At 36.6% G+C, this 576,716-nt stretch overlaps 4 protein-coding genes across 6 annotated transcripts; 2 read left to right on the top strand and 2 right to left on the bottom strand.

Moving 5' to 3' along the window:
- Positions 1–123,479: 123,479 nt before the first annotated feature.
- DOK6 (docking protein 6) lies at positions 123,480–371,577 on the top strand. Its single transcript, XM_065629299.1, has 8 exons — positions 123,480–123,545; positions 229,274–229,381; positions 254,978–255,092; positions 277,809–277,928; positions 288,582–288,771; positions 311,168–311,306; positions 334,108–334,225; positions 371,438–371,577. The coding sequence occupies exons 1-8, from the start codon at positions 123,480–123,482 to the stop codon at positions 371,575–371,577; spliced, it is 996 nt and encodes a 331-aa protein (XP_065485371.1).
- Positions 371,578–383,510: 11,933 nt separating this feature from the next.
- Positions 383,511–410,869, bottom strand: CD226 (CD226 molecule). Its single transcript, XM_065627941.1, is given in 7 exon segments — positions 383,511–383,592; positions 383,594–383,661; positions 384,872–384,932; positions 385,783–385,894; positions 387,502–387,519; positions 409,871–410,175; positions 410,688–410,869. Coding segments are annotated over 7 exon segments (828 nt in total).
- Positions 410,870–430,013: 19,144 nt separating this feature from the next.
- RTTN (rotatin) lies at positions 430,014–511,211 on the bottom strand. Of its 2 annotated transcripts, none has more exons than XM_065628362.1 (49): positions 511,159–511,211; positions 510,206–510,393; positions 509,426–509,624; positions 508,501–508,590; positions 507,194–507,272; positions 506,139–506,253; positions 505,453–505,603; positions 504,355–504,520; positions 501,645–501,826; positions 498,147–498,262; positions 495,992–496,162; positions 494,469–494,681; positions 492,452–492,564; positions 491,183–491,309; positions 488,866–488,991; positions 486,632–486,748; positions 485,210–485,349; positions 484,791–484,962; positions 483,608–483,707; positions 481,920–482,008; positions 481,664–481,781; positions 481,269–481,365; positions 480,397–480,465; positions 479,748–479,936; positions 478,378–478,617; positions 475,795–475,939; positions 473,981–474,135; positions 472,573–472,792; positions 470,684–470,812; positions 469,792–469,899; positions 469,022–469,180; positions 468,044–468,115; positions 463,687–463,879; positions 461,452–461,534; positions 454,933–455,044; positions 454,010–454,208; positions 452,883–452,973; positions 451,690–451,843; positions 451,386–451,523; positions 450,179–450,390; positions 445,695–445,794; positions 443,283–443,377; positions 439,627–439,704; positions 438,829–438,955; positions 436,858–437,057; positions 434,703–434,970; positions 433,366–433,469; positions 432,942–433,011; positions 430,014–430,398 (listed from the first exon to the last, which is right to left on the bottom strand). In XM_065628362.1, exons 1-49 carry the CDS (start codon positions 511,187–511,189, stop codon positions 430,316–430,318), a joined length of 6,693 nt encoding a protein of 2,230 aa, XP_065484434.1. In that variant the 5' UTR covers positions 511,190–511,211; the 3' UTR covers positions 430,014–430,315. The 2 variants fall into 2 exon arrangements, with proteins under 2 accessions (XP_065484434.1, XP_065484435.1); XM_065628363.1 differs by having other exon boundaries at positions 480,397–480,453; positions 481,260–481,365; positions 508,492–508,578.
- A 36,621-nt stretch (positions 511,212–547,832) lies between these two features.
- Positions 547,833–576,113, top strand: SOCS6 (suppressor of cytokine signaling 6). 2 transcript variants are annotated; one of them, XM_065630145.1, is made up of 2 exons: positions 547,833–548,086; positions 570,172–576,113. In XM_065630145.1, the coding sequence occupies exon 2, from the start codon at positions 570,297–570,299 to the stop codon at positions 571,899–571,901; it is 1,605 nt and encodes a 534-aa protein (XP_065486217.1). In that variant the 5' UTR covers positions 547,833–548,086; positions 570,172–570,296; the 3' UTR covers positions 571,902–576,113. The 2 variants fall into 2 exon arrangements, with proteins under 2 accessions (XP_065486217.1, XP_065486218.1); XM_065630146.1 differs by lacking the exon at positions 547,833–548,086 and adding an exon at positions 548,127–548,216.
- The last annotated feature ends 603 nt before the right edge of the window (positions 576,114–576,716 follow it).

The following is a 576,716-nucleotide window of genomic DNA, read 5'->3' as shown; positions in this document are numbered from 1 at the left end:
TCGATCAATGATCTGTTGAAATTATAGCCTGCGTCTCTGCACTTAGCCCCTCTTATGTGAAGTTTTCATCTGTTTCTTTAAAGCTTCAAAAGTTGATAAAATGTTCATGCTAATGATTTAATGTCAACCCAGAAATAACTTTTTATATTAAAAAAAAAAAAGAGTAATCAAAGTCCAGTTTTTTCTTCACTGTGACTGACAACATAGTCCCATAGCCCACAGCATCACCCACGTAGCTTCTTATGGATTTGGATAAGTTCAATATATGTGGATATTTTTCTGTTATGCTGATTTTTCTCCAATATCAACAGTAGATATATTATTATGTACTTGTCTGAAAAGAATGTTTTCTTAACATTTATCATCTTTTGTGTTTTGTATCTGAAGTAAATTCCACCCCAGGAAGCACAGTCGTTTTGACATCATTCTGTAAGTGATCCAAAAGGAAAAACCTGACATATGATTTCATGAACAAGATGCATAATTTCTGTTTCAGTTTATTATTTAGAAGTTGTTAGGTTACTAGTGGAGCAAGCATTTGGTAAAATCCATGACATTTTTAAGGCAACAAACAATTAGATTCAATATGTATGGGTGTTGGGTTTTTTTTCCTTAAGCTTTTTGATCAGAATAAGACATTTTTTTTTTTCAATGAGATTGAATTCATTCAATGACTATTATGTAAAGTAGAGATAACCAAGGTATTATTCTGAAAGATAAGCTGAAGTAGTGGATGATTTTGTTAAATATAGGATCCAAAACAGGTGGAATATCACCATGATGGTTCTTAAAATGAGTAATTGATCTTTCTGGAAATTGTTCTGTCACTAAAGGCAAACACCATTCATAAAATGATTAATGGAATTATTGGCTTGGTAATTAAACAGCTAATTAATATTAAATGATAATATTAAATATTAAAATATTGAAATGTTATTTTACAGAAAATTTTTTAAAGATCCGCACTGGTTGCACATCACTTATGAAAGAAAGGTATTTCTTTTTACAAATAATTAAAAATTTCAACTTTTCTGAATGTATCAGAGTAAGTGGATGACCTTATACTGGACATTATAAATACCCATCATGGCTCAGATTAGATGATTTTCTTCAGTAAGAGTTTTAAAACGTTTTCTGTAGTCAGCTGTGTGTTTACTGGTTCTTAAAGATTCTTCAACAGATAACTTGTCTTGACAGTTTGTGTCAGTAGCTCTCTTCTTTATTCCTGAGAGCTTTAATTAAATCTTTTAGATGTGCTTATCAGTTCTCAGCACATATTTCAGTTATATTTTATTCTAGAGACCAGAAGAGTCACTTTCTTCTAGTTTTCATATAGCAATGTGAAACATTTTTATGAGATAGCTTCTTTCAAGAATATTTCTAAAATGTTAAAGCTTGCTTTGCATACACTTTTTTTAGGCTAACATGTTTGTCATCCATCAGTTCCATACTTCAAAGCCTTCTGCTGTGATTTGCATTTACTGTCACTTGCAAAAAAAATATTAGTGTATGTATGTTACTTATTTTTCTTGAGAGAAGCTTCTGAGATACTTTTAAATAATTTATTTTATCTGCTTGCCCACATTGGAGGCATTTTTAAAGATATAGCAACAAACAAAATGCATGGAATATTTTTGAATCATCATCACAGATCTGTAGTGACCACCACTACCAATTAAAATTCTATAACAAGTCTCACACGATATAGTCTGAGAAAATTCACCAGGGTGTGGTATTATCCCACCATATCAGCAGCTGTAGTAAAGTTACTTCTCAGCAAACTTTCTGTATTTGTGATCACTGGCCTAAATATAAGGAAACCAGATGATCAATATTTAGATTTTGAAGAAGTACAAATTTTCAAAATTTAGGCCAAACTGTTTACTTGACACATGCAAATCAGTTTTTAATGATATGTTATTTCATTTAAGAAACCAATTAGCAAATGTAGATGTGCATATTTTTTATTCCATTGTAGTTTTAAACAGAAATTTGGAATTATTCAGAAGCACAAAAACTTTGGTGTTTGAGAGCTAAATGAAAAACTAATACTTCTACTCAGGACTGAAATACCAGAAAGCTTGTTATTTGTTGCAAACTACATGAATTCAGAACAATGAAGAAATTAATTGATACTGTTGCAACAAAGAGACACAACAGGAATGTGAGAATGTGGAAAGTAGCGTGAAGGAGGCACACTAATTAGAAAGTGAAGTATGACCAGCTGCTGGGATTTATAAGTAATAATGCACTTTGCAGAAGGTCCTGGAAACCTGTCATTTGAATGATTAATTATTTTCATAAGTACCCAGAAGAACTACTTCCATATTCTAGTGTCATGACCCCTTTTAAGGAGGCAGTTTGCAGCTAAGGCTGGTTCTGTAAGATATTAAAAATGAAATATTGTCTGATGGGATGATGGGAAAGTGTAGAGGTAGAGAAGCATTATTGCTAAATTTATGCCAAATGAGCTATGTTGTGTGAAACTGGAGCTTATATAGCAAAGTTCCAAGAGAGCTGTAATGCTTCCAGTTTTACATACTTAAACAAGGTGTAGCTTTGTGGGAGTCTAGTATTATTCTAACAGACTTTAATTCTTAAATGAGAAATATGGAGACATTATTTTCACATTTTGTGAGGAAAGATTTAAATCAAAAAGGACATAAAATATAATCTATTTATCTGAATAACTTAAATTCACCAAATTAACAGTTGTTAAGATAGCCCAGTATCTTCCAAATGAGAAACTGTAACTTAATCTTCTCCTTGAAGTCATAACACATGCAAAATACCACTGGGTTTTACTGGACAGAGAGAAGTCACAATCTGAAATACAAAAGGCTGAACTTTGTGGTCTTTTCCTGCACTTTGAGACATTGGTACTGACTTTATGTAAAACAGTCTGAAAGTTTGAAAGTTTCTCTCTAGTCAGTACAGCCATGTGTTTTAAATGTAGTTGAAGAAGAAAAAAAAAAAAAGTCCTCCAAGTCCTAGCACAGTGTTTATAATTCTTCTGATGCAACTTGAAGTACGGGTCTGAAAAATAAAAATACTTAATCTCAAATGTTGTTCTCTTTGTTCATTAATGCTTAATGAATATAACAGAAAAATACCCCATGAAGTTCCATCTAGACCAGTATCTTGTTTCTGGTGGTGGAAAAAAGCGAATTTGTTTAAGACTGTAAGAGCAAAGCAGACAGGTAGACAGACATTCCTGGACTACAGTGCCAGATTCCAGAAGAATCAAGGTCAAGGACTCCTCAGAGATGGCATCTTTTAAGCCCTATATTGACTTTTCTTCTATTAAATTGTTCAATAGGTTTCTGGATCCCTATAAAGATTTAGTGACAGCCGACTACAAGAGGTCTCACGACTTAAGTGTTTTGTTAAAAGTAATTATTTCTTGCATTAGACCTGCCTTTTGCTGGTCGTATCTGATGCTTTCTGCTTTCTACAACGTTAGAGATTGTGACCTGTTCCTGTGCACTTTGTCATATGCCTCCTGAAGCTTATTTAGCCATCCCATAAATTTGTTTACATGCTTGCTGTTCTGTGAACCTTTTCCTGGTTTGTGTGATTTCCTCTCAGATACAGTAAATATTGTATTCCAGATGTGGTCATTCTATTGGATTAATATGGTAGCATAATAATTCTTTTTAGATAATTCACATCTTTTGGTTTTTTGTGGGTTTTTTTTCTTTACTGTTCCAGAGCATTGTGACATTATCACTTTTCAAATTCTGAAGAATTCACAACTGTTTCTATTTCAAGGAAGAGAGCAATATATTCTCATTGGAAGAGCAATAGGATAAATAAAAAGCAATTAGTGGAATAATTCTGAAATTTTCTACTTTGATCCTGCCTTCAGATTATTTAGAATCTACTCGTCTCTAACTAATCAGAAATTAGCTATTCCTGTATGTCTTTTTTTCTTCTTTTTTTGAGTATTGACAGTCTGATTATCACTTCTCACTGAATCAATCTTACTACCACTTCATTGTCCTGACACTGTAATTTTATGGGCATATTTTCACAACCTTCATTAGTTTCTCTTCTTAATTCCATTACATTGGAGATTTTTTTCCATATCACAAGGTTTTCTTATTAAATTTTTTAATAGCATTTTTCCGGATTTTGTGCAACACCCCAATTTGAACGCTTCTGATATGCTACATAAAGACTAATACAAAATAATTATTTCAGAAGCCTTCTCTGTAAATTTTCACTTCAAGTTACCAGTTACAATATTTTTCTTTTCTTTAGTTGTAAAATATTCTAAAAATTCCTGTTTTGTTAAGTTAGCACAACAACAGAAAAAATTATAAATTCTGGTTGTTCACTAGGCAGCTTGCCACTTGTCTAAAACTCACACCAAATTTGCATATAGATTTACATGGGATTTTAATCAGATATATGCAGTTACTTTCTTAACCACATACCAAAGTATATATGTTCTGTGATGGTGTCATTTACTTTCTAACGACTGTGTGGATGCTCTATCTTCTGTAAAATCCTGTAAAAGTTCATAAAAGAACATCTAACGAAATTTTCTGAATCTACTTTTGTTATTTCTGATCCCAATAGACTGATGCTCACTCTAAATCATCTACTGTGATTCATGATTTTCAGGAAATAAAGAGAATACATTGAATCAGTTATGTGTGGATTTAACGGTATAACAAAGAGCTGGATTCTGTTTCTGTTCACAGAAGAGATTCATAGCATGTCAGTCCAAAATTCTATTAATTTTCAATGCTATAAATAGAAAGGTAGACCTTTAATTCTACAATATTCTTGAAAGACAGAGGTTTTCAGGCTTGTAAAGAATAGTGTGACAGATTCGATCTTGGGAAGTAGCGAAAGATTTAGAGATATGAAATACCAATTGAAATACCAACAAATTGCAATGCAACAGCCAGAAAGAGAATCTCAACAGTAATAAAACCAATCTATCCAGTCAAAAAAAAAGATTTCTGTGTAAGATTTCTGTATTGATACTGAAAGAATGTTCAAGATATAAGACCTTTTCCTTCACTGAAAGTTAAGCATAAAATTGCAGATGATGTTAAATTAACCTTCAATTACACATAATTTGAGCTGTTAATATTCCATCTTTATATCCAGAGATGCCTTTTTTTTTTTTAGCATAAATAAGCAATAAAACCACAGTTGTATATGCTTCAGTTTCTGAATGGGTCAAATGGATGGATAAGTTTCTTCTCAAGGAGAGAGTTAAAAATCTTGGACTCTTTCACTAGGAGGGAGCTGAGAAGAGTATGAATGTGATTTACAGCACTGAAGCTATGAAGAGAGCATGAATAACAGAGGCAGCAAAAAGATGTGGCAATTTGTGCAGCCTTTTGCACAGAAAAGACCAGAAAGGGGATATGGGAAATCACAGACCAGTCAGGCATCGAGGTGAGGCTAAGAAAGTAATAGAACAGCTAATCTTGGGAGCCATTTCCGAGCATATTAAGGACAAGAAGATGGCTGTGATCAGTGAGAATGGATTTATAAAGGGGAAATTATCCCAAATCAACTTGATAGCCTTCTAAAATGAAATATCTAGCTTTGTGGATTTTGGGAGGGCAATGAATGTTGTTTATCTTGACATTAGTGATACTTCCAATGCTGTCTCTCATAACATACTCATAGACAATCTGATGAACTACAGACGAAACGAACAGTGAGTTGGAACCAAAAATTATCTGAATTGCTGGTTCAACGACAGGTAGTCCAGTTTGAGGGCAGTCACTAGTGGCGGACACCAGGGGTCAATACTTTGGCCAGTACTGTTTAACTTCATCAGTCATCTGTATTACAGGACAGAGTGCACCCTCAGAAAATTTGCAGATGATATGGAAGAGAGAAAAGCCATTAACAGACCAGATGTCCTGTCATTCAGAATGACCTCAGTAAGATGCAGAAATGGGCAGAGACAGTGACCTTATAAAGTCCAAATGGAAACACCAAATCCTGCAGTTGGGTAGGAACAATCCTTCGCACTAGGGCAACTCTGCAGAAAAGGAGATGGGGATCCTGTTGGACAACAAGCTGACCATAAGCCATCAATGCACCCTCACAACAACATGAGGAGGTTGAGGGAGGTGATCCTTCCCTTCTACTCAGCACTAGCGAGACCACATCAGGAATGCTAGGTTCAGCTCTGGGCCCTCATCATAAGAAAGACATGGACATAACTAAAGAGAGTCTACAAAGGGTGACAAAAATGATCGAAGACTTCATTGCTGTGAGTCTGCCTTAAGGGATTACTCGGGCAGAGTGTATTGGATGGTTCCAAAAGGAATTATATGAATTGCTGGGCAACAACAGTAAGAGGATCCTGAAAGTACAAAGCAGGAATGAATCCTCAACCATTCTTGATGCTATGGTTCTGAATGCTGAAGGAGTACCAGAAAAAAAGGGCAGAAACACATCCAGCTAATGTCCTGGAACTGTCACAATCAGAGACACTAAAATTAGACTTTTCAAATGACTTTGTAGATAATAGGTCAACTTGTCCTGAACTATATTGAGAATTAGATATGTTATGAATATAACTGAGATTTGGAAGACTTCAGACATATTTTCTTACCACAAAATTCAGAAAACACACACTTTATTTTTTCTAATATGAAACCAAAACTATGAAAGGTATTTGACGAATGCCAATTTATTATTCTAACAAACTGGTAAATAAACAGTTACAAAAAATGAACAAGATTAAAAAAAAAAAAAGAACATGTTCTCTCTCTTATTTAATTGTGTTTTACTTCTTTTCTTTAACTGCTTTACTCTTTGTCTGCTTTTGTCTTTGTCTGCTTTATTGCCATTTAGGATTCAGTGCTTTCCCTCTGCTGTTTGTATACTTCTGTTTACTAGTCCTGAGAACACTTGTACTATTTTATCAGACATGGTAGGTCCTAAGATAATGAAACATTCACATCACCAGATTACCATCACCTTTTGTTGTTTTTCATTTCATCTTCCATGTGATTTGAGCAGTCAAAACCTTACAAACCACAGAGCTAGAGATTAGTGCTTTGTGATATTTGAAAGCTGAGGTTCAAAATTCCAGCTAGATAACTTTCTAGCTGCATGGTATCTTTAACAGTTTGTGAGATAGCAGCTACTATCATGTCAGAATTTGAAGCTGGGAGGAATGGAAGACAGCAGAATGAATAATTGTAATGTGCACATTCACATTCTATCTCTCAGCCTTACAAGTTTTAAAAAGCTTTCACTGCCGCAAAGCTCGTAATCACAGCACTGCAGTGATGCATGGTGTTTGTTTTGACTCCAGCCAGTTCAAGAGACACTATACTTTAACTCTGTCAAAGATGAACAGTGTTTTGGGCAATGGTCCAAGGCAGAACATGGTGTATGGCAGAACTCCCTAGTGCTTCCCAGAACTCTCATATAATTTTCATTCAATGACTATAAAGCAGCTTAAAAGGTAGTGCCTCTAGAAGGCATAATGCTGAATGATATTCCAGTACAGTCAGTATTTTTTTTCAGGAATTAAATAGTTTATTTTGTTGAGTTGGCATAGCTTTTTTTCCTTATTTTAAAGAGAACTTCATTTACTGTTTAAACGTTAGTGTAGTGGGTTTTGTGAGAAAAAAAACAGTACATAACAATCCTGAAGATAACCCACTTAGTTTCAAAACAAATTTAGATTGGGACTGCAAAGTGGATGAGGAAAGGAGAGCAAGTTAATATCTGCTATAGAGTTGAATACCTTTCATACCTGAAAGAAGTAAGAGGAAAGTAATGAAGATGCATGCTGAGCAACTGTTAAATATTAAGAATTCTGAAAAGGTAAATGGAACTAAATTGAAGCTGGCAACCATGTAATTACTGAGAAGGGAAATGATCATGCTTTTTATTGCCCTGGAGATTATGTAGGTGAAAATGTTACTGTAGAAAGTGAATCTTAATGTATTAAAAAGGAACAAGAAAAGAGCTTGTGTTAAGTGTACTTTCTTATCTTTTTTTCAGCTATTAAAAAAATGCCCACAGAAAGCCTTCCATACAAATGATACTACTTAAAACAGAAAGGAGTGTGTATATTATTGATATTTTCTTCTCTATAGGGCTAGAAGAACTATTTCTCTGTTCAGAAATCAGAAACCATTTTATAAAGAAATATTAAATCACATTATACAACTATGAGTTTTAAAATATGTGCTTATAGTATCTGCTTTCCCAGGTAGACTTTAGGCTGTTTTGTTCAACAATAATTAAGTAATTTACCTAAAAGTTCAAGTCGTTGTTTGTTTGTTTTTAATTTGACCATAGGAAAAACAAACAAACAACAAAACAAACACATATTGATTGTACTCTGTTGATCGCTATTCAATATTTCTGACATCTCCTTTTCAATTTTTACTTTTTTATTTAGATTTTTACTTTTTTATTAAAACTTTGTGTGCTTGCAATACAAATGACAAACACAATAATTTGCAGAGAATAATGGCAAAACCAATTTTTATTTAGCCTTTGTGCTTAGCAATAGCAAAACAGCAGAAGTATGCTTTGTGTTCAAATATGAGGACATTTTCAATTCTCTGATTGTAATATGCAAGGAGTTACATGTTTATTGGCACAATTGCATGAGACTGATAAATAGTGATAGACATAGGAAAAAACTCACACTTTCAAACAAGTAGTTGAAAAGTGTACCTTTTTCTGCATTTTTTCACTGTAAAAGCAGAGATATTCTGGTTCATTCCAGAAGGTTCAGAGTTTTTCTAAAAACCAAAGCTGGAAAAGCCAGAAGATTACTATCAGTTCTCTAAAAGCTTGTGTCCCTTTTGTTGGGGAAACTGGAGAGATTTTTTTCATTTATCATGTACTTGAAAGAAAGTCTTTTCTTCAGAAAAGTGGCATGATGATATTCTAAACTATTACACCTGAAGAAAGAAGTTATCATGCAAAGTCAAATGAGCAAAAATATGTGATTATCTGAGAATCAAGGAAAAACAATTTAAGAAAAAAACCAGACCTTTTGAAAGGTCATCTTAATACTCATTATGTGTCAGAACGGTGAAGCTGTTGTGTTATAAATGGGAATGATACTTCTTTTGGAAAATCTCACTGTTACCAAGACATGAATTTATAAATGGGTGTTCAAAGGAGTCCTTCTCTGTTAAGTACTCACTGTGTAATGTTCATCCTCTGCCATTCTTAAAGTGCTCAAACTATTTAATCTCCAGAAATATTAATTTCAGGTCCTGATCTGTATGACTACAATGAGTCAATTTCCAAATGTTATTCCTAGTTACACTAGCAAAATTTTGCTCAAAATTCTAATTTTTGTCACATGCCACCTTAAAGAAAATATTAAATGTAATTATACAGTAAATTTCAGTGGTGGCTCTTGTAATACACTGTACACAGGAATGTACTAGGAAAATTCATTCTGAGAATAATTTTGAATTTAAAAGGGGACATATTTATACAGCAAAACACAAACCTTTTCTTGTAATGAAGATCAAAAAGCATAATTTTGCATGAATTCCAAGGAAGTAAAAATAATTAAATATGAAATACAGAAAGATATGACTTGGTATCTTGTGACTTTCAAAGGAAACATGACATTTAAACAAAAAGTCATACTGTTTGAGAGCACATATAATATTTTTAGAGATTGAAATCACGTAGTGGATGCATCGGGTCTATCTTGTAAAGATATGAAACTTAATTCAATATCCATATGTTCACTCATGGTCTATAACTGTCCCCTAATACTAAATGGCAAATGTGTTCTAATTAAATCAGAAGCTGACATACATCTATGTTATTATAACCTGGGCAGGAACCTGCAATTCCACTCAGAGTATTAGTTATTTTAGGTATTAATAAATGCCTAAAACTGAGGTTTAGTACATGGCAGTGAAGACAGTGACACAAGCTCGTCATGATTTCCTTACTCCATTCTGATTTTATTTCATACTGAGATTGCTTCCTTCTACATCCACACTTGGAAATAAACTGCATGGCACCTCTCTCATGAATGAGAGAGTAAATGGCAAATCCTAGTGGATCTGGATACTGACATTCATTATTTATACAGTGAAATCTCACCCTTTACCTTTAAAATTGTATATACAGGATATTAGTTTTTTGGTCTAAGAAGCTTTTCGATCTAAAAATTCCTGATACAAGCATTTGGCAATTTGGGGGTTTGTTTTGGTTTTTTTATTATTATTATTTTCACTCTATTTTCATTTTCTGTATCAAACTCATGAAACAATATATGAATCTTTCACAAATCCAAACAGATAAGATAACTAACAATATTCCTTTGAGAACAGAACCTATTTTTTTTCCAGAAGGAGTTCTGAAATCAAACAGGAACCTTGGTAGGATTGAGCTAGTGTGAGAAAGTTCATCCTTTCTAGGAGGCATGCCAAATCTGTAAACACCAAAGAGAGAGACAATGTGTCTCACAAATAATTTATGCCTTGGTTTAGGGAATCCTGAAATTCCTTAATCTTCTTCAGTTTTTTGAAAATAAATATCCATGAAGGAGAAAAATATCTTTCTGACATCCTAGTTTCCCTCTCTTTTCCACATGTGCAGGTGGACATTTATCAGTACATAGTCACCTTATATTTCTTGCTGTATTTTCTTTAACACTGCAGCATTAGTCTCTTACTATTTCGCCTCTAATCTACACTCCTGAGAAATACCCACATCTGTCCTTGGGAAGTCTTCATTGATTAAAACCAACAACAACCTTGTAATGTCTCTCTGTAGCATCATTACAGCAAATTTAATGAGGACTAAAAAAGAAGAGTATAATAATTTAAGTATCATATGTAGCTATCTTAAACTAATGCTATCTAGCTCTTCCATTTAATTAATGTTTGGAAAAAAAATTACCTTACATTAATAACTACTGTGCACTTGCACTAAAAAAAAAAAAAGTTAGTTTTAAGCAGCAATGAAGAATTTTTAAAAAATCTGTAGAGACATGCACACACAAACTATATTAATTGAGCTCTAAATTAGTGATGCTAAACAACAACAGCAAGGAAATGCACAGTGAAGCAGGAAATGTACCATATGTTTATTATATACCTGGGCACAATGGGGACACTATCTTAATGGATTTCTTAATGTTCCTGTTGTACAAGATATTGGTGGACATATGGTATGCTGCCTTTTTATCTGCCTGTGCATTTTCATGATTTTGTTAGCTGACTTTGATAGCATTTTCTATTTTTCTGCTGCTAGGAAAAGGGCTTTAAAATGTCTTGCTTATTTATCTGTAGTTTGAAACACATATATTTTATTTTTCCTATTCTTTTGTACTCCCATTATTTTTTTTTTTCCTAGAGCAGTTGCATGTTACTTTTATTATTAGGCTTTCCACAGTTTTAGTCCCTGTCTGGCAACAATTTGGAACGCGGTTGTGTAGTCCTTCCACATACAGAAGGGTTTTGACTCACTCTTGGTTCTGGCTGAACTGACAGCTAAAGCACCAGCAGCAGTTGCGGGGCTGATGGGGCTTTGCAGCCCCAGGACCAGCACTCGTGCAATTGACTCCTTTCCTGCCAGCCCAAGGAACCTTGGTATGCTCCAGTTGGAAGCAGACATGGTTCCCGTTTCACCTGGCTCCTAGTGCCCTTCTGCCATGTGGCTGAGGAACACAACACAGCAAGTTGTCACCCCAACCTTTCCCAGAGGCCAGTTGTTGTCAAGGCTGGCTGGTGCAGATTACCGACGGGAAAGATTTCCCTATTTTTTTACAGCACGAACTCCATAACTGTTCTCAAATAAATAGGCTATTCATTACCATTGTCACATGGAATACACACACTGCAGTCACAAATGTGCAGAAGTATCCAGAGGAGTTATATCTTGTAAACAGAGAAGAGCAATTGAGCCAAACCCTTTTGATATACATGTAGCACGCTCTAGTTACATCCTGGCAAAAACCCCGTTACCTCAAGCAGTGATCTCAAGGCTCTTACCGGAGGTGCTTGAAGACTGTTTTGAACCCATGTGGAAATGAAAGAAAGTTGTTGTACACTGGCTTGTCAACAGGCACTCTTGAGTTTTGTGTTTCATTACAGATTGAGACTAGTGTTTTAAATGAGATTGTCAGTATGCTAGTGATTTTCAGCAAGTGTGCATGCTTTTGTATAAACATTCAATGCTTACTATTCTATGTATTCATGTACTGGGTTTAGTAGTAGCTCATAATTTGTGTAACTGCATTAATTTTGTTATGAGATAGAAGTCAGAATGAAACTCTCTTACTGTTTTATAGATGTTTGATGGACTAACATGACACCTAGAAACAACAGCTTAAGTATTTCTAAAATGTTTAAGTAAGAAATATTATTAAAACAAGTAACTTGATTTGTCTTGAAAATGTACTATGTGCATTCCCAGGGGAAAAAGAGGTAATTTAAACTCATATCTATGAGTTATGGCTAATATTTTTTCAGGTAGTTTATTTTCTTTACATTTAATTTAAAACTCTTTCAGTTGCTAGAGAATTTTTTTTCAGTTTATATTCATATATTTTTAGATTAGCAAAATTAATAAAAAAGAAAGAACTATGAGTGACATTACACTAATGTATTCATACAAGTATTTTTTTAAGAACAAGGAGCTGTTAGTAGAACTTCTCTAGAATTTTTGATAAGGCAAATTTATTATTGGAAATCATTAAAGTAGTTAAAAAGGTAACAGCCATCTGTTTAAAAACATTGCCAGTGAAATTCACTAACGACAACTAAGTTTCTGATCAGCCTAGTCTTGAGTATCCAGCAGTGTGAAGAATTTACCAGCTTATTGATTTTTACTGATGCAGGGCTTGACAATCAGTCTGTATCCAGAATGGTTAGCAGTCGTGTTCATCAGCAGATATGAACATCATGGGGTCTGTGACATAAGCAATCACATTGCTGTGTTAGCTCAAAGGCTTTTACACTTTGGCAGTTTACTTAATCCAGAGTGATTTTGACATGTGATGCTGGGTTTTTCTAAGAACATAATTGTTTTATAAATAATAGCCAGATTAGATGTGTATGTATGATGGCATGACTGATCTATTCACACTGCCAGGAATTGGGGTACAGCTACAAAGAGGTAACTGAGGACTACCGTGTTCCACAGGTTGCTCTCAGCTTCTTTGACATGTTGTTCAGACATTGTTCAAAAGACTTTTGGCTCCCAGAGTCAAGATTAAACCAATGGGTTTGTGAATTCCCTTTTTCTGAAAAACTGTCCAAGATATATAAAAAAGACAAGAAACACAGGAATTGCACTGTGATTCGTGATAAGACTTCAGTGTAAGTGCAAAGATGACATGGAGAGAATTGGAGATGTATGCTTCTAAGCTTAAAGCACAGAAAATTTTCAATTAACTGTTTTTGAGATAAAAACTAGTAACATACAGAAACAGTTTAGATCCTCCAGGATTTATTCATTCTTATATGCAGTCTTCTTGGGTCAGTTTGTAGTATACACTTTGGACAGTACTTGAGCTCATAAATCTTGATAAATCTGTGTTGTTCTGTGCAGGTCTACTGTCTGTTCACTGTATTCTGGAGAGTATAATAGCCTGTTTCTGGTGCCCAGCCTGAAGGGATATTCTTGTTCTGCTGCACATTGTTATTAAAAATGTGATTAATCTAACCAAGATGTATAAAAATGAATATATTTTAGCATTATTATATCTTAATGATAATATTTATGATTATTATGTTTTTTAAATAATCTCTCCCTTTTACCATTAATGCAATATGAAGACATTATGCTGGACTAGTGGATAGAATTCTGCCAAATAAGGAGTTTGAGATACCTTTGTTCTTTTTCACTATTCCCTACTTTCCCTTCTTTGAATTAATAATTACAAAAAAAAAAAAAAAAACAAAAAACAACTTGAGTTATATTGAAGTAGTTTAAATATATCTTGAATAGCAATAGTACCACAGCTCAGAACTGTCAATCAATAAATAATGGCTTCTAGTCATCAAAAGTGAAGCAAGCAAGTGTAGCCTGCTTTTCACTGTGAAAGAAAATTCCAAGCAATCTCTCTGAAATCCCATATTTTTTCTTCTTTATTAAGGAACCAGTTGACAAAGTATCCAATGTGTACTATTAAGTTAACAATACTTAAAGATTGTCTTATCTAAATTCTGCTGCATCCTACTGAATTTTTTTTCTGAGAAGAATTTTGATCTGCAATTTTTTAAAACTTAAACTGGCTTTTCTGCTTAGCCTTGTGGTCATACTTTTTTTAAAAAATTATTTCAGAGTGAAGAGACAGAAGAAAGTCAACTCAGGATGTGGGACCAGACCAAGTTTCTTGTATGTTGCTGGAGATTCTCCAAGACAGCAACTGAAGATGCGAGAGATCATCAAACAGCTCTGCAGCAACAAGGCTAACAGTAAAGAGGAGGGACAAAGAACTTAGACTCTTCATAATGACTTACAGGAAAATTTCACTGAAGAAGTGCATGCCAGACATATATGGGAACACTGTATGCATTTCTTCTATGTATTCCAGATTTTTTTTTTATAGGAGTCAAGGAAAATATGCTAGTGTCAGTGTGTACCAACTTAAACTTTTGTTGGCAGTTGTCTGTCCTTGCTTTTCAGTTGTCTTAATTGCTCTCTTCTAAAGCAAAACACAGATTTTAATTAACATTGCCCATAGTTTGCCTTTGGCAAAAAATACTTTAGAATGTACATGGCATAGGAGAGAAGTTCACATTCAATCCTGGGAAGACAATAAGTCTGAAAATGGAACTCAATGGTTTGGTTTGGTCTGGTTTTTTTTAATATAGAAATGAGCAAGTAACTCTGTTTCTCAGGTTCCCCAGTTCTAGCAGGGTGACATGTGTATTACACCTTAATTTCATTTGTTAAAAAAAAATCCTTTATTTAAAATACCCAAATATCACTTACATATTTAAAGAATTCACCTTTTTTTGTGTGTTTCTTATACTGATGACATAATTCAAATACATAGAAATAATAGATCTTAAATTTATCTTAATGTACGTGTCACATTTTTATTTAAATTTAAGTTTATTAATTGTCCATGTAAAAATTGTAAACATCACACAGGAATCAACATGAATATATTAAGATAAACTGAAAAAGTAGATTTTAAGAATTTTTGAAAATTCATGAGTTATGAAAACCCCAGCAACTTTCAGCTATCAAGTCAGACACAAATTATAATGTGTTGCTTATTCTCATATAGAGTCGTTAATGAGTATAGGCAGATGATTTCACAAAGATTCTGTGAATTTTCTCTAATTTCTCAGCAATATGTTGTGTTTTGTTTTTTTTTTTTTATACCTTATATCCCTATAAACTGTAACTACTAAATGTCACTACTCCTACATTTATACAGTCCTAAAATTACATTCGGCCCTTTGAAGGCAACCATGAGGCTGATGTGGCCCCCGGTGAAAACAAGTCTGACATCCCTGCGCTAAGGGATACATGATGAAGGAATGCTGCCTTTTACTGTTGCCAGCAGCTGATATACAGATTTGCCAACAAGGTACAGAGATACTATGAGACAATTTATTTCTAACTGAAGTTTAAACATTTAACATGTATAGGAATTTACAATAAAATAAGATTCATAACAGTTACTCCCTGTCTTAGCTTATTGGTTCAAGGTTTTATATTAAACAAATGAAGTCTGGCCTTGTTCCATGCATTGTGAAATGACACACTGACTTTCTCTGAAACTCCATCGGCTTTTCCTATGCCAGCATCTTCATGACACCCTAGTGTGCAACATAGCTGTATTGAAAACGTCAATGTGCACAACAGAAATGAAAAGCACATAATTATTGATTTTCAAATGGTGCAACAGCCAAATGTGCTTCTGTGGTTACACTGAAGCACTTGAAAATACAGTAATGCCACACAACAGCTTACTGATAAAAGCTTGTGTCATTTAGATAAGCTTTAGAGACAAGACTTTTTTTCTCTGACAAGCCATTAGAAATATGGGTCTTTTAGAGATAAACTCCTGGGGCTTCAGCAATTGGGCAAAATCTCTTTAAGCTCCAGGGTCTGTTTTCAACTCACAGTAATATCTGTGGCTAAAAATCCAGTCCAATAATTTTATGAGTTACTGGGGAAACTAGGATTCTGTCTTTCCCCCTCTGTAGCTCCAAACATGTAAGAAGAAGAACTAATGTTAAATTGGTGCTGGACAACATTTCTGCGCTAACAGCTTGGTAATATAAGATGGATACTCATGGAAATCAACAGCTAGAAGCTTGTTTCTTCTGCTCTGTCTAGCTCTACCATACAAACCTTTAGTACATGTTCACTGTATTATAATACCCTGCAGGTATCTGGCTAATCCAAAGGTCATGGTGGCAATAAATATATCATCATATGATGCTCATTTTTTAATGTACATTTCAGAACACCAGTACGTTATTTTTTCTTTCTCATGAGGAAATTATAGTTTTTAAGGGGTAGTTAATATTCACATTTATCCCACACACTTCTTTGTCATCACTTTACCGATCACATTTTACTTTCAAGTACCTCCTTAGTATTGCTATGTAAGTTTTCTGGTTGACTGTGATAGATCACACAAAATGTTTTCATTTTTCATAATTTCTCCCTATTCCCTGAGTAAGGGAAAACTCAGCTACTTCCATTAAGTATCTAAAATATTTATTTCAGCAACTACATACACAGACAACTTCATGAGTTCTCAGTGAAGTAAACCTATAAATTAGTCACTTCAAAGTAAGCCAAAATAAAATGATACATGATTGCCCTGACTGCATTTGAGAATGTCAGAACATGTTAATTTATGACCTTTTCATCATAACATTAGAATCTCTCATGGTCTTGAATATACATCTGTGATATTTGCTATATACCAGTATTCCTATCTATTCCTCTTCACATTTTACTTGTGGGCAGTGAAAACACACACAGATTTGTGCAGAAAAAAGAGTGACTCACTCAAGGTCACTAAGAATAAACATGGGAAAGTCAGAAAAACTCCAAACCCTAAATCTGGTTGCAAACCATTGAGATGTTCTTTCTCATCTCCTAGTAAGAATGAGATTAGTGGTATCTGAAAAGTGGATTACCTCTAAAAATCTGTATAAAATCTAGTCTTTCTCATTTTCCTTTTTAAGATGATAAACAGCATGGATGTTTTATGTGGAATAGTTTTGCAAACTAATTGTGAACATGGTAATAGGAACACCTACAAATAATTTTCACAACTGAAAAGTTCTATTAAACCTTGTTGGATACCATAAATGTGTATATTATTTCAAATTGGTACAAAAGCAGAAAGATATGATTTATGTGATCTGATGGTCATCTAGTCATCAATAGGGAAACAGTGGTTAACACTGTGTTATACTTCCTCCTTCCTAAATAAAGCTCTACTTTTCTGAGAGATGTCTCAACTTCTTTCTACAGTACTTTTGTAAGCACTTTTCAAGATACATGACAAAACAATATGTTCTTATTCCACTGTTCACTTCTTAAATAGTAGAGAATAACTATGAAGACCACACGAACAGTCATGAGCTTTGCCTCCAGTAGGGTGTGAGTTATCAGATTTTAATTAAAACTAGTGACTTTTTCCTACTGAAATCTCTACCCTTTTATTCCCCAAGGTCTTCTGTCTCCATGACTTCCCTGACTGAATGTTACCACAATTGAAAGGTTATCTTAGAGTAACCCAACCCTGTTTCGTAACTTTAAGGGAAAAAATCCTCCAATACAAAATTAAAAGTATGGCAGTAAGCAATTATTTCTCAGGAGCTATGAAGATTCTTGGATGTCTTTTACCATTGCAGATCTTTTATCACATGACTTCAGGAAGAAGGCAAGCAATTTTATTCAAGTAAAATAAAGAAGATATATTCATATTTTTGAACAATCTAAATCAAAATGATCTAAAAATCAAACTCCAATTTCAAGGAATATTTTCAAATGTTCAACAAATACAACTACGTTAGCCTGCAAATGTGATTCAGTTGCTTGCTTTAATCACGAATAGAATCTTTTCCATGCAATGCCAATTCAGGAGATGATTGTAATCAGAAAAAGGCCATGAATGACCGCTTATGCTAAGACTGGATAAAATAATTCTTAAAATTATTAACATTTGAAAGGAAAAAAATGCAGATAAGAAAAGGACAAACAAAGCCATGCTGCTTATTTAAGCTTTGCTTTTTTTCTCTGTAAGAGAGTCTAAAATGAAGAAGTATGAACATACCACCAATCAGTGAACACATCAGAAGATAAAAGTGGATTTGCTAATCTCATTAACTCAACGAAATGCTGTGGTACATGTACAATAGACTATATTTCTGTTAAGAAACGAACACTTTTCTCCCAGTCAGGTAATCAATAAAAATACAAATGGATTCCACAGCCAATATTCTACATAGCTTCTCATTACACATTGTACTGTTTTACTGTTATCCACAAATAGATTTTAAGAGGCACAGCTTTGAGATTTTTGAATGTTTCAGAAGGCCATTATAGTTGTTCCCTTATGTCCTGTTGGCATTGATTAGAGCTCAATGAGAGTCTCTCAAAAAAGAAAGAAAAAAAATATGTTGTGGAGAGTAGTTAGTGCCATGGTAATTCTCTAAGAAAATAAATCAGAATAAGGAAGAATCTCAAGGTTGGAGGTGTCTGCCCTTAAAAGAAAAAACAAAGCAACAGTTTCTTTAATGTCTTTTGATGTATCTGAGACGTGTGTTTTAAATCACACATCTTTAAAACTAACCCCAAAAAATTAATCCCAAAGGTTTTTTGACATAAGACTACGAATTTATGTGATTGTCCACATCTTTTGTTCTTTCTTTGCTGTATGCTAATTCTGCACCTTATTTTGCTCTTACATATTGTCAGATATATTGTTAAAAATCATATTGAGTGTATCGGGAAGTTTAAAACATTTTGCTACATTTAATGGAACTTAAATGCCTTATGAAAGCTTACATGCAATGAGGTATAAATAACTATTGATCAGATTCTCGTTTTTCAGCATTTGTGGGGAGTTAACCATGGCTGGCTGCAGGTACCCACCAAGCCACTCTCACTCCTCCTATTCTACAGGAAAGAAGGAGAAAATAAGATGAAAGTGCTCAAGGATCAAATTAGAGACAGGGAGATTGATTGCCAATAATTGTCATAGGAAAAGCACATCTGATCGGGGGAAGTTTAATTTATTGCCAATTAATAACTGAGTAGGATAGTGTGAAACAAAAAACAATACTAGAAATACATTCCACCCCCAGCTTCTTTGCTGGCTCAGTTTCACTCTTTCGCTCCTGACTTCTCTACCTCCTCTCTTCAGGTGATGCAGTGAGGTAGGGAATGGGGGTTGTGGTCAGTCCATTACAGCTGCTCTCTGCCACTCCTTCCTCCTTATATTGTCCCCTTGCTGCAGCATAGGGTCCCTCCCACAGGATGCAGTCCTTCATGAACTGCTCCAATGAGAGTCCTTCCCTTCCTTCAGGAAGAGACTGCTCCAGTGTGGATTCCCCACAGGACGCAGATCCTACCAGGAGCCTACTCTTGCATGAGCTCTCTGTGGGCTGCAACTTCTTTCAGGGCATGTCTATGTGCTACAGCGTGGGGTCCTCTATGGGTTGCAGTGAGACAATCTGGTTCACCATGGTCCTCTCCAGGGGCTGCAGGGGAACTTCTGCATCAGCACCTAGAGCACCTTCTCCCCTCCTTCTCTGGCCTTGGTGTCTGCAGGGCTGTTTCTCCCACATTTTTCTCACTCCTTTTCTTTCTCACTCTTTCTTAAATATCTTATCACAGAGGAGTCACCAGTGTCACTGATGAGCTTTGTCACTGGGCTCAGCTTTGGCTTTGAAGTACTTTTTCCCCAGTTTTGCTGCCAAACTGAAAAATCAGTTATCATAATCCTTTTTAAATGCTGCATGGAACAGCATAGGCTTCTGGATAGTTAAAGGAATCTATCCAAAATTACCATATAAGTATCTCAAAGTTGAAGTTACACAGCACCTGGATATCAAATAGAGCCAAAACAAAACAACAACAAGTTGTTGTTATTGTTTGGTTGGGGTTTTTTATATGTATTCTCTTTTCCAGTGCTAAGTAACTTTATTTTTACTAAGCATTTTAATTGTGAACTCTCTTCCTCTTGCTCCTCTTCATCACTTTTTGCCTTTCATCTTTTTCTCAGTTTGTTACCATGTAAATAGAGCACTTAAGCTTTTTGCTTCTCACTACAAAGTTATTCTACTCATGCTTTTGCCTTGTTCATCAAAAAATGCCTTTGAAGTCCCTGCAAATTTCAATATGTTGATTTTAACAAATTTTAAAATTCTTCAAATAATTGTTTTCCTGCACAGTTAAGTTAAAAAACATTTCTGTGTTAAATAGAATTGTATTTTTAGTGTTCATCAACTCATACTATCTCCTTTATGCTCAGCTATGTAACATGTACTGGTTTATTTCTGACTAATCAAGTTCTGGCATCCTTTTCTATCTGTACAAGGCAGCTAAAGAATATCAGCTTACGAAATTCTAGATATCCTCTATATAACCATGGAGGTAATAATGTTGCCAAGTTCTGTGTTCTTTTTATTTTTTTAGCTCTAGCTTTTAATTTTCCTTTAATTTTTAATGTATTTTTTAAATCTAATTTTAGACTTTTTTCCAAAATATTCTCAGTGTACAAAGATCTTACAGTAGTTTTATCAGTTCTACAGAAAGATGCATTTTGTCCAGCCCAAAGAAGCCTTGGATGCAATTTACTATGATCAGCAAGTAACATCTGGAACTTCTTTTTTAGAACTATTAGATACCACTTCCACCTTCTTCCATCGAAAGACATACTGTGAACCTTTTGATTTTGCTACGTTGTGGTTCACAATACTGACTTTGCTTTACCTCTGTGGCAGATGCACTCCCTCTCCCCAACTCCCTGAAAGCAAAAGAAACTTCTAGGCTGATGGATCACTATGGTCATGCACATGCCCCTTGGTTGACAGACAGGTTGTTTGACCAGTGAGATGACCTGATTGAGAGAAGTTTTTGGACTACTACCATAAATAACCACAGCTCAGATTCAAATAGGTTACAAATGGGGCCTTCCAGAGACCCCCATTGAGTTGGTCTTCCTTGGAGCAGTGGATCTACAGTCAAAGACTATCCTCCTTAGATTGGCCATCTAAGGAACATTCCTCAAGGACTGAGACACCTTAGTGTCCTAGTAGGTGGTCATCTAGGTGCCCCTGAGAGTCCTCACTTTGAGACAGAATGGGAAGATGTGCATTTTGGATCATCAGTCTAGAGTTTTGGGGTCTGATCCCCTTGAGTTTGAGTCGGTTGTATAGTAACTGAACTTCTAACTGGTGTCTGAACCTGTGTTTTGCAGTGATGTCTGAGCGCTGAATAATTTTGGATAAACCCTGTTTGTAGGTGGTTTTCTGCTAAACAGCTCTGGTTAGAATAAAGTCTGTTTGGAGCTTGTTGTCTGCCTAAATTGACTTTTGGGGTCTCTCCATGACCACCTCATTATTCAGACTTTGTATCATGTAATAGGTAACCAGTAGCACTAACTTAGAAAATACTGAATATGAAAGAGGCTCAGTGTTACAGAAGTATGAAGAGAAAACATGAAATCCTTAAACTTACTGTAAATTTCTGGGGTCAAAATTTGATAGCTTTGTCACCATTATCAGATAACACTTCTACATTCATTTTAAAAAATGAAGAACAAGTTAAACGGGAAGTGTGCAAAGGTTAATAAGAATGCTTTATTTTTTGTTAACTCTGTAAATCTGCTGTTGCTGCTTTTCTTCAGTAGTGTTTGTCACCGACACACTTTTGCATACTTTAAATTAAAAGAAAAAAAATTGTTATAATGTACAAGAAAATGCAGGAGTGTTTTTGAAACACAAACGGGACTCTCTTCAATGAGAATGAGGACTAGCCATACAACCCAGCAGGTTCCAGGTAGCTGGAAGCTAAAAGCTGAAAATCACCATGATCCTCAATGATAACGGATCAAATGTTCCATTTTTACTCATGCAAGCCAATAAAATTCTCACAGTTTCTATCAATCTTCATTCCAACCTGCATGAAAGGGAAAAGAGAAAATATATTTTTTAACTATATGTTGGATCAGTCTCTTTTAATAGATTTAGAGAAAAAGAGAATCTTGTAAGCTGGATGGTTATTGAAAGCCTTGCATATTTTTAATTTGTTTTAAAATACACGTGGTTGAAAAATATAAGCAGAATCTCTAAATTTGACTGCTCTATAGTTATCTTAGTCTGAAAATGCTGCCCATAGAGCTGAAAACATGTTAATAAGGAGACTCCACTTACATGGTCCTTTTTAATCGAAGATCACCGTAGACTTTTCAGGGAAAAAAATACAAAGACAATTGGATACAACAATTACCCAAAAGTCATAATGAAGATATATTTTAGTAATGAATTTTCTTTCCATTCTTTCATTTGTCCACCTTCTTTGTATGTATGGAAGCATGAACTTCATGCCTCAGTCCTCTCAACCATCTCAGTAAGATGAAGTTTAATCCTTCAGATCTTAGAACTGTAGTTTGCTTTTGTGTCCACATAGGGAACAGAAACGTTAGGTTCAGTTTTCCTTGTGTTTTGTTCTAGAAACTTGAAGTTTTTCTGTGTCTGCATTGTATTATTAGGTATTTATTTGAAAACCAACCAGTCAGGCAGAAAGAGCTTCTCTTGTGTTTAAAGTCAACAGCATACCAGCTTTCTATTCTAAATGTTTCAATATTCTCTTTATAGAAAAATCTTAAAACCAATTCTGCTTTAGAAAGCAAATAATAAATTAATGTAAGTGACTATGTGTAGCTCAGTTCCACCTGTAATACTAGACAACTTTATTTTTCTTCATAGCACTAGGTACTACATTATTCAAAAGTAAAAAAAAAAAAAAACAACTTAGAAGTATAGCTAGAAAGACTTTGCACGTTGCGATTAAATGGCAAGAAACATGTTTCAAACTCTTAAATGGAGTATTAGACTCTGAAAGTGAGAGAAAAATCAGAATGGTACAGAAAAAAGTCAGCTCCCGGTTAAGCCAGTTTTATTTTCCTATATCTCGATGTATTCTGGTTTCTAAAAATGAACATTAGGGAAGGCATCAGGGTCACATGTAAAGGGCTGACTAAAGACTGCTATCACTATGATGTCAAAAAAACCTTTTACTGCTACAGATAGCACTCTCTTGAAGCTGATCCTAAAGGGGAAAAAATGGTTCCATTTTGCTTTAGACCTAATGCACAGCATAACTCAAAGTCCTCTTTAATTGCCATTTCTTCAGGCCTGACTTCCCACAGCAAAACATTTCACCCACAAGAAAATATATATTTGGCTGCTGATGATATAACCATGGGGGAGAGACAAGGAAAACAAAGCCTAATTTTTAATTCCAAATTTTCAGACAGTAAGAAGTAAATATTACAGTTCAAAAGACAGCATTGTCCTGCTAAATATTTTTACTTTTAGAGCACAATTGGCTGAAGCACTGTTGAGTGGGTAGATTTCATTTATTTGGTTAAAAGAAAACTGTCCCTATATTTTAAAATGAAAGATTCTTTTTAGGGATAGTTTCTAATTAAGCCCCGATGCAGTAGCCACCTAAGCTATTAGTTTAAGCATATCAAACTAATGCAGTGTATTGATTTGGAGTCTGTATCAGATCAGATCGGCATGATCATACGTATGAAAGCTGTTGTGCTTTTAGCAAAAGCAAACCAGTAAATCTTGGAGGTTTAACATGAAAATACCCAACTAAGGGTTAGTTGATGCACTTCTTATTCAAGCCCAGGAGAAAAGGATAAGACAGATACTTTTTGCTGAATGGGAACATCATAGAGTGTAGCTCACTGTTTGCATTGCTTTCTTAACCTGGAAATTCTGTATTCTCTGTCCTAAACATTTAGATTTAGGACTACTGTTGACTTAATCTTTTCACTGAAAATAAGTTTTATGATATATTTATATTAAATTCAAAAAGCAAATAAGTATTGTTGCAAGCAAATACAGAAGATCATTGAAAAAGTCATACAGGAATGCGATCTTCTTCCAACACACACCAAAGCCACCTGGCCAAGGCATGACACTAAGAATGAAGACAAGTTCTAAAGAGCGAATAACCTGTTAACTCATGGGTCACAGCGGTGTAACACTTCAAGCCAGAATAACTTTTTTTATAACAAGTAAAAAAGAATTAAGGGCTTGCCAGAGATGCAAATATATTTGAAATGTACAACAGATCAGCTCATCTCCATTTTGAGCAACCAGCATGTACCATGCAATCCTACAGACTGTATGCATTTAACATAATTTAAGACACTGATATCAAGAGACTTGATGAACCACATAAGGTTACATGAATGCTTTTGAAAATTAATGTAAAGAAAGATCTCTACCTGGTATATTCACAAAACTCCTTCCAACCTCTGTTCTTACTCATGGAAAGCTTCCGTCAATTAGAAATGTGGAATAAACCCTTTAGAACAACAGCATATATGTGTGTGGGGGGGTAGGAGCATGTAACCTAAAATACAACTTATTTCTTTACTGCATACTTATCTTTAGGTTTGACATCAGTTGAAAAGCAGAATTAAACTTCTATAGATTTGGTTACAAATTCTGTAGCAACATTTTTGAAGATATAAAAATATATGGAAATGAAGAGAACTACTCGAAGTGCACGTTAATGTATCTTCCTCAGTGCTTATCATTCAAGGAAAATATTTGAGTGTCTTACTTTCATCGTCAAGTCACATGGACTTGAAGAAAAGTGACTCAAGTGGAGAAAAATTAGAGAACATGACCAAATGATGAAGATGTAGTAGAAAGAGACGGGAAACTAAAAATGCTTAAAGCAGGCGAAACCAGAAGTGTACAAAAGGAAGAACACAAATTTCACTCTGTGTATGCTTTTCTTTATGATCAGGATTTGCCATAACTAAAATATAATATTTAATTATAAGAGATATAAGACAAGTATAAATACATATACAGTACCACAAGCAAATATCCTAAGAAAATTGCCTGTAAAATGATCAAAGCTGAAGCATAATAGCCTTTTCACTCTTACATTACACAGTATATTGGGACTCATTAGATCAAATCTTCTTCCAACAATTTCAAACCTTATATGTCAGAATGCACGAACTTTAGGAAGGAAGTGGGTCGTAAGGACACATTTTCACAATTCCATACTGTACATAGATAGACTCTTTACCATGAATCTAACAAGAAAGGTAATCCTTTCCAATTCCAAGGGATGTAATTTAAGTAATTTCTCATATTTTTGCTGTTTAGCATTTGAAAATAATAGCTACCATGGGTAAATGATCTGTTTTTTTTCAGGATTTGTTTCAAAAAATATCCCTCTCCTTCTTTTTTACTTTTTGTTTCTTTGTTTGTTTTTTTTAATTGTGGGGTTTCGAGTACATCTTCCACTTTCAGAAGTGGCAATATAGGAATAGGTTGGATGTATTTTCTCAGATCTGATTAGGGTATTGAAAATAAAAGTATGTCACCCTCTAAAGTCCATCAAAATCATCTTTCCTGACAGGGATTTTTACGGAAAAAAAAAAAATCTTACTGATGTTTGAGTCAGTAGAAGTGGCTGAAGATTAATTTAATTCATTCTAATAATCAGAATTTCTTAAAGTTTATCAGGTGCATAACTATTAAATTCATAAATATTGTCAGTGAAATGTATGACTTTGAAAAGATTTTTTTTATTTACTATTTGTTATTGGTTTATGATAATGTCAAATGAGACCGAAAATTAATTATTGATTTCCTCTAGTACTGGTCTTTTGATCTATCTTATTCTAAAGGTTCGTTAAAAGCTTTGAGCACAAAACCTAGGGTATGCTCATAAATGTGTTGACAAGAAAAACAGTATTGTCCAAACAAAACAGAATTGGCATATCATATAGACATGAAATAGAACTGAATAACCCAGTGAGTTTAAGTTATAAAAGTGGAAATAACTGCAGCAGCACAAAATTCAAATTTGTGTAATTAAAAGCTAATTATGTTTCCTCTAAATCTTGTGTCATATGCAGTCTAAAATGAGAAAGGCAAGGAAGCCACCAGCAGGTTTCAGAAGCACTGTGCTGTTAGTAGAGGAAGTACTAATGAGAAGCATTGGAGGACACAGTATCTGGAAAGCTACTTACAATTCTGGTTGCCAGTGTTCAGGAAAATAGAATTAAAATTGGAACAGTTATAGTCAAGGGAAACTAAGATGGATATAGAGATGAAAAACCTTCCATTTAACTAGAATAGCTTGTCTTATTTTACTAAACAAGGCCTAGGAGGACACAGAAACACGATGGATGCGGAAGAAAGTAACTATATAGGCAACTGTCATGGATTCACCCTGAAAGTCACTGTAGGCAGACAACAAACTCCAAACAGACTTCATTCTAACCATAACTGTTTAGCAGAAAAACAACTAGAAATGAGGTTAATCCAAAATTATTCAGCACTCTGACATTGTAAAATACAGGTTCAAATACAGGTTAGGAGTTCACTTACTACACAGTCGATTCAGACTCAAAGGATCCCAAAACTCTAGAATGATGATTCAAACTGTGCATCTTCCCACTCATAAAAAGTGAGGACTCTCAAGGGTACCCAGAAGATCACTTACCAATAAGGCAAAGTGTTTCAATCCTCGAGGAGATTTGCTTAGATGGCATCCCAGTCTAAGGAGGAGAGTCTTCAACTGCAGATCCACTGCTCTGAGGAAGACCAATTCAATGGGGGTCTCCAGTGGGTTCCATTTATACTCTAGTTGAATCTGAGATGTGTTTATTTCTGGTAGTTGTCCAGAAACTTCTCTCAATCAAGGTGTTTCATTGGTCCAGAGCCCTGTCTGTTGACCAGAGGGTGTGTGTGTGATCATAGTGGCCCATTGGCCTAGAATTTTCTCGTGTTTTCGGGGAGAAGGAGGGGGAAGAGGAGGTGGTGCATCTGCCACAGCCACAAAACAATGGTAGCATCATACCACATGACCATGCATTGACTATGAAAAATTTACAACTATAATGAAGTTCCTACCCTTTCCTGTAAGGTCGTGATATATTACAAGGTGAGGGATGCAATAATTTCATTAAATTTAAAAATATTTAAATTGAAATGTGTCATATATTTCATGGCATTAGAACACGGATGGAAAAGTGGACTACAAGACCTTCCGGCATCACTGTGTGAGCTTAGCCTGATGTATTAGGAATGATAGTGATTGACTGCAATTACCCATCAACGGGGCTGTATGCTGTAACAGTATGTTCCCACTGCAATAATGTAATACAAGCGTTGATCATGCTGTTCTAAGATGCCTCTTCTCCAAGTTATTTAAGACATATTGTATCTAAACTTGTAGAAATAATGATAACAGTAACTTGTATCGGAGTGAAGAGAAAGTGTGGTACTACAGGTCTGTTAACTAGAAGGGGCCTGTGACTACAGCCTCTGAAATTCTGCATCCTTTGGGATATAAGTAGTAAATTGCTTACTTGAATTCACAGATTGCATGAAAAAGTTTTCTGAGATGTTTGAAATGCCTCTGAATCTCAGATGAGAATTAATCGTCAGACCCAGCCAAGAACTGGCTCTGCTACCACCAGCTCAACCTGCAGGTGTTGACACCGAGTCAAGAAGCGGTGGTAACGGTGTGTTTTACCACCCCTGCACCCTGGCTGCAGAGTGAACTCTGGAGAAAACTTTCCATTTCATAGAGACAGAAGAGGCTTGTTGCCTTTCACAATAGGAGAATGGACTTCATGAGGTTGCAGAGTCCTTTCTCAGTTGGTAAAGAGAAGGAAGTTGATGACCTATATATTGTGATATGTCTATTATTTGAAATAACCCACAACTTCAAACTTAGCTCCACAACATTCAGTCTCTCCTTTGCCAAATGTTGACATAGCATTCAAATATATATTATTCAAATATGGTTTTAAGTGACTAGAAACACCAGAGGCCTGAATTCTGTTCCTCCAACAACAGTATAGGGCTGACTATAGGAAAGAGTTGCCTTAACTATTGTATCTTGCATCTTCCTTCCACAGGTGTGAAGTACTATCAACCCTATCTTGCTCAATGGCGAACTGACATTTTGCTTCTTAGACAGCAGCAGGAGAATTGATGTCTGCGTGGGAACAACTAAAACACTTGGTGCTCTCTGGGAGTTGTTCAATATATGCTTATTCATTGAAATGTTCTGCATGTTACCTGTGTAATAGGGACTGGGCCTCAGCCATCCACAAAGGAGATGGCAGCCAAAAGCACTAGGCCATGAGCTATATTCTCAGCATGGACTTTTCTCAGGAGACCTTCTGTTTCCCTTACAACCCAGAAAAGAATGTGTTTTCTAAATTTACAATTTTTAATGAAATAGAATTTCCCTTTTCTGTCCAAATCTGGTAATTATTCATACCATCTTGACTTTAAATGAGGAATTATTCTGCTTTTTGGCACAGTGTTCATTTTTTAATTGTCAAACAGGAATTTATCACAATGGCATAAATTAGATTACTGCACAAGATTTTAAAGCATTGTTAATGCAAATACATATATTTCCCTTTCTGACATGAGTCTCACTGTTCAGTTCAAAAGATAAATTAATTTTCACACTTGTATTTCTTCAAACATTATCCTTTTTCATCCATTACTCCTCCTCCTCCTCCTGCAATAATATATTCACTTTGCATATTAGGGAAGTGCAGCCTGATCCATATATCTTTTCCAAGATCCACAGCTTTATAAAAATCCTCAGAAAAACTCATATTTCCCCAAATTATCTTCAAGTGATAGCATTGTTGTAACTATGATCGCATGCTATTTTCAGTTTATGGATCTGTGACATATAGCTACCAACAGGTATTTTAAAAGTAGTAGGACATGGCATTGAAGCTGGAACTTCTTATGCTGGCTGCAAAACATCCATGAAAACATAGAAGGTTGTACGCTCACTAATCAATTAGAAACTTGAAAGAAAGATTTTATTAGCATTTGAGGAGTCAACAAACCATTTCTCTGCAAAGATGGAGATAATTCGTTGGTCCCTGGGGCTAGGAGTTTGGTGGTAAATAAAGGATGTCAAGAACTACTCACTTTCTCTGAGATCTAAATGACATAACCTAGCTCACATTCACACGCTTGTATTCTATTCTCCCCCAAAAGAAGTGGGCAACATGAAAATCACTTGTGCAGCATGGTCCTTGTCATGGGCTATTTGTGACAAACTCTGAGCAGCACAGGGCAAAATGCCACCTGACATTGGCCAAAGCTGTATGAAGAACCATGCCAATGACTGAACATGCAGTCATAAGAGACTATAACCATGATACAATTACAGACTGTAATTGTGGTACTATCTGAAACCTGACCCTGTTTTATTTATTTGTACAGACAGGCCCTATGAAACCTGTGAGACAGTAAAAGAGAGGTATTTGACATCTGCAGAAGATTAATAGGACATAGGCTGATAGAAAGATTATAATGTGCTATGAAATGTATTTTTTTTGTTTCTTGTTTCTATGAGAACTATTAATATTATAATCCTACAGAACTTGTGATGGATTCTGAATAGTGTGCTTTTGTTAAACATTTAGGCTTCTTTTTAAGGAAGCCTCATCATTCCAGTTACTTAAAGTCATGGGTAAGTCTCACAGAAGTACAGGTGGAGTATAGGCCCCACATACCTTGACTACATAGGTGTTTCTTGTGACAGAATTCCCATGCACTATCAGTCCTGCTTTAATTTCTACCTGAAAGCTCCCTTTTCTGTGTATTTCACAACTTTTTTTGAAGTAGGTATACTTTATGTCTTGCTTACAGATTGACACAGCAGGAGTAAATTCTCCTCCAGAAAGATATAAATAGTAGTTTCAACTCAGCATTAAAAGCCTATTTTAACATTTGAAGCCAGTGGGAATTCTGGGGATAGATTGGGAGTCATGGATGCAGAAAACAAAGGAAAGTAGACATTACCATAAATCACATATAGTAGAGGTGTAACAGAGTGAGTGAGAATATATCTCAAGCCCAAATCAATACCAACAAACTAGCCATAAAGTAGACTTTTTTACTCAGTACTGTGTAGCTAAAGTTTTGAATTGACTTTAAGTTCATAAAGTTATTTCTCATGGAAATAATAACATAGCCAGACTTCACCTCTATTAGTATGCGTACAGAAAGTGCAAATGATGATTGAAGAAACTTACTTACTTTTTTATGTTTTAATTCACAATAAATAAAGAATTGCCAAGTATACATCTTGTAAAACTTAATAACTTGAATCCAGCTGGCATATCAAAAAAGCTATGACCTATCAGAGTTTGAAACGTGACCAAGAAAACACAATGGCCTGCAGAGTTAGGAAAACGTTGCTTACTTTTAAAAAAATATGGGTGGTTAAGCAAAACATTTTTTTAACAGCAATCCAGAGAGGCACTTCAAGAGGCAGCCACAATCTTCAGTCTTAAATCATGATGTCTGTTTTCTTCAAACCTCAACAAAAAAGAAGTATTTTTGTACTAGAATAATGGCCAATAAAAAAAATCACTGTAGAAAATTTTTTTCTTTCAGCTTTCTTTGGGCCCAATTTAGTCCCTATTGTGGTATTACAATACTTGAAAATTTCTGTGTGTAAGTAACTGTAAAATTATTTCTCAATACATTAATGTCTTGTGTCAGTGCTTATAGTGTGTTCTACATTATTTTTCTGTTTCAATCCAGAATTGCTCTTTTTTGTTAAAGGACCAGTTTTTTGTCCTTAAAATAGTATGCTATTAAATACTGTAATGATATTTCAGAGCTGATCATGTATTACAGGCTAACCCAGAAAACCTTTTCAGTCTGGGTCCCAGACAATAGTGATAATTAGTTATTTCTGTTGATTTGTACATGAAACATTGCAGAATTATGACCTCCTATGTAAGTCTGATATCATCAAGGTCCAGTTAAATATTCAGTCAAGTTTTTCTTTTTGGCAGCTAATGCACTTCAAGGTATCAAATTGACAGCAGCAAAAACTAAGGGGAAAACATTTTCTGCTGATATTCCTCAATGCATAATTTGGAAAAAACCTATCATGTGGAACTGTAGTTGTTTGGGAATATTCTATATAAATTATGAAATATTCTGATTTGTCATATACTGACTCCTTTTCAGCTTTCTCTGCAGCTCTGAAATACTTTGTTATTTTATTTTAATTCATTAAATTATACATAAATGTGTATTTTAAAAATCTGAAAATTTGGCTTTACTTTCTCTTAGTATTAGAAAATTGCATCTACTTCTCTATCTTAATGACGAAAATAATACTTTTATTATGCATAGGATAACTTAATCTCCTATATATCACAGCACGTGTCTGTAAGGTATAAACCACTCTACAAAAAAACAGTGCTGTTTAAATCTACCCATACTAGCTTTTTTTTTAACATCTTCTTGGTATTTTTTCTTCTTATATTATCTCTGTGTAATATAAAAACTGAAAAGCCTTTAGTTTATATAACCTAAAAAATATAATGTTTATTTTAGATGCAACTGTTATAATGCAGATTACCTGAACTGCTCAGCCTCAGCATAATTTCTCTTATGCAGCCATGGATAAGGTATAACCAACCTCCAGGATCTCTCTGGGTATTTGAGACTTAAAGAGTAGAATATATAACTTATCAATGGATAGCAAACATAATCAGGAAAGTCCTCATCATGGTTCTCTTTTCTCAAAACCTTTCTTTAGCTTGATATCAATGGTCCAAATCAGGATATTTTGCATAAGCAATAATTTATTGATTGATGGATTAATCAGTAATGTGTTTACTATAATATTAATACTGAGAACTGTCTGCTTTTGAAATCCAGATTATTACTCATGCTTATAAAAATGGAAGAGTGTGCAGAGTAAATATGCTTTAAAAGTTTAAATTATATTCATTAAAAAATATTTTGGCGGTTCTGACATGAAAAACTGACTTTTTTGTTTGATTTGGTGATAATTAGAAACGTCTGTGGCTTGTATTGCAGTTTCTGAGGAGTTTTTTTTCCTTTATCCTTTTCTTGGTAACTGAATTCCAGACTTCAAATTTTCATGAGTTTTTAGAGCCACACATTACATTTTTATTTCTGCTTTACAATTCCAGTTTTTCTGGTTTAATGTCAAGAGTGCGAGAAGGCAAATGAGGTCATCTGTTTTCTCTCATTTGATGTAATGGGTAGACATGTCCTGGCTAAATTAGGCAAGAATCTTCCTTTAATAGAAATTATGGGAAAAAAATCTGAGTACCACTAAAAGCAGAATAAAGAAAAAAACAAACCTAACAACATATACTCCTTTATATTTGTTTAGCAGCACAAAGCCTGAAGTGGAATAATTCTGAAAAAGCATTGAAGACATATGTGCTGAAAGGAAATGAGTGGCTTGACTTACAGACTGGCCAGACTATCAATATTAACAAGCCCTAGTGATTCTGACTGCATTTTAGGTAAATCACATCTAATAATCATATCATAACTTTTTCTTTCAGCAATCATTAATAGCATATCCCACAGAAAATCTGGCAAACTAGTTGAGAACAAAGGTATATCAGGGAGACAGCTCAGCAGTATTTTGAGGCCAAGCTTCAGAATCCAAGGGAATGGCAGGAAGATGTGCCAGGGGAGGTTTAGGTTGGACATTAGGAAAAGGCTCTTCACCCAGAGGGTGGTGGAGCATTGGAACTCAGGACATTCTATGGTTCTGTGTTTCTAAGGTTGCCATTGTCTACAGGGAGAGAGCCTGCAAACCTCCTTTCCCAAGCACAAGACCTCTAAATTCCTAAGCACAACTTCTAGCCTGACACATACCATAACATGCATGAATATGGTTTTCTGCAGGTTTAGGCAGCCTGCAGAGTGTTTATTTCAGTTCCACAGTGTGGATGCAGATATGATGTGATGCACAGCATCTTCCAGTTATACACTCTCTTGGTGGCGGATAAATAGTCAAAAAGTATCTTTGCTTTAAATGTAACAGGCCAGAGACAACTTGCACATGATTTTGAGGCCAATCAGGGTGGCATCACTTGCAGCCAGGTGCCCACACTCTCTTTCCTTAGAGCTACATTCGCTCTCAACCCAGCTGGGGCCAAGGCAATGCCCGGGGACACCCTGGGTATCGCTCTGGCCAAGCCTCCACTGACATGACAAAAACAGCAATATGGAAGTGCCAGTAGTTCTACACTGTTATCCATTTTAGTTAACGGTAAAACCGTAAATCAGGGAGAAAGGCAACATTATATCCTTTTTACCTTCTATTAGAGTTCAGTGTTCCCCTGATAGGAAATCAGTCTCTCCAGAGAGAAGAGACTGATCCCAGATAGATTTCTGAAATACTCTCGAGCTTCTAGGGTTTAAGAGGAGATGGAAAATTGATTTGTGTTTCACATGCTACATTCATTTGTGGAACATGTCTTCAGCTGCAGTAATCCAGTATTTCTCCATTACAGTAATGTGCATGAAGCCTGATTTACATTAGGCTTTTGTAATATAATTATCTTTTAACTCCCCAAACCATAGGAGATATATTGATATTCCTCACTTACTTTTGACATGACCACATGAAATGCTTGAAACCTGTTTCTTTAGTCAGAAATTAATGCTTCCCTCTCTGGCCTGTGAATGACCTATTCTCCAAATATCCCAATGAAGATGGATTGCATTTTCAGGGCAGGAAGCAGGAGATATTGCTCTATTCCACTGTCTGCTACATGAATTAAATATGATTAAACTGATGGTAAGTTTTCACTGTTACAATGATCATCCCTGAGAGAAACAGAATAATGAGAGTTTCTTTTAGCAGGTGTTCAGGTGAAGTCTATATATTCAGGAAATAGCTTGTAGACTATGTAAGGCCAATAATTGTAGTATTTCTCAGCTCACTAATTGATTTAACCTCCGCTGGTAAGCATCAGTTTACTGTTTCTTAAAAAGATCTTTAAAATTGTGCTGATTGTGAAGACTCCTTCCGTCCCTTGAAACCAGTAAAATGACCAAATCAATTTCATTTATAACGTTGACCTTTCTCGAATATGTTATTCCAGGTCTATTTCAGGTCACTTGTTTAGTTATGATCTTGCTTGTTAGGTTTAGATAGAAATAAAAAATTAATTTTGCTTAGGTCAAGTAAGCTGAACAATCTGAATACCACAGTTCTAAAACTCACTGAACAACAGGAGGTTAGGAGATATAAAAATCAGAACTTGTTCAATATCAGGAGGATATGAATCCACATATGGATTCCCACTTATGACAACCGACTTTGTGCAGCATGAAATAGCTGTCTCAGTACAAAAATTATGACATGTTGCTTTCATACAGTCTCCTAAAAATGAATGAGATTCTGCAGATAATTCTCCTAGGATTTTCACCTTTTTTGTTGGCATAAACAAATTGGGACAGGTTATATCCTGCTACCTCTGTTTCAATGGATTTAAATATGCAGTAAAGTGTAGAGTTTGGGTGGTTTTTTAACATGCAATAAATATGTCCTTGATTGAGAAGTACCATTTTTAGAAAATCATATCTTTTTTTCCTTTTCATCAAAGAACAAAGAAACAAAGATTGTACTATTGTGGATTGCCTCCTGAAAATACTGCATAAAAACGTTTTTCCCTTGAGATCTTAAGATGTCAATACAGAAATACCAAGCATACTTGCATTACGTATCTTTAGTAAAGAGCTTAGTTATTACTTGATTTCCTAAAAATTTTCTTGAGTTTTCCTAGGGACATGATGTGATGACTCGTAACTGAAGAATGACTAAACACCATAGGAATTGGTCTTTTAGAAATATCTCTGTTGTATTCAACAGAAACCTCTAGATCACAGGATTACTTGTGTATTATCATAATCTTTCTCTGTTTTCCAGGCTCTCTGTGAACAGGTCATTTTGAGGACATACTTCTCTATGTGAATTTCATTCCAGTAGCATAAATGGGAAAAGAACAAATATGTAGCAAGACATTTTCTCACTATATTTAATAACTCAGTAATCAAACAATCAAACTTTTTTTTTCCTCCATTTCTGTAAATCTTAAACCATGAAAAGAAAATCCAGGATCTGCTTTATGCGTACCACTATTTTTTTTTTCTTAAAATAGAGTTATTTATCCAAATGAAGAAATACACCATCCTCTCTATTCACTTTGAGAATATAAGAGACTTCCTGGGCCTCAGCTGTTTGACCTTTGGTTAAAAAAAACATGACTCCAAATCTAGGAAAAAACCAAAAAGTTTTAAAGCTGTAAGTACTGCTACCACTAATTCATTAAGTAGAGCTGTAAAGAACACTAGCATTATTGATACTTACAGCAGTATTTCAAAAGAAAGTACTTTTGAAAGTAATTCCTGAAGTTGGTAATTACTAAGCATTCTCTGAGAACACCAGTTGGACAGACATTCACACTAGAAATCCAGAGGAACATCCTGTTTATGAACATGGACAGTCTGAAAATGAGGAGCTGTGTTTCTCCATCTCTTTAAAAACAAGAGTTTGAGGAATGTATACTGATACATGTGATTAATCTTTTACAGTTATGATTAGGAAGCATGCAATTAAGATCTACACCCATCATTTGTAGATGTGCTTATAAGCTGCTATATAGACACTGTAACAGGTACCTCCATCCAGCTGCAGTTTGGTTTAGAGAAATTTAATTTTAGAGGAATTTTTAATTCTTCAAGAAGTTTAATTTTGTCCAATACATTTGCTATTGCAAGCTATTTCCTGAATGTTATTTCTGCAGATAATTGCATCCCTTATAGCAGTATGGGATAAAGAAAAAAATGTCAGAGCAAAAGAAGACAATCACCTTATGAATGAAGAAATATCATAGCCAAAGCTTATAGGCTTAAGCCCCTTCCTATGCCTCCAAGTATGTAAACAGCTGTAGAGAAAAGCAATAACTTTCTCACTGTGCAAGTAGGGGAAGAGTCAGCTTTCAACCCTCTATGTCTTTCACATCAGTTGACATAATTCTGCTTGCAACATAAAGACAGTGGTGACAACCGACACTCATTTAAGTCAGTGTTTCTTTTGATACTGTCTGCTACTGTCTCTGGTGGAAAACCAGAGAAATCCACTTTATCTAGCTACTGGAAAAATGAGAAACTGGTCAAAGATTGAGATCTTTTAGGAAGCTGTTGCCAAACAACATGTGCTGCCATTGAGGGAACACAACAAAAATGATCCATAGATATTAAAAGTTACCCATAGATATTACTGAAGAAAAGATGCATTTCAATTTCTATACGTTTACTTCTTGATATTCTGGATGTTTGTCTTTTGTATAGGCATTGTAAAGTGTGTCAAATAGGCACCTTTTCATTACTTTCCCTAATTAGAAGCCAAATGGCACAAAACTGAGCTGTGAGCAATTCATGAACATTTTAAGCCATTCTACAAACTTTAAGTATGGTTTAAGCCTTTGTGAATTTTCTCAGTCTGTGGAATTACTGAAGCGTTATTTGATAAATATCACTTAACCTAATGTCTATCAATGGATGTTGCAACAACTGAAACACATTCTTTTGAATCCAGGTATGTTGACCTCTTAATATCTGCTTATCTATTGCATAAACTTTCTACCTTTTCTTGGAATATATACGATGTGTTAGGGGTATATGAAACCTAAGGGGAGAATTTTCTAACTTAAGTCCTCTGAGTCATCCTCTAGTAAGATGCCACTGACCTGTTGGGTGTTCAGTGTTAGATAGTCTGAATTCTGTTCTGTGTTAAACATACTACCTACTCAAGTAGCAAAAGTTTACATCCATTTTTTTACAGGAACAAAGGGAATGCACTACCAAACCAGTGAGCCTCCACCAGAATTTAGGCCTAAAGTACGCTGTAATTCCATCAGGCCATGAGTTTATCTCCTAGATGTTATAAGGTAGGATGTTACATTGCTGTTTCTATAATTTCCCGGAAGAATGATCAATAGAAAACATGATGGATAGTGGTAGGCAAAGAAAGAGTGATCCTGGTTGTGAAAGATACTGATAACATTTTGCCTTATGTGGCAAACTTTCATTTCACAAAAGTGCTAACACAAAACATCTCTTTCACTCAAGCAGCACTTATTTGAAGGCTTCTGTTCTCGGACTTGCAGCTCGAAAAAATACGGCACAGAAACTCTCCAGGTATCTCACTGTCAGAAATTTAATGTTTCTGGCTTCAAAGCTGTTTATAGCAATACTGTGTTGAAAAAGGCTACTCTCACTTTTCCTGAGCCATTATCCCAGCTCAGTGTCCTAAAAGAAATTCCCCTGGTTTTTCTTCTGCTAGCTATTTCTCTGCTATTTACTTTCCCTTTTTGTTCTAGCTAAACCTAGGTACTGTGTACAGTTCCCTAATCTTCAGCCTCTTTGTCTAAACAATGCTATGTGTCGCTGTTAATGGAGATGTAGGTCAGAGTACAGTATAGCATTATTTATTAAATTACTGTGGTTATTACTTCATCTTGCCATCAAAAAAGGAATAGGAATTATGCCTGTCACCACTTTCTCCCAAATATTTCTATACCATCATGAAACATCTGAGAATAAAATACAATAAAGTTTCTTTTCCTTCTTTTGTGTCAGAATGAATCTGATGTACTGTCAGGATAAACTATCTCCATTTCAGGAAAGCCATTCATGGTTCACTGCACTATTTTTCAACATGCACTAAAAGCCATTTCAAACAATGAAATGACAAATACATGTGAAAAATGCATTGTGAGGTTTTTTTTCTTTTTTTTTGTTAAACAGACCATCTTCTTCCAGTCTTCCTCTGTGCTTTCCCAATCAGAAATTGGACAGGAGGGATCTGGCTCAAAATTGAACTCAACAAAAACAAGTCAGAAAACAAGTAAAAAAATGAAAGATAAGTCTTTTAGACCTGGACTCTGGTTTTGATAACTTAGAAGACTTTAATTTACTAATTTATCATATTTTTACTTGCAGATATACAAAAAAACCTCATAGGGAGCTGGTGGTTGGTATATCCTGAAAAAAAAAGAGGACATTTTTAAAAGCTTGTAGAACTAAACCATCGTATTGTTATATAGTCTAATAATTAACATTTAAAAATTCAGCTGACTTACTTCATTATGTCACAATTGCATCTGTAAAGATTTCTGCAGCTGACATTGTTTCTGAGTATATGGAAAGTAGATTAAAATAGCAATATCTTTCAATGTTTGTGGGTAATTTTTTTACATAATATTCCTCTAAGTAAGAAAAATGTAGAGAGATATTTCAGCACAGGATTCTTTTTTAAAGTCTTTTAATGTTATAATGTTATAATTGCATTGTTGGCTATTGCAAAGCTCTGGAATAGGAAATTAACATATAAAGTACCCTATTTCATATGGTCCCTATTTCATATAATTTACTCTGGCCAACAGCATAGACCAGACAGACATGTGATGAGGAATTAAACCTCCCATGTTCAACATCTGTCTCCTCTAGCTTCTTTCTTACAATCTGCTCCCGTTCTCACTTTCACCTGATGTCCTTACACATTTTCTTTTTGAAATTACTGATTATTTCTCTCACCATTGTGCATATGGCTGTGCCTTTTCATTTCACAGACAGTGAGAAAAAAAATCAAGCTTGGAGTAGCTCAAATGACTTCAAAGGAAATTCTCTATGGATACTTTCCTCTCTATTAGTCTAAATTTGCTTATTATTTCTGACTGTTAATTCCTTAGCTGAACAAGAAAACTATTTAAAACCGTGTGAATTTTGTATAATAGCTTTTGGAGGAAGAGTCACTGGTGAGTATCTCTCCATGTTCTTTTGCTGTTTTTAAAAGTATTCTTGGTACCATACCACACCAACATTTCATAGTTGTGAGTGCTGCTTATGGCAATGTCTTGTTTGGATCTGTCATTTTCTCTTGGAAAGTATTAAGCAACAGGAAAGTAAAATGCCATGTTGACAGCAAAATGCTTACTTGACAGTTTTGACCTGCTGTAGACATGAAACTGACAGACAGCAGCAATGTGATCCGATGGATGGCATTTCATGGGTGCTATGCCGTGTAGACATACCTTTGATTCTCCTGATTTCCATCCCTTTCCTACTCATCTTTCTTGAGCTCAGACAATGCTCTGCCTTCAGAAGTGGAAATCCTTTCACAACAAAGACCTTGTAAACTGAGACTGTGCAGGCATAAAGTATGAGAACAACCTTGTGGAGTGCAGAGTAGGAGAACAATTCTAGCAAAGAAAAATTAATTGAGATATTTTATACCTCCTAGCAGTGAAATCATTATTGCAATTTTGAAAAGAGAAAATTGAAAAACAAAGCAAGTCTGATTTAAAATATAGGATGTAAACAATGACGTAAACAGCAGAAACCATAGTGTTTCTCTATAACTTTCTAAAACAGCTTCTTTTACTTTTTGCTAACATGTCCGAGGAGATGTTATGAGCTTGGTTATTCATTCTGCTGCTGAAACAACCAAGTAGGTCAGGGAAAAATCTCCCAGAGACAGAACTTCCTTGAAGTCCTGCAGTCTCGATGCCAGGCAACTTCATGCTGAATGTCTAATTAATGTTCAATGTTATTGATGTATTCTCAAGCAGCAGACTTATCCTATGACAATTTTGCGTAATAGTCAGGAAAATCTCGTACAGAAGAAATCAACACAATTATCCATTTCCTGGATCACATCATTATGTCATGTATAACAGGTTTGACATCATCTTAGCAATAGTTACCACACGATTTGATCTGAGATCAGCAGGGTCCCCTTTACAGTTAGAATATCACAAATGCATAGTGAATGTTTACTTTAACATGTCATTTAATTAGTTCTAAAGGGGATATGAGTAAAAAATAAGAAAAACCTATGATACACTTTGACCCATTCCATTATATTTGTATCCAGAATAAATATACTTAAGTTCAAACGATATCAAAAATTCAGTATAATTTCCAAATATCATGAAAACATAATTTTCCTTGGATAAAAATTTAAATAGAAGCATGAATGAAATAGCTATATTTTTAGCATATTCCAAATAGTAATCATCGTTGTTAACACCTAAAATTTCCAGCTTATCCCTTTAATTTAAGAGTCTCAGAGCTCATTACTGGTTTAAGAGCCCAGACATCTTTATAAGGCAAACAAATGTTATCTTCATTTTTCAATAGGAACACTGACAGAAAATTATCTTCTAAGAAAGTCACTGAAAGCTCTTCCAGGCTCTGCCCATCCTCTCCCTATTTTATATTTCTGCATATTTTAACTATCCTAGCACTATTTCTTCAAAATTGGAAATGTTTCAGCCAGTCAGAATTCAGGAATGCTGTTACATTTTAACGTGATTCACCCTTGCATCTCAGTATGTATACTTAGTCACTCATTTTCTTGCAGTTATATTTGCATAATGATAGCACAATTCTGTCTTAGTAATTCAGCATAGTATGCAAATTCTTGTACTCTAAATTGCAGGCAGCCGTTATTAGTCAAGCAAAGTAGAGAGATTTACATTAATCAATGTGTTGCTGTTTCTCAGTTATTTTACTGCACTTATCCAAATCTCATAGCTCTGATTATTTAAGAGAAGGAAGAAAGAAAGAGTTTTGAGAAAATTGAGCTGGAGTGAATCGAAGCTTTGAAATTGCCACATATTTCATTGACCAAGGTTTTGTAGACCATGTGGTCTCAAGGCTTTTATCACAAAGATTAGACAGGTGAGAAAAATTATAGTGGGTAAAGACGGTACAATAACCTGGGTGAAGGCACCATTGTATAGATGTAAAAAGAAACATGTTGCATAAGTCTATAATTCATCCATCCATTCTGTAAGTAAACATTTTCTCCTAATTCTACAGTTTGTTGATATGTATATCCTATGGAAATACTTGACATTCAAAATATAGAAAGATAAAATTTTATCAGGGAAACATAGCGACTTAAAGATACAATATAAATTATGGCATTATAAACATAGGGTCACATTTGCCAGTGTTATAGGCTATCACCACTATTGACTCTGAAAGAATGACAGCAATTTACAGAGGGCCTATAGAAGACTGTCCAAGATACGTAAGTGACTTAGAAGCTCAGCTGTAGAAAACTCCAGCTCTTAATTGTGTAGGCCCATTTTCAACCCTTTGGCTTATTTGTTCTGGGAGAGATTTATGAATAAAAATGTACATTTGGCCTTAGATGATTCATCCTCCACTTCTGGAGCACTTCAGGTGATATAACTGAGAGAAAATATGTCACATAAAATAACAAGACCAATTTTTCTTCATAAGAAGACAAATCCTCTCCTTTGCCTTGTCATCAGAGCAGCTGCAGACAGGTGGCTGGGACACTCCTTGGGGAGAAGAGATATCCATGCCAGTGGAAGATTACAGCCAGTTTACAATATGAGTTGATTTGGCCATTAGGCTGCCAAAAGTTGTTTGTGCAATATGTCCTTTGCTGTGTTTAATGTTTCCTCTCTTTTTCTCATACTGGGGTAACTCTTACCTTGGGAATAATGAGATTCACCTCCATCCACACACTTTCGTAACTCTTTAAGCCTTATTTCCCCCCTACTAAGGACAGAGAGTGCGCATGCTCTCATCAAGTCCATAATCAGCTTACACAGTTGTACTCACGAGGTTTGGGGGGAGTGTCTTGGTTATACCCAAAGTTAGAGAGGGGGGCATGAGACAACTCAGGATGAACACGAAAAACAGTATGGAGAACACAGAAGATCCTAGCATCCCAGCTGTTCTGTGATTTTGTCCATGAGGTCAATGGTGTGTGTGTATTATATAACTGTACACTTCAGCCCTTCTTATGATGATGAATGTGAGCAACTGGGCTTTTTAGTCTTGAAAATCAGGTTTAGTAAATGCATTACAAAGTTCTTGCATTTGTGTGTCTTTGCAGTGTCCTGATTTCAGATCAGATAGAGTTCATTTTCTTCCTAGTAGCTTGTACAGTGCTATGTTTTGGATTTAGAATGAGAATAATGTTGATAACACACTGATGTTTCAGTATTATAGCTGCTAAGTAGTGAAGAACTTTTCAGTTTCTCATGTCGTGCCAGGTGCTCAAGAAGCTGGAAGGGAGCACAGACAGGACAAGTGACTCAAACTGGCCAAAGAGATATTCAATACCATATGACATCATGATCAGTATATATTTTGAGAGAAGAAGAAGGAAGAGTGGGACATCTGGAGTGATGGCATTTGTCATCCCAAGTAACTATTACACCTGTTAGAGCCCTGCTTTCTTGGAGGTGGCTGAACACCTGCCCACCAACGGGAAGTAATGAATGAATCCCTTGTTTTGCTTTGCTTGCATGTGCAGCTTTTGTGTTACCTATTTAACTGTCTTTATCTCATGAGATTCCTCACTTTTGCTCTTCTGATTCTTTCCCCCAACCCACTGGGTCAGTGTGAGCAAGTGGTTGTGTGGTGCTTAGTTTCCACCTGGGGTTAAACTGTTACACACAGTGACTCTCATTCAGGAATTTTCTGGCTATGCTCAAGATATCAGGGAGGGACATATAACAATTCAGGCTAAGCCAAAATGAGGTGTATAGGAGAAAACAGAAAAATAATAGTTATCTAATTGTAGGGGACTACGGTGGGTCCGTGGATTCCCTGACGGAGAGTATGGGAACAGAAATTAGCCTCGAAGATATTAAGGCCTACCCATGAGAAAAAAGGGAGTAAAGGAGTATCTGGAGATATTAAGGTGTACCCATGAGAAAGAAGGGAGTAAAAGAGTAACACTGACATTAGCAAAATTAGCCAATGATATGTTACTATTGCAGCCTGTAACCAACAGCAAAAAGACACATGAACTGGTAAAGACTATATAAAAAGGCGTTTGTGGCAATAAATGGAGACTGCGGTTTGTACTTAAGAACTTGGTCTATGTCGTTTGTCCGCCTCAACCACGACATCTAATTTTCTGTTTTCCAACATATTACAACTAAATATTCCGGTCTTGTTAGTATTGTCTTTATAATCAATGACCTATATGTTGTTTTGTGCAATATTTTTCCTTTAAGCCTTCTCTGTGCTACATACATGCAAACACACAAACAGACACACATCCACTGTAATTTTTTTTCTGTTGAAATCCCTGTCAGCTGAAAAGCATTAGAGCTACCACTGTCTCATGGATTAAGGTTCTGTACAGGATAATTGTATACACTTCTGAGAAAACTTAGAATGAGTCTTTAGGGCAACTTTCTAGCAGCTATTTTGAAGCTATACAAAGCTGCTAGAACTTGCACCCAGAACTGTTCTCAGTGGCTTTAGTTTTTTGCACCATTCTCAAAATTAGGAGTTGTAAATATTTTTAACTGCTTGTAAGCTTGCAGCAGCTGAAATAAAGTACTCATTAAACCTAGTCTTTCGCTCCAGTTATCTTTGCTTTTTCTTTCTCTCAGGAATCCATTTTCTCTTGACTAATGGCAAAAGTGCTAAATTTTTGCAAGAAAACTGCTTTATAAAATGTACATATATTTGATATTAATTGCCTAATTTATCCACAAGCTATCAGGAATTATATGAAAGTTATTGTCTATATTCCTATGGGGAAAGATATTTTTATGGTATTAATATATATTAATATGAAGAAACAGAGACCTAAATTTGAAACGGCTCATTTATGTGTTTATTTTTTGAAGTATGAGTAGATCCCTGGAACTTAAATATAAGCACATGTAGAAACATGGTAAGATTTTGTTCTAAAATTCTTTGTTTAAAGAAAATAAAACAGTGTAATTACGAAAAGAATACACCTCATAAAGGAACATATCCTTAACTTCAAATTTACAGATGTAGTAGTAGAACCACTTAGGGATCTCTGGAGATCAACTGAGAAGGGCCTATGGGAGTAGCACATATTCTGTGAAAAGGTGTTAGACTTAGATCATTTCCTGTTTTTCAGATCCAAAAGCTGAATTTGGTACCTCATCTATCTATATTATAGAAATATATACACGTATATATAAAACACGTGCTTTAAAAAGGAATACAAAAGAACAAGTTTTGTCATCAGACTGGTGCCTACTCTTGGCCTGAAAGAAATACTGATCTACCAATGTCCTGTACACAGGGAGTCATTTCTTTCCAACCTCAAATGACAACAACTTTCAAAAGCTAAAGTAATTCTTTTCAGAGCCAGTGATGTTACTGTCTCTTACTTTTTCCTCCATGAATCTTGGTATTCATTCAAGAGACCTCAGCAAGGACCTAATACATATCTCTTGCTTCCAAAGCATCCTAGCCCATATTTTGTGAGGAATTTACACATCTAGGTTTACACAGGCATGCTCTGAGAAGCATGTGCTCTCCTAATCCATGAAGAATTTCTAAATATGAGTCAGGCTGACACAAGAGATAGTTCAGCCTGGAGGATAATTTCTTTCTTCACAAGGGACAAAAAGATAAAATATGAAGTATCTGAGAACTATAAGATAAAACTTATGGCCCCAAAGAGATTTGCGTGTCTCCAAAGTGTGCTAGCTACTGGGATGGGGATTTTAAAACCACCTGTTTAAAGTAACCAAAATCCATTTAGGTGCTTTTTCGGAGCTGCTTCATCTTTATCCTCACCAGAAGCTCAGTTAAGCTTTTCTTTAAAAGATTTGACTAAATTATAGTCTTATTACTAAGAAGAAAAGTAGTGCCTCTGTTTACCGTTACAAATGGGAAAAGGTTTGACTGAATTTGTAGTCACAGCACTTTGGTAAAGAGTGAAAGACAATTAAATCTAACAGGGAAATCTAATAAATTATTCACTGGAAAAGCTGAGAGATGCACAACACTTTTTCTTGTGACAGATGTAAGGAATCCAGAAAGATTTGTTACCTTCTGAAGCTGAACAAGGCCAGAATAAAAGTGAGCACCAGAGAAGCACTATTGCTTCTAATGTCAGCTCCTCACAGCCAAGTTTTTGCCCAGAGCTTCTGTTAGCTTTTACTTCCTGAGCTCCTGGAATATTATATGTATTTTCTGATGTGGTCTTTGAACACAACTGTACAATATCTTCAATAAAAAACTTGGGTTGATTTTCAAATTCAAAGAAGCTATGCAGTGATCAGTCACAGAATTACTGATTGAGACTGTGTCTGTAGTAGATGTATGGTCTTTATGACAGTCAGTTAATACTCGGGTTTGTGTGCAACTATATAATTATTCCAAACCAAATCTAGACCTCAGGGGGTACAAGCTCAACTGGAAAAAACTTAATAAAACAAAAAACCTGAACCAAGCAAAATCCTTTCCCACATGTAGGAAAATATGCTGCAATTACATTAGACAGCAAAAATGCAGATTTTTTACAAATAACTGTGAAAGGCATAACAGGCCTTTTAAGTGAAAATTAAGTGAAAGTCTGCTTTGAGATTTAATGAAAAAAAACTTGCTGTTGTTGATGATGTTACAATGACAGTGAACCATTTCATTTGCTAAATAAAATTAAGATGTAAAGAGATGGATTGCTAGGATAGCAGCAAAAGTGATTTTTAGGGACAATAATGTTTTTATCAGGTAAATAATCCAAAAGTGTCACTGATTTCTGGAATATTTTTCCTTTGCTAAAAGTTTTACAGGACATTAAAAATAAGAACCCATCATGGAATAGTTCTTTGTAGATAAGAAGTTTTCTTCTTCAGCCCTCTTGCCTAATGGCAAAAATTTTCAATTTAATGAGATTACCCAAAGATTTGTGTTCCTTTGAGTTTTCACATGCCAAAGGATTAATCTGGAATAAGTCAGAAACACTCTGAAATGTGTAGCAGTTATTAATATTACATAATTTTGTTAATTCATCTTTCTGGGCTTTTTAGGCACACAAACCAGAATGAGTTACTGTTTGAAAAACAGAAAGTTTCTGTCTGTAAAAACTTGCATTTACACTATTATCAATTAAGACCATCCATGGATTTCATACCTTGATTTCGTATAATCTAAAAGTGAAGTTTCACCCAAAGGAGACAGGACACAAAAGAGCTTGAGTGCAGTGAGTTGGGCTTGCAGTTTATCAAGGCAGAAAGAGAAATCATAAAATTGTTTTGATTGGAAAAGACCTTTAAGATAATCAAGTCCAACCATTTACCTAGCACTGTCAAGTTCACCTCTAAACCTTGTCCCCTATCACCTCACCTACACATCTTTTAAACACCTCCAGGGATGGTCACTCCACCACTTGCCTGGGCAGCCTGTTCTAATGCTTCCATGAAGAAATGTTTCCTAATATCCAATCTAAACATCCCTTGGCACAACTTAAGGCCACTTCCTCTCATCCTATCACTTGCTACTTGGGAAAAGAGATCAACACCCTCCGTGCTACAACCTCCTTTCAGGTAGGTGTACGGAGCAACAAGATCTCCCCTCAGCCTCCTTTTCTTCAGGCTAAACAGCCCCAGTTCCCTCAGTCACTCCTAATAAGACTTGTGCTCCAGACCCTTCACCAAAACCAGCAAAAATATTAATCTATTATCACATGAGAATTTCAATGTTGCATATGAGATCAATTGCTGATAAAGTGGTATTAAATTAATTCAAATGATAACAGTAAGATGTACAGAGTAGTGATAAGGTTCATCTTTCAGTCTTTGTGAGAAATACCGTTCTGGTTTGTTACCTAACTAGAGATATGGCTTTTGACCTGCAGAGCAGGGGATCTACTCAAAATGGCTTCAAATTTCATATGACATCTCTTTATAATCAAAGAGCAGCAGTGGTGGCTTAAAGCTGTTATTCTCTCTGTTTAGTTAGACCTCTTTCTACTAGAACTGACATTCTGCTTGAAGTTACTTTTTTATAAGTTCCCAGGGAGACAGATTTTATTAGAAGTATGCCATAGCTGTTTTCCCAATCTGCAGCTACTCAGAATGCTGCCCTATGTCTAATTGCCTGTTATCCAAATGAATAACTGAAAATTTGTATGTAGACCTCACTGTTGATTATGATTGGTGTGTTCTTTATTTGTGTTTTTTTATGACATCAGTTTGGATTTTCATTTTAGTTTTTCTTTTCTCTTTTTTTCTTGAAGTCATTTCAAGGCCCATGAATTCCAGGCAGGGCATATTTTATATCTGATTTTTAAAGCTTTGCATATTTGTGAGGATTACTTTGTGTTTTCAGATAAATTATCTTGTTTTGGCCTGTATCTTTGCTTGTTAGCCATCACATATTGTGTTATATTTCTCAACCAAGGGACTATTAGCCTAGTTACACAGATGTTAACATTCTCATTTGCTTTCATAAAAGCAGCCAAAGCAGAGAACTTTTGCAAATTCAGCTTACAATCTCCAACAATATTCTGTCTCCTTGAGTCAGCAGAATCACTCCAGCTTGTTTGGCAGGGGGCCTAGCCCGGCTGCATGTTATTGGTATTGTTTTTTCAAAACCCAGCACTATTTCAACAAGTCTCCAGGATGTTATAAACTCCTAAAACTTTTTAACAGCACCTGCGATAGGATCTTTGATATAATTTCTGATTAAAAGCTGTTTCTTGAATAGGACAATGTGAAATGAACTCTAATTGATCGCTGACAAGTATTTTCCAATGGCTGAGATCTCAGTGAAGGAGGGAAAAAATGTATTAAAATTAATTCTTCTCTCATAAAAATGTGTAAAAGAGTCATACATATTTATACCACAGAAGATAGATTCCAGATGCTTTTTCTTACTCTGAGAAATCCCTTCTTCTTGTATGATGAAACACAATTATGTCACAGTAGATGTGATGGATGGGAAAAAAAAATGTTCTCTTTTTCTTATCATGACAATAAATATTAATACCTTTTGCTCATCAATACATACAAAAATAATATCATTTAGAAAACATCCGCACTAAAGCAGATCAACCTTCTGTAAAGAAAGAAAGAGCTGCTTTTTTTCTGAAGAGAACAGAAATGTGCACAGCATCATAAAAATAGGTTAAATTTTGTGTATTTATTTAATTTATCAGCGTTAAACATACATTAGTCAAGTATTCAGACATTACTTAACCTCCTTTGTTTTTCTCTTCAGCATAGAATCAAAAGACAGTGTTTGAGGGAGGCAGTACTCACAGTTCAAAGAAATAATTTTTGAGGTCAGGTCATTATTGGAGCACTGAAGCATTTTCTTTCACTTTGTGCATCAAACTGACAATTTTGATGAAAGATAGAGCTGTTGTTTCTTCCAATTTCTTTCTCAAAATAATGTTTTGTGATTTCTTTTTAATGATTCTCTTTCATGTTTACTTAATTGTACAAACCATAGTACTGGACAGGAAAGCGGATGTGGTCTAAAGTTGTAATTACTTAAAAACCCCAAAGACTTAGTGAGGAAAAACTGTTTGATGAATATGATCTAAGTAGCTTTCATTTGGCAAAAAAATGTGATCACAACAGATACCTTTGTGAATTCCTGGTTAGTTTGCTTCTGTTAAAGACCAAGTAGGAGTAAGAGACAAAAAAATTAGTATTGAGCTTTTTCTATAATTTATGAGATTGCAACTTTAAATTATTGTAATGATCATCAACAAACTCGTCTATTTCAGAAAGTCAGAAATTCTGTCTATGATCTAAAATAATGCAAAAGCTCTTATATTGAACTTGGAAGAAAATGAAATGGGACAGTAACAAACGTGGAAATGGAAAACCAGAAACCCGTTTTCAAACATAAAGGGTAATTTCTCACAGGCAACTATGAAAATATGGTATATGGAACATGGGAAAAAACTAGAAGCCAAAACCTTTCTGGACATAATCATTGTATATAAAAATTCCAAAGGGGCAGCAATTGAAAAAAAAAAACCAAACAACCAAACAAACAAAAACAGTTTTGGGTTTTTTTTTTAACATTTTATAGTGTGATGCAAGAAGATAAATGTTTTAATTCAGCCCAGATTGATCTGACTCCAAGGTCACTGAAAGATCTGTAAGTATCAAGGATAACTGCACTTGTCACAGGACAGAAGACTTGGAAAAGTGTGAGCCTTTCCAGAAACAATAGGATCTGGCATCAGAACAGCTTTTGGAAAAAAAAAGATAACCAACAACCCAAACCAAAAACAGAGGCATGCACACACATACATACACATGTGCATACACATGTGCACACACATGTGCAGGAACTTTTGGGAATAATTCCCGTGATTCTCTGTTCTAGTTTTTCTGAGTCAGTTTGGCATTTTTTCCCTCATTTAAGAAAACCTAATCTCTGCTTTTTACCGATGTTATCTGGCTGAAACTAGCAGCACCTGCTTTAGAGTTTTTGCTGCCACAGGCAATCTGGAAAATGTTCATGCAAGTGAACCTCCACTGGCACAATAAATGGTCACTAAACAATTTGCTGCCCTTAATATTTTGCTGCCCTAGGCAAGAACCAGTTACGTCTGTGTGGTAGAACCTGTTCTAGGAATTGCTGATGCCTCACATGTTTCTTGTTATCTTGCTTATTGCTTTGGCTCTGCACAATGTAGGTGACTGATTATCTAAAATAACATTGTTTTAGCTGACTATCCATCTCCAAAGGTGGATCCCTTCCCAAACCTTTTGGGTAGCAAAAAATCTCTTGGTTTCCAACCACTAGGTTTCATTTTGTTGCTTAGCTTGCTATTGGACTTTTTTGGTGGTGACCCTGCTATTTAGCCCCTTGACTTCATTTCTGCCACTGTGCTCAATTTACATTAACCTCTCTACCATTTTTTCTCCCCTCATATGTTATTTAATTCACTATCTTCTCAGTGTCTCCTTCCTTTCCTTTCCTTTCAGCCTCTGGCAGACTACCAGTTTCTTGTCACTTTGACTGCCCTGTAATAGATGGTGTGCACTCTGATAGCCCTCAGGCTACTGATAACTACTGCATTGCTTTTTCTCTGTGGCAGAAAGCCATAGACCTAAACATAAAATAAATAAATAGCATAAAGTATTAGAAAACTATAAGCTCTAGTATTCTTCCTTTCTTGCTTTCAGCTCTACCCTAATCCCTAGAGCAAGACTGTTATGCTATTACTTCTTAAGAAAAGCTGTGTAATAATTAAACCCTCAATGTCCACTTTGAATTGTTATTTTTTCATAGCCAGTGTCAAAATTATTTTGCAAGGGAAAATAATTTCATTACGCTGACATTTTGTCCCATGGGTCAGAGAACAGGCTGTCCTGAAAGACCTATGTTCCCTTTTATCCTTCTAAACCTGATCTTCCATAATCATTTTCTAACCTGGGAAACAATAGTGAAGGTTTTTTGTCTTCAGTCAATGGGTGTTAATTTTTAAAGTAAAATTAAACTACCCATGACTGGAAAAGATTTAATATTGTATTACCATACAGTTCATGTCCTCTCTTCACACCTAATGACCCACATTTGATTTTTCAGATTTTTAAACTTTAGGATTAAAAGATATCATATTCCTGTGCAAAATTATGTACTAGATTTATTGAGCAATGATCAGTATAAGCACAATAATACCTCAAGAATTGAATGTTTTTTAATATTTTTGTTAGCTGTTCTGCAAGCCACTTGGCATCCTGGAATCTTATATCCTTTCATCCAAAACAGAGTGAATCATGTCACCATGGACAGGCACATCATTGTCTTATTGCAAATATTTTTGCTTCCCTACTTTCAAGTAGCCAAAGTAATTGTTCCTGAATATTTCTGAGGCTTTCTTTATATTATACTACATAGATACTATCATATTAAGTAGGGCAAGAACAGGGACAGGGGCAAAGATACTGCTGGTTCTTGACACAAGACCATGGTTAGAAAGGTGGTTAAGAGAGAAAGGAAAACTTTAGAAGTTTTCTTGGCAATCACCAGTCCATAAAAATCCTTAAGGAATGAGCTGACTAAACTAAGATCAGCTGGAATTGTGGGATGAATCTGTCTTGACTTCTTCCTCCTAGTGAGATCCTCAAGAAGATCAAGTAGCAAAATGAAGCGTTAAATATTATTAATATTAGAAATTACAAAGAAAAAGAAGATTCACAAGAAAAAAAGAATATCAAACCAACTAATACTTCAGTTTCCACTGCTCTGCAGAAAGTCCCTGCTGTCAGTTCTGAGATCTTCCTGGCTGTCATCTGTTCTCCTCAGCAGTTTCTCTTTGTGCTGCGAACTTCCACCTCCTTGAATTAGCTCTTTCTGTCTCAAAATCTGCAGTCCCAAAGACTTCCTCTCTGAGTTTATTCAATTCCTTCCAGAAGACAACAAAAATCTACTTTTTTAGGGAGTTCTGCAAAACTGAGTTTCTCCCTTTTTAAAGGAATATGGAAACATAGAATAAATACAGAGCTGTTGTCTATCACAGATTATAAAGTCAGTTCTGTACTCCCAGCCTCTAGAGAAACAGTTTCAAAACCTGGTGTGCTATGACCTGTGCACTAAAGAAATTCAGTTCAGCTCCTGGTGATTACCACGTCCCTTGCACTTGTCCTCTGGGTGAGCTCACTTCATATAGAAGAAGTTGCATGTATTTTTCATATTCATCCATATTTGAGAATCACATTCTTTTTTTCCCTTCCAGTAAGTAAGTAATCTCAATAGGTGTTGCTAGGCTTATTATTTTTAAAGCACTCTATGTGCATATACATATATGTATGTATATATAAATGTACATAAATATATAAACACAAATATATTCCATCCATCTGCCTTCATATCGCCTAGTACCAGTACAGTTTTGAACTCCTGACCCTGTGTCCAACACCAACTGAACATCCTGCACTTCCAGTCTCAGTGCTACTGCACCATGTCAAATGACTTGGCTACAAATCAAACAAAACCCATTATTTTTTTAAAGTACTCACGGAAAGGCTAAAGGTGACATTTTGGCCTTGAGGCTTTCTTCTTATTGTTGGAATACAGAGAGTATTTTCTTACTGCCTGAAGAAAAATTTCTGAATGGCAAGGACAAAAGCAAAATTTCCCAGTATACTGATCTCTATACAGGAACAGACTGGTTTGATTCACAGTGGGCACCAGTATTGCCTACAGCCAGTGGTATGTTTTAAGTTCATTCAGTGTGTGTCCCGGCACTGTGCTTGTAGTATGATTTAGCAGGCTTTTTTCCACTTGTTTGGAACTTAACATTTTTCATTTGAAAGAACAGAAGCTAATGCCCCCTATCCTCATGAATTACTGTTAGGTATATAAGTTTGCCTGCAGCTATATTCTCCTCTCCTCGCCTTTTTTTTTCCTCTCCCTATATGTATAGTCTATATAGTCTACTTAATCTATATCCTTGTTACTAATATATTGCCTTTTCCTGTCTCTCCTCTCTCCCCTTCTTTTTTATTCTTTTGCTGTTGTACTCGTTTGCACTCAAAAACTAGTTGCTACTCCTCATTTGGAAACTTTAAATTTAACTTTGAGCTGAAAGAAGGAAAACATTGAAACAGGAATCAAGTAAGAGATCTATAGCCATTTACAACACGTGTTGCACTCTCATAAAGTCCCAAGAGCCTCAAATTGTTCAGCAGAACTAGAAAGAATTCATTATTTTGTCAGTCAGCTACTGCAACTACTTTTAACAAAAACAACAGATTCTGAAGAGCTGATGTAAATGAAAATAGACAAATTCCCTTGACCTACATCCCTCTTATGTACTTTCTTAAAAGAACTGCTGAGCTTTCACTCCTAGGACAAAGTTGAAGTTAACCCTTCCTATCCAGTGTTTTGTATGGTTTATACAATTCCTTGAAGAAATTAATGTTTTGGTTTGATTTGGTTTTCTTCCGCTCCGAATTGTTCCTTTTTATACAGCTCCTTTCCTTTTGCAGATCACATTTTCGCAGTTCTGATGTGATAAATTCTTGATCCAGAAATATTTGATAGCTAAATTTATATCAAACTATTTGTATTTCTGTTTATAAGGTGCTGATGAAAAAATGTTTGCAAATAATGAACCAGAAGAATCATGCTGTGGAATAAAATCAAATATTCAAGAGTAATCAAGGCTACACACCTATTCTGAGGATATCTAGAAATTGGAGGTCAGCCTGAATTCCAATAAGTTTTTGGATGAATAGGCAGGAAATTTAGCTTACTACAAGGTTACATTGTTTAATTTGGAATGTCTTCCAAATTTGGGGTATTTGAAGACAACTTCCAATAAAACAGCTTGGTGTTGCTGCCTTTCACTTCATTAAATTGTTTCCTGATAGACTTAAGGTTTTCTTGTCTGAACTATGGAAATACTGAAGAGTGTAATTTAGGTTCCTGTCTAAGGACAGCATGAAATATGTATAGAATAGAATCATAGAATCTTTTAGGTTGGAAAAAGACCTTTAAGTTCATCAACTCTTTCTGTATGTCATAGAATCATAGAATCATACAACAGTTTAGGCTGGAAAAGGCCTTTATGATCATGGAGTCCAACTGTTAACCTAGCACTGCCAAGTCCACCTCTAAACCATGGCCCTAAGCACCACATCTATGTGTCTTTTAAATACTTCCAGGCATGGTGACTCAAACACTTCTGTGGGCAGCCTGTTCTGATGCTTGACAACCCCTTCAGTGAAGAAATTTTTCGTAATGACAGGAATAGCAGTGATCCCTACACCAATATTCAAAACTTCATTTTGAACAATATCTTTGCTCACCAGGAAAGGAAAAAAAAAAAAAAAAAAAAAAGTTGTTCTGAATCTCTGTTCAAAAGTTGATAACAATGGACAAGAAATAAATTGCAGATGGCTAACTGTACATTTTTGTCTTTTACAGGTGCCAGGCTCTTTCAAATATATCTAAAGCCTGTATATTATAAATCTGACTGTTTTCATTTCACTTAATTCTGGAACTGTACAGCTTTACCACTAATTAATTGGAGAAATGCATTGGACTCTCTTTTCACAAACATGTTAACATTTCTGGTGCATATTAACTTCCTGGGTTTGTTTTTGGTTTGGTTTCTGGTTTTGCTTTCCCTACAGGACCTTATGAACAAAAAAGTGATTAAAATGACTAGAAGAGAGGTTCTGAATAGGCTACTAATGTATTGTTTTCACAGTAAGTAGTGCATAGCATAAAACCATAAAGCAATAAGCTTTCTGCTTTACTTTTCCCAGGAAGCTTTCTTACATTCCCTTTAGCCCACTTTCATTTTTATACTGAAGTGAGCAGATTCCTCATTGCAACATCTATGTTCTCTCTCATTAGTTAAACTTCATGTCCTTCTTCCCCCTTGTTACCCAGAATTGCATGTTTCAAGTTTGGTTTTTACCTGTATGCCAAGCTTAGTCTGGACTAAGGGATATCAGTCTGGGGTTAGGCATCCCACTGTCCCCCCAGGGCCTCCAGGATCTTCATTCTTGCAGCTGTCGTGTTTCCTGCTGATTTCCTTGGTACTGATCTGTCAGTCTTAACTTTGGACATGCAGCAGGATGTTATCATTACATTAAACTAAGGAGGGTATAGAGGTTCTATCACAGTATGCTAGTCTTGTGGTAAACGACAAGTGAATTTACATAGCACTGAAGTTAATTTTCATTCTTAGCATATATATGTGTGTATATATATATGTCTGTACACATGCACAATTTAAGGATATTTTTTTTTAAGCTGCCTAATTCTAATTTTTGTGTAATTAGAAATCTGTTGGCTTCTGAAATATTTTTGATTCTTTTTCCTAGATAAATGCCTTTGAATACATATTCAGCAGTTGTCCTGGTTTTGTTAAAAACAAGACCAGTTCTCTTTTAGTGATTTTTCCTTTCAGCTAAGTTCTTCTAAGTACCTTCTAAGTAACTGCACGTTTTTTTGGACACTGTGCTCTGAAACTGATAAGAGCAACCAACGGAACGCAGAAGAAGCTCACGTTTAGATTTATTGCTATAACGACCAAGAATTCTGATAAAATTCCACCAGCTCTGCCATGAGAGGGGCATATTTGCAAGGAGGCGTGGACAGAATAGGTGACTAAAACTGACCAACTGAATATTCCATCCCATACATGTCATACACCCTATAAAAGTGGGAGATCACGACAGTCTCCCTCTCTTCAACTGCGGCCAGCATCTGAAGAGTACTCTGCTTGCTGTGCCTGCGATCCGAGGCCTGTTCCAGACCCTGCATCCTTGAATCCAGTTCCAGTTTGCTGTGAAGTCCCACCCATGACTTCCGGGTGCCTGCCCTGCAGCTGCTGGAGTCATGCCAACTCCACATTGGGCAAAGCTGCTATCCTGGGAGATTCAAGATTGGTTTTGTGTATTTTGTATTATTTTCTCTATTTATTAGTAGCATTAGTAAAGCCTTTTAAAACTTTTTTTTCTAACTTGCAAGACTCTCTTCCTTATCCTTCTTATCACGTCTTACTCTATGGGAAGAGGGTGGGAGGGGATTAACAAAGAGCATCTGCCATGGTTTATTATCACCTTGCATTCAAACCTTGACAGCAGTGAAAAAGATAATGGTACTTTTGCTGCATAAAATTTATCATGAAATACCACATCAAATCACATAGCTAAAGCACTGAAATAATTTAAACAGGGATGTTAAAATATTTTTAACACAATAAGTTTCCATTGATGTATGCTGTTTTGTTGCATAGATTTTCAAAAGACACTGGTTTTAATAGTAGTTTCTTTGGATTGTTTTCTCAGATCTGAAAGAAACTTACACAATTAATCTATCATCTCTTTCCCCTCTACTTGCTTCTTTTTTTCCCTTTGTAATTAAGAGCAATTGGCTGAAATCTGGGTTCAAAGTTCAGAGCCTTGCTCTGTATTAGATGAATATAGGCCTTAAATTGGGTGTTGCAGAGACAATCATCTTCTCCAGGTTAAAGACTTATAGGTCCTCTTGATTTGGTGAAAATTTCGAAAAGATTGATCACTGAAAATAAGACATGATTGCTGTTTTCCGACCACCCACTCACAGGAAATTAGCAATGTCATGCTTTCTTGTCAGTATAATAGAAATGTTTGCGCACTGCACCAGACTGTGATAAGGGTAAGTTAAATATTGCAGAGCTGAACATAAAAGAGAAATCCGTATCTAGTTATTATTTTTCAAGTTGTTGCTAGAAGACTGTGCCTGAAACACCACACTGGGTAGTAAGCATTCCCTCAGGATCAAGCCAGCAAGTCGCCATCAAATTAGGAAACACCCATCACACACCATTCCAAACACCTCCACAAATATGACTCATACGCAATCCCTGCTGATACTAGTGCCGATTGCTTCCTTGAATCTGATCCCTGCTGGGAAATACTTATTTGTCCTGATCATAGAAAATTTCACAATGAATTTCAAAATAGATTTCCAGATATGCAGAACTCACATTGAGCCAAAGAAGAGGAGCCAGTAGGGCAGAGATTAACTTCTGTCACTGTTCCAAATGACCTCCTCCAGAACCAACCAACCAAACAAACAAACAAAAATGGATAAAAGCTAGGAATGAAAATTTATCACAAGTTCATAGCAAACTCTTGAGACTCACAATTATTTATTTTCTGGCACAGTGATCACTAGAGTCATGCCACTGACAACAATGTATGGCTCGTGATGCTAAACACTATGCTTACTTGAACATATATTAGATTGGGCTAGAAGGGAAGTAAGTAAATGTGCAGGAATCAGTAAAGCAGTGATAGAATTGAAAATGGCAGCAATCATTTCATAGAAACAGTAGATGGATACCCAGTCCTCAAATTTCCAGCATTCCTAGGATTAAGTTGCATCTATGTATCCGAGGTACTTAGGTCATTTCCATTTTTTACTTGTTTTATTACCATTATGGAATTATTGTCATACTCACACCAAGAGGTTCAGTGGAGCTAGTAATGTCTTACAGTAGTGTGAAAGTTGTAATAAACTCCTCAAAGATAGTGAAAAAAACTATATCCGGTTATATAGTTCAAGAAGTAACCTCATTTTCCATAAAAATCTTCCCAGAATCCAACTGCATTTTCTAAGCACTCCCAAACATTCTAAATATCTAGGTCAGACCAGCTGGTCCAGGTATATGAATACTATCATTTTTAACTGTAACAGTATCAATTATAAAACTCGGTAAAATCTCAAAAATTAATTAAAAAAATAACTTCATGCATTTTTAAACACTAAAATTTAGAAAGATGTCATCTTCTTTCTTTTCTCATAAAGGTTTTGTGCAGGCAAGAATTAAGAAATAAATAAGCGAGACTGATCAACATTGCAATGATTATTTTCTCTGCTAGAATTAAATTCTGTTAAACCAATTTTAGGTCTGATCTACAATGGCAACAAATGACAACAAGGATATCAAATGTAACTCTATTAAGGTTAAACAATATTAACTGGCTTCTTCAGAAGAGGGGGAAAAGTGCTATACTTCTAGTACATAATATAAATGTATTTAACCTCAGCTGCTGCTCTTGTAGTAATAAATTATCAGAAAAATATTATGAATAATTTTGTTAAAGAGTAGTCACTTTCCTGTTTAGTTATAAAGAAGGACTTAATTTTTTTTTCAGATTTTCAACTCTAATTTTCAATATGTCCTTTCAGTGGATTTCAGTTTAGAACTGATAATGGAATTTGTCTCCAAGTATTAGTCACAGACATTGCATAAGTGATAGGAAAATTAGTACTCTTTCTCAACACTATTTTTGTCCCATTGTTAATAGTCTTGCTGATATAAATGCTGCTCACTCCATCTATGTGACGTTATATTAAAACGCTTGAAGCTCTATTTGCACTGTTGGTAACAGTGGGATAGACAAATTATGACTGAATAATAGGTATTAAAATGAGTACAACAGATAAAGTCCCAGATTTTAAATTAAGGTCATCTTGCTATAAATCTAATCCTATTGTAAAAAATTCATACATCTCCTTTTCCATTCTGGATGCCTTTATGTTTCTTTGAACACTTTCTGATATAAATGTTTCTTTCTTCACAGGTGCAACTATAATTGTTTTTTGAGAAGCAACCAAACTAGAGGCAAGTATTTCAAATGTTGTTGTTACAGACAAGCAGTCGAGTAGTTAAGATATGGCTACTTCCTGTATATTAAGCTGAAAAATAAATACAATATATGTTTAAATTGTTCATTCATCAGATTGTTTACTCTTCACACCAGATCCCACAGAGAGTGGACTAGCAGTCTCTGTGCAGGCTAAGTTGTTCGCACAAAACATTCTCCAGAGTACAGAAATCAGTGTTGCAGGACAGAGAATTAGTTCCCTTTTCCTTTAATAGGTGCACATCTCACTCAGCCCTTCTGAGAAGGACTTTCACTTTCTTCTAAAGTCAAAAGATTCAGGCTTTGTTTCTGCTTTTTCCATTCCAGGCTGAATATCATCAATCCAGCAGTTAATGAAACAGTCGTGATAATGCCCATTTTACAGCCCAGCGTTTAGGAAGACATGAATTACCAGAGCAAGTAAGTTTGACCTTTACGCTTTCACATGTCCTTTTTGCACATGGAAAGAACATACATATGTACACACATACATACATATATGGAAAAATAAATGATATAATAAATGTTTTGGTCAGTGTGGGATACTTCCGATATCCCTAAGAGATTTCAGGTGATTGGTAAGGTGCAATAAATGCTGGAGAAAGAAAATGTGGAAATTACTTCAGCCTGATGAACTTATTAGTCTAATGAACGTTTTATGCCTCAGTCTTTTTGTGTCACCACAGTTTATACTACTGCAGTGACCAGAATGATCTTTACCATCGCTGAATCTCTGGCTGTGCTGTTATCTGCTCATAAAAGATTTGAACTTTCATTTTTTCTCACTAAAAGCAGTATCCTTTAGCAAAATGTCATTCCTTGCACTTAATTTGTTGCCACCTGAACATACTCTATCCTTCGAATGTCATCTTTGTTTATCTGCAATAGAAAATCAGAACTTCTCCAGCAACAAGAAAACATTGGGATTTAGCTTTATTTTGAGACTTTGGGTACTTCTGTCTTAAGCAAAATAAATAAAGGCTATTTCTGGGCATATTAAAGAATTTTTTAATTACTGTACTTGAGGAAATATGCCTCTGTCAACAAATGCGTAATAGTTCCTAACTGAACATTAATAGAATTTAATCTTTACAATATGACAATGTTGTTAAAATAGATAATGCAGTTGTTTGGGATTTTTTATAAGAACGTTTTTCCTTGATTTGTATAGTAATAAAATCTAAATGTGGCATTTGAACATAGAAAGGCCTGGTGGTCTAATGATGCCTTATATCCAGTACATTTGTGTCACATGTGTTACAGAAAGATCATACAGGGTACAACGAGACAAACTTATCAGCAATTTTTTGTGTTATAATTTCATCAGGCCAGTAACAATTTGACCTGAATTATACCTGAAAGTTTGCCTGACTTAAATATTTAGCTTAGCAAAATAGAACTATTTTCTGCTGAATATACAACTTAGGATAGTTAAATATATGGCTATGAGCAACACAAAGTGGTACTTTAAACCATGCTCCTTAGCATTCATAAAATCTTACTCATATCTTCCAGAGCCACAATCTGCCATTATTACATTTGCTATTAACAGATGTTTTCAGATTGTTTGTTTTGGAGGATAATGACTTTTAAGGTTATGAATTCATCCTGTTGCATGTGAACCATTCTCGTAATTCCTAATAACATTCTTAGGAGCTAGTCATACAAATTTGTATTGAATTAATAATAAAGAAAGGGCAACATAAATGGAAAGAACATTGAAGGCAATGAAAACTTTTGGAATAAAAGAGTAAAAGTCAGATTTTGGTGCCCAGTGGCCAATTAGTTAACTCATAGTGTCTCAGTTTATGCACACATAAAATACTCATGATTTTCATCAACATTTCGTTTAGGGTCCAAGACCATAAGATTGTTAAAAATATAATTAAAATATTTTTAGAATAATTCATGGAGGATATCACCAAAAGGTCACTGGCAGAGTTTATTTGTTATTTATGCTCTAGACAGTTCTTACTTTCTCATCTCTGGAAGTACTTTCCCTAATAATTCTATCTTTTTCTCTCCAAAACATAAAGAGAAATCAAGTGACCTTTTAGCTACTGTAAATGTCATTATGAGCTGTGGTGTGAACAAGAGGGAAGTGAAAGTTTATCAATTCAATCCTATAAATGTCTAGCAGACACTAAATGCAAATAAAAGAGGGGTCGAACTTCACGAGCTCTTCACAGTGACCTGACTTTTACTCCTGCCAAATAGACGCATACATGACCAGCCCAGAGTAATTAGCAGACACAGCAAATCTCTTGTCTTACAAATGACCTTCATTTTTATGAAACATTTTTATTACATGTATATTAACAAGAAAAATGTTTCTATACATAATGAGCACAATAACACTACATCAGAACTGTTCCAGTTTTAGGTGGGTGCATTTTGTACTTGTGTTTTGTCATCACTAAGTGGGGGACAGGTGATAAATAAAAATATTACATGATTCATTAGCTCGGGAGAAAAAAAAAATCAGAAAGGGATTTCTTACTCTGCCTAATGATCTGCCTATTCTGTGGAAAACAACTGCATTTTGACAAAAAATGATTGCCCCTCTGCTGTGTCTGCAATCTTTGTGAATGATGTGGAATTTGTGAAATTTTGCCAATCACTAGCAAAATAAGCATTTGACTGACATTAAAATAAGTTTGGGCAAGAGGAGAGGAGCTGAAAATTCTCCTCAGCGTGTTCAGACTGGCATATATAATTTCCTTCCATGAATTGCCTGTGACAATGATTTTCATTCCATCAGGATCATTACATATCTTTTTCATTTAATTGTTGTTAAATGCTAATTAGTCTACAAGGAAATCTATTATCATAATTCATTTGTCAAGGACAGCAATGAAATTTATGTATTAACACTATCAAATCCAAGAAGAGGAAGTTATTAATGTTTTATCTTAATTAAAACATAATTTCAGTGCTTTAGAATGCAGTATGCTTCTTATATCAGTGGTATTACAGACTGTATACTGTCTTGTTTCCCATTTGCTCACGCAATCTGAGATGAAGATTGACTATGAAAGGTACAGGATGCCATAGGCTTTATGTGATTATAAATCTAATTGATGTCAAAATGGTTAAAGTGTTGGATAGTGACTTTGGAATATTAATGAATGTCTCACAAGAAAGATTAATAGTATATAAACTAGATTTTAATTTTCGTTCTAGAGTTGATACAGAGAACTATCATGAAAGCGTACAGAGACATGCTCAATTATTGCAATTCTCCTAATTATAAAATCAATTTCATGGGGAAAAAAAAAGGAAAGTGCTGTTTGTGTAGAGCAGATAACTCTTCTGGGTTAAACATTATCCCAAATACAAAAAAGATGTGACTGAACTTAGTAAAAATGAAGTGGAGAGAGGAGAAAATAAATAGGAAGGCTAGATTTGACTGGTTAATTCATAGGTTTTGGTCTTACTAAAATAATACGGCATTGACAGAAATCCCTGGCTGTACTATTTTCAATATTATTTGTTGCCAGTACTCCAGATATATATATATATAAAATCAGATAATCCTGACTCCCCACATATTCCTTTCTCCATTTCTTTCTGGGTTAGAGGTAACTCAGCTCTGTAAGTGTTTACTGCAATTGATTACTTGAAAGAAAGAAAGAACTGCGTCCCTTAGCTTTGCTGGAACTAACTTTTAGAATGACACAGAATGAATGAACAAAGTAAGAATAGGGCAAAAATGGTAATGTTGGAATCAGAAGATGGTGTCATTTTCTAGGAGTGGAAGGTGGCAGTCCAGGGCTTATGGGACTTTAGAGAAGTCTGGGTAGGGAAAAACATAAAAATAAAATCAAGAAGAGGAGATATGAGATGTATATGGAATTCTGTCCTTTCTAATATTGCTCTTTCATTATTTTGTTATATTCTTTCAGGTATTCCTCAACTCTGTTTCTTCATTTCTGTTTTGGATATTCAGGTCCTTCTCTAACGATCACTTCTGCATGAACAGAGATCTGTGCTTACATGGAGCAAGGCAGCTCCACTGAAGTAGGAATCATTACAAGATTTTATTGTAAGTGCTCTAATTCACCAAATTTTCTTAAAGGGTCTGTGAAGCACTGAACACTGTTATTCTATGGACAGCCAATACCTCTAAGTACAAACTTGAATATTAAAGTCATAGAATCATAGAATAGTTTGAGTTGGAAGGGACCTTTAAAGGTCATGTGGCTCAGCCCCGTGCAATGAGGAGGGACATCTTAAACTGGATCAGGCTGCTCAGAGCCTCGTCCAGCCTGGCCTTGAATGTTTCCAGGGATGGGGCATCTACCACCTCTCTGGGCAACCTGGGACAGTGTTTCAGCACCTTCATGGTAAAAAATTTCTTCCTCATGTTTAGCCTGAATCTCCCCTCTTTTAGTTTAAAACCATTACCCTTTGTCCTGTCGTAACAGGTCCTGCTCAAAAGTCTTTCCATATCTTTCTTATAAGCCGTTTTAAGTACTGAAGTTCTATTCACTTTTCTATTAGAATAATATTATATTACCATTATTTTCTCTGTGAATGGTATCTCATTTTACTGTGTTCTTAGTAAAAAGAGAAATAAGATAAGAAGGCTACATTAAGGAAGGCTTCTTAAAAGAAGATTACATTTTAAGACCAGGTTCTTCCTTAAAAATCATGGAAACAGCCATAAATGTAAACTCCACTACAGAAATACAGAGCAAGCCCTATGTCCAGTTCTATTGCATAGAAGAATATTGCCTTACAATTACAGAAATTCTGGTACTATAGTACGTTTGGGAAAAACAAATGCTGCTGAGGGATTTCTTGGCAAGGAGAAAAAAAAAAGGTCACATGGAAGAAAAGAATTGGCAAAGGATACATAGAGAAACATATCGAAGTACAGCATAAAAATCGTGGTTGTGGAATAATAGGAATAGAGATTGTGGAAAAACTTTAAGGTGTTTGAATGTGCAGACATTAATTTTGTTATAGTAATGACAGGATTATGTGAAATGATGACTTCACTGGAACTGGTGGGAGAAAGCCAGCTTAACAAAGACAGTAAATGACTGAAAAGTTAAAAAATATCCGATCAAGAAGGAACCAAAGTTGTGAATTTGAACCCAGCTTACACCAACTCAGCACTGATGGTAGGACTGACCCTCCTGCTGCTGCCCTTCCCAGACGGCTCAGCTAAGTGAGACTGGGCAGGTCTCCTGTCTCAGGCAGAGGTCAGTAGCCTGCTTCAGGCTGAGAAACAGAGAGGTGATATATCATTTTAGTGATGAAGCAGGTGATGCAAGTCAACTATACTCTCCCTTCGTTCTCCCAGAGAAGAGAAATGTATTGTCTTAAGAAGCCCACATGGTATGTACTAATGACTGGCAAAAGGACACAGATAGGTATGTGATGGTGTTGAGATAGAGCAGGGGTGTTAGGGCCACTTGTTACTCACCTTGGGGACCTTTGTTAACCTTGATTCTCTCTGTTCCTTAAAGGAGGTGTCAATGAAAGTCTTAATTTTGCTACTTAGACACAAACTTGTTTCATCCTTACCATTAAATTTTGCTTTCCTTTCTAAGAAGTCTTGAGGGAGCCTTGAAAATAAAACAAGCAAAAACTCCACCAAAACAGGTGTTCTAGAGACAGTGCAAGACTGAATGTCGATGAATAGCAATTATAGATAATTACATTGGAGAATAAAAACGTAAATCTTACATAGAAAGGAAAATTATTTAGTTAATTAATAGGAAAGAATTAAAAGGGATCAACAGGAAAAAGAAAAGAGCTTTAGAGACTGGTTTGAGGCTTCTAAGAGAGGCTGGAGGTGCAAGAATGTTGGAGATGTCATGGCAGAAAAGCAGTTTATAAACAAGTTATAAAGGTCCTAGATGAAGCCTTTATATTATGTAGGAAAAAAAAAAAAGGAGAGAAGATGCTGATAAGGTATGTATCCAATAATCAAGATAGAAATTAATAAAAGAGAAAAAAATATCAGGATTAAGAAAAAAAAAAAGGCATAGAAGAAATGTTTGGTTTGGGATTTTTTTTAGCTTGTGCCTGCTATTCCAGTTCAACAGAAAGGCTCAGATATAGAGAAGAAATCATCAAAAAAGGATTTAGTCAAAAACATACTCTGACCTGAGGAGCAAAGAAGTGAAACTAAAAGTGTTAATGTATGAAGTTGGAAATAAAACAATGCTAAAAGAATATTCCTGGAAGATGCACTAAACACTTGAAAAAAATGTGTAGCTGTCTAGGCAGTTATGATAGGAATGGGAAAAAAAAATCATTGGTCAGATATGTTGCATAGATTGGAGAAGATGACATAGAACTTTTCAAAATTAAAAGGTCCTCCCTTTCAAACTTACATTACCAAAGTGAGAGTGTTATCTTTAGGAAAGAAGCTAAAACCAGTAACCCCATCAGACTACAAGAAGATAAGCAGATCCAGTGTAAAAGCGCATGTTTAAAAAACCAGCATTTTCATAGACTGTGAGAATACCTTGCTCATGATGTCAAATTATGGCTTAATCCTCTTGAAAGGAAGGAACATGAATGAATGTTGTTAACAAATCGCACTCACATTCAATTGCTGTTGCATCTAAGTCACCTTTAAGAAAATGGCAGAATTAATGAGGTTGGGAAAACACCAAACACAAAATATACCATGAACACAAGTAAATTGATGATGTATGCATACAAAAAAGATGATTCCTTGGAATGCACAGCAATTAATAACTATAATGGTTTTGGAAACTCTTTCTGCACAGGTATTATCCATGCAATTCTGTTCCTTTTTGCTGGCTCATGAGATTTTAGTCCTAAAAGTACTCAGCATGTCTGTATATCTCAAATTACTTCTTGCTCCCAAAAAGTTACTTTATCACTTTAATTCCAGCTCTGAAAAAAGAAGTACTTTTTCAAGTCTGTACTAACACAACCTCTTTATGGGTGTACAAGCAGCATGACATGGGGCATAACAGAACAATGAAGGTGGCATCCATCACTTTGGAGTCTGAGGTTATGATTCAGAACCCCCAATGTGCAATAATAGTATCAGCAAGATTGGAGTATTTTCTTCACTGCAAATATTGCAGTCAATTCTCTGACCGCATGAAGTTACTCAGCAGATCAAATTGCTTATTTTCAGGGTTTAATTCTAAAGTAACTCCTTTCTATGGCAATTATTTTCCCTATCACAACTCACAATTACTGTGAAAACATTCTTCTGAAATTGGTTTCTGTGCTGCAAAGTAAGTGAAATAGTAAACTGTTCAATTATTTTGAATAACGATGAACACTTCTTGAGGAAATCTTACCACCATTTTTACAAACATTCAAATCTGTAATTTTTGCAAATTAACTTAATGAATTTGAAATTAGGCTCTTCCATGTGCAATGCGAATATGTGATCTGGTTGTTTTTCCTCGCTAAGCAGCAAGTTATAAATTTCAATGTCATTTATTTTACCCATTACAATGAAAGTCAGCTGGAGTATAGTTAGAAAACCCATCATGTGCATTTTCAAAATGGCCAATCTTCCATGAAGGATTAGATTTTCTTCTGAGAAATAAAGGTTATTAATATACAGCCAGGGCTGCTTATTAGTCAAGGAGTCATGAAAATTTTAGTTTCTCATTAGAAAGAGAGTGTAGTCCAGAAATATCTGTACCTTGCCTGCACTTTCTCCTTCACTAACAGAACTGAGACCTTTTCATAGTTAAAACAGCAGTTAGAACCCACAGCAGATTATATATTTATCCTGGCTCACTGAACAATTATTTTTGAGGTCTCATGTAGCGTTACCTATTGCTCTGAAACTAGCCATTCCTCAAGCCTGATTTCTGAACCTGTATTTCTCTAACAGTTTGCATCATCACTCCAATTGTAGAAACACACATGTATGTATACTAAAAAAATTATTGAGGTGTTTCCATAGAAAATCTGTATCTGCAAAAGACATCAACATTAAATATTTGCAATGAAACTCTAAGTCATGCATGTCTTTCAACTGATTCTTTGTAAAGAATAAAGAAAGATTATGGAAAAAATGTGTGAAATACGAACCACATACTCCTTTTCCAAGATAATTACCCACAGTGTTTGAAGAAAGATACCTGGATATTTTTCAACCATAAATTTTCACTCTCTGCTTAACTTAGGTAAGTAGCAAAGCCTTGCAGGTTCTTTGGGTCGTGTTCCCCTATACCGGTATAAAGAGATGGAAAAGCCTGTAATGTTTCTCTCATAGTTGTTCCTTTGCCCGAAAAAACCATAGCTGGTATTTTTCACACCAGTCCTTTCTGTGGATTCCAGGGCTGATCTGATTGCTCTCCTTTCAACACCAGTATAAAGTGGACATGAAGCTCTTCAAAAGCAACTTTTTTCTCATCTTGGTCTCAGAGCAGTATTAGATGCTCAAAAATTACAAGAATCATACATTCTAAGAAGATCTGTCCTTTCTCCTATCAATTTACAGTCAATATACAAAGGGCTTGAAATAGTTTTTAGTAGTTTATCCTTAATCTGATAGTTATTAGTATGACAGAACTTCACACAAGGGAAAATGAACCTGTATTATGAGATGTTATGAAACTTAAAAATTTCAAATATTTTTCTGTCTGTGTAGAGAGTAGCCTATTTTATGTTTTTCTTCAAAATATTCATTACCACCACCTATATGCCAGCTTCCAAGTTCCTGATCGGTTGCTACCTGTTTTGTTACAAAAAACTTGTTCCGTTGTGGTTTTTTTTTTTTGTACAAATATGTCCCGATATCCAGGAGCCAAAGTTTAAGTCTGTGTGTTATCTACTTCCTAATTAATCTTCAATACACTGCTCTTGGACCACTACCGCAGCTCTGGTAGTTCTTAAAACTGAAGGGAAAAGTTTTTTCCAAGACCAGCTAAAATCTTGTGATATTACAGTCTTCTGTCATTGAAGACTTTTCATTATTTATATATATGGTTTAACCTGACAAAAATTTCCGAACAAACATTGCACATCTTATTGTTCAGCATGCTTCTTCAGATATGGTGAATACATTCATCTCATTCTGTCTGAAAAATTATTAAATAGAATCTTGACTTTTACTTGCAGTCCATGTAATTTCTTGTAAAAGAATGTAACCTCCAATGTCATTTATTTTTGATGTTTCAAGGAAAAGTTATTCAAAATATGACTACTGAAGCTTATTCTTTTTGGCTCTTTGTTTGTGATGATATACTGTAACTTCTTTTCCATAAATTTGTCTTTCTTCTTGTAGAATTGTTTGACTGACAGTTACCTACCTGATGGGCCTGCAAGAAGTCGTGGCTTTCCTCATCTGTATCTAACGACACAGTTGTTGGACTCTTGGGAAAGTGTTGCAGTCACTTGGGTGCACACAGCAGCTCCCTCTTCCTTCCAATGGCTTATATCTGCATGTCTGAGTGGATGTGCCCTGTGATCCTAACGGAGATTAGGTGATTAGGCATCCTAGAGAGTGCAGAAATTAATTCCTTCTTCACTATAAGATTTGTCCCTATTAAAAGTTGCTGGCATGGTATTATTCACACCTGAATTGTATTCCAAGGCACCACATCGCAAACTTTAATTACTATTGTTTTTCTTTTTCTCTCGCACTGAGAATATTGTGGTTTTGTACGGCAATTTAATATTGTCTTACTACTTAGCAATGGGTGGTACTGCTGTGTGTTAATTGCTATACGAAATAAGTGATCACTTCTTGTGCTTAACATCTTTCTTACTGACAGCCTGAACACATCCAGTTGTAATTATGACAATTGAATGAATGGCAGCTTACTTTCCTAGGACATATACCTTAAGAGTCATTACAGACATGCTACAAATATCTTCCTTTTCACTGGAAATTTCTGCATCCTCCATCACTGCATGTACTGAGTCTCTTTGTAGATCTTCCTGACATATTTTCAGCATAGGGAAATAAGTACTCCAGCTTCTTACGCTTTTTCCTCTGCATTGTCTTTTGGTCTGTCTTTGTCCTGTGGTCTGAATTCCTTCAATTTTATGATATTTCATAATATTATATAATTTCAATTTCACAAATAATTTTGTTATTTGTGCTGAATTTTTGATTCACAATTTTCATTTCCTTTTATGGCTAAATCAGCTACCTTTAAGTTGGATACATGATATATGCAGGAAGTCTCGGTCTTTCAATTAAAAATTTAATTTAAAATTTATCTTTAATTACAGGATTTTTTTTTCACTATCCACAAAGTAACAGAGTTCCTGTCTCCATAGCAAAAATATTTTTCTGCTTCTCAGTATTGGACAAAAATGTCTTCCTATCATTTCATTTTCTAAGGGTAAAGTATTTGTCTTACAATTTTATTGGCTGTGCCCATGTTTCAGCCATAATTGCTGAAAGTGTTCTCATACACATGTCGATTCTTATGTGTCAAACATAGTATTGACGGACGTCATTCTGAATTGCTCAGTCCCCATATTATAACTTTGTAACATGCACATGCCCAACACTGTTCTACATGCATGTACCAGATGACCTTCAGCCAGTTCTCAGCTTTTATCAGTTTTAAAAAAAAAAACACCTTCCTTTTCTTATCTTTAATGACATGTGAGTTCAATAAGCACTAATACATACCTATTTTTCACTTTTTCGCTTGGAAGTCCAGCATCCTGATTTGTCTCTAAACTTCTCCAATGCCCTTTACCCAATACTTTTAATTACTGCATTGCTCACTTATTAATCAAGTTCTCTTGCTCCCTAGACTGGTCACTTCCATTGTATTTCATGCATTTCTTTCTGGAAAATAAGAAAAGGTGAGGTGTTCACAAAAACCTGCAATCTTTATTAAGAAAGCCATTTATCCAAATGCTAAAATCAGATCTAATATTGCATTTCCCATAGCTTTATTCTCTGGAGCATTACCCAGATAATTCTCTCTGTAATTTATATTCCTTCATCCAATTCTTTCCATGGTATTAAAATTAATATTAAAGTAGGGTGGATTTGTCAGCAATGGCGAGGTCAGAAGGATGAGGCATAAGAGAAAAGGAGTGTCTAAGGTGTGTCTGAGGAGTCTGGGGTACCTCATTGAGCATTTAGAGTTTCAGGAAGAAGTGGGATTCAGAATCTGCGGGAAGATATGTGTGTTTGAATCAGGGGTCTTCCATTCCCTTAATATATATTCTTCCCTCCTACCGCTCTGATCTCTAAGGAAGACTCTTACAGTCCTCCTCCTAAGTCCTTCTCTTCCTTCACCTAAACTTCTGTGTTCCCTGATCCTCTCCTTCCCATGGCATTTGTCTGCCTTTCTGCATGTGTCATAATTTTTTCTCACTACAGCTGGTTTTTCCAATTATTCTTTTGCAAATGCTGGACTTTAAGACACATCAAAGTATTATCTGCAACAATATTGATTTCTGTGTAAATATATTTTGAGGATGTTGTACCAGAGCTTTGAGAGAAGCTAGTGATGACCAAAACACACACAATAAAATGCAAGATTTCTAGTTTCCCCTCATTCTCAATTGGACAATAACCTTTTTTATCCCTATAAGTAGTAGTGTGGAGCCTGAATGGAAATCTAAACCGTAGTTGTCTTTGCTGTATAATAAATCCCGCAAAATGTGAAAGATGCAATAGAGAGTACAAGTAGGAAGATCATTTGTTGGGCAGATTATGTTAGTGGTAGTTCAATTGTAACTGTATTTTCTATTATTGCCACTAGTGTATGAATAAAGATGTACGATCTAAGGGTGCGTATCTGATTTCATTAGCTCAGAATAACAATACAGACCAAATCTCTGTAAGAGAATGACATTTATATCTCAGTGGGAAAAGATGCAGAAGTAGTTCCCATGTTGTTGTCCTTGCTACTGCTAATGTGATGCAAAAAGGCCTGCACTCTCCTTAGCCAGGAGGCACGTTCCTCCACCAAACTTGCTTCAAGAATTATTCCTAGAGCCCACATGTAAGAGTGCTGAGGAGCACTACCAGAAGCACTGGCGAGAATGGCAGCTGTGTTACAACAGCAATAATTTTTAGTCGGAAAAATGCTTCCCAAAACTAAAACTAAAACATTAAAAAAAAATAAAAGTGGAGAAATGCAAAGACACTGACACAAATAACATCCTTTTTAAGTCTTGACAGCAGCACCTGGAATTCCACCTGCTCCAGGTCAGAGGCAGCTAGCCTAGCTCTCAAATTGCAGATAAATAGTGAAATTGTGGGGAAGCCAGACCTCCATCTCTTTGTTGCCTACCCCAAAAACTATGTTATGCTGTGCCAAGTTTGATTTCTAACTGTAGCTTGAAATTGTTTTGGTCATATGTGACATTTTTTTGCATCAAGATATCTGGTATGCCCCACCTGCCTCTTTCATCAAAGTAGCATTCATTCACCACTACATGCCATTCATTGTCTGTCTAAAGGCATTGCAGAGCATGAAGAAAGCAAAATGAATCAATGACAACCAATACAAGAACAGGCATAGTCCTCAAGCTCGCAAATGGGAGGACTGTAGAGACTCAAACCTTTTGTTTCAAAAGTAGCCAGTATTTCTTTGTATACTTTCTGAATGCTTTTTTTGCCAAATGGCTATAAGAAATGCTGTGGTTGGTTGTGAAGGCAACACCATTTACCATTCTGGTTTGCCTGGTTCGTCTTAGAATTCGGATACAAGTGGAGAAAGCAGGGCCTTCCATGTAATGTTTCCTTCTCTTTTACATGTGGTCTGCTCACTGCATCACCTGTGGGAAGGGACCTAGGACACTCACTGTTCCCTCGGTATCCCCTTGATGTCTGTTACAATTGTGGGTTTTGGTCTTTTGCTACAAATCTTACATATGTTTGAAGATATTAGAGTGGACTTTGGCTCAAGGAACGTAGAATAAGGTCCTGTGAGGTCCAAGGGAACTTGCCTATAGGTTTACCTGCCAATGCAGAGGATTTTATTTGCTAAGCCATGGTGTGCATTTCTGTATTTATTGCTGCTCTACTAGGAAATGCCATATTTTATAGCATTTATCTTTTTCAGACAGATAGGGAATTACACTTCCTGTGTCACAATACTATGTATACACTATAGAATAGTTCGACTCTATGTGCTGTGAATTCATCACTTGCATTAGAAGAAAAGAGTTATCATAACGAAACAGATTCTGTTTCCAAAACTGTTGCTAGGACACTGGTTTCACCTAGGAGAGTTAATTGAAATACCTCTGAGTTTGTAAAATGATCTAGATTAATTCTTTTTCCGCAAACATCTGCTTGCCAGTTGATTAGGTAGAAGTCCAAATACTGACTGCTCAAAGCACAACCCATTTTGAATTAAACAAATTATTATCATTGACATAAATGAAAACTAGGTCAGATCATAGGTAAAATTAATAATAAAAATCCCAGAGATCTTTACTTGCTGTAAAGATTGTAACTATAATTTCCCTTTCTAACATATTTTGCTATTCACTATTGAACTCTTGTTTATTAGATTGCTGATTTTCATAGAAAATTTTATTTTCTACCAGAAAGCATTTTAAGTGTAAAATATTCACAAACAGTTGAACATTTAGGCCATTTTTCCTATTCTGAAATGTTTGCATCAGAATCAAAGCTTCTGACAGTGAATGGAAATGTTGGTCACCTCAGTAGAGTTGCCAGTTTAAGACAGTATACCACCTTGTTCAGTAAAGATCAGCTGTATGAATTGTGATGATTCAAATGCAGTAAGGTGTTTCAAATTGGTGATGAAGTGACTTAGGTAATAAAAATTGCTAGACATTTTTAACAATTTGATACAGACTAATGAATTTTAAATCAGGTTTCAGCTTTCCAGCAGTCTAGCCTTTTTATTACATTCTCTGTCTGTCTGCCTACTGGCACATTTATCAGAGACGATATTTATAGAAACACTGGCAAAAGTTAAGGATAGCTTTCTATATATCTCTACTATAAACACATTAAATTTTAGGCTGTATAATAGTAACAGAAAAAATTGTGTTTCAAAACATATATACCAAATTATATGCCACTACTGAATGGGCAGAGATTCCTGATGGAAAATGAAGCAGTCTCCTGGCTTAGTTTAGCTTTGATCTGTGTGATGTATAAAATAAATAAAATATTTTAAAATAAACATACTTTAAAGCACTGGATTGTTTATCTGATTGGTTTTTTTCTTTCTAATATATACATGCAAGTGGAGTAACTAATTCTTTTATGTACCCATCTGGAACCAAAGCCCTTAGTGATTCAAGAACAAAGCAAATTTGATGCACTATTGATTTTCTACCTTAGCAGTAGAAAAACAATTGCTCTATGCAAAGATCTGTTTTTCTGGATCTCTGCCATTTGTCTTCTTAACATTTATGTAATGTAGCATTTGTGTACAAAAAGAAACTCACACAAGGTAAAAAGAAAAAAAATACTCTTTCATAACCATCTTAAGCAAGTCTTCATCTTGCAAAATAACTTTTCGAAGGTATTTAATACACTTTCTATTATTAAATATCTGGACTTCTTCAGAGTCCGTAAATGCACTCTGAATTGCATCTGCTCTTACTTCCCTGCTCCCAGACCACATGCTGGTCAGTCTACCTGCAGTGGTGCAGGGACAGGGTTAGCTACTATGTGCTGAATTTCCTTTCCTAGACAACCTTGAAGACAGAGTTTTGTCCTTACATTTTCCTGACTCAAACTGTGTCTTATGTAAGAGGCATCAGGCAGTCACCAGTTTGGAAAATCAGTCCCAATGTCTTGAAGGAAGAGTAATGGGAACAGTGTGCAGGAAGCTCCTGCTCGGGATCTGGTTGCAATGCATCTGAGCCCAAAACGAGTTTCTCTCTGTTGTAGGATTTCTTTGCCTGTGATCTGCAGACAGTTTGGAGCTCTTGAGAAGTGGAGTGCAAATCACAGGAGCTGAGTTACAGTGTAACCTTCTCATGATATATTGTGCTATAAGGGCTATTTCACAGCAGCATTCACAAGTAACTAAAAAGTCCAAGACAAAGCAGTATTTTATGTGTTTATAGGTACAAACAGCAGAATATTTAAGGCAACAGTCCCATCAGTTCATAAATTATTGAAGGTTAGACTGCCTCCAGTTCATTAAAAAGTTCAAGAAGAATATAATATTGTAGAAATAGTATGTGATATCTATACAGAAATATGAAGTGTTTATACGGTGTGGAGAAAATGAGTACCTTTCTTCAAAAGGTCTGTCATAAACTCTCTAGAAGATCAGGCATTGCATTCTACTGTTAGGTCTAATCCTGTATCACATAGTAAGAATAGTAAATAGAAATCCATTCCTATACAAGGCTGATCAAAATTCAGATTGAACATTTTCCATACATAAAATCAGTGTTTTATGGAAAAGTTAATAGGCATCAAGGGGACAAAAAAAAAAAAAGCTTGAAGAATTGCATAGAAGCATAGAAATCTAAGTGAAATATATTGCCTAAGGTTGTACCAAAACTAATGTCTGCTTTGTCTGATGCTCCATCCTGCTATTGTCATCAGGATCCCAGATCAGCATCTCTCATGCTTCAACATCATCCCCAGATATTTCAGGATGAAAGTAAATGTTAGAAAACTTCTGCTTCATGTGAAGGAACTGTTCTCTTCAAACTCCTTTTGTAGTCTGAACACTCCATCATAATTCTGAGTCATTCCTTCAGTGCTGGCCTCATCTACTAAAGGAGTATTCCCAACCTGTAGTCTAAAATGATGATTTTCACATAGGTAATGACTTTTCCTGCCACTTTTTCCTCTTTTTCTATTTTGTCACATTGTACTTCTGTTATTCATGATTGATATTTTTCTTCATACAGCCTCATCTCTTCCTCTGCTCTCTAATGTCGTTTTAACCATGTGTCTTCTCCATGCTTTTTGTCTGCCTAGACAGTGCAAGACAATTTGGTAACTACTTTTTGTCAGGATTTCAACAATTTGGTCTAGAATGCTTCTTCAGAAGTATTTTATCAATATAGGATCAAGCAAAACCAAAACACCAGTACATGTGTTCCTATGGAATAGTGTATTTGTGAAATTTTTGACTCATTAACCTTGGATTTATTTTGAAGCCTGTGGATGTTATTGACACTCTTTCTTTTTACTTCCATGTGTTTTGGTTCCAACATACTTGATTCTGGTGAATAAAATTTATATCTTACACATGCAATAAAGAATAAGGAAGGTTGAGGAGAGGCAAATGGTTCAAAACAGCATTATTTCATTGGTTTTAGTGAAACTATGCTGATTTATACAATTTGAAAAGTCACCTGTCTCAGAAACAAATGAAATTTACTTACATCAAAGATCAATATCCCACGGAAGAAATTTGCCACCTGTTGCTCCCACCTTATGGGACAGATGGCTTTCAGGAAGGGTTGGTAATCAGTGAGACAACTGAAGATAAGAGCCAATATTCAGAATTTTACTGATGAACTAAATAATTCAATCTTTCCAACCCATTTTATGATTTTGTATTTACAATGCCACTTGGATAGCTGACAGTAGATTCTGGACCACATGAATTAGATGACAGCAGCTGCTAAGTTTTTCCTCAGTTCCATATTAATATATTTTTACATTTTCTCTCCTGGTTAATTTTGTTTCGCAGAACTGTGGGTGGGTCCTGCAAGTGTTCCATGATAATATTCTCTTAAAAGGACTAAGATAATACTAAATATAACCAAAAAATGATTAAACTGATGTGATGAACTGAAGAGAATTTTAAAGTTTATTATTTTTAATTGCACTATGGTTTTATGTAGTATCATCACCTTTTAAGCACCTGAGGAGTGAACCTTATTTGAGGACTGATTTTCATGTTTACTTTACTCAAAGAATGATTCTAATATTCTGTCTGTCAAGATAGATTTTTATGATTCTAATGGAACACTTTCACTGTCAAGAAAAAAACACAGCTTTGGAAAGGACAGAAACAAGCAAATAATAAAAACGTGTAAAGTATGTTCATGCAGAGTGTGCCAGAGAGTAACTGATTGGTTGAAAAGACAAAATCTTACTGTTAAGGTTGTGGGGTTTTTTCGTAATTTAATAAAAAACTAAAGAACATTTTTTTATTTTTAAATTACTAAGCTTCAGTCAGATTCTAAGAGTAAACACTTCTCATTTCTCATCCAAAAGAGGTAAGATTATGTCAAGAAGAACGAAAACTGTGAATGAACCATATGAATTGTTTGTCAAAGACTGCAGTTTACAGTTTAGGCATTATCAGAGGTAATTGATAAGTTTCTTAGTATGAAATGAGCTGACATATTTTCTCTCTGTATTTTTGAGATGTCAGTTTTGTAGAGTTCTCCAAGGTTTCAGCAACGTTTTCACAAAACTGTGGTGTTTTATGTCTTTTTAACTAAGTCAGTCTAAAATATTAATATGCACAGCCCCAGTAAACTCAAAGAATCAGCTGAGATGTCCTTGAGCTACATACAAACAGAAAGTAAGCTGCAGAGAGAACTATAACAAATCTGTATTTGATGCATAGTAATTCATGGGATCAAACATTTATATTTACTAGTGTATAGAAGACAAAGTATGCACCCATTATACATAAGGTAATCAGGAATCACTCTCAATTAAATGTGAACAACCAAGAACTATGAATCCATGCATGCAGTATAAACTAACATAAACATTCAAATACCTGCATGCACACACTTTCCTCCCCTGTCCTCTTCTAACTTTCTTTTCAGGAGTAGAAGGAAGAAAGTAAAGGGAGGAGAACTTACTTCATGCATGCTTCCTTTCTCAGTAGGGAGCGATAGCTATAAAGGAAATCCACAAAGTTTTTTTCAATTGTAATTATTTAATCAAATTTTATGTTGAAGTTCAGATTTTAAAAAAAATTGAAATTAGTTTTGCAAGTCAGTATCAAATCTGAAACAAATACATCAAATATAGAAATAAATACTGAGCACAGGTTTATATCTCTCTGAGGACTAAATATCAAGCATGAAAAATGTCTACTGTATTTGTTCAATTCTAACAACAGGTTTACAGCTCTTCATCAACAGAGTATCTGATATCCTTTGTTACATCTGCCCAAAGCCAATCTAACTTTGAAGTATTCCTGTTGCTGGGTTCTCCATGAGTCAGTCAGATTGTTTCATTGTGACTATACATTGTCCTGAAATGTATATGGCAAATACATATTTGTCCCAGTAGAAAAGCCATACATGTATCTCTGGTCAAAATATGTCTCAAAACTTTCAATACAATTTCGTGCAGTCTGAACAGATTTGTTCATTTGGTTCTATGGAGTCAAACCTGCAAGTCTGCATTTTCAGTAGCCATTAATCGTTGTCTTGCACTGTTCAGCTTCATTAATCACAGGACAGTGATAGACCAGGACAGTGTGTGATGGGAGCGCCTAAACTATAAGGAGTAAATTTTCTGCTTCTGCTCAAAATTGTGCAGTAAGATGCCTTTCCAACATTCTTTTTTACAATGAATGCTATTTGGAAACCTCTTGTAAGTAGGAACTGAGTTATCTCCAAGTCATAGTGAAAGCCACATTACTAGGGTGCCTCCATCAGTTTCTCTATCTACTATCTAGTGATGGCATATCGTGAGTACAATCCTTTGTCACATAAATTTAAAGCTATGAAAACTTTAGACTCCCCATGGGAAACAGAGAAATGAATGCATGACATATTTCCAACTTGGCTTTATTGTCTGTTCTTTTTTTTTCCCTAAAAGCTAGTAAAAGTAGTAGAAGAGCTGCATGGGTGCACTGGGCACACCTGGCTACAGGATGCTCTGTGCGGGGTGAGGGTGTGAGCTGCCCTGTGTTGGTCACGGACGGCTCTGACACTGATGGGAACAGCATTGCAGTCTGTCAGGGATCCCCGGTGCACCAGTCCTGATGTATTTAACAAAGTGCCACTGCCACCATGGGGAAGGGACATGTGGAGAGACAGGTGAGGACAGATGGAGGGGCCAAGAAGGGGCCATTTCTGGGGACATGGCTGGAGATGACCTCTTTGAAGGACTTGCTCCCTGCCAGAGCAGAGATTACTGAGGGACCATGGCTGTGGACAACCCATGCTGGGGCAGGAGCACCCCCTATAGTCTGAGGCCCTCACTGAAGGTCCTAGAAGCATCAAGTATAACATGCAGGAAAAACAATGGGAGATGAACCTGGGGAAATGGGAATGAAGGTGGTTTCCTAAGTATTTGTTTAACTGACCATGTTTTTTCTATCTGAATCATTAATAAAAGGTTGTTTTAATTGTCAGTAAATTAAATTAAGTAAATTTATCCAGATTGAGACTATTTTGCCCACAGGAATAGGTTAAAATTATTCTCTTTCCCAGTATTTTAAGATATATTGTGGTGACAGATGTTTTGATTTAAATTACCCTGACTTTGCTCATCTCTCAATAATTTGACAGTTTATTTTGCTGACCATATGGCTATAACTAGAACCATAATCTATTGTATTTGAACTGAACAACAATGTGTTGAGGACAAATGATACAAGAATAATTTGCTTTCCATCTCTGCTATTCCCTACAGGGATGTTTTGCATAATGAAAACAACATTCTAAATTAAAATTGTTCCTTTTCTCATATCAAGGTTCTCATCCTATTCGGGAGATTTTTTTAACATATTCAATGCTTTATTTAATGCTATAAATATCTTATTTCTAGCAGAAAATAAATTCCTAGGGTCTGAAAAGGGGAAAAATGCTGAGTTCCTGCTATCACTGGTCAAACTTCTGATTAAACATTCTGTGCAACGTATGTAAAGAAGGATTGAATTTTCAGCACTTAATTACTTTAGCCAGTTGCCATCTGTTCTTTGAATTCTGACCTCCCTTTCCAAGTTGAGGCTACATGGTGTGTCTGCAGTTAAGCCAATTAGATCATAGATTTTTCATGCTGATGTTAAAATAGACTTAATGTCTACCTACAGAATTCTGGTTGATAAATTTAATAGTGATGACACAGTGGCCTTCCACAACCTTCATTCAGCAAGTAAATAAAAGTGTATTAAACTTGGCATTGTTCGTTTAAAATGTGGCACAATGACCAGTGGCAAAATCACATTTTGATTTGTTTCTCCAGCCCGTGACATTAATCATACACTGTCAAAAGCTTTTCATGCTACAGTTTCTCACAAAGATAATGCAGGTTAAAAAACAACACCATAAAACTACCTTTTTCTGGGCTAAGAGGGACAGTCAAAGCCTGAAATAGCATGGAGCTGTAAGCCACCAGTTCTTCCATAAAATTCTCAGACAGTCAAGGTCGAACTTTGTCGTTGAACTTTGTAGTAAGTTCATCACTCCACTTTCGTACTGCCTATCCTTTACTTATGAAAATGATTGATTGTCTATAGAGTTCTTATGCTGGTAATGAGAATACATACAAAATATCACCATATTTATAATAGTAATCATATTAACAGATGATTGTCCACCAATATACAATAGTGATATGATACTATTTAAATATTTTTTACCAGTAAGCGGTACCAAAGACATATACAAGTTTATCTCAGCCTCTAAAGAGGACCCAATTACCTGTGTGAACTGCAAAATGTTATAATTTGTAAATGTAATACTATCACCAAAGAGTATACATCTATAGGATTTAATACCTGAAAGTTTCTTTGCAAAGAAGCTTCTGGAAAAATATATAACTCCAGTTCCATTAGGTGTCTGTAAAAATGAGAAGAAAGATACACTCTTCCCTGAGGAACATTTTGGAGCTGACTGTAAGTACAAAGATGAGCTGGGGGCCATGGTGTGAAGCCTATAAATGTCAATGAGAGTCAACCCTTGTATTGATTTCAATAGTCTTTGAATCAGGTCCTAAGTGTGAGATTTTGATAACCCGTTAAAGCCTCCACATTTTAAAACTGAATTTCTTCTATTGATCCACTAACACAAAGACAGAAAACAAATGTTACATGGAGAAGCACAAATCCTTACCACTGTATGGCAACACACTACTTCAGTGTTTCTTGTGTTTACAGTACTGAGCCACACAGCAGTATACGTAAAGCACCATGTTGCAGAGTTACAGAAGAAATTTTTCTGAGTTTCAAGGAGATTAATCTCTTAACAGAGCTGCAGGTTGTCTGTTTGGTCTTAATAGGAATCTTTTATTCCTCTCTCCACTTCTTTGATGCTGCATAGTGCAATAAAACCAACTGCATTTGTGCTGAATTAAATTCATTCTATTTTGGCTCGAAGTAGTGATGAAACTTCTGATGAGCCACTTTGCTCATTCTGTTTATTTGGCAGCATCAAACAGAAAACTCATGCATCAGGAAAAAAGTCTGGAGGTTATGTCATCTTGCTGAGTCTATCCCGCTATGCCTCAGGATTCTGGATAGAGAACTAGATGTTATTTCAGCTTAACTAATGAGTCCAAATACTGAATTTCTTCTGCACAGTTACTGAGATGCTTCAACCTTTCCAGAATTACATCTGAAAAAAAGGAAAAATAAACTGACTTAGATAAACATTTAACATAAAACATCTTTCTTAAAATAATAAATACATTACATTCAAATTGTCACACAGAAATTAATTATACTTTTAAACTGATCCGTAATGCATATATGTAAATGTTAAATTTTTCATTTGAAACGGTTAGGAAAAATAGTGTACTTTTTTTGCTGAAGACTACAAATCACATCAATAGCAAATGTGTCAGTCCTTAATTTGCTAGTGTATACCATTTACCTCTATGATCTCTTCTTTTTTACCACTTAAGCATGTCTGTGGCAAAACATTCTGAAGACCAGGTGTGATATTCTTTTGATGCTTTACATTGTCACTGCCTACACACTTATTTCACTATAAAATTTGGCCTATGAAAGATTAATATCAGTGGATGAGCATATGCAAAAAATATTATCTTTCATGCCTTGTGACATAGATCTATTTTTTTTATTCTATCAACATATTTATCATGTGTGTACACACACACAGTATCAATCTTGTTCAAACCTTCTACTGCCCAGAATACAACAGACAATGCTCAAGTAAACAAAAGTATTATTTTATTTTTTTTGTGACCCATACATTTGTTTATTTTATGACCTGATGTTGTGCTTATTCTCACCTGGCTGGTATTTTAAGACCTCTTCAAAGAGCAGACTTGCTAACAGTGTGGTTGCTAAAGACTGCCTGTGTAGTCTACTCAAGCTCTTTATCTGTCATTATCTGCTATTTTTGAGCTGCAGTGTCCTCCTCCACGGCAGGGAGATCTAGACCAGCTCTAACTTTTTCTCACCTCTGGGTTTCTCTAGCAAGAGCATGTTTCCATCTACTGCTAGGTTATACCCACAACTACTTCAAAGCTGTACACTTTGGGCGAATTTTTCTCCAACAAATCTATTCCCCCCTTCCCTTCTGTCCTTTCCCTTCCTCTCACTTCCTCCATTGTTGTCTTTCCCTGCTTCCTCACCACAACAAATCCTATAATCAGTCAAGGAACCACCTCTTGTCTTTACCTAGTCACTCCAGTTTTCCTTCACCTTACCAGCACTCTTAGCTGTCTACCTGTTGCCTCCTGGACCTATACTGTCTAACTTCATGCCAGCTTTAATACATAATCCTTCTGTCCAAAGATATCACTTATATTAGTCTCTCCTGCATTCAGTTTGGCTCTGTCTTGGTGAGGTTGCCTTAGAAGGTGCTCTCCAAACCTCGTTCCCAATTCTGGATCTTTAGGTCCAAGCTGACTGGATGGTGGGCTGAATACTGCAATGGTAGTTGGATCCTCAGCAACTCTAGATGACCTTTACTTGACTCTCAAAGGCAAATAAAGTCTGCCTTATTCCTGACCTTAAGACTCACGAATTCATGCACAGATGTTTTCCTTATTTCTTTTGTTTTGATATTGTTGTTTTTACAGATGACTTACAAAACTGGTGTTACAAAATAAAAGTATTTATAACCTACTTCTTAAGAGGAAGAAAATGAAAAGGACTGACCAAAGTAACGCCTCTATCAACTCAGTATGTCTGCCTACAACAGAACAGAGAAAATGTGCTGCATGGAAGCAGTTACCTCCCTGCTGCTCAGTCCATGTACCATCATTTGTTTTCTCCTCTCTCACTCATGTCTCCACTTGTCAGGCTGCTATGGAACTGGCATTAGTGATGCCTAAAATCAGCAATTAATAATAAAATTAGTTAATAAATGTAAGGGTCATAGATTTTAGACACTTGCTAAATCAATAAGAATAAGGTTCACAGATGTTAGGTGTCAGACACTTATTAGGCGTTAAGTCACAAGAATGATATTTCTTAAAATAAGCAGAGGAAGCTTAGGAGACAATGTATTTGCTCCTAGAAGATAAGGTAGTGAGACCAGCGCAATGACCAGTGCGAAACCAGCGCAGTGACCAGTTTGAGACCAGGTAATACCATCTCTGCGGTTACGAGCCAAATAACAAAGGGACTGTATCAGCCCAGGACTTGGGGTCAAGCCACAGACAGCCTGAGAAAGACTTATTTCATCCCAGGACCATCAAAAGGCCACCAACTTACTGAACTGTGCATGCACAAGGGACATTTGCATAAGCTAAGTGGTTCCAAGAATAGTAGTGCATATGCAAAGGATTTCCAAGAAATGTAATGAATATGTATGATCTGTGTGGATATAGCCTTTGTCAAGAGCTTCTTCAGGCCCACCCTCACCAGGCGGAACAACCCCCATGGGGCTGGCAGCATGACCTAATAAAGGATGCTTGCTTTTAAAACTTTAAACCCCGGTTTTTACAAGTTTTTTCAGTGAGCCAACTTTACGGTATCATTAGTGCTATGCCACGATCAAGGATGGCCAGGTCCCTAGAGTTCAGAAGCCTATTTTTCCAGATTTTGCCAGCTCGTTTTCTTCTGTTCACTTGCCATTTTTGGAAGGGTTATTTAAGTTTAATTAGAAGACTACAAAGAAGCATGTGGCCTCCATGGTTTAATGCCAAATTCATGCCGTGTTTATAAATTTTTCATTACTCTCCTCTTGCATTCACAGTAACACTACAATTTGAATTGCTTTTAAGCAATTATGGATCCAATGAAGCTAATGCACCTGCTATTTATAACTTTTGTAAACAAGAAGTAAAGACCAGTGAGCATGTAGAACAAACCATTTTTAGGAAAAGATTAGTACCTCATTAGAAAGCCGCTTGTGGTGTAGAGTAATAGAATATTCTTGTTCTCTATCCAGATTAGGCAATCATGGAGTTAATTGCTCACTAACGATATAAGTCAGCTCTTCAGTTGCAGTAATGACAGTGGAAACCACTGAAGAAAAAAGTAGTACATCATAATTTTAAAAAATCAAAACAAATCAAAAGATAAAAAAATAATCTGTCTGTATTCTAGCAGCAGCTATGCAGCTCATGTCAAAATACTGTGATGTACCGAGGTACACTGGTGTTAGTCATAACACCTAACAATAAAGGGAGACACTGAGACAGAAGCAAGAGGTCACTGTCTCAAGAAATAACATCAGGAAATAAGAAGAAACACTTTACTGATATTGTAAATTATATATTTTGACAAAAAGTGGTTTGGGAAAAAAAATGCTCAGTGAGGACTAGGGGAATTATCAATTCTATGTACAATAGCTGAACACTTAGTAAAACTAGAGGTGTCTCTCAGTCTAGGTCCTAAAACCAGAAGTCAACATGAGCATATCTATCCCATTCCATGAATCATTGTTATAGCCAGGAAAGAACTTTCATGTTCCTCACCATCATTCCAACTGAGCTATAGATTTAGTGTTTGTATGCGTTACATACAGTACATAAATGTTATCAGTGAGTGCTGGGATTTAGGAGGAAACTGAGCACTCTGCAAGAACAAAGCCCTAAATAATCATTGATATTCTATTCGAGTAGAACCTGAAGCAGAAAGTTGATTCACACTTGCTCATCGATTGTGTTACAATGCACAAAAAGAAGCCAGGCAAAAAAAGCAGAAAGATTTTATTTCAGAACTTTTTGATTTCACCAGCCAATTAAACAAGAATAGTAAAGCAAATTTCCTTATTTTTAATGTCTGTGATCCTTTCAAATTTTTGAAGAAATTGATCATGCCTTCACTTCCTTGAATTAAAGATTATTTTTGTCCTTGATGAAAGCAGTTAGTGTTGCCAATTATTTCTTTTCAGGCATGCCTGAAGCATTTTAATGGGAAAAATTCATCTCAGTGACACTTTTAAGTAGTGGATTAATGCATTCTTAGTATAAAACTATTCTTTATATAAACTAAAGAAGCTGAGAAATTGTTAATATTGCCTAATATTAAAGACCTTTACTTCAATCTAAGGAATTAAAGCTAACAATTTGAGAGAAATGATTAAGCAGATAAATTTTATTCTCTTAAAATTTGGAAATTATTGACACGGTAATAAATTATGTGAGGTATTTGTTGAAGCAATGGAAATAATATAATTTTTTACATATGAATACTTAAAAGGCTATTTTAAATTTATGAATTTGGGTAAGTAAGTTTCAGGTGATAAATAATTTTTTTCAACTCAAAAACCAGAATTGGATATACCTGAAGATATCAAAATAAAACTTTTGAGCTTTTTTTCAACTGTTAGCTGAATGAATTTATTGACCGCAATGTTCTTCTATCACAGAATTTTATTTTGATAAACTGACATTTTCTGAGAAATTGTTCTTCACAAACTCAAAACTGATGTTTAAAGGAGTAAGGACCAGACTTTACCATTCACGATCCTTAAGGAAAATCCATTCCCAGCAATGACTAAATATAGCAGCAATGTCTTTCCAGTGGGTATTGGTTAACTGGAGTAAACTCTTATAATATTTACCTTTACACAGTGTTCTTTGTTCCTAAACACAATAGCCAACAGAATGAAGGTTGCCTCCAGACTAAGAAAATGTATTAGAATTTGTACAATGACCAGAGGAAAAAAAGAATACTTCTTACAACAAGACAGGCACAAATTTCTGTGTTTTCTTAATATGATAAGAACTATTGTACAACAGGAGAGTGTTAGTATAGCTTTTCTGGCTAACCAGGATTTATCGCCAAGAAGATCATACAGTGATAAGAAATTCAAACGCCTATAGTTAGTTTATATGAGTCCAGCTTGACACTTCTGGAACATCCTCAAAAAACATCTGAAACCTCTTCAAAAGCTTCATTGATTAATATAAAAGCAATCTGAATTTTGTATTAACATTTCTGCTTGTAATTTACCAATTCACTTAATGTGAACCAAATATTATGTGTGAATTATACATTGCAAAGCCCGTTCTAAATTATTTAGTTCCTTTCCATGTAAATATAACCTTTCTTAATGTCTGGAAAGTACAGATGAAGAATAACAAAAATACTAAGGTGAAATCAAGTGATGAGCTGATACTTTTCTATGACTGTACATTATGTGTATGATGCCCATGTATTTCTGCAAGTTACAATTCACAGAACTCCTTTAAAACAGTTATGGTCTATCTTGAATAAAACTCCATCAGCTCACTACCAGTATTTTCTTTTAAAGATTAAACATACTTCAAGGTCTATTTTTAAACAGGTAAAAAGGCAAACGCCACCACCCCCACAACCTCCAAAATGCAAACCAGAAAACTTTATTTTTTGCTTCAACTAATTTACCTTCCCAGGAAGAGTCCCCCCTGACCTCTTGACTGTTATGGAGCACCTTCCATGTCTAGCTGACCTCAGTGGACTTCTATCATGAATTTGGGTGCATCCACATTATAAACACACTTTGTAGATGAGTCAGGTTCCAGCTGTTCTAGCCTACAAGATACATTATTTCAGTGCTCACTGACATTTTGAAATGAAAGTTTCTGTCCATTACTATCTCTGTGTTTTTAGCGGGTAATTCGGACTGTAGAGGGGATTTTCTTCACAAAAATAAGTGGGATAGCAAGAGTTCTCAAGATACTATGTTTTTCTTTCATTTGGAAATAAACCATTGCATTAAGCTTTCTTTTATGTCCTTGTTCAAAAAATAAAAGTCGATACACTTGACGCAGGCCTTTTTGCTTTCACCAGTGAGTCCAGGACTCAGGTTAAGAAATTTAGGTGACTTAAGAAACTTAGCTTTCTATAGAGACTTAAAACACTATGTGCATTTTAAAACACTTCAGCATTTTTAAACAGTTTCAATGTTTTGAAGATGTGTGAGTCCTTTAGGACAGGCTATTCTGCTGTCAATCTAGTTTGCGTTAGTTTGAAATAAGAAAGCTACTTAAAGAGTCTAAGATGCTCTAAGCTCCCCGTTTAAATGTCTTATAATCTTATCTCTGCTACAGAGGCTTCGGTCTGTGTTTATAGGGTAAACATAACTGCAATGCTCTGGAAAAGATGGACTCCCTGACTTTAAAAGAGAGTGGGACTAGGCCCCAGGCTCTGAAGTTGTACTGCTCCACGTTCTCCTTGGAAAGCCTTGTCATATTGTCATCTAATGTAGGAATATTTTTCTTTCCTAACAATGAAAGCAAGGCTTTGCTGGCAGAATTTAACAGATAATTGCCACTCTGAGTCATAAACTTTGACTCCTTATTCTAAAAATGTCTATGTCCCAACATATTTTGACAGGCTGCCTGTTTTGCTGCTAACTAGTTTCTCTTCTTTTGGCAACGCATGAGTTTCCTACAAAACAATACTTCCTTCTGCCTACCTGATGTTTTTCCACACACATTACCCAAGTCAGCTGAGCTTTTAAAAGCCACCTGTGGCAGAGGAGGTCATAAGTCTGAGTCCACATATGGACTTTGCTCATATGTGGAAAACAGGAGACATAGTGACTGCATGGACCTACATCAGCTTGAGAGAAATATGTTGTGCTGCATTTCAGATAACCATATGTATCCTTGAAGGACTGTCAATAAACACCAACTGAACAGTAGTCTGGGCCTACCATAAGACATGGACTGCTGCTGTCTCCATCTCACTGGATCCCTGATCTTCTATTCTGGAACCCACAGCATGAAGGAAGGACGTGACGTCATGGGTTATCATTACTTTCATAGTACCTAGTCCAGTGATGAGGACTTCACCTCGGAAAAAGGTTTTGCTCTGAACAGGTGTGAGAAATGGCTACATATATGAAGGACAGAAGATAAAGTCATCTCAGTACAGACACTGCCCAGCCTCGAATTTTCACAAATTTTATTCTGTCGGTAGGGATGAGATTGATCAGGTGAAGCTGACTCTTTTCAAAGCATTTTCTTAATGGTACTTTCAAGAGTACAATTTGGTAAACACATCTGCTTGCTCTGCCTGTGGTTTTTATTACCTCTTATTGGTAGATAATGGAAAGGCAAGTCTAAACCTAGATTATGCTTTGTGTTTCTGAAGTTAGAAACAGTAACTTAGATATTTGAAGAAAGTGGGATTTTTAAGATCAATTACAGAACATTACTGAGGAGAACAAGTTCAGACTGCAGCAAGAAAGACTAGAAGCATGACTTTACAAAAATCTATTGAATGAAGATTTCATATTATTATAAAAAGTTTAACTTACATTTAGAGCTGCCTAAGATTACATGGCATATTTACATCTTACTTTCAGTAAGGAACTTTCCTGTAATTTCACCTCTCTCTCCTCATATGGTAAAATGAGCAAAAGATACATGACTGAAGGAAATAATTGACAGATTTCTATACCTAATAGAAGTCTAATTTCGATAGTATATTTCAGAGATAAAATATTATTATCAGAGCTTCTTTCATATATGACTCCTCCAAAGATACTTAGGGAAAGCTTCACAAAATCACACAGAAGCACAGAATGGCTGAGCTTGCTAAGTTACAATCATTTAATCATGGAATTGTAGAATAATTTAGGTTGAAAGAGACCTCTGGAGGTCCTCTGGCCCACAGCAGGACCACTTTTGATGTTGTAACTAACTAGAAAGTTAGATCAGGTGGTTCGGGATCTCATCCAGCAGAATTTTGAGCCTCTCCAAGGAGATAATACAAGCTGTCGTCGTATTTTCCTAAGGTGGTCGGTCAGCTTCCTCTCTGGCTCTAGCAAGCTGACTTAGTGAGGATTCTTAGGTTCGAAGGATTTAAGTAGTGCTTTGGAGGCATTTATTTCAAGAATGGACATATTAATGCAAATTCTTTAGTGCCAGGTTCACATGTAGGGCATAAGCTACAAGCTGGCTGAAAGCCTTCTAGCTATGCCTGAACAGCGCTGGAGCTTCTTTACCCAGTTACATTAACCAAAGTAAGTGGCTCCTAGCCAGCTCAGAACGAGGGCAGAGCTGTCTTGTGTCTATCTGTAAAAAGGACTTTATTGACTGGATGTGCCTAGTATGGCATATCTTATTTGCCTAAGGAGCCTGAAAGAACCATCTGGACATTTTTGATCTTCATAGTTATTGTGATGAGAAACTCATTCAGGCAATTCTTCTGCAGCTGCAAAAAAAGTGGTGAGACAGGCTGTATTTGAGAAGGAAAAAAAGATCTCAAATACTGCTAAATATGTTTCAGGATAATGGCCTCAATAGCACATCTGATGATTATTTAGAATAAGTGAATGCTGAATGGCTTATCAGTGATAACACAGACAAAGGTTGTCGACATGTGACACACATCAAACATCGATCTTACTGCAACAAATTTAAGTGAAAAATTGTCTCTATCAGCAAAAGCTTTTGCACGACATCAAAGCCTGTTTCTTTGTGGTTCCTCTTCTTTTTAATGGGAAACTTTGACCTGTCCAAGTAAGTTAGAAATCAGTCTTTCTTTTAATTTATTAGAGTTTCCCATGCTTTATAATTAACCTCCCAACCTTTCAGCCTGAATGTGGTAGAAATTTTTATTGATGTTTTGATAAAGGCCATTATTTTTCAACCTTCTGATATTATTTTTATAGAATTGTAAGTATTGTAATATAAATATGATCTGTATCACCTTCAGCATATTAAGAGACTTTCTACTGTTTACATTTTTAACTATAAGATTACTCGAAGTCCATTTAAGTGAATGTTAATACTCGCTGGAATTTTGAACATATGTTGTCATTGCTATTATAAGGTATTGCTACCAAGGTTACCTTCTGAGACAACAAGAATGCTTTGAAAAGATGTCAGCAACTTAGATACTACACACTGGCAGGGCCCGTGTGTGACTTTGCATAGACACTGAAGAAAAGAAACTCTTTTATAGCAGAATAAAGGCAAAGTTCTGCCAGCAGGTTCTTGAACACAGAAGTGACAGGCCACCTTAGACATTTATTTAAAAATTCCAAGATGAACAATATGTGAAAAATAAGGACAATAATTAGAACACAAGGTAACAGCATTGTGCTTAAGAGTCACCTGGGAGAAATTGTTTGGGCGATCTTTATGGGCATAATAAAACAATTCTAGAGGTCACCAGCACTGAACAGTGTGAACACAAAGGCACACTCTGGATTTTATCCTGTCTGAGTCACATCATGGAACTGATTACTTGACTACAGTCAGTGCTACAGGATTGACTGTGGTAAAAAATGCAATAAGTAATTTTTGCTGAGCAGAAGTACAACCAGACAGTCCAGATTGTTTCCAGATTACCACATGGTAGGATTTCAACTTGTTTGTAAATTATGCTAAAAGAATTATTATTATAAATGAAAGTCTGGCTGACTTTTCTAAAGAGCAACACAAAAAAATATTGATAGAGGGCCATCAGTAAAATTATTATAAGGCATGTGCACATTATAGATATCATATGTAAAAATGCAGCATCACTGTAATTGTTCTGATTAACATTTAACTTGCAAAAGAAGATCCATTCTTTGAAGATAAAAAATTAAATTGATTTTTCAGTATCTAAGTGTTCAATACCCATATTTTTGCATTACCTATTCCATATATTAAGGTGTGGTCTACACGAAGACACTGATTATACTATAGTATTGTTTTCATAACATTCACTGGAAGAAGGAACTCTTTATTTAGGTTTACTTACCTTTACCTTAATTTGTAAGAAAACATACACAATCAACAAGGTATACGAGAGTGATACATAAAGAACAATTTATGAAGCTGAAATACAATAAACCAAAACTAGAAAATTATAATTTGAGACATAAATTGATCTACTAGAAATTGTAGTCCAGGGAGGTGAATTAGCAATATGATGTTGTGATTGCTGAATGGCAATGACACGTGTAAGTGATTGAAATAGGCATCCTGCTAAAAAACAACTCGCCTTGCTCTTGGAGATACATGTAAAAGCCTTTGGATAACTAGAGCACACAACAGTGAGAGTGGTACAGTTCTTGTGGGAGGATTTCTGACTATTTGATGAATTATAATTTTAACAGAAAAGAAATGCTTCTTACTGCCTGCAATACTGTAGCTCCCTTGCATTCACAGCAGATACAGGGAGGGGAGCAGGTTCTATAGAGAAGCAAGGATAGAGGTGAACAGGGCAAATGGGAAGAGTGACATAAATACAGGCAGATACCAGAGTCCACTAGCTGCTCACCTGATAAGACGAATAATAACTGAAGTTTCCTCCCTGTTTTTGTAGTTCAGTCAACTTAGAAAGAAATCTCACCCTGTCAATTTTGTTGACTTTTCTAATTTTGCCCTATACCACATTTCAGAAGTCCCACATGAAGAACAGACATTACATGCATTTGCCCAGTGACTTTGTATCTTCTACTAGCGCTCTGCCTGCTACAGAAATATTACCAAATCATTAACTACTTATACGGCTCTTAGAATAAAAGTTTCATGTTTCTAGTATTGCTTGCTAGTATAGCCCATAAGAACTCAAGCCATGGTGTCTGCTTTGTAGTTACACCACCTCTCTGCAAATTTCTGCCTCACAAATAGAAAACAGTCTTGAAAGATTTACAGTAAGATTCACAAGGCAGAGCTAAGTGGCAGAGCAATAGCTATCCAGATTTATATCAGAGCCTACAAATTGTAGAGCTACTAAAATCCTGCCCGTTCCTGACATCCAAGTTATGTGTTTGCATAAAATTAAAGCATCTGACTCATTGCCAAAATGGCCCACAGCTTTTCTCTACCTCAAGCTTGTTTATCTTTAGAAGCCAAAATAGATGTACACCTCAAAAGCAAAAGCAGTAAAACATTCATTTAGTTCCAGGTGTGAGAGGAAGGTCTTCTGTCTTTCAAAGCAACTGCATTTAATTACTAATAGCAACCTACTGTAATCTTAATATGATATAAAAATTTAACTAATTCACCTGCTGTTGCATTTGCAAATGCATATTTCCATAGAGACGAACAAACTAGATTTATTTGAAGCAATATATGACACTAAATCACCTAAAATCAAAGTTAGGATGAAATATATACTTTAAATATTAAATATAAAAAAGGAAAAATATAAATATTTAAGGGTCTAGTATTGATTATAACTTCTCATGGGGAAGTTTCCTTTCTTAAAGGAAAATATTTCCTAGTCATTTTCTAATGAGCCATATTTATAGAGCTGAGTATTAGCACTCCTACATTAGTTTGCTTAGGTTTGGATACACAGCTACATTATGCATTACTAGCTTGAAAGTTCAGTATAGTATAATGCTGGCCCACAGTACACACACAGGAGAGAAATATTTGTAGTGATTGAATATGAGCCCATGAGCACTGGTGACTGTTTTCTCTTTCTGGTCTACGAAAAAAAAAAAAAAGACATAACATAATGGTGTGGTTACAGCTTTTTTTGTTGTTTTGGATTGGGATCCAAACTGTTTAATTTCCACTGTCTCTAACTCACAGCATGAAGTGTGCATGATATTCTTCGAAACAGGCTCTATTCATGCAGGAAAGTAAGGAATAAGTATATAAATATGTATGTAATGTAGGAAATATTATGTAAAAATACCTGAACTGGGAGAACCTCGTGCCCGACTCAGACCAGCCCCCATCTCTGTTGGGCTGTAATTTCATATATCTTCATATATGTCTGCTCGTAGCTGGGTGGTTGGACTAGATGACCTTTGAAGGTCTCTTCCAAACCTAACTATTCTATGATTTCTAATCATCGAATGATTTAACATATACAGAATATAACTGTAATATTCTAGCCTAACATGTAAGATATAACATGACAACCCAACTTAGAATTCATTCTCAGCACGTTTTCTTTAAACCATTTTTTAACTGATTGGGAAAAGATTTTTGTCCTTTTTTGTGTGACAGCATCATGCCACCCAGAGGCGAGCTCAGCTCATTGCAAGGTTTGGTTGCTAGGGTTAGAAAAAAGCCAGCCATCTTCTGGTCAACGTAAGGTTTGACCCCTGTTTCGTCATTAGGAAATTTATTTTTTTCCGATAAGAAGACCTGACTTTGGACTGAAATAATATTTATGCCTTCCATGATTCTCAACATCTTCAAAGCTCTCTATATGACAGGGCTGTTCAGTAAGGTAGAAAACAGGAAGTTTGAAGTTCCTTAAGAGTTAAATCTCAAAGAAAAATCTGCAGGCTCACTGAATATTGAGAAGTAAAATCAAACCAAAACAAACACACAAAAACTTTATTTTGTTGTTCCCAGATTATCTTGGGATCTAATATCACATGTCAAAATAGTGTAATTCTGGGATGTTATTTCCCAGCCTACAGTGTGTATTCATTATAATTAGACCAGAATATTTTCTTCTTCTATCTAGAAAATAATTTAAAATTATTAACTTCATTATACATAAATGTGAGATTAATTTCACTTTAAAAATTTTGTTTATAATTCTGCATTTTTCCTCCAGAAACAGGAGTCATATAAATGTTGACAAGATTTATGTTGCCTTACACTGTGCAAGATCATTGCTTGTGCATTATATAATTATTTTTGATATAAGAAATGCATTATCACAAAGGTACGTTAAAATATTAAATTCATCTTTCAAATATTAGAGACAATAACTCAGGAACTGAAAATAATTAATAACTAAATAGCAAAAGAATGAAATTAATTCAATATTTTCCTTCTCAGAATGACAATATTAGACTTGGTTCGTTTTTTTTATAAACCCTAAGTAAAGATTTAAAACCTGACCTCTGTTATTAATTAACTATGTTCCCAAAATTGGAAAAGTTATCCCAAAAGATTTTTTTAAGACGTGAGAGAACTTCACAGAAAAAGTTAAGACCATGCATCAGTCATCTCCTACTTATAGACTTGTTGGGAATCACCAGGTTGATTCTTTAACTGTAGATTATGAAGTAGGTAACAATTAGCAACATAAGCATGGAATAAACCAGCAAGGAGAGTCTCAGCTGGAATTCTTAGACATGGTGCATATCTTTAGATGCTTCAGCTTCTGAAGAGGGAAGTCTTTCCTTGGCATCAATAAGTGTACCTTTAAGCTGAAAGCTAAGCCTGAGTCAAGGTTGTCTACATGCTGTATTTAATGCCCACATGGGCAGCAGCAGCAGCATCACAGTCTCCAGAAATTTGCACACACGTTACAGATGGTTTGTACAAAGCCAGGTTAAAATGAGCAGTGTGTGTAGTTCATGATCATTAGCTTGATTAAACCTTCCTGTTTTTTACTTCATAGGATGGGTGTAGCTAGATAAGTTTGTTTAGTCAAGGGCTCATAGAAAACACGTTTTGGGAACACACTTCAAAGTCTTTTTCAAATTTGCTGTTTGGACTCATTGGTTGGAAGCAGCAGGGAAAAGTCTGGAGAGACTTTCAGTTTCACTACCCCAGCTCACATGAATCCTCTGTTCCTCTTCTGCAGAAAGTTGTAGTGGAAAGGTAGTTTTGAGAGTAATATGATTGTTTCTGGTAGAATAGCATAAAGATCAAGTATTTACCAACAGTTACCACATAGTACATTGTTTCTTTGTCCTACAAGGAGCAGTAGCCTAGAGTATTTTTTTCTTCTTAAACAAGATGGGGTTATTGTAAACATGAGCAATAACAGACTTTACCAGCTATTTTGTCTACAATATTTGGAATTCCTTTCTCTCTAGTATAGCAAGTTTCAAGCAGTGGTGTTGAAGGAATCTAGATCACTGACTTACTAACATTAAGATTAAAGTTTTCAATAAAAAAATATTTTATCTGTTTTGGGTAGGTAGCACTTATCTTGACAGGAAATCTATAGAGACTGTGTTTCATGGTTCGTTATAATGTAACAAATTCATGATCAAACACAAACAGAAAATCAGATTATGGGTAGATTAGCATTATTGCAAACTATGTTCGGTCATGGCATTTCTTTCCCTGTATGTCATTCTCTGAACTGAAAGACTGTATCACTGAGTTAAGCGTAATTTATAACTTAATTAAACCGGTCTTCTGTAACTAAAACAAAATTAGAATTCAAGTTGTGTTATGTTAGATTTATCACACCAGTGATAATTAACCTCAATCAAGCATGACGCATTGTAATTTAAGTACTTGGTTAATACTGTAGTTGTTTTAGTAAAAGCATAGAAAACATTTACACTAATCACCAAATAACAAAATTCATGTCACAAAAATTCCACATTGTCCTTTTCTCTGTGAATACAATCAGTGATTTTGCTATAACTCATTAGTATTCTTGCTGTCCCTTATTGTATTCTTGTCAACATACCTTAGAAAAATAAAGCTAATACTTAAAAAAAAGTTCCTTTTCTAAAGAAAATTCACACTCTATAAAGAGTCCATGTGAAAAATATATCCAAAGAAATACTGTTCTGAGATTATTAAAAAAAAAGGGGGGAGGGGAAGATTTAAATTTGTAAATACCTTAGAAGGGCAGGAATGTTGTCGTGTGTTTAGTAGTCCTTGCGTTATTGTAGCTGCTAAATTCAAACCACATTTACTTCAATACTCCTTCCTCAGCCTTGCTTCTGCAAAGATCTGTTCACATGCTTAATTGTATACAACTAGTCATACGAAAGTAGATTTCAGTGGAATTATTAATTATATGTATATCGAAGTTCAAATAGGAATGTCAGAAAGTGTATCAATTAGAAGTAGAACAAAAGCACCCTGTACTTCAAATGGCCACATCTACAGATGTTACTATTTGGGGTTTCATCTGGGTTTTCCTTCCCATCCCTCAATGTGCATTAGAGTTCTCAGGCTGGTCAAGTGTGCAAAACACAGCACTTTCTGTATCCAGACAAGAACAAGGCATGGGAAACTTGGGGGCTGAGAAGAAAACATTAACTGGAGCCTGTTTTAGGCATGGGCTACAACTATCCCCAAAAATGGTTGTTATGGATAACAGGGCAAACCATGCGATATGCAACATGCACTATAAAAATTGAATCTGGATCCAGTCTATGTCAGCCTGTACTTCCTATACACTATTGCAGATGATGTATCAGTCTTCTTTCTTTTAATGACTGGTGTGGAGGGGTTTCCCCTGTTCCTAGTTGTACCATTAATTTGTTTAGGCAATATTAAGAAAACTGAAAGTTGCTTTATATATGAGAGCCGAGCTGCTTCCAATTATGCAGAGAATGTCAGTTTTCTTTAGCAGAATAATCAGTCTGTAATGTTGCACTGAAATGTTGACTTCACTTGCAATAAAATGCACTTAATTGACTTGAAGCGGTATGAAAGTTCATGTTGAAGAGTCACTGGAAGGGAGTGAAAAAGTAAATTCAATTGAAAATCAGAAGATAGAAGTGATCTTTTTATCCTATGTTTTAACTTTCTCCAAAAATCTCAGTTCTCTTAGAAATAAATCCCAAATGCTTTATTGCCTTCCTTTAATATTTTTTCTGCCCTCTTCAAGCTCTCACTTTCTATAATTTTTTATCAAGTCAACTGTGCTTAAGACATTTTAATTTTTAATTTGAATCAGTTAGAGTAGATCAAACGGAAACCTGTCAGTGAATCCCTGAATGCCACAGCACCTCGGCTTCTGTCTCAAGTTTCCAGTCTCTTCTATAAGCGAATATTTGCATTAGAAATGTTTTTTCTGTGATGCAGCAGTCTCCCCTTTGGTTGATCTCAATGTTAATCATGACATTTCCATGAGGTAGCCTTAGCCTCATCTCCCGAGGGCAGGAAACATGCAACTGACATCTCCGAATTCATCTTTCCATTGGCAGAAAAAGTTCAACAGGTTAAGTAAAGGTGAAAGAAATGTCTTTCTAGAAATTAAAACAAACCTGTGCATTTTGCTTTGTACGCTTATATGAAAAAGGGCATTTCAATATTTGACAATTATATTTTTGGAATTCTGTGGGCAATGACAAATTTCAATTCTGAATCAGGAAAAAATAAGCATTGAAGAATTTGATTTTTTTTTCAGAAAAGAAATCCAAATTTTTATTCAGATTAATTAATAAGAGATGGTCAAACCTTCCTTTATTTTACAGAATAATATTTGTTTTCTAACTATGAGCTCAAATGGCCACTCCTAAATTAGACTAGCAACCCCTTTCTATGGGACAAAATGTTTTCCTGTCTCATTGACTTTCACTGTTTAGTGAACTCTGACGTATTTCAAGATTAACTTAAAGGCTGCAACTTGTTCAGAGAAACTTGCACACTGGAAATCCGTTCTGTTTCTCCATCTTCCTTCTTCTCAAACTGGAGCTTGCTTAGAAATAATGATTTAGTCTAATAAAATATTTTTGTTTCTTATAGTTCAATTTAAAACTTTCACAGTCTGAGGGGAAGTTCAGCCACAAGGATGACCAAACTATGAACTTTGAAGGATGTTTTTCACAGCATTTCTCATTGTCATCTCAGCAGAAAAATGGAAGGAGCATAAAAGACATACTTTATATTCTTTACCAATAGCTGTGACACTGATCTCCATGCATGAAAGCTAATTTTGACCCAGATTTTAAAATGGGAGCAAGACTAGTGCTAGAGCATAGTATCAAAAAGGGTAGCTATAGGAAAACCATAGAATCACGGAGTGGTTTATGTTGGAAGGGATGTCTGGAGGTCATTTGGTCCAAATCTTCTCTTTAAGCAGGGTCACTTATCAACTGGTTACCCAAGACAATAGACATCTTTTGAGTATCTCAAAGGATGGAGATTCCATGGCTTTCCTGGGCAACCTGTGCCAGTTCTTGGTCATCTTCACAGTAAAAAAAGTGTTTCCTTATGTTTAGATGGAACTTTCTGTGTTTCAGTGGGTGCCCATTGCCTCTGGTCCTGTCACTAGGCACCACTGAAAAGAATCTGACTCCACTTTCTTTATACCCTCCCATCAGCTATTTATAAATAACCTCATAAACAGTACTCTATGTGTGCTTTAAACAATGCTGAGTATAGGAGAAGGATCACTTCCTTTAACCTGCTTTCAACACTTCTCTTAATGCAGTCCAGACAGCATTAGCCTTCTTTTGCAGCCAGTGTACATTGATGGCTCCTGTTTAACATGGTGCCCGTGTTAAACATGAGCCCAGGAACAAACACTAGGAACTCCAGGGTGCAGGACTTCACACTTCCTGTTGTTAAACTGCATGAAGTTCCTGTCAGTCCATTTTTCCAGGTTGTTGAAGTCCCTCCAGTGTATCAGCTACTCCTCCCACTTTTATGTCATCAGCAAATTTGCTGAGGGTATGCTCTGCCCCATCATTCGGATCATCAATGAAGATGTTGAACAGGATTGGACCCAGTATTGACCCCTGGGGTACATCACTGACCTCCAACTAGACTTCATGCCACTGATTGCCGCTCTCTCAGCCCATTCATTCAGCCAGTTTTCAGTCCACCTCACTGAAATGGGCTGCTTATCCAGCCAACACTTCATCAGCTTTTCTATGAGAATCTGATGGGTGACAGTGTCAAAAGCTTTACTGATGTCAAGTTAGACAATATCCTCTGCTGTACCCTCATCTACCAAGCCAGCTATAGTACACAGTGAGCCAGGGAACATTGTCTTGTACAAGGAAAATTTGGTAGCCTCTAAAAAAGCTGATTCAAGAACAGTAGGTTCTTCATGTTCTTAATTCATGAACAAATAATCATTTAAGTAATAACTTCACAACAGTGACAGCGGTGGAGGGGAATAAAGATAGCATAAATGCAAAACGAGGATCATGATAAGAAGTCAGCTATTAAAAATTACCAATTAATCCCTTCAGAAAGATCACTTCAGAGCAAATAGCCTCCAAACTAATGATAACTGTAAGGCTATAAATAAAGGCAAAGCATACCATATGTTTTTCATTTCTGTGAACCAATAATAAATGAATGCGTTAGTTCATACTTTTGCTATCTGTAGAATATAGAGAAGCTCATAATCATCATTACCAATCCTGCAGATTATTCACTTTTGTCATATTTTTTTCATTAATGAAGTTTTTCAATGAATAAAAATAAACCAGAAAAACAATGCAATGCTAGTCTCCCTAAGAAGCTTATTAAAGATTCAAAAGCTCTTATAAGGAATAATAAATTTAGCTGAAGACCTAGACATATAGGTCACTACTGTGTGTGATGTATATATAAATATATATCTCTCTCTCACACATAGCTAAGTGCAATTTAAAGATTTCTGAAGGCTGCAACTGAAGTTGGAATGTCTTTGAAGCTAAACTTATATGTCATATTTGTTAGTGTACATACACTGGTGCAATTAATAAATATATTAAATTGTCAAGTATTACTTTTATGAGATATCTTAAACGAGTTAATAGTGCAGTTAGTATTATTGTAGAAGTCAAAGACAAGTCTACAACTGTTATGCAAATTTAACAGCTGAAATAATATCAGCACGTAAAGCTGTGCTTTAAAGCTGAAATATTAATGATGATATTCAAATATTCAAAACACAACATAAATATATTTTTTAAATTACATTCTCTAGTTCTTAAGATTTCATATTATTAAACTTCCTCTGAAAGAGATAGTACATAAAATTCAGGAGTATCCAGGGCAATTCATTCTCTGGTGGGTGAATAGTTACGTCATACAAACGTATTCCCTAAATACGTCAAGGTAAAGATACAGCAGAAGTCCTAGTATCAATAAGTCTTATGCTTAATTACCAATAAATTATCATGTTGCAGTGGGAGAAAACATGTAATATTTTCCTTTAAGTCTACATCTGCTTACATTCTTGAGGACACATCGGATACATGTGACTTGCTCTGCTGAGTGATTTGTGCAGATAATTTAAAATTAAGAAGTAATACAAAGCCTCTGACACCTGTTTCTTCCTTGTTTACAGAAGAGCAGTCTGTAAGTTTGGGCATGTTTTCAGCTAGTTGGAGGGGGAGCGTTCATGTGAAAGGTACTGTGAAGCTTTTACTTCATGTACAAAAGACACAAAATTTCACAAAACTAAAACTGTCCAAAGATTGATAAAATCTCCCCAGAAGAGAGAAACCTAAAAGAGTGTCTGAAACCATCTCAGACAAATTATGAAGAGAACTGAGGAAGAAATTAAAATGAGATTTTAAGTCTTGTCTAATGCCTGAGGAGTGGCTTTTAAACAGACTGCAAAGCCACATAGATGGACATAAAATATTTTTTCTGACCCAGAAAAGCTGCAAAGCATCTGATAGATCCTGAAATTCAGTTACGTGTATACATCAGATCAAAGAACTATGAGCAATTTCACTGTCATAGATCAGGGAAAGGCAGGCAGGGAAATTTTAAAATTAGTGGAAAGCTTTGTCCATTGAGGAATTTCTTGCTTAAAATGAGCTGAGTAAATGATGCAGGTAAAAATTATCAAGGGAAGAAACCACTGTGAAAACTATCTCCCTGAAAAAAACACACTGAGAGTACCCGGAGAATTTAAGACCAGAGATGCCTAAAACTTCAATTTCTCAGCTCTCGTGGAGGAAATAAGACTAGATCAATGGGGAAATTTGTTTTTCATGGAAAGCAAAACTCATCAGATTGTCTTTAAATTCAATTTAATGTCATATTTCTACTGAATAATTGCATAAATCAATAGGAAAAAATATTTCCAGCAAAAGTTTTGAGGAGTGCAATAAACCATACTATGCCTATAAAGAAAAATCTTAGTGAAATGGGTCTAGAATAAACCCTCAATATGTGGCTTTCGACACATACATTTTTTGTTAACTATGGCTCTTCTAGACAAAATTAACAATGAAATCTTACTTAAACTGCCACAGGATTTGAAAAAATGTATGTCTGACTTATCCAGACACCTAGTAGACCTGTGTGCTGATGTTCAGCCAGATATTGATTCTCAGATTCTTATTCTGAAATTACTATAACTATTATTTCTTTGTGAAGCACATCAATAGAATGAAAACAGATGAGTAACTAAATAAAAGCTATCCATCACGTGTCCCACAACATATGTAATGAAAAAGAATTGGAACGCATTCTGATTTTCAGTGTCTTGGGAAAAAAGAAATAGTTAACTATCTCAAATAAAATGAGAGGGGACTGACAAGAACACAAAAGACACAACTACAGAGAAATATACCTGCAAGTCAAAAATCCCTAACCAACCAAGCAAACAAATGCTCTTCAAAGAAAAATGAAAGCCGACGCCATAACAACAGGATTATATATTCAAGTCAAACTGGGAAGAATATCACATACATCTAAGATGACATCTTAATCTATTAGAAAATTGTCGATAAAACTGTTCAGCACAGACAAAATCAAACAAATATAACTTTTAAATCATAACCAGCAATAATTGGTACCTGCTCATCTGGCACTAAAAGCAACATATTGCATACTGTCTTTAGGAGATGAATTTTCACATCATTTGGCAGGAAATAGATGAGTTCTTGTATGTTAATATGTATATGTGTATGCTTATGCTTATGCTTGTATGTGTATATGCATACGTGTGTGTGTATTCAGTTACATATATGTGGTTGATAGAGAGGATGGATACAATAGCAATGTCAAATAGAACAACCGCTTTGTAAAGATAAGTAGCTGCTGTCATCTTATGACATGAAACACATCTACTGTACCAGCAGGTGCTAATATTCCTTTAGCCATGTCAGACGCTTCTCTCAATAGTTAATCCGTGGCTTCATGTCTATCATGAAAGATAATTACAGTGTTGTCATAGTATTAAAGGGTGCAATTACCTGGGCATTTGAGTTTTAAAGTATTTAACCACCTTAAGTGTATAATTATCCATTAATCTGAAGATAGCATTTGATTGCCTACTGCTGAAATCACACAGTAATTATATGTTTATCCATATTATAAAGTAAAATCAACCTTTTAAGATAATAGCTATCTAAATGTTTGTTTCTTAATAAGATTACAAATATACCATCGACTGCAATTTATCAGGCAATTTTTTTTTATATAGAACTGCATCAGTTTGAATGAGCTGAAACTTTAGTGCTAATGTCATTTTTACCACATTGCAGTAGATAAGCAATCATGGAGAAGCCCTATTCATTCATATTTTAATACAACAGGGGTATTGAAAATGGTAAAATATGTAATGGATCATTTGGGAAATCTGTTCCTTTTGTCAACTAGCCTGTAAGTTCCAATATCAGCAACAAGTTAATGTCCTATCACAACTACATTAGGTTTTAGTAAGAGACATCGTAGCTCTATGACGTAAGAATACATTTCCCAATTCTTTATGAAGCTTTAGCAGTTATTGAAATAGAACTTATAAAAATTTACAACTGCAGAATAATTCAGTACTATAAGGAAAGTTCTCTTATGACTCCCATGTGGCATTTTTAGCTGCTTCAGTGTGAAAGGGTAGTTGTAGACAAAGTAGATGTGACATTGCACAATTCAGGAGTAAGTAATTCAGATTATGCAAAATCTTTCGTCTTATGTAACACTACTGCATGCACACACAAGTAATGGCAAAAGTAGTGCCAAAAATGTCCAGAATTTTATTATTAGTGCTGCATTCACAACAAAGAAGAATTGAAGGAGGAGGGAAAAGGCAAGACAAAAATTTTTGTTAATATTTCTGAATAAATTTTTTACTTGAAACTAAAAAAGCTTTGGAGAAAAATTTTGTTCTATCTGTTAAACTAAAATATGTGCTTTCTTAAAATAGAAAAAAAAAATCCTGAAATAAACCTCTTCCAAAACCAGCAATGAGATAAATACTGATGCATATAGACTGAGTGTACAGAGAGTAATAGAATAGGTTTGGGCCATGGCTACTAGAATTCATTATTTTCATTGATGAACTGAATTTTATTTATTGAATTCAAAGTTGTCACCAAGATGAGAGGGACTACAAGAAAAATGAAAAGACTTAATAGAAATTCCAAGTGGTCTTGACAGATAGAAATTACATCTACATTGTCTGAAAATAAAAGAGTCATGAGTAGGGACAAGCATAGTGCTTTATGAAGAGAACTAAGCAGCTGCATAAAGATAACATGAGGATAACTGATGAAAAATCTGGCTACAAGGATCACAAACATCTATGAATTGGTAATGTCATGTTGATGTGAAAAGGCAAGTATCTGTCTTCCTTGGAAGCACAAAGAATAATATGGCCATGGAGAAACAAAAATATTCTTTCTCTGAAGAAAACAGTGAAGAAGATTTACCTGTATCCAAACATGAGGATTCCCATTCAAGGAAAATTATGTCCAAGAGAAAGACACTAGAGGAAGTAATGGTCGTGTGTTATAGACCTCTGAGCATGCTCTTTAAAGCGGGTTTTTGAATGAACTAGAGATGTTTAGTACGAAAAATAACCTAGTGGAGATACAACAATCTCCTATGCATAAAACATTGCTGAAAAGAAGAAGGAGGTAGCCTGCTCTCAGTAGTGCTAGGACAAGAAGTAAGAAGTGTAAATTCCAGCACAGGAGGCTCCAGCTGGCAGTGAGGAACAGGAATAATGAAGTATGAGAATGAGTTGCTTAAAGAAGGTATGGAGCTTCCTCATAGAAAACTCATTAGAACTGGGTACCCTGGTTTCCCAAGGAATTTAGTCCTATGCAACAGGTTTATCCCCATTTTCCTCTGTGTCTCTGATCCACAAAACAACCGATCCATTTAAACCAGATTGGGCAGAATAGTATAGGTCTCAAAGATATTTCACTTATTTGCAGGAAAATATATTATGGGCAAAAGTGAGAGACTTCATTAGAATTCCTTGCATGTGTAAGGAATTCCTTACATTCCTTACTCCTCGGCTTTTGCTAGATAAAAAAGACACTTTCTATGAGATCAGATGTGGCATGAATATATATGAAACTTAGTTCAGTTTCGCTGTTTTTACTGTACCATAGATGGGCAAAAGGTTTTTGAGGTATGTGCAGTTACGGCTCTACGTGTGCCTCAGTTTTGACTGTTTGCAGCTGTTCTAGCTGACATTCAGACTAATATGAATCTAAAAATTAATATTAAATTATATTTTAAAAGTCTTTTTTCATCCAAATTAACTTCCTGTGTGTGCTTGTTCTGTGCTGGTCTTTCCTCTAAATTCTGATTATTCCCCTCTAAGATCAGAAAATCTGAAAAAAACATTGTCCAGATTGGTTTGGCTATAAATAAAGTTAGACAAACTACATGTTTGTTTCTGTAATGCCAAGCATTTTTTCATCATCAGGAAGATAATAACACCTATGAGTTGTGCTGGGGTGGAGACATGATGATCCATTATGTGTATTGTATGATGGAATTATGTCTACTCTTCTAGGAGCTACTGTGTGCATGATGATTTATCTCAATCCCTTCTGTCACTTTCCCATTAAGCAGCCGCAAAAAAATATAATAAGTATACAACCTAGAACTTACATTAGAGCAATGGGCTGTATGTACATGGTATTCCCCAGTGCATGTATAATGACACACACATTTAAAACACAAACTTTGCCAACTTTGCAACTAAGATTATTTTCATTTCATATACGAAAAAGCTGACCCTTAAATGTGATCATATCGTAAAGCCATCTTGTCTTTTACTCTATTATGACTAAGTAGCCTTTTTTTATATTTTTACTAAATGGTGGGCACTTTCATCCTTTCCCTTCCCTTCCCTTCCCTTCCCTTCCCTTCCCTTCCCTTCCCCTTCCTTGACATAGCTGTCAGCCATAGCTGTCTCTGCATATAGAAGGCTTCTCATGTTAATGTGATACAGTTTGTTTTATTTCTATTTCAATCACCTGAAATCAGAGCAGACTGAATTAACAACATTTTGCTCCCAAAGCATAACAGTTAACGACTGCAGTACAGAAATTTTGTATCGTACCATCTGGACTCTTTCCTTTTCATTTAGTGCAGGTGAGAATAACCCTGTGCTGTATATGTAAGCATGACTGGCCATTTCTTTGAACCTCTTACTACTGGTTGAAAACTTTCTTTAAACAGAAGATATGGTGTCAACACATAAAAAGTAATGGCCACATCTGAGCTGTAGGAACACTGCTTGTGTCAGGCAAAAAGCCTGGATGTTCACTATCTGCTGTCTCCTCTTCCTTTGTTTCACACAGCGAAAAAAGCAGAGCCTGCCAGCAGGGAGGGAGTCAGGTCTTCTACACTGGATGAATTCACGAGCCCTGCAGCCAAGGCCACAGCACTTACCTGCCAAAGTGCTCATCACAGCACCAGGCCTTTGAAAGCACCAGGTTCCCTCAGCTCCGCTGACAGCGAGATGTGCGGTGCACCGCTTGTGGATGGGTTATCAGTCCTCAGCTTTCCAGACCTGCACGAGGAAAAGGGCTAACAGCATCAAAATCTTTCCCTGCGCTGTTTGCAAATATAATATGTGATTGAGGGTTTTGAGCATACTGCCTTAATTCTTGTATGGAGAGGCACAGGAATGGAAGTGATAGACAAGTTCAGTTTACTTCAATATAAATAATACCTGTCGCTCACAATGTTTGGCCACAAGATTTTTTGTTTTGTTTGTAGTAAAGGATTTCAGGCTGAAAAAGATAACTAACCCTACTTAAATTACTTCAGAGAACTTTGAAAAGCAGCTTTCTTCCAATTTAATGCTCTAAAAATCTGTATTTTTCTTCTATAAGATTAATATATGCCCATAAAGAGAAAAAAATGCCACTGGTGGAAAACAAAATAATTAATTTATGATTCAATATTCATTTCCAAACATACCTGAGATAAATGACTAGAAAATTTTGTTGTACTGAAAGAAACTTGATTATATTAAATTCTCTTAATTCAGAAAAAAAGTATTTTCAAGCATCCTTCACTATTTGTCCACAAAGCTGTAAGAAAAGAACAAGTATTTCTAAATATTTGGTTTTGACAAATCCATACTACTGCTAGAGATGCTGTTTCTCTAAAATCCCTATTCTTCCAATATATGCTTGCCAGTTGACAACTGAAATACAATATTGCTAGTGGGGGTACTGATAGGTGAAGCTACCAACAACACAGTAGACTAACTATTGTAGTTTCAACTGTGTCAAAATTTCTGCTATCGCCATTACTTCTTGGCAAAGCATAGAAATCCCTTGCTTGCCAAAGTACTCTCAAGGTCAATGACAAAGCATTCACTGCAAATTCCAGCAGCTGTTTTTATTTTAACAAAATTTCATAGAAAAAATAGCCTAGCTACTAAACTTAAAAAAACCACAGAGCCTCTCAGCAGGTGGAAAAGTACAGGACTAATAGTTTGAATTAAAAATAGTAGAATATATTAAGAAACAATAAAGATTTGTAGCAAAAGTATTTGGCATTTGTGTCTTCACTAGTCATTTGCTTCATCCATAATTGCATCTATTCTATTTAAAAGCTATAATACATATTTTCAAAAAGGAAATATTCTTTCAAAAATTTAAATGACACCAAATAAAAGATCTATTTATAACAGTATGTGACTTCAAGGGAAGATTTACTTAGAGCTTAATACACTTCTTGGGACCAAGCCTTGAACCTACCAATGCTCTAGAGGCGTATTTTAGCAATTTCATAAAGAGTATCTCATTGTGCCTTAATGCTGCAGTTAGATAGATAATGGAGTACATGTGCTCCTCAGAAAGGGATTAATAACAATTTCATGACCTTGGAAACAATACTAATCAGTGCTATTGCATTTACATTAAAAAAAAAATAAAAAGTTTCTGTAGTCTGCTACTGTTTGGAGACTTGTATCAATGAGGAAGTACTCTGAGAACATTGCCATCCTCATCCTTAAAAGACACATACATTCAAGTGCTTTGCAGTGAAAAGAAAAGGTAATTTTTAAAAGCAGAATACTCTTCACAGAATGCTTAGGGGGCCAGTGTAGCCGACTTCCTAACTCTGCTTTTAGTAGATTCCTGCATCAGAGAATGATGGAATTTTAAGAGCTTGACTTAATTTTGCACTACCATAACTAACTCTTCTCAGCCTCTCCATTGAGGTTGTCTGCCTTTTGAGAGATCATTTGACTGAACGACATTATGTCCCATCCCTGGAAACATTCAAGGCCAGGCTGGATGGGGCTTTGAGTAACCAGTTCTAGTTGAAGATGTCCCTGCACATTGCAGGGAGGTTGGACTAGGTGACCTTTAAAGGTCCCTTCCAACTCAAACTGTTCTATGATTCTACGATTCTATGGTTCCACGCAATTACAAGAGCCAGCCTTCCCTTTAATAGTTATCAGGGATCAGTGTATAATAACTTCTCTCAATTGCTTTTTGAAATTTCTTTTATACATTCCAAGGTTTTACTGAAGGACTCAATAATAGGAGGGTAGCAATAGATTAAGTGTGAGGGCTATGTGCTGTTTAGAGAAATACATCTTATGTTTTTAGTGTGTTTATGAAACTATCTATGAAGAACAACCTGATCTGAGTTCTGCTTATTCAGAGACTAGTAGAGAAGATCAGCTATATTGGCTTTCTGAGTCTGCTGTAGGTCTGACTGAGCTTTCTATGTGGGAAAGAAGAGGCGTTGTGTGAAGCATCTGAGCAGTGGGGAATGAGGTGGGTGAGGTGGCTCCCTAAGCACGAAGAGTGAAGAGGTGGATGCAGACCAAAGAGACCGACCAGTCTGAATGCTGCAGGAGGCTAGAAAGCTAAAAGTACTGTGTTCCTAGGGGACTATTAGAGTAGTTAATTATTCAGAGTTGTTGGTATGTTAGTAGGTTATGATTGATGTTCAAAATAAAGTCAGATATTACACAGTCTTGAGAATCCTTTCATTTATAGGAAAAATCTAATATGATCAAGAAGAAGGAAAAGAATGGAACTGGATCTTATTTGTTCACACCATGCTTTATGTCTTTCTTAACTAGGAATGGTTGACTTTCTCTTCTAATAAAATGTTGAGGATTTGAGTAAAGAGGCTGCACAATAATCTTGGAAAGGAATGGATTTTGCAGGTGAGTATGATACCAAAATGCAAATATTAATCACCTAATTTTTCAACAAGGAGATTGTAAATAACCTTAGAGACTTGCCTTCCTCCAGTGAATGAGTTACAAATGTACTTAATGGAGTTTGGTGGCATGAATGGTGCTGTAGAAAGCACCCTTGAAATACATGGTGTTCCTTTGCTCTCAGTTCTGGAGGAGGCAGATACTGTTCGAGGTTTGCCTGCACAAAAGGGAAGACACTCTTGCTTTTTTTCTTTCAAATACCTTCAGTGTTGCAGTGGTAGCTCAGTGTACTCTTCTCGTTTTACATCACCTTTGTGAGCTGATAAAAGTTGAACATGCATTGAGTTTTAATAAATAGAGCAGGCAGGGATGTGAATGGGATGATTTCAGAGACTATGCCATTGTGACTTTTTAGCATCAGGGTAATATATTTCTGAATTCTATAAGAAAATGCTACATAAATCTCTCTTCTGAGAAAGGAAAATGCAGTTTCATCTCTGCATTACAAAACAGAACAGAACAAAACAAACCAGGTTCAGTGCCTGCAAAATGTGGTAAATTTAAGATGTTTCCCTTATAACTGTTTGTTTGGTTTTGTGTTTGGGGTTTTTTGGGGGAGTTTTTGTTTGTTTTTTTGTTTGCTTGTCTGTTTCTGTACTGCTTCTTAATGTTAAGGTAGAATTCATTATATATTTTATTTCAGACTGCTGGGGGGGGTCAGTATATAGCATATCTACCTTGCTTTCATGCCTATGTGTACAGACAGTACATGAGTGTATGAATGAAATCAGTTAGCCATTTCACTAGTCAGGTGTGTTGTCGACATAGAAACAGGCAATCTGCCTGCCTGCAGAGACCTTTTGAAATCTGGAGATAAACTTACTGTTGCTTTCTTCTCAGAGGTAAGCATTTTTAAGGAAACACAAAGGCAAAAAAAAAAAAAGCCTTGGTCAAACTACTGCCACTCTTCATGAGCATGTTGATGTTTTAGGGTGGACTGCACTGCCACAGCATGACAGGACCCTCAGCAGTCAAGAACAGCAGTTGCTTTTCCTTGGCTGAGCTCAGAAGATGGGAGATGTCAGACATTCTTAACCAGGAGACATTAATGAATTACCTAAGTATGTAGTTCTAGCTGCCCTCAGTTTATCTTTTGATTAGGATAGAAACTGGCAAGTAACTCTGGCCTTTCAAAAACAGATGCATATATGGAAGAAGTTTGGAGATGCCAGGTGAGCAGAAAAGCTTATCTTTCCAAGACAAAAAAGTAACTTCTCTTCAGAGTTCATTCCCAAAACTGCTCTTTCTTTTAACAAATAACATAATGCTTATCCTGTTCTTTTAACATAGTAGCCTGCTTGCTTTGTAGAATAAATACAAGTAGATGTGTAGGTCTTCCTACCTGAAAGGACCAAATGTTTACTTGTGTCCTTTATGATAAGAATGTTCTAAATCCTGAATTGATAAGACAGTATAGAACAAGGTTTCTTACAACTGTTCTTCAGATGAAGCAGTTACATTTTGGAAAGCCTGTGAAAAAGCAGGTCTATCATATATTTTAAAGAGTTATGAGGAAGAAACAGGGTTTGCAATTTCCTTTATTTTTATAAAACAGTCTAAACACTCTAAGCTGTTTAGAAGGAATAGACTTCTTCACAATACAATGCAGTCAATGGACAGGTCAACTACATGGAAAATGAAAAGCCCATCCTACCTCTAATTAAAAAAGATGTGATCTAGGGTTGTCTTATTCTTGGTCCTACAATGTATGAGTGATATGCTAGTCAAACTAGCGCACAAAGTTTCATCACTCTAGCCATGGAACTGGGCAATTCCATTCCTTTGATTGCAGCTTCTGAATTCATTTCACCTCAAAGCAGATTTCTTCCTTCCTCCTTTTTTTGTGGTTGCAATTGGTCTCTGAACTGAAAAATCAGTTATTTTTATAACTCTCTTATTTACTCATCTATAAATCTCTTAAAGGTTCTTCTAGAAAGTGTCTTGTGGAGGCAGTTGTTGTCTACAAGACTCAGCTTTCTTGTAGGATGTATTTGGAAGAGACAACACATAAAGAGAGAATCGTACTTGTGATTCATCAGCCTGTCCCAAAGCCATGTTGGTGAAAATAGAACTAAAAAAAATAAATGGTTTAATAAGGAAAAGCCATTGTCAGACTTTTTTTTTCCCCATAAGCAAAAAAAATGAGTAGCTTGTGTTCTTTTCAAGCAGTCATCTTCTCTGACTGTCTTGGTTGGCCTGCCAGACACATTTGCTTTCTCAAAACCAGCAACTGCTCTTTTCCCATAGGCACACATTAGAGCCCTTTCTCCCAGACAGTTTTCTGTAGACAAATTACATGAACGACATTATAGGAGATGGTCCAATGAGAAAGAAAGAATTACTTTTCAAGGCTTATCAACTTCTCTCAGAAATTCACTTGGCTTTCAGAAAGCATCTTTAGTCAGTATTCCCAGTAAACCTCCTTCTTCTCCAAGCAATTTCTTTTTCTTCTTTTGTCTTTGTCATCAGCTCATGGACAAAGGCCCATTTTTCTTGTCACAGACACCTCTGGCATCACTGTCAGTGTTAGAAACAAAACCAAACCACTGTACAAAGAAATGTATTGCTTCGAATATCCATCTAACTTAATAGTTAATGGTATAACTACTGCATGCTTTTGCTGAAGTCTGGGCAAAATAAGAACAATATTACTAAATTTTCTGTTTAGTAGTCCTTGTTCCATGTTGGTCTGTTGAGAATCTCTGACTACCTTGGCACTACTTGAGTGAATGCCTGGTGAGACTGAACATGGTCATACCTGACAGAGAGCACGTCTCCTGCACTGCAGCAGTTCAGTGCGTCTATTGCACAAAGGCTTCCCACTCAATTTTAGCTGTCATGTTTTTGAAAAATGGGGAATATGGGGCTCTCTGAGAGCACGTTAAGATGGCACTCATTCAAGTTCTCCTAAAATTATATAACAGATTACTTCTAATACTGCAAGATATGCCTCTATCACAGCTTCCATATGTCATTTTCATTTATCTATTTGCTTTTAGCTTTTCAGTGCTTGTAGTTAACCAGCATGTTACACCACAACTTAGGCCTTAGTGACACTAACAGGGAGCTTTACACATCTGCTTTCATTCTTTTAGTTTTAAGACACTGCAAGATTCCTGCCACCTCCAAATCAATGAATTAATATACTGCATCATTTATGCAGCTCGCTTTGGCATGTTAAAAGAGTCTCTGAAATCTCAAAGAGACCAGTACAGTTATATTGCCTGCATAAAGTGATTTAAATTAAAAAGTGACAGTACAGCTCTTCTGATTAAGAAAATAACCAGTCTTATTTTTGCATTATAAATACTTATTCTTGCAGTACTTGGCAGTCTGCTATGAACTTAAGCTGTGCCAGACAAAAATCATAATGAACCCTTCTTGAAATTGCTGAAGTAACTGAATGAATAAACTCATATACTTCTATTTTGCATATTGTTCTCTTTTTCTCACACCAAACACAAAAAAACCCAACCAACCAACAACAACGACAACAAAACCAGCTCTGGTTTTATCTGGCATATTGCTAGGAATGTGCTCTTGGGTCTGGAGAGCCTGAATTTAGTTATTGGGTTTGTTGATTATGGTCTACTGAATTTAAATATCAGGGTCTCGTTGCAATCTTGCTTAGTGTAAAGAGCACATCACAGCCCATCTGGATGAAATTTGAAAAACTGAAGTGAAACGAGCATTTTAGTTTGGTGATTTTGGGTTTGTTTTTGTTTGTTTTGATTGTGTTGTTTTGGGTTTTTCTTTCGCCCAGCTTGTTATTAATGGAGCCAGTCAAGACCAAAAAAACAACAACAACAAAAAAAAAAAAACAGAAAAAACCCTAAACAAATAAAAAAAACACCAGAAAAATTTTAAAAGGTGGTTTCTTTTCAAAATTGTGTGGTTTGGGGCAGAGATGGCCATAACTCTTGCATTATCATTTCTGAGTTGTGAAAAGGGTAGAAAGAGTAAGATACTCTTTTACATTGAAATGCAATTTCTATCATCGAAATACACCATCAGAAAATGTACTTATTTTTATCAAAATTTCTAATAACTTTTTTTTTTGCTTTACTATCTCTACTAACAAGTAAGACTTAATTTAGCATAATACATGGATATAGCATTTAGATAAAGATCTTAAAATCAGATAAACATGAACAGAGAACACAGACGTCTGCCAAATTTGTATTAAAAAAAATTCAAAGTCTGTTATAATTTTTTTAACATGATACTGTCTGTTCACATTGAGAAATTAAAAGTATCAAGCCTTGAACATGAAAGTCCATGCCTATTTTTCTGATGTATTGTGTTATTGTGTAGCTTACATTAACCTATATTGTGGTATTCACTTTGTGCAAGGCTTCTGTAGTGTTAAAGTCAAAATATATAAGATTGCAGAAGAAGTCATATGAAGAAAACTTTTATTTTTTCATTCATGTTACTTCAGGCAGCCTCTGCGTTTAAACTGACCAATAATATATTTAAATTTGGATTTGACTTCACTTCTTTCATACTGCTAAGTTTAGTATACGCTAAAAAGATACCAATGCATTGCTCAATTGAATTGTGCAGTAGAGTAACTAATGTTTATGCTTTGTTCTCCTTGAAGGTAGGCAGAGGTCAAGGCAAAGGGAATCTAGAATGGCTGAAGAAGATAGTGAACAGGCGCTCTTACAGAATCAGCCTTTTCCCCAAATCCCAGTCTTTGGCATTCCCTACAACTCAGAAGAAATTTCTCTACTCCTTGTGCATGCTTTAATATCCTGTTGATTTTCTTTATGTATAGATGTTTGGAAGAATAATAGTGGACTTCTTCTCTGTCATTGCAGATGGGAAAAAACATTGCAGAAATTTTTTGAAAATATGACTGAGAAAGTCTAGAGAGCAGTAAAACTAAAAACGGAAGTGGGGAAAATACAAAATTTTTAAAATAATAGTTTTTAAATTATTTTGTATCAATATCTCTTGCATTGATTCTGAGTTAATTTTCAAAGACTGACTCAAAACATGAACATAAACTAATACTTGTACTCATTCACTCTGTATCAGCCCCATGTTATTCAGGTTACACAGCAAAGTGTTTGAAAGTTAACAAAAGGTGTGACTCCCTGACTAGTCTTAGCTCTGCCATTCCATGTAGTCCAAGGACAATCAGGGATTTCTTATAAAAAACTATATTATGCCAAGTAACTAAAGGCTGTACTACCAAGCACTTAGGAAAAGAGGTGGCTTGAGGACTGTGCAATCAATCTGAATTCTGACATTTCTAAATCCACCTTTCAATTCCCTTCCTGCTCCTGCTCTTACAGTAACGTGGTACTTTCCAGGCAGGTGATATGGCTGCTTAATAAATTGCTTAGCAATACTGTAAACCTGGCCTGGGAATGTGCTAGGGTGATTTTGGTGCACAGCCAAGATTTCTTCCCTGAGAAACAAAAGTTAACAGAAGAGACATTTCAACTTTTTATACCTTCAGTCAAATGTGAATGTGATTCCATGAAAACAGGAAACTCAGTCTTGTCATCTTCACATATTTTTTCCTTTCAGGCTTTACAGTGTGTGTCAAATAGCAGAAATGTGGAAGTTTTGGAAAACTTCTTCAAACTGGAAAGTAATAGACGTTTTGAATATATAAGCCATAATAAACTACTATTACAATATCCGGGAAAGGATTTTCTGAACTCAAGTCTTGGCACAAGAAAGAATGTGCCATTCACCATTAAAAATATACAAATAAAAAACCATTGAAATGCTGATAGAAAAGGATCTCCATTACCAACAAATTAAAAGAAGTCCTGTTTGGCCTCTTTTTCTGAATGTGTCTTAGTAAAATAGGTTCATTTCTTATGCAAAATTACTAAAGAGAAATCCCCCATAAGCTAAAGGGAATTTTTTGAGGTAAAAATCTTCACTAGCTTCCTACTCATAGAACATAGATAAAGGACTGCACATTTTTCAGCACATAAATAGAATTATCATTTTGTAAGTTATTTGTTAAACCCACTCAAAACCCAAATGAATGCACACACACTGGTGAGAGTAGAATAGGCCTCCAGCTGCACAGCTTTAATAGAAGGAGATATAGTAGTGCCCTACAAGGCTTTGTAACCAGTGTGGAACAAAGAGAGAGATTTTCACTAACTGCTCTATGGCTGTGTTCTAGTAAGACATGATTGTTGGGAAGATATTAATATATATATAAATAAATGCACATATATAAAGCTATACTTAAATGCAGAGTAATTGTAAAGGCATTATATAGCTGGTAAATAGAAGGAGAAAGTTGAAGAAACCAGGAAACCTATTGAAATAAAAAGAAGAAAACCAGCTTATACAATATGTAAATTATCCAAATTTCATACAAGGCCAGAGAAAAACTAATAAAATGTTGACTTATACGTTGGAACTGCTCATTTACTACTTTAGGAAATCCTAAATTGTTTATGTCTTGTATGGAAAACAGAAAAGTGTGAATAGACTCCTTCCCCTGACACCATTATATGAATATATCCAAACAAAACTTTATTTTGTTGTTTTTCTTTGGCTCACCACTTAAGTCTTCTGAGTACCTGACTAGTGTCACGTCAGTGATCTTAATGATCTTTAGCAATTTTCAGAAGAGATCCTCTGTTGCCATTTTTAGAGATTTGATCCAATGCCACAGTAGCTGTTGAATGTTTGTTAGATATTGCCTGATTTAGAGGGTCTAGAATGGAAAATGCCAGCAATTAAATCATAAAGTCATTCACTCCTCAAAGAGGAACTAAAGTCTCTCCAGTAAGATTTTGAAGCGGTGGCCATTATTTTTTAACTTCATACGGAACGACACATGTTTTTGATGATATATAAGTAGGTTTAATATTTGTATGGTTTTCAGCTTCCATCCCTGTGACATGTGCTTGTATGTGCTTTCTTTACCGAAACTTAATTTCATTGGTTTTGTTTTCATAGCAGTAGAGGAATGCTGAGGAACAGACTGTGTAGTTCTCACTTCTGCAGTGACCCAGCTCCCTATAGAGCCTTGAAGCTTCCTTCTTCATCTGTGGCTGCTTCTATTGGTCTCATCCAAGACGCTTTTTTTCCACCTTTCTTAATTTTTCAAAAATGCACTCCTACTAGCAGGCAGTAAACAAAACCACCTCCTTGAGCTTCCTTTAAACAAAGTATGAGTGAAAAGAAGACTTCTTTTCCATTTCTCTTCACTGATTTGGACTGTGGGACAGTATGAGAATGTCGTTAGGATGAAGAGAATGTTTCAAACCTGCAATTAGCAATTATCTACCACGGACCTAAGTTAGAAACTTGCATTTTGCAAAGGGGAAGAAATAAAGTTTCAGATGTCTATGATGTTTGCTTATTAGAAGGGTTTTTGTTGCAGGCATATTGATCTATAGAAACTACTCTATTGCTTGCAACAAGTACTAGACTAGACTATTAGCAGTGAATAGAGGTGACTTTTTCCATTAAATTAAAAATCAAAAAAACCCTACAGTATTTTTGCAAAGTTACAATTTTTTGATTGTTTGTTAGAAATGTTTTAATTGAACATAAAATGCAAGACTTAACTGTAATAACAGTAAAGATGTACATTACAATCAAAGCTGATCTGCATTTAGTATACTTTTTGTGTGTGTGTTTAGCAAGTAAAACTGATATTCTAATGTACTATATAATACCCTTAGCAAATGAATATTAAAGGAAAAAAAGTATAACAGATACACTGAAGGAGTTTGAAGGTTCCTCTTCAAAGCTTTCACCAAAATTATATTTTAGGGGTCAAATGACCTACTTTTCCTGGGATCTGTTAAAGTGTAGAAGATAAAAAAGCAACTGTTTTGATTCTAATGACAAAGGATACTAAATTTACCTCTTGATTTCTGTGTAGGTAGACCTGTACCATGCCTTAATAATCTTAATGTGATTTTCAGTTAGAAACTGAATCAGTAAAACTATGAAGAGTTAATTGGGATCTCTTCAATGTAATGTAATCTTACTCTTAAGTTTATTATGTCACTCACATTTAGCATTGCTCTACTGCCCACCAGGCTCTGAAAACATCACCTACAATCTCATACCTGCTATTAATATCTATTTCTTGAGATCATGAGGGATGTAATCAAAATACTTTAAGTACGTCTTCTTAACCTTGGCAGATGCTTAGCCTTCATCACCATGCTGGCTGTCATTTCAAACAGTCATGGCCTTCATAGAGGATAAAGGAAGTATTTTATTTATAGTAAACTAATGAATTATTTTTAAAATTAACAAGATGGGGATTATAACAAAATATATTTTTTTAAATAATAAATGTTTCTCACCTAGATATACCTTCCAAAAAAAATGAATAATTAAAGTATATCTGCTGGCCTTCGAGCATGGATTACAGATTGAGAGGAGAAACAAAAATCTCAGTTTTTGATAAATATTATACCTACTGGATATCATCTAACAGTTATAATTATTTCATCATTGAAACGAATAATAATGTTTGATCCTGATTAAAATAATCAGTCATATTTAAAATGTAAAATCTGGACTGTCGGTGGTTAACAAAAAAAAATACAGTCAGAAGGAGCAAATCCTAACATCACCTTCTAATAAAAAATAATAGGCAAACAATAGCATATCTGACAGTCACAAATTATCAACTCGGAAATTTCTATCAAATTGCTACAGTTGTCTGAAAAGACATTTAGTACTTCAAACTGTTAGGTTCATGGAAAGTACTCCTTTCAAATTACTGTCTTTGGAACAAAAGAATGAATTAGGTACTCAGATCTGTACAGCAAAATCGAAGCTATAAAAAAAATGTAGTCAAGTAAGTCAGATGCTGATGGATTCCTGGATGATTTTTAAACATTCATAAAATGTTTAACGTCATTTTATAGACATACACAAGAGCTTTATTGTACTGCTAGGACATGAAAACAGATAACAGTTCTATTATAAGTTACACTTTGGACTCCACATTTATTTGTGCATGAACACATGCTTACATGTACATTTAGAGGCAAATGAATGAATATTACAGAAGATTTTCCTCATTCACCCTAATACGTCACTAATGTTTTCAATGTGACAACAGAGTAATTTTTTCAGAGAAAAAATATCTCATCTGAAAAGCCTTTTTTTAAAAACTATCTGACCTAGAAAAATATTCATATATTAATTTAAAAAAAAGTCTATCAATTTTTTATTTTCTTAGGCTGCAGCTTTAACTGTTATATACAGAAAAAAAATGAGTTAACTACAAAAAAATAGTACTAAGTATCATATTGACCTTAAAAGATTAAGGATTGGCAATTAGCTACGTACATAATACCTTTATTACTTCTAAATATTTACAGAAAGTCAGTGATGTTAACATTGAACCATTCTGCAAACTTATCCAAGTGAGGTTAAGTAAGTTGCAAAATCATACACATATGTGTTTGGTGATAAGTAATGGAATATTTTATGTTTTACACTGTACATTCCCTGAAGGGGTACCTACCGCCTACTCTACTGGGTATTGCAAGCAATGGAGGGTGAGGAATGATGACTTGGTAGCATGTTAAAAACAGTGACACGACACAATGTTCCACTTCCAGTGGAAAGCACGTGGCTGTGAGGACTGAAATAAGTTTTTCCTCCTGCCACTCCCCATCCGCCCACGTGAAGGACCCAGGCTGGAACTGCTAGGGTCATGTACAGTAGAAAAGTCGGTGTCAACCTCGGGAAAATGCAGACCACAGCCATGGCTCCTGCAGGCTTTAACGGATTGGCGCTGAATTTCTCGTTGGATTCAAAGGCACAGTCATGTTAGGCTTTAAAAAAACTGAGAATAATCCCCAGCTCTTGGACTCTACCCGAAAGGTACCATGAAAACCAGACTTCCTCATGAGCTCAAACTTTTGTTTGGGACTCTGTAAGTCCCGTTTTAGTCCTGTGAAAGTTATAGGTATTGACAGCAGTTACAGAATATTTCTGCAAATTTGACATCTCTTTGCTACCATCAGCCCAGACACACCCACAGATCACTGGAATATGCACTTGTTTGGGGTACAGCATTCCCAGGATGTTTTCAGATGAACAAAGGTTTCTAAAAACATGTTTTTTCACTCTGCTGGAGGAGGTGCTACATCCAGTTCTCTAAGGCTTCAGTACATTTTGTAGTGAAGTAAGCAATGTGAGGTATGATGTTGACATAGCAGGTTTGTGACAGTTACCTCCTCTACTAGCATTAGTTATACTATGTTCTGAAGTATCTGATATCTGCAAAGGCCACTATTTGAAATAGCGAAGGCTTAAATTTTGGTTGTGAGTGCACGGAAAATTTATGCATCCAGACGCCTTCCTCAGGCTGCAGGGGCTGCTCACAGTGTGAGGAGCTGGTGCAGTCAGTGCAGCTGGATTTTAAACAAGCTGCTTGGTGAGCAAAACCAATGAACTACAGACTGCTAGGAATTTGAGATTTTTCTCCTCTGTTAGATGTCCTAGGCTCAATAACCACAACTCACATACTGTTTCCTGCAACATCTGGACATAAGAAGCTCATGCTGTATATAGTCCAGAGTGTGATCGTGGGGACTGGCCAAAAGGTAGTAGCAACGTTGAATACATGATAGGTTAACTTTACTTGCCTTCTTTTACTGATAGGACTAGTCACAGTCTTTGTCCTTTACCTGACACAAGTTTCCACAGAATTTCTAAGCTACTACCCACCTCTCATTTTTTTTATTCCCACTAAACTGGGTTGTCCACTAGGCTGTGTCAGGCTTCATGAAGTTCCTGAGTATGTTCTCAAGAATGGTCCAAACTTGACATGTTTCCCAGTACTTTCCTGCATATCCAAAGCTTTCCTACACAGCCCCTGTTATTTCTTTCCCTCAGATCTCCACACGGGCATCTACCATCTAGTCTGGACAACAGAAGTGGAGGTACATGCTTCTGGTTAAATATTTTTGAGCAATATGGGTGGAAGCTGGATATTAAACATTGGAGATTCCGTATCTTAACGATAGGCTCACCACAGCTGTAATAATGAAATACATTAGTTTGCATATGATCACTCAGAGTCAGCTTTCCCAATAGATAAAATTTAAGGCTAAAAGATAATAATTTCCTTGAAGCATTGAGTTGCCACAATACCACAAAAATACAGAAAAAAAGAAATAAAACAACAAGATGTGTGATGAAGGCAATATTTAACATTATAGTCACATTTTGTTCATTGTCTTTTCAGCTAGGTTCCACTCCTCTTTCTCTTACGTCAGCCTGGATTATCCTTTAAATTTAAGATAGATCTCTCCTCCTCCTTTTTTCTTGGGTTTTTGCTGTGTCCTCTCCATAGCAAAATGGGTAAGAAGGGGAAAGCATAAGACAACTATAACACAAAAACTAAAACATGCTTAGGTGGATTGTTCTAGCTTTCACTTGTGTTTTGGAAGACTTCACTTCCTAGCTTGTGAAATTTGGCACTGAGACACTTCATCGTGTTACGGTCAGCCCCTTTCCTCCACCTTCTTAAGGTTCATCAGTTAACATTTCTATCCTACATCTTCATTATCACATTATTTGGTTTAGGTTGGTTTTTTTCCTTTGTGTATTTCTGGAGATATATTCATAAAACCTTATTATTTATAAGACATACAAAATGAATAGTGCTCTTTCCTGTGTTCATTCCCTTTCTCAATATCGCATATTTTCATCTGGCAGGATTTTTTTTTTTGAGACTCTATCACAAGACCAAATTTAAAGATTACCTGAGAGGATAGAATTGAGGAAAAAACAGGTCAATCAAATATAATAAGTTCCTTGTGGGAGTGGAGGGAATTTTAGGAACAGAATATGCTTAGAATGAAATCGGTAGCTTTTGTTCCACTGTAGTGCTTTTCTTTAACAGAGGATAACTCTGACAATTTATGGACTAGAAAGTTACAGCAAATATGAAGAAGGGTGTTAAGTTCATGAAATATTTTCTAATATAGGACTTCTCATGGTAGAAAACTTCAACGAATGAGAATTCAAGTTTGTCTACAATCCTAAATCTACTTTGCTAAGTTTCAAACTTTAAGTTTTTTAAGACAATTTTAATGGAAAATAATACTTTCTATACAAAATAGGATTCATTCTCTAGAAGTTTTCCTGCAGCTGTTTTTGAAGCTTGTTGGAATATCGTGTGTAAAGTGGCAAACATAATATTTTAAATAGAAAACTTATGTGGTAGCCACCAGGTTTCTTATTTAGAAATTGGCAAAAGCCAATCAGAAAATTATTTGGTTTATACCTATACTTTTTGCAAGGAGATCAAGCTTAATGGGTTGTCTAAGATTCAGTTGTCTTAATTCAAAACATTATTTCCCCCATACGCAGAAACAAAGTCTCTCACTTTTGGTATTGCACTTCCGAGTCAAATATATCAGCCAAAGCCCTTTATGATAAAGTCAGCACATATATACTTCTAATATCCCAGCTACAGGGTGTTGCTCTCCAAGACCAGACTATGGCAGATGTCTGGGGAAAGTAGTGCCTCAGGCTCGTGTAGTTACTCTGAGAGAGCACATGTGTTAGGACAAGCTAGTTTGCCAGCATAGTTACAGAAGCCCCAACCATGCCCACAGTATTTCTTGGTTTGGGGCAAATAACAAAAAGCATGAGTTGTATTTTGTGTCAAAAGGCAAAGTCTCAGAGGAGCAGAGATTTTACTCTCAGTAGATCTCTGACAGAAAATCAGGGGTGTTCCTTTTTCTGCTGTCCAGAAGCAGAGTAACATATCAGCTGTAATGTATCACTCTATAAGCCAGGGAATGTCACTTTTTTGGTTTTGGTTTTTGTTATTTACCTTTCTGACACAGGTCAGAAACAACAGGATAAGATGTTAGCTTATCCGTCTACCTGATATTTGAGGTATAAAAAAATATGCAGTATGGGTCTGTATAATAACCTGGTAACAAATATGCATTCAGTTTCATGCAGAAACTAATGGCTTTGCTTTTTACAACACCCATGGAAAACAATAGTTTTTTAATGTTGTCTATCTAAGTGATTTATTTTTCATGCTAGTTCACAAAGGACTCTGGTTAGTATGTGATTTATGGATTGGAGCAAAATAACTGTCTGAAGCCTAGCCGAAGGTAGGCTTCCAATGCATTAATAATACATTAGCTAATGTTTCTTTCTTGGCATTGCTTATGCAAATTTCTATTATCATAATAAAAATTACTGTTTATTTTAGATTGGAAACAGCTTTAGGTAAGAACATGTGTTTTTATCAGATGTCATGATTAAATACTAACTGCCAACTCCCTGGTAAACTTTTAATGAGAGGCTCTCCTTTAGACTCAGCTAGTATTTGGTGAGGGCAGAAGAGGGAGAAACAGCCTTCTTTGCTAAAAACTGAGAGGGGGACCTCTCTGTGCTCCTTTTTGGCAAATGTGGTGAAAGTCCATCCTGTCTGGAAACTTCAAACACCAGTGTTACTTGTTGCTGCAGAATCATTCATGAATTCATGGGGGACATATAAAGTCAGATTTAAAATATATACTGCCAAAATTTGTTCATTTTGCACAAGTGAAGATCATTTCATTTAAGTGAATTACTTTCTGACAGACATAAATGGTAATACATATTGTCTGTCCAAAATAGTATTAGATTTGATTGAATTTATGTTGGGTAGATTAGAAATTAACTTCTCTGCTTGAAATAATTTGTGACTTGATTACCTGCTGAATCATTTCCCTTTCCAAATGATGATTTCACACCAACAAGCGTATCAGGAACAATCTTTTACAAAGTATATAAGGCATCCTTTCGCAGCAATGTGTTCTTCAGAAGGAATCATACTATGTCTTTCCTGCCTCCCTCTTCTGGCTCCATTGAGTTTGTACCTCTTGAGTTTTTGGGAACATTCGCCTTCCTGAGATATCTGAAGAAAAACAGAGCAAAGCATTTGTGGTGACTGCTTTAAGGAAATTTTCCTTTGTAAGTTGTTACTTTCACAGCTAATACAATGTATGAATGTGTTATGAACACAATACAATTTTTGTGGGGAAGTAACAAGACAGTTGGGCTGTCTTCCTGTGATTCAGAGTGGCCGTGCTATGTATTTGTGCCACAAGCTGCTCATGGGACCCATATGTTAATGAATATTTGATCAGTCTGACTGGTGCTATCCAAAGCAGCTGAAAATAAATACCAGACTGATCATCTTATAAGATCAGCCCAGCTAGTTTATTCTCTACAGAATGTAGAATTAAAATGCTTTGTACTTTACACATATTTTGCTTATCTCTAATTGCATTTTTATTGTATAAAATAAATAATAATAAGGTAATTCATTCACGGATTTTAAAGAAAAATATAAGAACAATAATAAATAATTGGGGAAAATATGCTGAAAATTACTAATAGAGATATGATTATCTATAATGTCAAAATCGTTTTCCTTGCATGTTATACGATAATATAATATACTCAAGAATAAACAGCTCATTAGATTTGGATGTATGTTACCTTCTTCAGTTTCACTGGCAGGAAATTTTCCAAACAGTAGAGTTATGACAACAACACATGCATGTTAGGGAAGTGACACAAGTTCTGCTGCATCATTACCTCTTACTGCTGAAACTGAAAAACTAAAAAATGCCCAAGAATGATATATGTTCTGAAAGTGTTGCCCAGTTCATATGAGATACAGCACATTCTCAAAAAAAAAAATATATATATATATATGCACAATTATTTCTGTTTCAACTTGAGGACACATACAATTCTTCTCAGATCCTACAAGTCAATTTTTGTGTAGCTGAGAGATGGTGAAAAGGGGGCAGAGACTGCATGTGAAACCAGATCTACAAACTTACAAATCTTTCGGGGTTAACCTGTAACGGAAATGTCTTTCTGTCAGTTAATTGAATAGGATTATGTACTTTTCTGGTTGGCAATTGAAAGGAAATGTTCTTCTCCTTTTTGATCCTTCAAGAGCTTTCTGTACTTTAAACAATCACTAGTCTCATTTTGAACAAAACTTACGTTTAATATGTTGTAAAGTGTCTTGAAATAATTATCTTGTAGACATATCCCAGTTTTCTCTCTAAAATCACAGAATATTCTGATTTGACACATCATTAAAACACAAATTGGGAAAGAAGTCATATTCTGCCCAAAGGAGACATTCAAACTTGTAATATCATTTTGACATTTTCCCAGAAATACCTAGGAAGCTGCAATTGTATATAGGCCAAGTATTTTTCCCTATTCCTTTTTATGGTCATATCTTTTATGAACAATTGCATAATTGTATAGAAGTTTTTGCTTGGGGGCGGGGGGGGAAGCACAGAATCTTACTCCTAGCAGATGTTCCAAAATTCATATAACTGTGAATCAAGTTGCTAGAAAATGAAAGCACAGGTAAACTTTCATCTGCTTCACCATTTACTAATTGAATATGGCAAAAAAAAATCGGAACAAATAAAATAATAAGGGTTATTCTGGGGAAATATAATTTTCTTGGCATAGTATCATAATTTTCATGCTTGTTAGGCTTGGGTACAAAGTCAACAGCAGTCAATGAAGATACAAGAGTCTTTAGATGGTAATACTGAGACTCTGTTTTGTTTGTTTTTTGATGATGTTCTATACCTTTTCTATGGCGGGCTAGCAAAAATGCTTTCAGCACAGTTAAAAATTATTTGGAAATCAGTAATATCAAGGTTTCTCTTTTATCTCCCATTTCCCCTATCTAGTTATATGTAGTGAAGTCACAAAGCTTTTCCTTATAATTCCATCACCCAAGCAGTGTCATCAGTTTTCTAGATTGTATCTTTCCTGTTTGTTGCAAGATTAATCTCTAGATGTCGGTTCAGAAGAGTTTTAGGGAGAAAGTCTAATTTGCAGAAGGTTGGATATGCAAAAACTAAGTTACAACAAACTTCAGAATCCATTTGCTGAGAACATTGTCTATTGATTTTGAAAATCTGAAATAAATCTGACAAACTTTCAACTATAGAAATACGTTTCATTGCCCCAGTCTGTAGCACACTATGTGCTGCAAAATCCTGATTCATAAACCTTCAGGCCAATGCTGCAATACAAAGTGGCTATCTAGGAAGAAAGCTTACGAAGTTTTTATTAAGCTTATAATAAAAATCAAACTTTTTTTCATTGAAAGCAATTGTGAAGTATATTTTTATAGCACAATAGTAATGCAGTCTCTTGTCAATCCTGTACATTTGTAGATTTTCTTTCACGGGAATTTTAGATTTATTCTTATCCATCCCTGTTTTGCATATAGCTAAAGTAAACACGAGCAGCTCAGGATTTTTCTTCCTGATCTCTTCTAAACAGTGTGGGTTTTTTTTTTTCCAGAAGTCGTTCTTTTTGCTAGATCCACCTCAAGGAGCAATATAATTTATTAAAGACATGGTCATTACTGTGGAAGGCACAGAATGCCTATGTGTGACACCTTGTTTTTCGAGTTCATATGGACTTCTGCCTTTTTTTTTTTTTCTTCACTTTTGTAGTTTACATGTTTGTTTCATTGAGTAAGTTGTATTGACAGTGTTTCAGTGTTTGGTGGTGAACGTCTACGCGGCTTCCTGAACACACCCGCAGCAAGATGCTCTCTTGGGACGTGTTTCTGAAGGGTTCTGCCACCCGAGCGGGTGATGCCGCGGCGGCAGCGATGTGACAGCCTGGAGAAAAGTGTGTAAAATGGCCAAGGCCGAGGAGAGCATCTGGCCTCAGCTCGTGTCATGCCCGGGGGCGGCGGGAGGGGTGGTACAGCTCACTCCTTCAGCCCCGCACCGGGTTCAGGAGACCCTTGCCGCCTGCCCGGGCACACCAGCCTGTGCGACCCCGGCTCTGGCGGCGGGCAGAGCCGGCGCTGGAGGCGGGATCCGCGGCCGCGGCGCCAGGGGCGGTGTCCCCGCTCTGCTCCGCCCGCCGCCCCGCCCGCCTCCCTGGCCGTGGGCGCGGGCAGCCGCGGAGCTGCCGCCGGGCGGAGCGGTGCGGTGCGGAGCGGAGCGAGGCCGGCGGCCAGGGCGGCGGTGCGGGGGAAGCGAGGGGCCGGCGGAAGAGCGGAGCGGAGCGGAGCGGGGCGGCGCGGCCGCCACCCACCCCCCGGGGCGGCGGGGAGCGGAGCGCGTCGCGGAGCTGGGCGAAGCGGAGCGCGGCGCCTGCCGCTGCCTGGATGCCAGAGGCGCTTCAGGAACCGGCGGCCGGCGGCACCCGGGAGGGCCCGGGGGAAGAGGAGGCGGCGGCGGCGGAGAAGGACTCCGGGAGCGGAGGGGAGGAAGCAGACATCGCTGGCCATGGCCTCCAACTTTAACGATATAGTCAAGCAGGGCTACGTGAAAATTCGCAGCAGGAAGCTGGGGGTGAGTGAGCTCTCCCTTCGCCGGCCCTTCCCGGGGTGGGGGCGAGGCGCTGGCGGCCGCTTCGCCGGCCTGGGGGGCGGCGGTGCCCTGGGCTGGGGCCGCCAGCGCGGGGCGCGGCGACCTGCTGCTGCCGCTGCTCGGACTTTGCTCCCTTCTCTGTGGGGGTCAGTGGGGATGCGCTGCCATTGCACCTCGGAGAGAGCCGGCTTCTCCTCTCTCCGGGAAGGCGCCACTCCTCCCTTCTTTCTCAGCAAGCGCCTTCCAGGGTCACTGACCGCGAAAAGCTTCGCCCCGTCCCTCCGTCTTCCCTGGGTCCCACAGCCCAGGCTGGGGCAGGCACCCCCCTTGGGCGTCCCTCCGCCCGCCTGTCTCTCGCCCTGATGCCTCCGGCAGGGTCTTGGGTTGGAGCAGAAAGGCGCAGGCAAGATCTGTAAAAACTTTGTGCACAGATTCTCCTTCCATCTCCCGTTTTGGGAAAGGGATGTCTTGGCTCAGGGCAAGGTCTGAAAATATTGGAGGCTGGTACCAGAGCAGCCCGCTAGTAACAGAAAAGCGAGGGGGCTGGTGCCCGAGGGCACTGGGGGCTGGGGAAGGGGAGCCTGCAGCGGCCGGGGGGCAGGCAGGGAGGGAAGAGAGTGACAGCCTCGTGGACTGAAAGGCAGATGCAGAGGCTGACTGTGATCAAAACTAGAAGGGGCCTCTTAGCTGAGGGTGGCTCGGGGTGCACTGCGAGGCTGAAGATAACACCATGTTGTCAGATTGGCCATGGGCACTTTCCCTGATGGGATACAGCAAACCTTGAAAAGACAGTGAAGTTGGAGCAGGGTGCGTGCAGGGCCCAGGATTTCCTAAACTTCAGAGGCTCCCAGGACTCATTGGTTTTGGCTTTCTCCTTCCCTTTGTGTATGTGAGAATGAGAAGGCTCAGGGGAGCTGGAAGCCCCAAGGCCTCTGCTGGCTTGTACAGCTACTCATGTTGTCAATGATACTGGAGACTAAACCTGGCTGGGAGGAGGGCTGGGGTTATCCCTGGGTTTACCTTGGGTTTGTTGTGGTTTTTTTTTTTTTTTTTTTAAACCAGGCGTGCAGGGAAGTGGAGAGTCTCTACCTGCTCTTCCATCCAGGAAGGTGGGCAGCCTCCCCCATTCTCCCCTGGAAACCTAAAAGTGCAGAAGTTGTGTGAAATCTGCCCTCCTCCAAGTCATGCTTTGTGAGCTTATCACAGTGCTAATACTTATCTCTTCCTCCTCCCTGCTTCTCTCTTCCCCCTAGATGCTGTGCTTTGCTTGCATACACAGTGTGCAGGATGGTGGGAGACTAATCATAAATTGACCTTTGGAGAACTTTGCTGCCTTGGCAGGGGTGTTAATTCCAAGAGAGCACTGAGAGTTTGGTCTCAATCCTTTAATAGCACCAACTCCAAATGTTTGAGAGATGGTGTAAATCCAAAGAGAAAGGATGCTCTTAATGATTTGGCAACCCCAGAGTCACTCTATGCATCAGTCAAGCATTAGTCAATCTGAAGAAGCAATTTCTAAGCCATGGTTTGTTTCTGCAGTCTTCTGCTTAACCTTTGCTCATAATTTTTTTTCCCAGCTCATCAGTGTTATTAGATGGGCCCAACACTAAGCAGTGAGATGATGGTATCACATCACCCTGATGTTGGTAGCTGGAGACAGACTTAAGCTATTTGATTTGTAAATCTGTATTTGAAGGTATCTCAGAGTCCTTCAGGTGTGGAATTATGTATATGCAAGTCTTTATTTATGTGAATACTTTTATATACTTACGTGCATAGCGTATGTGCAACAAATGTAGAGTTCATTTTACAGCAATCTTGGATGATAACTTGCTGCCTTGTGAAAATGCAATTATGAAGACAGTGATATTTCATTGCAGCATATCTGAAGTAGCTTGGATATCTTGTTTTGAAGACATTAATCTGATTTTTTTGGGGGGATGTATAGCTGCATTTTTTTTGGAGTGGATATTATTCATGGTCAGAATGATTATCGCACTTTTACACTAAGCAGAAGCAAAACAGTTCAAACAGTGTCTATGGAGGATTTTCTCCTACTGAAGAGGTGTGGGGGTGACAATTCAGACTACACGGCCTCAGGCAGGTGGTAGTATAAGCTTAAATATGACATATGGGGATGCACATCTGAATAAATCTGTTAAGTACAATGTAAAATGGATTATATTTTATAGAAAATGACATCAAAATTCAAATGAAATACGATGGTTGAAAGGTATGAACGTATGTGTTTATATCCATAGCTAATTAGATTATGGTGACTGAATTTCTAAATTAATGCCGTTTTTATTCACCAGGTAAAACATTAAAGGTTTGTATTTTTTTCTCTTATGTCTGTCTATAAGTCCAAACCTTAATGAATTACTCTACAGCTGTCATAATGTAGGCGAACACATCAGTTTTCAGGGATAGAAATGTCTGTTAACATTGTCTCAAAAAAATGCTGAAAGTACAGAAGAAAGCTATGGATTCTGGAAACTAAGGTTAAGATCATTTTGAAATACATAAACAGAATTGTATCTCTTGCTGATTATGTTTCATTCTTATACGCTGGAAGTTATTGTTTTTGTTTTGGGTTTTTTTTTTGGTTGTAATAGTTTATGTTCTTTAAATATTTTGATGTCTCCTGAAAAGCAGATTGATTGGAACTTGGAGAGCTGAGGTGACTAATACCAATTTTAGTGCTAGACTTGGGCAATAAAACTAATTCTAACCTTTAGGCTGGTATCCAACTCATTATGGAAATTCATCCAGTGCAGCTTTTATTCTGTCTTATTTTGTGACTGAGGGAGCCCTGGCTAGGAATCAAATAGAAGATGCTTCAATATAATGCAACCTGTGAAGTTTCAGGTAAAACTGAGTGACACAATACTACAGACAAAAAAAAAAAAAACAAAAAACAAAAACAAAACAAAACAAAACCAAACCAGCAACCTTTGACTTGTTGTGAGCTTTCTGGCAGAATTTAGTTTTCCAAGAATTTCATTTTCAAAACCTCAAGTCATAAGTCTATTTCTCATTTCCCCCTTTTACTGTTTTTGTAATATGTAAAATAGAAACTCTTTATGAGTGTGTTTTTTTACAAGGTATCACATGTTTACCTCTGACTTACTATGGTTATACCTAGCTTTAAGTACTTTGTACCCTGTCTACTTACTCCCTACATACATGCAAATTAGATTAATAGTGTCTGTGAGTGCTGTCTCCAGTCATGGAGAGCAGACAAATGTCCATTCTGCACCAAGCCGTCAGGACTTGGGGCTCTTTTGCCATCAGTAAGCGATTCTGGTCAGAAAGGTCATCTGAAGTCATACAAGGCCTAAATTTTGATGGGAATACATGCCAAGAGGTACTGTGAGAATTTGCTCTTACTTTTCGTTTAGTGATATCTGATCATCAAGACTTTCTGCCTTTTTTTTTCACCATGATCTCCAAGTGCTCAGCTACCATTGAATTTACATCTTAATGCACTTCTACATATTTTCTGACAGTCTGGTATTTTCAAGTAGACCCCATTGTCCTGACTTTTTTATGTTGTTAAAGTAACTTCTTTCAATGTAGGGCTGGATAGTCAGCTTGGCAAAATGAGAAGCTTAACCAGCCTCTCTGTTGTTGGAATCAGCCATCTGCCTCCGTTGGGAAGATCACTGTTTCTGCCATGGAGGTGTCAGGTTATGAAGAGACATCCAGCCAGTCAGACCACTTAGCCCGTCTCCTTACTTTTGTTAAGCATGATCTGTATATAAAACATTTCTAAGGTGCCTTGAAATTTTAAATATGTGTTAAAGCTTATGTCACAGGCAATCTGATGTGTATACATGATATCTTCATTGAGGTATCACAAGTATTTTTGAAACTTAGAAACTGTAGTCAGTCAGGATAACTGTAATTAAAACGTCTTTTTAAAATCTCCCTGCAGCCTAAAAATGCCTTTCTTTTCAGTGCTCTGGCATTCCTGCACTGTTTGATATTTTGCTTTCCTCTAATACTACATAAAGGAAACACCTCATTCTTGCAGCCATTACATTTGACCTGTATGACCCTCCTTTGAAATAAATTTGATTGTAATGTGGGGTGCTGTTCAGATCAGAATAGTTCATTTGTGTAGCATGGAACAGGACTGTGCTGCCTTTGTTCTTTTGGAATCTTTCATACTTGTGTCGCATTAAAATTCATATGACACAATTTTATACTGTGCTGGCTGTGCTCATAGGCTGAAACTTTCTTGTAGCAGATTGAATCCCTTTGTTGCCTCCTAATAAACTAAGCTGTGAGAATTTCATGCCTTGTTGAAGTGCTGTTTCTTAGAAGAGAAACAATTTGATGTCACATTAAAAAGAGCATTGTGTCACTTTGATAGTCTTGTGTTGACCCATATCAGCCTTCAAAGTCATAATCTTTGGTTGGTTGGTTGGTTGGTTGGTTTTGTCTTTTTTCTTTTTTTTTGGGGGGGTGGTGGTGGTGGGGGACATGCCTTGGCCATAGAAAAAAAAATGCTATCTAATGGAAATTTTTACTCGGTGGGTGAATAAATACTGATTTTTTTTTTTTAATGTGTTTCCACATACTGAGTAAAATTATTTCCTGAGTGGTTCAGCTTATACTCTAATACTGCTATCCAAAGAGAAAATTGTACCTGTCAGTCAGTCTTGATTGAGTGATAAATAACAGGTTGCTCTTAGTCACCAAATGAAAGAAAATACCATATAAACCCTCCTATTTTTAACCATACTTTTAGATCATTACAGGTACCTTTTCTGGAAATGAACACAGTGTTTCTCCTTCTGCTGTTAACCTGTCTTCAATCAGCCTTAAAAATGCTACGAATGCATACCTCAGATTGCAGTTTGGTTCCCCTTGAAATAGTGCAGTATGTGTCTTACAGAATTCTAACATATAAATTGATATTGTGTATATATTTAGGGTGAAGAAAGCAAAGGGATCTGCAAAATGTCCTAAGTTTGAGGTGGCAGTGGGTTTGCAAGTGGGTTGTGAAGAATGTGGAGGGCAGACAAAAGGTTCTGTTTCTTTGAGTTGCCATAGCATATTCTAAGAAACAAGCAAAGAAACAAATGAAAAAGCTCAAGCAAATAGTGCAGCCTGGAATGGATATACTTTCCATAGATTACCTGATGTTATTCTCGATGGGAAATCTGCTCAGCCTGTTTGAAAGTACTGAGATTACCATTTATAACTGTGTCCAGATGGATTACCTCAACTATGAATTACATCTCAGAGCATGAAAATGATTCAAATGAAACTTTAAAAACTTAATTCCTATCTATAATGAATTTATTTTAATTTTAATAAAGCTCCAGACTGATGGGATTTAGATGCTAGAATCCTTCCATGTAAAAGAGTTTCTTTTTCACGCTAGTTCTAGACAACCTGAGATATGGAATTAAAAGGATGTCACTGAATCCATTAAAGAATCTAGTCACATTTACTACTTAATACTGAAAGTGTCATTTAAAATACCAATAATTACTGCTTTCAGTACTTTTTCTTGCTACAGTTACAGGAATGGATTTGCAGAATTAAGTGGAAAATATATGGATTTCCGATTTGGTCATTACAGAAAGAACAATCATTTTGAGCTTTTGACCAGTTCTTATTGACTAAGGATATTGTACAGGAAATGGAAAGAAATATATTGCAGCCAATGTAAACAAAGACAAAAAGTCCAACAATTTTTTATGCTAATGTTTGTGTTTAAAGAAACTTGTGAGTCAGACTCGTGTTAAGCACTTTGAAGTTTCTGTGTGTCCCAATTGCTTTTCTTGATGTGCTTTTCCACCTCTTATATCTCAAGAGGTCTGATAGCCAAAGGTCTATCAATTTTGTAATGGATGGCACTTTTTTAAAGGCAGAAATAGTTTCTCTTTTGCAGATAGCATATCACATCCGTGTTATCAATGGATTAGAGATGCTTCTATTTTCACTCGTGTGCTAGTATCAGTAGCCTGAGATTATACTTTAGCTGTATGACGATTACACAAAGAAGTGTTTGTAGACTTGACGTTTTCACTTGCATGTCGTGAGATGGTAACATTTTATTGAGAGTTTGTTTGTGTCTCCTGTGAGGTGATGGCCTTTTGGTTTTTCATTTAGGATTCTGTCATTTTTGTCCTACGATGGACATTAAAGACCTAATGAAAAGACCCTGAAGTCAATTTAAAGGAACCCATTGACTTCAGTGTCTTTGGTTCAGAGTCCAGGCGGGAACATAAGCTGTATGAATTTCCTTGTTGGAAAATGCCCTTCAAATCCTACTGAAAGGAGTTGTCCTTCTCAGATTAGTAATTATGAAAGGAACATTCTCTATGAATCCTTGAAATACACAAGGAATTATTCAAGTCATTCCAGTAGTGCATTTTCTTCCTAGATTTTTAGAAATAATCTTGCCCTGAATCATTCATTCAGATTTTTGCAAGCAGTGCAAAATGCTTTATAGCGGTTGCCTGGCAACAACATATTCAGGCAACAGCATATGTGAATCAGTTGTTAGTTATGCATTTATATACATGACTATCTAGAGTGAAAACAATTTAGATAGGTGCTAATGAGAAATTTCTAAAAAAAGCACACAATGAAATGCTCATCTTTTTTTTTTTATTATTTTTTTTTATTTTTTTTTATACAAATAGAAGGGTTTGTGTCTATATTACCCTGGAAACTTTGTCTTTTATCTTGTGTAAAAGATCTGCTAGTTGAACAGCTTTTCAAAAATGTCATGATATAGTTGATATACTTGTATGCAGTCATAGCAAGCAATGTAAAATATTCTCTTTGAAGGTGAAAAATACTTTAATATGTATGGGTGCTGATTCATATCCTTCACTGTTCTTTAAATGAATAATGCCTTAGTGAACCAAAATGTGGATACTTTATACTGTAGCTATTTAGATCTGTTATATTTAAAATAATAATTGTAAAAGAGCTGCATTTTATGTTTTTAATCTCTTCAGCTTGCAATGCAGGTCTAAGAATCAAAAATATATTGATGTATTATTGTAATTAATCATAATTTTGTTGAAAACATTTTTTTTCCCCCCCCAGATAAAATACATAGTTCAACTCTAAATACTGTGAAATTTCTTTAATAAGGTCAACAAAGATAAAGAAGGAAATAATTTTCTCTTGTGGAGAAAGTTTTCATATAGTAGGACAAAATTGCAAACTCATAAAGGAGAATTGAGGCAGGGTATGGTTTGCTGTGACTGTATCTTAGCATTTGTGTCACATAAATGCTTTATATTAGTATTTTTTTACTATTCATAATACATACCCATGCATCATGTCTGAGAAGGAAATTTACGTGATAGTTTAGTGCAGCCGGAAAACCACAAGAACTGCAAACCTGGTACAAGTCAAGAGATTTCTGAATAGTGAGATTTTCAGCTGGTTGGAATATTGGATATAACTCCAGGAGTGCTCTTTCTGACTAGAAAGCTGAGACTGAAACTGTGATGTTAATGCTGAATATTAATATGTGTGGTAATGTTGAATTTTACTTGGAAACTAAGGAAAAAATAATGCAATCTGTAAGGTACTGATGAACTATACTTCCGTTCTGTGAACTCCACCACAAAATAATTTTGCAGCTTTTTAACAATTGTAATGTGTGAAACGTGTCATTGCTATCATACTGAGAGGTTGCAAGACCATGCAAATGGAGCCTCAAAGGGATTACTGTTCACTTCAGATGCACACAAATTAGGAAGATAATTAACGAAAGTGTGTAAATCTTTTAAAAGGCTGATCTTATTTCTCTCTGTTGTTCAGCTGCCAAACTGGCCCTCATCATCTCGAGCTTATCTGGAGTGAATTTTGGAAAGGTTGTATTCATTAATGTGGCACTAGGGAATTAGAAACACATGGCATTGCCTAAATCTGAGGGAAAAAGGTTACACACTATCCGCATACCAGAGGAAAAGCTCTTCAGCGTGTTTCCCTTACCTGTTTCATTGCAAAAAGAATTAATAGCAAAATTTAATATCACAAGGTTTTCACTGCTGCAGAACCAAATCAAGGCCATTTTTGATCAGGAAGCTCAAGATAATTCTAAAACTCTCTGTTCTTTGTCCCTGGAATATCTTTTTAGACACTGTTGCTCCATCATCCTCTGCCTTTGGAATGAATTGGCATATTCTTTTATGCAAACATTTGTTTTCCCCACAAAGAGAAAAGAATGTGTGAAGTCATACAAAATAATAACAAAAAAGAGTTTTCTGAAGGAGTAGTCATTACTGTTTTGTAGAGCACCTAGAAAGAGGAGACCACGTTGATGGTTGTCCTTTAGGCATTATTATGAGAAATTTTTTTTATATTTATTATTATTGCTTGGATTTCTTGGTCTTGTTTATCTGGCTACTTGAGAGATGCAGTAGATGTATTGTCTGGTTCAAATGTGACGGATCAATGTGAAAAAATAAAATATATGAGGCTTAACTAAGAATCGAGAAAACTTCCACTTCAGCTGAAGTTATATACTAAATTATTAATTGCTAGATTACTATAATAATAAGGTACTTTCGAATGAAGTTGTTTTGCTGATGAAAATAATTTTTTTTAATGCAGTCGGAGCAGTAATACTTTCTCTGAATGGTAGCTATTCTTCTTCTTGAAATTATACTTTAAAACTGTTTCTGTGAATTCTTCAACAGGATGTATAGTTTCCATACAATAATAGAAAAAGACCAGATATTTTTTTGGCACAACACAAGCAAGTTATAGCTGTTCAGTGCATGGTCCTTTCACTTGCTAAACATGTTCAGATCTCTCTGACTTATGTAGAAGGCACTAAAGATCCTCAACTTCTATTATGGTATTATTCTTAATGAACATCATTTTTTCCATTGATTATGCAAGGCCAAATTCTACATTTGTCTGCTCATATATTAGTGATTTTTGCTTTCAAGTTGCATGGTGTTTGCCTGCTGTCTGAGAGAGACTGAGACTCTTCACTTGGGATGGCTTAAGTTTCATATCTGAGAAGAAATTTATTGACTTCTGATATCAAAGACATATTTGATGCTCGCTGTTGTTATTCTCATAGTTACAGTTCTTTGAACTCCATCTGTGTATATTGTTACTGATAATCCCAAAAAGAGTGAGACTTGCAGACATACAAATACACAAAGAAAATTCTTGTGTGAGTTAGGACAAATGTAATGCTGCTTTTGCTTTTCCAGAGAAAAACATTGACATACTTACATATATGTGTATGTAAAAGAACAACAGCATCCTAACATAAAAGCTAGAAGGTTTGTTTTCCATTGTTGTAACAAGAAGGGTAGTAAAATAAAGGATATTTTACTCTGTGATATGTTTTCGTTTGTGCTTACATGTTTGACTGTATATGAGAAGAGTTAAGTTTTGGTCTTTTTCAGGGATGTAATTTATAATCTTGAACAATTTGATTCATTTCAGCCTTATTCTCAGTTATACTAAGCCCACTATACAATACATAAATTAAACTTAAAGCTGCATTAAGGTCCCTTATAGTGCTAGCATAGTGAAGGATGCTGTTAGTGTGAATGGGAAACAGGCTTTCTGAGCTGAAGTTTTCTATCTGTAAGATGAGTAGAATCTCTTTTCATTCACCTCTTCTTTATTTTGTCTGCTTCAACTATAAACTCCTGATAAATTCTCATTTTAGATACGTAGGTTGGCTAGCACTGGTCATGGTCAAAACTGTTATTAGTCCCTACTACAGTATAGAAAATATTGGAATAATTCAGAATTTATTTTAATAGTTTATGTCACAGAACCACAGAATGATTGAGGTTGGAAGGGACTTCTGGATGTCCAACCTCTCTGCTAAGGGGGAGTCAGTGTTTCTTTTAATCTTGTATGAAGACTATTACTTTTGGCTGGAAAATACATTTCATTGAATTCTTCTATGAAATGTGTCTTTTTACAGTCAGAGTTTGTTCAGGCTAGTGTTACTGGTCTGCAATTATGGATCTAAATTTCTGACTGTAGACATGCAGAAATTAGCCATTTTCGTCAAATGCATGTCACACAGTGCAACAACCTAATTTGAAGGGGATATTTGTGATGTTTCTACAACATATTTTTCCTTTTCTAGTGCAGGATGTCACTGGTCAGACTCAGAGAAGACACTGGCATTTTCTAATCTCCAAATTTTAAAAAAGGCATATTCTTCTACAAAATAATTTGAAAATCCCTTAACCTCTAGGTTTATGTGAAGCTTTCTGCATAGTAGTACTAATACCTAGCCTTAGGTTGTGCGTTTTACCCATAAATATCTCAGAGCTCAGCACAGGGAGCACATTTTTGCATGGTCCCATGGGGCAGGTCTGTGGGACTTGGTGCAGGTTGTGGGATGGGTCAGTTGGCATCATTTGCAGAGTCTAGAGATGACAAAATACATTGTCTCTTGAGGAAATCTACCTACACAATATGTGTAATAAAAAAGCAACTACAGAAGCATTTTTTGAAATGTGTGAGGTAAAAAAAAAAAAAAAAGTTAATCAAATTACAGTTTGTCCAGAGTAGTAATATTAGCATGAATATTCCCAAAAGAAGCATGTTAATAGCCAGTGTTGTCAGGGTACTGGTTTGCCTTCAATTAAAAAAAAAAAAAAAAAAAATTCTGCAGCCTTTTGAAATTACTTAAAGATTTGTGTTCTCTTCACTAGGTCATGGCTCAAAGCAAAAGGTTGAAAGGATACCAATCGGGTAGCCTTTGCTAATATGGTGTATATTGGTTGAATATACTCTTAAGTTTATGCAGTGTCAATACATTTAGTAACGTGTTTAATAAAACCCATTTTTTCCAATCATTGAATAATCCTGAGTTTTAAGCTTTAAAAAAAAGAAAAGAAAATTCTAATGTGGATCCATCCTAAAGGATAAGAGAAAGGGAAATGCTAAAAATAGGCAAATATCCTACTTTTTGTTGTTAATACAAACATGTAGGTGAACTAGATCAGCTATTTCTGGTCCATGTAATTGTTCCTTTCATTAGATCTCTCTGTTCTGTGTAGGTACATTTTTAATTGCTCCTGGCAAGACACAAGATCAAACACTTTTGCAGGAAAAGCTGTGCAACAGGCAAAATTTTTCTCAGTGGTAAATCTATATTTGCTTGTAAATTTTAGCTGGTGTGAATCAGTGAAAGTGAGATTTACCAAAAAGCAGAGTAAAAAATTCTAAGATCTAACTTCAGTTACTGGAACAGAATCTCTGACAACAGTTATTCCTGATAATGGCATGAGATATATTAAATATAGAAACATAAATATTAAATATATTGCAGAATGAATAAGAAGCAAAAGAAAGGAAGTAGAATGCTCTATACTGATGTCATAAAAAACCCCAAACAAAACTAAACAAAACTAAAACCACCACCAACAAAGCAAGCAAACAAACGAAACCCAAAACAACAACAACCAACCAACCAAACCAAACAAACAAAATCAGGAATGGAATGATTTTTATGGTGTTAGTAAAGCAGAAGACTCTAGTTTTTTAAAGGTAGGATAGATATGTTTATGCAGGCTCCGTTTCTAGAATATAAAGCATTGCACAGTACAGGGCTTGCCCAAGACTCCGAGGCCAAACAGGATATTGCTGGCTCACTACCATTTCAAAAGATTCAGGTTATTTTGAAGAATTAGGTCCGAATGCCTGTAGAGGATAATTAGAGATGACTGTTTTCAAGCTCTTTGGAATAGTTTTGAATGAAGACAATACTTACAAGTCATGAAAGGGAGCTGTAGCTGGTGAAAACAGCTTAGCAGCCGGTAGAGAACATTGGTTAAACCATCGGAGTCAGGTGTCTGAGATGCTTTGAAAACTGAAGCCACGTAATAAGACATAAGGAGGAACCAGTGGAGAAGCCATGGAATAGAACTACATGACATTTATGGGCAATGAGAGGAAAATTTATACCGGTGGGCCTCATACTGTACTTATTTGAGGATAAATGTTACTCTACAGCTTTTATACAATAATATACCTACAGTGTTTAGATGTATTGCTTTGGGATTTCTTGAACTGAAGGAGAAAATAGAAAAGTAAATGTGTATATTTTATAGACTTTAAAATATTTTTGACACATTATTTTGACAGGATCATACCATAATGCAGCTTATGTCCTAAGAGAACTCAGAGGTTAAATACATTTCAAAATTATTTTGGAGGGGTATTTTCCAGAACTCTCGATGTCAGAAAATAATTTTTACCTGTGATCTTTTATTTTTTTTTCTTCTCTGAACAAACAAATCAGTTGTTTCTGCTGTGTTTCTGTATAATGTTATTCAGTAACATATAGTCCTTTCTCCTAAAAATAAATAATCTAGATGAATCTCTCCTCCACTGCAATCTGAACAAAAATGAGTTTAAAACTGTAGTGTGGTGATGCCTCTTGTTCAATTCTTCAGAATCCTTTTCCTATTTTTTTTTTTCTCCCTACCTCTGTCTCACCTGAAACATGATCCTGAGAGTCTCTTCCAGCTGAAATGATTCTATAATTTCCTGGACCAGCTTGTAGATAAATAGTTGATCTTCTGATAGTAAAATTAACACTTTTCCCTTCTGTAATCTGGAAATTACTAGAAAGAGTAAATACCTGTTCTCATTTAAACAAACAGATTCACTTCCTAATATACTTGATTGATTTACTTGTACTAATTAAAAAGGGGTGAGCTAATAGGCCAAATATCTACTTGTCCGTAGAAAAGCACGGAAGAATACAGCCTCCTTTGGTTATGTCAGGCTTTTCAGTCTAGGAAAATGTAAAAAGTTGTAAATGATATTGATTTTCATTGACCTGAGCTAACCCACAGTAGTGCCACAGCTGCGCTCTTGTTGATGCTCACGGCTGAGGCGAATGTACAATAGATGAACTGAGTTAAACCAAGGGATTTGAAGTGGGGAATGCTACTTGCCACCCTTTGAAGTCAACGTGAGAGAGCTGTAAAATGAAGCATAATTGCCTGCATAGCTCTTAGGATGGGTTGAAATAGTGAAAACAGAAGGAGCTCAACAAGCAATACGTAATTACTGAGAGATTCTTAGTTTTTAATCATCAGCAGTGTTTGTTCATTAATTTAGGCTTACAGTGAGTTTATAGACAAATACAGAGGAAAGACCTCTGCTAATGAGGGCCAAATCTGCCCTTGATTGTGCAAATATCTCTGAAAATGTATGTGTTTGCATGTGTTACATGCCAGCCATGGGTCTCACCATAGCAGTGAATATTTTCATCAAGTTTTAGTCAATCCTTTCTTGCAGCAGTTTCATAAAGTATAGTTCAATCAATGCCAGAAAATGCTATTTAAAACTAAGCTGAACAGAGCAGTTCCTCATTTAAAAAAATTTTTTTCTAGGTGGATGAGTAATTTTAGGAATGCATCCTGTGTAAATGGGTTTTGTTCAGTTTTCATGTTTCAGCTTTTCTTCAGAATCAGAAGAGTTAAAAAAACTTATTTTTTTAAACCAAAAATTGGAATGCTTGTAGAATATTTTGTCCTCAGGACCAGATGCCTTAGGCATAGGCCTTTAATCCCTGTGCCCTAGTTACAGCAATTAAGGTTAATGAAATATAAATTTTGTAACATACGCATCTTGGTTTGTCCTTTTTTTCCTCTGTTTCAAAATCAGTTTGAAATATTAATGATCATATTAAATGCACTCTGTTGTGTGAATTGTTGTTAATGTTGCATTCTGATTATCCTGACAGATTCAGTGAATGACATTTTCTAACACTTAGATGTATATTCTCTTGCTGAAGGAAATCTGACTTTCATAATATGTTTTCTTGTAGGCCTGCCTCTTTATCTGCATTTAAATAAAAAAGGTGCTGAAGATATGCAGCACTTTGGAAGACCACAGCTTATAATCGTTCATGATTTCTAGTGCTGCAGTACAAATTAATCATTGTCAAACTGTGCTGGGGAGAATAGAAATGCTTAAAAACGTTGTGGTCCCTTCTTGAAAGAGCTTACACAATAAGATATGAAATGTTAAAACTATCCTTCAAAGTCTTCTGTCATGTTTTTCACTCTAATTTATGATCCATTTCTGCCTATCATGTCTATGCAAATGGATTTCTAAAGCTTGATTGTAACAGTTCCCTTCTCCTCTAAACTGAGGAAGAAACAGTCACCAATGTGAATAAAGTCCCCATCAGAGTACTTGTATTATACAGTTGTGTTGGGATCAGGGAAGCCACTGATAAGGAATGAGGGAACAGAGGTGGAAAAACAATTTGGCTTTGATGGTTCAAAACTGAAACCAATAAAGGAGATGCTGTTTGTGTAGCAACAGGCAACGTGTAGGTTGTACTCCACTTATAGACACAGTAGTCACTCTGGTATAGATGTGAAAGCTCCCAAATGAAAAATTCACAGCTTTCTGGTCGTGTGTGTTTTTGTTTTGTTTTGTTTTTTAAGACAGAGGCATATGTCACTGTAAAACAACTATATCTACTTTAATGTGGCCAGAGAAGAGGCACTTAGCTGTTCCACTGCAAAAAGAATGAGTTAATAAACCCGATGCACAATCTGTCTCTGCTGCAGCTCTTGGCACACAACAGCTTTAATTGGTGGAAGCTATTGAGGCTTTAATTGCTGATTTTGCAGTACTACCGTGTTTACTGATAAGGTTTAATGCAAGCTAAAATTTGTTAACTAGACAGTCACACTTGCACGAAGAGCGTGAGGACAAACAGCAGGCTTTTTTGTAGCACCAAATGACGATGAGGTATTTCAACACGTGCCATCGTTAAATTTCCTCTTTCAGGCTAATGAAATGTCTTTCTTCAAACAGAAGAGCAGGAAAAGCATTTCTCAGTTGTACATTGTGGATGTTCACCTCACTGATTTACGTGACTCTTAAACACTATTTTTTTTTTCTTCCTGGGGAAGCTCAGATGCAACTATTAGATTTGCGTTGAATCAGGAGAACAAGGATTGAATCGAGTATATAAAAGAAGAAATGCCAGTTGTGCCCACCAGCCTAAGATTATCTACTTCAGTAGACGTAGTGGTAGTATCTTCCTAATGTTAAAACTTAGGTTTAATATAAACATTTATTCAGGAAACTGTCATTTTATTCAAGTTTCTGAATATGGCAAAAGCTTCACTCTTTGCAAAATTAATGCAGGACCATGACATTTAAATGTTAAAAAGTATAGTTCTTGAACTGAGATCCTCATGTTTATTTTTAATACAATATCATTACAGTGTAATAGAATAACTTGTTAAGCGACTAACTTGCTGTTTCATTTCTGAACTATAAGTTAAAATCTGTATTTGTATTTGAGTTGATATAGTAGTAATACAAATACCATGTAATGTTATTATATGGCTTTTTATGTCGCAAAAGCTAAAAGGAAAAATAAATGGAAGTGTGTTTTGTACTTAACATATTGTGCTGGAAGTGCCAGTTTTCTGTGTCTTAGCATGTTTTTCATACACTGAACTTAGAGCTTAGAGCAGAGGTAAATGTAAGATATTAGCTGAGTGGAAAGTAGATGCTACTGTGAACTCCACACGAGTTTTTTTCTTCATGTTTGAAAAATGCATGACTCTGTATTCAAAGGGATTTTATGCTTGCGGATGATTAAGATCTGTTTCCTTTTGTTACTGAACATACTGTGTCTTGAGTATATTCTGTAAGCCAAATATGTCATCTCACACAGTTAATGAAATGTATATTAATCTACATAACTGAATGTGTATAGAAAAGCAGATAATTGAAGTACAGTAGACCAGTGCTTTCATCCAATATTTATTGATGCTCAGAAGATAAGACATAGGGCATGTTCATCGAGTGTACCAAGAAAAATAATACCAACTAGGATTATATTAACTTTCTCTGCAGTTTAAATGGAAATTATGTCAAACATAGTTTAATTGGAATAGAAATACCTATTATTTTTCATTAATAGTCTGCTTCGATTATAAGTTTTCTCTACCCCTTAGACCACTTTTCTTTCAAACAGTATTCAGTTAAGTAAGTTGTAACTCCGTATGGGTCCATGACAGTGTAAAATATTAAAAGTTGTATTTCACAGTGTTTTAGATATGTAAGAGGAAAGGTTTTAAATACAGACAAGTGGGTGGTTTTGAGTTTCTTTATTGTGCTCTGCGTTTTCTGTAGTAGTCCATAATGTTGGGCAGTTTTAGCCTTGAAAGGCTGAGACTTTCATCAGCAAGGTCTTTGTTAAATAAAACTAACCTACATACACGAGAGATGCACCCCAAGTCTAAGTTGAGAGTGGCTGAATCACTCGGTACTTTTACAAATCTTGGAGGTTTGCAAGTCCAGCTCACAAAAATGACCTTCTTCTTACCAAACTATTTGGCAAGTGTGTGGTTGTCCACAGGATGGGTAGCACTTTTCTCCTTAGGCAATGCGATTCAGAATCTATTATCTACTATTGTTCTATTTCCCACAGATGCAGCAAAATGTACCTAAATCCTGTTTTTTTTTACTAAATTTTACTAAAATTTTACTAAAATTTGAAGAGCAAGATATTTCCCAGATGAGTTATGGAAAGTGCAAAATAATTCGCAGTACAACAAGTCCATGGTCTCTTTAACTCTGAAGCTATATGCTTCATTGTGGGGTTAAAAAAATAAAAAATGCTACTTACTTTCCTTCCTGTTGCTAAGAAACGGTTACCAAAATGTATCTATCTGCTCTGTTAACATCAAAGGGCCTCTTCAGTCAAATAGTGACAGCAAAATCATGAACCCTTTCCTCTACCTTTTCCTTTCACTTCACTGAAGTGTGAAGCAAAAAAATATGAGACAAATTTGAGTTTTTAATAAGAAAAGCTGGAAAACAAACTACTACATGCTTGACCTAGGTAACGCTTTTATAGAAATACTAACTCTTGCATCTCCTCAAAATTTAATCTGGATGTGCATGTTCACAATGTTATGCAACAGCTCTGTTTAATATTCTACTAGTAATTTTAAAAGCACGTCACATGTCATTGCATGAACTTCATGAAGTAAATCACATATAGTGACTAATGAATAGTATTTTATGTTTAATGGTCATGTAAGTTTATGTTTCATCTCCAGTTCCAATTCTTCTTTTGAGACCTTCTTCCCCTTATATTTTAAGTAGCGATACAGAATTAAAATGTGGAGAATAAGCTTTTAGAAGGACAAAATGTTTGGTGGTTTTGGGGGTTTTTTGTTTGTTTGTTTGGTTGGGTTTTTTTTTAATCTTCCCATAGTGAATATTAGCTTACAATAGTAGTCCATCAAAAATATATAATACTTGCAATATTTTGTGTTACTAGCAAATCATACTTGTGAAATATGTCATTACAATTTTAACATGCATTAAAAATTGTGGAGTAATGCATGTTATTAATTGCTAATTATTCTATTATTTTGCCTTTGTAAAAGATCACTACTGTGTCAAAATCCAAACATTTAATTTTACAAGAGACAGAAAACTCTTATTAAAGCTTGAAGGACCAGTCAGAAAGTACGAAAAGCACTAGACCAGAATATCTCTTGTTTTACCTGAAGCCTTGTGATGCTGTAACCTTTGTGAATCTTAAGAGTATGAAAAAAGTATTTTGGCTGCAAGACCTACTGTGTCTAAATAAATTATTCTGAAGATTTAAAAGAACAAAGGTATTGGTCTACAATTCAGTCTTTTATGCTTCAGCTGTCCAGAACTTGTATTTGGTTTACTAGGAGTTAACAACTTTCAAACTGAAAATTACCTTTTTCAGTAATGTTATGCTCCTCATATATTTGCTTTTGTCTAATCTGAAATCAATGGTGAAAGAGATAATTTAATATTATTCCTTTCTTCTCTTTAATCAGTAGATGGCTCTACCAAGCCACTAATATGCTCCAGTCATGGTAGCTGCATTTGATTGAGGGCATTTGGGTGATTTGAGTAGGTTGTTAAGATGTTTGCAGATGGAGGAGGCTCTTCATAGCTTATTATTTCTCTATTCTTTTTCCGTATAAATTAGAAAGAAAAGGCATAGATCTAATATGGATATTCAGGTACTAATTGTGCTTAAGTGTTTCACTTGTTTGATTGGCTAAGTCATGTCCTGGTTCAGCTCATACTCATTTATTTTAAATGTGCTCATAGCAAAATACCTTGGACCAAAAAGAACAATTTCGTGCTTCAAAAAAGAAGTAAGTTAAATGTAAGATCTGAATATAATAATAAATAAGATTTAGGGGAAATAAAGTATTTTTCATGCCTGTATATTCCAGTTAATTCCTCAATTCCTTTTAAGAATTTTCCTTTGAGTGCTTGTGGTGCAAGGCCTGCCTGCAAGGTCACATAGGAAGAGGCGATTGACTCCACACCTCAAGACTGCCTCTGATAAAAAAGAAAGAAGGGTAATTGTAGTAGGCAATTCCCTTCTGAGAGGCACAGAGGGCCCAATATGCAGAGTTGACTCTCAGCATCGGGAAGTTTGTAGCCTACCTGGAGCCCGAATCAGGGACATCGCCAGGGCGCTCCCCAAACTGGTGCGCCCAACGGACTATTACCCCCTACTGATCTTCCAGACAGATGGGGAGGAAGCGGCATCCCGTAGTCTGAGGGAATGAAGAAAGACTTCAAGGCCTTGGGATGAATGGTGAAAGAGTCTGGGGCTCAAGTTATCTTCTCTTCCCTCTTTCCATTTTTGGGTTATGGTGTGGGATGGAATAGAAAAATTAAGTCCGTAAATGATTGACTTCGGGACTGGTGCTACAGGCAGGGCTTTGGGTTCTTTGATAACGGCTGGTTTTATAAGACACCAGTCCGGACAGCGACACGTGGGAAAAGTTTATCCCACAGGGGCGAAAGGATGCTGGGACAGGAATTAGCAGGGCTCATTTGCAGGGCTTTAAACTAGATTTGAAGGGGGATGGGGTTGTAGCTGGGCTTGCATCAGTGGGGCAGCACGCTGGAATCCATAAAGACCGGGAGGCCCCCCATAGCCCTAGGGGGCTATGAAATCGTTGTACTCGGCTCGCTCCCTGAAGTGCCTGTACAGCAATGCGCGCAGCATGGGGAATGAGCAGGAGGCGTTAGAAACCTGCGTTCAGTCAGGAGATTATGATCTGGTGGCAATCACAGAGACATGGTGGGACAGCTCACATGGCTGGAATGTGGTCATGGATGGCTATGTCCTTTTCAGGAAAGACAGGCCAACCAGGCCTGGTGGTGGAGTTGCTGTTTATGTGAGAGAGCAACTACAATGTATAGAGTACTGTCCAGGTGCGGTTGAGGAGCAAGTTGAGAGTCTGTGGGTGCAAATTAAGGGGCAGGCTGGCAGGGGTCATACTGTTGTGGGTGTCTATTGCAGGCCACCAGATCAGGGTGAGGAAGTTGATGAGGCCTTCTACGGGCAGCTGAGAGCGGCCTCACAGTCACAGGCTCTGGTTGTTGTGGGGGATTTTAACTACCCTGATGTTTGCTGGAAGGACTACTCAGCCAGCCAGCCTCGGTCTAGGAGGTTCCTCCAGTGCATCAATGATAACTTTCTGATGCAAATGGTGGAGGAGCCGACTAGGAGAGGTGCGCTGTTGGATCTCATCCTCACTAACAAGGAGGGTCTGGTCGAAGCAGTAAAGGTGGAGGGCTGCCTTGGTTGCAGCGACCATGAAATGGTGGAGTTCAGGATCTCGTGTGGCGGGAGCAGAATAGCAAGCAGAATTGCAACCCTGGACTTCAGCAGGGCCAACTTTGGCCTTTTCAAACAATTGCTGGGGGAAATCCCGTGGGCAAGGCTGCTTGAAGGTAAAGGCGCCCAAGATAGTTGGTTAACATTCAGGGACTGCTTCTACCAAGCTCAAGATCAGAGCATCCCGACACGTAGGAAGTCAAGGAAGGGAGCCAGGAGACCTGCGTGGTTAAACAGGGAACTGCTGGGCAAACTCAAGTGGAAGAGGAGAGTTTACAGGTCATAGAAGGAGGGGCTGGCCACTTGGGAAGAATATAAGGCTGTTGTTAGAGCATGTAGGGAGGCAACTAGGAAAGCTAAGGCCTCCTTAGAGTTAAACCTGGCAAGAGGGGTCAAGGACAACAGAAAGAGCCTCACCTCCATCCCTGGGAAAGTGATGGAACACCTTATCCTTGGTGCCATCTTAAGGCATATCAAGGATAAGAGAGTCATTAGGAGCAGTCAACATGGCTTCACCAAGGGGAAGTCATGCTTGACCAATCTCATAACCTTTTATGCGGACATAATGAGGTGGATAGATGATGGCAGAGCGGTGGATGTGGTCTACCTTGACTTCAGTAAAGCATTTGACACCATCTCCCACAGCATCCTCACAGCTAAACTGAAGAAATGTGGACTGGACGATTGGGTAGTGAGGTGGACTGGGAAGTGGCTGAAGGAAAGAAGCCAGAGAGTCATGGTCAATGGGGCGGAGTCTAGCTGAAGGCCTGTATGTAGTGGAGTGCCTCAAGGATAAGTTCTGGGGCCAATATTATTCAATATATTCATCAACAACTTGGATGAGGGAATTGAGTGTACTATCAGCAAGTTTGCTGATGACACCAAGCTGGGAGGAGTGGCTGACACACCAGAAGGCTGTGCTGCCATCCAGCGAGATCTGGACAGGCTAGAGAGTTGGGCAGGGAAAAATTTAATGAAATATAATAAGGGAAAATGTAGAGTCTTGCATCTGGGCAGGAACAACCCCAGGTTCCAGTATAGGTTGGGGAATGACCTATTAGAGAGAACAGTGTAGGGGAAAGGGACCTGGGGGTCCTGGTGGACAGCAGGATGACCATGAGCCAGCACTGTGCCCTTGTGGCCAAGAAGGCCAATGGCATCCTGGGGTGTATTAGAAGGGAGGTGGTTAGTAGGTCGAGGGAGGTTCTCCTTCCCCTCTACTCTGCCCTGGTGAGACCTCATCTGGAATATTGTGTCCAGTTCTGGGCCCCTCAGTTCAAGAAGGACAGGGAACTGCTCTAGAGAGTCCAGCGCAGGGCCACAAAGATGATGAAGGGAGTGGAGCATCTCCCTTATGAGGAAAGGCTGAGGGAGCTGGGTCTCTTTAGCTTGGAAAAGAGGAGACTGAGGGGTGACCTCATCAATGTTTATAAATATATAAAGGGTGGGTGTCACGAGGAAGGAGCCAGGCTCTTCTCGGTGACAACCAACAGTAAGACAAGGGGTAACGATTTAAAGCTGGAACACAAGAGGTTCCAGTTAAATTTGAGAAGAAACTTCTTCTCAGTGAGGGTGACGGAACACTGGAACAGGCTGCCCAGGGGGTTGTGGAGTCTCCTTCTCTGGAGACATTTAAAACCCGCCTGGACACCTTCCTCTGCAGGCTCTTCTAGGTGTTCCTGCTCTGGCAGGGGGATTGGACTAGATGATCTTTTGAGGTCCCTTCCAATCCCTAACATTCTGTCATTCTGTGATTCTGTGTGATTGTCCGTTGTATTCTCCATTATTTGTTGCTAACATTTGTTAAAGGCAAACGGAGTCAGTGATAAGTTATATTCATTTCTGTCATATGCAGTTTTAGGGAAGACATCTGATCTGAGTTAAGTAAACAGAACTCCTACTACCCCAAGATAATTTCCCCAGATTTTCAGTGGATGAAGGCATGCAATCCAGGAAGCAGAAATTAAAAACATACCAACAAACAAATGAACTCTTTGATGCATAATAAAAGCAGTGATCATGACTATTAACTTGATTCACTCTGCTTCACTATAAATTGTCACTGCTCTGGCGAGAGATTTGAGACAGGGCTGAACAAGCAGAAAAGAGACATGGTGAAACAAAAGTAAACAGGATGAGCAAATGAAGGAACTTTTAGAAACAGTCAATTTAATATATAGCAAATGTTTTCTAAATGGGAAATAATGTGACTTCTGTCGGTAAAATATTAGTTCATAGTTTCTAGCATTGCCACACTTGTTATAATGGGAGTTTCAACTCACACTACTCACTAGTCTTGTGTAGCCAGGAATATTACTACAGGAGAAAAGATCCTATCAGCTTTTTCTATTGTGAGGCTGTTTAATTGCACATGAATATAATGTAGCATACAAATGTGACAGCAGATGAGTTGCACACATATGTTGCAATACAACGGTTTAAATTTTAAATCTTTGGCTAGATCTGCCTTTTAAATTTACTTTCTTGCAGCTGCAGTGGTTAATAATATATTATTGCTGTGACTAGAAAAAAAATGAACTGTGAAATTTCTAGCACTTAACTAGTCACATTTGAAAACATCGCTAAATGCATGATGTCAGTTCTTGTTTTCAAAGAAGATAAAGCAAGCCTGGGATCATCCAGTTCAGTGATGCTAATCATATCTGGCCATGATAGATGTAAAAGGGAAAGACTAGAGAAGATAGGTTCATGTTTTAGTTTCAGGTTTTGGTTGGCCCTTTGCTACCTACACTAGGGCAATTCGACAGCCATCTGTGATGAATCATAGAAAACAAACAGCTACATTTTGTGTTTTACTCTCTCAAACTCTCCGAACCTTTTTCTGTCTTACGCATCTGCTGCCAGTGCAGTTGAGTCAGCAGCTTATTTCAATTCAAGTAATCAAAACTCTGAAAAATTACTTTTCTGCTTTTGTTTGCCCCACAAAAGCAGCTTCTGTCAACATAATACCCTTTTATTTCACCTCTGTTCTTTACCCTTTTCTCTGGTGGAAATCTACCCATGTGTCTGAAAGGACTTAATTTCTGTCCAAGGTCACAGGACTCTGGACATACCAAGCCTTACTGGCAGCTGGGAAAATTACATTTGGCAGCAAGACCATTTTCCTTGGAGCTCAATGAATGCCAGCACACTGTTCAAGCTTTACTCTTGGCTAATATGTTCTCTACTGGAGACCTGGAAAACTGTAACTGATTAAGATCATGCTTCTTTTGGTTTCATCTCCACTAACAGCTACCATACTAGCTCTTTGTCAGTGTTGTAAACTCCATTTTCTCTAGGAGAACAAGTTGAGGGGATACACAACCGATATTGCTTAGGATACCTTTTATTTGTTAAGCTATTTTTATTAAGTAAAACAAACCATTTTTTTTAATAGCAAATAGCAATTCACGCAATGCATTTACTTATTTGCTCACACAGTTTATTCATGTACTTGCTTATAAGTACTTTGCAGGAGAAGTGGTGGGAAGCCAATGTGTCTAGCCAGAAGCAGAGGGCTGTGCTGGCATGCCAGGGGCTTCTAGGTAGGTGTTGAGGATGAATTTCAAGGGACCCTTTCCCTCCTCAGGTCTGCAAATGATGCTATAGTCTTTTTCTGCACGTACCAGCCTTCTTGGATGGGATCAGAGTTGTACAACCTGTTGTCGATGTCTGAGTGTGCCCATGGCCTTGTCCTTCTGACAGGTGATCGCTCTCCAGAGCTTATCAGTTCTTGGGAAACTTTCACACACTGCTTTCTTAGCAGCGTTAGATTTCAAATGCGTTTCCTCTCTTTGGCCAGTTTTCTGGTAACTAGTTTCTCCATTCAAACCCATAAGGGCCTTGCTGATACCCAGGAAGTCGCGTGGGTATGATTTGCTGCTTTGTGACTCTGGTCTCTATCACTGATGAGAGTAATCTTTTTCAAGCTCTGTGTTCTTGTTTCACTCCCACTTTTCTGCCCGCTTTTTTAATGATAATAATCAGTATTAGATTAAAACTAAATAAGGATCTTCCAGCAAGGGGGACTGATCCTAAACTAAGTTCAGAGTGAGAAGGCAACCCATGCAGAGCAAAAGAATGCCAAAGTCTTTATAAGTTGAGAAACATGTGATAAGAGTAAAATTCTTACTTCTGGAATTCAGAATCAGTGACTATTCATTGAGTGCCTCACTTTGTGTCCCGTCTTGAAGGTAATGTGGTTGCTCAGCAAAATTCACTATGTATTTCTTTATTTTTTTGACTATGTGTTTGTGCAATGATGCCACACTGATGAGAAAGCAAGCAGGATGTTGATTGAATACAACATCAAAAGCCCAGCCTGTGTAAGTTTTAAGAAGGTTTATAAGTGCAGACTTACTCAAAACACACAGTCTTTTGCACACAAGTTCAAACACTGTGTAAGTTGGTTATCTTTGTAGTCCTCCCTCTTAAATTAATTTGTTAGGCAGATTTCATGATACCTTAATTTAAAAGGAATTAGTTGAATATTTCTCTTTACTGATAACAGTTGTTGGAAAGGTTGTTACCTAATTAAGTGTACATTTACACTTGAGAATGTAAAAGCACTTTTATCATTTTATCATAAAGCCTGTGTCTTTTCATACCTGAATGAAATACTGATTTCTTAAACGTATACTTCTTTCAATTGTTTGATGTGATTTATTTTTTAACTGAAGTTTAAATAATCGTAGTACTTAAAGGACAATGTTTGACATCGAAGAACTCAATGTTGTAACTGGGTTAAACAAAAATAATAATTTCTTTTTGCAAAGGTAAACAAAAGAAGAAGTAACTGTGTGAATAATGGAGTCTCACTAGAAACAGTCATGCCTGATGTTTCAGGTAAAATATTTTTCCTAAACTGTCAAGTTACTTACTCTAATAGCTGTGTATCTAGATCATGAGAGAGATGAGAGAAGAGAAGGAACAGAGTAAAGGAATATATTTCTTTTCACCAAATTACTTTAGACAAATTGTCAAATGCAATTTAATTGATGTGAAAAATTCTCTAAGAAGTGTCTCTGCAGCTCTGCTTAGGATGCCACACATGGAGCCACATCGTGAGGACTTCACCTATCTAAAGCATTTCTGAATTGTCAGTAACTGCAATAACAAGGTGTCATACTGATTTGGAAGTATTGTAGTATGTACTATGACAGAAGCTTCCTCCATGCATATTTCTGCTTTTCTTCTCAAGGCTTCTATAGAGAAGTCACCTCTGGAGTGACAGAACGTACTGATGGCTTTGGGTCAGATCCCAGTGTAAAAGGAAGATCCTGATTTCAGTCTGAGGGATTTTAGCTATTTTTGTCTTACATAAGTATCATCTAGACTGATTTCAGAATGACCAAAATGACTGGTCATTGCAGTACGATGGTCATGTTCATATAGCAGGGGCTGGATACCTGAAGTACTTTAGTCATGTAGGATTTTTCTTCCTTGTGCCATCCAGTCTTTAATCTTCCTATCAGAAATGGGAACATGTGTAGTTATCGTCTCACAGAAAACTGAGCCTAAGAACTTACTAAATAACACTGTGAGAAATCAAATTATGTGGGTTTAGACTGACTAAAGTATGTTAATCTGTGCGATGCACTTGTACTCTTGGATTCAATATTTTCTTGCTTTTACTTGAGGATTATTGAGTCCTCAAGCATTTCCTGGGTTTTAGATAAAACAGCTTCACCGTTTTATGTCTGAAAGGCGTTTGAACAACCTCTTTGCAGTAATGCCATGCAACACTCTTACATTATTGGTGCTTTTAATTCTTAGAAGACTTAAAGTCTTCCTGAAATCTGTGTTTACTATATGCAACTTTTGTGTGTGTGTATTTTCCTTGAAGCTTATGAATTATGCAGGATAATTTTATGTTGAGTTCTAGTTTCATATGCTATTTCACTATCCTTTTCATATCAACACACTGGTCTAACACACACTGAAATGAAAGAAGACGTGGGATGACTTCAGTCTATATGTATCTGAGCAAATGGGTAGCAAAGCACTGAGAGGAGAAATTTATCACTGGAACAGGCTGCCCAGGGAAGTGGTTGAGTCACCATCCCTGGAGGTGTTTAAAAGACACATAGATGAGGTTCTTAGGAACATGATTTAGTGCCAGAGTTAGGCTAATGGTTGGACTTGATGATCTTGAGGATCTCTTCCAACCCAAATGATGCTATGATTCTATGATTCTATCTTTCATTTTACATATTATATAACATGAAGTTGACTGTGTAGAATTATTCCAGACCATGACTAGCGGTCCTGCAGAAACCATCCAGGAATGGACAGAGATTGTTCTTCCTGTACAATGGATTTGGTAGCCACAGGGCTGCAAGAAGAAGAATTTTGCATGGGATAACTGGAAGTCTTCCAGGTTTGAGGGTGGGTGGCCATCCCTTCTTTTAAAGATCTCACAGTAGAGGCATTCAAAGACCACTTGCACAAACTCTTATGCTAGAAAATGGTTTACATCGTGGTTATGTGTGTTATATGTATTTGGTGTGGCTCAGTGGCAAGTCATGCAGTAAATAACCTATATGTGTGTCCAGATGTTGAAAGCTTTGTCTGAGCACTAAGTGGGTCATCCAAGGAGAACGGCAGTCAGATGGGATATGTACTGCTATCCCTTTGTGTGGTGTTTCAGCAGTCCAGGGGAGAAAAGACCAGTTCTTGGGAAGCATTTTTTGTCCGTGTGTTTATTAATACACCATCACTGTCATAAAGCTGTTGTATGCATCTTTTTTCATTTCTGTGTACCTGTGAGACTGCACAGGAGTGATGCCCATTACTCTCATGGCACCTTGCTGTGAATTCGGCAGGAAGGTCTGTGTTGAGGTTGCCACCAGATGCTGAATGTGAAGAAATGTTTACCTGCCAGGCATGATTTCTAAGCATGCACAATATGTTTTCTTTTTCAAATAATCAACAGTCCTCTATACTGCTTTTGACAAGGGTGGATGAGCCTAGGGATGCAATGCTATTAAGACTTAATGTTCATTTGGGTTAAATTGGGTGTTCTTCCAGTTTTTCAAGAGGATCTAACCCAAATGTTAAAATCTGTAGGCTGTGTTTGCACAGAATCTTTTAACACCTGTCGTTCTGTAAAATGCACAGCTGTATGAAACAAGTCTTCAAGTGTTACAATTTTCCTCCCTCACAGCCATTAAAAAAATGCCCTGCCATTTCTTTTGATCTCTTAGAGCAGAGAAACCAATTTGTATAATATAAATTGGTTTCATTTTGTGATGTTTTGTTTATAATTAATAACAAGATTAAAATGATTTAATGCCTATTTTTAGCTTGGTTTGCATTCATAGGGCTGCTTTAATCAACCTGGCTTTAGAAAGGTTCCATTATGTTAAGCTTATAGTTAGCTGCAAATTAAATAATTCTGGATTAACGTCATCAAGGTGTGCTTTCAAGGTGGGAGGGTAGGCCTAACATTGATAGCAACCATAGTAATAGCTGAACATGTAATTTTTTTTACAAAAAGGAGAGTAATTTTCATTTGGTGATGCATTCACATGAGACTGACTTTTTTTTTTTTTTTTTTTTTTTTTTTTTGCATGGGTAGGGTACCCTGAGAAGAGTGCTGACACAAGAATACGAATCAAACTGGCACTTTACACTAGAGAATCAATTAAATATAATACTATTTAATATTGAACTTCCATGGCAAGTCTGACTTACTTCCTCAGCTTTTTCTTCCTTTTATCCTGACTTGTCAATGATTCTTTAATTGATTTCCCACTCTTTACCGTAAGCATGTATTAATTCGTCTCCATTTTCCTCATTAATTACTCCAGGAATTAGTTTAAAGTCCATGTTGTGCATTCTATGCCTTGCTTACAATGACTAAAATCACCAGAGTTCATCTTACTATTTTATTTTTGATCAGTAAAATACAGACAATGTTAGCTAAACAAGAAAGAACACACCTTTTCTCTTTAACAAGACTAGGACTAGTCAGTAGCAGTAGTAACAGTATGAAACCTTCTGTCAAAAATCAAGTGTTTTGAGTACTTGGTTCACTTAAATCCTCACCAGATCTTTAGGTAGAGGTATAAATTTGCATGCCTAAACTTAAGCACATAGAATTCAGTCAACGAACATACTAAGAGGGCGATCTCAATACCTTTTTATGAACAGATATATATACTAATTAGTAATGTAAACTGTTGGATGTTATTTAATTGTAAAACGATATTCCTTCGTTCATGGATGGACCAAAGCATCTTATCCACCAGTCACATTTGGGAATGTGTGTCTTCTGCTAGTTTATAGAGCTTTTGTAACTACAAATTGTTTTCCATAACTCTATATACTTATATACTGACAAAAAATGCAATTAGAATTTATCGTCCTGGGGAGAAAAATCTTCTTAGGGGATTATGCCACTTATGTTGCAGTTAGTTGGAATATTTTAGCCCTATTTAATGTTTTATACTAGTCATGATTAAGACAATACAATTTCAAGTGCACTACTAAATACTCAGCATTTATGCATTTTCACTTTATAAAAATGTTCTTCCCTTTACAAAACCTAGGTCTTAAATTAGATTTTTTTCTATAGTATGTACAAATCCAGCTGTCTATATAAGGGTAAAAGTGTTGACTTACAGCATTATGACTCTGAATAATGCATAATTTAATATTACTGATTATTTTAGATATAAGCCCAAAGTAGAATTCTGGTTTTAAACTCCTGGAGTTTAGTAATTGCTCATCATTTGCAATTTGTACTTGTTCTACGCAATAGATATGTTATTCAATAAAACAATCTTTCCTGTATCATTTGCTTCACAGTTGAAGTGTAACTGAGGAACACTTGCAGAAGTCACATGTTTGGGAAAGACAAAAAGAATACAAAAATATAATCTCTAATAGCAACAAAATATTTAATTATAATATTGATGAAAATTTTCAAATGCAAGTTCATAACAGGCCACAAAGTTCATAGTTGAAATATGTTTATATTAAAGATTTTTCTTCACAGAGTTTAGGAGCTGGAGTGAATAAACTGCAAGACACTGAATGTAAAATGGGAAAATGTGGTTTACTTAAGGGCAGAGAATGCTGGTATTAATTTTGTTATGAAAAGTTATCTGTACAATCAGAAAAACATTTTTCTGACATCGTGCCTGGGAATGTAAAGCCTGTGATTCAGTTTCTGCTGAATTCTTTGCAGCCAGGTTGTAACATCACCTTTATATTTATCTGTTAGTGTAGCAACACATTGTGGGATATTTAACCTGAGTCTTATTTTTTTTAATTGTTCAGTATATTTTTCAAGGTAGCATAAATACGGCAGCTCTTTGGGTTGGGAGTGGGGGTGCGGCAACACAAAAATAAGATTTCTGGGATATAATAAGATTAAAAGTAAATTATTTTTACAGAAATATCTAATGTTGATTTTTCTCTTTACAATTAATTGCAACAGAGTAAAGTAAAAGTTAAAGCTAAGAATAAAAGCATCTGTCTTATGTCTAGCCATACACTTCAGACAACTCCATCATTTTGAAGAACATGGCAAATATAGTTACCTTATTTATGGTCTTTGTATTAGCGGAAGATCTTCAGTCAGCTTTTTTTTTTTCTGCTTTTAACTGTAAGGACCCATCTTATACTGTATGCTTTAAAAAGCTACACAATCTCGCAAATGATTAATTACATAGTAAAAAAACCAAAACAAAACAGAAAGAAAACAACAGCACACACAAAAACCCAAACCAACCAACCAACCAAACCTAACAAACATTTCTAGCAAGCTTCCTGACTTTTATTTAGCACATACCAAATGACTTCTCACAGAATCACAGAATGTTAGGGATTGGAAGGGACCTCAAAAGATCATCTAGTCCAATCCCCCTGCTGGAGCAGGAACACCTAGATGAGGTTACACAGGAATGTGTCCAGACGGGTTTTGAATGTCTCCAGAGAAGGAGACTCCACAACCCCCTGGGCAGCCTGTTCCAGTGTTCTGTTACCCTCACTGAGAAGAAGTTTCTTCTCAAATTTAAGTGGAATCTCTTGTGTTCCAGTTTGAACCCATTACCCCTTGTCCTACTGTTGGTTGTCACCGAGAAGAGCCTGGCTCCATCCTCATGACACCCACCTTTTATATATTTATAAACATTAATGAGGTCACCCCTCAGTCTCTTCTTCTCCAAACGAAAGAGCCCCAGCTCCCTCAGCCTTTCCTCATAAGGGAGATGCTCCACTCCCTTAATCATCTTTGTTGCCCTACGCTGGACTCTCTCCAGCAGTTCCCTGTCCTTTTTGAACTGAGGGGCCCAGAACTGGACACAATATTCCAGATGAGGTCTCACCAGGGCAGAGTAGAGGGGAAGGAGAACCTCCCTCGACCTACTAACCACTCCCCTTCTAATACACCCCAGGATGCCATTGGCCTTCTTGGCCACAAGGGCACAGTGCTGGCTCATGGTCATCCTGCTGTCCACCAGGACCCTCAGGTCCCTTTCCCCTACACTGTTCTCTCTAATAGGTCATTCCCCAACCTATGCTGTAACCTGGGGTTGTTCCTGCCCAGATGCAAGACTCTGCACTTTCCCTTGTTATATATAACCGTAATCTAATTCATATTAATGTTTTCACATAAAATACTGTTGTCAAAAAATCAAGACTCTTGTTTTGAGTATAAATAGCAATTAAATACAGTCTTAGCACAGGAAGATTCCCATTGTTCTGAATTAAAATGAAAATTAGATTTTTTTTTAAAGTGTATGCTTAGTTTTCCTTTTCATCAAAGGATGTCTATACAAGTAAAAACATGAATGGATAGATCTTAAAATGAAAGTATGTCAGAATTGGAGATATAAAAAATACAGACAAACGTTTGAATAATTCTGCAGGATTTGATTATATAAGTCCACTTGTATGTGCCAGGGAACCATGTTATTCAACAAAAACTCTCTTTACTGGGGCTACTTTTTAGTAACTACCTGAAATTCATAAATTAAGGAAGAACATTTATGAAATATTAAGATATCATCACAAGTGTTGAAACATACTGCTACAAGGTTCACTGCATATAAAAATTATATCAGATTCTGCTGACTTTAAAACCTTTTATGATATTTCTTGAAGGCCTCACAACATTAGTTTTAAATTAAAAAAAATTCAAAATGTAAGCTGAATAGCATGTCTTTGTAAATAGCAAAATGAACTGTTAAAACCGAAAAGGGATGGAGCTATTAAAAAAAAAGTCCAGTTAAACTCCCTGGTGTAGTCAATAATGTTTACCAAGGTACTACTGTCAGAATTTAAGATTATTCTTCATTTCAAACCAAAATTTTATTTGCAGAAGAAATTATAAATGCTGTGCCAGCTCAGTGTTGATAATTATTTCACATTCTTAATAGTCAATGAAAAGTACTTACACAGAAGTATTTCAAGATCAGGTACTGTAATATTTCTCATTCCTTTTCCCTCTTCCATTTCTTTTCCTTCAAAAGTATCTCTCTTGAACAAGTTGCTGGGGAAAAGATGTGGCACAATGACAATGGGCAAAGTGATGTTTGTGTGTGTGAGTGCCTGTGGGGGGCACAAAACCGATGGACTTATTGAGAATCAGAGGGGTGAGAATAAGAGAAATTTTTCTGAAGCACAGCTTGCCCTTTCATTCTGATTCATAGTCATAAGGCTAATGTCTTCTTTCAGTTGGTGGAGGACTTAAATGATATTTCCTGTATGATGGACTAATCTTTATGTGACCTCTAGCTATCATCATGTCCTTGAGAAAGATACCAGCATTGCTTTTCTTTTAGCATGACTGTGTCAGAGATGAATCGCAGCATTCCTTATTCGTCCTTTGCACTAATAAGTACAAGGATCATGCATTTCTGATCTTCACTTAACTCAGGACTGCAAAACTGGGCAGAGAAAAAGCAAGCTGCCATCATTTGGAAAATGGCAGGTTGACTGGTAAAACCACTTCTTTCTAATTTGGAAGTAAGTTGGAATTGTCCATTAGGTAGGGTCAGAGAGATTGCTAAAGATTTGTCCCCAGAAATCCGTGTTTTGGTGGGGGTTTTTTGTGTTTGTGGTTTGTTGTTGGTGTTGTTTTTGTTTTTTTGTTTTTTGTTTTTGGTTTTGTTTTTTTTTTTCCCTAACTGCCTTAATGGGCCTCTTCTTGTGTTATAACTTTACATTGAAAAATTCCATCTACTTGTTAAGAACTTTCAGTAAATGTATAACCCTTCCTTCCTCTCTTAACATAATGTATCAGGCAAGATCTGAGACAAGGAATATAGCTTGCTGCTTTAAATCATAAGATAGCTTATTAGTTTGCTTTATAGAAGCCTTATTCTGATACCTATGTGGAACAGATCCTACAGCTGCCCTAAGTAGTTGGTAGCTGTGACATCACTTCTGTAAGTTACTGCATAATAGCACAGCCCAGTCCTAAATCTTGGTGTATGCTGCTGTTGCTATTCATCAAGGCTGTTCTCATAATCATAACTGCACCATTTATTTCATGGAGTAACACAGCAAATGGCATGGTGGCATATGTAAAAAATCTACACAGAGGTGATACGGTAGTTTGGGTTTGGATGCTATATTATCATAAAGAACATTTTTTTGCTACTGACATTTTGCAGGAGCCTTTGAATATGTGATTGGGAAGGACACTTAACTGAGCTTTTAGAGAACCTACTTTTCAAGAACATTTTGATTAAATTAGTGCCCATTTTATTACTCTTTACTTATTCCAAATATATTTTTTGAAGTGTTTATTCAGTACATTAAATGATGGAAAGCCTTTCCTCCTCACAGTTTTGTTCAGTCTTGTTTTTTATTAAAACACTCCTTGAACTGTCATGCCTATGTTTCGGTATATTTGTGTAACACTTTCTACTAGGTATTAACTGATTAATCCTCCTGCTTGAAGATTATGAAGTCCTCAAATCTGCGTATAATTCAACAAATCCAGATTAAAAAGCTTTTAAGCATTGGGAATCATGGATCTCTTGGGGACCTGAACAATTCTTTCATTTTTTTGCCAAGGAAACCAAGACATTAAGAATCATCATGTGTTTCAAGTTCTCTGAACCTAGAGGGCTGACAGTATTGCCTGTTTCTCATTTGCTTGTTCATTTATTTCTTTCCAGCTAGCTCCTTAGAAGCTGATTTTGAAGAGCTTTTCCCACACAAAACGTACTTGTTCACGCATGAATAGTATACAGTCACTTGCATGGGCAGGCATCCAGACGTTTGCACAGGTACCTAAATTTCATGAGCAAGAGAATATCTTTTCATTTGATTTCAACCCTTCCCTTCTCATGTTAAAAAAAAAAAACAAACCAACAAAACAAACGATTAGATTTTCTTAGTAATGTAGTTAATGAAATTAACCACTCATTTGGAGAATGGCAGCTGAAAAATTGATTTTTAAAATGAAAAATTTGTACTAGTATCTTACTAATATTCAATATAAATAAATAATTCAATATAATGCTCAAAATTTATTCTTTCCCTCTCTTCCTGCTCCATTTTAGAGAGGTTTTGTTTTGGTTTTTGTTTGTTTGGTTTTGTTTTGTTTTTTTTAAAGGAACATCTTCAAAATGGCCTATAGTAAGAACTGGATTTAATACTAGTTGGCCTGGACCACAATTAAGTGATGACTTGGAACAACAGGCTGCTGTCTTTTAAGTATCCACGTACAAGCCTACATCTGTTGGCAATGAAAGTATCAAGTTCTAGTAATTAACACCACATGTGTTTTCAGCTCCCATTTAAATTAGACGTGCTTGGGAGTTGTCACTATTAAAAGGTTCCAAAGGAAGGAAAATGAGAATTTGATCATTAATCAGTGTTTTATGTTAGATGGTATATCATTCATGCCTATGACCACTGAAAATATTTGGGATCATGCTAACATACTAAAGAATTTTTGTTTTTTAAGGCAGTCCCTTTTCTGTTGTCTATTTGTTATCATAACAGTCTTTCTTGCAAAGTGTGAGATTGTTATTTCAATTTATTGTCCTTAGAGATGTATGTATGATGTATGTTTGTCCAGAAGTGGGCTGAACAGATCTGAATACTCAATCCTCTGTTTTTCTCACTGAGTGCCCAGCATTTCATTGCAGCAAGTAAATTGCCTAAGTCAGGAACTTGAGGTAATTTAGAAATCTGCAATCAAAAAGATGAGAGAGTTGCCTCTAAAGCACAACTCATCCCAGATCCCACAGAGATGTGAGTCACAGTTCTGAGATGCTGCTCTGCATGTATGCATAGGAAGTCCCAGGCAGAAATCAAGGATGCAGAAGATAATATTGGGTGACCGTCATATCCTAGATAAAATATTGTTAGTAAGACTGTGAGACAGAAAGTAAACATCACAGAAAAAGGGTTAATCATAGGTTCTACTTTTAACGACTTTGTGCTGCTCTAACTCAGATAACAATTTGATACGTGGATGAGTGTTTACTTCTCTTCTGCTTGTCTTTTGTGATAGTATTAATTAAAGATTGTTCATTCCCTACATCATCAGGAACTCTAATGGTTCCACCAAGGAGAAAATTTGGCAAGTACAATATCCTTTGAATCACTTAAAGATAATTAGCCTTTTTTTTTTTTTTCCTTCTCCTTTGGAGACTTTTTTCCACTGATGTCAGTGTCCATCTTGTATTCAGTCCATAGGCATCATTATATATAGACTTTCAGGAGACTAAAAGCATTTTTGGCATAAAAAGATTAAAGGACTTTTTAGGGTAAATTCAGTAGTGGGTTAAGATATGTATTTCTTGTGAAATTTTGTACTTAAAACTATTGAACTTGCTCTTCTGTCTGCAGGATTTTAAACTAAAAATAAAATTAATCAGAACAATAATAGTAATAAAAGAATTTTGTCATTTCACCACTCAGGTAGTGATGCCTGACCTTAGGCATATCACTGTTTGCTTGTTAATTGCCAAAATATATTTACTTCAATTCGAGAAAGCAGCAGAAATGACATAGTGAAATATTAATTACTCACTTAGGAGACAGAAAATATATTGCAACTTCTTTTTCAAACCATTGTGCAATTTTTTTGGCACACATATACTGACTATATTTTCCATATTATCACTTCATGAATTATTTCGTCTTGTCCCAGTTGATCTGTTCTTACATTTTTTCCAAGACTTCAGAAGATTTATCAAATGGAGTCGAAAAATGCTTTTAAAAAAGCTAAACTTGTTTTGAGGTTTTAGGTTCTTTCTAATTCCATTTTTGTCTGGTAATGGTATAAAGAATTTAGGGACTGACTCAGTCCAGTGATACTGCCTTGCTTATATAACATTGTCTGTACCAGAACACACCTGAGAATGACAACACAGGTGTGTGAAAGGATTTCACAGAATCACAGAATGTTAGGGATTGGAAGGGACCTCAAAAGATCATCTAGTCCAATCCCCCTGCCGGAGCAGGAACACGTAGAAGAGGCTACACAGGAAGGCGTCCAGGAGGGTTTTGATTGTCTCCAGAGAAGACGACTCCACAACCTCCTGGGCAGCCTGTTCCAGTGTTCCGTTACCCTCACTGAGAAGAAGTTTCTTCTCAAATTTAAGTGGAACCTCTTGTGTTCCAGCTTGAACCCATTACCCCTTGTCTTACTGTTGGTTGTCACCGAGAAGAGCCTGGCTCCTTCCTCGTTACACCCACCCTTTATATATTTATAAACATTGATGAGGTCACCCCTCAGTCTCCTCTTTTCCAAGCTAAAGAGACCCAGCTCCCTCAGCCTTTCCTCATAAGGGAGATGCTCCTCTCCCCTAATCATCTTCGTGGCCCTGCACTGGACCCTCTCAAGCAGTTCCCTCTCCTTCTTGAACTGGACACAATATTCCAGATGAGGTCTCACCAGGGCAGAGTAGAGGGGAAGGAGAACCTCTCTCGACCTACCAACCACCCCCCTTCTAATACACCCCAGGATGCCATTGGCCTTCTTGGCCACAAGGGCACAGTGCTGGCTCATGGCCATCCTGCTGTCCACCAGGACCCCCAGGTCCCTTTCCCCTACACTGCTCTCTAGTAGGTCATTCCCCAACCTATGCTGTAACCTGGGGTTGTTCCTGCCCAGATGTAAGACTCTACATTTTCCCTTATTATATTTCATTAAACTTTTCCCCGCCCAACTCTCTAGCCTGTCCAGATCTCGCTGGATGGCAGCACGGCCTTCTAGTGTGTCAGCCACTCCTCCCAGTTTGGAGTCATCAGCAAACTTGCTGATAGTACACTCAATTCCCTCATCCAAGTCATTGATGAATATATTGAACAGTATTGGTCCCAGAACTGACCCTTGAGGCACTCCACTACATACAGGCCTCCAACCAGACTCTGCCCCATTGATCACGACTCTCTGGCTTCTCTCCTTCAGCGAGTTTGCGGTCCACCTCACTACCCGATCGTCCAGTCCACACTTCCTCAGTTTAGCCGTGAGGATGCTGTGGGAGACGGTGTCAAATGCTTTACTGAAGTCAAGGTAGACCACATCCACTGCTCTGCCATCATCTATCCACCTCGTTATGTCTTCATAAATGGCTATGAGGTTGGTCAAGCACGACTTCCCCTTGGTGAAGCCATGTTGACTGCCCCTGATGACCCTCTTATCCTTGATATGTCTTAAGATGGCACCAAGGATTAGGTGTTCCATCACTTTCCCAGGGATGGAGGTGAGGCTCACCGGTCTATAGTTGCCCGGGTCCTCCTTCTTGCCCTTTTTGAAGACTGGAGTGACATTTGCTTTCCTCCAGTCCTCAGGCACCTCTCCCGTTTCCCAAGACGTGGCAAAGATGATGGAGAGTGGTCCAGCAATAACTTCAGCCAGCTCCCTCAGCACCCGCGGGTGCATCCCATCTGGACCCATGGATTTATGGATGTCCAGATTGCTTGACTGGTCCCTAACCCAGTCCTCATCAACTGAGGCAAACTCCTCCATTGCCCTGCCTTCCTCTGGGGCCTCAGGGGTACAGGGCTCCTCAGGACAGCCTCCGGCAGAGTAGACAGAGACAAAGGCGGCATTCAGTAATTCTGCCTTCTCTGTATCTTCTGTCACCAGGGCACCCACCCCATTCATCAGTGGGCCTACATTGCCTCTGGTGTTAGTTTTATCTGCCATGTATTTGAAGAAGCTCTTTCTGTTGTCCTTGACCCCTCTTGCCAGGTTTAACTCTAAGGAGGCCTTAGCTTTCCTAGTTGCCTCCCTACATCCTCTAACAACAGCCTTATATTCTTCCCAAGTGGCCAGCCCCTCCTTCCATGATTTGTAAACCCTCCTCTTCCACTTGAGTTTGCCCAGCAGTTCCCTGTTTAACCACACAGATCTCCTGGCTCCCTTCCTTGACTTCCTACGTGTCGGGATGCTCTGATCTTGAGCTTGGTAGAAGCAGTCCCTGAATGTTAACCAACTATCTTTGGCCCCTTTACATTCAAGCTGCCTTGCCCACGGGATTTCCTCCAGCAATTGTTTGAAAAGGCCAAAGTTGGCCCTGCTGAAGTCCAGAGTTGCAATTCTGCTTGCTATTCTGCTCCTGCCACACGAGATCCTGAACTCCGCCATCTCATGGTCGCTGCAACCAAGGCAGCCCTCCACCTTTACTGCTTCAACCAGACCCTCCTTGTTAGTGAGGATGAGATCCAACAGCGCACCTCTCCTAGTCAGCTCCTCCACCATTTGCATCAGAAAGTTATCATTGATGCACTGGAGGAACCTCCTAGACTGAGGCTGGCTGGCTGAGTAGTCCTTCCAGCAAACATCAGGGTAGTTAAAATCCCCCATAACAACCAGAGCCTGTGACTGTGAGGCCGCTCTCAGCTGCCCGTAGAAGGCGTCATCAACTTCCTCACCCTGATCTGGTGGCCTGTAATAGACTCCCACAACAGTATGACCCCTGCCAGCCTGCCCCTTAATTCTCACCCACAGACTCTCAACTCGCTCCTCAACCGCACCTGGACAGTACTCTATACATTGTAGTTGCTCTCTCACATAAACAGCAACTCCACCACCATGCCTGGCTGGCCTGTCTTTCCTGAAAAGGACATAGCCATCCATGACCACATTCCAGCCATGTGAGCTGTCCCACCATGTCTCTGTTAATGCCACCAGATCATAATCTCCTGACCGAACGCAGGTTTCTAACTCCTCCTGCTCATTCCCCATGCTGCGTGCATTGGTGTACAGGCACTTCAGGGAGCGAGCCGAATACAACGATTTCACCCTAGGGCTATGGGGGGCCTCCCGGTCTTTATGGATTCCAGCATGCTGCCCCACTGATGCAAGCCCAGCTACAACCCCATCCCCCTTCAAATCTAGTTTAAAGCCCTGCAAATGAGCCCTGCTAATTCCTGTCCCAGCATCCTTTTGCCCCTGCAAGATAAACCTTTCCCGCGTGTCGCTGTCCGGACTGGTGTCTTATAAAACCAGCCGTTATCAAAGAACCCAGCGCCCTGCCTGTAGCACCGGTCTTGAAGCCAATCATTTACGGACTTTATTTTCTATTCCATCCCACATCATCACCCAAAAATGGAAAGAGGGAAGAAAAGATAACTTGAGCCCCAGACTCTTTCACCATTCATCCCAAGGCCTTGAAGTCTTTCTTCATTCCCCTGAGACTACGGGATGCCGCTTCCTCCCCATCTGTCTGGAAGATCAGTAGGGGGTAATAGTCCGTTGGGCGCACCAGTTTGGGGAGCGCCCTGGCGATGTCCCTGATCCGGGCTCCAGGTAGGCTACAAACTTCCCGATGATGAGAGTCAGCTCTGCATATCGGGCCCTCTGTGCCTCTCAGAAGGGAATTGCCTACTACAATTACCCTTCTTTCTTTTTTATCGGAGGCAATCTTGAGGTGTGGAGTCAATCGCCTCTTCCTGTGTGACCTTGTAGGCGGCCCTTGCACCGCATCCCCACCTGCATCTTCTTCAATATCCAGGGCCTCAAACCTATTACGGAGGGGCACCTGGGGAATCAAAGCAGGTAGGGAGGGGGGTTGCCTGCGACGCCTAACTGGAACTTGCTTCCAACCCTCCTCAGCTTTTTGGTCCCCTACCTCTGCCCGACAGCTACAGGGCAGGGGCTGTCTCAGGTAATTTAAAGTATTAGATCCTGTACTAACAGAGGGATGCTCTCATTACAAGTATTAACTGGTTCCAGGAAGCAGCATAGTCATTTATATTATACAAACAAGGCAGCAAATAATCAGACTCATTTTTCTTAAACAGTTACATTGAATTCAATCAAATCGAATTTGTAATGAAGATCATTCCAATTCAGAATGCAAAGTCAGGAAGGGAAGAAACTTAATCTGTGAAGATTTAGTATCTCTTCTTCCTCTCGTTTTTCTCTTGGAATTGAGCTATGGAAGCTTCTTAGCCTGTATCAGATAGATAGCTGGTACAATCAAGATAGTGTCGAATTTCTTATGTCTACAGTTTCTTTTGCTTTTTCTTATTTTAGTTACTACTCTCAATGTTCTCTGTGCCTTTTGAGAGAGCAGCATAGTATGAAAAGGTAAAAAATTTAAGCTGAACTAGCTGTTCCTGGAGGTTCATTCAGCATTCTTGACCTGATCCACACCAGCCTGGAGAACAAACTCTCTGAGTCCAGGGGATCATGCAGCTGCATTGCATTCAGAGGTGCCTTAAACTCTCGGGTTTGGAAGGGAACTGCCTCCCATGTCACACTTTCTTTTTCTGCGTTTGACTGCTGCCTACTTCTAAAATGGACAGTTGTGCTTCATGCAAATGCAAGTGCCATCTCCCACATGCTCTACAAGGGCACTGTATTAGTAAACAAAGGGGGAAAACCCAACGATAGTGGTTGAATCATTATTGGCAAAATATGTTAGAGTCCTGAAGATGTTCTTTGTTGTGGAGTGATGAAGTGCAGCATGCATCAGACAACTGCAGTCTCTCTCGTGGTGTCTCTGAACAGTCTCCTTGTGAATTTTCTTTTGGCTGGAGCATTTTTCATCCTCATGTACGTTCTTGTGTATTCCTCCCTCAGTGGTGCAGCTGGTTTTACCTTGCTGTTTGTGATTTGTCTAGGTTCATGGGTTACTAAAAATCTATAGGAGTTTTGAAAAAGAATACTGATTTGAGTTTCTGTTTACTGTTACTACTCTATTAATAGTAAGTCTACCAACTTTAAACACTCAGATATAGAAATATTCACTAAAATTTGACCATATAAGGTAAAGTTTTCAAGTTTATTAATTTGATTTCTTTAAGAAAAGTATACTGTTGTTGTTAAGTACCTTAACTACATCTAGCCTTTTCTTTTAAGGGCCAGCATTCTCGCAAGGGAGCCATTCAGTGCTGTGATTGGATTAATACAAATTGGATGGGAAAATTGGGCTGGGGTAGGGGCAATTGAATTTGGAAAGTTTATGAGAGCTGCTAGTTCGGGTGCATAATAAAATAAAGACAGCAGTTTTGCAATTTTGAAAAGCTCTGTGCTATGTAATAGACTATAATTTAATTCCGAGAGACTATTTTATTAGATTTTTTTCCCAACTAAAATCACAATTCCTATTGTTCCTTATCATATGTCTTATTACTGCTGCAAGTATTACCCTCTTTATATGATTATAGTGATTCATACTTCACTTTCTTGGTTGCTTTGTACACAGTTGCAAGTAAATAATGGTAGCAATTTGATGCTTCTGAATATAAGACCAATAGGTTCTCTGAGATTTTTTTCTAAACAGGGATGTACATTTTAAGCCTTAAACTGAGATCAGGCAACAGATGCATAATTGTGATAAAATGTACATTCTCAGCATTGGTCAAAGTAATAAAACTGAAGAACTGCATGTGCCAAGCAGTGGTTCATAGTTCTACAATAAATCTTTACGAAGTTCATCCTCATTACACTCATTATCCTGTGTAGATACTTTTTGAAAATACGTGGTTATCATTTGTATATTTGAACATACAACTGTTGTAAGAATGTATCTAACAAACAATATAAACCCTTTTTGAGGGAAGTTTTGAGAAGAAACACTTTTCATGCTGCGCTGGGTACTTCCAACTCCAGTCAAAGCCAAAGAGAGTTTGGCGAGTGAGATTTCAGTTCACCCTGTTGTTGAATTGGAAGGACTTCACTGGTTGGGCAGAAAAGAGCAATTGGTTCCAGTTCTTGAAGAAGCAATGGTTTAAGAAATGACTTACAGAAAACAAATGTATCATTATCAGTGAAACTGTATGATGAATCGAGACCTCATTCTTATTCTTGCTCATTCAGAGTTGTGTGTAATTAGCATTTCAACAGGGTGGTACTGTCTGAGAAAGTGAAGTTATCTTGGTGTTGATTGCCTGTTTGTTTTTTACTTCAGAATTTTTAATTAATGCTTACCTCTGGAAGAGATGAAGGGAAGGGAGGAGTAAGGAAGGGAGCAGGGAATGTCCGAAATGACATTGTGCTGAAGTGACCAGTCTAAATACAGGTTGTTTCAAAAAGATAGACTAAATTGCAGAGATAAAGTGATTTCGAACTGGGTCCATCTTTTTGAAACACCCTATATAACTGCAAGTACAGAAAAGCACATACATACTCACAAAACCATGAACAGAAGCTTAGTTTTTCATAGATTTTTTCCAGTTCAACTCATTATTTATTTTTGCATTTTCTCCTGCTTTTAAGATTAGGTACGCTTAGTCAGGGATTCAGCTTAGGGTAAGATAGGTGCTAGTAACGGACAATAAGGGCTGTCCACCCATTATGCCAAAGGACATCATTAACATTTGATCCTTCCTAGAGAAGGTTGGTTAACGAGTTCAATGAGTCCTGCATTTTGGCTCTTGGATTTTACCTCTGGATCAGAGCACAAGTTGAGATTCTGCTCAAAAAGTATACTTAAACTTTCACAAAATGGATCAAAGGATATTAGATATTACTTTTTGCCTGCCTTGGGGTATCTCCAGAAATGTGGTTTAGTTATTGCATACCTATATTAATGAATATATTGTGTAGTAGTGCAAGAACATTTTTATTAGCTTTTTTACCTTTTGAATTGTCAATTTTAAACATTGTTAGAACTCTCCAAAAAGCTACTGCCTTGTATTTTTACATTTCTCCCCTCTTCCCCTCCACCTTACCGCCTTTGGATTTAAATAGCAATTAACATAGTAGATATCATTCAAATTAAATGCAGAGGAAAATAATTTGAAAGTATTGCACTGGGAAATGCACGGTTCAGTCATGTTATTGAGAAATAACTGAGAAATTGAGTTGTAAAATAAAAGACAAATCCTACCTATGTGGGGTTTTTTTTGTTTCTTTTTTTTGGTGAAAATATTCATTTTAAATTTTGAGCTAGGCTTGTCTTTGATCTCTCTGTTTATTTCTAAGAAGAAAAGTAAAACTTATAAGTCAGTAGAGGTGAAACTCCATTGATAGCAGAGATGTTAATATATTGAAAGTTATGTATAAGAGTATTAAGTCTAAATTATATAGAAACATTTTCTATAGGAAGATTTCAGACAATACTGTACAGAATGAATAGAACTCTTAGGGGAGTGGTGTGCACTCTGCACAGTTACACAAATACTTTTAAGTTATACATTGGATTAAATATCTCCAGAAACCAAGTCTTAAATTTAATCTCTAGAGATCAGTGTCACCTCATTTATCATGATGTGGCCCAAATAACTGAATCCAGTGGACAGGTCTCTGTTTACTAGATCCTGAAATAAACACAGCAAATCAGTATCAATATTTTGTTGTAGCACCGTGCTCTGTTAAAGAACTAATGTTCCTTCTTCACTATGGTTTGCTAATTTTTGTTTTACTGTCATTAGACATGTAGTCAACCAACAGTATGTATAAATATACAAACATGTATTCTTGGCATACTCGTTCTGAAAAACTTTGTGGCTGAACTACTTTCCAAGGCAGTGATATAACAAGGTACTTTATTATTTTTATATTTTATGAAACATAAGAAAAGATACTGTTGTTCTTCATATCTGCAAAAATACAGTGAAAGGCTACTCTTTAAAATTCGAAATACCACCTATGGTGAGATTTAAGAAATGGAAATAAAAGGTAACAGTGGCAACGGGAAGATGATGGTTATAGTGAAAGAAACAAGAGCTTAAGAATCAAAATACGTAGGTTCAAGACACTCTTCTTTGGGATGTAAATAACAATTGCATTTAAAAATATATTAATCTGTCACTATTTCTATTATTTTAATTTATTTGATTAAATTAATTCAGCTTCATTTCTTATGAAGAGCCGTCCAGTAACATCTCAGCTTGATTTTGTATGCCTGAGAAAGGAAATGTCTCAGGAAAGTTGAGTCAAACCATGTCATATTTGGTTGAGTTCTCAGTGGAGCACAACATGGTAGCTGTTAGATTTTCAATTTTTGAGATTGTCACTATTTATTTTTATTACTGCCATTACTGCATTTACTCTTTTAATAGGAAATGCATACTGAATTTTTCTTAACTTTTTTCTTGTTTACGTATATTACTTTTGTGTTTAAGAGATTGCAAGTTTACTAAAACGAAAAGTTGGAAAAGTTATGTCAAAGCCCAAGGTAGTTTTCCTCATTTTTATCAAAATATTTCATCATAAGTTTTAATTTTTAGCTTAGCTTAAATGTTAAGATAAATATGAATGATTTTGAGTCACGTGGGAAAGAAATGCTGATAATAATAGGTACTAATGAATGAAATAATATCTGTCAGAGACTTAGGGATCATTCTTTAGTATTTATGCACTGTAGGTTAAATGAATGTGAAAAACATGCACTGGTAAGAATGGGGTGGCAGTCCTCCAAGTGGAAGTAATCTTTAAGAACTTGTCCAAAGATGGTTAAAGATGTTTTAAATGAGATTTTATTATTTTGGCAGGTTTGGTTCATGTTTCTGCTGCTTTTTATTAGCACTTCCACTTCTTATCTGCTGCTTTTATTCAGACCTAAGATATAGTAATTCCATGGTGTCCACGTTTATGATACTGCAACATGTTGCTGTGGTAATTATTAGAAATTCATAAATGTAAAACCTACTTCTGAATGAGGATCTGGTCTCTTTGCTTCCCCTTATTTATAAACTTATCTAACTATACAGCTACTACAAATCTACTAGTTTATTCAGGATGTAATTTTGGAAGTGTGAGTGCCAAGAGTGCAAGTAACTTTCTTCAGATGTTTTAATAAGGGACTAGAATGATCAGTAGGAATTTGATCTCTCTTTTCTACATGAATCCTGATGTTAGAAACAGCTGGTTTAATATATCCAGCTCAAATGTATTTTGATTTGTAGCAGTAGTATTTATCTTGTAAGTGCTTTTCATCTGGCTATTTCTGAGCTTTCTTTTCCCAAAATGTTAATTAAGGTAATGTTCTGATGTATAGTAGGTTAATATAATTTTTGTTTTACAGATGAAGAAACTATATATAAAAAGGTCACATCAGATGTCAGTGACAGATGAAGGTACACAGTACTTTTCTGCTTTAGCCACTGGGAAAAAATAGATCTTTCTTCAATCTGTGCATTTGCAGCTGTTCCCATAACCAGACATAAATGCTCAGAAATTAAGCTTTTTGTTACAAGAACACATATTTCCATCAGCTGAAGGAGGGAAGGGAAAAAAAAGAACTCTATTAGGTAGCCAAAGCAGAGGAATAATATCATTTAAATGGACCGGTCACTAGACATTGGACAAAAATATTTACATATAGTATGTGTGTGTGTGTGTGTGTGTATGTACAAATATACATAACATATTTTTAAACTGTAATTTTTAAAGACCTGTGGAAAATCTTTCAGGAGGTCTGCAATCTGATTTTATGTTTAGGGATACATAAGCAAGGATAATCTCTTCCAGAAACAGATGTATTTCCCCAGATTTGAAATGGAAAATTCTGTTCAGTAGTCTGAAACAAAAACTAATGTGAAAAAACACTTTAGTGGAGTGACCAGATGACATATTCTGCAGAATAGAAATTCAAAAATTTTATTTAGAGAAAAAATGTTTCATTTCAACCTTTTAGCTAGGCTTTTGACACCTTCCCTCTTCCTCCTGGAAACTTCTAAACAGTCTTAAATCCCCACTTCTAGACATTGCATCTATGGAGAATCTTGGACAGATTGTAGACATAGGCTTCCCAGGATTTCTAGGTTGCTGCTGAACAGATTTTGAGATGTCTGAAAGTATTGCTCACTTCTTCGAATTTGAAAGCTATGGGATCTGTATCTCCTCACCAGCCTAGCTGTGGACTGAAAAGGATGGAAAACACGTTATCTTTGGCTTCGGTACAGTTTGACATGTAGTATGGATGTTTCTATGTAATTGGAAACAGTTTTCTAAAATAAAATTACTAATTTTTAACAAAACTTAAATTTTCCCTTGCGAGTCATAGTGCTTGTAGAATACACATTTTCTATCAAAATCATTGATAAAAGGGGCAGTTCCAGACCAGGACCATCAGCCAGTTTGCAGCAGGATGATTAATGACTACTGAAGACACTAGAGATGTAAGCAAAGAAGACTAACTTCTGTAATTGAACATAGCAGGGTATTTTTCATACAGGGAGGAATTTGATTACCTGGTAATGCAATTAGATACATATTTATCCAAATTTAATTTAGCAAGACATTGAGATAACTGTCATTGCTTGTAATTTTTCTCTAGCCTAAGTGAATAGCACCACGATATAACATCTGAATAACTTCACTATCATGAGCACACATACTGATGTGTTTCTCAACAAATGATTCAGACACTCTATTTTGGTTGCACTTAACATTCCTTGTTATTTTTCTGCATAGGTGATCTTCTCTCCCAATCCTATTTTCGTTTATGTTGTTGGGGAAGCCAGTTGTGGAGAGCCTCATTTCTCCTGTTCCAGCAGCGCACAGACACACATGTTACTGTCTCCATGTACCTGGTCTTAGACTCTCAGCCTATGCAGTAGCTGACCCCTAGAGCCCACCATTTCCCCCACTTGCAGCACTTGGACCTATGATCCCCTGACATTTGTGGTCCCTCTCCAGTTGTTTGCATTCAGACCTCACACTGTGCTTGCAGAGTAGTCCAGCTCCAAGTTCGCACATGCACGCTCAGAGCTGAGGGCTCACCCATGCAGAAGACAGACTTTACTAAGGAGACAGGGTGGGCTGCAGTGCTGTGCAGGGCTCAGCCAGGCAAGCGTACTGACCAGCAACCCGTTTGCATGCGACTAGCCTCTTTTGTCCCCTTTTCTCTCTATTTTCCCATGTTTATCCCTCACAGATCCAACTTGACCTCTCCTTTTCCATGTCTTTGGTCCTTTCCCTGAACATCTCATAGTAAGTTTTACACAATACCAAATATTCTCTCTGATTTATCCCCTAATTCTCTTGCCCCATAATAGGCCCTGTACTCCAATCACCCCACTTAATGTGCATGGCTTCCCAGGGAGAGAGTTTCGCTGTTTGCCCACATTGATTGGTGCCCTTACCAGCGGCAACCATCTCATCATTTTCCTTTGATGGCCTTTAAAGTAGCCAGCTCAGTGTGCCTCATTTTAATTTATTAGGTTGCTGGGGTTCCTACTCCTATCACTGCTCCCCTGTGTTTATGATCATCAGCCATTAGTCAGATAACCTAGCATTTGTTATCAGATAATATCACTGATAATTAGGCTAGTCTGGAAGCCACATAAACAGGTGTCCAAAACAGAGTTTGTGTAGGACTTAAGTTCCTCATCCAAGACTGTGATTCTTCCTACCCCTTTTCACAGCTGCTGGTTGTGTGAATTCTCTTGGTCGGTGCTGTGCAGTAGGACTTTAGTCCTAAGGTTTCACAAATTAAAATCACTTCCAATTTTATCTGTGGAAAAGCTGGACTTATTAGACATGCTTGGATCACTTTTATTAGATTGAAGCAGGAGTTGCCCATTTCTTTTTGTAACATAGCCAAGGCACTATGTGTATCCTGCCCCAAAGTAGACTTCAGGAAATGAATTAGCGCGTTTCAGATCTAAGTGCAAATCAACCTCCCCTGAAAGTTACCCAACACATAGAGGGAGTGGCTTTAAAGAAAAATTCCCCTCTTCTGTTTCTTTTTTTTTAATGTAAATATGATCAGGTAGCTTCTTATATAATAACTTGGTTTGGGTTTGTGCTTATACAGATCATAACTATGCCATAATTTTGTAGAGAAACGGGTAATTTAGTTAGGACTGTTATTTTGTTGTGGGATGAAATGTCTAAAAAAATTGATAATGAAACTGATAGTCAAAGTATTTCAGGAGTTGATATAGTTACACTACTTCATAGAAAAAAGGTAAAAAGGCATAATCTAAGTTACAGCTTTAAATAAACTTAATGAGTGACAATTATTACTGTCCTCTGGGAAAGAATGTGGGTAATTGCAGGGACTGCAGTTTTAAAGGTATTCTCCATGTGTATTCTCTTAGAGCCGGAGTTTCATTTGGAAAGTGGAACAGTTGCTTTTCCTCACAAGTTATTTTACTGATAAAAGAAATTGTATAGTTTGACAGATTTGGTTGGTGAAATATTCATAGAATAAAAGCAGTGGTCTACAGTACTCTATCTGTTAAGCTGAACTAGATTTTCAGACAAATAGTTCAAGCTCTTTTTCGAAAATTCTTATCTACAATGCCTGCCACCCCCGCTGCACACCTCCCCCCCCAAGTGACTTTTCTCTTTGCCTTTTTTGGTTTTAAATTTAAATATAAATAGAAAAGGAAATGTAGAGAGATTCTTACTGATAGATGAACAATTGTTATTGACATACAGATGCAAGGGGACAGGTGCCCTGGATATAAGTCAATTATTGAGAGTTTTGCTTTGCTTTAAATATAAATATTTACTGTTTTTCTAGAGTTAGAATTGTATCTTGCCTGACTGGTTTTGGTTGGTTGGTGGGTTTTGTGTGGTTTGGGGATTTTTTGGTGCTTTTTTTAAAAAAATTGTTTTGTGGGTTTTTTTTGGTGTGTGTGTGTGTGTGTGGTTTTTTGGGGGTTTTTTTGTTTTGTTTTTTTGTTGGAAATTATGAATGTGTTTTCCCCTTTCTTTTGAATTTTCCTTAGCCAATTTCTGTTGTTATTCTCATTAATGTGTTTCTTTCATTCTGTGTCATTTTTAATTTTACGTCTCTTCAGGAGCATTTTGTTCCTCAGGGTAAAGTGTAACCTGGTGTACTAGTTTCACCCTTGCAGACCTGCCATGCCTTGCCTGTTTCCAAATAACACAGGCATACCAAATATGTGGGGAACAAAACCTGTGCGTCTTATTGTCACCGTTTAATGCAGGGTGACAATAAACCATGGCAGATGCTCTCTGTTAACTCCCTCCCTGCTCCAGTTCCCTCCACTAAGGAAAAGGAATGGGAGGAAAAGAGAGACAGACTTGCAAGTTGGAAAAAAAGTTAAAAATGCTTTACTAATGCTACTAATAAAATAGAGAAAATAATACAAAATATACAAAACCAATCTTGAATTTCCTGGCACAGCTGCAGGGCAGGCACCCAAAAGTCCTGGGCTCCGGAAGCAAACCAGAACTGAATTCAGGGATGCAGGGTCTGGAACCAGGCGTCGGATCGCAGAGACGACAGGCTGGGTCCTCTTCAGATGCTGGCCATAGTCAAAGAGAAGAGAGACGCTCGTGATCTCCCACTTTTATAGGGTGTATGACATGTATGGGATGGAATACTCAGCTGGTGAATTTTAGTCACCTGTTCTGTTGGCCCCTCCTTGCAAAAACGCCCCTCTCACTTATGGGATGTGCGTAGTTTTATCAGCGACCTTGCATTCCATTGCTACTGTCTGCAAAAACAAGCAGCCAAATTCAGAAAAGTGCAGTTACTTAGAAGAACTTAGCTGAATGGAAAATCCACTAAAAGAGAAACTGGTCTTGTTTTTAACAAAACCAGGACACTTATGACATTCAGATTTTGTCTATGTTCTCTGAATTTATGTACTAGAATAACTGCAATGTCAGATGGAATGGTAGGGTAGGAAAACAAAACAAAACAACAACAAACATAAAAACCCAGCTGATACTCATCTGGCTACTGTAAACTTCATTTTCGTGATGCTTATTGAGTAACTGGTGTCATTCACTGATATTTTAAAGATGTGAGTATTATCTTGTCCATAGAATGTATTATACAATTGAGGGGAAGGAGGGCTGATAAGCTCTTGGGTCACAGAGTTCATAAGAAATGGTTTTGCAGTCAAGTTACTAATATTCTTTCTCAGATATGAAAAGCACAATCCTTTTGTTTACATAGAAGTTTGTATTGCACAACTGTGTATGATTTTCAGCTCTGCTTCACAAATCGAATATGATAAGAGCAATGTAATATAGTAGAGCATGTCACCATGGGCTCTCTATAGTAGCATAAAGTTCTCTTTTAAGAGTTCTGAAATTTTATACTAAAGATAGAAATACTATTTACATTTAAAGCTACTTTTACATAGCCTCCTGTGATGGGATGGCCCCAACTAGCAGCTAAGTACCTATGCAACCACACACTCATTCCCCTCACCCAGCAGGATGGGAGAGAGAATAAGAAAAACAAAAGTGAAAAAATTCCTGTGTTAGGGTAAAGACAATTTAATAGAAGAAAGAAAGAGGGAAAACCAAACCAATCAAAAAAACCACAAAACAAACCAACCAAACAAAAACACCCCACAAACAAACAAACAAACCCGAAACTAAAACCAAAACAAACCAAACAAAACCACCCAAAACAAACAAACAAAGCAAAGAAAAACAAAAACCACAAACAATGCAAAAGAAATCACTTGTCACCTGCAACAATCGAACTGATGCCCAGCCATTCACTGAGGCAACCCCTCATCCACCTTCTTCCTCTATGCCAGTACTTGCTGCTGAACATTGTGTTACATATGGAATATCCCTTTGCCTAATTTGGGTTAACTGTCCCCACTGTTTTCCTTCCCAACTTCTTGTTATCCCATGCTAGGAACAGACTCAAAGTGGGAAAAAGAGAAAGCCTTGATGCTGTGCTAGCACTGTTTAGCAACAGCCATAACATCACTGCGTTATCATCATGTTCTGCCAGAAAAACAAAACACAGCTATGAAGAAAACTAACTTGCACCGATTTTAGAGGCATATCTGACATGAAGAGAAGTTATAGGAGTAGGTAGTAATACATTTGTTTGGATGATGTCTTAGGTATGAACAGGGAAGTCATGGTGATTCGAGGTATATGAAAAAGTTGTAACCCTACTTTATTTCTGTAAGACATCTTGGCTCATTCTGCACTGTTTTCCATTATTTCCATTTGATTTATCTGCTATCGTTTCTTCATGGCAGCATACAAGGAATTGTTTCATTTGTTTCTCAGTACAGTCAGCCATTGGACCTTGCTGACCTTCAGCAATGCGTTAGTGGAGTCATGTTTCGAGTCTGCATTGAGAAAGGCTGAAAGTAACTGGCTTTATATGTTCCTTTTTTCTAGTTCATGCTTAATCTCTTTGAAAATGCTTCAATTTTCATTGTATTAGAACTGTTCACTCGTTAACTTATAAAGACAGATAAAAATAGAAAGATGAAGGAAGAGAAAAAAGAAATCACATAGTGAATATGACATAATTGCATTGTTCACCAAAGGAGGAAGAAATTCATTTTATTATAAAGATTTGAGCTCTGTATTTTATTTGATTCCAGTCTGCATTGGCCTCGTAATTTTGCTTCTTGCCCAACACACTGCTGGAACAGTATTTAAATCCATAATAATTTTGTACATAAGCAAAATTCAGGTTTGAAAAGACCCATTCTATTCTTGATACGTAATGGTTTTTGTAAGCCATTACAAATTGATTTTTTTATAATAAAGTTCAAGAATAATTAAAAAAAAGTCTAGCACCTAAATTCCAAAGTTAGGCACAAGAAAAAAGAAAACTGCCAATAAATATTAATGTCTGACAACATCTGATTACCGAGGACACACACTGTGCATTTTCAGTGTCAGTAGAAAACTGGATGGGAAGTAGGATAAACTAAATCCTGAGGAACTGGCAAGGTATACTGCAGATCTATGTGGATCTTCCAGCATGTTTGCAGAGCTTAGCTTCACTAAAGTATCGTGATATCCAGGCCCCATCCCTGGCAGTGTTCAAAGCCAGGCTGGATGGGGCTTTGAGCAACCTGGTCTAGTGGAAGGTGTCCCTGCCCACGGTAAGGGGCTTGGAACCAGATGATCTTTAAGGTCCCTTCCAACCCAAACTATTCTATGATTTTATGGTCTTCGGTTATAGATACTTTGCTAAACTTTAAAATGTAGCCTGAAAAATTGCAGGCATGCTGTTGGATGGGGTTTTTTATATCTTCCTGTTGGATATTTTCTCCTAATGCAGCCTTTTTTTTTCTACCTGAAGTTTTACATAAATACTAATTTTTAAGATGTTCCAATCTCCATCTGTTCTCTAAAACTGATTCTATAAAAGCTAACCATAGACATGTTTTTAAACAAATCTCAGAATTTATATTTAAAACTGATTTAATAGGAAAGTTTAAAAAGTTCACTCAAGACTTCATAAAATTATCTGTACTTTTCAGTAAGAAGCTGTGTGTTCAGATGTATCATGTATCTGTGTGTTAATAAGAGAAACTTATTATTTCTTCATACATTTGTCCTCCAGATGAGGTACAGCTCAGTGAAAACTTAGTTTACTTGTATCAGTGGTTCCACCAGTGCACAGAAGACCAGGGACCTATTAACTAGCAATATAAAACAGGAGTAAAAATGTTGACTTTGCGAGGTTTTAACATCCAGTGGACTTAAACCCAACTGCTGAATTGTATGTGTAGTTAACTATGTATAGTAACAGATATACATAGGTTTTGAATCAGAACCTAAAGTCTCATTTCACAATGAAATTTAGCTTTATTTCAGTTATTAGATTTTTGACCAGTCGTATATGCATGTATATCAAATTATACTGTTGCTGTATTAGAAATGTACAGTGTTGCACTTTATACATTCTGATCATGTGGTAATTAATACATAATATAAAGTTCACTAATCGAAAAACTGAAAAATGTAATTGTTTGAGTAGCACAGTAAAGAAAGTGTGGTTTTGCAAGTAACTAATTTTGTTCAAAACCACTATCTGTTCTTGAAAGTATTTTGAACATATGGACTAGATAGTTGATAGCAATGAAAGCATATTTGTGTATGAGTGTGTAGGAGTTTAGGAGAAGGAAGGAGAAGTAGGTGTTAAATATGACATTAAGGTGGGAAAAAGTGACAATGGGAAGATGAGAAATCTAAGGCAGGAATTTATCTTGTGCAACTAATCCTTGAGACTTATGTAACTTCGTGTATAGCTATATCTACAAACTATAGCTGAATCAATACCTACATGCTTTTACCCTGCTATACATGTGAGGCAGCTTATTCCTATTTATTTTAAGACAATTTATATACACAGTCATCTTTGTTCGAAGAAAATAATCTTGAGTGCTATCTTACCTGTTAATTCCAGGATGCTGGTAGCTATTGGAATAGGTTGCTTTTCATACAAGACGACAAATAAGACTCCTCTGTTATGGCTTGGATGCACTTAGATATTTGTAATGAAAATTCCATATGTAACTTTACTTAAGAGAATTCATAAATACTGAGAAGGTGACAGATTTTCTATCTTTAAAGAAAAAAATTATGTTTATCATGCACCTGATAATTCATCCTTTCACGTTACATTCCAATCAAGTGTTCACACAGTAATTGAAATTATTTTTTATATATATTGAAAGAAATTATGTCCTATAGTTAGGTGTGGGGAAAATTTTCTAACCTTTAACAGCTAATTAATGTAGTTACTGAGTGATTAAAAGGACAGTGGATTGTATTAAGAAGTTAACAACTCTCAGTAATGACCTGATCCCCATTGGCATGCCTCTAACTTTATTACATTTTGTGATAATTAAATAAAAAGCAGACCTGGGTAAGCTCCCAGGAAATGCAACAAATACAAAAATATGATCTATCTTGTTTGTATTATGCTGATTTTTTTGTTGTGTATTTTATGGTTTTGTTTTCCCTCTGATTGACCACAACAGATTTTCTTCATGAGTGTGTTATAGCATGTGTTACAGGTTTGCATATGGAAGAACTAAAGATGACAAGTTAGAGTGTGTCAGAAGCTCATTGTCATAAAACATACTTGACAGGAGATTAAGTTCATTTTTATCAATAACACTGGATTTAAAAAAAAAAAAAAGTGGCTTACTGACAGTTTACCTTTTTTACGTGTATGGTTTACTCTCCAGTGTACAAAAGGTGTAACTAAAATGCACAAGCTCAAACTTGTGTATAAATAAGAAAGGATATTTCACTGTTTAGTAGGAAATGGAGATTGTCTTCATCTAAAAAAAGTATTTTCTTTAAAACTCCTGTGTCTTTGGGCCAGTCTTTAAAATGTGACATTTTTCAGTTGTACATGAACATTCCTTATGATGATAACCATGTACAAGTGTAGTGCAGTTAGGGGCTTCACTGTCTGGTTCATAAACACCAAGCTCATAAAGTGAGCTCATAAACCCAAAAGAGCTAGAAGAAACTTTCACCATGAACACCAAAGCGTGCTATGTAGGTTCTTATGACCATTTCTTCAGGGCTGTGCATCCTCCCATAATTAATTAAATGACCTGACAACCACCCAAGGAAAAGATGTTAGACTTTTTAATATATTTTTTCCTGTTGTTTTTAGCTTCCAGTAGAAGCATGAGTGAAAAAATGCAGACGTTTGAAATAGAAATTGGTGACAAGTCCATTCTTTCTTGTATCCCAGAGTTCACTCCAGACATGTATCAGACTGTTTTTGATGAACCTCATCTCTAAGTAATTTATATACCCACATAGAACATCCATTATATCTGAGAAATGGAAATTTTGACTTTGGTACTTTGTCCCACTGCTCCACATATTCCCTTGGTGTCCTAGGCCTAAACATTTGCAGTCTTGTAGATGCAAATAAAGACTTTGTGTTCTTTAAGCAGTCAGTGTAGGGATCTGGTATATTTTCAGTTTCTTGTATTTCTGAGTATGCTCCTTGCTGTCTTGTGTATGTGTTGTATATTCCTGAGGATCGGTGGCTTCATACCCAGGTGTGTGGCATTGCTGAAGCCAGGAGGCAGGAAAGCATATATTGTATGTGGTCAGCCTCCAGCCTGCTAGGATGAAATGCACTGAGCCAGCTATAAAGAGTAGAACACATTCTTTACATAAAATATAAACTACTGTAGTTCAACATCCTAAATTCAGGAGCAGTCCTGCATTGTAATCTGTGTCAACCAGTTTACAGACACAAAGGACATTATGTTATAGATAAAACTCCTCAACGTATTTCCTTTGCCCATTTCAAGCATATGAACCTTATCTCAAGTTGGTATCAGTCAAGTGTTATTCATTCAGCCAACATTTTTAACAGTAGTGGAGGTTGTTGTAGGTCGATTTGTTTGGGCTGCTTTAGCCTGGTGCAAATTGTTTCTGCAAACATGATATACATAACTTGAAAGCATAAAGTAATAATTTCTTGCCTGATATACAACTGATAGGTACATTAATGTGCTCACCACTCCTATGAGGTAGCAAAGAATCTTTGCTGGCCAGGCAGGCAACAGTTAGGAGAGGAACGGTTGGCACCTGCTACTCCCTGGAAGGAGTCTTCACAGCTGCTACATGTCTATCCTCCACCACCAGCACTGATGTGGATGACACCAATGACCCAGCAGTTCCTACCCAAACAAACCAGTCTCTCTCTTCCTTTTTTTTGTTAGGGTTTTATACCTTTCTATATTGGCATTTACATTCTTGAGTCCTTGAGCTGCTAATGATTAATAATCCTACTTCTGTCCGTAATTGGAGGCAAAGTTAGCCAGCTGTGTCATATCACAGCCGGGCCTTGCATCCTTGGTATACAGCCATAGATTTGGGGTAAATGGGTTGGCTAGGGCAAGGGGGGACTGTAGGTGGGGTTGGAGAGAGAAAGGGTGACAAGTTATAGGCTGTGATTAGTTACACTTTATATTGGTGTGTGTTACTGACACATCATGCAAGTGTGTGTTTTCCCAGATGTTACAGCGCGCTTCACACATGCACCTGAGTTTGGAATAGAATGAGGACAAGAATGGTTGTTTTAGGACTCTGAAGATGAAGATTTTTTAGCCTATGTGATGATTCCAGCAGCACATTTTGGGCTTTTTGTTCAGAAAGCATTCAGATACATTCAGTAAATTGTTCTACCACTGTCACTAGCTGGAATAAGAGTGCCACAGAGCAGTATAGGACAATTAAGATTAATGGATTCCCACCAACAAATGACAGCAAAGGACCACTAAAAGTCATCCACTTCTGTAGAGTGCCCTGAATCCCCATTATGCCCCATCTAAATTGATTGGCCTGAAATTGGCTTTTAGCTAGGTTTTGAAACTTTTTCTGACGAAGGAAAGCTTAACTATAGTCAGCAGTTAGCCAGAGGCGGCTTGTCCAGAATGCAGGGTTTTTTTTCATATCTGCTGGGTAATTTGAAGACCTTAAAGAAGGAAAGAAAAAATAGTTCCTGAAAATGTCAATAAATGTTTTCTTCAGAAGAGTAATCTTCTCTTACAAATCAGGAAAAAAGGCTCAGATGGTGTTTATCGCGAAAGCCAAATTGCCATTGTAGTATCCTCTCTTTTTTTTTCTAAAAGAAGATCATAGAAACATAGAATAGTTTGGGTTGGAAGGCACCTGCAAAGGTCATCTAGTCCAACCCCTCTGCAATGAGCAGGGACATCTTTAACTAGATCAGGTTGCCCAGAGCCCCATCCAGCCTGGGCTTGAATGTTTCCAGCAATGGGGCATCTACCACCTCTCTGGGCAACCCGTGCCAGTATTTTACCACCCTCATTGTAAAAAAACTCTTCCTTATGTCTAGCCTGTATCTCCCCTCCTTTAGTTCAAAACCATTACCCCTTGTCCTGTCGTAACAGGCCCTGCTAAAAAAATCTGCCTCTATCTTTCTTATAGGCCCCTTTTAAGTACTGAAAGGCTGCAATAAGGTCTCCCTGGAGCCTTCTCTTCTCCAGGCTGAACAATCCCAACTATTAGAGCTTGTCCTCACAGGAGAGGTGTTCCAGCCCTCTGATCATCTTGGTGGCCCTTCTCTGGATCCTGTCCAACAGATCCATGTCTTTCCTGTACTGAGGGCTCCAGAGCTGGACACAGGACTCCAGGTGGGGTCTCTCCAGAGCAGAGGGGCAGAATCACCTCCCTCGACCTGCTGGCCACACTGCTTTTGAGGCAGCCCAAGACACAATTGGCCGCCTTGGCTACAAGTGCACATTGCCAGCTCAAGGTAAGAGGGCCTAGGTCATGGAACAAGAGTGGAGTATTTTCTGATAAGAGAAAGAAGGATTTGTGCAGCATAGTGTATTTGGTTTAGGTTGTGTGTGTGTGTTTGTGTTTACTCATGACAGGCCCAGGGAAAGAAAGAGTTAGTCTGTGGTTCCTAGGACTCAGCTGGCCAAAGTATATCAAAGACAGCAGATTTTTAGAGACAATGAAAAGATACAAAAAACAGCAGAGTGACCTTTGAGGATACAGTTTCCTGTGTTATAAGCATGTTAAATTTAACTGGTATCTGCTATTCATCTTTTCTGACTTCAACAGAAAAGGTAAAACTACCATGTTTCTACAGTTCCAGTGCCTTGTGATCACTTTTAACTTACCTTTCTAAATCATAGTCTATGATATAAATTTTCTAGTTCATTATACCAAAACCAACTTTCAGTAACAGCCTGGTCTTCTCTACTTTTAAAGTCATTCTAATGTAGCACCGATTAATTCACATAACTGGTAGTAATGAAGTAGCATTATAGAAAACTTGGTTAGAGTTTAATTAGAAAGTTGTAATTTTAGCTAAGTCAGTAGTCCAAAGTCAAGAGAGAAGATGAGTCTCGTGTGGATGGACAGGATATTTTGCTACCCGGAAGAAACATACCTTCTTATTAATTAATCATTAAGAAATGTATTGCAAGAATGTTTTACCTCAGATATTGCTACAAAAGTATAAATAACAATATGTGCTATTCAGCTCCAGTTTAAAACAAATATCTACGCCTTCCTACAGGGAAAATATAGGATCAATTTATGGAATTCCCTCAGTTTATGCTCTATGGATGGTCAAATGAAATGAGATCCTTTTCAAATTCTAAACATTCAAAAAAGTGCATCCGAAGGACAGTGCCTAAGATGTTGAACAGAGTTTTGGCTTTTGCATGGTTATTTTATAGAATAAGATAGGATTTTTTACTTCAAAAGAATCAGTTCCTTTCCAACCTGACTTTTTCTTTTTTCCTTTCATTTTTTTTTTTTTTTTACAATTTCAGCACCTATAAATAGATGCTCTTGACATTTTGCATCATGCTCTACCCTTGCTCTTTATATAGAACTCTCATTGATTTCAATTGTGTATATTGAATTAGACTAGGATAGATGGCTTTTCATTTTTAAAAAGGTGGTGACAAAATTAACCTCTATGCTGACATAAAGGCTGTTAAAGTTTCTTTCATTATAAAATGCTTGAAATAACATCTCAGGTTTAAATTTTATAATTTCTAGGCCATCAGAAACTGTGATGCTGTGAAAGTGTGAAGGTGAGTAGAATGAGTTCTGAACATCTTTTTTTAAAATTCACTGTTCCAAAAGGTGGGCAAAATACTGATTGTTTCTGCAATGAGCCTTTGGAATCGTGGTGACATTCACTGTCCAACCAAGAGTATTTGAAATTACAAAAATGTGATAATCATGTTCTATGGACTCATAAGGAGGTATTTGCATTGACTTCTCTCTGAAGTTTTCCTGTATTATTACATCAAGAGAACAAATTTATCCATGCACTTTTGTCTGTCAGAGAAAGGGTCAATGAATCTGTGTACATCCAAAATCTCTGCCACTGATGTCTGTTCTAGACTGATTTTAAGAGGAGTTGAGCTATGAAGTCTTTATGGGTGTTGTTGTACCCTGAAACTTAAGAGGAATATGGCAGTGAAGGAAAAAAAGGCAAGGAAGGGAAAAGATCTTCCTATAGAAGGAAAAAAAAAAAAAAAAGAGAGATCCTATGTTACACTTCACCTGTAACCAGGTCTTTCATAGTCTTTGTAAAACCATCTATGATATTCTTGGATTGTTGCAAAACACTATTCTTGAACATCTGAAAGTTCGAGAGGATGAAATTTTTTCCTTAGGAAATGAAGGATGAGAGTGGACTGGCAACAATACATGAAATTCCAATAAAAGCAGTTAATTGTGGAGGAATAATGGGGACTCATTTCTCTATCACGCCTTACTTCTGCATATGCTAAATCTTAGAAGGTATTAAGGCAATATAGATTGTGCCCAAGCTATTTGATACATCAAAGTTGAAAATATAATCATTTGATTCCCCTAACATGAGTAAGCTAGGTCCTTAATATGCCTTAGTGGACAAATTGTTTATAAATATATAGCTACTAAACAGTATAGTTTTTACTACATATGGAATTTCTGATAACAAAGGTAACAAATGGCTCTTCTGTTGATTGAATGGATACTGGATGTTCCACACAGACTCTACAAGCAGTAAAGAGCATATGTGAGTCAATATAACTTGTACACAGATTTAGACCAGAGAAATCATTATTTCTCTTATGTTTAAGTCTCCAAGTTGTACAAAAGGCAGAATGAATTGAATACAACCCTTCTCCAGTATGGAAAAACTACCCAGCTTTAAAACAAAACATAACGTCCTTTTTACTATTTTGCTGTTGGTTTTTTTTCCTGTTTTGTATTTTGCAAGAAGTGGCAAGATACAGCTCACATCTCTGAAAGCATTGTCTTGAAAGGAATGCATGTGGTTCTAAATGAAACAACATTTCTCTCTAGTAAATAAGGAAATGCTGTGAATATGTCTGCTGGATAATGCTCACTGTTCCTTCTGAATAGTGATTTAATGCCCCGAGCCTTGTTTTTAAAGCTTTGAATAGCTACAAAATGCTGAAGACCTCTTCTGCCTTAGAAACCCTGTTCTTTAGGAACAGCTCAGTTTTTAGAAACTCTGTTCTTTAACAACAACTGAACTGTTTTCCCCAAGAGAGTAATCCAGCAGTTTAAAGGGAGTGAGTTTAGAGTATTGTAAAGCAGATATCCAGCAAATGAGGGCATCTATATGTCTCTATATTTACTTTTGAAAGTTGATTTTTTTAAATGAGGAAACTTCAAAGTTTCTGTATTGGTTCTTTAACTTTTTTAAAAAAAAAACCCAAAACTTTGGCTTGAAGGCTTAACACCTTCTTCAGTTCCTTCCTACAGATATTTCTTCAAAGATTTCTTCTCACAAGTAAACCAGATTAATGTAATTTCAGATCAAAATCAAGTTTTAATTGGGATTAGTATTATAAGGAGAAAATCTAATTAATATATTGTTGAACAGAGAGATGTCTTTATTAATTGTGCATGCTGGTCATTATTTCTTTGATATATTTTTGAAAAGAAGTTAGGCAATTCAAAATATCTTGTAAAAGGAAAACCTTATGTAGGTGGATTTTTCCTGTTAACTCTTGTGAAATTAAATGATGAAATGGAAATGGACTCCATTGGAAAATAATAAAACTCCTTGTTAAAATAATTTAACTTTACACTCAAAGTGATTTAGAAGTTTGCAGCAGAAGATTAATCTCTAATTCCTTGTGTTTACGGTTTAAGAGATTGGGAGCTTTGATTACTTGATTATTTCATCAGCATTATGGCTAAACTGATATGGATTCAGAATAGAATTTGGCTATTGTGTTGGAGGAAAAGGAAGGATGTGTTATATACATTCCATCCAGGGAGGCAGGATGTCAAGATGAAAGTAAGAAATATCAGTCTGTGGTATATAATGTTTGAATTCATAAACTTTAATGCTTCATTATTATTTTCAAGCTTTTGCTCCAGGCTTAAGCTAGATTTGCTCCATGTTGTCAAGAGAGTAGAGACTGACACTTGACCGCCTACCATCTGCTGTGTGGATATACGTTTTCAGCAAATAGTTGAGTCTGTCTTGAGCGTGAAGCCATAAGAAACATTGGCCAAATAAAGCACAACAATCCAACTTTTTAGGGTCCATCTGTTAACAATATATCACAAAGCTGTTTTCTCTACTGCTGAAGGAAAGTAATTTAGCCCAATATGTAGCTTATGTATTTATATTTATTTCAGTTTATTATAATTTCTTGAGTGCTTGCTTTTGCCTCGAGATATAAACATAAATTGTTTAGTTTAAGCAAAGACTTATCAAGAAATTCAGAAGTGATTGTATGTGATTGGAATTAAATCTGCATTGTTAAAAGGCACCTATAAATATTAATTCCATTTGATTTTCAAGTGAGCTGGGCCTGCAGTAAGAATTTTCCTTAAAGAGAAAAGCTGCTGTTACATTTGCTCTGACTGAATGAAGCAACATTGTTTACCCAGCTTCTTTAGCAAGAGAAAAAACTGTGGGCAAATCCTGAAGTGCTTTCTCATTTTTTTCGCAAATAGAGCTTTCATTTCAGTCAATGATGGGTGTAATACTTTGGAAAGGAAATATATACCACTTCAATTAGGTCCAATTAGCTAATAGCTAATATTGTCTGAACATATTTTCTTCTTCTTCATTGTAATACACTATGCTTTGACTATGAAGGGATGAGATTGAGACAACCATTGTTTTATTGACTCTGTTGTTACCTTTTCAAAACAAAAGTAGTCTTGCCATCAGGCTTTAGGTTAATTTGGTGTACTGTTCTCAGTAGCTACTCTGTCAGGATTAAAAAAGTATGAGTAAAATAAAATATGTTTCAAAATGAAATTGGAATTGCCAAAAATGTGGCAAGAGAACTGCTGACATGGAAGAAATCCGCAGTTAATTCATTATATTATATAAATAAGTTATACTTTTTGAGAGAAATTTAGCAGTGTTTGCTGCTGTAGTTGCATGATACTGCAAATCATTAGCATATTTTGAGAAGTAGCATTCTCTCCCTTCACCATTATAAATATTTATGATTTTTTTTTTTAAAATGGATTTTTATAAAATATGTTTGGGAACATGTAAGTGTATTGCATCCAAGTTACTAATGAGATTGAGGTACCAGACTCCAACAAGCAGATATATAAAGCTATATATGATGATGGTAGGTAAAACTTACTTATACCTCTATATCAGTACAGGATATTAGAGTGAACAGTCCTCTATAACCGATTCTTAAAGTAAGGTGCCTTTCCAGCTAGGTGTTGGGGGTTTTTTTGCAGTTATATGCGATTTAAAGACATTTCTGCCTAGGCTGTCAATCATGGGCAGCTGCAGTAGGTTGCTGCACAGTTCTATACATGCTCAAGTTGTACCTAAAATAATCTTTTATTGCACTTCTCAGTAAGTTCCCTTTTATAATTTGCATTGATATCATTAGGCATTATCTTTATTCTTCTGATGTTTCTCCTATCTTGTTTTACTACTTTTGTATTGTCTGATAAAGTTTCTGTTTTTTTCTGCAGAAGCCTATGAGATGTGGCTTCCTGATAACATGACATTTATTAGCACGATGCCATTATATATACTTCCTTATTATTCTAGGCTTATCTAGGGTCATTCAGTCTACAGGTATAATAGGTCCGTTAAGAGATTTCTGATAGATGGGTGAACAGTCAATACTTTCATAACTACTTGTTACATACATCTATTAGTTGTCACATTATCTCTAGTCCTTTATCAAAACTGCTTTGTTATACTCCTAGAGCAATACAGTTCTTATGCTGGTAGACACTGCTATTGTACAAGACCTAGCTGATATTTTGTCTGGACTTCCATAATGGTTTTGCTACCGTCTTGTTAGGAAAGCTTCTACAAATGGATGCAAAATCAGTTGAATAATAGTTCAGGGAACTATTGATACACTATTAAAACACTGTTCAGAGAACACTAGATCACTGTGAAAAAGCAAGGATGTATCGAAAGAAATTTCCTTGGGATGGTTGTGGATCCAGACTCCCAAATGGTTTCACCAGTGGCCTAAATGTAGAAGTAAAAAGCACTCACATTAGGCTTGCAATATGGTGTGACCTACTGCAAGCACATTGAAAATGATTAGAATTTGATACGATTTTGATAAACTGAAGAGGCAGTTTAAACAAATATGATGAACCATAATAGGCACTGTGGTAGGTTGACCCTGACTGAACACCAAGTGCCCACCAAAGCTGTTCTCTCTCTCCCCCTCCTCTACAGGACAAGGGAGTGAAAATACAACAAAAGTCTCATGGATCAAGATAAGGACAGGGAGAGATCACTCACCAGTTAGCATCGTGGGCAAAACAGACTTGATTTGGGGAAAAATAAGTTTAGTTTATTACCAATCAAATCAGATTAGTATAATGAGAAACAAAACCCAATCTTAAAAACACCTTCCCCCACCCGTCCCTTCTTCTGGGTTTAACTTTACTCCTGATTTTTTCTACCTCCTCTCACCCAGTGGTGCAGGGGGACAGGGAACGGTGGTTGTGGTCAGTTCATCACAGGTTATCTCTGCTGCTCCTTCTTCCTCATTGGGAAGACTCCACACACTCTTCCCCTGCTCCAGCGTGGGTTCCCTTCCATGGGAGACAGTGCTCAATGAACTTCTCCAACCTGAGTCCTTCCCACAGGCTACTGTTCTTCACAAACTGCCTCAGCGTGGGTCCCTTTCGTGGGGTGGAGTCCTTCAGGAACCTGCTCCAGCCTGGGTTCCTCCCTCTGTGGGTCACAGGTCCTGCCAGGAGCCTGCTCCAGGGTGGTCTTCTCATGGGGTCACAGCCTCCTTTGGACACATCCAGCTGCTCCAGTGTGGGGTCCTCCAAGGGCTGCAGGTGGAGATCTACTCTACTCCTCTCTTTGGCTGCTGCTTCCACAGAAGTTTCTTCACCTTTCTTAAATATGTTATCACCTAGGCACTGCCACCGTCGTTGATGGGCTCAGCCTTGGCCAGAAGTAGGTCCATTTTAGAGCCAGCTGGCAGTGACTCAATCAAACATGGAGGAAGCTTCTAGCAGCTCCTCACATAAGCCACCCTTGTAGCCTCATCATTACCAAAACCTTGCCATGCAAACCCAATACAGGGACATGTATACAAAAAAATCAAGTGTGCAAACTTGCTCTGAAAGAGTTGGAAAAAGCAAGTATAATTTGCTGGCACTTTGCAAAGGTTTGTAAGTTAGTCTTATAAAACTAGTGTGAAAGTTCCAATGTGAATAGCATATACGTAATAGCCTATATGTTCATTCTAGCATGAATCTGAATGGGAATCTATTCACTGACCTGGCTTGTCAAATCACAGTGAAGACTGAACAACTTAGCAGTAAATTTTGTTATGAACTCAGGTAGTATTTTAGGGATTTTGAGAGTAAACCACAATTTTTGTCAAGAAACTTGTTTTTCACATATTTGATAGTGTGAAAATTAAAAAATGGATAGAAATTTGAAATTGCTGTAACATAGAGCTGAGACCAGCAATTTGGAGTAGGACAGCACAGAAAACCTTTAGGTCATTCGGAAAGTATGTATTGAGGAACCGTGCATCATTATCGGATTTAACTGAACCTGATTTACATAGATATGTGTGACAGCTAAATAGCTACCTAGAGTTAGAGAGAATAGTTTGTGATATTGTGAAATTGCTGATGTGCAGAGAGACAGCAAAGGTCTTCAAACAGATAGCTTTTTCTTAAGAGGGTGGTGAGACTTTGGTTAATTGATCCTTTAGTTTTTTGCTGCTAAATCTGGGAATATGTACGCTCAGCAAAATTGTTCATACCTTGTATGGCAATAGACAAGGGCTGGAAAAGTGTTTAAAAATAAAGAGAGCAAGGGATTTGTCAGTAAGTCGATCCTATCACCCTCTCTCTACATTTTGGCAATGTAATTGGTACCTCAGAAGACATTACAACCAGTGGACTGAAACAGGGTGGCTCTGGGTTGTTAGATGAATATTAAGTTACTCTAGCCAAGTTGGAAATGTCTCAGAACACTTTTGGCTTGGTTTACTGTGCTGGCTTGAAGAGTATTATTCTGTTTGCATCAATTCAATACATAGGATGAAGACAACAACATCTCAACTTTTCTGTATCATAGAAAACTGTGTACATAAATTACTTTTTAGTAAACGGTCCAAATTTGGACTGTATTTTTATCATTTCAGAACAATATAATGCTTCCTTTTAGCAAAAAAATTACTGAATTGAGGAAAAGGATTAAAGACAGACAGACTGAATATAGTGCATGCTGCCAGCATATCTGGAAGACAGTTATTCTTTAATTACCCAAGAGACAAAAAAGAAAACTGGCAGCTTTGCTGCTATTATAAATCCTATAACTTCTAAAGGATTTAATGGATGCCTGGCTAATCAGTCTTTGTTATCTTGTAACATTCAGAGACAAAATAAAGGCTACAGATATAAAAAGCAAAGGAAACTCGTTGGTCCGGTACGTTAAAGTGTATTTTTTTCTTCCCAACGTACTCCCAACTGACATGTCATACAGTGTTTAATTTGATTTTAAAATGTGCAGTGTTTTAGCTGTTTAGACCAAAAATTGGTTCTTTAGATACAACGGCTCTTGTGGTTACTAACTTACTTTCTTTCACTTCATCATTTGAGATATATGCCTGACTTTCTTAAAATGGTTCTATCAGTTTTACCACTGGCTGCACAGCAGTCTTGCTTGTAATAAGTTTTGTTTTCTTTATTCTGAATTTGACTGTAAAAGAAAGGAGGACATCACATGTGAAATCCCAGAGTATTTCTCTCCTTTTTCTTTGAAGACAAGAAACATAAATTACTTACCTCTGCATAGACCTAAGTGGAAAATTAATCAAATTCCATTAGTGCACAGTAGTATCTCACCAGGGGTGATAAGCTGAAAAATAGATTTGCTGAATGACATAAATAACAGCCCAATTTGGAAAGGGTCCTGAATATCATCAGGGACATTTTAACGTCGCTAAAATGTTGCCAAAATATAGTAACAGGTTAAAGAGGGAACTTCATCTCTCACAAGAAAATTCCACTTAAGTTAGACTCTCAGTCATACAGTGCTTAGGAAACAAAAAATGTGCAGTACTTACTGCACATACCTCAATTGCTGAGGGATAGAATATAATGTTATATTGACCTGAAGACGAGCAGGGGGACACCCCTCTGACATTAATAAAACTGGATTATGGCTTAACAGGTCTAACACCCATCAAAGAATCCCTCACTTCATAAAAAAGCCACTACCAGCTCCTCTTCTCTTCAATGCCCACTGAATAGCTTTCTTCAGGGGTCTCTATGTCTAGAACAGCAGTTGGGTCACAGTATAGTTCTGAATATCACCCCGAGTTGCTTCTTGCAAGGAAAATATCTGATGTAAGTAGATAGAGTCGCAAATCCATAGTTTAAAAAGAAGCAACTGATTACCTGTTGATAGATTTCAGTACCATATGGTAAGCTGCAATCTCATCTTCTGTGGACTGTATGATTTGAACGCCAGCTTCAAACACGTGCATTTCGGTTTGCAGGGCAAGACTACAGTCTTTCCAACTTCCATTATGTATAGTATCTCCTGCTTGGAATTTCATGGTCCCAGAGTTCAGGGGTGAGTGCAGGCCTGTGCTGAGGCACTCTCATTCATTTGCTGTAGTTCTTATGTTGGCGGTTTGTTTTTGTTTGGTTTGTTGTTTTGGTTTGGTTTTTTTCATACATACTTTATCTGGCTTATAGGAGTCATTCTGCTGTCACCTCATTTAAGGTGACAACTGTACCTGATTTGAACTACGAATCCACGTCCTACAGCAAATTTTTCCTCAGTAATAGGTCAGCTCTGCTCACATGTAGAAATGAATGCCCTCTTCTGAATGGCCTTGCTATGTTCTGGTGTATTCAAGGAAAGGTGAGGCTGTCAGAGCATAGTGGAACAAGTCAGTGCTGCTGGGACCTTTACAGATATGCATGTGCATCTGGGGTTTATCTCAGCTGTTAGCTCCTCACAGGAGCGGGATGTGACTAATAGTCTCTACTGTGCTGCTCTGAGTCATGGCAGGAAACTTTGTTGGAACAGAAAAGTGCCAGGGAGTGTTTTTTACTGAATACCTTGTCATCCCACCTTATTACTGTCTTGTGGGAAAGCTGGTTTGTGAACAGGTGATTTCTGCTTGCAGCCTAAGTGATTGGAAAGAGCTTTAGAAGAGTTTTCCAGTATAGCTGACTGGCTTTCAGCTGATCATAAACATAACTTCTGTTGATACTACCCATTCCTACTCAAAACCAGCAAGACAAAATAGTCCAGCTGCATTTCTCTGTGCTCTGCTGCCATGGGATACTTTTTTGCAGAATTGTTTCAGGGAACCACACGGGGAGATTTGTCAAACTGCCGTTTAGTGGGCTCGGCCAGACTGACTTAGAATGTTCTGCTTTCATTGTGTACCACTTTTGAAGTCTCTAAATCAGATTTTTTAACAAGTAATTTTTATGGGCAACACATGACAAAAGAAGGCTTGTATCATTTGAGATTGTAGTTGAAAGCAATTTGAGGAGAAAACAAAGGATCTAACATTTCATTTTTGTGTGTGTGTGATGCTTCGATCAGTGACTAGCTAGGTAATTACTTGAAGTCCTAATTCACGCAAAACAGTCTGGATGTCAAAAAGAATTAGAGATCTGTCTTTGGGCTGCGTTAATTGACTTCATTCAAGAATGATTTTCCCACATCTGGTCATCCTAAAAATGCAGAATTAACCATAAGTTTACTAACCTGGATGTGAGAGGGGACTTCCTTGTTCTAACTGCAGAACTCTTAAGAGGAAAACTACAATTTATGGTTTTACAGAAGGGGGGGTTAGTTTTTCTGCAAAGAGAATGTAAAATATGTGAAACCCTTTCTCACCAGCCCTGTGGCACGATGACTTCTTTATATCAGCAGCAGTATGGTTCTTGAGGAGTTTTGCCTGTGATATTACAGACATTCAGTTCTCGATAGTTCACTTTAAAGGCCTTGAGGGAGGAGGAGGAATGAAAAGTGCTGCAATTATTTTTTTTCTTTTCTTCATCCTTGTAAGGGATGTTCCTGTAAGGGTTTCACATGCAGACAGTACACAGAAAAAATCCTGCAAAATAATAGATAAATATTGCATATGATGTGGACTATCCCAGATAAATTCAGTTTCTGGCTGTCCAATTTCAACTGATATGGTCATTAAAATCAACATTTTATGACACTATCTCTGTTTTCCTCAATTATGAACTGTGGTCACAAAATCAGAGGACAGACTGATCACAGTGGAAGAGCAGAGATTTGAACAGGTATCTATGAACTTTGCAAAGTTCCTGTTTTTGCACTATTTTCGCACATTTCTTTCAGGAAACAAGAGTTATAGTTCCTTATGGCAATAAGTTCTGTTTGTTACAGATGGTCATCACCATACATCTTTTTATATTCTAATACAGCAAAACAGATATATTTGTTAACAAGGGACCTCTGTATTCTCTGTCACTATAAAATAGCCTACACTACTAGGTGAAAGGAAGGAAGGTGACTGGGAGGGAACTGATAAGGTTCATAATTAAATGGCTGTGCAGAATTCTGTGGCTGTGGATCGATGATAGAAATTGTCCAGTGAGTTCCTGACTTTGGTCAGAAAGCCTCCCAATTTTTCCCTTCCCTATGTTTTCCTTTCCAGGAAGCAACAGAACAGCCACTTAATTGTGCCACCTAAGATACGGGTGATATAATGATCCTGGCTTAGAAATGCATAAATAATTAAATAAGTACATGAGCAAAAATAATTTTTATAAGTCTTTAAAGCTCATTCCACAAACAAATATTCCTGTATTCTGGCACCAACAGGGCACTGAGATAGTGGACACAAATGAGTGGTTGGGGACAAAAGCACCTAAAGCTGATTTTGTTGCCAAGGGATTTTAACATGAAAACAAAGCCTTAGAATAATATTAAGAACAGAAATATTTGTGCTCTGTGCAGGGAGCTTGTCCTGGTTTTGGCTGGGATAACGTTAATTTTCTTCCTAATAGCTGGTGTAGAGCTATGTTTTGGGTTTAGTATGAGAACAATGTTCATAAAAGGCTAATGTTTCCAGTTGTTGCTAAACAGTCAGGGACTTTTCAGCTTCCCATGCTCTGCCGATGAGGAGATGCACAAGAAGCTGGGAGGGGGCACAGCCAGGACAGCTGACTCAAAGTCGCCAAAGGGATATTCCACACCCTATAACATCATTTTCAGTATATAAACCAGGGGAGTTGGCTGGTGGGGGTGGGCCGGTGATTGCTACTCAGGAACAGGCTGGACATTGGTCATGGGTGGTGAGCAATTGCATTATGCATCACTTGTTTTGTATAGTCTTTTATCATTATTATTATTATTGCTTCCTTTACTGTTCTATTAAACTGTCTTTATCTCAGCCCAGCAGTTGGGATTTTTTTCCAGTTCTCTCCCCTATCCAATCAGGGTGGGGAGGAGTGAGAGAATGGCTGTGTGGCACTTGGTTGCTGGCTGGGGCTAAACCACAACAGAGCTGGATCTATTTTCTCTTGTGTTTGGCTAATGTAAATTTAAAAATAGAAGAATGTACAAAATCCTCAACATTCTCTTCATTTGCCACTAATGAGAGAGAAAACATGATTTCGTCACCATTCTTTTAGATTGGAGGTTTGAATCCTGAAGTTATTTTTTCACAGTCTTTATGTTTGTTAGGGTTTTTCTTTTGAATACTTCAAATTTTAAAGACTCAAATGACTTTTTGTTTTGTTAAGGCTTTTGTGCTGTGTACCCATTCCAGGCTGGCCACTGGTCCTATAAGTACTTCGAAGCAAGAGCAAGTGAACATAACTGCTTGAAAGTAAAATTCATGTCTATAAAAAGGTTGGATATCCAATTTTTGTGAGATTAAGTATGTCATATTTTTGGCACGTGCTGTAAGAGTAGAGTAAGACCTTTTATTAGGTATTATAGTCTATCAGTAGTCACATGTTCTCAAATATTTAAAAACAATAGATACAACTTTGATTTTGCCTATGGAAGGTTTACTGCTTGACAGTATAGCTGCTTTAGGGATTTAATACATTTTCCTCAGAGATACCATTTTAATCCACGGATGTTTATATTCAGGCTAGATAAAAGGAGCATTATTGACCAGTCGAAGCAATCAAATCATGACTTCTTTCTTTGTGTATTCCATGAGGAAAGGAATAATCTTCAAATGAAATGGTAGGTCATTCTTTGTAGAAATGCTGCTCTGTCTTGCTGTCCTTCACCATGTGAAGGCTTCTTTCTGAAAGGGACAGGAGGTGAATTTGAAATGAAACTGAATTTTTTCACCCACATTGTGAGAGTGGTTGTCATTCAGAATTCATCCTTTCTCGCCATGCTCCTGGATTTATGAGCCCTTATTATTATCTCTGGTTTCCAGCACTGCTAGTGAAGGCCAACTATGACCCCTGTTTTTCATATGAGTAAACAGTAGCTCACACAAAAATGTCTGTGTTATTTCAGTGTGTACACTGGAGTACTTGAGATCAATACAAGAAAATTAGTCTCTTTTTACTCAGATGTTCTGCTGAAAATTTCCTAGGAGAGCACAGTTAGATTCTAGACTCGCAGTCCACAGAGAGTGAATGAAGACATTTAAAATCAATAGAATATAATATATAGAAGTAATGCATTAGAACTAGTGGAACAAAGACCAGAAGCAGTAAAGTGAATGGATAGTGGGTTTTGTGAAATGTGCTTTATGTAATGCCTATATGTCTGTCCAACTCAGTATCCAGTGAAATTAGGAAAAGACACCTATATCAGTAGCATTAAAACATCAGAGCAAATTCAGAGTGATACTTCTTTCCCCAGGTTCTGGTATTCAGTGTTTTCTGACCTAAGGAATTAATTGATATTATCATGAGTACTACTCCCACGTGGGCATTTCCCTCTGAATTTGTCTACATTGGCATTTAATACAGCTAGACCAACAAGTTCCACAAGATTATTTTTAGGGATATAAAGAGTACTTACTTTATTATTTTATTTACTGAAAAAGTTTCATCTGATGCCCCTAATTTGTTGCATTATGGAACCGTTAGCACTTATTCCCTATCCATCTTCATCTTGCCCATCAGGATTTTCTGGGTTTATACAATCTTTCTCCTCAGGCATGCCTTTTCCAGACTCCCTTATGAGGAAAGGCTGAGGGAGCTGGGTCTCTTTAGCTTGGAGAAGAAGAGACTGAGGGGTGACCTCATCAATGTTTATAAATATATAAAGGGTGAGTGTCACGAGGATGGAGCCAGGCTCTTCTCGGTGACAACCAACAGTAAGACAAGGGGTAATGGGTTCAAGCTGGAACACAAGAGGTTCCACTTAAATTTGAGAAGAAACTTCTTCTCAGTCAGGGTGCCAGAGCACTGGAACAGGCTGCCCAGGGAGGTTGTGGAGTCTCCTTCTCTGGAGACATTCAAAACCCGCCTGGACACCTTCCTGTGTAACCTCACCTAGGTGTTCCTGCTCTGGCAGGGGGATTGGACTAGATGATCTTTCGAGGTCCCTTCCAATCCCTAACATTCTGTGATTCTGTGAATTTCCATCATTTTAGTCTATCCCATTATAGAAGCTGTTATATGCTTTTAGTAATTATTATTTCCCTTCTCCATACATTTCTAGTTGCATTATGTCTGTTCTGAGAAAAAATAACCCTGGTTCCAAAAGCTGCATTGACATCTCGCAGTTTTACAATACTACCCCTTTCCTGTTCCCTCTTCTTTGTTTGGTTTTTGACTAGTTTCAGTGGTGTGGAAGCCAGACGTACTGCTCTATATTTCCACAATTCATACCCAATCTCTTGGAAGAAAATTTTTTGTCACATTTCCTACTTATTACACTAGCAATGGGTCCAGTCTAAAGGCTCACTCATTCACTTAATCTTTTGAAATTTTTGCGCTTGAGTTGCTCAGCTCTTGTAGAGGTGCTGTTGGGTTGTAGTAAACTTTTATTATTAATTTTATTGATTATTTTCCAAAGCCTCTTTTGCTAATGCTTTCACTGAGACAGCTACTACTTTAATGCCAGGAAAAAAAATGACCAAAACCAAAATACTGGTTTGGTGGTCACTCAAGCCTCAAGCTCCTTCACAGCTTGAATTAGTTCAATTGCTTATTCTATTTTTTCTCTTACATCCTTATGGTCTTTGAACATTTCTTTTATATGCTGATAATCTTTTGGCCCAGCAGACCCCCTGGCATTGGATTTTTTTTTCCTAAGGATTTTATACATCGAGATATTCCTTCACTTGATTTACAATTTTGCATTTAACTTGTTAAAATTTATGCTCATCTCTGTTTTCTTCAGCTGGAAATAGTTTTCACTTTTTAAAGAATGCATTTTTTAAAATGTTTCTGATTGTTAAGAGAACCAGCTTTCTTTTGGTCCTTTTCAGATGTGTCATAGATATTCAATTTGATATTCGACCTTAGTGTTTTAAATAATCCTGCTTAAAAAGACTTTAACCTTTTAGCTGCTCCATTTAATTTCTAGTTTACTAACTTAAATACTTATATATTTTTAATCTCTTTGAAATGAATGTTACTGAGTGGATGTTAATTTATTAGCTTAATCATCTTGTTTCTTCTTTGAAGCACCATGGTATCACCTCCTATGTTCTTAGATTTTGATACCACAATGTATTCAACTAATTATATTTTTTAACACAATTTCCAAGTTGCCTAACACATCAGTGTCCTAATTTGTAATTACCCATTTAATTTTCATTACTTTTTAACACCTGTCTGCTGCCTGCAGTATATATCTTTTCTTAATACCTATCACTTCAGAGCTGTCATGTTGAAAATGTACATTTCCTTAAAAAAAAAAAAAAAAAAAGAAAAAAGCTGAAACTATTTTTATAAAGAAAAGAGATTGCTGCCTGTGATAGGTAAATGGGCATCTTTTTTCCCTTTCCACTGAGACGTTGAAAACTTTTTGAAAATCAGTGCTCTAATATCTCCTTTTCAGATAATTTGTGATACTCTTTCCTCACAGAAGCAGTTGAATTTTCTTAAAATCCAAACAGATCCACTCTTCTTTTCCATCTGTTTTGCTTTGTACTGGAGACCTAGATCCCATAGCTGTGTTTCTAATTTTACTTCTATTACCATTATTGTGCGCTTGTAAGAAATACAAATTCCTGCTCAAAGGACATGCAAATCGAGCACATGTAAGTATCATGACCTGTACACATCAAGAGCTAAGGGAGAAGCCTCATTTCTGGTTTTATTATGTTTTTTATATAATATCCAATCAGTTATTTCAATTAAGCTACAACTGCAACAAACAGGAGTTTTGAGGAAGATATGAGACTCATATGGAGTAAAGTATAACTCCACAGGCGTGAATTTCTTTCTTCAGATGTGGACACAGATAGAGCAAGGGATCTTTGAAAAGTTAATTTATATAAACTGTAATAAAATAATTTACTACAAAATATGCATGCAAATACAAACATAGTTTCTCAGTTGTTTTGCAGAATGCCAAAGGAAGCTCTGACACATTTTTGGCGATTAGTCCTCCTTTTTTATATCCTTTGAAAACTAGTAAGATTAATTATCCAAGCTAAGCTAAGTAGTCTTCCCCATTGTTGCTGTATTTTTTTCCTGTATCTCATAAACAGTCAAAACTCGCATTTGGCCAATATAGACAAAACCTGTTACTTTAGACAGTAATAGGTTATCTGTACAGTCTATTTAGGCTTTTTTGCTAAAAACAGTCTTGATTGCAGTGAATTGAGTTATAGAAATACATATTTATTGATCTTTCCGGTTACTTTCAGTGAACTCATCCAAGGATAACATTGTGTCTTCATTACTTGAGAGAAACTGTATATAGCATCTCATGTTTTTGAACAGTAGTGGAATTTTTCCTCTTTCTTCGGCAATAAAGAGTTTCGACATTTTTATTCTCTTTGTTATTAGGTGAAAATCTTGAAGAATTATCTTTGGAATTGAGTGGGATTCTTTTCCTTTAGATGTTAGTTACTTTGTTTATGAACTCAGTGGTAACATTCTCAACACAGAAGAAAGAAATATCAAAATGTCAGCTTCCTTGCATTAGCATTCCCTCATAAGGTATACATTGCATATAAAAAAGAGCTTTCTCAACAGTTTGAAATTTTGAAATTGTATGAATCAGCACAATGTTTTGCTTTCCAAATGACTAAAAACACATTATAAAAGCTTGAAAATGTGATTTTTTGTTGTCATTGTTTGGGGGGGGTTGTTCGTGTTTGTTTGTTTGTGGGTTTTTTTAATATTGGTGGTAATTTGTATTTCAATGAGAAGCTGCACATTTTTTTTTCATTATTTTTCCCAGAGCTTTAGTTTAAGGAAGTCACATTTCCAGTTACAACTTTTGAGTGTCATCACTAACATTGTTTACATCATAGACACCAATTGTAGTATAAAATATTTATGCACTCTGAAAGTTAATTCAGACAAATATCTATGGAAATGAGTAGAGATCTATTTTTTTTGAAGAATGCTTTTTACCTTATTGTTTTCATCTTATGGTTTTCCGATCTGTTTTTTGATGACCTTCATTGCCCTGTTTTTATCACAAACAGATCTCTAGCGGTATATCTGTGTTAGCATTTCATTTGGAGTAGAAGGGCCTTTCGTGGTCCCTACTTAAGCTTCAGTCTGCATTAAAAAGCCATCTTGTAGGACTCTAACTAGGTTTCTTTTAAGTGAAAATGTCTCCAAAGGTGTGCTGTGGGTGTACCTAATACATTTCATCTGTAAGGACACTTCATTAATGGAACAAGACACAAATCCCAAGTGAAATGCATATTATGTGGACACTGGGTTCTCAGCACTGTCTACAGACCCATGGTGTGGCTTCATTTGTCCATGTAGATGTAGCCTTTAGAACAGGATCCAGATTTCTGTTCTGTGGGAAAATTTCTAGGAGTGGCAACAGAGAGAAACAAAGAATAGTTTTTAAAAGAATATAATTAAGAAATTTCTAGACAGCTTGTAAGAGACTATGTTTATGAATAGTTGAATTTTCCATTAAACTCTCTTTGTCTATTCTCTCTGCTAAACTGAATTCCTTGTCACATGCCTACTTTTCTTAGGAAATGACACTTTTTCCATTGTTCTTAGGGACATGGTTTAGAAGTGGACTTGGCAGCGCTAGCTTCATGGTTAGACTGGATGATCTTAAACGTCTTTTCCAAGCAAAACAATTCTGTGATTCTTTCAGTTAAAATCACAAAATCTGTAACACATATTGTCCAGAGAGGGAATATATTTTTTTCTTACCTATAAGAAAATGTTCAGCAACTGTACATTGGCTACACTCAGCAGATATTTCCATACACGACCAGGTTCTCCTAATTCCTGTACAAACACAAATCTTGGGCACAAGGCCTCAGATTGTGTCTGATAACTAATGTGATCTGCGTGTTTTGATATTTTAATTATGTTAATGTTTTATAAGTATGTTGATTTTACTCTTTGAAAGAAAAATAATAAAGAACATCTGGAAACTGGGAGGAATTATGTTTATTTCACTGAGGAGGTCTCAATGAAGAGTTATTCATTTCTAAGCATTGTACAATTAGCATAAACAAGACATGTACTATAGCATGGTTAACATTTGTCTTTACAACAACATTCTCCCTAAGTACATTTGTTTTCAGCATTGACAGCTAAGAACTTAGAAACAACTACTTGGAAGGTGGATTTTAATTCCTATTGCAAATATGTTTGCAATTGATTTTTACTCTGTAAGTTTCCACTCACTGCATAACAACCTTTTAAATACTAATTATTTAAAGATAATGTTAATATTCTTATTCTGAAGGAAAAATAAGAGAAGTTGTTAATGATATTTTTGCAAATAAAATCAGAAGGTTTAGGCGATATGGTCATAAAACAGAATACTGCAAATCTTGCACTAGTATAAATTTTGTAAATTCATTAAATTAGAAGACACCAAAAAATGTTAAGCATATCATTATATTTTTCATAGAATCATAGAATGGTTTGGGTTGGAAGGGACCTTGAAGATCATCTAGTTCCAATCTCCCCTGCTGTAAACAGGGACATCTTCCACTAGATGAGGTTGCTCAAAGCCCCATCCGGCCTGGCCTTGAACATTGCCAGAGATGAGGCAACCACAACTTCTCTGGGTAACCTGTTCCAGTGCCTCACCATCCTCATGGTGAAGAATTTCTTCCTTATATCTAACCTAAATATACCCTTTTTCAGCTTAAAGCCGTTACCATTTGTCCTATCTCTACATGCCCTTGTAAAAAGTCCTTCTCCAGCTTTCTTGTAGTCCCCCTTTTAGGTACTGGAAGGATGCTATAAGGTCTCCCTGAAGCCTTCTCCAGGCTAAACAACCCCAACTCTCTCAGCCTGTCTTCACAGGAGAGGTGCTCCAGCACTCTCATCTTTTTCATGGCCCTGCTCTGGACTTGTTCCAACAGGTTCATGTGCCTCTTATGTTAGGGGCCCCAGACCTGAACACAGTACTTCAGGTGGGGTCTCATAAGAACAGAGTAGAAAGGGAGAATCACTTTCCTTGACCTTTGGTCGTGCTTCTTTTGATGCAGTCAGGTTACAGTTGGCTTTCTGGATTGCAGGCTCACATTCCTGGGTCCTATTAAGTGTCTCATCAAACAATACTCCCACGTCCTTCTCCTTAGGCCTGCTCTCAGTTGATTCTCCCCCCAGCCTGTATTTGTGCTTGGGATTGCCCTGACACATGTGCAGGACCTTGTACTTGGCCTTGTTAAACTTCATGATGTTCACAGGGGCCCACCTCACAAGCCTGTCCCTCTGGGTGGCTTCCCTTCCCTCTAGAGTGCTGACCATGCAACACAGCTTGGTGTTGTTGTAAAACTGGCTGAGGGTGCATTCAATCTCACTGTCCATGTGGCTGACAAAGATGTTCAACAGCACCAGTCCCAACACTGACCCCTGAGGAACGTCGCTCATCACTGGTCTCCACTTGCACAGTGAGCCATTGACTAGTCTAGTGTAGAAACAAGCTAGTAAATGCAGATATATACTTCTGCATGTCTCTTTGAGTGAGACCATCCAGACAATTCCTTATCCACCAAGTGGCCCATCTGTCAAATCCATATCTCTCCCATTCAGAGAGAAGGACATCTTTATTTATAAAAAAGCTAATTCATAGAGCGCTTGTCTGCACTTATTTGTGCTGGAGAAGGACATAGTAGCATAATAAGTTTTGATCATATCAAAATTATCAGAAAGGTTATCAGTCATGTCACTAGAAAGAGGTTTAAAGCATCAATAGGATTCTCTTTGAGGTTATTTTATATGTATAACTAATTAATGAATACCAGTGTTCTCTATTAATAGAGTAACAGTAACAAAGTACTATTTTCATATCTATTTTATTCTATGTGTTATTACCGACATTTTTCAGGTTGATATTGTAAATGGAGATTCATGTCTGTTCACTCATGCTTGTACTTTAGCTATTAGTAATGAAAACTTTCTCAATCAATTCACAGAATTACAATTTAGCTGATACTGCTGATTTAGTGCTATGAAGTTCTGCCAATGTCAAGTTTGTGAAGCCCTGAGTTAGTTGACTTTTTCAATTTCACAATTGAAGTAATATGCTAATTTTCTTGGAACATTATTTTATAGAAATTCTTGCACAAAATTGTCCCATATGAGTTGTTTGCCTTCTGTCAATAAAACCATAGCAAACAAACCACAAACCTTAAGTAAAAGAAATCTACAATATCCTTTACACAGAAGCTGACATGCAAGAACACCATAGAAACTTATATTCAGAATAACGCTTTTAACGATACTGTTCTGTAACAAAGAAATAAAAATCTGTAGTAATGGTTATAGGAAAAATATGCTAGTGTACACTTTCTGCTGCACACCTTTTCTTGTCTCCAATCAGACATGTCTGGGCTTTTGTTTTCTTTCTACGCATTGACAACAGTTATGGTGCGTGTAACAAAGTTTTACGCATAGTATATCCAGCTGAAATAAAAATTGAGGGTACAGAGATGTAGTATTTCACCTGAGAAAAACATAGTTGCCAACTTTTTGGGGGGTTTGAATTTAAATGATATAGTCTGCAAAAACAGAGTTTGCAACACAGGCAGGCTTAAGATTTCTAATGTGTCATTCCTGTGCAATCTGCTCTAGGTAAACCTGCTTTAGCAGCTGGGTTGGACTAGATAATCTCCAGAGGTCCCTTCCAACCCCAACCATTCTGTGATTCTGTGATATCTGCAATACAGTGAAAATACAGCAAAAGTGAAAATCAGATTATTTGATTTGTTTTCCTATTAAAAAAATACCATTGATTCATTTTTACGTTTTTCTTCTGATGTTTCTTTTGTGTTCCCAACAGGCACTTACCAGTATTTTTCTTCTTTTGATTTAAGAGGAGATTTTCAAATGTGCCTTGCATCAGATAATAGTGGTCCAGCACTAAATATTTGTATACATTTTAATTTGTAAATTAATGTAAACCCTAATCCTGTAGCAGATTTTAAAGGGTAAGGCATGAAATATTCTGAGCAATTAAAAAGTAGCATTACAGCTCTGGCTTCTGGAGTGGAATACAAAATTTTAGAGTTAGGTTCATGGAGTTTCCCATGAAGGGTCTAGGTGGCTCAGATTAGGTTTGGAAATATGCTGACTGAGGAGTGATCATAAGGGCCTGGTATGGAAAACTGTGGCATAAGAATATTCCTTCTGTCTGTATTGAATGGTTATTCAGAAACATAGCTTCATAACCTCTAGTTGGAGAAGGCACTTAAAATCCTTAAAAAAAATCAGCATTTTCTCTTTAAAAAAAATCTGTAATTAGCTTTTCTGTGATAATAGCCTAAAGAAAACATTTGTTTTAAGATGTAGACATGGATCGAGTGTATCATAGGTGTGCCATCAACTACACAATCAAGTATAAGGAGAGGAAAGGACAGTTCCTATATTTTACTTTTGTGTAATTATAAGCAAGAAAAAAAGTGTAGTTCTGTCCATAAAGTTGTTGCATCATGGAAACTGGAATGGGCCTTGAAGGTTCATTCTGCCCATGCCACTCAGTAGGATCAAGTATTCAAAAGAATTCCCTTATGTTTCTCTAACTTGGTTAGGAACAGTCTTTTAGTCACTGTATTTTATGATAAGTTTGTTTCTTTTATATGTATTTTTTTATATATATATATATATATAAGCATCTGATAAACATTCTTTGGAACTACTCTGACAGGAGGCTTACAGGATTTTTTAGGTCACAGGTCTGGATTTATGCATCCATTACATCCAAGTTTTTCTTTTGGCAACTAAGTACTTACTTGGATCTGCTTTTAATGATGTTTTTTTTAAAAAGACACTGTATGTGTTTCTTCTCTTTTTTGTATGCTTTTTTTTGGGGGGGGGGGGGGGCTGGTTTTGTTTGTTTGCTTGCTATAGTGTGATGTTACCTTTGATGTGCTATGCCTTCCAGCTTGTCTTTGAAAGATATATGAGAAGATTTGTGAAGATGAAGCAGAGTCAGGAATGACATTTTAATTTTTGATGTATGAAGAATTTATAACCACAGTTATTTACCTACAGGGAAGTGCTATAGGGTTATCACTGACTTTCAGTTGAGAATACACAGAATGCACAATGATGCTCTTAAGAAGCTTTAAAAAGGCAGGCTAGTCAGCATAGAGATAGACTTCTGCATGTTTGTGTTCTGTCTCTTTGATGTCATTGTCTGCAGTCTTGTCAAATTTTGCAAAAGGTAAGATTTAGCACAAGGAGTCATTTGAAGAAAAGATAAATGACTGCAGAAAATGGGATGTTGTTACTTTTGAATTGTTATTGACAGAAAACTCAGCCACCATTTTTATCAGGACTTATGCTGCAAATCTTGAGAAAACACAAAGCCTGGAGTTCTCATTTCATTTTAATGTCTCTTCAAGACTTTCACCAAGAGCAGAGATGTGACTGCTTGTGTATTGACCCAATTCATAAACGTAGAATACATTACGGGTCATAAGAATGAAAAGTGCATTTAGCTTGGTTGTTTTTCTCTATCAGTGCCCATAAGCTGATGTGCTGTAAACCATAAAAAGCAAAACAAGCGTGTATGGTATTTTTCACAACTGGTGTCCCAACCTCCAATGATTTCTCAGTGATTAACTTACTTAAATCTTCCATGGTTTCCCTGCTTTGTAACTCTTACCAGATCTCTCCTCCAGTGCCTGTCCAACCTTCTCTTGGAACCACTGCTGACTTTTCGCATCCACAATACTCTTTGCCAACAATACTTCTGTGGCTTCCTAGCCACTGCCAGACAAACCACCTCCTGTGACTGGTTTGAATCTGCACCTTGCTGTCTTCATCTCCTACCCTCAGTTCCTCTGCTGGAAGAGTTGGTGAATAGTTTACCCCCGGCTGCTTTTGATCTCAGAGATCTGTACTTTCGCCTCCTACTTTTCCAGGCTGAAAAGGCCTCATTGCTCCTCTGACGGGAGCTGTTTCATACCTTTGGGATAGCTCCTGTTTCTCCCTCTGACGCTTCTTATTCTCCCTCTTGGAGAGGAATGAAAGATGGGATGAGCTGAGATGTGGGTGAACCATGATCTTAGTGGCAAAAAAATGCTCTCCATTTTTCTCTATTGCTTTCTTAATCATTCCTAACACTTGAGTTGCTTTTCTGACTGAGCTGATGTTTTTAGGGAACTCTCTATACTGATGTTAAGGCTTAAAGCCCCTAATTTCCTGAAATAGGTAGGCCTGGTTCCCTGGCTTACTGATGTGTTAACTGATGTGTTTCTGTGCTGAATTTTGGCATACTATTGCCATTGCAGCACTCCCAGTATTATTGCCATTTCAGTGCCTGGTTGCTCAGAAGTGCCTGGTGTGTGACCTTGCAACCTGCCTTCATCCTGGTTATCTCCAGCACCAGCGTGTCATCACCAGTTGCCTCGCTGCTTGCCCTCTTATGAGTCCTCCAGGGAATATAGTGAACAGCACTGGACCCAGCAAAAGCTCTTTCAGAACTTCACTGCTGACCCCTCTCCATCGCGAGGACTGAACATTTGCTCCATTCCATGATATTCCTTCATATGTCAGAGTTTCCTTGTTTCCTTAACAGCCAGCATCAAAAGTCTTTGGAAATCCAAGTATATATTCAAATATACTTCCATAAATTGCCTTTGTATTTTAGCTTGTATATTATTTTCTCCCTGTGTTATACTGTGTAGTACCAGTATATTATCTTTAGTCATGCACCTCATTTCTCCTGAAATATAACTTCATTGGTTGGTGACATGTTTTCTGACAGAGGGACATTATTATATGAGCTATATACTTATATCAAAGTTCAAACTTCTTATCTCAATTTAAACTGAAAAGAAAAATTACAGAAGACTTTATATTTCAGATAAATCTTTTATTCTTTTTCAGGAAGATTGGTTCCTACTTCTATCCTCTTAGATCAATGAATTAAATATGGGTGCAGGATAAATTTTGTACCTTCCTAACTGAAAGATCTTCATCTGTTGGGTGAGAAATTAATGCAAATTCAGTGTCTCAGGTAAAGATAGAAACAATAACTATATGGCTTAGATAGATATCTATTCTTTCTTTCTCTAAATGAGGATATAATAAATTAAATTTCAGCTGTAACAGATGTTAGTGATTGTGAGGGTAGTAATTTCTGTTGAACAACAGTGACATTGCTAAAAATTATTTACAAATTTCAGTGATTATATATGTATGTAGTTTCCGATGATATATTAAGTTACTTTAATTAAGCTGTTGTTCCAAAACTCAGAGTGTTTGAGTTTAGCCTCCCCAATTTTGGAGCATCTGAATTTACTGATGAAGTGCCCTCTTGTTCCATAGTGAAGTATAGTTATAGGTAAATATATTTATGTAAGGAGTCCTTTAAGATAAATCCCCTGAAATATATTATGCAGAACATATTTTATTCTGTTTTATATCTGCAAAAGCATTTGTAATTATGTTAAAAAATGGAGCCCTTAGGTTGTATTTTTTTTTTGAGGAAAAAAGGTGTGACGTTATACTAAACACTTAAATGCTGAAACAACATAAAATTAACAAAAAAAAAGGTAGATGCCACCATTCAATAGCAGAGTACACTATACATTGTCAAGAACTTGAGATAACTTGCATAACCTCACCTGAAGAAAATATGGAGATATGAGTCACTTGGCTGCCACTCTTGGAATTCAGGACATTTCTTCCTTGTCAGCTCAGAAATTAGTTCAGCAAATGTTCAATAGTTTTCTTAAATCAAGTCCTCAAAAAAAGAATTTGGCTTTGTGGAAGTGTTTTCATGATCAGGGTCTGGAATACAAAAAATTCTACAGATAGAGGACACAATAACAGAAGAAGACGCCAGGGAGATGGTGGGGTAGCTAAACAAATGTTTGTGTATTGATCCATTGTGTGCTCTTTTCTTCAAATAAAAAAGATAAGATTTTTCCCCACAAATCGAAATAATTTAGAGAAGGGAAATTGTATACAGGAATGTACATATTCAGCCAGTAATTATTTTCATTTAAATATTTATGTAATTTCATTAAACCTTCCCTTCCTCCCTCCCTCCCAGTTTACTATTGCAATTGAAAATTCAAATTGAGGTGTTCATGCGTATATATTAGAACACATTTTATGTATAAATAGGATAATTGTAACAGACCACGCAAAAGACAGAAATTTAGTCCCCATTTGCATTGTTCAGTGAAGCATAAGCAGCAGCAGTAATGCTCTCAAGGAAGATAAAAAGAGTAAAAACCTGTGTGCCTTTAAAATAATTGGCTTTGTGTTTGTGCATGCACGGCGTCCAAGGACTTAATGAAAACTTTAAAAACCTTTATTCATACAGTCTCATGGAGTGTAAACAACCGAGTAGAAGACTTTGATAGACTGCCTCATTATAGTGGTGCCTGTGCCATTTAATCACAAAGCAAGTGGCAAGCCAGTGGCCTCTTACAATGTAGAATGTAATTTTTCTATTTGAAACCTGTTTTGCACAAGCCAAACTCAATTGCTTTAACAGAAAGCTGAGACACCTATTCCAACCTACTTACGTTGACTCGCACAGATTTTCTTTACAGCTTAGGATGGATATGCCTGGTTGATATTCAGAGCTGTCAAAATATGAACCCACATCACTAAGTTTGTTTATAAAATACTAATTAGCTTTGACCGAGAAACTTCATCATTTTTTTCTCTCGCTTTCTCTTTTTCTTTGTATCATAATGTGCATTAACAAAAATCTGCATCCCTAGTGCAACTGTTGTGAATTCTTTGTCATTTTTCTAGAATTCTATATTTTTCCAAAATACAAGCCAAAATTCAGGTAAAAATAGGTTAGAATTGGATGCAAATTCAAATTCTATATTTAAAAGGTTTGGTTTTTAATTTCACATAAAGTGTGTTACCATCTATATTTTCAGAATGAAGTCTGTTCGAAGATGTTAGTCAAATTCATTGCCTAATGCTGTCATATCACAGAATTAAGTGGGGTTTTTTTCAATCTTCATTTTTAAAATGCCACATTAATAGCCAACTATTATGTGCCAACTACTAAATAATTTGTTTTTTCTTAATCGTGAAAGTGCTCTATCTTAATTATAATACTGCAATTTCATATTAACAGTATGGTTAAACTTTAAGAAAATACGTAATTAAAACTTCCCCAATAGAATTCAATTTAGAATATAATATTCAGCAATAGAACTTTTCTCTTTGAGTTATACACAGTTTGTATTAGCAGTATGAATGAATGTCTTGTACATTTTGTTCTGTTTTGCTTTTTGTTTTTAAGAAAGATGTAAATACTGGGCTACAAAGACTACAAAGCCTGTTAACCATGAATAATTTTGTACAAACGCATACAATTTTTTAGACCACGAGTGAAATCGTATCCTATGAAGAACTGTAATGGAAGTCTGTGCAAAGATTTGTGTCACAAATAGCCTGTCCAAGTGACAACAAAGAGTCTTGTTTAACAGAATGAACCAAGTGTCAGCTTTTTGCACAGAGCTGGATTGTGCCCTGCAATTACAGCAAGTTGAAGCATGGATTATTTCAGTCATGACATTTTCGTGCATTTTAGGTGAAAGTTTGAATCAGCAGATATTTATACAGCTATAGCTGCTTCTTGCAGTCAATCTCACTGAAGCTAAATGGAGTCTGTTTATGTCTATCAAGAGATTCTGTATGCAAATTTATGCATATGGGAAGGATGAGGTAGCTAGATGGACTGAGTAATGATATCGACAGGAACCTTCTCTATAGCTACAGAAGTTCCATTGTCTGAAATGAAGTAGGAAATACAGATACTTTTTCAGCTATTGAACCTGTTCAACATTATTAACTTGACCTTTAATATATTACTAACCTTGATCATGTGTCAAGGGGAAGCAGAAGATACACAGAGGAAGCCTTGTATTTGTTTATAGCAGGAGAAAGAATGTCTGTGAATACAAAATGCTGTTGGTGAGATAACCTTTCTGCTTTAAAGGTGACACGTAAAATATGCAGAAGCTATTCCAGATCAGAGTAAATCAAATTGCTAAAGTAAGCAAGTTGGTTGCCATCTCTGCTTTTTGTTTTGACTAATTAAATACCTAACTAAAAGTCACTACAATTTACACAGACATTTTTCCTTTGCTTTTCTTTTTGTTATGTTTGGTTTGTTGTTGCTTTAAAAAAGATGCTCAGTGAATTATAAATTCCATGTACTCTTCTATAACACTTGTCTATTGTGAATAGATACTCGATATTTTTGTTTCAAATAGCACTAAGCTGTTTGCTGTTTGTATGAGTTATTGCTTATTTCACAAAACAAAGCTATATCTGAGATTACTGAGATGACCAACAGAAGCAGGCTTGTTCACCTAAAGGTTAATAATAAGAGACTTGGATCATTTAATCCATAAAACTGTTACTCTCCTCCTGCTTACAGTGGTTGCCTGCACAGCTGCTCTACGGGTCATAGAAACTGCAGTAGTTCATTGGTACACACTGAAACTGTTCTCTGAGACTAAGTACAGCCACACTAATTATAGTAACTATATTTTAGCTATTAAAATCCTCCTTTAAGATGAGAAAATGTAAGCTTTCATAGTTAAAAAGTGGTATTGCCATTTTACTTCCTTGTGACTTTTAAATCTAGTGAAATTAGACATTTGAAATTTTATCCAAGAATGTAATGATCTATATTCAGTGCAGAAGCACAGGAAAGAGTGGAGACAATACCCATTCAGCTGTCCTGTCTCTTCTCAAAGTGCGGCTTTGGTAGATTGCACATACCAAATTACATAAGCATCTTTCTCATACTTTTGAAAACTTCTGTATCTTTGCTGACATTGCTTAAAGGTGTGCTAATTACTGCCGGTTGCTGTAATACCAGACACCTGTGAGCTTGGAATTGGGCAGAGACAACCAATTCATTTTATGTAGGACACTGAACAGGCAGCAGATGGTAATAAGCTTCAGTCAACACCAAGCTGGGCAAGATTCACACCACCAAGCTAGATGTGGAAAACTCAAAATCCTTTGGCCAATCCCATGAGCCAGCCATTCTCCCTAATTGTATCTTTCCATAAGAAGATGTACTTTACATGTTCCAGTCTCAGCTGAATGAATAAACATGATTTAATGTACTGACTGTAGGATTTTACTAATCTATTTATTAGTTCCCCTTTCAAGGGAAGTTATAATGATGTGTTTTCACTTAAAGCAATTAGAATGTATTTTTAACAGGGGAAATGACTTAGATTATAATTACAGAGCATTATGATGTACTTTTAATGATTTTGCTCTTTAGAAAAATGAACAGTGAGAATCATTTTGCATAAAGTTATTATCTTGCTCTCACAACATAATACCGACTTCCTTCTCAGACTGTTGGGTCACCACAGCTGTCAGATCAGGGGCCTGTCTTAGACTAAAATAAAAAAGAAGAAGATGAATAAATATTTACAATTACATCTGTAGTACCTGAAATATCTCTTCTCAATTACAGTATTTGAGCCTTCGCATAGTTTTGAAGCAAAACCAAGGCTAAACGTGTGAACATTTTACTGCTGTTTTTTCTATTTATAGTTCCCAGTGTTGCATATCTAAAATAGAAAATTAAATCTAGTGCTATAGCAACAACATATCTATGAAACAGTAGAGGCAAGCATGCCCTGTCCTATGTATTCAACAGACAAGGAAGATAAAACAGAAGGTAGAGGAAATGCAGTTCCACTCCTTAGAATAAAGGCAAAGGCCAGGAGAAATTATGTGACAGATCTGCTTTTCAAAGAGCTGGTTTACAGTTTCATGATAGAAGTGGACAATCACAAGATAGTAGATACGGAGCATAGAAGGTAGGTGTTCAGCCTGTGTACCCACTGGTTTGCATGCATGGATTGCAGTAGTGGAGGAAGTGGCAGCAGCTGTGGACTCTCTCTTAGTACCAAGGGAAAATTTCATCCCTTTTATTCTCAACTGCTATGTAGACTCCTTTCTAAGGAGGCCATTTGGCTGAGCAGTTTTTGCAATGTTTTTCTCAAAGTACGTTAAGGAAGCTAGGTACACTTTCCGAACCTCAAGTCTTTCAGGTCGTGTAGAAATTATTAAAATCGTTGATAGGCATCAAAAGAGAAATCTCACATTAGTGAGTTTATCTGAATCAATCCTCTGTACTGAGATCTAACTGAGAGAGGTGAACTATTATTCTTTTCTTTAATTCTCCTAAGTTACCCTGCATCAACAATCCTTACTAGGTCCCCTCCTGTGAAAGGAACTTTTCTAAAAGCAAGCAAGTAAAAAGCATAAGTGGTACCATTTTGTAAAAGTGAGACAGAATAGGGAAGAATGAAAGATTATGGGTTTGCAGACAAATAGCTGGAAATGTTAGTCCTTTGGCAGTATTACATTATTGCTGTTATCTATTAGGTCAATACTTGTGCTTTTTAGATGTATCACTGCACTGTGTACGTGAGTAAAGGGTGTTTTGATGAATTTGGCAGTCTGATAGGAGGGAGGTTCTGATCTTGAGGAATTTCAAGCAAGAAAGTGGAGAGAGCTGCTCATTGCTTTCCTACACAGGGCAGGTGGGAAATGCACTGGAATGAGTGAAGGTGAGCTGGTAAAGTTTAGACCTTGAATACATGCCTGAAGTATGGGACTGGTGCAATGAGAAGAGAAGTAACTAGGTTGAGCGAGTTCATAGTGCTGGGCTGAAGGTGGAGAAAATGGGAGGGTGAGAGGATGGGGTAGGAGGAGGTAGGGCTCAGCAGATAAGGAAATAGGAAGGATGCAGTAAAGCGAGTAGATTCATACCACAGCTCAGATCTCTTTCCAGACATGTTCCTGATATGTTTAGAATAAAGTTTAACTTATCACTTATGGATTTCTTGAGGTTCCCTCGTTTTCAGATAAAACATGGGTTGCAAATCGTCATCTTTCTGCATCACAGAACATTTTCAGCTATCACTTCAAATTTCCCCATGCACCTAGCCATTTCGCTTTTAAGGTACCAGACACTGAATCAAAGCATCAAAATGGGGTTTTATGTGCTAGGTAATACTGGAAGACGACCCGTGTTGCTCTTTACCCCTTTCCTGACTAACAGAAGTGTCTTAATTTGGTTATAGACCCATCTTTGAATGCAGGGCTTTCCTTTAGTCACAGAATTGTATTAAATCCTCTAGGTGTGGGATGGCTGTCTGTCTAAGATGAGCTGACTGGGTGCCACTGGAAGCATTTGGTTCTTGTAAAAGTCTATCTAGACTTGAATTTTTTGTTATGAATCCCTGACAGGGTTACAGGATTTGATAAAAGTAAAAACATGCTGGCTCGTGGGCAGGTATGTGGGTGGGCTGGAATTGTAAAGATGTGAGTCGGGAGAAAGGAAAGTATGGAGGTTTGATAAAGAGTGATTCTGTAAAAGACAGAGGAGACACTGTAGAAGACAGAGCATCTGTTCAATATGTTATTAATTTTTCCTTCTTTTGCCTTTTACTTTCTATTAGAAGGCTGCTGTTGTGTAGGCAACTTGTCAATGTCTAATATATTTTAAATGCTCTGATGGGAGCACAGTGATTAATGGTCTTGGCTGTATTGAAGGCATACCAATTTGTAGTCAAATGATTTTTTTTTATTAGCTTTAAGATTTCTTCTGAGAAATATACTTTATAGGGCATTCTTGGAAAAACATGCAATTTTAAAATTTCAGCGGAATTCAGGTCTCTTGCTAAAAAAGGTGGTATTGGTTTTTTGTATTGTTTTGTTTTAATTTCACTGTTATCTTCAGCAATTATGGTCTTGTAATGTAGAGCTTTTTTGTTGGTTAACTAATAATGAAACCTATGCTGTTGTGAATATCAATTTGCTATTAGCGTTGTTTTGTAAATAATGAATGTCAGCAGTAGGCAAAGAAATCTTAAATCAACTTCATGTTTAAAACCTTAGATGCATTGTATTCTTGTATCCTCTAAGGGCTCTATTGAGTGCTACTGCAGTAAAGCATGTGAAGAGGTCATCCCCTGTTTAGATAATTTATGTTGTGATACAAATGTTATAAGAAATGGGAATGAACAGTAAAATCAAGCATCTATCTTGAAGTAGTCGTCCATTCACTGTTTGAGATTTGCTGGAACTAACTAAAGAATATGTTAAGATTGGAAAAAAAACCAAACAAAACCCCAAGCAAACAAACCAACCAACAACAAACAAACCCAAACACTTGTTTGTTTGTTTTTTTAAAAGTATTTGTGCCAGTATTCAAGCTGAAGGTATAGATTTCAGTCTGCTTTATGAGCGTACTTGAAACTAGCACTGTGTTTGAATGCTTGACAAACATTCCCTCAGCATTGCTTTTGTTTCAGCTTTCAGTGACAGCAGAGCCATGACAATGCTTTGGAAATTGGTGTGTTGCTATGGCAATGGCTGTGATGCCACCGGTTCAGCATTTATGTTCATTGTCAGATCCAATGCAAAGAGAAAAATGAGGGACAAATCTCTAGGCTACTGTATCTATACAAGGTGATAATAAAAATATGCCAAACCTTGATATTAATGATGAGTTAATTGAGAAGTTTTTAATATCTCAGGACATTCAGTTTTGGTTTGTGTGGGGGCTTTTTTTCTATAGCCAATCCATTAAGGTCTTGTCTGAATTTCTGAGAGGTTCAGGTTCTGTGCCTGAATCAAAGTGATCATAGGCAAAACTATTTCAACCTGGGAATTAGGGCGCTCAACAGGAATGTCAAATTACAGCAGAGCTTACATAAACACCCTATTGTCCTACCTTTTCAGTTCCTGTGAAACAGGATGGTTGTTCTCTAGTAAGCTGTAAGTGCAAGTTCTCCTCACTAAATTAAAAAAAAATAGTGAAGTCATGGATAAAGAAGCTAGCAGCAATCATGATGCACCGGTTGGGTATCTGTGTGTGTGCATGCAGGGGAGGAGGTTCTGTCAGACATTTATTTTGCTTGGTTTGGAAGGATTAAGCAAAGAAATTGTTGCAGCAAGAGTTGCGGGGCAGTATTGTAAAACAATACAGGAGGGAAGTGAAATGTACCTTTCTGGGACTGTTACATTCTCCTTGTTTTACTGCAATGCAGGCAACACCTGTCTTGTGGGTCTGTACAGGATCATTCATGTGTGAGAGGAATTATTTTTAGGGCTTGTCTCCTACGGCCACAAGAGCTGCTTCTAATACAAAATATGTGTCTGAGTCATAAGCATCCTCTGAGTTTTCCTGAATGACATGGTGATATTTTGGTCATTCCTGGGGTAGCTTTTTGTTTGTTTGTTTGTTTGTTTGTTTGTGGACAGCCGTCCTGGCCTTCAGCCATGAGGCCAGATGCAACTGCTTCCAAGTAGCTGACCATCTCCCAAGGTCACAAGTGTAGTTCCTTGGACCTCTCTCTTCATGTTTCAGTCATTGCTGCTTCAATAGATGCAAAGGTTCAGGTCCAGAGGTGAAATTCTTGCTCATAAACAAGACAACTGGAGTACCAGCTTTACCAAGGTATAAGCTGCCATTTCCACTGGTAAAATTGCCCTGTTCTCAGACTCGGACCATCTGGAAGTCTTCTCTGGAGAGTAAATGTTAATTATTTCATTCTATCTAAAAAACATTTCTTCAGTGAGACAAGATAAAAAATTAGTTCTCATTTCCTTCTAATTCTCAGAGATCAAATTAGCTTGTCCAGTTTGTATTTAGTTGTGAAAAGTTGCTTCCCTGGGGTATGGCAAATGCTTACATGTGAGCAAGAAAACAGAAGTAAGATAACATGAAAAGAATGATAGCCAATCTCTATTTATATATTTACCACTTTCATATTTTCTTAAAGGAATCTTCTATTGGAAATTGAAAATATGATTTTTTTTTTAGCTTTTTTCTCACTTCTGGTGCATCTGACAACCTATGAATAGCTTGAAGCAACTTGCTATGTGTGCCTTCAGTGGTACTTGCAGTTGTTTAGACAAGAAATGAATAAATCAAAATCTAGTTATTCATCCTTGGTGTCTTCACACAAAAGTGTTTGCCTTATTCATTCAACTACCATTAATTGCAGGTGACATGCAGGAAATTAGTTTTCTGGAATGCTTAAACACAAATTCTTTTCTGTTCAAGCAATAATTTACATCTGTGGAGTCACACCAGTCTCAGACACTTAGGACTCCTGAAATTGGTAATGAAAATGTTAGAAATAAGATAGGAAAGTTTTAAGATCAATGAAATTTCAACTTCTAGTTTGCAATGTGTTAAGTAGCTTTTTGAAATCAACAGAAAGCAGTTGATTCGAGCCTGTGGCTTCTCTAGCCTAGGTTGTGGTGTAACCTTCATGATGGATATTGTCATCAAAACCACTGCCACAATATTGGCAGGACTGTAAACACTTGTTCTGTGCTCCTCGTAAAACATCAGATGGAAAAGGGGAGAAAAATGCCGTTCCAGAAAAAAAAAACAACAAACACCACAAAATGACAACAACAGCAACAACAACAAACCAAAAAAACAACAACAAACTAAAAAAAGAAGGAAAAACCAAACAACAACAACAAAACCCAAAACAAACAAACAAACCAAACCAAACCAAACAAACAAAAAAACCTTTTAGTTTTAAACCCCATATGTTGGTCATTTATTATTTCTTCTCTAAAATTTGACAAAATGGTCATATTTAATGTGTGTAGGTTACAGGTTATCCTAGACTGAGAGTAAAAGATACAAGGTTTGAACTTTCTGAGAGATGTCTTGATAGAAGTATCTCGATGATGTAACCAAAACTTTAAAAACTTGTAAACTAAGTGTACATTGTGTAGTGGAAGGCAAAAGCACACATTTTTCTAATTTCAATTAAAACTGTGATCCCACGTACAGAGTTATTTCTTTCCCTTCGTGCGTCCAGAAGAATGGAAGCTACCATTACAGTGCTTGAAATCTAATTTCTATTCAGCTTTTGCTGAAAGCCTGACATCTGCATGCCTGTTTTGAACTGTGCTATGTTTAAACTGAAAAGATGAGGTCAGAGAATTATAAGACTTGGAGGCATAAAGCATGACGGATTAAAAAATGAATTACATATCCTAACTCTAGACAAAGCAACACTAAACTTTTCTTTAGAAATTACTAAACCTTAATCCATAGACTTTGTAATCATATTTTACGGTTATGTGGTGGGCCACAACTATTGTTAAAAGACCTTTACTTTAGTTCATTGACTTTTTTGTGTGTTTTCACTTAAGTTAACAACACCAAAGCTTTTTAGGAAGTCCTTTATTTAGAAGGAGAAAGTTGAATTTCAGATCTTTTTTGCAGTCTTAAAAGGGGAAAGAACTGCCATCCTAAGCTACTTCTCTTAAAAAAGTGATTAAAGTTTTGTTGCTGAGAAGAAGGTAGCAATAAAAGATTGGGGGATGGGGAATGGAAAGAGGACACTAATGTTGGCTTGGAAACTGCACACTGTATTAATGTTTTCTATGGTTTCAGAAGTAGACCTTGACATAGGTCTGCTTTGATGCCTTTAACCCTTTGCCTTTGCTTGAGAGCCCTGCTTCCAAGGTCTACGAGTGGCGAAACTTCTTGGTTTTGCTCCACTTCATTGAAGTCCAATTTTAAAGAGAATAAAGGGCAAAACTGAGAGGAATAAAAGAGCTGTATCTTTCTCTAAAGAGGTCTCCAGGATGTTTTTCCTCAGAAATTATTTGCAGAGAAAAATATAACTAAACTTGGCTCTAAAACAAAATGTAAGCATTTAAGGTTGCATTTAGTCATTAATTCACATATTCATAGGATCATGGAGGTCAGCTATTCTAACACCCCTGAGTGAAACTGTTGACTACTAGTATGTGATTTTAAAATAATCTCAGCCATCATATGAAACTTTTGCTGTTCACAGTTTGCAGAAATCCTCTGCAGCAGTAATGAGAGAGATACTAAAATAGATTTCTTAATGTAAGCACTCTCTTATAAGGCACACACCATCTATGTGACAGTCTAAGAAATTTTAATCACCAGTGGCAATATTGGAAAGATGAAGAACCTCAGTCAGCAAAGCTTGCAAGGGTTTGTGTTTTTTCATAAGGTATATTTTGTTTAAATTCTCTGTGCTGATGAATTTTCCATGTGGGGTGCCTTTAAATTAATTAAATTTTGACAACTTCTGCGCCTTCCTTTTGATGGTATACCTTCCTCCCAGTAAAGCTTCTGAGCAAAGGTATACACACACATTCACATGTTTAATAGTGGGTGTATTTTTAGAACAGACACCCACTTGTGTAAGTGACTTGCATCTCTGGAGAAGCAGTATAGTGTTGTTAAAAGGAATTGTGACAAGTAGAATGACAGAACATCCATGACAAAGGAATTAAGTGTGCGTTGTATTGTGTCACTGAATTAGTTTACGGTCACTGAGGGATATATTTTTTTACAGTTTGCCTTGCTTTTCCTGAAAAAAACATCAAAGGCTTATTATTTTCTACTTATAGATATGGAGGAAGGGGAGAGAACTTTTAACTTCTCTTTTAAAATAATCCTATTTTAAATAAGCACAAAGACTCTAAGACCAGGCCCCAAACATGGTCTAATCCAAAGTTTGATGATGTACCAAAGAAACTCTATCATTGATCTGTGTAGGTATATCTTGTAGAAGTATTATCTTTGTAGTTTTTTTCTATGTTTGTATTGTGGATTTTTGTTAGCAATGAGCAAGAAAGAAAATTCTGAAAAGAAACTGGGAAAATATTCATGTAGACCTGTTCAGAATCATCTTGACCACCCATCTTAATAACAGTATTTTGAAGCAAAACTTGACTCAGTTTTGTGAAAAAGACCATTGCTCTTTTTTCTTCTTGTTTCTGCCTGCAGTCAGTGGGAATATTGCTCTCGCTCCCTTTTGAGATGCAGAGAACTAAACAGCAAGCCCTTCATCTGAAAAAGATGACTGGAAAACTTTAATAAGACTTGGAAACCATGTAGTGGAGAACTATGCTATTACTTTCTAAAAAGACTAAGTTCAGAAAAAATGAAAACCCCCATAAACCTCCTGTCTTCAATGCCTGTACCATTAAAAACTGCATTTTAATGATGTTTCTGCAGACTTCAGAAAAAAGGACAGGAACATTAAAAAGATCTGCAAAATATTTTAAAACAATTCACACTAAAAAAGTATTGTTGTAGAATGAGCTTTTCTGATGTTTAAGAACAGGAGACTACAGCTATCTATGTAGGATGGAAATAAACAGACTTCTCTATGACATTGCACAGTGTATCTCCTGGAATATGTCCTGTGAGACAATTACTAATGCTAATAATTTTCTTTAATTTCTGTGCTGCTAATAATAAAAGAATGGAGACTGTTCATAGTAGAACAGAATTCCTGTCATATTCAACAATAGAAATAGGAGCAATAACAGGAATTAAAAGTAGAGAAATACAGAATTCTGTGAAAAAGTAAAAAAATGCACTGTAAATATGGTGACGTTCCATTATGAGTCAACTCCATTTACATAATTTTTTGTCTTTTTATAAAATCTTAGAGCTTAAATCCATCATTTAAGGTGATTATTGAAAGATATTTAAAGTCCAGCAGGGCAGACTTAATAGGAAGCAAAGACTTGTTAATTTGAAAGGTAGAGGAACCGAAGGAGAAATTACATACTATGTGCTGCCTGAAAAGAATAGAGTTGGGTCCTTCTAATGAGAAATAGAACAAAAGGCTCTGCCATCAAAAGGTAAGATGGTACAGCATTCTCAACTGCTGAGTGTCACAGTGGCTGTCTTGCTGTGACTTGATGCTGTGAGTTCACTGGTGAATTCTGCATTCAACTACTATCTCTGTGCTTGAACGGCTCTTCCTGCTGATAGATTCATTATAATATAAGTTAAAAATACAAAAACCAGTAGGGGAATGTACTAAACCAAGTGATTTGGAGTCAAAGGCAAAAATTGGTTCATTCAGGTATTAGCTGCAAGAATCAAAATTTCTGCTGGGACAAAGCTCATAAATTAAATCACAATAAAAGCTAGCTCTCCAAAGCATGATGGTTGTGTGTTAGCCACTAAGCACCTATGAAAAAAGAATTCTGAATGTGAACTATCCGGTATTTTTTCTCCCCACTACTCTTCAGGAAGGAAATTATTGGTGTCTTAGTAAGCCCATATCATAAGGAAAACAAAAAAACCTGTCAAACTTCAAATATCTTCTTGGATATAAATAATACGACAAGTAGAGAAGGAGATCAAAAAGTGGCAGGCACCTATTGGATGGCTTTCTGCAACTGAAAGAGATAGGGCTCAGTGACTTGCATATTTCCTCTCATTCATCTATACCCGACTTTTATCTAACCTGTATCAGCTGATATGCAAACTGGGTCATTTTAAGTGCGAGCTTTAAAACAGAGAATGTGTAGCAATAGCTGCTCTGCAGTACTAGTCTTAGACCTGTCTGTATACTGGCAAGAGTTTAATGGCTACATAAAAAGAGTTGCTTTGATTAATTTCTGAGATACTGGAAATGTAACTGTGAATTTAGAATCCTATTTATAATATAAATACATCAATACATCTAATGGTGAGTGACCATGAAATGTATTGCTTAACAGGCAGAGACTGAAGTCAGTCTTCTGTCAGTATGCATTGTCTGATATATAGAGATGTTGTAAATATAAAATAAAAACCTCTCAAACTCTGAATCATTCAGTTTGCGTGCTTGAGATTACGAGTGTTCATTTATGTAATTCTACACTGAAATTTTTTTCCTTCCTTGTCTCTTCTCCCTACCCCACCCCAAAATCAGAAACTTTAATTCTAAGGTATTAAAAATCATTTGGGAATTTTCCCCATTACAAAACAAATAGGTCAAGAGACACTTGATGTCTGTGGACTCTTGATATGTAAGACAGTACCTGTGGTGAGCCTGTCAACTGACACCATATACGTAAATCCTTATCTTGAAGAAGATAAGAATTACTCATAAAACCTTGCTTATTTCACTGTTCTAATACAAAAAAAATTACACTAAAGTTGTTAGTCCATTCTCTGACAGTTTCTGTATTTATCATACAGAATTTTGCAAATTTTTTTGAGGTCATGATTCATAGTATGCTCTTATTCAGAGTAGCTATTAATAAAGGTAGGGTAATCATTCTATTAAACCTAATGGATATTTTCTTTAAAATCTGCATGTTTGATTTTGTAACTTTAGTTTTCTACTGACTTTTTGCATGGAAAAATTGCTTAACAAGAAAGCTGATTTGCTGTGGGTTTGTGAGTTGCTATCACTGTATAATAGAGCTGCATCTGTAACAAGTCTTAAACTCTCACTCAAACTTCACAGCAAAAATATGAGGGTTAACTATTTAATATTGCAAAGCCAAATCTTGCTTCTGGTAGAATTAATACTAATGAGTAAAAAACATTCCCCCCATCCCTTTCTCTTTTATGTTAGACTACGTGTTACAACTTCAGATGTTGTAGCTGAGACCATCTCCGCAGTCACAGGAAGTGAGCAACGTGGTTTTTTGCTGTTAGTTGGCCTGTCTGCACTTTTACCACTGCAAGTGAGAAATGGGACTTGTGTTAGCTAATATTGAACCAATGTGCTAGGGGTTTGTACTCTGTATAGGGTATCACAGGTTGTATGTCTGATTTGACCAGAAATGCTACTATATATGTTTTTGGGGTTTTTTTTCTCTTCTACTCACTCCTGCCCTCAGTGGTCCCCAGAGCATAGAAAATAGAAAATAGATTTTTCTATTTATATGCTGCTGATGAGAATAACAAAATAAATAGCATCAGTTGGGCAGACTGATAATTTTCTTCTGCCCACAGGAATTGGTTAGAAAAGGACAGTTTTATCTCATACAAGCACTAGAAAGCTGGTAGAAGTGATAGGGAGGAAGATTTTGCTGATTGGTTGGGTTTGGGTTTGGTTTGTTTGTTGTTTTTTTGTTTGGTTACTTTGGTTATGTTTTGTTTTGTTTGTTTTTCTCTGAGATAATGTTATTAACTTTGTGGGATGACCATCCTCCCCTCAATAAAGAAATTTATGTTTGATCTATGATGCCTTGAGTGTTACCGGTTTGGTTCTGAGCTAAAGCATGGTAAAGCACTGGAATGGCTTCTGTGGATCTATCTGGATAAACTTTGGTGAATCTCTAAAACGCTTCTAGGGTGGACTTTTTAAAAAATCTGTCATAGGTACAGAGCAGGAAATTCAGAGTGGTCTTTTGGACTTATGAAGTCTGGATTTGGAAACCATCTGCTTTTCCTCTGCGTTATTTCCCCGGTGTTGTAGCAACATGGATTTCTAATCCATTGTAGTAGCACATTTCCCTGCAGAAAATCCTGGCTGGGAATGTAACACACCAGCTGCATTTGAGTTCTTAGGGAAGGTCTTTCATGCTAGTTTTCTTTGAGTAAAAGCTGTCTTTATCTGTTAAAAATTCGCTGTTGCAACTAAAGCTGAACAGAAGTGGTGTTGGTAGTTACAAGAGCTAAGGGCTATAACTTTTTCTTCCAAATCCTCTTAGTTGTGTGTAAAAGTGTTTCTTTTCTCATCTTTTTCTTCCATTGGATTACATGTTTATTCTGTGCAATATTGATTCTTTGTAATAGCAGACTGGTAACATCTTTAAGCAGAGATTTTCAGGAAATGATGTAGAATAAGTAGCACAAGAGTGGCAGAAAGCAAATCACTGATACAAAAGAATGACGTATTTGAAATATGTATCTTTCTGTCTGCATACATGTTTCTCTTAAACTCTTAAGACCCAGAGGAAATGATGGTTATTTTGGGGGAGTGTTTGGTTTGATTTTTGTTTTTACTTTTTTACTTTTAAAATTCCAAGTATTTCTGTATATGAATACTGCAGAAAATGTCACTGCGGTACTCAATTTTAGTATCCATTTTATTCCTGCTGCGGAGGATTCTTGCTAACTCTGCACTTTTAAATATTTCCACTTGCCATCAACTGTTAATTCATCTTTCTCCCCTTCAATTACGTTGAAAGTAAGATGTAATGAAGGTCTTTGGGGGCACACTAGCATCTGTTAAAACTATGATTCTTTGGCAGGAGGAGATTTCACCTATAGGTTACAGCAATGCAAGTAATCAAATGCCAAAAAAACAGCACTGATATTAGACATCCTCTTGATCATTACTATTTGTAGGGTCCTGCTTGAATCCTACTGCAGGCTTCATTCTGCAGAACACCTTCTTTTCTATATCAGACTAATTTCTCCATGAAATCTAAGAGATGTGATAATACTTAAAGGACAGTCAAAGCAGAATATGTAATTTCATAAAAAAGGATAAGTTTCATTTATAGGTAACCAACACGATCGTTTCACACAACCTGGTACTTCAGAGGTTTATTGAATGCAATGTCATGGATAAATGCCATTTTTAGAATCTGTACTCTGTTCTTTAGTACAGTGTACCCAAGTAAGTTTGAAGGGCTTTTCTTTTACATTGGCATTTATATATTGTTTAGTCTCAGTATATTTAGACATGTTGCATACACTTCATGCATGAGTGTGTGCCTGGGACTGCGACCAGGCATTTAATAATGGCACCTATAGATTATGGTTTGCTTTCACCCATATATATCAGTGTGGCTGGATTTGCAAGATTTTCTAGCTCTATGCTGAAATCACGAAATGCATCAAAGAATAAAAGACCCTAACTTTCCTATTCTACTTTGAGGAGCACTGGAACAGGCTCCCCAGGGAGGTGTCACGGCCCCAAGCCTGACAGTGTTCAAGAAGAGACTGGACAACACCCTCAGACACATGGTGTGACCTGTGGGATTGTCATATGCAGGGACAGGAGTTGGACTCAATGATCCTTGTGGGTCCCTTTCAACTCAGGATATTCTATGATTCTATGATCGATTGCTGTCAGAAATTATATACTATACCTACATAAACATACAGTGATACATTCAGCTCACATTTTTGTTCTTTGTGGAAATTGCTTTAGAGTTAGTCCTGTGCTCAGCTATATTAAAGCCCGTGCAAAGCCCACCATGTCCACTTATTTGACCAGTCAAAACAACAGCATCTTGAGGACTGTGATACCTCTGCTAAGACAGGTTTCTGTGTGATAATGTAGACAAGTAAGGATAGATGTGGCAAAATACTAGCTGATGTAAACCTAAGGAATAATTTTGGATCCTGAAGCTTGTAACCCTCTAAACTGGAGCTGTAAAACTGATTTGAATTTTTGTCCCTTAGTAATATAGAACAGATGTTTGAGATTACTGTTCTGTTAGGAAGCTCTGCTTCATTTTCAGGTATTCTGCTGCATGGTTTTGTTTTTGTAACAGTGATTTTCACAAATCTCCACCTTTCTAAAATAAAATATTAAGAATGTGAGCAGATACATACAATTTTTCAACATGTGTTATTTCAGATTGTGGTTTAAGGTCTGAATTTTGATTTATAAAGACATAAATAAGAAATCTATCCCAATAACAGTAACTCATCTGTTTCTCAGCATTAAGTTCCCTTGTAGCTATGCTAAATGCCTTTAACTTTTTCAACAAAGTGATGGCTGCCCAGTAAATATGTGTAAAAGATATTGCATTTCAGCTTAATAAGTTCATCTACAGTAGAGTAAAAAATTAAGAAGTTTTACTGCACTGGTATTTCCATTATTTCGATATAGAGATTTATGATTAAAAACTGATGAAAGGAGTTATAACGTTTCTTCTGTAAATATCCCTTTCCATTGCAGAATATCAAACCATTATTTGTGCTTCGTTGTATTCAAGTGGTCTATCTTTATTTGTAACTAATTAAAGTAAAACTTTGTAAAAAGTGAGGGAAAAATTGATATTTCGACCAAAGAAACATCAGATGAGTTAAGTAAGCTAGTTACTCCAGTTCAAATTGAGAAGCTACTCAAATTTAATACTAAAATATAGCAAAACTATATCTTTCTCCTTTGGTATTTTTTCTGATTACATTTAGAAAAGTACCTGTGGGAAGAGATACAAATTTGGTGCAAATTCTGGCTACATAATTGTTCATAAGTAGCTGCTACACATTCACTTAAGCTCAGTGAAATACTTGAGTTTTCTTTGGCATAACGTTTTCTTTAAAAATATTGCAAGTTCTGGGGTTTTCCTGCTGGATGTCTCCTAAAACTGTTGTAACCAGACTTTTGTTTTGAGGTTTTTTTGTCATCTACTTTGAGGCCAGACGCAGTATTAGGTTTCCTCCAATATCACTGAGGTTAGTCTTGCCAAAACTGACTCAGAAATGCAGAAAGCCAGAAAATAGCTACTGGAACTGATTTTTTTAAATAACCATAAGATCAATTCAGATAAAAGTGACAAATTCTGCTGATCTGCAGACTGCTGTGAAGACTGGGTACATTATTTTTGTAGGCTGTCCTTCTGTCCTTGAATTACCGTGCTGGCAGTTCAAAGCGAAGTAACAGTGGTGAGTTTTTAAGCTGTCCGTGCTTAAGCGTTGATGAAATTGCATAACACTCTTCACATGAATACAACATGCAAATCTTTTCAGATATGTTTCCCCTGCTCTTTTTTTGAACACACACACACACACACACACACACACACACACGACTTCAGATTCTATAGCTGAAGTGTTTATACACACAGTAGTTTAGTTAGTATAGAAATAGTTGGAAAATTATTATGGTGTGCTTAGATTTCACAGAACTCTCTAATAATAAAATAAATCTTTTTATGAATTGCATGTATATCTTGTGACTGTAACGCCAAAAATTATATTATAAACATCTATATGCATCTAAAATGGTATGTTATGGCAGTGGAAAGATGACGTATGTATACTATAACTGAGTGAATTGTCCCTAATCATCTCTCTCTAACCATCCTAATTCTCTGCAATCAAGCCCACAAGGATTGATTTAATCTGAGATGAAACAGTTTGTAGCAGATGTTCCTCTCTTTCTTCTATTCCTAACTTAAAATGCCAGCAGATTTGCAATCTGGGAAATAATAAAAAAATGCTATCAGAACTTTTAGGATTTGAGCTATGACACTAAAATGATCTCAGGCCTAATTGTCTTCTATAATGTTGCAGAAGGTCATACTACAAGGTTTCTAAAGTAGAGTTTTAACCTTTCTTGCTAATTAGGATGATAAAATGAAGCTCAAGGGTATGTTTCATATATGAGGAATATTTCCCTGTTGGATAACCTTCATAACACACCTTCAGACAGCATTTTTTATTAAAGGCATTAGTAGTGATCATTTGTGGGTACATTCGTGGGGTTTTTTTAATCCTACCTTTACAGTTTAAACAGCTTTGCTTTTTTTTTGCAATTGCTTTGTGGTAGATACTATGGCAATGTTTGAAGAAAATAAGTTGAAATAGGCAAGAGCAGGTGGAGAGTTAGAATCAATTAAAAAAGGGAAAACCTCCCAAGGCTTATTGTATCTTGTGGTAAAGTCTTGGCCCCTCATCCCAGAGCTGCTGACAGAGGGAAGTAATTTTGTGCTTCCGAGCAGGGCTATAGGTTATTTTCGCCTCTTCTCCTGGTTGGAGTGTGTTTGTCAGATGAATCTGGAGGATCTCTGCTCTGCTGCTGGGAGATACCTGAGCTCCCAGTGGTATGGTAAAGGAGCAGGAGCTGCCCTCGATTCCTCTACTCTGCACTCTCTGCACTGATCTGGGAGCTCAGTGCTGTGTGGCTGTGTTCCGCCTATCTTGTTTCTTCATACAGGTCCAAATTTGCCACCCAAAATGCACCCACTTAGTGCAGTGGCAACTGCATTTCAAAAAAGTAGACAGTGAAACCAATGCTGTTCAAAACAAGGAAAAACACTGTTTCTAGGGCACCTTAATTTCAAAGATGGCCAGAAACCTATAGTGTGGAGGGAGGGCATGCCTTGTTATAACAGTACTTGCTTTTTTTTTTAATGTAAAGTGTTGGTAACTCAAGTAAGTGGGTTGCAATGATGAGGTGTTCTGTTTTCTTTTGTTTTCTCTTGATTTTAATCAGCAATAGCTTGTATTCTGCAACTTTCTCTTTAGCAGAGACACAAATAGCTTTGTCTTCCCATTTTCCTGTTGGACCTTTTTACAGATAATGACTGTTTTTCAATGTCTCTTAAATTTTACTTGAATGCGTGACAAGTGTAGTTCCACTGAAATGCTAAGTTGTCACCTTGACTCTTCTCCCTTTGCCAAAATATGCACACAAAAATCAAAATGTGGCGGGTGTCAAAAAAATGGTTAAATACGACTTTACTGTGACTTTTTTTTTTCTTACTAGGAATACTACATTTTTACATTTGTGAGTCAAGATATTTTTAGCTCACAACACACTATATTTCTCTCACGTACCCCATAAAAACCAATATCCATTTTTAATGGAGGTAACTAGTGAAGTAAATATGAACATGTTAATGTTTTAGAGCTTTGTATGCATACACTGCAGATGTTATCTCCTCCAGCAGGAAAGCACTGCACATGGAAAGTCAGGGAGGATAAAACAACTAACCTTTCCTGCAGATAATGAGAGATAAATGCAGGACTGAATATTATTATGTAGATGTCTTCCTGGGAGAACCATTTGATGGGCTATGCTAGCAAAGAGCCCCATGAGCAATGCTTCAGTGCCCATCCTGATCAATGGTGGTTAGTAACTAGGAGCTGACTCACTGCTACTTCTCTCGAGACAAATGTTTCTACAGCTAGTGGCAGAAAATTAGATGGTTTTCCAATATACCCAAGAAAGTGATTGCCATTTGTACTAACTTTTGGATAGGGGCAGGGAGACCTCAGAGCATGACAAATGCTTTAAAAAAAAAAAAAAAAAAAAAAGGCGAGCAGCTTATCGTGTTGTAACTTTCTTTTTCTGGTAATATTAAAAAAAAAAAAAGGAAGAGATGGATGAGGGTTGAATTTTTGGAATAACATGGAGAGACTTGTCAATAAAAATCCCTTCTCAAAATATTAGTGATGACTGGCAAAGCTTTATTAGCTACAGCTGTGGATAAAAAAGAAATGTTATCTCAAAAGCATCTATTGTAAATGACTAGGAAAAGGCTTTAGAAATCTCAGGCTAATGGAAAATCACGTGTAAGATTCCCACTGTAAAGAAATTATTTTAAATTATTTTAGGAAAAGGAAAAAGAAATCTTATTGCTAAAAAACTAATCTAGCCAATGGATTTCTTGTAATATGTCTTTTAATAGATTTATTATGAACAAGCATGGCAGAAATAAAACAGAAATGTATTATATAAGCATGAAGAATAATGATCCATTCAGACGCCAAACTTTTGTGTATATTAGTCAAAAATATTTAAAAATATGAACATGCTGGATAGGTGACCCAAGAGGTGAGTTAAGCAGCAGCAGAAGTAGGAAAATAAGATTACACCGAGATTTTCACTATGAGTTGATCTGTTATAGCATTTCAAGTAAAATATAATAAAGGGATCTCTAAAGATTAATAGAAATGGAGCAACACTGGAAGTTGAATTTCTGACTGCAAAGATTTCAGAAATCATTTGGGCATGATAATGTTATATTGTTCCAGATCTGGTATCGTTTTCTGTCGCTAATGAGATGAGTCTGTCCTTAGGAACAGAGACTACTCTCCCCTGAAAGTTTGTACATTGTAATGAAAATCATTCCCACATGAGATTGCAAACGGCAGCTGGATCAGTTCTCACTAGACCACGAGTGTACTGAGTTACTGCCGTCACTTACCGATTTATAGTTGCACAGGTAGTGGGATCTAGAGAAATATTTTTCTTCTGCCTTGCCCATCTTGTAAAACTGAGAGAAGGAGGAGTGTTGTTTAAAGCGGTTCTGCTATGCCATGGACTCAGCAGGTAATTTCAATAGAATCCTTCTCAGGTTTGTATTGAACAAGTTTTGGTCCTTCTAACTGATACTTTAATAAAAGGAAAACTAAACATAGCATGTACTTAATGCTATCTTTCTGAATTTCTCCAGAGAAAAGCAATGGCATTGGGTTAGACTTTGTGGTGTTTGCCACCAATACAAAATTTTTAAATCATATTTACTGAGCAGTGAGTGCTCATCCAAGATTGCTGTAAAACTGATTAAATGATCAAATATTTGGCAGTTCTTCAACTATGCATGGGTGAAAAACAGACACTTAAATCTCACAGGAAATACTAATTATTATGTAGACAACACCATGAGTGGTTCTGATTCTCTCTGTTGTTGAAGGACTGATGCTGATTTCTTTCACAATGGCTACCCCAATTATCTGAGGACTTTAGAAATCTTTCAGAAGTTTTGATTACAGTCAATGGCATTCTAAAGTAGGCCAGGGATAAAAGAGTATCTCACAGGCCGTGAATAATTGAGTAGGCTTCTGTATAACAATAAGGTGCCTTATGAAAGGCAAATGTTGGTTGCTGTGTGCTCAGATCTGCACCTATTTATTCATATTTGCAGGTAAATTCAGATGCTAATGCTTTTTCAAACACTGAAATACAAACTGTCTGTTGGTGTAATAAGGTAAAATATTGCTGAAATGCAGTGGAACTGTATATGGTTATACCATATTTTAAAATAGGTTAAAAAAAATAAAAACCAAATGCAAGGATGTACCTTGGTGTATATACACACACCATATCAGGAGCCCTCTTCAAACCATTCTGTTCTTCAGATCTCTCTTTTCCCTAAAGGTCTGGAAAAAAACAGATGTCAATAAATTGGAGCAGTAACAGTCTAAAGGTTAAAACTTATGGTTCCCTCCTCTTGCTGTTCAGTGTCATCCTTTAAAAGCAAGGGCTGTTCATTCCCGCAGTCTGTGTGCTGAAGACTTTAAATTCATCCCAGTGCTGAAATGTGGTAAAAGGCCTGATAAGGAGCATGCTTAAACATAACATCTCTCCCTCTTCCATGGATACTTTGAAGTGCCCACTTATAAGGGAGTCAAAGCCTCCCTCTTGAATTTTGTCACTTTAGCTGCAAAGCCTCAAACTTGTTTCCACACTGTCCCAGATTGATATCCAGTGAAAAAAGGCTGAAGTTGCCATTCAGGAGACTCTGCTCATTTGTCACTGAAGGAGTTGCTTTGGAGGACGTATCAGATGACCTTTTACCTGGAAAATGTTCTCATCCTTGCAGGGAGGAATCTGGCTCCTTGATTTTGCGTGTCGAGTTTTCCATTTATTAGGGATACTTCTGATGTACTGGATCTAACTGATAGTTTGCATTTACAACGAAATATGAATGTGCCATATATATTAAAAAACAAAACAAAACCACCAAAGAAAAAAAGACCAAAAAACCCTAACCTTCAAAAAACCTCTCAGTCAATTAGCACAAAGCTTCTGTTACCTTATCACCTACTCTCCAAAATTCAGGTCATCTGTAAAATGTGGATTCATTGGCTGTGCTAAAACCCACGGCCACTGATGACGGGACTTGTAGGTTGATCTGTTTTTCTGAAGAGAAGTCTTTTAGAACTGTAAACGATTAAGGGCAGATAATGAAAATAAGGAAATCAATAAAGGATTTAAATGAAGGCAATGGCTTTTACCTTAATAAGAAGACTTTCCTCAGAGGAAAAGAGATTAACTGAAAATACATGTAGACTAAAAAAAAACCCAGATCACTGAAGAGCCAACACTTTAATGAAATGAATAAATACGTCCTGTTTGGACAGGTGGTGCTGTTGCTTTTAGTAAGGTCAAAATAATTTGAATATCCTCTGTGTGTGGAGCTTTTCACACCATAACATTATGAAGAGTTAACTTGGGTTAATCAAGAGATAACTGGGGGAGCAGTGCTTCAGCTTTGGCAAAGTAAGTTGCAACAGTGCCAACATGTTATTTGTAGAAAGTACTGTCTAATAAAGATGGTTTACGATGTCCCACAGTGTAATGTCATTTTTTTTTCAGGAAATATGATATTGTTTTTGCTTTCCTCCAGGTTAGGTGAAATAATTTCTGAGATAGGAAGTGCAGTTGTACAGCTGCCACTTTATAACCTTAGTAGGAAAAAACTAATATGTGTATGCTTTGTAAGAAGTATATTTGCAGACGATTTCATTAAATGCCTTGTTTTCTTCCAAAAGCCTTCATAATTAAAGATATTGATACTGTAGTCCAATTGTCAGTTTATTAAAAGAAAACACTTATTTTGACTGATAACATTCATCTGAGATAATGGCAACAGGACAGTGTCAGTGCTATTACGTAAGAATGTGGTTGATTAATCTTAATTGTTTTAATGACACTATATTTGCTGCTTATATTCAGTTTAGACAGCAGCACATTGAAGGGAAAACTAATTATTTTAGCTCTCCCTGCTCGTATTTCCTTGATTTTTTTTATTTTTTAATTTTTTTTTGTAATAGGTGATGTATTTGATCCAGATTAAATAGTACGGTAAGGATACCGTTGTATCATTAAATTTTGTAGAATTCTTGAAGAAATAAGGCTCTTCACATATGGCCAGTGGAAACATTAACTAGTATTGGGGGATTTTGTTTGTTTTTCTGTGTATCCTTGAAATAATAACATAAAATTCTGTATGGTATAGTGTATAGAGCTATGCAAGTACTGAAAAGGAGAATGAAGTAAACTATTTCCATAGATTATAAAACTAGTTTAATATCTAATCCTTTTCTTGCATAATATAGTCTAGAGGATTAGCCTTAATCAGCTTCTGTTTGAAGTGTGTTCTCATCTGATAATTCAATCCTGATTTTAAACTTCTGGTTATGGCAATACCATCAGAATGTTTGAAAATCAGTCTAATACAGTACCCTCATTGCTTAAAAATGCATTTTAGGCTAAGTCGAGTAATCTAGTGTTTTTCTCATTAAAAAGAGAGGAGTTTGGGGTTTTTTTATGCTTTCTGGAGGATTTTATTTTTCACAACATGTTCCCAAACTTTAATAATCTGCATAGTTTTTCCCTAGAAACTTTGTCATTGAACTAAGTGAGAGAACCAGATGTTGTTGAACAGTAATGGTCACATTGGTGCTTATTTCAACCTTGTGTTTTCTGTGCATACAAGCTTACACTAGCTGCTGATCACTGTATTGTGTTAAAACCCGCAATGAATGTTTCTCGATGGTATTGATACTCTCAGATATAGAGTAGAAATGTGAAAGCTAGAAATACATAAAGTGATTTCTGAATGTACTTCCTCTAATGATAGCTTTGTAATTCTTTTCATATTGAAAGTTCGTGGATTTACTTTCATCTCAGGAACTGTCAAATTTGGCATGCATGAAAGAAATTGAATCAAAAAAATCTACAAACGACTGACAATCAATACGTATAAATAGACAGACTGGGATTGTGTAGAAATAATTGATGCTTTCAAAATTTTCCAGACGTTTAAAATAAAATATTGACATTTTAAAATTTCTTCCTAAGTTATGTAGCTGAACGCATTTGTGATACTGTCTACCTTCAAAGAAAAGCTAATATAAACCCTTTATTTTGTTTGCAGATTTTCAGGCGTTGTTGGTTGGTTTTCAAGAAGGCTTCCAGTAAAGGACCCAGGAGACTAGAAAAATTTCCAGATGAGAAGGCAGCATATTTCAGGAACTTTCACAAGGTAAGTCATGCCTTTCTTGTGAACTGAATCATTGCCTGTTTAGCACTCTTCCTGGGGAAGGATGTTTTCTTTGTGTGTCTAGTTTGCAAACAATAAAGTGAGATCGGGTTCAAAACCTAATCTGGACACTGAACTCACAGTAAAGCCTCGGTAAATCTTAGTGATGCAGGTGAGATATGCCACTGTTTTTTCCAGATGAGCACAAAACTCCCAATGTGTGTCAAGTAACAGACTGATGTTTTTATCTTTAAACATTCGTATTTTAGAAATGTGTAAAATTGGCTGCTTACTCACACGTTTAACCATTAGTTCTTAACTAGTATTGAACAAATTCTGAAAACGCTTGGTGCCTCGGCTGTAGTGGTGACACTGGTTGTCAAGATTTACAAGTGCTGTCAACAACAAGGATTTTTAAGGGTAAAAATTCAGGATTCACTGAATGAGAGTTTCCCTGCTTTCTCTGTCACTTTCACTTCTGTGATGGAAAACAAGATATTCAAGCACAAGTTTTTCATTCTGTCTTGTAAGCTACTGTTATCAGCTCCCCAAGTCAGTCAGTAGACTTCAAGTTAGCTAATCCTAAAATAGGGCAGGGCTCTGTGCTTGTACTCATGTCTTCTATCCAACCATGTTTAGCTTTATGTCATATCAGAGTTAGATATTACATTAAAACTTGCAAGTTGAAACAAAAAAGATGGCTTAGCCAAGGTCACGTGGCAAGCAGTGAAAGAGTGTGGATATAAGCCTAGATCTCTTGAAGGCAGCTCTAATGCTTTTTATCATAAAACTACAAATTGGCCTTTAAGTTCCAGTAACCTCTTGGAATCTTTAAAGGAAAAATGTATATATAATAAATAGCATGTAATTATCATATGAATATTTTCTAAGAAAAAGAGACACAGTAATTCCATATTGCCAGAAATCCAATTTCTGATCCTATGTTGATATTCAGGTTTAGGACTGAAGTGTACTAAACTGTTGGCACCTTCAGTGATGTACCACATGGCAATGTTTGCTCCCATGTGTAGAAGTGCCACATCAAGTAAAAGTGATTCTTCTCTTCCACGTAAATTTCAAAAAACCTTTACTTTCAAAATGTAGCTTAATGATGGGTCTTTAAAAGGATTAATTGGATGGTTCGAGCTGATAGCTGGGTTGGGTTGACCCTGGCTGGATGCCAGGTGCCCACAAAGCCACTCTCTCATTTCCCTCCTCAGCTGGACAGGGGAGAGAAAATATAACAAAATATAACAAAAGGCTCATGGTTTGAGATAAAGACAGGGAGAGATCACTCACCTATTACTGTCACAGGCAAAACAGACTCAACATGGGGAAATGTATATAATTTATTACCAATCAAATCGGAGTAGGATATTGAGACATAAAACCAAATCTTAGAAACACCTTTTTCTCACCCCTCCCTTCTTCCTGCACTCAACTTTACTCATAATTTTCTCTTCCTCCTCCCCTTCTCAGGAGCAGGTCTCCTCAGAGTCTTTCCCTGTTCCAGTGTGGGCTCCCTCCCACAGGAGACAATTCTCCACAAACTTGTCCTACATGAGTCCTTCCCACAGGCTCCTGTTCTTCTTCAGCTGTCCCAGTGTGGATCCTTTCCATTGAGTGCAGTCCTTCAGGAACAGAGTGCTCCAGTGTGAGTCCCCCACAGGGTCACAAGTCCTGCCAGCAAACCTGCTCCAGCCTGGGCTTCTCTCTCCATGGGTCACAGGTCCTGCCAGGAGCCTGGAACAACATGAGCTTCCCACAGGGTCACAGTGTCCTTCGGGAACATCTACCTGCTCTGGCATGGGGTCCTCCATGGGCTGCAGGTGGAGATCTGCTCCACCATGGTCCTCCATGGGCTGCAGGGGGAGAACCTGCCTCACCATGGTCTGTACCACAAACTGCAGGGAAATCTCTGCTCTGGTACCTGGAGTACCTCCTCCTCCTTCTTCAGTGACCTTAGTGTCTGTAGGGACATTTCTCTCACATGTTCTCACTCTTCTCTCCAACTGCATTTGCTGTTTCACAGGTTTTTTCCCCCCACTTCTTAAATAAGTTATCACGGAAGTACTACCACTGTTACCAATTGGCTCATCCTTGGCTAGTGGTGAGTCTGTCTTGGAGCTCTATCAAACACAGGAGAAGCTTCTAGCAGCTTCTCACAGAAGACACTCCTGCAGCACCCCAGCTACCAAAACCTTGCCATACATACTAAATACATTCTACCCCTTGCCTTTGTGAATCACATATTTAAGAATTATCATTAAAATCCACATTCATCAAACAATCTTCACAAACTTCACCCACAACAAGTAAAATAGAATTTCTTATGCTAAAATCAAAATAAGATCATCACAACACCAAACGGAAGTGGACAATTTACACACAATCTACCCCTCGTCCCTTCACCACAGTTACAATTGAAATTCCCTATAATCATGATCATTCTGCTCTTTGTTTTCTAGATGTATTGAGCCCATGTTTTGCCCGTTATCTCTCCCATTTACTGTCCTTACCTGGAATTCCTCATGCCCCATGTTGGGCTCCAGAAAGGACTGTGGTGGGTTGAGCTTTGCTGGATGCCAGGTGCCCACCAAGCCACTCTATCACTTCCCTCCTCAGCAGCATAGGGCAGGGGGAGAAAATAAGATGGGAAAAACTCATGGGTCAAGGTAAAGCCAGTTTAGTAAAGCAAAGGTAAAGGTCACATGCGGAAGCAAAGGAAAACAAAAGATTTATTCTCTCCTCCCCATCAGCAGGTGATGTCCAGCCACTCCCCAGGAGGTAGGGCTTTAGTATGCAAGACAAACATCATAATAATGAATGACCATCCTCATTCTCGTTTCACTTGGCTTTTATTTCTGAGCAGATGTCATATGGTATGGAATATCCCTTTGGTCAGCTTGGGTCAGCTGTCTTGGCTGTGTCCCCTCCCAATATCTTGCCCATCCTCAGCCTACAGGTGAGGGAGAATGTCAGAGAGACAGCCTTGCTGCCGTACAAGCACTGCTCAGCAGTAGCCATAGAAAACACTAGTGTGTTGTCAATACCCTTCTAGTTACCAATACAAAGCATAGCACTATGAGGGCTACTATGGGGAAAATTAGCTCCATCTTAGCCAGGTCCAATGCAGTAGCTGTAGTGATGGCTGCAATGCCAAGGAGATCCATTATCTGTGAAGTCTATATGGATTAGCAACAGGGCAGAAGGATGAATGTGTGGGCATTGGGGGGAGCTTTTGTGGTGTTGGGTTTGGGGGTTTTTTTAATTGTTTTTTTGAGTATGTTATTGCCTATAGCATACTTCATGTGCAAAAGGACTCAAAAGCACTTTATATGTTGCTTCTCAACTGTTGTCTTTACAGAAAAATAATGTGAAATGTAAGAAGAGTTTGAGAGGCTAAAAAAATAACATAGATACGGATGCAGCTATATGTTGCAGCATTGATAGAAGCATGGCCCTTTGCATGTAACATGAGCAAATTGAAGGAGGGTTTTGTTCTTTTTCAGCCCTTTTGTTCATCTTATTCCACTCTGTGGGGGCAGAGAGGGGGAAGAAAAAGAAATGGATACCCTCTCCTATTTAAAAGGATACAGGGTTTCTGACTGTAGAGAAAAAAGAATTGTATCCATTCACTTGGATTATACCCATTTTTCAAATAAAGTCATCAGATCATTTCTAAAATTATATTATCAGAAAATAGAAATTCTGAATCTTATTCTCAGGCTTGATTTTTTTTTAAAGGATATTTTATTATTTGACAATGATTATTCTCCTCAATTGCCTCCATTCTGATAAATGAAACAGTGCTGAAGTGTAGATGTTCATGAGTTTTGAATAGTTATCAAGTGTGACTATTGAGGGAACAGTGCAGGTTGTTATCAGAGCAAATATAGGTATTTGGTTGCTGATATTGGATCAAAATATCCTGATTCTCTTTCTTTCTAGAGTTGTTTTATTGCTTTGTTATATTTTGAAGTAGTTCAAAACACGTTTATTGCTATTCAGTGCAATCTGGAAATGAAAACTGTTTGAAATTCCATGTTTCTTTATTCATTCACAAAATATGAGGAGAGCATCTGGTATGCAAAGTTGAAGGGTAACTCTGAACTCTAAGAGTAAAATAAAAAAAAATGATTAAATATTTAAGAAATGAGACCTGGTGTTTTTTAAGGAAGTTTAAAATATAAGTTGCAAGCCTGACTCCTTATGAAAGGACAGCATACTTGAAAGGGTGAAAGCCTCTGATCACACACTAATATTCATATAAGAATAAGTACATCAACCCCGAGATCCTTATTCCTGTACAATCTCTTTATAGCAAGTAGAAGAAAGGGATGGTGCAGAGGGGGACTCAGAACATACTGGGATTCGCTTGGAACTCATGTCTTTCAGACCTTCAGATTGGTCTAAGTTACCCTGGGAGAAGATCTAGGAGTAGCACATCACCTTACCAGATTGTACTGTACAGGTTTTCTAGCTTTCTTATGTAGAGTTACAGGAAAAAATTTTACCTCTCAAGTGGAAACATAACAGCAATTAATACCTTAGATTTATCTGCATTCACATTAGTATTCAGGATCACAAACAGTACCTCAGTATAAGTAACTCATCAAGGTCTCCACTTTTCCATGTTTGAGCTTGAAACGTAGCTCAAATCAAATTCCTCTTTAAAGCACTTTACCTAGATGGCTATATATCTTCTATACTTAATGGGGTTAAAAAAAAAAAAAAAAAAAAAGCAAAAAAAAAAAGCAGGACTGGTGGCGCAAAGCTACAAGAGTTAAAAATAGTAATGAAAAAATAAGCTGTCCTCTTTAGAAAATTGACTTTCCCCGCCCTGCTGCTCCCTAGTATCCAGACAATATGTGTCTTTATTTGTTATTCTGCAAATTCTCTAATGCTGGTGTGCATTGCTTTGGCGTTTTTTTTCCAGTAATTTTCTTATTACAAATAACAGTAATGGCATTAGTCCTTATAGGTAAGTGCCTCCTGACAGTAACAGTGAATATTACATTCATTAGTTGAAACATGACCTCATCTGTTCATTCCAGTTTCTGGTATCAAATGAAAACTTCTCATTACTGTAAATTTAGATCATTACACTCTTGCTCAGGTAAGTTATAGCTTAGCTGTACTGTTTTCCCTTGAACATTCATTGCAGAGGTTGTGCAGAACAGCTGTGTTTACTTCCATCGCTCTCTTCAAAGAGGACATAAAGTGGAAATAGCTCTACACCCATCCCCAGGGGTGGACATGTTCTTGGGAGATGTTCCTACACTATCAGAAAGGGCCAAAAACAGACACCACAGCTTCACCAGCTTAAAAGAGGGCACGAATAACAAAGCTTTCTCATTTTTGTAAAAGAACATAAAAAGGGTGTAAAAAGTGAAATTCTTTCAGGCTTTGAAGGCGTGCTGATCAGACACAGTACCAGTGCCTGTTACCCATTAGGAGGGGCTTGCAGGAACATCACAGGAAGTGAAGATGGCTAAGTAGCAACATGAAGGTTACTACAGATGAGACATCAAACCTCAAAACCTGAAATGTATTCAAGTAAACCTGAAAGCATTTCACAGTTGGCCAATTAATTGTTAAAGCAGAATTAGAAAGAGCAAAGCAGAGCTTGAAGAGCAACCACCCAGAAGAGTTAAGACTGGTTGTATGTACAGATTCTGACCCATCAGGAGCAAAAGTCTTGCCAAAGACCTTATGCATCCAAATGACAGAGTATAAAGGAAATGTGCAGGAAAGAGAGTAGAAATGAACACATTTGCATTGGGGTTTACTGTAGAGGAAACTGGCATGCTTTGGTGTGCAAGGGAGGATCCTGCAGAGATGTCTCTGTGTCATAAATGCGATCATAGATACTTCAAGCCCAGCTACACAGAAAGGTCACTAGCAAAGTATGGAGAACATATTCACTCAAGAGCCCAAATGGAACTTAAGGATAACATAGCTGAATTACTAATGGTAGTCCGTAAACTCCAAAATGGGAAGCAACAGATGTGAATCCTTCCATTCCTTGTACATCTCCAGTTCCATGAGTGCATGCTTCTCTTTTACTAGTAAAGTTAATAACCTTCACATGAACTGAACGTGGTGAGAGTTGAGTCTGTCCATAAAAAGATACAGCTGTCTTGGTGCAAGATAAGCTGGAATCTGTCAATGCTGGTGTGCTTCCCCTTCAAATAAATAAACAGGTGATGTCTGGCATAGAGTTCAGGATTTACTGATTTAATCCCCCCAATATGAGAGCTTGTTCTGTTGAGACTATGTCAACAACAGCTGTCTCTAAGGTTTTGAGTTTTAAGTTAACAAGATTAAAGTAGGAGAAGATCTTTAGATATTTTTTGTTATTTGTGTTTTCTGTTATTATGCTCAATTATAATGTGCTTTATGTAAATCTGCAAATGCAAAATACAATAAATTGTACAATATTTTAGCAATGACTTCTGATAGTCAAAAATATAAATGGAACAGATGGTCTCAATCACATTATATAATATATGTCCACAAAAATGAAAAATAATCAAGAAAAAGAATAGCAGTAACATTTAACTGTAATCTACTAAATTAAATTTGCGGTGAGGGCCACACAAAGGGAGCTGCATTACACTTTTTCTTTCACTGCTTGATTGTCCTGAAGAAACATGTGCAATGACAATACTAGTTTCAGAAAATGGTGATTTATGTAATGCTATCCCAGTGATTTATGGCAAGTTCTTACATCAACTACAGTGGTTTCTTGAACAGTTCTTGCCAATAAGATCTCCTGTGCATATGTGCACAAGAGCACACACCCAGAGTTTCTGTGGTGCATTCGTAGTTCTGTTTTGTAAGAGGAAAGAGGGGACAGGTTCTTTTTCTGTTTAAAAACTCAGTATGCAGGAACAATAAGTTATTTATTTTTCTACAGCACAGTTGCCACTCTCTAATTGACATGGCCTTAAACCATATGGTGGTTACTCACTTCAAAATATTTCAGGATAAATTAATTCCTGATAAGTTTGAAAAACATTACATTTTGCCACAATCATCTATGTGCTAGCCCATACTATTCTCAAATGTAATTACAACTCTAAAATGGAAAATAAAAATATTTACCTATGATAGCATTATCATAATCCTTATAAGAATCTGATTGTTTCCACTTACTCAGTTACCTTTGGGTTGTGGGGTTTTTTTTCTCAGTGTTCTCTGGCCACTGCCAGGTTGCCTAAATAAAGATCCGCATTGCTAAAGAAATGTGAACTAGCCTAGCGTTTATTCTACTGTAGTCCAAGAGTCCTACTTTATTGTGGAGTATTTCAGCTTCTTGTGTTGCTCGTGTTCACTACAAATGAGAAGTTACGCAAGTCTCCTTATGGACCTTTACAATCTGGGATACTACTATTATTGGTCATGATATTGCACTGCTTCCCAGATATAAAGACATTCTCAAAAGGAAGTTGGATAAACATCTATCAAAATGCAACTGTTAGGCTTGAGTTCTTGTGCTTTTTGTGATAAAACACTTCATTTGCATCCAGATTTTAATATTATTTGAATTCCCATTCTTTGCCTTTTTCTTTTTTTTTGTATGTTTATGCTTTCTGTTTTTCAAAATCTCGAATTCAAACTTGTCTGGGTTTGCTATGTTGACAGCTTTCACTGTTTGTTAATTGATCCATATTTTCTTAATAAGTCTTTATTTTCCCATCTGGGAATTCACTCAAAAAATCATATTAAATTAAAGCTAAAAATGAATACCTTATGAAGATCTGCTTACCTGCACAGATAATGGATTTTCACTTTGAGAACAATCCCAAATTTAGACCATTGTATCCTTTCCCTCTTCTCCCCTTATCCTTGTTCTTTAAAGGTGTGTTTCTATTTTATTGACAAGGAGTTCATTCAGAAAATTTCAGAACAGTCATCTCAATGTAGAGTTTTCTTAGGATCCCTGTGGATGTGTGTGTGTGTGACTATGTTTGTTTTGAAAAATATTTTGCAAATATTCATCTGCAAAGAACTGAGAATGTAATTTTTTTTTCAAGTCTTTGCTCTTTGAGGTTGAAAGAAGTGCCCAAATGTACTTTGTGTGGTTTTAACACCCTTATTTTGCTGAGTCTTCCAAAGCAGAGAACACTAAATTTTCCTGAAAACTATATCATTATTTTTCCCCATTCTGACATGTAATTCTCTTCAAATATTTGTTCACAGAACTTTCAAGTAATATCTTGTCTTCTAGCAAAATCATCTGGTTGGTAGGGGAAGGTTACAAAGGACATTACTTTCATGGGCAGCTATTACTCGGCTGATGAGATTAAAATGAACCCTATTTAAATGAATAACTGTTAGTAAAATTGCTCAGTTCTGTACACCAAACAAAAAGATTTGAAATAATTATCAGATCCTTCTTAAAATATAGAAGTATCTGAACAGCATAATTGTGCAAAGCAAGCATTCTATGAACCAAAAAGCAAATAGCAGGAATAATTTGAGCTGTGCTGGTAATAAAGCTGTTAATAGAGTCTGAGCATATCAAAGGGCAGCATGCAAACTAATAAAACAAAATCTTTTTCAACAAAGATTGTATTAAGGCAACAACATCTTCTTTCCTTAACAGTGTAATGAAGAAATCTATAAGCTGAGTGTGCTGACAGGACTTGAGCTCCTACAAGCATGGACCTAAAATGCTTTAGTGACCTTATGGGTCTCTTCCTGTGTAGGTCTCTATTCATCCTTCTAAACCTTGAAGGCACAGAGTATTAATTAGAAGTGTCAATTCACAGGATGAATAAAGAAGTTATGTCAATGGGTGGCTTTGAATTCCTCAGCAGTGGCATCAGTGGCTGAATCTAAGTATCAAGGAGGGAATAAATGGTGGGAAAAGTAAAGATAATATCTCAGTCTCTACTGGTAACACAAAGCGACTCCCAGACATGTTAGTGGTGGTTCTTATATGAAGATCCATGTACACTTATTACAGTAAATTCATAGTAGTACTTGAGTGTGTGCACAGTTTTGCAGCAAAAAGGATACTCTACTCTTAAAAAACAGCTGTCTAAATAGGACCCTGTATTCTCATTATATTAAATGATAGAGCAAGCTGGAAGATTGAACTTTTTACTGTAAAAATATTATTGGATGGGGAGGAATTTTTAGACATTTCAGTAGGATGGGGAAAAAAAAAAAAAAAAAAGGAAAATAATTTTATAATGTAAAACTTCCAAAATGTCATTGATCCATAGAACAATTCAACTTGAAAGTGACCCCTGGTGTCCATCTAGTTCAATCTCCTGCTCAAAGCAACATCAGTCAGATCATGTTGCTCATGGCCATGTCTAGCTGGGTTTTGAATTTCTTCAGGATGGATGCCCCATGAACTCTACAAAGCTAAACATGAAGGCCTGCACCTGAGACCTAATAACCAAAGCAGCAAAAGAGGCTAGGGACTGAGTGGCTGAAGGGCATCTCTGCTTGAAAGGGCCAGAAGATCCTCCTGGGCAGCAAGCTAAGCCTGAACCAGGCATGTGCCCTGGCAGCGATGAAGGCAACCGTGTCCTGGGCTGCCTCAGCAGGAGTATGGGCAGCAGACTGAGGACTATAAACTAGGAAGGCTCCTCCCTTCTGAGTGCTTGTTAAGCCATACCTGGAATATTGTGTCTAGTTTTTGTCCCGTCACTCCCCTATTCAAGAGAGACACTGAAAAAACTGAGAGGGTCCAGCAGTGAGCCAGTGAGGAAGTTGAAGGTTGGAGAACCTGATGTATGAGGAAAGGTTGAAGAAACTGGGTCTACACTGCTGAAGAGAGACCTCTAATCACAGCCTTCCATTTTTGATGAGGTGGCTGAGGTAAGAAATGGAGGTGCTCTCTTCTAGAGGATGCAGAGGGAAAGGACAAGAGGCAACGGCAAAGATTGCTTCAGGGTAAATTCCCTGGCTATAAGGAGAAATAAAAAATAGCCATGGGAACAACTAAATATCAGAGCAGGCTGACCAGAGAGGTCAGTATTTCCTCACTGGAAATCTTGAAGACCTAGCTTGGCATGGCCCTGTGTAACGTAATCTAAGACCCTGTTTTCAAGGTTGGACCAGATGTTCCCCAGCATCCCTTCCAACCTAGACTTTTTTGTGAACTATGAAGAATGTGTCATTAAAGTCACTACAAGCTCTTGATATATCTCTATGCTGCATGTGTTGTGACAAATGCGTCCTGCCCTCTCCTGCATATATTTCAGTTATTTCTAGTGTTGGAAAAAATATACTTATCTTCCTAGTGTCTCTCTCTGCCCACAGATGTGAGGCAGTGAGGAAGGGGGGCACAGATGGGGCAGAGCTTGACTGACATCCAGACTGATCAATAAGAGTATTCCATGCCATTAACGTCATGCTTCATATTTAGAAGAATCGGAATCTTCTTGTCTCACTTTCTCTCTCCCTTCTTTGCCTTCTTCACTCTTTATGTTGGAGCTGGGAGAGATCTGTTCAGGACCTTTAGATCGGCCTTTGCCTTCCTGCCGTTTCGCAGAGGCCTTGGGGCCTTTTTTGCCTTTTTGCCTTTTTTCTCTCTCCAGGATTGGCTGTTCAGGACCAGGTGCTGCTTCCTGGGACTGGCTGCTTGATGTGGACGAAGTTCATGAGGAATTGCATTGACCATCTTCTATTTTCTATTCTATTTCTATTTTTTATATATATTTACTAGTAGTGTATTAGTATTTTGTTATTTTATTAAACTGTTTATCTCAATCCAAGTTTCTCCCTTCCCTTTCGATTCTCTCCTCTATGTGGGGGATGAGTGAGCAGCTATCGTGGTTGTATTGCTAGCTCAGGTTAAACCACAAGAGATACAAACCAGCTGAGTTCTGCTGTGGAGATTTGCACTAAACTCCCCTTTTTAATGCAAATGTTGAAAAGCTGAATCTTGGATATATCAAATTCAGATTGAAAGTTTAAAGGACATATTTTTGACTTTCATTTGTTTTCACCATACAGTTTCTTTGTTCCTTCCCTGTCAATATAATCCACACCTCTCAGAAGTGAGGAAGGTGTGAAAGGAAATTAATATTTGTGAAACCATCTGTGTGAAATATACATGTGTGATGACCATTATCAAAGAACTCTGAGAGAAATCAGGGTGTAACCAGTATACCATTAAGTCAGAAAAACAGTATGAAGTTATGAGAATCAAACAAAATTTATGAAGTCTCTATTTAACAGAATGCTACTTATCATTTATTGTGACCAAGGTGAAAAATAGTTGTGAAAAATCAAATATGATCATATAATTAAGACTATGTTTAGCATAATATAAATAGGAGGGGTGCCAATAAACATAAAGGTCCACTGCCATACAAACAGCAGGAAAATGGTGGACTAGACCTACAGAACTAGTAGTCAAAGTAATACTTAAGTCTTCCTTTACCAGTCTTCAATGCTTGACTCTGCATTTTTTTGTTTTCTTTTGTTTTTCCAATATTGTGTGTGTCTATTCTCACTATTCAAGTGTAGGAAGTAAGTATACTACGTAAATAATAATTCATTATGAAAGTTAAAGACCTAATTATCTAGCCTGCTGTTTATAACACTAGTAAAGAAATGTTATGTGAGAATTTTTTTTTTTTTGGGGTTAACACTTTCCCTTGAAGCTACTCTAAATTGTGTCTGCATTGCTGGAGGAATGTTTACCATTTTGATGTGGAAATGGGAAGAAGTGTTGTCTCTTGTGCAATAGCTTTAAAAGGAAGCAGAAAGGTACAAACATCATGTTATGGTGTACCAGGCAGGGCAGACAGGTTTGTCACTGTAATTTACTTTCTCTTAATAAAGGAAGATGAAATATAGTAAGTCTTATGAGTACTAAGTTTCATTTAAGGTTTTGATTTGCTTATGGTAAGGGAGGCTTTGCAACGTAAATAAAGAGCAATTTATTATGAAAATTGTTACAAAGCTAGTTTTTACTTCTTCGTAGAAGGAAATTTGAAATTCAAATCACTGGCTAATTAAGGTTATTAAAAATGCATTAGAGTTGAAAATGAAGCTGTATGTAATTGTCATAATAGATATTCAAAATTAATTTATCCGCAATGACAATTAAGCTAAAAGAATTTTCAAATTATCAGCTAACAAATTTCAGTTAATTTGTGAAGTAAATAAAGTGAAAACATTTCAAAAAGTTTGTCAAAAATTTAATACTATCTCTTTAAATAAAAAAAATCCTTAAAGAAGGGTGTTGTAGTTTAACCCCAGCCAGAAACTGAGCCCCACACAGCTGCTCACTCACTCCCTGCTGGTGGGATAGGGGAGAGAATCAGAAGAGTAAAAGTGAGAAAATTCATGGGTTGAGATAAAGACAGTTTAATAAATAAAGCAAAAGCTGCACACCCAAGCAGAGTAAAATAAGGAATTAATTCACTACTTTCCACCGGCAGGCAGGTGTTCAGCCATCTTCAGGAAAGCCAGGCTCCGTCACATGTAGTGGTTACTTGGGAAGACAAATGCCATCACTCCAAACCTCCACTCCTTCCTTCATCTTCCCCCATATTTATATGCTGAGCATGATGTCAAATGGTATGGAATATCCCTTTGGTCAGTTGGGGTCAGCTGTCCCAGCTGTGTCGTCTACCAGCTTCTTGTCTACTTGCTGTTGGGGTGGTATGAGAAGCAGAAAAGGCCTTAATTCTGTGTCAGCACTGCTCAGCAGTAACTAAAATTACAGTATTATCAACGCTGTTTCCAACACAAATCCAAAACACAGCCCAATACTAACTACTATGAAGAAAATTAACTCTATCCCAGCCAAAACCAGCACAAAGGGTTACATTCTTATTCAGAATCTTTCATTTTCTACTTTTTCAAATTAGTGCTCTCTATTGCTTTTTTTTTTCCCTCAGGTTCTCTCTATTGCATTTTTCTGTCTTTCACATTTTTCTCCTAAAAAATTCTGAATCACTTTGAGTGTATGTGTACAGACATGTATAGGCATGTGCTGAATTTAGGTTTTTCATCTAGTTGATATATTTTTCTGATGAGCATCAAGAATCTCATAAGTAATATGGTGTTATTAATACTTGCCTCAGAATATATGAAATGCCCCTTTTTCAAGAACAGCAGTAAAGTCCCAGTTTTGGTATTGTTGGACTGTGATGAGGGTTATTTTTTAAGACACTGAGAGACATTTACACCCTTTAAAAATCAATGGGGGTAAAGTTTTCTAAATAGTACTACATTTGTGGTGGATTTGCTTTTATTGTTTTAATCCTTTTCAAAAACAAAATTTATTCCAGTGGATATTTCTGTGGTTGTGCTTGTATATGCACATGCATGGGCTTGTACCATGTGCTGTTGTCCACAGCTGGCTCTGGGGCAGAGCCCCCAGCTGAGTCCTATGCTTGTGTGTGGCTTCCTCACCTTTGGAATCAAGTAAAAAGTGCCAGGAACGGGAAAAGCAAAGATGATTGTGTCACTTCTCCACTCCTGGCTAATATAATTTCTCTCTTTCTGAATATAGCTCTTGGTAGTTCAGTGGATACCCAGCATCTGAGAGGCCCTTAAAACCTGTGTCATGAGGTGCTTCACAACCATGACTTTCTTTTATCCCGTCTCAGTGGTACAATGGAAGTAAGCCAGCCTTTCTCGCCTAATTTTGACCCAAGGCTTCCCCATGCTTTCAAGATCTGGCCAAAGGGAGCTACAGCCTAAGTCAAAGGCTTTCACAGTTTGAAAAGGATAGGAAGAGGAGTTAAACCTTGGGCGCAGCCACTGGCATAATGTACATCACAGATGCAACCAAAATAATTTAGGTGCATTGAAAGCCTACAGTTACTTGTATCCTCTAAAACTCCTGACCCAGTTTGTTCATGCGGTGAGAGATTTCATAGTTAGGGTTATACCTAGCAGTTTAGCAGGAAGAATTATATACCCATCACATAACTGCATTCAGCAAAGTTACATTTTGTGAGCATGTCTTTGCTTGTGATTTGTTTTCAGATGTAGTCTGTGTTATATAAACACTTATTTTTACTTGAGCTTATCTAACAAGATAAGTTTGGAAATTATTACAGGTCAACTAATTTAAATAAACTGGGAGGAAAATTTAAATGGAAGTTTTGGAAAAGTACATTTCTCCTTTTCTTTTTACTTGAAGACCAATATATTCCTTTTAATTAAGCAATACCTTTGGGCCAAAACTAGAAAAGGTCTGGGCATAATCATGTACTTTGAGAATGTTAAAAGTGAAAACTATTAAATATGGAAAGAGTTTCTAACTGCCCAGTCTATTTTAGTAGCCTCATAAGGCTATTAAAATTCATATAATGATCTAATTCATTTACATGTTCATTGTGAAGTATTGTCTTATTACTCTACTTGGATAATTAAACTACAGTAATGAAATGCCCTATTTTGTTTCTGAGGCATAAGCACGGTGCTACTGTTTGCATACCTAGTAGCTCTAACAGGAAGTACGATACTGAAAAATATATATATTTTTTTTTACTGTAGCTGAAATTCGGAAAGATAATTGGGAAACCTATTTTATTTCAGTTGTGAATCATCTTTCCTGTGTGCTATCTCTCTAGTGTGGTGTTATTTTTCAAATGTGAACCTCAGGTTCAAATTAGAGTGTTCTTTTAGTATTAAGGCATTAGTTATTTTAAATTTTGTCAACACTCACTTTTACAGAAGGCTGGGTTTTTTTCTCCCTTTTTCTAATGCTATACTAGCACAGTAGTCTGATATTCAGTTTGCACATCAAAATGAAAGGTCAAGTTAGAAAACACATTTCAAAGGTTCTTTAGGATAGCGAGGAAATGGGATTGGAGAGAACTGGGATTTTTGTATTACAAGTGACTGTCTATAAAAATAGCCTTTGAAGTGTGAAAGTATTTTTTTTTCAGTATTAAAAATCTTAATTAAAATGTTTGTTAAGGAAAGAGGTACACATACACATGAACTGACCGGATTTTAACTATTGCTTTAAAACACCAGGCTACCAGCCAAAACCAGAATAATCCCAGTAGGCTGGTTGATTTTATGGATTAGGCAACAGTTCAATCCTGGCGGTATTTACAGCAGTGAAGTTTGAGAGAAAGTAAAGGAACTTGGCTTGGCAAAATCCCCACTACTTTGCCTGTTAAAGGTAGCTGGTATGACTTAATGTGCTCTTACTACCTTGGTAGATTTGGTTTATAGACACTGTGAAACAATATAGCAATTAAAGTGGAATAACAAAAGCTAATCAATAAGTTTGGTTCCCATCCTTATTTTTTTTTATTTCATTGAGGTAAAGTGAAGAGTTTGTAACTGCTTATGTGGTAAGAGGACAATTAGAACAAAGCATGAATATGGGTACCCAGGTGGTAGCCCATATGATGTCAGCAATACTGATATTTAGCAATACTTAGAAATAGTGAAGACATAGAGAAAAGAGAGAGTTGAGGTAAAGATTCAGGTTTTCTCTTTCTGTTACATTTATTTAAATTTTGAGATATTAAAATATAGTTATTTTATATTCAGTCTAAATTTACAGAATGTCGTCTACATTCTCCAAAAATGCTGAAAATTTTAAAATTTTTCATTTTTTTTTAAATCTCAATTTTATCTGGAGGGCAAGAAAAAATTATTCAGTATCCCTCTGCTATCAGACCTATGCATATTTCTTGTCATCAAACTTCACTTTCTTTCCCTGACTTGATTTATTTTTAACATATATATTCATTCTGCCTTTTTTTTTTTTTTTTTTTTTTTTTTTATTATCTACCTTTTCAGTTAACAGCTAAGATTCTTACTGCTGTTATAGGTGTGGTTTCCCTTTAGTGCTTACAGGAATGAACGCGTACCTAGTAGCAGTTTCTTAGCAGTTTCTTAAAACCTTATTCCTCTGTAACAGCAGCTGGAGACCTGCCCCAGAGGCATCATGTGGAGGTTGATTTACCTCTCCTTGACAAAACTCTGGAGAGTTTTGTTACCGTAACAGCTCATCTTCTTCCAAGGATAAATCTGCATGCAGAGATGAGAAAAACTCTTCTGTTTTCTTTGTGAATTGATTATGATCCATTCTTTCACTTTTCTTAATTTGGGATTTCTCTTCTCCCTTCTTATGTTCTTCCTGTAATCTTATGTTTTAAGTTTTATTATTTTTTCAATGAATACATTTTTCATTTTTTTCTGCCTCTTAATACCTTTTAACCACAAGTCTTGTTTTGCAGTCTCTTGTATTCCTTAGCCCTATTGTTGATTGTCATGTGCTGTTCTTGTGCAGAATATGCTGAAGTCAGGAAAATGTGTTTCACATTGAACACCCGTAAAGGTCCAAATAGCCTTACAGATCTATTGGCATCCCTTTCTTAGACTCACAGGTTAATTCAGATGTAAATGGACCTCAGGAGGTCTCTTGTGCAACTACCGCTCACAGTAGAGCCAGCTCTGAGGTCAGATGTGGTTGCTTGGGGCTTTGTCCAGTTGGGTCTTAAAAGCCTCCAGGGACGGAGGCCGCAAGGCCTCTCTGGGCAGCCTGTTCCACTGCTGGGCTGTCGTCATGGTGAAAACATTGCTTCTCACATGCAGGCTGAACACCTCTTGTCTCAGTTTATGCCTATTGTTCACATAAGGCACAACTTGGAAGAGCCTGTCTCTGTCTCCTTGATAACCTCCCTGCAAGCACGGGGTGGCTGTTGTTAGGTGCCCCCAATGCCATCCCTGCTTCAGGCTGGAGCAGCCACCGTCCCTCAACCTGTCCCCACAGGGCAGGTGGTCCAGCTCTGGCTTTTCTGAGTGCCCTCTGCTGAACTCACTCTGGTTTATCAATCGCATTGGGGTCCCGAAACTGGACACAGTATTGTAAATGTGATCTAATGAGTGCTGACTAAAAAAAAGTCACTTCCCTTGATATACTGGCTGTGCTTCTGTAAATGCAGCCGTTTCCCCATTCCCAAAGGTCTTTATGCTTTTCAGGCAGCGCACTGCCTTTTTTTAAGAGCCAAAACCACATACAGCTCTGTCTGAAGCTGTTACAGCTTCTGCTCTGTGGCAATTGGATTTAATCACGTAAAAGGAGCCGCTGCTAACTGCAGATAGGGTGACTGAAAACTGAGCTGAAGGGAGATGCTTTGTTTCTTTGAGACACTCCTCTCTGTAGTCCTCTCATCTGCAATGGGCCAGCATCTCCTTTTCTCCTTTTGCAGACTGGCAGCAACATTCAGATTAACGTTAGCATATTGGTGCCTCCTTTGCCCTTTTCTTGCTATGAGAGTTAACAGGGCTCTTGCTTCTTATATAGATCTCTTATCATTGCCATGCTGTTTCTGGTTTGAGGTAGTTCTGTACTGTCTGGGCATCCCTCAATAAAGTCCCTGCTCTTTGCCACTGTGTTGCCTTTTGCTCTGTTACATTATTGCTTGCATGGTATTACACAACAGATGGTAGTATGTGGGCCATTATTAAGAAATAAGAGGATGAACGATTACATTTTGTAGCTCTCTCTTCTGCTTCTATTTTTGCTAGACATGAATTAAATGACAGGAAGGTAGTGCGCAATGCAAAACAGAGATCCATTTATGTAAATTCAGACCTTTTCTTTTGCCCAAACAATTTCCAGGGCTCTGCACAGTGGAAATAACATTCAGTAGATGGAACTGAGGAATCATTTCCCTCACAGTTTTGTATGGGAGACAAACATTTGATATTTTATGAACGATTTTTGTGGGTTTAGTCTTTCTTGGTCCTCCTTTCCTATTTACCGTGGATTTTTTCTTTTTTTTTGGTAGTGATGTAGGTGCAATATGTGATTTGGAAGTAATATTTCTATAATTGTAGAAGAGTTATTTGATCTATTTAAATGTGCAATTTGACCACCAGAGCCCTAGATTTATCATGCACATATAGTCTTTACATGTCCATGTAACACAAAAGTGGTTAATGCAGATCCTAGACGTTCAGCTCCCTGACTAGAACAGATTTTTAGTACAATAAGCAAACAAATCCATATCCAATGTAGGTCAGTGATGAAGTAGGATGGATTCAAGAGAAAGTGTATTGAATTGTTCCTAAAATCCTTCCAAAAAAAGTAATCAGAAATATGTCAAATTATCTTGACCATTAAAAACAAACAAATCCCAGTTAATCTGAGCCTTTATTTTAATTAAGCATATTTTGTAATTTAGTAGCCTTTCACATCTAAGAATCCAATTAAGTTGGCCAAAAATCAAAGAAAAAAAAAAGAAAAAAGCCACCCAAACATTTTAAAGGGTAAGTATCCAATTTAAGTTGCACTGACAGTGGCTGCTTTGTCATATCAAAATTTTTTCTAATATAATGGAAGTGTGCTCTTGTAATTGTTTATGGTTGGACTTAATGATCTTAAGAGTCTCTTCCAACCAAAATGATTCTATGATTCCTGTAGTTTAGACTTTCAAAAAGAAGACTATAGGTTGCTATAACATGGGTAACAGCCTCCTAGACAGAAAAAAATGTGTGATTTTTCCCATGTAAAAGTAAGCTCTTGGCATGGATGAGTAGTTATAGCCAGTGCTCAGGCTGGGAGGGTGGGAGAGTTCTGAAATGTCATGTCAAGACTGGTAAGGACTAAAGCACTTTTAGAGGGATCTGAAGCTTATTACTAGTAATCTATTATTTGATCTCTTCTGGCTAGCCAGAGGTAACTGTCTATGCCTGTGCCTATGCCTCTGTATCTTGCTTGGATTTAGGCGATTGCTACCTGCTACTGCAGAAAATCTTATATTAATAATTTTGCTGCACTTTAATTATTTACCAAGAATACGCAGCGTGACTTTTCTGAAATCAGACAGCAATTGTTTTAGCTAGGGAGAAGTGAGGTTAGACTTCTGAAACCTATCATGATGTTTTTCATTTCTTTTCCAAGTCTGTTGGCACAGAAATGCATGAAAACTAATTTAGAGCAGTCCTTTAGTTTTTCTTGTAACTCAGGCCCCTGGCATCAGGCAATGCTTGGGCATTCTGACACTGTAGGGAATGGAAGCAATGTGGTATTCACATCAAATTTAGGATCTTTGTATAGAAAGGTGACTTCAAGTTCGTGTGAACTTCTCAGGGTACAAGTGATTGTCATAAGACATAGGATAAGGAAAATCTTCAAGAAAACCGAGGGGTTTGTATTTTTTTTTCCCCAAACTGATGGCATAAGCTCTCTTCTTTCTCTGAGCCTCTATCTTTTCGACCATGTAACGTGCAGTTTGTTAACTGTCAATTCCTTCAGAGGAGTCCTTTCCAACTTTTCCTCTTGCTCTTAAGGTTGATGCCATGTTCTGTACCTATTTATTTTATTTATTTATTTTCTTTTTTAAAATAAAAAATATGGAAACTTTTTTTTAATATAGTCTTAATATAGAGCATCAGACAGCTTTGTTTTGCTCCCCCCCGCCCCATTTTTTTTTTAATGATTGATCCACCCAGGCATGGCTAGACAGCAGTTACAAGGTGTCAAGGTGTTGGTGATTATTGATGTTGTTATTTGTATATAACATTTACCTAAAGGAAGCAAGCAGAAGCTCTGAAAGTGATGCTTTTTTTAGATGAGATGCTATACCAAGACAAAACGTGTAAGTTTTGGGCCCATCTGCAGAACAAGATAAATAAAAACGATGAAGATGGAAAGTGAAGCAATCTTTGGGGAATTCTTCAGAAAATTTTTATATATGAAAAAAAAAGTGGCATAAAAAAAGAAGCTTGGCAAACAAATGTTTGTTACATATAAGTTACTGTTCCATATCTTTTCTTCAACCAATGTTCACTGTCATTCTAGAAACCAGAAAAATGGTTTTAGAGCCTGATACAGGCAAAGACCAAGAAATCACGTAATAAAAAAGTAAGGAAATATAGGTGTGGGCTGCTGAATGATGGATGTATGAGGCAGGCATTACTGATGAGGAGTAGGAGAACTGAGAAATGGGCCAGGTGCTAAGAGCTGCTAACATGTACTACACGGAGCACCATATGGAGTACTGCACTAAATGATAGCACCAATGTCTAGTAGAGAAAAGAGAGTTTAAGTTAAAATAGTAATGTTAGTGAGAAGTTGTAAACTACATAATCATAGCTTAATACAAAAGGATCTATATAGCCTGTTGGAAGAAATCATAAAGGATAAGGGTAAGGAAGAAAACTGTTTGCAAGATTATTCACTGAACAGATAATATTAGGGATTGTATTTGTCATTGAAGTTAGTTTTGTTCTAGAAGGATACAAATGGTGGGAAATAGGAAAACTGATTTTCAAATTTTTTGTTGCTTTGGATTGTTTTTAATATTTCAGGCAAAGTATAATCCCACAATGGGAATATCTCCCATCTTTTCTTTTTTTGTGGTAAAACTCTTACATGTGTAATAGCACATTATATTTTCCCTTTATTCTTTTATTCTTACTGTTAACAATGTTACCAATGGTCTAGGAAGTTCCAGAATGCTATTTTGTTGTTGTGAAGAACAGCCATGTTCAACAAGTCAGTTATGATACCACAGGGAGCAAATTTTAGTATAATATTCCTTGCTTTAAAAAGTAGCTTTGCCTAATGTACTACTTTTTGATACATTTTCAATTTGATTAGTCTTCTAAAACCTTCTTAAAGTTTGCAAAGAGATGTTTTAAATTATTTCAAAAAAGTTATGACTTTTTTAGGATATTTTTGTCTTTTCCATAGTTTTGATACATTTTTTCTCTTAAAAAAGCTTCATTTATGTATTTTTTCTATTTTAAAGAAATAATAGATAAAAATTTAAAACATACTTTTAAAAATCACTCAGATAAAGCGGTATGGTTGCCAAGGCAAAGTTCATTTTTCCTTCATACAAAATAATATAAATTCTCAAGTGTTTATTTTGTAATTGCAAATGTTCAGTGAGTAGACAAATGACTCATACTTCATTGGCATTAAACCCAGAATTCAGAAATTGATTAACTTCAATTCTCTCTGGCAGTGGGAGAATAGACTTTCACAGTATTTTTACTCTTGCTTCTATCTTTCTGCTCTGATTGTGGAGGGAAACATACAGTACAATTTCAATAAATGAACATGGAAGCAAAAATTCATATCTCTATTTGATATTAAAAATTACATATCCAGTACAAATACTGAGGTGCTTATCCGACAATATGGCCTCCCTTGTTATTAGTATCAACTTGGTTTTCTGAGATGTTAACTGATGCATTTTTTTTCTATCAACCTATTGACTTGCACAACAGGTATAAGTAGAACTGCTTCTTGAACTTGTGTGTGGTTTGGTGTACATAAGCCAGCAATGTCTTCTTGCTGCAAAGAAAGCTAACGGTACCCTGGGCTGCGTGAGGAGGAGCATTGCCAGCAGGCTGAGAGATGTGATCCTTCCCCCTCTACTCAGCACTGGTTCAGCCACACCTGGAGTGCTACGTCCAGTTCTGGGCTCCTAGTACAGGAGTGATATGCACATACTGAAGAGTTCAGTGAAGGGTCACAAAGATAATCAAGGGACTAGAGGATCTCTCCTATGAGGAAAGGCTGACAGAGCTAAGACTGTTTAGACTGGAGATGAGAAGACTCATTCATTGTATACTCATCAGTGAGTGTGTTTTCTACATCTAAAGAGTTTAGATAAGGCAGAGCCAGGTTCTTTTGAGTGGTGCACAGTGATAGGACCAGGGGCAATGAACAAACACAGGAGGTTCCTTCTGAACATCAGGGGACATTTTTTCACTTTGAGAGTGACTGAGCACTGGCATAGGTTGCCCAGAGACACCGTGGAGTCTCCCGTGTTGGAGATATTAAAAAGCCATCAGGACATGGTCCCAGGAAACTGGTTCTAGGTGACTTTACTTGAGCAGGGGGAGTTGGACCAGGTGACCTCAAGAGATCCATTCCAACCTCAACCATTCTGTGATGCTGTGAAATTTGCCACTTTCTGAGATGCAATGATGGGATTGAGGGGCTAAAGCTCAGTTACTTTTTTTTCTCCTTTCTTTATTCTGTGAGTTTGCCCAGTAAAATTAGTTATTTTTCCTAACTAACATCTGTATCAATTCCTTGTTATGACTAAACCGGTATAATTTCCAGGAAAACATTCAGTTATTGTAAAACAAAGCATTTCAAAGTAAAAGATACAATTTTGGTGGGGTTTTTTTAAATTATCTTCTTTTTTTTTTTTTCTTTTTAACTGGCAGAAATATTTTGTCTACCCATGTTAAACTGTTAAGGCATTTGACAAGAAACGAGATATGTCACCGTATCTCATGATAGTTTGAAATATGTCCATTTTTGTGGAAAGATGTACACAAGAGGAATGTGACTTCTGTGTGAAACTATAAATAGCTCAAAAAGCCTTGCTTTAAATAAAGAAAGTAGAAGTCAGGGTTTTGAAGAGGCAATCTATGCAATTCTCTGCCTGTCACATGAGAGTTGTTAGAAGTTCTGTGCTGTCTAGGGAGGCAGTATGATTCCAGAGACAAAGGAAAGTTAAAATATGTTTAAAACAAAGCCCGTTTTCCCCTGCATGGAGGCCAATTTTCTTCACTTGCCTTGCTCAACCAAATCTTTCATATGGGTACCGAAAAGCAGCATGTCAGGATTTGGTGATGTTTTCATTATCTCTTTCAGACATTAAATTCCCACCAGCAAATAAAATAAAAATCCTTTATTTGTCCATTTTATGCTGAGAATATTCCTTACTGTGAATGATCTTGCATAATAAAAAGTTCTGATAATATATTGTATAAAATGGGCTTAATGTACTGATCAACAAGAGGACCCATAAAATCATCTTTATAGATGTCTAGCTATGCTTCCCCAATTGTCTGTAGTTATGTTTTGAACAAAAATTACTGTTAAAGTTATGTAGTTTTGATGTCAGGAATGTGGTTTGTTTGTATCTATTATCAAATTGATCAGCACTGCAGGATCTTTCAGTAATCTGTAATGCTCAAATGTTAAAGAAAATAATAGATCTCTGTGGTCTCAGAGAGACTGGAAGAAGGCTTGATATGCCCTGTTGTCACTATTCAAAGCATTTCTATTTCCTTTCCTGCTATTCCAGAGAGACAAATTTCCTCTTTTTAACATTACAAGATTTAAGGTTTGTTTTCTGCATGGTGTGCACAGACACACATACACACACACATAAAAATACCACTTTCTGTTTCATTTGCTTGTGTTAGAATAATTGAGGTTTTTTCTTCCTATTATTGTTTTCACTTTCATATTGCACTGTCAGTTGTCTTTTTGAACCTTAGAGAAGAAAGCTATGTGCTTCTTTAAATTATTTTAAAAATATAAATTATTTTTAAGAATAACCTGGGTGGTTTGTTTTTTGGTCCCAAATCTTTTTTTAAATCTTTTACTCTCATAGACTCTTCTTGTTTAGCAGGACTAGTAGATCCATATCTTCCTTGTCTCCTACTTTGGGCCCTTCTGGGTCTTCAGAATTCAGTAATGACTTCTGGATTTGGTATTATTACCTAAGGTTTAGAATTCTAGAGTCTTCTCTCTCCTCTGTCTAGTAATGATCTCTTTTCCTTTTTATGGGATTTCCTTGAGATTAGTGATTTGGGTAAGCCATAGGAGGCCTCTCACATACTAGATCATTTACCATACATAGATCAAGGAAAATTAACAGAGATTTTAGTCATTCCTTTAATGGGACATTGGTATCTGTGCTGTTTGACCCTTCTCTTTCCCTCAAGCAAAAAATAGAGAAATAAATGGATTCTTGCAAAGCCCTGAAAATACATGACCAAAAATAAAATTTTAAGAGATTAGGAACCGAATGTCAAAGCAAATGTTGCACCTGTGTCCAAAAAAAAGGCCAAAAAATCAACCCGGGAAACTACAGGTCTGGCTGGCTAGTTTCAGCCCATGGGAAAAGCCGCGGAGTGAGTCCTCTTAAAACATTTTTGTGCATGTGAAGGAGAAGATAGTAATTGGGAAGGGCAGCATGGATTTAACAAGGGTAAATCATGCCTGACCAATCTGATAGCTGTCTATGATTTTTCTATGTCATTTGGTACTCAACTTTAGCAACTCTTTTGGCATTGTCTTCTACGATATTCTTTTATCCAAGTTGGGATGTTATCATCTAAGTGAGTGTATGTCTAGATGATGAAAACCTGGTCAGCTAGTGAGACCCAGAAGTCTATACTGGAACCTCTCTTGGTTAGTATTGTCATCAGGGGCACAGAGGAGGTAATGGAGCACGCACTCACCAACTGTGCAGACAGCAAATTGGGAAGGATCAATCAATATGTTTTCAGTAGTTAGGCTGCCTTCCAGAGACCTGAATGGGCTGGAGAAATGGGCTGACAGAGACCTTGTAAAACTGCATAAGGGCAAGTGCCAGGTACTGACCCTGGGACAGAGGAGCCCCTGTGATCGCACAGGCTTGGGATGGACAGGGTGAGAGCAGCCCTGTGGGAAGGGCTTGGTGCATCAGCCAGCAAAGATGGCCAACAGCTCCATGGGCTGTATGACCAGGACCATCACCAGTCAATACAGGGAGCAATTATCCCTCTCTGTTCAGCATTCATTAGATCGTATCTAGAGTATCACATCCAGTATTGGCCTACCTGTTACAGCAAAGATATTGACAAACTGCAGTGAGTTTTGCTGAAGGCTGTCAAAAGAGACCCCATACCAGTCTCTGTTTTTTTTAATGCATCATATAAAATCTTTATCTCTTAAAAACATTATTTCCAGCATATGAAAAGGAATGCTAGAGCATTATGCACAGGGAGCATAAGAATTGCAAAAAAACCCAAAACAAAACACCTGCATTCAGGTCTCTAGTCATAGATGGCCAAACTCATATGGATGACATTTTAAAAAAAAATAATTCTGCCCAAGGCAGATGTCCTGCCCAGAAAAGTTAACTATAAACAGATAAAGTTTGCCCAGAGTTCCAAGAAACTGAGAAAAGATTTTATAATGTGAATTCTTAAGTAGTTTAATATAGACTGTGCTACCAGCCCTGGTTGTAATAACATTTTTCTCCCGTTTGTGTTAATTGTAGTCATCTACTTGCATTGAAGGAAAATGGAAATAGATTGAATTGTTTATGCTGTAAATTTGCAACAAGAGTATTTTTTGTTGTTGATAAGCTTTTCTAATAATTGAAAAATAAAATAAAATTGAGAGTTCTTGTGGTGGTGACAATTACACTTTAAAGACAGAAGATAATCTATCCTTACAAATGTAGTGGTACTAATTGGCATGATAATTGAGTTACTCTTCTTAACTAAGATGACACTGCTGTTCCTACATTAGGTTATGTATTTGATGCAGATTCTGAAACTGATAAAAGTTGCATGAATATAGAAATTGAAAAATATATTATAGGATAATCATAAGATGGTCTTCTTGTCATCGTAATAACTATCTTTGCATGTAGAATTTTTGTAGACAAGTAGACCTTTCACTTTTTGATACATTACATTTTATAGAAAGTTTTGCAACTTTAGACTCTACCTATTTATGTAGTTTTGTCAGTTGAAAAACTTATAAATGTAAATAGCCTTAGGGGCAAAACCACACATTATAGTAAAAATTGAGTAGTTATGGTTAATATTGTTATTTGTAGTATTTATACGCTGGCCTAAAATACTTTTCTTTATTTTAAGGTAACTGAGCTGCACAACATCAAAAACATAACGAGGTTGCCTCGAGAGACAAAGAAGCATGCAGTGGCAATTATCTTTCATGATGAGACGTCAAAGACATTTGCTTGTGAGTCAGGTAAGCAATTGGTACTGCATCTCTAGCTTGAAGAAATCAAGTTACACATCAAAGTCTTGCTCAGATGAATTAACTTAAAACACCAGATAGAAATCCTTAGCTTGAAGGTCTCTGTCGTAAACAAGAACTTAGGAGTTTGGGATTTACATTTTTTGGGGGTTGGTAGTTTTTTTGGTGGGTTGGGGTTTTTTGTTTGTTTTTTGGTTTTGGTGTTTGTTTGGGGTTTTTTGCTGTTGTTGTGGTTGGCTGGTTGGTTGGTTGTTTTTTTAATATACTTTGGGAGGTGTTGGGAGTATTGCAGAGCTCTTTCTTCCATTACTTATCTTTGACAGCATGCAGATGGTATAAAGACCAGAGATTTTCAGCTAAACTTGTAAAATTGAGTAAAAAATAACTGTGAAATTTTATGAAGTCAAGATGTGAAACATTCTTTTACCAAGTTTTGCTATAGGCACTTACTAAACTAATAATTATCATGCCATTGCAAGTAAGAGGTAAATACCAGCTAAAACCTCAGGATGTTGTAAAGCTGGATGTCAAGCAGTCTGTGATTTGAACAGCTACATGGTATAATGAATGAGTTAAGTTGAGAACAGACTTCAGCATCATGGTATATAATGACAGGTAGTTACGTATTAGACATTGAACTCTGCACTATTAAAGTGCACTGATTTCTTGTTTGAAAATGCAGTTTTACATATCTGTGCCCTAGGGTATACTTTCCCTGAAAAAAAAAAAGTTTTTAAAAAGAATGAGTAATTTCTTAATAATAATGTTTCTATTTGTTTAGTGATGTTTGAAACTGCGCATTTTAAAATTATATCTTAAGATTATCATATAAACATTGCATGGTGTACAATCTAACTTAAATACAGTGAAACAAAATTCAAGCGATGTGGAGGAGGTAGGTTAAAAGTGTGTAAGGTCATGAATTACGTGGATTTTGGATCAAGTATAGCAAACATTGATATGTACATCCCATCACAAAATATTCACAGACTTTTGTTTATTAATTTAAATTTAAAAACATGCACATAGAAAATCTGTGGCTTTCTAGGATCATTTTAACAGATTAGATAAATAGTTCACAATAAAGACTTTAATTTCTAATGTGTATAATGTGTATAATTAATAATGACTCTATAATGTGATTAATAATCAAATGAAAACATGTAATCTATTTCTACAGAAACTTCTTCCATTTGCCTATACATGTGTTCCCTGTGTTCTCTAATGAAAAGGTCTTATTCCTTCCGTAGAGGTACTATGGTGCAGGTAGATTTGAAGAGTGACAGCAAATCATAACTTCAGTATTCTTTCACCAAAAGAGGGGCAAACCTAAGAAAACTCAGCATGTCTGGCCCATTCACCCCTTTCTTCTGTAACAACCATGATTCAACTCATTAATCTTGAACCCAGTGGTATATACAAAACACAAGTACCTTAAGGTTCTAACAAGATAAAAGGTATGAGATGCCTTACCTTAAGGCTATGCTCTATGCAAAAATGTGTTTTGAGTGGATGGAGCCTTGGGTGAAGTGACAAAAACAGTGGGGAGCTTGTGGGCAGAGATCAAAGGGCAGACTGACACAGGTGATATTGTAGTAGGTGTCTGCTATAGACCTCATCAACAAAGGTTCTTCACCCGGAGGGTGGTGGAGCACTGGAACAAGCTCCCCAGAGAGGTGTCATGGCCCCAAGCCTGACAGTGTTCAACAAGAGACTGGACAATGCCCGCAGACACCTGGTGTGAACTGTGAGATTGTCATATGCAGAAACAGGAGCTGGACTCGATGATCCTTGTGGGTCCCTTCCAACCTAAGACAGTCTCTGATTCTAAGATTCTATGATCTGCCTTCTCTGTTTAGTGGCAGTGGTTTCTATGGGGCAATGCCTAGACTTTTAACAATCTCATGGTGTATAGGGGTGTATGCACATTAGGTTTATGGTTGCAAATCAGGCGACTTTGGTTAATGCGATAATACCTGTACTAAGACCTCTTCTTTTCCATGGCTTCAGTGGGAAAGAACCACTCAAGTGGTTTTGACTCAGTCAAAAATCTTCAAGAATCAGAGCTGCTTGACCTTGAATTATTTAGGAGCCCAAGGTTTCATGATAAGAACATTTTTTCCAGCATGGAGTCTCTAAGTATACAGAAGGAAGTACTTAGTTTCCTATCATCTTGACCTCCAGGGGCAGATCGAAGGACAGTAACGCTGTACACATTGCAAAAGGTCTGCTGAGCATGGAGTCAATAATTTATTGGAAAGGAGGAGGAAGCAATGTTCAAAGCTGAGCTGGTTTTATATCGGACTGAAAAATGTGAGGCATAGGTTTTGTCAGAGTTGTACCAGGAAGTGTTTTAAAATAACCATATCATTTTGGTTTTGATATAATGAGCTGATATCTTTTTCTCTGTGCAGTCTAAAAGTCCATGTGATGAAAAGTAGCACACTTTTCTGGTACTTAGCTTTCTTAATTATGGAATTAAGCACAGTAAAATGCTATTCTGTTTTAAAATAGGTCTCTAAAGATATAGAACACTTCAGTCCTCCCTAGAAAACCCGAAAGCTGTGATACCAGCTCACTGGGTGTGCCAGCTGGGAACCTATGAGTTTTTTCTGAAGCTCCTCCAGATTCTAGGCCCTTAGGTTCCTTAATGTCTTCAAGGCAGCTACTGGCAAGTCTGAGCTCTGGATGGGCTGTGAACCCCATATTTCTGTTAGGATTTCAGCAAATTAGTCATCTGAGGAGCCTCTGATTTTTGGTAGTCCTCATCTGCTAACAAAAATATTCTGTAGAAAAACAAAATTCCTCCATATGCTTTTGTTATCTTCTAGCTGTTCCCATCGCTACAAGCAGTGTTCCTGACATCTGTAACAGCTGTAGAAACCTGTTCAATTCTGAAGCTCTGTTGAAATATTTTGAAGAGCAAACCAGTCTCAGATATTCCAGTTCCCTGATTAAAAGCATGGAATAACAAGTCTTTAAAGAAGAATTGTCTCTCTTTGAGGAGAGAAGGAAGCCAATTGCTGTCACTATATCTCTTTCTGACCTCTGTTCTAGTGGGCAATGTCTTGTGACTTTGGTGATTAGCAGGAAACATTTTCAAATTGTTTCAGTTACCATCAGAATTGTTTCAGTGGAAGTAAACTTATGACAAGTCATGGCTGATTAAATAACAGGAAAAGTGGTCTGTAACTCAGACTTAAGACAGACTCTAAAGTGAGAATTCTTTGGACCATGTGAATTTGCTGCTGCCTTAGCAAGGAACACGCTAAGGTCTCAGTTTCAGCCTCACTGAAAGCCATGTGAAAGTTATTGCTGTTAAGGGAATTTTAACTTTTTTTTTTTTTTTTTTAATCAAGAGTCTTGAAATTGTGAGTTGCTTTAGAAACGGAGATGCAAAACACTCAGGTTGCTAACACATTGAGACTTGAGATAAGGTTTGCTCAATGTACAAGGAGATTAAATGGAAGAACAGAATACTGTGAGGAAAAATGAAGCATTTTGGGGAAATTGAGTGTATTTAATCCAGCATAATAAAGGTTAGAAAGATCTCACTGTTGTCTTTTAAATACATACAGGAGAAAAAAAAAGGGAAAGATTTTAAGATACAATGCGACCTTATCACAAGAACAAACACTGTATATATGCCCAGTATCAGTCTGTGTTGCAATGACCATTCAGGAGCAACACATATTGAAAATTTAGAGGAAAATTTATAGGAATTAAAGCAGTTAGGATCCACACAGCCTCACAGAAATCCTTCCCCGTTCCCATGTGGGTTTTGTTTTGGTTTGTTTGGTTGGTTCATTGGTTGGTTTGATTCGTGATTTGTTTTGTTTTGTTTTGTTTTCTGCAGTCCACAGTATATTATCAAGCAAATGGATAAATTCTTTTAACCCTGGATGCTTGCTATTGGGTTTGAGGTGCTGTCTTTCTCTAATACCTTAAAAAAAAAAGGTGTTGGAGTGAGTGGGTTTTGTTTTGTTGTTTTTCTTGTTTTGTTTTGGTTTTTTTTTCAGGTAAGTGTGCTGGCTTTGTGTAGATATAGCTATGTTCAGACACGTGTCTATTGTGAAGCTCTTCTTCTTGCAAGCCTAATATCTGCAATGAGGCAGTCACTCAAGTGTCTGCACTGAGAAAGGCATTCTTAGATGCCCTGTAAACTCTCTCTAAATTTCTAGATATGATGCAGTGAGCAATGGTGGCTATGCAGGACCAGCAAGAAAATGAAATTGGCGGACATGAATACTGAATAAAGCTAGAAGTTTATGGTGCTATTATGGAGGTTACTAGCATGGTGAGGATTGTGCCTGAATAGTAGCTAGCTTTCAAGGAATGAATTTTTTGGGTTGTACTAGGTCAGTGGCAGACCATATTGGAGCATGATTTTTCTTTTAGTGATGCTGGCACAATATTATTTATTACAATTCCATGGCTCTTTTAGGCTCAGTGGACCCACCAGCACAGGTTTGTGTAAAATTTATTTTGATTCCTAAATGACAGAATATGAGGAAAACTGATGAACTTTTAAACCAATTGACATAATCAAGTTGGGGATTGCCAGTAATATGGATTCAGAGACGAGAGACAAAGTGAATTAGTGCAGAAATGTGATTTTGGTGATTTGAGTGTAGAAAAAGCAAAGGGGCAAAATCACAGAGAAGTCTTAAAACTGCGACTGTAAAACAAATGCAGACATCCTCCAAGATACTGGTATTTGTCTCGCTTCTCTTCAGTACAATGCCCCATTCTGTATAGAAGTAGATGAATTGAAGTGGTTCATTTCTTTCCAGGCATGCATGAATTGCAGTTCTAGAATTGTTACAATCAAGAAACATCTTCACTATTTTTAAGAGGTTATGCTTTGGCATTCGCTTAAAACTTTCGCTATACGAGTCGTGGAGAAAATACAACTGGAGTATTGCTAAAGTAAATCAGCTATTCCGTTTGAAACTTCTGGTTTAGGGGTTTATCCATCATTACACGATATTGATATAGCTTAACTGATATTAGTATTCTTGCAGTTATTTTGGCTGACTCTACCATTTGAATTTATTGAATTCTCACTGCTGTGATGATTACCTTGATATATCTCTTGTATACATCTATAAAATAAACAGTATTTTTCTTCAATATTCTTATGCTTTCAGCTTTTTCCGAGTGCAGTCAAACTGTGATAAGTAAGTCTTGTTATAACTGAAGAAAAAAGTTTTACTTTGTTGAAAATGAAAGACTATTGGTGTCAAGTGGCAATTTGTTCAGCAGTGTGGTTTCTTTAGTTCTGTACATATTTTTCCTTCTAAATACATTTTCGCCATTTGTTGATTCCTTTAAAAAGGCACAAATTCAATTCATTTTTGTAGTGAAAAACTCTTGGGCGATTGCCAAATTACTAGTGATTATGAGCTGGGTTTTTTCTCCTTGATAGTTTTCTGAAGCAAAAATATTCTGTGCTTGAAGAGTTTGACAGATGTCATTTCACTATATCCTTTGACAGCTAAGAAACCTGGAGGTTTTGGATTAAAATTATAGTGAAACATTGAGGCTTTGTTTTTACTAACAATAGAAATGGCTACATAAGTTTAAAATCAACTAGATTAAAGTTCCCATTTTCACTGTTCTGTGAGATTGAAGCTCCAGGATCACGGAGGAGGTGGAGGTGAAGAACAGCTTCCCAAATAACAGTTTTGGTACTGGACAGAGGAATACAAAGTTCACCTTTGGCATGCAGAAAAGAAGTCCTATATAGTTGAAAATATTCTGAAAGATGGTGTATTTCTCTGTTGAAGTGACAGGGGTTGTTATATGAAAATTTATGACCCTGCCTTTTCTACTTTCTGTTTGTGATTATTTTTTTTGCATACCGAAGGGGCCTTATTTCTGCGTAGAGCGTGTGGTTCGTTGGTGGTCAGATGCATGTTTGCACTTCCACACATGCCACAATATTTTGAGATCCAACAAAAGAGTGAAAAGACAGGCTTTGCATGAAGTTAAATATGTTGCTCTGGATTCTTACGTTCTCCCTTTTTGATCATAATATTGGAAACAATATCCACTTTCAGGGCAAAGTTCAGTCTGAGTCATGGTTATAAATGTCATATTCTAAGATTAATATTTAGGGTGTAGATATTTTGTCCTAGATAAATAGTTTCCTTTTCATAAATAATTACTTTTATTTCTTATTTTTTCATGTTTGCCTAAAGATATGCATCTTTTTTCTGACTTTAGCATTTATAGATTAGAAATATTTGGATTTTGCTCTCATTTCTCATAGTTGGTTGCCTTTCTGTTGGTCCTCATTGTTCTGTGGTTATCTGTCTGAACTACATTGTTACACTTGTCTGACAAACATTGGTAATATGTGTAACTAGCAAATAGGAGGAATGCAGAAAATACCACCCTATATTAAGGTCATAGCCATTGATGGAACAGGTGCTACACTATTACTTTCCATCCTTTTCAGCCATGCAAACAATTCTAAAATTAATTAGCATTTAAGAAAAATTATTTCGGAAAGAATTTGGGGAAGGCAAACTCCTTTTTTTTGTGGTTTTTGGTTTGGTTGGGTTTGGTTTGGTTTTGGTTTAGCGTGGTTTTAGTAGAATTGCCAGCTGCTAAATTCAAAAACAGTAGACAGACAAAATGGACATCATCCCTTCAGTACTTGTCCCAGGAGGTCCCAGAGCTAGAACGCTGCTGTATTCTCAGTTTGTAGGGCAAATGGGGAATAGCAAGGAAACACGTTTAACTTCTACCCTAGCAGAAGAGTGCACAGGGGCCGTAGCAAAATGAGCAGGAAAACTGTAAGATTCCTAAATGTGTAAATTGAAAAAGGTAAACTTAATCCAGGACTGCAATATGGGAAACCCTAAATTTAAGGCTTTGAAAGTCAAAACATTTGAAGGCTGATTTTTTTTTCTTTCTTTCCCTAAAGTTTTGTTACATTGTTGTGTGTATTGGAGGTATGATAAACATTCAGTTACCCTTGTTGTTCATATATTGTAAACTTCTCTGAACACTACTTACTAATGTTTAACATAGTGTATCTAGATAAGTAGAGTAGTTCCATATTATTCTTTCTTCCTGGACAAATATACTGAAGTACAGCCACTGTATGTGCGTTCCTTATCACAGTGTTACTCAAAGGGATTGAAATTTATATGAAATATAAACTGTTCCCATAGGAACAAAAGTCAAAGAAGATAGCTAAGGTAATAGTGAATCATCCATTTTAGAGTGTGTGTAGGACTCTACGAGAGTAAAAGAATAGGAAAAAATCTTCCTGCCTGCAGAAGTTGAACAACTTCTGAAGGTAAGCAGAAAGCAGAAAGCAGATTTCAGTTTCATCTTGTATATGCTGCAAAGTCAGCTGAATTTTTACTTTAGAGAGACTAGGAGAAATACATGAATCTCAAAGCGTCTACCCTAGAAATTCAGCTTATAGTAACCTTTTCAAGTAAGCAGAGTAGAAGTAGGTTAGTGATGGTTAAGTCCAGGATGTAGCATACAAGGGTATATAATTGATTATTGGTCTTTCGTAGAAACTTTCATAATTGCTTCCTGTTGTTTTAGGTTAGTTTCTTGGGTTGTTTTTTGTTTGTTTGTTCTTTCATAAGCTGCTAAACATCTGATGAACCTTATCATATCTGCAGCCTCCATGTTTTATAACAGAACAAAGTCTGTATAAGTGTGATGTCACAAGACCATAAAAATGCAGTCTAAAACCATGGTCTAACATTTGGCTTACAACGAAAAAAAAATTATTAGCTTCTGACTGTTTACCTTAAACTGAAATCTACAATTAGTGATACTTTGTGCACCTATATATAACAAGATTTCTTCATGATCCCATTTTGAGATTCTTAGTGGATTTGAAAAATGTACTGTGTCATAAATAAGTGCTAGTCCTAGGAAACAAAGGTATGGAAATACTGTATTATCCTTTGTATAAAACATGGCATAAATGAATTTCAATGACGTTTAGGATATTTTTTAATCATAGTATAAGTGTGAAAGTCCAAATCTATTTCTTATCATGTAAACATATTTATTAAGAAGGTAAGACAATAAAGCGTTATGTATTTGAACATTTCATGCTATGTATCCTACAACGTCCTACACCTTGCATTTTAAATATTAGTCTGTTCTACACTGCCAAGAGGCATTCACACAAAATAATAAAAGTATTACTGAAAACCATCTCAGAATCTTGATGAGTTTTATGCATAATATTGCCTCATATTTTGAGTTATTAGCAGTTTGCAGAATAGGGAATGGAAATGCAGCTTCATTAACTGAATGGCAGATGAATGTGACAAAGCCTGCAAAAGAATCTCTGACAGAGAGTTTGTAGTATGGATTTGCAATGTGAAATATTAAAAAAAAAAATAAAAACAGGGAAAAATTCCTCTTTCTTCCTCTTCATCCACTTATTTCTGATCTAGCCAGATGCTTGTATTGTGTGGCCATACCTTGGCATTCATCAGAGGAATTACACAGTTGGCTTTCCACACTACCTGAGAATACATGAATTATGTTCTGGAGCAGGAGTAAATCTATGCCTTCTTCCTCCTGAAAAAAACCCATTCGTTCAAATTGTTGCATATTTTATATAATGCAGAAAGTAAAACCTCTCTAGGGCTGTTTTTTAATGTGTTTTTACACATGGGAATCATAATATGAAACAACACGTTGGGTTTGATGAGAGTGATATTTGCAAGCAAATTTAATGTTTTCTTTTTAAAAAGATCTTTAAAACATCTGTATTAATAAGCACTCCAGTGTCTGCAAAACAGGTCATGATAAATATTTGTCATTCGACACAAAGCAATTTCTTACTTGCTTACCACAATACAAAAGGCTTTAGGATTTTTTCAAAGACTTTGTAAGTTAAGGAGTTTTTTTCCTCCTACCATTTAGGTTATTAGGTGTATTACCTGGATTTTATTATGATGATCATAGATCTGAATTATTAATAACCACTGCATTTGAAATGATGGTCTGATTGGCGTTTAGTCAATTGTGACCAATCAAGTTTCATTATCAAAAATTGCAGAGCAATATCGAGTAAGTCTTAGCATGAGGAAAAAAATGAAGAAAACAATCATCGTCTATATTTATGATAGAAAGTAAGACAGGAAGTAGCCTTGGGAAGCCTCCTTGTCCTAAGGAATATAAGCTATACCTATTTATATGTGTATATGTATATTATTGTATATGTGTTTATCATTTCTGGTACGTCTTCTCAGTTTAGGTTTTTTTGAACATAATTAAAGGAAACAAAAATGTATCAGGAGGACTCAGGTTGAAAAGAGAATGGCGTAGCATCATATAGTTGAAACTAGAACAAAAACCTGTCTTTTCCATCTTGGTTAATCTGTCCTAGCTGTATTATGCATGTGGTAGTCTTTAATTTAATAATTTGTTTTAGGGCCCTCTGCTGCGGTAAGTACTTTGGAAGAGAAGTGAACAAGACTTTGCATTTTAAGAAGTTTTTTGGAAAGCAAAGTGAAATGAATTTTATTTCTTTCCTAGGCTTATACTTTCTAGCATCTAACACTACAAAATGCAATAGTGTACATTTGTATAGTTTCAAATTTACTACTGTCTGTGTTCTAAAGACTGCAATTTTAAAACGTTTTTAAAATGTTCTTGGAAGAAGGAAATTCAAACAAGATGTTTTCCTTGGAAATTCAGGCAGGACTCCAGAGCCTGATTACTGTTGTGTAGTTATTATTCCCCAGACTTTTAGGCTTCTGACCCCCATCGACGTGATACAACTGCCTTTGATGCTGAAGTCGTGGTTTCTTCAGCAGCCTGCCAGGCAGAGAGGCAGAGGGATGGGTGGACTTTTGACAGTGCATTTAGGTCTTGATGAATCTCCATTTAGTCAGAAAAATCTAACCAGCTCTAAGAATAGCACACTTTGGAGTGAATCATCACTGCCTTGAGAGTTATCCTTTGAAAACTTGCAGAAATGTTACCACTGTGTTAAAATGTGTCGTCTGCAAAGGGTTATATTTTTCATTGCCTAATGAAGGGAAGAGTCAATAATTGTTTTTTTTGTATGTGTGTTATGTCTTCATACCTAGATACAACCAGTCTTGGCTGCAAGCCAGCTCTAGTCTGTAAATCGTGCGGCTTTAATTTGGGAAGGCATCACGCCTCTGCAAATTTCCCATGCTTCTCATCTGGTTTGCAGTAGAGTCAAAACAGAAGCATGATCACCTGCTCTTACCAGTAAACACGATGCTAGAACTGTGAGGAGGCAGGGCATATTCAATGACAATATTCACACTGCGTTGTCAGATAAAAGAAATCTGCCCTACCTCTATTTCCAAAATTTCCAAACCTACCTCTGTTTACAACAGTCATAACTAAGACACAGAAAATGTGGTTATGTTGTAGTGGTTTGACCCTGGCTGGCCACCAGGTGCCCACCCAGCTGCTTTCTCACTTCCCCTCCTCAGCAGGACACAGGGAGAAAATGATGAAAAGCTCATGGGTCAAGATAAGGGTGGTGAGACTGTTCACCAGTTACTGACACAGGCAAAGCACACTTGGGGAATATTAATTTAATTTATTGCCAATTAATAACAGACTAGGATAGTGATTAATAAAAAACAAAACTAAAAGCACTTTCCTGCCAGCCCTCCTGTATTCCCAAGCTGAACTTCACTCACAGCTCTTCTACCTCCTCCTCCTGACCAGTGCAGGGGGACAGGAAATGGGGATTGTGGTCAGTTCATGATGTTTCATCTCTGCCACTTCTTCCTCTGCATGTTTTTCCCCTGCTCCTGCATGAGGTTCAATGCCCTCAGACACATGGTGTGACCTGTGGGGTTGTCATATGCAGGGACAGGAGTTGGACTCAATGATCCTTGTGGGTCCCTTCCAACTCAGGACATTCTATGATTCTATGGTATACAGTCCTTCACAAATTTTTCCAACATGGATCCTTTCCATCCTTCCTATGGGGTGCAGTCCCTCAGGAACAGAGTGCTCCAGTGTGGGTCCCATATGAGGTCACAGGCTCTGCCAGAAAACCTACTCCTGCATACACTCCTCTCCAAGAGCCACAGAACCTTCCAGGGCTCTCACCAGCTGGAGCTTTCTTCAGGGCATGTCCACCTGCTGTGGCATCCTCCACGGGCTGCAGTGTGAATATCTGTTCCACCATGGCCATCCACAGGCTGCAGGGGGACAACTTACATCACCACGGTCTTCTCCAAGGGCTGCAGGGACACCTGGAACACCTCCTTCTCCTTGTTCTTCTCTGACCTTGGTGTCTGCAGGGCTTTTTCTCTCACATTTTTTCCTCCCTCCTTCTTATCACACACTCCTGTGCAAAGTTTTTACTGTATCTTAAATGTGTTTTCACAGAAGTGCTATCGATATTGCTGATGGGCTTAGGTTTAGCCAGTGGTATGTCCATCTTGGAGCTGGCTGGAACTGTCTCAGTTCGATATGGGGGCAGCTTCTGGTGTCTTCTCACAGAAACCGTCCCTGCAACACCCTTCACTACCAAACCCTTGCCATTTAAACCCAATACTTATATAAAGAAATATTGATGCATCAAGGAACTGTTACCGAATAAGCAAGTTTAAGGTAATCCAATGTAAACGTTTATCGCTTACTTTGTGTCTTTTTTTTTTTTTTTTTAATTGGGACTAGTATTATTAAGGCTCTTGATTTTTATGCACGTCTATTTACTTTGATTATCACTCACTCAAACTCCTAATCCTTTCAGTCTGTTCCTCTGGAAAGTACTGGGATGTCACTGACTCAGTACTAATATGCCAACAGAGAAGTACACAGCTTGTGGACGTCTAGATTGTTTCCTTTATTCCATTATTTTTTTCCCCCCTTAAAAACATTCTGTAACAATAATAGAAGATACAATTATTTAACTCACACCGATTGTGTTTGGGCATATTTCTACTTCCTTTCTCTTTGGAACGGATGTAATACCTCACCTGCTCTCCACAAGTTTGCTAACACTGGAGTGGAAGGCAGCTATCAGCTGAGATAAAAGGGCTTCTGCTCATCTACATGGAATGTAGGTTAGATCTTCTGGGATTTGTGAATACATATCACACTCTAAAATCATGTGACTTCTGTGGTTCCTGACCTCTCCTGAGAATAGCATACATTTAGTGACAGCACAAAAATCGTGACAGTAATTTATAGATTGAATTTAGAGTATTGACAGATGATGTATGGCTGGCCGAGCCTAGGGAGAGTTCAATGAATAACATGATAATTTACTGCTCCAAATTGAAACACCCAATCTATTTTTCATTCTCTGACACTATTCAGCTTGCATTACATTTGGCTACTTACAGTGCAAGGTGTATGAAATTGTTAACAGGTTAACACTTTCAAGCCTTTGAAACACTTTTGCCACTGAATGAAGACAAGCTGAGAAAGATAGCCTGTGCGAATGAGCACAGAAAGTTTTGTGTGCTACTAATGTGTATTTAACTATGTATTTAGCATGGGATATTCTACTTCATGTACAGCCTAGGCATGAACGTTTTGGACAAATTTGTGCACATAAAAAGAAAAAAATAATATTTAGTGTTCACTGTCTATCCATCTACATAACAATTTGAGAGGTTGCTAGAAGTCCACTGGATGTTGCTATAAGCATTAACCCAGCCCAGTGGGCTGTTGAACAATCAGAATGGCAGCTGCAGTCGGGGTGATTGGTAAAGGTGATAAACTTCCATTTCACTGCTGGCTAGTAGTGAGAACTAAAGCAATTCTTAAGAGGGATCTGTGTGTGTGCCTACCACAGGTATATAGTAGTAGACAAAGTTTTATGTGACTTTTGACCACATAATCTTGTGAGATTTTCTAGAGTTGTCTCAGCTTCCATACCTGCAGAGCAGTTACTTAATACATTGTTACAGACCATTCAGGTTTTTTGTTTGGCAGTATTTCATGGGGAAACATACTGAACTATGACTTTAAGAACATAAGTAAATAAATTTTAGGTAGAAATAACTCTAAATTTAAATAGTTCAAATTGTTCACTACTTGAAAATACTACCACATCTATAATTTGTTATGTCCTTGAAATAAAAATAGAAAATATGCTCCCTTCAGAAAACTACAAGAAGCTTTTCAGGAATTACTTATGGCCTCATAGTCTCTCAGAGCAGCATACAAAATTATCTCTTACCTGAATCACAGAATCACAGAATGTTAGGGATTGGAAGGGACCTCAAAAGATCATCTAGTCCAATGCCCCTGCCGGAGCAGGAACACCTAGATGAGGCTACACAGGAAGGTGTCCAGGCAGGTTTTGAATGTCTCCAGAGAAGGAGAATCCACAACCTCCCTAGGCAGCCTGTTCCAGTGTTCTGTTACCCTCACTGTGAAGAAGTTTCTTCTCAAATTTAAGTGGAACCTCTTGTGTTCCAGTTTGAACCCATTACCCTTGTCTTACTGTTGGTTGTCACCGAGAAGAGCCTGGCTCCATCCTCGTGACACTCACCCTTTACATATTTATAAACATTGATGAGGTCACCCCTCAGTCTCCTCCTCTCCAAGCTAAAGAGACCCAGCTCCCTCAGCCTTTCCTCATAAGGGAGATGCTCCACTCCCTTCATCATCTTCGTGGCCCTGCGCTGGACTCTCTCCAGCAGTTCCCTGTCCTTCTTGAACTGAGGGGCCCAGAACTGGACACAAAATTCCAGATGAGGTCTCACCAGGGCAGAGTAGAGGGGAAGGAGAACCTCTCTGGACCTACTAACCACCCCCCTTCTAATACACCCCAGGATGCCATTGGCCTTCTTGGCCACAAGGGCACAGTGCTGGCTCATGGTCATCCTGCTGTCCACCAGGACCTCCAGGTCCCTTTCCCCTACACTGCTCTCTAATAGGTCATTCCCCAACTTACACTGGAACACAGAAAGGAGACCCATCTTTGCTAGTGTATGAACCCAACTCTTCCACAAAGGAATGGAAGTCTTCTCCCTGCCTCTAGTACTGTGTGTGTTTATAAATGAGTTCACAAACCAGCTGTAAATGGGCAACTGGTCACCAGTGTGCATAAATTATAGCTTCATCTTTAGATACTGTTTTTCACTGTAATCAGCACTCCTGATTTACAAATCTGAATCCTAACATTTCTGTGCAGTTCTCGCTATATATGGTTCAAAATATTAAATTTAAACATTCTTTATACTTCTCTGATGAGTTGTTTACCCTTAAGTAATGATGAAAGATTTGAAATAAAACAATCTTTCATTAGTGATTTATCCAGTTAGCACGGCCTTAAGCCATCATTCAGCAGGGTTCTTGAAGTTTCCAATGATTTAATCTTGGTATGTTCTGTAAGATTGCATTCATCAAGACTTATTCTGATTTTCTTGGAGGAAAATGACACATAATTGAAATTGGATCTGTTTGCTCTTTTCCTGGTTCAGCAAAGGACATAGTTTTGCTGTGCTGAATCTTAAAAGTGTTCCATAGAAATAAAGAAAAAAAAAAAAAAAAGAAGAAGAAAAAAGAAAAAAGAACAAAGAAAAGAAGAGAAAAAAGAAAAGAAAAAAAAAAAATCCTGTTTGCTTGATGAAAGTTGGGATTCTGAGCTTCATCTTTAAGCAGACTTCCTCTTCTCCGGCAGCCATATGTGTATCTTATTATACTTACGATCATGTTAGTAGACATAACAGTGGTGTATATCGAAAACCAGTAACTTAAGCACTTCACAATGGGAGAGAGGCATGCTTCACATTTACACTGAGGTTTTTAAATTTCCAGTGCATTTAATAAAAGGGCCTTTTCCAAAAGTATTGTAGGAGTAGACTAAATCTGAAATACTATGAAGTTTTAAGCCAGACAAATGCTATTGCTGACTGCCAATCATGAGGTAGTTGCATAAGCCGATGTGATAGCAACCTCTGTGTGTTATGTTACTGGTGACAGACATTTTTGGATACTTGACTGATGGTGTTTATGTCATTCCCACTACAGACAAGCTGCCTGAGGTTATTTTACTTTCATGCCATTGTCTGTTAATGTTAATAACTGTTGAAACAGGTATGGATTGACAAGCCTGGGAAACTGTCTAATTCCCATGCCAGATTCTTCTAACTGGCCTTCTAGTTTCAGACAAAATGTAAAGGTTTCTTCTATGCTAAGGCAGGTTTTCGTAATGATTACTTTGCATTTGAAAGAAAGTTTTAATTGAGAGTGAATCTTTACCAGGAATATTTTTGAGTAGTGACATTCCGTCAGCTTACTGTTCATCTATTGGACATGCTAATGCTTGATAAACATTTACGGTATAATGAGAGTCACTAGTCCGCAGCGTGAAGTAGTATACACAATCTGTAAGAATACTTATAAATCTACCCTCAAGGACTAATTTATCTACTAAATAGCATTTTCTTCCCAAAATGGCATCATTCATTTCTGTAGGACTAATCACTATGTAAAGTGGTATTCATTTTTTTTAATAGCTACATTTGCACTTGTATTGGGCAAAGGAGATCTCTTTCTTGTAGAGTAATTTTTTTTTCTTTATTTTCCCGTACATTCTCCATTTTTTTAAACAAGTCAAGTTCTGTTGCTGTATGAAAACTACCTTCTCAAGCAGCATTTCAGGTGGGAAGCTTTGTTTCCTACTGCTTTAACTTTGAGTAGGGACTGCTAGTCAGTGTTGCAGGGTGTTTCTGTTAGTGTATGAGTGAAGGGCGCTTTTCCCTGCAATTTTACACTGGAAAGGAGGAGCAATGTAGGTAAAATTAGATATTACATGCAACGGAAGTCTATTTTAGGGAAATAGTTTAATGGACGGTGACATCAATATGATAAATATTTTTAAATAGTCTTATTGCCTTTAAAAACTTTCACTTAACATTGTATGTGTTTATGTTTTAGACAGAATAGTAGATGGTCTGACAGCTGAGTGCTAGTTATTCAAGCTGGCGCTTTCGATCAGACTTGCAGAAATGAAGGGGGAATTGTCAGGAATGTGTCAGTTTTCTTATACCTCAATAACTAGATACCTACAGGGATACACAGTTGGATATTTGCCAACACAGGTATAATACATGCAAAAATTGAAATTATCTGAGCCCTCTTTATGCTGTACCTTGCGACGTCTCCAGATAAGTGTGGATGATATTTGGCAGAAATATCAGTTTTAATTTTATTATCGCTAATGAATGTGTTTTGGTGATTTTTGTAATTAGCTGTGCTATCCTTATGCCAACACAAGTTTAAAATAGCAAATGGTGGGAAAATAAAAGTTTATTTTTTGTATAATTCTTAGACTATATCTTCCCTCAGTTTAAAAAAGTGCATTAGCAAAACATACTAACCGATAAAATTACAGAATAACATGTGTTCATACTCTGCAATTATTCATTTAGCTTGATTGTTGTGTTATTCAATATTTCCTTAACCAAAAAAAAAAAAAGTCTCAAATTGTACAGAGAAAGGTGGGTATGTCATTAAACTGATGGTCTATTCAAAAATATGCATACATTTTAATAACTGGAAATGGTTAAAAATTAATGGTCTTGTGTTATTAAAAAGAAGTGGCAATGACAAAAAAAAAATTTGAGGAAGATGGCAACTTTTTTTTTTTCGCAAGGATATTGTCATATTTCCTTTAAAATAATTTGTCACAGACTGAATATACAGTATTTGCATTAAAATAATAAAATTTAACAGTATATGTAGTTTTCCTTCATGACTTTGCCTTTGCATTTTGGCTCAGTGATTTACACTTAGGTAATAGCAGCACACTCTACTCCAGGTGAAACATTCGAAAATCACAGTTCAAGAAAAATGCCAAAAAGTTTCCTTACGGATAGCATTAGTTGAAACACAGGCAAAAAACTCAAAGTCATATATCTCATAAAATATCTTCCTATATAATTGATCACTAAAAAAATTCTTTGTTACTATCTAGTTGAAAGCAAGTTTCAGTCTACATACAGACTCATTTGCTGTTCTTTTACACTAAATAAAACTTATGTCCCCATCATTGCTCCCTATCTCTCATTTAAGAAAAAATTGTTTAATTCATGCATAGCCAGTGTTAATCAGTAATACATTATTACACAGAAGAAGCACTACTCATATGTTCCTCTGAGCAGTGATAAGAAATAACCACATTGCTTTGCATTTGTATCTGTGTTTGAGTGTGCATGATGTGCCCTAAGTAACGGAGATACTGTTAGATAGCATATTTTAAATATTTAGAAAATAAAATTATGTTTGAATCATCGAAGGATGATATATATCCTCATAAAGGATAGAGGTTCTTTAAGATATTGATTTTGATGAGAAATTACATGCCTGCAGGCAATAGTGTTATTTTCCAGTGGGGAAAAAAAAAAAAAAAAGTTGCTGTATATATTGTATGTGGCACAGTGTAATAGCACATCAGTCCTATGGGGATTTTATGATCTTTTTTCCTATTAACTTCTAATTAAGGCTGGGTGATTTTTAGAAGAGATAAATTTGCACATGTGGCTTTTCTGCACCATCTTTCTTTCTTTGTAAAGAACATCAGGTCTAAGTCCTACTAATCCAAACAGGTAAGATTTTCCAGTTTGATTCATAGTAGGAATATTCAGTTGGATTTAGACTTTTGTAGCCGTTTAGAGGGAAGAAGCGTCAAACAATCTGTGCAGAAGCTACACAAAAATGTTTCAGAAAGGATGCAATCAATATTTTATGTTTATACGTTTGACATTAGGGTAAGCTCAAAAAGTGAGGGGTTTGTCTTTGCACAGGGAGAATTTTTGTTATCTTACTCTAATATTGCATACATGTTATTTCAATTAAATCCTTGTGCTGGTTTGACTAAAGTGAGTTAATTTTCCTTCATGAAGTTAGAAACCTTTCTTTTTTGTGGCTAGCATGGTCGTTGCTTGGACTTAGTTTGAGAACAAGAAGTTAACACCCTGGGACAGAGTTAATGTTTTTCACTCTTGTCTGAGAGCCGAAGTCTCTGAGCTCTCTGCAACTGCCCGCAGGTGTGAGGCAGCTGGGAATGGGGGCATAGATGGGGCAGATCTTGACTGACATCCAGACTGATCAATAAGAATATTCCATGATATTAGCATCATGCTTCATATTTAGGGAAAGTCGGGATCTTCTGGCCAGGGACAGAGTTGTCATGGAGCCGGATGGACAGGGACAGAGACCTGTTCTGGTTCTGCTTCATTTCAGTGGAGTTCTGTTCAGAACTTTCTTTCGTTTAGCCTTTTCCCATCCCGCCCTTTTGCAGAGACCTCTGGGTCTTTCTGCATTTTTCTCTTTTCTCTCTCTGGGATCAGCTGTTCGGGACCAGATGCTGTTTCCTGGGACTGGCTGCTCGGTGCAGATAGAGTTCACGAGGAATTGCATTGAGTGATTTCTATTTTATATTCTATTTCCATTTTATATATCTCAGTAGTAGTAGTAGTATATTAGTGTTATTTTTTTAATTTATTAAACTGTCTTTATGTCAATCCACAAGTTTCTCCCTTCCCTTTCAATTCACTCCCCTAGTCGAGGTGGGGTGGTGGGGAGAGTGAGCAAGGGGCTGTCGTGGTTATATTGCTAGCTCAGGTTAAACCACGAAAATTGTGGATCATGAACTGGTTTAAACTTTAAGTAGCAGAAGAGCTCTTGCACTATTGCAAACTTAGATTTCTAATACCATTTGTGAGTATTATTTCATCACCATTATATTCAAAAAACCCCACATTTATCTTACTGTGATATTACCTATTTGCAATACACAACCTCAGTGGCTGGAGTAGGTACAACACCAGTTTAATGACCTGGGAACTGAAGTAGAAATGATATATAACCTCCGGCATGACCTAGCTCAGGTAAACTCCAGGAAAATATTGTCACTTACAAGGTGTGGGTTTTCAGATAACAAGTTTACAGATTTGTTCCCAATAATATTTCTTATACAATAAACAGTGCCTAATTAAAGTCTTCCATTTCTTTATATTTTATCTCACCTCATGACATTTGTATAGCAGCATTTTATAATCAAATAACAGTAAAGATGAAAATACAAGTACTTTGATTTTATTTATAGCTGTGAAAGTATGTTTTACAATTTATCATTCAGTCTAAGAATTCAGTTATCCTAAAAGGAAACTAAATTTTTCAATGACAACTACCAGTTACAACTAAAAAAGTCAGCATTTACCACCAATAAATCTGATCTACATGCATTAAAGAGAAGAATTTTGCTGACTGTTTTTTATGGCTTGGTTCCACTGTAATATTTCATCTGTTCCAATATATGCATATAATCAAAATAAAGAAGTAACAGTGATATCTGTTTTGTGATGTAGTAGCTGTTATTCGGGATTGCTGCTGTGACTGATGCATTTAGGTACTATAATTTATAATAAATAAATTTTAAAATTTATAGGTAATATTTGTTATCCAGAAACACAAAACATTCTATAGACTTGCTACAAAACAATGGCAAACTGTTTTATAGATGCACATGATGAAAGGAGAAATATGGCTTTGTCTTTGAAAGGTAATTCACCTGCTTCTAAAGAAGATTTTGTATGTCTGTCAACAAAAAGGTTGAAGGCAGTCCCTTCCCAAGTAAGCAATAGCTATCAGGATGCATTAAGTAAAACTAACTCGCACAGTACCCTTACACCCTTGACCTTCCAAACACATTTGTAGATAATGTTGATCCTTCTGACAGTTGACACAAATCCTCACAGTTCTATGGGAAGATTTTTCAGCTCTGCATTGAAACTATATTTTCTGTAGTATTAAGTCAATTGGTTTTGTAAGATACAAAATTTGAGTTCTGTGCAATACAATGCATGTTATAGCCTACAGTTTGCACAATACAGCCATGATCTTATAATGCTCACAGTAAGATAAGTTACTTCTGTGTGGCAGTTGGAGAATGGTCTAATCTGGGTCTAATCATCAATGCCTGACAGTAAAGAAGATGCAGCTTAAATTAAACTGCCAGAGCCAAACACTCTTTAAGGCAGTTTCTGGATCAAAACTTTCAAGATCTAGATGATCCTGTAATAGAGAGAAAACAATAGAGATGAAAACAAAGGCGCTCACAAGAAACAGCTTCCGAGAACAATGCTTTTGTTTGTTTGTTTCCCAATGAATCTGCTGGAAATGTGATGTGAGAATACATATAAATAGAACTTATTTCTTTTACGGAAGAGCCCTGTTTTGAATATATATTGATGCTAAGCTGGATTTATGGAAATGCCAGTATGTTTTCTTTTCTCCTTAGATGTTTGTAAAATTAGAAAGGTTAGTTTAGTGTTTGTCTACCATAATCTCATTCTGCATTTCCAGAATGTACCCTTTCAGTCTGAGTGCCGGCACAATGAAATAAAGTAATAAAATACTGATTTTGTTAAATATGTAAAATGTTATCTCCTGACTATCCTCCAGGAAAAATTACAGGCTTTATACAGACCTATGAATTCTGTTAGTACATACATTGTTCTGCAATACAGAAGGCAGAGAAGAAATTATGAGAGGGAAGGGAAGGAAACATGGGAGCACTAGACTAGATTTGCACTGTCACCTTTGCACTACCAGCCTTTTTGCACTGATTCCCCAGAGTTTATCTGTAGCTGGATGCAGATGTTGGGCAACTCACTGGAAACCTTCCCTGAGGGAGGCTTGGCTTACCCATGTGCCTAGGTACTACCCCCCACATCCCATCTGTGTGCTACCAGAATGTGGCAGCATGGCTTGTGGTCCATTTTTATCATTTCCCTGGTGTGCAACCCTCTCCATGGGCAAGTATGATTTATAGGCATGGCTCTGGTTCAACAGATGACAAATATCCAAGGAAGGGGCAAAGGCTGAAAGAGAGGAAGGGAAGTCAGGAGGGAAATTTCTTTGTGCATGAGGTGAAAATGAATTTTGGAGGTAGGTTTTTAAATAAATTCATCTTATTCCTTTTAAAATCCCTAAGTTTTTATTGCTGTGCAGAGATAGACCTGTTCTCTCCTTAGTTCCATCAAAAAGGCTGTATCTGTAGAAATGTTAAGGAACAGTACGCTGTTACATCAACATTTTCTTCCTACATACAAAGTTAAATGTTATCTGGATACTACTGACAGAACGTTCTCTCTCTTACCACCACAAGCTGAGATATTATGAGAAACCAACTCTGGGGATCTGTGTCCTGAGACAAGGACTGCAAAAAATCAGGAAGGGCCAAGGGAAACCTTGCAGGACTCTGGAGAAGCCCACCCCCAATTGTTTGTGTCACTGTGACAACAACCACATTTGGCTCTCAAAAAATCCCCAAACTGGCTCTATCATTTGAGCTGTCTGCCTGGGAACTCAGTCAGCTGATAGCCAGAATAACTCAGGAAAAATCAATTCATGGACTGTTCAGGACCCTGAACAAAGGATGTTACCCAAAGGTTATTGGAGACCTGGACTTGCATGCCTGTCTCCCTTTCTTGTTGAGCAAGTGTTGATGTAACTCTTGATCTATGCCTAACCAGGCGAGAATTTGAGGCCTGTATGGCATGGAAATATTTTTTCTTAGATACACATTTTCACTAATTACAATGAGTCATCATTGATAGATGCTTCAGGGCTTGCATGGAGTATTTTTCTGTCTCTTCACTACACTGGAGAGACTGTCACAAAAGTATTTTCCAGATGTCCCCAAAAATAGGTATGAAAAAACTGTGTTTAATAGAGACATTTCTAGATGACTGGAGTCACCCACTACTAAAGATGATCAGATAATAGACTGACTGTGACAATGGATGCTCAGCGTGTGCCTGTTGCCAAGACTGCTCTCCAGAAAGTCCTGCTTAATGAAGCTTGTCCTGTAATAAAAGACAGTCAGCCTAGTTGCATGATTTTTGTTAGTTATGGTTTCACACTATGTGAATACCAACTTGAGATGTTGTTTGTTTAACTAATGCCAGAGATTTTGTGATGTTAATTTTGGGAAGTGGATAGGATGAGGCTGGGTGTGGAGGAGGGGCTGCTGTGGTGTCTCGGGGGGTTATGCCTGGGGACATTATGTCTTGGTAGTTGGCAGATAGGAAGCTCTCAGTTGTACATCAGTGAGATGCAATGGAGGACTCAGAAAGGACTAGGAGGTTTTGAATTTTCATACAAAAGTTCCAACTAATACCCAAATTGCTCTGCAACCAAAAGAAGGTGAACAGAACTGAAGAAATCAATTATTCAGACTACCTTGACAGGCATAGCCATTCAGTACAGCAGAGAAGGAAGTTCTGCATTTGGAGATCTTTTTATTACTGTTTTTCCTTTGTTTCTAGAAAATATTCTAAAACCTTTAGAAACAGAAAGTGCTTTAATAGTTCAGATTCACCTAAAGAGCAGTAAAGGATATTTCAGATATTACATCTAATGTTTTCTTCTGAATTGCATGATTTCTTTCAAGAAAGCCTACTAGAAATATACTGCATTGAAAACTCACTAAGCCATTCTCTTTTTTGTTAACTTCACCTCCTATGCCCAAATTTGGAAATAGAAGATGCAATTCTAAGAGTGAAAGCCCTTTTAGAAATCCATAAATCAAGGCAAAGTAATAGATGTGGAACTTTGTGCTAATAGCTCATGTTTCAAAACAAGCATGTTGTCATAAAACTAGTCATTAAGAAGGTATTGATTTAACTTCACCCCTTTTTGAGTAAAATGTTGACACTTCTGATTTTTTTTCTATTTTTCCAGAACTAGAGGCAGAAGAATGGTGCAAACATCTTTGCATGGAGTGTCTAGGAACCAGGCTTAATGATATAAGTCTTGGGGAGCCAGATTTGCTTGCTGCTGGAGTCCAGAGAGAGCAAAATGGTAAGTAACTTTGCAATTGCTCCTAGGTCCATTCTTAGGTGATATCCTGTGTTATCTTTGCTTATGGTCATTTTTGTGATGATTTTTACTATTAGCTAGAAGCACTTCATTAATAACTAAACATGTGGATGTGTTTTAGAGGTTCAATCCTATTTTTTTTACAAATAAAGGTGATTAAATTCCATGCTATATCTCCATGTGTTCATTGCATCACATTTTCCTGTCATGGGAAGTGATGATTATGACCTTTCTGGTTCCAGAAACAAGGGCCTCTGTGTGGAGAAATAAAACAGCCACTGTTGTTAAAAGGCAGCGATGAGTATATCAACACCACTTTGGACTGCAAAACACGTATTTGCTTTAAACTCATACCTGCCTTGAATAATGGAGTCAAGGTCACCTAAATATTGTCAAATACAGGTGAAAAGGGCAATGACAGATGCTAGTCAGCACTAAGCCTGAGCTTGTAAGTCTTCATCTAAAGGCTGTTTGGAACAGAATTTTAGATTACCCACTTCCACAGGAAGGATGCTAGTGGATGGAATACTCAGTAATAAAAGAAAATCTGTGATTATTGTGTCATTTAATTCGTATTAATGAACATGAGGGCAACGCAAAACATGCTCATTTATTCCTTCCTAAATTACAGCACTCAATGATTATTACTGTCTTGATGCTTTTATAAAATCCAATAGCTTTTAACAAAGTAATAAAACAAAATGCCTACATGGTCATGAAATATCAGGCCAACTATCATTATAAACAAAATTACATAATTAAATTATAGAATGAATAATACTATATTGCCTGTATTGTATTAATTTCATAGGAGAGTCCAGACATCTCTGAACAACAGACATTGTTCAAGCGTGGTTTAAAAGAAGTTCAAACATTTGTGAAGTTGTTTGATTGCTATGAGACGTGGGAATTAATTTGTAGTCTCAGATTACTTAACAAATATAGAAGGGAGAACTACTAATGTTGTAGGAAAGTTATAGTGATCAGACACTGTTCGGAGCATCTTATCTGCTGTATGCTTGTAGGCTATAGATATAAAACTCATATGCATACTACTGAAGAGACAACTTCAATGAGAAGGGAAATAAATATTATCAAAAGCAGACGTGAGCAGAAAAATAGCTTGAGATTCCTCAAGCTTTTCTGCAGTGAATTCATGTACTGTCCAGCAGCTTTCAGACATGGATGGCAAATATTATATTTTGTCTTGTTCTTGAAAAAGATCCAGTTATGACCTCCAGAAGATATAGATTAGTTCTGTTGTGTAAACAAGTCTTGATTCAATTGCCTTAGTCTAGAAATTAATTGCAGTGCTACCAACCAGCATATATGAACATAATTAGCATACTTATTGTTCTAAGTAAATAAATGAAAGGAAACAAAGAGACAAGCATGTATTTGTTGTAAAAATCACATGAATAAGAATGCATGGAGGGTATCATTAGCCATGTTCTTTTAAACCAAGCAGCTGAATATGTACAATCCAATATTTGACAAGCATGCTCTGCTAAATCATTAGTTACAGTATGCCAGACGAGTAATTCTCATGCCTATCTGCTTCCTTCCCTTGACCCCTTAATGCACAACCCTGCATTTTAATAAGTATGTTTGAAATTCAAAGTTGTCTCTTTAGTTGTCTTGCTCAGAAACGAAGAAAATTCTGGTTAGGTGGGGGTGTCTTAATCAACTTGGAAGGAGGGGAGAATACAAAGGTTCTTACTATTGGTATGAAATCTAGCATGTTGTTTGTTTAGCTGTGCTGTAGGAACGTGCAGTTGCACTCAAATTTCTTTAGCTGATTCTTTCAGTAAAATGAGTTAAACCGTGACTTCATTTTATGCTAGTTATCTCATTCTGCAAACTTGGCAGTGTCATTCCCCACATTACAGTTTTATGGAAAAGGTGACTAATTGGAGGGTGGAATCATTCAGTGACCTCTGATAAAAAATTCTAATTTTAAATTTATTTTCTTGCACATTTTCCCCATATTGTAGCTTTTAAAGGCATGATATCAAAAACTATAGTTCAAAAGGTACCTAAAAACCTTTCAAAAGTCTACTGAGCTTTTGTTGACCTGAAACTAAAAGGTCAGAGTTAATTTTCCAGTTTGAAACTCATGAAAAGTGACTATATGTGTGAAATGTCTACACCCTTGCTCATTGTGAAAATGGCAGCTGTGTCACTCTCAGGGTCATTTTATTATTTTTTTGTTAAATAACATCAGTTCACTGGTATAGTACTTTTGAATGTCATTATTTCAAAACATTGCAAGTATGTCAACTTCATAGAATTACTCTTGAGTTAGTCAATGTATTAGTATTTACTCGAAACAGGGATGTGAGAATATAGTTTGTAAATCCAGTAGTGGAATTGTAAAACCTCAGCATCTAATTTCAGGCAGGTGCTGTTTCCTGGACCATTCGACAGTTTTTTTTCAGGTCACTGACAAAAGATGTCTCTTAGTATATGGACAAGACCACAGATTGCCTTGTCATAAAGGCTACAGTGACAGTGGTTTTGCGGTTTTAGATATATATTTTTTCTTCTTTTTTTTCATCTTAAGTGCTGAAAGCAATTGAATAATGGTGTTATACAGCTGGCATATCTATGATATGACCAGGTGTTAATACTATTCATCCCAAAAGGACAGATGTATTAACCATTAATCCCATCTCATTCCACTGTGTTTTTTCAAACTGTTACTTTTCCCTAAAGATTTTCTGAAATGTTTAAACTTTGATAGAGATACTTCCTTGGTCATAAAAGAACTAGCCTAATAATTTTCTTCTCATGAGATGCTTTACATTTTCCTAGTAATAGTACTTTTAATATGCTATGTCCTTCATCTGTCCAACTACTTGGCCATTCCATTCCTTAGAGGACATTTGCATGGTGTTTGTCATGTACTTCTAAGGTTATTCACAGAAGGGATCAACACGTTCCATTTTAAAAAACAGTAAGTTTAATATTGTGTATGTTTCTGGTTTACTCCCTGTGTATGACCACCACAGCCTTCAATTTGAAACATTTGTAATAATTTTCTTAATTGTTATTGTATATGCCCTGGGAACATAAAAACTCATTGTTGCTTGCTACCCATATTTTTTTATACCAAATGACTCACATTTCAGAAAGTACTTGCAAGGAAAATATGTATGTTTTCTATGATTTGTCTAACATCTCTTTTTATTACATCTGAGCCTCTTTATCCCTCCACTCTCACTCTTGTGGTTCTCCTGAGATGAGCTTTTGATTTCAGAAAGGAAGATATCTGATGATGATGTCTGTGACACAGAATCATAGAATCATAGAATGTCCTGAGTTGGAAGGGACCCACAAGGATCATCAAGTCCAACTCCTGTCCCTGCATGTGACAACCCCACAGTTCACACCATGTGTCTGAGGCCTTGTCCAGTCTCTTCTTGAACACTGTCAGGCTTGGGGCCGTGACACCTCCCTGGGGAGCCTGTTCCAGTGCTCCACCACCCTCTGGGGGAAGAACCTTTTCCTAATGTCCAACCTGAACCTCCCCTCGCACATCTTCCTGACATTCCCTCGGGTTCTGTCACTGGTCACCAGAGAGAAGAGCTCAGCCCTGCCCCTCCTCCTCCCCTGGTGAGGAAGCCATAGACCACGATGAGGTCTCCTGTTAGTCTCCTCTTCTTCAGGCTGAACAAACCAAGTGACTTTAGCCACTCCTCACACAGCTTCCCCCCTAAACCCTTCAACTTTGTAGCCCTCTTCTGAACGCTCTCCAGTAGCTTTATATCCTCTTTATACTGTGTTGCCCAGAGCTGCACACAGTGCTCCAGGTGAGGCCGCACCAGCGCAGAGCAGAGCGGGACAATCAACCTCCCTCGCCCGGCTGGCGATGCTGTGCGTGATGAACCCCAGGACACGGCTGGCCCTCTTGGCTGCCAGGGCACCCTGTTGGCTCGTGTTCAACTTGCCTTTGACCAGAATCCCCAGGTCCCTCTCCGCAGAGCTGCTCTCCAGCATCTTGCTCCCCAGTCTGTATATACAGCCAGAGTTGCCATGTCTCAGGTGCAAAATCTGGCACTTGCCTTTGTTAAACTTCATGCGGTTGGTAATTGCCCAGTTCTCCAATTTGTCCAGATCCCTCTGCAGGGCCTCTCTGATACACAAATCGCTTAGATTTGCAGGAAAGAGTAGGTAAAATTGTTGGAGAGTAACAGAATGCAACAATATGATTTACAGAACAGTTTGGTCCAAAGGCAGGAAAATTTGTGTTTGGTGTGCAAATGTCACGGCTAAAAAGCCATACATTCATCAGGTATTTCTGTCATATGTGGACAAAAATTTATGGTAGTGCAGCAATCTGAAAGGGCTGTTCTTTTATATTTCTGAGTTGTTCAGTAAGTGCTAGTCAGATCTATTTTATTGTTGTTGTGTGGTTGCTTGACCGTCTAGCACCAAGCAATTCTGCAGTGGTAATAGCTAAAAGAGCCAAACTATAGATCTGCCCTGCTTATGGCAGAGACCTCTGGCTATTGAGAGTTATAGGAAGAATAGAGAAGACATCTAAGCAATTATGTGCAAAGCACATCAGTAACAGAAAGCTTCCTACTGGATTTCATCTGTTATTACTTTCAAGAAGTATTATCGCAAGTGTTACTATGTAAACTCCGCTGCAGAAAATGACCCTTAGGTGGTTTTCTTTTTATATTTAAGGCTCACAGCTAATGGCTGCTTGGTTTGCAATGATACGCAGATTCCAATAAAAATGAGATTTGAAATGAAGCTTCTGTTGCTCTCCGACCATTTTACCTTCTCTCTCCTGCAAATCTAAGCGATTTGTTTGTGTTACTCATCCCTATAGCAGCAACCCTGATTCTGTTTCTTTTCATACCAAACACAGTCTTACTGTTAATGAATGTTCATTTAGATTACTTGATAAAGAATGGAAATCTAGTATTAAATCAAAAGCCGTAAAGACTACATGATCCTATTCAGATAACAATTTGGTATAATGGCAGTGGAGCTGTATATACAATAGTAAGACAAATAATAATACGCAATTATAACTCCAGGAAAGAAAATCTGGACTCAGTTGGATCTGATAACACTGTTGACAAGTAGTCTTCTGAGCAACATCATGTGATACTTACACACATGTTCAGTATTCCTTAGGTTTCTCAATCTGCTGGTAAGGAAAGAAATTGTGACTATAGAGTGCTGTCTTCATTTAGAAGATTTGGAGACTGCCTTTCCAGCTCTCCATGCGTCTGTCCGTGCTCATGATTTTTTTTTTTTCAAAACATCTCTGTTTCCAATATGTCACTGTATTTTCATTCTCTGTAAAAGTAATTTGAAAGAAGTAATCCAAATGGAGAGTATACAATGACAGACCATGTTTACTGTGAAAAAGAAATCAGAATATTCAAGAAAACATTGGTTAAAAAATAGTTATGTATAGACAGTGCTACTAAATTCACCCTTTAAGAGCAGGCACTTTTCTTTGGTGAAGACTCTATTCATATCGATTATGAATACTAAATAATAACACTAAAGTAACTGAACACTTGTTCCAAATCACATTCTATTGAATTTTACTTGTAACACTGATGTAAACAGTGAAGAAAATAGGCAAATGTAAAAATGCAAATTATTATCCTGAAGAAAAGGCCTGTTCCATCCTCTGCTGCTGCAACTCATGTATTGTTACATTTCATGCCTGGGATGTCAATATAGTGCTTTTCTACTATATGTTAAATGGTGCCTTGGCACTTTTTTTTAAATGCATTATAAAGCTAATTTTGATTTTAGTAGTCTAGAAAAGTTTGAAAGATATTCACTTTTTAATTCTACTCCCTGCCTAATATTTAAATTAATATATCATAAAATTAATTCCTTTTTAAAGTTTTTCCTCTTTTTCATAACATTTGTTTTACCTTTATTTTTTTATTTTAAAAGATACCACAGTGCAACTGTCTTGCTTCCTGGGTTTAATTGCAGGAAATTCGTAAATTTCTGTTAGTAAAAATGTAGCTTTTCATAGTGAACAATGTCCTTGAATCCTCAGAAGAGGATTATGACTTATTTCTTTGTGCTACATATTGAAATTACAAACTACAGCTGAAGCACAGAGATTTTGTAATTACGTTCACAAAGCTGACTTGTTTTAGGGCATTTCCTAGGGTCTGTAGAATCCCTGTTTGTAATTTACTACATAAAAGCATTTTGCATGTTTTCTATTCATCTTCTGTTATCTTTAATTCATTTTTATACCTTGTTTAAAAAAAAAATTAAAAATAAAATAAACCAAACATAGCCAGCTTTATTCAGTAAAGAAACATGTTAACAGTTTTAATAGCTGATTAATCCAGTTAGTTTTCAGATTCTTCTCTACATTCCTACTTATTAGTGAAAGAATTTAATTTATTCATGGTAGCCTTTATATTTTCACTGAGATGTTAATAAACATTTCCACACATAGAAGAAAAGCAGGGTAATTATAAGCAAAGGGATAAAATTAATTTTGACATCCTGGTTCCTCACCGTGCAAAGCAGGAAGGAATTGTTTTAATAGACCTGACATATGAATGAATACAAAATGCTATGGCTTCAAGACTTAGAGCCTTCTTTCCATGTGAAAATTAACTAAAGAGGATCAGCAGCAGAAGTCACACAGAAGCAGAGGGAATTTCTTCCAGCTAGAAACCGAATGTTAGCTTTTAAATCCTCTTCTTATATAGTTCCCACCAACCTGGCTGCCTCCATCCATAAGTCATTTTTCCCTTGTATTAAAGCTGAAATGAAATGAAGCATCCAGATTTCAAGACTGCAATGTTATGCGCTCAGTTTTGCAACTGGGCTGATTTAGGCAAGGGAATCCAGAGATGAAATGGCCAGAAGCAGGATCACTGGGCCTCACAGTGGTTTTGCTTCCCTACTACAGCTGGACTTTGATCTGGAAGACTGAGAGCATTTCAGAGCTGCTGCCAAGTCTCCATCTCAGTCAATATGCTCATTTTAACAAAGACTCTTAGACTCCTGTGCTCTGCAAAAAGTTATTAAAGGTGATATTCTTGCCAAAGCCCAAATGCCGAACACCTTTACATGCATGAAGTGTATGATGAAGCATTGCTCTGCTTATTCAAGGAGATGGGAAAGAACAGTTACATTGAAAAGAGTGGAGTAGTAAGTGTAGCAATATATCAGCATTTTTTTTCTCATCCTGGCCCCTCCACTCCCTGAACTTTGCTCTCACCAATTTTAGAGGAAGGAGGAGGATAGTGATGCTGAGTGCTGAGGAGTTGCACCTGCTCAGTCTCGGCCTAGTCTTGTTGAAGAAGATAGCATCTACTTGTTCGGTTTCTTACATATTCCTATTTTTTGGGTTCCTCGTTAACTTCTATTTACTTAATCTTACTATCCAGTGAACTGTTATTATCTCATCCCACTCGTATGCAGATGGTGACTGACCCACAGAGAAGCTAAATATCCTATTCAATGTGATTCAGAAGATCTGGTGACAGAATTCAGCTGGGATTCCCAAATCTAACCTATGAATGTTTGTTCTTGCCTGGATGAGTTTAGGGGAAAAACTTGCCTCTAAAAACTGAATTATTGTATTGCCATTACCATCACTGAGACACTTGTTCAAATATTTTCTGAAATGGAAAATTGGACCCTGATGTTTAATTCATAAAATAGTTTAATGATATCCACATCTTTCCACGTTCTCAATTTCCCACTACTCAAAAGTGTTCACAAGTTATTGTTTCGAAAGCAAATATGTCCATCTTTAGTCCTCTCCAGCACATATGTTTGTACACTTGCTTTTCTTGCCAATTTGAGCAAGTTCCAAGGGTGCTACATTTTGTCCTGCAGCTGATGTTCGGTTTAATCAGACATACTTTCTTTAATCCGTGACACCTCACCTTAGACACCGACCTCCCATGCAAAGTCAGCAAATGTTTCCTGACAGTTTGAGGATATGATATGTCCTGAATACCCTTCATGCAATAATATCCTTGAACACTTCAGAGAAGTTGAGCATTTCACGAGTATCCTGGTAACTTCTAAAACAGGTTGAAATATTTTGTGCCTTCAATTCAACAGTTTGAGGTTTACTTCACAAAATAATTACACCTTTTATCTGCTGTCTGAGGCACTCTGTTAGCGAAGACAGGGAAAGGGAAAGATTTCCATTCTTGTATAGTGGGCCCATTCCCCCGTAGACACAGTGTGATTTCATGTAATGTAAAAGAGAGGCTGAGAGAACCAGCCAGTATGTCGGTCACCTGTGTCTTTCTTTCAAATAGAGGAGGTAGTTACAGGAAGTAACAGCTTGGCAATGCAAAACTGGAGTCTAATATATGATAAAAGCACACCTGCATAGCTCCTAGGCGTTCTTGCATAACCATCACAGTGACATATGGACACTGAAAAAGGGCATATACGTATATATATGTAAATATAATCCCATTGCAAAGTGTAAGTTATCTTGTTCTCCGTCATTCCGTTCCCAATGCAGTCATTGACCCATACTCCCATGTAAGTCTTTCCATTTACTACAGTAGGCGTTAGGTTAGTCCTGTGTCCAACTCACTCCTCTGAGACTTAAGGGAAATTTGCAGTGATCTCAGCAGCACCTGCTAATCTATTTGTGCTGTGTGTCAGAAGACTTTTACAAAACATTAGGAGTTTCACACTGGGGACCTTAGCATAAAATGAAACTTTTAGGGCTATACCCATTAGTGTGATTAATGAGAACCAGAGTCTGGCAGAAGAGGTTGAACGGCTCTGAGACTGAATGAATCAATTGGGGAGTCATTAATAGGACAAAATTAAATTGACTGAAACAGAACAACATTGGGGCTGACAAGATTACTTATAGCTATGCAGGATGGCAATTCTAACTGCTCACCCAGCAGTTCCCTGCTTCCATTAATTCCTCAGTCAAACTTTTGCTACTTTATTGACACACACATGCATATACTCACAGATTTCTAACATATTTTATATTGTCATTTATTTGCAATATTTTCACTGATTTGTCAGAAAAATAAATATCAAATATTTTTAAAAGGGAGATGTAATGTATGTGATATTGAATGTCAAGCACATTGAGAAGCTGTATCTAATTTTGACTGTTTTGATAAATTTGTCTCACTTCATTCATCTTCTGATTAGTTTAAATTCCTTCCTAATTTTTATGAGGCCACCATAAAAAAAATCAGTACAAATGGTGGATTGAAAATGTTCCACACCAGACTGTCATTCATTTATTAAGTTATTGGAGAAAATTTTCCTGTCAGATGTCCCTTTAAAGTACATTTTCCCAGTACTTTTTATTGAATGAATATTGGTTGTGCTCATACTTTAAATCATTCTTACCTTTTTTGTCAACACCCTTCAGTGCAATAGCATTACCATTTTGCATTTCTATTGTATTTCAAACATGAACAAAAATCGTGAGAGGAAGTTGTGAATCAGCCACGCTCTCCCATATTATGCTATTAAGCACTAAGATTTCAGTGCCTTTGGAGTTAAAATATAGGCTAGCACTGCCAGCTGTACAACCTGAAATTTAGCAGTTTTTCGTTCTCTGTAGAAGCAGCTCATAGAAACATTTGTTATTCTTCAAAGAAAAATACTTTTTTATTTAAAATTCTCTTGCTATTACTCTGGTTTACTACCTTCCATATGAGTTAATGGTGTTTTATATCATCTTGGGGTGTGGGTTTTTGTTTTTGTTTTGTTTTGGGTTTTGTTGTTGTTTTGGTTTGGTTTGGTTTTTGTTTTTTTTGGTTTTTTAACGATAGTTTTTGCATTGCTTATTAAATCACATGCAATTCAGGCACTTCAAAAAATTGTTAATGCCCTTGACCTCTTACTGCAATGAGGTCACTCCACAGTGGAAGTGCAGCTGATAGTAATTGATGTCATGACAATAATAATATATTGTGTTGAATTGGATTTTTCAAGAAAGCAGTAGATGATTAAAAATGTTATTAATTTGACAAATAATAATGGGTTTGGCAAATAAATAGAAACTGAACACAAAGAACGTAATTTTTAACAAGCTCCAATAAGTAAATCTGGCTTTGCAATTTCAAGGACAATTTTTCTAAGGGGCAATGGTTATACATACATGTTTTGCGAAGGTACATGTAGTTCTTTTCCTTGACAAAGGAGCCTCTATTGGAGTTCAAGTCATTGTGAATTTTGATTTGCAAAGAGTCATGGACCTTAATGTGAGAATAAAGGACTTCAGTTAAGTTGCTGGGGACATCTGTCAAAGAAGACTATGCAGATCATCTGTGAGAGATGTTTCGATCTGCTGCATTATTTATAATGAAAAGGAAATGAAGAAGATTCTCCTCTTATAGAATCATAGAATTATTTTGGTTGGAACAGACCTTTAAGATTACTGAGTCCAACTGTTAACTCACTCCTTTCATGTACACTAGCATGGCTTCTTAAACATCAGTGGATCTTCACCTCTGTTCAGGGCTAGAAATTTGGCCTTTATTTCTGATCCATTAGTAACTAAAGATATTTTTGGTGGTGGTGGTGGTTTTTTTCCCCAGTATAAAATTTTGCTTTGACTGGTGACGCCTTATTTTGTTTTGTTGTGTTGTTGTTTGTTTTTTTTTTTTTTTCCAGAACGATTCAATGTATATCTTATGCCTACACCAAATTTAGATATCTATGGAGAATGTACAATGCAGATCACACATGAAAACATCTATCTCTGGGACATCCACAATGCGAAGGTCAAGCTGGTCATGTGGCCTCTGAGCTCTTTGAGGAGATACGGACGTGACTCAACATGGTTCACATTTGAGTCTGGAAGGTAAGAGCTAAGGAGAAGCAGCAAGAAGAAGAACTATGCAGTGATTTTTGAGCAGCAGTCTGATAAGTTCGATTAGCCTCTCATTATAAAGAAAGATGGAATACATGGCCTCTCCATAGACTTCCATTTGTTGAATATTACTTTTCAATATATTTCAACTCAGTGTTTGAAATAAACATTAATATATCTTATACTTAAAATGAGCTTAATCTTCCTCTGACTTATTTAACTGCAGTTGAATTGTCATTCTTAAGGTTTATGAGTCTCACTGTCCTTAAATACTAGTGTGGTATAATTTGAGTACTTTTGACATAGAAGAAATTAATTCTGGATCACGGAAAAGGCTTATCACACAATATGAATGGAATAACTTCCATTATGGTAGATATTACTCTTTTTGGATGTTCCTGATGACTGATTGCCACCCTAGAGTATAATTGCAAGCAGGAGTACAGAGAACATTTTGAACTCATAATAAGGCTTTTAATCCTTGTTGCCATTTCCATCCTCAGATCAGTTTTAAATGTTGGTGGAGCTCTGTTTTGCCTCCATTTCATATCTTTTTAATGCATTTTGTATCTTACTGTGAACTCCAATGCCTTTTCTGTGTTTCTGTGCAGAAATAACTCTGCATTTATCACTGTCTTTGGAGATGTTTCATCTTGTATTTTATGGTTCTAGACTTTTCTAAGTTTTTCATATTCCCCAATGCAGACCTTGAATTTTCTGAAGCAATCCAGGAAATTACAGATGTCTCTACACTCTTGGGTTAGCCACACTGCCTTGTTAAAAGTCCTTACACACGTTTTGATGTGTACTTACTTATTCAATATCATTAACAAATACTCGCAAAAGTACAGCTGGTGATAACAAAAACATGGATCAAATGGACCCTAGAGCCTAAGGTGGTTATGACCAAAATTTCTTTTCAGTTTGTTACAGGTGGGAGTTACCATTTAGCTTGTAACTTTGTATATCCAGACTGATGTCACTTTTCTGTGATGACTTCATCATTAACAATCATGAAGATATCATTTTTTTTTAATTTAATATTGTCTTACTAAAAATTCGTAATGCCTGATCCATATTTCAATTTAACTTCAATGATTAAGCTGTGGGCCTTATTTAAATATACAATTTTAGCAAGAATAATTTACTAAATCATTCCTTCCCCTGGGCCTCAAAATACCTCATTTGAAATTAGTTCTAAGAAGTATACCTATGCAATACTAGAAAGTGAATAAAATGCCAAAACCAGTGCCTGAAAACCACCATACTATTCTGGGGAAAGCCAACCAACCAAGCAAGCAAATAAATAAAGAAACAAAAACCCTAGGATTTAGCTTTATCTCATTCTTTGTGAATATCCCACTCATCTGACTCTTTGGCTAAAACTGTATTAGCAAATATGCATTTTATTAAAGGAGGAGTTATTTTTTAGTAAAAAGGTAATGACCGAAGACTTACTATTCAGAGTAGCATATCTATCTGTGAGTAGAACCACTTCTTTTAATTGATTCTGTAGGAAACTATCTTTGGAAATTGACATTGACATTAATTAAAATTAAGCTCTTAAAACTAATTCAGATTAACCACTTAAAGATGATTTCTTATATGTCTCAAAATGTGTGTAACTCTATACAGTTTTTTGATTATGAAAATGTCATTCTGTATCATAGTGATTTTTTTTTAATAAGATAGTTGGTTTTGTACTGTTTTGTTTTAATCTATGGTATATCGGTATTAACCAATTATGTATAGTGATCGTATATATTCAAGTAAAATGTGAGGTTTACCTCTGATTTTTCAGGCCTGCTGCAGTATTTTAATTGCATATTAGTTTCTGAATATCATCTTCCCCTACAATCCATGGACCATGCAACCCGATGAAAAGTGGATTGTTTTCCTGTGTTTTATTGTTATGAGCTATCTCTGCCTTTATGTGTCATGATTTATTGTCTTTGATCTGATTCCTCACTTTTGCCTGCTTGGGATTCCTTTATCTGTCTGATTTGGAAATGCACAAAGGCTAGATTTAGACTGGCAGAAATATATAGAGGCAAAAAAATAGGACTAGAGAGAAGTCAGTATCTTCAATAACATCTGAAGTCTATATAGGGCAACACTAATGCTCATTTAAAAATCTGTTATTGATTTGTTTGGGGTTTTGTTGCTTTTTTTTTCAATCAGCATCTTTTTCATCTTTCCGAACATTGTTTGCTTTGTCCCTTGGTCTGTCAGTACCTTAATACACTAAATTCCTGATGCATGCTGTCTTATCAGAAGTGAAGTACTCATCCATGTATTATGAAAATGCTATGCAGTAAAACTGTTGTTGCTTTAATTTTTCCCTAAGGCTTAAATACTAAATGTAAACAATTGCTTTAAAGGATATTTTTAAAGAGGTTCGTATTTTTTACCGTGTTTTAGCACCTATGCATATATACCTATGTGGGTTTGCATGAACATTAAGAGAATAGTTTTATGTATTTATTATCCATCCTCAGTTTTGGTATTACTTTGTTTCAGAAAATAAATCCCCTCCATTAAAGTAAATGGACATATTCACAGAGATACTGTGATAAATGGATCAAAATTAAGTTTTCAGGCAATTAAATTTCTCTTTAACTAAATATATTTTTTGCATTTAAATGAAATATGGACTCAGATGTATAAAACTAAACTGTTCACTTGTCTAATGAAAGGCAATACCTACACAATTGGGAGGATGTCTAAAATACAGGAGGAATGAACACATTCTTTTAAACTGCCTGATTTTTCTATTTAGTTTTGCACAGAATGGGAATTTGTAAATATGTATCTCTGCACTACTTATGAAGTTAGACCCATCCTTACTTTTCATTATTTAGTGAACAAATGAAAGTAAATATTTCTTGCACAGTGATTCACTTAATTTGTGTTCTTCCTTATCCAATCTCTTCTGAGATTTGTGGAACACACAGTTTTGTGTGGCTGTGGATGGAGAGATTCTCATTATTTAAAGCACCTGATTAGGGCTAATCCCATGCAATCTATCCACTGATCAGAAAATAGTAATTCACAACTCCATTAGGCACTACAATAGCTTTGTGCTGATTAATACTGTGCATCCAACATGGTGAATGGATCCCACAGTAATTTAGAATACCTGAGGTAGGAGACTAGCATTTATTTTTCCAAGAGCTAGGCTTTCCACCTGATCAGCTTCACATTGGTTTGTGGAGTTTTAATGTTGAATCATCAGTGAGTCAACAAGATATCCATAATTCGTGGACATTGATAATGTATTCAGACACTTCATTGTCATTATTTTGGGTATTGGATGTATTGGAGACATCGTGCCTAGGAATGCAGTTGATCTGCACAAGTGCATTTATTTCTCTTCAAACTTTTGGAGCTTCTGTTTCATGTATGTGGACATTAGTCCCTGACCGTCTCTGATTTTAAGCCCGTGAAATGGCAAGTGTCGTCCTTACAGAACTGCCTGCCTAACAGTCCAGATGAAGGTACTATAAATTTGCACTGGATTGCATTAATTACATGCAATTGAAGAAACATACCAGAAAAGTAGTAAAACAGGTACGGGTGAAATATCTCATAGCCAGATCAGGTGTGAAGAGAGTTTTCAGACTCCTGCCAAAGTTACAGGATTCGTTTTGCTGATGTTGTAAACCAGACAATCCATAACAAAGGCCATAAGCAATGTTCACAATTCACTCTCTGGAAACTGCAAAAGGCAGTTGTCCAAACTTTCCTTTTAGCAAAACAAGCTGGCTGAGGTACCTTTTTGGGAGCATAGGAGGAGGGTCCTAAGAATTCGGAAATGTTTTTCGTCTCTCAGGGTGAGGCACTGAGAAAAGTAAACACATATGGACTCTTTGTTCCTTTTGAAATGTTCTTTCTTATGGTTTTCTGCAATTCTGCCTTTTACATTAAACAATATTTTCTATGTATGGAATCTTTCTGGTCAAGTTAATTAAGTGCTGGCCAGAAGTATTAAAAAAAATAAAAAAGACAAGTTCATGCTGAAGTCAAGTGAAACGCAGTGAGAAGAACCAATGAGGGGATGGGCTGTTTAGTTTCCAGCCAAGCAGAGAGGTGAAGGCAGTAGGTATGTTCTTGAAGTTTTGAGAACAGGACCCACAAATCCATGACATGATCCTTTTTCTGAAATATATTTTCGTCTGTTTTGTAGACAACATGTTGAAATTTAAATTACTTCGAATATTTCCAAGTTTATTCACACTGCACAGAGAGACCCACTGAACTACATTAAACTATTCCTTCTTTGTCTTTGATTTTTCTTTTTCTTCATCAGAGAAATTCTAATGAAGTGTGGTATTCTGTCACTTCTAAGATCTGGAATCTGTTTCTTTCGTTGGCAAAAATATTAAGCTCAAGCATTGCAGAGTGGTGACCTGAGAATTTCTCAGGGGTTTTTTTCCCTTTATGTGACCCAAGACTGACATACTGATTTCCTCAGTGGTAGATACACAGATGCTAGAGTTATCTGAAGCAGAAAGTTCAGTGTTTGCTTCAGGCACTACATCTGACTGAAATCTTTCATTTGTCTGTCAGTCCTCTGTGGTGATTTTTAGTGTTAATGTGAAATATATTAGTCAATTAACCCTTAAAATTAAGTTACAGGAAACGTCCTCTTTTTCCCTTAAGAGGAGGGGCCCCTTACGTGCTCATGAGACACTTGTTATGGGACTTCATACACCGATGTGTGTATCAACTCAGGTCTATACCTCCCTGGAGAGAAGCATTAAAATTAGAATTAAAAATCATATATTATAGATCATTATACATGATCATTATAAATCATAAGCTCATCATTATAAATCATACACTTGTCATAAAATTTGTAAGTCAGTTTGGGTTGAGCAGTACTATGAGCATTCCTGCAGCTGCAATAAATAGATTTGTCATTTCACATAATATTAGCTCAGAGCTCTCAGTATCACACGCTTACTATTTAAGTTTGTTAGGATCTTTTTCATCTTTTACATCTTCATAATATTTTCAAAAAAGCCTAATAACCCGTGATGTGATTTTTTTGTGGTTTTGTTTTATCTGTTTTCTCACTACCTCTTCCCTTTTTTCTTATATTCTTTCCCCAAGTGGTACGTATTGCTAAATTCTGAAAATAACTTTAAAAAAGAAACAGGAATCTCTTATATGTATCATCCTCTTGCTTCTTCAGTAATCACATAGCTCTAGTTTTTGGAAAAGTGGCATTTTTGCTATTGAAAAGTTTAGTTAGTTCTTATTATTTAGCAGTGCCAAGGTTACACTGTAATATGTTGTAGTTCTGTTCCTACTTTTTTCCCTTCCAATTTCATTCCAACTCTTAATTTACCTTCTGCCAAATTCTTGACCTGGAATAACTTCTGTGTTAGTTATTTGTTTCACTTAAATCCTACTTTAAAAGGAGCTCTGTGTTTAACTCATCTGCAGGACTTTTACTCTGGTTTTGATCATGGTACCTAATCGAAGAACTCTTTTACTAGTGGAAACTTATTGCATTTTCTCTCTGCCAAAGCTCCTCTCAGACTGGTCCAGTGTTGGTAAGTCAGAGTGTGTTCCACTGAAACTCACACACAATGAAATTCTCCACAGTATAACTGAGTGCGGCAAACAGAGAGAAGGGATTATATACAAGCTTCTTTATCCTAAATGTCTAGTGTGCCTTCTAAAGCGTTCTGCTATTTTCTAGTCCCCGCTTGACAAATTCGGCCATGATATACACACCTACAAAAGACTTTCTCCAACTGACAAAGAATGCCTGAGCCATTCCACTTCACTGCAAAAGCTCTAATTTTGATGAGAAAAACAATTATATCTCAAAAAAGACAAGCTATTGGAAGAATGAAGTTATCTGTACTAAACTGTAATTTTACCACAAATAGATTGAGAACTCAGTGACTCCTAAGACAGAGCAGCAAGCTCAACAGCTGAAGTTGTGTAGCATAGTAATGAACTAATTTATAAATTCTAAATTAATATAAATGAGCACATCAATAATTCATTAATTTGCCATTGCCTAACCAGTAAATTTCCTTATGAATGTGTACTGAATGAATCATATGTAGTTTGAAAAAGAGTCACCTAATGTCTGTCCAGTTAACACAATAAACACACAGCTCAGAAGGAAAGCCATAATCTCTGTGGTATTTATACAAGTGGCTCGTATTTGCATATTTTACAACCCAGAGGGCACAGCATGAGTTTTCAGCTGATCACTAGATATCCAATGTAAATGGTATAATTCAAATGTTACAAAGCTTTTTAATGAAATAGCTAAGAATTGTGTTGTGTTTGCCTAATGTATTAGCAGACAGCAAGTTATGTTCCTTCTGATGATCCTGAGATAACATGAACTGTGCCATTCTGCTGAAATGCACAGTTTGTCTTCTCCCTTCACAATATGGTTGTATGTCATAGTGAAAATAGGACTTTTTAAAAAATATTTTGAGACCAAACACCATTTTGCTTTCAGATGGCTTTACATCCATGCTTGAGCCCAGATTTGATATTTATTTACCCTATTTTGATTGTCCCTTTTTCATATATATGCTCTGCTGTAAACAGACATTGTTGGATTAATATTCCTGATGATGAATATGACTAACAAGGTTATTTCTGTGTAATATGTGGGCAGAGAAGAAGCAGACAAAATAATTAATACATTCTTAATCACATAAGGACTCACTTATTGTTTCAACTCTACATTTTAACCTTTGAATTCCACAGTGAGCAGTAGCAATAATTAGTCTCGTGGCAGTTCTGAATAACTTGAAATGCCTCAGCAGCAGGTCCTTTTCTCTCTAAGAGTCATGATAACATTTAACCTTCTACCTCAAAATACAGGACTGAAACATCTCAGAATTCAAAAGTAACATTTAAAAAAAAAAATCCCTCTTTAAAAAAAGTCAACAACAAAACTGAGAAACTCATGTATACAAAATGATAGTAAATTTCGTAATGCTCTTCTTTTTTTATAGAGATATCATTTACAATAAGTACCAGGGTGTCTATTTTAGCAGTTAGATACTGTTGCATTTCTCCCCCACCAAGCCTATTTGCATGAGCTGATTGAAAATCCTGAAAGTGGGCACCTAATTATCTATACAGACAGTAGGAGAGTGTTAAACATGCCACAAAGGCCAATCCAGAAGGATACGTTTTTTTTACAGAGAACCATCTAGCCAGCAAGAAAGCTTAAGCACAAATAAATCCTCCTTTTCTCCAAAGCTATCACTGTAGTATCATTGATGGAGGAGGAGGTTTGAAATGTCCTCTGTGCTGCGGCTGTGTACTGTACAAATATAGAAGGAAGTAATCAAAATGCAAAGGCTGGAATTTGCACAACAAAAGCGCCTTGTTCATGAATATGTAGGAACCTGTGCAAACCCTCACTCGCACTTACACACAGGGAGCATTACAGAAGCATAAAGGGCCACGATTTTAAATGTTTGTGAGCTTCCTTTGTTGTCAGGAACTGTGGTTTCTCCACTTCAGCTGGCACACATGTATATTCTAAAGGTCATTTTGGTGTCTGAACAGTTGTCTCTTGTATGTCACACATGAGATACTGCAATGGAAGTTTTATTTTTCTCTCAGTCTTGGGACTTGATTATAGTGGAATCAAGTTGAGTACATCATGACTGCCGGTCACTGCTCGTGAGCTGAGAAAGCTGCTTTAGCTGGCTGGTCTTGGAAGGTTTCCCTAATATCTGCCTAATTCCCCCTTTTCTTTTGAGTAGCAGTAATTCATTGTTCTCACAAAGAATAAACTCATTTATAACACACCTATTGACATCCTTTTTTTCAACTTTGCTATGACATATTTTTTTCTGGAGAATGAGGGTAGCCGGTAAATTCATTTGGTTCAAAAAGAGGTCAGTAGAGTGGTTTTGGCCTTTACTGTCATACACTGATGTACAGCAGTTCCAGAAATACTTCTGTATTTTGGATATAATAATAGTGTGAGAGCAGAAACTCTAGTATGGAGATTTCCACAGTGATTCTTTTTTTTTGGTAGCTGTATTCTGGCTTTTCTTTAGTAAGTTAAATGCCATTACCAACAGAGCTTTATTCATAAGTATTTTAGATATACACATTTCCAAACATGCTTACATATGTGATCTCAGTGCACCCAGGTCTGTGTTGGAATATGTAACTGTGGAGGTTACTGCCTTTTTTTTTTTTCCTATTGCTGTAGTTGTTTACAAATTTCGTTTGCAAAAATCAGTCATGAAGGAAATGAATATTTTCATCCAACTTAATTAATTCATTAATTATAATCATTAATTTTTTAAAAAATCTGTTCTTCTGTAAAAAGCTATAGGTAAACAAAACCAAGACATGAATATTGAAAGTTTGCATTGATTTGCTTTTTATGATAAAAGGGTTTTTTTTCTTTTACATCCATACAAGCCAGAGAATACCTCGGATGTTTTGGTTCAAACCTTTAAAACATGCTAAAGATCTCTGATATGGATTCTTCACCACTTCTCAACAGCTGCACCCTTAATGAAATCCAAGTTACTTTTAGTGAAGGTTTGCTACTAAGGCAAAGACACATACAAAAATATGTTTAAAGGCATATATAATATAATATAGAATGTGTTCTTCCCCAAATGGGTATATAACTAAATAGGAAGACCTGAAAGAACTATCAAATTGATCATTAGTGAGTAATTCCTTTAATTTTTTAGCTAGTGATGGTATATGCTGGTTGAATGCAAATCCATGTGATAAATTTCAGGTTTTGTTTTCACAGAATGTTCCGCTAAGTAGAAAACAAGCCTAATAATTGAAAACCATGTCACAGCCTTCCTAGCATTATCATACATTATGCCCCCCTCATGTCTTTTATTGCAACTAAGTGTCCTCTTACTCTAATTTAAATTAACTAAAGAACAGTCAAAATATTGTCACATAGGGGAGATGGAGAGCACTTTACAGGCACCACCGGCTCAGTGGCATTCTGGAAAAGTCAGGCTATTTTTGAGGTGTGTGACTGGTCACACAGGCTTTCTTTAATCTTCCTCTTATTTATAAGGTACTGAAGGAAGGTTTGTCCCTTAGCCCCTGTTAGAGGAAATGCTATTAGCTACCGTGTCCCTCCTAATAGTAGTTCTTTGCTATCACAGTAAGTTATTACTATTATTGCACTATTAATAATGCTGTACTCTGTGGTGTGTGATTTATTTCTGCTGTGAGTAGTCATTTGTCACATATTTTCAAAAAACCTTCCATCTTATTAGAAAGAGGGGAGGGAGAGGCAATGTCTATTGGGATCCCTCAATCTCAGCAGCTACAAATATCGTTTGATCTTTCTGACTTTCTGGAAGAAAACTCAGGACAGTGCTATAATTCACTCAGATGCTTCATCTACTAGATTATCCTGTCAGTGGCCAAAAAGTCAAATATAACATTGCACTTGCGTGGCTTGGTTGAACCAGTGCAACAAAGCAGATTTTCATATTTTAAAGATTTTTTTTTTTTTAATTCTTTGTCCAACTTGGAAAATACCTTTTCTTTAAAACGATACTTCAGATGACCCCTTATACACTTTTTGAAAACAACATTTTGGGATGAATGACCGGAGAGATTTTATTTTGCTGAAATGTGTGCTATTATGGCTGAAATTTCATTACGTTTACAATAATGGTAAAAAATATCACTTATTGCAAAACTGCATTTATTAGTATGCAGTATTTAAAAACTAAAAAAACCCTAAATTCTCTGACCATAAGCTTGATCTACTGTCAGGAAAGGGATTTGAAGGGCAAGAAATGTTATAGTTTAGGTGATGATTCAGTGGAAAACCCTGAAGTTCTTTCAGATGATGACCGAAGGTGCCCAACTTATTTTTTTGAAGAACAGGTTGGATCAGCTGTATTTCTGGTGAGTTACTTATCTAAGAGTACTGTCACTGCCACCAGAGAATAAAGAGTGACAGCAGCAATGCGAACCATCACTGGGCTGGAAAGGACTGTGCTAAAGCTGTTTTGCACACACATTGGACAGCAAGTGGGGGTGGACAGAATGGGCTAAGGACATGGAATAGGAGGAGACAGGAATGTGGTGATGAAATACATGGGCTTGTGAGACAGAAATAGATAGGGACTTTTGAGTAAAACCAAAAGGTAGCTGGTTTGCTGATGGAATTGTAACAGCATTTGGAATATATGTTGCATTTTAGGAACAACATGTAATCAGAAAGTGTGGAAGACCTGAGCAAAAAGTAGCAAGAAGAAGTTGGCCAGGAAAAGTGCTTGCCATTGTGAGATTTTGACACCACCATCTCAAATATTTCATTTCACGGGTACTTTCCCTTTTTATGGGAGGCTTCTTTAAGCCCCGTTGGACCAATTTCTCAGAGAGAAAAAGAGAAAAAAATCAGTATGATTAGCTCTCAGCCTTAGAAGTGCAGATGAAATGGAGGGCAGCCAAGAAGAAAGTATTCAATGCATGTGGAAGTAGTGTCAAATAGCTGGTAAAAAGAACCATCAGAGAAATTAGAGCAGAACTAGTAATACACAGAAATAGAAATGTATATTAGCATTTATCTTGAGACTAATATTCTATGATATGAAAGATCCCTATAATATGAATGTTCCAGAGTGAGAAAATGGGAGAGTACTTCAAAAGACTTTTTAAATGTTACCCAGGATACTTGAAATTATTTTAATGGCATACATGAAATAGCCACAAACTTGCCCAAGCTATTATGTGTAAATGTCCAGGGAAGGCATGGTCTCCTTTTGCTGCGTAAGAGCTATGAATATCCATTATATATCATTCTGCACATAAAGGTTTTGTACCCTTTCTCTTCTACCACCTATAATGCTTCTTTTTTGGTTAACTATATATAAATGTTTGATGAAGCCAGTAAGTATTCCATCTATAGTTCATGTTTTTTTTAAAACAGGTGTACAGAATCATGGGCAGAAGGGAACGTTCCAGTGTTCAGAGTAGTTCCACAGCTGTTATAAATTTCTTATAAAAATATTACTAAGACAGTGCAGAACAGTAGAAACCTAAACTCTGAACTAATGAAATAGATGAGTAAGCTCCAGTGTAAAATCAGCTTGTTAGTGTTTCTTCACAGCAAAGGACAATTGCTTTTTTCATTTTGCTTTCTAACAATACCTCAAATTCCCTGGGAAGACAGCAGGCATGCTGTGCTTAAAAAAATTATGCATTAGAGAAGATGCATTTCATACTTTTAGCTTCTACTATCCTGAATTTGTTTTGCAGCCTTTGTTTTTTCCACTCAAGGTGCATTTCTTGTCAATTAGCAGCATCTCATGATAAGCGAAAAGCTGGTCTGAAGGAATATTTGCCCAGAATAGATGTTGGCACATACACACAATGGCCACAGTTCTTGCCATTCTTACTTAAATCCTTTTGTTTGAAGCAAAATCCTCACTAAAGATAGCAGAAAACTTGTCTTTATCCAGTACAGCATCAGTAGTTTCATACAGGACTCATAGATATTCAACTAAGAGAACCTAATCAATGCAACTGGTTGTATTGCAGAGGTCAAAATACACATTGCATCCCATGAAGTTTTAGAAAGGTGATACATCAGATACTATAAGAAAATACGTGGGGAGCCCAAGTATGTAACTTTAAACTGTAAACACTGCTTTCTGCTTATTTTTCATCTTTTTCTATGCTTTTTCTGTCATTTTTCTGCACTATTTGATATATGTGATTCTTTTTGATGATTTTCTTTTGCAAGACTCTCGTTTTTCTCATGTCTTTGTTTTTTTCACTTGTTCAATCCACTTGTAGCTTTTCCTTCCCACTCACTTGTGTAATTGAAAGGAGCGTCTTCTTTTATATAATAAAATTTTACAAAAAAAAAATTTTGAGGATTCTCAAGCCCTTATGAAGTTGTTATAATACTTACCTGAACAGAAACTACAATTGATTTTAGCTATCAGGCTAATGAGAAATCTTTACAGAGAGTTTCCCCACTGCTGGAAGGACTAACACAAGAATAGTATATACACAATCAAAGTTGGAATCAGAAATGCCAGGTGAATGCAGTGTGGGTTCTTTGATCCATAACAGAATTGCTGCTGTTTGCAATTGAGATAATAGGAAAAATCTGTCTACTTCACTTCTGCCTGGCTTATATCAAAGACAAAAAGTTAAAACAAGTGGAAGGGAAGTCATGCTTCCTCTCTAAATTAAATACCACATGTGGGAAGTTGTTGGAAGTTCAATGATTTTTTTATACTTGTGGTGGGACCTGTACATTTTCTGTAATAATTTTTTGATGTTATGTTATTGTTGCACATCCAGTTTACTACCAAAGACATTATCTGACTGATTGTATGCATGTCTAGTTAAAGTTCAAATGAGAGACATGGCCTTCAGCTAAGACTTCAGTTCTTAACTGTCAGCATCTGAGAAATAGATCTTTTAAAAAAAAAAAATAAAATCTCTGCCTTGTTTCATCCCTGGTGCCTTTGCCTCTCCCAGGGGTTGCTGCTGTGGCAGGCTGCTCCTAAACTGGAGCTGACAACCTGCCAGTTTTGAGGGTAGTGTTGATGAGTCCTTGGATATCATTAGCATATGCTAATTACTCATTAATCTATGTACATAGCATGGTGAGTGTCTCTGAACCAAACCTGCGTGCCCATAGTATTTGCATATGACTTTCTGAAAATTGCTCTGTGGCCACCGTGGTCAAAGCAGTAGCTCTCATACCTTGAAGATGAAGAGAGTGACACTGGAAGAAGACAGCAGTGTTTAAATGCCCATCATGACAAAATCACAGTGTACTGAAAGTTCCAGAGAGTTGCTGACCATAAATGCTTCAAGTGACCCAAACCTTTATTGATAGTGTATTTAAAAGAGGAGAGGATGGCACATACACTTGAAATACCTTATTTTGAAGTAGTCAAAACTCAAAAAGCTCAGCATAGAGTGCTCAGTGTGTTCTCCTCCACATTTCTTCACACTTTGTGTGCCCCACTTTTGAAATGAGAGAATGCAACATTAATTTTCCATAAACTGGGAAAACTTATGTTTTGAATACACATTATAATTAAGTGTGACTAATTTGCTTTTTATTTCCTGGTTCTGTGGTTCTAAACCTGACTCTGTATTCGTTCCTTAATAATTTTTACTTCTATTGTCTTGATATTATTCATTCACCAATAATTTTAATTGCATTAGTTCATTCCTGTTCAGCCCTCCAGAAATTTTCCTTCCTCTCCTTAAGTTATCTAAGATCTACTTTGATCAAAATGTGGGAAATATCTGTTTCACATGCTTACTGCATTTCCAATACCATGCAATGCATAGATAAGAGGTTTTTGAGGTGTTATAGGACAAATACTCTTGGAGATCATTTCAAATGTGGTCCGATGTTAAATTCTTAATATCATATTTGTTGGGATGTGGAGAAGCAAAACTGGGTTTTATCAATTCTTTTTATTTTAACTTTTCTGTTGACCATGATCAATTACTCCAATTATTGTTGGCACCTCTACAGTTGTGTCCACTGCCATAGCTTCTGAACACCCCAAGTTCCTCAAAAATGAAGTAAAATGAACAATTGTATTTATGCAAATAAGTTCTGGCTGTTACTGTGCTAACACCTGTTAACTGACAGATGCCTCCTCCTTACAAAGCTCCTTACTTCCTGAGAGAGGATTGAGTAAGTTCGGAATTGTGTCACATTGTGTTCAGAATTAATTCAGATTCTAGCGAGTATCATCTGAGAGAATTTCCATCCTCAACACCCTGGACAAGGAGTAGTCCCAAACATAACAGTGACTTTAGGGCTCCAAAATGAAAATAAGGTGAAAATAAAGATTCTGGGCCACTAAGTTTTACTACTTCTGATGTATTGATTCCAAGTAGTGATTTACTGCCACAGGGCTCCTCTATTATTACACTATCATTTATTTTGACCAGTAATGTCCTTATTTAGGTTTTATATCTAATATTTTTGTATTTGTCAAAGTCAATGGTATTCATGCAGATTAATGCTGCTTCACTTGTGTTCTGCTACTAAAGACAGTGAGAGGAACTGGGTAATATTGTTATGGGATGTGTTTGTCTTCATCAGGGAATAACAGCTCTTAGCAACTATCTGTATTTGAATATGATCTCAGCTTCCAGGACTTGGAAGTTATATCCCACTCATTGAAAAGTGAGACGAAAAAAGTCAGCCAAACAATGGTAACTGAAAAGACTTAATAAAAAAAAATGCTGTCTGTAGTCTTTGCAATCTCTTTGGTTTTCTCAGGCCAATGTTTTTCATTGATCCGTTTGCTGTACAGCCAACCGTAATGGCTGCTTCTGTGCTAAAATGATAATAGTAATATATGAGTTATTGGTTTATCTTTCACAGAGTTGGTAAGAATAGATACTTATCCAAGACATTGTTAAATAGGTTTTCGTCATTATCAACAAGACCTGAGCTTTACAAACTACCAGAACTAATTATCTAACAACACTTTCATGTTTGTTCTGGTACTTAAATTGTCAAAAATGCAAATGTCTTGTATATGTAAGAACATGTCAACAATGGGTTTCATTATCCTGTCTTTATTTTTTCTAAATTCCCTTTTTGTGCAATATATTTTTTTTCTTTACAGAAAATGTTTAGAGTTCAAAAGTCCCGTAAAGTAGGTTGTTTTGCATATACATATGCAATAATTACCAACACAGTTTTCTTAAATAATATTAAATGAATACTGACACAAGAGGGTAACTTGCATTTGCAGTGTAGAATCCTTCTACTTAGAGGTGATAACAGTAATAACAAGTAATAACAAGCACAGTTCAGTCTTCCCCGTTAAAATGTCTAGGTCATGTTTTATGAAACTGTCTATAAGCAGGAAGACAAAAAATGTAGTTATAGTCATAGTAAAGTATTTGGGATTCAAGTTCTTTAAAATATCACTTCTCTTATCGATTATAGCTTAGTTTCTAGGGTCTCGGAATTTGAAAACAGAGCCTCTGCACAGCTTGTTGACCATTACATAGAGATATATTTTATAATTACATGTCAATCTCCACGTTCTACCTTTTATGCATGACTTTAATAAAGTAAGCTTTTCTGCTTTTTCTACTGTAACTAGCATCAAGAATGAGTTACTATCTTTAACTCTTCAGCACTAGTTATATTTATTCTGATATATCAAAGTAATTAATAAAAATTACAACATTTTAATGAGAATAGATGGGAAAGCTTGGTAGCAATCAAATAAAAGCAATCTGAAACAAGTCCAAGACAGAATCCTCCCCTTTATCAAAACAAAAGCCTGGGGAAAAAAAACTAAAATACAATTTTTTCAGCCTTGTCTAATTATGGACAGGAATAAACCCGGTGGAAATAAATTAGAGAACTACAGTGCTAGTGGGTAATCATTGATATAGTCCAGAGAAAGATACAGCCTGTTTCTGCACTTCCATTAAGCAGAAAGTGGAAAGCATCTGACATGCAGGGATGCGTTAGTGTCCCTGTAGCTTTAACAGTGTGATATATATGCCCCACTAGTCTAAACGTGCTATCACAGAGGGCAGCGCAGGGACAGCAATTGTAGAGACAGCACCGGCAATGAGAAGAAAAAGAATCCTGAGAGGTGTAAGTACCACTAGAACTGTACAGAAATCTCTCCCATCTGACAAAACAAATAGAACCATGTTTTCATGAGAAAATTTTTGTTTATATTATATCGTACCACTTAAATGGCCATTTGGTTTAGACAGAAAAAGAAATAATCTTATCATGAAAAACCACTATTCGCACAAAAAGGCTCCCTTTTAGAGGCAAAATTTGTAGGGTACTGCAACTCTGTTCACAAAGGCTAGCAGTGTATCCATCAGACTAGCACATAAGATTTTGTTACCATGACCGCATATAATATCTTAAAAAGATGTGCACGTATCACTTGCAAAGTACTAATGTCCTCTAGGAAATACTGGAGAAGAACTGCTGGATTCCTCTGTTGGCATCCCAGCTACCTGCAAACAAATCATCATCACTCATTTCTGCTCTATCTCTGGGCATTTTCCATATCAGAATTGTAAAATGCTACCGTAGGTGGTCTTAGTAGGAAAACTGCTTTGATGGCGTGAAGGATCCTTTAGTTCTTTTAATTGAAAACACTGAGGATGACTTAAGAAATACAAGAACTGACCTTGAACAAATCTTCAGGGCTAAGCTCCATGTTTAAGTTACTGAGCCATATCAGAGGTGTGGTAATACTCCGTGTTCCCTGGATTAACTCAGGCCAAATTCAAGGAGATTCCACATGAAAGAAAGCTAATTTAAGATTAAACACTGTTATCTATATCACATGAGTATGTGCAAGAACAGTGGCAATTTAACCATGTCAGCCGAAGTGGAACAACATGACAATAAACATTAAGGAGGAATGTCTATAGCCAGCAATTAGCAAATGTCATGCATAACTACTTTTTTGTGTTGTATATTCTTGCCAGTAAGTAACCATCAGTAAGGAGGGCAGGGAGATGCTTCTTATATTAAATAATTTTAATGACTTGCTTCTCACATCATAAAGTTGCCAGGATGCCTGTTTGGCACTCCAGATAAAATTCAGAAATGCTGACAGCAAAGCATGCCAATCTAACTCATTATTCATGTAAGGAATGAGTAACAGGCCACACTCGAGTCTGTGTCTACTTGTTCTGGTTGTTGCCCCTTATATCATCACTTTGCTTCATGTTGGTGATCTTGGTTTCTCTTTCACAGATTTCTCATAGGACATTTTCCCCTCTTTTACCAACCTTGTCCCAATTTTAGGTCTTTCTAGCCACGTCTGCTGTCAAAGGTCTTCACCTGAATTAATTACACTTTGTGTACATTTGCCATTAATTGTCTTCTCTCTGCTTCACCCATAGACCTTTCCTAGGTCCCATATATATCACATTTTTGTAGTTGTCTTTTTTCTTATTGATTCCTCCACCAAATGTATCCTTTTTTTGCCTGCTTTATTTTAAGTTAGGATTCTTATCAACATTTTCTTATTTTTCCCTCTGTTTCTTTGTCCTTTCAACATACAACTTACAATTTTCTAAAAACTTACATAGTTTATTTTACAGTTGTTTTGATAAGGTATAAAGGGAACTTTTTACTGAAATATGCCCCTGCCACAAAAGGTTTATTTGCTTTCCATGCTTTTTTTTCCTTTTATCAAAAAAGAACATCTGTGGGAGGAAGTAAGCTAGCATGTGTTGAAGGCTGGAATGAGCAAAGAATTTGGACCCTCAGGGGAGCTTTACGTTCATTTCGTAGTGAGGTCTACTGGTTAGCTAGCCTGTCTTTAGTGTATGCTGTGTGTAACATCCTTGCATACAAAGAACAAACAGGATTTCTGTCAAAATGGCTTAGCTCAAATAGAGATAACAACAAGCAAGGAAAAAACAAAAGTTAGATAACTGCAAGAGAGATAATGTTTGTTGTCTTCTCTGATAATCTAATTAAATTGGAGGCAAAATTGCTAGTTTCCACCACTTTTTAGAAAATCAAAGCTGTAGCAAGACAAGAAATAAGTGTCTCAGTTCAGAGTTAAATATTGCATACCAATTAGTTCTTTCCTGAGTGACAGCCACAACTTCAAGGCTTGAAAGAAAGGCCATATTTTATTTGCTATTCATCTTGTGAGAGTTACAGGTCTGGTACCATATGTGGCACCTTCTTCAGCATACAGGAAATAAGCACTACCTAACTTCATCTCTGGGCCCTGAAGTGTCTGAGTAAAACGCTATTTCACACTAAGTGTAGACTATGCAACAGCGATTACATCTAGTTTGGTACTGATAACTTTTAGCACTTTGATTACTGGACAATACATATTCATGATGTGTTCTCATTTAAAAACTTAAGATCTATTTTTATTTAAAGAACTAGAAATGCTAAACTATGGTAGAAGTTACCTATGATGTATCAGTTATTAATAGCTACAATTATTAATAGTAATCAGTTATTAATTTTAAAAGGGGTTTATGATATTTTTTCAGTGGCTATTTGAGAATATTTAACTTTAGTTAATTTTATGTAGTTCATATATTTTTAAGTAATGAATTTACACATCAGCCATTATTTATTTAAAGCTAAATTATTTGTGGGTAAAAAAGAAATCTTTTAAAAAATAGGTTTAGATATATGAAGAACTAAAATTCTTGTAGTTACAGTTGTCATTTATCCTTTATTTCAAAACAAGGACTTATAGCAAAAAAATATTTCTGAGCATCTCAGTTTTCAGACAACCTTCATAATTGTGAAAATGCATTTTACACTTAACCAAAATAGTAAAATGAAGCTGAGATGTCAAATTCTTGTCTTGTAATGCAGTTGCTGAATACTGCGCTGTTCGACTATTTAAATATTTCAACCATGACGTGAGAGCATGAACCTCTATTTGGGACAAAATGCCATTTGTAAATGGCAGTCAGGTCAATAAAGTTTCCTTTTTAAAGGGAATTCTACAAGGTTAAAATATAGTACTGATTCTGCAGTAAAAGACTGAATTACTTTAGTGAGCAGACGCAATTGGAAACCATTGTGTGAATTTGAGAATTGTTGAACAAAATCCGGAAATACTGGTCATAAAAGCTCTTTGACTTGAGCAGATGCCCTTTTGAAAAAAGACTTACCTTTGAGTAAAAGCAAGAACTTTCACTGCTGATCTCTGAATTCAGTTTGTCCTGGGCCACAAGCTTTGCTCTCACCTCCTTATTCCTTCCCCCGGCTCTTGAGCCAGGTCTACTAACAATGATGGTTGTGAAAAGTTGTGGCAGTATTTTAAGAAGTAAAAAATTGACCATGATTTTCAACACCATTTATGTACTGGTTTCGTTATCTGCATTTTCCTATTTCAGTCAAAGCACTTCATACATTTTAATTCATTGAATCCTTGAATATCCTAAAGCATAGGTTAATGACATTGCTGTTTTAAAGTTGGAAAACACAGAAATAGCGAAGCTAACATCAGCATTTTTCAAGCATCTGCAAACTGTTAAGTCTCTCATCAAAAAATTAAAGTATACAATATCAGTGAAATTTTTTGAAAGTGAAGGTCATACTGAGTTGACTGCACTGCAGTGCATAGCTGTGAGAATATTAGGAAGAGGCCCACACCTTTCTTTTGTCTTTAAAGTGATTCTAGAAAATGTAAAAGTTATGAAGGTGTTATTAAATTGGCATCTAATTCTAATCAAGTTTTTTTTTTTTATTAAGCATCAACAATGCAGGAAACTTTTTTGCAGAAAAGCAAAAAGTAGTAATTATAACAAGTTTTTATCTATGCTTTGGAGAAGGTCATTTTTTGGTAGAAAACATAGAGTTATTTAAAGGTTTTGAGACAAGTTGCAAGCAGCAATTATGTGATTGATTTAAAAATACAATTCATAGTAACAAAAACCTGAAAGTGTAGCAGAGAAGAGATAGAAGAAGAGGAGAGGAGAGGAGAGGAGAGGAGAGGAGAGGAGAGGAGAGGAGAGGAGAGGAGAGGAGAGGAGAGAAATGTCTAAATTCAGATTTTCATCTGAGTAATGCAATAACATCCCGAGGAGCTGAACAAAAAAACTTCGCTATGACAAAGGGATTCACTTCCTTGATAGAGAGATTATTAATAACAAGTTTAGGTGGAAGAAAGTAAGTTTTGTTGTAACAATTTTTGCTTTTACAGAGCTCAGATGTGCCCTGTACCAATTGCTTCATTCTAAGGGCCTATTAAGTCCTGTTAAACTTCAAATCGAGTTAGGGGAATTCAGCATTTTAAAAGATGATGCCCATAATTCTCCTAAACCTCCAGTTTTGAGCAGTTGTGTGCATGTGCATATCACCTGTTGTTAGATGGAGAAGCCCACAATCCAGACACAGGGAAGCTGCCGTCAATGGCTTTCCAAGGTTGGGGTGACACACCTGCCACAGTCACCCATTGAGGTTGGGAAGCCGGGCCCCACAGCACTGTCCTGTGCAGAGGGTGAGGTGCCAGGGCAGTGCTGTGGCCCCCACCGCTGCCTTCACCCAGGCTCACACAGGTGATACAGACCCTGACCCCATCAGCAGCCTTAATGGTTGCATTCTTCTTGGTCAAATCAAGTGGCTTAACTATTGAATCTTAATCACGCCCCATTGCCTGCTTCCTTGTTTTTATCCCCGTAGGATTTTTCATCCCCTGAAACCAACAAAAAGATCATATTTTGCTTCAGTTTCTGAAACCTCATCATTTTTTCCAGACTTTCCATTTCACGCTGCTTGAATTTTATTAAGATCTCTTTGCACAAAAGCAGAGTACCAGCTATATGATGCCCTGAGGGATCTGAAAATCTGTTGCCATAATGTCGCAAAACTCTGGAGACATTTTATTTCTACCAGAAGCTCTTTGGAGGATTGTGGCTAAGGGTATAAAATATCTTAAATGTTTACAGCAGGGATCTTGATCTCCATTGGAATTTAACAGAAGAGCTTTTTGTTTGTTTGTTTTTTGGTTAATCTATTATTTGGCACATCAGATCCACAGTGATCAAATAATACCTGTCTACAAGGTGGATTGTATCTTCTTCACATCTTGGGATGGAGAAGGCTATTTTTATTCCAGAATTATGAATAATACCCATATGGATAATACCATGAATCATCTGTTCTTAAGACTCTGACTTTCTTTTCAACACCTCAGTTGATCATTGCTAAGTATTTTCACCAGGTATTTTCCAGCACGTCTAGTTTATCTGTTTCTGCCTCCAACACTTTCTATTCTTCCCAAACACAGCCATGCATAAGTTCTTTAGAGGAAGCTTATGAAAGCATGTTTCTCCAGTGAACAAGCAAAGATTTTCTAAGTGTTAATATGATTTTATTTTCACTGGTCAGCCTTGCAATCAAAAGCAACTGCTGAACTCTCAGTAGTCTCTTATATAGCGGAATAGTCCTGCTCAAATAAGTTTTGAAATAAAATTGTGTAGGAAGCTGTATTCTAATTTGACAAAAAGATGTCTCATGAAAGAAATTATTCAATTTTCAAAAAGCTGTAATATAATAGTATGTGTGTGTGTGTGTGCATATAATATAGCAGGAGATATTTAAATGGTTATTTAACTAAAACAATATATATCTCTATGTTAATTTGATGGGAAAATATTTTATAAAATTTAATGTATGAATAATCATAAAGAATCTGGGATGCAAATTCTAAATATATTGATATTTAAAAACCTGTTGGAATGTTAGACTATTCGGGACACATTTTTCTAAAATGCTTTGTAATTCTGTATGCCTTGGGCTTTCTGAGACCATGCTGAAGATGCTGGGATATTACAAAATACCCTTAAAAATAATGTAAATAACCAAAACATTAAAGGAATCTGGTATTTTTAGGCAAATCAAAGTCTTTCTGTTGTTGAAGGATGTTATGCATAAGTGACTCAAGTCAACAATTTTCTGTCACAGAAAACTGAAATTCCCTACAGGAAGTATCAGATCAAATAAAAAGAATTTTTAAATTCCATTTCTAAAATTGCAAGAATTCTATAAATATACAGAAAATGGACACTGATAATGTAATAGAACTACTAATATAAATATGTTGAATTGCACCGTTTAACACAGTATATCTCCTCGAAGCAACAGTTACTCAATAATCTAATATTGTTGTCCATTCACATTTTCTATATTTCCTAGCCCTTTATGTCATTGCATTTACCATATACCATTCTTCTTCCTCAGAATAGTGCTGTGACAAGCTAACAGCAGTTGCTCTCTCAAAAGAAGAAAGCAAATTTCATTCTGGGTTTTTCTTTCAATAATCTTATAGTATAGAAATATTGTTCCTATTATCAAATAGACTTAATGGCTTTTGTAATTGTCAAGATAGCTTTATACACTGCCTCACATAAATATACTAACAGAGACAGTTATAATTTAACCCTTTTAATGCTGTCTTTCAATACAGCTTCTTTGTAGTGATTAACCGTAACAGCATCTTTAATTGGTCGATGTTCTCTAAAAATGTCAACTTTTCAAACTCATGATGTGCTATGTACTTCTGGCATCAATTGCTTAAGAGAATTAAATTTAGCTCCTGCTTCAGTGCAGACATTTGAAACAATGCCATAAATAACTGACTGTATTACTTCAAGTTTTTATTCTGATAAAACTTCTTTTTCACTATCCAGAATATGATTAAAACTGAATTTAAATGTTCATGAAGTTCTGCACATATCTCAGAATATGTCTTTCCTCGATGGTAAAAATAACTGCAGATGTTCAGAATCTCAGAGTTTAACTACAAAAGTCAGCATTTTCTACTGCAAGGTGTGCACTTTTTATAACAGTTAGATAAAAATTACTCAGGCCTTCCATTCTGTTTACATCTCTCTGCAGGATGTGTGACACAGGAGAAGGGCTGTTCACCTTTCAAACACGAGAAGGAGAAATGATTTATCAGAAAGTCCATTCTGCAACACTGGCAATAGCAGAGCAACATGAAAGATTGATGATGGAGATGGAGCAGAAGGCACGGGTAAGGTCCTTTCACCAAAATCTTTAAACTTACAAAAATTGGTAATAAACAAAAGAAGCATGGAGTAATGGCAGCCCGTGGATTCAACCATAATAATGGTATTAGCTGTGTGGCTAAGAAAAAGCAGACTTTTGGATTTATGTATTTTCATGGTCAGAGATTTTCAGCCTGTGCTATACAATGACCTGTTGTTGATGTCTTTTTGGAATGATGGATACCGTTAAATGCTAGATCTACAGTTACCTTCTTGAAAATTGTGACCCTGTTACTCAAAGATTAAACCTTCAGCTGAAGCCAGTTGTGAACTGACTATCAATGAATAACTGCTAATTGATCCTCATGGCCTCACGGGTGGAAAAAAACAGTCCAGTGTAAATATTTATAGGTGACAACAGACATGTTCTGTTCTTCTTAACCCTGGAAAGAAATTACTTTCCCTACAGTATAGTAAGTTATACAATGTGAGTTCAAAAAAGAGATTTTTTTTTAATTGTAAGTTCAGAATTTCCAGTATGCACAAGTTATCTTTAATCGCTCAAATAAACTACTGGAAGTTTAGAGGTTTTTTAGACAAAAATTTTTAAAAAGTGATCTCTGTATGCTTAGAAGTAGAGATGGTCATAAATGATCATTATGGAAAGCTCTCAGCTGGTATGAAGCTACCTTTATAGCCACCAGAGAGAAAATGCACTATTTCCAGTGACTCCTTCCTTTTTCCCTTGCCCACCATGTATATGCCTATGTTCACACAGCATGACTTACATGATGCTCTCCCCTCATACTCCATCACTGTCAAAATATCTTGCTCTCACTCCTGGGAGAAAGGCTGTTGCAAAGGGCAACTCAAGACCCCAGTGTTCAATTCCTACTTCTAATTACTCCCCAGATAAGTCTGTCTTTCTCTACTTACTGAAAACAAAACAAAACAAAACAAAAAAAAAACACCAACAACAACAACTTGAAAAAGAGTTAGATTTCCATGGGAACATTTTTTTATGCTGAATGCTCCCCTCAGACTCTACATGTCTTTAAGTAAGAGCTTAAAGATGGAAAGCCATAAAAAGTGGCTTTTTTTGGTGTTTTGTGGAGAAAGGTGGATGAGTTTTCCAGTCAAAGTAGACAAAGCTGGAGCATGTACACAATAGTTGACAGGCACGAACTTTGGACAGAAAAAGTAGGAAGAGGAGAGTTCTAGGAAAACTAGGAAAAACTAGGAAAAAGTATCATTATAGATATATTTGCTTTTAAAATGTCTACACCGACAAGAGAAAACAGAACTCTTTCATGCTGCCATAAATGCTTAGAGAAGGATCAATATAGGTTTTTACTTTCATGCAGCCATCACTTTCAAATCTTCCATCAGCAGCTTTGCTACTTAGCAAATCCATTTCTATTCTGACATCAGTTGACTTCCTGGAAACCTCATTTCTGAAGGCCGTGTCCATATGGTAGGTAATATCAAACTCTGAGAGCAGGCTGAGAAATAGAAATGACTCATCAGACATAAAGTGTATCATGTACTTGGTTCCTGAAGGAGGCTGCACTGTGATCTGCAGAGGAAGACTGGTGGAGGCCTGCTGTAGGCTTCCATAGGCTGCATAGAAGCTGTGGGCTGTGTAAGAGAGGCTGAAAAATGTTGTTGATTTTATATTTCAACTAGTAAGCTGATGTTGTTTTGGTTTTAGAAGCTCAGCTGCTCCTGACTGATGGGGTGCTGAACTTTTAAGGGGTCATCTGCAGCATTTGAGCTGTATTCATATTAGAAAAAAACATACTGAAGATATTAAATAGACTAAGTATGTGTTATTTTCCTTTTATCAAGTATAATTACTCCTCCAATATGTAAATCAAACAGTTCCACCAAATGCCTATGTATATTTTTTTCCTTAAGATCTGAAATTGAAATAAAAGCAAGAGTATATTTTTAAATCAAGGATCTAGAGGTCATAAATGTCTTTTAGATCTTCCCAAATCTTGGACTTTGATCCTTTGTATCTACAGCTCTTTACTTGAGTGGTTTTGCTCTTTCCTGACCCTTTCTGTAATGTTTAATATCGTAGAATTAAATGTTTGGGGTTTTTTGTAAAGGTGAAAATGAAAGAAATTATTTAAAGAAAGCTTAATGGCATATCCATTATTATACAAATTAGAAATAGGGAAAAAATGTAAGAGTAATTCCATCTTTACTTCTTCCTGCCAGTTGTTAGGAGTTATATATTAGAAAGGACTCTTGAATATTTGTGTGCTCTGTCCTAAATGTTAACATATTTTAAGTAATTACTACACTGAAGTTTCATTTATTTTTTCCCAGTTTATAATAGATTGTAATCCAATATTACAAAAAGTGACTACATTTTATAAAGGAAATCAAAGTGCATTTTTTACTAAAGCAACTTGATGAAATATATAGATTGCAGTTAGGTCTCATCATGAATATACAAAGTGCATCGCCTTACTACAAATTCTGGCAGAAGAAAAAAGGTAAAATTGGTTACTGCTGCCAGAGACACCAGATAAAGGTATTGCAAACAGCCACAGGCCACATTTACTCCATTTATGAACGTCTCTGCACACAAAACTGCTGCTTCAGAATGCTAAGCAATAAATTTATTTTTATGCTAAGAAATCCATTGCTCGAGCCGAGTAACATGCTGGATAACTATGTTAATAAGAGAGAGATACAAGAAGGAAACTAATTCTTCCCGTTGCCTTCAAAAGGCCATGGACTGGAAAGCAAATTGTTCTGTGGCAGATAATACAGTACCAAGTCTTTCTCATTGTCATCACTACCAGGAGAATCCCAGTTGGTTTAAGGAGGCAGTCACTCATTTCCTTTTCAAATTATAACACTAGAAGAAGGACCTGAAATATGAGATCAATAATCCCTGGTATAGATGTAGTTTCAAGTTGATTACTGGTTTTACTGTGATCAAAGCAGACTGGATTTTATTCAAAGAGTATGCCAAAGTGCACAATGATCTAATTTAGCTTAGGTGGTCTTCTTGATTAAGTTTGAAACATTAAACTGGCAAACTGACAGTGGTTTATGCTCACTTATTTTCGGACAATAACAAATATGGGCCAATGCAAGTAATTAAATTGAAATTCTCAGTGAAATTGTTATCTGTATATCCACTTTTTTCAGCTGTGGCTTTTTAATGGATAACTGTAATACAGATGATAATTTTTTTCTGTGGGTGTTTTTTCGATGGGAGGAGGTGATATTGGGTGTGTTTTATCATAGAACCATAGAATGGTTTGGGTCGGAACAGACCTTAAAGATTATCTAGTTCCAACTACCCTACCGTGGACAGGGACATCTTCCACTAGACCAGATTGCTCAAAGCCCCATCCAGCCTGGCCTTAAGCACTGCCAGGGACAGGACATGCATAATTTCTCTGGGTAACCTGTACCAGTGCCTCACCATCCTCATGATGAATAATTTCTTCCCTATATCTAACCTAAATCTACCCTCTTTCAGCTTAAAGCCATTATCCCTTATCCTATCACTACATGCCTTTGTAAAAAGTCCCTCTCCAGCTTTCTTGTAGGTCCCCTTTAGGTACTGGAAGGCTGCAATAAGGTCTCCCCGGAGCCTTCTCTTCTCCAGGCTGAACAACCCCAACTCTCTCAGCCTGTTTTCATAGGAGAGGTGTTCCAGCCCTCTGATCATCTTCATGGCCCTCCTATGGACTCAGTCCAACAGGTCCATGTCCTTCTTATGTTGGGACCCCCAGAGCTGGACACAGGACTCCAGGTGGGGTCTCATAAGAGCAGAGCAGAGGGGAGAATCACCTCCCTCAACCTGCTGGTCATGCTTCTTTTGATGCAGCCCAGGATATATTTGCCTTTCTGGGCTGTGAGTGCACATTGCCAGGTCATATTGAGCTTCTCATCAACCCCAAGTCCTTCTCCTCAGGGCTACTATCTATCCATTCTTTGCCCAGCCTGTATTTGTGCTTGGGATTACCCTGACCCATGTGTAGGATCTTGCACTTGTCCTTATTGAACTTCATGATGTTCACACGGGCCCACCTTTCAAGCCTGTCAAGGTCCTTCTGGATGGCATCCCCTCCCTCTAGTGTGTTGATCACACCACACAGCTTGGTGTCACTGACAAACTTGCTGAGGGTTCACTCAGTCCCACTGTCCATGTCACCAACAAAGACATTAAACAACACCAGTCCTATACCGACCCCTGAGGAACAGTGCTCATCACTGGTGTCCACTTGGACATTGAACCATTGACCACAACCCTTTGAGTGAGCCATCCAGCCAATTCCTTATCCACTAAGTGGTCCTTCTGTCAAATTTTGTTAGTGGTTTCACAGTATCAACACATCAAATTAGTTAAAATGGACAGTGATTGGCAATATTTACAAGATTTTTATTTAGCACTTGTTATATATCTATATAAGAGTGTCAACAACTTTGGCTTTATCATGTGAATAGTCCACATTCTTACATATCTCTTCTCTTGTACACACATAGACACCACCTCCCCTTTTGTTTTTAAATACAACATTTAGAGATCTGGTTGGACTGGCAGTCCTGGAATTATGAAAATAAAATACGCAATAACCTCAAGAATAGCATGTATCCCCACTAACTGTAGTCTGATGTTGAGCATGGAAGATGCACATCTGAGTGTCTTAACAGCCAGCTCTTTGATCCTTCCCATGTCCCCAGGCTACACCACAAGGTCCTTGCACTTCCTTTCTGTTATCTCAGGTGCTTATCTGACTCAGGGAGACTATTGAATTTGCTAATCTGGCAAAAAAACCCTCTATCTAAAAGGAAAAGGATTCTGCAGGGTTACTGGGCTGAACTGGTTTACAGAGGCATCAGTGAACAATCAGTTATTCCCAGTTATCCCATCCTGAGGAGAGGAGGAAAAAGAATAATTCACTCTTCATAAATGCTGAGTATCCTCCTCCTTGCAATAAGTAAATGATGCTGGTTTGGCAATCTTATTTTAAAGAACCTCAGTGAAGATAATTTTCACACAGCAGCATGTCAACATAGTTTTCTCAGCAGCACTTGTCTATCTAACCTCTACATCATCACGATAATGTGCTTTCTGTCACATGGCATTGGAACTTGAGACCTGATTTTCTTCCCTAATGCCAGCTTTGATCTTCTGCCACTCAGCCTCTACTGCAAACACTTCTGATGCAACTTCTGCACCCACTGTTGTTCAAGCGTATAGAATGGGAGCTTAAGAACTGTGGATTTCTCATATTGTGACTACACATATGAGGGAGGCATGTTAAGGAAATAGTCATAGCTTTATAACTTTATAAATCACTTATTTCAAGAGCTTCCAGTAAAAACCTACTATATAACCTTAAAAGAATAAAAATTTACAATGTGTAAAACCATAATTCTAAATAAGATAGTACTAAAGTTGATGTTAACCGGCTGAAGTTAATCAAATGTAAGACCAAAGTGTAAATGAATGAAGAAATGATAATGGCACAAGTTTCATCACATTATCATAGGAAATATTCTATGACACTTGTTTTGCTTTAGACAACAGAGCTTTAAAGATAATATTTTAGATTGTGATCATTTTAGTATCTACGAGAAGATAAACACCTTTATGAAACACTGCATTTGTATATTTCTCTTCCATTCTCGTTATTTACAAGTCTTGTCTCATATTCAACTTAAGTGAATGACTCATCATGATAGATTTCTGTCATTTAAAAGAGATAATATCAATGAGTTTATATATTATTTTAAAAAAATGATATTGGGATGGAAATAATGAATGTGCCAAAGAAGACAAATATCAGGCAATGGAACTGGGCTTAAAGAGAGATTGAAGAGTAAGGTGGATAAGAAATAAGCCTGCAAGTCATTTAATCTTTCTTATCTGGAACAGAACAAGGAGGGTAAGAGTATTTTATAGGACTGGTCTGAGGATAAATATAAATGACAGTGTTGTCAGTAATGATATTAATAAGAATGTAAATAGAGTGAAGAATAACAATGCAAATTGTCTTAAAACAAGAAAAAGAGAAAAAGAGAAAAAGAGAAAGAAAGAAAGAGAAAGTGAAAGAGAAAGGGAAAGGGAAAGAGAAAGGGAAAGGGAAAGGGAGAGGGAAAGGGAAAGGGAAAGGGAAAGGGAAAGGGAAGGGAAGGGAAGGGAAGGGAAGGATCAAACGTCATCAACAAACACATGAAACATTATAAATTTTCATTTTTAAATGATCACTTCAGTTTGAAGTATCCTACCTTTGCCAATGCATCTTCAGGGCTTTAAATGGTTTATGATTGTTATTTATGTCTTTATGCAATGGTATAACTATTATTTTCAACTTGTGAAGCAGTTCAGAGACACAAGTGGAGACTGCCAGCCCAATGATTATATGAAATATTTAGTTAAAATATATGTCTTTTGGACTCCATTTTAGCACTTCAATTACTTAATATGACAAAGCTCTTTTATGCTGTAATTGTGCCAAAGTGCATTTGGTTCAAATCAATACCCAGAGGAGAAAATGGAGAAGCAAATTCTGGAGTTCATCCATAAATGATCCCATGTCATGACACATTGGTCTCTTAGTACGTTTTCTTCGGTTTCCAAGTTATGTATAAGCTCAAGTACTGAGCTTCTGAATACACATGGTCATTCATTAACTCATGCACTTAACCTAAGCTAAAGTATAGCCTCAGGTCAGTTATTCATGCAAATACTTAGCTCGATATTGTTCTGTATATCCCGTCTGAAAGTACTGTATGATGTTGCTGTATAATATTTGTTTAGAAACTTTATAACCTGTAAAAAGCTGGTTGATTTATTGCAATACATAGTTGACTTCATTTGCAAAAGTGTTGTAAAGTTTATTTCAATTACTGGTTCTAGACATCTTTGGAAGTTACAAGTTAAAGCCAAAATAGCCTCACAGGGCTTTTGGCAGGAGAGGACTTCTGGAGAAGGAAATCTTACCCTTCTTTGTGCTGGAAGCCAATAACAGAAAACTGGGAGTGTTCCACTGCAGGATCTATATATCCACTGGCAAACCATGACCGTATGTAAATACTGCAGAGATTAACAACAGAAACAAGAATGCTGACTTTCCCCCCTACACCCAAGCCAGAACCTGTGTACTTTTAGGTTTGAGTTTTGTAAACCCTGTTCCCGTAAGTATCAGTAATTTCCCATAGGGTTCTTGGTTCATTAAGCACATAACGACATTTTTCCTGACTCTGATTTTTCTATGAGAATTTTTTAATAATTTTGCCAGGCTCTTTGTTAGTCCTCAGGCTCAGAAAACTGTGTGTACTTGAATGAAGTAAATCCTAAAGTCATATCGCAAGTCTATTTCTGACATTCACTGCTTCAGAAGAAGGAATGGGATTTGTGGATATTCAAACTGAGTGGCAGTTAATGATTCCTCAAACTGGAGCTGGTTTATTTTTTAATCTTATTTGAAAGAAAATATTTTCTTGAATGTAGTTTTATTTCATTGGCATTTTTTCAGGGACTGTTACTCCTATACAATAATAGACATTCAGATACTGCATCAGCATTCAAAAGCTATGCAGCAGGTGCTGTTCACTTCCAAAAATAAAATACTTCATCCCACCATGAAACTCAAACTTCCACAGCCACTAGAGTCCCCCACCTTTTCCTTTCTTACCGATTCAACACCTTTTTTACCCCATCTTCTTCTGCCAGCTGCAGAGGTCTCTTTTGCCCCTATCCAGCACCTTGCAGGCAGTGAGAGGATGAGATGTAAACCCCAGCTTCTCTGGAGGATGTTGCAGGTGGTTGTAGTTGTTGGATGCTTTCTGTGTGTTTGAATGAAACCACAATATAGGGAAAGTCTGTACTATGGTAACAAAGGGTTAGTGCAGCTGCTCGAACAAAGTGATAGAGCGAGTGGGAACAGAGCTATTCGTCGTGTCAGAAGCACTGCAGAGAACATAAAGGTTTGTGGAGTGTGTAGGTAAATGGCGTGGGCAGATGTGAAAACAGAGCTGGCAAGTGCTTGCATAAGAGTGTATCAGCTATTTTCGGTAGTTGGTGATGTAATTTAAATGCTGTTTTGCCATTTGAAAACTAAAGCTTGCACTGGAGTTTTGAATGTTTTTTGAAGTGGTAGTAGTCATGAGGGCTCTCTTTCCGAGCACGGTGGGAAAAATTCAGTCCTTCCCTTGCCTGACACAGTTTTGAAATCTCTCTTATCTGTAGCTGTTGGGCTGGACCATCTTGAATGCAAAAAGATGATCTAAATCTCTCTTAGGGACTAAAGCCCAAGTACTTCACCACACAGATGTGCATCCTAACCTACAAATTACTCTCATTCTTTCCTCCTTAAAAATTTCCGGAATATTTTTCATAGCATTGCAGTGTTCTATCTTTCTGTCTAACGTGCTACCTAAGACTCAGGTTCAAATCTGCTTTCCGCCTAATATGAAGTAAGACCTGAAACAAAATTTGTAATAAAAGCTTTACAGATGTGTCTCATGACTGAGACAGTACAATTTCTTGTCTGCAAGGAGCCTGCTTCATCCTATTAATCTGTCCTAAAGCTCCATACATAAATCCTGTGAACACTTTCCCCTGTTCTATTCAGCTCATTTACATGTTTGTGTGCAACTGCTATACTGTGAGCATTACTATTTAAGCAGCTAGCGTCTTGTTACCGTGTTTAAATGCAACAGGGCAAGGATCTTTGCATAGTAAGGTCTCTGGAGATGCAAACCCTCCTGAGAATTTGGAGGTACTTTAAAAACCCATGTAACCATGCATCCACATTTATAGGAACTTTTTAAAGAACTAGGCACGTATTTCTTAGAAGTCAAGTATCTTTTATTTCAACTTTACAAAGTTGCTTCTGAATATAAGTAGTTTTGAAGGTTGGTGAAATAAGCACATTTGTAATTTTTTTTTTTTTCTTTCCTTGTACTTCGCAAAATATTGCATGTTTCCAGTGATAGCAAAGTAGTTGGAGAGGCCCTGTCAAGTTGAAATTCATATATGTTTCCAGGAAATGCAGAAAATGAACAGCCAAAGAACTTTCCTTGAACAAAATTAAAGACTCGATTAGCAGTCTTATTTGCTAAAAGCTGTGGGTGATACGAGTGATAAACTAGGAACTGTTGCTCTAATTAAACAGTTCTTGCATCCTTGCCTGAACCCTCTTTGGCTGTTCTCAGCCCTTCCCTTAACTAAACTTTGAGATGCATTTAATACTGAAGGGATGTTTTCTTTGGCATTGTGTACATTGAAAACAACCTGCTGGCATAACTGTGCTGGTAGGTTTATGTCATCAAGCTCTCTTAACAGAGGAGCAGGTTATATTGACTTCAGGATTACTAGAAAAATAATTCTCAAGACAGTTGTCCAATGAACTTAATTTATTATTAATGTCATATCTGCTATTTTGAGAAATCCATTTTCTGTAAAGTAAACTAGCCTATAGAGCTCTTATTATTATTAGCAAAAATAATAGCTGATGAAGCCACCCAATGCTCTCAGGAGACAGGTATTATTATAATAATTATACTAATGAGTAAAATGAGGAAAGATTAAGGCCAAATTCAGCTGCATATAAGTTGCCCAAGGTCATAAAATAATCAGCTGTACACTGGGAATAACACAGCAACAAAACAACAACAAAACAAATCCTGTATCATAGTCAATTACTTATTCACAGAAGAATTAATTTCTGAAAAAGTTATTTTTCACATGGTTTTCATCAGTCTTTTGAACTATGGCATCATTCTGTGTCTCCTGTCAAGCAAGGCCTTCCTCTGTTTCAGCAACTCTGTTCAGAAGTTCTTTACGTGACCCAAGGGAATAGTTAATGCTTTGTCTCTGATAAATAAGAAACTTCTTTATCAATGACTTACAGAGGGGCACAGTGCTTTTCAGAGAACAGGAGAATTATAAAAAGTCATAAACTGAGAGAGGATCAAAAATTCTCATAGTAGTCCTAAAGTTACTCTGTAAATCCCTCCTGCACTTTTTGTGGTTTGGCTCATCAGGTACCTGTTGATATGATAAAAATTAGGTGAAATTTACCCTCTGTCTTCATTTTGCTTTTTTTGTCTGCTTCCATTCCATTTTATAATGATGACAGGTTTTTTAACATGAAAAGTATTTATAATAATCTCTTTGATTATGTTTATACTGAAGACAACAAATACTTAGTATCTAAAAATGCCATAACTGAAATATGGGCACTTTTCTAAGTACAAGCTGTCTTTTGATATGTATTAACCAAAGCTTCTCCAGATAGGGGTTGTTTATGTTCCTTTTTTCTCTCAGCCTTACTGATATCCCATATGATGCCAGCTGTGCTAACAGTTTTTATTTATCAGCTGTGCAGGAATCTGATTCAGAAGAATTGTAAGACAGTAGTACAGACGGTACAGATCCTATACTGTTGATTTGACATTATTTCACTTACTGTAGTAGCTATAGTATATAAAGATGTGCAACTGCTACAGTAAGAAAAATGTCAGGTGAATGCACTGGCACAGCCCATCTCATGAGCTCTCAGATTTTCAAACCTATTGACTACAGAATCAGAAAAACAGGCATTGGAAGGGACTACTGGTGGTCAGCTCACCTAGCCTTCTGTTCAAAGGAGGGATAGCATCAAAACTAGACCAAGTTACCCAGAGTCTTATTGAGTCAAGTTTTTAATACCCCTAAAGGTGCAGATTATGAGTACTCATGCCAGTGCTTGGCTGCTCTAACTGAAGAATTTTTCCTTAAGTCTGTCACTAATTTCCCTTTCCACAACCTGTGACTGTTGTCCTTTCACTGTGCATCTCTGGTAACAGTCTTCTCTACAACATACCTTTAAGAAGAGAGAGAAACTGGATTTAGATTTCTCTAAGCCTTTTCTTTCTCATGCTGCCTAAACATTAGACACTTAATCCAGCTTCACTGATCATATTCTACTTCTTAAAGGTTCTCTGCCAGGCTCTCTCCAGCTTGACATTTCTCTTGTGCTAAGGCCCAAATGCGAAGACTCTGTGAATACAGCTGAACTTCCAGATGTGGTTTCACAAATGCGAAATAGTGGAGAAACGTGACTTCTCCCAACCTGCTGGCCATGCTTTCGCTAATGCGGTCCAGTATGTAATTGACCTCCACCACTGCACCTGCACACTGGACATTATGTTAACACCAGGAGCACTGGGTCCTTTTGGCAGAGCTTTCACCTAGCAAGTCAGTCACCAGGCTGTGCTTGTGCTACTGAGTTGCCCTGACCCAGCTGCAGCATTAGCATCTGTCATTGCTGAACTGCATGAGATTCCTGTCAGCCCTTTCTTCTACTTTGCTGAGGTCCCTCTGAATGGAAGCCCTCCCCTCTGAGTATTTGACTCCTCCCCCTAGTTTGATGTCATCCCCAAATTGCTATGGGTGAATTCTGTCCCATTGCCCACATTGATGATGAAAATATTAAAAAGTATCAGAGTACTGACCCATCTAAACTGAAGGAATAGGGTTTTTTTTCAAAAATGGTTCAGTTCTGCAGTATTCAGCAGCAAGGGCTTAATGGAGATTTTCCATGTTATGGTTGAAGCATACATCTCTCTGTTACCTATGACTGTCTCAGGGTAAAAGCTGTGAGTGTCATCACATATTCAGTCTGTCAGAATTCCTTTCTATAAAGGTAGCTGCCAAGCAAGATTCATATGGATTCATATGGCTGACTGTTGAATGCCTATCTCTACAGCATCTGTGATTCAAAGTCCATTGACAAATCAGCACAGATTCTTTTTTATAAAATGGGAGAACTTGTGGTCTTTTCATTATTCTTAATCATTTCCTTGTGAGACACAGTAGTAAAATTGCAATTGCTACTACCTGAGCGATTTTGTAAAATCATTTGTAAAATGATGGCATTTCTGTAATGTTTCCCACATATTGTTTAGTGATCACCTTTACATACATTTATATTACATGAAGAAAAAAGTGATGGAGTTGCAGATTTCCATGGCAACAGATGTAATTCTATTTCCTTTGTTTCGTGAAGCTGGAACTTGCCAGCACGGAAGCAAAGGATTGTTCTGTTAAATGGCAACCATGGATTTCAAAAGGCTTGAGTTATATGGCATGTGGTCACGCATCTACAAACCCCACTACACCAAGTGACTTTTGCCAATGGAAAAAAAAAACCACCTAAGTTATTGTCTGAAAACGAAATTAAATAGAGAAAGTTGCCAGTTCTAGGATTTATTAGGCTGATATGAGTATGTTGAAAGATACAGCAATTTACCAACACATCTCTGCTTCCCTCTTTCCAAATTGGGTTCCTGATTTGCATCTGTTTTTGCTGCATAAGTAAACCAGCATCAGTAAAAAAGCAAAAATTTCACTAACTTCTTTTATATGCAGAAATTTGGACTGTGATTTGAGAGTCTTGTCTCTCATTTTAAGTTGTTTCTGGACCTGAAAATAATATAAATTTTGTATATTTGTTTAGAAGTTTGTCTATTGCTTTTGAATGATTGCCTACTGAAGCTTTAAAACAGAGAAATGTCAAGAATTCTTTGGCTATATCTGTTTATATACACGATCATGATATGATCCCCTTGTGTGTGAGAACACACAGTGGACAAAAATAGCCCTTTTTTTTTTTATATATACTAGCTTCTCGGTTGATTTTAAGTCTATAAAAGTCCACTAAAGGCAATGGAGCTACTGAAGTAAATATTAAATGAAATATGAGTAAATTAATTTAAATTAAACTTACGTTTTCATTTGTGTGTTCATATCCACAGACATATTTTTTAGCACTCCCTACAAACACACAGTCTATTTCAAAGCTAAACCTTAATTTACATCCATGTACATTCATGACCATTGCACATGTATAACTAGCCCCAATATGTATGATTCAAGTTGCGTTCATAATGTTTAAAAGTAACTTGTTAAAAGGAAGGAAATGTGTTCTTTTGGAAGGTATTGAAGAGTCATTGAAGAGGGCTTTACTAATGATAGTAATTTTTACGTATTCTGGGTTTTCTATTTTTTCTTTTTAATTTAAATGTCAGTGTATGACATAAAACTAACTTCTAAAAATGTTAGAAAGTAGAGGTCAGCAAGACTATGTGTGTTACTGAATACTGGAGTCATGCACTGATAAGTTTGATAAGCTTAACAAGGAATATTCATGAAAGGTTATTGATTATTATTGTTTCAGCAAGTATTCCTGCCGTTTTATTAAAGTTCATTGGTACTAGTAATTTCTATATACTGAAATGAAGTAGCGAAAATAAATGTGATTTCCACAAAGGTGTGTAATTGGGAAATACTGATCTGTTCTAGATGATAGAAAAAGATTCTGAGTTCATCCTTATTTCACCTTTCTTGCCACATATTAGAGAGAGTTTTTGAAGTCTGTTCTCCACTTAGGGACATTTTTTCGTGCTATGACTTTTACCATACCAGCTCCAAAACTGTCCAAAACAACTTCTATGAAGTCAGAAAGGCTGTCCTTCCAGTACTCTCAGGTAAACTACTGAAGACTTCAAGTGTCCTAAATACCTCTTTAAGACTGTCATATCTTTTGGCAAGCAATACCATGAAAAAAACTTTTACACTTTGAAATCTTCTCCAAAGCATGTCAGGTTGAAGTCTAACACGAGCAGCTTTGTCAGAGAGAGAAATACCCAGCAGGGCAAGGAGAGTAAAAAACAGAGAGAGGAAGGACGAGAAGACTTTTAAAGTCTGCACTGATTGCAAGCCTCACTACTTTTAACTCTGGCTTGATAAACCTCATCAAAGAGAACCTTCTGGAATACCATAAATCTCAGGTTGAATTCCTCAGAAAACGCTTACTCTTAGTGAAGCACACCAGCCTTTGGTGGACAGTCTCTTTCTTTGACCTCTTCAACTGATGCCTTTCAGTTTGTTCTTTCCCACCCCATCTTATTTATCCCTACCTTGTTCAGAAGATGGATCTGACACTCTCCCTTTTCAATAAAACCTTCAGTACAATTTTGGGAATGCTAATCACAGAATCACAGACTAGTTGAGGATGGAAGGAACGTCTGAAAGTCATCTCGTTCAACCTCCCAGGCTCAAGCAGAGCCACCTGGAGCTGACTGTATTCAGATGGCTTTTAAATATCTCCAACATGGGAGACTCCACAACTTCCCTGGGCAACCTGTGAAAGTGCTCAGTCACCCTCACACTAAAAAAGTGTTTCCTGATGTTCAGACGAACCTCCTAGGTTTCAGTTTCTCGTCATTGCCTCTGGTCCTGTCATTAGGCACCACTGGAAAGAGCCTGGCTCTGTCTTCTTTGCACACTCCCTTCAGGTATTTACAAACACTGATAAGATCCCCCTGGAGCATTCTCTACTCCAGGCTAAGCAGTCCCAGCTCTCTCAGCCTCTCCTCAGGAGAAAAGCTTTAGTCTCTTTGTCACCTTAGTGGTGCTTTGCTGGACTCTTTCCAGCATATCTGTGTCTCTCTTAACTGAGGATCCCAGAAGTGGACCCAGCACTCTAGGAGTGACCTCACCAGTCCTAAGCAAAGGGGAAGGAGGACCACCTCTCTTGTCCTGCTGGCAACACTCCTAATGCAGCCAAGGATACTGGTGGCCTTCCTTGCCACAAGGGCATCTTGGTGGCTCATGTTCAACTTGGCATCCATGAAGACCCCCAGGTCCTTTTCTGAAAAGCCACTTTCCAGCAACCCCCAGCACGTACTGGTGCCTGGGGTTGTTCCTCCACAGGTGCAGGACTTTGTACTCTCCCTTCTTGAACGGCATGAGGTTCCTGTCAGCCCATTTCTCCAGCCTGTTGAGATCCCTCTGGATGGCAGCACAACCCTCTGGTTTTCAGCCACTCCTCCCATTTTGTGACATAAGTATATCTCCTGAGGGTGCACTCTGCCTCATCATTCTAATCATTAATTAAGATGTTGAACAAGACTGGACACAATATTGACCCCTAGGGTACACTGCTAGTTACTGCCTTCAGCTAGATTTAATCCACTCATTGTCACCCTCTAAGCTGATCCATTCAGCCAGTTTTCAGTCCACCTCATTGAAATGGGCTGCTCATCCAGCCCATACATCGTCAGCTTCTCCATGAGGATCCTACAGCAAACAGTATAAAAATCCTTCCTGAAGTCGAAGTGGACAATATCCACTGCTTTCTGCTCATCTACCAAGCCAGTTATTTTATCATAAGAGTGTCAGATTGATGAATCCATTCTGACTGCTCCTGATGACCTTTTTATCCTTCATGTGAGTGGAAATGATTTCCAGGATTAGCTGCTCCACCATCTTCCTAGGGACCGAGCTGAAGCTCACCAGCCTGTAGCTCCCTAGGTCCTCCTTCTTGCCCTTTTGAAAGATAGCAGTGTCAGTGACTTTCTTCCTATCCTCAGGTGTCTCTCCGAATCACAATATTATTTTGTCAAATCAAATAACGTCTCCTGTACTCTTCAGGCTACTATTAACTCCTTAATTCAGTGACCTCCTCATAACCCGCACATCATTGACTTTTATATGACCTACTAGCAAACACTCATAATGATGCACATAATTCACTGCTTGTTTTTGAAATGAGTCAAAGCTGTAAATGAACATTTCAGTGATGAACTGCTTGAGATGAATGACCCCTAGAATATATCTTTGAAGGTAAAGCTAACACCCTAGAGTTTAAGCTGATCTATATCAGTGCGTTCTGTGTCACCTGCCTTCACTTCAAACATTCATGAGTGAACAAGATGAACTGTTCTAGGACTGTGATTCATTTCTATTTTTGCCTTGAATAAAATGTGTAGGGATATGGTGTTAATTTAGATTTTGCTTTTTAATTTTAGGTAGTTTTTTTGGCCTGATCCTCCCCATTTCACATCCAGAAATATCCATACCTTTAAACAAGTGTATCAGTACTGAGCATCTTCAATAATTCTAGATTTTTACTTTTAAAATGTGAAACTATTTTAAAGTTGGACACAGTCTTGTCCCAAAATGCTGTATGTTTTCAGGTCAGCAAATGTCTATCTGCAAAATCTTTTCCTTCATGTCATCCAGCACCTCTCTTTCATAAAAGCTCCCATTTCATGATAACGGACAGGACAAGCAATATCTGCAAATAATATCTGTGCAATACTAGATTCTCTATCACATATATATAAATTTATGTATTTATTGAAGAAATTATCTCAACCTGGTAGCAGTTTCTCCTGTGTGTTAGAGACTCCTACCATTTAGTTGTGTTTGTTTTCACTGAGACCTACTTTTAGTCAGGCTTGAAATAGTCTCAGCTCTGTTCATGTCAGCATCATTTCCCATGTAATTAGTAAGTGGTTTTATGCGATGAAAAATTGATGAAGTATTTCATATATTGCCTGTGTATAATACAATAACTCAAACCTTGTAAAGATGTCAGAACCTGACCTTCCGCCCTCACAGTAATTAGTATAGTTTCCATAGACAGGAAACTTCTTTCATGAAAGAAACAAAACCAAAATTTTGTGAACAGAATATGAGTGAAGACACACACCTTACTGACATTCAATAAATATAATCCAAATAAAATCCATCACTGTAAAATCCGTCTAATTTTCTCCAACATTAATGCATTCTGCCAGACAGCAAAATGATCTATTATGAGCTTCTTTTAAACGAAAAACAACAAAAAAAATAACAACATACTTCTGCCAGAAAAGGAGAAAAATGTCACAATTCACTCTTTGTAGTGTGTCCAAGGAGATTAAAAAAAATCAGTACCATTGAATCTCCTTTCAGAATGTTTTTCTTTCACCATTTCTTTATTATTCAGACATAATGTTATTCCACTGCCAAAGAATAATCACCTTGGCACTGCAAAGCAGTGTTATTATTTTGAGATTTTTTCCTCCATAATTGATTACGAAACTCTCGAAAAGGTCATAACAAGGTTAGAATAGCTGCTGAAAATCTAAATACGAGAAATATATTATAAAGACTGAAATCACTGAAATTACTTTCACAGCTAGCTTTTCTATGTGCCTTTTCAGAAGACTTATGAGGTCATATGTTGGTGGGGTTTTTGCCAATATTGTGTATTCTGTCAGGAACAGCAAGCTGAATAAAAATGTAAAAGTAAAAATTAAGCAGTGTTTAGCAAATAAATAGTATGCTGATACCTATAAGTGTTTGTATTAATAGTAGACACTTTTAAGTAATGAACGTAGTCCTCTTTCTAAGCAAGCTAAGTTATTGTGAACAAAGGGTTATGGGGAATTATAACCAGAGAGTAATTATTAATAACACATTACCAAAATGTAGATATTCTCATTGGACTTTCATAGGAATATAACTTGCAGCCAGTTTTATTAAGTATCTTCACAGAAGTTCTGCATCAAGGCACAATCTAATTATAAGAACATAATAAGAACTGTTTGGAACAACAGTTTAAAATTCAACAGAAACATGGGAAAACACTGTGCTCAAGAAGGAATAATCTGCTTCACAGTGCTGGATGGGAACTGCTTTTTGTAGAACAGGTTTATGTGTCATAGTACAAAAGTTGAACATGGGAGAACAGTATATGCTTTTACAAAAAGAGACAAACATGACACCTTTTTTCTCGGTCGTTACTGAAAACTCATTTTAAAAAAAATCCTTCTTCCTTCCTGCTTGTTCTCTAACACAGCTGATAGCTGAGCTGGTACCTCAGCTGGTGCTACCGTCTAGATTGTGTAATTCTTCAACTCAAGTGATTTTTCACTGTGGATACAGTGAAATGAGTCTGTGCTATTCCAGTCAGCTAATAGACACCTGAAAAGTGAAATATGTTTCCTGACCACTCTTCCTCTTCAAGTCAAAAAGCAAAGCAAACTTATTTAGAGTTATAAAGAACCTAAATAATGATATTTAATTCATATTTCCAGACTACAATTCTCATTAGTCTTCTGTGACCTAGTTCTGTTTCTGTTTGTTTAAAGATTCTAATGAGGATGTGAAATGAGATAGGTTTTTTTAATCTGTAATAAACTAACCTATTTCCAGAGCATATCTGTAAAAAGCAAACTGTCTTTATTGCAGGCTAAAAAATGGAATGAACTATATATTATTCAGTTCTTCTCCACAAGCCAAATGTGTTTTCTGTCACCTTCAGTGTTTTGACTTTTTTAATGCAAAAAGAAAATGCTAATCAAAATAATTTGCTAAACAGATCAAAGCTCAGAACCCTAATACATTTAACAGGCTCTATTCTTTGAATTGTATTCATTATTGACATCAGAGTAACAAATCTATTTAAGTCAATGGAGATGGCCTATGGGAATTAAAAGAAAATTTAGCCCTTAAAACTTGGATCATGAGAGAACAATAATGAAAAATATGGGGAACTACTTACAGTGACACGTTAATAGTTTTTTTTATTATTTCTATTTTAATTGAATAGTCCTTTAAGAATTGTAAAGCTGCTGGCAATGCAAAGGCTTCATGTGACTTAGTATTTTTGATATTTTGGATTTGGATACAGGAAAGAAATGTAACGTTCACTATGTGAAAGGTGTCTTATCAAAGAAAGATTCTGAAGGAAACCTAACTACTCGGTATTTCATGTCAGACAACAAAAACACTTCATTGATGGATTTTTCTTTATATTCCTACCAAAAAAATCCTTGCATTGATATGGTTTTGATATATGCATTTCTACTTTTCTTTTCACCCGAGTTCTAGTTACATCATTTCCCCCCTCTTAAGTTGTGCAAAAAAAGTTTGAATTATGTTTTTCATTTCCCAAAGTCTCATCAGATTTGAGATGTATTTGTAGCAAAATCATTCTAGACACATATTTTATTTAATGCTACTGTAATATATTATATACATTTAATTTGGTATATTGCTTTTACTTTCCTCTATATTTCTATACCTGTATACTAAAGATTAAGGTCAATTCATAGATGCAACACTGCAAAAAACCCTCAGTGAAATCATAGAATGATTTGGGTGGAAGGGACCTTTAAAGGTGATCTAGTCCAAGCCCCCTGCAATGAGCAGGGACATCTTCAACTACATCAGGTTGCTCAGAGCCCTATCCAACTTGGCCTTGAATGTCTCCAGGGATGAAGCATCTACCACCCCTCTGGGCAACCTGTGCCAGTGTTTTATTTACCACCCTCATTGTAAAAAATTTCTTCCATGTACCTAGTTGCAATCTCCCCTCTTTTAGTTTAAAACCATTCTCCTTTGTCCTATCAGAAATGAGCCCTGCTAAAAAGTCCATCCCCATCTTTCTTATAAGCCCACTTTGAGTATTCAAAGGCCACAATAAGGTCTCCCTGAGGCCTTCTCTTCTCCAGGCTGAACAAACCCAACTCTCTCTCAGCCTGTCTTCATAGGAGAGGTGTTCCAGCCCTCTGATCATTTTTGTGACTCTCCACTGGATCTGCTCCAACAGGTCCATGTCTTTCCTGTGCTGTGGGCTCCAGAGCTGGATCTAGTAGTCCAGGTGGGGTCTTACCAGAGCAGAGAGGCAGAATTACCTGAAATTCCTTCCCAGATCAAGGTGTTTATTTCTTCTGTGTGTCTGTGCTGCCTCTACCATTATGGACCCTTTCTGTATGGTTGATGCTAACGCACCTGAGCCTGTTTTTCCAGGGAAAATGTGCCGGTGTTGAAAGCAACAGCTGAACATTTGCCTCTCACATAAGAAGGGATCCATACTCAGAGATGTTGATTTGATTTTGTAAGTGGGAAATAGGCCTAAGGAAATAAGTGAAATAATTTTAAAGATATTTTTGAATTGTTATATTTATGTTAAATTAAGGACAGAAATAAATCTGTACAGGAAACTGATGGTCTACCTGTTTCAAGAAAAGAAGAAAATTAAAAGGTTATTTAATTGATTTTCTCAGTCGTTTTTATTTGAGGCATAGTGAAAAGATGAAGGCAAGAGTATCTAGGATAAAGTGTCTGAGCTTACCCAGAGTGATCTCTTCCACTGGTTTGGAACACCGGAAGTCTAAAAACTGAGTGACTAATTATTTAAAATTAAATGGTTCTGGTTCATCCTCCCTGATTTACAAATTGTTTATTAGTTTTGGTTTTCTTTTTTTAACACCATTAAATACCAGATGTTCATTTACAGTTGGGGAAAAGGGATTATGAACAGTAGCTCTTGGTACATTAAATTCTAGTTTTGCCTGTAGTAATTTATATAGCCAAAAACTATTTAGTAGTATATGAACAACTGATAATCTGGATGTTTATATGCCTGTTTTCTTTACCTTGGTTTCAAGTTTTTATCTGAAACACCCACAATCTGTCACATAAGTTGGTCTCTAGAGAAAGTAGGTTTCTGTCAGTAGATAATGCAATTTTCTTTGAACACAGAAATATTTTTACAAACAGCAGTTTGTTGGAGTAAGCGTTCTGTCATTGTTAATTACATTTGACCAATAATGTGTTTTTTATAGAGAAAAAAAGATAAAAAGCCGAATTGTAGCTAATAGTGATCTAATAGTCCGTAAAAATAACTTCATGGACAAATTAATGTGCTATTGAATTATCATCCTTTATACGATATAGAAGGTGATAAGGTCTGCAAATCCATGTTTCTCTTTACATTTTATAGTCTTAAATTAAAAACAAAATTGACAATGTATTTTTAATATTTTTTTCAAGAGGATGATATTTTAATAAAACAGAAATTGCATTTTCTCTCTATGAAGTCCCCAAAGAAATGTAGTTCATCTGATCTTATTTCAGTTAGCATATGGTGATACTTCTTGCCCAAAAGGTAACATCAGAAGTTGTTCTTTAATCAGAGCATCTGAGGAAACAAAGTACTGTGAATGCCTACAACATGATCTTCTGCACTAGAGCAATTCTTCATTTATAATGAGAATGGATTTTTTTAAATTCTTTCAAAGCTTTAATATGTGCATATGAAGTTGTTCTGCGTCAGTGTTGATCAGATTAGGTAGGAACTAATCATCTCAGATCAGGAATAATGATATAACTTTAACCATTTCATTTTAGTCCATGGATTTAGCTTTGAGATAATGAACCACAGTCAAAGTTGTTCCCTTTACTGGAATTATTTTTTTCAGAATGCATACTAATAAAAAGTTTTGCCTATTGCCTCAAGACTATAATATACCTTTTGTGTGAATAAATTATAAATAAATCATGTGTTTATTGAAGTTACATTATTTTATTTATTTTTCTTACTCAACAGTGTTACCCTTTTTACCCTTGCTGTAGTAACATGGTAAAATAGCATAGATTTGTTATTGCCCTGATCTCCACAATAAAGGAAATGTTCTGTGTCAATAAACTTTAAATTATCAAGTCTTCCTAAAAATAGAATTCCTTTGATAAGGATTTTGAACTTTTATAATGGAGGAAATGTTTCTGCAAGCTCTTGAATTCATATCGAATAGCTTCCAGTGATGATCTGCACTGCTGACAAATTAAATGTAATATTTGGCTATAAATGAGCAGAAGAGACATTAGCTGTAGACAGGGAGCAATTTTGATGGCCATTCTCAAGAAAACAACAATGGAAGTAGTTACAATAGATTGATCTGAAATAAAATATCTGCCACACATCAGTGTGTGTTAATACTCAAAAATGAAATAATTATAGGTTGGTTAGATTAGAAATTGTGGATATTGTCTCTGAAAGAGTTTTTTTTCTTTTTATTATGGAGTTTGTACAGATAAAAATGGCTTTTTAAATTTGTCATTATGATTCTGAATGAGGAATCCCTAGGAGTTAATCTTTAGCCTGCAGTAAATTATTCAGACCTTGAATACCTTCTGCTCTGTAGCTGGACTCTCTGAAAATGTGGGTTTCTAGGCACACTCTTTCAGAGTCCTACCCTCACCATCCTAGTACTACTCCCGAAATTAAGAGGTTTTGCACTCTAAATCTTCAGACATAATTGATCCTTCAGTGTTGATCCATTCTCTGAAGAAGTTGCATGCCCCACAGCATAATCATCATTTGTTAGATCCCACAAATTACTGATCACATTTTATATTCTGTAAAGCCAAAGATACAAAAAGTTTGCAGATACATTCTCTTTTCTTCTAGTCAGAGAAAGCAGAAGTGATACAGGTGAATCTAAAGAGGTTGTCAGGATGCACAATCCTCCATCTTTCTTTTTTTTTCTGTAGCCTAGTCTTGTCTTTCACATCTACAGTGCACATGAAACTGAGCTCTCTTTAATAAAGTTTACATTCCTCCTGTCAGGTATCTGTGCCATAGCTCTCGTACACATGGACACTTATCATACAATTCACATTTTCAGTTACGACAAGTCCCCTGACTGGGAAAATTTGCACTTGAGCCTGTAGCCTGGTACTGGTGATGAGACGCCTCTACTTGAATGGAGTATTAGGGGAATTAATGACTCTTCATTGCTAATTCTCTACTGGTTGTCTCAGATTCTCTCTTAGCATCTTTCTGGGTTTTCAATCCAATATGCAGATTAAATGACCAAGAAGAAATGTGATTGTAGAGGAGTTTAAGATTTCAGGCATATGCTAATCCATCATTATCATGAAGAAGAAAATAACATAACTGTAGCAGCAACGAGAATAGCTGTAAATAAATAGACACATTCCTATGTCCTAACATTAACCTGCATTGATGAACCTATATACCCAAATATACTTTTGCAGCTTTTTCCTGAGCATTCACAGTGCTGATGCTTATAACACAGTTTAAATGATAGTATAAAACCTCTGACAATTCAGGAAATAGTATCTTCCTAACAACATTGGTTCAATTTACAGTTTTGAGACTATCTATCAAGTATGGCTATGTGTGATCTTCCATTTATGTTTGCTTTGGTTTTTAGCTCCAGACCAGTCTGTCCGAACCAATGACATTATCCAAGTCGATCTCACTTCCTCGTAGTGCATATTGGCATCATATCACCCGGCAGAACAGCGTTGGAGAAATCTACAGTTTACAAGGCAAGTTCCTTATACGTAAATGCCATGTCCATTAGCTTCTTTCCATTTGACCGGAATTCATGCAAATTGCTTTTTATTTGCACTGGTTGTTTTCTCTCCATTTCATTTTATCGGTTGTCAGGAACCTCAGCAGGATCCTCAAATTTACATAGAAGAGGTTGCTTTTGTCAGTTTGTAAACTAATGGTGAAAGTTATTCCCAGAATCACCACATAAAGCTGGATAGACCATTTGACTCAATGTAGTTTCTCAGTAGTTAATGAATGTTAGGTTGTGTTAGTATTTTCTTCGAATAAGATTGTGTATGTATTTGGGCAATCTCAGGGTGCCAAATTAAAGCTACATAAAGTGGCTATATGAGTTGCAAGATTAAAACAAAATTGTTCGAGGAATAGGAGCTGTTCTGGGTGAGTCTGCTTGACATATATATGAACTGTAGATTTGACTAACTTATAGGTCTTGTCTATAGAGATATAATGTTTTTCTGTCTTCATTTCTCTTTCATATGTTTAGATTCTAAGCTATTTGCTTAAGAATTTCAATGCTGTAATTAACATAACTTGATGATGATGATTCACTTCTTTTAACTGGAATTGATTTGCATCTTTTAGGAAACTGAATTTATTATTACATTTGAAATGTAGACCTTAATTAATAGTATTGTTTTCACTTTTAAAAAATAACAACTTATCATAAACATATTCATTTGTATTACTTGGAAAGGGCTTAAGGATTTTGTTTCACTTCCCTATTAATAATTTGTTTGCATAAGAAATTTACATTTAGATAGGAGGTTAGAAACTGCTCACAAACAAGAGTACTCAATCCAAGAAAACATAGTCCATGTTTTCATGAAAATAAGTGAAATGCAATATATAGATGAAAGACATGAAGTGTTTTGTTTTGAAATTATCACATAAATTAAAATCAGCAGGTGAGCTGTGAATTCAGTGGATGACTCATTAAAGGGTACAGCATTTGTTTCCCATCATCCCCCATACAATGAAGTGAATTTCTAATCATGGTTATAGTCTTACAGTTGAATAACAGTAATGGAAAAAATAAAATAACGTTCCAGAAGTTGTTTGTGAAAAAACTTGTGCTTGTAGATCGCCTTAAAAATATTCATCATATCACTGATACTTTTTTCATGAACACAGTAAGAATTTAAAAAAAAAAGGTCATTTGCAGAGATGTTAGAGTTCCTCTTCTTATGTTCTTGATGGGTCTTTGGCAAAAAGATAGTAAACGTGTTATGATATACATAAAGTGAGATGAATGTATGGAACACTGTTCATTTTCTGCAATCTTTTGTGTCTTACAAATGGCATTTGCAATGAAGGAAACCAAAGCTTCATATCTCAAGTAATAGTTCAACACCTGTACTAACTAGCTTTGGAGGACGCAACATACTGAAAGTGTATTATAAAAAATGCAATAATTTTAGTTTCTGGAAATATACAGATTTTACTCACACTTCCGCTGAAACATGGGACTAATAAATATTTCAGAACTTAAGATCTTCCTTGTTCTTACTTGTACTATGATGACTGAAACTTGAGAAAGCGTAATTGATTTCAGGAGAGACTAGTTCAGTTTTACCAGTGGGCTAAGAAACGCATCCAGAGGACAATTTTGTCACCCTCTGCTTGCGAAATTTTCACATGCAAGATTATTTATTATCTGCAATGAAGATCCCTTTCAACCTTCTGCTGCCATGACTAATTAAATGCAATATATTTCTACAGAAGCTTAAGGGACCTCAAAGTACACCTTTTCATCCTAATACCCATTCATACTGGCAGTTTTTTGCACAGCAGAGAATTACCGGCTGTCAAAGCATCAGCACACAGATGCTTCATAGCTGCAGGTGGAAGGTGGGTAGCGAGGAAGCAGATTGAGAGCATCACTTCAGCCCTTACCTTAGTAAAGCAGCCAGCTGAGAGGAGCTGCTGCACAGGGGAAAATCACTTGCTGCCCCTGCGATCTCCTCTGAACTTGAAAAGGGATATTACACCTTCAAAGAAGAGACATTTTCTTTCGAGAATAACCCATCAAACTCAGTTCTGCTCTTAATGTATATTTATGACAAAGCTTTTTACATTCAATAAATGAATTTGAAAATTCCACACATTCCTCTGAATATCTGACAAACTCTAAAATTAAGTAGCTAGAGCAGTGTCTACCTATATTCAGGTTCCTATCAAGTGACTACAGTAAAGTAACAGCCGAGCTCACTGTTAAGTACAGCGTAGAAGTGTTTCCATAGTGGCAATTATTTCAAACTTGTAGTCTGAAGTGACTACAGTTTAATTAATAACAGCTGGTGATGTATAAGGAGAAATGAATATGTGCTCATACTACCTTAGATAAATTGGCTCTTTGGGAGTTATTTCGCTGTTGAATTTAACTTAATTAGCAGTGTGAGCTGATCCAATAATTAATATGCTGTAGAGTAAGAAGGTGGGGGATTTTGTGGGGAGTTTTTTGTTGTTTTTAAGACTACATTTCACATGCAAAAGGGCAATTCAATAAATGGTTATCAGGTTTATCATCCTCCATCTGCCCATGACAGCACTTGCAAATAAAGACCTGAAAAGATTTAAAGACGGAATAATAGTGCTGAAGGAGCACAGGTTGCACAACATATCCTAAAATGAGGTGGGCGGGTTTCTCACTACTGCTTTTCTTCCATTTGTGTCTTCCTTGCACTCTTCCAGTTCTTGATTGCACTGCTAAGATAAAAGTAGTAATTTAGTTGTCTAATTAATCTTGTCAATAGGAACAGCATGGTAGCTGGCTTTTACCAGTGGCAGCACATCACTAGCAGTAATCACTTCGAATTTTACAGTGTAGTGCCGCAGGGTTGACAGCATTTCCATCTGTGACCTGCAGGTGCTGCAGAGGTTGTGGTGGGGCCTCAGTAGCTGGCACGGCGGTGCCCTCTCAGCGCTGAACGTTGCCTCTTCTCTCCATCAGACGTGACATCAGGGACGTGGCAAGCCCCGCCACTGCACAGTAAAAAGGGGAAGGAAATTGCTGCCATGCTGGAAAACAGTTTTTACACCCATCAGGTTAAATTCCAACCTAAACTTCCATGTTGGAGTGATTTCACTTAAAATCCCAACTGATACCCATGGCTTTACAGATCACAATGCCTTTTTCTAAAGTATACATATTAATAATACAGATCTTGCCTTTAATTACAATTAAGAAAAGAAATAGTGTCCTTACAGATTTTTATAATAAAATAGTTTAACTAACAGAGAAAAAGGAAAAAGGAAAAAGAAAATTGCTTATACATGATTTTTTGTGCATAAATAAGTAAGGCTTAAATGAATTGTACATTTTCATGAATAATAGACAGCTCTATGAAGGATTAGAGCCAAACCAAGATGAACTTCCTTGATATATTATGCCCTCCTATACATCAAGGTTTACAAAACCACAAAAATTACAAGCCAAGAGTACCACTGTGAACTGAAATCATGCTAAAGAAGGACAAAAATACAAGTACAAAAGCCATATAAGCATGCAAAAAACTCTGTGTGTATCCTCATAAATCATTGCTTATTGTTATTACCTGGCATATAATATAGCACTATTTCACAAGATATTAAAATATAAGAAACAAAGCACATCTTTTTATACAGAAAAATAAAATTACATTGACACACCTTTTTTAATTTTGCATTTTGGACTTTAAATTTGCTTAGGATGAAAAAAAGTATCGCAGACTGAATTTTCAGCTAGCTGAAACTGTTGTAGTTCTTGCTCTAAAGAATTCGGACAGTTCAAATTTTAAACACGGTTTGGATGTTATTAAATGAATAAGACCAAATAAAATTTTGGTGTGGAACCTGTATTTGCTTTTGTTGTTGAAATCACTGAGGAAATTAAGTTCAGAAATCTAATTGCAGTCTGGTCTTTCTCCAAGAGATTTGAAATAAAGAATAACTTTCAATCACCCCTGTTGTATTTGATTCTGGTTTGTATTCTTTATTTGGACCTTGGTTTTGCCATCCAAACTCAAAATGTTGAGCATCTACCCACATAAGCAATAATATTCATTTCTGTGAGAGTACTCATGTGAAGGAATGTATATTTGTATAAGAATTACACCAATAACATCTTACATGTTTTCCTCTTAAAGAGAACAGTAATTTTTTTTCCACAGTAAATTGCTTAGCACAATTTGTTTGTCACAAATGCTTATTTGTTCTATCACAAATGTTCACTACATTTTGTTGTAAACCCTTAATAAAGTAATTAAATGACTCTGAAAAAAATGCTAGAATGCCTACAAAGAGCTAGAATCTCACATTTTTAAACTTACTGAGGAAGTTCAGAAAGTAAAATTATAGACTTTAATGAGACAGGACTTGAGCTGGAAGCATCACTTATGCTTGTAAGTACATGTTAAAATCAAAAGCACACAGAAGTAAAAACTGGCTTAGATGAAGTCTTTTGGAATTTTGCTGCTAATGCAATTGACTTTTGTATTTCACACTAAAGATGCAAGAAAAATAAATCTGCTTTTGCAAATCAAAACAAAGGGAAACTCTGGCTCCTCTTTGGCCTCAGTAAGCAAGCCTGTGCTGCCCCTTGTCTTTTGGCCTTGTTAGGTGAGAGCTCACCCTGCTTTTGTTTTTTAATGTATTATTATTTTAAATAGAATAACATTTAGTGTTAACCCATTCAGCTGAAAGTTTTTGTACATAAAAAGGAGACAAAGTCATGCACAAATGATTTCTCCCAGCTAAATAAGCTTCCTGCCTTTTCAAGGTAGAAGCCCTGGAATGTCTTTAAAAATAATCAGAGAATATTCGAGTTGCTAAACATTTAGAAGGGTTTGAATCATCCTATTCCACCTTCCTTAGGCTAATCCTGCAGAAATTTCTTATGTGGCTTTCTGCAGTTTTCTGCAAATTAAAGTATGTAAAACGAATTGGCGGGCATTTGTCATTTTGGCATTTCCATTGTTTGTTCATATGCCCAGCAACAGAGTACAGAATCCATTTCCCCATCTAATCTTGATGCCATAATAATGTGAATGCTATAAATTGTTAGAATATATCTGTTATATAAACCTGATCACTCAGTAATGTTTCACTGTCTACCAGCAGCTAAAGCTGAAATCTTTATAGCCTGCCACCTTCCCATTTCCTTTGCTAAATCTCATCAGGACTTTCACATTAGTAAATGAAGCCTATAAAATCTGAAGTATGAATAAAGGATACCTGAAACAAGATACTTACTGAGTAGAAACTGCATAAGGCCTACATTATTTTAAATGACTGTATTATGTGGCTTCTCAAGTCTTATGCAGTAGAATTGATCCTTTTCTTTTAAGCTTTGAAATTCTGTGCAAAATAGAGCATCACTAGACTGATTTTAAAGTGGCATATTGGAAATGGAAAGTGTCTCAGAAACTAGTAAAGAAGAACCTCATAAGAGCATTACTGACAAGCTTTAAAGCATATCTTGGCATATTCCCTTTCATTCTGATAAATGGTCGCTGAGGTAAGAGGTTCTTACAGTTACAAGCCATGAAAAATAGGGGGGAAAGCCAAGAAAAAGATTAATAAGGCATATTCTGTTGTCAAGTTCAGAAGTTCTGATTTCTTTTAAGCCCTATATTGTGATGCCCTTTCTCTTAGAAGAGAGTCCTCCAGTGAGGACACTTGTCAATGAGGTTATTCTGTGCTGAAAGTGTAGAAGTCACTGCAGTCTCCAGTTACAATTGAAAGCCCAAATAGTGTAAGAAGAGCAGTTAAATATTGGCTTCCTCTCCTCGCCAAAACCCAACAAATGTAAGTTCTTCAATGCGAGCTACACAAATTCTTAGTTATAAATCTCTTTTTATGCCTTAGCTTAATGACTTCATGAATTTATGATTACAATAGCATCTCACTCAGTGTGAGAAGCAAATCAAGCTTTGTCCCTAGCTTAACTTGACAGAAACCAGGAATCTTTACCTGTTGGATTGTCTGGACAAGACAGGTTTGCTGTGCTATATCAAAGAGAAAATTGAAATACTTGTCACAGGTCAATATTTTGAAAACTGCTTTTTTTCTATTATATCATTGCATCAATAAATCCAGACTGCTCTAGCTACGATGGTTTTATTTTGTGTTAAGTATGTTATCGCAGTTAGAATCAAGATTGTCAGTTATTTTCTTTAGTATCTATTTGCAGGAACTGTTTATACTTCTTTTTATTTCAATAATTATTTTTAAATAAAGTAAAAATTATTGAAATTGACACTTCTATAAAATGTGTTTACGGATTTTTTTATAATCTAGAAACAAGGTGAGTTTTGAAAATAGGCTGTGTAATGGGAAGAGTGGAGGGATTTTAACAATACCAGCTTTGCCAGCACTAATGAGGAAAGAAGCCAAGCCCAAGGATTTCAAGTGCAATTGATCTAGATTTACTTTAAGTGGACAAAAGATCCAACCTCTCTCCCTTCACATTCATATTTATGACATAAAATGGGATCCTATAAATATCTATTTGACTGCTTGTCTGAAGTGATGTAACATTGACCTCACTGCCTGTTATTTGGTCACTGTGAAGTTTTAAATATATTTATTACAGAAAGATTATCATAAGATCCCAAATACATTAGTCTTTAGTTTATGTAAGATTGTATTTTATGTGTATCTCACTAATATGCAACAATATTATTATGACAATATTTGTGGCACACAACATATAGTCTGTTGTTACTACAAACCTATTTATTTTCATGGCAGGGCCAATTTAAGCACAATGGACACCCTACTCAGTACGTTCAGTTTAATCAAGCCATAAGAATGCATTCTTTATAACTCCAAAGTGAATTTCAGCTGTGCAGAGCTGATTAAAAAATCATAGTATTATTCAGTAGAGAGAAAAAAAAATGTTCAAAAAATCATAGAACATCTTTCATTCTCTATTTGTTCAAAATACCCTTTTCATCTTAGTGAATTCTTATGTGCTGCCAACTTTTTATTTGATCAAAATGATACATTGTAAGAAACTAAGATAAATTTCACAGAAATAAGAACTGTGAATAACAATGGGTATTTCCTCCCAATGCAGAATTAGCAAGGTCTCACCAAAGCGAAAGTTTTTCATCTTTTCTAAAACTGAAGTCTGCCAGCTCCTTGCAGTTCCATGTTTGAATACTGGAAGTGGGTTCGCTGCATACTTGTTTATCCTTCAAAATTCTTTCAAGATGCCTTTTGAGAAAGGTTTTTAATCAAAGGCTCATTGCCCTAAGTTTAAGAAAAAATGAGATATTCTGTTATAAAGCTATATGGAAGAAAGGAAAACGCAATACCATACTAGGAGAGACATAAGAGAGAAAGGACTTGGTAGAAACCAGACGAAGGGTAGAGTTAGCGGCTCACTATAGTGTATAACTGCAAGCTCTGGAATTTGCATTATAAATATCAAGGGCTCTTTATTTCCCTGCCTCTAACAAAAAATGTCCACATAAGGATTCAGTGCAGAGTAGCAGAGCAGTGTGCTGTAAAGCCATACCCATCCTGACTGCAGGCAGTTGAGGTGAGATCCTAAGTGGAATGAGGCTTTTCACTGTTCGGCAGCAAATGCCTTAGTTGGAGAGTGAGGATGAAATGAAAAGATCCTTACTACTCTCTTTAATGACATAATATTTATGTTATTGCTGTTACATCAAGTTTACACACAGCGGTACTGTGCCATAGTTATTTTCTCTGACCGGGCAGTGCATGTGACATAATGTGGCACGGGTGGTTGTGTTCCCAGCAGTGTCCTGTCTCCTCTTGTGTGCAGTGATGCCATCCCTCGGAGCAGCCCAGGGCGAGGAGGCAATTCAGCAGCTCACAGGAGGAGGCACGGCTTGTCCTCCTGTGCCAGCAGGACTATTTTGCCCAGGGTCTGTGGACTGAGAAAGTAAGGATGCGTCTTCTCGCTGCTTCTTGTCCGTCTTGGACCTTCATCTTCACTCAGGGTAGAAAGCAGGGTCTTGTGCAACCCACCTCTGCCCCTGGGGTTAATTCTTGGTGGGGGCTGCCACTGCCAATAATGATTCCCTTTTTTTCTCTCCAAATTCTGTTGAGCCATATATAGTCACTGCAGACTGTTCCCAAAGCTGTTTGGTATGAGCTGAACTAGGTGCAACTTACTTATAGTCCCTATAATAATGCATTCAAAGTAAAGCATCTACTTCATTAATTGAATACTTAGCTGAGAATTAGCTAATTATGCACAGGTGTGTTTTCACACTACAGAACACACGTGGCTAGTTAGTTATATCTATATCACTCTTTTTGTCTTTTCTGAATGAAATGTAATTAAAAGAGGATTTTGATTAATCATTTGACATCAGCTTCCAAGAAAAATACTCTTCCCCTGGCTTACAACATTGGTCATTGTTCTTGCATTTGACTAATTAAGCATTTAAATGTTATCAGTTTTATTCTTTCCTACACTGTACTACTGTAAAATTGTCATTCCTAGGTAGGGTGCTTTTTCATGGAAGTTAGTGAAAACTGCATGAAGCAAGTTTTCATTTTTACCTCATTTTGCTAGTTTTCCACACATCTGGCTAAATAGATACAATAACAGAATGTTTTCTTCCTAAATACCTATTACGCACATGCCAGATTAGTACTTCTGAGTCCATACACTTGCCTACTTTTTCGCTAAAACATGAATGAGTCTTGTTTTTTAATAAGGTTTCTGCATGCTATATTAAGATGTCTAATGGGACATTGTCAGATTTCCTAGTTTCTTGATCATGGCCTGATGGCATCAACCAGGAATGCAGGTATCCAAACGTGCTTTTTGTCTTCTTTCTTCATGTAAGGACATCACAAGTTTAGGGAATACTCACAAGCAAAGTTGTTGATGAAAGTATGGTTCAGAGTCTGTTTACATAAGTGTTTAAGTTTTAATTTGAAAATGGCTATTCTCTTTGTAACTGTTGATTGTCGATAGGCATTGGCCACTTGTTTTTATCCACTATTGCTGTTCTACTGTTCCAGAATGCCTCAGCAGGTTTTCGAGGCTTCTGTTTGTCCTATCATCACCAAATATTTATGTCACAAGCATTTTATGATGGAAAAGACAACCTGTTCTGGGTTAGGAAATTGGTTTAAGTGTCAATCTATTTGTGAAGAGTCTTATTTTTCTCCTGTCACCATATATTAACTAAGACAACACATTTTTAACAAATAAATGAGGGTTGGAGAGGGAGTGGGGGAGCAGAACAGGGCCAGGGCAGCAGATACTGAACATTATCTGTACCAGTGTATGATTTTTCTGTCCTAATATATACTGGGTTTTATGCACTAGTAAATGCCTTTTGACTCTAGGATGCTCATGAGAAAGTCTCTCCCAAAGCCTGTGATGGCAAAGTTCTTCTAACTTGTAGACCATAGATCTTCTGTTCGTCTACTGTTAGAATGAGGAAAAGAGATTTTTCTTGAGCTTCTGTATCATTCTGTACAGTTTCCTGATTTGCTGGCTAGCATTTCAAAGCAAAGAACTACTCCATCTTATGCTCATGGATTGGAACAGCACCAAAGTGTTTTAGGACTGAAGAAATATAAAGAAAGGCTCAAGATGCCTCTTCACGTACACTTATTACCTTAGTTATACTTCAAAGCTTGTACCAAACAGTGGGAATGAGCCATAAATTTTGCAGTGGTGTTTATTGTGTAATAAAATACCAAAGAGGGGGACAATTTAAGCTGTTACCTTCAAGGTATGACTAGGTTTTTGCTTATGCTGCAGTAAATCAACAATGTTACCAGGGACATGAATGAAATTATGCCAGTGCATAACTACTGTGAAAAGGGAAAATGTACAGAAAATTCGAATAGTATCATTGCTATGAATATAAGACACTTACATATTTTGCTTATTTAAATGTTCCAAAGCATGCAAGATGCAAAGGAAAACCTTCATAACTAGCCAAGAGAAGTTAATTTGCTGTTAAGGCACGAGTCCTCAGCTGTTGCAAGTCATCCTTGCTCATGAAAAAAAAAAAATTCTGCTGACCTAGACAAGATAAAAACCTTCCCCTATAACTCATGTCCACAGACCACTGTAGCAGAAACCAGACCCCCACTTTTGACCATTTCTTCAATGGCCCATGTAATTATGTAGAGCCTTTTTGACTGAAATTAATCTTTATTCTCGTAGTCGTGGATCTCTCTTGGATTTTTACATGGTAATGTAGATGCATTTTATATGATAAAATATCTGCATACTTGCTTTTGACTTAAAAGTTATCTATATGAAAGAGATTTCTTTTTCTTATTTTTTTACATTGATGTGATTAGACCAAAAAAAAAAAAAAAAAGCTAGAGAATATCATTGCAACTGTGAAATGGTTTAATAAAGCCTTCTCAGTACTATCACGTAGCATGAAATCGCCCCAACAGTTGCAATATAGGTTAGTACCTAGAAAATGGGTCCATACGATTACACTGTTAGTAAAGCAATATTCAGCCTCAACAGTAGGAGAGTGGTGATACCTTTATCTCGCTGAAAACAGCCCTTGGTCAGTAGGAGCTCTAAAGCCAAATTCTGTGAGTCGATTCTTGAATTTTTTTTTATCCAGAAGCGATATAGAGAATTAGCTTTGAACCCTGTCTTTGCTGACCTCAGACAAGTAAATTACCTTACTCTTGGAGGCAATATGACTCACCGTCTGACGGTTTACACAGCAATTGCAGTTTTCACCTGCCTGGGGAAGAATCATTGAAATCTGACAATTATTGTGACATCTCTCAACCGACAGCCAAGCACTGTTCTTCACCTATGATGCTAGAGTGTGTGTGATTTTTAAACCTACACAGTCAATAAGCAAACAAAAAAGTAGTATGCAGATCAAAGTGAAATATTGTAGATAAAGATGTACATGTTAAGACAAACCATGTTATAAAATTATTGTTTCAGTATAAAGAGTTTCATATCACACATTACGTTGACATGCATTGTTGTAACACAGATGTTATTTCAATGTGAAATATCAAGATCTGCCAGATCCTGAATATGTCTATTGCATGTCTTGTAAATTATATATTCAGTTCCAAATAGCTGCAAACTTGAATGCAACCCACATCCACATGTTTTTTCCTCACAGAAGTGTGTGTCAAATCAAAAATACCATTTAGTGAAACTTGGAGTTAAAGAGAAAGCCATATTATCTATCATAGTTTTCACATATGTTTATCAGACTTCACAGACATAAAATTTATGGCCAGTTGCAGCATATTGTAAGTCTCCTTAGACTTTCTGTGTCAGACATTTGTCTTTCATGAGTTGCCTAACATACATTATATTTATGTTAAAATCTTTTCTCACCTCCTTTCCGAGTAACATTGTTTTCATTTCTCATAAGTGGATTTATTCTCTATTATTTAAAAGTCTATGATGTGCAAATAGTTGGTAACAATTAGGTCAAATAATCTTGATTATGTGACAGAACAAAATAAGTGCCAGATCCCAATCTGTTATGGATCAGCATAGCTCTGTTAAAGGGACCTCCAAGTGTGTTTGCTAAGGAGATTCATATTTCTATTCTTACCCTACATAATATATCAGAAATGTTCGTTTCACCACAGTTACATGTCCTTTATATGTTAGTATTCTGTACTTGTACTATCTATTATCATAAATGCAATAGTTAATAGTTGCCATTTTAATGTGCTAAAACTATTATTCATTCAAAACTCATTCTTGTAATCCTGAAGCTTCCTTTGCATAGCAGATGGATTTATGTATTGTTTTGTATGCCAAACTGTGACTTAATTTTTTATATTGGCATTATGGCTGTGTGCAAAGCGATATTGCTGGTAAGTATTTGCTCTGTGCTAAGCCTAGTGTCTGTGGAAAGTGTAATATTAATAGATCCATTTACTGCCACATGATAGCTGGAAGGCTCTTTCCGAAGTAGAGGCACTTCAGGCACAAAGACAAAAAGAAACACATTCCGATCTGGATCGTCAAAATGGAAGAATGATTGTTATTGCAATATTGCACCATTAGACCGAAATGCAGATGCCTTTGAGAACAGTTTTCTACAAGGTGATAAGCAATTCAGGTATTTTGTATTCACTACAACCATAAGTACACTGAAAAATGGAGGAGCAAGAAGAAAGTCTACCTAGCAGCCCACATTCAGTAATATTAGTAAGCATTGTTAAGTTGAAAGATTTCATACCTTCAAATGCTAATTTAACGAAAGATGTTTGTGGTTGGTTTTTTTGCTTGCTCATTTTTAATGGGAGAAGAATCCCTGCATGGATTTTGATGCACAACTAAGACACATAAATTATTATAAGTGGTAGCAGTGTCTTGATTAAAATGTTACCTTGCTTCCTTATGATCCTTTTGATGCATGGAATATGACTGTGATTTGATAAAACAATAAATCCAGTGTGAAAGTGCCTACTGCTTGGGAAGAAATGTCATGGCTACGTGATTGAGAATGCAGAACTGACACAAACTCATTAAAGCAGTTCAAATTTGTTCAAAATATTTTGATAGGTAGCTTTGTGAAGGCAAACGTTATGCCAAATTAGACATCACTTGAACTGTATATCAAATCAGGTATTGTCTGTTCTCCTGTTGCTGGCATAACACCAATTTAAAGGCATATGGCAGGTGTAAACACTCTGCTGTATGTTCTCGCTCAACATAAACAAGCTTGTGTTCTGAGGCCTGATCTAGATTCAGCCTGTGTGATCAAATGACATGTCTGTGCCTCCACTGATATTGGGCACCGTGACCCAAATCTCTATCAATATTTTGAATTTGTCTCCTCACTGCTGCAGTTCTGGGGCTCAGGTCATTGTTCAAAGACTAGATCTTCAGCAGAGATGCAAGAGATGACACACACATTTGGGGAAAAACGGTAATTGGGTCCTAGCTCTGAACCAGTCTGATGGGATGATTTGAAGAAATATTATACATAAGAAATATTATACATAACCACCACTGTAGTCCTATGTACATGATTGACATAAAGGATGTTAGTCATTAAGCATTACTAATGTCAACTTCTGAAATCAAATAATTACACTTTAATTTCTGATCTTGATTCCTCAAAAAATCTTTAGTTTTAGTTGGTTTACTGATACATTTTTACTAGTATCGCTTGTTTCACGAATGTGAATTTTCAGTTTCATCATTTTATTTGAAAATCTGACTGAATTCAAGAAGCCAGAAGTAGACAGACAATAGCTGAGATATTTCATGATGGGAGGCAAGGGAAGGTGGGAGTGGGAGGATGTTTTCTGAGAGCATTTTCAGGAAAGAGAGCTTTTCAAAATCTGAATAACCAATATTATATTGGTTCCTCACCAAAGAAGCTGTGTGCCAGGTTTAAAGCTTATTTTTAATTACTGCTGTATTTTCATGGCTCGAGAGTTTCAGTTTGGATTTGTGTTTGAGCATCTTAGGAGAAAGAGGAAAAACATTAAACTTTCTTTGTTTCTAATCACTTAGAACAGTACGTTGTATCTTCAGCTTATTTTATTGCTACTAACAACAAACACCCTTATGTTTTGATCAAACTGTAGCAGGACTATATAATCTGTCATTTATTTGACCTAGAGGAAGGAGTGTGTTTAATATTACAGACTTTTGTAATCCTATTGAAAATGAAGAGGGAAGAAGGTGAGGTTATACTTTACAGTAACTCAAAAAAATGAAACATTTTGCTCTCTGTACTGGAATGTTAATAAAAGCACTGTAATGACAATAATATATAGCATTTTCCAGTATGGAAAGAATATAAACATATGTTCTGGTGAGAATAATGGTTAGGCATTTTATCTGTCAAATCTATCTGTATATGTAATGCTTCTAGAAACATAGTATCTGTGTACTGAAATATGTGAAACTTAACAATTCTACAAACCAAAGACATGATGAAAATAGAAAATATGTTCTGAATTAGATGTGTAGTTTCTAGGAAAAGAAAGAACGTCAGAGATGTTCGTTTCATATCCATTATCTTACTAAAAAAGTAGTTTTTTATGTTTGTATATAATACAGATGGTGCCCAAAGAAGAAATTAGCTTTTTAAAGACACTATTAAGTATCTCAATTTTGACAGAAGGTTTTGCATATTAAAAACTATTACTGGATTTCTTCCAGTACATTAAAACTTTAAATACAAATCTTCCAAATTACTGGGGAGACCTTACTTTTCTGACTTTATCTTACAAAAGAGTGGCCACAAATAATACCACATTTTCAAATATTTTGAGAAGTACAATCAGTATAATCCAATAATTTAACACTCCATCAACAGAAATTAAAATCCAATTCTAAAATGTTTTATTTTTGGAGAAAAAATTGAGGCAATGAATGTATTCTGTCAATATCATTCAGTTGGTTGACTCAAATTTACATCTATTCATTTTACATATAAAATTATTTTAATATAGTATAAGAAAGTTTACTCAAAGCTGCTATTTATCTTTGAAAACCGCTTCCCTTTTGCATAATATAGATCTGCTTGTAACCTTATTTTCTCACAGTGCATGCATAAACTAACTGAATTCTACATCTGTATTTGGCTAGACTTATGTTTTCACTTAATTTTTTTTATTTGTTGAAATAAGACAGATCACTTAGCAGTGGCCTTTTACTTGAAATTTTCACAATTTGATTACGTTCATGTTCTTTACTGCCTTTCTTCTAGCAACAACAATCAATACCAGTTTTGGACCTCTGTACAGATGAATATATTTAATCTTTTGTTAGCATATTTTCTGGTGATAACTGCTTTTTTATTTTCGGGATTGCATTTAACATACCAAGGAGGTTAAGCACTATTATCAGATGAGAGGAACTAACTGTGCCTGTGAACTAATTACCTTAACTGTAATAATTCTTAAAGGATTAGCTCGCACACATAAATTTCAGTGAACATCTGGATCATTAATCAGCTTTGTCTTAAACATTTTAATTATTTTAATTTCCAGTTGAAATTTCTTAGCAAAAAGGAGAAAAAGTCATACTGACTTCAAACATATGTCCTCACTATCATTTGAGATGTGATCCACTGATCTCTTCTATAAATTCCTGGTAGTATAAATATAGTAGATGACAGAATTATAATTCTGTTCACTGTGGTAGCAAATGCCATCACTGTGTGCAACAAAATTTAGGCAAAGACGATAGAAAAACAAATAAACAAACCTGTCATAGCACATTTAACTCTTTATAAATTAAATAGAAAATACTGTAACGAAAAGCTCAGATGAAAGGGTGAATGAATGTGGAAATAATGGTACTCATTTTTGTGCAAATTTTGTCTTAAAGTTTAGCCTTTTCTTCATATTAAGTATACTTTTTTGTTGTTCACATTGAATTTCCATACAAGAAACAGTTATTTTATTTTCTTTGCATTTCTGTCATTCTAAATATAATAAGCTTACATGAGATGATAAAATATACCCCTAGATCTAATAAAAATCATAACTTATTATCAACGTAGATGTGATTTCAGACGAAAATATAAAGTAAATACGATGAGAACAGTAGAGGTTATGACACAGTCTTATTATATTTCTGAAATGGTTGAAACAACTGTTAAAACAGAGGAACCTAGATTTTACCCAAAAGTGAGGCACATTCTCCCCTCACCATGAGACCAAGGGGCATCAGTTATTTCTATAAAAAGGAGCAATTGAGCTAAACACCTTCCCATAGGTGAAGAGGCATGGTAGGTTTCACTGTCACATGCACAGTATGGAACTATGGACTACAATTAGAGGGCTTTAGAGGCTATATTTGTTGTCGTTATTGCCATTGAATGCCAAAAAATATGTCACTGCAAGAAAGCATGTACATGGAAAACGGCCAATATTAGGTCAGACCAGAAATGTGCTTACTTAGGGTTGAAATTCCGGTTTTTTTGGTGGCAATAAGGAGTGACCTCTACCAGATGCTGTTATATACAAATGGACTTTTCTACAAATCTCAGATGTTAGAATAGGCTAATGTAAGACAGAAATGAAATGAGAGGAGGATTTGAAAATGCAGGACCAAAGTAAATTCTTAGTCTGTAATTTATCATACTACTTTTGCTGTCTATGGGATAGATTATTTATTCTCATATTTTAAAGAGTTATATTTTTCTCAGAGCTTTTTTTCGATATCATTTACTTACCTGTTCTCAGTCCACTGCTAGACCTTCTCATTTAAGATGACTTTATGAAATTAATGTTAGCTGATTCTTTGTTCTCAGTCCACTAACTGCTAATAGGTAAGGGAGGGTTTTAATGTCTAAATAATGTCTGACATCTAAGCCATCAAAACAATGTATGAAACAGTGAGTTTCTAAGGACTACAAATGCAGTCCATCTGGTAATTCACAAACTTGGCAAAACTAATTGGCGTATAGACCAAATGCCATTTTGTGATCAGAAGGGACAGAAGATACAAAACTGCTTAAGTGAATCCATATCACAGTTAAAGAAAAAGGTAAGTGACATAAATATTCTTCAGACAGAGCTTCAACAACTAGACATTTGTTCTTTAAAAGGGAAATGGGATAGGCTAAACTAGGAGTTTGTTTCAGAATTTTTTTTTGTGTAACTGTACACAAATGCAACTATTTACAAACCACAAAGTAAATCTGTTACAGACCAGAGGAAATACTTTAGGGTAGCAACTTCTGCAACTTCTACTTTTATTCAGTATTCGTCATTATTAGTCAGACTCATCCATAAACTTGATTGGATTGGTCTGTCTAGGATGCTGAAAAAAAATGCACTGATGACTCCATATAAATCATTTTTTTGTCTGCCTGAGTGCTGAACCTCTACCCAATCAAATGTGACAACTTCAAAGGAATGCTTTAGCACAAGGGTAATGTATTTGGTAAGAGAAGTTGAGTTGTATTCACTAAAATGTTGTGACAGAGAAGCTCAGTTGTTAGGTTTACTGCGCTAACAAAATTCCACTCAGACTGTTCAGCTAACTGAAACAAGACTATCTATTGAGATGGGCTGTATTTCATGTCTGTATGCATTTTTTTCTATTTGGAAGAACTTTCCAATATATATCTTTATACTTTTCTTCTTCTCTTTGGCACTACAATGATCTCAAGTGCAGCACAAATTCCTTTTTCCTGGAGAAATGATTTGCTATGCATTTTTACATGAAAGTAGGCAGTTCTTAGAGCTGGCTTATCATAGTTCTGCATGTAGTCCTGACAGTGGGAGAACTGCTATTTTCTTAGCAATATTAAACCTACAGTGCTGGGTTCCTTTTCCATAATTTTAGGATAACAGCAGGATGGAGATATCAATTTTCTGGTGAAACTTTTAGAAGTTTAAAATATTCCTTCTTCTACAGGTTGTGAATCTAAATCCAAATGCCACTGTGTGTTTTGGTTTAAATGCAGAAAAACAGAACATAAGAATAATAATTTTCATTTCTTAGCACGATATTCCTTCTTTTAATTTTTGTGAAGTTGTCAAAAGAGTTGTTAAACAGGTGCCTTGTTTCATTCCCATACTGCTAAGTTTTAGCATTTTTATGTGCGGTCATAGGTCCCCCTTGTTTATTGTTATTCTCAGGGAAGGTATGTAGTGTGGGAAACGTCTATGCTGTCATTCATTACTTTTCATTATAGAACTCATTCTAATTGTTCTTCTTGCTTGTTTAATGACACAGTAAAAAATAGATATGGTGATACTGTCAGTCTGTGCTTTTATGCAAGATCTGATATCATATGGCCAAATTATCACTCATTATTAATATTAGAAAATAGTGGCTTTAAATGTCCACCTTATCAAATACATTATCAGACTTTTTAACTTCTTTCTGGAAGTATACATAATGGATGAATTTTCATATGTCTGAGTGAGAGAATGCAACCTAGAAACATAAAGGCATTTCAAATTGCAATACTGTACCATGTGACAAAAAAAGAACATTTTCTAGGGCCATTTATTTTTTTTTTTTTGTGGGCATAACTAAACATGGTGTCACTTCAAAGCCAGGGAATTAAGATCCGACGTTCAGTACAATACACAAGAAGAGGACCTGAAAGTGCCCTTGACATAAGGAGAAGTTGAGGCACAAAATCTGCTGCCTTTAAAAATAATCCTACAACAAGAAACCATACTCTAATGCAATTTCAGTTTGTGTGAGTTAGGTTTGGTAAATTTAATGCCACCAAAAGTGGTGATTTGGGATATTGGGAACACAGAAGTAAAGGACACTCAAGCCCTTTGTATTTTGTAGTGCCAGGCTATGTCAAGGCAGTGTCCAGCCTAATTAAATTACTAAATGAGTAATGGCAATTTTTTTTTTTTTTGTATGGTCACAAGTCTTTGAGTGTCTTCACTATTTACCTTGTTAGGAAAATGGCAGCTTGGACTGTAGCATGCTGAAAACAGTACACTGTCTCTTCCCTGAACCAGCAGATATCACAGGTATAGAGTAAGAGATTCGCTGTTTTGTCACATTTCTTTATCAAAGGAATGTCCTTTGAATTGGATCCTTGGGCAGCCACCAGCTGCAACAATGTACAGTGACAGCATAGATTTAGCACAGACATGTATAACTTTTTTCAGACTGTACTTTTTCTCCTCCACCAAATTCCCAGAATTATACAAGATGTGTCATTCTCCCAAGCCCGCTCCTCATGGGAGGGCAGTGTTGAGTCCCGCTGGTGCTGTTGCTATAAATGCAAGCTTCTGCACCTACATTTGTAATCTGAGTGTGTAGTATCTGAGTGAATAAAAGGTGTTCCCTTCCATTTTGTAGGTTGTGTGAAATATGGGTAGTTTTTCTCCTCAATTTTTAAAGTGAAGATTCCCACAAAAGACGTCAGTCTGTTATAGATCTGCAATAGTTGTTGTATGTGCTGGAAGTCTGAGCAAATAAAGGAAAAGTTTGAAAAGAGTTTGAAATTTCGGTTCAGAGATATGAAGATTATTTTTAAAAGTCTTCCTACATTTAAAGAGATATGCCCTTTATTAGTAGATTTATTCTCTATTCCTTACTAACATTTCTTTGAGCTTTTCCTAGCTCATAGGAAGAAAAGTAGAGAAAAATTAAAGAATTAAAGGAAAATTAAAGAATTCCTAGATGAGCAAACAACTGTTTGATACTATCTATACTTCTTTTTGTAAAGTACTATTTAACTCCTGGAATACATATGGCTGTATATACAATATATCTGGAAATAAGTGCAAAGTTCTGACCCTAAATCTTATCTTGTGCTCAGGCTACAATATAAGTAGCATGTTACACTATAATACATATACAGCCAGAGTTGTATATGTAATACAACTGCAATTATTGCATGTGAGCTGAGTTCAGAGTCTGGCCTGCGCCTCCTATATTGAATAACCACGACAAGGCTGACAAACTCTGCCTATAGGGCTGATCAGTCAAAGCAAACCACCTTGTCAATAGCTTAACTATGAAACTCCATGGGGGGTTTTTTCCAACCTGTTTTTTTAAAGAATGGCTATAAATATCTTTGCTGAGTCTCAAAACAATGTTGACACTTTTCTTGCAAAGTAAGCTTTTCAAGAAGAACATTTTCAAGTATTTCCAAAGTGAAAACGTTCTTTACTTCAGAATTTGTTCAAGTACACTTAGCAATGATCAGAAACATATGTGCATCTTCCCCTTTTCAAGCTGTGATTCATCGAGCTTCGCAGTCATATTAGGCAGAAATCTTTTGCAAGACTAAGGAAATCAATTGGATTTCATGAACTAAGGATAAAATAAAAAGTTCTTTAAGTTTATCTCTGTTTCCCATGGAAGGATGACAGTGTGTCCTCACACTTGATGAGGAAAGGATATTTTTTATTGCATTTAAGTTTTCTGTCTTGCTTTGTTTACCCCAATAGCTTCCTTTCTTTGACTCTGGAGCCCACAGCACTGGGTACATGGAATAGACAGAGGTGAACTCCAGTGTTAGCCTAAATGTGTCACTAAATTTAAAGTGGTTTTGAGTGGGTTCACTAGTGTGTGAAAATTTTAATTTTTTTCTCTTGTGCATTACTTATTTCTAAAACTATAGTTGTCTGCAGTCACAGGATTCACAGTGAGGAACGTTGAGCAGGAGAGAGGAGGAGAGAAGAGCCTTGTTGGCAGCTTGTGTTGAGACTCAAATGACAGGTCACTTCCCTCTCTCCTTGCTTCTTTCTGTCAGGAATATGGTTATATCCATATAGAACACATCTTGCAGCTGCCACGTGTAAGTGTCTGTACTTCAGCCCTTAGATGGTGTGTATTCAGCCCCTGAGCAGATTAATGCCAGGAGAAGTCTTTGATTAATTCTCTGTCACCTTCCACTCTTTTCCAGAAGCACTCTCACAGAACTAACAGGTTCCACAAAGCATCATTCAAAAACTATAGCAGAAAGGAGAAAACACAACATAACTTTAAAATGCTTTTATGGCTCTTCTGTATACATAAACAACTGCGCATGTATCCAGACACATAAATTTTTGCAGAAAGAAATAAGTAACTTTTATGGATCATGCATTAGATCTGTGGCTGGAAATGAGACTTCAGGACCAGATTTCATCATTTCATTTCTTTTCATTACTCATATGGATTGTGAGATTTGTTCCTTGGTCTTCGTTAATGGCATCAAGTAACAGGCTACCTCCTGGATCTATGAGAAACACTTTTTCTTCTTCCTTACTCTTTCTTCTGGACAGAACCTCAGGTATTCTTACTGAAACTGGTTAGAGTGCTTCAAACTGCAGGAGATTTATTCCTACAAAATTCCAGCAACTTCTTCAATGTTGCAAACAATTTTCACCTAATACAGTTCTGCAGCTGAATGAATCAGAGCTCAAAGCCAGGTGACATATGTCTTGTGACTATACACTCTCATAAATACAGTACAGCAGAAGCCTAAATGGAAACACATCTTTTTGAAACCATCTGTTCTTACAGATATCTGCAACAATAAAGAAAATAAAGGCTTTAAATGCTGCTATGCTGTTTTAAACCTTAAAGGCATTTCCTAATGGTCTCTCTTTTTATTCTGAGATGCTCAATTTGTTTCACTTGGAAATAACTGCCGTGTTTGTTGCTGTTCTGTTTATGAGCTTTGGAGAATCTGACTGTAGCTGGCTTACCTGTATAAGGATATTTATAAAACAGAACCTTTTTCATGTTGGAAAGCGCTGGCTTGCCCTCTGGTGAATGTAGCTTGTCTTTGATTGTACATTTTATAATAGCTTACAGGGTGAAACAGTTCCCTTAGTGGCTTGTTTGTTTATTTGAGGGAGGTTGTGTGTGATTTGTTCAAAGAAAATACTGCAGTGGCTCAGCCTCAAAGCTGATAATCTTTTAACTGTTCCGTATTTGTTTAATTGTGTCACATTGCTCTTATGATATCTTGACTGTAAAAATGTTCAGATGGAGCAGTATGTATTTTGAGCGTACTCCTTAATGGCTGCAGTCTATAAAATGTTAACAGTGATTAAAAACCTAAGTTTCTTACTAGGGTTGAACCTGTTTTTCTGTCAGAGTTTAGTCTTTCCTCTATTGTAGCCACTGAGTGCTACAAAAAGAGTACTATTACAGTTTCAGATCCAACAAATCTTGTCATGACTAAAATCTAACTTAAAAGACTACAGTATCGTTGCTAATGCTGTGGTCAACTTTTTAATGGTGGTTACAGAATTTCTGTAGTCCCTTGCAGTGCTATTTGAAGACATAGATTTCTTCTAAAGTGAAATACAGATCACAACTCTGAGAAAATCAAGATATTAATATAAACCAGTATATGAAACTGAACCACAGTGGCATAAGCTGTCCCATTCCTGAAAGACTAACAAAGAGTGATGCAGGGAGAAACGGCAAGTAGAGCTACAATTTCTAACCCAGAAGGTCCATGTTAATTCATGGACACCTCTGGTTTATCTGAAATAGTTAAATCTATGTGCCATATACTTAGTAAGCAATTCTGCTTAGGCATCAGATTTGAGGGCAGGGGAGAAATAGCACAACCATCATACCTAATTACATGACTCGCAGGTTTTATCTGCATATAATAGACAGTATACACCTGATAGCATAAATTTACAGGAAGCACGTTTGCTCTCTTTTTCCGTCGTGCCTCATTTTCAGCAGAGTGACAGAACAGGGGAAGGTCACTCTTGACGACCATGGAAAAGGTGTCAGCCCCTGAATGATGAGACACAATCGCCCTTTTTCTCAGTACTGGAGGCCCGTGCTGGAAGAAAGATCTTTCTGCCCGCGTGTCTTCTCCCAGCGAAGGGAGAAACGGAATGTCACACACACCAGTTATCCGAGTAGTGGACAGTGTAAGGACAAGTCACTGCTTTGTGAAGCTGCAGCCAGAGCCCCAGTTACTGAATTTGGCTGAGAGGGCTTTTCCTATTGTTTGTGCCACACTTGGGTTTCACGCTGGACGTGACAGACCTCAGCGCGCGTACCGGCATCAGGCATGACCGCAGCAAGATGCGCTGTGACATGAGGCTGTGAGCCTTCAGGGAGGATGGAGTTGGGCAGGTTCTGAATCAGCCTTTGCTTTCACAACGCAGAAGTGATTTATGTGGCATTTCAGAGGAATCCTCCTGAAGGAGGTGGAATTGCAGGGCTGCAGCTGATATCTGGAAGAGTGATGGAGATCAGAGGGACCCCAGGGCGTGCAAAAAATCGTGCTCTGCTTCAGTGGTGTGTTGGTGGTGGAAGAAAAAATAATCCAGCTCATCAAGAATGTTTAAAACAGAACAGGGAGTGCATCTAGTTATTCCTTAGCTAAACTCAGTCAGCCAGAAAGTATAACAGAATGTGAAATATAATACGCCATTGTTATCAGGAAATTAAATCTTTTGGGGAAAAAAATTTTCCACTTTTCAGGTAAGACCAGGTCATTCTCATCTAGATGCTTTATATCCAAATTATACACTTTTCTGGTGCATGAAAAAGATTTGCATTGTAATACAGTTAATTAATATTCACAGTTTTCAGCAGGTGTACTAACTTCTCATATGACAGTGGGACGTTCTCCTAAATGCTGTGACATGACAGCAGCTGTGATGAATGGAGCTAAAATTCTAAAAGCTTTTAAGCAGCAATAGTATTCCAGCTGACAAAGCACGAGTTTTTAAAAAATGGTTTATTTAGAGTTTCTAAGACAGGTAAACAGCCAAAGGAGTCCAGCAAGACACACTGCAAATGATAAAATGGGTAACGGTGTGTCACAGCTTACTATACTTCCATATATTTCTCTTCATTTCCCTCAATAATATTTAGTATATGCTCTATAAAGCATCCTTTTTTATCAAGTCTCCTTTTAAATGCATGGGCACTTGAGGAACACATATTAGAGAAAAAGGATTTTTTACATGAGACAGAATCTGAGTATATTAAATAAATCCAACATAGGAATAAATCCTATGACAAAAACAATGATTTAGTAAAAATTAAAAATATTCAAAATCTGCAAGAATCCCAAGAAAGATACAATACTCCCTCCTCTGTGCCTTAGTAGTGCTCATATCTGCAGCTGCAAGACTAAATAAAGAAAATTGTTATAACTGCAAGTTCTAATTATGGGATGTAAATATGATGATCTTATGATGCAGAATCAGTCTCCCGAGTAATCAGGGTGGTGTGGACTATAACATAAACATTTTAGTTCTTCTTGTGATATAAATCATTTATATTTTGTTGTTAACAGCATACTTGTTCCATGAGAGTTATCTCACACCCCAGCTTGAGGACTCAGCTAAGAACTGCTCAGTAATGCTTTATTCTGTTTAACAAGTGAGGAGTAAAAGTCCTCACAATTACTGTTTTTTAATTATTATTTCTCAAGGGAGGAGGAGGCTATAAAGAGATAAATTGGAAATAACTGGAAAAAGCCATTTGCTTTCTTCTTTATTTTATGAAATTGCTTTGTTAGGGTTTTTTTTTTTATTTTTTTCCCCTTAAAATTGTCCTCAGTATGGTCTTAAAATAGAGGATATATATGTTTAATTTTAGTTTGGCTTTACTCTTGCAACCTGGAGCCATTAACTTACATAGCACAGTTTTGCAAGCTGCCATTTTACCTTAATGTAAAAGCATATCATCATGTTGCACCAGGTACAGTACCTTCAGAGTCATTTCTGCTAAAGTTATACTCTAACTTCCTTTTAAATCACAGCTGATTTCCAGCTCTCTAAATTCCCATTTTCGTCCTGCTGGAAAGCTACCTGTGTTCTGTTATTTATTTCTGTCCTATTAGAGCTGTACTAACAAACCTAGAAATTTATGTGCGAGTTCATAATTTGTGCAGTGTTTGTGAAGAAGTAGCACCCTAACTCAAGAATACCATCTCACATTGCGTGCTTCTACACTATACACTGCTCTGGTATAATAGGCACTGAGAGTAGAAATAGCACAAAAAACAGCAAGCCAAGGTGGCAGAAGGCAAAGCTGGTTTTAGTTTCTTTTGTGTCCTAGTGTAAGCTCAGCAACAATACCCAAAAGGCTGCTCTGAATTTCACCTGCCGCTGTGTGGCTGCCAATAGCCGAAAATGCCTGGAGCACTGGGTGGCCCAGCCATAAGCAAGAAATTACCCAGATTTCATTCAGAAATTATGAAATAGGTCCTTTGTGTTACTTTGTCTTCTACTGCTGATGGCTCCATGCCATCCATCTTGCTCTTAGCTGGACTGCTACCCAACACCAATATCTTTAACATTCAGCCACAGTGTGAGCTTCACCTTTGTTCACCTCATCATCTGTGATCTGTATACTACAACTACAGATGCTTATAATGAACTTAACTTCTGCATTACAACTCTTTCCAGTCGAAGCCAATGGCAAAATCACGATCAGGAAAATGCCTTCCTTTAATGTGAAACACTCTTTTCTCCAAACATCTGTACGAAGTATAATTACTCTGTACATGTCTTGCTCTGAATATCATTGCTGGTTATTGCCTTGCGCTATGGGCACTTTTTTTTTATTTCCTAGCTTGCTTTAGTAACACTTAACTGATAGTCAGTGAGAGAGCACAGAATGAACGTCACTTAAGAGATTATAATTCTCTATCCCTTCCTACTTTCAGCAGGTTGGTCAATTGATTTGCCAGAATGCACTGGGGTTTGTCAGGACTCTCTTCGCGGCAGCTGGGATTAAAGAAAGCTGTTGACGGGACTGCTACTGTGCTGTTCTTACAGCTTCTGTGATTTGAGAAGCCACAAAAGGAGTACCAGCAAAAAAACCAGCCTCAGTGAGCTGAGGAACAGAGAAGGCATAACACAGGACAGGATATTTACAGGTTTAATACCAAATTTCCAGTGAGAAGACACGTTGGTGGTAATTTCAGTGTGTCTTAATATTACTGTTGGGTTTGGTATTCGATTTATTTATCTATTTGATTATTTGTTTGGGGGGAAGGAACTAAGTGCTTTGGCTTAAGATGTTTCTTCTGTCATCCAAGACAATAAAGAAAAAATGGACTCCTCCTGTCTCCAGACACAAGCAGATCAAACAGTTTGACACACCTTTTCGAGATTTACCTCTGCTCATTTCCTCCAGCTTTACAGAAGGTGGATGCAAGTGACAGACTGTTCACACTGAATCACAGTGAATTCCCTTTCAGGGAAAAAACTAAAAAAAAGAAAAAGGAAAAGAAAATCACTTGCATCCCTCAGTGAATAACAGCATTGTTTTTTATTTCCTAGTGGGTAATTGAAGGCTTTTACAGCTAGAAGAAATTATTTATAGAGTCATGAAAAATGGATTAACTTTCCTGAGTGCTTCATTAATGTTTTAGGCATCTATTTTATTCCAATTAAAGTTCTATAATCTAAAATCAATGAACTTCTTTATTTTAGAGAATAAGTTATAGAGGAAAATAATTTGTTTAGCCTCTGCAAACTGCCTTATTTCCACATATTTTATGTATGTAATCTCTGCAAGGAATAGAAGAACAAAAGTGCTATTATGCTCAATACAGATAGAAGCCTTTCTTTTGTTCCCAGCACCTTCAGTGGCTGCACAGAAGCCAAGCTTTGGGAAGGAACCTGGGAACTTTCCTGCTGGGTTAGACCTACATCCACCTAATCAACTGTTCTGCAGCCTGCAATGGCTACTACCAAATGTCTCAAAAGAAGGCAAGGAAATGTGCAGGAGATCTGATGTATCTGCCACCCAAATTAGGTTCATACAGTTTCTTAATAGTTACAGAATTTTTCAAACTCAGTATACACCTTAATCATCTGTCAGAAAATCCATTTCTGTATTTTTTTGTGTACAGTGTGTGTGTTCCTCATCTGAAAATTGTAGGATTTGATTTCCAATTCAGATCAAAGCATATCAATTTATCTCAAGAGAAGACTTGGCTAACTAAAGATAAGCGTTTAACAGTCACAACTAAATTAACTTTTAAATATAATCTTTATTCATAGAAAAAAAAATTCTGGACACTGAACAGAGCAAGGAGATGGGAAGATCTGCAGTTGAATACCACTGTCTGAGAGTGGTCACTGTTACCATGTCAGCAATTATCATCAAGTCTGTTAGGCTAGCTCTGGATGGGATCCAGTAAGATACTTATTCCAAGCTTGCTCTAGTTACATCATTTTTACCAAATGGATCTCAAATTCTCCTATTAAAGATGAATTTTTATACTATGATAACCTATCTTTGTGTTTAAGCCCTGAGATATTTTAGGTAGGCAGGGGATTTTATTTCTCTTTTGGTGAATCATGCCTGGGTTATCCTGAATAAACTGCTAAGTGTGAGAAATGTGAACTAAATCTTGTGAAACTAAAGGAAGCATTAAATTGTTATTCTTCAGAAAATATTCAAGACATCTGCTTGAAGCAGATGGAATAATGACTGAGAAATATCCAAAACTTAAATTTTTAGAAATATAAAAACTACTAGTTTGTTCTAGTCAATCTTTTCAACCTCAGCTTAAGTTTCCACACTATAAAATAAACTGAAAATCCAAAATTGCAGTAGCATATAGGTGGCCTACAAAATTCTTTACTAGAAGAACATTAATTACTTTTCTGGTAGAACTTTACAACTTCATTTTACAAACAGACATTATAGACATAATGATGCTGTCATTTAAACTGAAAGATTCTCTCTTGTGTGTACAAGCTTACTTGGTTTACTGATCCTTTTCAAAACTCTCTGCTGGTTTTCTACTTTCAGAAGTGTATAAGATGAGCTTTTGCTGCAAAGATGCTTGCAGGAGAGTTTTTAAACACACTTTTTTATAATTCCACCATGAGAGGAAAGCATATCTCTCTGATACTTTTCTAACTTTACAATTAGCTGTCCTCATGCTTTCATTTGCTAAGCACCAATGAAACATCTTTAATTTACGAACATTCAGCAGATTGTCTGTGTCATTTTAGTAGGAAAGTGTCAAAGCAATCCTAAATTTGTAGTTACAGTTTTTCATTAATTCAGCCTATCCTTCTAAGTTTTTCTGAGCAAGTATAGAGAAAGGAGAAGTCATTTTTAAAGAAAGTCAAGATAAAATGCCTGCAGTCTCAAGTCTTATTAAGTTTAAGCCAAGCCTATAATTTCAAATTAGTTAAAAAAAAAAGTCCTTTCTTCTTTACAGCTACTGGAAAGGTGTGTCTTCCTGTCTTCAAGTGTTTGAAGAAGCTTCTTAATCATTGCCAGAGAGCTAATTATCAGCTAATGCCATATTTTCACTTTTACATGGCCTCTGCTATTACTATCTGGCTGTAGCTTGAAGTAATGTTAAGGCCCTCTAAAGAATACTTCCAAGGACTATTTCATAGAAAGCTATTTCATAGAAAGCTTAAATCTAAATAACAAATGGTCTAATAAATGCTTTCAATGCATAGATAAAAAATAGAACAGCTTTTGAAAGGTAGAAGTTCTAAAAGCTGTGTTTCATCCTTGCATATATTAATGTGAGATCTATTATCTTTTCTGAAGTTTGTTCATTGGTGACAGGGAAAAAAAATCATGGAAAATCTTTACTTGGTATAAATAACTCATTTTATGAAACTGGGAACTACATTTTTACCTCCCACATATCACCCTCCTCCTTCCCTTCCCAGCAAAATACCCATAAGCAAGACTAATTCCCCATGTTATACCAGAAATACAATGTTCCTTAAATGAAAGACGTTTTACCAGAGTCCAGGAATTTTTCCGGTCATTGAAGGACATTGCCTACAATTTGAACATCATTTTGACTTTAATTACCTATTGGGAAGTACAGCAATGGGATGAGTCGGAGTTCTGTAACAGGGATAGAAGTATGTGATCAAAACAGATTATGAATTTTGCTGCTTTTGTGATATGAGGAGAACTAGCAGAGCTCAAATGGGACTGAGACTGCAGTGCAACGATTTGCTGAGGTGATCTAAAACGCTGCTGATGCTAAAATGAGTGGTCTTATTAGACCTTAGAACTATTTTGAACAGCTGGGCATTCCCGCCTTTTCCTTGAACAGCCCGGAAGTGGAGCACATCTGACTCCACACTGAACACCAAATAGGTGTAAAACATGTTTTGGATTTTGGTTTGCTTTTTTATTTGTTGGTTTGTTTGTTTTTGATACGGGTTAGTTTCATTACGATTTATCTCCCTATTTCTCTGACACTTCAGGTGTGTGAGGAAACTGCCAAAGGGCAGGCTCAGCTGTATCGCCACACTCATCCTGAATGTCTTAGGCTTTATATTTTATATGTGCTTAGTTCTCACATTATACTCATGTGATAAAATTGTCTTTTAAAATTAATATTTGTAGAATAGCTATCCACTTGGGGTGGCATAAAACCTTTGTCCTCATTTTTCCCTATGTCAAACAATGTAAATAATAACACCTGCCAATTTTTTTCTTTTTATTTTTTTTCCAATCAAAGCTGTATTTTACTTACTTTAAAATGTGGTGAAAAGCATATTGCCTCCATCCTGTCAGACCAAATTTGCTCTCTGGCTTCAGACCTCATGTGCTGAGTTTCATTTTATGGCAATTTCTTTATAGGCTAGTTATAAGTCTTTGTGAATGGAGTGTTTATAATGAAAATACTACCAGGCCAGGAAATATTGGCCACACTAAAGATCAGCAGAATTATAACAGCAACAAGATTGAACCTTACTGATCAATCAGCCTCCAGTAGCAGCCCATTTTTAAAGGCAGTATACTATATCCACATTATACATTTTTTGTCAATGTAAGTATTTTTCCTTCTTTTCTTTTAGATGCTCTAATACAAAATTAGAAATTCACTATTTCACTTCACCTCTGTAGCACCACTACAATTGCATGAGGCTGTATAGTGTTTTGTGGAACAGTACATCCAAGGGGAAATGTCAACATGATTTGAAATGCAATAAATATTTAATAGTGAGATATTCCATACCATCAAAGTGATATGCAATGTATAAATTTGCATTTCTGCATTGCATTTTTTAGTAAGGTGCTTCATGCTAAATCCATAACAGATTTGGGTGTTGATTTTTTTTTTAACAAGTTATATGATAAGGTCTGTGTTTGACTGCACATTTAGTTTGGCTGTAATAAAAATGCAATGAAAACATTTTGAGGAAGGGAAAAGTAAACAATGAGCTAACAAATTGGTAAACCAAGATGATAACACTACATACATAGCTGCATACTTGAAATTGCTCTGGTAGATTTAGTTTTCAAGTATGCAAAAGAAAATCATATTTGAAATTTTTTTATGCACAGATATCAACAGTCAATTGACGTTTATAATGACTTGCTGCTCTACACAGTAATCAAAAGCAAAAGAAGACAGCAAATTGTGTGGGTTTACCTACTTAACTACAGCAGAAAATCATTACTTGAGACAAAGTAACTGAACCTACACAATTTTGTCTATCTTTCAGCTTTTTTTCTTTTTTTCACTAGCTTTACATTCTTCCTATTTTTCAGTTATTCCAAGAGCAGGATGTTTCCTTTTGTTGATTTGTTCTGTCCCCATGTTGCAAAGTACTTGTAAAAACAAAAATGATTTTCTTACTAGAGTTTTCCTTAGCTGTTTTCTCTTCCCATCGCTTTAGCCTTTCCCATATGCACTTAGGATTAGAGAATTCTTTTCTTCTTATTTCTTGCATTTTGCCATCATCATTTGTCAGCATTCTTATCCAATTTAAATGTTCCTTGAAGTGAAAGAAGTTGTTGCTTGCAGGAATTTCTCTTCTACCATTTTCTTTTTCTTTTTTTTTTTGGTGTTACCACCATGGAATGTCTCAGTTTCATGACGTATCTGTTTAAAAAGCTCGTTAAATTTTGAGCTTGAATAGGAGAATGAAACTACCTGCATCTGTATAAAAATGCCTAGTCTCTGTTTACGTCTCTGGTAAATGAAATAATTTTACTTTACTTTGGACAGGCTTAAAGTTTAGGAACCAAGTTATTATTCACATAATAAACCTCAACTTTACAACTTACATGGAAATGCATTATATTAGTTTCTGTCTCGAGTCTGTGGATGAAAGGACAAAATAGTCTGGGGATGCCAGCCACCTTGTACAAAGCAATCAGCCTTTACCAGGTAGCTTTGATAGGACACTAATTTAAGGTTGCATTTAGAGTCTTAAATAACTGGTTGATATTTTGACACATTTCAGTATTAAACTGCACACATTTCCTCTCAAAAGCTTTTCTTTAAGGTTGTGAAGCCTGTACCTTTCATTACAAAACAAAATCCTGAACTATAGTCACTTGTCTGACACACACAAGTTGTATCACCTGTTTAGTGATTCAGAGAAAACTGCAACTCTCCTAATAAGAGTGTGCCAGTCAGGAAGAACAGCTGAATGTTTTGTTTAACTGGTTTAAAACAAAGTAGTTTGTTTTCTCTCCCAAAGCACAATGGCTGAAAATATTGCATCATATCAGAGAACAGTTTGAGTTAGAATATGGCTCTGGAATTGATTAATCCCAACTGCTTGCTCAATGCAGAGCTAGCATAGATCAGGGTTCCCTGATACATACCTTAAAATTGATAAACTAAAAATTTAAAGTATCTCTGCAGAAAATTTCAATTCTGCAGAATCTGTGAAATCAAACTCAGAGATCCTTCTTTCTGAGGGTTTTCATCTAGAAAATTATGTTTGTTTTGAGGCAAATTTGGACCTTAGCCTAATTTTGGGTTAAGCGAGAATGTAATTATAGGTTGGCATAGTTAAGGAGCTGGGCTCAGAACAGAGGGAGAGAGTAGGCTGGTTTCATATTGCAACATCAGCACAAGTGTAAAAATCTGTTAAGATGAAATCGATTAATCTCTGTAAGGACCACTGCAGTCTGTATATGGAAGACAACATCAGAAAGCTAAGTACAAGCTTATTGTCTTTATCCGTGTGTTGGCTCAGGGTTCAGGACTAAAAAAAATGCCACTCTGCTCAGATAATTTATTTTATTTAATCTCCCTGTAGCTCAGGCATGCCAGCACACAATTATGTATTACAAATAGAAAAGCACAAGTCAAAGAGACATAATATGTAAAATAGATTACTTTTCCCAAATAAGTGTCATATTTTGGCTGCAGGAATGTGGGCAGAAAGGAGAAAGACTATTGGGTAATGTGAGATGTGTGCAAGTAACTTCTTTTCCATTTCCTAGGTGGAGATGTTAGGTAGCATGTTCTTATAGGCATAGAAAGCTGGTACTGAGAATAACAAGATGCATCACTCGAAAAAAATCCCCAATGAAAAGAATAATCAATTAAAAGTAAAAGGCAAGTTAAACCTATTCATCTTTGAGAAAGATGTGGTTGATCTGATATTTCTACCACAGGAGCTGCATCAGCTTGTGATAGCTTGAGTAGGTAATATACAGTTTAAACGCAATAGGAGAGCAAGTATTTAAAAACACTGTCTGGAAACACACAACAGTAATTAAACCAACCTGACCTTTAGTCAATAAATTAGGTTTAGTTATGTGATTCAAGATACCGCTTCTAAATATTTGCTATTTTAGGTGGGGGTACTGATGAATTAACACTCATTTTTTCTGTACATAATGTTTACAAGCAATTCACATTATTTGTAGGTATTGAAACATTATCTCTATTGCGAAGCCCTAAGGACGTGCATTTTCTTTATTTCAAAATATTGACATGTATTCTTCATAAAACCTCAGCATTCTTGTGCTAAAATTGGAAAGCTAAAATCTTTTTCCTTGAGACTCAAAAATTTGACATATTGTAAATTTACCATTTTTAAACTGCCTGTCCTGCAATATTTTCTGCATACACATGTAAATTTCTTCTTTTCTAGAGGAGGACTTGATGACAATGCCAAAAACTTCTACGATAAATAATAGTCTTCCAAGTCTGGAAAGTGAAAGGGTGACAGGGTTCTGTAGCAAGTATATTTTACTCAGATAATTACTAATTTTGATGCTGGCCAAAAAAAAAAATCAATTTCATTTCAAAATCTAAAGAAAATAAAAATGCTATTTAATTGGGAATAAAAGGGAAATATTTTTAAATGTTAGGAGGGTACTTTTTACATTCACTCTCTTGATATATTTCCTATATATTTTATGAGACATTTAAATTTTTTATTCAAAATTATTTGTAGAAATGAAGTTAATAATTTTATTAAAAATCTGCCCAAAATTATGTTTCCTGATATTCATTTTCCCTTCAGAAAGATAAATACTTGGAGCACAGCTGTGTTCTCCGGAGTTTTAATTCCAACTGTAGTTAAATTCAAGGGAAAATTTGTATTTCTTTATTTGGAACTGAAACAGACCCACAGTTTTACTTTCAATAAGTATATGGAAATCAATATGCTATAATGTACTTTATGCCATTTTTCCATTTCCATCTGCTCCCTTCCACTGCATCTTTTTGTGAGTGACAGCATAATAATTGCTGTACCAATTAATGCCCTTCCAATCCAACTGCATCGTTACTGCAAAATAAATGTTTTGCTTTGTAGCAGTTTGTCCTGCTATGAAACTTCGCTTTAGTTATTCCAGTCATCTAACAGCAGAAAAGGAAAAGCTGCTTTGTCATCAACAGCTCGATAGAACACACTGTATATTCAATACAGAGAGTTGGCAGAATTTTAACCAGTATCAATTTATAAATAGGATAACAGCAATCATTTATTTTCTGCCGTAAATGAAAGTATCATTTTTCATGCAATAATAGCCACTTAACTGATTTGAGATTGTAGTAGGGGTTTTTGAGGAACATTTTCTTTATCCAGAATAAAATGTGAAGTCTCTTTCTTTGCAACAGAAGCTCTTAGAGGATAAAAGCTTCCATCTGAAATAAGCAGTCATAATAAATCAGTTTCTTGCAGGAAGTTTTTCGTTTTCCCCAGTGGGCTTTCAGTGCATAGCTACAGTCCCTTTCCCGTTTTGTCCTGTGTCTTAAAAGAAATACTGCAAAGAAAGAATATTAGAGGTTGAAGCATCTTGAGACATGTTTCCCCATCAAAACCCTACCCTCAGTACAATCTGCAGGCCTCCCCTGCTATAAACAGGAGCTTTCACTGCTGTTGGGAAAGTCCTTAGAGGACATAAATCTAGATTAAAGGCTGGTACTCGTTTCATGAACTTTTCTGCCTGAAGGGCTGCATTTATTGTCCAATGAGATTTGTGTGAGTTAACAACAAACTCACTCCTTCTTACTAACATCTCGTTCCTGAAACATCTGTTAGCTAATTGGGTTTTTTCCACCTCCTTGCACCATCCTTTGTGGAGAAAACATCACTGTCTCTGTTTCACCAGTTTCCAGACTGCTCTTTTCCAATGAATGTTTTTCAACAGAAAAAATTGCTTTACAATGCAACAAGTGATTCACTTTATTTGGTCTTAGCTTGCACTGACTGATTCATAGAAATTTCTTTTGAACAGCCATGTTTTTCTGTAACATTTATAGAAGCATCTATAGCGATCAAAGAGCCTTTGTCTTCATGAAGTCTCAGAGCACTCCCAGGTACAAAACATAATACTAATAAAGATATCCAATTGGCTTTAATTTAATGACTTCAATTTTGTGCTCATAATCTTGGGAATGGAAATGCCAAATTTTATTTTCAAAAATAAAGTTTATTATTATTACCTAGAAAAGTAAAACTGCATTCGAATAACATGATTTTGTTTGTAAAGTCATCTCTTCAGAGGTTTAATCCCAGATGAAAGCTTGCTGAGCAGCTGCAAAAGTCTGCTTCTTTACCTAATAACTATCTAATATGAGGTATCTGAAAGGCCTACAACAGAAGCTGAAACACAAGAGTCTCTAGTTCTATTCATTTTTAATCATTATACGGCAAAGATATGCACTTGTGTTGGAAAAGCTTAGTCGCAGGGTTTCAAAAGTGATCCTGCTTCAGAGAAGCAAGTAGTCTAGTGGCGGTAGCAGTTGCCTGCACTTGGTTGCGTGTTGCTCACAGGTCATGATTCCCCAAACAGACAATCTGGCATCAAAGCCGGTCTGAGAAAAACCCTGCCCTGTCCTACCCTTGGCTGCTTGTTCCTGCTCCTCGGCTGTGCCAGTACAACAGTTTATAGGGCTCTGGCAAACTGGATGACCAAAGTGCTTCAGTCTGCAAAGCAGCCTTTCAGTCGCAATGGCACAACTGAGGGACGGTGAACAGCAGTGCGGGCAGAGAGGAGAAAGGGAACATTTTCAGCTGACTTTTCAACTACGGCAAGTGTAATGTTGAACCTTACCCACAGGCAAAGGGGGATTTTAATACAGGACTTCTACATCATAGCTGAGTGCTCTAACCAAAGAATATCAGATAAGAGAGTCCCTTGAATTCTTGCATTGGAAAAGAAAAGCGTGACCTTTTTTTTCTTTTAAAAAAGAAAAAGGTTTGGCACCTGCCTTCTGGTTAAGAATTTGAGTTCTGAATCCAAAACAGAGAGAAGCATCTCAAGAAGGGAGCTTTTAAAGGTTATCCCTGGATCTTTTTTGTCTTTTTTTTCTTTTTTTTTCTTTTCATTTAGCTGAGTACTGCAAGTTTTCTCTTAGAAGTTGTGATCGATCTACTTATACGTACATCAATCAGTGCTGTTACTAGGAAACCATTGGGCTTTTCTCTAAAGAATTGTTATAAATAAGCACCATGTCATGAAATAAGATCCTTGTGTATACTGCCTCTGCTTCCAACATAATTAAGATCAGGAAAAATCTAATTTTGGTGTAATTTGCCAGGTTACATTAAATTATCTTGATGAAACATTCATACGTAATTGCTTTGAACTATAGCTCCATTGCATTCTATGATTCTGAAAGTAAATTTAAATAAAGGATGATGTAGGCTTAATAATATCTTTCCAAGGTCCTGTCCTAGAACAGAAAAACAAAAAATCATATGTAAGCCACAGGAAAAAACTCCCCCAAGTCTACTGGTGTCTTCAGGTCACAAAGTGTGTGTTCATCAAATTCCTCTTATGCTGACTTCAGAATAACTGTAGAGAAAAGTGAGTTTTGTATTCTTGAAAACAGCTGTAGTACCAAAGAGCTGCAAAATCCACAAAAACTGTTCTTAGTCTTCTCTTTTAACCTTTTAAGACCCAAATATGACACAGAAAATACTATTGAAGCAGGAACCTTACAAAACTGTGAAGCTTAAATTCTTTACTGCCCAAACTTTTCCTGTATCTTTAGATTTGAAATCCTTATTGATGACATAAAGTGTAACTGTGGAGATGCTGCACACCTTAGACCATAAGGCTGATCAGCTTTATGAGTATTAAAATAATATTTACTAGCAATGCAAATTTAAAAATCAATTATCATTTAGAATTTCCAGTATGGGACATACTAAATAAAAAAAATAAATTAAAAAAACCCAAACTGAACAAAACCTTAAATTTTGGAAATTTGCTGCTTAGAAGTCTTAAGCCAACTTGGAACCATTGGACTATTTCATTATTTTACCACTGTTATTTTTTGATTCATTTTATTTAGATATATTAATATAGTTAATTGTTTTTTTAAAAAAGTATGTTGAAAGTAAACATATTGCATAGAGCCATTCTTTCCTAAACTCACAAATTCTCTATTAGCTTTCTCATTTCATTTGAACCAAATATGTTCTCTATTCTTTTTGTTATTATTATTTCCATAGATTGATGTGATACTGTTCAACTCTTTGTTACATCTACTCTTTAATAGCACTGTGGTTGAAGGAAAAATAAAATTTTGCGTTTTTACATCTCGTACATGTATTAAAGACATTTTTAAAAACATTATCCAAAACCATTTTAAATCCAGGCTTCAATATAAGGTTCCAAAAAAAACTGAGAACATACATTGCATGAAGATGTGCACTTTGGAACTTAACTTTTTGTTACCTATTAAATCTCAATTTCAAAAGGGAATTTTGAGATACGTAAATGATCGCTATACAGAATCAGACCATAGGAGTCATCTTGTTTGGTCGGTGGCTTTTTAATGGCTTTTTGCACATGGTTTCCCATCTCGCTGGTTGCAAGTGAACAAGCCGTGGTTAAACTAGATTCACAAGCCTGTTTGAGGAAAGATCTCACACATCCTCTTACTAACCAGTGTTCTGCCATGTGGCCATATCCCACCTCCAGTTCATTTTGAAATGATGATAATTCTTTGTTTACCTGACAAACTGGCATTCTATTCAAGACAATACATGAAGTCTCGTTTGTGTGACAAATCCCTTTGAAACAGCTGGCATTACTTCCACCACTTAAGCAGTGCTTCAGATAAATAAGAAGTGTGTTAGTTCTTCATCATCTCGAACTAACACATATATCTGGGATTTATAGAGTAGGAAATACAAAGATATGTTATTCTGCAATTAGAAATTTTTAAAAAAAATTATGACCCTAAATTATGCCTGAGTTGGGTCCAGGATCTTCTGCCTCTGCTGAATGTCCTGAGCTGGAAGGGACCCACAAGGATCATCAAGTCCATCTCCTGTCCATGCATGTGACAACCCCACAGTTCACACCATGTGTCTGAGGGTGTTGTCCAGTCTCTTGTTGAACACTGTCAGGCTTGGGCCTGTGACTATCCATCACTCGCTCCTGCCTCAGAGATGGGCAAAACGCTCCTCTGCAGCCCCAGCAAGGCCCAATGTGGCATGTCTGCTCCCTGGGCACCCCGGCACCATGGGGCAGTGTGAAGTCAGCCCACTGGAGCCCACACCCATGGCAAAAGGCTTCAATTAAATTAAAATTGAATTAAATCCCAGTTACATCCTTTGTGTCCATGTCCCCCCCACCAACACAGGTCACAGCCTTGGCTCAGCGAAGGTGTCCCGGGCACAGACGTTCCCCAGCTACCCCTCGGAGCAGGGTGAGGAGCACCAGCCATCCCTCTCGCTGGCCAGCAGCTACGCCTTCAGCTACGGCTCGGGCCTGGTGCAATGACAGCCGGGGGCGGCCGGCCGAGAGAGACATTCCAGCCTGCAGCCTGCTGCCGGGGAGCCACCGGCCCCCTCCGCACCCACCATCTGCCGTGAAAACTGATGCCTACCAGCTCCAGCCAGGTCACCGCCACTGTGGAAACCTGGAGAGGCAGCTTCCCTGAAGCAGAGGCTAAGTCTTTATTTATTTCTTTTGCTCTTCCTTTTGTCAATATGTCAGGAAGGAGGCGGGGGGGGGGGGGGGGGGGGGGGGTGGGCAGGGTCGGAAGGGGTATGCGTTCGTGTTGTGAGAAAGTGATGGAAACAAATGAAACTGTGTTGATGTGAAGGTTTCTACGTGACCAGACAAGGCCCGTTCTGGGGCTCCTCCATGGTGATGGCACATTTGACATCAGGGCCTTCCCACCTGCCTCCACCAGCAGGCTGGCCCATCTTCACCGTAACATTTTTAGGTCCTCGTCACAGCCCACTGACTCCTGCTGGAGTCGCAGAAATGTCGCTGATTCGAGATGCAGCATCAGCACTGTGGGGTCACCTTCAGATCCAAGCCAGTTCGCTCATTAGCCTAGAGGGTGGTCAGGTGTTTTTCAAGCCAGACGCCAAAAGATACTGGAGTAGCAGGCCTATACGGTTTGTTGGGAATAGATTTTGATGTGTTAAGGTAAGGTTATTGCCTGGTACAGCTCTCATCTTAAATTCCTGGGGCACAAATTAATCCCTTTCTAATAGGCGCATAATTCTCACGACGCCCTTGAGAGCTGTGAATGTTCATATCAGCACCACAGTCTCGTCCTCAGAACTGCTACAAAGTCTTCTTATTTGCAAATTATTTAAGTAACCATGCCTGCAAGCCTAACTTTAAAGAGTGGGAAAACTGTTCTTCAGACAAATAAAAGCGGGTCGCATCCCCCGCTGGCGACCACCTGTGCCACGGCTAGGCCAGATACAGTAGAGCTGAACCCTGGTCTTGTCTTTCTGGTCAGCATTACTTTGATTTTGTTTCCTTCTCAAATTTCTGTTTTAGATGCACATTGTATTTTGTATGGTCATGTGTCAAACATTGGTTTACTTTGAAAAGGAGGATGCGTACATCTCAATGGAAATTTTCTGTCTTTGGAAGACGTCTTTAAAAAATGAACTGTAGTAGGTGTGTTGGAAGGCATACCTGTAGGTGGGGAACAAGTTTTATCTACCCTGAACATTTAGATTTTTGTAAGTGGTATGGAATATTTATGTACTTCTCACGATGCCCTGAAATGTTTGGAAGTGCGGAGAGAAAAATCTTCCTTCTTGCTATGATCTGAGCGGCTTTGTGTTCTGTTCGCAGTGAGAAATGATTGCCATAATTACCAGTGGGATTCATTTCATTAGTTGTTTCTCAGGACAGGTTGAGGAAGTGTATCAAGGTGGAGACACACAGACCCTTTTCCAATTAAACAATCAGTTTTATGTATGATAATTTAACTGAAAAAGTGCTGTTGGGTTCGTTTATATATGTACATATATGTATGTGTATTAAAAAGTACGGAAGAAACTTCTGTTTCTGATTGAACATTTACTGATATAGTATGTCCAGCTTTTTTCCGACCATTTTCCAAGCTAAGAGACCTTGCAGGCTTACAGCTTTCTACACCTCAGTGAACAGCTGCCGAATAACAAAGCTTTGTGATCCGCTTGAATGAAACACTTCTATCCCACCACAATCAGCTTTATTTATTTTTCCTCTTTTCCCCTGTCTCATTCACTACCTCTTTTCCTTCTCACAGTGCTGCCATACTCAGGAATAGAACAGCTCCCTGCAGAGAGTATTTTGATGAGCTAAAATGAAAAACTGCTCTCCCACGCTGTCAGGGAGCTGTACCTATGGTGCTCTCTGAGCTGTACCCATCAAGGAAGCTTCATTCGCACTTTCATTTAAGAAATATATTTAGTTGACATTTTGCTTTGGGAAAATTTCCAGTTTGCAGACATTACATGGACAATATGATACAAAAGGACAGATATTCTGCTGGTGTAATTCCATTATTCAGTGCAGCTTTGCCAAATACACGCCTTTTGAGAAACTGGCCAGTTATTTTTATTCCTATGCAACTGTGATTCTTTCACTTATATATTTTCTTTAAAATTCCTTAGATTAAGTTTCTAATATGTTCTGCAGATTTCTATGATGTGTCCATGTAACTGTTTTCCTCTGTGACTTGAATGCTAGTCATTTAATACTTACATATTCTACATAGGCCAAAAGTAGGGAAAAGGCAAAACAGGAGAGTATCAGAACTCCTTTGTAGTTCCAGTGCCCATATACTTTAAGAACCTATCTAAATTCTAAAGCTAGTGCTTCAGCTGCTTTTAGACAAAAAGCATGAGATCTGTATAGAGTGCTCTTTCCATTTCCTGGGAAACAGTTGCTGTCTGTTACAGATGGTTTTTTCTTCCTATACAGTGCATTAATATCATCTAGTTAATAAAAATATAGAGGCTATTTCCAAACAAAACAACCAAAAAAAGGGAGGGGGAGGGGGAGGAGATTGGTCATGTATAGGCATTTTACTAAATATTTTGGTTTCATTACATAATGCAACTATCCTCTCAACTCATACGTTTATAAACATCTGTGAAGTCCCATCTTGTAGCAATAGGCAGCAAACCGAACTCCAGGACATAGCTGGAGAACACAACCAAAAGAAACCAAACCTGCCCTATTGGGAACCTATTTCTTGTAGAGAGTAAACACAACCACACTGAAAGTTGAAAACAAGGATACAACTCACAGTGTACTGTAACGCAGCTAAGAAAACAGGGCACCTGAAGCACAAAAGTATTCAGCAGCCGGTGGATGTTGCCAACGGTGTCACTGCAGAACAGCAGATGTCATGACACTGTAACATTTGTGTGTTCATGTAGCTTCCAGAAATGTTCCTCAGAAAAGCTCCATGAGAAACAGGCAGGCACTAGGCCAACAGTTTGCCAGAAAATTCTGTTTTCACACAATTGCTTTAATTTCCGGCATATGCCTGTCGATAATCTAAGTGATTCCCCACTGAGACCGCATTGTACAGCTCCTAGTGCTTCCGCCAGAAGGAAAACTCTTTTGGCGCACATAGTAGAGCTGCCTGCCTAGAGACCACAAGGGCCTTTAAATAGCCCCAGGGACCACATAAGTCCCTGTACAAGTCTCAGCTTTTTTCATGTGCAAGGCACATAGATAATAGGTCTACTCCTGACCCAAGTGGAGCTCTGCTTTCAGCTAATGAGCTGTGAAGAGATGGAGAGCAACAAAATGTCTTCAGTGGTAACAAGGTGCAACTGGTACAAAAGGAACTTAGCGTTGGTACATTATAAAACAGATGAAATAACATGAGGCTATTGCTTTCATTTTGGTTATGAATATATAACTGTAACAATGATGTAAATTTTTAAAGAATGACCCTTGATAACGGTATATTCACTCCTGTGAACGAATAACACACAGCCATTACTAAGTATAGTTACTAATATATCTTAACCATGAATGTTATAGATTGATGCATGCTAGTACTTTTGATTTTCAACTCACTTGGTGCAGAAAAGGAGAAATTGAAGGAGATTGGTAATAAATCATCAAATGGTGCTAAGGTACTTGAGTAGCCCCATTGTTTAAACAGCTAAATTTTATTATTGATAGTTTAAATCATCTGTGAGTATACTCCTTTGAAAGAAATTGACTGTAAAGGAAAAAGAAAGAAGAATATCTTGTAACATGGAGTTAACTGTCTTATTGAGTAAATGTTTAGGCTTTATTTTCTGATTCCAGCTCCTCACATTTATCAGGTCCATGCAAAATTCTCTTCTTGGGGTTGTTTTGTTTCGTTTTCCCCTAAAGCTAACAACTAAAGTTCATGTACTGACAAACCAAAGAAGTTTGTTAGACAGCAACAGTAACATCTCTCTTTTGTTTTGACAAAAATCTACCATGACATTTTGGGAAAATACTGCATTTCACAACACGTGAATGGAAATCCTGTTGGCAATCAGTAAACACATTTCTAATCAAGCCTTGTTCTAAGCTAATAAGACTTTGCTGGAGGAGGGGTTGAAACTGAATATCTGAGGTGAAAATTTTTTTAAAGTGCTCTCTATAGCAATAATATGAGTACAACATACAGCCTTCGGGCATTTATTTATTGAGAAGCTCTTAAATGTTGGCAGTCTGTGAAGACCCTTACCTGTTCATGGCAAAGAGGAAAAAAAAAAGGGCATTAATCAGATCTCTGTATTGCATTTATCAGAAAAGGAATGAACTTCATACTCATTCAGCTCTCTAGTCTGATAGACAATACTAGGAAAAGTAGTGGGTTTTGAGATATTTCATGTCCAGGAACTAACAAAAACCATCAGGCTGTAGCAAATAAAGCTCGACTCAGCTCACTAGCCACATTTACTAGTTTTCATCTGGTAACCTGAAAACTGCAGGGGGGTATTCCGTGAGAAAATGTAAGTTTCTTGAATGGCTGTGCTTTTTAGCATGAAATACAGCATTATTTACAACTGTTTCTCCCTAAAATAGAAGGAGGAAGATGTTGCAATTAATCTCTTTTTTTAGTGTTTAATATCAGTGTATTTTATCTCCTTTTTATACCTTCTTCAAAGGAATAAATGTGGCTTTTATCCACACACAGAGTAGAGTGGACTGTGGAGAAAGTGTGAAAAGCTGCTGTTTGATTACAAAAGCAGATCCAACAGCACTGGAAGGTTTCATTTTTCTACACATCAGCCAAATATTTGTGATTCTTTCCAAACCAACTTGTTACACAACTTGTTTATATTAGAATCTTATATTTTTCTCCACAGAAAACTGGAGGTGCCTGCCTACATTTTGTAAGTAGAAGATAATGACTGTGCAACAGCATTGTAGTGGTATAATGTTGAAATCAAAGGGTATAAGGTTGGCCATATTAATTCTGCAGATATAAAATCTTGCACTCGATTACGTGAACTATGTTTGTTCTTGATATTATAAATAAATGTTTCTCACTTTTGATTTTAGATTTAAAAGGTGCACTATATTGGAAACAAGTACAGGCACACTGTAGAATGAAAGAAAAGTCTAAGGAATATTGACTAACCTGTTGCAACAAGAAGTTTGTCTCTCTGTCCAGGCCCTTATGAGACAGTAAAAGGTGCTAAGTGAAGGTGCTGTGTATGCAGCAGTTATCTAAATGGCGTTATACTTAGGAACCCAATTACCAAAATCCACAGCTGAACTGGTTCTATTAAAGAAAATGGAATTTTCACTTTCCAAAGACATTTTTGTCATCTTTGCATGCGTATGCAGCTTAACAGATTTTTATGGATATGGTTAAAACAGATATGGAAGTAACTGAGGCTTAAGTATGATTAATTATAATTAAAGTATTTTAAAATGTCAATATTGTTATGAGTATTGCAAGTTGTAATGGAGAAAATGTTTCCTTTTTAACTAAATGCAAGCTTAGAATCTAGTATGCTCTCAAAGATGAAGGAGTTAATCTTTTTAAATCTCACACTGAAACTCTTAAAGAATGGATTTCATTCTGGGGGTTTTTTCTGTCAGTGCAGAAATCCTCATGAGGTTAAATAGATTTAGCACATTCTCTTAAAATCCTGAGATTGCCAAGTGAATGGATACATTTTTCAGTATATTTTTTCCTGTAACAGTATTTGACATGAATGAAGTTAACCCTCATTTTTAATAAAAGCTACATGTTGTTGTCAATCTTTTTAAAAGTTGTGTGATAGCAAGACTGCAATAGTCAGAGCAAATAGCACAAAATTATTCAGCTGTCTTGGCAATTCCATACCAGTAACAAAAATAAAGCCTGCAGTTAAACATTTATTCTCATTGCTGCTCCTATAGCTGAAACAAAATAAATGATGTAAAAGAAAGCTGTCCTTGTTGATGTTAATTGTTTCATTTCCTGACTCTCCATAGATAACAGGCTGTGACTGGAGATATTTGTTTTCCAGAGCTGCTTTTTGTAACTCATACTGATTTAAGATGGCTACAAGGACAGTGCAGAAAAAAAGTAGTATGATTTCCTGCCAAAGTATGGCACATGCTCACCTTTTCTTTCTTTTTATTTCTTTGAAAAACATTGTTATAGAGAGAAAAGGTTTTGAAATATAATAAAAAGGAAATGAAAAATAGAGTAAGAAATCAACAAAAATAAAAACTACTCTGTAATCTTTGAAAAGATCAAGAGAATTTAAGCACATAGCAATAGGTCATGATGAGTGCAAAACAGTTTCCCGGAGCATTCAACTTCATCTGACTTTATCAGAAGCTGGGAACAATATGTTGTGTTTAATCCAACTCACAGCTCTAAGTTGCTCGGTGGAAATGGGCTCAGGAGTGCTAGGCTCATTTTCCCTAACCTGGCTGGAAGAACCAAGTACCAGCCCAGCTAGCATGCATTATGCAATATAGATACTTTAAAAGTAGTATTTTGCACCATGCATTACAATTCTTATCACGCAACTTTGCGGATCTTACTACAGCCAGATATTGCTAAAAATCTGATTTAGAATATTTCAGGGCTGATCAGTTCTGGGTAACAGAAGCAACATCTGCATTTATGAGGCATAAAAATACATACATAGGTGCTCAGCCTTTATGCTTCTAATTACAAAATTATCTGACATAGGTCTGTGAGAAAGTTCCTCCTGTACTACCATTGTTGGGTAAATTATGGAAATTTAAAAGAAAAGTAATTGTCTGCTTCAGTTTTATTTCAGAGAAAAAAACTGTATTAACAGAGAGTAATTTTAAGACATATAAATATTCATAACATACATTTCTCTCTTCAAATACACATATAGACATAAAAATAAATGGAGAAAGGTATTGAAAAAAATTAAAAAAGGAAAGATATTGTGTATTTATTTGACTATATCTCAGTATGCTATGCTATTGGTCACTTAAATCTTGTTAATACTACAAATGAATTATGTAGTGTAATAATCTAATTAAATAAATTTTTAAGAAATGTGTTAAAGAACTTCTAGAATCACTGAGACTCTTTTTTTTTCTAAAACTACAAAATTATCTTTTTAAGTAAGCACAAGGTTAGAAGAATTATGTCAGCCACTGCTAGTAATTCATATTAGTTATTTCATCTAATTATACCAGCTAACAATATGGATAGTGTGGAAGTAATAAACATATTATTCTTTTTGAAACTTTTCTTAGATAACTTAGTACATTTCCTTTGGTATTTCTACCTTGAACATTATGTCCTGAGTTATATGTAGGGATATTTAACTGCAAGACTCCAACACAGATAGTAAGGTAAATCTACAGCTTTGTAACTCAAGCCTAGTTGGGGTCAAGAAATGAGTCAGAGCAGTGGCAGAGTCCTGTGGCACATTGGCAGCCTGCTGCAGTAGTCCTCAGCTCCCACAAGTGAGGCTCTCGAAGATCTCAAGGCTTTCTTATTTTAAAGGAAGTGTTCTCAAACTCATCACGTTTATCTTATGGCTATGCAGATGCTCATATTCTTCTCATTACTTTTAATACATTTTACTCTTAGAAGAGAACAAACAAACAAACAAACAAACAAAAAGCTATGGGCAAGAGCAGAAACAAGGACACTCTTGCTGGAGGAGTGCCCTACCGAGCCCTGCAGGCCCATTCCTTAGTCCTTACAACATGAGTTGTTTCTGTACAGGAGCCCATCTTCATGGGGAAGACTAGAAAGGGCAGGGGAGATGGGGCCATGTCTGTTGCAGACTGGAGGATAATTGAGTCAGGGTCTTCCATTTCCTGGCTGATTTGGCAGGTGGGATGCTGGATGAACTGACTGTGGTGGCAGAAATAGCCACCATTTCCTGTGAAAGAGAAAAAGCCTAGTCCAGCTTAGTGTTTTGAAGACCACTGTGGGTCTCCAGCCCCAGGGTGGAACCCTTCACACTGGTTGTCAAAGGAACAGTGGCCACCCTGAGCCCACACATACCCTGACACCACATCCCAGTGAGGCATGGCAATGGAGGCATCTTGTGCTCTTGCCCAAAACAGTTCCCCAGGAATGTATGAGTGTTGGAAATGTTGTTTGAGTTGCCTTACTTCCACCTTAAATAATACAGTCTGAGAACTTGACATATGGTTTCTACTCCTGGGGTTCACATGCTAAAAAAGTGGTTTAGTACCTATCTTCTAGACAGGCAGGGCTGGTTTTGGAACTAGCCCTTAGTGTCAGACTTGCAAAGCCATTTAGAGGATTAACTCTTCTTGAACATCTAGGCTTTAAAGGAAGTAAGTCTTCTTTCACTTGCACTGGGGAGTACTCACTGAGGCAGTTTCAGCTACTGTAAATAAAATACCATTGATTTGAACTTGTGCATAGTTCAATAGCAAGGTTTAGAGGAGCAGGCTGCAGACGAGATTTAAAAAAAAAAATCAGACCTGGTTCCCAGATGTTTTTGTGATTACAAAGAAATCACCATCACCACCATTCTCCCTCCAACCCCCCCCAGAAAAAAAGAAAAAAAAAAAAACCAACACCTAGACACCTAGAAATTAATCTGATAGTGAGATCAGTCCTCTGAAACCTGTTCTTTTTCTGAAGGTTTCTTGTTTGGATCTCTCAGGAGTAAGCTAGCATCCACCTGTCATCAAACTAACAAATGCTGCTAGCATCTATAATTCAACTATTCTGATTTGTTGCCTTGGTCTCTCTCCTTTTCTCTATCTGAGGCGAATAAAGAAAATAACAGGAGATCATCTGTGTTACTTTTCTAACTTTCACCTTTTTTCATAGACACTGATTTTCGTATTTGCCATGATGATCCAAATTCTGGTGACTGCTTCTCCTACATTCAGAAGTCCCAACAAAGACTGACTACAAGTATTTTCTCTCTAATTTCTTTTTTAAAAGACATGTGAGTTTATGCCCTTTATAGACTTAGTAGTACCATTAATTGTGGAATTTTCCTTTGAACATAGGACTTAAACATCTGCCTTTTTCACGCAGCATAAAAGATTAATTTCATTATTATGGAAAATAAATCTGTTTTTACTTTTTTTAAAATCTCATAGTTTCATTTTCCAGTTACACAGCAGCCAGTTTCCCAGTGATTCAAGACTAAGTTTTTTATGAAAATGTTCTTTATTCTGTTTATTTCATTCCAGAAAAGTTTCTAATGTCTTAAAACAGCAACAAGAAAGAGATAATTATCTTACATTTTAGGTAGCACACTTAGCTGGTTGCTATCCATAGTCGTGTCATGCAACTTCCTTGATTTTTCTTTCTCTCCCTCTTAACTCTTCAGGCAAGCGGTACAGCTTGAAATAGAACAGTAACTGTTCAACATAAAATTTCCAAATTACATTGGGTGAAGCTTACTCAAAAGGAACTAAAAGTTTCCAAAAGAAAAAGGCAAATCTATGGAAAATGTTGAAAATAAACAGCAATAAACAATACTTTGTACTCTTTTACACTAGAAAGTCTATTTACATAATCCAAACTCTGTCACAGAAAACAGACTCTTTATTGGGTCCCATCCTGCCAGACTCATAAAATGTTTGAGGAGTTTTAGTATTGCACTTCAGATTGTACTTCTAGAAGTTTCTCTCACGTGTAGCTGACTGGTTTTTAAGCCAATGAGAATACTGATAGGTTTTGTGGGGGTTTTTTTGGTTTTTTTTTTGGTTTTCATTTGTATCAGTCTCGTGTTCAGCTGCTGTTCACTGATATTACCATGGTACAAAAATGAAGCTGTAGTTTTGGGTTTACTTTTTTGAAAAAAAATAATGTATTGTTCTTATTATGCTATGTGTGATGTGATTTTCCCTGTGGACTATCATGGTAAAAGTAATATGTCTATGGAATTTGAATCAAAAAAGATTAAGCATCTGCAAAGATGTGCACTACAGATTTTTTTTTCTTCCTCAAATTTCAAAAATAAGCAATTATTTTGAAAAGATGAGCTAAAAATACCAAGGGAGGCAAGAAATAAGGGCATTACCAGAAATAATCAAAATGATCTGGTATTCCAGGTACTTAACCTCAACCTCTCCTTTTTTACCCTCAGTAAAGTAGGGATGTATTTTAACTGTCTCCACAAGCAGTGACACAATACCAACTTCTCAGCGTATGGATATTTCTGTATCAGGGTTCTAACTGAGAACTTCAGTTTAATCTAATTCATTATATTATCATTTTGGTATTTTAATATAAATGGGATCATCAAAGAAACAACCTGAAGATACAAAGTTTTATTTGTAATGCTGTGCACAACTTAGAATTACCTGCTATGACATTTGATAACTCAGGAAATAAACCAGCTTATTAATAGTACAGTTCTGTGTAGCCTCATCAACTTCATATGCAAGAATTTATACATCTGAAAACCTTCAGTAAGTGAAAGAAAAAGATAGCCCTTGCTATGTGTATGTGTCCTTGTTCAGGAGTACACAAAACCAAAATGAGATGTCTTCTAACGGTATGTGACATTGTAAACAATTTAAGTCTTCAGTGCTAGGTGCAAGGACGCTTTGGTTTAGGATCTTAGATTTTTAGCTGAAGTGTAGGATAACCACAAGACACTATTACTGCTCAATTAGTTCATAGAAGCTTTGTGTCCACGTTATTCTCAGAAGAACCTAGACTCCTGTTGCCCTGTGTACGTGAAGAAAACTTTCCATTAGAGAAGGCTACGCAAAATGTGCTGTCAGGCTGTTGATGCTCCTTCCTAGCCAGCCAAGTGGAACTGGTCACTGATCTGCAAACAGACTCATGATGCCTCCACCCAAAACCCTTTCCAAAAAAAAAAAAGAGAACATATTCAGCAACGCTTTTATTAATGCTTCAAGAGAAAAGGGGAATCAAGCATTGGTGGGCCAGGCACACATATTGTTCAGACATATGAGGTTATCAGCTGTCATGGTAACACCTTCATCCACTGGGATTTCATCCTTAGTAATACAGCAGGTTTGTGAAAGGCCAAAAGATGCATAGATCCTAATTCTCAGGTCTGCCTTCTAGTTCTGTTCGTTTAAGGATTTTTTTTTGCCTGTTTGTTCAATTTCTCTGTGGTTTCTTCTGTAGGTTTCAACAGAATATATACACATGCACATATACAACTACCTTTGTATGTGTATTGTTTCGTAAATGTTCTCAGCTTTTTTCTGCTTTGCATCATTTATTCATGTATCTTCCATGTTCTCATTTATTTTTTGCGCAACTAAACCTTATAATAAATTATTATTAAATATAACCTGACAACGATAGAGTCTTCATGGTGTTTTCTCCTGGGCATGGAGGGGAGGAGGAGAGGGAAGGAAGGACGGAGGGGAGCAGGGGCTACACTTCTATTCTGTCCCCAAATATAAAGCACTGAAATAACTATGGTGACTGGCAAGAAGCCTGTAAAACCACACAGCTGTCAGATAGCAAGCTCCTGTTCATACTTTTAAATGTAGCTTCAAGGATCCCTGATAAATTTGCTTTTGTCAGCTGAATAGTACTGTTTGCCCAGCAGCAAAATAACACCTCCTGTGTGGAAAATCATGGATACTTATTATTCTATAGAGCTCTCAATTTGAGATGCAAAAATCATGGATGTAGACAACATGGAGCGCATTTTCTTTCTCACCCTGTCATATAGGCTTCTCAGACAGGGAGATTTCTCAGACCAAAATATGCAGCTCCATTCGGCATACCAGAGATGTTCTGAAATTCTTACTTCATAGCACACCTACTGGGCAAAAATATTTAAATTGCATAAGAACAAATAATCTATATGTAAAACAAAGGATACGTTAATGCTGCAGGCTGCAAGGCCAAACAGACACACCTGGTGTAACCTGGCCCAGGCTGACTGTCCAGCCAAAGCAGCCCAGGCAGTGGTCACCACAGGCAGTTTGACTTTCTATGCAAAGAAAATAAAGTCTAAGATATAGATATAAGGCCTGTGCTTTGCTTACTTCATTCTTAAGAAGGAAGCCAATGGTTTGTGTGAGAAAGTTTTGCAGTTGATGTAAACCTCCTGCGTCTGCCTCAGATGATGATTCTTCTATTCTTTCTGTGGTCCATGTCCTGTGAAAATTAGATATTCCATAACTGTTAGCAGGCTAGAAGAACATTAAAAAAAAAAGGGGGGGGAGGACTTTTCTCAAAACAGCTGCAACTTTGAAAAAGGAGAAAAATTACGAATCTTCCTCATATGCTGTTTTATTACTAGGAAACATTCAACCACCAATCAAAATCTTTTTTGTCTCCTTATCTGTGAATACATTTGAGGTTCAAGTCATATGAAAAAGGAAGTTGCACTTAGGAATATGTTTCACTGCTCTCCTATGTCAGGTGCCTGGTAAAGCACCAGTGGAATGCCCCCTTCCCCACACACACACACACTTCAGGTACTGAAGTAGTCTTTTATGTCAATCTTAAAACATGAATTACTCTAAAGATAATCGAGCATGACTCGTCATTAGGACAACTTGATGGTTAACTGGCATGGGGGGATAGATGGTTTCTGAAGCGAATAGCTAGTACCCACCCTATGGTCATCCTAGGAAGAGCTTTCTTCTCATATGAACAATGACCCAAGAGTCAGAATGAGAGAAATGGAAATGGCAGGAGGTCAAAGGGACATATCTACAGTGGAGCTCACTGTTGGAAGTGCCATCTGAGAGAAGACACATGGAAAGTCAGTCTCACATCCACTGTGAGAATGGGGTCCTTTCCCTGAGCAAAACATAACTTCATACCCCAACTTAGGGTATGAAGAGACAAGGCAGAAGCAATTAAGCTGGCTCCTGTCCTTCCACTTCTAAACTTCAATCCTTGAAAAGGATTATTAAGGCAGGCAAAAGAAGACTTAGAGCTCTAAAACATTGATTGTTACAATATGAAAAGAAACGAGAAGCACTGAAACAGCTGTCCCAGCGAATTATAGTGAAGCTGAACCAGAAGAAATAGGTGAAGACAAACAATATCACTGGATACAATTTTTTTGCCTCAGTTTTACAAGTGGCAACTTGAGGAAAAAAAGTATTAACAGTGCACAAATAGTGTAAAAGCTGTCAAAACAAAAGAGCTCATTTGTTGATAAGATGGAAGGCAGCTGGGTCTCTAAATGTACATGTAAAGCATAAAAGAATACTAATTTAAAAAAAAAAAGTGAATAGTGGTAATCGTACTTTAAAATATTCACTTTTTCCTGTATGTATAGTTCGACATTGTACTGCAAGATTCAAAGGATATAAAGATGAGATACAGAAAAGAAAGATGTTAAGAAATATGCAATACAAGACAAGAGTAAACTCCAGCTGATCTCACCTGGGTCTGAGTAGAGTACAAAGCTTTTGATAAGGTCCATGTGATCTTCTTTCTCTTCTTTCTGGTGACACACATTCAGTCAGAAACCCAGTGGTGGGAACGGTACCCTGCATCATAGTATAGTCCAAAAGATCTAATTCCAGCATACAGGTCTTAATGCTGATACTGCTTGTTTTCCCACTGAAACCAATAAATAGAATAAAAATCCAAGTAGTCTTTGCTCTGACTTGCAAACTGTAACATGCATTAGATCAGCAGTGTTTCATAAAAGCCTCGACACAGATAAAAAGGCCTTCTGATTCAGGGGCAAATACAATATATATTGCCAACAAATTCCAGCAGCTTCATATATTGTAGTAGGGCAAGAAGTATTTTTTCTGCTCACTATTTATTTTCTTTGGAAGCAAAGATTCTGGATCAGGCCACTAGCATATATTTGGCAAGAAATACAGCAAACCTAGATAATGGTTTAAACTATTAGTTTGGATTCAGCTGTGAATGGATTTGAAACATAAAATCAGAAGACAAAAAAGCTAGAAGACATAGAAAACCTCAAGATGTCACCTGTCCTTCTCCATGCACAAGATAGAAACAGCCTATGCCTACGCTTATGTTATTCCTGACAAATCACCCTTGGCATGAAGTTTCAGCTAATAGCACTATAAGCATTTAGCTAAGGAACCTGAGTAAGCTATTTGGTTTTTTTAATATGAAAAAATGATTTCTTTTTTTAAAGGCACTTTTTCCATAGCCTGTAGAACTTATTTGTTTTTTCAAGTTTAAAATTTTGGCAAGAAAATTCAATTTTCACACCTTTTTTTAATTGGTTCTGAGGAGGATAGTAGGATGAGCTGTTAACACCTTCATACTAACCTGCTTCAGTATATCAAGCAAATTGGTTTTTTACTTACTTTTTGCAATAAACAGTGGTGACTCAGAAGATCAGTAGGAAAACGAACAGTAAGACAAGAGCAGAGATTCCTCCAGCTAGGTAGATAATAAACCATTTGTGTTCCCAAGTTGCTAAAATACAATTATAAATATTATTAGTATTTTATATAAACCAGCATGAAGTTTTTATGACAAACTAAGCTGAAAATCAATAGTTATGCAGAGACATTATTCCATGACAGCTCATGCTCAGTATTCAGACCTCATAGCCATTTCTTCGTTTCTGAAATTCCTTTCTTATGCTGAACTTATGAAATTTGTGACTGGGATGACCAAAGCTGACTGAACACAGTCCAGTGGTATGCAAAAAACAGTGATGCCTTGTATAAGCCTTTCCCATCTCCTTCCCTCTCCTGGTGAGAAAGCAGTCCAACAGCATGCCTAAGTGACTAGATATATGGATAACAAAAGCACACAGACTACTTAAGTGAATGTTCCTGGCATTGGTAAAGGTTGTCCCATAAGAGATACCTAACAATCATGCAATAATTTCGTAGGCAACAAGATATGTTTCAGAGTACTGGAAAGATCATCTCAGTCCCCAAGAGGTTTGCTATTCAGTACTGCACAGTTGTATCAGGTCTTTTCTGCTCTAATTCAAAAAGAAATCTGTTCAGTTTTTAACATATATATTTCCACAAATATTTCTCCCATTGTCATTGCACATACTTCTATGATGAATGTCAGGAAACCCACCCTATTTGTTCTAGCCTAAACAAAGCTTATTTATTTGAGAATTGCAGCTAAGGCCGGAAAAGTTGCATTTATAGTAGCTTTGCTTAAAATGTATAGACATCTTCAGTATGGAGTCACAGCTTCAAATGAAGCTAAGGAGCAACATGTAATAACTAAAGCGTAGAGACAGGCAAGATGATGGCTTCAAGGTATGAGTCAATATACTATTATGGTGCTCAGGCTTGTGGAGCAGTAATGTAATAGTCTCGTTTTTTAGGTGAAAAAAAAACGAAGGAAAGAGGTAAACTGATATACTCAAAGTTACACATGAAGTCCACCACACAAGTCCTCAGTACAGTTGTCATGCATTTAAAACACTTATGAATTGTTCTCTTATCACAATCTGAACCTAGTTAGTAGTAGCATTAAAAAAAAAGGTGTGTTAAACCACAGAACTTCACATCAGCTTTTTGCAGCCCACTACAGTGCCCTGCTTCCTGCTTCTCTGTTGCATCTCTGCACTAGCGCTCTGCAAGCTTGAGACTAATAGCACAAAAAGCAAGCAAACACAAATAGTATGGAATAAACATTTCAGCACATAGTGTATTTGTGGCTAGCAGTATCACGTACTACAGAACAGATCTTAGCCAGATGATCTTGCCAACTTCTAGCAGTCTCATATGACCCTAGGTGTCAGCAACGCCTGGATGACGGAAGCACTGGGTGTGACTCTGACCAGTTACCTACCCAGGAAGAAATATTTTCTGTATGTTCTTCAGTTTCTTAACATGTAGGAGTAAAATAAAACAGGAAGTACAAAAAAGTGATGATGACCTGGGATGGAAAAGAAGTAATGCCTCTTGTGTTACTTACTACAAGAGATAATGGTAATATCTTATGGCCACGAACCTGTTTCTTGTGTTTCACATTAAAAATAGCAATTCACTGGTGAACATAGACTAAAAAAACTGTGTTTGGGTTAGTCCCTCTTTAATGTTCTGCACACAGTACAGAGGATGACAGTACGCGAGGATAAAATCACAGCTGCCCCACAGAGCTTTTCTTCTGAATAGACAAGGAAGTTACATATCCAGTTCATAGACAAAGGAGAACAATCAGTATCACTAAGTATCCCAGCTAAGTAGCTGCTGAGCCATCTCCAGATGGCTTTTCTCTCCTGGATCAAAAAGGTTCACAGCTTCTTATCTGGCTATCCTGAATAGCAGTTGAGACTTGTTCAGGTACACCTCTTTAGTATTAATGTGCTAATTGGAAAGGATAACAAAAAATGCTGATTACAGAAGAGTCTTATCCTTGAATTCCAAATTTATTTTACTGGAGAGAAAAAAGAAAGACAGTTCTTTCAGAACTTTACGCTGCTGAATGTATCTGACACAATAGAGAAGTCTGCCTGGTAACAAAAACTAATGTCTTTTGTATTACAACTGCTTATGAAATCACTCTACTTCCAGCACGTTTTCAACTGCTGTGAACCTAAAATGACAGGATGGCACATATAACAATGTCCAACTTTAGGAAAAATTATCATGTCTTTTTTTTGAAGTGTTTAGCTACTGGCCACAAAAAATCATTATCTGTGCCAGTAAGTACTCACAGAAGTAGGGAGAAAACATCCTGTAAGGAACAAAGAAATTAAGATTTTAGCTAATCTTTTAAAAATCATGTATTTAATTATCATCACAGATAGCTAAATCTGGATAGAGTTCCAGACTTCAGCAGCATCCTCACCCTGAATTCTGAGGACTCCAGACCTCATTTTTCTTTCCCTGAAGTTTCCCCTTCAGTTTTATCAAGATAATAATCTCTGAGTTAATGAGTTTGAGAGCTGAGATTATCAGCTGTCAGTCAACTTTGGATGAGAAAAATCATTAGAGTTTTTTTAGAACCAACAACAACTGAGAGCTCTTTTGCCTTTTTTCATTTGAAGTGAGCAAAGCCTTCCTGAGGCATTTGTTTTCTTTAACTATACAAAACCTTTTGTAATTACTGTCTTTAACACAACTTTCAAGGCCTTGCAGAAACATGTCAGAGGCTTGTCATGTGTCTCTAGTTTTTGCGTTCTCGCCAAAGATGATGTGCTGACGGGAGGCTATTAAGTGTATTTTCAGGAACAGTACAATTTCTATTTAGTATTAGACAATGTGTCCCCGTCTCCCCCATCTTTTTAGACCCGGCATTTTCTTTGCAAGATTATGACATTTCTTTGGGTGAAGATTTTCAGCCTTCAGTGCACAGACTTTGGTTTTGAGGAGGAAGCACTGATGGGCCAGACAGTTATTTGTTCTAACAAGAGATTTCAACTGCACTGTATAGGTCTTCATGTAACTCGACACATGCCTTGCTGGACTGGCACATATGCTGTGCTAACTAGACATCACTGAAATAGTTTCACCCACAAATGAAAGGCAGAAAATCAGAGGAAATGTGTTCTGTCCAGAGAAAGGTGCTTTGTTGAGAAGAGACTCAGAGACATGGACTGATACCTTGCATTCATACTGTATGAATTCATGAAGGAAGAAGGAAGCCAATTACAAGCCTACCCTGATTCTCCTGACTCTCTATTACAGCCTTATTTTGTGTCTGTTTTTGTACGGCGCAGAAGTGCTGCTATTTCCTCCCAGCTCAGCAATGATATCAGTATGATAACTCTCAATGACTGGACAGGTAGTTCCCTGCTCTTCATCTGGATGCTGTTGTTAGGTGTTGTTACAGGAAGATCATACTGAGTGCTACTGAAAGACATTTAAAGGTCAATTTAAAGGCACAGTCAACATGGGTTCACAAAGGGAAAGTCCTGTCTAACTAATTTGATACCCTTCTACAACAAGGTCACCCACCTTGTGGATAAAGGGAACAAATGCCGGATTCTGCATCAAGGATGGAGTAACACCAGGCACAAGTATAAACTGGGAGAGGGGTGGCTGGAAAGCAGCCCTGCAGAAAGTGGCCTGGAGTTGCTGGTCGGCGGCAGCAGCTCCATAGGAGTCAGCAGTGTGTGCCCTGGCAGCCAGGAGGGCAAACTGCATCTTGGGGTGCATCAAACCCAGTGTAACCAGCCGGTCGAAAGAGGTGATGATCCCACCCTGCTCAGCATTGGTTCAGCCTTACCTTGAGTACTGTCTGCAGTTCTGAGCCCCACAGTTTCAGAACGATGTGAAGGTGCTTGGGTGCATCCGGAAGAGGGTGAGAAAGCTGGTGAAAGGGCTGCGATGTAATTCTGACTCCTAAAGGTACATGTAAAAACAACCACCTACCAGTTTTTCAGATCTAGAGGCAGCACACAGCAACACAAAATGTTTCTATTTTCCTTTGTCTAAGAGAGCTTGCTATCCCACTTCCTGCTAAAGCAAGAAAAAAGTTAGTACATCATTCTGAAAATGGCTAGGTCTTCAAGATGGAGTGAGCATTTAATTTTCAGTTCACTGTACAGTTCGTTTCTTTCATATGACATCTGCCCTTCTTTCCCAATCATCTATGAAAATAATGCATGGATTTTAAGTCTGCTTCCTTCCTTAAAAAACATGCTAAAAAAATGAAATCTAATCAAAGGAAAAAGCATGGTAAGTAAAAATCAGAAATGGGTTCAGATGTGGAATCTGGTGGTGTGACCAGTCTCCATATTAATTGAACTTTTAGAAGGGTGAATATGGTGAAGAACACAACAGAAATTAATCCAAAGTCTCTTGAACACATTCTGTTCTCTGTTTCTGCAAGTGTTGTCCAACAAAAGCTACACCACTTTACATACACTTTGCTTTTTGTCTTGCAGGTTTTGAGATCAAAAAGATTTGGAGAAGTCCCATTTGGAAATTCCTGTTACTGAAAAGTAACAGTCACAATATTTAGTGGGATAGAATGGTTTTATTTTCACTGTTGTTCAAAAACATTAGATGCATCATGCCAGCTTCTACTGACAAAACAGAAAGAATAGCGTAGCCTTTCCCAACATTCAAATATCTTTTCCTTTCTCTCTCCCTTTTTTCTTCACAGGAATTCCATGCTGTTTTTTCTTCCAAAAATACATTCACTTTTAGACAAGAAGCAACACTCCTGTGTTTTTATTTCTACCTCCTTTCACCCAAGTTCCCTCCTCTTTAAAAATTCTTGGCATCTTCTTAACAACAACTTCTACAGAAAAAAAAAGAAAAATTCTTCTTTCCTCTTTCTCTCAACATAAACTCAGTCTTCCCTGTTACTGTTTACAGTGCAGCTATTCTCCAAGCTCCTAGACTCAATATTTCAAAACATCTCTGGAACTGGGCAAGGTGATAAGATTTGCAGCACCCATGCAGAGTCACACCAACAGACTAAAAACATTGGAAAAGTTTGGTAGAAAATCCAGTCTAGAGTGTGGCTTAGCTGTAATGTTAAGCCAAAGAAAATGCAGTGACTGAACTAACAGAACATGCATTAAAAAAATAGCAACTTTCTATCACCTCTCGGTTTATTCAAACCACAGTTCTTGCACCAAGACAGGGTAAATCACTCTTGACTTCATGAAAGTCTTCACTGTCTATGCCACAGGGTGTGCTGGGAGCTGATGCCTGGCCTGTCACTCCTTTCTCCTTAGTGTTTCTCCATATCTCACTGAAAATATGAATTATGTGTTATGAAACAGTTCCAAATGTTAAAGAGAAATAATTGGAAATCCTTGACACTTCACTTCCTTTGGAATTAATGAAAATTCAACAAAATGCATCTCATAATACAGAGTGAGGGATGAAAAGGGAAACAACAGGTGTTTTCTGAATCATGCCATGCTTCGGCTTCTTCAATTGTTTCATACATTTTTTTCTCCAATAAGCAGGCATAACTATGCTAGCATTGTTAGAACTAAAAATGATAAATAGGACTTCTTTCAAGAGCGAAAGCAGCATGAAAACCAAACACTTTTTTGAAGAAGAAATAGTTTGCGTAGGTAGGCCTGGTAATTCTTAAAGTTATTGTATTTTTTGCAACTCATATGCTTTTGATTTGATATGAGAAGCACTGCACTTGGAGTAAACAGAAAATATTTCTATTGCTCTACGATTTGGATATACTTAATTATATTAATACAGTCAACATTTTGAAATTTGAATATTTAAAACTGTCAGAGGTGAGAGGAATTTTTGTCCTAGTACCTGTATTTTTTTTCAAATTTAGACAAAACAGTCTTTATGGAACTATGAGGCTGCTATGACATCATTAAAAGGCTATTTCTGTGTATTTTGAGTACATGAATGTTTTATTAATAGCTTCAGCAAATATTCAACAGCATAAATTATGGGGCCAGTCTAATTAAATTTGTGATATTCTTGTTCTGCTTTCACACTAATTATAATAAGAAAATGGTTTGATGTGACCCTCAGGACATACATTAGTATATTATGTTAAAAGATGTTCTATCCTACGAACTACAATTCTCCCATTCACAAACCTCACCACTTAAATAAAATATTCTTATCCAATGATATACTCTCCTTGGGAAAAACCTGTGTGATAGTCAGGCTGTGATATGAAAGGAGATTTCCAGACAAATTCAAGACTTCTACTACATATAAATCTTAAATAATTTTGGCTGAAATCGTCCTGCTCTGAGTTATCGTTTTTAGTAATAGAATTCACTGTTTACAAATTAAGAAAAAAAATCTTAGAAAGATTGTCAATGTTTCTGATATTCAGAGCATTCAATAACCATTTGGTTTCTAAAGTCAATTTTGTAATGCCTATCGTTCAAAAGTTAGGTCTAGCACTGTCATCCTTTGAAGACTTCAATGTTGAAAAAGATTAATAATCTGCATTTCTTACACTGTAAAAGGACTGACCTTTCAAGCTCTTCAATGAGATTCTTTTTTTATTAGATGTCTTTAAGTCAAAAAAATGTCACCACTATATATTTTTAATGTATTTAACTCAATCTCTGTCAACAACTGGAAGCAGAGGCAGAAAATCAAAATTGCATATATAAAAAAAAGAGTTTAAAAATGAAGTTATAGCCAGATTCGTGAGATGGAATGGTTGCAGTAGCACTCTGGGTGGGACAGAATAAGCTGTAGGAGTGAGCTAGATTTAGATCCTCCTTGATATAAAATTTTAATCAAAATCTAGGACAAAAAATGCTGGTAAACTATTGCTTTAGATGCTGGTAGCACCAGGGTTATCAAAATCGTAGGTACCAGAGAAATCATCAGTACAGACTGGCCTAGCTCACCTCCTAAGCTAGGTACAAGGAATACTAGGATTTCATGTGGGCAAGTATACTACACTAAAACTAGGAATAAGTGATTCCATTCATGTTGACTGTAAAGACAATGCGTTGTGGAAGTCTGTGACTTTCAAGACTTCTGCAGTCTCTATGAAATGGTGAATGAAAAAGTCTAGCCTGCTATTTTTTATCAGTGGAACAAAGTACAGAAAAATAACATTCCTTCTGCCTTTGGAGACCAGAAGTATGATTAAAACATCAAAATGTTGAAAAAAAACATAGGAACTGCATCTAATGAGTTTACCTAAAAAAACTAATGAAGAACTTGAAGACCCATGTAGACTATAATGAAGGAGACAGAAAGTTAATGACAGACAAGGACAGAAGAGAGATAAATTCACTCAACTAAACAGAAGGTACAACACAGTTAAGCTAATTAACTCTTTGGACAGCTTGCCAAAGACAGCTAAATTTCTATCACTGAAGATGACTGCCAAGGCTGGGTGATCATTTAAGATATCATGCTAATTCCAGCAAGATTTTATTCATGGAAGTCTAAGTATATTCAAATTAGACTATGCGACTGCCATAATGAGACTCTACACTTGCAAAATATGTTCTTTGAAGTGCAGTCCCTCAAAAATAACTACATTATAACAGGTAATTTTTTTATACCGAGCAGATTCACATCTGCAGATTCAGATTCAGATTTGCTAGGGAAGAGGGGTAAGTGAAAAGGTGATTGAAATAAATTCTCTCTGTTGCACGTCATATTCTTAGAGGTCAGATCCTTTCCTCCTGTCCCAGTTTTCAGAACACTAATTTCCAGCAACTGCCCACTTTACAATGCACTACATATTCTTCCCTGAGAAGTCTTGTCATTGTGCAGTCTGATGTCTTCAGTTATGAGAAGGTCCTACTTCTACCCATGTTCTCCTTAGGAGCCCTGAAGTCTCCCCATCTGCTCCTGGGTCCACCCTTGCTGTCTAATTCATTTAATGCCAATGCCACCCTGAACTCCAAGTGTTTCTCCTATCTGAACATGCTTATTAGGGAAATTATGTGTATGATTATGCTATTTCTCACCTTCCAGAGGATTCCCACCTGACACAAAGAGCAGCCAACCAGGACTGAATAACAACCAGCCTCCTTCCCTGCCACCGTGCTGTACGTTTACTATTAATAGAAAAATGTATGTTGCATATACAACTGTGAAAAAGCAGGTAAAACATTTTCCATGAAACTCATGAAAATGCCTTCTGTATTATAATTTATTAGTTAACTTTATGTGTTGTATTTGCCAAACAATACAGCTTCCCAATAGTATTAATACTGCCACACAGTGTAGTATACTGTAATAGGTGCATTAAAAAACTGAGGTTGTCTTGCAACTTCAGTGAAGAATTTCCAGGTATAAATCTTAATATATGTGTATAATTTGCTGGTGTACAAATAATATGTTAATAGTGGGTACTGTGGACAAACAGCTAAATTAAAATAAAAACAGGTTTGAGATTCTTGGCTGCTGTACATTCTATCACAACCATTTTCAAACACAGACATCATGAGACATTTCATTTTTTTTGCTTTGGATGTGTATTTTACTTGACAGTATGCTGCAACATTCAGGTATTTTCACTCTTGATGAAAGATGTAAATCACAACCCTTCTTATAATGTGATACCTTGCACATTTAAATGATTATGTAAGGCACAAGCAGTGGAGAAGCAGGCCTATGTAGTTCAAATTAAATCTTCCAAGTACACTAAAGTGTTCCAGGCTTTTGTTTCAAGCAATTGTCCCATTTTATTTTGACACTAGCATCAGCATAGTTCTTTCATCCTCCCTCTCCACTGTTCAACCACTTTCTTTATTTAGCATCTTTCTGAACAGTTCCTTTGCTTTCAGCCTGGTATGCGTGGGATGAGAACCTCCCACTCTAAGAAATACTTCAATGGGAAAAAAGCACGCCCACACACCTTCACCACCCCCCACACACATCTCAAGGTGACATACCATGTGTTAACTTTTCAGAAATGCTAAAAATATTTATCATTACATTTGATAAAAATAGACTCCCCCTGCCCACTCCTCATTCCAGCCACTGTCATCCCTGCCTGCTCTGCCCCTGCCGTGGCCACATCACCTTGCCTCCTGGACAGAAAGCAGGAGGACGTGATAGCACTCATGGTAGATGCAAAAGAAAGCTGACATTTTTTTCTCCTTTAAATGGCTAATAAACCTAAAGAAGATAGAAATATGTATAACTGCAAAATATGATGAGACTACATCCTGCCAAAAGAGATGTGGGCAGGATATCAAACATAGAGAACTTCTTTACTAAACAGAGGCAAATCAGAGAATCACAGAATGGTTGGGGTTGGAAGGGACCTCTGGAGGTCATCTAGTCCAGCCCACCTGCTAAAGCAGGTTCACCCAGAGCAGATCACACAGGAATGTAACCAGGTGGGTTTTGAATGTCTCCAAAGAAGGAGACTCCACAGCCTCTCTGGGCAGAGGCTGACCAGAGAGGTTGTAGAGTCTCTGATAGGATTAGCTGCTTTTGTTTCTTTAGAAGAAATTAGCTTAGATTTTTTTTTCAGCTAGTTTATTCATTTTTAAAGACATTATCTATGACAATTGAATTACTGTTCATACTGTTCACTGCAAGTTTCAACAGTTCCAGATTTACAATTTTACACAAAATTCCAGAGTTTCACTCTGAACTACACATAAATCTCATGTATTACTCCTGGTTTAAAACCAGATACAAAGAAAACAATATTCCTACTTCAACGTCAGTTCTGCAACCTCAGAAAGGAAAAAATTAGCCCAGTAAAATAAAATGCATTGAAACACTCTTCTAGCTTGGCATGTTTCTGCTTTTCTATTAAGGCTTAAAGCTTAGCAGAGGTTAAGTACTACCAGAGCTGTTTTTATACAAAGGGGGTTACATCAGTTGCTGCAAGCAAGTGCATACACTGCTGGGCAACAAACACGGGGAGTCACACCCCATCCTCAGCCACCCCAGCACACAGGCATTTTCCATGTGCTCCCAGGTACCACAAACTCATGCTGCTCAGACTGATGGTAACAAAGCTACTTTCCAAGCAGCTACCCTCAGGAAGTGATGCTCTCCATCAGAAACAACCAATGACCTCAGCAGATTTTTCAAAACTGCAAACCTAACTTAGCTCTACAGCAGAGAGAGGTTCCCAGGTCCTACTTCGTTTGCTGAAGCTCCACATGCTCCACAAGCTCCACAAGCTTCCTCTGCTTATAATAAGAAATTACAAAAAAAATTGCAGATGGAAAGGAAGCTTAAAATTTTATGAAGATGAACTTTCTCCAGGAGTCTTCTTTTCTCCAATAAAATCAATTTTCAGAAGATTAAATACTTCAGGAGTGATCATTTCACCCTTCTTTAATAGGCTAAATATGGAATTATATTTACCTCCTAAACTACTGTCTTCCAACTGTATTGGCACATACCACATAATTTTTTAAAGTTTCTAAAGAATCGTTTTTGCCCTTTTTTGGATGAGACAAGGAAATATGGATGCACAGCTATCAACTAAGTTGCAACAGTAAAGTTCTTAATTTTCAATGAGCTACCCACACCAGTTCTATTGTCAGACTCAGAAACCAGCAGTCACGTAGTGTTGGAAAAGAATGCATTTTTCTAACAGCAACTATTTGGATCATAAAAGTTAAAAAGAAAGTATTTATGCACCTATAACCTTAAAACATCTCTTTAAATATATATCAATTTATATTGTGAGAACTGGAGCATCTTTCTCTACCAATTATTAATTCTGCATGACATCATAAACACTTAGCAAGCAGTTGCAATTCACCTGCCAATTTCAGTTTGTTTATGTGTATTCCATTACTCTTTGTTGTTATTTTACTCTTTTAAGCTGCACTTTAGGTACCTAGAATGCAAGGAAAGGGAGAAACCAAAGAGGGAGAGAAAGAAAGAGCTCAGTGCTAATAAGAGTGAGAAAATCATTCTCTTCAGGCATAAACATTCATGAACTTCCAGAAGTCAGAATTCAGTTGCTGGGGAAAAAGTCATCTGGTAGAAGCATATAATTTGCTATGTCAGGATTCACCTGCAAGAGAGTCTTGAAGATGTAAGAGATCATAATTTCAAATTTTCATCATCTCCAGGAATTTCATCAGTCCAGGACAAAGGGAATTTACCAGCAATAGGAGTTCAATGAGCAGATAGAATCAGTGACATAGCTCAGCGCTCTGTGCTCAGCCTTCACTTATTGTTAATGATCCATATTGTCTCACAGTGGAAGAAGAGAAATGCTATATTGGGAAACTGCACGTCGCAGCACATGTGCATATGCGTGTATGTGCATTTGTACCTACCTGGGCATCTCTTCCACAAGGCTCCTGAGCATCTGACTTAAGATAGAGCAGAGGACATCATGTTTTAAGCCACACAGAAGAAAAAAATACAGGGTAGAGAGGAAGAGAAAGGATGTGAAAAATCAAACTGGCTCCTAATGACAACTATTTGAACCAACGTTCCTCAGGAAGGAAAGCCAAGGGTGCCAAGGTAACAGACCCCAGTGCCAGAAGCATTGCAGTGCCCAGGAGTGCAGCATGAGGATGCACTGTGGGGAATTGCTATCCTGCATCTCAGATCCTAGTTATTGCTTTTAATGAATTATTTTATGGATTGAAAATATATTGGAGAAGAAGGAAAAAATACAGTTTATTTAATAAGTTCGTTATGCAGCTTGGTACCAGGTAAGAAAATGAAAGAATTCAATATATCAGCAGTATTTTTTACCGAGTGTTTCCCTTCCATTTCTTTTTGTCCTTATTAAGTTATAAATTACATTCCTGAAAGACCAGTTGAAGGAAAAGTTCATCATTACAAATATAAACAGCAGAAAGAGGTTCTGAAAATGGGAAACTTTCAGAACTTAGTAATATTAATCACCTCTTAGTCATTTCCTTTAGAGCATTTGGAAGTTTTACTTTCTGAATCTGTAATTCCTTTTACCATCTGCTTTTCACCTGCCTCTGTTCATTCCATAACCTGACATGTATTTCCCCAAATAAAAAATTGTTCAGTCTGTTCTAGTCTGTACTATCTCCTTAATTTTGAATATTTTAAAGCTGTCACTGTGCACTTCCCATTTCCCCTGCAATTGCATCCTGTATTGATTTCCAGATTCCGTTATCTCAAAATGTCATCCATCACATTTACACTTCGAGAAACAAAACTCAGAGTTACAAAACTCTTGGATTTGGATTTAACTACTGGCTGCCACAGCAGTCGTGGTTGACACTAGAGATAATACCATATTTTAGTTAAGTTGAATTTCACAGTGGTTGCTGCAGTGACATTGAATTAAGGAATAGTAGCTTGGAAGATGAAGTATTTTTGGCTTAGAGAGGTGGGGGTGGGAGTGTAAATCTTTTAACCCACTAGATTCAGCTCCAGGTCAGTTTGGCTTTCCTAGCGCATTCATGCTGGACAGTGTTTCAAGGTTCCTTCCAGGTCAACTGCCCCTGCTTCCATCTTGTTTATGCTTCCTTCTTATGTTTGAGTTTAGTTAGGAGCTTCTTGTTCATCCATGCAGGCTTCTGACATTTTTGCTTGATTTTCTGCTTGTCTCGATGGGCCATTGGAGGAGGTTTTCTTTGAAAAGTCACCCTTGGGATTCTTCCAAGCAGACCACTGAAGGAGACAAATTCTGGTCTTCTTAAGCCCATGGTTGTGATACTGATTTTTTGCATTTATCCCCTTCTGTTGGGATCCTGAACTCCACTATGCAGACAAGGTTCCTCCAGTGCATTGACGATAACTTTCTGATGCAAATGGTGGAGGAGCCGACTAGGAGAGGAGCACTGCTGGATCTCGTCCTCGCTAACAAGGAGGGTCTGGTCGAAGCAGTAAAGGTGGGGGGCTGCCTTGGTTGCAGTGACCATGAGATGGTGGAGTTCAGAATCTCCTGTGGCGGGAGCAGAATACCGAGCAGAATTGCAACCCTGGACTTCAGCAGGGCCAACTTTGGCCTTTTCAAACAATTGCTGGAGGAAATCCCATGGGCAAGGCTGCTTGAAGGTAAAGGGGCCCAAGATAGTTGGTTAACATTCAGGGACTGCTTCTACCAAGCTCAAGATCAGTGCATCCCGACACGTAGGAAGTCAAGGAAGGGAGCCAGGAGACCTGTGTGGTTAAACAGGGAACTGCTGGGCAAACTCAAGTGGAAGAGGAGGGTTTACAAATCATGGAAGGAGGGGCTGGCCACTTGGGAAGAATATAAGGCTGTTGTTAGAGGATGTAGGGAGGCAACTAGGAAAGCCAAGGCCTCCTTAGAGTTAAACCTGGCGAGAGGGGTCAAGGACAACAGGAAGAGCTTCTTCAAATACATGGCAGATAAAACTAACACCAGAGGTAATGTAGGCCCACTGATGAATGGGGTGGGTGCCCTGGTGACAGAAGATACAGAGAAGGCAGAATTACTGAATGCCTTCTTTGTCTCTGTCTACTCTGCCGGAGGCTGTCCTGAGGAGCCCCATACCCCTGAGGCCCCAGAGGAAGGCAGGGCAATGGAGGAGTTTGCCTCAGTTGATGAGGACTGGGTTAGGGACCAGTTAAGCAATCTGGACATCCATAAATCCATGGGTCCAGATGGGATGCACCCGCGGGTGCTGAGGGAGCTGGCTGAAGTCATTGCTGGACCGCTCTCCATCATCTTTGCCAAGTCTTGGGAAACGGGAGAGGTGCCTGAGGACTGGAGGAAAGCAAATGTCACTCCGGTCTTCAAAAAGGGCAGGAAGGAGGACCCGGGCAACTGTAGACCGGTCAGCCTCACCTCCATCCCTGGGAAAGTGATGGAACACCTTATCCTTGGTGCCATCTTAAGACATATCAAGGATAAGAGGGTCATCAGGGACAGTCAACATGGCTTCACCAAGGGGAAGTCGTGTTTGACCAACCTCTTAGCCTTTTATGAAGACGTAACAAGGTGGATTGACGATGGCAGAGCAGTGGATGTGGTCTACCTTGACTTCAGCAAAGCATTTGACACCGTCTCCCACAGCATCCTCACGGCAAAACTGAGGAAGTGTGGACTGGATGATCGGGTAGTGAGGTGGACTGCAAACTGGCTGAAGGAGAGAAGCCAGAGAGTCGTGATCAATGGGGCAGAGTCTGGTTGGAGACCTGTATCTAGTGGAGTGCCTCAAGGGTCAGTTCTGGGACCAATACTGTTCAATATATTCATCAATGACTTGGATGAGGGAATTGAGTGTACTATCAGCAAGTTTGCTGATGACACCAAGCTGGGAGGAGTGGCTGACACGCCAGAGGGCTGTGCTGCCATCCAGCGAGATCTGGACAGGCTGGAGAGTTGGGCGGGGAAAAATTTAATGAAATATAACAAGGGAAAATGTAGAGTCTTGCATCTGGGCAGGAACAACCCCAGGTTCCAGTACAGGTTGGGGAATGACCTATTAGAGAGCAGTGTAGGGGAAAGGGACCTGGGGATCCTGGTGGACAGCAGGATGACCATGAGCCAGCACTGTGCCCTTGTGGCCAAGAAGGCCAATGGCATCCTGGGGTGTATTAGAAGGGGGGTGGTTAGTAGGTCAAGAGAGGTTCTCCTTCCCCTCTACTCTGCCCTGGTGAGACCTCATCTGGAATATTGTGTCCAGTTCTGGGCCCCACAGTTCAAGAAGGACAGGGAACTGCTGGAGAGAGTCCAGCGCAGGGCCACAAAGATGATTAAGGGAGTGGAGCATCTCCCTTATGAGGAAAGGCTGAGGGAGCTGGGTCTCTTTAGATTGGAGAAGAGGAGACTGAGGGGTGACCTCATCAATGTTTATAAATATATAAAGGGTGGGTGTCACGAGGATGGAGCCAGGCTCTTCTTGGTGACAACCAACAGTAAGACAAGGGGTAATGGGTTCAAGCTGGAACACAAGAGGTTCCACTTAAATTTGAGAAGAAACTTCTTCTCAGTGAGGGTGACAGAACACTGGAACAGGCTGCCCAGGGAGGTTGTGGATTCTCCTTCTCTGGAGACATTCAAAACCTGCCTGGACGCCTTCCTGTGTAACCTCACCTAGGTGTTCCTGCTCTGGCAGGGGGATTGGACTAGATGATCTTTCGAGGTCCCTTCCAGTCCCTAACATTCTGTGATTCTGTGATTCTGTGAAGGTTGCCCCTGATCATCATAATCCAAATAAGTTCTTCCTTCTCTGTAGGCCTGAGGCTGAGCAGACCACCTCCCCTCTTCAGATACTTAACCACTTGAGTGAGGAATTTCTCATCAATGAAGCCTAGAAAGTTCCCAAATTGATTATTCCCTGACATGTTGTTCTCCCACAAATACCTGATGGTTGAACTCTTCCATGAGGACCACAGAATGTGAAGCTTCTTCCAGTTATCTAATGGAGGCTTAATCTCATCAGGCATGATCACCCTGATCAGTCACCACCACAACATCATCGGTGTTGGTCTGCCTACTAATCCTGACCCATGAGGTCTCAGCTGGCTCATCATGTGTTACTAGGCAGAACTTCCCACATTCTCACTGCTCTGCCACATAAAGGGCAACTCTCGTTCTCTACCATTTGGGTCTGTCCTTCCTAAAGAGCCATTGCAGCACTCCAGTCATGTGAGCCATCCCACCATGTCTCTGTGATTTCAGTGAGATCATAGCCCTGCAACTGCACACAGAGCTCTAATTCCTTGTTGCCCGTGCTGTGTTCACTGGTGTACAGGAACTTCATACAGCCATCCAGTCGTACTGACTTCCCAGAAAAGGTATGAGAGCTTCCCCACAGTATGTTCTCTCAGCATTTCCTTATTTGTGCGGACGCACTTAGGATCGTCACCTTTGTGCCCTTATTTGTTGTTTTCATGTCTTTCCCGTCCATACAATCCCACAACATTTCCTTGTCAACCCTTCCTCATTCTCTTGTGAGTTTTCATCTCACTTTCCTTCAAAGCTCCCCTCACCAGCCTGTTGGCAAGGATGCTTCTTCCCCACATGTGCAGGTAGGTCCTGTCTCTTCCTTGTAGTTCTTGATCATCAAAATAGTCCATGAAGATAAAAGGTAACATTTTGTTGCTGACACCCGTTATGCAACTGGGTCTTGACCTCCTCTTCCAAAGGCTTTTCCCTTCTTCAGAAAGATCAAGGGAACACCACCTAAACCACTCGTATCCTTGACCACCACCTCCAGCACTGTAGTCATGGTTGATGTGCTGCAGGTCTCTCCTGGATTCACCTTTGGTGCATGTATGTGTGGAAAAGCAGCAAGGATTAGGAGTTTGAGGAGTAGGCAAACCTTGGCAGACTCTCTGCAGCATCCTAGAGCCTACCCTGGCAAGCAGCAAAACTCCCCAGACAGCAGGTTGGGTCAGCAAATGAACAGAAGAGAAGAAGCCATGAAGTATTATACAACAGCATGTCAGTTAATAGCTATAGTATCCAGCTGACATGCAATGCATGTTCATCAAAACAATGCTCACAGGGAGCACATAAAGCAACCCTGCTAATTTCATCTTACTTTGGTAAAAACACAGCAGTTCTCATGGGTACTGAATGTTACATTTTTTTCCTTAACATAGCATATTCTGATGCAAAGAAAGTAACGAAGAATACATAACCGCATCATTATTCTTAGTAACTAACTGAATGGTAAGGAGTAAAAAGAAGAGGGGGGAAAAAAGAAAAAGCAAAAAAATCCCCAGTGTTCAATAAAAGGATCTGGATGCTCTAATTGATTGCTAGCCAAATAGAACTGAAAATGTTATCATCACATTTTCTGTTTCCAAAAGACAAATTTTCTCAGGTATGTCAACAGAGTCCTATACAAGGTAAAGCAGGAATTATTCTGCTTCATTTAGCAATGGTAATACCATAGACAGGCCACAGTATTTCATTCAAAGTAACTTATTTTACTGTGATTACACACAAACTGCAGAAAATTCTGATGAGAAAAAGAATGATGAAGTTTAGAATCATGAACTAAGAAAAAAAGCTAAAAGTACTGTGTTTGTTTAGTACAGAGAGATGATTGCAGGCTGGCAACATGAGAGCCTTCCTCTTTTTTCAAAGGAAGGACTACAGTGAATAAATTCAGTATTAAACGAGAGATATCTAGGTTTGACATAATGGGAAAATATCCTCTTGTAAGGCTAGTTAAGTGCCTCAGAACATAGAGATGGATGAGACGAATTTGGATTGTCTCTTCCAGTCTGAGTTTTCCACAATTCTACAATTCCTTTTGATCTAAGCTTTTCATTCAGAAAGGAAGAGGAGATATCTGCTCTGCTCCCAACAGGGCTGGTTTATTTTTTTTCCCTCTAGCCTTTTATACTGAGGGGGCATCCAATCCTTAGTTCATCACAGAAGATAAAAAGGAAGAAAAGCAGCATTTAACAGGTCAATAATCACAGTAGAGGTGTGAAAAAGGCAGCTTCACTTGCCTCCATCCTCCTGCTTTCTAATTAGGTGCTGACAATGTGGTTGGCACTGTATAAGATACAGAGATAGTTCTTGCTCTGGGGAGCTCTGAGTCTAAGAGGTGAAGAATGAAGATCCCTCAGGATTACTTCTTGCTTCCACGTGCTTTAAAGGGCAGATAATTTTTCACTGTAGACCCATGAATCACATTCTAAATTGAGACAGAGATAAATAGAAAGCAAGCTATTTCAGGTGAATAGGGACTTGAAAGAAAAAAATCTATGTAGCATGCTGCTGTTGGCAGGCAGAAGAACATTAATATAGAAATAAGTGCTGAGTGGCATGGATATCACCACACTAGCTAAGAATAGAAAAGCTCTGTCTCTGCTATCACAGAAGAGGTTGATAACTCTATTTAAAATATGGGAGTGCTTCATGGTACATCTGGCATTTAAATACTCTATTAATGAACTTCCATTCTTATTCAGAGTTGCTAGCAAAACATATTCCCTGAGCAAATGGTCCATTGTCATTGATTGACAGAAACAAACATTTACTCATGAATTTTAAAAAAAAAATCCCTTCATATAACAAAGAAAACCCCAACCAACCAATTATGCAACAGTGCATAATTCTCATTACAAGATATAAAAGTAACTATGAATATCAAAATAATACTTTCTATTCTATTCAGAGCATAGCATGGAAATCTTTAAGTCAGACTAGTACTATTTTGTCACCCAATTGAAATAAAAACACTGAGAAAATAAAAATAAATTTTAAAATATACAGAAATTTGTGTTAGAATTCAACAGTTTTGAATGGCAAATAAGCATAGGACAAAAATATTCCAGGCAATTTTAACTACATTTACTCTTTATGTAAATAAACATACAACACTGCCCTACCATAAAAGCCAGGTTTCATTTAAACAGTTTATAGATCACACAATTCTTTCCCTGCTGAAGACTTTTGAAAGACTTTCTACCTAAATGTGTAACAATGCGTAGTGTACAGGAGTAGAACAATATCAGTTTGTGATTTCTCTCTTGATGGTTATTATATTCTATATTTTTACTTAACTTTGCATTGTAAATTTCAGGATTGCTGACCCATCTATTAACTGATCAAGTTCTGCACCACAGAGCTCTTCACAAGTTGACTTTCATTGCTTCTAAGACAGTTTTTGCCTACACTCAATCATCTCTGATTCTGTTAAATTTAAAATAATGAATATTCCAAGTATACATTTAAATGGAAGCATAAATACCTTCAGTTCAGGGATTGCTACATTTTGATGCAATGGTACCTAGAGGATTATTAATAAGGTCACGTGGCTTGAGAGGATGTGCGAAGCACATTGAGCCAGATATACTTATCAGTACTTCTCAAGGCAGGAAAAGGTGCATCAACACAGTGGTTTGGTAATATGAAAAGTACTGCACTGCACTGCAACTGAGAAAGACATATTTTCGTAAAGGCAATACAGAAAAGGGTAATATTATTACTATGGGCAATGACAATGCAAATCTAAAACCAAATAGTAATGGGACATCATGTATCTTCAACAAATATTACAGATCGTAGAGTGCAAAAGGAAAAATGTTTTAAATAGTGTCTATGTAGGAAGCCTCAATTAAACCCATTAAGTTCAAAGAAGTATTGGACCTGGAAGACATTTTGAATGTACATTATCATGAATGTATTTTGTCATGCTGGGAACAAGATACAAATATACTTCAGATTTGTAGACATCTTAGGAACGTGACGTACAGATATTAATGGAAATCTCCTGTTAGTAGTGACTTCGCTGTCTACACCGCACATTTTATACTGTACTCAAAATCAGCCTTCAGACATAAATGTCAGAGCACTGTATATATGAAATTACAGGTCATCCTTAAAGTGTACATTAAGAAAGGTGAAATACAGCTACTGACTATTCCTACATAATCTTCACAGCTTATCAAAAAATGTAGAAGGAGCTTTCTCTGAAAGTATAAGTTTGTCTCCTTAGAGCAGGAGTGGTTGTGACTCATAAAATGTAGGGATATTAAGGGAAAAAAAATCACTTGAATTCAGTTCTGAAAAATGTTGGATATATGTGTTTTCACTAAAGGAAAAAAGAAGGAACAGATTCACCCACCTGGCAAATATCTTCCTGTGGGCTAACTAGACTATTCTTTGCCCATATATCCATTTGTAACAGTGGCAGAACACACTTTCAAGTTCTTCACAATTATGTTACAGAATTTCAGCACTGCATCCACTTGTAAGAATGTCCTGTAGCTACATAACATATGACATTTCCAGTATAATATCGTATTATTGCTTTTCTGTCAGTATGTGTCAGTAACTGTTTCAAGAAGAAGGCATGAATAACATTGTGCAGTATGCAAGAGTTCTTTCTCACCTGTCTCTTAGATGTCATAGGAAATCTTCAGCCAAAATTTAAGGCAAAAATAACGAAACATGTCCTAACATTTTTATTATATATCCTGATATAGCCCCAGGACTAAGGTGAGACCACATCTAGAAAAAAAAAAAATCCTACAACAATTCCATCGAAACATTGATGTAAGTTGTGATTTGTCACCACTTAATTCTTAAGGATTAAACTTTTTTTTTTTTTTGCTTTCGTTCTTGATTGAAAAAGAATCGAGGTTTCATCCCACTCCAGTATTATTTTGACACCTCATACACTATTAATCTGTTGTGATCTTTTATTCACTCAATAGCATCTTTAATCACATATGAAAGACTGTAACCACAGTGGACTTTTTATTTATAAAGACATCTTTACTCTAAAGAAATAGGGATGTTACTGAAATACTAATCAAAAGGAACTTGCTTAATACTTTTCAAGTGCTTGACTTATTTCTTATTTTTCTGTGTTTTGGTTTAAAAAAGCAAGTCATGATCCCCAAATGTTTTTACTACTTAATCTTGTAGTGTGAGGGTCTTGTTAACACTTGAAGTGCGGGATCTAGTGACACTACCGTAACCATTAGATACTACCTGAAATATTTACTCATTAAGCATTAGCACTTGAGGCTTCAAACTCTGCAAATGAAAAATGTCGACAAATAAGAATCATACTAATTTTACTCACTTTGTATTTGTAATTTTGAAAAATTATACAAGGCACATGGGAAAGAAGAATCAGATGCACTAGAGCAACTTTGAACAGCTTGTGCAGAAACTTTCATTATTTTTCAAACTAAAAAAAGTTAATCTAAGGTACCTCACTCAAATTTATGTAACTGTCTGCATATATGATTGCCATCCAAAGAACATTTCACCTAATACTTTAATCTAGTTAAGAATCTCCATCATATAGCATTATTTCCATTTATTTCATCTATTTCCATTTAATGAAAATTCTGAAAGCAGATAAAATATTTTATAGTTATATTCTGTTCGCAGCTTTCATTGAGGTATATGCTGCAGTTTCTTCAATGGCATACTCACCTATTTAAGTTAGCAAAGGAATGTCTGTGAGTCCCATAGTAACAGGTCAGTATAGATAAATCCAGACAATTTTCAATGCCCTGGTAGTGCAAATTAAATTATAAACCAGGCTTCAGTTTTGATTGGCACAAAGACCTTAATAATACCAACTTAACTCAATCTGTGCCAATTTACCAGAGCAAGCTTAAGTGTCATGTTGAATATTATGTGTCCACAAAGTTGTATCCATTTAAAGGTAGATACAACTTTAGCTTAGCCAACTAATCTTTAAAACTAAAACCACAAATTGAAAAGCATTAGACATCATACAATTCTCTAAAAAGAGAAAAAAAAAAAAGTCTATTAGATGTTTGTTGATTTACTGTTATAAACAGAAGGAATGGATTTTGCAGTGAGTTGTTTATTTTATTTATCCGGGGTAGTGCAGATAAATCAATGCTTTTAGAAAAGCAATGTCTATTGAGAATCAATAAATTCTAAACTCTAGCCAAAGAGAACAATGGAATTGAAAAAAGTTTTAATTACCTATAAGATAATTTTTGTTGCCCAGATTTCTTCATACTACGGTAAATCAGATTCCGTAAAAACATTTCATTTTCCAGGACCTCAGCCATTTGTGTGTATTAATCCTATCAAACAAGATCCATGCCCAGTGAAATAATGAGACTAACATTCAGCTTTCTCAACACTCCTGGGTGCAGAATAAAAAACTTCAAAGATGAGCATCAGTGTAATTTTACATGTTGGAAGACAAAGAAGAAAAATTATATATCTAGTGTCAGCAGCAAGCTAAAATACTGGCTGCATGGAAGTGAATTTGAAGTTTATTGTTAATTTAATCAAAGAAAGATGTCATCCAGAGAGATTAAAATATTTAGTACTGATGAAGGTGCTAGTAAAGAAAGATAAAGCCTGACTGATAACAGTCCTACTATATTTACTACATAAGTACCTTCCCTAAACTCTGGCTTTAATAACCTATTTAATTTGCAGTGCAGATAGAAGTAGTAATAGTTTATCTTCACTGGTGATACACTTCATTTTGTTCAGATCAGTGTATATAAACATCATGTTTATACACATCTATTGGGAGCAGAACAGGATTGATTGATCCTGTTCTCAGAATCCTTGATTCTTTATATGAAAAATGATTAATTTCTATTCAACATTATTATGTCTCTCTTCAGTAGGATTACATTGATATACTTGAAAAATGGGGGGGTTGCTGTGGGTTTAGGTTTGTGTTTAACTTGCTCAAACCAAGACAGAAATCTTATACACCGAGAATATTGAATCTCACAATATTGTTTAAAAAAAACATCACCCTGATAACCGATTCACTTTTTGTGTGGTTTACAATGTGCTGAAATCTGTAAGTGGCCTGCTGAATAAAGGTATTGAACTGAAGATTAACATCCCACAGGACACTGAATGCCTTATTTCTTACATCATTTCAGATTAACCCTAGCCAAGACATTACAAAACAAATAGCAGAGATCATGTACTGCCTTGGCCAGAAAAAGGACTATATGACCTTGGAGATCTCTACTGCATCTAAATTTTGGGATTTCAGAGAAAATTATTTCACTGTGAATAGGGGCTCAGCACTGCCAGAACTCAGGTTGGACAAATCCATGTGAGAGATCTAGTTTGCGTGTCCCTTTTTGTAAACAGCAACCTGGATTTCCAGATCTCAGCTTATTTGAATGCAGTCAAAAATTGTGTTTCTAATGCCTACAGTTGCATTAATATTGTGCCAATGTGCCACAATAAGGAAAATAATTTCAGATCCAAACTATCTTATCTAAATAAACAGTGCGGGGGGATGGAATTATTTTTTTCAATGTCAGGGCAAAAACTGGTGTTTGGCTTAATTTCTGCATTGAAGAGCAGCAATGTTTACTAATAAAAAGCTAGCAGACAAAGGACCACAGATTGGGATTCCTGTTTCATCAGTCCCATCAACAAATGTGCTGGCTAAAATCAAGTTTCAAAAAAACTCCAGTGGTGAATTCAGGAACTTTTAGAAGGAGTTTTTGAAGTTTAGCTATCTCAGACAAGAGTCAGGTCAACTGCTTCATTGTAACATTGAAATTACAGAAGTGTAGAGAAAATAAGGTTGAAATGAAGAGTCAGAAAGATCAGGCTAGGAAAAGAACTGTTATTTTTATCTTCTGGTCTTTCAAATGCTAGTATCTAAATTTCCTTTCAACCTATTCTTTCCTAGCTGTGAAATAAAATAAAATATTGAATGAAACCTAGTTTTGCTCTGGAGGATGTGAAAGATGAACAAATTATTTCTACCTCCGCAAGATCAAATCAACAAACCGGTAACCAAAACTAGATATTATCTGAAGGCTATTCTATCAAGTGTACATAACTATCTTCTAAGGACTTCTATTAGAGAAGTTTGGCAATTTGGACCAGACTTGTCAGTTGACCAATGCTGAATAGGCATTCATGGAAAAATACTAGAAAAAGGTTTGCTTCTCATATTCATACAGCTGGAAAGGAAATCAAGTTGGATGAGTGGTCAGGTCATCACAGAGCCTTTGGAAAGTACATGAACCACTATACAGAAAGTACATCGGCATAGCTGGATCTTTTTCTTTCCTTCTACCCTTTTCCCTCTTTAAAAAAGTCTCCTTCTAAAGAAAAGGTCTTTTTTCTTCATTTAAACTTCCCTAATTCTTTCCCTTTTGTTGCCACACTATTCCTGAATAGTTGTTTTGTTCCTGAAAAAAGCAAGAACAGAAGAGCTTCTAGAAAACACAATCCTAGTTTCAGACCAGGAATACCCTCACCATATAACATAACAATACAAGTATGATATATTCCATGGGTAGTTACAAGGTTCATCCATATAATTTCATGGGTAGTAGTAATTCCATCCACTGAAAGAGATCCTATAGCTTGTTGAAATGCAGTGAGAACCTTGGCCTAATGGAAATATTACCATTGCAATGACCATTAGTACCTGAAGTCCGCAATGTGATACATTGCTGCTGTGACATCCGTCCATCTCCTCAGTTCCACTCCTTACTTTCTGCTTCTCTTAAAATAAACTTTTATCAGAGAAATACAATTATTTTCTGTCGAGCTAGTTCTTTTCTCCAAATTACCCCATTTCTGCACGTTATATAATTGAAAAGAAAAATTACAATTCTGGACACTCCCTAAATTGGCATGGATTTCTGTTTTGTGTATATCAGAAATTAAAGGAACAATGAAGGATTTACTTACCTGGCTGAATAATTTCTATTACCTTTTCCCAAAATCCATCTGGGTAAGTTACAGTGGAGCAGAAGTAAAGACCAACATCCTTCAAAGTGCTCTTGATGAAGGATAAAGGCTTGTCTTCCACGGAAGCTTTTTCAAAATATATTCTTCCACTGTATTTGTCTTCAATATGTATGCCACAGATTGGATGCAAGACAACTATATTTTCTTTATCAGTTGCATTAAGTTTCATCCAGGATGCCTGGATTATCAAGTCCTTCTCTGCAATGCTGCTTTCCAGCAGGTCTGCCCCTAACCTGTACTGGTACCTGGGGTTATTCCTCCCCAGGTGCAGGACCCTACACTTGCCCTTGTTGAACTTCATTAGGTTCTTCCCTGCCCAGTCCTCCAGCCTGTTGAGGTCTTGCTGAATGGCAGCACAGCCTTCTGGTGTGTCAGTCCTTCCTCTCAGTTTGGTATCATCGGCAAACTCGCTGAGGGTGCACTCCGTCTCTTCACCCAGGTCACTGATGAACAGGTTGAACAGGACTGGACCTAACATTGACCCCTGGGGGAACCCCACTAACTACAGGCCTCCAACCAGACTTTGCACTGTTGATCACAACCCTCTAAGCTCTGCCATCCAGCTAGTTCATGATCCATCTCATGGTGCATTCATCCAGCCCGCACTTCCTGAGCTTGCCTATGAGGATGTTGTGAGAGACGGTGTCAAAAGCCTTGCTGAAGTCAAGACAACGTCCGCTGCTCTTCCCTTGTCTACCCAGTCAGTCATACCATCATATCAGTTTGGTCAAACATCCAGAACGAGCTGTTCCATCACCTTTCCAGGGATGGAGGTGTGGCTGACTGGCCTGTAGTTTCCTGGGTTGTCCTTCTTAACCTTTTTGAAGACTGGAGTGACGGTGGCTTTCCTCCAGTCCTCAGGGACCTCTCTTGTTCTCCAAGACCTTTCAAAGATGGTGAAGAGGGGTTTTGCAATAACATCTCGTGGGTGCATCCCATCGGGGCCCAAGGATTTGTGGGTGTCCAGTTTGTGTAAACAATCTCTTACCTGATCTTCCTCAACCAAGGGAAAGTCTTCCTTTTGCCTGACTTTCTCTTCTATCTCTAGGGTCTGGGATACCTGAGGGGGCTGGTTTTAGCAGTAGAGACAGAAGTGAAGAAGGCATTCAGTAACTCTGCCTTCTCTGTATCATCCGTCACCAGGGCAACCTCCTCATTCAGCAGCGGACCTACATTTTCCCTAACCTTCCTTTTGCTGCTGATATAGTTGAAGAAGCCCTTCTTGTGTTATTCAATTTCTGCACACCATGTGCCCTTCTCACAGGATGTTTTTGCCTTTGAAATACGAAAAACATCATGCGTTTTTCACTTTCACATTCTAAGAAACACCAAGTTTCAGGCCTTGGTGCAGCTGCATCACAAAGAGACTAAATTCCTATCAAAATCCACCTCAGAGTAAAGTTTTCGTTACTAATGAATCTCTCGCAATGAATACTATCATAACTGATGAAGCAGAGATCTTTAGGTTTCATGAGCAGAAGCAAACAGAATTCTTCCATGCCATGTATCCAAAACAAACAGAATTTCTCAATTTTTCTGACACCGTAGTTCAATATCTATCTATTATTCAGGGAGTATAAAATCTAAAGAGAAGATTAGACAGTTCCTATATATTAGAGTAATATATAGTAATTCTGTGACTAGTTATAAAAAGTAATGTCTTAAGGTCTGAGAATTTATTTATGATAACATGTCATAAGCTTGTATTTTGGGATTAAAATTATGCAGCTCAAAAATTCTTTTTCAAAGGTGTAAGAATCCAGAGTGTTCATAACTTGTGTTGAAATTTTTCAAAACAAGTCACACTCCTACAATTTTTAGGGTTTTTCTCAGGACAACTCCAAGCTTTCTTTTCACCTCAGCAGGCCATAATTTTGTGGAGTTTCTTAAGACTAGAACAATATGATTGATGTGAAGTCAAAACTAAACTTGAATTGACTGGTTAAAATTCTCTAAAGAATAAACGAATGTAATTTGAAGTAAAGCTGACAACAGAAATTAATAGTTTAAGTAATACCCCGCACAAGCTTGAGTAGGACTTATCATTAGTTCTGTTTAAGACACTGTCCACAATGCAACAACCTGTCTTAAAAACAAATTCTGTATATATTTTTCTATATTAAGATGGGTATGACTTAGGACACTACAAAAATGCGATGTTTGCAAAGACTCCATTTTTCCACTTCCTAGTTAGATCTGTAATTCTCCATTGTTGTGGTTGCAATTATTTCTACTCTACCTTGTTATTAAACACAAAATCCATAAAACAATAAAGTGATTAAAAAATTGTACTTTATACCACTTTTTAACTCAAGAGGATGAACTACTTGAATGATAGTCTGTATTTACTCTTAGGAAATGATAAAAAGTAACATACTTATATAAATATATTAATAATAATAATGTAAGTACCTTTTTTAATTTAGAAAAAATAAAATTGTAATGGTTACTTTCCACAATGTATTGAGCTCACATGATTCTTGTGTTCCTGTTATCTAGAAAAATTTTCACTTAAGATTCAAGTATCTTATTAATTTTCTTCTTCTGGAGGGCCTCTCCTTGGAAGGGAGGAGACCTGAGTATCAGTGTGAAAAGGCAATAAAGTTGTTTTTTTTTTCCCTTTCCTTGTGACTTTTCATTTTTACAAGTGACTTCTTATTTTTTCCTGTCTGAGAAATCATGTTCGCAGCTTTTTTATGAGGAGTTTGTATTCTTTGAATTCACCAGATATGTTACCCACAGATAAAAGTTCCTTAACAGACAGAAAAATAGTATATGCAAAATCTTTTCCTAGGAATCTGAGCTTAGACTTCCAAATGATATTTAACAAAAATGACTCCTTGTAAAAATTACTAATGGCCTTGTCTCTTCATTTATTGTTGTTCTTATTTCAATTACTTCAGTATTGTGAGAGTTTCCTCAAATACTGGAACTCCACAGCAGCACAAGCTTTGAGGACTAAAAAAGTCTTACAATACAACCAAGTTCTTTTAAGTAACTCCACGTTTTCTAAGAGTGGTTCCTACTTGCATTTTATTGGGCAATTGAAATTGTCCTGGCCAAACTAAAATCTGGATTCACAAAGTACACCTAGATAGTCAGTAGTCCATCTGATGCTGAGTGTAAAAATCTAAGTAGAGGAGAACCGAGTTGAAGACAGAGTCTTTTTTTATTCGCATTACAAAGTTATGATCTTTTGAAACAGATCAAAATATTAACTGACATTTAGCTTGTGTCAGGAAACAGAAGTATTGCTGATAAGAAAAGCAGGAAATGGGAAGCTTCAGAAAATAAACTGTAGATTTTGTATTGGAAAAGAAAGCATCTTGTGAGTTGAAGGAGGCCAGTTCCTGGATGCTGTGTGGCATAGTGGCCTTTAAACCCACTACAAAGGGTCTATATGGTTTCCACATTTAAAGCTTTAACAACCTCCATGGCTAGCTGCTCTCAAATTGCAGTTGCAAATGAGGCAAAAAGACAAAGTATCTCTCTAGTTCGAAATATGATACTTTATGTCATACTACATATGTATATAGTAGTTTACAGATGAGTAGTAGTCCACAAATCTGAAGTGGAATGAAAAAACAATTTTTTACTATTGTTATTACAAATGAAACTTTTTATACAACTGTTTTATTTAATTAAAGTGAAGATAAAGTACTCAAGAAGTCTCCAAAATGAAGACAAATTTCCTTACATGAAAATTATTCTTCATTCATCTGTTTATATATATAAATTACAATTTTATTGCTCGTTTTCATGCTCGTTTCTCTCCATCTGGCATTGAAAATAAAGCAGAAGAAATTGTCTAATCCCACATGATCACTAAGTATCGATGAAATAATATGTTGTCTAAAGACATTTATTTGCTTTACAACAGACACGGTTACTACAAATGTCAGGAAATCTCAGTCAGCTAGTCACAAGAACAGATTTCCCTGTCACACCTGCTCAAAAAGCAGCCGGTAACCAGGCTCCCTCTAAAGGCTGCAATACAAATCCCCTCCAGACACCTGGGCAACACGCTTGCATGTCACAAATCAGAAAGCTGTGGGCATTGTGGAAGTTGACTCTACTGGTATAATTTGGGAGCAGGCACACTCTTTAAATGTCTTGTTTTTACAGAAGATGTAACCTATAAAAAGAGAAATATATGCCCTCTCCACCCTACCCTTCTGGGCAGTGGTATCAGAGCAGGTAGTGTAAGGGAAGGTCCATCCTGCAGTCCCCTCCTTTCTAGCCTCTCCTCATACGTCCTGTATCTCCAGCTTCTGTTTCTCCCTACATCCCCAACACTGAAAAGCGGGAAAATCCACATATCTCTGATCATCTGTGGATAAGAGACTCACAGCAGCAGCAGCAGCACATCTCATGGTCACCCCATCACTTGAGCTGTTCCTTGGACTCTGCCTCTCTGGTTCTCTGCCCACCGTTCCCCACAGCCTGACTCTTCTTTCCCAGTAATGCCACTTTGTCTCCATCATTTGAACCCCAAAGCAAAGGAAGGAAAGGCTCACAAAGATAAACAAGCTGTATTTAACTAATTGTTGGCTAAATGTTAATTATAGTTTGAGAACAAAAGCAGCACAGTGGAATTTTCCAACTGAATGTACAACTGTAGGATGTGGTTTAAAAGAAAAAAAAATAGAAATAAAGAGAAAGAGAAAAGAAGATTTTGCAGGAAACCCAATTGAGATCTATAGCTTGGATTTTAATCATGACTTGAACATACATCTTCAGTGACCCTGGGTGAGTCATTTCATTTCCTGGTGCATTAATTTCCCAAACTCCAATACACAGATAATATATAATGAATGCTGCCGTTTCAAATCATGTCACAATAATCTCTGTAATGAGATTTTTAAATGGAAATTGCAATAAAACTGTGAAGAATAAGATATACATATAGGCCCAGCACAATATGTTAATACCCTTTTTAATGATTCATTAGTGTTTAAGATTTAACTGATAGGCCTGTAGCAATAGTGCAGAAAGAGAGGCAAATATATGTGCAGGCTGCTGCTACCACCAGTAAAAAAAAGGCCTCGACTGTGATAGTGTAGTGAAGCAAGAGACAGCTAAAAAGGACACCACTACAGGTACCACTCTGTCTACAAATATGGCCAACTGGAAAATGGTCAGGGCTGGGAGGAGGAAGGTTTTAGCTATTTCACATCTGGTGTGAGCATCCTTGTACATTAGCTCTAACCCTGTGGAGGGCAGGTTAACCAATCCAGAATGATAGTTCAGTAACGAGTGATACTAACTCCCTGTTTCTCTAATAGATGAGGGTCCTTCTGTTGCAAGTGTGGTACTATAAAAGGAAAATGTCTCTTTTTTTCCATTCACCATTCTGTGTTTCTTTAAGCAGGAAGACTGAGTGGCACAGCCAGATAAAGGCACAATAATTCAATTTGCTTTTTCCTATTCTGCATCTAATCTAATTGAACCAATAAAGCCCCCCAAATTGGATTAATCTATAGGCATGCCTGATTCAGTAAAGTAGATAGGATTCTTCAGTGCGTAGTCATTAACCTCAGAGGGGAAGTTAACACCAGACTTTCCTTCAAGAGAAAGAAAAAAGTTGCAAATAAAATACAATCACATTTTGGGGATATATTGGTAAAGATGATTCAGAGATGAAAAAAAAAAAAGGGGGGGAGAGAGTCTAAAAGGCTTTTTCTTTCAAATGAAAGAAAATACAATCCACATATGCAAGTTCTTGATAATTTTTTATTGTGAAACTTACAGGCCTCCAGAAGGCTGTACTATATAGATTACAGTTCTATGATGAAATGCTTCAGACCAAAAAGAAAAAAATCAGTCAGTGTATTCAGGAGTCTTTAGAAAAAGAATTATATTTCTGCCTTTCTGGAACTGGAAAATTATTTCCATTTTTGGAACTGGACCACTGACTGGACAATCACCCTAACATAACACTGAACACTTAAATGGGTCAGGAAGCTAAAGACTGTTGATGACAAAAACCACAGCTGTAATATGAAAGCTAGATAGCACTAAATGTTGAGGTTCAGGAAGGGTATTTTCACAGCTTCTTTCAGGGCGATTATTTGTGAGTAATGGATGCCATCTGAACATAGAAAACCTATGTTTAATGACACAGTAACTTAATGGTGATATGTACTAATGGTATAAAGGTCCGATGAAGGAAGTGGAAGAAACACCACTGCTGAACAAATTTTGAACACCATAAAGCACTACTGCTGCTGACTCTCAAGCAAAAGCTGTGTTGGTAGGAGATAAGAAGGTTTGTGGTATTTTTCAAGTTCACTGTGTAAGTAATGTTCCTAATACTGAGAGAGCTGGGTCTGTTCAACCTGGAGAAGAGAAGGCTGAGAGGGGATCTCATCAGTGCTTAAAAATATCTCAAGGGTGGATGTCAAGAGGATGTGACCAGACTCTTTTCAGTGGTGCCCAATGATAGGATGAAGGGCAACGAGCACAGACTGAAGCACAGGAGGTTCCATCTGAACATGAGGAGAAACTTTTTTACCTTGAGGGCGCCAGAGCACTGGAACAGGCTGCCCGAAGAGGCTGTGGAGTCTCCTGCTCTGGAAATATTCAAAACCCACCTGGACACATTTCTGTGTGATCTGCTCTAGGTGAAACTGCTTTAGCAGGTGGGCTGGACTAGATGATCTCCAGAGGTCCCTTCCAACCCCAACAATTCTGTGATTCTGTGATTCTGTGCTCATAGCAGGAGAGTTCACCTGTGACAACTTGCTGAACTTCAGTGAAGTTTGTGTGTCTGCATGTGAGGGGGAAATCGGTAAAGCAGCCATTTGAAGTACTCCTCTGTCCACTTGAATAAAACAAAAGCAGAAAATATGGCAAAAAAGTAAACTGAATATAACCATGAAGGCAAGGAAAAAAGTCAATTTGATCTACTTAAAAAAAAGATAAAAGCTCAACAAATAATCCCAAGAAAATATCCAGTTAATTTATTTTGTTTATATATTTATTTACATTATTGGTAAATGATAAAAGGTACTACCATGCTTTTTTCTTCTATCTAAACCTTTTATTTTCAGTGATCTTGACTGTAAATGTCTTCTACTGATTAGGTCGATAAGGTATCAAAAATGTCCTTAAAAATATTTTATAAATTCTTCTGCTTTTGTAATAGGAAGATACTACTATGTTTCTATTCACATTTTGTTGATAAGTAGTCTATGCATTTTCATCCAGTAATAACAGAAGACAGCATGTGAAAGCCATGAAAGAAACTAATTCACAAAGGAAAGTGCTTACTGCATTTGAGTCTCTAAGAATTTAATGTATTAATACTGTGTAGTTGACTATGCCTATTTCTTTCAGTTTAGTTCTTGTCTTCCTGTCGAAGTCTCTGTTTTTATTAGTTTCCAAAAAGCAATGTTATTTGCAGAAAACTGAAAGTTTCATTTTAATGAAACAAAAATGAAAGCAGAAAGGCTTCAAGGTTCTCACACAGATCCATTATTGAGACAGGAAATGGACCTTTCCATTTCAGAGCACAGCCATTTTCATACACCTGTTATTTTTCCTGAATTATCCCTTTCCTGGTTGAACTCTACTTTTTACATCCATCATGTCTCCAAAAAATAACCTGTTAAAAGTCAGTTTAAGGAAATGAATATTGCTGGATTTTTTTATTTTGCTGGCAGAGGCCTGCAGAGCTGTTTCCTAAACAATACTGCAAATATAGCCTGGATGTGAAAAATTCCTGCAGGGGCAGTTCACTTCAGGTTGAGACTATCCTTAATTATGAGATGTTGTCAGCTCAGACGTGTCTCCAAGAAAGGTCCAGAGAGAACACTAAAGAGAGCAAACAATGCATCTTTTGTATGTGGCATCTTTAAACTTTTTTGTTGATGCATTCAGGATCTGGCACACCCCACCTTTCTAGGGAAGAAAGTTATCTCATGCATCTTCTTTTTCTTAAGCTCTTTTTGTGCCCCTTTTTTGGGGCAAAATGCTTGATAAACAGCAAAGTGACAGTTAATCCTTTTTCTGATGATGCACATCTCTTCCCTACAAGATCAGCTCAAGCAGCCAATACTGTCTAAAAGTCTCCCTCCTACACAACCAAAGAAAACCAAAACCGAAGAAAACACCCCAAACACCAAATGCCAAACCCAAATATCCTTGAGTTAGCAGTGATGATGCAAAAAAAGCAGAAAATCAGATAATTTGGCTATTTCTAGGGGTTTTTTTTCTAGCTGTTTTCTAGTTTGGTGAGTATCGTTTTGACAGGCTCAGTGGTGGCTGTGAGGGGCCTCTCACAGAGGAGGAGTGGAGAGGCTTTGCAGCAGAACTGGGGGAGAAATCTGCTCCCATGAGGACATGGATTTCGGGGGGAAAATTTATTTTCAAACTCTCTTATTTACTCTGTCACACCTATCAGGTTTGAGATCTGTTTTTTCAAAGAGTTACTTTGTTCTGGTTCATTAGTTGTGGTTTGAAGAAATGCAGCCAGGGTCACCTAGGTCATATCTCCATGCAGTGTCTTCACAAAAAGCAGCAGTAGTTCCTACTCAAATGTGTTGCTGACTTCGTGGTCCTTTACACAGAAGGGGTTGTATTCAGATTCTCAGATAACTACCTTCACACAAATGCATGGCCACTACTCTTCTTTTCCTCTTTGATCTTTGACTGGTTCAAAATGTCCCAACAGGTACCAGCACAACCATTCAAACTGCCCCTTGAAAGAAACACACTTCAGAACAAACGAGCAACTTCTTCTCCTACAAGTACATTGCTCAAAGAGTTTCAAAATAGGAAACTAACATTGATAGTAAAGCTTTGAACATATAATGAACTAAATGCTCCCCAGTCAAGGGGGAAAAATTGTCTTGGAGAGGGGGGTTAAGAAGGGTGCAGAAACTATGTAAGAGCAACTACCTCCTAACAAATCTTTACATATGTAATGAAATGGAAGAATCAAGATAATCTAAAGAAAAATTTAAAATTCTATTGTAATGTATTCAGATATAATTTTGGTTTTGGAGGTTGTTTTGGTTGGTTGGTTGTTGGTTGCTGTGGGGTTTTTGGTTGGTTGGTTTTTACCTATACACCCCCATAGACTGATACTTAGCAGTCCCTCAAGTAAAATCCCTTTGCTACTAAAATCTAGAATGGGACTTTCTTAAGCATGTCATTGCTTTACAGAAGTTGATTTACTTAGGCAAAGACCAACAAAACAGTGGACCATTCTCAAGAAAGGTATCACAGCCAACTGTAAATTAATGGAACCAAGGAATATCTGCTACAATCATTTTTTTTAGTAGAAATAGCATAATTGTACCATAAACTCCTGCTTGATTCACTACAACGTATTACAACTGTTTTATGCTAATGTAGTTCCAAAGAAATCAATGATATTTATACTGACATAAAAGAGTGGTGAGTCATATTCTCAATTAGTCTCTTCAGCTCGAGAAGAAATATTAGAGATATTTCTTTACTTTCCAAAATTCAGTCTGCAACCGTGTTCACGGGTTTCTAAGAACCTGGAAGTTTAATTACATCTATAGGTCTTCAGAGCACCCATTACAGAATCATCACAAGTTATTTATGAGGATTTATTTTTTAGATTGAATTACTGTGACTGCATAGGTCTTTTGTTTCATTAATGTACTCATAACAGTAGGCACTCTCTGACAGTTTTGGGTTTTTTTAATTATGTGTGTGATTTATAAGAATCATAAAATGCCTTTAAAGTAACAAAGCTGCTCAAAAAAGGCCTATCAACTATCTTGACATAACTGTCCTAATATATTGATGCTGCTCTCAATTTAAAATACTATGCTTTTATTTTTATGATTGGCTTCAGTTCCCCTTAGTTGAAATCATGTGTGAAGCCCTTGCCAGTTAGAAATATAACCCATTTTGAACCATTCAAAGTTAAAAATTGCAGATATTTATTTTCTTACAATTACACTTTTCCATTTTTAATTGAATTTTTGTTTCTTTTTTGTTAATATGAAAGAGATTTTCAGAAAAGGCAGCGATCTGAGTTTATGATGTGTGAGCACTCAAAGGCTTACCAGAATAATCTGATGCATTAAGCGTGCAGGAATTAAAGAGATAATCCGAGGCAAACATTGCTAGGATAATTTTAATGGGTTGGTTGACTAAATTTAGGTTGGCCAGAAATAACCAGAGACCTTGGTTTTGAAGGCAGTTCATTCTCAAAGATCTAAAGCAGAGGGCTCCTCATGCACATACTGGACTGTCACACATACAACTTCAGGTTTTGGGTTATTCAAGCTAATAGCCTGGATCAAGATCTCCAAGGGGAAAACTGCATTTATCAACTTCTTGCAACAGCGTTTGTATCCATTACAAACTATATTTATTTTGCAATGGGAAACCTGGATATATAACAGTAGCGGTTTTTTTAATTATTTTTCAAAACATAAAATGAAAGATACACTGTATTGTTATAGCTGTGTTTTGTCTCTGGATTCCTGGAATTGAGGGGTTTGTGTGTTGTTTTTTGTTGTTTCTGTTGTAGATGATGGTAAATGATATTTCCTGGATATTATGTTTCAGTCTCAATGGGCTTTTTATTTTTTTTCTCACAACTGAATCAACTGTATTTTCTACTAAACTAAAATTAGCTCTTCTTAGCAGCTTAAGTAGTTCTCAGTTTGCCTTTCTGAAAATATTTTCGTTTTGACTGTGTTAATTACCTCTGCTAACAGAAATTTCTGACCCCTGTACGGCCTTCTGCTCTGTTTGAAAAAGGCTGTCACGTTTGTTGTACTGATATATCCAGTGAAAAACTCGGGAAATGAAATGAAATAGAACTTATCGTTAGCATTGTTAGCTACCAAGTAAGGCACTTCCAGTGACTTCACCAAAACACAGATTTTACTTCTTCTGTGGGGGAACGTCTGTACAAAGAAATTAACTCCTGTTGAACTTAGCAATAAAATGCACTGATTGCAAGAGAGGAGAGAGGCACAAAACTCTACTCGCTGCCCTGTGAGGCAGCCAGCCTGGCTTCACCCATGGGCAAACTGATTGCAGTTTGTCTGGGACAGAAGTTTGCCCAGCGTTTCACTCTCTGCTAATCAGCCTTGGATTGCCTGTAATGCTAAAATAGACTATGCTAATCCCTGTGAAATCAGAATAAAAGATAGAAAAATTCTAACTAAAACAAGAACTGCTATCAGAGCGTAGGAGAATGGCAGAATGGGGAAGTTTTAAGCAGAAAAAATACAGAACCATCAAAGTAGATCATCATATATTCTTTTTGTTTTCCATGGAAAAGATCAAGGGCTTTGCTGTGCATGAAACTTGTACATTTACACTGTCATGGTTAGAGTAATGCCGTCATCCTTGGACGAGTGCTTTTCTACCAACACAAAATTCAATTTATTCATCACTTACTGTTTCATTCACACATAAGAAGGTGAATATACAGATGGAAGTCAACTATATGTAGCGTATTTGTAAAAGAGTCACTAATAATACTGTTACACCAGTATAAAAAAACCCTCACCTTAAAGTACTGTAACTATGTTGGTATAAAAAGATCCAACATCAAAGTGGTTGGCACAAAATCTATGAGTGATTGTCAAGTGCTTCAAATGCAAGACATAAAGTAAGAGTCAACAAAAGTTTCTAGAACTGCATCAATAGAAAACACCTTAAATAAGTCATTGCTAAACACAAAGGAAAAAATAAAAAGGAAAATAAAGATCAAAAAAATGAAATTCAAAGAAACTATGATGGCACAGGGAGCTGCTGTTTTCACACGTGTTTATAGCTGTGGTCTTTTTACCTGTTATGCTATTTATTTTTCTCTCTTTCTCTCTTTTTTTTTTTTTTGTTTAATATTCAGTTTTAGCACTTGCCACCTACCACTGTTTACAGTTGGCCATTTTATCTCTAACTGAAAATAAAATTATCTCAGCACATTGGGGAGAAAACACAGAATATTTTAAAGAGTCATATGAAAAAGCATGTAGGCTGTTAAGGATCTTTCTTCTGATACATTATTGCAAATGCATCCCCAGCACGGGATAAGGAGATTTATTATCATTAAGAGATGTTTCAGTTCAGAGGGAGAATAAAATAATCCACCTTCAAGAGCTACATTCTGGGTGATTACATTTTAACCTCAATTCCTGCTGTATTCCCTAGTGAATTTGTCCATACAGTAATGTTTTTCCTGCTGGGATCTAGTCCAACATCAACTACAGTTAGATTTTTCTATTGATTTTTATGGTCTTTGGCTTCTTAAAATCAGTTGTTGTCACATGCATAACATTTTTTTTTCCATGCTCATTGTTGTGTCATGAAATGTTTTTCAAAGCATCCTGAATAAAACTTGCAATGTTAAACTGCGTGTTTAACCACATACAGACTCTGATGGAAGAATACAAACGCGTCCACTGCTCTGCTACAATTTTTTCTTGTTTTTATTCTTACAGGATGCAAACTTCCTGTCACTAAGAAAGTCAGCTATAAAGATAATATTCAAAGGCATTTTTCTGACTCTGGCCTCAGTAATTTTGCCATCTAAAACTGCACAAAAATAGCTGCTTTATTCACATTTTTCCCCTGTCAATGTATGATAAATGCAATAAATCAAAACAACACAATACCAAATTACTCTTGACAAACACCAGAAGTGAGCAGAAATAGTTTTTCTCCTATAAATGTTAAATGCAAGAAATAGTAGAGAAAGATTTTTGAAAACTCTCATGAGTTTTATGCTAAAAATCATCACTTATTTTCCAGCAATTCGTGCTATTTTGGCCACTGTTTGTTTGCTGACATTGGCTTTGTAGCACCCCGAAACCTCAGAGCCCTTCTCACTGGTTGCTCCAGCTGTGGCCACCTCCTGCTGAACGGCTCCACCCCTTCTCGTGTATTTGTACACCTTTTTATAGGGATGCTTTACAACTTTTAGTTGTCGCACAGTCATTTCAGGCAACGCAAGGTTTTTCACTTAAACGTAGCATTTTTCTTAGGTCAGATACCAGTATGCAGGTGAATTCGATATTCCTTTTTTAAACTCATTCTGAATGCTGGAAGCTGTACATCTTGCAGGTGTAGAGAAACCACACCAAAGGGTCTACGGAACAGTTTCTTGAGCTGTGGATTAATGAGCAGCTGATGTCTTAATTTACATAAACACTAAAAATCACACCAAAAGTTTCAGAAAAACTACAAATTCCAGTGACACTGCTTCTACCTGCAGGAGAAGCTTGTGTTAGCCCTTGAAACTTCAGGGTTATTTGCCATTTACAAAAAACTTTCAAACTGCAGAGAATCTAATCACAAAGGCTCCAAAGAACGTGCAAAGTCTCGCGATTCACCAAATTCCAGGTTCAGGAAGGCTCTGAAATTCAGATAAAGTAGCTTTAATTGGAAGCAACTCAAAGTTTTTATTCAAGTGCTGTTATTGATCTTTGGAAGACACCGTTTTGCAAAAGTCTCCTGATGAGCAAGAAAAACTCTGTCTGAGAAGGAGGAGTGAGTCACACTCCAGCTGTCATGGCAAGGGGAAATGGCCCTTCCTGTAAGTCCTCAGTTCCAGAGAGTCTTGGAACGACAACTGAGAGAAAAGACAACTTTCCCCTTCCTGATTTGGTAAAATTCATTTATGAAGAGGAAGAGCTTTGAGCTTTTCTACAACACCCTAAATTTGGATTTATATGATGCGTACTGCTATTCTGATGCTACTCTGCTGGTTGCCATTGCCTCGATCGAGAGTGCAATCCTCTCGAATCACCTATGTGTTGTCAACTGTACTCAAAGCAGTTTTTGAAGAAGGTTTTTGTTGGTTTACTATTTTTGTTTAGTTTGTTTGCTTGTTGTTTCGTTTTCGCCTTTTTTTCTCCTCTTCAGTATTGTTCAGGTTTTGGTCTATCATTTGGTGTAGTGATTGGCACTAAGCTACACTGACTGGTCTCTGAAGTCAATAGCAGCCTGTGATGCAGACCTAAACCAGGTGATTAAACTGAATAGTCATGATCTTCTTGTGAAACTCAATCAGCGGAACTCATCTGAATTGGCTAGCAAGTTTTTAATAACACACGATTATTACTCATAGATCTAAAGCAATGACATGGATGAACTTTTAGTTCCCTGTACGTGTAAAGTAACCTCAGGCTTCTCAAAACAGAGTATCAGCTTTGATACTAAGTCAGAAATCCCCTTTTAGAGTGTTGAACACAAACATGATTTGGCCAGCATTAATTGCAAAAGAAAGTACAGTAGATTTTTAGTCCTTCTTCTTTTCCAAAAATCCTGTCCAGCTGAACCTTTTTTGCACTAAAATCCATCACAAATCAAAAACAGTCAGCTTCTACCTATCCTTGTCAGCAACAGACCAAGAATATTTAAGGCACACCTAAACCAGCTTTTCCCTCATTTTCAGACAGAAGCAATAAACAAATTGGAACTTGGTTGCAGTTTTTCTTTCTCATCAATAAAGTCAGAAATTGCATTTAGCCAGAACTTTCCTGCTCTAAAGAAAGCAAATCAGTAGTTTTTGGGCAATGTGTCCTTTTAAGAGATCTGGGTGAATGAAGTCTGCCCTGTCACTTCGAAGTTAGGCTCAACTCTGTGTCCTCACAGCTTTTGATCTCAGCCACACAAGACTTGAGCTGGTTCTCACCTACCATAACTTGACTGTGAAACGACCGTTGAGTTTTGAGGGTATTAACTATTTCAGTTGTGAAATCATTGTGGGGTTGTTTGTTTTGTTTTATTTTTCACCATATGCCTTAAAGTCTCATAACATCCAACTAAATAAAATACCACACCTGAGTTGATAAAAGACTATGGCTAATCAGTTACATCAGATTCTACATTTGGAAATGTTTTGTTCACTACAAAATGCTTATTAAACAAGTATTTCAACATAAAGAAACCTTGCAGGTCAAAGCACTGTATGCAGTGATAGGTTTGGGTAAAGTACTTCGAACATCGCACCATCGTTAATATGCACAATTTAGCATTAACAAAATAGCTTGTGATAAATAACTGTCACAACTATCTATTTTGATAATTTCTTGCACTGGATTTGCAAGGGAAGGAGGCAAGTTTTGCAGTTTTTGGCTTTTTGCATAGAAAAGCATGTTCCCTAAGTTGTAGGGCATATCACTGACAGGTTGAAAATACCAAAAGGGGCTTGTATGCACCACCCAGGCTTTATAAAACCACAGATGCAGGAAGAAAAAAAAAAACACCTGCCAGCTTCTTGAAAATCAGCGGTTACATTCAGTAGCAGGAATTATTGTTAACATCTGAGATCTCAATAAAATCACGTGAACGGTGATCTTAAGTTAGGAAAAGCAGAAGAAACAATAGATGCTGCTTAGAAAAAATAGAGAGCTTCCTAAAGAAATAAAAAATTGCAATAATGTATGTAGTTTTCAAGGAAACAAGGAATATTGAAATGTGTTCGGTTCTGATTTAATCAACATTATATTTCAGACCAGGTAGATAACAATGTGTGACGACTTAAATGGCAAAATTGTTCAAATTTAAAAGAATTAGAAATGCAAAATCAAATTCAAGATTCAGATATTTGGTATAATCACTGTCCAGAAGAATTTACAATTTAAGGCCCTAAATAATGCATTATTTGATCTAAAAGGTAGATAATTATGTCAGTAATCCAAAACAGAAGAAAAAAGACAGAATAAAATCAGAAAAACAGAAGCGTTGAAGTTACTGAAGAAAGACTTTTCTGCAAAAATATAAACATCTAAAAAATTTGTAAAAAATAAAAATCATAAAAATGTCATATTAATCAGAAATCTATCTACGAGCCTTCTGAGATTTCTTTATGAAGTAGATTATTTTTATTTTCAACTGAAGTGGAAAAGAAATGTTAACATTTTGTGCAACACAAACCGAACTTGTTTCCAAACAGATCCATCATGTAATTATGAAAAACCCTTCTAACTCCGTCTGCCAACATTTTCCTTTTTGAAGAAAATTATAGCATCGTATGCAAAAGTCATATGCAGTATTGATTTTTATTAAAATTATATTTCTGCTCTGCAAAGACTTGCACACACAAACTAAACATGAAGGTCCAGGACCTATAAATGTAAAATATCATAGCTCTGTTGGTAAACAATCAAGAAGCTGGCATGACAAGAGAATGTCCACATTGATCATTCAGAATCGATCCATGTGTTTATGAAGAAACGAGTATATTTGTAAACCTGAGCATGTTTGTTTGCTGTAAATCCAATACAACTTGCCACTCTCCATTTTGAATGCAGGAAAGGAGGTGCTCTGACAATCTCATCTTCCAGTGAAAATGGGACCATCTTTCATGAGGTAAATTTTTTTCTTGGAAAGACTGTGGTGGCTGAGATAGAGCTGGCAGGGGGAACATGCAGCATAAAACCAAACCGAGTTGTAAAATCCCTAATCTTCAGCACTGAAAACACCAGTTATAAAAATAAGAGGGCACAGACTGACCCTCACCCCCGGGGCCAAACCCTTCCCAGTTACACAACAGGGAGACTAACCAGCTCTCAGGGATGCCCAGGGGCCACACGGAATTGCCGAATGAGGTCAGATAATCACCAAAATAACCAACAGGACGTGATGAGTGAAGAACATCCATCTTCTGTAGCGTGGCCCAGGAGCCAAAAGACGAGCTAAAGAGGGTTGAGGGATTGTGAAATTATATTTACCGTGACTATCTTCTGAAGCAACAGTAGTATGGCTGCTCACAGCAGTGTAGCTGTAAATGGTTACTCTAGGAGGCCATCTAGGGGAAAGACTTGAACGGATCACTTTTTTAGTGACCGTAACCTCAAACTGTAGAGTGCTCCCTAGAGGACAGCAATCTTCAGGCCTCTGCTAACCGTTTGTTTTGTTTTGTTTTGATCCTAGAAGACAGTAAACCACTTCTCTGAAAGATAATTAGGTTTGAGAAGATGTCACACTAGCTTCTACTTTGCTGCAAGGGGAAATCGTTATATAAAGCTGGGCCAAAGTTTCAGCACAGAAAATTCCCCTCCCCAGTCTGGCCAGTGCCGCTCCACCATTCCACTGAACCCAGAAGCCTGCAAGTGCCGGAACTTGCAAGTTTGCTATGGAGAGGAACCAATGAAACACTCCACCATTGGCTGTGTGTGACTGAGGAGAATCCACAGTCGCAAACTGCTGGAAAAGGAAAAAACAGTGCCTTTCTCATAAATGACATCTTTTTCTGATAATTTTCAAGTAGGCTTGAAAATCTATCACTCAAAGGTTTGAAAACTTCATCAGCAAGTCATGACTTAATGTCTCTATTAGCATGAACACACACACAATCAAACCCAAATGATGTAAGTTTAATCCACCATTTTTTACCACTCAAGCAGAAATGATTTATTTGAAAATTTTGAACATGCAATAGATGACACAGTCTTGAAAAACCTGAAAGCCTCATTTGTAGTGGATTTTGTGTACACACCTCTTTCGAATTTAAAATAACTTCTTTCTTGATTACAAAATTATGATTAAAGATAAAGCAACCAAGTAAGGGCATAATATATCTGGAGCTAGAGCAAATGGTAGTTGTGTTCTCCTGGATAAGGATTTTCAAGACACTGCTAGCTTGCATGGCCATGCTTTTTATTAGAAAAGCTAGATGCACACTGAATATTACCTTCTAAATTCTGTAGTCTATTCAGGAAATCCAGCTCCACTTTATAGTTCTTAAAATTTTAAGGTGTTTTAAGATTTAATTTTCTTTGAAAACCCAAACATGATAAATACCACATCCTCAAAAATACCTGCATCTCAAAAATTCTGAAATTAAGCTTAACCGTGAATTAGGTCTCAATATTTTAATTTCCTTCCATGAAAGCTATTAAGACTAATGGTTATTGTGAGGCTACTTGTGCTAGTTTAAGTACCAGCGAACAGAAATCACAGGGTCATTTTTATGTTGTATAACCCACCTCTTTATTAACACGCAGGAAGACAGCATGCAGGTGTTCTACGTCCCCAATTTTTGAGGGAAAAAGTGATGAAGAGAGTGCTGCCCTCAAATAAATATATAAGTAACTTCCTCTTTCCTTCATCTTGAAGGAGAAGTTCCAACTATTCTGTGAAGACACTGTACACAGTGAATATAGAGCTTTGATGTACATGCTCTTAGAGGCTAAAAATAGGTCTGATTTTCCTGAGGAGCAACACCAAACACAAGTATTTACTTATGCTATTACTATAGTTGCTTCCCACAATTGTAAAATGTTGCAAAGTACTGAAAAAATAGAGGTTAGATCTATGGTCATTTTGGGATAAACACAGCACTTACACTAAGGTTTACTGTAATAACAAATGTATTAGCAAACTAGCCAGATTTCTCAATGTGAATAATTTCTTCAAGAATTTGCACAGCTCAGTAAAATAGAAATGTTTCATAGAAAACAGGCATCCAGTTCTTCTACGTTCTTATTATATCGTATTTGCATTTAAGGAAGTCATTCAACTATGTGGCCCTATTTCACCTCACTAGATCCATGTGTATTTCTACACTTCAATAGAGCTCTCGCCATCCTTGCTGAGTGGTTGCTTCCATTGGAGGTAAATTGGCTTTGAGTGCTGCTGGGTTTTGTGTCTCTGAATCACAGAATAGTTTGTGGTGGAAGGGACCTTCAAAGGTCATCTAGTGCAACCCCCTGCAATGAGCAGGGACATCTTCAATTGGATCAGGTTGCTCAGAGCCCCGTCCAGCCTGGCCTTGAATGTTTCCAGGGACGGGGCATCTACCACCTCGCTGGGCAACCTGGGCCAATGTTTCACCACCCTCAGTGTAAAAAGTTTCTTCCTCATGTCTAACCTGAATCTCCTCTCTTCTAAAGAAGGCAAACAATCTGCGTTTTGATTTTGATTTACAACCTGATTTATGAGAGAAATCAGCAGGGTTCAGTATGCTGAAACATGTCTCTGAAGAGAGTTGGCACTCAGTCTGAGGGGAAGAGAACCACCACCAAGCCCAGCCAGGAATCGCTGACTCACAGAGCTGCCTGCGGTTGAGTCTTCTGCAGTCTTCTTTCTCTTCTGCAACACCATGGGATGAGCATGACAGAATTTAACAACCACTTTGGAAGTTACAATACTTATGCAATGTATCAAGTGGAAAAGAATCAGGCTGTGGTGGTCTGTCCTTGCTTTTTGTTTGGTGGGGGGGCAGGAGGTTTGCTGATAATTACATTTCTAGTAATAATTTAATCCAGCCACTATAAGCATCATGCTTATGTCAGGTGGGTAATATGAAGTCACCTATTATTTACAAGCATCGCAAACCAAACAAAAATTCCCTCTATCAGTGGAAGATGCTTTCATAACCTGGTTAGGAAGAAAAGCTGAAGTACAGATAAACATGGCTTTACTCCAACTCTTTTAGAAATGTTATGCAAATTTTGCTTTATATTTGCTCGCTTTTGCCTGTCTCTGCCATAAAACAAAACTGGATGCATTGAGGGAAATTTAAACACCCCACTAGATATTTGAGAAGCACATTCAGCAGAACTGTCATGTGTTCAGACATCACTGTTTAAGCATTTTTCTCTCTAACTCATTTAGTACAGAATACTGAAAAACATTTAATAGATACTAGTAGCAGTTCAAAGGAAACACAGGCCTGGATAACAGACTGGTTTTTTTTCCTCAATGAAAAGATTTGAAGCCTTTACAAATTGGAAAGCAATAGACTATGTCTCAAATATTTTCTACAATGTTGTAACTAAAACTGATGCACATGCCTTATATCCTGAATAAACTGTTAACTGTCACCTAAAATAGCAGTAATTGAGAGCTACTTTTCAATTGTTAGCATATTAAAAAAAATGCAGCAGTTTGCACTGAAAACTCCCTCAAAACTAAAACACACACTTTGCTGTTCTATACCCAACAGGTATGAGACACCATGACTGCCAACATTTTCAGTTTTTGAATCTAAGTATGCATTTGTGCACATGCGCAACATTACAAATTACAATCCACCGACAACAAACGCTGATCTAAATTTAAAAAAAAACCTTTATTAAGACCAATCCAAAATAACAATTCTAATAGTTTACAGTTATAATTCCAATGCATAATTTAAGAAAACTACTGATTTTTTTACATATTCTTCCTCTGTACATTCCTCCTTCTGTGTACATACTTTACACAGTAGCATCATAATTTCCCATTGGGATTACGGTACAAATAGTTTGAACCACATTTAGTGCAATTTCTTTGGTTCAAAGTGATGAACTCTATTCTCAAAGGCTTCATAAATTTCTACCATAGCATGCATGCTGCTGCCACAAATCCATGAATTAGAAGTCTTTTCTTAAAATTTCAGTCTCCCATTGAATAAGCTGTCCAGTTTCAACCGGAGAAGTAATCTGATGATCATTAGCAATCAAGAAGCTGCACTACATTCTCTAAGCACTTTAAATGGTAGGCATGTAGCTCATTTTCTTCTGGCTGTGGAGTAGCTAAAAGGAAGAAAAAAACCAAGATTTGAACTTCCAATTGAATCTTAACACAAAATTATTTTTCTCAAAGACATCAAATGCCTTGCTAGAGTTCATGCTATTTTATGATCTTAACGTTCACATTATGAGTAGCAAATCAAGAACTAATACTTTATTTTGCAAAGTCTGTTAATTTTGTTTTCTTTTAAAAGGCTAGGGGGTTTTTAGCAGTTTTCCAAGCCTAATAATTCCCCTACTTGTACTGAGAACAATGTACCATTTTAGCCCAATTATTACTGTAAAGGGATCAAAGCTTTAATAGGGTAGATTACTTCAGAACTTTAACGCAGGAAAATATAGATCACAACTTCACATAACTGTAAACTGTAACAATCACAGTTACACAAAATCTTTTATAGTCAAGATTGATATTTAAATGTTTATTGAGTTAAAAAAAAAATCAATATTTCAGTCTAGGACTTTGTGTTCTAAAGCAGTATATAAATAAATGGGGATCAATGTTATGAGGTGTTAGTCTGTAAAAGCTGCATATTTCCATCTTGTTGACTCAACAAAATATTTTGAAAAGTCTCTGATCAGTGGTAGTTATGCTATAAAGAACAATACAAATTTATCTATTAACATACTATCATTATATGAAATGTTGCATTATGTTATGTTTAATGGTTGCATTATTAAAGGATGAGTTTGAAACAATAGTACATCAACAGAATCGATGGATTTGGCTGACAGTACAAGAAGAATTATCTTGAGATGTTCTAGCACAAATATATCTCCTCCCTAATAGGATAATGAGAAAATGTTCAATGTAGGAAGAAATTTTATAGCAATTCTGTTGTGTAAAATACTATGTGAATTGGGTATTATAAGCCCCCCAATTGAAAAACCTATTTGAGTACATTTATAGAGCAACTAAAACCAGTAGGAAAAATCATTGGCTTAAAATGAGACATTTTCGTGTTTTTGCAAGATCAGAGTCTTGATGTGACTACCAAGCAATAAACCCATTATTAGCTACTGAAGCTAAAGCTACAGACAAATGTCTGAATATCTTTCAAGATGAATGCTGAGTTGAAGATAGCAACCTATCGTATAAAAGCTGCTCAAATGCCAGTTATGTTCAGTGATCTGAGGGATCCCCTCGATGAGGGAATTGAGTGTACTATCAGCAAGTTTGCTGATGACACCAAGCTGGGAGGAGTGGCTGACACACCAGAAGGCTGTGCTGCCATCCAGCGAGATCTGGACAGGCTAGAGAGTTGGGTGGGGAAGAATTTAATGAAATATAATAAGGGAAAATGTAGAGTCTTACATCTGGGCAGGAACAACCCCAGGTTCCATTGTAAGTTGGGGAATGACCTATTAGAGAGCAGTGTAAGGAAAAGGGACCTGGGGGTCCTGGTGGACAGCAGGATGACCATGAGCCAGCACTGTGCCCTTGTGGCCAAGAAGGCCAATGGCATCCCGGGGTGTATTAGAAGGGGGGTGGTTAGTAGGTCGAGAGAGGTTCTCCTTCCCCTCTACTCTGCCCTGGTGAGACCGCATCTGGAATATTGTGTCCAGTTCTGGGCCCCTCAGTTCAAGAAGGACAGGGAACTGCTGGAGAGAGTCCAGCACAGAGCCACAAAGATGATGAAGGGAGTGGAGCATCTCCCTTATGAGGAAAGGCTGAGGGAGCTGGGTCTCTTTAGCTTGGAAAAGAGGAGACTGAGGGGTGACCTCATCAATGTTTATAAATATATAAAGGGTGGGTGTAACGAGGAAGGAGCCAGGCTCTTCTTGGTGACAATCAACAGTAAGACAAGGGGTAATGGGTTCAAGCTGGAACACAAGAGGTTCCACTTAAATGTGAGAAGAAACTTCTTCTCAGTGAGGGTGACAGAACACTGGAACAGGCTGCGCAGGGAGGGTTGTGGAGTCGTCTTCTCTGGAGATATTCAAAACCTGCCTGGACGCCTTCCTGTGTAACCTCACCTAAGTGTTCCTGCTCTGGCAGGGGGATTGGACTAGATGATCTTTTGAGGTCCCTTGCAATCCCTAACATTCTGTGATTCTGTGATCTGAGCAAAAAACTCAAGCTTTCAGAAAGTCAGCTAGTTCATAGTACAGTATTTTAAGACCAGCACAATGATCTGTTCTGAATCCCACTCTACGTGGCTGAACATAGTGAGGTTGAGCACTGTTAAGTAAAGTCAATGCTAAATGAACAATTTTTCTTATCACTAAAATTTAAGAATTAACACAGAAGTGTACTGTGCAAAGAAAGCATTTTGCTGCAAGCACAGACTTATCCTTACAAACTAACCTTAGCGCGTACCTGAGGTCTTTTTATGATTTGTTAACCAAGAGGCATTTTTCTATATCTGTAGTTATAACATGCCTAACCATAAACCATATCACTACTCATGATTTTCGAGACAAAAGTGTCCTTTCAAAAACTTGTAGCACAAAAAAAACTTATTGTGATGATATAAATTGAAATGTAATAATGATCTGCTTGAGGGAAAAATACAGAATTGGCATTAGGTGCAAGTCAGACTTACTTTTCTTCACTAAAGAATAAGCCTCATCTATTCTTCTCCTTATCGATGGATTCTTCAAAGTCACTTTCGCCTGCAGCACACACACAAAATACAATGACTTGGCTTTCTTCCCCACATGTTCGCACTTGAGCAGCAAAGTTTGGAAAATGACAATAATTCAGTAGAATGTGAGATGCAGGAATTTTAGAAGTAGCATATGACTGTATCATCATACAGACTGCATTTATATAAGCAGTCACAAATCACAGAGGACAAGCTGCTTCCTTACTATGTTGTTTAACCTCTTAGTCTGAGCAGCTATGTAATCAAAATAATGGAACTGCTACTGTAAACTTTACATTTTATTTACCTCAAGGTTACCATATTGTTTACAGCATAATAAAAGTAACATTACGTTTTTTTGAAGTATTTCTCAAATACTAACCTTCTGATAGTTGTGGAGCAAAGCCCAAAGTGAAGCTGCTCCTATTCTCTGAATAGCACGACTGTCACTTTCCAAACAGGCAGACAGTACTGCAATCGCTTTATCTAACGAGAAAAATAGAAAAAACCCCACACATCTAGAAAATATCTTCAAAAACACAGAAATGTGTTTACATGTCTTGGTATTTTGTTGCTTGGAGTACACTTATTTCTGTGACAAGTACTAGTATGGCAGAGAAATTACAGAAAATGTATCATCAGATTAAATATGCTCACGAAATCACCGGACTACATTGAAAGAAGTGTTAAAAAGAATATAGCAAAACAAAACCAAGCAATGCTAAAAACCTAAGCCATCAGTAATAAAACATGGACGTTATGCACAGCTGTCAGTTATGCACAGGGACTGAGCAAGCCATGAAACCATTTTATAAGTCCCAGAAGCCACAATTAGAGCCACATCAGAATCGAAATTAAGATGTTTCCATTTTCCTTAGTACTTATTATGTAGATGATTTGTAACTAACTAGAAATATTTGCCACTCCACTGTATCTACTTTAATTTCCTAGCATCGCTCTAAAGTCAGACTCTACAAGCTCGCTTGTTCATTTCATAACAATTCACGGATTATGTAATTGAATAATGAATGCTTAATTAAGGCAGCAAATCAGCATTTCAGGGAAAAATGAGAAGCATGGACACTGTGGAAAACCTGCTGAGAACTTATAACAAAGACAGGAGCTTTCTCCCTGCAATTAAATAGGGGAAAGAAACATGCCTTTTACAAAGAACTGAGAAAAAAGTTCTGTGCACGTTGTTACATTAAATATATATGCCACAATCATAACTTTATAATTATCATAAACTACTTCTGCACAGGACAGAACACAACATAGTTTGTCTCAATATGCATAACTTGCAGGACCTAATACCGTTTTGTCCAACTGAAAGATACGACCTTCAGTTATTCCAAACTGACTCACACAAAGAATCCTTCAACCCCCCCAAGAAAAACTAGCTGTTTGAAATAACTGCAAAAATCCATTCATTCATTCATCATGTGTTACTATACTGAAATTATTAGTCTCATGATAAATCTTTTTTTTAAAAAAGCCTATTTATTTGCTTTTCCTTTTGCTGTATATTATTTTAATTGCATTTCTGCCAAAATATATGTTCCATAATTACTTTTACAAAAATAATTTTTATAAAAAAAGCTTTTCTAAATAACAATATTGAGTTTTTGGTCAGTAACCCAAATTGCAATGAAAACATGGTATTCTGGAAGACACAATATTCTCGGAGTAAAATAGCTTATATACCCTTTAGATACTTACCATTAGCTATTATCTTTGGTTTATTTGCTGGACTAAAACATATGTTATGTAGAATAAGAAGTGCTAGATGTTGGCTGTTCTTGTGCTTGTATTGACACATTTCCACAATCTGGTCTAAAAAACCGTTTATCTTCATGACCATCTGCTGTCCATCTTCCCCAAAAGTTATGTTCAGTAGCAGCTTTAGCCAAAGGGTAGACACATTGCCAGGATTTTTATGACTTCCTTTCGGTAATGAAAGAGACAAAAAGTTCTGCAGGAAGTTACTCTGTTGGAAGAGAAAAAATGTTAGAATTTATAGTATTCCATGGTTTGTTCACTGCTGTTTGACTTTCCAGTCTGCATACTTGACCAAATCTAGTACTTATGTTTCATGCACATATTTCAAGGAACCCATTATTATTCAAGGATTTTTGAAAGATGAAAGATGAAAGAGAATCCACAACTTCATTAAAAATTTAATATGGTAAAATACATTTTCTTCTGTAATAATTTATGCGGTGCAGATAGATAAAGGTCGAGCCAACACAATATATTTCTTTAAAGACTAATTCCCACCACCACATAAGCTTTTTGCTTTGCACTTAGTGTTTCTGCCCAAAACTAAGCTATAATCTATTTAAGTGGATCAATGCACTACTTGTCTAATATATTCTTGACTTCTTATTTATTATTTTTTGCATTATTAAGCACACGTTTAAGATATCGTAGAATGACAGAATATCTCAAGTTGGGAGGGACCCATATGGATCTACAGTATGCCAGCCCCTTTACTGACAGCCATAGTTATATCCTCTATTTTTTGTCAGCTTGGAAGAAAAAGATCCATGTGTTGATAAGGCATACACTATCGCTTCACAAGCTCAGGGTTTGCCTCAACTTTGAGGAGAGCAGGTAAAAATCTATCCCCCTGTTGCAACAGGGAGATGTTGTAACATAACATTCCTATGATGAAAAAAGTCCTTGACTAGAGCATTCCCAACCTCACTGACCCTTGACAACACATACAGGCACCTGGCTGAAAGCGAACAATCCAGCATACAAACACTCTGTGATTTTCTTCATGTGAATATAATATTGGTAATTTCCTTTTCACAGATGGAATTAGCAATTCAGCATTGCTTATGCTTACAAAAGCAGAGCTCAGGAAAGAGAATAAAGACTTAAGTACTATCACACTACAGTGAAACTCTGAAGACGGCAAAAGTCAAAACAATTCACAGAACAGCTATCATGTAAAAGATCTCAAACTCTACGTTTCTATCAAAGAGTTTGAGTAGCAGCAATTTTGTAACTGTATGACCAGACTTTACATAAGTAGCACCACAAAGTATCATACTTCACCTTGCCTTTTCTAATTAAGTAATTAGGTCCAAGCACAGAACACGTTAATGTAAATTGAAAGTAATTATTAAATTACTACACAAGATGCTACAAACAAACACTTTTTATAATTTCTGTTGTGTTAGCTAGTTTTATGATGTCACCACTATGGTTGATTTTCTACATGGTCTGACTTCTTGTCTCAAGTTGTTGAATTCATTTAAATGATCAAAGTTAAATTTAAAAGAAACAGATTTTCCAAAGAACATTTGATAAAATAGTGTAAAAAGCATTCAATAAAAAATTGAAAAGGGAAAAGGCAGTACATCTGTTTATAAAATAAGAATAGATTTCTACATAACACCCAGTTACTGACATGTAGGACATCTTCTCTAAAACTGTAGTTTTTATAAAGATTGTTTCACACAGTATATCTAATGATTTATACAATGTTTAATTTCTTGTTCACTGACATGCAAGTTTGTTCCACTGCATGCTCACTCTCATGATCCAGTAGTCGTTGCTAACAATATCTATGAGTACTAAAAATTTTACACCCCAACTGAAAATAAGAGGTTATAAAATGCTCTAGCAAAAAATGTGTAGTTCCATAAGATGTTTCCATCCAGACTATGAATATGACAGAATTACATGCTGCACTTAGGGAAAAGTGACAGAACTAATTAAGATGACACAATGGTCTTGATTCCCACAGAAGCGTCTCTATATGATCACAGGACACTCCATATTGAAATTTGAAATTGAAATTTCCATATTGAAAAAAGGAAAACGCATCCATCACATTGCTAAAACAAGAATATTATTTGCTTACCTTCTGAATAATGCCTTTACAGTCATGAGACAGAGCAAGGTTAGAAAGAAGACAAAAGACCACCTGTTGAACTGGGCTGTTATCATTTGACACTTGGGAAGCCAATTTCAAGATGTTATGCATTAATGAATTGCCAGCTGCACTTCGTCCAGATGGAAGTAATGATTGTCCACCACTGGCACAACAAAGTGAAGCACAACCTTAAAGAAATTAAACATTTATCACATGAGAAACGTACTCACACATTAAAAAAAAAAACCCAACCCTACAGAAAGAGCAGTCTAACAGCTCAAAGACTGAGGTGGGATTTTCGAAAGGGTTTCTTTGAATCACAGTGAAGTCAATGGGACAGGCTTTGAACATAAATGGGCCCGAATAAAGCATTTTACAGGAATAGGTGTTTACTGTTCTAGTGTGCTAGAATCTAAGATACAACTCCTCTGTTAAAGAGAAGCCATTGCTCCGTCTCCTTAAAAGCCAGAACGTTATATCTAAGGCATTGTACGATTACTTGGTATCAGAATCTGAAGGGACTCTCCAAGACCAGTTCAGAAAAAGGTCTCTATACTTCTGAAAGGTCTAATAAGTTTCTTAAAATATTTTTGTGAGAAATAAAAGTGCTATCTGCATCTGTCATCACCTTGTACCACAATGACATGCAAAATCCTGAGCTACAGAACTAGAAGCTCAAATAAACACAGCAGCAGGGAATAACTAAGTTACCAACATGATGTTTGTGCACAAATAGGCAAATATACCTTTTTATTCAGTGGCATTTGTGATCTGCAACAACAGTTAACTTCTTACATGGCAAAAGTTAATGAGAGTTTTTAATTGTTACAAACATCTGCATGTGTTTCTTTGTTTGACTACACTAAGGGGAGGCGCTTAATCTGTTCAGAATAGGTAAGTTTGGGTCACCTCATACGCCAACTATTTTGAACACAGAGAAAAAACATGATTAATATAAAACCACTTGCCCTTAACAGCGAAAAAATAAAAGTGCAGCCTAGAGTCACTCAGAGTTAAGGAACAAGAAACACCATAAGAACTGCAGCTCGATTTCCAGTACATCACAGGACATTATATTTTAATTTTATATCCTATGGCTGAATAACACATTTTTGAGCTTTCTTCAGTCCATATTGAAAAAATGTCTTCATGAAAAAAAGCATCACAAGGTCATTTAATGTTTGGAGACATTAACTTAAAAAGAGGGTAAAAAAGCTCACAGACTGTTCAGTTAATGTATATTAACAATGCCAAGTCTTTTATGGTATCCTGATAGGGAGAAATCAACAGGTACTTACTACTTATGTGTCTCTTCAAACCACTCACAAATAATTATCTGAGTCAATAACCAGGATATGGAATAAGAAAAATTCATACTAGAAAAAGGAACAGGCTTCTAGTACTGGGCATAATTACCCATCAGTGGAAATAAAGGGTTTCCTCAGAGGAAGAGATGAATCCTTTTGAAAAAATATACTTTAGTCAAATACAAGCTACTGAACCCAATGCATGAATAACTGGAATAAATTTAATACAGAATTAAATTAGATTATTGAATATTTCAAATCCAGAATGTTTTCAATAAGGGCTAAAGTACAAACTGCACAAAATACTGATATATTGTTCTCCGTGAGAGAATTCCTAGAGTAGTACTTCTACAGTATACTATTCAGTGTGGCACGACTTTCAGTGTAACCTTCAAAATAATGGTTTGAATTAAATGCTATTTAATCCTTTAATACAATTGTACTCTTGCTAAATCCAACAGACTGAAACAGGATCTGAACAAAAGTCTGGAATGTATTAAAATCAAAACTCTTGATAGATTTTGACGGATCAGTGCTTTTATACTTTCCTCTTATGGTAGTAATGAAATTCTTTTCCCTTTATTATGCTTTTCTGTCTTAATTATTCTGACTAAATATTTTTATGTATTACATCGTAGAGTGACTCTCATACCTGCAGGATAGTTTGCAGTGTAGACACAAAGCAAATGCAGAGCTATTTGCATTGAGGAGTCGTCTATTAAAAACCACGGCCACAGCGAATGCAGCACAGGAATAAGATGAGCTTTGAGTGCTGCCATCTAAAAGAACACAAGGAAGAATTTAAACTACTATACGATTAAGTGCTTTGAAAATGAAGTACAGAGTAAGAAAAGCATATTTTTATTTTATTGTGTCTCATTTGTTTGCTTTAAAAGATTGTATGGAGAGAACTGACACCCTCATTTCAACACTAATGAAATTTCCATGATTCCGCGAGAAAATTCTTTAAAGGCAATGTTCAGTTTTAACTTCTTTTCAGCAAACATCTTGAAATTATTTTTACTGATACGTATACCCATACTTTACCATATATACCTTAACATTAAAGTATTTTGGTAGCAAGTTCTAAGGTATATATTCATATTTTTGTTTCACTTCAGCTTTATAATATCGAGTTCCTGAATATTATTTGCTAGCAATTTAATTGAAAATTGGAAATATTAATTTAATCAAAGCAGAGTTGAGTATAAAGGATGACAGCCATCTGAAACATTTGGGAGATGATGTTTCAATGTGATTATTGAGTTCCCAATGCATGTATGAAATATTCTTAGGAGGTGGGAATAATAATGAAATTTGAAGTATTTCTTGCCCATTAATATCTAGCTTAGATTTCGCCAGCTTGAAAACACTTTCAAAGTAGAAAATGACAATATTATCTTCATTCACTAACCGAATTATGCTCACATTTCCATATAAGAACACTTACTTTGCATTCTTCGTTTTGAAAGAGGCAGTTTCTGAGGAGCTGCATAGAACATCTTAATTGTTTGATAAGGTTATCCTCCTGTCCAGAGAAAAATATTTGAAGATCATCAACATAAGATCAGAACTAATTTTGTACAAGGAGGAAAGAGATTTCAAAGGAGAGATACAAATCTAAGGCATTGACATCTCTTCAGGAGTTTCCTTCTGATCTCAGGTAGGATTCACCTCACCTAGCTTTAAACGTGTATACTAAAGACACAACAAGTTACTTGGAGTCATCCTCATCATTCTTTATAACCCACAGATACTACTTTCTAAGGGCACTGATCTGGCCAAATGCAGAGATCTGTAACGTAGAGCTGTGTTTCTCTTACAACTAATGAAGAATGGGTGGGAACACTTTCTAGGTATTTGTTGCATCCTAAGCAGCCATGTAAAACAAGTCACAGGAATCACTCCCTAGAAGCACCTATTTTTCTTCCTTGGATAAAAACAAGGATAAACTAGCTCTGCCTTGCAGATCTCTACATTGGGTCAGACCAATCCATCCTTATATTCCCAGTGTCTCACTTCCCTTAACCTTAATAACGGAAATAGTTTCCAACCTGATAAGAATATTACAAAGATAAATACAGACCTTTGGACAGTGAGGAACTCTACTGAGATTCAAGTATACAAATAAACAAAATATCTATCTTCATGATAGTGCTGTGACACTAAAAGGCTAATGATGGCTGACCTAACTTCTATAAGGCTGACATACTAAACCACTTCTGAAAGATGATCCCATTCCAGTAAGTTTGTTTATCTCAGGAGACTATTTCTGTTTTATCAAGCATAAAGGAACAAAATAAAAAATAGGATTCATGCTTAATCTCAGACAACGTGAAGCAACTATGCTTGCTTATAAATCATATCATATACAGTTGAGGACAGTTGGAGAGGAAGTAAAAGTCTTACCTGAAAAAAGTTAATGAAAGTCAGGTGTATTAGATGAAAAAGAAACATACAAGTCATAATTGCAAATGCATTTCATGACTGCTTTGTCTCATTTTTAACTAAATAAAATGTAAACTCTAAGAAGTTCCTTCAAGACCTTTTCTATGTATTAATTTATTTAATAAATAAAAATAGCACTAAATCCCCCAAAATGCCACAAGATAACAATCTGTAAACTTCTGTGAGGTTGAAAAAGGTACAGATTGTTTTGAGGGCACTGTTTGCATCTACTCATTTATTTTAGGATATCTTGATTTTTACTAAGATCCTATTTTGAGGGGTTTTTTTGAAAGCTTGGCTATTTGTAAATACTTTTCATGCCCTTGGTTAGCATCACAGTAATTACTGTGAAAGAAAAGGAATCTCAGGTAAAATACTTCAGTTGCTCTGACAATGACACTAGGTCAAACACATTTTTCCCAACAGTTTAAAGAAAAGAAAGAGAAAAAGAAAGAAGCTCTGATAACTTCACTTTGAGAGCTGTGCTTTGAAGCTGGCTAAGAGGGGGTAGTTTTGTGCATCAGCTAAATCTGACCATGAAAATAATTTCTCAGTTTCCCTCACGTGAAACTAGATTGCTTGCTGTTATGCCACATATGATGTGGCAACCCACAGTCCCATCTCAGCAGGGAAATCTGCCACCAGTCCTTTTGCAAAGCTCTTTCTGAAAGAATTCTTAATTAAACATAAACAGTCTTTCTGACCTTTCTCAGAGGCTTCTTTCCTTCAATTTCTTTCAAGTTTTAGATTCTTTCTACATTTAGCAGAGAAGCAAATGTCCCCAGCTTCCCCTTTGTCAAGCCAGGAAGTATAAAGAACCAGCTGACTTCAACCTCACTGGATACAACCAGGGCAGGAAACCTTTCAGCCTCCACCCCTTGAAGAAGGGATAATAAATGCATTTAGGAGATCTCAAGAAAAAAAATATTTGAGCCTTCAAATGTCAGGGTCAAACTCAAATTCTTTTAAGAGCTCGTTGTTATAAAACATGGTTCCAGACTCTCACAAATCATGGCTAATATCTGTTTGTGCCAACACCTCAGAGAAAAACACCAGAGCTCAAACAATGCAGAAATATCCTGTAGGAAGAAGTCTTCTGCAATTTCTGCTTTATGTGGGAGTGGACAAGATATCAAACTTGACAGCAGAGTTATTGTCTCTATTTTAATAATTCTCTTAGATGAAAGTGGTAGAAAACAAGCAGACTGCAACAACGAAAATCTTACGAAACACTTGTATGACGGTAGGAAATAATCTATGTCTATATGTGGTATGGAAGAGCTGGGTGATGTGAGAGCTTGGAACAACTGGAAGGGAGGTTAAAAAAAAAAGGCTAAACAAAGAAATTGTGAATGGAGAGAAGAAACTGAGAGTATAGGCAGTGGAAAAAATGCAAGCATGACATAAAAAAAAACCAACCAACCAACCAAACAAAAAAACCTCTGACCAGAAGGGACGATTGAGTCTGATAACAAGAGAACAAAATGTCCAGATCAAGTATGCAGGAGGACAGAAAAAGAATGAGAATTGGAAGCCAGATAATATGATAAGGTAGACATTAAAAAGCTAGGGCTTACGTGTGCAAGCAGACTGGAACTGATTTTGGGATGGGAGGGAGATGGGTACAGGAACAGAAAAAAACCAAAATGGCTAGGACTGTTTGAAAGACATTGAGAACGAAAACCCGAGAAACAGAAGAATTATTATTGTGGAAATAAGATGGGAAAAATTAGCTGGATTGAACAAAACTGTGAAGTCAAGGCTGAAAGTCCAACTGTGTTTGAAAACAATACAGTACTCTTAGTTTGCAGGCTAAATAAATATAATTTGCAAGCAATGACAGGTGACGAATGGATGAATGTGTATGTGTGCGTATGTCTGAAACTGAACTTTTGAACTCTCAGTCAGAAGCCTGCTAGTTGCTGGCTTCAACCAGAATGGGCTAGTTGCTAATACTGATCACCTGGACTAAAAATGGGAAGTCCTGAATCCTCCAATTAATGAAAAGACATGAGACAGAACCACGAATTCAGAGGATGATTGTGTTTTACTTCACACATAGATTATTTAGGTTAGGTAAACAGGAGCTTAGAGTTCTGCAAGGAGAAGCTGGTGCTGAAAAGAAGTGTTCCTGAAAACAAATGGCCTCTGAAAGAAAGAAATGGGCTGAAAAAGAAAAATGTGAAGATCCTGGCTGGAGGAACAATCCTGCAAGTAGGAAAATATCCTGGAGATCAGAGAGATACACAGAGACAAACACCAGCATATGCATATGCATATGATGTGATTTTTCTGTCTGACTCTCCTGAACCAGCATCCATGTCCATGTTGGAAAAGGAAGCTGAGAGCTAGTGAACATAACTCTGGGTGGGGAGTGAGTGTGTGAGATAATCAAGTTGGTAAAAGCTCTAAAATCATTGAATCTTAAAGAAGCCCCAGTATGCAGATCCACTTCAAGTTGTAATTTACTCTGTCTCACCCGTGACAGATACCAACAGTATCCACCTCAAGGAAGAAGAAAAACAACAACAAAAACAAAAAGCTGGGAAGTACCTTATCATATCAGTTTATCAGTTTTGGGTTTGTTTTGGGGGTTTTTTTGTTGGTTTTTGGTTGGTTGGTTGGTTTGGGGTTTTTTTGTTTTGTTTCTATAGTTACCTTTTTTTTCTGTGCTTTTCCAGGCTTTAGGGCATCCAAATTCAGCTGTGCATGAATATGTTTCATGTTTTCAATACAGCTGTCTATCAGGTCAACTGAAAGACAAAAATATTAACCTTTAGAAGTTCATTCATAATAAAAAATATTTTATGAAACATAAAATATTGTTCTTGCAATGATTTTGGCTACTGCTACCCTCCTGAACTGAGATTAAAGGATTTAGATGTCCTTATCCTGTGAGCTTACAATTTATTGTAATCTTCTTGATATCAGAAAGTAAGAGTCTCTGAGATGGAGAGCGTGTAGTTGAATTATCTCAAGAAGCTAAAATACATTTGAGTTCTCTTGCAACAGAGTCCTCTGAGAGGAATGCCCAAAGGAAGGACTGATAAGATGGAGAGGGGAGGATGATTTGAGAGGAAGAGGACAGTAACTCATAACTCTTCAGGATACCTTCGACAACGCTGCTTAAAAGACTGAAGCTTCAAGAGGTTAGGGCAGGCATTTATCTTACCCAACTCTTCCCTAACAGATTTGCTGCTTCTGAGGTGAAACAAAGGAAAGAAAATGTTGAGGTGACTCAGACTGCAAGTTTGAATTAGGCTCTTTTCTTGAGATCTAGAGTCTTTAATTTATTACAAGATCACAGGCTCATGGGATAATTCAGTTTGGAAGATGGCCTCCAGAGGTCTTACATTCCAACCTCCTGCTCAAAACAGAGCCACCTATAGGATCAGGCAAGGTTTACCGGCAGCCTTATCCAGTTGGGTCTTGAAAATGTCCAAAGACAGAGACTGCACAGTATGTCTAGCCAACCTGATCCACCACTTGTCTGCCTTCAAAGGGGAAAAGTTTCTTTACAGTCAGTCTGACTCTCACGTTTCAAGTTATGCCCATTCTCATCCTTGTACACCATGCACTGCTGTGAAAAACCTGGATCTGTCTTCTTCAAAACCTTCTAGTTACGAGAAGGGTGCTATTAGGTCCTCCTGAAATCTTCTTTCCTCCAGGTTGAACAAGGCCAGTTCCCTCGGCCTCTACTCTAACAACAGGTGGACATGACCACCTTGGTGGCCCTCTGCTTAACTTGCTCCAGTTTGTTGATGTCTGTCTTGTACTGGGCCAAAACTGGATGCATTTTATTCTAGATTTGGTCTAACAAGTGCTAAGTAGAGGAAAGAGAATCCTTTCCCCTCGATCTCCTGGCTGTATTCCTGTTAATAGAGCCCAAAATGCTGTTAGTCTTCTCACATTCAGCTTGCTGCCCACCAAGAAATCAAGGTCCTTTTCAGCTCCCCAGTCAGCCTATAGTGCTGTAAGGGGTTGCTATTTTCAAGGTGCAGGACTTTGCATTTGTATCTTAAAAACTAGTCCTTAAGAGCTGAACGGGTGATGTTAGAGCTATAGACATCTTCAGGACATTGATTTCAACCCCAGAACTCCTATTCCTCTTCTCTAAGATTTGTGTCGCATCACAGCAAGGATGACTTGAAGGCTGCTCTAGCACAGAACATGAGGCACTTCATGCACTGGCAGTGCTTTATGGGTCATCAACAGAAGAACTCTGATTGAAGCAAAGGCTGTGTAGACCACCAATACACTGGGAAAGAGCAGAAAGTAGCTATATAGCATAGGATTTGAAGTTCTGAGTTTTCTGCCACTATTACGATCAGACGTGTCTAGGCTCTCTGCTTCAGTGTAGTGTAGGCTTAAAGGACCAAACAGAGCAATAGAGAGATGCTAGTAATGAGAAAGCACCCAAGACAAAGTACATTTGGGCTGATCAGTAGATATTAAATGAATAGAAATGAGAAATGCAAATTCTCACAGTCTACCCTCTGTTCCAGTGGACACAAAAGGCCTTTGGAGATTTTACTTCTGTTTTATTACTGTAAAGTAAAAACCCTTAGGCATGAAACATGTTGCATTGCAAGGGGAGAAGGTCCTACTGAAATTGTAAAACGTGAAGAAAGAAACAAAGGCAGGGAAGAACAAAGCTGAGAAAAACAAGTCTCATCTTGCATCGGTATAGCCAGAACCGAGAACACGGGGAACATTTTCACCTACAAACCTGCATTGGCATAGCATGAAACAAGAAATGGAAGATACCACCAGCAGAAAACTCTGTTTTCAAATGGATGAATATGCCACCAGCAGCAAAAGCTCATAGGTCTCTAACCTAACACAGAGCTGTGATTTCACCACAAATTTTTAAACTGGCTACAATATAATATTTTATCTACAGCTGAAAAAATAACTTTTAAGAAACTTTCTCTTTAAAAATCTGCAAAAAATGCCACTGAAAACTAGGTCTTTTATTTTGACAAAAAGCATTATGATTTATAAAAATACGTAAAACACCTGCAAGCATTGGATTTGTAAAGCATTTAGCATTCCTTTTGAAATGCTCACCTTTCAAAGCACATTTCTGGGCATTTTTACTGACAGCTAACAGAGACAGCAATGCGTTTGTAGCAACTTCTTTCAGTGCATCCTTTTTTCTTTCACAGACCTACAAATAATGCAAATACATTACTGAAATGAAAAAGTGACCATGTTTGAAGTAGCATTCATATCTATAAATATGTTGTCATAATCTATATTTTCATTTTGATATTTCATCACTGTATTCTTACCCAGAGTACTCCCTCTCTATATTCATGTCTATAGTCTGTCTGCATTCAAGTGTTGTGTTATTTTTTCCAATTAAAATGTTAAAAAGAAAATTATTTTGCTCCTAAGCCCACTTCTCTTACTCTTAAGACACTACCTTCCTAAAGCCCAGATTCCCAGCCCTGGCATTCCAGACTTTTCCTAATATTCAGGCTTGCCATTGCAGACAGTTCACTGACATGTCTTTAGTGCAAACTCCCTTTCTTCAACACAATGATGTTTATGGTAGTTTGTCTTATTTTTGTGAGTATCATTATATTTCTAATAACATAAATATAACAAATATAATCTCTGTGCTTTCAAAGTAATATTTATTTGGAGTCATATAACAAAATAGTTGAAAGACAAGGGGCTGTCTGCGCTATATATATTATCCAATACTGACATCGCATTTAATGCAAAATGGCATACACTGTAATCAGAATACAGCAAAATAAGAATTGTTCCTGGATCATCATAGATGGAAAAACATATTTTAAAGTTAGCTAAAAATACAGCATCTTAAGAAAAACTTAATAGACAGAAATCTGAAGTAGCCATAGGACCTCACAGATTTTACACCTCTACATAGCACCTTTTTTGTCTTTAGTCCTCTAGCTAGTAATTGCCTAACAATTTTTTTCAAATTTTAATATGCAATTAAAAACAAAAAAAAAAATTAAAAAGTAAAAATCAATGTATGCTCTAGGGTTATAATTTACTGATGCATACAGTATAACCAGGACTGAAAAGGTTAAGTGATGAAGACTAGTAAAATAATAACCTAGGAAAAAAAACCCACAAACCAACAAAACCAAAACAAAGAAACAAATAAAAACAACCACAAAACCAAAACAACCTCATTGATAAGAACAACTGATACCAAATTAAAGCAAAGTATGGACTGGGTTCTACATTTATATCTAACAAAAAAATTCACATTTAGACTACAACTGGTTTGGTTAGATCCCAAGTGAAATCTCAAAGCTATCAGCAGCACAAGATTGTTCTAAGTAAATTAGCTGTTTTTCTGTACTGATAGGTGGTAGTTTCTATTTAAATTAAAGAATTTGTGTGTTTGAGTAGTTAAAAACATAAAAAGCTTAAAGTTTCAACTTGATGCTAATTTACACAACCACTTTACACAAAATGTTGACCTCCTTCAGTCCTGCATAACCTAAAATGTGATTTATCCAAAAGCTTTTGCCTTATTAAGTTATTAGCTGGTTTTATTTTTTCTTAGTACTTAGGAATATTTTAGTCATTAAAAAACATATTTCCCTACCAATCTTTTGGGTACTTTCCTTTAGGTATTATGTGGCTGATTAGAACTAACCAAATAATTATGGTGAGTTGTCCTATGTTTGTATCTTTAGAAGTTTTAATTTCATCTATTTTCTAAATTTTATCTTAAAACCTAGCAGAATTCCTTCCTTTCTTGAAGCATGGTCCTTTATGCATTTTTTCCTTCCTCTGCAATCAAGAATTGCAGTTTATAATAAAAAAGAAAATTTATGTCAATTATAGGGAACACTTAAATAATAATTAATTGATTATTAACTGCCAATTGAATTGAAAAAGTAACTTTATGTAAATTTATAATGCCTTCTACCAGCATATTCTACAGTTTTAAACTACTACTATTAAAGTATTAAAATGAGAATGGACACTTAAAATTCTTTTTTTGAAATTATGACGTATAATAAATTTCAGATGTTCCATAAATCCACAGCAGTAGTAGCTATGTTAGTCTGCCCCTACTAAGTTAGCTGAAGGGGGAATCACACACTTTCTAAAACACTGTTAATTTTATATCTAGCAAAAAAAAAAAAGGTAGGGCCTAAATTCAAGACTTTATGTATGGATTAGGGTTTCATTATTACTTTTACTTTTGGTCTTGAAAACATGTATACAAGGGTTAAAGTTTACATACACAAAAGCACCAAAACCTTTCAAAGTCAACATGTGCACTTATTAAATTGGTTGTATGCAATAACGCATATTAGTTTAGGATCTGGTCTGCTACCATAATATTCACACCTGAAGACCAGGTCCTCAGTTTGCATTTGCCATTGCATATCACCTTTTCTGTAGATTTAGTCACTAGGATGATTAATGGATATGACTGATTGTTTGAAAACTCTCTCACAGCCTTTTCTATGTTAGTCAATTATTTGCTTGACTGCTTCTCTTAAAGAAAGAGCATATAGATTTTTTTATTTTTTTAAACAGCTTACATTACATCCTGTGGGCTCCTCTGTCAACTGCCGCTCAATGATCGCCATGGCAGAAAGGGGGGAAGTAAATATATATACATATATATATATATATATAGTAAAAAATAGAAGCTATTTCTTTTCTAATCTGTTATCCTTTTTCCATATCAGCTATATCCCTTTCATATACTATGAAGCCTCAGACTGCATAGGTTATCTTCTGAGCTCTTTTACGAAGCAAAGGTAATGTCCATCTACAGCTCTGAACAGGTCAAGAGCAAGTTAAATGCTGGTATCTCTTACAATACTCAAACCATGTCAGTGTCTGATGTGCTTTCACTGGCCTGGCTGCAGTTAATTCTCCATTGTATAGACTTTCTCTGCTGTCACTATAAGAATCATCACCTTTTGCTGACAAAGATTGGTAATCAGCTGTGTATACATGTATGAAAAGAGAGGAATGTGACTTACAAACCATTTCTGCCTAACATACTTTCATGCAATCGCATTTTTTGTGCCAGAGCCAAGTAGTTCAGTTTTAGGCACATAATCCATCATTAAACACAAAAATCTGACAATATATTTAGGAAATTATGATATTTCTACGAAATGCCCCTGTTTTGCTGTCAGAGTCTCTGAAAATCATGTCCTCACAGGAAATCTCTATGCACTGAAATAATCCAAAATTAGTTGCCAAAGAGGGAATTCTAGTTTTAGTGGTCCATACAGTGACACCAAGATCCTCTTAGAAAGTTTCTCCTCCCTAAAAGAGACCAGATTGTCAGTGGAGAGAACGCTACACCCCCATAAATGCTACAGAGAGAGACACAGGGGTGTAACGCAGCAGCAAAGGAACACAGGTTATAACACAGATGTTAGTAAGAGCAGGACAAGTCTTGGTAAGAGTGAGGTTATTCTACAAGAATTCAACAACCATAGGAAGAGAGGAGACGAACTGATACTAAGACACTACTATTTTGGTCACACCGTCCAATATGCACTAAGACGTTGAAAAAACAATGTTTTACATAGCAAAATAGTACTGAATATAATTCTTAGAAAAAAATAATGACAAGACATTGCCTGTAGAACATCAGAAATAATAAGCTACATTATGTTATATGAAATCTGCATGTTTCAGACAAACACCACACTTCTAATCATGGATCGTTACTATTGTTACAGTGACAAACACCACATAATTTAAAGAATAAGTATACAGATAGAAGAACCGATTTGTAAGGGAAAACAAATTAGAAGTTTCATGTGTATCTTATTAGTAAGTTATGGAAGATACTTTAACAGTCTCTAAATAAGTCAAGGATGTAAATATAAAGGAGATAAAAGAATCACTTAGGACAGAATATAAAAGTATAAATAAGAATAGCAAGATTACATTTAGAAAGACAGAACATTCAGAATAAGTATCTAGAAAAAAAACATGTTACCAGTATATATTATGTCAGGCAACGAGTCCCTAAAAGAATTAGTGAAAATATACTACTTGGCCAATTAAAAAGTAGCTTGGAGAATACATTAGTATATGCTCCTTACCTGCAACACCACTGATCTGACACTGTCAGGGACTGAACTACAAGGCTTAATGATTCATTTTGGTTACAACTTTTTACAAAGGCAGCTGTTAAGAACAACAATGCAGTCATTTATAATGGCAATAAATACGTCTCGAACCTTAAAAAATCTCATTATATGTTTGGAAAAGCAGAAAAAAAGCATATTGGTATTTGGCCAAACATTATCTATGTATCATCTCCTCTACATAAGATTTCATTCCATGCTGTTGCAGCACAATTGCCTTGCAAGGCACTTCCTAGAAGTTGCTTCTTTGTGATTATTCCAGCTTATTACATGAATTTCAAAAATCAGTGTAATAGACATCTCAAATTAAAGAAGTCTTGGTTCATAACTGGAAATAACTGATTTTTCATTAGGTAACTACTTTCCTTTTTAATAGAATACAAAAATGCAAAAATATATCCTGCAATCACATCAACAAATTTTAAATACCTGAATAATTAATGCAGTAAGCTGAGTTACTGGTGCCTGGCATCCTTCAGTGTGATCCAGAAGAAAGCTAATAGTTGTATTCTGACATAAACTCTGTTTATCCTGGAGCTGTCTTCTTCCTTCCTCATTCAAAAGGATGGAGAGGAACTGTAGACTAGCCATATATAAAGCAGGATATGTGGTTGACTGATGAATACAATCACATATGGTATCTGAAAGGTTAAACAGAAAACCAAAAATTTTTCTATTTCATTCTGAATAAAGCTTAAGTGCTTCGGAACTCAGAACGACTTATCAAAGAAAGCGTGAGCCAAGAAGCAACTATACCTGTGCACTGCACAAAAAAATTCTACAAATTCCATACATTTGATAAGTCTTTAAAAAACTAAGAAAGAGTTTTACAGGTTTGAATGAATTGCTCTGCATTATTTTTACTATAAACCAAGAAAAGCAATTCCCATTTGCTTACTTATTTGTTTGACAATTTTCTGAACTCTCCTCACTTTATTCAACAGCTTACCAACAGTACTCATCAGATCCTTTATGTGCAATTAGATTTGGATTCACCAGATCAATTAACATGCACCTGGCTGAAACCACAAGCCTGAATGGACTATGCCCATATTTCAATATTGAAACATGTCAGAGAATCTTGGTGACCAAGAGCTGTGAGTAGGCAAATAACCAATGAAGGAATAATTAAACAAACAAACCAAAACCCAAACAAACAAAACAACAAAAAAATCCACAAACAACAATAACAAAAAACCCCACCAAAACACCGAAAATAAATCCTGTATAATAATCTTGAAATCCTTTATCTCTTATCTTCCCTCAAAACTTTTCTTTCCTTTTATGCAAGATATAAAAAACAAACCCATATAAAGAAAAAAATGAAGTGCTAACGGATGTACTCAAAGGTGCCATATTTGGTTCAGGTTTACAGCTAGAATCACTAACCCATATAAGTAAACAAAACTTATGAATTTATCTGGTAATTCAGAAGTTAGTCTAATAATATAAGAAAGAATTACAAAAATCCAGTTAAGGGGAAAAAGTCAGTCAAGCTCTGGACAAATTTGGTTTTCATTCTGGATATGCCATTGGTAATTACTTAATAGCATCTAAACAGGAATGCCCCTCTTTTCTATTTGTTTATTTCTTTTATCAGATGCTAGGTTAAAACCCATCCAAGAATAATTATTACCAATTACTGCTGTACAATGATTTGCAAAGGCTGCTGTCATGGATGGAAAAGATATTTGGCCACACTTCCACAGTAATGTAGCTAGAAGGTTGAAAACGTCTACCCATGTTTCATGAAGCACAGATGTTAACTCTGTATCTGCAAAGATAATACAGGAAAAAAAAAAAAAAAAAAGTCAAACCATTTACACATGTGCACAAACCTGGATAGCTAAGCCTGACAACAACTGTCAATTTAAATGAACGTGGTATGTAAATGAGGCCACCTTCTGTCTGACTCTACTGGAAACAAAGTACTTCATTACCTAAGCCATCTTTGGAGCGAATGGAAAGAATCATGAAGGTGTTTCCCAAGAGAGGTTTCAACAGTTCATCCTGGATTACAAGCTGAGAGTCAACCAATATACATGATTTCAGAAGCCTGGACACAGATGACAAGTACTGAAGTAGTGATAATACCTGTTAAATATGTTTTAAAATACATGAAATAAGGCCATATATTTGCACCTTCCACATATTTTTTTAATTTAAATACTTAAATTACCTCAACCGATTCATAACATTTTGAATTAATATACACCATTTAAAAGAAATAACAGGATAAAAATTAAAAATTGTTCTCCTAATTTTTACTGTTGATGATGAAACAGAATTCCTAGTCTGGAAACACACGTGAAATCAGTTTTCTAGTGACAAAGAATAAAGTTCCCTGTAAGAAAGTCATGGCTCTCATTATATGTACAGCATCATATTCTCTGAAAGCTCACAGAGAAAACCTATTATAATAATGGTCATTAATATTGACGAATATAGGTGTATTTCCTGAAAACAGCAGCTCATTTTGAAGCTTTAGGAAAAAAATGATTCCTGACATATTTATTTATTTATTTTCACAAGATTTCTCCAGAAACACACTTTCTTAATAATCTAGGTATCTTTCTTCAAAGCAAATTTGAATGCAGTGCAGCAGAAGCTTTTGGAATGGTGCTGTGCCATGAACTTAGTATGTCCTATATGTTACATACACAGAGTTAAATTTAATACAAAAGTAGTTCCATTGGCAGTAAACCTACATGCTTCACATACATAGTTCTCAACTACTTTTGATGTGTCTGCAGGATTGGAGACAAAGGAAAGCAGACAGGTTTTTTGTAGAAAATAAATATGAAATCTGCCAGTAACTATCTGGCTTGTACTTTAATATTGTACAAAGAAATTCTATTGCCCAATCTGTTGTAACTGCTAAACTCTATTTGTATTTTTAAAACACAATTGATTTTCCATTTGATGGTTCTAGGTATAGTTCTAACACAGAAATTAATTGTTCTGTGTTGAATATAACATGGTTTATTTTCTCTTAAACCTTGCCAAAAGCACAGAGATTCACATGAATGTAGCCTATAACAGTGTGTCTGGACTATGTTAATGAACATAGATTACTCAAACATAATCAATTTCATAATTTAAAAAATTAGAAAGTAACAAGTGGTTCACTCACATGAGCTTTTACATCTTCTATATGACATGGATGACCCAATGGAGCTCTCAGTTCCAAGATACATCTCCCAATCAGATTAGCGCTTACAAGACTAAAATAAAATAATTTGGTTAGAAATACACTTAAATAATGAAACATTCTACTAACTTAACATTCCATAGAAAAGAACATCCTAAATTAATAGAGTAAAAATAAATTATAAAGAACTTCCTTAAAATAGTGGAGTTTAGCAGAAAATCTAGCACAATGGCAACTATAGTAGCAGTAAGCTGTTTCAAAAGTTTGACTACCATAAATTCCAATGGCTGTTACTGCACTGTTAAAAATTGTTTGTTTATATTTGATTGCTTATTTCCTTTTCTGTAGAGGAACAAACAGCTCTGTAATAATATAAACTGTATTCAAACAAGTTTTTTTTTTTTAATTAATTGCAGTATGAAGAGCAATTACAAAAGCTCTTGAAAACCTTAAAAAACCCTGAACTAATTTTCATGCTTCACTTCAGGACGTCCAAACACTTTCTACAGATGAAAGAATTTGTTACGATGCAAGTGGAAACATGGAATACAATCTGAAGCCTATTTTGAAGTGGTTCCTTCTTGAAAAAAAGAAGCAAAACACTAGGGTCTATGATCCAAGACTCTCCCAAATTTGGCAAGCACTACTTACTCTCTTAGTTTGACAGCCCTTTTCTCATCCTCAAAATATTGCATACAGTTCAAAGAAAAAAATCATAAAATGAACCTAAATGACCTGTAATTCTGAATATCTGACTATATCGTGTACTGTTCTACTAAAGAAAAAAATATTAAAACATTACCCTTCCAAAAAGGATGACAAAATTGCCATCTAGACAAAAACATCATTACCAGAGGAATACAGTAGTAGAAGACAGACACCACAAATGGAATCATAAATATGACTACCTTTTCTGTGAAAAAAATAAATAATCCAAATTCTTTTCTTTTGTTGATTGTATTTTTAAGAAATGGCATTTTTGAACACTTCAGAAGCAAGAAGTGATCACATATTTAAGAGTTTTGTAAGAAACACCAGTAGATCTTATTTCAACATTTTCACTTCTATTGCTACACCTTGTTTTAGTTCAGCAGTTATTGATCTCATACCTGCTGAGAGCTGTTAGCAAATGTGCTTGTTGAAGAGCAATTCCAGTATCTTTTGGTGTGACAACCAGCAGGTTGTGCAGAAGGCTGCAAACGGCTGACAAAAGGGCAGGTGTGACTACAGCACGCTGTTTAGACAGGGTAGCAGACATGGGAGAATCATGTTGACTTAGAGATTCTGTCGTGGTTGTATCACTTTGACCTAGAATGCGTTTAATAAAAAAAGAAAAAGAAAAATACACTAAAGATTAATTAGAGCTGTTACATAAAACAAATTGCTTGTTCTTTTTCACAAAATATCCAAGTTCCCTCTACATTTAAAACAATATATTCTGGAGTGAGGAAAAAACAAAAACAAACCCCAGACAACAAGAAATCAGATACAGGAAAAGTGTTATTAAAAATAGTTCTGAAATAAAATGTTCCCTCTACAAAGTACTAAAAATCATTTAACAGTAAATTTGGAAAGATACACATTTTCACATTTTTCCTGAACAGAAAAATATTTTATATGTGTAGGTATCTGTCTCTACATACATCATTTTATATTTTTGTTACATTATTTACATTTTTATCTTTCTACATATAAAGAGAATTACACAAACACCTGTGTGTGCATGTGCATGTATGCATATGACAGCTTCACCAAAACTGAATGTTTTGAAAGGGTGACCAGATGACAGGAATAGAACCTAGAGTCTTGAGTTACATTTCAAGCAGTATCAACCATTTTCACTTATTTCCGTCAGATGTATTTCACTCTATTCCATTTTAAAATATGTTTTTCATGTTTGTCTACCAAAATAACCACTAGAAGCATCAATGGTGATTGTTGCACCAATACACAAGCTTTACATTCATGTAGAAATGGGCAAGCTGATACATTGTCTTCATCGTTACGTTCACAAACTCAAACTTCAACTTACCTTGTGCCATGAGCCGATCAACTACAGTTTCAGGAATAAAACTGGTTGAATTTTTTGGGACTATTGCCTGAAGCTCAGTAACACTCCCCAGGGATGGTGATGCAGACCGAATCTAGAAAGACATAAAAAGGAAACTAGTTGATTCCAGCTTTTACGGAGCAGACTTCTACTTATATTTCACTTGGGGTGAGGGGTTGGGGGAGGGGAAACACCAACCCACCAAAACCAACAAACTCATAAAATCAAAAACTATGTAAAAATTACTATTACATATAGTATATGTGTATATATATAGTTATACAGATATCCAGCAAATTAAGCTATTGAAAGATGTACGATATGAGAAGTCTGAAACATTTAAGTTAAAAACTGATTGATGCCTATGTTACTGGAAATTCTTCCTCTTCATCCTTCTTTTTCACCCATATAATTGACTCGAACTACATTTGGACTAAGATAGAACAGCATTACTGAACCATTTAATGGACTATCTGTTCTATTGAGAACATCAGCACTTGTCCATTTGTAATTGGACATGCTCGGATAATTTAAAAAAAAAAAAAAAAAAAATCATCACGGGGACATTAGTCATCAGCCAAAGTTGAAGTTCCAGAGTCTTTCCAGTTCTGGATACTTCTCTTAACCTTAGTCATGTGACCCTTACAAGTATTCATTTAATGGTGAAGATATGAGATATTTACATGTAGTAGATAATTTTACTGTCATACTACCATGCACCTTCTACCAACTCTACATTATCTATCATGTGATTAATTTTGCATGCTTTCCAAAGTTCTTAATGCTATTGTGTTTAAAACCACGAGCTTGATAAAAGACAACCTAGAGTGTCCAGATTAATAATATGTTTTTATGACACAACAAGATATGTGATCTGTTTCAGAGTATGGAATAAGCATCTCCCATGTCAGGTCACTTTTCCACTTCTGTTTTTTGTTTTCTAGCTGGACATTTCACACCAAATAAATGTGCTTCAAGAGTGTCACTATACAGTGTAAAGAATACAGAACATCGGGTAATCCAATGAAATCCCGAGACAGTCATAGTGAGATTTCTAGGGAAGACTGAAATATTTCAAAGATCATCTTTTTAAAGTTTTATTACAATATCAGTTGGAATATTTTTTTACCTAAGGAAAAGTCAAAAGTGACTTAATTGACAAAAAAGGCAGAGGGAAGGAAATCGCAGATTACTCCCTTCCTAGCTATTGTATCCTTGCAGTTAGGTCACTGCTTTCCAGGCTTGCCTTTGATTTACTCAGCAGCATTTTAAGCTGCATAAACTCTCTACCTAGTCTTTTCTAATACCCTAGAAGGTTTAACCCTACCTCCCACCCCCATCACTTCTAAATATTGTTAGGCTTCTATCAGCACATCTTTATTTGAGATCAGAGGCCCTGAATGAGCTGCAGGTTGCCACCTTCATGCTGTAACTCCCCTCTCTCCTCCGTTTTCCTCTGGTTTCCCACTAGTGCCCATTCTACAGTCTTGGATCTTTCTTCTCATACGTGTGCAATTGTTCCTCAAAAATGCCAGAAGGTAATTGTAACAAGACACATGAAAGATTTGAGATGTGTGTCTGAAATCCAGGATTCATATATAGCTTGGGTCACATAAACACTAGAATATACTCGGCTAAATAATTTTCTTGTTAGCAAAATGCAGTACCAAACTGTACCAACCAATTGAAATTCAAATTCTGTTTGGATTATACAAATAAAATCCATACATGCCAACTGAAATTATTTAAAGTTTCATGCTTGCTGATTTAAATAATTATTAAAATCCATTACTTATATTCAAGTAAATCAATCCATCCTGACACATGGTAAGTTCTGCATTTATTCAGCACTATACTTCAATTCCAAGCATTCTACTAAACGACAAGAAAAATAACTTTTTCTTAAAAAGTACAAAAGCAAAATGCAACTTCTAATAGTCCATATGGTTCTGCAACAAATAAAGCCCTAAAGGGAATTATTACTATGCTGAGAGTGATCTTAAAGATATTATTTTAAATTTATACAAGCTTTCACATACTAGTAAATAACACCTTCTACATTGCACAACAATTCTTTCTCCATCTGCTAAAACTGTCTAAACACTTTGGGCAAAGAAATAAAAACAAGGTCTTAGATATGCTGAAAAAAAAAAATCAATAAAAGCTTTATCTGGTTAGAAAAATATCAGCTTCCTGCACTGATGAAACATTTATTGGTAATTGCTTCACAGTGGGACGTGGGTTAAAACCAGAAATTTTCTGCTATCTTAACAGAAAAGAGAGTAACACTATGAAGTTGTTTCCACAATGCTCTGCATTTCAGGAAAGAAAATATATTACTGCTTTTATCAATCACCTTTGATAAAGATGAACTGGAGTTCTGAAACATTGTATTGTGTAAAGGATATTTACTAGTGTCATCATGTTCCTTCTGGGAGCAATGAAGCATTCTGCTGCTTAACAGTGAAACAAACAGGCTTTGGAAGAGGGTTTAATTGGGGAAAAGAAAGGGTTGTATGTAGTGAGAGATAACAACTGCAGATTAGAACTAATATAAAAGAATACAAAAATCATCTGAGTGGAAATACAGGAGAAATATGACGGTTTTGCCATTTATCTACTAGATATGAATAAAAGGTCTTTTCTTAACCTCTAGTATAAAAATCCCTCTGGCATTGCTTTAATAGGCTTGCCGTGATTAATGCTATTCAGTTCTCTTTTCAAAGGTTCAAATCACTTAACTGTATAGCACTCTGGTAACCATGGTTCCAGAAAATAAAGCACACATTTTTATGAAATAGCAGGAAGATTTCGTAGAAAAGGATAGCCATGACTTAAAGCTATCTGGGCAATGACTGTAGATTTTTAACCTGCACCATTTTTAGTTTTGAGGTAACTGCTCATTTCACTAAGCTGTCCTGGGCACAAAACAGCCCTAGAGTACTTATGCAGTGTGAAGCAAGTTGGTATCTCCATGCTGGTTGGTGTTCTCAGTCATATGTACTAAACATAAAAATGTTAGTTAAAATAAGAATAACGATTTGTTCTCTGTAATGATAACCTGACCTAGTGTTTAAACTATGAATTCCATAAAGACAAAGATATTTAATCTTTTTAGCACTGGACTTTTTGTCCACATTCCAGTTTACAGAAACATAAAGATAAATTTGACAAAATTCTGTAATCCACCGAGATCTTTAAGACAATACAGTGCATATGAGTCAACAGAGTACAGATAATCCAGCCCTGCTGTTTTCTTTTGCATGACCTTGAATCATTGATTTCATTCCCAACATCACCATTTTCTACTGTATAAAATGGGCAAAATTGCACTTATGGCCTGTGGAAGACCTCTGACAGACTGGTTTATATACTAAACTAAAAAAGAATAATTTCTTCTATTAATGTACTTGCTTTTAATTTTCTCAATTGTAATTTCTGCAAATCTGGGGAAAAAATTGTGGATGGGGAAAAAAGGAGCCAAAAACTAATTTAGATACTATTTTCACTCAAGATTATACGAACCCTGTGTGAAATCAGCCTCTGATAACAGATAGCTCAATTAAAGTATTGATTACGTGAAATATGAAAACAGAGAAAACTAGTAGTGTCTTCTCTTTTTGTCAGGACTGTTTTCAAACATCAAACAAAAAATTCAGCAGGCCTTTTCTCTTCGTAGGAAAGAAATTCACATAATTCAGTAAATTTTGCTTCTGTAAAGATCTTCAGGATGTGGCCCACTGAAACAAAAAGCAGTTTCAGCTTCCTAGACCGACCTTCATGAAATGAATGGACATGGAGGTATTTAGAAGAATATTTTTTTAATACGTCATTAAAATACTAGGGAAGAGCTTCCGAAAGAAACAAGTCTACTTGGTTTGATAGCTAGTAACTCAATTATTTGTGGCTTTGTCATCAAATCTGTAACATACACACACACACAACACCCCACAAAAACAAAAAAAAGAAACAAGCCCACATTTTTCCATTCACTGAGACCTGCAGACTCCCTTTTATCTGTGATGGGGAAAGCATGCCATCTAGTGGGCTTGGAATTACTACATCATCCTGGAACCACCGATATGTAAGATTTAGAGACAAACTTTTCCAAACTTTTGTTAATGACTTTATAAATGCATTTCTTTTTCTCATACATCAAAATGGAAAGCTTTGGGCCAAACTGTAGGAACAGAAAATGTGAAGTTATGTAGGAAAAAACTGAAAAACTATTTCCAAACTTCACCAGATAGACACTTAGTAGTCATTAACTGCCCTCTGAAATACGGTTTGCATTTAGCCTCAGTTCCCTTCCTCTAACTTTCTTCTCCTAATAAATACTGGCATTGGAACACCAGACCTCTACATCTTGCCCTCCAGCTTGGAAACTTACCATTTGTCATGTCAGCACTTGTATTTTTTTAAATGTAAGAAACTCAGTTAAAAACAAACACACACCAAAAAACACACACAAAACAAAAACCGACCACAAACGAGTTTACAGATGCTAAAAAGGTCCATGAAACACAAATAGAAATAAAATTAACTTCTATAAATGACAATCGAAGTTTTCATGTGAAATCTCCATGTGTATCAGGGGAAGAAGGAAAACCAAACAACACAAAAACCAAACTTGAATAAAACTCTTACATTAGCTGTTAAGAGCATCCTCTTAGCAAATATGAAGTCTACAATATCTGGAAGACTGATACAAATGCGTGTATCTCAGTATTACACTTTCCACTTTAAATGAATTGTTGCCCATTTGTTAAATAGAATGATAGAGCTATGTTGTATGCCTTTATGTTAAACTATGATGCTACTTTACACATATAAATAAAAATACGTAATTTTGATCTAGTAGAACTCTTTTTTCCTTTTTTAAGCTACTGAAGCAAATCTCATGCAATGAACTCTTCATGAGAACTGAAGCACAATTTTAAGTAGAGAGTCAACCCTGTCAAGAATTGCTGAAATGAAACTTTTCCTTCAAGTAACATGAACAAAACAAGATGAAATTACTTTTCAACTTCTATTCCTATAAGAAAGTGGCACTCTATTTGTTCAGTAAAAAGCAATTTGGAAACAACCATTTTAAACAACCCAAGATTCTTATATAAATGGTTTTTTTAAGCTGTATTCATGTTAGCATCTACTTCATGATTTACACGTACTTTAATTTAGTTTCAAATACTCAAATTTGAATATTCGTGTTTAAAATTACCCTAAAGTTTTTTTTGGGGGGTTTGCTTTGGATAAATGAAAATCTAATTCATCAATAAATTTCAGAAAAAGATAAATTTTAGCTTAAAAGTATAGTGTGTTTTTTCCTCAATTATTAAAAACATGCCAGATAACAGTCACAGTACTAGACAGCAATACATTTATAATAGAGTCAAAACAGTAAGGAAAAATTATAATTGTGAAATATTTTGAGAAATAACTCAACACTAGCTTTTCCATGTTTTTATTTTCATCATGGTCCACAGCAAAACTGGACAAAACAATTTAGTCAATAGAATAAGATAGTATCTTGTTTTTCTCTATCTATCTGTCTTTGTCATATAAACGCACTCACTGAAAAGAAACTTTTGAGCTATGATATTACATATCTAGATTACAATATGTGGTTATTCATAAATCAAAAATTTTTGAAGAAAACACAAAATTATAAAAATGGATTTCAATGTAACATGTCAGAGTTTTCTTGGAGTTATGCTGCAGTCTTTGAAAATGTATGATTTTTATCAGGTAACTAATAAATGTTATTAAAGCTTCCTCCGCAGCCTGATCTGATATTGCAAATGTGTTCTGGAACTGGAAAAACGTATTTCAATTTCTCTTCCTTCGCATTTGCCATCTTGTAAAACAGCATATGTTTACAGCCTTTCACTGCAATAATCATCCCAGCCAGAGACAAATTTTTCAAGCAGCCACCTGCTTTCTTAGATTTTTCAGGGCTATTTTGGGTCTTGCAAACACTTTTATATTTTATAAAAGCATTTTCAGAACCCAGAGTTTATTATGACACAGAATATAATTTTAACCCAATGTACATCTGTGGTTTTGATTGATACAGTTCTGTAGCTGTGTAGCTTAAATATAGGTTCACTCTGAAAGGACAGTTTGGATAAAAGCAGCAGAAGTGACAACTATAGATGGAGATGACTGCATTTTGTCAATAAAACCAATTACAAAGAAACCTCTAGAGAATCTGTCTTGCTGTGAGAAGCTGCAGAATTCAGCATTGCTTTATGCATTTAACCAGTCAAAGTAAGTTATTTATTTTTGCTCAGGTAAATAACCATTAAAGTTTTCTTTAGCATATTAAAGCTACTACAGAGTAAATTTCAATTTAGCCTTTTAATTTTTCCATTTAATTTCAGTTTTGGTTTTTGTCTTATTTTGTTGGTGTTTTTTAGCATTTATAAGAGTGCTAACTTTCTTCGAAGCATTTTATGTATAACTTTATATTCAAAATAAATAGATTACTCCACAAGTTACCATAGTTTCAGATGTTGACTGAGAATGTGAAGATCGGCTTTGACTGGATGGAGCCTTCCAAAGATTAAGAGAATCATCAAAATCTGTAGGAAAAAAAATAAAATCATATTTGAACAAAAAGAGTGTTGTTTTTCATTACAAGACCAGCAGAGAGTAAAACAAGCTTTTCAAATGATTGTTTCAATGAAACAGAAAAGTTGCCAACCACAGTTATCCTTCTGAAGATCTCAGAATATAAGTTTTCACACACTGTACCTATGCATTCTTATCCAGCAAATCCCTTAAATAAACAGAAATTAAATAAAATACAATTTTCAGCTGAAACAAAATAGTTTGGAAAAAGCTGCACTTAGCTCGAACTTGTATAGCCTTTACTCATTTGAAATAGTTCAGATTTAGTTTTATTTAAAATTTAACAGTACAAAAGTGTTGAAGATACTGGTGTCTCATAGCACAAACATACTGAACAGATGACCTTGTCTACAAAAAACAAAATCCATATTTTAAGAGAAGCAGTTTCAAGAGAACCCATATTCATAAATATAACAAAGGCAAAAATCACTTTGCAAATCTGTGTTGGAATAAAAAAAATGCCAAAAATTTTACAGGACAAACGTGTCAATAATTGGATCTAAGGCTTTCATATACTTAGAAAAGGAAACAACTAAGAATAAAGCACTAGATTACACAGATTCTGAGTGCAAAACCCACAAATGTAGGAGTCCTATATATATCTTAGCTAAATACTAAACTGAGCTAACTAATTTTATGTTAAATACAACTTTGTGGATAAGATTTTTTCATATTCCTGAAAAATGTGAGGAAAACTGGGATAAAATCACAAAAATAGTTTCAGGAAGATAAAATAAAGCAAGATTTATTTAGAGATGACAAAGGATCTATTAAAAAGCATAAACAGAGATAAACAACACAATTCTGAACATATGATTGAGGGATGTACAAGCCTTTTGAGTACTATAGCTTTAGAGATGGAATAAACATTGTATGGTCCTCTCTTTTTTAAATAAACAAAAATTGTGTTTCTTGTTCCTGAAGTATCATAGGTTACTCTTTCCCCTTATTTCAAAGGTCCTGGAAAAAAATTTTTTTTTTGGCTTTGCTTTTCAATGGCCTGATAAAACACGTCTCAGCTATTCAAATGAAAAGTTCTACAATCCTGGAGTTTAAGTTGCTCTTAGATATTCCATCAGCTAATAGAATTGCTAAGAGGCACAAATAAGAGGACCACGTGAGGAGTGAAATATGTTGGATTAAAAAAATTGCACCCATAGATTAAAGCAGCCACAGAAGAAACTGAGGATTTTTATGGCTGGAATTTTGTATAGTGCTGAGGTACTTCTCTGATAACTCAGTGAGCTAACCAAAAATATTTATTTTCCTTGGGTCTGTCAAAGTCATAACTTGGCAGAGGAAATAGCATTCCTTCTTTTGTTCATGCTTCTGTAACATGAGTTTAACAGCAGCAGACCTACAAGAACTGTTTAAATCTGTAGCCTTAGAAGATGGAAGTGCAGAAACTTAGGCACACAGAAAAGTAAGAAACTCAAAAGAAGAAACTCAGTAATTTTCCCTCCCTTGAACAGCTTTTACTAATTGAGCTCTCTGAAGAATTTCCTAGCTTTCTATACTTAAGACCATAATACATATTTAGACAGTTAGATCTGAGATACCCCAAGGGTATACAGGTTAAAAAAAAAAATCCAATCTGAGTATGACATTTGAGCATTCTGAACATCTCAGAATGTAGCTAACTTAAACAAATTAGAGTCCACTCCTACTCGTTTTTTGTTTTGGTTTTTTTTTTTCCAAGTTGAATACATCAAGAAACAGAAGTAGAAGTCTTAGAAACAGTCCATGTATTTCTTTTTCCTAAATTTTCAGTGTACTGGTCTGTCATAAAGTCAAAACTGTAAGAAGTATTTTAACCCCAAATATTTGCAAGAAAATGTACTGCAGAGCCAATGGTTACCATCCATAACATTTTGAAGTTGTAAATAACAGCTCAGAGATTTTCTGAGATATGTTAAACTAGTGACTTAGCTACTTCTTAAATCCTCAGAGCAATATTTTGACTTAACAACATATTTATGTTCATGATTTATATATTCAGTTTCAGTTCCATTATTAGTAGGGATTATTTGAGCTAAGTTACTCAAAAATAGAAGTTATTTAAGTAGGTTTAAAATGCTATGAGATTACATTTATACCACTCACCAGTTATACCACCTTTTTCTACAATGAGGTTGTTTTCCTTGGAAGATTTCAAATCAAACATATAGCATCCCAGGTAACAGTGTTTCACCATCTGATTCACATGTTCATAGAACTGGCAGTGATACAAAAGGGCCCGAAGTGCAGGTTTTCCTGTCTGAGATAGGCCAGACTCTTCATCATGTACACAAGGACCCTGAAGACATGAAATTCACACATCATTTATTTAAAGGAATGTTTTACATAAACTGTTGAAGCCCCCCACATTAAGCCTAATACCGTGCATATGTGCATACACATAGCTGGTTTACGTGCTGTAATTCAGAGATTCCAAAAATCAAATGTCAGTTTTATTAAGGCTGAGCTAAATCATAGTATTTTACAAAAACTGTCATGATATAGCAAAATGGAAGTAGTTATTAAGCTCCTGAGAAATTCGTTAACGGCTAAGTGGAAAAGCCATGGAAAGCTGTAAATGGGTGGTTTTAAGGGAGTATGTGAATCAGGAGACTTTACGCTTCTAATTTTGCATTTAATTCTACTTACAGATATCAACTAATGCAAAAGTTTTCTTTAGAAAAAGAGCAGACATACTGAGATAAGAGTAAATATCCTGAAAAGGTCATTCTGTTGTAAAGTATATCGCCATTACACTACATCTAGCCATGTCAATCTACTATGATGAAAGATCTGTTTAGAAAACAAGACATAAAAAGAAATAAATTCTCTTTGAAGAATCGTTTTCAGTCATTTCTTTTTAAACACAGACTTTAGGGAAAACTTTCTAGAGCAGTAGATTTACACCTGAAAAGAAAGACTTCAGAGTCTTATTTCAAATAAACAGTTTGATTTGATTGCCTTTGTTACAGTATTTCTCTAGCGTTTTCTATGGTAACAGAAGAAAACAAGTTTTATTAAGCTACAACATAACCTGGTTTAGACTGACCATAAAAATTAGAAGTGTTAATTGGCAAAAGAACCCAGACTGGGAGAAATTCAAACCAATTACATTCTGCAAGGCAGCTTTAGGGCATCTTGCAGGATTTAAAAAATAAACAAGTTAACATTATGGAAAGAAAATTTGTCAGTGCTAATTAGAAACTTTCTCTGGCAGTCGGGAGAGAGCAGAGGTAGATCGACTGCAACTAAGTAATTTGAAAAACACTATGTGTCCTCAAGAGGCACTAGATCTCCTGCAACCCCTCCACCTACACCGAGTACAGGCTTACTTTACAAGAAAACAAAACAAAAAACAGATCAAGTAGAAGCAGTAAAGTCATTTTGTGTTACAGGATATGTTCAAGCCAGCTTTAGATGGCTACTATTTTTTTTTTCTGGTTTCTGTAACATATAAAGAGCCTATTTTCACTTATTTGCTTTTTGTGCCAATTAACGGAAAACAAGATACGACAAACATTTTGAAGAAGAATGTAGCATTCCATGTAAACTGTTTACGATGAATTATGAAACTGTATTCATACACTGTCAGCAATATACTTAGACTGTATCAACTATGACAAACGCATACTTTGGAAATTGTGTTAAATTTAGTCAAAATTTTACTACCCAGAACTGTCTGTCAGTTCAAAAAGCTATGCCAGATACTTTATTGGACAACAAGGGCCCTGAAAGACTTATTCATCAATTACATTCATAAAGTGCTCTGACTTCAGCAATCTTCATACAACACAGCATATTGCAGTCTTCGAATACTTTACACAAGTTGACTTGACTCCTGACAAAGAATTTCCTATGCTACTCTTTAAAGTAAAATGAATTACTATAAAGCATATCAACTAGATAACAGCAACACTATAGACATTCTCATGAAGACACTGGCCTACAGAGTCTATTTGCAGCCTTTCCTTTTCCAGCCCTATTTGCCTAAGGGATAAAATGATAGTGCACTACTTTGGCTATGGTACATTATTCCTGCTGTTCACCCAGATCCACTTAATAGCTCTCCTTTTAACTTGCTTGCATTAGAGTCAAAAGAGAAACCATCTTATTCAGTGCAAGAATTAAAAAAAAAAAAAAAAAAACAAACAACCCAAAATCTGAAATACAGAATTTAATCCTCGTGGTATCTTACAATTTTAACAGTTGTTTGTATTTTCAACAGTTTTAATTTACCAGTTACCATAAAGTGTTGTTTGATAATATCTTTCAGCATGAACACTTATTAAGTGATGAGTAATTTCCACTAAATTGCACTTCTTAATAAGAAGCACATTGACTCAAAGCTTCTATTAATTACACTGGAATTCATGCAGAATTCTGCACTGGATTCAGTTTTTGTCACCTCAATGTAGCTATTCAAATGTTTAAAAAAAGACTAAAAGGCAACTTTTAATAGCGTTTATATTGACAAGTGACAATAGCTGCCCCTTGTGAATCACCTGCTGTTATGAATTTAAATAATTATTATTATTTATATTGATAAAATATAAGTAATAAGCGATAAGACTGAAACAAGGGCCAGATTCATAAGATGACTTGAACAACTTCCTTTACTCCTTTACTTCCTTTAATCAGATATAAAGGAAAGATAAAACATTGTAAAATGCAGCTCTGCAAGAAATAGCATAATTGATTCTGGGTGCAGCTGAATCCTATTACTTATCCTAGCAAAACAGGAACAATGTCTTTCAGCATGAGCTTTATCTTTTGCAGAAAGGAACGGATAAACCAGGATATGGTTGCATCTGCAAATTTCTTCAAAAAAGAACATACACCATTCTCATATAGGTACAATCTCACATACTGAAAGGAGCAAGATGGACAGAAAGAACAGGTATCAAGGCCACAAAAATTTGAAAAATTGGGAACTAAGATCCAAAGATCTTTATGTACAATGAACCAGACTTGCTGAAACTAACACGAGATGACTGACTCAAGATCAGAACTGGAAAAGTCTCCAGGGAATCTTACCAGTTTGTATATATATCTGATGAGAGAAAGTAAAGAGAGACAGACTCTTCTCATTGGTATCCAGTGACAGGACAAAAGGCAATAAGCAAAAATTGAAATATAGGAAATTCTATTTAAACTTAAGAAAAAAGGTTTTCCCTGTGAGGTTACTGAAGCATTAGAACAAGTTGCTCAGAGAAGCAGTGGAGTTTCCATCCTTGGAGATACTCAAAACCCAACTGGACACAGCCCCAAGCAACCTGCTATAGTTCACCCTGCTTTGAGCAAGGGGTTGTATTTTTAATAAGCATTTAAACTGACATAAGCAACAAGCTGTTTCATCTGTGTTTGGAAAAGGTTATTTATCATCGCTTACATATTTCTTTCAAAATATCTCATAAACATCACATTCTGAGAATTTCTTCTTCATCATACCCCTCAAATCATGTTGCATTCCAAGTGTGAGTAAAATAAATGACTAATTTCTATCCTAAAACATTACGTAATTTACTACATAAATAAGCAAGATTCCTAGGAGCCCAAAGATACTATGTTCATTGAGTGCAACACACATATAAGCTAACTTTGGTTCTTTTCTTGAGCTTGCTGGAAGTTTAAAGAAGTTTATCTATTCGTGTATTTCTCTTTCCAAAATGTCACACTAGACATCTCATTTTAAGTTTATATTTTATAGGTATAGTGACATAAGTTTTGATATCAAATAACATCTCTCTGTGACTCTTTGACATTTCTCATTGTTAGCATTTAGCCCTGTACCAGCAGCTGCTGCTTTCTCTCACCTTTCCTTCCACAGGGAGAAGGATGGGAAGAAGAGGAAGGACTTGGGGGTTGACATGGAAACAGATTTAATAGAACAATAAAAAAAGAAGAGTGATACAGAGCAATACTTAGGCACTGGAACATGCACTCCCAGCAATGAGCCAGAAGGCAGACACTGTGAGCACAGTGAGTCCAGCAAAATGTGGAGATCACAGCAGGTGTAGGGAAGCCACAGGAGCAGGACCCCTCATGGATGGTGGCCATCGAAGAAGGGCCACCCCCAGCAACTTGATGCTTATATATGGAACCTGACATTCATGCTATGGAATATTTCATTGATTAACCTGGATGTCAACCTAGGTGCTGTCCTGTCTGTGCCCCTCTCCTACCAATTTGCACCTGCAGCTGGATGACTGAAGGACTCCTTGATTTCTCTGACAACAGCCAAGATATCAGTGAGTTCTAACATTCTCTTCGTACCAAATTCAAACACTGGAAAGCTACTGGAAGAAAACATTAACCTTATTCCAGGGTGTTACCTTCTTATTCTCACACTAAATCCAAAATAGAAGACTGTGCTAGCTACTAAAAAGAAAAGTTTCTAACTGCATGGAAAATCACTTTAATTTCAGCTAACCCAGCAAACTCAGCAAATGTAATAGTCACTCACTTGCCAAATACAACCTTTCATGTCTTCTGTAGGAATTGGAAGCACAAGGAGATTTTGTAGAATAAAAGCAGCCTGAAAGAAACAAAACCATCAATATTGCCTTGTAGCCACCACATCAGATTGAACAGCAAAGTCTTCATTGTTATTCTATTACCTTAGACGTATGTTGAAACAAAGAATTTTCATGTTCATGTTGGAAAAAAAATATATTTAGAAAGAGACAACCTAAAACCCCTTAAACTTCACCCTATGAGAAATGTCATTAGGGCATGGCATAAGAAAAGACTGGTAAGAAAAAAAAAAAGACAAGGAAGACATGGAATACAAATCACTAGAAAACATACTTATTTTTTTATAAAATACTTCCACTGTTCCAGTAGAGTCAATACTGTTGAATGAGTATTACATAACAAGAACAGTCTTTCTTAGTCATTGGAAAACAAGAAAGACCTTATAACTGGAGTTGATAGAAAGTTGCAAAGGAAAAAAATACACAGTTTAAATACAGTATTCCATAGTTCTATATGCTGTTCTACCAGAGTATAAACTTTCAGTTCTCACAAATAAACCTTAGTGGTCTAGGCAAACCAGAGTAATTCACATCTGCAATGAAGAGATATTTGCTATAGATCAGGTGACGAGCTTGTACCAAAGCACAGGAACAAAACAGACATTAAAATCTGGGCTAATTTGTTATGCTTTAGCAACCTATTTGTCTGCCTGTGTAAGCCTTAAAAGTTTTTATGTGTTCACTTGTATCGTTTAGATCATTTCTGCTTTTACACTAGTCATCTGTATTTGTTGCTTCTCGAGTAATTCTAAATAAGAAGCTAGACATTTATTTTAATTAGATTTAACTTAGAAAGCAGTACGTGTTGTGTAGCAGAGACTAGACACATAGAAAAAAATATATATATTTTCTCCTGCATGAAAATAAACTTGGCAATCTAAGACAGCAGAAGGACACAAGAAACATACCTCTCTGCGTACCATGCTACATTCAGATTGGTCCAGAAGGATGTTTATCACCGTTCCCCACAGGCCTCCTGAAATGTTCTGGCAACTTTCTGCTAAAGCAATACATCCTGCTTCAAGAGATGTAAGAGCTGATCCTATTCCAAGTGCTGTAAATCTGACCTGGTACATATAAGCACAACATAAAGTGATATTTCTTATAGTAATTAGCAACACTTTTTTTCAATAACTAAGTTGTATCGACTGAATCTGGAGCTTAAGGGAATCATTTAAAAAGAACAACCTCTTTTCCTATATTGCTCTGGCCCTGTACTCATAATTACAACTATGCGTATGTAAAAATGACAGAATACTTAAAAATACTAATACAGTCTTCAATAGTCTTCACATTTTATCACTTAAAAATAGTTCTATTTAGCAAACTCATAATTTAACAGATTTGCATCAAATCCATTTGCTTTAAATTTGTAGTTCATGTAAATGTTTCTGCTTTGCAGCTAAATAACAGCAATGCCAATGAAATCTGCCTAGGAAACATGATGAGTGACTAACGAAAGCGCAGAAGACAGAAGAGGCAGGGAACGATTTCTCAGATGATGTTCACATGGAAACGTTCTCCCTACTTTGTTGTTACTGATCATTTAGGATATAGTCAGTAACACTTTAAAAAATGCAAAACAGTAGTTTCAACATTAAATACATTATTGAAACAAAAATTTTGCAAATACTTAAGGGTCAAAATAAGATATCAACTTAACATTGCAGTAACTAACCTCAGGGTCTCTATCTACCCATAAAGGAATGAGCCATGCCAGACCTAGCTGAGAAAGAACTTGTTCTTCACTGTTATCATAAGGCAAAGACCAAAGAGATATCCAGTCCTGATTAGAAAACAGAAAATAAGTTAAGAAATTATCTTACAAATCTTTCAATGCCATGCCAGCCTACCAACAGCCTAAGCTACCAATTACATATAGAACTGATGAAATAGACATCTGGAATTTGGAGAAGCAACTCTACTGCTATTTCTAGTTACACGTGTACTTGATCATATCGAAAGGTTTTCACTTGCTGCTATCACAGATACTAATAAGAGTGGATTTTAATTCTCAAAAATGATTACACTAAATTGTTGAATTTGCTTTAACTCCTCAGGACGAAGGCCATTGAAAAACATTTAGCTCTCAAAATATGCACATGGACAGAAAGCACAGATATGAGTTTTGCTAATAAGTGTGATAGCTCCTTTTATAGGTAAGACAATAATTCTTTCATGTATACATATCCCTTCATGTTTACATATATTTACACATGTGAAAGAATATACACATGTATGTGAAAAGATACTAGAAAGCCTGTTAGCTCTACAAGGCTGAAGAAATAATGTTGCTATAAATGCTTAAATCTATTCATCCTACATAAAATCCTGATTCCTCATTTCTGAAAGAAGGCCTTTCTACATACAGAGAATTATTTGCAGAATTATTTCAGTAAGGTTAGAACTGAATCTTCAGCTTTCTTGGATACTATACTCCATCCTATTCATTTATCTAACATTATATACTAAATGAGATTACCAGATATATATATTTTTTATTTCTATGATCTGTTGCAAATATATCTCTGCATATCCCTTACAAATGACAAGATAAAGACAACTAATGCACTCACCTTGGCTTGAGCCATCATTTCATGAGATAAGTGAAGCAAGCAAAGAACTGTGCTTTTCGTAACACCTTTTCCCATGAAGGACATAGCATTTCCTCCCCATTCAACATAAAATGATGAGATGACCTAAGAGTGAGGGTGCAAATTCATGGTAGCTTTACTGTAAGCATTACACAGGTAGAGTATAAACTGTCCTATACACTACTAAACTCATGAAAAGATGGTAGCTTTTTAGCTGAATTTTAAGAATGTATTTATGAGTCATTTGGTCATCAGAGGTTTAACCATTTGGAAAGCATTCCAAGTTCAATGTTTTTGTTTTACTTCTTCAAATGAAGAAGGCAGTGGAGCTTAATAGTAAGCACAACATTGAACGGAAACCTGAAAGTTTGATTTAGATGGAAAAAGTCCATTTATTGTACCTAGTTTTTTGTGCTATGATTGGAATTAAAAATATAATTTATTTTCAAAATTCTGTATTCAAGAAATAAGGTCATTAATATCTTTCATTGTGATTTGAACTGGAATAAATATATCAGCTTTCTATACCAAATTCTAATGAGCGGAAATAAAGGTTACTGGATCGTAACATAAAATAAACTGTCTCTAATCAACTACTTAACAATATATGTTAAAATAAAAAACAAGCTGCTTTCAAACAAACATGCCCAACAATATTTTTTAAAAATTATAATCTTAAGACTCACACTTCTAGATGTATTTTCGCCCCCCAGAGCATGGTGATTTTAACCTCTCCATTTTTACTGCTGTTCTTTCTTTCAGTGTCCCATTCTACAGGAATTCTTTCAAACCCACTTTCTCCCCTGCCCCCCAAAATAAACCTACATTTACTTCCAAGTTTAGGCCAAATAAAATTGTATAATTCTTCTGCACATAGAGCTTGTGTTACCAGTTGATTTCATTCCATAGGATTTAGTATGATTGTCCAGCAATAGTCTTTCTTTCACATGACAACATCTATAACCTTGGTGTCAATTTTAGTCTACATTTCAAGCTGCAGAACTCACCTAATCAAAAAGCTCTAAAGTATTTATTTCTACTTGAGAAATCTTGGCAAGTTAAGACTGCCCCCTAATATCACAAAATCATATCACAAATATGATTATCACCTGTACACAAACTTTCCTGACACTTCTCTGGTTGCTATTCATATAATTCAGAATCACAAAGGAAGTAAAACCACTTTAAGACTTTTTCAAGCCTCAACCAATGCAAACAATAGATTTTAGTATTTGAACCTAAAAAGAAAACTTCTAAATGTACCTACCTTACTGAATACCCATAAAACAATCTGAAAGGTAGATCTATGCTTTTCCAACAGTTTTAAGAAGACTGGAGTTTTCGAAAGATGTGATTTTAGGAGCAAAACCAATTTATGCATCACATCCATGGACTCAAACAAATAAGAACACTGAAAACAAGAATGAAATTTTGGCTTCCCAACAACTGCAGCACCTTGAATCACCTCTTTTCTGCTTTCTCTGTGTTAATAACCTGCCTAATAAGTTACTATTCCCCTAGATCCCCTATCACACGTGGATTTTGCCTGTGGGAGAATATATTGGATTTTTCCTCTTACTGTTCCAGTTGTTAAAAGAAAACAAACAAAACCACGTTTATTTTTCGTCTTGCTTTACCTGTAGCCACTTAATATTATCTCTTATTTAGTGGATGAAGGCACACACAATACAAACAATTATCATAAGTGTAGATACACATCACTCAATCTAGCCTCCATATTTTTGCTGTCTTCTTAGCAGAAAAAAGCACCTTTCCCACACCTATTCCTAGTGCTTATATTCACTAAAAGTACATCCTTTAAAAGCATTCAACCCAAAAGTTAAGTTATAACATAAACTACCTACCTCAAGAAGACCTGCTAAATATTTCTTACAAATTGCAACAGGTTCGACTGCAGCAGAATAGGTACTCCAGCCTGGAAGTGCAGTAACATGAACCATTCCCCGTAATGTTCTCTCCAGTGAAGGAAGTCCATAAAAATGCGGTGCATCTGTTAGCCTTAAACACTGTAGCAGTTTCAGAGCCAGCTCGGTTCTGAAAGATCTAGCAAGTTCCAAGCCTTCTCTGATTTATTTGTATTAAAAAAAAAAAAAAAAAAAAAAATCAACTGTCAACATGAAACTATTGTAAGGCATCATTTTACAAGAGGCCAACGCCTCGTTCTTCTCTTGGTCTATGAGTCTCAGAATCTCAAGTAGTTACTACTTATGTACAGAGTAGCATGGAATTAAATATTACAATTCTAGCTTCAACCAGGTTCTGAAAGCATAATATTGCATCTAATTATAAGAGTGCTGCCTAACTAAAAAGGGACAATTATTAATGAGCATGTTAAACAAAGAGCAAGAGATTGAAGACTATGGGTAACATAACAAGAAGAGTTGCAAAGATTAGTAGCCATGCTTATGTTTGTTCTGGTTCAAGAGACAAGTTTAAAAGTATTTCCTGCAAAACACCATCTATCTAGAATTCAGGTAGACAGAAAGTACAGGAGTATGAGATATAACTAGCAGGGATTTCTATAATCCTTCCCTTTCCAGCTGTCAAAATTTTCAGAAAATTAATAACTGTGTGGGAAGAATGAAGAAGGTAACATTTTGAAAGTATCTTTGCAAACAGTTATGTTGTGGCACTTCAATAAACAAATATTATCTTAAACTGCAATTTTAGTATCTCTTACAATACACTTGAACAGAAAGATTTAGTATGGGAAGATGTTATATTAGAAAATCCGAGGAAAAAAAAAAAAAAGTGCTTGCTTGATTAAGAGAAAAAGGTTAGAATTTCACAATAGAAGTAGCTGTCCTAAATAATCACTGCTGTGCACTGATATACTGTATTAGGCCAAAAAGGAGTTGAATAAAAATAAGCATTTGTTGATATTTCAAATATTGCAATGTTTTACTTTACTTTAAATAAATGCTACACAATCAACCAAGTTATCATTTGCTTGTGCAAAATTCCAGCAGCGAAAAAGAAAAAGCGCATCTTAGTCCTGCAATCAGTTTAATTATAATTTGCTGAAGAAATGACCACTAGTACATAGTCTTCTAAGTTTCCCAGTTAATTTCCTAATTTTACTGTGAAAAGGCCTAACATTGTTCTTCAGTTCAAGAGAAGCATATTCCATTTTTACAGTTTAAAATGATTGAGTCATGATGTAATTTTATTCAAATTCTGACAAAGATACAGCAGCAGTAGGTATTATGATCCCCTGTCAGAACTACACGGGCAGGCCCATTTACACTGTACCTGTCAGTCACTGACACTGAACAAAATAATAATGTGTTAAAAAGATGAATAAGTTCTTTATCCAGTTGCTGGCTGACAGCAGTCTGTATTTCATCTACTTCATCCCTCACTTGGGATTCTGCTCGCACCAGGAGCCCCAAAAGGGATTGTGGCTTCTAAAAGAAACAAATAAAAATACAGTCACATAATACATTGTTTAAATCCTGTTTTATTACCCACACTAAAGCAATTTTTCTTTTGAAAGATGGCAGATCACACACACTATAAATCACAAATTCCATGATTATTTTACTAAGATGTATTTCTGTTAAAAGCACAGTAAAAAAACTCCTATAATTACCAATTACTTGAATCTACTAAATGTCAAAAAATAATCTACTACTAAGGCTTTCAAAAACTCCTGGAATTAAGACATGATACAAAGTATTTTGAAGCATGAAAAAAAAGTCAAAGTTATATATATCATTAACTTGCAATAAAAAAATAGATCACAAAAACCAAAACACACAGAATAGAAATATTAGTTCAAGATGTATCTTGTATGTCTTAGTTGTTTGAAAGACTTAAAATCATTTGATATAATATTTAATATTAATATATCGGATGGGCCATACTTACAAAATTTTATAGGATTCCCTGTCAGCCATATAAATTGAAGTACCTGAACTCGTAATTCAAATGAAATCTACTAGCATTTTTAGATTTTATTTTAAAGTGGGAAAATGCAAGTGCATGCAGACTGTACTTAAAATATGATTTTCCTTGTAAGACCATGAATGATCCTGTATGAGGGCAGTGTGCCCTTGCTTTGTGAAGAACAGTGCTTTGCAAACTCCTAAAACTGCAGCCATTGCTTTTATCTTTGTCATTTAACTACCGTTTTTATACAGCAAGACTGAATTATTATATTTTAGCAAATGTTTTGTACTGCTTCATGATGTTCATTTCCTATTTGTTTTTATACTTTTATACTTATTTGTTTTTATACTTTCCAATTTCATACATCTTAAATGAACGGTATTGGACAGAATGGATCTCTCAAATAGAAAGCATAGAAGTCTAGAAAAACTGGAAAGAAAAAAATTATGTTATTTCAATATTATACATGCATTTTAACTACAGCAACTCTACGCTCATATAACACCTTCCTCATGCTCATAAAAATATTTTACTTAGACGTATTATAACCATTTAATATCAAACCTGAAGTGACAGACACAACGAAAGCAAAAACTTCTGTCCTAACTTTCAAATCTGGTCCTTAATGCAAGACAGATAATGTTCATTTATATTTCTTTACCAAACAGAAAGTTCCAAGACACCTGTATGGAACCTCAGCTAAGCCTACCTTTTGCAGCCATATATGTATGCACACACATATATGTGTGTACAGTTACACAGTTCGCCATGTCATATAACTATATATAGTTATACGTACATATAGAGCTCTGCATAGCTAACTATAGCTATATGGCTCTCTATAACCATGTTACCATAGTTGACTACACCAGAGCAAGGCACACACAGGTAGATATTGTTTGCTTTTGGCAAATAAAATATCTGAGTTTAGAGAAATCATTCATATAATAAAGAAAGAAGGAAATTTACTCTTATTCAAAGTTAACCTCCCCAAACACTAAAAACATAGCACTGACCGCAAAGTAGAAGACATTAATACCACAAGATCTGATTCTCTTGCTTTTGTTGAGAGAAGTCATTTTCCTTGAAGAACTCACCAGAAACAAACCAGCCAAGCAGTTCACAGTTAAAGCATTTCTCACAATCTACAGCTAACTTCTCAAGTATATTCTTACATTTTTAAGCAATGATTTCAGGATCCACTTTAGATGGTCTGACTCCAAATTTGATCTCTGCTCTCTAAGCAGATTGTTTAAAAATCTTAAGACATCTACTAAGAGCTTCTCATCCTCCAGAGAAGCTGGAAGAACTTGCAGAAACCTGCAATAAACCCAAAAATATTGACTTTCACACTTGTGTCACATTAAAAGACAGTTTAAGATCTCAGCCTAATAGGGCTGAAGTCACCTGAAAATATGGAATTATATACAGTAAATATGTATATAGCATATATTTATATATAACAAATATGGAATTATATTAATTATGTTATAGGCACATCGAATTACATATATGTAAATACTTTTACAAAAAATATTGACTATACTAAATTACTATATTTATACAATACATTTATTGAGTATTATTACAACATAAAATTTTTATGTTTATTAAAAAGTGTATTTACATATAGTAAACATGGAATTGCATACAGTAAAAGGTAGAAAAATTTGGATAGGGCCACAGACAGAAAAGAAAAATGGTAATTAGCTATTAAACACTAGCAACTAATAATAATAGCAAAGCCTACCTGTGCATTTAAAATAACCCCAATATTAAATACAGCATTCTTATTTTTCACTGGTTTTGTGTATGTAAATTACAGAACCACATAATCATTGAGGTTGAAAGAGACTTCTGGAGGTCACCTGGTCCAACCTCCCTGCTCATCCAGAGGTACCTGGAGTCAGGTGCTCAGGACCATGTCCAGGCAGCTTTTGAATATCTCCAAGGATGGAGACACCACAACCTCTCTGGGCAACCTGTGCCAGTGTTTGGTCACCTTCACAATAAAGTGTTTCCTGATGTTTAGAGGGAGTCTCCTGTGTTTCAGGTTGTGCCCACTGCTCCTTGTCCTGTCACTGGGCACCACTGGAAAGAGTCTGGCTACATCTTTTTTATACTCCCTCTTCAGGTACCCGTACACATCGATAAGATCTCCACTCTGAGCCTTCTTTTCCAGACTAACCAGTCCAAGCTCTATCAGCCTTTCTTCATAGGAAACATGCTCCAGTCTTTCATCATCTTTGTGGTGTTTCGTTGGAGTCTCTCCAGAATGTCCACGTCTCTCTTGCAGTGGGGAGTTCAGAGCTGGACACAGAACTCCAGGTGTGGTCTCACCAGTACCAAGTGGAGGGGAACAATCACCTGCCTTCTCCTAATCACACTTCTCCTAATGCAGTCCAGGATACCGTTAGCCTTCTTTGCTGCAAAGGCACATTGCTGGCTCATGTTCAACTTGGTGTTCACCAGGAGCCCCATGTCCTTTTCTGAAAAGTTGCTTTCCAGCTTGGTGAGCCTCAGCATATACTGATGCCTGGGGTTGTTCCTCCCAGGTGCAGGACTTTGCACTTCCCCTTGTTGAACTGCATGAGGTTTCTGTCAGCCCACTTCAGCCTGTTGAGGTCCCTCTGGATGGCGGCACAACCCTCAAATGTACCAGCCACTCCTCCCAGTTTTGTAACATAAGCAAAATTGCTAGAGGGTGCATTCTGCCCCACAATCACAATCATTAATGAAGATGATGAACAGGATCAGATGCAATGTTGATCCTTGGGGCACATTGCTAGTTACTGCCTTCCAACTGGACTTCCATACCATAGATCATCCCCCTCTCAGCCCAGCTGTCCAGCCAGTTTACCATCTCTCTCACTGTCTGCCCATGTAGCCTGTACCTCATCAGCTTCTCTACAAGGATCTTACAACAGCCGGTGTCACAAAGCCTTCTTGAAGTACACAATATCCACTGCTCTCCCCTCATCTACCAAGCCAGTCATTTCATTTTAGAAGATCATCAGCAGGCTGGTCAAACTCTACTTCTCCTCAGTGAATCCATAGAGACCTAACTTCACCTCTGCTTGGTTGGACAATATCTCTGGATTCTTCCCAAGTTACCTGTCCCTACTTCCACTCTCTGCAGACTTCTGTTTTATCTTTGGGTTTTGGCAGGAGTTTGTTGTTCATCCATACAGGCTTCCTGGCATTTTTGGCTGGCTTCCTGCTCAATGGAACAGACCACTCTTGAGCTTGGAGACAGAGATCATTGAATATTAACCAGCTTTCTTGGGTGTCTCTTCCCTTCAGGGTCTGATGCCATCAGACACTAATAATGAGATCTTCAAAGAGGGCAGAGTTTGCTCTGCCAAAATCCAACACTGTTATCTTATTTTCTGTCTTCTTCCCTCATCTCAGGATCCTGAATTCTACCACTGCATGGTCACTACAGCCAAAGCTGCCTTAGACCTTCACATCCCTAACAAGCCCTTGCTTGTTTGTGAGCACAAGGTCCAGCAGAGCACCTCTCCTCGTTGGCTTCTCTGTCACCTGGATAAGGAAGTTGTCACATTCTCTCCAGGAAACTCCTGGATTGCTAATGCCCTGCTCTGTAGTCCCTCCAGCAGACAGAGGGAACAACATATATATATCAGAATCAGAGGTGCATGGACAATCAATTCTATAAATTTGAAAATATGAAAATTAGGAAATTTACAATTTAAGCATAATTACTTTTAATGGATTTCTGTAGTTAGTATGCTTACCTGTTTATTGCTTTTTGCCAAACAAAGCTCTTCAAAGTGGTTCCACAAGACCCAGAACTGCATTTTAATGCAAGTCTGTCATTCAGAATGTAAAAACTAAGCCTAGTGAGAGCAGCCCTAACATCCCTGTGGGATACTGCCCGAACAATTGAATTAAGACAATCCTGCAGTCCACAGTTTGTACGAGTTATTTTGAGTATAAGAATGTCTTCTGAGGATAGTTTTAGCGAGTCTAACAATCTGAAAAGGTATAAGAGAGAAATGATTAACAGTCAGTATCTTTACCAACTATTTCAGTGAGTGTTGACTCCTTCACTTCTCAGTTCAAATGAGAAGACAAAACATGAATTGCCTTATTTTTTTTTTTTGTTAACCAGTCCTTTCTCCTCCTTCCCCCTCCCCCACCTCCTCCAAAGAAACCCATAAAAAACAACAAACAATAACAACAAACAACCCCAACACATTTAAATTCTAAGCAGTTTGGGTTCTTTGGAAAAATGGCACCTCTCAAAACGTTACTTGAAAGGTGCTGTTCACATTGTAATGAACTTTTCCGCCACACTATTGTGAATGTTGGCCACTTGGACTATATTATTTTCCTTTTTTCTTTTTAAGAAACTGCTTTGGTTTTGCCTGAGGGAACTTAAGATGAAAATGATTTATCAAATCAACAACTGCCAATTTCCAATGGCTCAGAATCACATGGTTTACTAATAAAACTCATAGGACCCCTTAAGGGACACAAGGAAAAAAACCAAAAATTGTCAAGATGAACAGAGACAGATACAAGCATTTCAGTCCAAATAAACCAAGAATCTTCTAAGATTATGAGTTCTATATACAAAATAGTCTCAGAGAAATTATGCTTAGTCAAGAACTAACCAAAAAGAAGTAAAGGCAATTTTGTTCATTATCTACCATAATTCTTAGTATTACCATCAACAAGAATAATTATTTGAAATTTAAATGCCCAATGAAAGAAAAACAGTAAGTCATGCAACTATAAAGGGGGAAAAAGGCAACCCCTTAAAAAAAAAAAAAACCACCACACACACACCAAAAAAACCCACACAATGACAAGCAACACAGCTACAGAGCCCATTTAAAATTGTTTTAAATGAGTCTGACCATCAAGAAAAGTTGGATCAAGATCTAGACTTCATGTATAAGTGAAATTTAGGTATAACATTAGCTGTGACAACATATTTACAGCCTCTTGGGGTGTGACTCTTTACATTTAAAAAGACAGCATTCTCAGACCAGTAAAAACTTGAACTGCTGTTTGGAGTTGAATACTAATTTAAATACTTGATGGAATGTTAATTTAATTGCAATACATTGAGATTTAAAATCAAGATAAAACAGCTCACGTTTCTGCTTCCTTCTCATAGTTTGTCAGTTGTAATAGGTTTTCAATCCCATGGTACCATGACAGATTCCAAGCCATCTTGAGCATATCTGACACAGGTTTCATAGCCAAGTACTCAGAAGACAATGGCACCACAATAGTATTAGGGCTAACTATATGATGACCTGTGATCCTCACTGGGAGATGGTATCTAAAAAAAAGTAAAAATAAAATAAAGGGTTTGGTTTTGGTTTGGGGGGTTGTGGGTTGGTTTGTTTCAGGTTTTTTATGTTTGGTTTGGGTTTTTCTTGGTTGGTTGGTTTGAGGGTTTTTTGTGGGGTTTTTTTTGGTTGGTTGGGGATTTTTTTATTTGTTTGGCACGGTTGTTTTGTTCTGTTTTAAATACTCCATTAGAGCAAGCTTTTAAATTTGCCAATTAAGTTTTTGAAACTCTCTTTCAGAGAACTAAGTCTTGAAGAAAAAACTCCATGTTTAAAAATGCAGACAACTTTGGATTTAACATCAAATGTTTCCCTTCATTCTCACGCTTCCGTACTTCAGGAAGGAGAGCAAATGAAAAGAAACAAAGTTAATGGTGAAAAAAAAAAAAAAAAAAAAAAAAACAACAAAAACACCCCACCACACAAAAACCACAACCGACCTATACATACCTTCTAACAACAGCAACAGGTAAACTAAAGGCAGGTAGGCCAGTATCATTAATGGTTATATCATCAGCCCTGCAAGAGATTAAGCTATAATTATTATTCCCTGTTTTAAACTTCAGTTTTCTACTAATGCTACACTTATTCTTTATTATTCAGATATAGCTGCATTTTTTCCTCCAGCTAGCCTCTTTAGTAACCCATTGATGAATAAGTTGTATTAATAAATGTTTCTTCAGGCTTATGCAATATTAAGATAGTTCTTATATCACACACATACAGAATATTTGGTGCAGATGTACTGCACATAAAAATGAAATTAAAGAAAACATACTAAAGTACATGCTTGCTTTCTTTTTTTCTATTAGAGAAAAAATATACATTATAATCCTTTTTGGTATATTTCATGTGTGTGAATTCTAAAAGCATATTTTTTCTGAAGTATATGCAAATTTCAAATAATAAAATATCATAAACTGAGGTATGTTAGTTAAGGATAACTGCTACACTTAAAAGCCAAAGTAAACAGAAGAATTCTAATTACGTTAAACACATCTACAATTAGCTATTTGATTTGTAGTTTCCATTTATGGAAAAGATAGATTATGGACCAATCAGGGTTTTTTGAAAATTCAAGAAAACCTTAAAATTTAACAGAGGTACAAGGCATTTATACTGCAAAAATATGCCATGTAGACCTATACAGCATGCAACTCAGATAGTGAAACAATTTGCTTGGCCTACAAATACGCAATTTTGGATAGATAAAAGGCTGGGGCATAATTTGTTTGGAGATATGTATATATATAAAAATTATTTTCATTAAAGCCTTAAATTTTGACTAGTTAATATGCCATTAAATAATTGTTTCTTCATACCATGTTTCGGTTCTTGCTACTTCATCAAACAACAGAAGACAAAGCAATACTGTAGTTTCAGTTAAAACAGCACGATCATTTTGGAATATCAGGGAAACTGAATAAAATAAAGATAAAGATTTAAAATAAAGATATTTAAAAGTGTACACTGACATTTAATAATACACAGAAGGACGTTGGTTAAAAACAACTGATTCTCACAGTCATTTTGCCACTATCTTCAAAAGATGCCACAACATGGGTAACACTAGCACACTATGACTTATCTTCTAACTATGAGACTCTGATCTGATCCAAAGTTCTAAAAAGGCTTTTGCTTGAACAGCTAACCATATTTCACACCTTTTTTTCCCCCAGAAATGTAATTAAATAAAAAAAAAAAAAAGAATCTTTACCTCTGAATAACAAGAGCAATAAAGATGATTGCTGTGCTAGGGATAGACGAACAACTGGATCAGCATATACAAGCTTGCGTAAGAGTGTTAGACATGGTAACACAATGGATTCCATAAGCTGCAGGAACAGAGAAAAATATTAAATACAGAAAATCATTAGGATAATCTGTTATGAGATGCTTAATATAAACAGTCATGCTAAGAAGGAATACATTCCATCATCTATAGCAGAAAAACCTAGAACAATAATTTTTACCTTGCCATCCACACTTATACATTCATTAAGGTAAGCCAAAATCTTTTCTATCACACCCAACTTTTTCACAATGCCGTGCATTTTGATATCTGTAAGAAAAAATGAAAAACAGTAAGAATCACTGGTTCACCATCAATTTGATATTGAACTTCTTTCTGCAAGATCACAAACTCTTGCTGTTGAGAACAAGTTTCCAAAATTGCTGATCAACAAAACAAGTACAGCTCTGGCTCTACCAAGGCAACTCTCCACAAGCCTTGTTATCTGACTACAGTAGCCTCTTGAACAGTAGACTCTTAATATATCTTACATAACTTTCCATAGGAAATATCCTACATACTTTCCATAAGAACTTTATGTTCCACAATTACTGCGAGCACCAGTAAAATTCAATTTCAGTCAAAAGTGGATTTCAATTGTAATATTTAAAAAGTCTTCAACAGTTTAATACCAAACTAAAAACAGTATTTACAAATCCTCAAACACCACTATTTTCCACTGATTTCATCCTTCAGAGCACCTGGTTTAAGAATATTCAACAAAAACAAACAAACAAAAAACTATGTTATTTAGGTTGGTTGGGTTTGTTGTTTTGGCTGGTTTTTGTTTGTTCGTTTATTTAATAGTTATGACATGATCATTCATATGGAATTTGTCCCAATAAAGCTGCATATTTTCCTTTACAATTTCATCCTATGCTGTATCTTACATTATCTTTTGACATCAGAAAACCTTGGCAGCCATAACTAAATGTCTTTTACAAGACAAAGTAGATATTTCCTCAATTTTGTACTCATTTTAATCACAAGAAAAACGTAAATTTTAATATTATCTAAGACCTCACTTTCTCATGGCGAAAAACACATGTTCTGTCATTAGGATTCGAGTTCCTTGAAGGAAAACATACTTGAGTCAAGAGTTTGAATAAGTAGAATATAAACATGCAGGTTTTAAACTCTACAGTTATGACCCTGCACCAAGTCAATAATGCTCTATGCAAGATTGCTTACTTGCATCTTAATTCAATCAGATCTTCTTTACCAGAATTCATAATTTTTCCACATGTGAACAACACAATTATCAAAAACAAGCCACCTGTGATGGAAAGTTAGTATTTAAGTGACTGATTATAAAGAGTAAAATGAGGAACACTTTCCCTGCAAGCATATTAGTTGAAATGCCACAGAGAGTCTGCCTCTTGAGAGCAAAAGAGGGTATAATCATGGAAGCTTAGCTTGAGTTTACTGAACCCCCATTCACACAAATGACATTTCAATCCATTTTAACTGCAGTTACTACCCAGGCTAACTCAAAATGGAGGAAGAAATTCATTCATTAAGCATAAAATTAGTTCTGAGATAGGTCAACAAACTGACAAACACTCCAAAGGAAAAGCAGAAAAAAAAGCTCTTACAGAGCTTACAGAATTCAGCTTATTCTTCTATTACCAAAAGGAGCTGTTTTTCTAAATAGTAAGACCATTGTTTCTTATTCTTGAGGGCAACAACAACAAATGACTTTTTTTATTTGAATTGGTACATTATCCACAGTAGTCTTAAAATTCTGGTCCGACAATATAGATAAAAATTACAAAGAGTACCCTTAGCAGAAACATACTGAAAACCTGCCAAAATTGCAAGGTCACACAATGATCAGCACATGAATATAAATTTTCTAAAGAATTTTACCTTCTAAAATGATAGCTAGCTGGTCGGCTGCAGACTTTCGTAAAACTAGGTCAACAGCACCAGAAGTGAAGACGTCATATAGCTTTTCAACAGTTTCTGCCTAGAAGTAAAACTATATTAGATATACATCCAGTAAGCTATTAAGAAACAAGGTAATGAGCCAAATTTCCTAATAGAAAGTAGAAAATAAAAAGATCTAAATTCCTTAGTAGGATGCATTTTATTAGATCCCACAAGCATATAAGAAGGAAAGATATGGTTATAATCTTTTTGCAACATAATACCTGCAGAATATAACAAGACAATAGTTTCTAGCGCACAAAAGCAGCGGATTTCTAACAAATAATGTTTAATTTATGCAGGACTACAGAAAGCTTAACGCTACACAGAAATACTGGAATATGCTTCTAGGTCTGTGAAAGTGACTAACATTTTAATGGCAATTGGGTAAGAGAAATTTAAATAATGCAACATATCCATATAAATTTCAGGTCCTAACTTTTGGAAGGATCTAGGAGAAGAGTATACAACAAATGTACGGAGAGTGGTCAGAATATTTTTTTTCAGAGGGCAAGCACCTTAGCATTTTTCAGCATTGTTGTTAATCTGAAAGTGTTGAGGGTAAAGGAGGAAGGCGAATGGAGGGGAAATTGTAAGAAAAAAGAAAAAAAAGAAAACCAAGAGAGATACAAGTTTTCCCATAGGCCAAATACTTGTGATTTTTCACTTTGCAAAAGCAGCAATATTAAGAAAACACAAACATCAATTTGTAATCTGTTTTAGAATACTTCACACTAAAAAATACTTGTGCCTGTTTCAGTAAAAATTGATTTTGTGAGGGAAGAAAAGCACTGTGTGAGAAAAATCAGACTCTACCCATGCACAATGAAATTGTTGTAAAAAGAGCCGGCCTGTGCTCTTTATACTCAAGTTAAGTCTTGCTGTTAACTTATTTGCAGAGAGGAAAAAAAAAACAACACAAAAAACACCCCCAAAAATACACACAACAAGAAGAAAGATGGCATTCTTTTCTTATTGTTGCATATGGTAGCATAATAAGTTCACATGAAAAGAACATATAAATGGATTTCCTTTTATGAAGTAAGCCAATTTGTATGAAACATTGCAGCCTTCAAAAACGATAACTTCAGTGACTGGGCAGGTAGAAGAGCTGATCACTCACCTTAAATATAGACTCTGTTTTATCATCCAATTTTAGCTCAATAGCTCTTTCTATAACAAATAAGTTTGAAATGCTGGAAAGCACACTACCATGCAGACGAGGACGTTTCAGGTTTGCCCCTTCTTCATTCAAAAGATGGAATGTTAAATGTTTAAGTGCTACAGAACGAACCCTAAAGGAGTAAATGAAAAAAAAAAAAAAACCCATAAAGTCCTCATACTGGAAAACTTTAGCTGTAGAGTTATAAACTAATTAGTTTATAAAATTAATACAGTGGGGGAGGGAAGTACTTAACTCAATATTGATTAATCTACCTTTCAAATCAAGTGATTGCATAACAACCAATTGGTTTTTTTAGAGTAAATATTTTTTTCATCAACATTAGAAAATGTGTTGAAATGATACAGGGCATTACTTACAACTGCTTTTTCGAGAAAAGAAGACGCAGAGCAGCCCGTAGTCTAGTAGTTCTAGGGAGAACACCTTCTCCTTTGTCAGAGGTTGTTTCACTCAAAGTGAAGATACAGTTACCTAGTGTATCTTTTGTGTCAGCATAACCCTAAAACAAACAAACAAAAGGTTTCCAAAATTAAAAACATCTGCTTACTAACAAAGCAAATTAGAGGAGGTAATTCTCCTTTCAGGGGATAAGGGAGGGTGTGGAAGGAGCAAAATTTCTGCACAAAAACAATTTAAAATATTAATAAAGGTTTATTTGTGTATACAAATCAAACTAAAGAGGTTTTTCATGGCCCAGACATACTTTAACCTGAAACTTTACCCTTCAATCCGTTAACATGATGCTACTCTGTAAGGTCAGTTCTATGTCATGGTCCATCTTATTTGCAGTTTCTCCCCATTTTTGCCTTGATTTTTGTGCAGTTTATGTAAGGGTTTAAGTTACATAAGCAGTTCTTCAACTTATGGCAATACTGAGGTGCACACAACAAATAAATATATAGCAGTGACACAAATAAGTAGGTATAATTATCAAGAGAAAAAGACAAAAAGTGCACTTGGATGTATTAGCTAATTTAAATCAAAGCTAGAAAAGGCAAAAAAACAGACAGCAGGAAAAACACATCAGACAGGTGCAGTAAAATATCTAATCTGGAAGACTATAGGCATATCACAGAAGGAAAATTTCTAGCACTAGAGAAAAAAAAACAATAAAGAATTTGGATGGAACAATTAGGCTAAAAATCAGACTGAGAAAGGCAGAAGTTCCCATTATATCAAGCCAAGACTAAAGATAACAAGAAGAAAATTCATGCATTATTACAGGTATGAAAACTAAGGTCTAAGGATACTACTGACTGTTGATCCTTCTAGAATACTGGAAACAAACAAAACAAAAGCAAACATCAAAATATACAGAAAATACAGCTTACACCTATTGCTATTTGTTGAGTGCGTACAGAAAACTATATAATCATCAGAGATGAGTTACAGTTTTTGAATTTAAGATATGGGGGACCTTCTAATTATTAATCGATTTTAAAAAGTAGGCAATGTTTTAACCTATGCTTGGATTATACACTTATATCTTTAAACCACTGAAGTCCCAGTCAATACTTGCTGATTTCTACTACAACATTTCAAAGTTTCACGTTCTCATAATACCAGGCCAAAATTTGTCTACAAAGTAGTAACTTTGGCATTAGGACCCCTATAAAACATTTCTCCATTTGACATCTGGCAAATCAAGTCTGTAGGTATATTACTGTTAATCCAGTTTCCACCTGCTACTTCGGTGAGTATTCCGTTTGTCATTTAACATGACACTGCTGCTGTTTACACGATTTCATACATTAAATTCAAATTAAAGCACTTAGAAGTACCTGTAAAACAGGAATGACAGGGCAGAGGGCCTCAATAAACTTGTTCCAAGTCAATGCTGCCATTACTAATCGTCCCTGCAGCAGATGCATCAGAATGGCCTTGGCTGTGCAGTTCACCTGCTCAATAAGAAAAAAAAAAGAAACTAATGCAACAGCCAGTGTGTCTAGGTCAGTTTGTCAATGCTGTAATTGGAAATGTTATACAAAAACATCCCAAAGAGAGAGGATCTATAGACAAAATACTGCCCCTGCAGAATGCTACTTTTAAATTGCCATTCACACTAAGCATAAAGTTGTTAGAAAAGCCTCTCAGAGAAAACACACAAATATAATAGTTCTGCCCAAATAGCATCCAGTCATTTTCTCCTTAGAACTCTGGTTTGTCTTTTCTAAAATACTACAAAATAAATCATCACTTCAGCTTATACACCTGTTGGCTCCTCTATGCTGCAGGTAAAACAAATTGTTTCTATTCTTTCCTGATCCTGCATTTCGGGGGCATTTCATTCCCAGTCTTTATGAGATGCTTCTGAAGATACAGGAGGAAAAGGCACTTAAAGCCTGTTAAATGGTCATTTCACTTTCTTCAGGCAAACAGTCAACTAGGAAGGTTACCAAATATTTCAAACTGTACATGAATTGACCTGAAGTTCTCTATCAAGAAGGAAAAAAGGCATATGATACAACACTTACACTTTAACAATGTATCCCGTATACAGTATGTAAAGTATACTATATGCAATATTAAAGTATTTCGAAGCTAATATTATTACTACAATGGGAACAGAAGGGAAAATAAACAGCTTCTCAGAATTCACTCTTCCTTACACAATGTAAAAACACCTACCATTAGCAGGTAAAAACCTGCATTTTATGCCAGAACTAAAAATCTTCTCAGCCCAGGCAACTAGAACAGCCTCTAATAATATCACTCTAGCCTATCTGTAAGGAACTGAATTTGTGAAATCGCATGACAAATCTGAAGACCAACCTTGGAATACAAGGTTCTTCTCAATCTCTTTTCATTGTCACATGCCTGAGAGATTAAACTGATGCTTTATAAAAACTTAAGTAGCAGGCATACATCCCAGAAGTTAAAAAATAACCAAAAAACAAACAACAAACCAAACTAAAAAACTTGGATATTATCTTCATTATATATTTTGTTAGAAGAATAATAAGATACCATTACAAGGTAAAGAGAGCAAAATGAGAAAATTTCATAAACGTGCATTATCTGTCTTCATGATCTTAACAATCAGAATCAGTTAAAGCTTATTTGTTATGTTTGACCAATCACTAAAAGAGAAAACTGGCAGTCTTTTTAAGAAGACGTTTAAGGGACCAGTCAAACAAAATAAAGGTTTTCCTTGAAAAAGATGAATTACATACGAAGTACAAATACATAGCACATTATCAAGGATATTTTATTTCTCCTTTTAAAATGTTAACACCTAAAAAATCACTTTTGAATGGGACTGTGTACAGTACTGTGTTAAAAAACAAAAACCAACTAAATAATTATAAAAGACAAGGCGGAAAATAAATAAAAATTTGTTAGTTGATTTTCTTTCCTCTCTGACTATAGGGACCTTACAGACCAGCTATAAAGTAGTTACACAGAACCAATTTTTTCCCTTCTCAGAACTCCCTGCTTAGCTTTATATGTAAGCTAGGAAATAGTGGATATCATGTTAAGCATTCATGAATATAAATGAACCCAATGAAAACTTGTTCCTGTTCTATAATACTATAAAACACTCATATAATACTCAGGTAATTAAATTTAAAACACAGGTGTGTTTGTAGTGATGAAATATATTTTTATAGCAAAACCATTTCAGATTTAAAGTGTCTTTTTGCTTCTCGACCAATGCACACATATCAGAGGTCATCCCACCTTCATAAAGACTTGAGACTTCGTATTTTCCATCATACATACTATTTTGTCATCTGCACATTTTATTAGGGCTGATTAAAAAACATAGCATGTTTCTTTTTTCATTGGTCTTTATTACATTTAATAGCATCATACGCATAGAACATTATTTTGTCTCTGAATTCATCACAAAATAAACTCTCTGTTTACTACAACTTCGCTGTTTGCATAGCTTTCTATATACAAGAAACCCTATGTAGTCAAAACTTCAAGTAAGCCTCAGACCACCATGAAGAATATCAACATCTACTTTGCATGCACATCAATTTATAAACAGAGCTACCAAACACAGTACCTCATTCTTATCTTCCTGAAGACCAAAAGTACAGATTTCATACAAAACTTTTGGATGAAGAAGAAAATGCACTCCATGGCAGACTGAAGACACAGGCTTAGCAACATTATGAATACCTAAAGAGTCCTTCAGTAAAAATAAAGTTGGTTAGCTTTAAAATTAAGTTAGTCTCCACTACTACATCTTGTTTTATAGACTGCCTGAAGTTGTCATCCCATTAAAGGCTTTTTTCCATGCAGTTTGGAAGACTACAATTCCAAAAGCTAAACATTACAGCCCTAGAAGAAACATAATCTTAATAGATCACTGACTGAAAATTCCTGTTGCTACACAGGACTAAAAAATACGAAATAATTTTGTTTTTATTTTAAATAATAGTGAAATTAAAAAATTATACAAGCTTCATATGGTTTTTGGTGTTACATTAAAATAAGCAAAATCTGAAACAGGCAGGTAAAAATCTCACAAAAAATAAAAGTGTCATTCAGCGGAGTTAGTCTTTCACAAAAAAACCCCTATCTCCAGCATCTTTGTACATTAGTGAATTGTGCTATAAGCGCAATAAGTTTAGCTGATGTCCATTACAGAAAATAAGAATTACGACAGAATATTATATCAAAATAGAAAAGTTATTTTTATTTTGTAAGCCAATATTACTGAATAACTAAAATGTCCTGATGAATAGGATATTGCCATTCTTAATACAGAGTATAGTCATACTTTTAGGAAGCTCACACTCTTTATCCCTTGGGCTACCTTTATAAAAAAAACTAGAGCAGTGACAAAATATCCAGATTAAACAAAATCAAAACAATCCCCCCACCAAAACAATAACAAATTTACGTTTTAAAACAAGTACATAAAAGGACTTACATGTTCTTAAACCCAAGCTTTTACACATAGGAAAAAGGAGGTATTTTTCTTTCACAGTTTTTCTAAGGTCTAAGCAATTAAAGTGTAATCTAGGTAAAAACATTTATTCTGAAAGTGTCAGTATTTTATTAACTTGTTATTGTTTGATTTTTCATTCAGTAAATATCCTTGCAAAAAGCAAAAAAGCAGTCAACTCAAAATGACTTTTGCTCCAGTACAAAAAAAAAAAAAAAAAAAAAAAAGAAAGAGATGTGAAAAATTGATATGAAGGGAACAGAATATACCCTTGAGGAATGCATGTCCATGTGAACCTCGTGAAGTTCAACAAGGCCAAGTGCAAGATCCTACACCTGTGTCAGATCAACTCCCACTATCAGTACACGCTGAGGAATGATGGGATTGAGAGCAGCCCTGAGGAGAAAGACTTGGGGGTACCGGTTGACGAGGTTGGAAGTGAGCCGGCAATGTGCACTTTCAGCCCAGAAGGCCAGTCGTAACCTGGGCTGCATTAAAAGCAGCATGGCCAGCAGGTCGAGGGAGGTGATTCTGCCCCTTTACTCTGCTCTAGTGAGATCCCACCTGGAGTTCTGTGTCCAGCTCTGGAGCCCTCAGCATGGAACTGTTGGAGAGGGTCCAGAGGAGGCCACCAAGATGATCAGAGGGATGGATCACCTCTCCTATGAAGAAAGACAGAGAGTTGGGGTTGTTCAGCCTGGAGAAGGACCCAGGGAGACCTCATTGCAGCCTTTGAGTACTTAAAAGGGGCCTATAAGAAAGATGGGGACAGACTTTTTAGCAGGGCCTGTAGCGATAGAACAAGGGGTGACGGTTTTAAACTAAAAGAGGGGAGATTCAGACTAAATACAAGGAAGAAATTCTTACAATGAAGGTGGTGAAATACTGGCACAGGTTGCCCAGATAGGTGGTAGATGCCCCATCCCTGGAAACATTTAAGGTCAGCTTGAATTGCGCTCTGAGCAAACTGATACAGCGAAAGGGAGGAGTTGGATTAGATCATCTTTAAAGGTCCTAACCAAAACAAGTCTGTGATTCTATCAACATCATTTCAGCAGACAAGCAAAACTGAAGACTTGAATTATTTTCAAAAGCAAAATTAAACAGAAATATTTCTGTATAAGAGCAGTAAAAAAAAAAAAACAAAGTCACCACCATTATTAAGAACTGTTTTAAAAAGTAAAATCATAAGTCACTGGTTTTTGCCTCCACTAGAGATCCTGTCATTCTGAAGTGCAGCACCTGAAGTAACCTAACCAGGTAAATTTAATACCAGAAATATAACAGCAAACTGCAAGCCCAGGCCTATACGGATTTCACAGCATACAACATGGTAAACAGAATTTGCATTAAAAATGCTTTTAATAAGGAAATAATATAATATGCATTATTTAGCACACCACCAAGAGCATTAAGCACTAGTTCTAACCTTAACTACTTCCAAACAGCACTGATAAGCTTCGGTTTTTATTTTCAGCGAAGGATGAGACAACAGACGGAGAAGCACTTTCTGGCTCTCAGCCTGGAGCAATGAGTTCGCCTCAGCAGACTTCCAACTAAAAACAAAAAATAATTCATTTAACTATCATTTATTTTACAGTGCCCAAAGATGTCTACAAAAATTTTCCTGTTTAATTTCAGGATAATCACTGAAAAAATACTTCCTGAAAAGGTATACATCCTGCAAAATTACTTGACAGACAGAAGTTCAGAGACCAAAATATATTTACTAAAATCATAGTATCAGTCTTCACATTTGTAAATTTGTCTTTTTATACTTGTACGTAATCAAAGACTATAGCTTTTCAAAATTCTCTCATCAAAATTAGGACCCTGAAAAACATTTCTTTTCATCTGAAAAAATAAAATTCTATTGAGCTTCAATAGGCTCCTTAGATCATGGTATATGATTTAAAAAAAAAAAAAAAAACTATGCTTGTAGAAGTCCATCTGACTATCACAAAGTGAACTGATGTTAGTTAAAAACTTGAAGTGAATTTCCTGTCGCCTGAAACAGTAGTCAAACAATAATTAATTCCAAAAGCATTAGAACACTGAAAAGTGTTTTGATCGTTCATAATTTAAAAGCAGAGAGATTTTAAATGTAGTTTCTTTGAAAAAAAAATCCCTAAAGTCAAATTCTGAATCAGTCTAAAATTAAGATTTTTTTATTTCTAATTAAGCGTTCAATAAAGAACTTTTCCATGCACCACAGGGTAACTTAAATTCTCTAACTAGAGACATGGAAAAATCTAAAAAGCAATAACATGCTGTTTAATAAATGAGATGCCATATTGTAACTTACAGCATCTACAATAAAACAAGTCCTTTAGGATTTCTGAAAGTAAAAGTAGGCTACACACACACACTTGGAACAAAGGAATTTTTTTAAAAAGTTTGAAAGACAAGTCAAAGTGTTTTAAGACTGTTTCTTTGTAAATCACATTGTAACTTCATATACAAATACATAAAAGCTTATACATAGAAAAGAATAAAACATTAGGTTTTTAGCACCTGAAATTCAATTTTCAGGGAATCCACTACATAATGACACAAATAATTTAGAAGAGACCTTTCAATGTCTAAAAGAAAGCAATTGTTCAAATATAGGGAATAAAGAAGTTTATCTTCTACTTCAGAAAGTTTGCCCATAAAAAAAGATTATATTTTCTCAAGTTTTAAATAGTAATGTACTCACATATTTGAGCATATGTGAATGCTTTCATGAAGCAAGGGAACGTGTTGATGGTAGGGTAGACTACTCAAAGCCTGATCTGCCAATTCTACTAATTCAGAAAGACTCTCATCCCCCTGACAAGTAAAACAAAGAGAAAGAATTAGCAATAGTTAAAAGTATACAATGTTATTGCATAATCTTTCAGAATTTAACATCATTTAATACATCTACGAACTAGGGTTTGGTTCAGCCTTTCACAGATAAGTTTATAATTAACCTGATTAACAAATTCAATAGATTTCAAACAAATAAATTTTAGAACCTACTCCTGGGAGCTGAAAACTCTTCAGCTGCTGAATCCAAATAAAATTCTATTAAATTCAATGGGAATAATGTATGTCTAACATTTCACAGCATGAACACTATAACTATTCAAAACACTTTCTAAAATGCCAGGGAATAGACTCATCCTTGAATACTTTATGCTTTTAATCAAGCTATTAGTTTTTTAAATCAATATGTACTTTATGTGAGAAAAGTATAATGAAAGATTTAACTATTAAACTTTTAACAATTTACTATTAATATTAAAAAGCAAATTTTGATTTTTTTTTTTGAAGTATATATGTCTTCATAGTTTAGGTTACCAAATACATTAAACACAAGCCATTTAACTTTGATGGAGTTAACTTCATTGTAAACAGTATTTTATGAGCAAAGTATTGCTTCTATTAATTTCAGAACCTGCCTCCATAAAGGATAGATGAACTCAGATTTAAGATAGCACTACATTTATATTGCTGTCTTTTATTCATTTATTTTAGTATCAACGGAAAAAGTATTTTGCACAATTACTTGTCCATTTAGATAACGGAGAAGAAAATTTCAGTACCATGCTAGAATCTCTTTAACTAAGAAAAAAAAAAAGTATATTAGTTGTCTTCATAACAAAGTGAAACACAAATATCTCACAGTCTAGAAGTGGCTATTTATTAGAGCTACAATTGCAGAGGAGGACTTGGGAGTTCTGGTCGATAACAGGTTCACCATGAGTCAACAATGTACCCTGGTGGCCAAGAAGGCCAATGGTATCCTGGGGGGCATTAAGAAGAACGTGACCAGCAGGTTGAGGGAGGTTATCCTCCCCCTCTACTCTGTCCTGGTGAGGCTGCATCTGGAGTTCTGCGTCCAGTTCTGGGCTCCCCAGTTCAAGGAGGGCAAGGAATTACTGGAGGGAGTCCAGCGGTGGGCTATGAAGATGATTAGGGGCCTAGAGCACCTTCCTTATGAGTGACTGAGAGAGCTGGGTCTGTTCAGCCTGGAGAAGGCTGAGAGAGGACCTTATCAATGTTTATAAATATCTCAAGGGTGGGTGACAAGAGGATGGGACCAGACTCTTTTCAGTGGCACCCAACAATAGAAAGAGGGGCAATGGGCACAGACTGAAGCACAGGAGGTTCCATCTGAATATGAGGAAAAATTACTTTGAGTTTGCCAGAGCACTGGAACAGGCTGCCTAGAGAGGTTGTGGAGTCTCCTTCCCTGGAGACATGCAAAACCTGTCTGGATGCATTCATGTGTGATCTGCTCTGGGTGAACCTGATCTAGCAGGTGGGTTGGACTAGATGATCTCCAGAGGTCCCTTCCAACTCTAACTGTTCTGCGATTCTGTAATTGCCAAATAGCTGGGAATCAAAATTTTCTGAACTATTTAAATACTGGACAAGATATACTTACACACACTACATATTTAAATAGAGTATTTGCTGCTTTCTTCGTTGCCCATAAAAATTCTTGTGCCTACTTCCAGTCTCCAAGTGTTTATTTCTTTGGTTTTACTTAGGATAAGATTTTAATAAACATCATAAGTAGTATTAATGAAAACAAATATAAACTAACTACATTTTGCATACTATGGAATACTCATGCTTACAGATTTTCTTCAGCCATGCTAGACTATAGTTTTTACCACAGAGAAAGGGAAATAGAGGAAAGAAATTTGCCTGCAGGAAATATTTTATATGATAAATTTCCACACCTTCTTATGAACTTCAGTCAAAAAGCTACAGGTGCATTCAATTGAATATGCAGCTTCTGAAGCTTGTTTATAAATACTGTAGTTCTCAGTACTCATCTGCTCCAGATAGGCTGCAACGGATTCATGAATGCTTGGGTATTCCAAGGAGAAAGACAAGTCCAGAGAGAGAAGAAACAAAGCATTCAGCAAACTCTTTTGTAAAACTTTACTCGCCTTTGAAAAAGAAAACAATTGTCAGAATAACAGCCTGAAAATACAGTAAAACCAACAACAGCACTTGAAGTCATTCAACAAGTACAATCACTATTGCTGCTACATAAAAATCAGAGAAAAACAGATATCAAATGATTTTTATATGAAGACTTTTTTTTAGTAATTAAAAAGTGAGAGTTCATTAGATGTCAGTCCTAATGTCGGATCTGCAACCAGTCACAAAAGTTGTGTACGATCCAGACAAGACCAGGGTCAATTTACGGTCTAAACACTAGATGGCAGAGAACACACAGACGACAATTATTTCTGTATTTAATAAAAAGCTGTCTATACTTCCACATATTAATATCACATACTAAGAACTGGGATTTCTGCTGTTGTTGGTTTTGGTTGTTGTGTGGTTTTTTTATTTTGTTTGGTTTTGTTACTGCAAGTGTTCAGTGCTCCCTCAACTAAAATTTTGACCTCAAATGCAGTAACTTTTTTCCAACTCTTGGCATACACAACTGAAATTCTGTATTATGTACATAAGAACATAAAGACAAATATTATAAAAAGTCATATTGATAGTAAAATACTTAATACTTGTGACAAAAAGCCTGTAACTGAAAAATCAGTCTGCTACTCAGATTGAATAATGTCTAAAACAGAGCTACACTGCAATAAAAACTGATCCAAAAAAAAAAAATGTAAACCCACACAGGTTTAAACATCTTCTAACACTTTCCATCCCACAAAACCTTCAAAACATCAGATTCCCCCATTTGAAATGAACAGAACAGCAAAACCAGCCCACAACTCAAGAGCTACAAGAGAACTTGTTTTAAAGAGCACTGGAAGCAAAGAATAATTCAAATCACTACAATGTATGAAGCATAATTGCTTACTATGTTCTACCACATTAAGAGTGATGATTTTAAACATTATATAGGTCCAGTCTTACTTAGTCTTACTTGCATGCATACTATAAACAAGCAGGGGGCAGCATAGCTTTGCAAACCATGCATCATTCCATAAAAACAACACTATAGGAGGAAAAAAAAAAAAAGGTCGAATTTCAAAAACTGATTAAAAACTATATTAAAAATATGTTTGAGCCTTGAAATCTGCAGAAGATTCTGCAGAATGCACCGATAACTGTAGAACGGTCAAAGCTGCCTTCTGTGATCGTATAACAGCCAATGTAAATCAGATTAATTTCTCTGTCCAGTGGCTACTTGCCCAGTACTAATCACTGCGGAAGGTGACACGTTTTGCCCTCTTAAAACGTAAAACCAAAAGACAATGACTTAAAATCAGTGCTGGCATACCTTTTCTACAGGGAGAAGTATTTGCAGCAATCTAACAGTAAATAGTGAAGTGCTAATAAATGCCATTCTGTGATGCACCAACATCACCTCAGGCTGCTCTGCACTTATGTTGGTTTTGTGATATAATATAGTTTCTCCAAGCAAACCCAAGACCAGAAGCAATTTGTCTTTCTGAAAACAAAATCAGAAATACAAACATTAGAAATAACTGAAACATTACTGTATCTTTACAGCATTTATACAGCACTCATAGCACCATTAACACAATTATATAAAATAATTTTTTAAATGTAGAAATGATACGAAATACATGGCATTTCGTTTGTCCTCTGAACTGTGCATTAGTTCTAGACCTCATTCTGCCTTCACTTGCAGTTCTGATTACTTTGGTCAGTAATCACCCGTTACTGGTTACCATAACCCCTCCCTCCCTTGCCCCCCTCTTAATTCCTGCTCACTACTCTACTGGACTTGTGGAATTTTAACTATTTTGAAGTTCACTTTTAACACAGAAATAGTAGGAGCTGATTTGAACCAGTTAATAAAGCTTAATAACTTTAAAGCTTAATAACTTTAAAATAAAAATAATTTTTTAAAAAAACAACCACCAACAAAAAGACCCCACAATACAAGCTTCGAGATCATCATGTTTTTAATGCCTATTCATTCTCAAATGAAACAGCAGCACATTTTGCAGACTATGTACTTGAGAATCCAGCTCATTGACACTGGAGAATACAAAATTAGTTTTGGTCACCTGAAAAAGCCAGGTTTGTACTTAAGGACACAGGAACAAACATAGAATTAATTTCAGTTGCCAGGAATGCCAAATAACGATTAAGGCAGCAATAGCATGTGTGAGATTTAGCTTATTAATTCCAGAAATTGATCATCTGTTAAGCAATTAAGCACTATTTATCTGACTCAACATAGTTGAAGAAAATGACAAGAAGCAATTGACTAAATCAAATAAGCCCTTTAAAGTAACTATCAACACACATTATTACACGGTGAGATGAAAAGGATTTATTTTCATCTTCAGGAGTTCAAAAAACTAAGTTTCTCACTGCCCTGCTACAGTTTGCAGAGGCAGTAAGAGCCTTTTCTTCAAGACCATGCAGTCTCAAATCAACAGCACATTCAAAAAGTTTATTTTTCCCCAAGAGAGGTGTGACTGTCTCAAAGCTCGTGATCCCCAAAAGCTACAGCAATCTACAGAATCTAACTTTTTGACATGGCAGAATCAAACTGCCCTGAAGTGCACATGACAAAACTGGAAAACAGTAAAAACTTACAGTAATATTTTAATTAATAATTATTGCAATACCATTGTTTCATATTTAGTGATATTTTCATGAATTCTAACTTAAGTCATGTGCATTTCAGAATACACTTACCTGAAGTTTTTAGACAAGTTTCAGTCTGCACCTCTGGTATGTTTGTTACATGTATAAGACATGCTGGCTTATGTTTCAGCTTTCAGTTGTCTCCAAAAAAGAAATGACCCATTGCTACTTCATCTGTTATTCACTAATCTGATATTTCATGTATATAACAACTCTCAACTGTGCTCAGTTACATATTTCCGGCAATTTAAATTGTTTGGTCAACAGCACCTTGGTACTTTGAATCTCTTCTGGGCCAAAAAGCCACCTTCTTTCTTTCCCAGCTAAACAACAGAGTTAAGGATAGCTGAAATCTGTGCAGGGACCTATAGGTCCTGTGTAAGAAATGATACTATGTATCTTACAAATCCAGTCTTGAATCTAAACAGTTATCTCCTTAATTTTAAACAGATAGTTTATAAAGAGTAAAGAAAGTGTGTCATTTACATCATTTGCTCTCAAACGTTCACAGCCAGTACTTTTTCTTCACATCCCCTTCCCTACATGTTTCTCTCAATGGCTGCTTAACGGCCTTTCACTACAAAACAAAATTCATTGCTTATTTTCTTGAGGCGAAACTTCAAGTATCATCTGGTAAAATAACTTACATTAAAAATAATGTGCCAGTGACAGAGCTAATAATAAACTATTTAAGGTTTTCAAAAGAGAAGCTCAGCAGATTAGATACATATATGAATCACTGCAGAAAATGTCAGAGGCTTATAAAAGCAGACTGTTAAATATGTTGATCAAAGCCTAAAGAATCTTACCAATTCCAATGCAAAAAGGCTATCATCTTCCCAGACATTTTCAGAAATAGCATCACCAATAAGGAACATGTCTTCAACAAGCAATTCAAGAACTTCCATCGTTACTCTCCTACTGCCTAGGAATACAAATCAGAGGATAAATTCAAACACAGACAAAATACTATATTATGATATTCAGAAAACACCATTTTGAAGAAGCGATTATTCCAAATCTGAAATTCTGATATTTTGGTTTTCCTATACAATTCTACTAAACTAACTGCCCCCAACCACCAATAGCTCTGAATTGCAGAAGACAACTACTAGCCAAAAATCACAATAAAATAGATTAAAACAATCATATACTTGAAAAAAGACTGAAGTTGTTTAAACCCTATAGTAGTACATAAAATTTCTTACAGCTGTAAATCCGATTACTGGACTCCTTTGAAGTTCAGAATAAAGTAAATTATTTCCCCCACCCAGACAGCTAGGTTACAGATCTTCCATATATATTACTTAGTCCTGTTAATCTGCATTTTTGGTATAGCCAGAGTGGCTTTCTCCCTGGATTGTTTTGTTTGAGATCTTCTTTACATCTTCTTTTGAAAGGTAAGTAGATGAATACCCACTTTACCCACTTGTACTTTTCTCCATGGCAATTTCCCCACTTGGTTTTAGGCTAACATTCATTTTCGTTGTTCTTTCTGACTCAGTATCTCTTAACAACAGGCTAGTCTGTCTATTAGTGACTTTCATACTTGGTACAGTTTTATGCTTGAACATGGGACCGCAAAGAGGTTTCATGAAGAAGGCGGCAGAATATCTGGAGCCAGACAAAACATTTTCAACCTCATACAACAGAGGACGTCAAAACTGTCTGGCAACCTAGGGAACTGTATGGTGACAGTTTGCCCCAAATACTCGATTTAGTGCAATTGTTGGCTTAGTTTCTTGTTGGGGTATGTTTCTATTTAAAACCACAGATAGATTTCACACAACGCCACTGAACTTACAATTTATTTTTTGAACTATCATAAAAATTTTGCATGCTTCAAAGTATTTTTTTTTAAAAAAGCCAAGCTCTCCTGCTTGTTATGACTGAACATTAATTTGTCACTTTTCTATCTTTCATAGATCTTAGACACTGTAGAAGCCTTGTTGATATACTTGAGGAAAAAAAATATATATATATGTGTGTGTGTGACTATATATGTAGTGACAATGACCACAGCTCATGCAATTTGCAGCCTAAGTGATCTGCTCTGAGTGAGCATATGGCAGAGAATGGCACAGGACCTTTTTGAAAGCTTCCTTTTTCTTATCTCACAGAAGTGATGTTTTCCATTTATTTTAGGCAAAGTGTAGCCGATTTGAAGATTCTATGCCTGAAAAGTCCAAAAAGCACTTTTTCACTCTTCACAATTATTTTGCAAATCCTTAACCAAATTTCTGTGCTTAAACCATTTGAAAGCTGACTTAATAAATTTCTCAATTATAATGGAAGTACTAAAAAAAATGTGGTTTAAATTTAAGTTATAGTTTCAGATATATTTTTAAGTAATAGCTAAACATAACATCTGCAACAATGGTTTGCTGTAGCTACAGACGTGCAAGTTCATTCCACCATATTCTTACATTAATAAATCAGCAAAATAATCATTTCTCAACACTTGTGGCAATAAGTATGTGCTAAGAGCCCATTATTACTAAATGCACAGTAAGACAGTTATAATCAATGACTGCAAAACTTTTGCTGTTCAGATTTAAATAATTGTCTTAAGACATGCAGTATTAACACTGAACCCAAGACAATTATGGTTGCTTAAAACAGATCACCAAAAAAAAAAAAAAAAAAAAAAAAAATCAAAAAAAATCACACCACTACTGATTTCTGAAATGACTCCACTCACAAGACAGGTCAGCATAAAGGAAGAAAAATTCCAATGAACATCTCCACAGGGAACAGAATTTAAGCTTAAGTGAAAGATACGTTATATGGTAAAATACAAGCAAGAGAATTTTACAGTAAGTTTACTGATTTTCTTTTACCCATTAATTTAAACAGTTAGAAGAAAAACAAAATCTACACTTTACCATGTAAGTGATAATAACGTTAGTAAAAGTGCCTGTTGATTCAATTCAGAAAGATAATCACATGAGAAACGGCGTGTTACTGTGTGTCACAGTATCACAGCGTGCCTTCAGATCACAGGACTTCACATCAATGGGAACTAGATAAAAATATGAGTTTGCTTACAATTTATGTCATATTACAGCACAATGGAAGGAAGAAGAAATACCATCTAGTAGAGTTTAAAAAGTGAAAAAAAAACTGATAGCAGGAGAAACAGAGAGATAAGCTTCATCTGAAAATGAAGCTATTTTAGTTCTATAATAAATTGCAGAGAAAGAAACTTGAAAGACGGAAAAACTCACTATATTTTAACTCTGCAGATTTGAAGTGACATGCACCAGAAATGGGGAAGACAGAAAATACTTTTTCTGAAGTTTTACATTATAAATAAAAGCTAAGATGCCAGAAGTCATGAATGTGCTCATGAAGAATTAATATTTAAATATCACTATTCTGAAAGGGGAAAACAAAGCTTTTATTCATTTTAGTTTCATTTATTACCAAAACAATTAGGATTGAATAATTTTCCTGTGGACACAGATTAACGCTGATGTTGCTATGAAATACACAAGTAAATTAGTATTTTGTGACAGAACAAAGTCATAGAAAGTTATAAATAATCATGAAAACAACAGTAAACAAAAGTTTCATTCGTATTTCATACAATTTTAAAGTTAAAGCCTCTACCAAGCTCAGGAAATGTTGACAGGTATATCAAAAAAACCAAGTATTCTAGTCATAGATAGATACAGATTTCCAGCTCCTATATTTGAAAACCTTACCGCATTTACCAATACCTGTTTTGAATGACATTGTTGTTCAAAAAAATACTATTTTAGACAACCTAAGAGTAAAAAGACTGTCCTTCAAAAAGGTTTTCCAATTTAGAACCTTTTAAAGTTAAAATAAAAATCATTAATTACAATTAGATTATTCATGTTTCTTAAAACATAATTATAATTTGTTACTGCACTCATAAGAGTAACAAACCTTTTCCCAGAATTTTTGTTTAATATTTCTTGAACAGGAAAACTCTACGCTCAAATTGATCAGAACACATTTTGTTAAGTGTTGTTATTTTTTCCATCTTCTTGAATGACATTTCATACAGCCACACCATTTTTACACCATACACCCACTTTTCCTACCACTGCTTCCCACCATCAGTAAACAGTAGTTGAAACTTTGCAGCAATTCTGGAAATCAACAGAAGATTCAAGTTTTATGACTTGAACAAAGTCCCTAGAAAAGAACTGTTATATCAGCAATCATCTGTCCTTCACTTATTTGATGTACTCACCTTATAATATGAACTTCTTAAGAGGTTTGTCTAAAGACAGGAAGAATACCTAAGTGAAATACTTAACTCAAAACTTTCTCACCTGTTCTTAGAAGAGGTATTGCATTTTCCAAGATGGAAACACAAAACTGAGGAAGGCTAAGCTGCTTCATCTGTAATTCCAAAGTGTCCTCATTTTCAATATCCGGTAGGTCAATATGTCCTACATCAAGTGGGGAATGTGGGGAGATTCTGGAGTTTGCATTTGCTTGAGTACTGTTTCCACTTAAAACAACAAACAAAACAAACAAAAAAGAGACATAGTTAACACTTGCAAAGAGGAAACCCACATAGGTACAGATGTTAAAATAGCATCAAGTATTTTAATGTCCTTTTTCCTTCAGTTATACCCTTCCTTCCATCTCAACCTTTCTCTGTAATCCACCAGTCTTGCAGGAAGAGGGGGATTTTGATTGGTTGCCTTTTTAAGTGTCAGACCTCGTAGCATCACAAGAGAATGCCTACTGCTTTGGCAGTCAGCTTCAAATGTATTTAGAAATGTGTACTGGAAGAAATACACACGTGATATGATACTGCAAGAGAAAAATCAGTTGATTTGAAACATTTTTTATGAACAAAGTCTATCAGTTGCTTGAAGCAAGGTTACTTACTAAATCAAATTTCAGCCTGAACTATATCTACTACATAAAACCCATTCTATGTGGCTAGCCACAAGAATTCTCAAAAGGAAAATTAAGTAACAGTGCCCAATATTTAAGCCTGTAGGACTTCTTTTTCCACTGTAAACCAGAAAATATTCCCTTGCCCAAGAAAGCCTTAAGTGCAACCAAATACATATTACAAAATATAAATGTAGTTCTTATATATGTAATTATTTCAAATTATGAGCTCTATCTATAGTTCATAATTTTGTTATCTTCCAACTGCTTTCAAAACAAATCTAATTCTATTGCCAGCATTGTAAGTAATACAACTTAGAACAAACGCTTCTTAACATTTTTTCTTATCCTAGACTTTATTCTAGACATTTTTCTTATCCTATAACATTTAGCAATCTTGAAGTGCTTTAAAAACCTGTTTGACTTTAATAGTTGTTTTTTATTTGGTTGGTTGGTTGGGTTTTTTATTATTAAACAAACTGAAGAAACTGAATTGTGGCATGACTGGTTTACATCATATTGTCTAACTAAATGTAAAAGATGTCTATGAATAGCTATTAAGAATGTACAAGTCAACCAATTTTAAGAGGTTGATAGAAGACTATAAGCAAAATAGAAGAATTCACCAGTACGTAGTGGTTCCAATTGCACTTACCAGAGGGTAAGGAAGAAGAGGTATCAATCATAAAAGCAATTCAGAAGAGGAAAGGTTAAGTTTCCAGGCAGAATTTGAAACAGATAAACAGAGAGATTGAAGAGTCTCAAGATTTAAGAACAAGGAAAAAGAAGAGTTACATATGGAATAGCAACAAACAATTTATATTACAACTACGTTAAAAAAGACAAGATTCACTAAAAGCAGATCTTCCATATCAAAATCAGCAATGTCAGAGCAACACTACAGCCATTTCCCTCTATCACATTTTCTATTCAACATCATGTTTTTCTTTATGCTGTATCTGGGCTAAATTATATCTTTGTAAGAAATGAGATTCATGGGCAGTGAGCAGCTGTACTGCAGCACACAGGATGCAAGAAAAGTCAAAAAAAGCTCATAATATGGCCTTATACTTTTAATAAGTTACCACTCCCTGGTTTGTAGATGTTTCATCACAGTTTTAATTGGTGCTTAACGCATATTTCCTTACTATACTGATAGCCAACCTCCCTATCTCCTGCACAATATACGTCGGCTACTATTAAACTGTTAACGGTTCCGCTGGGGAAAATGGTCAGATCCTAGAATGCATAAAGCCTGGAGTTCATTTCCAGTGCCATAGCAGTTACATAATAAAAAAATTAATATCTTAGACTTAAGATGAGTAAAAATAACCTTTTGATACAATGACTCTCAAGGTGCACTTACAATTAACTATGTGAGCTATCCTCATCTGTAATATCAGTCTATCTGAATACCTATTAGTTACTCAATCACTAAGCCAATATACCATAGAGGCCAAAAAGAACTACCAACAAGAACACAGTAAGGATTCACAAGAACTTTTCAATTCCGACATACTAAAAAACATTGGCTCTTGAACAGCAGCTTTAAGTCCGTTGTGTCAATATGAGTAACAAAGCCACACGTGAACAACCACCTCAATATTTCGATGGTATACAGACAATTCATAATTTCATATTGGAGTTGAACTTTTAGATGATATACAACTTAAATTCATTGTCAGATTTAACAACAAAGTGTAAAGATTTTAATGGAAATCTTTATACAGCATAGTGGTTTTGACAATACTGTACACTGTGACCTACAGGATGGCCATTCAACTTAAAAGAACCTATGGGGTCATCTGCTGATGAAAAAGAAAAATCCCTGGCTTTACAGCAATAGTCTGAGTAAATGCTTTTCTGCATGTTATAAATACATGCACAAGCAATAATAATTGATACTACAAGATTTTGTTAAAAATGTTGGTTGGCTACAGAATGTGGCAGGTAAAACTGACTTTATGTATTGTGAACACCACTTAAAGAACTGTTTAATTTATAAACATGGTTAGATTTTTCACAGGTTAACAAAACTCTTGCATCATCTCATACACTGACAATGAGCCTATGATACAATCCTATATTAATAATTTTTTAATTGAAGTGTAAGTTATTTCTTATTTTATTCACCTGGAGGATGCTGCATCCCAGTCTTGACCGTCTCCTCTAGGACGCTGAACTGTCCGCCCAATCACAGATGGGCGAGGGCTACTACTTCCAGGTGATGGATTCTGAGAATGAGGAAGACCTCTTGCTTCTCGACAGTAAGATATAGAGGAATTCTGGGAAGCAGTGCCTTTATGTAACACAAATCATACATTTTCCATTAGTGGAATCCATTATTCTGAAAGATACTACATCGTGAAGTAATGGTAAAAGTAACTACGGTAGGATATAGAAAACACTAAGTAAATATTGGAGAGATAGGACAATCTATCGCAGGAAAGCAGCAAGGTTTGGAAACTCAATTCCAAGGCAAAACCACTGAAAATTACAGTTGAATCAGAAATCTTGAGTTTTAAAAATACCTACATTATGTCTGACTAAGGCTACTGGATTTGCTGATGTCGTAACTGAATTAGCAAAGAAACAGCCAATATAATTTATTAAGACACCAAATATAGTGGTAATCTTACGAAGAGGACCAGACTACCAATTTACAGAAACAAAGTTGATTAAATTCAGCTGACAAAATGGAAACATGAAGATCATTATAACTAATCAACACTATTAAATCTACAAAATTTAAGAATTAAAAACGTTGTTTTGGATTTTACAGTCATTGGGACTATTTCACAATCATTAAAATATTGTCAGCCATCAAAATTAAAAAAAAAAAAAAACATAGCTCATGAAGTTAGTAACTAAGTTGTTTAGCACTAATTGCTTGAAAACTTTTATGAAACTCTGCCCACTTTCATTTTACAGATTCCATTTAGTTTGACTTTAAAATCCCTCTCCTGCTGACATACAAACAGTTGGATACTGGGAAAAGCTGATGAATGAGGAATCACAGGAAACTGTAAAAATGAGTAAGCATTTTAAAATACTGCAAGTACTCAGAAAATATTTACTAATATGAATAGTACTGAACACCACCATTTAGCAAAAGAGTTTCACAAGATTACATTTGCTATAGAGTTGTAGGTTGGCTTTTTTTTAATCATCTTAGAAAATCTTACCTGTAATAAAAACACAACAGAATTTCAAATATTTGAAAATACCTACCTTGCTCTGTGGAAGAAAAACTTGGATCTCTGTGAAAGTTAAGTCTGCTTCTCAAGAAGATGCACAACTGTCGCAGGCATGACACAGCCTGCAAAGCTAACCGATGTCTTCCATCTCCTCCAAAAGCCAGGTTTAGCAGAGACAAAAGGCTCTGCAAATACAAAACCATCAACACTGGCAGCTGAACATGAATTCACTTTCATGAACAACCATGCCAGCAAGAGTCTTGCGCTAAATATAGTTCACAAATGTTTCTAATTGTTTTAAAAGATCACAGCAAGGAATAGCCTTAATTACTGTTTTCTTACTGAATGCAACACTACCAGTCCTAAGAGAGAAGCTGAGTTCTGCATCATATTTCCAATAAAGTCACTGCTTTCTTTATGGGAGCCCATTAGAGGGTGTGCATATGACAGTGACACAATTTTACCTTATCCACAAGAAACAAAGTATTATTTCACAACACTTTTCATTACTGATTAGCAGTATACATTATTACAACCAAATAACTTTCTAAATACAATATATATTTAATGTCACCTTTTCTATTCACCTAGAGTTTACATGATGGAACTTTTGTTTAGCTACTTTGTCTAGAAACAAATTGTATCATTTATATCAATTCTTACTTGGCAGGACTTATACCATAGCACAATAAAAACCTTAAACTTTATGTGAATTCTTGCCTGTACAATCTTTGGCCTTTGAAGAAAGATCTCAGCAGGAAAATCTTGCATAATCACATCCTGAAGAAGCTCACACGTACTCCAAATTAAACTCTGGTTGTTACTTCTCAGAGAGCTAAAAATGCAGTTCATATTTAAATATGTATTAAAACAAAAACACAACCAGTAGTCATTAGCTTGAACAAGTCTTTACAAGAAAGTTATAATCACAACACTGAACAATCTAAAGAAATAAATGCTGTAATTCTATTGTTCTACTATTTTTAAACTTGAATTATTCCTTAGCTATACTAATTCTGTATACAATAAAGAATAAACTCAATTCCAGCTGTTATCAAACCACATGTAAAATTAAATTTCCAGAAGAGAAATAACTTTATCAGCTCTGAATTTGAAATTAAGGTAAGAAAGACTGGAAATTCCCAGTGACTACCTCAGTGGTATACAGCAAGTAATCTAACTCTTACCAATAAGAAAGTTTTTTTCATCACCAAGGTTCGTGTATAACTTAAAAGCACTTGAATTGCATATGTGGAAAGTTACATAAAGGATGAAACTTATTAGCTATTCTCCAACGTGTATATTAGTAAATAATAAGAACCTTTTGGGCATTCTAACTTCACTTTTTTCTATTTTTATTTGTTGCAGAAACCACTGTTTCTGAGAAGCACTGTTAAAAAAAAAAAGTGAAACATGTCCAGTTTTAAGGATCTGTGTTCTTTTTCTACACCCAGGCATAAAGGCAATCAAATATTCAAGAGGTTTTCCACCTTCAGAGGTGTTTCAAAACTAAAAAAAAAAAAAAAACCCAAACCAAAATACCACACAACACACACACCAACACTATTACAGGAAAGATTACAGTTAGACTTGTTAAATAGTCAATGATACTGCACTGTTCGCTATGCTAGAAATCTGTCACAGTTCTGTGTCAACTCATAAAGAATGCCAACTACAGAACTTTTCCTTAGGCCACTTCAAGCACACTTTTTCTAAATGAAACATTAAAAAAAAATAAAAACTACAAGCAAACTGTAATGTTTCTACGACGGTACCTTTCATTTGATGAAAGAACATGTCTATCTGTTGAAGTCAGAGTGAGCCAAGGAAATGTAGAAAATTTCAAGCATTTCACTGAAAAAAAAAAAAAGAGAACGGATATTTTGGAGCATATTTTATAGAAGTATTACACAGTGTATTTCCATGGCAAAGTCAAAAATTTATGAACTATATACGAAATGAAATAGAAGTACCTTTTACTTAATATAGACTCACACAAGCTCAAGTGCTTCTAATGAGAGTTTTCAGCAATAACAAAAAAAAATACTAAGGTCATCCCAAATCAAAATGAAATACATTTATTGAAGAAAGCTTTAGCAAATATAAAATACAGCATTACTGGAAAAATACTAAGGTCATCCCAAATCAAAATGAAATACATTTATTGAAGAAAGCTTTAGCAAATATAAAATACAGCATTACTGGAAAAATACTCGATCCTCACATATGCTTTTGATCAAATCATAACTTTGTTCTGCTACAAAAGAATATTAGCATGATTTTGAAAAATGGAAAACTGACCTCATGCTTTTACTCTCAAAGCAGCAGAAATTATAGTTGTTACTAAATTATGACATAGCTTTAATATTCTGTTAGTTAAAAAGTTATTTTAACTTAATATTTATAATAATTATTGTGCAATCCTAAAGATAGCTGATACACTGCTAAAAAAGTAATCTGGTAATTTACTCACAGTAACTCCAAAATCATATTTAAAAATCTAGTTCTCAGAACTATACTGTGTGTTAAATATGACACTCTCCTGTGAACTGCTACTAGTATATTGGTACAGGCAAAGACTTGTCAAAATAATATTGGTCTGTGACAGTGATATATTTCATATAATTTTACTGACAAAAAAAATAACAGTATAACACTGTTTTTCATTTAGATACAAGGTAAAGATTTCTAAAGCACCTCATCTAGTTTTCTGAAAAGCAGAAAGGTACTTCAGACTAAGTTTTGTTGAAATGAAAAGGTACTTAAACAGACACTTTTGATGATGGAACACAGATGTCCTGAAAAGCACTAGGAATTTAAATAATTTTTTAAGTTACAGCATATGTTAACATACTTTACATATTCCAAAGAGTTACGTTGTTTACTAGAAAGCAGAAAGATCCATTAAGATGAATGTAATTTTTATAAGCATTATAATTGTTCCTTCTCTTACACTAGACTTCACAGAATAACAACAGGAAAAATAGTAGCCAATAACAATATTTGTAATGGAATTCAAACTAAATTACAACTCTAAGCACTTTCTGTAATTAACATACTCTTATTTTATAACTACACATACCAACTGTTCTTCTGGGAGGTACTTCTAATGGCAGCAGGTGACTTCTACCTTGACAAAAATATCCAGTGAACAATTCCTCTTGAGGTGGAACTAAACCAAATAAAGTTTAAAAATATACAGAAAACAAACAAAAAACCCAAAACAAACAAACAAAAAACCTAACAAACAAAAAAAGCAAAACTCAATTTATCTTCATGTTTTTCCTGAACTGCTTCCCTTTTACCCTCGAGTTTTAACTTATTAAGGAAATCTATTTAAAATAGTCCCAGATGCCCAGGAAAGTGGAGTAAAAAGAGTGCGTCGCTGTTTATTTTTTTACAATCATATTCTGCAACTGCAACATTTTTTTCCATTTTCTCACACTACTTTGCATACCATTTTTTTTTCTATGACAAATACTTATCCCAAACTAAGCAGATAGTGCATATAACACTAATGTAGTTTCAAAAATCATTCTACTAGGATGACTTCCTGCCTGTTTGGTTTTTTTTTTAATATTTGAATCGCTCTCAAAGTTAGTCTACTATGCAAAGAAAAGTAGCAAAGCATACTGGTTTAATTACAGATTTGTTAAAAGTTGCTACACTTGCTGCCATAAAGCAGTCTTTGGGAGTTCATGTCCTGTGTCACACCCTTTTTACATTATAGCAAACAGATATTACATACCAAGGAAATGGACAGAAAAGGTCTGATTACAAACAACAGGACTGTTAAGTGTGCGGAGAACTCTATTAGGGGAATGGCACTATCTGATTTAACTAAGATCACACTTTCTCTGGCAGAATTTCCTTACTATACACTTCACCAACCTCTCAGGAATAATTCACCTACTATGCCTGAAAACCTCAACTTTTGATAGCCTAGAAGCTTTTCATTTAGTTTATTTTCATTTTAAACATATCACGCTTCAAAATATGTAAATTACCTGGTTGATCTACTGAAGGCTGAGACTGAGCTTGATAACATACTGATAAAGAACTAGAAGGAAGTCCAGAAGGAAGGAAGAACAGTCCATCTACTATCCCATCAATTATAGCCTGCAAGTTGGGATCCACATCAGGCCGAAGCTGAGAGAAGAATTCCACTGCACCAATTCCCATCAGTTTCTGGGCAGCAGGTGGATGCTACATCAGAACAAATAACTGACACGGTTAGCCTGAAGAGTCTCAAGGTATCTTGACCTTGACGGGGGCGGGGGAACCAAAAGAACCATAATCAAAACTTCAGTTAGATTTCACCTTTGTTTATACCATCCATCAGTTTCATGGGTAGCATTTTTTTTCCTAGTTGCTGTTTAATGATTATAACACAAGAATTTATTATGAGATCTCTGAAATTTCTGCAACATTTTCTCAACTTATTTTTAAAAAGTTGTACCACTGTTCAAATCTTCACTTTTCAGGAACACTGCAAGAGCTTAGTGGCAAATCATGTCCCAAAGAAGAAATTAGACACTAAATGAGAAACTGAAGAAGCAGAAACCCAGAAAATAATTACTTTTTTCTGCTATCCCTCTGACCAATTGACAGTCACTCAAATTGGTTTCATTTCTGTCTACACACTGTGGCTTTATTATTCACATCTTTGTAAAACACTCTAAAATCTCATTACATGGAGCTACAAAACCAAATAATATTCAGTTTTATTTAGCTTTAGCATTCTAAAGACATATAGTTTACATAAAATTAAAGTAAGTATATCATACCTGGATCAAATCGTTCACAAAATTTAGTACTTCTTCTTTCATTGGGACAACTGGAAAATTGAACCACTCCAAAAGATTAAGGAAAAGCATTTTTTCATGGACCAGATCGGCATACGAAATCAAGTTATGATCTAGTTTAAATAAAATAGTCTTCAGAGATCGTTCTCTTATCTCTGCCAGTTCATGACCTGCCCAAAAAATAACAGGATTGAAAAACCCGTAAAAACAACTGACATAACTTTATTCTTATTTGGACAACCAGAATGCTGTCCAAGATCTGTGGAGAAAAAAAAGCTAGCTTTTATGCCATCAGTATTATGCTTACCAGGAAGATAAATATGAATGTCCCCACCAGCAGTAAGCTAACCAAGTGTGTCTGCGCAGTGTGCAAGCGTGAAATAATAAAAAATACACTGATGTAACCTGGTGCCAAATGTAAAACAAGACGATGGCCCTTTTTCTTGAAGCACACAACTAAATTCTGCAAAACTCTACCACAATATATTGTGAATATCGAAAGATGCCTCAGCCTCACAAATGGGTCAAATTCTACCCAAGTCCACTGAATCGAAAGGCACCATATCTGAAGGGGAAAACCCTCAGCATTTCCTAGGGAAGTTATCACCGTCTGCCACCGCCCCCTCCGTGTCTGCAGCGCGGACAAGAGTGCAGGAGGCAGTAAAACTGGCGAGGGGTCCGAGGCGGGGAGGCCGTGGGGAAGCGGCGGCCGGGCAGGGACATCCACGCTCCGCGCGCGCCGAAGAAAGAGCCGCCCACCCCCTCACGCAACCGACGGGCCCGTTTCGCAGGTGAAACCCCCGCAGCGCGGGAGGCGGGCGGGAGACAGGGCCCTCGCCGCCCCCCTGCACACAGCCCCGCGGAGGGGTCGGGACAGCCACGGCGCCCCCCGGCAGCCAGGCCCGGTGCGCCGGGAGGGAGAGGGAAGCCGTTACCCAGCTTCCTGACGAGCGACGACAACTCCATCGCGCCTCTCTCCCCGCGGACATTCAACCGCCGCGCCGGTTCCGCCGCCGCCACCCAGCCCGCCTGGCCAACGGCGGCCGCGGTGCATTTTGGGGCACGTAGTCCGCGTCCCTCCCTCTCCGGCCCGCCGCTCCCCCGACCGCCCTTTGCTGCGCGCGAAGCACGCTGGGAGCTTTCAACTCTCTCTGGGAGCCCGGGGCGTGCGGGCGGGAGCAAGAGCAACTACAACTCCCATGGTGCCCCGCGCCGAGCCGAGCCCCTCTATGGGCATGACGGGGTCGGGAGGTGTTGCTGTGCGCGACACCCGGCGGCGCTGGGCGGGTGCGGAGCCGCGTCGCCTGAGCGCGGCCTCCCGCCCGCGGTGTCAGCGATAGGGCAGCCGGTGCTGTTGCGTTGGGCCGTTGCCTTCTTCTCCCCCGGGATTTGTGGCCAGTAAGCCGTTTCCCGGTGCAGGCACTTGGGGAGGCTGGGGGAGGCCCAGGGCCTGGCGCCGCCTGGAGTCTCTGGGCAGCGCCCGGGGAGCCCAGGGGAGAGCGCAGCGCCTGGGGAGCGGTGCCGCCGGGAGGGGTTTTGTGGGGTCCTGCTGTGAAGAAGTGCTGTGGGGTTCAGTCAGCTTTTCTTGGCACAAGTAGATAACCTCTGGATCTTTTTCCTCAGGCTTCTCCAAACGATTCCGGGGCGGGAGGAGCTTAATGAACCGAACGAATAACTTAGAAGCCGTCGTAAAATTTCGGAAATTTAAATCAATGCTCTTCAGAGGGAAAATGAGCAGTTACATGTGGGTTTGCATTTCAATAACCACACCCGAGAGAATTAAAAAAAATTCAGTGGAAACAGACACATGTTTTCATCCTTTGGAGTAATCAGTGAAGCTTCAGATGGATACTTGGAATTACTGGGGTGCTTTTTCCAGCTTGGTGTTCATGACCCATGGCCTAGAAGCGCAAGCCCTTTCCATCGGTATTCTGTGCAATGCAGAAATCCAACCATGCAATTTAAAATAATCTGCATATTCCCAGCCGTATGGCTCAGAATGTCATATCTGGGTAATGCTGTGGTGGTCCTGAGGATTAGTCTACCAAAACCAAATGAGCTACTTGTCTAGCAGTATTTAGGATAATAAGCATTTCAATAGCAGGTACTGTTTTCTGGCCAGACAGGAGCTGTCACCTTGCTGTTCTGCTTGTAGCTTAAATAGGAGCTCTGCATGTACCTGTAGGGCAATGGCTTTTCATATCTTAAGTTGGGCCATCATTCTTTGATGCATATTTGCGACATTGACTTCTGCAAAGATGGGATTTTTTTTTTATTCTCTGAGTCCAGACTTGAAATTAAGAAGGCAAGAATGTGTTTCTTCATCATTTAGTACCCACATGGCCCCGATTTGGAAGCCAGAGAATCGTTTATGTTTGTAGTAACAACTGAGTATTTGCTAATGTTTCTTTGATGTGTCTGACAGAACTATGGAAATAGCTCTTGCTGACTTGTGTAAAGTGAATGGATGAAGGGGTGATGTAGGAGTTGAATCATGAGAGGTTTTGGGTTTTCTTGTTTATGTAACCTGGACTCCAGATTTACATTCCTTTGTTTATAACGCAAGGCAGTTTCACAAAGTAAGAGTTTTTCAAATGCGTAGTAAAGACACATAGTACCTCATAGGTTGCCTGACCAGAGGGCTAATCTTAATTTTCAGAGATTGTGCTTGCCATCATAATTGGAAAAAATAAATTGATGATAGGTGGACAAGTGATGGACATTGTTGTATGTATATGGTCATTAAGTTTTTGCATGTAACTGCAGGTACACCAAAGGAAATGGCTTTGTGATAGTCACAATTTCTTTTTTATGTCATGTATTGCATGAGAAAGTATGTTTTTATCAGCACACAGCAAAAATGTGAAAAGTGCAGTATGGCATATGCAAATTATTTCCAAAAGTATGTATGTTACTGCCCTCCCAGTTTGGCTAATTGTTTTTCCACCCTGGTCTCCATCACTGTGCTATTCTTTCACAGTGAACTTACATTAATGTCCTCCATCTGCTGTATCAAGGTTGTACTAAATTCTTAATTGCAACTCAGAACTGTCCATTACTTTGCAAGACTGCTTCTATCTGTGGAGCAATAAAACAAAAGAGCTTTATTAAGCTAATTACTGATGTACTATGATTGCTGCAATGTGTTGTGGGTTTTTTTTTCCACGAGAGGCTGAAGTCACATGGATCTATCAGTGCTTTCAAGAGCATTTACAAAAGAGGCATCACTGACTGAGTAAAATTTCCTTTTAGCTGTGCACAATGTGCTACATAATGAAATACAAAGAGCTCTAATCAGATGCACACGGGGCTGCTCACATTTCCCCAAATAGGACTGGTGGGAATTTATAAGACCCCCATATGAGACTTATGATAATAATAAAATGGATTTGTATCTCATTTGTCCACCAAGGAGAAGGAATTGCTGAAGCAGTCATTTCCCGAAATAGGCTAAGTAAAAACATTTCCTCAGGAGGCAGAGATGCATCATTCACAACTATAGGACTGTTCAATCCAGGTCCATCTCACCTCTTTAAATATGGCCAATTTATATTGCATCAGAAAAACAAATGTTTTCTTATACTGTCTTCAGTGTCTGAATTAGTAGGTACACAAACAATTCAGAGAGTTGTTGCTGACGCACAGATGACACGTGCACTCTCCATTGCTAATATACTCCTCTGCACTGTGAGCGTGGGCATTTCATTCAGATTTTCTTAACCAAAGGCTCGGTTAAGTTCAACTTAAAAAAACATTCCTAACCTTGAAGAGCAGCTTCGATTTTGCTGCATTTGTTTTAGACCAGAGAAGGGATGATTGTGTACCCAAAGCAGTGATCCAGGAGCACAGTTTCAGCTGTTACGATATATTTTATGCTATCAAGGCTCAAGACTGGTATTCAAGATGATCTCGAGTAATCAAATTTTCATTGTTACAAATAGAGGAGCAATATGGTAAGGGCAAAGTGTATATCTCAAGAAAAATGAAAAGAAAAAAAACCTTTTATTGGATATTGAAAAAAAAAAAAGGTGGGTGGGTTCAATAATTATTGTTGGCATTGTGAGAGAACCTAAATAGAAGATGAGTCTTGCATTACTGGGAGTGCTGATTCCCTCTGTGTCTGCGTCTCCTGTTTTGGGCTCCCACCGCTGTCTCCACTTTCCCTCCTTTTCCCATTAGTTTGTAGCTTCCCATAGCTGCTCCTGAAACCAGTTTGACGTTTTCCTCTCCATTGGCAAAATTTAGCATAGATGTCTCCTCCACCATGTAGATTATTACTGATCTGCAGTCAAAGTGTGTAGGAGTTCCACCACTGGGGAAATTAGTCACGGAATCTCATTTACATTGTCCCTTGTTGCTTCCTTACTGCACTTTACATAAGACGAACTTCAAAGAGCTGCCTATTTCTGTCTCCTCACAAGCTTGGTTTCTATAATTCCAATAACTTTTTTTTAGTCTCTTCTGTATCTGTTGGGTTCTATCCCAATAAAGTGATGATAGGTGGGCAAGTAGTAGACATATCTGTTTGTGCTCATTAAGTTTTTGCAGGGAACTGCAGTTGCACGAACAAATATGGCCTTCACGGTTTTGTGAAGATTTTTTGACAACAGCCCTCTTTTAGCACTTAATATAGGATGCTCAGTAACTTTGAATTTTCCCTTCAGTTAAATGCAGAGAGATTAACCTGAAAAATCTTTTTTTGAGTCTTTCTTAAAGAGTTTTCAGTTTCTTTTTGTTTTTATTTATCACTTCTGTGATTCATTCATTGCAGGATGAAGTCTTCTTATCTCTGCATTCTTTTTTCAAAGCTGTCTGTTCACAACATTTTTTTCCCTTCCTTACTGCTTTTGAGTTCTGCCCTTGTGCGTTCCTAAAGTTCTCTGAAGTTCACCATATCAAAGACTCTATCTGACACTGCCTTTATTCCGTTTTTGTTAATATCCTTACGGTACTTCTGAGTTTAAGTGTTGCAACTTCTGATTCACTGCGAATTTCCTTCTGTCTGGCTCTTCACATAACGTCAAAGAGCAACAACTTTACGAAAGGCATGTGGGATGCAAAAACCATGAATTCCAGGTGCCCATCTGAAGGGAATGTCAAATAGGGACAGTGATGCCCAAACCTCACTGACTGCTGTAGTTAAAATGAATCTTACGACTTACCAGCTGAAAGAAGATTTCAAAAAGGAAGGAAAGAAAGCAAAGAGAATGAGCACATTGGGAATGAGAGGAGGTAGAAATGATCAAGAAAGTTTAGATAAGGAATTCCCCACCTGAGAGAATTATCTCTGTGTATTATTCATCCTGTCAATCAGCTGCTTTTTTTCAGTTCAGAGTACTCATAAAAGTATCGTTTCCTGTCCTGAAGACCTTCCTTGCTTGCTGTCACCCCCAGCTTTCTCATCCTTCTCTGTTCACTAGCTGCTATTGGTAAAATGAGTATGCTGGTATCTAACATTAAAACAAAAAATGAACTGTTGGTTACCTGGACCTACTGCACACGTACAGTAAATGTAGCCTGGGCAAATGCAGTAACTGTGTGCTTATTGCTTTAACTGAGTACCAGATTCCTGAAATTAGTATTCAAAATCAGTAGGATGATACCAGACTTGTAAGGGTTTTCTGTAAACATCAGTGGAGCTGCATGTATAAGAACCCTTTCCTTTGTGCTTTCTGCAGCCAGGAGCAGCATTTTATGATTGCATTATTTTAAAGCTTGTGATAAGGCCTTAACAGGTGCTTTAATGTAAATGCTTGAATTTTACTGCTTCCAAATCAGGTACATAATACCCACTCTAAGTACATGTTACAAATGTTTGTGTTTGCAGCAGTGCAGATGCAAATTTGGAAGATCAACTATGTTATTATTAATTTATTGATTGTATTTTCTTCCCTAGTGAGACTTTCTAATTTCTCTGTTTTTCTCTGTTTGTTTGTTTTTTCTTTGCATTTAACTAGATATATCTTCTATGCTAAATTGCATACACACATACACAACTGACTTACGGAGCAATGCACAAAAAAAACGCATCTAAATAATTGCTAGACAATTTAATTTCATACAGATTATTGTATTTGGTGAGTCACTCAATATCACTATAAACGATTACCATAGAACCCAGAACAAAAGGACTTTAAAAACCTAAGGAAGAAAATCTTTATTCTGTGACGTTTGTTTAAAACGTATAAAAGCACATTTTTTTACACCACGGGTAATGAACTTCTGGAATTTGTTGGCACTGGAGGTTGTCAATACAGGTAGTAGCAGTAAACTCAAAAAAAAGATTAGGCAAATTAACGGAGAATGGGCCTGTAGAAAGACACCAGAGGCACAGGCATGGATGTACCCACTGACCTGCCAGGGGAGCACTTGTGGTCTCTGGGCAGGACAGGGCAGAGGGAGCAGGGAAAGCAGCTCCCCCCTAGCAGGGTCCCTGGTCGTCACTTGGGAACAGCTGGATCCGTCTGCCCGCGTTAAAACATTTCTTACTCTCTTCTGATGTGTGAATTTAGATCCCATCAAAGGAAACGTACCAGCAGCAGAAAGAGAATACAACTTTGGAAATGCAGAGCGATAAGACTATTAGCCTTTACAACTCTGAAAAGAGCTTCCTGCTTTTAGCATTTGTCACATTCCAAACGCTTCAAAAGAGATACAGCCCACAGATTTTTAATGACCTTTTCGTAGGTTTTAGGCATCTTCTTCCCTCAGAAATACAAAGCCAAATTAAACTGAATGTTGGCATGGTTTGTGTTTTGTTTTGTTTTGTTTTCCAAAATGAAAAGACTGGTTTAAACTGCCATGAATTTTATCTGCACCCACTTCACAGAAAAAACTGGCGAGGCGACGCCTGACATATGTAACTAGTTTGCCTTATTTGAGGGCACAGTGCGTTACACGTTATTTCTGGCTCAGGATGCGTAATTACCACATATATTTTCCCTTTTATAAACAAATTCGAGTTGTATCATATAAAATTAATAAACCGCTCTGATAAAGCCCTTGATGTTATTAAAACATCTAGCATGTTAGTTTGTATCAAGGCATTTCTTTACTGCTTTTAGATAATTTAGCACATAGTTTAGTGCACTTACTTCATAAAGACAGTTTATTCTAAAGGGAGCTGCTTCTGTAGTTTATTGCTTGGATAATATTACGCATCTCAAGATGATCTGCAATTCTGGAAAACAATATATTACTGAGAACTGTTGATTTGTCATGGGAGTTACTCTTTTCTGCTAATACTAATGCTGTACCTTATTGCAAAGTATAAAAACATTTAAGTAATCAGTTCTTGGATTTGGAAATATTCCAATTTTAGCCAACATTATGACATTTTTGTTATTATTCTGATGTAACCGTAATTAAATTACCAATTCTAGGTCAAAACAGGAAATAATTTTTAATATACTGATGGAGTAATCATTTTGTATCATATTAATTTACAAACTTGTAAAAACTTTGGGTGACATTAATAGAGCTCTACATAGTTTTGAATATTATTACTGTCAATTAGTAATAATAGCATCTGCAAGGTATGTAATACTCTGTATTTGTTTTCCAAACTCTTGTTATTACCCCTACGTATCTCAGCCACCGTCATATTCATTGGTCTGGCCATTAATTAACCATTGTGCTTACTTCAGGCTCTATTTACAGAAGAGAAGCCAGTGTTGAGTGTCTCCCATTTAATACTTTTATCCAGTGTTACCCTTCCCTTAGAATTAATAAATAACCTTAAATGGTGCCAAAGAAAGAGGAAATGAGACTCTGTTTCCATTCTTTCTTTCCGAGAATCTACCAAGTTCCTCAAAATTATGGTTCTCATCACACAAATAAGAGGCGGCCTGCTAGTTCATTCATGGGACTTGCATCATCCAGACACTGCAGATTCACATCAGGCAGAAAGGACAAGAGGGAGAAAATTACTGAGGCAAATATTGTAGTGTAAATTGTGTCTTGGCTTGAGTAGGGCCCAATTTCTGAAAGGAAAGATAAGAGATACTTGTACAGCAGTGACTGGGATGCAATTGGACTTGTTTATTTTATGTTTCTCAACTTTTCTATTATAGCTTTTGGAGAAATGTTGAAAATACAATAGTCAGATGCTGAAATATTTGACAATGGCGTTACATGCTCTATGTCATGTTCAAGTGGAAGAAATTTCTTGGGAAGTTTTTCTGTTGTCAAAATCCTCAAAATTCTAAAAATATTTGTATTTCTATCTTCAGCACAACTTCAAAGTGGGGTATGCATGAATTCTGGATTTATACTTAATTTTTTAGATAGATTATCCCTAACATAGATCTGATTTCTTGATTTTTCACGACTTCCTAGACTTGGAAGCTAAATCTCGGACACCAGGTATCTTGCAATGCCATTCCTTGTCCTCTAAATATTGCTGTTGCTGTTGCATTTGGTACTGCATGCTTCTATACAGGCACAGTAACTCTTAGAGACTCTAATACTGCATATTTCTCAGTTGCTGTTTGTGAAGGCAGGAGGAAGTCACATGGCTTATCATTGCCCACAAATCTGACATCATGACATCTGCAAGAGCTGTAATTGCCTGAATGTTCTTGGACAGTAACATGAACAATGTGAGGCTCTCAGTTTTTGGCAAGCTTTCAGAGCTTGGTAAGACAATTAGGCAGTCTTGGAATAATATGTATATTTTTATGGCTACAGATCTTAAAGATAAGGTATTTGTTTCTGAAACTTTGAGCTGTCAGTTGATCTAAACTATTTTATATAGTTGTCATTCAGTTGTATTCCTTACTGTGTGTTCCTATTCAGCCTCATATCTCTGTCTGAATTGCTAAAAATTGAAGACCGTCAGCTGGCATGTTTTGAATGACAACTCTTGAAGGGTTTTTTTTTATCCTATAAGCACTTTTTCAAAAGCATCATACTCAAATTCACCTGTAGCACTTGTAATAGATACAGTGTATGCAGGAAATACATTTTCTGTACAAAACTTCATTTCTGTCCTTAAAAACAGGCATTTTTCCAAATATCCTGAGAACATTTTTCAGAAGTCAGTTTGAAAATGTAACCATATGTATGTCTTCACCTAGTCATATTTTCTTAGTGTACTGACAAAAATAAGTTTTGTCTAATGTCAGCCTGCTAAGTCAGAGTAGCTGCCAAGCATGGAGCTGGATGGACTGTATTCTGCCTCCAGAATTAACCACAGGGCTGATTGTTAGAAAGATTGAGTCTTCCCAGTCTTCAGTGGCAGTAGGCAATGAATGACAGGCAGAGCAAATGGGACACGGTTCATTTGCAAGTAGCTGAATGCACTGAGTTCCCATACTGGCATGTGCAGCCAGAGAGAATAAATGAGACATCGACGGAGACACCTAGCAGAGCTGCCAACTTGTCATTTTTACATTTTTTTTTCTGAACATAATTTCATTTGATTAACTTGCTAAATATAAAACACAGAAGCTTCAGTCGCATTCGGGGAAGAAGAGGTCATATGTTAAAACACTGAAGCTTAGATGTTGGCACTAGTTAAAAAGGCAAACAAACCCAACACATATGTTTCACCAGCACTAGGGGTTTATATATATGTTTAGATATGTATACATATATGTGTAAGTTACACAAGGAGAAGATTTCCCCTAAGTCTCTCTTCACCTGTGTCTGATTTCCGCCTTCTTTTGCCTCTGATTTTGCCAGGGCTGCCTAAAGGAATGAATTATTTTCTGGCATGCATTATCTGAGGATTTATTTTCAAATGCAGGCACTTTTGGGGGATGTTAATAATCTGAAGTATTCATAAGCATGAAAATATGCGAAGTGTTCTGCAATTATCAATGAGTCAGGTTTAATTGGTTTTCAAAGTGTAAATGTCAGAAATTTATATTTTTGCAATCCCTGGCAATGCGTTTTTCTGCTTTCATATAGGAAAACTTTATTAATAGTATCCTAAAGATATGAGATATATGACACATGCTGGGCTAAACATATCTTTATTCAGTAAAGAATTCTTTACCATCTTGGTTCGCCCATTTGTCTTAATCTAACTAGCAGCAAATTTCTTACAAAATATGCATATTTGGATGTAACGGTGATAAAATTATAAGATGTTTTCATTTTCATTTTTTCATAGAAAAGTCATTGTGTTTACAGGCAGTATCTAAATGTCCCAACCCCCTATATTTAGTGAAGAAAAATACACTGGTTTTTTAATGAATAATATAATGGTGGTGGCTATTAGGAGAGCTACCACTGTTCTGTTGGACAACATTTCTGTGGTTCAGTTTACAGAAATCTGTGTTTCCTAACATAATGATGTTTTGAAGGTTTTGTTTTGGTTTTTAGTGATTTAAATTCTATATATTGAATGTAGACCATAGTAAAAGGGCCACCTAGCCATATGTACCTTCCAATAACTAATGTCAGGGGCAGAGGAAAGAGTAACCCAGTATCTATCTATTGCTTTGTTCACTGCCTGAAGGAAGCAGATGTGTACTTATCTTTAAGAAAGACATCTATTATAAAAACATTCATTGAAATTATCACTAATTTTGCACTAAGCAAATATGCTCCACAGATACTGAAAGAAACCTGGATTAGACAGCTGTAGCAGAGGTCCAGCCAGCCTAAAGCAGTTCAACAGCTCTTTTAATAACAAGGCTGCAGCTGAAAATGTGAATACTGTTTCCAGTGCCAGCAGGTCTCTCTTTACAATTTAATTAGCTCTGCAATTAGAAAATAACTAATTTCATTAAGAATCTCTTTGAGTTGTGTGACCCTTTCAGAAAGCAGCGTGTAGATTCTCTGTTACTAGTGCTAAATAATCATTCGTCCAATATGAGCCACAAATCACTTTGTTAGATCTCAGTCTTGTCACTCTCTCAAGTCCGGGGCCTATTACTGGCTCACACTTTCAAAGATGGCTGTGGGTTCATATCACCTCACTATGTGTGGATTAAACAGCATTTAGCTGGTGATGCTTCAAAATGAGAGGTTTGATCCCAGACTGTGCCTCCCCAGATTTGTCTTTTAGCTCCAAGCCACCCATTCAACTGTCTGAAAGCGGTATCGCTGCGTAGATATCTCTCAGTGAAATGACAAGCTGTTGTTTCTCCACAAGTGTACGCACAGGAATGAAGATAAAGAATAGCATACTCTTTCCTTATTTTGCTCTATTCAGAACTTCATCAGTTTCATCAGGACCTGTCAAAAGTGCTAACAGACATGTGATTAGTGGTAGGCGGTAGCCCTGACACAGTTCAAGTGATGATGCTGTTTGTACACAGCTGTCAGCAGAGCTGGATGGCTGCAGGAGAGGGTGCGTGCAGCAGCTGCTGTGTCTGCACTGCCGGCACAACAGGAAACATTGCTGGGAACTGCTATTAGTGCACAGCTCATCTTCCTCACTGCTAGTGCAAGGTCGCAACTGCAATCTAGCCCCAAATTACTGCCCGATAGGTTGCACACTCTAAAATGCCATGATCCTGCTCTGCTTCAGCCGCAGCATGTTTCTGTCTGAAGACCAGCTGCAGCCTCGCTGCTGTGTGTTTATAGACACCCACCACCTGACACACTGTTTACAGTGCATGACAAATAATGAAAAAGCATTTAATTATAATTTTGGTGGTGGTGGTTCTGCTTTTAAAGGAAATGTTCTAAAAATGGAGGGATGTAGGGCACTCCTCTGGGCAACCTGAGCCATTCTGCAAGGGACTGGTGATGCAGACAAGACTGTTTTTCTTTGCCCTGAGGACTGAACTGCAGCAGAAGCACAACCCAGGAAAATGAGAAACTCACTGAGATATGCTGTAGATAGAAGCATGATTTAGCAGTGACATCAGAAGATACTCAGAAGCAGAGGAATCTTCATCAACTTCTGTTTGGCCACTAGGTATATTATCACAACTGAGTGTCTTCAGTGGGGAGGAAAAAAAAAATTAAAAAGCTAGTCATTGTCCCTTAAAGATGTTTTTCAGATCTCATATAGTAAGGTAACAATTATCATTAATCCATCCTGCAACCTTGCAAAATAGTATTTCAAAACACCTGATGAATACTTTGGAGCTTGCTGGATTCCTGCTTTTCTTTCTACACCCAGCCAACACTGATGCATGTAGCAAAGCCTGGGACACCTAGTAAAGAACAGAGTAGAATTTACTCACGGTCTGTGGACAGTCAGTAGGAAAACTGATTTCCTGCATGTCCCCTTGAGGAAAACTAAGGGAAAATTTAATTAATTACTTCACTGGTATAGTAACTGTCTTAAGACAAAGTACAAAAAGAAAGCAATGCATGACCTATAACACTGAGAGGATGGAACCATCCTTTAGCTCCTCAAAGGGTGTAGATTTTTTACAAAATAGTTTTTAAACCAGAAAATGATGGATTAGGGCTCAGAGGTTTCATAAGCAGCTAAGAGAGCTAGATGTTCTGTTCCTGTTAACAATAAGAAAGCCGGGCACGCAGTGTTGTTAGACAGTTTTGCAACATCCACATCTAGAAATCAGAAATTAAAGAAAGTCTCATTTTTTGCATTGAAGGGAAGAATGTCCTGTCTAGTATTTATGAAGGCTTTGTCCTGTTCTGACTGTTTCTAAATATTGCATGACTTGTATAATTATTCTGAACTCTCTTTTTTTTTACTTTACATATTTTTGAATAAGGATGAATCTCGTTTTTCTGTATTCTGTTTTGCATGCTTACATTTTCATTCTTGACAGACAACAGACTATTTATACCCCTCTGATTCTAACACCTTTTTTATACTTATCAATGGGTGAAATATTGTTTGTCTCAAACCACTTTCCCTGTGCAATTTCTATACATATCCATTTTTATTAATTTTCTTAATACATCAGTTTCTACAAGCTTCTCATTCTTTAAAGGAATTCAGGATTAATCGATGTGATTTACAAATTGTAGTACATAAAAATGCAAGCCAGCTGACACCATTATTGCACACAAAAGTTGCAACCTTGGCCCATTTAAGTCATGGGTGATTTTTACTGGCTTAGAATGTGGTCAAGTCAAAGGGTTATTTTAAATTATTGACAAATGACCAGCCTAAGTTGTATATACATTAGTTTTGTTTTGGTTGGTTGGTTGGTTTTTTTGTTTGTGTTTGTTTTGTTTTGCGGGGTTTTGTTTGTTTTGGTTTTTTGTTTGTGTTGTTTTTCAAAAAAGAACCTAGTTCTTTGGTCTGAAGAATTTAGGTTTCCTCTTAAACATTTGGCTGGCTATTTGGAAAAAAATAACTGTAAAATCCTAATATCAAGATACTGGGACTAAGAACAGAGGGAGAAATATGTCCCTTAGCAAGCCTCAACAATCCTCAGTCCCCAAAATATTTCTGTTTTATATTTTATTCAAATCAGAGATAACTTAAGCAATATTTTACGACTAATTTTTAAAATGTTTTCCAGCTCTGAAGCCTACTATGATAAATGTTCATGCTGGAATTGTTTGACAATTACCAGCTTCAAAAAGCAGAGCTTAATAGGGTGACACTGAGATAACCCCAGCTATTCTGCTGCTTCTAAGACGAAATGATATATTACAATAAAATACAGTTACATTTACAATTCTTTCTGAGAAAATGAGCAGTAATTCACTAGTAAAGAAATTCCACTGACTTTGTAAGCTATGAAGGCATGAGTGCTCTGTGAAAGAATGCCACTAGAAATCCAAGAAGATCCTGTTACTTAAATATTTCATCACAAGTTATTTGTTATTGGTGTGACACATTTCGTAGTTAGCACAGCAAGCCATCTCATCCAGCAGCATTAAAATGTCCTTTTCTAGAACAGGCCTTGTCCTCACATGTGAAGGATATTTTGGTAAAACATGCAGGCATGAGGGTTAACAGTCACAGACGCTTTTTAGTAGCAACCCTCCACTTATCCTCCAGTCTTAAGTCTGGCTTCTCATTTAACTGCCCGTCCTCACTTTTTAAAGGAATTATTTTCATAGTTCCCGTTGCTTTAATTTGGTTGAGAAGAGTCAAATACAGCTGTCGACTGAGACATGTATTTGACAGGGAGGAAATACAGGAAGGGATGCCAGGAAGCTGGTCACCACACACTGGTTATGGTCTCAGGCACAGTCCTGTGCTTAAGGAAGCCCAGGAGCTCAGCTTAGTACTTGTACAATTTAGGAAGGAGCTGCATCTCCTAAGCTCTGAACAGCATTACACAATTATCTTGGTATTTGAGGGAGTAGCAAGACTTCCTCTTAGGATGAAGCATCCCACACTGGGCAAAGCTTTAAACAGATTGCCAGGTTTAGATAGAGGTTAACTCAGATGTTGATCAGGTATGATAAATCCTGTCTTTACATCTGTCCGTGGCACAAATAAAGCTAGTGTTTTTCTCTCTGTGTTACTCTTTGTTTAATCCGAGATATTAACATTGCAAGTTTTTGACTTTGAAAGATTCTAAACAGTTTTGAAGTTTTGAGCTGCTGTTGTCAAACAGAGTTTTCTATAGATGACGTTCATTCTTTTGATAACAGATGAGTCAGAGAACAACGTAGACACAGGCATCTTGCCTGTAAACTTATAGAACTTCCTTGTTCAAGAAAATTGTTCATAACTTCAAACTTCCTTGTTCAAGAAAATTGTTCATAACTTCAAAAAGAGATACTGGCCCAGTTGAAGTAAACACTCTTAAGTGCCCGGATATGACTAGTTTTGGAAAGAAAAGGTATTGATATTAGAGACAGTTCAACTCAGCAGAGTATCAGAACAGCTGCAATGAACAGTGCAGCATTTCAGGATGCTGAAGTGCACTTTAGTGCTTATTCCTGGCAAATGACATGGAAACAATTCTTGCAAAATGTGGAAAGATATAATAAAGTACTCTGGATTGCCAGATATATGATTTTGATGGACTGTAACTTTTAGTTTGGCTAGAATGTTATGGCCATGAAAACAAAAATAACATAACCTCTTAAGGAATTATGGGCTATCTAATCATAACTAAAGCAGATAGAAAATGTCTACGCTTAAATTGCTACTTTATTTGCATACAGAGGAGCAGGTCGAATTTTTAAAGAAGGTCTGACTCTTGGCTAGGGTAGAGTCCTTCAACAAAGACAAAAAATACAGCATTTTTATAGATTTATATTCTACCAAAGCACTGAGGTAGGTTTATGATTGTGTGGAGGGGTTTATCCCCCTGCGTCACTGAAATCAATGGGACTATGACTTGAAACACTGTGTTGTGGTTTAACCTGAGCTAGCAATATAACCATGATAGCCAATTGCTCGTTCCCCCCCCACTCCCACCCCCAAATAGGGGAGAGAATCAAAAGGGAAGGGAGAAACTTGTGGATTGAGATAAACACAGTTTAATAAAATAACAAAATTCTAACATGCTACTACTACTAATACTAGATATGGAAATAGAACATAAAAGAAAAGATATTAAATGCAATTCCTCACAAACTCTGTCTGCACCGAGCAGCCAGTCCCAGAAAACAGCACCTGGTCCCGAACAGCTGATGCCGGAGAGAGAAGAGAGAAAAACGCAGAAAGGCCCAGAGACCTCTGCAAAATGGCAGGATGGCAAAAGGCTGAACTGATGAAAGTCCCAAACAGAAGTCCCCCTAACAGGTCTCCATCCGAGCTCTAAAAAAGAGCAGAAGAGCCAGCCAGAAGATCCCAACTCTCCTTAAATATGAAACATGACACTAATGGCATGGAATATTCTTATTGATCAGTCTGGATGTCAGTCAAGCTCTGCCCCATCCATGCCCCCCTTACCAGCTGCCTCACACCTGTGGGCAGAGCTCAGAATGTTCTTGGCTCTCAGACCAGAGCAATTAAAAACATTAACTCTGTTCTGGGGTTTTATCTTCTTGTTCTCAAACTAAGTCCAAATAGTGAGTGTGCTGGTTATGAAAAAGAAAGGTTTCTAACTGCATGAAGGAAAATTAACTGGTTTTCAGTCAAACCAGCACACATTGGAAGGGCTGGCCTGGCCATTAAATATAAGAAACACGAAAATGAGGTAAATATATGGTCAGTCATACTCAGAATTATACACTTCTTTATATTATTGGTTGTAAGTTATTTAAAAAAAAATCTAACATCCCAGTATTTGTGCTTCCTTTTTCTATTTCTTTAATATGAATTAATAATCTATGGTATTCCATGGGATTTCATGGCTTGTAAAATCTCTGTTGGAAATCCTAAACATATGGGAAGGTCCTAAATAGAAAATCCTAATGACTATATTTAACTATATTTATATAACTGGCACAGGAAAATGTTCCCAGTGATTTTCAGATTAAACTTTGCAAGCCGGAGAAAAGGGAACATAGAAACAGTGGTAGTAAGGAAACTGGTTATATGTCTTTCAGTGGAGACTTATTACCTGTCCTGAACTATGTATGTATTACACATAATAATTCCCATACACTTGTAGTGAAAAGACAATAAAACATAGGAACAGGAAGAGCCAGGAATGTAGAGAAAGTTATCTTCATTTGTTACCTTACAGATTGTGTAACTCATTTGTTATGCCAAAGTGCTGCATGTCCCACATATATACCTCAATATACCATAAAATTTTGGATTTTTTCCTTTATGATTAACAACATAAAATAGGTTAATTTTTCTTTTACAGGGAAATGTCCATAAATGAAAGTCAAACTCCAGGGGACAAATACTACAAAGACTTTTGGCTCAGAGTACATTAAGTTTTATATTATGCAAACCTATTTTATAAACAACTCCTGAGTCACAAAAAATTATGTAAATTATATACGGAAAAAAAAAATTAACATCTAACAGCCCATCTCTTGGCTGTTACAGGATTGTTCTTTACACTCTCCAGTACAGTCCACTTTGTTATTATCAAAAAGAGCAGTTAATGTAATCTGAATTCCCCCGTTACAGATTTTGCATTTAAGTGGATCTGTCATGCCTAAATATTTTGTTATTTTAGGTGAACTCCAAAGTACTAGTGTCCTCCTCCTGGCTTCCCCCAATTTGATATAGCTTAAAGGGGCATCTCCAAGGGAATAACACATACCCTTTCAGATGATCCTGACATTTGACAGCAACTGTCTGCACCAAAAATACAATATATGCCTCACTGAAATCAACAATGCTGTTAATTTAGTCATATTTAATGCCCTTAAAATATGGCTTGTGATAAAATATAACATGAATAAACATGTAAGAACATGAATAAACATGTAAGAACATGAATAAACATGTAAGAACATGAATTGAAATAAACGTGCTTCTCAGTGTAAACTTTCCTTCTCACCCTGTGCCCCCCAGGGTTTTAACAGCTCTGAACCCTCTGATAAACTGGATTCACACCTTTTCTTTTTTTTTTTCTCTGCATGCTTCTCTCCATGTTTTCTTGAGTGCAAGATCCTCCACCGAAGACTGGTTCATTTATTTATAGATATTCCTCCTATTAATGCCAACAGATGTGGACAACTGGGGAAAATCTATGCTAACTTCTTGTTTCTTTCTTTGTATCTCGGTCTATTGGTTATTTGCGTATATTGTCATGTAGTTGGTTTATGACAATGACTGTCCTAAATGGCACATTGCAGCAGATTTGCATGAATAACAATGACAAGCAGTGAAGGTTCACAAATGGCTTTGTTTGCTAATTTATAATGTGGAGGTCAGATATAATGGAATCTGACCTTTGAGGGTAAGAGGAATTGCCCATATGCTGTTCCCAGATCCAGAAACAAAAGCTCTACACATAAAGTGAAACTATTGTTAAATGCTGTTACATGGAGAACACTTGATTCTTTATTTCTTTGTTTATTCTGTAAGCAATTTTCTCAAAACTTGGTTACATTGGTGCAAATTGCAACCAAGATCTGCTCTAACTTGAAAGCTCTGTCTCAGCTGAGATTAAAAAAATGACCAAATTGTTATAGGAAATTCCAATTTTTTTTTCAGAAGCTAAAAGTAGTCAAGAATGCAAAATGTCATTTATCCAAGATAAAATTAAAATTAAAGCACTACAAAAGGTATTGTTTTGTTTGTTTTCTTCAAGGAATACAATTAAGTACTGTTTCACTGGATGAGTATACTTTTATTAGTATAATTTCATTATTGAAATAAAGGTAGGCTTGCTCTTTGAAAGGAGTAACAAATGTGTTAGGAGTACAACTGCATAGAATTGTCCAGTTTCTACAGACAGGCTTTGTGAAAATATTTTTTTAGTTTGAATTGATATTAACTGGAACCCCGAAGCTCAAAAGAAATCATAGCCAGCTAGCTGCGGTATATAGAATTGTGGATTTGGACATCAGAGGACATTATAGTCAGTGAAATAACTGTAATTATCAAACTGTATCAATACTGAGGAAAAGACAAATACATTTTGAAAGTTTTACAAAGCTACCTATAACCTAGTTAACACTACACTGAGAGTCACTTTAAAATTCAGGAGAAATTTAATAAAGATACAGATTTTCATCGATTTGTGAACTTGTTGGTAAAGTACACTGGAGTTATAACTCTTGATTTTGTGGTCTAACTAAGAAGTTGCTTAATTTTTTACATTGCCTTTAATGGAACTTGAAAAAAGTGAATTTTGTTTTTAATTACTATAATTGCATACACCTAAACTTTATATAGGCTATTACTTTGATTGTTAGGAAGGAATCACTGGTTATAAAAAATAAATTTTGAAAATGAAGGCTTGTAAAATTTCATAGTTACATTTTAACATGGTTGATTTAGTTCTTCTTATGTTTTGTGAGTAAGTGAAACCGAGTACCATTTAGATTATTGTCTGTATTATTGTATAGATTTGATTTTGGATTTAATGTAATAAATTCAAAGACCTCTGTGTCATATGGACAGCACTGGACTTTATCGTGTACATTACTAGTACAGAGATTTTCCCATGCTCTTTGACTTAGCTTTTAATATTACATGTATTAGGGTATATGCATGTTCCTTTCTGAAGTATATTTTCTACAGGGAATATTGATTGTACAAGTAGAGAGAGAGAAAACACATAAAGTCTGTCCAGTATTTGGATCCCTTGGTAGGAAAACTGCTTTTTCCAAGAAGCTTTTAAATTTTACTTTAAATTTATGGAGGTATAATAGGAAAGTCCTACCTCAGTCTAATGTGCTAAATATGACATGGCAAATTTTGCCTATTAGCAACCTATTTGATACTGACATTAAATGAACCAGTATTTAATAATGGACATGACCCTGTGCAGCAGGTAATACTTCTCTTGATGAACGTTCCCAGCAGATGCTCGAGCACTTGTGTAATCAAGAGGAACATGGCACATGGGATGAATGTGCTGCCATTTCTAAATGAGCTGCACAGCAGTGCTAAGAGGCAGGTGAGGGGTATGAGTTATTTGATATATGCAAAATGGAAAACAAACTGGTTAAAGGCAAAGGCTGGCTCAGGCTCTGCCTCAGGCTGAATGCGCCCTTGGGCTGCTTCTCTGCCACACGAAAGGGGACTGCAGGCACCACGACAGGTGGAGATGTTACAGCTAGAGCCTCTTTTCTTTTGCTGTTTTGTACCTCATCCAAAGCAACATTTTTATTAGTAACTTCAAATAAGGGGCACACATTTGAGTGGTTATACTTCCTTTCCCTGGGTCTGAATTTCAGGTGTTGAAAACCTGCACATTCTTCCCCTTGTCTTCACCTGAGTTTGGAGATGCTCAGGGATGTCTCAAGATCTATTGGCAAGTACTTCAATCCAAAGACAGTAATGCCCAAAATAAGGAGTAATTTATCAAGTACTGTAGTTAATTGTTCAAGATCTGTAGAGCCAACACCAGCAATGGCTGTGGTGCCCAGGTTTTGGTTGTACCACTGAACTATACACACGTGTGCCTTTCAGCACACACCACCAATTCCTTTGTGCATCAGGCCCCATCTTCTCCTCAGATTCAGGCAATGGATGTGTGAGGCAGTGTGTGGGGTTTAGGTGGCAAGGTTTTGGCAGCAGGAGGGCAGCAGGGGTGGCCTCTGTGAGAAGAGACCAGGGGCTGCCCTGTGCTGGACACAGCTGGTTCCAGTCAGCTCCAATGAACCCACCGCAGGGCACAGCTGGGCCCCTCAGCCATGGGTGGGGAACCTCTGGGAAAGCATATTTAGGAAAGGATAAAAAGCACTAGGCAGCAGCTGTGAGAGAGAAAAATGAGAGAGAAATGGCCCTGCAGAAACCAAGACCAGAGAAGAAGGAGGTGCTCCAGGTGCTGGAGCAGACGTTCCCCTGCAGCTTCTGGAGAAGACCACGGTGACATAGGTTGTCCTGTGCAGCCCATAGAGGACCACACCGGAGCAGATATCCACACTGCAGCCCTTGGAGGATCCTACAGCTCAGCAGGTGGACATGCCTTAAAGGAAGCTGCAGCCCATGGAGAGCCATGCAGGAGCAGGCTCCTGGCAGGAACTGTGGCCTGGCAGAGGACTCCATGCTGGAGCAGGATTTCTGGCAGGATTTGTGGCCCTGTAGGAGACTCATGCTGGAGCAGTCTTTTCCGGAAGGATTGTGCCCCATGGGAAGGACCCACGCTGGGGCATGAAGGACTGTATCCTATGAGAGGGACCCTGAGCTGGGGCAGGAGAACAGTGTGAGGAGGAAGGAGGGACAGAGAGGAGCTGTTATGGACAGGCCTCCCTCTTGGCGACAGGGGAGGACATGGAAGAGTCAGGAGTGAAGTCATGAAGTTGAGCCTGGGAAGAAGAGTGGGGAGGGAAGATGTTTTCAGTTTTATCTGTGTTCTGGTGGCCAAACATCAGACTATAGCAGATAATTGTTAAATACCGTCCAAAACACACTATGCTTTTACATGATCAGGGTAGCAGGAGATGTGATAGCTGCTAACTAAAAACTGGAATTTATCCAAGTGATGACATGTAGTTTCATTTTGCAAGCTCAGCATCACCTATCCTATACTACATTAGGTGATATAGCAACCAGAAGAATTCTACAATTCATGCTTTTTTTTTTTTTTAATACGGAAGATCAGCAAACATTTCTGTCATTTCTTAAATCTAGTAAAAGCTTTTAGATAACTTACTAAATTTCTTTGGCTATTTGATACTGGATGACCAGACAATATGTCTCTTCAGTAGAAGAACAGTTTTCTCTGGCAAATTGAAGAAGCCATGAGAAGTTTTGTTAAGGAACAAAAAAGCTATGACATGGCCTGCTGATGAGAAGAGAATGCAGATGGTCTCTGGGTAACTGGAGATTACCAGCTCAGCCAAGACTTCTTTCTTGTTCTGTGATACCGCTGATTTCATACTTATTCCTAATGCTATTGCTAATGTTCCTCCTGACTTTCCTTTTTAAACTGACGTGCTTTCTCCAAATGCCACTCCTCACAATGCTTAGTGCAAAATTAGCATTTCTGAAATGAAAGTCTGTTCTGTGGTGATCATTGCCATGCAATGAGAAAATACTGTGACAAACTCCCCAGAGACTGAACAAAGCAACTCACTCTATAACTTGGTGTCATCTAACAGAACATGACCTCTGCCAGAAAGCAGGCTGAGTACCTTGGTTTCTCTTCTTTCTATTACTATCTTGACAGCAGGTGGAAGAGAAGATATTATGATTATAATTACAAATATGATCTTGACCCTGGTCAGATAACAAAGCACTTAATTCTTCATATTAACACTTTAGCAATGAAATCAGCATATATTTCAAATTGATTGCAAAAATGCACAATTTTGCAAAAAGTTTCCTGGCTACAAAATTTTGTAATAATATACAGGGTGTTTCAAAAATATGGACCCAATTTCAAAGCAGTAGTGCTTTCAAATTGGGTCCATCTTTTTGAATTGCCCTTTGCTTCACAATTTTCAGAATTGCCTTTCTTTTTCTGTACATTTCTTCAAGATGAATGGTATAAATAACATAAAGTAGACTTCCTGTAAGCTTTAAGAACTGCTCCCACCAAAAGCCCCCAACTACTTAGTTTCTTTACCTGCATAAGACATAATTGCAACTCTTGAAAGAATCTGTTGTGAGGAAAGCAGATTTAGCTATCTAGAGGCAGAAGAGCTGAGTAGCTTGTATCTATATTTGATTCTGTGCTTCTAGACAGTTAAAAAAATGCCAAACCTGATGCTTGCACTGTTAAACTTCTCCCACAGTTTTACAAGAACTGACAAGGTCACAGCCTGAGGTAGTATGGTTGCCAGATGTCACACCATTAGTTACAATCTTAGACAGAATAGGTGTAAGTAGGGAGAAGAAAGACTTAAAATAACTCTTCCTGTAATGTTTTCCCTGCCAGTGCTCTTCTAACAATGTAAGCACTATTTCTTATTTCACAGCGTTAGGTAGATCTCAATATTTTTGTTTAACAGAAGCTAAATATTTATCTCAAATTATAATTAAGTGGAAATAACTGTAGCTATTTATAATGTACAAACTGTGTTTTTAATCATCAAGCTTTTCATAGGGAAAAAGCCCTTGAACACATTAGATCCTTTCAGTGACCTGTGGTTTCTTTGAACTGAAGAGCTGTGCAATCACTTTCAGATATATTTGTTATCCATTTCACTTAAATATATTGTGTTCAATAGAAAGCTTTTTTTTTTTTCAAGCAGAGGCAATTTTTTTTCAAAACACCTCTCTTACCTTTGAAAGTCACTTTCTCACACTGAGATTCACATAAATAAATCATTGCCTCACTTCATTGGCTTTTGATGCAAGTTTTCTACGGGTCATTCTTCACTGAATGAAAGCTATATATCTTCAGTAGCAAGCTTGGTAATGTCAAGCTGACTGTGGTTAGTTGTTCTGAAACTTTCAAAGAGAAACTGGAAAATTGCAAGTCAGTTTCTATGCTTTTGCTTTAGTTCAGCCTGTCCTTCCTGGACTGCGTATTCTTATTTCTCAAATTAGGTTAAGTATGGTGAACTATTTTACCTGCTGAAAGTTTTCTAGAAGTTACTCCTATGAAACAAAGTTACACTTATCAAAACAAGTAGATGAAATTTTCTATAAGAAAATTAGTGATGCAGAAAGAAGAAAATAACTTGTACAAAGAAACGAGTATATGTGGAAACGTGTATATTTTTTTTTATATATATATATATATGTGTGTGTATATATATATATGTCTGTACCTGCATGCTGTTTGGGAAAAAATGTTGTTTATAGCACTATATTCAACTCATTGGATGTACCTGCATAAGTATGTAAAGGGATAAAAAAACCCCATGTAACAGTATCCTGCCATACAGCTATTTCCCTCTGCTTTGCAGAAGAATAGTGGAGGCCAAGGTCTAACACATTTCACTACGTGGTTAGTGCTGCTATGCCAGTGGACTCAGGAAAATATATACTGCCTGGTATGGATCGGGTGCAGTGGGGAAAGCAAGTCTGTAAATCATTGTACTCAATCACCAAAACCACATCTAACTATAGATCTTTAATCCAGGAAGGTCTTTAAAAATATCCATTCCTCTTCCAACATGCTCTCCTAATCATCTTTAACTAGGCAAATGAGAAACTTCCAGCACCAGGAACAATAAAATCTGTGGTATTATTGAACAGTAAATATGAACTTTGAAATAAGGAAATGAGCAAGACTGACTTTTTGACATTTAAAACTATTAAATATTATTGCTCTTTGATGTGTTGAAGTCTGGTAAACTATACACAAGAGTATAATTCACCCTTACATAGAGGACCATCATTATTACATTGTAAAACAACAAAAATACACACACACCTACAAAAAAAAAAAAAGAAAATTCTTGTAAATAGACTGACCAATGTAATATGTTCAATGTCATGGCAAAGGAAGTAGCCCATGTACAGGACCCCAGTAGACCACTGCTTGTAAGTAAATAGTTGTTCTATCCCTGTTTTCATATGGTGTTCATTAGGAAAACAAAAGAAGTGCCTCCAGCAGTTTTTCCTTAGAAGCAGACAATGCAGCTTTTGTCTTTTGAATCTGGATAAGGGAGTCACAGACTGGAGAAACATCGAAGTTTCCCCTGTGAATTAACGATATCTAAAAATAACAAGAATGAAATATTTTTTGAATATTAGATGAATGCTGAAGTGTAAGTAATGCTCTATAAATTTCATTTGTAGAGAAAAATGACCCTTTTCAGATGCATTGCCTATTTGCTTAGGGCAATCTTGCTAAGAAATGTAAAACAGTAAATTATCATATACAAATTGATATGAAGGGGGTCCTGAGAGAGCTGGTGAGAACTACCTGCATATAAATAGTCAAAATATGGTACAGAGGAATCTAGTGACTTGCAGGGTAGTGATAGGTAATGCAATTACTACAGAGAAATAAAGTCACCATAGGGATTATTTTATGTGCCGGTAAACTGGAAGTTTTCAGGGCAAGGCTAACATTCACTTTCTGTTGCACCAGTGACTGATCAGTAAATGATTAGCTAGAAACAGACTCTCTACTAGTATCAGTGTAATTTCACTGAAATGAATCAATTTTCATTAAAGATTAGTCACTTAGCATACCTCCACAAGCAGACTGAAAAACCTGAAATCACCGAGCATTCCCAGAAGAGTCCTCCCCTGGCATAAAGTGAGTAGTTGAAGTTATTTTGATGTTTACAAATGAGGTTCCTTCTAGAATCTTTTATAGGATTTTTCCCATGAATGCTCTAGAGCTCTTACCTGGTGGGGAAGATAAATTCAGGCACCAGAACAGCAGTAGTTGGCTGAAAAAATACTCTGAAAAGCTGCATGTCTGCTACTGCTGAAGTACTGTTGAACCTTGGTCAAAGCACAACTTGTTCCACTCTACCTTTAGTTGCCTTGCCTATTCACACTATATAATGTCTGTAAACCAGAATTTTCATGCACTCAGGGCCCAGGAGAGTGAGATCTTAATCTGGGTTAGAGCTTCTGGGAGCCAGCTCCTTACCAGGAATGACAGACCACATGTATGAGGACAGAAATGCTCAGAACTGATGAAGTCACCACTTCACACAGATGTGTTAACACCTGGAACTCATTCATTCTACCCATACCACAATAATGTAATTCTCCAGAAATTTCTAGAAGAATTTCTAGATTGGTCAAAAATATCAATCTGCTTTGTGGAAAATATAGAGAAAATTAAGTTGTTCAGTTTCTATCAGTATGCTTCCTTAAAAGTACATTTTCCCATTTTTTATGTTTGTGGATGTGCTTTTTGCAAAGGAAATCCCATTTCACAGACTTGCAGAACAAGTGCAGGGGTTTTTTTCACGCTGGAAAAGTGGGGAAAAGTGATACTGTATTAAATGGTTTAACAATCAAGTGATTTATAAAGTGATTTAAAAGTGCCAACATTTATTATTATTTTGTAACAAATGTTTAAAATTAAAGAATTCTTTAAAAAACATACTTACTATTGAAAACCCATTTTAAGATGTTTGACCAGCTGTGGTTTCAATAGAAAAAAAAAAAAAACCACACAACCCCAACGACAACAAAAAACCCCAAAACAAAACAAAACCAAACAAACAAAAAACAAACCAAACCAACCAAACAACAACAAAAACCACAAAAAGCCCCAAACAAACAAACAACCCCCCCCCCCGATGGTGTTCCTAAGAGATATGCTGCAGTTTGCAGCTTGTGACCTGAATTTCATTGTCCCAAGCAGCAGGTGCTGTTCCCTCTCTCTCTTCCCCCCAGCAGCATCTGTAACAGCAGCAGTAGTCTCTGGCTATTCTGCCTTGGCTCAGTCCACCTCTGTTCTGCTCTTCCTCCTTCTGCCACTGAAATATGGCCTTCTGGGACAGGCAGAGAAGCACAAGTCCAGTAATGAGCCAGGGAGGACAAGCAGAAAGACAAACATGTGCCCATAAAACTGGGATAAGTTGCAGCCCATGTCAAAGATGAAGGGCAAAGTAATGGGAAACTGGTCTTTGCTGCAAAGTGAGAGTGAAGGTGATAAAGGGAAGTGCCTATTTGCAAGGGCTAGCAGGCTGAGAAGTCTTAAAACCCCAATTCTTACTGGTGCAGAGGTGGAACTACCTATAATACACATAAGACTATGCTTTAAGGAGCAGCTGCCTCTTCTCTCATGTGCACCCTGTGTAGGCACCTTGCCTACACTGCAAGCAGTACAGCTGCTCTGGGAACCAGGCTGACAAAGTGACACGTAGGGGACAGGACTCCTGCAAAAAATAAAGCAGTTCTTCATTTTAGTTGTATTTTGTCACCTAGATTATTTCCTCAACCTGTTCCCTGCACATCTGCATAAACCAACGCCCTAGAAGAGCCATGAGGCTGTGCAGGGCTGGGAGGGAGCAGCTGCTGGAGAAGGTGTGGGGCTGCTCAGCAGGGCAACAGCAGAGTTGCCAACTGAGAAACCTCAGCCTAAGAATGCACTTTCAGCTCACACCTCATCTGGCATGACTGTGGGCTGCAGGTACAAGGGTGATCCTGCTCTTCTCCTTTCCCACCCAACTTTGTATCAGATCTAGCAGTCACACACCAGCGTGAGTTGGATCAGCTTGTTGATCTGTCAGAAATCTAACCCGCCTCCTTCCTTGGCAGATCCTGTGTATGTTTAAGGGATTGAGTTGATCCTCCCCTGTGGCAGAACAGTCTCCAGGCTTGGTTCAAGGGAAGCATTAGGGACATTTTGCTGGGAGGGGAGAATGAAGACATGTTTGCAGATTAGACCGATTTAGATGGAATATGACACATCAAATCACACACAGCATTGTAACTGGTTTCAAAATCACAGCCCTGCTTATGAGTGTTGGTTTTGGCATTAGACAGAGTACAGATTGGGCAGGAAGTTAAATTAACCACATCTCCTGAAGGGTGACCTCCTCCCTGCTGGACGTGCAGGCTCAAGGAGGAGCTGTAGACCCTGCATCACAGAGACCATACAGGCACAATTATGGTAGTATTTTTGCCCAATATATAAAATTATGTTGGTTTTACTTAAACAGATAATCCTAAAATGTTGCCTTCATTACTAGCATTAAGTCAGTAAAGTTTCCTCCCACCACATACACACATACATCCCTCCCACGTACGTGTTAAGTGTAATCAGCCACAAAGTTTCTCTTGGTGTTCAGTAAGACTGGAAAAGCATCTAGAAAATTGATAGCCTGATATGGTTTTTGATAATGAAGACTTAAAAGAGAGAAATATAATTAATTGCCAAACATCGTAAGTTTATGGTCAAACTAACCAAACTTTTTGTGAGACTAAAGTTTGTCTGCTAAGTGAAAAAGTAATATAATAGGCTGATACTTACATTAGTATTGAATAAGTCTTTGATTAAGATTTAATACAGATAAAGAAAAATGTTGCGATGATGAGTAGATTAAATCTTATTGAAGTGATATATTTAAGGACAGTTTTTCATGTACAATGTAGTTCAGCGCTTTTATGGTTTTTTTTCAGGAAGACAGGGAAATGTAAGATTTCTTATGAACCTGAATGCCCTGGACAAAGGAGCTGAACTATACAACAATCGGTTTTATTGATACTAACTCAACTAAGAATGGTCAACAGCCAGCAATAATCATAGGATCATAGCATGGTTTGGGTTGGAAGGGGCCTTTAAAGGCCATCTGGTCCAACCCCCCTGCAACGAGCAGGGACATCTTCAACTAGATCACATTGCTCAGATCTTTAGAGGCACGGCAATGGAGACTACGGCTCCTTGGAAAGATTAAGAAGGACCAAACCTCTGGATGTACATGAGGTAAAGACCAGAAGGCTAAAGCAAACAAAATTTGATGTAATGATCAATAATAGTAAGATAGTTCTCAAAAACTCTTAGAGCAGGGGTGTCAAACTCATTTTCACTGGGCAGCCACATCAGCCTCGCAGTTGCCTTCAAAGGGCTGAATGTAATTTTAGGACTGTATAAATGTTGGAGAGCGTTAATTAAATAGAGCATTTTTACAAGAGCAATTGCCTCTTCTAACACAACAGAAAATCACCACTTCTGTTTACATTAATTTGCTTCTGATGTTCCATTTAGCTAATTCTCATGTTTTTAAAAATAATTTTTAAAAAGTAGTTTGACTTCCTCTGAATCTGAAGCAGGAAGCTTTTAAGATTATACTCTATCAGTTTTTTCTTTAGATTATTACAGGAAGGGTTTAATATTCAGTAATATAATACCAGCCATTCCAGTTAGTATTTAAGCAAGAGTGCAGAAATCACAGTCCTCCTGAAGTGACCAGCAATTTTGCTGAGGATTTAAATGAAATAAAGGCTGTTTCAAACTGCCCACTGCACAAAATTAAAAGTTCATTGATAGTTAAGCATCCACTTTTAGTTGTACACATATGAAAATTGCTCCCACTAGGTATACACTTACATATTACAAGATTTGTAAGCATTTTCTTCTTTTTATCTAATGTGTCTATCATTATGAAAAAGTAATATTCCATATTTGTCAATGTGTTCTATAACTACATAATATTAGTGCTACGTAATGTTTTTAATAACTTTATTTCATTATCTTTTTGTTTCAGATGAGACAGAGATTTTATTATTTTTCATGTGTGATAAAGCTGCCTCTCTGATGTGATCATAGTGAGATTGCATAGCATTTTTTAGCTTTTGAATACTATTTAAATTAACATTCTTCAATTCATGCTCTTCACTTCTGCTAAGTGTCCTTCAGCTTTACAGTGATTAATATTTTCCATGCTGTCTATCAACATATTTATAAAGCCAAGAGAATGTTTTATTTACAGCAAAGATGTGATAGAAATGAGTCATAAAAGAAAAGAAATTCTGTGTTAAGAAAATACTAACAGACTGAGGGAGGATATTTTTTCAAAGGCATGAAGATCCATGAGGCACCTAACTGATGTATCCAAGTGCCCTTCACATCTTTGAAAATCTGCCCTGAACGCATGCTCACTTAGTAGAATGACGTTGCTTCCATCAACGGAAACATTTTATTTTCTGGAGGAATATTATAAATTCAGCTAAAGACTGATTTTTATCCACAAAAGAGACTGTGGTTGTGTATTCACCATGTGAGCACGTTTTGAAACATATCAACCTCCTTTTTCAAAAAGAATAGCTTTGTTTATCAGTTTCAGCTGAAAATTCTGGGGTTTAAGATTATATCATTCTTAGTGTTGTCTTTATTAATTTAGATTTTAGTGGTATATTGAGGAACACATTCAATCCACTGCATTTACAGTGGGAAGATGCTGCAATGCTATTTTATATCAGTATTAATTTTCAGCTTTGGAACAATATTTTACATGTTCGGTGCTACTCTTTCCTTTGACAAAGTTCCTGGATTAAATGAAAAAGGCTGTGATATGATCTTCTGCATGTCCAGGTTGTAGTCATTGAGTCTTTCTTTAATTTCTCTTCCAAAAGAAGCCTTCAGTTACTTCTATACAGGGCAGAGTAGAATTATTTAAAAGAGTTTTGCTATGCTATAATCACAGTGACAAAAATTTACTGCTTCATAAATAAAAAGCAGAGAAATATTTAAGGGATCTGCACAGCTTTTTTTGGAAATACAAAAGGTCATTCATTTATTACTATAACTCTGTCTTTGGTCATTGAATAGCAGCCAGAGAAGCTGGAAGAATATTTCCTGGCCATTTTGCATAATAAGAACAACCTACAAACCCAATCATATTCTCAAGTTTTTTCTCTTTTTTGTTTCTGAAGCTGTGAAACTTCATCTTGTCCTCTTACATATTTTTTTAAAATGTTCAAGATATTTTTGTGATTAATTTGACAAACTTATTTCTGAAGAACAACCCAAATTTCATTAACTGATCATAAAGCCTTCTCACACTTATATGTAGACTATATTTCATTCGGCTCTATACTTGCATAGATGTCTTCCTAAATATTATCAGGATGCTTTTGAAAATGATATGCAGAGGCACAGTAGACTATTTTCTAATGAGTGCCATTTCAGAATCTTACAAGGTTCTAACTTGAGACCAAGTCCTAGCACAAAAGTATAGTGAGAGCAACAGAGGCTTTTCCACCCTGCCTTCCAGTCAGTTTCACCTCTACTGAGAGGCCAGCACACACATGGGGAACCACAGTTGAAAGCCCTGACTTTAATAAGAAAGCAGGTTTCAGGTGCAACAGGGCTTTTAAAGACAATATTTTATTACTTATTGGGAAAACAGTAATAAAACAGTATTTTGGAAAGTTGCAGAAATTGGTACTGTCGACTTCTTTTTGATAGGCAAGACTTTCCACTTTTGAGAAGAAACATATTTAAACGTGCATGTTTAGTACATTTAGAAACAAGTCCACCAATTATGTCTTCCGTGCAACCCACTTTAGAAAAAGAGAGCAGCAGCTCATTTTATTTTGGCTATGTACCAGATGTCAGTTATTGATAGTTTTAATTTGCAGGTAATGAAGACCATGTTTGAACTCGTGACCTAAATGTGAAAAGTTCCATATGTACTTTTGTGAGTCATCTAGATTTAAATATCGTTTCTTCAACAATAGGGAATTTTATTCCAGAAGGCTGTGAACTGTGTTGCTTGACTGATATAGCCTGAAGTCTGGGGTTTGTTGTTCTTTTTGTTGTTGTTGTTGTTGCTTTGTTTGTTTGCTTGTGTTTGTGTGTGTGTGTGTGTGGTTTTGTTTGTTTGTTTAGGTTTTGTTTGCTTGGGTTTTGTGTGTGTGAGTTCGTTGTTGTTGTTTTAGCTTTATAAGTATAACAAATATGAGTTAAAATTATTTACAAACTATGTTTAGTTGAAACTAGCAGCTACGGGTACACACTCTAATGATAAACTTTTGAAAAACATGAATATTGGGGCAACTCTTGATCTAGCTGAAAGTACCCTGAGAAATGAGAATACTGGAGCAGCCTTGGATCTGAAGGAAGTTCAGAAATCAGGAGAAATTGCTTGTGGCATTACAGACACAGCCTTACAGTGTTGAAGTAAACGTAGATTTTTTTCTGTGAACTGGAAGAAAAGGACGATCAAGGCTTGACAAGAACTGCTCAACTGGCATTGTGAAATCTGCTGACTTCCTGCAACCATCCACCCATTTTAGAGGGCAGGGGTTTTTATGTTTGCTTTTAGTATGCTTCTGCCCATGAACCAAGTATTTTTTAATGGTTTTATGCATGTTTTTAAAAGCACATTCTTAAGAAGAAGACTGAAAAGAACTCGTTTGACTTGCTTTTTCATAACTAAGGAAATGGCTGCAACTTTAAAGCCAAGAGGAAGAGTTAGTTGTTACACTGAAAGTAGAACAACATTAATTTCTAGGCACACGTGCTACTACTGGTTTTAGACATTTTTTAATTTAATATAATCCTTTGTAGTGAACATTCTGACTTCATACCTACACTTTAATTTGCTCTCTTTTATGTGGTCTATGAAGGTATGTTTCTTGCTGTCTAACCAAGTTTTATTTTTAGTTAGTTTAATAAATTTCTAGCTACAGCTGTGTGCTTAGTCCTCATATTACTCTGACAGGAGCTGGCTGGAGAAAAATGCAGAAATAATATTACTTCTCGAGTTTTCAAAAATATATTTCCCTGTGAAAAAGTAAAGAGTAAGTAATCATCTAACTCTTTTTCACTGTCTTATTCCATCCTCTAGTCCCCCTTAAAGATGACAAAGTAAACTACTACTGCTTCTCCTTTTAAGCAGTGCTACTTAAGAAAAATAAACTTCTGACAAATAAAATTGTTTAATTAACTGGGTTTGTATTTGAAAAATTTGGGGCACACTTTTGTCATTAACTCTACCCTGAAAAAATAATTCAGCAGCAACTTTTTCTTTATCAGTTTCACCCTCCAGACAGGGAAACCAGGAAACAGAGAGACACCGAGCAACACATGCCTTTGCCACAATCTCAGTCAAATAACACAAATCTCATTTGATCCTCCAAATCTATGGCAAACTCATAACCAAGAGTTCAGAATGTTTTAAGTATTGTAAAGTGACATCTGGAGTTGTTTTGGTTTGTCTTCAGCAATTGCTCTCCAAAATGATTGCCTTGTTGTGAGTTCTATACTCCTTGAGGCAGTTCAGAACACTTAAGGGCTACAAAACCAAGCCCATGAGCTGCATTGTAAAGAACAATAAAGAATATAAATAGAATTAATTTGACTGCAGAGGAGAATGTAATGTTCCAAATAAAAAGAGATATATCTTTTTTAAAAAGGGTCTAATGCAGGTACCAGAATAAAAATTCTTACTGGACATTTACTTTCACATTTTAATGGAATAAACTTTACAGGTTAAAGAAGGAAGAGTCTGTGAGGTTTCTGCTCTTCTGTTACAGAAAAATATGTAACCATAGCTTTCTATATATATTATTTTGATGAACTAGTATGGACACGTAGATAAAACAAGCCTACATGTACACCAGTGCATTGGCTTTGAGAGTACAGAGTTCATATATATATATATATGTATGTATATATGTATATTAGTCTTTGATAGCTTTGTCCTACTCCAGGTTAAAATCCACTATGCCAAGAAATTCAGACTGGTGGTACAGATGAGATCTGAGCTGCGACAAGTTCTCCACTTGGCTTGTCTTTCTGCACCTCCAAATCTACATGATTCACTGCAGATGTGAGCTAGTTTACAAGTGCATGTACAGGCAATATGGACAATCAATGAGTAAGATGCATAGGTTAACCTAGCTGTATATAGAGCTAGTCACTGCATCATGATTTATTGTGTGTCTTTGAGGACCAGAAATCTTATCTATTATTTCCCCAATTTTAAAAGAAATCCATTTGTGAGGCCAAATTTACCCTGACTTTATGCAGCTTCTGCTCCACAGACAATTAAAATGACTCCTCCCTTTCTCTGTTACTCAGCAGATTAGAAGTTAGTCTTCTTGGGCTGTTATGAGAAACGTCATTTTGCTATACTCTGTTGTCTACCATAATACAATTGTTAGAGAACCTTGATCTAAGAAAATATTGAGCTATGCTCTCACTAAAAAATGAACAGCAGAAAACTGTAATGGATTTTAAAATCTTAATTTCGGAAGTACTCATCAATCATTTTTAAGTATGTTTCCTCTTGAAACGAAATTAAACATGTGAGAGTGGCACTCAAAAATAGGTGTAAATTAGAAAAATTCTGAGTAAATAAGCACTATTTTTATTAGGCATAAGCATAACAGATAAAGATACCAAATATCACAACATAACCACAGTATGAACTAGAAGCAATAGCACTACCCTGATGTGATACATGATTTATATGTATGTGTTATGGATCGTTTATCCATGGTAGTTATGATTTATACATTTATACTTTAAACTGATTTCAGTAATGACAGTACATAATGTAAATTTAACTCCAAACTCAGACAAATGGGGAGTGTGAAAGGACTTCCTGCATACTTCACATTGTTTTGGTGGTGGGTTTTTTTAACATTACTATTAAAGTGGGTGGAGGAAAATCCCTCAAAAAAAAAAAAAGGAAAAAAACCTCCAACTTTGAAAATATTTGCATAAATTAACAGCTATGATGGAAATAAAATTTACTAACAGAAAATGTGCAAGAATCTCTGAAAAAAACTAAACCGTAAGTTGCTACAGTGTCCAAAAACTGCTGAATGTGATGATGTGATGTAGAAACATTTCTAATACATATTATAATATAGGAATATAAATATATAACATCATAAAAATAAAAATACAAGACTAAATAATATACATATAATAAAAAAGGACTACAGGAATTAAAAAAAACAAACAAACCCACAGAAAATTAGGCCACAGTTACCAAAATTGACCAGCAATCTACAGCAATTTTGTATATATTACTTTCCTTAAAGTCTATGATTTTCCAAGGCCATGTGAACATCTACTGTCTAAAAGACGAAGTTCCTGTAAAGCACTACAGCAATTTGAAAATTTGAATATAATGATAACAAATGCCTTTTTTGAATTATGTTTAACAGAAGTAGAATAAAAGACATTTGTGTCCTCGAAGTATAATTAATCACATACGGTTACATGCCTGCAAAAAGCAGTAAGAAGAAAAAGGCATTAAACTCCCACTGCAATTCAGGCCAAAGAGCCAGGAGGAGAGTCGTTGTTACAGGATCAATGTAACACGTGCCAGGCAGGTAGGCAGCAATAAGATAAAAAATGGATATGGTAGGTATAACATCATCTTTGTTGTCAAGCAACACTCATAATTAAGGTTTCTGACCTGTCTTTCTGAACTACAGATTTGTATATACACAAATCAGACCCAAAAGTTAGGAAATGATTTCTAATCACACTTGTGAGTATAATAAAGGAGAAAAAAAGACATAAGCATATGAAAATATGGAACTCATCAACATGCAGACCTCAGTCAAAGTAATTAGGACTGGATCTGGATCTCCTGATTTTAGAAGTTCACACATATAAGGATTTCAGATACAAAAGATCTTCATTTTGTATTACTAATCCCAAATTTCTAGTCCTCATCATTTTGAACAAAAGCTAGCAACTGTGAGGCAAATCAAATAGGTGATATATGCAGAGAGCACTGAAACAAGATGTCTGACTGTATGAACTCCTCCATTTAGTTTGATACGCGTTTTTAAGCCAAGAATATTTTTTCTTTGAGTGATCCTGCTAACACCCTCTTCATCTGACATCCAAGTTGCCACTGCCCATAGGACACTTAGATGAGTTCACCCTTGTTAATAAACTATTGCTCTCACTGGGACATGGCTGTTTGCTGACACATTTGGATGGAAAAAATCTATCCAGAACATGAAGCTGTATGTTAAGGCTGAGATAAGCCAACAGCACTCTGGTAGCCTATAGAGAAGGTCACAATTCCTGATCCTCCTCCCCCTTTCTACCACCACTCCAAATGTGCAAACTACTTCTTCTATTTGTGTGGGCTGCGATACTTGACTGATAACAAGTTGAACTACATCAGCTACTAATCCAGCTGGAAAGTATTGTTTGGTTTTGTTTATTCAGTTTGCATGCCTGTCTTAAAAGACTTTGACTTCTCACAAACTGCTTAATGCTAGCAATCTGAAAATGCTGTTCTTGTGAACTCTTACAGCAACAGATGACCGTTTCTAAATGATGGAAGTGAAAAATAAGACACTTATTCTACTTTATGTCATGATTTATTGTTAGGCAAATGAACTTCAAGAGATTCAGCTACCCGAGCTGGCTAAGAGAGGTCCAATGAGCCACTATAAAGAAAATGAAAGGAGCATATGGCCAGGAGGATGGAAGGAGACACAGAGACAAGATGAGGAAGGTCACTGCTTTTAGTAGTGATCCTAATTCAAGACATATTTAGTTAGCGGCATTCCTAGGGAGAAGAAAGTTAAGGTACAGAAGACAAACTCTTGGGGGAAATAGAAACTGATTTTTTTGGATTATTTTCCTCCCACTCTGTTGGATTGTCTATCAGTGCCATTTCTGCAATAAGCTAAGCCGTTTGATTGGTAACAGAGCGACAAGGAGGCAGTTACAGACAGGGAGAAACCTTCAGTCCACACACAGGCTGGAAAACTTCATCATCCAGAAACAATGTTATTTTAATAGTGTAGGGGGCTGTAGAATAAGATTCCTAGGGGCAATTTTTTTGTTTTGTGTCACATGCAGTATAGCCTATTGCAAAAGCTGCCTATGGTAAAAGCTGGCTGAAGGCAGAAAAGCATTTTTAGCCCAGTTGGTTTCTTCACATGTGGCTGCTATTGTCCTGCAACTGCTGCTGAAGACACTGCTTAAATTAATGTTAGGTACATGCATCAATCAAGCATACCAGCTGGAACCTGAAAATAATTACTTTTTTAAACGCTTGTATCCAAAGGAAAAGGAGGCCCGAGAAGAAGGTAGAACATACACACACATACTATAAAAGCAAACCAAACCTCGTTTGAGAAACTGACAGAACTTTATGAGAATTAAACTGAAACTTTCCCAGTCAGGGCCTTCCTTTCTTATCTGGCCTTCTTTTGGTCCCCTTTTGGATTAGGTTGCTAAGCTCCCAATGGTTTATCTAGGAAAGGAGGAATCTACTATGCTGAAAAAAAGTTAGTTTTTTGTTATTTATTGCAATTTTATTTTCTTTCTTTGAACACCACTGCCAATCTAGAAAGCCACTTGTATTTTTCATACTGACAGTATTGGTTTTACAAGCAAGAGGGAAACTCCATAAGGTTTCTGAAATCATCCACTTGGAGCTATTCTTAACTTTGTTTGTTATACCACTGATAACATGCAATCATAATCGTAAAACAAACAGTTTTAATTTAAAACACTTAACAAAACCATAAATCACTCCAGATATGTTATATCTGAAAAAGCCAAACTTTGTATTTGAAAAAAATAATTCTCGTTTTGCAACTCTTATTAGAGTCATCGCCTTACAAAATGGTCCTGGCCTGACAGCAACTGAAGTTGATCAAACACATAAAGAAGCCTATGACTCTTGGATGAGTCTCAAGAAAAGCCTTTAACTCTCAGTAAATGCCTGAGATATAAAAATGTAAATGCCATCAGGACACATTCTGACCTCGAATAACTTTGGCAATTAAGCAATTCACTGACCTCAACCCACCAACACCTTTGATCTCAGTAGAAGAGTTCATGAAGAATGTACATGAATATTCTCATAACCTTGTGAGTTTTAGCAATTTCTTTTTAACCTTAAAATCATTTAAATAGTTGTATGAGTCAGACATATAATCTCAGGGACTCTCATGAGATTACATAGGTAAGCAAATTATGCAGATCTTTGCAAATCAGGTTCTTGATTTGCATCAGTTACATACCACAAGCAGGAAATGAGGGTAGTATTTTACTAACCTTACATCAGTGAGCAAATATGACTTGTGACAACTTTTGAGACCCATGTTTTTCACAGATTTTAATTCTTCGCCCCCTGCTAGTTGCTTCCATCAGTCTCACACATCTTAAATTAAGAATTGTTTTGTTGCTCTCGATTTAGCATTTTTTAAAAAAAGAGACCGGCAAGCAAGCAAACAGCCTGCTTGCCTGAAGCTGCTGTAGCACAGCTGATGCGGCTGAAGTTTAGCGGCACTTTTCTCGTGGCGATCTGTGAGGCGAAATTAAAACACAAAACTAACGCCTCCTCTCGCGCATCGCGTTCACGCCAAGGGAGGTGTAAGCGAAGATGAAGGGAGGAGAAGGGAGGGGAGGGCAGACCAGACCCGACCCGACCCCACCCCCTCCCTGCCCTGCCCAGCGCGGCGCGGGCCCAGTGGGGAGCGCCCATCGGCGGCGCCTCCCGGCGAGGCGGCCGCGGGCCGGGCCGGGCCGGGCCCGTCGCCCCCGCTCTGGGCGGGGAGAGGCTGGGGGTGGCCCCGACGGTGCGATACCGGCGAGGCGATGCTCCTCGTGAAAACAAATAAACGGGAGTTGCTCCTTGTGAACTTTATGTATCAGCTTCGGTAGCTAAGGGGAGCTGTGGAAAACTGGGCTGGAGGAGGGAGGCGCTTGGGCTTTGTTAGCCCCTGGCCCCTTCCTCCCTCCCAGCGCGAACCCCGGCCGCCCCCCCCACCAAGTGTCCCGCGGCCGCCAAGCGGGGACGAGCCCGGGGAAACGCGCCCAGACCCGGGGAAGGGAAAGGGTCCAGTCGCCCCGGGGCTGGTGGCGGCGGCCGGGCGGCGGGCGCGGCTGGGTCAAGCAGGAGGGCGGAGGGACGGAGCAGGGGTGCCCCGGGCCCCGCTGCCCCCGCCGGGCTGTACGCGGGGGCGCCGGAGCCGTGCCTGCCGCAGGCAGCAGCCATCGCGGGCCGGCCGCCCCCCTGCGCCCCTCCGAGGACGGAGGGGTGGGGGCAGAGGAGGCGGAGGAAGCGGCAGCGGCGCCAGGAACAGGGAGGCGGCGGCACGGCGAGGGAGGGAGTTGGAGCCGAAGCCGGGCCGGGCCCCGCAAGAGCAACAGCAGCGCCAGCTCCTCCTCCTCGGTGAGTCCCGCTCCGCCGCGCCGCGAGGCTGCTCGCCGCCGAGCCCGGATGCCGGCGCAGGCCCGGCCGCGCCGCCGAGGTGCCCGGGGAGAGGCCCGCGCTGGAAGCGGGACACCGCGGCCTCCGCTGGGTGAGCGTCCCCGGAGCAACGGGCGCGCCGCGGGCCATCTCTCCCTGTCCCTTTCCCCGGTGGCCGCGGAGGGCTGGTGGGGCGGAGGGAGAGCCGGCGGATGGCGACGGCGTGGTTCGCGGGTGCCCGCCGCCCTCCTCCCGAGCCGCGGCCCTGGCCCTGGCCTCCTCTCCCTTTGTTTGCTCGGCTCCCCGAGCCTGCGGCGGCGCCAGGCCCTGCGGTGGCACCGGGGCCGCGGCGCGGCCTGCAAGGCGGGCGGGCAGGCGAGGAGTATTGTCGGGCCCGGGCCGCCGAGGCGCTGCCCAGCCCCCGCCGTGACAGGAGGGGACCGGGGCCGGCCTCTCGCCCCCGCCAGCCGTGGCGGTGGGGCCCGCCGGCCTCTCCCCCTCTTCCCTTGGGCAGCTGCCCAAATGCACCCCGCTCCTACCCGTGCCATTACCGGGGGCAGCTGAATTGGGCTGATCCGCCTCCACCTGCCCTGGAACCCGCCTTCAGTTTTGGGTTGGGGGATAGGGGTCCCCGTCTCCAGCAGGGCGGGCGTCCGGAGGTGGCGGTTTGGGCAGCCGCTGCAGGGGCTTGTGCGGCTGGGGAGCCCCGGGGCACCGGGTGCAGCGTTGTTGCGAGGTGAGGGTGTCCCAAGGGCTCCCGAAGGGGCAAGCGAGGGAAAGGCTGCTCTCTGTGACAGGCGGCACTTAGAAACTTCAGCTGAAAAACAACACAAGCCCCCCAAACTTTACTGGCTTTCATTGTTCTTCAAGCTGCTTCTTACGTTCTCTTTGCCTAATGGTGCCACTTGTCTCAGAAAACAACTGTTTCTGGCCTATGCCTGCTCGTTTGCTTAAGAAAAAAGCCTTTGCACAACACTGAGGTTTTAAGAGGTGCAGAGAATGATGCTTCTGTGACTTGAGGTGCTTTGCCTGTCTTTCTGCCTTCTCGATTCTTTCATCTTCCTATGTTTTCAAAATCATCTTAGTTTGGAACACTTTTGTGTGTGTGTGTGTGTGTGTGGAGTAGGTAACTCTGTTAAAAAGATTGGTGGCAGAATATACTCCAGTCAGGGAAAGCTTCTCTTAAAAAAATTCTTGTGCCCTTTTGCCATTAGGTCCCAACCCCTCTTTACTGCCTGGCAGGAATGCTTATGCTATGTCCAGCCCCGAAATACACCTATAGTTAAAAAATGCCTGCTGCGGGCCTCCTGTCTTACAGAGCTGCTGTCTGCACAAGTGTTTCAGGAATAATGCATCTACATTTTGCTCTGGGTGGAAAAAATAGCGCTATTTTTGTTTCATGTTAATAAACACATCCTTGGATTGTAGAAAGTATGGAAGCTTCAGTATAGTTACAGAAATAAATTACTTAGCTTTGCTAGAAGACTTTAAACCACTGGAGAATGTGTAGGTATTTTTGGAGTCTTCTGCAGTAAGGAAGTAATCATAGCTCACAGTTTTATGTGTAACTTATGAAAGGCAAATTTTAGCTTTTCAAAATGCTTATTTTCATGAAGTGTTAAGCAGTACTTGAATGGAGTGTTCACTTCCTATTATGTATTTCTTGGTTTTGTGGCATTGCACTATGGCTGGAACTAAGCAATGGCTTAAAGCAGGTTCACCTGTTGTATGCTTAATCAGACACATATTCCCTATATCCAAATTTTCAGATTTAAGTAGATTTTTTAAAGTTAAATTTCAATGAAAATGAGCCTTAAAAGTATGAATGGTCACAGTGTACTGTTATGTAGTGATACCTGCATTTGCCAACTTCCTGGGAAGCTGCAAGGCTATGGAATAGTTAAGAAGAAACACTGTGGTGCTTCCTGGGCTTTTGTGAACCTCTTTTCATCGCACTGCGTATGTGCAGCATCAAAGTGTTTGGATGGATTCAGGAGTCATGATGGATAATCCTATACTTCCTGAGAGCTTGACATACTGCAATGTAAAAGACTTAGGTATTGATTTATACTATGCTGTTAATTTCTTTGACCGTAGATTGTGAAGGTCAGTTGAACACCTTGTATTACTCTTAGAAAGGGATGGTTTGAAGAAATGATAACTTGGTTTGCGTTGTTCTACAAGTAGATTACATCTCCTTGCTCTCCTTAGCGCAGTGAAGGGCTGGAATAAGAGAGTGAGCTCTTAATTAAGAGTTTTTCTTAGGAAGCAAGTTAATTCTTTCTGCTCTTTCTTATGAAATCTTCATAGTCATACAGTAATTTGAACATAAACATTTGAACGACTTCATCCAGTGACATTGCCTTGAGTTCATCACATATTTGCTACACTATTGCTGGCAAAACTGAGGCCACAGTGCAGGGTCATTCCTTACTCAAGTGCTTTATTTGCTGTTGCTTTACTGCCCTCCTGGGCCTACACAGCACTATTTTGGTAGTGTTTGTGTAGTACAACGTGTTGTAGGGAGGTGATAACATAAAGGAGACTGTTCTCTTGTGGTGTGTGTCTCAGTGTTTTGTTGATAGTGCTTTAATGTGTGTTAGCAACAAATTAGAGGGGGTAGCTCAAGTGGTTGCGATGCTCCAAGGAAGAAAATAAGACAGAAGTAGTATAAAAGTAAATGTAACCTAATTTAGGAATGCAAATACTAAAATTTATTGAGTATAATTTGGCTAGGACTGGGATTGAAAAGCAGAACAGAGATTTCTTATGCAATTTGACTGTATATTTTGTAGTAGAAAGTATTAAAATGAAAAGAAATACAGAACTTTTGAGCTGCTTCTTTTTTTAACTCTAAAAAACCCTCCAAACCGAACAAATAAAAAAACCCAAACAAACCAAAAAACCCCACAAACAGAAATAACAATATCTGGTAATGTTCCTTATCCTTATATTTTTGCCAAAATCTAATTTCTTTCCATCTTTGTGTATGCTTATTTTCCTGGAAATACATGTCAGTCTTCAGAAGACAATAAGACAATAGATAAACCTGATTAAAAGCTCCCAAGTTCTTACAGCCTCTGTCCCAGTGCCTCTCAATACGTTTGTAATAGCAGTAGGCAAGGCAGTATCCTTTAAAAAAAAAAACTGGCCTGAAAATTTTCCTTGACGATTTCAGATGGCAAGTTACATACAGTAATTTTTTTTTTAACAAGAAGAGTGTGTTTGTAATGGAATACTGTCCATGTTTAAAAAGCAACTTCATACCACTCAAATGTGCTTCTGATACAGCAGAGGATAAAGATTCACAACACACAGTAGATTCCTTTTTTATTGATATTTTTGCTTTTTCCTCTAGAAATAGTTGATTTCTGAATTAAAACTCTGTACTATGTAAGTTGGGATAAATTTCTGTGTTAAAAATAGTTCAGTTGGTTTTGAAACAAACAGTTAAAAATGCATAGCTTTGGGGTTTTTGTTGCAGTCGTTTTTTTTTCCCACTGTAGCTAAATGATCTTAAGCTATTGAAACAAAAACATGTTACCTACTTCAGCCTCTTCTGGTGGTCAAAACCAAAACAAGCTTACCTTGCATTATTGCCCTGAATGAAAATGGAAAACTGACTGTATGTAAAGTGTTGTGTAATACATCAAATATATAAAGAAGGTTACACAAACTTTGCTAGAATCTACACTGGCTGAATTTGAAAAGGCAACGTGATGCAGAGTCTGACTTAGTCTGCTTATTGTGAGAATTAAAACTTCTGCATCGAAGTGTTAGAAATCTAGCTCTCTGATTTCTTAAGTTCTCTTAAATAAAAGTTGCTCCGAATTTTTTCTTGTACCAATTTTTGTGATCTTCTGACTCCTGCTTTTGTCATGTACAGACATGCAAACAATAAGCATCTGCAACTCCAGATAATTTCACCAAGTTTTGAGGTGTATGGCTTTGCAAATCTTATTTCTATTTGTTAGTCTAATATGGATTTAAGGACCCATCTTTAGATATTTTTATTTAAAAAAAAAATTAGACTATTATCTGTCATGAAATTTTCTTCTGGAAGATATTAAGATAAAATACTCTGAAAATTATGGGCCCTTTTGTGTGTCCTTAACAGTTCACATAATACTTTGAACTCTGAGAAATTCAGTTGTCTTCATTTATGACAAGGATGTAAGCCACATGTTACCTAAAAAATTGTTCCTTGGTTGCTAAATCACCAAGAAAACTGTGCAAGTTAAACATAAGTATTTGTGTAGCATGAATGCAGGAACATTGGCTGAGTTTTTGTGCCTCTGTCTTTAAATCTCTGGAGGAATATGAAAAAATATCTTTGCTTGCAGGTAACCCCAACGTAAGGATGCAATATATATGCATTTCTATCCAGGTGCTACTCTCCAAACATTGCTTACTATTGCATATATATAGAGCACATAGAGCACCAGAGGCTTCCTGTCGTCTCTGAAACATTTTCTTTTGTAATCTACTAAGTGTAGTACGCTGGCAGTTCTCAAAATCTCAGGTTTGTAAATTATGTGGGTTTTTTTGTTGTAAACACCAAATAATTTTTCTGTAGACTGCTGTGAAACAGTTCTGGAAAAGAGCTGTTTTCTCTGGCAGGTGTAAATAGTAGATGTTAGTTTGGTGGTTTTGTTTTGTGGGTGGTTTTGTATTTTGTGTTTTTTGTTTGTTTTTTGGTGGCTTTTTTTTTTTTAAGAGTTCATTAAGTGGTCTTTAGTTAAAAAACATTAACAATGAAAATGAACCTATGTGTATTGTTAGCTAAATCATACAAATATGTGATCTTTTTCTTTGCTTCCCAGTGCAGTGTATAATCAGCAACTGTATTTGTATTATTCAACTTGGATGGTATATGATACTGATCTGTAAGAGGAGTTGTGTAAGATTTGGTGGTCTTGAATTAATGAAGTAAATGCAGCTAGCAGATGAATTGATTTTAGGATTTGAGATTGCAGACTTAAAAGCTTTGGTATTGTTCCTGAAGGATATTCCGTATAACTTAAAACAATACATGAAGTGCTACATTTGGTGATAAAATTATTGGAAGGTGAGGTTCCAGTCAGGCTTACTTTTACAGCGTGTGATCTCTGTTTCTCTTGAGTAGTTTTATTCTTAATTAATCTTGACGTTCTCTGGTAAATGTGCTAAAACAGCAGTTTGTAGGAGTCTTGAGTAGGTAATTGTTTTTCCTTCTCTAAAGCAGTCTGCATTCCTCAAAAAGGTTGAGAACAAATCAGTAGGCTACTCCAGACGTTTCTGAAGCATGTTTATTTGATCCCAAGATGTCTCTGATACAATGGTCAAGCTTGATTTTTTTTTTTTTTTTGTTGTTCCTCATTTAGGGAACCCTGTCTTCCCCGACTTTGCCTCAGTAAGTGCTACAAGACCAGACAGTTACAAGCTATAAAGTTGACTGTGTTTTTGGCATCAATAATAGGTTTTAATACCCTTGGAATCCCTTTTGGTTGGTAATCTGGTATCAGATTAGAAGGTTTAATAATTGAAATAGAGAAATGAAAATGAATGTCATCAGGTAAAGGTTTTTGATTACAGAAGGTGTGCCTTCCAGCATGAGATTTGTGGAAGCTACTCCAAAAACAGGGTAGGCAGCTTGTCAGGACGACACTCTTCATTCAGGAGCTGGTGGGAACTGGGTGAGTGAGGAATTCTCGCTGGATTCACTAACAGAAGCTGTTTGTGCAGACATACTGGTTTAGGTGAAACCCGCGATGGGCAAGTTTTCCAGGCAGGAATTTTGGTCAGCCCAAGGAGACTGACTCCAGAATAGTTGGTTTGTGCATTCGGAGGTACGAGTCGCCAGGTTATGCGTAAGTTCTTAATTCTGGCTCTGTGTAAGGTAGGTGCCTGGTGGCTTTTCCACCCCCCCTCCCCCCTTCCCCTCCCTGTTCTCTCTTCAGTGGAAGGCAGAGACAAATGAATGCTGATCCAGTGTTCTCTGAAACATTGACTTTTCTCCTCTTCTTGGCTATTGAAAGAAAGATAACTGTTGTTTAGTAGTAAGTAATGATGAGAAGTAATAAAGGACTTGAAATAGGCCTTTGGCATGATTTTGTGCAAAGAATCTAGTTACTTGGGAAAACACTTAAATGTAAATATTCTGCAGTCCTTTGCTAGAAGGGATAAAAGAAAATCTATACTGACCAAGGCACTAGTCTTATTTGCAGTCTAATCTCAAAAGAAGACTGTGAAGGGAAGTTGTTACCCCAATACTGACTCAAATGTCCTGTGTATTACAAAAAGAAGTGCTTTTTGGAATCTGCTGTGTTTTAGATGTTGTTTGACATGGAAAACAGGAACAGAAATTCTCTGTATCTGCACTGAAAAAATGTGTCTATTCTCTTTTTAAATTGGGCTGATACAGGTTTTCATTTTATTTATAGTGTATGTAAGTTTAAATTTGTGTCAGAGAGAACAGGAGAAAAAACAGTCAGTGTGCATGTACATGACTATTTCTTTCATGTTTGAACTCTCAAGCTTAGCTAGCTTGTGCAGCTGGGCTTCTATACTCCTGCCTGCAGAAATTTGACCTTGCTCTGGAGAAAGCTATCTTAAGGGCTTGGAGTTTGTGTAAATCTCATAGAGCACATTAACTTCATATAGACAGTGAAAACTTTATCTTTGATCCTGCATGCAAGAATTTATACACCAAGGTGAAGTTGCTCAGTGTAAGGCCCCAATTCTTCATTTGCAAGATAAACATGATGTACAATGAGCAGTCCTATTGTTTTAAATGACTGATCACAGTTCATTAATCTTTGCTGGGCTGGGACTGAATATTAGCAAAATCAGATTGTTTAGGGCTGTGTGGAAAATTATTTTCTACTTCTGTGGAACATTATTAAGAAAAAACCCAAACAACAAACAAACACACACAGCCAAAAAAAAAAACCAAACCAAAAACCAAAAAACCAAACCCAAAACAAACCCAAACATACCCAAAACTGAAAGTCTTCCAGCGTGCATCAGGACAAACAGTGTCTTTCTAAAAACTTTAGCTAAAATATCCTCCATCAGATTTGCTGGTTGGGGTAGTGAGACATTTCTATCTGCAGGGGATCATAGTGTAGGAGTAGAGGGAAGAGAAGTTCCTAATCTTAATAATGAATAATTAAGAGTCTCCCTGGTTTTGACCGAAAATTAGAAAATTTGCATGTAGAGTAAGCTTTAGCAGAACTGGTATAGTCCCCTAAAAAGGTGTTATTCTGACAAATCAGGATTTCATAAAAAAAATATGGTTAAGCAACTTTGCCCATGCAGTCAAAATTCTGTTCCCATTCTGGTCAGTGCACTAGTTGTGCAGTGTTAATGTGCATGCTTTTGTGAAAGCACCCCTTGGACTTAAAAGGACTGTCAATTCAGAAAACCTATTTAACGTTTCACCTTCTGCTTTAAGAGAAATAAAGTAATTCTGTGAGGTTAGACAGAGATAATACTCTCTGTACAGATGTTTTACCTTGCTTTATTCGACAGTACTGTGAGCACAGCTGTGTGGCCTGTTTCCCATATATGGGTAGGCTCTAAATCATAAAGAAGATAATTAGTTTACTCTTTGTTCTTATTGGGCCTTCTCCCAGTGAAAGTGGGGATGGAAATACTTTAAATAAAATGTGTTTTACTTTCTCGCTTTCCCAAATGCAGAAGTTGGATTATTCTCTGCAGCAGGTCCTAAGACCTTGGAGGAGCAGCCATGCTGTCTGCGAGGGCAGGTGCCCAGTGGGACTGCTGTGCTGCTGATCCAGGTTCTGCTGCCAGAGTGTCTTCCAGGGGTGGCTGCTTAATTACAAGAAGTACTCTGTGAGGAAAGAGCTTTCCTCTTGGGCGCTCATCTGACTGAAGATCCCCTGATCTTTAAACAGAAAGAAGGAAAAGAAGGAAGTCTTCCCCCTCCCCCCTTTTTTTTTTTTCTTTTTCTCTTTCCTTGTGATTTGTTGTGTTGTGCTAGCTTGTCTGTAAAATAAACCCTGCTTTCTGTTTCACTGATTGGATCTGTGTTGCTGACTATGAAAGACTGACCTTCAGTAGCCAGTCTCGTTTGACATTTCATGTATAAAATTGGTTGGATTTGAGGTTGACAGTGATCCTAACCTAATATTCCTGTATGTGGTTTGATACAGGTACTAAGTTTCTCTAAGTGAGGAATATTCACTTTAAAGAATCATGACAGTTGAGAAGGATAGTGTTCAAATGTCTTTCTTAAGGTTTTATTCTTTCAGAAAGCTTTAAAACTGTTATAACTTTGTTTAGCAGTTGACAGGCTTGCTTATGTATCTCATAGAGTCCGAGGGAGGAAATAAAATGCTGGAGATCCTGGAAATAGAATATTGAAATAAGGATTGCAATAAAAATAATTTGGAGTTTTAATAGTAGAAGAGAGAACGTAATTATGAGCCTTCTTCAGTCTTGTTTTTGCATGCTGTGCTCCTAAGAAACCTGATAGTACGTGACTCTTTTGTAGCCGTCTTGCATGAAACTCATTTTCTGATTCTGAAGAGTCTGAAACTGATTTCAGAATCAGTAGTGTAGCTTTAAATATTGTATTATTGTTTACTTAGGTATCGGTTCATCAAGGTGAACATGTGAGTGTATCTGTTTAAATAATCTGTCTTTCAGTGCTTAGAGTTTTGGAAGGGTGACTGAAACTTCAATCCGCATGAGCGTTTCCATCCCTCAGCCCCTCCAAATTTGATTGTATTTAGAGGAGCTTAAAATAATGGAGTGCTTAAAAAATGAAGATGCAGGGAGCTTGTGTACTTATAAAATATTATTAAAGCTGGTAATTTTATGATAAACACTTATTTAAGTAGAAATAGTGAGGGAATAGACTTTTCAAACAAAAAGAATACTTGAATTTATTTTCAGATCAATTGTTGAAAGGCAGTTTAAATTCTGTCTTGTATCCATCAGAAGTGATTTTTTTTCTCACTTCAGAATGTACCAAATAAATCCACCATAATGAATCACTTTCCATGTACTATTAGCTTTTCAGAAAATTGGATATTTTTTTAACTTTGTGGATTAAGTTGCTTCTGTGTTGTACTAACTTTTGACTGCCATTGTTTGAAAGACTCTTCAGTGTTTATTTGTCTCTTTAAAAATGACATTGGTTTATGTACTAGTAATGGGAAATTGTAAAGTTTCTTCATCAGTACAAGGTACTAAGTCACTTGAAGTTTTAATTTTTACTTCAGAAAAAAATGACTTTGGTTTAAAAAAAAGACAAAAAAATGTTATTCAGACCTCCTTTTAGGATACTTCTAATGTTATGATTTATGTATATTCAACAAGACTGTGTAAGGTACTTAAGTAGTGTGGAATACATTTATTTTTCTGGGTGAGGTGGTTCTCTGAGGTGGCAGAACCTGGAGAAAGGGTATGTTTTCTCATCCCAGTGGAGTAAGCAACTGTCTTGAAGAGGGAAAACCTGGGCCTGACTTTCTGGCCCAATTCATCCTGCATCTGAAACTGCTTCTGCACAGTAGGGTATCTTAATCAAGAATAAATAAGAATTTCCCTTCCACGATGGCTAGAACCGCTATCCAAGTTGCTAGAATCTGTAGTTAGATTTCCCTTGGTGCAAGCTCCTTATGTGATGCAGAGGGATACTGTGATTGTTCATGCACTTCTCACGATGTCCAGAAAGAGGTTATTGCAGCATTTTATTCAGCATGATTCTGTGAGCTAATGATGGACAGTTCTAGAACATGACTAAGAAGGTAGGTGAAGGTGTAGCCATGAGGTATAGCCAGGAGGTAGAGTACAGTTCATTGGTACAGATCTGCTAACACTAAGTACTTCTGCTTTTATATGCAAAAATAAGGCTAAGGGCTACAGAGGAGTTTTTAATTAGAAAAGAAAAAAACAAAACCCTCTGAAATTTTGGTACTTCCTAGAATAGGCAGCTCTGTGTATGTGAAGGGAAAAGGGTTTTGATGAAAAACTTTTTCAGTATAGGGTGCTCATCTGTCTTAAGGAACCTGACTCTCTTAGTCTGCTCTGAGTACTTGCAACTCCTGCTGATTTTTGGAGGAGTTGCTTATGCTTAGGTACTGAAAAAAATCTGAACTTGGACAAAAATCAGATGTTTTATCTCTATTTTAGGTGACTGGTTGTAGTTCTGACCTTTGCAGTTTGCCAAATGTACTTTGCTTTGAATTTTATTTTTGGAAAGCAGGCCATCAGCCTCAGAGCGATTGTATTGCAAGCAGAATGTGGTAAGGGTTGTGAGAATACTCCGTGCCTCGTGGGAGACACCAGTTTAGCAAACTCAGAGTTTGTGTTGTATAAAGCTTAAACAATGGACAAAAATACCATTGGCCTATTTGTTAGTCTGAATTTACTTTCTTTGAAGGTTGCACTTTCATTAGTAGTTTAGAAATAACCTTGAAGGGTGTTGGGTCTTTTTTAGGGGGCAGAGGACTTTGTTGTTGTTGTTGTTCCCCTCATCTGTACCTTGCTGGTTTGTGGTTTGGTGGTGTTTGGTGTTTTTCTTCCCTCCCCCCCCCCGCATATTTTTAACTCCTTTAGATATACATCAGTGATGGATCTTCTGGTTACCTGATACTTCTTTGTACTGTAAGATGGGTGATTCATTCACTTACTGCTTTGATAAATGAAGCAATTGGTCTGAAAAGACTTTGTAAAATATCTGCTGAATTGTGAAGTTTTAAAGAAAGTCAGGAAGTTGGATCATGACTAAATAGAGGACAGTGATAGAAGGTATCTTGAAAGGTTGGGTATGTCTCCATAGGATGATGAAACCTGAGGCCTTGTGTTTGTCTTGTTCCTGCATTGTCAGCAAACCCTTTAAAGCTTTAACTGATCTCCTTCAGTGGGTGACAATTTGCTGTTGCAATCAATTACTGGAGTTGCACTGGTTTGGTTCTGTTGTCATCTTATATTTACATGGAGATATGGAGGATATTTCAGATTTAAGTAGGTATTTACTCAAAACTCCAACAAGTCAACCCCCACCATCCCCTCCCATCACTCTACATTATGAAAATTCAGAATGCATGTCTCAGAATTAAATGACCTTAATTTGGCCTGACTGTGCCTGTTGTTTAGCCTATAAATCCATCTTAAAAAGTGGAAGTTGAACTCTTGGTGTTCCAGCTCATGAAGTGTTGGATACAGCATTGAGTGCCTGTGCATTAACATGTAAGTGTCAGATAAAGAGACAGCAGAAGTTTTTTTAATGAAGCCAGTAATTCTGTCTGCAAGCTCTGGAATTTGGAGTTTAATTAGTATTCTGTAAGTAAATGATGGGACCCTATGTTTTAAAGGGTGGTGGAGAGTGAAATTAATGTAAACATTTTTGTCCTGTACTTGAGGCAAGAAGGAGGAGAGAATTGCTCAGGCAACTCTTCTGGCTTTTTTCAACTTCTGAGTTCTTGAACTTCAGACCTTAATGAAATTATCTACTGTGTTTCCTATATAAATAGTTCAGATAAAGGATATAAGATGAATTTTCTCAATATGCTGCTGTTCATGAGGGAAAACACAAAGGATGTTACTCACTGATAGAAGTTGTCTAGTATTATTTTAGTGATTATATTTTAAATTTTCAAGAAAGTAATGTTGCTAGTGGAACTTAGTGATCACGGGAATAAGGACTCTCGAATTTTAAATTAATATGATACATAGAAAATGCTTTTAATTTTTAAAATATTTTGCCAGTGGTTTATTACCACAGTGATATAAAAGGTATCACCTAATCAGAAATTAAAAATAAATCACAGTAACAAACTACTTTTGCTTCTAATGAACATAGGTGATATCTTGAGAGTTGGAGGTAAACATTTTTTTCTGTTACTGACACTGTAAATCGGCCAATTAAAAAAAAACCCAACTTACTCATATAGACTTATTTTATGACTAATTGCTGATTTTAGGTATCATTACAATGAAACAGTTTTCTGAAACGTGTCTCTGTGAGGAATGGAACTGTTTCATGCCACTTTCGTCCTTGGTTTTGGAGACACTTGAGCTCCATAGAAAGCTTTTCCTGTATTTAGAAATGTCTATGCCTTGGATTTTTTTAATAGATATATAGAATATATGAATTTTTACTAAGGCTGCTCCCTCAGTTGAGACACTACTTATCTGTTTATTTGATGCAACTCCATTGTGCAGACTTGAAGGGGCTGCAGGGCGCACGGACACAAGGAGCCTTGCTTGGTTGAGCTTTGTTTCTATAGGAAGAAATGCTAGAACAAACTACAGTCTTTGAATGTGAATATAACTCTGAACTTTTGGGAAGTGCCTGGGGAATTCGGTTTCTTGAGTCTGTACTTTATGTGAGATACTGTATTAAAGGATTTTATGTAGTTGTTATTTCAAGGATTGGAAAGTCCTTGGCTGACTAAAAGTAACTGTTATTTAAATGTAGCTAATGCCTTTTCACCCCAGGTGCTTCATGTTTCACCGAACATCTATTTCTCTTTCTATGTGTTATACTTCATGGGTACATGTACTTTCATAGTATATGTGTGTTATATTTGTGTTAATTTTGTATATTTGTAGTAAAACAATTGGTTATTACTTTGGAAAGATGTCTGTGTCTTTAATAAAAAATGACTTAACAAAATAATGTGAATTTCACAAAAATGAGATTTCTGTCATGTTCCACACCCGGGGAAAAAGGATAATATCAGTTGTCCGTGTTTGTATTCTGTAAACATTTTCCACTGTTAGAAAGTAAAGGTACCATGTGATTTAATGTGCATAAAAAAGCAAAGCCATGGAAGTAGGGGTCTCTGCAGGTTTGAAACTTATTAAATCTTTGAGTTGTATGGCAACTGAATGCCTTGATAGGAGGCAAGTATTATGCAGTATTGGTATTAAACCTCTTTGTATGGTCTGGAGGAGCATGGTGGGATCTTTGTAGTGTCTGTGTAGAAAATACATTGAATTTCTCTCTGGCAATTTAATGAAGAAAGTCCCAAACCAGCGACCAGTCCCTTCCTCTCCGTGATTCTGAGGAGTGTCCTTATTAGCTGCTTCTTCCTCCTCGGCATCCTTGGAGATTTCTCTCCATGTGTGAACGGTGCATGGATGCTGTGGGAAAGATCTTTCTGCTTTTATTTCTCTTTAATTGAGGCATTGTGCTCTCTTTCCCCTCATGCCATAAATGAGTCCACTTAATTCTTCCATTTATGTAGAGGGTTAACTGCATTATAAAGGATTGCTGCATCTTAGCTTAAATTGAGAGGATAGAGTGTTATCTCCAAATGAAAGAAAGCTTTTATTATTATTGAAAATGGCATCGTAGAAGTGGTGGGGGTGATAGCTGCAAAGAATTTGGAGATCCTAGCTGCTTGTATGAATTCAAAGGTTAATTCAGCCCTAGTCAGAAGCTAACCCAGCTGAGGTTAATTTGAAGCCACAGGTGCAGCCATCATCAGTCCTGAGATCCAAGGCAGAATGGTAGGTAGAAGAGCAGTGTATTGCCATTTGTTCAGGCCTTCTAGAGAAGCTGAAAAATAGGAGAATACATCTTACTTAAAGCACAGATTCTCCAGTTGTAGCACGTGACTGTGCTTGATATGCTGGAAAGGCGGAATCCTCTTTTTTTCTGTATAGTGAATTCTCAAACCAGTCTCTATTTAAAAAACTTGTTGCAGTTGCTTTTGTTTCAGCTCATGTATGTGTTAGACAAATCTCTGTAGAATAAGTTTCTCTTTTAGAGTTTAACAATATTTCTTTTCTTACTAGTGGAATAGATAACTACATTTGTATTACTGCTGGAAGAAAAGTATGATCTTAATGTAATTTTTAAGTTGTTGGGGTAATTTTACAAAGATTCTTTTTTCCTTTGGATATTTTGAAAATAGTTGTATTACCTTGAAATAACTTGTGCAGATTTTTTTTCCTGGTTTTCCATATCTTTGGCAGGTGACTCCGATTTGTAGGAACAAAGGCCAATTACATGTGTTTCTAGTTGTCTGTCAGATAAGCATAAATGGAAGTGGGAAGGTGAGCAGTTTACAACTTGCTGGTCAGAATAACCAGTTTTACAAATATGTGCTATGAGGTCACCTGTTGGCTAGATAGTGTGGCTGGCATGCTGTTTAGAGTAAGTTAGGTTTAACTTTTTTTTTTTTTCTATGAATGTGACTTTATAGCTCTCCTGAAATGTTGCTTAGGTTTTTTATTTCTGCTTCTCAATAAGAGAGTATCCCATGTTGCGCTTTAAAAAAAGAAGCATGGTTATCATTATCAGTCATACTTGCTTGGTGCTACAGTGTGTAAATGCTACTGCCTCTCTTTTCATTTTCACATCAAATGAATTGGACAGGCAGAAGCAAACATGATGGTTATACCAAATTAACAGCTCGTAATTTAGGGAGAATGGCAACATAAAAAAAAAAAAAAAGGTGTTTATACCAGCAAGTAGTATAGTGAAGTATGTGGTGATCATGTGTAGACCTTTATAATTTTCAGCAGAAATATGGTACAAGGCTTCTGTTTCTGTTACTTGTCTTGTATTTTCTCCCTTCCCCTCACAGTGTTTTCCTTTCTTTTCTGGCATTATTTTCCTGGATGCAGACAAGCACATACACTTGTTCACTGGGCGGTGTATTTCTGTATTGCCTGTTTGGTACGTGCCTTGTGTACTGCGGGGTTGATCAGTGGCGGAGGTTTGGCCTGAGAAGCTGAATGTCTGTTCTGACAGCTCTGTAGGAAAAATTGTTCATGGTGCCTGTTTTATGTCTCCTCATCAAAATACCTGTCAGCAGCAGGCCCTTTTCAGCTGGTTTTGTTCGTGTTTTTGGAAGTTGCACACAGTCAGTGTTTCTCTGCTTGCTGTAGAAACACTAGCCTGAAGTAGCCCGACATAAACTTTGAAAGCGAAACCAACATCAATACAAGTCACTATGAAGTGGTAATATTCAGCTGTTGCATGTTTGCTAAGTGTTCTCTTTCCTTTTTTGGGAAGGGCTGGAAAACTGTTTCTCACAATTATGTTATTTAGCCAGTAATATTAAAAGAATGGTCAGATTATTGCTGACCACAAAAATCACTTTGAGAGAATGGTCTAGTTTATTCTGTCTTTTTTGGTGTACACTTTAAATGGCTGGACAGCGTGTCTAAAATTATGTTTTGAAGTGCATCGGGATTCAGAAACAAGCTGCATTTAGAATTGGATTTTGGTGCCTGCATCCATACAACTAGATAGGTTATATCCTTTTCAACATATATTCCAGGATTTAGGCATTTGTGCATACTTCTTCATAAAAAGAAGCACTTTAGAAATGCACTTTTTTTTTTTTACTGAATGTTTTTCCCATTCTTCATTTTGTTTTCACTATATTAATTTCAAACACTTTTGTTGTTCTCCAGCAAGTAGGCACAGAGTGTGTTACTTGCCAAAGGCCATGTATTATTGTAAATTGTATACTGGTTTCTACAGGAAACTTTACAACAATCTTATGGCAAAATTGTTTTAAAAATTATTCCTTTTTACGGAACATGATTTTGACCCTTATTGCTAAATGAGAAGTTAGTTTGTAGAGCATTGCAGTCTTGTAGCTTTTCTCAGACTCCTAACATAGCTGTATTAAAGTTTAAAAGGCTTGCATAAATATCTTAGATAACAATGAGGACCTTATGGTTATCATGCTGAGGGTACCACCATACCTTACAAGTGAGAAGAAACATTTTGATTTGTCCACCTTCTGTCGGTTTGGTGAAATGGGATGGACCCTTACTTGGAAAGGAATTCTCATACATCATCTCCCAGGAAATCTAGCCTTTGCTTCTGAAGCTAAACTGAATTTTTGCTGACAGCCTGCTGCAAGGCTGGCTGCTGCAGTCTTGTAAAATAGCAAGAAATGAAAACTGAGCCTGAGCATTATTCTCATTCTTTGTCTGCTTCTGCACAGCTGTGTGAGAAAGAAAAACAAAGGTTTATTTGCACTCAGTGGTTGAGATTTTCTGCAATGAAATGAATGCACGTGGACTACACACATCAGGTTTATTTGACTTCTCTAACTTGACTCAGCAGAAATATTTCACTTTTTCAGTGCTTTGGCATACATTGATCTGCTGGGTTATTTTTGTTTCCTTGTTTTCCCCTCACAGCTAGTTCATCAGCGTCTTGGAGCCAAGTTGTGGCTTTCTTTTTCCCTGTAGTTTTTCAGCATGCTTGAAAAATGTTGTTAGCAGTACACTTAGTTACAGATGTCTGCTTAAAAGAAAGTGATGAAAAGTGGTACTTGCACCAGTCTTTAAGTAAACGTATAAAAAGTACAGTCTGCTTTGTTCCCTGTTTGGATGTTGATTCCCAGTTGGTGAGAGGTGTAGCAGGAGCCGCTGAAGTGGTTCCTGTTCCGGCTGTCACCCACCCAGCTCCCCCAGAGCTTCGTACTCCAGCAGCAATATTGGTATTGCAATGCCATGTGTGTTCTTGAGCTGATACCAGCTGATAGCAACTGGTGCTGGTTTCGGTTTAATACACAGGTTAGTGTGTCTGGTAGCTCAGGAACAGACGTGTCCCAATCAGTTGTGTAAGGGAGGTGTAACCTTGGATGAGGACTGCTGGTGTTAGTAGCTGGTTTTGGCTGTTGTAGTGATGAGATTATTGTAGTTACAAGACTGTATATACACAGATGAACTGTAATACAAAGATGCCATTTAACACTCTTTAGTTACTCCCCGGAGGAAAACTACCAATCAGATAGAAATATTCTGTCCTGCAACCAAATATGGGAAAGAAGAACAGGACTTACTGCAAGCAGCCATGGATTAAGTAGTGTTTAAAGGGGGAAAAAAAAAAAAATCCAGATGTTAAGGGACATCCTTTTTCAGCAGCAGGCCAGAGGCAAGTAGTCAAGGTATTTTGACTTCTTCAGTGGTTTTTTCTTTTTTTTTTTTTTCCCCTTCATGCAGTTAATTCCACTAATGGTGTTGAAGAAAAATCTCTTTATGTCAAGTTTTCATTATTACTTTACCCCACTTTTCTGCTTATTACCAAAGGCATACTTTGCTTATTCTCAGCTAAAGGTTGCTAATAGTGATTAGAATGACTCTCTATGGTGTTAGAGCACTAGTGTCCATGGACTGGTTTTCCTTTAAGCTTTGTAAAAGGAGGAAAAAAAAATTACATGACTTACTGTTGTGTGTTGGTGTTTTAATTTTTTTTTTAATTTGTGTAATATCTATTAAATTATATTGGTCTTTAGACAGTACTTTCCTCAGCCGTTCAAATCTTGCAGGGTGGAAGTTTAAATTTTTGGTGAATAACATGTACTCTGTATCCAGGCATTTGATTGGCTAGCTTAAAAACAGGAAGCTTTTAAGTACTCTTGAATTTTTAAGAGTACAAAGCACTGTCAGATGAGCTTATAATTGTGGGTTTGTGTGGTGTGTTTTTGTGGTGGGTTTTTTGTTGTTTGTTTTGTTTTTGGTTTTTTTGTACACCTTGTTTTAATATTATATGAAGGTGTGCATCTGAGCTTCTTCACACTCACTAGAAAAGCAAGTGTGCAAGCGCGGATGGGCTTTTATAAAATTCACAATCTTATTATTTTATATTAGCATGATGTTCACCTGTTACAAAGCAAGCCACTGTTAATGCCATCTACCTTTTTTCATGTTTTCAAGATATAAAAGTATGAGATGGAGTTTAGATTACTCTGTAATATGGAGAGTTTTTAAATGAAGTAATGTAGAAATTTACTTGAAGTTCAGGGAAGGGAAAAATGTCACCATCTTCAGTATGCTACTGACATGTACAGTGAGAAAGCTGAAAGCTGCCATGTAGTGTGTGTGTGTGTTCTATCAGAAACTGATGGTGTTTGAAATAGGTATTTAATCTCTCTTTTAATCTGTTTTTACTTAATGAGTGTTTTATGTGTGGTTTTTGAGCTCACATAGACTGAAACTTCAAGTACATAGAAGGAAATATCTTGAGTCAGTGTTTTCTGTTACTGGTTTGAAGAAATATCTTTCAGTGATACGGACTGCATTATTAAAGTAAAATGAACAGGAACAGGTATGGAGAACAACTTCTTAGTAATTTACATAAGTGGATTTAGGAATTCTGGAATAAATTTAGATATTTGGGAATTTCCAAAATATAGCACTTGAAATCTGTGTTATCTTAAGATGCTGTTGTTGGAACTCCCTTCCAAGTAATGCATGAATATATTTCAGTGAGAGTTCGGGGGCAGAAGTGAGACACCACCTCATATTTCTGCAGATAATGAGACTAGGCTTCATTATCTCACTGTAATGAAAACCTGGTGCTTATCATGCCCCAGGAATGCAGGAACTTTTTTCAGTTTCAAGGTATTGTTAGTTATTTTCTTTATATAAATAATTATGTCAGAAATGTAATACACTTGAAGTATATGTGCTATGTGCTAAGTATATGTGCTATGGAAGAAAAGCACTCTGTAGTACAACATTTGCAGTTCATTCTAGTTTTTACGTTGTTTCTATAAGCTAAATGTTCTTCTGCTCAACAGTAGAAATAGTTGGCAAATCTATCGTACTGCATTGAAAATGGAAATTAAGCAATGCAGAATTGCTGGTATGTACAAAGAAAGAAGAGTATCTGGATCTTTCTTCTTTGTTGGATAAAATAGGTGCAAGAGGTGTCATAAGGTTGAGTGGTTCTCATATGGAAGACTTGTTTAGAGACTTGCTCTCCTCTGTAGGTATGTTCAGTTTACTTCAGAGAGCTTTGACCCAGACTGTCGTTCACTAGATTTTTACTGTCTTTTCCTGGATGAATGAGCTGGACATGTAGATATGTGCATGTTGTTTATGCAATTTATATTTGCACTTCAAACCTTTATTGTTTCTTTATGTGAAATGTTATCATGATAGAAGTAATGAGTCATGCATTTGGACAATCGTACATTTCGCTTGATAAAGATATTGGCCGCTAAGGTAGACTGACAGATGTAAACCATTTTTTTGCTCAAGCAGGCTGAGTAGTCACTTTGAAAGTACAAAATTTTGACTTCTCTATATGCTGCCATAGAGATTTGTCTGTTGAGATTAGTTTTAGATTTTGGTTTTTTTGTTTGTAAAAAGAAACGAACCCACGCAAACCCAAACAATAAAAACCGCATTGTGATACAGAAAGACTAGTATGTGAAAAAACCTGTTCTTTCAAGTGACTTGCTTAGTCTTTTAGTTATGGGGAAGCTGAAGAAACATAAATCCTTTACTCAAATTTTAGGTAACTAAATATTTTGAAACAAACAAACAAAAAGTTGGTGAACAAGAGAGTTTGGGGCTCTATACATACTGTTTCCCCAGTCAGCAATGTGATAATGTTCTTTTATTTTCCTTCCCAGCTTAGAAAGCAGATTTTATTTCATACTTGCTTTTTTAGGGTTAGGAATTGCAAACAGGATGATGCATTTCCCACAAGGATGGGGAAACATACCTCTTACAGTGGAAATAGTATCAGCTTGTGGATGTCTGTCAGAAGCAGTTGGAAAACATTATGGGTTTCACAAGTGGGGCTAATGTGAGTGTTCCCTGGTACTACATACACAAAGGCACAGTTAAATTTATCAAATGGACAGACACTCTGTCAATTTAGGAGCAGCATAGAATCCTGAAATTATATTTTTCACTCATTTTGTTACATACAATGAAGATGATACAAAAGTTCATTTAGTTACATATGATGAAAAGAGTACTGTGAATTGGTAAGATGGCAAAATCCAAATGGTTTAAGAATATAAGGTCAGCAAGGCATTTTAAGTCTACTTTTAACTGACACATAACTCTCCCTTTATTGGTATCCAGCTTTTTCTTAATTACTATACTTTGTCAGCTACTCTGATATGGCAGATTTCAGGCATACAAAACCCGCTAAATATATTCTACTCATGTTTGGTTTTCAGTACTTCCATATTTCCCAATTATTCCAAACATATGGAGCTCATATTAAATACCAGTATTTTAAAACATGAAATTTTACACTTCTGAGTGCATCTGTTGTAAGAAAAGGAAAACAAAAGTAATGTCTTACCCTTTGAAAATGCATGTGCATATCTTAGTATCATCTTCCAATTTTGTTAGTGGAATACAGTTTTTAAGGTGTCAGGACTCCAGATACCACAGGAGTCATGTTAGAAGTAGAAAATAAGCAATGAACTTCTAATAAAATACTGGGCCTGTGGTGTTTTTGTGTGGGGGTTTTTTTGTTGTTTTGGGTTTTTTTAAAATGATTTAATATTCATTTATAACAAGAGTTTGTTCTTAGTCTTTTGTCTGTTCAGTAAACAAGTTTTTAGGGCATGTTTGTTCTTTGCTGATGGCAAGTAAATCAGTTTACAGGCAGAAGAGGAAGCTTGAGGAAGCTTTTAGTTTCTTCCCATTGAGAGAAAGGAAAGTGCTCTTTAGTAACTAGAAAAAAGGAAATGGGAAGAGCTGAAGATACGCTGAAGTTGAACTTGGGAAATGTTGCAGGTTATGGCAAAGACAGAACGAGTCTTCGAGGTAGAGTGACGCAGGTAGTGTAGAGAATTTGAAGATTGGACTAGGATACAAATCCAAGTAAATCCAGCTTTAGTGCTTCTGCTGCTTATGAGAACAATGTTCAACCCCTCCAAGCAGCAGGGCTTTCCTTAAATTTTTTCAAGGTATTTTGAAGTTCATAATCTTGCATTGTCTTTTAGTTTACTTTGGATAAGATCCTTTAGCCTTTGTGTAATTGAGGACTGCAAAAGTTGGACTGGACAAGAGTAAATGTCAATGGATTGCTGTTTGATTATAGTAATCATTCTCCTTACGTGCTTTTATGCAATTTTTGAATGGTTATTTAAGGCAATCATATTGTTTAGTTGATAAAACTTATTTCAGTTAATTGTACCACTTTTCTCAGTTGCTTATTTTGTGATAGGATGGGAGAAAAGTGGGAAGTGTGTACAGAAGGGCTGTTTACTTTTCCTCTCAGTCCTCAAACTTCGAATATTACTTGAAAGATTCTTGGACTCCTCCAGTTTGCCATGTTTAGCCTGGAGCCAAGCTCGTCTGCTGCAGTTTGTGCTTCTAACGTAACACATATTTGGAGGTACACGCAAAATGGCTACTACTAACTGTAGTACCTACTTATGTGGCAGCAGCAACTTCCCTCTCTTCTCTTTCCCTTCTTGTTCTTTCCCTCTTTGCAGAGCTGCTTGCTTTGGAAGGTCTAACTGATATTAAAAATTAAAACCAACCAAACAAAACCAATGCACAAACAAAACCCAAACAAACCATAAACAAGCTGAACAGACAAATTGATGGAGGGGGTGGGTACCTGACTCTGGAAGATGCCAGGTGGAAGTTGTCTGGGACTTGAGCAGCTGTGTCCACTTAGTCTTGGCAAAATTACTGGAGGAAGAAAAGCTCTAATAATACTAGGCAAGGAGGGACTGTGATGTGACCTCTATACCTAAAACAGAATTTGGAAATCACATTTGTTTCCTAGAAGTTCAGGAGGAGACTTCTAGGGTTTGCTCTAAACAGATTTTACTTTGTTATTAGCTTCTCTCTATTTTTTGGCTGGAGTTAGTTTTCCTGTAATTATGTAACTATTTGAATAATGCTCAACTTTTCTGTGTAAAGAAAGTATGACCTTGTAAGACCATGTTTTTTTGGACTAATCTCAATTTAACCTGTATCTAGGAATCCTGTTGGATAGAATATCTTCTGTAGTTATTTTAGTGGGGATTTTTTTTAAGAGACTTCTGAAAGAGAGGCATGTTTCTGTGCTTGAAAATTTTATATATGTGCATTAAATATATATACCTATGAGTGTGATATAATGTGTGTGTATATTTTAAAAATAGCATGCTAAAAGCAGGAAAAAAAGCTGTGGAAATCTCCAAGACAGATCTAGCAGATTCATTTTTTTGAGCCTGATTGGTTTCCAAATCAGCTCTCTATATTTACTTTTATTTGATGATCGTTACTTGAGTACTGCAATTTGTTTTGTTTGGAGAGGCAGAAACCCTTATGGATAATTTTAAAAATATTTCTTTTGTGAAGTTAATTGGTTTTTTATTTGTTTCTAGGAAATGGCTCTTGAAGTTAAATGAGGCTGGATAAAACACGTAAATGAAGCAGAAGCTGCTCTGCATGTGTTAGGGCTATATCACCACAAGCACTGCTGATCAGCCAGACTTGGTAACTTGTCATAATGAAGAAAATTAGTCTCAAAACAATTCGCAAGTCCTTTAACTTAAATAAAAGTAAAGATGAAAGTGACTTTGTAGTGGTTCAGCAGCCATCGTTGAGTGAATTCGGAAAAGATGACTCCTTGTTTGGCAGCTGCTATGGTAAAGATTTGGCTAGCTGTGAAGTCAATAGTGAAGATGAAAAAGGAGGCAAAAATAGATCAAAAAGTGAAAGCTTAATGGGTACGTTAAAAAGGAGGCTTTCAGCAAAACAAAAACAGAAAGGCAAAGGCAGCACACCATCTGTAAGCTCTGCAGATGATGACACCTTTTCTTCCTCATCTGCTCCAATAACCTTCAAAGATGTGCGAGCTCAAAGACCTCTGAGATCCACTTCCCTCCGTAATCACCATTACAGTCCAACTCCATGGCCCCTTCGACCTACAAATTCAGAAGAGACTTGCATCAAAATGGAAGTGAAAGTCAAGGCCTTGGTCCATTCGTCTAATCCCAGCCCAGCCCTGAATGGCGTTCGAAAGGACTTCCATGACTTGCAGTCAGACAACATGTTCCAGGAACAAAACAATGCATTAAAAAATACGGAATCTCAGAATGGAGACTTGCATCTTCATATTGATGAACATGTGCCTGTAGTTATTGGATTAATGCCTCAGGACTACATTCAGTATACTGTGCCTTTAGATGAGGGAATGTATCCTTTGGAAGGATCACGTAGTTACTGTCTGGATAGTTCCTCACCCATGGAAGTTTCAACAGTTTCTTCTCAAGTGGGGGGAAATGCTTTCCATGAAGAAGAGAGCCAAGTGGATCAGGATGTAGTTGTTGCACCGGATATCTTTGTGGACCAGACAGTGAATGGTTTGTTGATTGGTACCACAGGAGTCATGTTGCAAAGCCCAAGAGTTAATCATAGTGATGTCCCTCCACTCTCACCTTTGCTACCTCCAATGCAAAATAATCAAATCCAAAGGAACTTCAATGGATTAAATGGCACAGATGCCCACATGGCTGAAAGTGTGCGCTGCCATTTGAATTTTGATCCTAACACTGCCCCTGGAGTTGGAAGAGTTTATGACTCTGTACAGAACAGTGGTCCTATGGTTGTGACAAGTCTCACAGAAGAACTGAAAAAACTTGCAAAACAAGGATGGTACTGGGGCCCCATTACACGTTGGGAGGCAGAGGGAAAATTAGCTAATGTGCCTGATGGCTCGTTTCTTGTTCGAGATAGTTCTGATGATCGTTATCTTTTAAGTTTGAGTTTTCGTTCCCATGGAAAAACTCTTCACACTAGAATTGAACACTCAAACGGTAGGTTTAGCTTTTATGAACAACCAGATGTGGAAGGACATACGTCTATAGTTGACTTAATTGAACATTCAATCAGGGACTCTGAAAATGGAGCTTTCTGCTATTCGAGATCCCGACTGCCTGGATCTGCAACTTACCCAGTGAGACTGACAAATCCAGTCTCTCGGTTTATGCAGGTGCGTTCTTTACAATACCTGTGTCGTTTTGTAATACGTCAGTACACCAGAATAGACCTGATTCAGAAACTGCCTTTGCCAAACAAAATGAAGGATTATTTACAGGAAAAGCACTACTGAAAGCTTATGGGAATCTTGCATCTTGCACTTTGGGAACAACAACAAAAAAAAGAGATTGAATTACAGTTTACAGACTTTCATTATTATCAAAATCTTTTGCTGCCATAAAAATATTTCATTTTTGTGTGTAAAAGAAAACTAATGCATTTGGATTTATGTTTGTTTTGGGGGTTTTTGTGTATTTTGGGGGGCTTTTTTTTTTTTTTTGAAAGAATGATCTCAAGTTTATTTTTAGAAGTGTGAAATAGCTATCTTTCATCAATGTGCAGATTAATCACAATGTGAATGATCAAATTTTCCTTAATTTCCCCCAAGTCCTTTGCTGCTATCCACTGTGATTTTTATGCATTGAAAGCACATTTCATGTGTATTCAACCATAAGTAAAAGTCAAATGAAACTTGTCGAATGGTTTTTTTCCTTTAAAATAGCCTGTTTAAAAAAAAATGATGGTGAATAAAAAACATTGGTATTCTAAATTACAGAATTTACATCTATGTGAAAACCAATTTCCTAGTATCTTAATTATGAATTTCTATAGAGATATGCCCTGTTGTAGAACTTATAGACAGAGCTGTATGATAAGAACATGGTCATGCAGTGTATCTTTGGGAAAAAAAAAAAATCTTTCTCCTAAAGCTTGTATTGTCTGTACACGATTTTGTGTTTGAGAAGGTTGGTTCAGCTTTCTTCTTGTCTCAGTATTTTGTCCTTCTAAAAATGGCCTTTAAAAAAAAGAAGTCTGTGAAAGTCAATGTGTAGTACCTATAAGGAAATTGCGGTATTGGGGCCTTGTCAAATATTACGTTTTAAGAACATGCCATCACTTAAATGAACACCTACCAGGTCCCCTCTTTCTGTCCTTTTCACTCCTGCCTCCTCTTCAGGGGTGACGGGAGTGGGAATATCCTGGATTTGTAGGAAGACACTAGGAATTGTTACTATGGGAACATAAATGGATAAGCCATTTTAGGGATTGAGTAGAGTTTCCGATAGGATGATTTCTACAATATATATTCAAACTACTTGAAATTTTATGATTTTCTGCATTTTTTTTTTCCCTTCAGAAATGCAGTAATACACTAATATCCTTTGGATCTTTTTTCCCTTTTTTGGGATGTCCTTAGGGGTGGAAGGAACAAGACTGATGACATTTTGGATGAAAGATGCTTAAAATGCATCTCTAAAGCTCTGTTCTCATAGCCTTTGAAATCATGGGGGAGAGAGGTTTGACCGCAGAAAATGTTTCAGTTTATTGTCACAAAATACATTTTGACATGTGAAATATTGAATCGGTTAAGTAAATGTTTATGATATCTGTCGAAGATTCTGGCATTTGAAAAGCTTACAGTTATTCTAACCTTCTGTAGGAAAAAAGAGACTTTCAGTGGGGAGTACAGGTTCTACACTGTAATATTTTTGTCACACAAGGTTAATCCATGGCATTTTCTTGTTTTGTTTCAGGTTGTTGGTTTTTTGGTTTGGTGGTTGGTGTTTTGGTGTTTTTTTTTTTTTTTTTGTTCCGCCCCCCCATGATTCTATCACTTTTATGAGTTGTTTGTTAGAGGGGTAATGGCTGGCTTGGGAGGGAGGCTTGCTTTGCCTGCCTCTGCCTCCCTGTTTTGTATTTTAGAATGTCATCTTCCCCATCTCTGGTAGGAGTTGCTAGTCAGTAAACATCAGCTTAGAAAAAGCTGTTCATTTTTGAAACAGCTTTCTTGTTTAGGTCATTTTTCTTCTTGTTTCATCTAGCCTTTTGTCCCCTGAAATGAGTCTTTAGTGATAATACAGTATTGCTGCAAGGTGGTGCAATAGCACTACATCTTGGGTTGCCTGAATTGATAGACTAAATTTATATTTTTTTAATTTATTTTTTGACCATAATGTTTAACTAAAAAAAAATAATTAAAAAAAAAAGAAAATCAAGGGTAGATAAAGGCTGCCTTTGCTTTTAAGGGAGGGAGAATAAGGATTTTTTCTTTAGTCTGTTAAAGTTTTAAACTTAAAAAAATCTAGAGCAGTCTATATGCGTAATTTTTTGGCTCTGCCATTGAGATATATGTATGCAAGTGTGAATTCTGTTTTCTTTTTTTCCTCTACTGACTTCCCCCAGCCCCCTTCCCCTGAATCAGGATCACTAACTTTATTTGAAAAGGCACAATAACCTATTGTATGGTACAGTGTTCTGATTCTCTCTGTGGGGAGGAAAAATAAAATAATTTTTACGAATTTCAGATGAATACTTTTGGAAGAAAACCTCTGGCATTTTCTTCACTTCAAAAATTCTTTCCCCATACAAGCTAGAGGGCCTATGCATTCTGCAGAATCTTTGAAAGATTATAGTGTATTAAATATTTTCTTTGCCATTTAATACCACTATTGAATGCATTAAACATATGTTTATACTACACCACATGCATTAATTTAGCAGTCATTGCATTGAAACTTAAGTAGTTGAAGCTATAATATCCTGGTCTTACTGCTGAAATGAAAAACGTGCAAGAACGCACATGCTAAATTTCTTGCCATGCCTTTATAAATTTCAGTCTGTACACTCATGCGTGTTGATGCTTTTTTTAAAAAACCTTTGGTTCAACTATATGTTTTTTGAATTGCCTTCCTTGCTGTGTTCTTCATCTGTGAACTTAATCAGGTCAAGTTAACTTTGTCATTACCCCCCCCGCACCATAAAGCTTCCACAAAAGGAACACCGTAAAATGATTGAGGTCTAGGGTGTGAGAACCATATAGCACTTTGTTTCTAGATAAAAAATTGTGGTGATCCTTTGACTAAGCTCAAAATACTTTAAATCAGTAGTAAGTAGACACAAATACTTATTTTTACAGGTTTCATTAATCAGAACCTCGCAGTATTTTTTTCATGCTGAGGTAACTGTCGAGCCAGCAGAAGGAACCCAGAAAAATTGCTTTGAAAACATTAAAGATACTTACAATTTCTTATAATAAAGATTAATGTAAAAGAAACATAACATTTAGTTACGAGACAATTTAGAAGTACTCAGAGTAACCACAGAAATTTGTTGACTTCTGCTTTGTGAAAATTAGAGGAACAAAGTGTCCTTGACAAATAAAAGGAAAATGTTTGAGGATAGTTTGGGGACCTTTGGAAGTAGATACACTAGGAATAAAAGCTAACTGACTATGATCCTTATAGGGCAGAAATACGGCTGTTTATTCAGCACAACAGTTTAAGGGCTCAAAAGGTATGCTTTTTATGCAATTGAATTGTGAAAAAATGTTTTCGAAAATGAAACTTTGAAATAAACTCCTTTTTTGAGCATCTGAGATGATTGACATTATTGATAACATTTTCGCCAATCAGAAGAGTAGAACAACACCTTGTATTTGGAAATAAAAAAATAAGTTTGCACAATTTCCTTTTTTTTTTTTTGGTTGTAAGCCAGTGTTATAAACAACTGAAAGTAATGTGTATTCTTTGATCTATTTGAAGGATATAGCACTTATCCTGCTGTTGACATAGTGAATGCCATCTTTTTTTAATCAAAATATTTTTGTCAGAAGGGTCAGAAATGCAATTATTAATTAAACTCTTTGTTCTCAGATGAGCTGACTTCACATTTTGTTAAAGCCAATATCTTTCTGTGAATATTGACTGCTGGGCTACGTGAAATCTGTGCAGTTTTTGTTTTGATGCATTTCATCTCTGTGAATACTGGAATTATGAATTTTAAACACCATACCAGCAATATATGGGCTATGATTCTGATAAGTATTTCTCTGTTATGGAACTTACAAATTCTGAGCTAAACTATGGATAAATTAATGATTGCCAATTTAATTTCTTAAAATCTTTTTATGACTGCAAAGAATAAAAATTGCAAGCATTCTTTATAAATAAAAAAAATGGGCTAGACGGTAGTTCATAATTTGGGAAATACGGCATTGTTGTATCTGATAGTATTCTAAATTCTACACAGATAACGAAAAATTCTTAATGAATTTTATATGAATACATGTTGGGTTAAAGAATTTTTATAGTGATGATGGAGTGCCATGAAGTTAATACTTGCAATCCAGATTGCTGTAGTTTACACTTTTCTCTGTTTCAGACCTGGTGTGCACTATTTGTACTAAGCACGCCACAGAGTGAATTATCCAAAGTCCATTGATTTTAATGTGTTTGGTTTGTAAACAAAATTATAGTAATTTCTTGCACATTTTTGAAAAATAATTGTATAAGGATTTATGTATCTGCTTCTGGATACAGTGTGTAAATAAAAAATTCATTCACAAAAAGATTGGTGGAGTGTTCTATATCTTAATGATATTCTAAAACAAACGAAAAAGACAAAATTTGGGCGTCTGATTTAACCATTTAAATTGTAGTGGTTACAATTTAAACTGTTCTGTACGACTTTGCTTTACCCCTGCTAACTGACTTTTCAAAACATTTCTGTATACTGATTATATTAATTCCTACATTTCAAAGCAAGAAGAAAAATTGCCAGAACATAACTAGAATATGATTTTTAAATGTCTGCATATGTAGCATAGGTTATCTTTTTGATAACTTTTATTGTTTTCTTCCTTAAAAAAATTAGAGAAGTCATAACAAAAGTCTCTATTTCAAAGGCAGTATACCATTTCTTGGCTTCCAAGCATGCAAATAGTTCTTATTTAGTTCCACAGTAAAAAAATTACATATGGTGTTAATCTTCACGTATTCACTTGATGCTATCCTAGATTCACTTTAAAAAAGGAGTGGCATTTTAAACCCTGGGAAATCACACAAATAAACTAGGAGATCAAGGATAAAGGATTTCTACCTTAGAAAAC

This window comes from Caloenas nicobarica, chromosome 2, assembly GCF_036013445.1.
Source record: "Caloenas nicobarica isolate bCalNic1 chromosome 2, bCalNic1.hap1, whole genome shotgun sequence".
Lineage (NCBI taxonomy): Eukaryota > Metazoa > Chordata > Aves > Columbiformes > Columbidae > Caloenas > Caloenas nicobarica.
The sequence above is the reverse complement of the archived record's forward strand: the minus strand, read 5'-3'. Positions and strand labels throughout refer to the sequence as shown.

What these genes read in the sequence shown, in the direction of transcription:
- DOK6 (XM_065629299.1), top strand. Translation starts at nt 123,480, where the DNA reads ATGGCCTCCAACTTTAACGATATAGTCAAGCAGGGCTACGTGAAAATT. An exon ending in TTCGCAGCAGGAAGCTGGGG is followed by an intron (nt 123,546 to 229,273) that starts GTGAGTGAGCTC and finishes TTTTGTTTGCAG; the next exon opens with ATTTTCAGGCGTTGTTGGTT. An exon ending in GACATTTGCTTGTGAGTCAG is followed by an intron (nt 255,093 to 277,808) that starts GTAAGCAATTGG and finishes CTATTTTTCCAG; the next exon opens with AACTAGAGGCAGAAGAATGG.
- RTTN (XM_065628362.1), bottom strand. Translation starts at nt 511,189, where the DNA reads ATGGAGTTGTCGTCGCTCGTCAGGAAGCTGG. An exon ending in AAACAGAGTCTATATTTAAG is followed by an intron (nt 483,708 to 484,790) that starts GTGAGTGATCAG and finishes TTTTACTTCTAG; the next exon opens with GCAGAAACTGTTGAAAAGCT. An exon ending in TATGAGAAGGAAGCAGAAAC is followed by an intron (nt 478,618 to 479,747) that starts GTGAGCTGTTTT and finishes ATACCTTTTCAG; the next exon opens with ATTGTTAGACTCGCTAAAAC.
- SOCS6 (XM_065630145.1), top strand. Translation starts at nt 570,297, where the DNA reads ATGAAGAAAATTAGTCTCAAAACAATTCGCAAGTCCTTTAACTTAAAT.